General features: G+C 42.3%; 5 protein-coding genes and 2 pseudogenes across 9 annotated transcripts; 4 read left to right on the forward strand and 3 right to left on the reverse strand.

Annotated features, from left to right (window-relative positions):
* The first annotated feature begins 7,201 nt into the window (after positions 1-7,201).
* Positions 7,202-36,760, forward strand: LOC119826569 (gamma-aminobutyric acid receptor subunit rho-1). Of its 3 annotated transcripts, none has more exons than XM_038347957.1 (10): positions 7,202-7,323; positions 17,345-17,398; positions 19,356-19,462; positions 21,944-22,011; positions 23,094-23,317; positions 30,697-30,779; positions 31,685-31,825; positions 33,838-33,990; positions 35,180-35,376; positions 36,467-36,760. In XM_038347957.1, exons 1-10 carry the CDS (start codon positions 7,202-7,204, stop codon positions 36,758-36,760), a joined length of 1,443 nt encoding a protein of 480 aa, XP_038203885.1. The 3 variants fall into 3 exon arrangements, with proteins under 3 accessions (XP_038203885.1, XP_038203886.1, XP_038203887.1); XM_038347958.1 differs by having other exon boundaries at positions 17,348-17,398; XM_038347959.1 differs by lacking the exon at positions 17,345-17,398.
* Positions 36,761-44,497: 7,737 nt separating this feature from the next.
* Positions 44,498-55,561, reverse strand: Pm20d2 (peptidase M20 domain containing 2). Its single transcript, XM_038348384.1, has 7 exons — positions 55,103-55,561; positions 53,202-53,350; positions 52,414-52,556; positions 50,175-50,329; positions 47,828-47,963; positions 46,172-46,279; positions 44,498-46,010 (listed from the first exon to the last, which is right to left on the reverse strand). Exons 1-7 carry the CDS (start codon positions 55,550-55,552, stop codon positions 45,856-45,858), a joined length of 1,296 nt encoding a protein of 431 aa, XP_038204312.1. The 5' UTR covers positions 55,553-55,561; the 3' UTR covers positions 44,498-45,855.
* A 20,380-nt stretch (positions 55,562-75,941) lies between these two features.
* Positions 75,942-87,868, forward strand: Srsf12 (serine and arginine rich splicing factor 12). Of its 2 annotated transcripts, none has more exons than XM_038348223.1 (5): positions 75,942-76,006; positions 83,616-83,736; positions 84,605-84,716; positions 84,865-85,006; positions 87,499-87,868. In XM_038348223.1, exons 1-5 carry the CDS (start codon positions 75,942-75,944, stop codon positions 87,866-87,868), a joined length of 810 nt encoding a protein of 269 aa, XP_038204151.1. The 2 variants fall into 2 exon arrangements, with proteins under 2 accessions (XP_038204151.1, XP_038204152.1); XM_038348224.1 differs by having other exon boundaries at positions 87,559-87,868.
* Positions 87,869-95,906: 8,038 nt separating this feature from the next.
* On the forward strand, positions 95,907-98,541 carry LOC119826068 (annotated as a pseudogene).
* A 14,315-nt stretch (positions 98,542-112,856) lies between these two features.
* On the reverse strand, positions 112,857-116,267 carry Pnrc1 (proline rich nuclear receptor coactivator 1). Its single transcript, XM_038347594.1, has 2 exons — positions 115,714-116,267; positions 112,857-113,946 (listed from the first exon to the last, which is right to left on the reverse strand). Exons 1-2 carry the CDS (start codon positions 116,161-116,163, stop codon positions 113,503-113,505), a joined length of 894 nt encoding a protein of 297 aa, XP_038203522.1. The 5' UTR covers positions 116,164-116,267; the 3' UTR covers positions 112,857-113,502.
* A 1,322-nt stretch (positions 116,268-117,589) lies between these two features.
* Rngtt (RNA guanylyltransferase and 5'-phosphatase) lies at positions 117,590-370,858 on the forward strand. 2 transcript variants are annotated; one of them, XM_038346948.2, is made up of 16 exons: positions 117,590-117,773; positions 187,238-187,347; positions 191,328-191,431; positions 191,514-191,602; positions 205,437-205,512; positions 206,614-206,854; positions 212,653-212,762; positions 213,693-213,794; positions 237,135-237,270; positions 246,539-246,610; positions 249,329-249,493; positions 253,805-253,873; positions 274,562-274,662; positions 306,972-307,038; positions 367,061-367,184; positions 368,341-370,858. In XM_038346948.2, the coding sequence occupies exons 2-16, from the start codon at positions 187,261-187,263 to the stop codon at positions 368,502-368,504; spliced, it is 1,707 nt and encodes a 568-aa protein (XP_038202876.1). In that variant the 5' UTR covers positions 117,590-117,773; positions 187,238-187,260; the 3' UTR covers positions 368,505-370,858. The 2 variants fall into 2 exon arrangements, with proteins under 2 accessions (XP_038202876.1, XP_038202875.1); XM_038346947.2 differs by lacking the exon at positions 117,590-117,773 and adding an exon at positions 181,643-181,850.
* Positions 218,444-218,562, reverse strand: LOC119826967 (annotated as a pseudogene).
* Positions 370,859-576,716: the final 205,858 nt, after the last annotated feature.

The following is a 576,716-nucleotide window of genomic DNA, read 5'->3' on the forward strand; positions in this document are numbered from 1 at the left end:
GTCATATAATATTGAACAAATCCAAATTTGCCTCTGTTTAGATGTTATCAGAAGACATTCTAATGAGACGAGGAAGTCAAGCCCAAGAAATTCTGTCAGATTTTTCCTCTAGAATGTAAACATTCAGGTGAATCCCTTTTTCTTGAGGTTTCAAAAAAACTACCACAAGACTATGTGTATGTGTATATGTATGTACTATGTATATATATATATATGTGTGTGTGTGTATGCACATGTATACATGTGACCAAAGAATTATATACAATATTATCTATAAACTATAATATATAAACTATATATATATAATATTATATATATAATTCCTTGGCTGCCTGTCATTTATGTACAAGGTTGAGGCCTCCTGGCTTTCCCCTATTCACTATCATACAGAGAGCTCCCTGATCCTCTGGCGCTTACAAATGCTCTCTACCTCCTCTTCCAAAATGATCCCTGAGTCTTAGGTACAGAAGTGTTTCATATATGTATGAGTTAGGACTGGCCCCACAACTCTGTAATTTGATTGGTTGGGATTTTCTGTATTGGTCTCTGTTGCAAAGAGAAGTTTCCTTAATGAAGGGTTAGGGCTACACTTACCTGTGGTTTGAAGGACAGATATTTAGACTGGAGTTTAGTAAGGTCGCAGAAACAGATTCTCCTGCAATATCCATGACTTCACTAGCCTTGGTGTCCAGGGCGAGACATGATTTTCCTTTTGTTGAGATGGTTTTGAGTCCAGTAAGAGAGTTATTGGTAACTGGCAACAGCGTGGCCCTACCACACCCTTGGCTGACTGTTGCTGTGGTTCACAGGCATCAGAGTTGGGTAGGACTGTCGGTTGCTACTTCTTCTGGAAGCTTTATGGTGCCTTCTGGTCCTCAGGAAGGAGGTTTTAAAATCAGTTCCAGCTCAGAGGTCTCTGGTACATGTTGTCTTTAGCGACAGGGACCTCAGCCTTCCACCTCTAGGGGGCAACCAAAGGCAGTAGCAATCACCTACTATGTTTTGGGAGTCTCTTGGACTACCCTGACCAACAACTCAAAGCAGGGCTTTTCATGCCTGGTGTTGGGGTTCTTGTTAGATCGTTGTCTTAGTTAGGGTTTCTGTTGCTGTGACCATGACCAAAAAGCAAGTTGGGGAGGGAAGAGATTATTTGGTTTACACTTCCATATCATTGAAGGAAGTCAGGACAGGAACTCAAACAGGGCTGGATCCTGCAGGCAGGAGCTGACGCAGAGGCCTTGGAGGAGTGTTGTTTACTAACTTGCTTCCCATGACTTGCTCAGCCTTCTTTCTAATAGATCCCAGGACCTCCAGCCCAGGGATGGCAGCACCCATTGATCACTAAATGAGAAATTTTCAGGTAGAATTTTTAGGATCTCTAACATAAAATATCATGTCATCTTTAAATATGAACAGTTGACTTCTCTATTTACATTCCTTTAATTTCTTTCTCTTGACTTATTTTTCCACCTAGTAATTCAAGCACCATATTGCAAAGAAGTGAGAAGAGTGTATAGCCTCGACTCGTTCCTGACTCAGCAGGATTGCTTCAAGCTTTTCTCCATTTACTATGATGTTGGCTGTGGGCTTTTCATATACAGTTTTTATTGTTTGAGGTGGGTTCCCTCTAGTCTTACATTCTCTGGGACTTTTATCATGAAGCCGTGTTGGATTTTGTCAAAGGCTTTTTCTGCATCTATTGAGATGACCACATGATTTTTGTCTTTAAGTCCATTTATGAGATTTATTGCATTTGTTGACTTGTGTATGTTGACTCATTCCTACATTTCGGGGATAAAACCAACTTGGTCATGAAGGGTAATCTTTTTGGTGTGTATCTGTATTCAATTTGTAAGTATTTAATATATCACCTTTATGTCGGTGTGCACTGGGAACACTGGCCTGCAGTTTCTCTTCCTTGTTGTGTCTTTACCTGGATTGAATAGAAGTGATACTGACTTTCTGGTAGAAGTTCGGGAGTGTTCACCTTTTTCTGTTTTTGAATATTTAAGAAGGATAGGTGTTAGGTCTTCTTCGAATGCCTTGTAGAATTCTGCTGTGAATCTGGCCCTGAACTTGTGTTTGTTTGTTTGTTTTTGTTTTTTTTCTGGAACGCTTTTTAATCCCTATTTGAATCTCCTCATTTGTTATGTATCTGTGATTGAACGAGAATGTTCCCCATAGGCTCGTAAGTTTGATTTCATGGTCCCCAGATGGTGGAACACTGTTTGGGAAGTAGTAAAAGGTGTGGTCTGTTGGAGAGGGCGTGCCAGTGGGGGTGGGCTTTGAGGTTTCAAAAGCCCACACCATTCCTAGCTAGAGTGCTCGTGCTTGCTTTCTCTCTCTCTCCCTCTCTCTCTCTCCCACCTCTCCCCCCTCTCTCTCCTGTCTCTCTGTCTCTGCTTTAGCAGATGTAAGCTCTCAGCTATTGCTTCAGTGGCTGTGCCCAGCTGCCTGTAGCCATGCTCTCTACTGTGATGTCGTGGACTCTGATCCTCTGGAACTGTGAGCCCCAAATTAAAAGCTTCCTTTTATAAGTTCCCTCCATCGTGGTGTTTTGCCACAGTAATAGAAAAGTATTTAAGAAAGGGTCTGTTTAAACTGTTGGCCTCTCTTGGTTTTATGCAATTTGGCTAAATTTTAAAATGTATCCATTTCTTTTAGGATTAATAAAATACAGGTTTTTAATTCATCCCTTTATAATATTTTTAATTTCATTGGTGTCTTCTGTAATAGTTCCTTGTTCATTTTGTATCCTCTCTTTTTTTTTCTTATTAGTTGGGTGAAGGGTTTGTGGATCTTGCTTATCTTCTCAAAGAACCAGCTCTTAGATTTCTTAATTCTTTGTATTGTTTCTTTGTTTTTATTTCATTGACCTCTGTTCACATTTTTATTATTTTTTTCCCATTGACTGGTCTTAGATTTAGTTTGTTCATGTTTTTTTTTCAAACTTTTTAGCTGCATCATTAAGTCATTTATTTGTACTTTTTCTGATTTTTCAATGTAGGCACTTAGAGATATAAGTTTCCATCATGCAACTGCTTTCAGTGAGACCAAGAGGTTTTGTCATGCTGTGTTTTCTTGTTCATTTAGCTCCAGAAAAATTTTATTTCTTTTCCAACCCATTCATCATTCAGTAATGAGTTATTTCCTTCATGAGTTTGTATGATTACTAGAGATTTGCTTGTTGCTGATTTTAAGTTTTACTGTACTGTGGTCAGATAGGAAACATAAAGTTACTTAAATCTTTTGAATTTGTAAGATTTGTTTTGTGTCCCTGGATGTGGTCTATTTTAGAAAAGCTTTCATATGCTACCTAATAGAATGTGGTGTTTGGGTGGAATATTCTGCATCTGTTAGGTCCATTTGATGTATGATGTCATGTAATTCTAATGTTTCTGGTTTTTTGTTCAATGATCTGTCTATTGAAAAAAGAGGGGTATTGAAACCATCTACTATTAATGGACATATTTTAATCTGTATTTTTAAATTAAATAGTACATTTTTCATGAAATTGAGGGTGTCAAAGTTTGGTGGCTGTATGTTTAGGGTGGTAATGTCTTCTTGGGTCCCTTGATGGGAATGGAGGGGGCATTCTCTTTGTCTCTTCTAACTAGCTTCAATTTGAAGCCTGTTTTTTCAGATATTAGGATAACCATGCCTGCTTGCATCCTAGTCCCATTTGATTGGAGCATGTTTATTCATCCTTTAAGGCACTTTCTATCTTGGAAATCAAGATATGTTTCTTGAAGACAACAGACAGCTATTATTTCTTGGTCCATGCAGTCAATCTATGTCTTTTGAGAATTGAAGCCATTGGTATTTAAAATTATTATTGAAATGTGTGTGTCAATTGTGGTTACTGTGTTGTTGGCTTTATTGTTGTTGTTTGTGTTTTAGTAATCATGGCTTATATTTCTTTTCATGGTCTCTTGGCTGTGCTCATTCTTTTCTTAAGCCTAAAATATTGCTTTCTGTTTTTTCTTGGTGTTTGGTTTTTTAAATGTAATTTTAAAAGGCCATCATGGAAACATCATGGAAAGTTTTTTTTCCCTTTAACTATGGAGGATAGTTATGCTGGGTATATTAGTCTAGGTTGGCCATCAGGGTCTTTTAGGGCTTGGAACGCATTGCCGCAAGCTCTTTTGACTTTCAAAGTTTTCATTGAGAAATCAGTTGTTATTCTGGTAGGGTTTCCTTTATATGTGACTGTGTTTCTTCTTTGAAGCTCTCAATATACTTTCTTTGTTATGTGTACTTAGTGTTTTGACTATGAGATGCTGTGCAGATTTTCTTTTCTGGTCTTACCTATTTGGAATTCTATGTGTTTCTTGTATCCATATGGGTGTGTTCTTTCCTTAGTTTGGGGGAAGTTTTCTTTTGTGATTTTATTGAAGATCTGGCCTATACCATTGACTTCGGATTCTTCTTCCTCATCTATGCCTATAATTCAAAGGCTTGGACTTTTCATGGTGTCCCATGTTTTCTGTATGTTCCTTTCCTGTGTTTTAAAATGTTTTCCATATTTCTTGTTTATCTGGTCTAAATCCTCTACGTTATCTTTGGGTCCTGATATTCTGTATTCTGCTTAATCCGTTCTACTTATAAGACTTTCCTTTGAGTTTTCCATTTCGGTTACTGCTTTTCAGTTCCATTCTCATTTCAGCTTGAGTCCCTTTCACCATTTCTCTCTCCTTACTGGATCCCAATCTCAAGTCCTGGAGTGTCTTCATCATTTCTATCGGCCTTATGTCTGTGTTTTCTTGGGACTCACTCAGGCATTTGTCTGCCTCAAGTTCTTCTCCTTAATATCATTAAGGTCTTTCTAGTGCATTCTTTAAATTCTTTAATGATTTGATAAAGTTTATGATTTTTCTTTTAAATTATGTGTCCTGGGGCTCATCTAGGTAATTCTCATTTGTCAGCATTACTCCAGGATTGTTGCAAGGAGGCCGCTTTTCCTTCCCAGCTGCCCGGCTAGCTTAGACCCAAAATAACCACACAGAAACCGTATTATTTAAATCACTGCTTAGCCCATTAGCTCTAGCTTCTTATTAGCTAACTCTTACATATTAATTTAACCTATTTCTATTAATCTGTGTATCGCCACGTAGCTGTGGTTTACCTGTTAAAGTTCCCAGCGTCTGTCTCTGGAGAGTTACATGGCTTCTCTCTGACTCTGCCCTCCTTTCTCCCAACGGTCCGTGTCGTTTTCCCTACCTAAGTTCTGCCGTGCTATAGGTCCAAAGAAGTTTCTTTATTCTTTAATGGTAATCACAGCATACAGAGGGAACTCACACATTACAGGACTGGTAGGTTTGGGAAGCAAGTTACTGGATTGATCATTCATATTATTTGTACTTTTGCAATGTGATCTTGGTATGTAGTTTTCTTTTGTTATTTCTAAGTCTGATATGGAGAGAACAGGTTGGGGCAAAAGAAATGATGTGTAGGTGGATTGTGCCTAAATGTTGGAAATGGCTCTGGTGGGGTAAAGTCAGGTGGACAGAGGACTGGTGTGTGGGATGTGCGTTCTGGTCCAGACCTGGAGTGTGGGAGTGGATCTGACTGGTCAGAGAGGTTGGACTTGGTATGGGAGGGGGCCTGTGCATTTGGGGACAGACACTCTGGGTCCTGATGGAAAAGGTTGGTTGTGACTCCAGCAGAGTTGACCAGTCTGTGTCAGGGCACTGGATGTGGGACCCTGGCTAGACCTGGCAGACTGGGGAGGATGATGGAGGGGAGGGGTAGGCAGACTCAGTGAGAGACCCTGGAGAAGGGTGTGTAGGATCCAGCCGGTGGAGCCGGTGGACTTGGCATCATCTTTGCTCTTTTAATAAGACTCTACAGTCTTAGAAATAAACAAGGTCTTTTGAGAGCTACAGTAATCTCATCAAGATGGGACCTCCTCCCCATTATCTTACAGTAGCTCCTACCTCTTCCTCCTCCTCCTCCCTCTCCTCCCTCCCCCTCCCCTCCGCCTCCCCCTCCTCCTCCTCCTTCCTCCTCCCTCTCCTCCCTCCCTCCTCGCCCTCCTCCCCCCCCTCCTCCTCCTCCTCCTCCTCCCCCTCCTCCCCCTCCCCCTTCTCCCCCCTCCCCCTCCTCCTCCTCCTCCTCCTCCTTCCCCCCCCCTCCTCCTCGAGTTACTCCTCCTTCCATTTAATGTCTTGGTTCTTCAATGTAGTCTTGCCGTGTAAACTAGGCTGGCCTCAAATATATAATCTTCCTGCCTCAGCCTCCCAGAATACTGAAACTATAGCTATGCACCACAACACCTGGCCTAGGCCCTGTCTCTTAAAGATTCTACCCCTCTGGAGACAGGAAGATCAGGAGTTCAGAGACAACTTTGACTCTATGGAAAGCACAAGGCCAGCCAGGTGGCCTGAGTTTCAGGATGCCTCTTCCGCTACGGAGTGCTGGGAACCCTGGCTCAGTCTGTCAGCACAGTCTGAAAGTTCTCAACTGTGTGAGCTTAGCTTGGCAGAGTTAGTAATTTGGAGTCTTGGATGTAGCCCTCTTCCATGGGATCTTGACTCTAGCCTGTGATGGAGACAGAAGCCTGGACCTACAGATTATGTGCCAGGGTCTCTGGGCAAGTGTTAAAGGATAACACTTGACGGCGGTTCATTTATTTCCAGACGTTTCCAAATGCAAAAGCCCAGTGAGGCTGATGAGAGGAACATTGCACATCATGACAAAGCCTCTCCGCCATTGCCCTTTTAACCCCAGTTATAACCGCCCACCAGGTATCAACCCCAAAGGTGCAGAAGCCATGAGTAAGCTAGAAACACCTAGAAGCTTCAGCTAGACCAGGACAGGATCATGGCAAGCAGACAGACGGCGCCTCTGCCTTTCCGTACTTACTTTCTTTTTTCTATCCAGCTGACTGGAAAACCCAGACCCTCCCCACATTTGATGATGGACTAATTTAGACCAGCCCCAAGGACTGTCCCACAGGGCACAGGAATTCAACCTCAGTTCAGAAAATCCCTGACATCTGACGCAGGAGGATTTGTGGGGTTAGTGGAAATTGCTTTCTCCCGCTGGCCAGATTACAGACTGCGGCTTCATTTGTGCAGGAGTAAACATCCTAATAACAACACAGCAAGGATGCCATAAGAGAGGACCGGCAGCGGCTCCCCACCGGCTCCTTCTCCGCCTTCTTACGGCTTCTCGGGAGAGCTGTTTGACTGGGAAATCTATGTTGGCTGTCCAGAATATGAAACTTGGCATCTTCCTTTTGTGGTGGGGATGGATTCTGGCTGCTGAGAGCACAGTGCACTGGCCGGGAAGAGAAGTTCATGAGGCGTCTAGGAAAGGCAGGTGAGTGACAGGGAGGACAAGACCCGGGGGAAAGAATGAAGAGCAGGTGCTGCGTGGTCCAGTCTCGGGCAGCAGCATGGCCAGATCTGGGCGGAAGCCTCTCCCCTCTTCCTTCCTTCTCTTTCCCATTCTGGAGACTAGAGTGGTGATTTCCCTTGTAATGGTACTACACTTGACAGTATTAGCATATATTCTTAAATTTGTTATTAATTATCTTGGATTTAAAAAATATTCTGGAAAAGAAAATACCGTACATGTTTCAAAACCAAGAATGACTGATGTCTGCACAGATTCTCAAGGGACTGATGGAAGTTTCTATCTCGGGGGGATGATTCTGGTAACTAATTATTTCTGTTATGAATGTGGGACTCTTTCCAGTCTTGTTTGGAAAACTGTTTTCTTCAGGCCACACAGTTAGCAGCATTGGTATACCACCACTTCCTGCAGCCTAGGAGAGGCTAGGCTGGGACGTGCTGCCCTGGCCTTAGCCACCAAGCAGATGGAGCTTAGGCAACCAGTTCAGGCCTTCACCTCACCTGGCTCCAAGGTCACACTGGCTTTGTGTGCCACCATCACACTGACCTGCCCTGCGTTGGTCAGTAAATCAGGCCCTGGAGACAACCTGGCCTAGCACTCCCTCTCTACTGATGAGGAAATGGACGAAGACAAGGTTGTCTTCTGGTCTTCAGTGTTAATTTCCAGTCCAGCCTGAGTCTCCCTTCTATTTGGATGTCAATTCCCAGAGTGAAAAAGACCAGATAATGTGAAGGGAGGCATGTCCCTCTAAGGTTGGGACCCTGTTGGCCCCTGTCTTGTTTCTCTATGTTCCCTCTTGAGGTCTGAGTCCCCCACACACCAGTTCCACAGATAAGCTTCACCGAGCTAGTTTCTGTCCGCTTCTATGATGTCACACAACCGGGAGCTCAGACATCCAGCACACACAGTGAGCTGGGGGTGGGTGTGGAGTGGGGGGAGTGGAGGGGGTGGGTGCAGCACTTGGAGGAGGACCACTGTGCCTGGAGTGTCAGAAATTGTTTGGGAAAATGGAATTTGTGCAGTGATGTAGCCCAAAACCACAGGGGTTGTTTGACCCAAATGTGCTCGTGGGAATTAAAACTACCTAACCCTGCTAATTGTCACCAAAAACTGCACAGCCTTTTTTCTCGACACAATTAGAACGGCAACCTGTCTAGAGAAGCCGCAGAGACTGAGAAGACTCTTTTAGAAAATGAATTTTGATTATTTTTTAAAATAAATTTATTATATATACAGTGTTTTGCCTGCATATAGGCCTACACGCAAGAAGAGGGTACCAGATCTCATTATGGATGGTTGTGAGCCACCATGTGATTGCTGGTAATTGAACTCAGGACCTTGGGAAGAGTAATCAATGCTCTTAACCACTAGAGCCATCTCTCCAGCCCCTTGATTAATTTAAAAAAAAAAACAAGTATTATAAACTGATTGTTAGCAGGGTATAGAACATAATAGAGACATAAATGTGGATTAATTGAGTCAGACTAGTTAGCCTATCTGTCACCTTGGATATTTAGGCTTCTTTTTTGTAAATTTCATTTTTTTTTATTTTGTGCGTATGGGTGCTTTGTCTGCACGTGTAACCTGTGTGTGTCTGGTGACAACAGAGCTGAGAAGAAGACATTGGACCCCCTGGTACTGGAGTTACAGACAGTTGTGAGCTGCCATGTGGGTGCTGGGAATTGAACCTGGGTCTTCTGGAAGAGCAGCCAGCGCTCTTCACTGCTGAGCCAACTCTCAGGTCCCTTAGGATTTTATTTTGGTGAGAACACCCAGAATGAATGCTGACAGTTCCAAATTCTACTGCATACCTACATCATAACTACAGTCACTTTGCTGGGCAGTAGTATTTCAACAGGCTTGAATAACTGTTCTTCTGCTGGCTTCTGTGACTTCACTTGTTCTGGGCTCTGCCTGTGAGTGAGATGTGCAGTATTTAAGATGCACAGTCAATTTAGAATTGTGCCTAAGAGCACAGTGTTGCTCAGCCCTTGAGAGGGCGAGGCAGGTCATCCTCAAATACATAGGTCTGAGGCCAGTCTGGGCTACACTAAACCCTCTCTCAAAGCAAAACAAGAGGAGGGGGCTAGAGGGGGAGAAAAAGAAGAGCGGAAGAGGGAGAGAGGAAGGGGGAGGGGTGGGATGGAAAGAGAGTGAGAAGAAGTGAATTGGTTTTAAACTTCGTGGAGATCTCTTTCTGGCAATTAAAAATAGGGAATATTTGGGTCAGAATTTGGGCTTATGAGAGAGACTGAGAATCATTAGCATTAGGTATCTATCCTGTGTCTAGCTTCTTAGACTTTGAATAACGTCGTGCAGGTCCGTCCAGGTTGCCACAAACGGCAGCCATCCCTTTTGTAAAGGGCTGTCTACTGTACTATTGAGAACATGCCCTCTTTATACTGTAACTTAGCTGCTGTGCACAGTGCCCTGGGGACTGTGGAAATGCAGACATCTGTTCAAAACACCGAATTCCAAACCTCTAAATATAAGCCCTGAGATACTATGGCACGCTAATTCCGTTTGTTGTCTGGAGATCCCTGTGATTTTGGGAACAGCTATATAACTCTGCACCCATGCCCACCGCGCATGGAACTCACCGCTCCTTCACACCTTGTTGACAGGGGCTTTTCCAGCTTTTACTGGCCACTTGCAGTGATGGAAGAGTGTCTATGTGTTACTTTTATTGGTTAATAAAGAAACTGCCTTGGCCCTTTAATAGGACAGAAAATTAGGTAGGCGGAGTAGACAGAACAGAATTGTGGGAGAAAGAAAGCAGAGTCAGGCAGACGCCTCAGGCAGACACCATAGCTCTCCTCTCTGAGATGGAGGCAGGCTAAGTTCCTTCCTGGTAAGATACCACCTTGTGGTGCTACACAGATTATTAGAAATGGGTTAATCAAGATGTGAGAATTAGCCAATAAGAGGCTGAAATTAATGGGCCAGACAGTGTTTAAATGAATACGGTTTCCATGTAATTATTTCGGGTGTAAAGCTAGCTGGGTGGCGGGACACAGCCCCACTGCTCCATCTACATTGCAGGGCTCTTTTGAAAGAGAAAAATGGCAGGCAAGGGTGTGTCTTCATTCTGCTTTAAATCTGGTTGTTCACTTTCTTATTGAGTTGAATTCCCTGTGAATTCTTGTTGGCACCCTTCTTAGATGTAGGCCATGTCAATATTTTCTCCCAGTCCGTAGGTCTGTTGCTCAGCCTGGCCTTGTCATTCAGCTGATTGCTGCCTTCTCCGTGCAGAAGCTGTGAGCTTGAGATAATCGCCCGGTCTTGCGTCTGTGGAATGAGCACTTAAGGCATATCTGAAATACCATCACCGAGCTCATGGCACAGAGTTCTTCCAGCACTCTCATAGTTTCAGGGCTCACACTTAAGTCTTTAGATCATTTGGAGTTCGTTCTTGTGTTGTAGGTGAGGTAAAAGTCTCGTTCATCCTTCTGTGTGTGCTATCCAGTCTCCCCAGCACTCTTAAAGGAACAGACTGTCATTTTCCTAGCGTGTGCCCTCGGTGCCTTTGCTGCTCCGTAGCGTTATAAAGGGACTGTTTTACTGACCTTTCTTTGGGACAGCTCATTGCTAGTATATAGAAATGTGCTTTTTTTTTTTGCATCCTCTAGCTTTACCATATTGATCAATTTCTAATGGTTTTGAGTAGACTCTGGGGCCCTAAGAGTATGCTATCATCAAGCACCAGATAGTTGCTGTAGCAAGGACGAGTAGCACTATAGCTGAACAGAGATCATGAGTGTCCATATTTGCCTTATTCCTAGAGAGTAAAATATACTTTCTTTTTAAAAGCTACTTTTTGAACTTAGTCATTTTTTTTATTATGGAAGACACACACGGCAATTTTTAAGTCTGTGAATGTATTTTTGTAACCTTATTATATTTAATATGATTTTACCTACATATTTACTTATTTTTAGTATATAGAAAGGTCATTTGATTAGCAGCATAATATATAATATGCATAATACACCACCATATAAGCATTTTTCCTTTATTAACATTAAGTTTCTTCCTCTTTATTATTACAAATATATTTTAAAAGATGTATTGATTCTTATTTTACGTGTACGAGTGTTTTATCTGTATGTATGTATGAGCATCACATGCATACACTGTCCCGAGAGGTCAGAGGATGTCTTGAAAGTCATGTTACCATTGGATGCTGGGACCCACTGGGAACTGAACCTGGATTCCCTGTAAGAGCATCGAGTGTTCTTAACTACCGAGCCATTTCTCTAGCCCCTATTATTACAAATATTATAATGATTATTTAGTTATGATAGACACTTGAAAGTGTCCCGGATCTGCCAGGTGGTGGTGCACACTTTTAATTCCAGCACTTAGAAGGCAGAGGCAGGCAGAAATCTGTGAGTTTGAGGCCAGCCTGGCTTACATAGGGAGTTCCAGACATCCAGAACAAATAGTGAGGCCCTGTCTCAAAACAAGAACAACAACAACAATAAAATAAAATAAAATAAAATAAAATAAAATAAAATAGAAAGTGTCCTGGATCAGCTAGCATGCAGACACTTAGAACTCTGGGTATGGGCCTGGAAATGTTTGCGTGAGTAAAGTCTCTTACTGCTGACCCTGAAGAGCCAAGTTCCGAGCCTGGTTCCTGCAAAGTAAACTGAGAGAAAGAACTCCCGCAAATTGTTCTGTGACCTGCACACGGACACCATTGTGTGGGCAAGTATGTGCACACACACATACACACACACACACACACACACACACATGCGCGCACGCACACATACACACACAAATACTAAAACTCTAGGTAGATTTGACTATATTCCTTTAAAAGCAGAAAGTGGATCCAATTTCTCTCGCATCACTCAAGTGAAGTTTTGTTTTCGTGTAGCCTAAACTTTCACCCAGATTCCAGAAATCTCTCTGAAAGCGTATCCAAATGTGAGTTAGCTTCATGGACCACGTAGGGCACTGGGCAAAGTTTCCAGAATGGTCTGATATACATAACGTCCTTCCCCTCTTCACCGGAAGCTGGGAATGTGTGGACTACGGGTGCCAGCCTAGGCGCTGCAGCCTGAGCCAGAGCCTACTAGTTCCATAGGATCTTCCCATCCTAAAACTCACACTCCTTCCAAAGGCTGAGAAACCCAGCTAGCTCCAGTACAACTCCATCCCAGGGAGACCAGACTTGCTTGCACACCAGGAAATACAGCAGATGGGCAGGAAGGGAAGCAGAGAAAATACCAGAGGCCACCCCTGGAACAGGTGAGAGATACTGAGTGGTTGACAGTGGAATGAGCAGAGCTGGGGAGATGGAGCCCAGATCATCTTAGAATTGCCAGGATTTGCTTGGTTTTAGGATAAGAAAGCAGTTTCAGGTGAATGCACAGCAGGCATTTGGGTTTCTTATCTGGGAGAGTGGCCATGTCAGGGGCAGGAGGGCAGGCAGAGGAGCCATCTGAAGAAGAGCACATGGTCCCGGATCACTTAAAGGCTATGGAGGAACACCTGCACATCTTCAGGAAGGGATGGGTGGCTCAGGGAGAACTGAGCCTGGAGATGCAGATTCAAGGGTACGCTCTTGGGCAGTGGTGATCAAGAGAGCCAGAGAAAATGGCATAAAGGGAGAGCAAGAGCAAAAGACGGAAGAAGAACTTTGAAGAAGTTAGAGGAAGTGAGTACAGCATGTAGGCCTGTGATCACAGCTACTTGGGAGGCTGAAGCAGGAGGATCACAAGGACAAGGGTGGGCTACACAGCAAATTCAAAGTCAGTGTAGACAACTTAGTGAAAGAGGGGATTGGGACCATGCGTGGTGGTACGCGCCTGTAACCTCAGCACTTGGGAGGTGGACCATCTTCAGCTACATAATGAATTTGCAGTCAGCCTGGGCTTCTTGAGACCTTCCCTAATGGGGGCAGTACTAGGGGGTATCGTTTATTGATAAAATGCTTTCCTAGCATATGTAAGGCTTGGGTTAAATGCTCAGTACCAGGCCCAGCTATACACTTACACAGAAGAAAGGTATTTGAGGAGGAGGCTCTGGGAAGGAAGTGGAACTAAGGACCAGAGCTAAGTGAGTATAGAGAGAGGGGAGAGAGGAGTCAAGGACACTAAGAACCATTTGATGACTTTCACATGTTCGTTAGAGAGCTACCAAGTGACCCTTCACCAGATCCTGCATCATTATTGAGGCGTCTGAGTCCTCCAGGGGCCTCAGACTAAGGAAGCATCCTAGAGAGGTGTCAATGGTTTCCTAAGAATGGAACTGTCAATGGGGTCATTCGACACCAAGTTCAGAATCAGTCAGATAGAAGACCAGGCACACACATGGTGCAGAAACGTACAAGCAGACATTCATCCATATAAGATATTTTTTAAAGATGAAAATGATAAACAAAAGTTGCTATGTAGGTATTGGAGATATAGTTGCACAGAAGAAAGGCCTTTTCAGGGAGCTGTGAGAAATACAATCTGAACTTCTATCAAACAGCTGCTGGGGTGGGGAGCACTAAAACTTTAAATGTGAAAGTAGTGTCTTCCAGAAGGAAGGAGCAGGAAACTTCTATTCAGAGTCATATCCTTGGAAACAGGAGTTATGGATGGTTGTGAGCCACCACGTGGGTGTTTGGAACTGAAACTAGACAATAAATGACTCTCCTAAACTCTACAGGCACCAGGCACCAGCTTCACGAACATGCAGACAACAGCAGAACTGTGCAGTTTCAGCCACACGGTTCTGACTTTAGAGTCAAGAATACAAGAACGATGTTATGAACTTTCTCTCCTGGCTGAGGAAAGCTGCTGAGGTCAGGCATATGTCAGGGTGTCCCTGCGTGGAGTTCCAGAGAGGCCATTGCATGGGGCTGTGAAAGAGGAGCCTGAGTTGGGGGGCCTCAATGTGCTGGAGATGCCAGAGTTGTAGGACACCTGCCAGGAAAGCTGTGGACTGGGTGTGGAACCGGCTCCAAGAGGAGAAGTGTGCTCTGGTCAGCAAAACTGAAAGACGCTGCAGATCTGAGGAGTGCTTTGATATCAGACATGGAGATACCGAGGATGGAGTTTGCCCCGCTGCTTTTAGGTCTTGCTTTGGCCAATATCTCCTCACTATGCTCCTTTCCCTCCCTTTTGGACTGGTAACATACGTTATGTGTCATTGTATGATGGAGGTATGTGGTCTCTTTTTTATGTTGGTTATACTAGGGGTTACACAGACTGCCTTGAATCTTAGCGCTTAGACTTTGGAGTTCTAGAGTTGTGAGGCTATGGGAGACTATGGGGACTTTTGAAACTGGTTGCATTTTGCATTATGATATGACTGCAGGCCTATGGGAGCCAGGGATTGGAATGTGGTGGTCTAAATAAGAATGGACCCATGAACTCACGTATTTGAATGCTTATTCCTCAGGGAATGACACCATTTGAAAGGATTAGAAAGATTACAAGTGTGGCCTTGTTAGAGGAAGTCCACTGGTGTGGAACTTTGAGGTGTCAAAAGCCTATGCCAGACCCAGCTTCCTCTCTCTGCTTATGGATTAAGATAAAGCTCTTCGCTACTTCTCCAGCACCAATAGCTAAGGAAAGAAATCTTTTATGATTTAGAGGTGTATGTACTCAAAAGGGAGCCCTTTTCTCTTGTGTATAAGGCTCAGAGTGGGACAACCAGAGTCACAACACCCGGCTAGACCTGGCTGAACCTCCACCTTAGAATCCTGTCCACTCCTCTGCACTCTCCATCCCACCACCGTACGAGTGGAATCACGTGGTTCTTGACAAGGGGCAGCACACTGTCCTCTCTGTGCCTTGCCTCTCTGGTCTGGACATCACGCCAACACTGCAGAGTGAAAAACAGACATGCACCCCCCCCGCCCCCTGAAAACGTTCGCCTTCACCATCAAATACATAGAAGTTGGAGACAAGGCTCATAATCTACCGCCCATTGCCCGCTCGCTGCATTTCACAACGGTCGAAGTACATGTGCATCGGCCCACACACTCCTGCCAACCACCAGGAAGTGACTATGTTGACTAGCATTTTGTCAGCTTAACCCAAACCTAGAGCCAGCTGGGAAGAGGAACTTCATCTGAGCAAATGAATCCATCAGACTGCCTGAAGGAAATCTGTAGGGCATTTTCTTGGTTAAGGAGGGCCCAGCTCAATGTGGGTGATGTCAGCCCTGGACTGGTTGTATAAGGGAGCAGGTTTAGGGATTGGAGGGTAGGCTCTGCAGTTAAGAGTGCTTGCCGCTTTTCTAGAGGACTCAGGCTTCAATTCCCAGAACCTACATGGTAGCTCACAAGCCTCTGTATCCTCTGTCCTCAGCAAACCCTAAGCACATAAGTGGTACTCATACATGCATGTAGGAAAAACACTCATACACATGAAGTAATCAAACAACCTTTACATTTTTTAAAAATAAAATCTGAGCAAGCTAGGAGGAACAAGACAGCAAGCAGGGTCCTCCATGGTCTCTGCTTCAGTTCCTGCCTTGAGCTCCTGCCAGGATTTCTTCATTGACTGTGAGAAGAAAGGAACATTTCCCCAAGCTGCTTCCACATGCTTTATGCATGTGTATGGCATAGAACAAGAAATGCTACTTTGACGTATTAAGAACAACGGGAAAGACATCGGGGGTCCTTCTCTGTGTCTTCTCATTGGGGGTCCTTCTCTGTGTCTTCTTTTAGGCTAGAGTCTAAGCTTTGCAGCAGTAGCTGCAGGGTCTCACGGCTTGACAGTCCTGTCAGGCGGTGAGGTGGTGCAAGGGCAAAGTCAGGAGAGGACGACTCACTTTCCATCCCAGCCTCCTTGTCCAGGCTCTTTTGTCTCTCTTCCTACGCCCATTTTCATGTGCAGGGCATTTAGTATTTTCTCATTCCGCTGCGCTGTACTGAGAGTCTGCGCAGCCAGCCCTGCCCGTGCCGGACGTGCCTGGGACGCTATCCTTGGGGATCCCTTCTCCCACCTGTTTTTCCCATTCCCACCCTCTCCTGTCAAGCTCATGCCTGCCCTGCTTCACTGTGCTACGGATGACATAATCCCTGACCCTGTCACCAGTGGAGTCCTCTCAGGAAATAGCATTACCCTCAGAGGGCCTAACCAATCAAAGACAAGCACTTCTCACAGAGATGTGGGCAGGTTTTGGGGCACAAAAGCAGGCACGCTGGTGTTCCCTCGAATGAGAACAGAATGCCTTGTCTGCCCTAGGCAGAGACACAGGGCATAGCTAGTCACCAGCTCCGAAGAAGGAACAAGTGAGCGATAGCTGCTCCAGCTTCTCTCCCCCTGCTGTGCCCACTTGCCTAAATCCCTGGCCAGAGGCAAGTACAACCAGGAGGGCACGATTGACTGGAGGCATTGTTTGCCACAGTTTCATAGCGGTGCCAAGGTAGCATGTGCAACCCTTCAGGCTCAATTTTAAGTCGGAGTGGATATAAATGCATGTATGTGTATGTGTGTGTGTGTGTGTGTGTGTGTGCATGCACATATGTGTATGTCTGTGTGAGTGCATGTGTGTACATGCATGAGGGTGTGCATGAATGTGTGTGAGCATGTTTAAGTGTGTGAGTGTACATGAGAGTGTTTGTATGAGTGTGTGTGTATATATAGTTGTGAGTGTATAAGTGTGTGAGTGCATGGTCGTGTGTGAGTGTGCATGTGTGTGGATGTGAATGTGCATGTGTGTACAAGTGTGCACATTACTGTGTGAGTGTGCATGAATGTGTATGTAAGTATGGGTGTGCACATGCATGCGGTGGGGGTGTGGTTAAGTCAGATCTCTGGAAAATCAGGCCTTCTAAATAATTAATCCTCATTCCCTGCCCCTGTGAGTAGTTGGAAAATGCTCATCAGACCAGATTAATGCGTTGAGCCTCCTTCCCTCTCCACCCCCATTCTATTCTGACTAGATTTGAGGTGTGCAGAGAGGCCAGGGCGCTCTGTTGATCTGAGTCACTGGACAGTCTCTGGAACATCTTTCTGTTTTGTTTCCGTAGCAGACCTCAGAGACAGAGACGAGGAGCACCCGACGATGCTCACAAGCAAGGCAGGTATGGCCCATGGTAACAGCGAGCCCCACAACTTCAGCTTCAGCCCTACCTCTCGAGGACCAGGAAGAAGCTGGCTTTCCCGGTCCACGCCCCAGCTCCTTCCTCTGCTCGGCAAGTGCGCTAGTTTCCCTTTCCCACGTATCCCGTTCTACCTGCACACCCCATGGTCCGCTCAAAACCTTCCTTCCATCAGGAAAACAGCTTTCACGGTATAAACCGATCGCCTAATGGTCTTAAGCAACCAAGCTCTGAAGGGAGGAAAGAGCCCTGGTTTCCTGACCTTGGCTTAGTATTTTCTGAACACTAGAGGGTTCTTTCGGGGAAGAAGATAGTTAGGGCTGAGAACTGCATACGCAGAGCAAGCCCCTGGAAGGCGGGAGACAAGCGGAGGCAAACACACCTGAGCCAGCCACGAGGAGGGTAATGCGCCTGAGCAGGGCTAAGGTGTCCCTTCCTGTCTTCCGGTAGCCTCTGTCCAGAACCCTACATCAGACACACGAGGGCCTGTGAGGTCCAGGAATCTAGGTTCCAAAGGGGCTCCTATTCAGCGTGGGAGCATCTGGACTGGGGGAAGGACATATGGGGAGGTCTCCTGGAGGGGACAGGGCCTGGCATCAGCATCTGGAGCTGGAAAGGGGGTCAATTATCTATGAGGATTATGCTGGTGGGTAATGAAGAATTCCAAGCATCCTTTACTGTAGGACAGAGGACCCAGACCAGCTCATGAGTTTGCTGTGGGAGGACAGTCAGACGAGCACTGCGGTGGAATGAAGAGCAAGGGGGACTCGCTTGTGGGAAAATCCAAGGCATGTTATTAAATGAGGGAGAAGCAAGACAAATAAGCATTAATGTAACATTAACTACATAAGGAGAGAAAGTAATACTATATACTAGTACTTCCATAGTTCTGTAACAAACTCTGTCTAGACAAGGAAGCAATAAGACAAGTGTCTGTGGGTGAGGGGTAGGTCAGTAGAATTAACTGCACATTTAATTTTTTAAAATTTTATGTGTATGGATTTTTATGTGGATGGATGTTTAGCCTGAATTTATGTCTGTGCACTGTGTGTGTAGTGCCTGTGGAGGCCAGAAGAGGGTGTCAGATCTCCTGGACTGGAGTTTTATGAGCTGTCATCTGGGTGCTGGGAATAGAACCTGGGTCCTTTGGAAGAGCAGCCAATGCTCTTTACTGCTGAGCAATCTCTCCAGGCTCTACCTATATGAGAGAGAGGGGGGGAAGGGAAGGAGGGAGGGAGGGAAAGAGAAAGAGAGAGAGTATGTGTCTAACACTGAAAACACATCACACATTTAGGAACAAAATGATAACAAGACAAGAATAGGTAAAAGTGTCCCTACAAGCAAATCAGAAGTGCTTTCCCTGGAAACACGATGGGAGGGTGTTCACCCTCCACAGAAGGACCACAGAAAGTCCAGGGTGTGAGGATCAGCCGTATGCATTTGCTTCTCCTGCAGTCAGTGTTCTCTCAATGTCTCAGGCAGTTTGAAGGGGTCTGGTTTACCATTCAGATCGGTTCTGGCAGGTGTCAGCTTTGGTTATGAGTTAAAGTGCTGAGTTCTTGTCCCCATCAGTTCCAGCAATAGAACCCAAGGCTGTTCCTCTGTAGACAAGCATTCCAACACCGAGCTACACCCTGGCCTTGGAAAACTTTTTTTTATACCAATTTCCAGTCCCTTAAATTAATAAAATACCAATTCCCAGATTATAATCAGGATGTCAGAGACAGGGTCTGGCATTGCTATTTGAGAAGCCCCTCCATGTGGCCGGGGGTCACGATCTTGGAACTTCCAGGGCAGTTTCTTTATCCAGAAAGTTGGGAAAAGGGAGGGGGGAGGCTTAGAAGAGAAACCTGCCAAGAGCAGGAAGAACACAGATGGCTATGACTCTGACCAGCCTTGCTTAGTACGTTTGATCAGTCTGCTTTTCCTTCTGTGGCAGCCCAATTCTGAAACGAAGCTCCGACATAACCAAGTCGCCTCTCACCAAGTCAGAGCAGCTACTGAGGATAGATGACCATGATTTCAGCATGAGGCCTGGCTTCGGAGGTATGGCATGTACTCTCGAGGGTGGGGCTTCCCTTATTTTCTGGGGCTCTTGTCTGCACCCAGATCTGTTTATCATGTCTGCCTGAGCTGGACTTGGTGGGCTGCACCTTCTGAGCATCTGTCCTTCGTGTCCCTGGCTCTGTCAGGCATTGCCAAAGTACCTGCTGCTAGCTGTCCCAGGGCTGTGCTGTGAGAAGGCTCACTGAGGTCAATGGACAGAGGCTGCCGTGAGAAGGCAGGGCAGATGCAGCCGGGGCTGCCTCCTGAGGATGCTCTGAAATCCCACGCAGCAACCTTGTGCTGGATTGGTTCTCACTGGTAGCTGGCAGATGAGTTCCCCTGACACTTCAGAGTCCCTACTGCTGGGCTTAATGAAATGAAAATAGCCTGAGAACGCAAGGATTCCCTGCAGAACCGGAATCTGGGGCTCACTAGCTGCCAGGTTTCAGCCCTCTATCAAGAGTCTCTCTCTCTCTCTCCCTCCCTCTCTCTCTCCCTCCCCCCCTCTCTCTTTCTCCCTCCTCCCTCTCTGTTTCTTTCTCCCTCCCCTCCCCCTCCCCCCTCCCTCCCTCTCCCTCCCTCCTTCCCTCCCTCTCTCTCTCTTTCCCTCTCTCACCCCTCTCTCTCCCCTCCCTGTCCCCCTCCCCCTCTCTATCCCTCTGTGTGTGTGTGTGTGTGTGTGTGTGTTCAACATTTATTTATTTATTGGATGGTGTGGTGTGCACATCACAAAATGTATGGCTATCAGGGGCCAACTTATGGAACTTGGTTCTTTCTGCCATGTGGGTCTGGGAGCCCAGCTCAGGGTCTCCAGGCTTGGCAGTGAGCAGCCCCACCTGCTGAACCATTTCACTGACCTAGGCTTGCTTTCTTTCTGTACAAAAATATATTTTATGCCTGTGTGCATGTGTGTTCGTGGGTACGCAGATACACGCATGTAGGCGTGGGTGTGGATGTCTGCAGAGACCAGAGCAGAGCCCTCTGTGCTTGCCATCCGCAGGAACACTGTCTACCTCCTTTGAGACACTCTCACTGTCCCGGAGCTCACACATTAGCCTAGACTAGCTGGCCTGTGAGCCCCAGGAATCCTCCTGCCTCTGCCCCCCCAGCACTGGAGTGCATAACACCTCATCTAGTATTTCTGCATGGGTTCCGGGGGTCAAACTCAGGTCCTCATGCTGACCAGGCCAGAAGTGTTTACAAACCGAGCCATCCCTCCAGCCCCTAGAAATCATTTTCATGCCTTTTGTTTTTTTTTTCTAGTCATGTTTGCCTCCACCCCAACCCCCACTCCCCCACTCCCCCCTGAAACCAGTCCCCCAAGTTCTAGAAAGGTCTTTATTCTTTGTCATAGGTAAGCTATTGGATCCAGCTCCAACTCTTTGTGCCATGGTTAACTGAAACATGCCCTGTACCTAACCCAGATAAAAGCAAGCGAGCTCTTATTCTCTGTCAATACTACGTTTTAATGGCCTGGAAATAACAACTGAACATGTGATGTTCTGATTTAAGACATGACATATCTTTCCTGGACGTTTCTTCAACATGTAACGAAGATATAGATCTATGGGCAGAACAAATGATCTGAATATGACCAGTTCTGGTGCCAGCATCAAGAAATGGGGTTCTCATGGCTAAGTGGGAGCCAAAAACTCGCGAGAGGGAAGCGAGAAAGGACAGGGAAATCTCAATAGGCACTTTCATGCTAAGAAGCATGCTGGCTGTTCCTTAGACAGGACCCTGACTCAACCCAGGTCTTTAGCACAGCTTCAGATGAACATGTGGAACCAGAGAGGGATAGTCTGTACTGATTGCATCATTCTGGGGCTGGAAAGATGGCTCAGTAGTTAAGAACACTAGCTGCTCTTCCAGGGGTCCCGGGTTTGATTCCTAGAGCCACAGGGAAGCTCATTATGGTGTGTATGTTTGCTTCTAGGGGATCCAATGCCTTCTCTGACTTCCATGGGCACTAGGCATACCTGCAGGCAAAACACGGTACACCTAAAATAAAAATCATCTAACCTCATCGTTCCACAAAGGGCAAAGCACTTTATTACTTTTTGGTGTGTGTGTGTGTGTGTGTGTGTGTGTGTGTGTGTGTGTGTGTGTGGAGGGATAGTTCAAGAAGCCAACCCAGGAACCTGTACTCTTACTTCTTATTTGACTGTAGGTGGGTATGACCAAACCTTCAAACGTTTGACTCTGACATGATTAACACACCTTTGCGAGCCTCTTCCATGGTAGAAGTTCAAGCAAAAAGAGAATGGTCAGCTGGATGTGCTGGCATATTCCTATAATCCTAGCACTTTGGAAGCTGAGGCAGGAGGATTGAGAGCTAGAGATTAGCCTGGGCTACATAGCAAGGCTTTGTCAGAAAAAAAAAAAAAAAAAAAAGAAGAGGAGGGAAAAGACAAAAAAGGAGGGAGGGGGAAAGAAAGAACAGAGAGGATAAAAGAGAGTGCCCTGTCTTGTCCTCCCCAGGCCCGGCTATCCCCGTGGGTGTGGATGTGCAGGTGGAAAGCTTGGACAGCATCTCGGAGGTCGACATGGTGAGTGCTTCTCTGATCGGGGCTGGGGCAGTGGGAGCCCGTGTGCACCTGTCTGGGCAGAAGCGCTACACCGCTGAACTCCCTCACAACTTGTAACTCCTTGGCAGATGGGAACTGTCACACGCACTTAGCAGATGACTCACAGAGAGAGAGAGACTCTTGATAGAGGGCTGAAACCTGTCATGTGTCCAGAGTTCCCAGCTGGTATGAGGTAGAGCCAGGTGACAAACTTGGTCTTTATCCTCCAGCAGGGATGCCTTCTGAGATACAGGCCCCCTGTATTCTGCAGAGTCTGTATCTTGGTCTAGAAACCTGGAACCGTGGGACTATTCCTTTTTGCTTTTCAGTGGGTTCCAATTTAAAAAAAAAAAAAAAAATGTTACCGGCTAGGCATGGTGGTGCAAGTCTTCAAGTCAACACCTAAGAGGTACAGGAAGGCTTATCTTGGGTTTTAGACCAGCCTGGTCTTCTATATAGGAAGCTCCATACCAACCTGGGCTATACAGTGAAATCCCGTCTTCAAAATTTTAAAGGTAACACTGGCAGGGGTCGGGAAGCATTCTACAAGTTAGGGGACTTTTTACAAGTCTATCTTGGTTTGGGGCCTCCACGAAGCAGGCCAGAAAGAAGTATCCTAACCCAGTGTGTGCGTGGGACTCCTCCCAGAAAACGCCAAACAGAAGGAGAAAGGGAGACTTGGAAGCCAGCAAAGAGCAGGGTTCTCAGGCAAGCCACGCCTACAGCCCTCCTCCCACCGCGATCTCCAGGAGGCTGTGGAGAACACAACTCAGGTCAGCCCTGCTCAGGGTCTGGGAACCGACTGGGCTCCTCCCGCTGAGGGGCCCGCTGCTCTAACCCTGGCACTTTCAGCCCGAGTCGCTGGTGTCAGCAGGGCAACTGTTATGGAGATGATGGGTGTCACAGGTGGGTGGAGTTCAGGGGCGGTCTGTTCTAGGCCTCTGCCAGGGTTCCCGTCTGCCTTCTCCAGGGGCAATGCTCAGCCCGCCGGCTTCAATGGCATTCTCCATTGCCGATGTCCCCACAGTGGGTGGGTATGTTTCTGCTCTGCCTCCCACCTGCAGGACTTCACCATGACCCTCTATCTGAGGCACTATTGGAAAGACGAGAGGCTGTCTTTTCCAAGCACGAACAATCTGAGCATGACATTTGATGGCCGGCTCGTAAAGAAGATCTGGGTCCCTGACATGTTCTTCGTGCACTCCAAACGCTCCTTCATCCATGACACCACCACAGACAACGTCATGCTGCGAGTCCAGCCGGATGGGAAAGTGTTGTACAGCCTCAGGTGGGGACAAAGGCAGGCTGCTACTGAGAGCTTCCGCCTTAGCTGAATATTTTTTTTTTTAAAAAGTTTAATTAGCTAAATTTTTTAAATTTTGCATTATGCACATGGGTGTTTTGGTTGCATGTGTGCCTGTACACCACATGTGTGCCTGTGAAAGCCAGAAGAGGGTGCCAGATCCCCTAGGCCTGGAGTTACAGACTGTTGTGAGTCATCATGTGGGTGCTGGGAATCAAACTCAGGTTCCCCTCAACAGTAGCCAGTGTTTGTAACCACTGAGCCATCTTTCTAGTCTGAAAGTTTAAATTTTTTTTTAAAGTTTGTTTTTCTAGTAAGAGTCAGGGAAACAAAATTAAATAGACATGTTCGCTGACACACATCGTACTCTCTCTGAGTCTGGAACACACACATATATATATATTTGACTTGTATTGAGCTCTACATTTTTCTCTGCTCCCTTCCCTGCCTCTCCTCTCCCCTTTAACCCTCTTCCAAGGTCTCCATGCTCCCAATTTACTCAGGAGATCTTGTCTTTTTCTACTTCCCATGTATATTAGTCAATGTATGTCTCTCTTAGGGTTCTCATTGTTGTCTAGGTTCTCTGGGATTATGATTTGTAGGCTGGATTTCTTTGCTTTATGTTTAAAAAACACTTCTGAGTGAGTACATGTGATAATTGTCTTTCTGGGTCTGGGTTACCTCACTCAAAATGTCCATCCATTTTCCTGCAAATTTTAAGATATTATTTTTTCTGCTGTGTAGTACTCCATTGTGTAAATGTACCACATTTTCCTTATTCATTCTTCGATCAAGGGGCATTTAGGTTGTTTCCAGGTTCTGGCTATGACAAACAATGCTTCTATGAACATAGTTGAACACATGTCCTTGTGGCATGGTTGAGCATCCTTTGGATATATACTCAAAAGTGGTATTGCTGGGTCTTGAGAAAGGTTGTTTCCTAATTTTCTAAGAAATCATCACACTGATATCCAAAGGGGTTGTAACACCTTGCATTCCCACCAGCAATGCAGAAGTGTTTTCTTTTTCCTACAACCTCTCCAGCATAAGTTGTCATCAGTGTTTTTGATCTTGGCCATTATTACAGGTGTGATGGAATCTCAGAATTATTTTGATTTGCATTTCTCTGATGACTAAGAATGTTGAACATTTCCTTAACTGTTTTTCAACCATTTTAGATTCTTCTGTTGAAAGTTCTCTGTTTATGTCTATACTCCATTTTTTTTAAATATTTATTTATTATGTATATAATATTCTGTCTGCATGTATGCCTGCAGGCCAGAAGAGGGCACCAGACCTCATTGCAGATGGTTGTGAGCCATCATGTGGTTGCCAGGGATTGAACTCAGGACCTTTGGAAGAGCAGGCAATGCTCTTAACCGCTGAGCCATCTCTCCAGCCCCTATACTCCATTTTTTATTGGATTATTTGACCAATTTCTTGAGTTCTTTGTATATTTTGGAGATCAGACCTCTGTCTGATGTGGGGTTGGTGAAGATCTTTTCCAATTCTGTAGGCTGTTGTTTTGTCTTGTTGACCATGTTATTTGCTTTACAGAAGCTTTTCAGATTCAGGAGGTCCCATTTATTGTTTCTCTCAGTGACTGTGCTGCTGGGGTTATATTTAGGAAGTTGTCTCTTGTGCCAATGCATTCAAGTGTACTTCCCACTTTTTCTTCTATAAGATTCAGTGTGGCTGGCTTTATGTCAAGGTCTTTGATCCATTTGGATGTGAGTTTTGTACATGGTGATAGATATGAGTCTATTTTTATTCTTCTACATGTTGATATCCAGTTATGCCAGCGCCATTTGTTAAATATGCTTTCTTTTTTCCATTTGATATTTTTTGCTTCTTTCTCAAAAATCAGGTGTTCGAAAATGTGTAGATTAATATCTGGGTTTTGATTCAGTTCCATTGGTCCTCCTGTCTGTTTTTATGCCAATTCCAGGCTGTTTTCAGTACTGTAGCTATGTAGTAGAGTTTTTGAAGTCCAGGACTGTGATGCCTCCAGAAGTTCTTTCATTGTACAGGATTTTTTTTTTCTGTCCTGGGTTTTTTGCTTTTCCATATGAAGTTGAATACCATTCTTTTGAGGTTTGTGAAGAATTTTGCTGGGATTTTGATGGGCATTGCATTGAATCTGTAGATTGCTTTTGGTAAGATTGCCATTTTTACTATGTTAATTCTACCTACCCAAGAGCATGAGAAATCATTCTACTTTCTGGTGTCTTCTTTAATTTCTTTCTTCAAAGATTTAAAGTTCTTGGCATACAAGTCTTCCACTTGTTTGGTTAGAGTTACTATGAGATATTTTATGCTTTTTGAGACTATTGTGAAGGGTGATGTTTCTCTGATTTCTTTCTCAGCCCATTTATCATCAGTATAAAAGAGGGCCACTGTTTTTTGTTTTTGAGTTAATCTTGTATCCTGCTACATTAGCTTATGTAAACTATCATACCATTAGCAAACAGTGAGAGTTTGACTTCTTCTTTTCCAATTTGTATCCCCTTGATCTCCTTTTGTTGTCTTATTGCTCTAGCTAGGACCTCAAAAACTATATTGAGTATATATGGAGAAAGTGAACAACCTTGTCTTGTTCCTGATTTCAGTGGGGTCACTTGGAGTTTCTCTTCATTTAGTTTGATGCTGGCTGTTGGATTGCTGTATATTGCCTTTATTATGTTTAGGTATGTTCCTTGTATCCCTGCTCTCTCCAAGACCTTTATCATGAAAGGATGTTGTATTTTGTCGAAAGCTTTTTCAGCATCTAGTGAGATGATTGTGTGGTTTTTATTTTTCAGTTTGTTTATATGGTGGATTACGTTGACAGATTTTCATATGTTGAACCATCCCTGCATCTCTGGAATAAAGCCTACTTGATCATGGTGAATGATGGTTCTGATGTGTTCTTGGATTCAATTTGCCAGTATTATATTTAGTATTTTTGCATCAATGTTCATGAGTGAGACTGGTCTGTAATTCTCTTTCTTAGTAATGTCTTTCTGTGGTTTGGTATCAGGGTAATTGTAGCCTCATAAAAAGAGTTTGGCAATGTTCCTTCTGTTTCTATTGTGTGGAACAATTTGAGGAATATTGGTATTAGTTTTTCTTTGAAAATCTTGTAGAATTCTGAACTGAAACCATCTGGTCCTGGGCTTTTTTTTTTGGTTGGGAGATTTTTGATGACTGTTTCTATTTCTTCAGCAGTTACAGGTCTGTTTAATTTGCTTATCTGGTCTTGATTTAATTTTGGTAAGTGATATTTATCCAGGAAGTTGTTCATTGCCTTTAAGTTTTCAAATTTTGTGGAGTACAGGTTTTTGAAATATGACTTGATGATTCTCTGCATTTCCTCCATGTCTGTTGTTATGTCCCCTTTTTCATTTCTGATTTATTAATTTGGATATTCTCTCTCTGCCTTTTGGTTAGTTTGGATAAAGATTTGTCTATTTTGTTGATTTTCTCAAAGAACCAACTCTTTGTCTCATTGATTCTTTGTATTGTTTCCTTTGATTCTCTTTTGTTGATTTCAGCTCTCAATTTGATTATTTCCTGCCATCTAATTCTCTTGGGTGAGTTTTCTTCTTCTTGTTCTAAAGTTTTCAAATGCTTCTTGTTCTAAAGTTTTCAAATGTTCTGTTAATTCACTAGTGTGGGATTTTTTTTTCCAGCTTCTTTATGTAGGCATTTAGTGCTATGAATGTTCCTCTTAACACTGCTTTCATTGTGTCCCATAAATTTGGATATGTTATGCGGTCATTTTCACTGAATTATAGGAAGTTTTAAATTTCTCCCTCCCTTTATTTCTTCCTTGACCCATTGATGATTCAGGTGAGCATTGTTTAATTTCCATGTGTTTGTAGGCTTTTTGGAATTAGTGTTGTTGCTGACTTCTAGTTTTAAGCCATGGTGATCTGATAATACATTGGGTTATTCCAATTTTTTTTGTATCTGTTGAGGTTGTTTTGTTGCCGAGTATGTGGTCAATTTTTGAAAAGGTTCCATGAGGTGCTGAGAAGAAGGTATATTCTTTTGTGTCTAGATGGAATATTCTATAGATGTCTGTTAAGTCCATTTGAGTTATAACATTTGTTAGTTCCCTTATTTCTCTGTTAATTTTTTGTCTGACAGACCTGTCCAGTGTTGAGAGTGGAGTGTTGAAGTCTCCCTCTATTAGTGTGTGGGGTTTAATATATGATTTAAGCTTTAGAAGTGTTTTTTTACATATGAGGGTGCCTTGTATTTGGAGCACAGATGTTCAGTATTGAGATTTCCTCTTGATGGATTTTTCCTGTGACTAAGATGAAATGTCCTTCTTTGTCTCTTTTGATTGATTTTAGTTTAAAGTCTATTTTGTTAGATATTAGGATTGCTTGCTACACCAGCTTTTTCTTAGGTCTATTTGATTAGAAAATTTTTTCCCAACCTTTTTCTCTGAGGCAATGTCTGCCTTTGAGGTTGAGGTGTGTTTCTTGTATGTAGGATAGAATCTGTTTTCGTATCCAATCTGTTAGCCTGTGTCTTTTTACAGGTGAATTGAGTCTATTAGTATTAGGGGATACTAATGACTAGTAATTGCTATCTCCTGTTAATTTAGTTTTCATTGTTGATGTTAGTTTGTGGGGTTTTCCCTTCTTTGGTATTTGTTTTTGTGAGATCATCAATTGTTTGTGTTTTTGTTGATGTACCAACTTCCTTGGGTTGGAATTTTCCTTCTAGTACTTTGTGTAGAGCTGGGTTTCTGGCTAGGTATTGGTTACATCTGGCTTTGTCATGGAATATCTTGTTTTCTCCTACTATTGAAAGTTTTGCGGGGTATAGTAGTCTGGCCTGGCATCCGTGGTCTCTTAACATCTGCATATTGTATGACCATGACCTTCTGGCTTTCATTGTCTCCAATGAGAAGTCAGGTGTAATTCTGATAGGTCTGCCTTTATATGTTACTTGGCCTTTTTCCTTTGCAGCTCTTAATACTTTTTCTTTATTCTATATGTTTAGTGTTTTGATTATTACTTGACGAGGGCACTTTTTTGGATCCAGTTTATTTGGTGTTCTGTAAGCTTCTTGTATCTTCATAGGCATATCTTTCTTTAGGTTGGGAAAGTTTTCTTCTATGATTTTGTTAAATATATTTTCTGTGCTTTTGAGTTGGACTTCTTTTTCTTCTATACCTATTATTGTTAGATTTGGTCTTTTCATTGTGTCCCATATTTACTGGATATTTCATGTTAAGTTTTTGTTAGATTTAATGTTTTCTTTTACTGATGAGTCTATTTCCTCTATTGTATCTTCAACGTTTGAGATTCTTTCTTCTAAAATCTCTTGTATTCTGCTGTTTGGGTTTGCATTTGTGGTTCCTGTTCATTTTCTCATAATTTCTGTTTCTATAATTCCCTCAGCTTGTGTTTTCTTTATTGTATCTATTTTAGTTTTCAAGTCTTGAATAGTCTCTTTCATATGTTTGGTTGCTTTTTCTTGGTTTTCTTTAAGAGATTTGCTGATGTCTTCCACTTTTTTTGTTTTTCTTTTCCTCCATTTCTTTGAGGGAATTTCTCGTTTCCTCATTAAGAGTCAAACATTCTCCTGAAGTTATTTTTTAGGTCATTTTCTTCTGCTTCATATATATTTGGTTGTTCAAGTCTTGCTTTTGTAGGGTCTCTAGTTTTTACTGGTGCCATGTTGCTCTTTGTTGTGTTGCATGTGTTCTTGTCTACTCATATTTTCCTCTAATTGGTATGGTTGGGGCTGTCTATGACTCTGGTGATTAATCTTCTAGGTGCCAGTGGATCCAAGACTCAGATGGTTGTTCCTTGTGGTACAGTCGGTGCCACAATTCTAGTTACCCTGTTGGTTGATCCATGTTCCTGGAGTTTGCTCAGTGCTCCCGAGATTTGCTCTGTTCCCTTGGAGTTTGCTGTCTCAGGCCTGCTCTGGTCTAGGTTGCTGGCTCAGACCTGTTTCTGTAAATGTCCCTGGTGTGGATCTGCTCCTGTTTAGGTCCCTGGCTAGGGGTTGGTCCTGCAAAGGTCTCTGGCTCTGATCTTCTCCCTAGGAGGTCCCAAACTCAGGTGCACTGGAACCTACAGAGGACCTGGCTCAGGCCTACTCCCTCAGAGGTCACAGACTCACACTGGGAACGAAATCAGAGAAACAACACCCTTCACAATAGTCACTTTGTCTCTTATAATTGCTTCTGTAGAGCTACCTGAGCCTTGGTGTGTGTGTAGGGGTGAGGTGATAAAGACATTCCTTTTAGAGATACGTGCTTATCGGAGGTCCAAACCCCAACATAAACTATCTCTCTGGACCAGTGTGGAGGCACGGGAATAATTGAGACATAGTTCACACAGCAATATCGGAAGGGAATCTCAGGGTTCATTCAAATCCTGAAGATTACCAGTGTTTATTCTCCAAACATCTTTTATTACCCAAAATAAACTGAGGAGGAAGTTCATTAGCATTCTGTTTCTGAGGTAGGAGGACTAAAGTCATGTCAGCAGCTCTATCCCTAGCTTGGATTTAATACTTCTTCCCAGGTGGTCCTCATGATTATAAAAAAGGAGCGACACATCAGCATATCCTGAGCTCAGGAGACAGCCAGTCTGAAGATGCTTTTAGCACCTCAGTTGCTATTGTGGCTTGAGAGGCTGACTGCTGATACAATACAGATATATGTGGGCTGTATAATATTGTCACACAAGTGCTCCAAAGTCTCTCACTCTCTGTATGTTGTCTGTGGGACCCTGGTAATTCCTATCTACTGCAACTTTCTCTGGTGAGGACTGAGGGAGGCACTGATTGATGGGCGCTGCAGAATGTCATCAGGAGTCATTTTATTGCTATGTCCCTTTGGCATAATAATAGTTACATTTTTCCCATAGGCCTATGGCCTTTCTAGTCTTAGGTCATGGCTTACCAGTGTCAGGTATGGGTTCCCCTGCCCCACAACCTTCTACTGCAGATAAGTAGATACCATCAGCAGCGGGAGCACAGCAAATGGGAAGTGTATTAATATCTTGAGAGGCTGCGAGTTTTGAGTAGTTATTGGTGAGGCAAATATTTGGATACTTGTATTTGGGGAACACTCATTTATTTCAGCAATCGTTTAAATGAAAAGCGTGTATGTGTGTCTTTTACACCGCTATACTGACTGACCACGCCGAAATGTGCTGGTGTTAGCAGAGACACACACTCACTTGTACAGATCCTAATGTTAAACATAAAGAGCAGGTCAATGCCTAAGGGTCTTTCCTGATGCCAGCACACCGCTTAGGAACCGGGGGCAGGAAGCAGCCTTTTCTACCTGTTCATCACTTCGCAGCTGTCTCCAGCAGGTGCTGAAGCCGTGCGTCCTTTGTTTCTAGAGTTACGGTGACAGCGATGTGCAACATGGACTTCAGCAGGTTTCCACTGGACACGCAGACCTGCTCCCTAGAAATCGAGAGCTGTGAGTCCGACACCAGCACATCTAAACCCCTCTCTGTGGCAGGGGACACTTCTCCCAGGAACTCCGCTCTTCCTGCCTTTCCCCGCCTAGGATCAGGCTCTCCCGGGTGACCTGAGATAATCTCCTTCACCCAAAGCCTCCTGGTTGAAATGCTAGTCACCTCTAGAAAACACCTTCCTGGGTTAGTGTCTGGTTTGACATCTGTGTACCAGAGCCAAACCGGTTGACACGTGAGGTCTCCTATCACGCAGTCAAGGCTTAGCGGGCCCATAGAAGACGCTATCTGCAGCTCCAAGATGTTCCCCCTCAGTTACGACCAGCAGCACATGTGCCTGTACAACCCAGTGCCTCACCTGAAGGGGGCGTGCTGGGCACATGGCAGCCACTGGGAGGATGCTGACCACAGTCATCGCCTCCTTCTTTTGAGGAAATGGGCACAGCTGGCCCAAGGAGAAGCCCCTTATAGACTCATGCCGCTTGGGAGTGAGTCATGGTCTGGCCCCCAGATGATGAATCGCACCCGCGCAAGAGAAGAAAGAGCTTGAGTCCTAGTCTATAAAGCTGAGCCCTAGGAAATCTTGCCAGCATTGAACTATCTCTGCCATACAAGCAGCACTAGCATTTGGTTTAACCTATCGCAGCTGGATTGTGGGGTGAGGTTTTTTTGTTTTTTTTTTTTTTTTTTTTTTTGGAACTGTAAGCCCTTGAGCCTAGAAGCCTTGCTCTGATAACTCTTGAAAAACTGGGATGAACTAGAGTTGTCTGTCTGTATTGTCTAGTTTGTAGTTTGTTATCTTTCCCAAGCCAGGCAGTCTGTGTGGCTTAGGTCACACAGTGTCACACAGCCCCACAGGCTGCCTGGCTTGCCTGTCACCCCGTTCCTGACACTGGCTCTCATCTCCCAGACGCCTACACAGAAGATGACCTCATGCTATACTGGAAAAAGGGCAATGACTCCTTAAAGACAGATGAGAGGATCTCCCTCTCTCAGTTCCTCATTCAAGAATTCCACACCACCACAAAGCTGGCCTTCTACAGCAGTACAGGTGAGCTTGGAGCATGCGTGGAGTGCCAGGGAGGCCCCATGTTGGCCAGGTGCTTCAGGCTCTGTTTAGGAAGTGTGTGATCTGGTTGTCACATCAAGTGAGCAGAATTTTGAAACAGAAGACTAGAGTCCTAAATAAAATCCAGTGGGTGGTATGCGTCAAGGAGGGGTGACTTATTTTCCTTTGAGACAGGAGCTCACTCCCTTGCCCATGCTATACTGAACTCACTATACACTATGTATCCAGGCTGGTGGACTCACTGTACACTATGTATCCAGGCTAGTGAACTCACTATACAGTATGTATCCAGGCTGGTGAACTCACTATACACTATGCATCTAGGCTGGGCCTCTGGCTCAGTATCACCAGGGCTGGGCTATAGGTATGCTCCAACGAAACTAGCTTTGCAGGTAATTTTTATTATTTATTTATTTATTTATTTATTTGGTTTTTCGAGGCAGGGTTTCTCTATAGCTTTGGAGCCTGTCCTGGAGCTAGCTCTTGTAGACCAGCCTGGTCTCGAACTCACAGAGATCTGCCTGTCTCTGCCTCCTGAGTGCTGGGCCACCACCACCCAGTTTATATGTAATTTTTGACCCATCAATGTATCAGAGATAGCTACCTAGGAAATGCGAGCTAAGGCTTCAAGGGAAGCCGTGTGAGTAGGTTTATTTGAGATGATGCCACAAACAAGTTTCAGTTCAGACCGCCATTCTCCATCTCCCTGGGTGTGCCACTACTACCCATGTTTCTCAGAATGACCCCTGGTCATCATGTGGACCTGGCTATGGTCTGTACAGGCCTCATCACCGCCCATTGCCTGAGGCTGTGCTCCGTGGCCTTCCCCAGCAGCTGGCGTGCGCTGGTAGACAGCTGACATTCTCCATCCCTTGCTTCTGTTTTGATCTCACCTTTCAGAAGATTCTGCAGTCCTTCTTGCAGGAGCTCCCCTTGTAAGCACATCCTAATCCGCTAGAGAGCACTGACAGTCCAGTTTAGCCTGCCAATCCAACTCCCATGCTGCACTGCTCACCCTGGATGCTCAGTGGTTTGGGTCTCAGTCTTCTGAAAGTCCTCTACACTTGCTGGTACCAATGGGCCAGCTCTATGCAATGTTCTCACTGAGGACACCAAATTCTCAGTATTGCTGCCAAGACCCCACTTATTCCCAGCCCTGGGCACCCTCCTCCCACATCCTCACACGTGTTCCTTTCCCTGGAAATCGCAAAGGCAGAGCAAAGCCCAGTGTATCAGAGATTGTTACTCTATGCCCAGATCAAAGACTGTGTTTCTACCTCAAAACACATTTCTTCCCGTAAAGAAAGCAGGAAGGGAGCCAGGCCTGGGGATAGTCACCAACATCCCAGCACTTACCAAGGTGGGGAAACAGGGGGATCAGGAATTCAAGGCCATTCTCAGGTACATTGTGAGTCTGAGGCCAGTCTAAAACCCTGCCTCAAAAAATACAATTAAAAAAGAAAAAGGAAAGAAATAAAGGGGGCTGTTTAAGTACTGCCTCGAGCTTTGCTCTGCACACAAACCCCATGAGGCTGCTGCTCAAGAAAGATTTTGCTCCAGTGGTCTGGGCTACAGCTTAGGAGTCTGGTGGGAGAGAGGGAGGGAAGGAGGGAGAGAAGAAGGGGAAGAGAAAAAAAGGGGGAGGGGACTGAGCGTAGGGCCTTGTGTATACTGGTCAACGACTCTATCCATGAGCTACATCTGAACTTCTAAGAAGCTCCCATGTGATTGTGAGGCAGACAGGCCCAAGAACAGTATTTTGAGAAACAAAACTGTAAATGACTTTCTCAAGAGTTCCCTTCATGTTTACGAAGGGGACAAAAATTCCTCACAGTGGCTTCACACAAGTGGTGAGGATTGCCACATGGCCCAGTCACTGTTTAAGGTAGGGTTTCAGAGTGAGCTCCAAGACATTTAAGATTCTATAAATAAGCCTTGTCTTTTGAAGGCGCCTAGCAGCTACATTGCGCTCTCTCTTCTTCCTTCGTCCCCAGGCTGGTACAACCGTCTGTACATTAACTTCACTTTACGCCGTCACATCTTCTTCTTCCTGCTCCAAACCTATTTCCCCGCCACCCTCATGGTCATGCTGTCCTGGGTGTCCTTCTGGATCGACCGCAGAGCTGTGCCTGCCAGAGTTCCCTTAGGTAAGGACTATCTCAAGTGTACTCTACACATGTCTGGAAATCCAAGGCATTCCTTCCACCCTTCTCAAGAGGGTCCTGTCCTCCTCTTTACAGAATAATCTGGAAATGTTTAAGTAGCACCACACAATCTAAGCATGACGTGGAAATCTATCCAGGCCCCAGGGGCTGTCCATCTGCACAGCTCCCTGCAGTCCTGGGCAGGGGTCTCCCAGTCTTGGTGTGCTCTTCCTGTTGGTCTGTATAAGGTATTCTGCAACAAGGTTTCTCAAAGGGTGGCCCAAGGGATCTTTGCAGTAGAATCCTTGAGGGAATTATTAAAAATGAGAAGTCTTGGGTTTCACCATATCTGTAGACAGAATCCTCGGTTCACCTACTCTCCCTCAATTCCTTTCTCAGCACCCCATCAAATGCCCTCATCTTAAACCCTGAGCCCGTCAGTCACAGCCACCACTACAGCTCAGAGGGCTCAGGTTTGCAAGTGACTGGGTGTCCCACCAGGCTTCGGTGAAATGGTTTGGAGCTGGCCCTTAGGGTGACCCCAGTCCTCTGTGATTTAATGTTTTCCAAGCTAATGTTCTGAGCTTAATTTGCAATCCTGGGCAAATTCCCACCGATGACTCCCTGTTCTCCAGCAGCTAGCTGGCTCCAACAGCTACTGTGCAGAGCGCATGTGCACGCTCATTAAAATCTGTCTCCTATAAATAAAGCGACCTTGGTAAACCTGATGTCAAGGTCCTCGAGGTATCCTGCTGGATAGGCACACAGGCCCAGCATAGGGTGGCTGTCAGCTGAAGAGACAGGCCCAGGATTATAGAACTTTTATGGCGCCAAGGACACAGTGTTGAAATGACTTTCTTCACGACGTGGTTGCTTATATCTGTACCTCCTTTCTTGAGGCAATGGAAGGCAATACCTTCATGCTGAAGTGTACAGGGCTTTGTGCAGAAAGGATGAGAGTTGAGGCTGTAATGGATGTGCCAGGTGTGCAGAGGAGAAAGAGGAAATGAGGAGCAGAGGAGCAGGGAGAGATCTGTGACAGCTAGCTCGCGAAGACAGGAGGATGTTCACCAGAAGGGAGCAGGTGCTGGCTGTCTAAGCCAAGGCAGAACAAAAGGCGGAGTCACAGAGGGACAAGGCACACAGTATTGGCAAATGCAAGCGCGTGCTTATTTCTCACCATCTCTGGCAGGCATCACCACGGTGCTGACCATGTCAACCATCATCACGGGCGTGAATGCCTCCATGCCCCGCGTGTCCTACATCAAAGCCGTGGACATCTACCTCTGGGTCAGCTTCGTGTTCGTGTTCCTCTCAGTGCTGGAGTACGCGGCTGTCAATTACCTGACCACAGTGCAGGAGCGGAAGGAAAGGAAGCTACGGGAGAAGGTGACTTTGCCATGACATAGACTGGGCTAGCCTTGGCATGGTGGGTAGGTCCTACCCTCCCTGGAAAATGAGGTTGTGATACCGTCTCTTCAGCCTACTTCCAGCCATGGTCATGAATATTTGACGTTTACATCTTTTGTTCAATGAAAGCATTCACTCAGCATCCACATCCCAGTGCCACTAAATTAAGACATGGCCCATTCAATTGTGGTTGTGTTCAGAGTTTAGTGAGGGAAATAAATGATAATTTAACACTGTGGAACACATTATTAACAAATATGAAGGTGATTTAAAAGACCCCTCCAGAGGCACCATATTCTATCCTAAGAAACCTCCCTTCATATAAGGCCTCATATCTCCCACCATTTCTTAAATTATCTTTGCTCCCGCCCTTCCTTTCCCTTCCCAGCCTACAATGTAGAGCCTCTCTCCTCCAGCAATCCCTTACCATAACACTATTCCCAAACTGCTGCCGTTCAGTCCCAACCCTCGTGGCACACACCAAATAGCGTCACCTGTCAACATTTTTATGAAGGGTTGGTTTGGTGCCAGGTATAGTGTCAACAGCCTGGAATCCAGTTTCTCAGGAGGAGAGCCACAAGTTGGAGGCCAGCCTGGGTAACTTTCCAAGGCTGTCTTAAAATGAAAAAATGTGTAGCTCAGGATATCGCTCTTGTCTAACATATAGACCCTGGGTCTGTCGTCACTTTCCCCAAAGGGGACATGGCATGAGCTCAGGGATTATGACTTCATGGAGGATGGGGCTTGCCAGTGCCAGCCTTATCGGTGTCTGGTACAGCAGTGTGCTCTTTCCTACAAGTTAGCACGAACTAATATTAGTTCAACACCAGTTTCCACCAGCACCGTGCTAGTGCTCGTACCCTGATCTTGAGGCTGCTGGTAAGCTCTCCGATGCAGGGCTGTGCTCACGGCTGTTTTAGGATGCTCACAGTGACACCGTCATCATCTTTTCTTACCTTTTCCCTAAAGCTGAGAATAAAAGAGGGTAGAAGGTAACACCCTTCACACACAGTACTTTTGCAGGCACCTGAGGGACAGCATCAGCTCTCACACCCCTATGTGTTCACAGGTCTCCTGCAGCTGCGGACTGGCCCAGCCCCGGGCAGTAATGCTGGATGGCAGCTACAGTGACGGGGAGGTGAATGACCTGAGCGGCTACATGCCTGAGAATGGCGAGAAACCCGACAGGATGATGGTGCAGCTGACCCTGGCCCCTGAGAGGGGCTCTCCCCAGAGGAAAAGCCAGAGAGGCAGTTACGTGAGCATGAAGATCAACACCCATGCCATCGATAAATACTCCAGGATCATCTTCCCAGCCGCTTACATTCTATTCAATCTGATATACTGGTCGATTTTCTCTTAGGGGTCTGTAATTCTGTAAACCTCGCCTTCTTCATGGTTTGTATGCACTACAGAAATTGCTGTAAATGACAAAGTATGAAAACCTTCCCAGTGCCCGCCCTGGGCTTTCGCTGTCCCTTTTTCAGCCATGCAAAGCTGCACTGACAAAACAGCATTCTTGTATGTATTAAGCATCAGTTGTACACACAGTATTATGCGAGGCGTTGTAGGAATTTGTCATGATAGCAATTGGTATTAGCTATTCCCAGATCCCAGGAAGAGCACAGAGGACACACGTGGTCATGCTGCATTTCAGTGCTGGTTCCTGGGTTCTCTCCTCATGGAGGCCTTCCTTCATGGGTGGCACTGTGTTCTTTAGACTATGTAGAACTGGTTAGCCCCTGAATAAAACTCATTTGCCCGGAGCCCACGTGCACATAAGCCCCTTCTGGTGACAGGGCGTGCTTCAGTCTGTCCCTGCATCTGTTCAGCATCCCCCGTAGTCAATGTACGGTAGTGATGTTCATGCTTCAGTCTGTCCTCCGTCCACTTGACATCCCTCATAGTATTAAAGTCAACATCTTTGCCACTGTCTTCTCCCTCACCACTAGGGCCACTGAGTTGTCTAAACTAAACCTTACCTACTGTTTGGGATACTCTAGCATTTGAGGCAGTGTGTAGAATGTTCTACTAGTCTGCTAACCTGCTATATCAAAGACTGTAGGCCAAATGGCTTGATCAACAGAGATTTCTTTTCTTACAGTTCTAGAGACTAATGTTCAAGGTCACGGTGCTGGCAGATGTGGTTTCCCCAGAGGCCTCTCTTCCTGACTTTCCAATGGCCACCATCTTGCTGTACCCTTGCCTTCTTTCCTTTGTTCCCACCAATGTCCAGTTCCCTTTCTCCCTAGTTATATTTTGTCAGGACCCACATCCATGGCCTCATTTAACTTGAGGTACTTCTTTAGAAGCTTTGTCTATAGACCATTTTTTCTATAGCAATCTCCTCCAAGTTAGAATACTTTATCTTGGAGGGAAGCTCCTTAGGTCATGTTTAACAAAAGATGATGCCCTCCATCCCACAGGAAAGAAGCCTGTTCAAGTTAAGTTCAGGAAGCAAACAACTCAAAAGTTTCAGGAAGTCCCTGAAGCTAAACAGATAAACTATCTCCCTCCACCAAATAAACATAAGCAATAAGAGCCACTGAGAGTAACTTTCAGGTGACCCAAGCTGTCTGGAAGAGGCAAAGACCAGCTAAGCTATCTGGAGGGGACACATTCCAACACGTCTAGCTATCTGCAAGTCATGAAATGAGCTCCAGATTTCCAGCTGTTGTGGGTTTTCACCCATGATGGAGTGGGCTTTGGTGATGCAGCTGTCTTTGAAGAATTTCTGCACCTCTAAGTAACCCCAATAAAGTTCACTGGCTCACCAAGTTGGACTTTGGTGGTATCTTTAATTTGATCTGTCATTGGCTTCCTATCTGGAGTGGTACATGTTTGCTCACGTATGCACAGGAACAGTGGCACACAACACCATCATGTACATTCGATAACATATGCCCATGGAAGTCTATTTGCATCACAGTACACCTAATACTTTATACTTATACTATAGCATTTAGGGAATGACAAGAAAAAATCTGGGGACTGGAGAGATGGTTCAATGGGTAAAAGCACTACTACCAAATTTGAGGAACTGTGCTGAAATCACCAGCACCCACCCAGAAAACTCTGTGTGGCCATGTGTGTGCATGCCTGCAACCCTAGTGCTGTGGTGTGTGTGTGTGTGTGTGTGTGTGTGTGTGTGTGTGTGTGTGTGGAGGGCAGAGTGGAGACAGGAGGACTTCTGGAGCTTGCTGACCACTAGCCTAGCTCTAGATTCAGGAAGAGACAGTGTCTCAAAGAAATAAGTGGATGGTAATGAAACAACAACTGATAGCCTTCTCTGGTCTTTTTGAGTGCACATTCAGCATGTGAAGTCACCATACACACATGTATATGCCATACACACATACTTGCACACATGAAAATATGTCTGCATGTGTTCAATAATAATGTTATTACCAATAAGTTTTTATTCAAAGTTAGTTGAATAGATGGATGCAGAACCTGTAGATAAGAAAACCCAACTACGTTTGATAATTCTCTCTGTGTGTGTGTGCATGTGTGCTTGTCTGTGTCAATGTGTAAAGGCTAGAAGTTAACACCGGGATATCTTTCCCAATCACTTCCCCCCTTCCTACCTTTTAGAGACAGAGTCTCTCACTGATCTTCAAGCTTGCTTTTTGGTTAACCTGGCTGCATAGTGAGGCCCTAGAACCCCCTGTCTCTGGGTACAGCATTGGGGCTCCATGCAGCACTGCCATACTCAGCTTTCCTATGGGTTCCGAGAATCTGAACCAGGACCTCATGTTTGCAGCAATCAGTTACCTACTGACCTATCTCTCCAACCCTCCAAACTCTTTTTTCTTATTTTGAAAATAGGTTCTTTCTGTGAGCTTGAGGTCAGTCTGGTCTACAAAGTGAGTTCCAGGACAGCTAGGGCTGTTACATAGAGAAACCCTGTCTCGAAAAAATCAAAACGAACAAGCAAATGAAAATAGATTTTCTTACATAATATATCCTGATTGTGGTTTCCCTCCCTCTACTCTTCCCCATCTCCCTCAATCAAATCCACTCCCTTTATCTCTCATTAGAAAAGAACAGGCTTCTAAGAGATAACAACCAAACATGACAAAATAAAACATAAAACAAAAACCATCACATTGAGGCTGGAAAAGGAATCCCAACAGAAGGAAAAGAGCCCCAAAAGCAGACACAAGAATCAGAGACCCACTTGATTCACACACTCAGGAGTCCTGTAAAAATACTAAGCTGGAAGCTATAATATATACTCAGAAAACCTGGTACAGATCTGGGTTAGCCTTGTGCTTGCTGCTTCGGGCTCTGTGGGTTCATAGGAACCCTGTTTAGTTGATTTAGAGAGCCTTGCACTCCTGGTGTGCTCCATCCCCTCGACTCTTAAATCTTTCTGTCACCTCTTCCATGGGATACTGAGCTCTGAGGGGAGGGAGTTTCCAAGGTCTCTTTCTCTCTGCATAGTGTCCGGCTGTGGTTCTCTGTATTTATCATGGAATGTCTTATTTTCTCCACCTAGTGACTGAAAGTGTTTCTGGGTATAGTAGTCTGAGATGGAATCTGTGGTATCAGAGTCTGCAGCATGTCTGTTCAGACCCTTCTGGCTTTTAGTGTCTCCACTGAGAAGTCAGGTGTAATTCTAATAGGTCTGTCATATGTTACTTGGCCTTTTTCTTTGCAGCTTTTAATATGCTCTTTGTTCTGTACATTTAGTGTTTTGATAATTATGTGCCAAGGGAACTTTCTTTTCTTGTCCAATCTATTTGATGTTCTGAATGCTTCTTACACCTTTATAGGAATCTCCTTCTTAGGAGAACTTTCTTCTATGATTTTGCTGAAAATATTTTTGGGGGTCTTTGAACTGAGATTCTTCTCCTTTCTCTATTCCTATTATTCTTAGATTTGGTCTTTTTTATAGTGTCCCAGATTTCCTGGATGTTTTGTGTAAGTTTTTTAGATTTAACATTTTCTTTGGCCAATATATCCATTTCTTCTATCGTATCTTCAGTGCCTGAGATTCTCTCTTCCATGGCTTGAATTTTGTTGCTGAAGCTTGCCTCCATAGTTCTTGTTTGAATTCCGAAAATTTTCATTTCTAGAATTGTAGACAGAGGCTGCTTGTTCGTTTTCCAGCTGCCCAGACCCAAAACTATCACACAGAAACTGTATTAATTATAAACTGGTTGACCTATTAGCTCAGGCTTCTTATTAACTCATATCTTACATTAACCCACAATTCTTGTCTCTAATAGCCATGTGACTTGGTACCTTTTATCAAGTATTCTCATCTTGTGTTCTCGGCATCTGGATGATGACTGCAGACTGGGCCTTTCCTCTTCCCAGAATTCTCCTGTTCTGGTTGCTCCGCCTATACTTCCTGCCTGGCTACTGGCCAATCAGCATTTTATTAAGCCAGTACAAGTGACAAATCTTTAGTGTACAAGACCATTGTCCCACAGCACAGAATTGCTTCATTTTGGGTTTTCTTTATTGATTTGATTTCCACTTTCAGGTTTTAAATAGTTATATTCATTTTCTTCCACTGTTTGCTTGTGTTTTCCTGTATTTCTTTAAGGAATTTATTTATATCCTTTAAGGATTTCTTTCATCCATCTCCATATAGAGAATTTTAAGGATTTTTTTTCTTGTGCTTCAGCTATGTTAGAGTTGGAGTATTCAGGGCCTGCTGTGGTAGGATAGCTGGGCTCTGTGGGGATATATTGCCTGGCTAATATTATTGTTTTTACAGTGGCCTCTAGGTATCTGGAATTGGAATTATAGGTCTAGGTGCTGGTTTCTGGATTTCTCTCTGTTGGGTGGGTACTTTGCCCCTTGGTTTCTATTTTCTCTCTAGATTTTTGAAAAGTATGATGGCTGTGTGTTGCCTGGTGGGAAATTGTTTTTGCAGCCGGTAGCTGTGGTCACTGGGGGTTCTGGATATTGGGAGCTGACACTTAAGACTGGGGACAGGCTAGGGGTCTGAAGGGGTATGCCCTCAGGCCCTGAGGCTCAGGGAATGCCTGCTGGTGTTGGAGGCTGGGATACTAGAATGAGTTGGGGAAAGAAGGTTGGAGAAAGTCTTTGTGGTCCTTGGAGATAGAGCTGGAGAGGAAAGGGAGACGGCAGCAGATGTTCTGCTACAGAGTTGGGGATGAGACTGAAGGGGCTGGGTATGGAGGGGCAGAAGGAGAGATCTGAAGTCAGCCTGCTTCCCTGAAAGGAGTGGCCTTTGAGTTAGCAGGGTATGTATGCCTGCTGGAGTTAGGTTAGGGTGAAGGGCAGCAGGCAGGGAAGGTTGTAGCAGTATTTCTGTGGCAGAGCTTGGGATCAGACTGAGGAGCTGGGTTTCGAGAAACAGAGGGAGATGAGGTCTGCAGTCTGCCTACCTGCAGGGAGTCCCTCCAAACACTTAAGAAAGGAATAGGAAGCAGAGGGCTCTTTGGTGTTGAAAAAAGGAGGTAAATGGGTGCTGGGGATTTGAACTCAGATCCATACACTTACATAGCAAGTTCTCTACTCTAGGCACCATAGAGCCTGCATAGGCAGGGTTCTCTAGAGTAACAGAACAGAATGTGCATTATACAACAGGGCTGAGCAAGCCATCAGTGGTCGTCCAGGAGCCTGGTAGCTGCTCAGCCCATAAACCAGATGTCTCTGGAGTCCCAACCTGGCACCGATGGCCTGGGAGACTCCAGCAGCCTCTAATACAGTGGGAGAGGCAGCAGCAGCAACAGCAGTGGGTGCAGTACGCCCACCAGCATGAACCTAGGCAGGCAGGCAAGATGGACTTTTGCTTGGATCTTTTTACTTCTAGGCTGCAGCTAGAAGGTTCCACCCACTCTGGGGAAGGGTCTAATCCACTCTGGAAATGCTCTCATAAACCAACCAAAGACACGTCTTTAGGTAGATTCCAGATCCTGTCAAGGTGATAAGACTCACCATCACAGTATCTTGGTACATGGCTGTGTTTATCAAGATAGTTCTCTCATGTGAAACTGAACTCCAGACTTAACACACTTCAAAATTCCGAAGCTGGGGCTGATGGTGGGCTGTACCATGAGGCAGAGAGTCACCAGGAAGCCTGTGGGCCAGCTGGGCTGGGATACACAAGTGGCAGAAACAATGAAAGGCCCTGCCTCAACGAGGTAGCAGAGAAGCAACTCCTGGAAAGTTGTCCTCTGACCTCCGTGTATTGTGTAGCATCTTCCTGTCCATCTTAGAGGAAAACCATTGTTAAGACATAGGATGCTCTACAGAGAGGTAAACCTGCAAAGATACTAGTTCAGTTCACAAAGTGAACAACTCAACTTTTACATAGGAAGTCACTGAAACTGACAAGATACACAAGGTCCCTTCTTCCCCAAGCATACATAAACAGTACGGAGTGCCACCTGAAAGAGATGGACCACCTGCTTACAAGACTCTTAAGCTGAGATGCTTCCATTCTCAGACAAGCCGCTAGGATAGGCTCAAGTCAGCCTAGCTGCCTCAAAGAAGCACAGACCAGATCAGCTGCCTGAAGACACTCTCTAGGCTGTGCAGTGGACTCCAGGTTCCCAGCTTTGGGAGCTGTCACCCATGCTGGTACCAGCTTTGGTGATGCAATTGTCTCTGAGTCATTTCTGCTCAAAAGTGACTGTGGTAAAACTCACCAGTTCACCGGCTGGACTTTGCTGGTGTCGTTTCTGTGGTCTACTGCCAGTTCCGACTTTGCTGGTGTCCTTTCTGTGGCCTGTCACCAGCTCCCTGACTTTGCTGGTGTCCTTTCTGTGGTCTACTACCAGTTCCGACTTTGCTGGTGTCCTTTCTGTGGTCTGTCACTGGTTCCCTATCTGAGGTGAGCATATGTCTGTTTGCATCTCCCCAGGAGAAGTCTGTCACACAATGTGCCATGAAATGTGTCACATAACATGCAGTCACAAATATGTATTTTCTCCTTCCTCTTCCTCTCCCTCTCTCTTTTAATTGACCAGGACCCAAAGGGATACTTCAGACCTAAAAATTTCAGGGGACTGGAGAGATGATCCAGTAGGTAAGAGAACTTGCTATGTAAGTGTGTGAATCTGAGTTCAAATCCCTGGCGCCCACATGAAAGGCCAGGCATGGCCATATGCCTGCACCTATAAGCCCAGCACTGCGGGAGCAGGAACAGGTCACTGGTGCCTGCTGACCACCAACCTTGCTCTGGGTTCAGTGAAAGACCCTGTCTCAAGGGGATGGAGCTGATAAAATGGGCTGCCTGACATCCTCCACTGGCCCCCACAGATGTGCATGGGAGCACAGACCTACACACACACACACAAACACACACACACTCACATACAGACATTTCATTCTTTATGGCTGAGTATTTTTAAAAAATATTTACCACACTAAAAACAAGCTGTTGGGGGCTAAAGAGATGGCTCAGAGGTTAAGAGCACTGACTGCTCTTCCAGAGGACCTGGGTTCAATTCCCTGCAACCACATGGTGACTCACAATCATATAATTTGATCTCGTGTCCTTTTCAGGCATACAGGCAGAACACTGTTTACGTAATAAATCAATCTTAAACAACAACAACAACAAAAAAAACAAACAAAACCAAGCTGTTAGCTTGCTGTCACCTTGGTAAAATATCTGAGGATACTCAGTAAGAGAAAGGTTTACCTTGGTCCAGTCTCATCCACAGTGGCTTGGCCCGTTCTCTTTGGGACTGGAGCAGCTGGCCTAAGCTGTGTCATTAGATCACAGAGTCTAAAGTAGTGAGTTTATCCTATCTCACAAATGACGAAAGTTGCTAACTGGCACAAAGATTATAATTCCCATCAAAACTTACTCTGATGATTTGGGACATGTTTCAGAAGATTGCTTCAGGTAAAAAGTCAAAAATCACAAAACATAAAAACCATCAGAGAGGTTTTTTTCTTTTAAAAATTGTTACAAAGTGAGACAGCTATTCTTTTTAAAGGATATGTAACTTTTTTTTTAACCAATGGAACTATACCATTGAACACCCTGGGAGAGTGTGGGGGCCCCTTCATGTTTATACATCCTCATAAAAACATGCAATGTCTACCTTAAATACTCTTAGCATTTATGCTACAGACAGAGAAGGTCAAAAAATTTCCTGTGTAGTTCATTCAATAAAGAGAATTTATTAAGACTAAAAATCAGTTTAAAAATTTTAAGGCAAGCTAAATATTAGCTACAGTCATAGAATACATAGCAACTTACTAGTAATGGTACAAGTTGAACACACCTGACCTCAAATCCAAAATGCTTCAAAATCCAAACCTTTCTTAGTGGTATGACCAGGCATATAACTGCGCAACTGGCCTCTATGAACGTCTGTTAAACCGCAGGCACACTAGAAGCACTGGAGAGAACATCCTTCAAGCTTTGTGTACGTGGCAGTGCACGCGATGCGTAAAGGAATTCTATAGCTCTATTTGGGTCCCACATTGTCTCACCAGTGGTTTACATGGCTAATCATGTGCAGAAGCTCACTCTAAACGGCAGGAGTGCATGCTCATGCCTACAGCCCCAGTACCTGATGGGCAGTAGGACTGCAGCTAGAGAGGGAGGAGGGCGGAGCAGAAGGAAACACTTGTCTGAAACAGAGAAATTTATGCCCAAGTAAGAATCATGAGATACTGGTGGTTTTATGTGACTTTCTCCCTCTTTTCCAGGATTATTATTGCCAGTGATTTTCCTGACAACTACTGAAATGTCTCAAATTTCCAGGTAAAATCCTGGCTTTCTCAGAATGTTCTGGTGACACAAAGGCAGAAAGCAAGCGAGAAGGCAAAGAGAAAGTCAAGAGAGAAGGCCAGAAACTTAGTTAAGTCACAGCATGGGGCTAAGAGGCCAGTAGGGGCTTAGGGGGCTTGTGTGGGGCAGGAGGCTGCTGGGTGGTGGGCACAGTGCAGGACCCTGGAGACCAGTACACATCCAGTCTGACCTCCTCTCCCACATGGCAGCCGACCCTCAGAAGGGCCACCCTGCTTTTCTGTCACTTCTCCTGTGACTGTTACACTGCCCCTATGCCATGCAAATAAAGAGTATTTTCTTTTTCAAAACAACGTTAAAGTAAAGATAATTCTTTGTACTGGAGGTTCTAGGTGTGTCCTACAGGCACATGTTTAAGTTTTTCTCTAGACCAAACCAGATACAGTTAGACTTAAACTCCCCCAATTCTGAACTGCTGAGAAGATAATCACTTCTCTGAACACAGTTCACAAGTGCTAAGTGTTGAGACCTGTGGGATTTATAAAACTATACAAAAGACACGCCCATGTTATAGCCTCACACGCCATCTAGTTTAAGAAACGGCATCACAGATCACTGCCTGAAGAATCACAAACTCCATCGGGGCCTTCACTACAGTCTGTCCTTGCCACAGCTGAGAAACAAGGATGCACTGAAAAAGTATTAGAGGCAAAACAACCAACCAAACAAACTTAGTGCTTCCTGAGCAGTCCCTAAGCACTCCTTCATGCTGGTGTGTTTAAAAGCTGTTCTTCTTGAAGCTTCAATTTAAACTCCTCTCTGATTCCCTCCAGCAACTCGGGTTTAAAGATGACATCCAGTGCAGTCATGGCCAGGGCTTTGGCTGTACGCAAGGTGTACAACTGAGCTTCTTGTGATCCTAGAAGGTAAAGAAAACAAGTAAAATACCTTTCTCTATACTAAAATGCATTTATTAACTTCCCATATACCTTCTTAAACTGCCTCTCCTACTTCTGAGCGATGTTAGAGATAACACCTAGTAGGAAGAGGGAGAACTCTGTGTTGGTGCCTCATGCTTACCTGCAGCTTCCGTGTACTGTTCTGTATGATTCAAGGCATCGGTCCCAATGTAAAAATATGGGTGAATCCCAGGAACCACAAAACTGACATTTCCAAAATCAGTAGAGCCTTGGAACAAAACAAGGAAGAAAAGGATGAAATGAATGAGCAGCCTCCCCCAACAAGGAGTTTTAGTGGGACAACCCTAAGCTAAGGCCAAGCATTTGTAATTAATAATAAGTCTCCATATCTTTATTTGGGAGCTGGCTGGCAGTCCAAAAGTAAATGTCAACTACAAGAATATCCCTAGAAGACTGAACGTTTTCTAAAAACAATGTTGCTATTTTGATACTCTACACTCACTGAACCGTTTATTAGTTTCTTTTCAACCTAAGTGTAAAGGAATATCATTAAAAATATCATCAGGAAATGGCTAAGATCAAAATCACTGATGTCAACTTATGCTGGAGAGGTTGTGGGGTAAAGGCAACACACTTCCATTGCTGGTGGGAGTGCACACTGGTACAGCCCCTTTGGTTATCAGTATGGCAATTTCTCAGAAAATTAGGAAACAACCTTCCTCAAGATCCAGCAATATCACTCTTGGGTATATACCCAAAGGATGCTCAACTGTACCACAAAGAAATATGCTCAACTATGTTCATAGCAGCATTATTTGTCATAGTTATAACCTGGAAAAACAACCTAAATGTACCTTAACCAAAGAATGTATAAGAAAAATGTGGTACATTTACACAATGGAGTGTATTACACAGCAGAAAAAAATAATGACATCTTGAAATTTTCAGGCAAATGAATGGATCTAGAAAACATCATATTGAGTTAGGTAATAACCCAGACCCAGAAAGACAAATATTATATGTACTCACTCATAAGTGGCTTAGACATAAAGCAAAGAAAAACCAGCCTACAAATCACAATCCCAGAGAACTTAGACGACAATGAGGACCCTAAGAGAGACATACATGGATCTAATCTACATGGGAAGTAGAAAAAGACAAGATCTCCTGAGTTAATGGGAGTGTGAGGATTATGGAAAAGGGTAGACTATGGGTAGATTATGGAAAAGAGGGGACTGTAGGGAGGGGAGCGGAGAAAAATAATCGCTCAATCAAAACAATTAAAAAAATATCATCATGGAGATGGAAAGATGGCCCAGCAGTTAAGAGCATTTGCTGCTTTTGCAGAATACCCTGGTTTGGGTTTCAACACCCACATGGTAGCTCCTAATTGCCTGTAACTCCAGTTCCAGAGAATACAATGCCCTCTGCTGGCCTTCAAGGGCACCAGGTAAGCCGATGGTATGTACATACCTATGCAGGCAAAATATTCAAAATACTCATACACATTAAAAAAAATTATCATAGTTGGCAGTGTGCCTGCTTAACACGCATGAAGCCTGGGTTCAATCCCCAGCATCCAATAAACCCCAGGTACGGTAGCATGGATTTATAATCTCTGAATTTGGGGAGCAGAGGCAGGAGGGTCAGGATCAAGTCGGTGTCAGCTATGTGCGGAGTCTGAGGCCAGCCTGGGCTACACCAAAGCCCTGCCTGAAGCAGACACACCAGCAGCTCTTCCTTACCCCTGAAGACTGCCCAACCTAAGTTGGCATTTCTCCTGTTCAAACAGCTCACTCTACGGCAGCTTAGTTACCTGAAGGGCCATTCAATATTGCATCTTCTGAGATGAAGTCTATTCCCAGTTTCTTCCCATTCTCCATATATGCACTGCACAGTGTCTTATTGGGAAGAACATTGTAATAATCGTGTGCTTCACTTTTAATTTCCACCTAATAAAAAATGACAAAACAAAGCTTGGGATTAAAAACTCAAATTCACGAAGTCTAAAACAGTGATGGTTTCTAATAGGAAAAGTTCCAGGATGGGCATTTTTCATTCCGTTATAAAACCCTCACAACTCTCTTACCTTAAAAAACAAACAGTGCATTATAAAGTCAGAGCTCCTAATGCCCATTTCCTCTGTTACACAAGCACCATACCATAGACTGTCACTAAACTCCATCCTGGCCAGCAAGAATCAACTTCAGTCACCTAAAAAGGGCATTGTGCGTACCCAGAAACTTCCATTTTAAAACCTGAACCTCCAGGCAATTCTGATGCAGGTAATCCAAACCACTCTAATGGGCACTGCTTATACTTCAGTCTCCAAAAGGAAAAGGCGAAACATCTAAACAACTCAACACACTTAACATGGAACTGTCTCTGATGTCACAGCCTCGTTTCAAAGGGATCCTCAGAGATTACAGACACTTAGGGAGGCAGGCTCACAATGGGCCTTGCTTATAGATCGAGTACATGAAGACACAGAAGCAGGTTTACACGAGTGCATAAGCACACGTCTCAGTTTGTTTCCAATAAGCAAAAACTAATTATCAAACAGCTGAGATCAAATTTCTTCTATTCTTGGCAACATCTAAGATAGGAATAAATAATGGCAACCCAATTAAATCTTACACATTGGCCAAAATATAAACTAGTAAAAGGCTACTTAAACATAGATTTAAATCCAACCGTAAATCCTATTATTTTTTGTGTGCACGTGAAAGACAAAAGGACAAGCTCAGGTGGCATTCATCTGGAGCCCATCCTCTTTGGGTTTTGAGATAGGGCCTCTCTCTCAGTTTGCCTGGAGCTCACCAAGCAAGGTAGGCTGGCTGGCTAGTGAGTGTTTTGCTGAGTCATCTCTCCAGCCCTTAACTCTTAGCTTAGGGAATATCCTGAGATATTAACTAAAGATAGTTCACATATTTAACTTTAAAATATTTAAATTATTACAGTTATAAGGGAATAAGTGTTTAGCTTTCCTGGGTTGTGGAAGCTTTACGGTTATACACTAAATCTCTTTGCAAATAGCCTAAGAGGATATGTCCTCACTGCCACACTTACCCATGTATTTATCTAGATCTCTCTGCTGTTCATATATCTGAAGTATGATTATCCTTCAAAGCTCAAATAGGTCTGCAGTCTTCCAGGAAACATTCTCCTCCCATCCCACCAACTGGGAACAGAACCCAGGGGCTTGTGCTTGTCAGGCTAAGCTAGAGTTCCCAGCCTGAAACTTTACCTGCTCTTTCCCTCCCAGCAGTGTCCGATCCTGAGACAGGAAGTACAGACTATGACGATAACCGCAGAGACACTACTACCATGTGAACAAACCATGCACTGCCAGGCCAAGCACAGACCCAAAGGAAGGCTGGGCTGGGCCTCTTTACAGATGCCATTTATTTGTCTCCCTCTAGAAACCTGGAGAGATTTCAATATTACCCCTATTTTTGAGAGAGAGAAACAGCCCCAGAGATACTGCTTCTCATGGCCAAGACATAGGAGCTTGTTTCTCTCTAAAAACAACATCTAAGATCTTGTCTCTCCAACCCGACTGCAGTATTTGAACTTTCTCCCATGCTGCAGCACACACAGCTGATACTGAAATGTTTCTGACTTACGGTTCTAGTCAACAAAATCTCCTTTGTTCTGAGTCTGTCTTAACTCCATCCCAGCAAGCCAAATACACACTTATCCCACATCTTTGCCAAAGAGACACAGATACTGTCATAAAGTGCCCTTTGTGGGAACTGCAGAAAGTGATGTAAAGAGGCAGGGATTCTAGCACAGTGATTGCTAAGCTAACTATTATTGTTTAAGTAAGGTGATCTGTAGTATTCTCTATTGCAGACACTGAAGAAAATGTTTAAGAATTAAATATTAATTTAAAAATTAGTTAAATATTAAATGTTCATGAAAAGAAATTTAGCCAACTCATTTTACAGGTTTAAGACATCACCAGCGAGGGCAAGGCCCTGAGACACATTTCCAGCACCACCCACTGGCACAAACAAAAACCACTGCCTGGAACAGAAGCACAGCAGACTTTAGTGCAGCAGTGCAGGCACCACAGTCCACTGCAGCAGCAGGCTTTAGTGCAGCAGCGCAAACAGCACAGTCCACTGTGGCTGGCCATAATTAACTGGAAAAGCTCTTACTGTACAGCCTGTAGCCAAAGCAGCAGCTCGGAAGGAATCTTCTGCCCTTCGAGTCAGAACCTGAAGCTCTTTCATTGAGGGTGCACGGAAGTAATAAATTAATTCAGAGTAAGAGGGGATGATATTGGGCTTTACGCCACCATTTTTTATGATACCTATAAAAGAACCAAATCACTGAGGTTAAATTTGATGATTTATTTAAAGAAAGTTTTGCAGCCCCTACAAAAAGGAAAATAATTTATACTTATTAGCCTCACTGATAAACCAAAGATGTTGACATACTGTAGAACACTTCCACAGAGAGGAGTTATTTCCAGATAATAAGGGAAAATCGTCTATATGTACTTTATTCTAAGGAATCCATTTAATGCTAAGGAATCACAATTTGGGCTGAGGGTAAAGTTCAACAACATAGCACTTTCCTATCATGTATGAGAGTCTGGTTTAATTCCAGGAACTGGAAAGAAAGGGAAAAAAAAGAGGTAAAAAGGGAAAGATTAGATTAGACATAATCTAACTTATAAAGAAATACAGAATTTTATAGTCACAAAACATACAGTAGTATCTTTGTTGCTGTTGTTGTTTCATGCAGGGTTTCTCTATGTATCTCTAGCTGTCCTAGAATTCACTCTGTAGAGCAGGCTGCCTCGAACTCACAGAACTCTGCCTGCCTCTGCCTCCCTGAGTGCTGGGATTAAAGGCTGTGCCACCACTGCCCAGCCTGGCAGTAGTATCTTAAACTTTCTGAAGATATTTATCTCAGTAAGCTTTATTACAGTTGTGTGAGTTGATAAACTTCTGACATAATCTATTACAGTCACATGAGGCTCTGTAACCACCATCCTATTTGAAAAATCCTACCAATATTTTAAATGACACTTAGCAGTGGAGAAATAATTTTCATACCAATCTACTACACTGCTACAGGCGAGCATTCTACTAAATGAACAATCACTTCTTAGCCTTTTGGCTGCAATCATGTATAAAACAAAAACTGAATAAAGACCCCTAAATACTACAAACTATCAAAACACACATTTGGGACCACACAAAATCAAGATTTATTTGTTTCTATCAGTAACTAAAACAGATATATACAATCTAATTCCAGATAATTGTGAAACTCTATAATCCTAGCACTTGAGGAGGCAAGAATATCATGAGTTCAAGGTAATCCTTGGTTATAGGTTATAGCCTGGGCTACAGGGAACCTCTTCTTAAACGTGTGTGTGTGTGTGTGTGTGTGTGTGTGTGTGTGTTTGGAGAGAGACAGAGACAGAGACAGAGACAGACAGAGAGAAACTGAATCCCCCATTAGCTAATTAAAAATTTTCCACTCTCATCCCTTTGGAGGAAATCAAGGTAAGCAGCAAGATGGGTTAGGCCAGTATGCCGTATGTGTACAGGCTGCTAACGCAGGATTGCTTGAATATAGGGGCGCCCTAGACTACACAGTGAGAGCCTATCTCAGACTAACTGCTACCCACACCAGAAAAGAATTAAGACAAGAAACTAGCAAAAGCACAATTACAAAATGATTTTAGCATATAGCAAAAATGGGTAAAGAGTAGAGATTTACTAGATTATAAAGAAATAAACTGAGAAAGGAAAGGAGGAAGGGAGGGAGGGAAAGAAAATTATAAATCAATGTGGTAGCTCATACCTGTAATCCCAGACTGGGAAGGAGGAAATGTGTACCCCTAAGAGAAGATCATGCTACTATATTTATACACACAGAATTTTAAGAGTGTTCTATACTAGTCCCTGAGTAAATACAACTAGTAACTGCTATTTTTTCTCTTTTGAGAAAGGATCTCAGTTATCCTAAGCTGCCCTCATATTCACAGGTAGCTGAGGATGATGATGAGCCTGTGTTTCCAAGTACTGGAATTACAGGCATGACACATGCCAGGTTTTACGTAGTGTTGGGAGTCATACCCAATGCACACTGCATCCTAGGCGAGCATTCTAATACCTGAACTACATCACCAGCTCCCAATTTTTGTTGTTGTTGTTCTTCAAGAAAGGGTTTCTCTGTGTAGCCCTGGCTGTCCTAGAACTCACTCTGTAGACCAGGTTGACTTTGAACTCAGAGATCCACCTGCCTCGGCCTGCTGGGATTAAAGGTTTTCACCACCACTGCCTGCCTTCCAACCCCCAATTTTAAAAAAAAATCTAGTATTAGATAATTTTACTGCACTGAAATATAATTTACTACACAAATATTTGGCATGTATACCATGAAGTCTCCAGGTCGGTTTCATCTGTTGTCTTAATGCAGAGAGATTGTTATAGGCAAGGACTGCAGCATCTAAGGCATTCACTCCCTCCCAAGGGTAAGCAGCAGCGTGAGACGCCTTCCCATAGTATTTCACAGTAACGCTAGGAAATAAAAGGAGAAATCACTGGAAATTACTTCCCCCAACATCATTAACATAAGAAACCCCAGTTGGAATGTGCGGGGGGTGTGTGTGTGTGCGTGTGTGTGTGTGTGTGTGTGTGTGTGTGTGTGAGTGTAGTGTAGTGTAGTGTAGTATGGGCATTAACGAAGACGTAGCTCAGCTGGTAGAACGCTTGCCTATTATTTATGCAGTCCAGGGCTCAATCTCTGGTACAGTGGTGTAAACCTGTAATCCCAGCACTGGGAGGCAAGAGGATCAGAAGTTCAAGGTCATCCTCAGCTATACAGCAAATTTGAGGTCAGCCTAGGCTACATGAGACTGCTTAAATCAAAAAACAAAGCAAAGCTGGTCTGGGAGCATAGCTCAGATGACAGTGTTTATTCTAGCACATATAACATCTGAGGCTTATTCATTCCCCAGCACCATACAAATAGGACACGGGAGTTCACTCTGCAGTACCAGCATGGGGTAACAGAGGCAGAAGAATCGGAAATTCAAGGAAAACCTCAGTTACACAGCGAGTTCCAGGCAAGCCTGGGCTATACATCAGACCCAAACTGATGGGGTGGGTTATGTGGAGCCAAGTGGATTGACTTTAATATGTATCTTCAATGTGACTACTCACTCATGCTCGGCCACATCCAGTAGATAGGTGGCATCCTCTTGAGATGGATGAGCCATAAAAACAACATCGAGATCTTTAAAAGCACCTGCTTCAATTAAATCAATCTTGCCACCACCTTCTTCTTCTGCAGGGGTTCCCAAGACAATGACCTACAAGGAAATATATATGTTAGCACAAAGAGACTCTTAACAGAAAAACATTAAATAGTGCATACTCATTCACAATATTTATACGTAAGTCCTTAAACCCTTAAAAGAAGTTATTTTCTCATACACAGTAAATAAAAATATATGGTGCAGAATCACGAAGTTTAATTTGTATCATTATAGTAATCTAGTATAAATGTATGCTAGAAATGCTACAGGAAAATTTCCCCAACTTTACAACTCAATTTTAACTAAGTTATAGCAAAAAAAAAAAAAAAAAGAATTCTATGTGCGTAGGTTCTTCAACATTAGCTAGGACTCATCTGTTAAAGTCTCTTCATGCTAAGCCTGTTAGCATACTATGTGATAGGTATATAGTTAGTCATAGCTTGACTGGTAAGGAGCTTGCATGTGACCTGTGACCCTCACAACATCCCTGTGAGGTAGGTGAGCGGTCTGTACCGGTTCCGGGAGGTTTAGGCTTCCAGGGTTACAGAGTAAGTCATCCGAGCTGCAATTATCTTAGACAGCTGCCTTGGCCTTCAGCTAACTCATTCCTCACTGGGAAAACAGAAAGGCCTAGCTCATTAACCCTTCATTGTCGAGCGTTAAACAAACTCAGTACCATGGTTAGAAACCGCCAACTATTACACAAACTTACTAATTCGATTCCACCAGTTCAACCAGGAAGATTTAATGGCCACCAAACACCTAATCAAACAAAAGAGAACTTTACAGAATAAACATTTTACTTTGATATTTAAGCTTAACTTCTTCAAGCACTTTTTAAGCAAAGACAAATTATCTTCATAAAATGAATGTATTCTCAAGACCATGTATAAAAATACAATGAAACAAGTTGGGGTTTTAAAAAAAAAGGCTTTAGGAGTCAAGGGAATCCACTTACAATTTTCTGATAGGAGAGAAACCTTGCTGAGAACCATTTGAAGTTGGTATATTTCTCAAAATCTCGCTGTGTTTATTTTTAAATTTATAAAGTATCAAAATTCTTAAACTGAGCTGCTTTGGGGGGGGGGGGGGAGACAGTCTCTCCCGATGTCCTGGAGTCATCTGTAGACCAGGCTGTTCTCTGGAACTCCTAGCAAGCACCACCACGCCTGGCCACTGAGCTGCTCCTACTTTGAACCTAACGGGCTCTTATGACTGCTACGAACTTTTTTCTAAGTCGGCCCAGGGTCTCAAACCCTCCCCAACAAAACAAAAACCCAGAGGCATAAAAGAGAAGGTAGCTAAAGAAAAAGCCACAAGAGATTAATCCAGTAGAGGATTACTGGCCGTGGAGGTGGTGTGGGGGACCCGGCTGAGTGACAGCCGGTTCTTGGCTCACAGAATGAAGAACTATACCATCTGAAGAGTAAGAGGTCAGACTGGCACGACATTCTGCTTCAAGAACCGAAACGCCTCTTGTAATTGTGGGATAAAGATTAACATTTAAATATGACCCCATCTACGTAATAAATATTTATTCGCTTCTCCGTTATTTCTACTCTTGCAGAGGTTTGGAAGTCTGGTAGTTCTAAAGACTAAAATTTACTATGCAAATACCAATTACTCAAATCAAAATCTTTTTTTTTTTTCCTTTTTTCTTTTCTTTCTTGAGTCAACAAAAATTTTACTTTGTTCTGAGTTCTCACAGCCTAGTCAGCAAACTGCAGCTGTGTGCCACCAAAAACAACTGGCCCGGTGCTCCGGGCTGGGTCCGCACAGACACGGCCGCGGCCCCAAGGGGCTCACCTTGACAGGCGGTGGCGCGGCGACGCCCTCCAGGGCAGCCCGCAGGCCCAGAGCAGCAGCCACCCCGACCTCAGCGATGAGATTGTGGCCGCAGGCGTGGCCCAGGGCGGGCAGCGCGTCGTACTCGCACAGGAAGGCCAGCTGCAGCGCGCCGGGCCCCGGGGCGGCCTCCGGCGGCGCCCACTCGGCACGGAAGGCGGTGGGGAGCCGGAAGTGCGGCTGCACAGCCCACGACCCCGCCGGAGGTTCGCGCTCGAAGAAGCGCGTGAGCTCGCCGTGCGCGCGCTGCTCCTCGTAGGCCAGCTCGGGCGCGCTCCAGATGGCGCGGCTCAGCGCGCCCAGGCGCTCGGCCGCCTCGTCGATGCGCTCCGCCGCGCGCTGCTTCAGCCGCTCCAGCTCGGCGACGCCGCTCGTGCCCGCCTCGGCCGGCCGCTCAACCACCGGACCCATGGCGCTCTATCCAGGTCAGCTCTCAGCCAGGTTCGTCAGCGCTCGGTGACCCTCGGAAACACTCGGTAGTCCTCGTCAGTCCTCGGCAACGCTCGGCGCCTCGGCAGCGCTTGGTGGCTTCGGTGGCACGCAGTGGCTGCCGCAGCCTGTGTCCAGCTAACCCTAACTGGAACCCTCCAGGCTAGGAGTTGCCATGCAGCTCCACCTCCAGGCTGGGCGTGAAGCTGGGGTTTAAGCTCCTCCTAAGAAAATGAACAGTATCTGACAAGTTTTTAATCTAAAAATTTGATTGACAATAACCCAAGGAACATGATTGGCACAGCTCTTGTTCATATCATAGCAGGTCTAAGTTACCTGATGAAGAAATTCAAAAAGTCATGCACTTGTTTTCTTCCAGAGTGATACAAATTTCAAAATATTGTTATTGATGGTACGCCTAATTGGTGATCCGAGGTTTTCTAGTATTAAAAGCTTCAGCCAGTCCTTCCCATTCTACCAGCTCTTAATTTGCCACAACTAGATTAAATGAGATGCAATATATAATGTAAAAAAAAACCGATAACGTAAAAATACAACTGTACCTTTGAAAATGAGTCTGAAGGAGTGTGTTGAGGTAGTTCATGCCTTTAATTCTAGCACTAGGAAGGCAGAAGTAGACAGATTTCTGAGTTCAAGACCAGATTGGTCTACAGAGTAAATTCCAGGACAGCCAGGCCCAGTGTTTTTCTATTCTTGCTGTCTGTGGATTTGGAAGTAGAACTCTCAGCTTCTTCTCTAGCACCACGTCTGCCTGTGCGCCAAGATGCTCACTGCAATGATGAGAATGGACTAAACCTATGAAACTGTCAGCCAGCCCCAATAAATGCTTTTATAAGAGTTGCCATAGTTGTGGTATCTGCTTATGGCAACAGAACACTGACTAAGACATCCTTCCTCTGTGACACTAAACATTTCTTGGGTGCTTATTTTTCTCAACTCTAATAGTTGTATTACCCGTTACACTACACCAGTCTACCAACAGAGACCTTGACTCCATGTGGCTTTACAGATTCTCAGACTTTTACCTGAGCTTAGAGTTGGGTGTGAAGAAAGAATGTCATGTATTTGTTGTTGTTGTTGTGTGTGTGAGTGGGCGGGTGGGTGTGAGCACCTGTATGTGTGCACCTATGTGTCTGCACCTGTGTATGTGCATGCAGCACCCAGAGCAGGACTCCAGGTGTCTTCTTCATCTTATTGCCTTGAGACAGGGTCCCTCACTAAGTCAAACAAAGCCCCCTCTTTTGGCTAAGCTGGCTGGCCAACCTCCCAGGATCCACCTGTCCCCCGCCCAGAACTAGAACCGACACACACAACCATACCCAACTTTTTACATAGTCATTGGGGATTTGAACTTATGCCTGCAGAGCAAAAGATCTTACCTTTTGAGCCATCTTCCCAGATCAAGAGCATCTTCCCACAGCTGGGGTTGAACATGTGGCATTCTTGAATCCGGCCAGCTCAGTATTTTTTACTATTATTTTTATTTCTACATCTGCTATCGAAACAACTGTTTTCCCTGTCTATGATGCATGAAGGACACTGAATTGTTGGTGTTGTTGTTGGTGTTGTTGTTGTTGTTGGTGTTGGTGTTGTTGGTGGTGTTGGTGTTGGTGGTGTTGGTGGTGTTGTTGTTGGTGTTGGTGTTGTTGTTGTTGGTGTTGTTGTTGTTGGTGTTGTTGTTGGTGTTGGTGTTGTTGTTGGTGTTGGTGTTGGTGGTGTTGGTGGTGTTGTTGTTGTTGTTGCTAGGAACAAAAGCATGTAGAAAAACTCCCTTCCTTTACCTGGGGCTGGAGTTAAAGAAACAACACAAAATTTACTACTAAGTTTTTTTGTTTTGTTTATTTCCTTTTTGGAGGGAAGGACCTAGGGCAAACAGAAAGAGTTCAATAGTCCTTATGGGTTGTCTAGTGTTAAAGTATGAAGATGTGTCTTTTCTCCCAGGATACTCACAAAACAAGCACCCATCATAGGAAATGAAAACTTTGAAATAGAAAACTCCTGACAAATAGGTGTTTTATGAGAAAAAAAAATTGAGGGGGAGAAAATTCAGTTACTGTGAAAAACAGAACTGAAATATCACTCAGATTATACATCATTGTATTACATGTTATTTTAGCTTCAGATTCAGACCTCCTTTTGACAAATGACAGACTTCAGCATGGTTTATATGCTTTGGGTAGGATGAAAATAATCCCTAAATAAAATCCCCATCAGACTGACAAAACGTGACCTAAAAGAGATCACAGAAAGTGGAACGGAATGGGGGGTGGGGGGATGAAGAAAATTAAGGTGAAAGCAAAGTCAGCTAGAAACGCTGGTGGGAGCAGCGTATGGAAGGAGAGAAAAAGATCTGATTTGTGGATAAAATGCAGTTGTGTCCTCTCCCCCAAACAAAATAGGAAATAAAGAAAATGTTTCCAGCTATGGTGTTTTGATCCTGAACAATTCTGTCGAGAATGAAGCAGAACCATGGCATGATTTGGGGACTGCCGCTACTTGCAGAGAAATACTGTGTGACTACAGAATATGGTTGATAAAATCCTCCTAGCCAGGCTCCAGTGCACTTCACCATCTCTAGAATGGCTAAGTGAAATAAACACGTACCGTACAATTTAAAAACCCGTGGGCTGAGGTGTCGGGAGAACTAGCTGCCACGTAGCAGAAAGCAGAGAGCTGAGAGAGTAGGTCACCAGAAAGGTGAATTTTGGTTGGGGGTGGAGGAGTGTCTTAATCATTACTCTATTGCTGTGAAGAGACACCATGACCAAGGCAATTTTAAGAAAATATTTCATTGGGGGCTTGCTTACAGTTTTGGAGGTTCAGTCCATCATCATCACTATGGAAAGCACAGAGGCATGTGTGATTCTGGAGCAGTAGCTGCAAGCTACATCCTGGATCCACAGGCTGAGAGAGAGAGAGAGAGAGAGAGAGAGAGAGAGAGAGAGAGAGAGAGAGAGAGAGAGAGAGAGAGAGAGAGAGAGACTGGACCTGGCATGGGCTTTTGGAACCGCAAAGCCCCCTGTGGCATATTTCCTCCAACAAGGCCACGCCTCCTAATTCTTCTAATCCTATCAAACAGTTCTACTCCCCAGTGGACCAAGCATTCAAATATGTGAGCCCAGGAGGGCCACCCATATTCAAACTACCACATTCCACTCCAAGATCCCCGTAGGCTTGTAGCTATATTATAACACAAAAATGCATCCAGTCCAACTTGAAAAGTTCCTCATAGTGTACCACAGTATCAACACTGTTTAAAAGTTCAAAGACTCTTCTGAGACTCTTGGAAATCTCTTAATTGCAATCCCACGTAAGACAAAAATCAAAAAGCAGAACATATACTTCCTGTTATGGTTTTTGTCTCTTTAAGAGGCAAGCCATGCCCACTCTCATATACTTCCAACATACATTGACACAGAATACACATTACCATTCTGAAAGGAATAGGAGCATAATGCTGGACCAAAGCAAGACTGAAAACCACCTGGGAAAACTCCAAATTCTGCATCTCTATGTCTGAGTGTTAATGGTCACCAGAGATGACTACCCAGACATGTTTTAACCAGTTGAAAGCCTTTATTCCAACTGAGTGGGATCACATCCAAGTGTTCAGGGACCTAGATATGGTTCTGAGTGTCGAGAACATGAGCTTTTAAAGGCAGAAGACACAACCTGGCATCTCATTTAACAGCTTGGGGGAGTGGGGACAAACAGTTTAACAGAATCTAAGTTAGCTAGGACACCCTGACCTTGGGTTCCTGGAACAGAGTTGGATAATTTCCCAGGATGTTCCATCAAGGAGATCAAATTTTAGTAAAACTTGAAATGGCCTCAGCAAGAATACAAGATAGAGGAAACTGCCCTGTCTTGACCTGTCTTCCTATCTCCAATTCCTTTCAGCTTTGTAGACTGCAACACACTTCTCTTGGGCTGGTTCCATCTCGGGTCTGTAGCTGTCCTTGACAGGTTTTCTGTGGCTCTGTCCTCTCCAACATCTTGGGGTTTCCAATACAACCCAGGCTTTACCTTCACAGCTTCACACAATGAATGGCCTCTCTGGGCCTTCATTCAGGAACACCCTGAAGCACACCCGGCCTCGGTGGCTTCCCTTAGATGCAGAGAGGTATTCCACAACCTCTTGTATCCTTCATTCAAAATCCAGAACCACGTGTTAGAAGCTTCCAAGTGCCACTGCTTGACCGGGCTGAACTTGGCCCCTCTTCCAGTAACATTTGTATCAACTTTCAGAATTCCTTCCCTGCTAGAGCTTTACTTTAATTCCTTTTCCCAAGTTAGAAGCTTAGCCGAGTGAGGTCTTGCCTTGAGGTCACCACTCCCTTTAAGGAATTTAGCATCAGACTTTTCTTTAAACTTGTTATCTCTCTGAGACCTGACTTGGCTCCAACCTTTTCATCTCACACACTTTATATTTTGCATTTCTGTTTTTCCAGTTTCTTTCTTTTCATTATAGATCTGCATAAGAATGACCACTAAACTCCACATGACAAAGTTAATACGAGCTTGTCTTGAAATTCCCTCTGCCAATGTCATTAATCCAAAATTGTGACAAGTCTTCCTCTGTCCCAACAGCCAGCTCCCAAATGATGACATGGAGACTTATTATTAATTATGAAAGCTCAGCCTTGGCTTAGGCTTGTTCCTCTAGCTCTTTTAACTTAAATGAACCCACTTATAATCTGTGTTCAGTCATGGGGCTTGTTACCTCATTTCCCTGTACTGCTCATGCTGTTTCCTCCATGTCTGGCTGGAGACTCCACCTTCTTCTTTCCAGAATTCTCTCTCTGCCCTTAAGACCAGCCTATACCTCCTGACTAGTGGTCATTCAGCTTTTTATTACACCAATCACAGCAATACATTTTCACAGTGTACAAATATCCTATCACACAAATCTCAATTTAGCCTCAGGAAGATTTTTTTTATATATATTTATTGAGCTCTAAATTTTTCTCTGCTCCCCTCCCTGCCTCTCCCCTTTCCCCTTCAACCCTCCCCCAAGGTCCCCATGTTCCCAATTTACTCAGGAGATCTTGTCTTTTTCTACTTTCTACTTCCCACGTAGATTAGATCTATGCAAGTCTCTCTTAGTGTCCGCATTGTTGTCTAGGTTCTCTGGGATTGTGGTTTGTAGGCTGGCTTTCTTTGCTTTATGTTTAAAAACCACATATGAGTGAGTACATGTGATAATTGTCTTTCTGTGTCTTCGTTACCTCACTCAAAATAATGTTTTCTAGTTCCATCCATTTTCCTGAAAATTCAAGCTGTCATTATTTTTTTTCTGCTGAGTAGTACTCCACTGTGTAAATGTACCACATTTTTCTTATCCATTCTTCAATCGAGGGGCATTTAGGTTGTTTCCAGGTTCTGGCTATGACAAACAAAGCTGCTATGAACATAGTTGAGCACATGCTATTGTGGCACAACTGAGCATCCTTTGGATTTTACCCAAAAGTGGTATTACTGAGTCTTGAGGAAGGTTGTTTCCTAATTTCCTGAGAAATTGCCACACTGACATCCAAAGGGGTTGTACCAGCTTGCATTCCCACCAGCAATGCAGAAGTGTTCCCTTTACTCCACAACCTCTCCAGCATAAGTTGTCATCAGTGTTTTTGATCTTGGCCATTCTTATAGGTGTAAGATGGAATCTCAGAGTTGTTTTGATTTGCATTTCTCTGATGATTAAGGATGTTGAACATTTCCTTAAGTGTCTTTCAGCCATTTTAGATTCCTCTGTTGAGAGTTCTCTGTTTAGGTCTGCACTCCGCTTTTTTAAATTGGACTATGTATTCTTTTGGTGTTCAATTTCTTGAGTTCTTTGTTTATTTTGGAGATCAGACCTCTGTCTGATGTGGGGTTAGTGAAGATCTTTTCCCATTCTGTAGGCTGTCGTTTTGTCTTGTTGACCACGTCCTTTGCTTTACAGAAGCTTTTCAGTTTCAGGAGGTCCCATTTATTAATTGTTTCTCTCAGTGTCTGTGCTGCTGGGGTTATATTGAGGAAGTGGTTCACTGTGTTAATGTGCTCAAGTGTACTTCCCATTTTCTCTTCTATAAGGTTCAGTGTGGCTGGCTTTATGTTGAGGTCTTTGATCCATTTGGACTTGAGTTTTGTGCATGGTGATAGATATGGATCTATTTTCATTCTTCTACATGTTGATATCCAGTTATGCCAGCACCACTTGTTAAATATGCTTTTTCTTTCCATTGGATTTTTTTTGCTTCTTTATCAAAGATCAGGTGTTCGAAGATGTGTGGGTTGATATCTGGGTCTTCTATTCGGTTCCATTGGTCCTCCTGTCTGTTCTTATGCCAATACCAGGCTGTTTTCTGTACTGTAGCTCTGTAATAGAGTTTGAAGTGAGGGATTGTGATGCCTCCAGAAGTTCTTTTATTGTACAGGATTGTTTTGGCTATCCTGGGTTTTTTGCTTTTCCAAATGAAGTTGAGTACCATTCTTCCTAGGTCTTTGAAGAATTTTGCTGGGATTTTGATGGGCACTCAGGCAGATTTTTAAGACAAGGGCAAAATGTAGCCACATTCTTTGCTAACATATCAGAAGAATGGTCTCTAGACACTTACTAACATTCTCCCATCTTGAAACTTCTTGAACTGGGCCCCCACAGTTATCGTCCTCAGTACTATCTTTCATGCTTCTACTAGAATGGCCCATTAAGCCTCACTTAAAGTGTCCAACAGCTTTTCTATTCCAAAGTCCCAAAGTCTCCCATATTCCTACAAGAAACAGGGTGGTCAGGCCCCTCACAGCAATACCTCAATCCTTGGAACCAACTTCTGCCTTAGCCACTGTTCTATTAATAAACCCCTCCAGGCTTGAACAGCTAGCCCCTGTAGGAGCCAGCCATGATAAGCTAAATATGAACAGATCACCCAAAGGAAGCTCTTTACTTCCAACCATTATCACCTGAGTCTCAGTAGTTTACCCTGAAGCAATACCTGGTTGCAGGAAGGACCATAAACTAAGATTACCTGAGCCCCACTCAAGAACAGACCATCCAAAGAAAATGCCTAACGTTCCAACCGCTGTAGACAGGATCACCTGACAACACACATCACTAGGACACCCCTAGACAAATGTCAGCCAATCAGGGGTCCTGAACCTCAGAAACCTTCACCCCCATCTTTACTACTGTAAAAACCCAACTCTAACTGAGCTCGGGGCTCTCCATTTATTCCAATACATGCGGAGAGACTGAGTTTGCAAACTTGCATAAAATAAAGGCTCTTTGCTTTTACATATAGGACTCGGTCTCCTTGTTGACTTTTGGGGGGACTTCACAGATTTAGGCATAACACCCCCACCCCACCCCGACTTCTCTAATGGCCCTACGCACCCGTTCCCCCACCACCACCCAGCAGACTACTCTAAGGGCCTTCACAGTCATTTCCAGTCCCTTGAGGAAAGATAATGGTCCAGGCCCACCTTACAGAAAAAAAAAAAAAAAACCCAGCTCAATATCAGGCTAAGAAATCCCACCAATCCCTGAGCTTGCCCCAACATTGGGCCACAAAATCCTTTCTTAGCTGTAACGCTTACACTGTTGCTGTCGAGAGACACCATGACCAAGGCAAATCATGTAAAAGAAAGCATTTAATTGGGAGCTTGCTTACAGTTTTAGAGGTTTAGCACATTATTATCATGGTGGAGAACATGGCATCATTCTCTCTATGGCTGGAGCAATCGCTAAGAGTTAAATCCTGATCTGCATGCTGAGAGAGAAGTGGGAGGAGGGGAGGAAGAGAAGTGGGGAGGGGAGGCTGGCATTGGCATAGACTTTTGAAAACCCATGTGGCATACTTCCTCCAACAAAACCTTACCCCCTAATTTCTAGTTCTCTGGTGACCAAGCATTCAAATATATGAGTCTATGGAGGCCATTGTCTTTCGAAACACAAGGGACAGAGAGGAATTATACATGCTACTTAGGATTACGAACCTAACCCACAATCCAACCATAGGGTGTGTTAAATTTTACCAGAGTTTTGTTTACAGGACTAATTGGAGACTAAATGAAAGAAGAATTAGAAACAGGAAACATTTAAGTATGAGCTAAACTACTAGGCTCCTGCTAACCCAACATTTCCAGGAACATTCCACAGTTCAGTGGATGCCTGGTTGAATATCTGATTCTTGGAAGAGGGGCACAGCACAGAAATGGTACCAGGTTTCTGGTGTTAACAGCTGGATATGTGGTAAAGTTACTAAGTAAACAAGGGGGATCCTTCTTTGGGATGCAGTCTGGGAAATGTAGTCATTACCCTTCATCAAGGGAACTTCACTTTGCAATAGATGGAGACCATTACAGAAAACTAAAACCAATTAAAATGCAGAGTTGTGGAGCCCAGTTCCAAATGATACATCTACAATACAGTTCTGGTGTCCAAGGTCCAGGGATCACGGCAGAAGAGCGGGCAGAAAGATTTGAAGAGCCAGAGGATCAGGGAGTTTGCTGTGAGATTGCGTGTCCTGGTAATATCAGAAGCTACACACATAAAGTCTCACCAGCATGACGGCATAAACATGAGCTGAACAGGGACAGCAGACATGGTAAAGAGGACGGGGGAAAGCCCGGGAGGCCTCAAACCTACAAAGAACCACAGCATGTAAGGAATGCCGAGAGTGGGAGAAACAGTCTTCCCTAGGGAAAAGTAGAGCAATTGGAATCCAATGGTCAGTCCTGAAAACATAGGTATGTATGTATGTAACACCATACAGATTGAGCAGGTTGTCCTTATGCATTTAGAAATACATAGCATATATGTATGTAACAATAGTTAATGAGAAAATAGGTCATGAATTTGAAAGAGATCAAGGAGGGGTATATGAGAGGGTTTAGAGGGAGGAAAGGAAACAGGGACGTGTTATAATTATACCATAATCTCAAAAAATATAAGAAATAATTACAAATAATATAAAATTTAAAAAGAAAACTAGAGCAATAGGAGGGCAAAGGACAAGCTGGTGTGTGTGGTGTGTGTGTGGTGTGTGTGCGATGTGTGTGTGGTGTGTGTGGTGTGGTGTGTGGTGTGTGTGGTGTGTGTGTGGTGTGTGTGGTGTGTGTGGTGTGCGTGTTGGATATCTGGGGAAGTTGTGGACACGGGCATCCAAGAGGAGATAAGCAAGCCCATTAGAAAGTGCAATGTTCTGTATTGACTGTGCAGAACAGGTCTACACAGAGGATAAGCAAAGAATTCAGGAACTGGAGAGATCAAGAAGGAAGAGCTAGGGATGAGAAAGCAAAATGTAAAAAGCCTCACAGACCCATGGTCGTATTGGAAGGGGTCAGTGTGGTAGTTAGGGTTACTGTTGCTATAACAAAACACCATGACCAAAAGCAAGTTGGGAAAGAGTTTATTCGACTTATCTTTCCACAGCCTAGTCCATCACTGAAGGAAGTCAGGACAGAAGTCCAAACAGGGCAGGAACCTGGAGACAGGAGCTGACACAGAGGCCATGGAGGGCTGTTGCTTACTGGCTTGTTCACATGGATATTTCTCTGCTAAGGGTCACGAGTGGAAAATGCCAACTGCTCAGTAACACAATTAATAAAAACCCAGAGACAGATCTTGGAGTTCAACCTGAAAGTCAGAAAAGCAAAACAACCAGTCACTGGCTCTTACCTCTACCTCTTTCTGAAATGGCGATCCTGCCTCCAGGAGTCTCAGAATGAGACTGAGTGCGAGAGCTGTCTCCTCCCATCTTATATTCCTCTCTTTAGGCGTGCACCACTACCACACGGTTTCTATGACAAACTAGTGTGACTACTGGGATTGAAGGTGTGTGTCACCACTGCCCGGTGTGTAAGGCTGACCAGTGGGACTGTTTTACTCTCTGATCTTCAGGCAAGCTTATTTATTAAAACACAAATGAAATATCACTACACTGCTCCTCATTCCATTGATACAATATGTAACCCAGCTGGGAGCAGCCCCTGAGAGACCTATGACAGCTCTCTGCTTTGATCGCTCAAGCAACATATAGGCCTTTTTAAAAAATGCCTACAGTGGTTTACTGTGTGTGTGTGTATGTGTGTGTTCATGTATGTACGTGCAGGCACGCACATGTTACAGTACATATGTGCAAAGTAGAAGAAAACCTCCGGCGACTGACTGTCCTTGCTTTCCACTTTACTTAAGATGGGGTCACTCATTGTTCATTGAAGTCTCTGCCAGGCTAGCTGACCCATGAGCTACTGAGGACAGTCCTGCCTCGGCTACCAGCTTGTGGTAGCAGGCCTGGGACACAGACACATGCTACCATGTATGTCTTCATATAGTTTCTAGGGATGCGAGCACAGGTGTTTGCATGTCCATGGCAAGTACTTAACTCCCTGTACCATCTCCCCCACCCCCAATTCGTGTAGCTTGATGTGGGTGTACCCTGGCTAATCATTTCTGGCACTAACGTTCACTCTCACACTTCCCACTCATTTGGGTGTTACACATTTTAACATTTAAATGTAAATGTTTAATGTTTATATTTAAATGTTTATAAAAACATTTCTTCCAAAAGAAGAGTTATTAATAAATAAAGCTGTCTGTGGTCTAAAAACTAGTAAGAAAACATCCAGCTATTATAGGCAATACAGAAGGTGAAGCTGGGAGCGAATCTGAAATTTCTAGCAAAGCCTATTAGGAAAATACAGTTACAGTGTTTCCAGAGGTCTTACACGGTGCCTTTTGCTTTATGTCTCTGTGTTGTACAGAGTGTGTGGCACACTTTTCCTGGGGACATGCACCATACAGACATTTACTCACCCCAGACACGAGCCCACGACAGACCAAAGTACGGATACAACCAAAGCACAGGTGAGCCGATGAGTTCTATTGGGGTACTTCCAGAAATATGAGTGAGGGGTTACTTACAGGAACAGGAATGACTCGAAGACATCAGCATCACTGAAGCCCACTCCAGCAAGGGTAACAGCTCATAAAAGCAGGAAACTGGGAGCACACTGCACAGCCTGCAGGCAGCTCAGTGGGCTGGAAAGTGTCCTTTCCAAGTAGCTCAGGATTCCTGCTTCTTGCAGGCCACTGTTTACCAGGCCCTTTGGAACACCAAGCAGTTCCCAAATCATGACACAGAGACGTCTTTAATTAGTTACGAATGTTCCCTCTTAACTTACGCTTGTCCCACTAGCTCTTACACTTTAGCCTGTTTCTCTTCTTCCGTGTTTTGCCTCAGGGCCTTTTACCTTTCTGTTTGTCTTACTCTGTTTGCTGGCTGGCAGCAGCCTGGCTTCTGGCCTCAGGGATGTGTCTCTATTTCTCCCTAATTCTCTTCCTTCTTCTCTTCTCTTGAGCCTAGATTTCTCTTCTTGCTTATTCTTTCTGCCTACCAGCCCTGCCTGACTCTTTCCTGCCTGGCTATTGGCCACTCAGCTTTTTATTAGATCCTTATATTATATCACGTGCCTTAGGCAGGCAAGGTGAAACAAATGCAACGCAACTTTACATAATTATACAAATGCAGCACCTACAAATATGACACATTTTACATTGTTAACAAAGGCAGCGGAAACAAATGTAACACACCTTCACATAGTTAAAGTAATATTCAGCAATACTTGGGCTTGTCTAAGCGGCTCCTCTGAGAGTAACTCTCAGCAGTCTTTATTATTTATTCTTGGGAGGGAGGGGCCTAGTGAATCTAGTCTGTTTCAGGGACTTCCTGGAGCTATTTTGAGGTTTTCACTTTTTATCTTACGGCACTTCTCTGGGAGATGGAATATTCCAATCTCCTAGGAAACTGCCACACAATATACAGTCTAGAGAGTGCTCTGTGAGAGGCATATATTTGGTGCTGAATGAGTGAGTTCAAGTATTTAGAGTGGCAAACTAAAAGAATAAATAAAAAGAGATTAAATAGATGATAAAGAGATAGATAAAGAGATACTAGACATAGATGATAGATAGATAGATAGATAGATAGATAGATAGATAGATAGATAGATAGATAGATAGATGTAGATAGATGATAGATAGACAGACAGACAGACAACAAAACATGTTGCAAGAAGTGGGGGAGGCACACACACACAGTAGACAGACTACATTGCCGAAATGCTTCCCAATCCTCTTAAGCCTGCATTTTCAAAATATGATTTTTAACTTGTACTTTTTCTATTAATGTAGCAACAGGAGTTTGTGATCCTATCCTGGCCAGACATAGCCAGTATCTCCTCAAATGATTTAGGTTCCTTTATTTCTTTAATTTGAACTTTGGGAGGATATGCATAGGGATATGGAAAAGTGTATAGGGGTAAGAAGAAGTAAGTGTGCTCTAGATTTGGGGAGTTCCTTCCCATCCACATTTTAACTCCTTTGCTCTCCCAGCCCCTAGCCCCACCTCGCCCCACTTTTTTGTAATACGAGGAACCAAACCCAGGGCCTCGTGCTTACTCGGCAAGCACTCCTAAGCGGCACCCTCAGCTTTGTTTTCTCTCTCAATGTCTTTGTTTTATTTCTATTTTTAAAAGATACTATTTCAAGACTTCCAGGTGAGATGGCAGGCTTCCTCCATGTGATCCAGCAGAGGAGTGCCTGTATTAGAACCAGAGGGGCGCCCTTTCAAAAGGAGGGGGAGAGGAAAAGACTCAAGAATCCCGTACAAGGAGTGACGAGAGCAGACAAGTGAGAGACACAAAAGCCATGCACCCCCCCAGAAGAAAGCTGAGCTGAGTGTGACCCCAATGTGGCTCTTCCTGCAGGAGGGGAGCAGAGACCTTCTCCAGGTGGCCGGGGTGGAAGGAGACTGCCAGTCCCAGCTGTAGGACAAGCCTGCGGCTCTCACTAGCCTCAAATCCAGTGGTCAGGCTTGCTGAAATCGTGACTTCTCCGGGTGGGGTGGATCAGCCCTGGAAGGAATTCCCAGACCTCATAGGGCCGTGGCTAGTGCAGCTCTGACCCCCCCCCCCCGGAGGGTTGGGGCACAGGGAGTGGTCATCAGCCTGGCAGCCTAGATTCAACCTGCCTCAGGTCCATGGTGACAGACAGCTCAGGAGGAGGCTGTGGAGGGCACAAGGGCTGAATGCTCACAAGCAAAAAAGTACAAGCAAGGAATGGTTAGGCCCAGGCAGCGATGATACAGGGAAAGGTAACCCCCAACCTCAGGGCCCATGAACAGAACGCATCAAATGAAATTGATGTGTGTAGCTTGAATTGTAATTGGTATTAATAATAAAAACCTGGAGTCAGTTATAGGGGTTCATGCTGAAAGATCAGAGAAATGGAGCAGCCAATCACTAGAGAGTTCTGTAGCACAATAATAAAAACCCAGAGACAGATCTTGGGGTTCAACCTGATGATCCGAAAAGCAAAGCAGTCAAGCCACTAGAGAGCTCTTATCTCTATGAAATCTCCAGACTGACAGAGAGCAAGCTCCTGTCTCATCCCGCCTTATATTCCTCTCTAGTGCTGGGACTAAAGGCGTGTACCACCACTGCCCGGCCTACATGGGTGACTAGTATGGCTGTTTTGTGTTCTCATCTTCAGGCAAGCTTTATTTATTAAAATACAAATGATCTTTTTTTGTTGTTGTTTTTTTCGAGACAGGGTTTCTCTGCAGCTTTAGAGCCTGTCCTGGAGCTAGCTCTTGTAGACCAGGCTAGTCTCAAACTCACAGAGATCCGCCTGCCTCTGCCTCCCGAGTGCTGGGATTAAAGGCATGCGCCACCACCGCCCGGCCTTAAAATACAAATGAAATATCACTACAAGGTCTTACCTCTACCAATGCTTAGACCAAAGGGGTGATCCTGTGTCTACGAATCCTCAGACTGCTGCTGTCTCTATAAAACCTCAGACTGCATCTGAGCTTCTGTCTCCTCTTGCCTTATATTCCTCTCTCCACCCAGCCATATCACTCCTGTCTCCACCTCCCTAATGCTGGGATTAAAGGATCCAATGATCCACAGTGCTGGGATCACCTTTGTGTGAGCTCTGTTTCTCTTTTAGACAGATTCAATCTCACGTAGTCCAGGGTGGCTTTGAACTCACAAAGATCCGCCTGCCTCTGTCTCCTGAGTGCTGAGATTAAAGGTGTGTGCCACCACTGCCTGGCTCTATGACTAATTAGTGGCTTAACGCTGCACTCTGATCTTCAGGCAAGCTTTATTTGTTCGTTCACAAACAAAATATCACTGCAAATGTGGAGTTTGATAACTCTGAGCCTGGGACGCGGGCTAGATCAACTTCTACCAGTGCCTTTCTTCCATGAGACTCACTGATACACAATTGATAAGTACCGAGGTTCGAACAGAATGCTTGACATCCACAGCTGTATCCTCCAGCAGGGTGATTAATGCTTGGTGGGTTTTGAAATTATGAAGCCAAGTTCACCTATTCAGATCTCAGGACTGTGGCTTTTTTCCCACATTCTCAACACACTTGGGAGGAGCCCTCAAGATATACCATTCGTTAGCTGTGTCAGGATATATAAACTGGGGAATCCTGGGGATGTGGGAGAATCTGCCTTGCCCACACATTGCAAAGCTAAGGGTGGTCGTCAGAAGCCCTGTATGCAAAGAAGATCGCTCTGGCAGACTTTGGATACTTGGCCAATACACATTCAGCACAAATCATAGGAAACACAGGAGTCCACAAGATCAAATGACCCGCTCCTCTCTGCATACACCTAGCACCTATCTATGGTGAGGTATGGCGGTATGCATCTCTAACTTCAGTTCCTAGAAGGCAGAAACAGCTCTGTTTCTTTTTAAAAAAAATATTTATTTATTTATTTATTTATTATGTATATAACATTCTGTCTGTGTGTATGTCTGCAGGCCAGAAGAGGGCACCAGACCTCATTACAGATGGTTGTGAGCCACCATGTGGTTGCTGAGAATTGAACTCAGGACCTTTGGAAGAGCAGGCAGTGCTCTTAACCACTGAGCCATATCTTGAGCCCCCAGCTCTGTTTCTTTTAAGGCCAGCCTGCTCTACACAGTGAGTTCTAGGGTAGCCAGGGCTACATAGTGAGACCTTGTCTCAAAAATAAAAAGAAAAATTTACTCAAAGAACCAAAATAACAGATAATTTAGCAAGAGAATTTCACATAAAAGATGTCTAGTGTTAGCTAAAAGTTCACTGTCTTCAGGGACTAAGCAATATACCTCTATTCTGCTGCCATCAGTATGTGATTTCTTCCTCAAGAAATCCTTTTGAGTCTGAGATACTCACAGTGCTCCAGCTATCCATGCAAACTCCAGGCAATCGAGTGTGAGATACTCGCAAAGTTCCAGCTATCCCTGAAAACTCCAGACAATTGAGTCTGAGATAGTCACAGTGTTTCAGCTGTTCATGCAAACAACAGACAATCGAGTCTGAGATAGTCACAGTGTTCCAGCTATCCCTGCAAACTCCAGGCAATCAGACAAAAGCTGAACAAACTCCCTTTCAGGTGCTATTCCAGGCATCTCTGTAGAACATTTCTGTTTACATGCATTTGGTCAGAACACAGTCATGCTGACACCTCAGCAAGGGAGGCTGAGAGACACAGTCTCTTCAGATGACTGATGTGACTGATGTGGCTTCTAGAGCAGGCCTCAATAAGCAGGCAGGCAATTGGAGATGAACAAAGCAGAAAACTGGAAGGAAAGGTAAGAACCACCAGACAGCATGCATATATATATATATATATATATATATATATATATATATATATATATATGTATATATAGTCACTTTGAATACAGTAAATCAACCATAAAAAAAATGGCAAACGAAGAAACACCATATATCCAACACATTCAAGATCTAGATTCATACATGTTAGGAAACATGCTCACTGACTTCTGAAAGAGATTAACTTACCCCTTCTACTTAGGTTACCATAGAATGAGCTTTTACATATTTCCTACACGCAGTATAAGTATAAACTTCATAATAGGAGGCAATCATATTCTCCATCTGGGCTATATGAAATGGTGTTTTCTAAACAGTGTGCGATAATGCGGGGGGATTTATAATCCATCCTATATAAATCTCCTATCATCAAGGGGGGAGGACAAGCCTCCCATCACCTCCCACTTCACTGTTGTTTGTGGTAGTTTATGGCAGCTCTCGCTAGAGGCAAGTTACCGCCACCTACTGGGAAACTGCAGCATTAATCCTTCAAACTACCACACAACTTGATTTCTCAATTAGCTATAGTTCCCCGCTATAACACTCAAAACCAAAGCTAGATGATTAATCTGTTTAAGCTACACCAGTCTGATGTGTGTGGTGACACACATCTGTAAATCAGTATTTGAAGGGCTGAGATGGGACAGTCTCAGAGTCCTGGGCGTGAATGATACAAGTTCCTTAATTTCAGAAGTGGACAACTTAAAGGCTTCATTCAGAAAGTCCCTGAAGCTGACCTGATACACAAAGACCCTACCTCCTCAAGCATCTATAGCATGCAAAGACTGCTTAGAGACACTTTCGGACAAGCTTAGAGACACTTCCAGGATAAGCTCCTGGAAGACATTCAGACCAGCTGAGCTGCCTAGAAGATACTTTCCAATTTGTTTAGTCGCTTGTGGGTTGCTCGGTGAGTGAGTTACCAGCTTTTCTGAGCTGTTATAGATACCAGAACGGACCTTGGGGCTGCAATTGTCTTTAAGTCATTCCCGTAAGTAACCCCTTACCCATTTTCCTGCAGGTCACCCTAATAGAACTCATCTGTTCAAACTGAACTTTGGTGCTGTTTATTATGAGTACACATTTGTTCACATACCACAGGAATAATGTCACACAACACATGGTGACTTATGGACTATAATCCTAGCACTTGGAGGCGGAGGTAGGGGGTTACCATGGGAAAGTCAGGCTGTATTATAAAGTGAGTTCCAGGACAGCATGGGCTGTAGATTGAGACCTTGTCTCAACAATGACAGCAACAGAAAGAAGCCAGGAAGTTGTGTTCTCGTGTACTATTTAGGAGAGCTTCCTTGGAGACCCAGAGGGGGGCAAACAGAGAATGAGCAGAAAGGCCTTAGCTACATCCTAGATTCTAAATGGTGACCACTACTCTTAGCTATTTTATCAGAGACAAGCCATACAATACCCAAACATCAGTCATAATTTCCTATGTGCCTCTGTTCTCTGTTTTTAACACTGTAATTACAGTTTATTGATTTCTGTGTGTGTGGATGTGAAGGTAAGAGAACAGCAGTTGGAGTCTGCTCTCTCCTTCCACCATGTAGCTCCCTGGAATCTAACTCAAGTTGTCAGGCTTGGTGGCAAGCACCTTTGCCTGCTGAGCCTTCTCACCAGACACCGTCTACTTTCATACACGTAACATACACAAAGATTTAAGAATGTGTCCGGCACATGTCTTTAATCCTAGTACTCTGGAGGCAGAGGCAGGCAGGTCTCTGAGTTCAAGGCCAGCCTGGTCTACAGAGTTAGCTCAAAGACAGTCAGGACTACACAGAGAAACCCTGTCTCAAAAGAAAAAAAAATAAGAATTTGTTCGTTAAAGCAAGCTTTTTAAAAAATATTTATTTATTTATTATGTATACAATATTCTGTCTGTGTTGAAAAAGGGTTCTGACTTTTTCTTTTTACAATACTCTTTGTAGAGCTATAATATTCTCCTCCTCCTCCTCCTCCTCCTCCTCCTCCTCCTCCTCCTCCTCCTCCTCCTCCTCCTCCTCCTCCTCCTCCTCCTCCTCCTCCTCCTCCTCCTCCTCCTCCTCCTCCTCCTCCTCCTCCTCCTGTCCCTCCTCCTCCAGACAATCGAGTTAGAGATACTTGCAGCGTTCCAGCTATCCCTGCAAACTCTAGACAATTGAGTCTGAGATAGTCACAGTGTTTCAGCTATCCCTGCAAACTCCAGGCGATCGAGTCTGAGATAGTCACAGTGTTTCCTCCTCCTCCTCCTTCTTCCTTTTCCTCATGTTTTTTACAGTGCTGGTACCCAAACCCAAGGCCTCATGCACGCTAGATAAGTGCCCTGCCATCCTGAGCTCTGTTCCCAGCTCTGTGTTGATTTCAATTACAAGTTCTGAGTTTGTTTGTTTCTGTTTTGTTTTGTTTTGTTTGTTTTTCTCGAGACAGGGTTTCTCTATGTTACAGTCCTGGCTGTCCTGGAACTCACTCTGTAGACCAGGCTGACCTCAAACTGACAGAGCTCCACCTGCCTCTGCCTCCCAAGTGCTGGCATTAAAGGTGTGTGCCACCACTCCGGGCTCAATCACAACTATTTCACTTTATTTTTTCTAAGTGAAATAGAAAGGTATGGGGTGCATGCCTGTAATTACAGTGCTACAGAGACTGATACAGGAGGATTGCTGTAAATTCAAGCCTAGCTGGAGCTATATCAGTGAGTACCAAATAAGCCAATACTACATAATGAGACCTGCCTTCAAGTGGGAAAAGGCAGAACAATTAGAGAATCTACATGAGTAGTTTCTTAAAATGTCCGGTCTTCCGGCTTGAAGGTAAGGATGGGCAAAGAGGTCCACGGACTCTTATGCCCTTCACAGGGGACATGTCCCTAGCCACATTGTCACTCTAGACTAACTTTTTATTCTCCTAATTTAAAACTTTTCTATTTTAGTGGGAGGAGTCATGGATGTGTGTGATGTGTGCCCGTACAGAGGCCAGAGGAGGCTGCAGGGTGTCTTCTACTCTACTTCTCTCTCTTCTCTGAAGACGGAATTGCTTACTAAACCTGAAGATTTGGACCTCTTCACTTCTGCAGGCCTTGCTGCCCAGTGAGCTTCTGACCTCTCAATGCTTGGGTCACAGGTGTGTGGTTATGCTCAGGATTTTATCACATGGGTGCTGGGAATTCTAACTCAGGACCTCATGATTACACAGCAAGCCTGCTTCTCCTCTGAGCTGTTCTCCCAGTCACTGGACCGAGTCCACTCCTAGATGAGCCTCTGCCACTTTGTGACGAGTCATCTGATGCTTGAAGATACGAGTCAGCAAAGGGGCACTTTTCTCTGGGTAAATGTGGGGGATTTTTGTTTATTTGTTGCTTTGTTTTGTTTTTTAAATCTAGGAATGGGAGGGGTTTTTGTCTGGGCCCTTAGGAAACATCAAAAGAACAATGAAGCGCAGTTTTATCAGTTACTCAATATAAATGGTTAGGACCCTGCGCAATCTTAGTACAGTATTCCATTTTTCAAATTATTTTTGTTTTATGTGCATAAGTGTTTGGCCTACATCTGTATATGTATGTTTGCATGTGTTTGTGCCCCATAGAGGCCAGCAGATGGTGTTGACTGCCTTGAAACTGGAGTTAAGGAGATTGTAAGTGACCATGTGGATGCTGAGAACCGAACCCAGGACCACAGCAAAAACAGCAAGCACTCTTAACTGCTGAACTTCTCTCCAGCCCCTACCTCTACCCCACCCTGGTGTAATATTAGTGAGTTGTCTAATCTTGAAAATGTTCCTGCCTCAGACACTCAAACAGAACACTGTTGTTCTGAAAAAGATGCTTAGGGGCTTCAAACATGTCTGGAAATGGAAAGAGGAGGTCTAGGCAATATCAGTGAGGACGTGTCTTGCTCAGACCAGGCTGGCCTCAAACTCTTCTGTCGTAGAGGATGACCTCTGATCCCTCTACCATCCCCTCCCCAGCAGCCCTGGGATTACAGGTGCCACCAGCATTCCAGTTTTATGAGGTACTGGAACAGCGTGCCTCCTGCACGCTAAGCAAACACTCCAACTGAGTAACACGCGCCCCCTACCCCTCCCCCATCCTAAGAGGATAAATTTCTTTAAGTCACCAAATGTGTTGCATTTGTTAGAGCAGCCCAGCTAAGCGATACAAAGTACTCTCAACTTTCCGGTTAGTAAGTCCAGCTGAAGCCTGGTGTGCAGCCACAATACATAAGGGATCCTAGGCCTGAAACGTTGTTACAAAAAATGCCAACAAGCAAACAAACAAAAGATCTGCTGTCTGGGTTTCTTTGATGCTACCCCAGTTGATTGCTTCGGGCCTTTACACTTAAAGCCGCAGTACTGTAGATGGTCTTCCCTACTCGTGTGTGTACGTTCGTTCTCCATTGAGGATCGAGTTGATCTCTTCAGGGAAACGCTGAGGCTACACTTGCATGCTCGCAATAGGGGCCCTGTCCCTTACTCATGACTCTTTCGAAGCCCTGTCCGGGATCTTTTCTGGGACTGCTTGGGTGAGGCATGTCTCCCGGTCTGGATCGGTGGGTATCGGGTCTGTTCCCCAGCGAAAGAGACAGTGTCCAGGTTGATGCTCGCGCGGCCGCTCAGGCCCCGCGCCCCCCGCCCGCGTCTGCGGCTGCGCGGCCGGCCCGGGAGGGGGCGCGGCGGGCGGCTAGAAGCGGGGCCGCGAGCGGCATGTCTCGCTACACCAGGCCCCCCAACACCTCCCTGTTCGTCAGGAACGTCGCCGACGCCACTAGGTGAGCCAAGACGGGACCCCACGGGAGTACGGGTCGGGACGGAGGGATGTCTGGGTGCGGGCTGGGTGGTGGGCTGTCGGATGCCGGCCGGGTGCCTCGGTGCCCGGCTGCAGGCTGTCGGGGTGCCAGCCGAGTGTCGGGGTGCCAGTTGGGTGTTGGAGTGCTGGCCGAGTGTTGGAGTCATGGACAGGTGTCGGTGTACCGAACTACGGGTGTACGGATGTTGGGGTGCTGACCAGGTGTTGGGGTGCTGTCATGATGACAGGATGCTGGCCGAGGTGCGGGCCGTGGTGGCAGTGCTGGTTCCGGCCCTGTTGTCACTGCGTCGTGCAGACGCCGCCCACTAACCTTCCGGAGTAACTGGGGTTGTCTCATCTCAGGATGTGCACCTTAGGCCTTGCAATTTCCTCTGCGCTGTTCAGGCGGTGCTTATGGCCCAGATTTAATACCCGAGGCCAGCCTGGTCTACAAGCGAGCTCCAGGACAGCCAAAGCTGTTACACAGAGAAACCCTGTCTCGAAAAGCCAACACACACACACACACACACACACACACACACACACACACACACAAACACACGTATGACTAGTCAATTATTTGATGTATATTTTTCTTGTTTTTCTTCGAGTGCTGGAAACAGTCTTAGCCCTTCATCTCGGTTAAGTAGTCAGTTTCAATCCTGGGAGTCTGTCTCCTGCAGCCCTCACTGAAAATTTTGTCTAGAGGATTGTCAAGCATAGAGCTTAAGAAATGCCCTTTTTCATATAGCACTTTTTCCTTTAGTAGGAGTTGGAGGGAATGGGAGGGGTGACATTAAAAGAAACCTTAATTTCACTGGAATTACTTAATCCCCCTTTCTAGTTCTGCCATCTTGTCCACTTACGGAAAAGTTGAAGTTCAAAGGTTTTAACCTTTGTGCCTGGACCCAAACAGGCACAAAACTGTGCATTTCTTCACTTGTTAGTTTCTGGAGTAATCATGACTTAAGTTTTGATTTGTTGAGAGAGGGTCTCCATCTAGTCCAGGGTGGCCTCAGATTCCCTACTTAGGCTAAAATGACCTTGAACTTCTCATCCTTCTGCCTCCACCTCCCTCCCAAATACTAGGATCACCAGTGTGCACCACCACTAAGCTGATAATCTACTTTTAGGGATATTAAGTGCTTCAAATTTGATCACTATAAATATATAGGCCACAACTATAGACTGTAAATTAATAGAATTTTAAGATGCCTATTTTTTTATGGTTCTTCTCTTACCCTGGTTTTGGTTTTTTTTTTTTTTTTTTTTTTTGTTTTGTTTTTTTTTTTTGGTTTTTCGAGACAGGGTTTCCCTGTAGTTTCTAGAGCCTGTCCTGGAACTAGCTCTTGTAGACCAGGCTGGCCTCGAACTCAGAGATCCGCCTGCCTCTGCCTCCCGAGTGCTGGGATTAAAGGCGTGCGCCACCACCACCCGGCTTCTCTTACCCTGTTTATCAATACATTGCTACAATAGAGAAGCAGAATTTAATATTTGGGTAGGCTTTAAAAAAAATCTCACACTTAGACAACTTGGACAATAAGCGCCAGGTCTTCATGGCATGTTTACAAAAGAAACCCCAGACATTTCCAATGCAGATGGCCCCAAGAGCTAGGCAGAGTAACGCAGGTGACTGAGGCTGCCAGCTTACAAGGCGCAGTAGAATGGCCTGGACTACAGCAAATGAGCATGTACCATCTAATGGAGAAGTCATGTTGCTACTACTCCTCCCCCTTTCAGTTCTAGAGACTCTGACCCAGGGCTTTGTGCCTGCTGGGCTCCCTACTGAGCTATCATTACTGGGACAACCAGGATTTGGGCTTTCCTTCTTCCTGCACCTACCTTTCCCCTAGCTGGATTACAAGCATATGCCGCTAGCACCCCCAATTTGCCGCGCCTCATCTTCCTTTCAAGAGAAGTCAGAAACCTGGATTTTTGTGTACACTGAACTAGTTTTTCATCGCCATTATTAAGTTGTATAAGGGGCCAGCAAGATGGCTCAGTGAGTAGAGATGCCTGCCTCCAAGCCTGAGGATCTGAGTTCTAGCCCTGGGAGCTACGTGGTGGAAGAAGAGAATAAGCCCCTCAAGTTGTCCTCTGACCTCACACAAGCCACATGCACACACCACGATAAAGATGTATTCAGTCAAATAATGTGGATTCTCATCTTTGTAGATTTAGAAGCTCTAAGATAGTGGATGTTTCATATTTCTATAATGCTCCAACATTGTGCATTCTGAATAAAACACATCTGGCCTGGGGGTGCAGTTCAGCAGATTGCTTGCCTTACATTCGTGAGGCCTTGGGTTCTGTCCCCAGCACCACAAAGTAAAACAAACAAACAAACAAAAACATGTCTCCATGTGACTATGAACCTTGGATCCAGGTAACCCTCCCCCGAGTGCTGAGACTGATAATCGAGAGTTACTAATTCTATTTTCTGTTCTTTCATCACTTTTTAGCCCGCCACTTGGGGAGGTAATCAAAACTAATATTGTTTTGTATCAAGAGAATAATAGTTTCTCATTTTTGTTAAATATCCACTGTGTGACAAGTGCTATGTGGAAAACTTAGAATAAGTCAGAGATGGCCCAGTAGGGTCGAACACCTGTGGCCAAGCCTGACAGCCCGCGTTCAGTCCCCATGGCAAACAAGGCAGGAGAGCTGACTGCTTCGTGCTATCTATCCTTCGACCTCCACATGAATGCTGTAGCATCTGTACCCAACACATATACACACACAGAGAGTAAATGTCAGTTTTTTTTTTCTTCGAGACAGGGTTTCTCTGTAGCTTTGGAGCCTGTGCTGGAACTAGCTCTTGTAGACCAGGCTGGCCTCGAACTCACAAAGATCCACCTGCCCCTGCCTCCCAAGTGCTGGGATTAAAGGCGTGCGCCACCACCGCCCCGCAAATGTCAGTTTTAAAAGCTTCACATATATCATCTTATTTAGTTTTTGTCATCCTGTATTTCTTAATTAGGGTTAACACTGCTCTGATGAAACACCATGGCCAAAGCAACTGAGGGAGAAAAGGGTTTATGCATCCACATCACACAATTCATCATCAAAGGATGCCAAGGCAGGAGCCCAAACAGGGCAGGAACCTAGGGTAGGAACTGATGCAGAGATCATGAGGAGGTTGCTGCTTATTGACCTGCTCCACAGGGTTCCCTCAGCCTTCTTTCTTATAGAACCCAGAACCACTAGCCCAGGGATGGCACTACCCACAATCGACTGGGCCCTCCCACATCCATCACTAATCAAGAAAATGCTCTACAGTCTTCCCACAGCTTGATCTTATGGAGGCTTGATCTCAGTTGAGGCTTCCTCCTCTCTAGCTTGTTCAGGCTGACATACCACAAGTACACTGTGTGTATGTTTACATTTTATTTCAGATTTTAGAGACAGAGTTTCTCTATGAGGCCAAGAGAAGGCACAAGACCCACTCATTTGCACACTCAGTAATCCCAGAAAGTACTAAAACGGAAGTCATAATAGATATGCTGCTGAGTTCATTTTCTGCTGACATCTACTCCTGGGCATGCCGCCTACCAGTAAGAGTAGTTTGTTTTCCAGTGAGACTCCTTTGGAGAAAACGGAATCTTCATTTGCAAGTGATCATCAAATTGGAGATTGCTCTGGGTTAGGAATGGAGGCCTGTGTTCATGTCTCCTCAGTCCTTGGACCCCAAACTGATGCAGATCAGTGCAGGCCCTGTGCGTGCTGTGTCTTCATTCTCTGTGAATTCCTATGTGCATGGATCATGTGGATTTAGAAGGACTTGTTTTCTTGATGGCCTCTATCCCCTTTTGGCTTGTACACTCTTTACACTTCCTCCTCCAAAGGGCTCTGTGAGCCCTGAGGGGAGGGATTTGATGAAGACACCCCATTGAGGGCTGAGTGTTTCAAGGTCTCTTACTCTCCCCACAAAGTGTGCCTGTGGGTCTCTGTATTTGTTCCCATCTGCTGCAGGAGGAAGCTTCTCTGATGATGGCTGAGCAAGGCACTGATCTATGAGTGTAGCAGAATGCCATTAGGAGTCATCTTATTGCTAATTTTTTGTTTTTAGAACAGTAGTATTTGGTTTTACTCTAGATCCCTAGGCTATCTAGTTTCGGGTTCTGGGCCACCCGAGCAGTGTTGGGTGTGGGTTCCATCCCGTGGATTGTGCCTTGAGTCAAACCAGAGTTTGGTTGGTTGCTCCCACAAGCTCTGTGCCACCATTGCACTAGCAGGTCTTGCAGGATGGACCCCATTGTAGATCACACATTTTGTGGCTGGCTTAGTGTTTGTATTTCTCTTTGGGTAGTGTGCAGAGTGCCATCCTGTACCAAAGGCTCTCTAGCCCACAGGCTATGTGTGGGCACCAGCTCAATGCTCCATGTTCAATGAGTTCTGTAGGTGTGGTCTTCAGCAATGGGGCCTTGCTGTCAGCTTGTGCAGAGCAACCTATAGTCTTGGCAACTGCCAGGGTTGTTTGGAGATTCCCTTGAGAGCTCTTTGGCTAGCAACTCACATTTAGATGTAACCCATTCCTGGGACTAGAAGCTTCATTTGGAGACAATAAATGCCCAGCTGGGGCTCTGTTTCCCCCACTATTTTGGCAATTTCATTTAGATCTCCTTTGCACATGCATGTATATGCATGCGTGCATGTGTGTGTGTGTGTGTGTGTGTGTGTATTAGGGAGCTTCTGATTTAGTTTTTATTAACAGCTAAATAATATTCATTTTCCATTCATCAGTTGATGAACATCTAGGCTGTTTGCATCTCCTGACTATTGTGAATAGAGCAACATTGAATATAATGTGCAAGTGTCTCCACGGTAAGATGGAGTCCTTTGGGTGTATGCCCAGAGTGCCATAGCTAGATCTTGACACAGGTCAATTCTCTGTTTCCAGGAGAATCACACGCTGTTCTCCATAGTGGCTGCACTAGTTTGCATTCCAATCAGCAGTGACTAAGAGCCCTCTTTCTTTGAATCTTCTCCAGCATCTGCTGTCATTTTTTTTTTTCTTTTAAGCTTGGCCATTCTGACTGTTATAATATGAAATCTCAAAGCTATTTTAGTTTGCATTTTCCTGATGGCTAAAGATGTTGAACATTCCTTAAACTGTTTCTCAGCCATTTGTGTTTCCTCTTTTAACTAATCTCTGTTTAGTTCTGTACCCCATTTTTTAATTGTGTTATTTGTTTTCTTGATGTTTAAGGTCTTTTTATTCCTTTGTATATTATATATAGTTGACAGATCTTTTTCCCATTCTGTAGGCTGCCTCTTCACTGGAATGATGGTGTCCTTTGCTGTATAGAAGTTGCTTTGTGTAATGAGGTCCCGTTTGTCAGTTGTTGGTCCTAATGCCTGCTATGTGGATCCTTTTTGAGAAAATTCCTTCCTGTGCCTACAGGAGCCATCATATTACAATTCCCTCCTCCATCAGTTCAAAGTATCAGGTCCATTTTGAGTTGAGTTTTGCACAGGGTAAGAGATACAGGTCTAGTTTCATTCTTCCACTCAGTAAATCCAGCTTGACCAGCACCATTTGTTGAAGGTGCTGTCTTTTCTTCAGTGTGTATTTTTGACCTCTTTGTCAAAACTCAGATGTTTATAGGTAGATGGACTTAATTTCTGGGTTCTTGATTTCAAGAAAAGGCACTCCATGTGCAATCCTTGACAACCTGAGTTTGATCCCCAGATTCCACCATGAAAAAGTAGAACTAACTCTTAAACGTCATCTTCTGGCCTCCACATGCATGACAGGTGCATGCCTGGATTCACATCACACACACAGACAATATTAAATTAAAATTTACAAATGTAGTGAAATGTCCATCATTATGATCTAGTCTTGAGAGAAATTAGTTAATTTCACCGGCATGCCCACAGGCTTTCTGAATTCGTCGCGTCTCCTTCTGCAGCTCCGTACACGAAGCCTGTCTATATCTCCTTTCTTTTATCAAGCTCTTTCCTAATGTCTAACTTTGCTTACTGACAACAACTCCTTCCATTTGCCGGAACCAGGAGCTGTGCAGTCACCTTGGAGTCTCCCTCTCTGCATTGTTTGTGAAGCTCTCCTCTTTCTTCAGGGCCTTGCTTTGAGTTAGAACTTAAGGCTGAGCCTCCGTGAGCTCTCTCAGGCTGTGTATGACAGCGATTGATGACAGACAGATGTGTGATTCCATCTCCATCCCTTGCTAGCTCAGTGGCATTATAGACAGACTAATCTGTCTGTAAACAGCCAGAGTTGTGGGAATTAAATCCTCTTCAGACAAACAGCTTCTTGTGTATGTAATTGTCAGCTAGCACAACTAGACATGTGCCTCCAGTTAAATTGTAGCTCCACAAAGAGAAATGATGCTATTGTCAGGTTCAAAGGAAATGCCAATTCTCCGAACTCCAAAAAGCAGTCCAAATATCCAGAAATGAGCTCAACATGGACGATAGGAGGATTTCCCCACCCGCAGATTCCCTCCAACTCACGGATTTCCTGCCTCCAAAGCTGCTTACTCTCCTTATAACCCTGCTGCTCCTATTATGTTCTCTCTAGACTCTGCTCCTCTTGCTCTTTTCTCTACTCCCTATCCCCTGCTATTCTCTTCCAGATGCTTCTCTCTCTCTCTCTCTCTCTCTCTCTCTCTCTCTCTCTCTCTCTCTCTCTCTCTCTCTGCTTTTTCTTAATTAAGCCCTGTGCCTATAATGGTAGAAGACATACAGAAGGTTCAAAATATCATTAGCTATAAGAATAAAGTAGTTAACTTTGCTTTTGGTATACGGGAAGAACACACATTTTTTTTTTTTTTGTTAAAGTCCAAGAAGTAATTCTGAGACTGCTTTAGATTCTAATTTCTTGCTTTCTGAAAACAAAATTCAAATAAACATGAAGTTATAGTGAGACAAGAATGCATTCTTAAATGAACATTAAGTCTTGTGATGGAAGTAACTTTCAAGGGTGGATGTGCTGAGCCAGGCCTTTTGAAACTGATTAAGTTTAACAACAACCCGAAATGTTTGTAAAATTACAGACTCCCAGGTCCCTCATCCAGACTCCCTGAATTAGGGTCTCCAAGAAAGAAAGGACTCAGAGGAAATTTGTTTCCTTTTAAAGCCTTGGGCGAAACTAGGCATGATGGTACAACCTGCAGTCCTCGCTCTTGGGGAACTAAGGCAGAAGGACTGTTAGTTCAAGGCCAGCCTGGTCTATACTGCAAGGCTTGGTTCCCCCACCCACAAAGAGAAAGAAATGTGGATAACTGTTATCAGAGACAGCTTTAGATATGGACAATACACTTTCTTTTTCTTCTTTTTTTTTTTTACTTTTATTTGTGTGTGGGCCTCCCTCTGTGTTCTATTCCTCCTCTTCTCCCTCCATGCTTAAAGAGTAAAAGACAACTTGCAGGAGATGATTCTTCCGCCATATGGGCTTAAGGTTTTGAACTCAGGTCTTTCGGCTGAGCTACTCAGCCTTTCCCCACTGAGCGGAGCCTTCTCACTAGCCTGACAATACGCTTTGTTTTGAAAGTTTCAGTTGGATTTCTGTAGGCCAAGTGTTATTCAGGCTAGTTATGTTTACTTGCCTTGTTTCTGTACCGCTCCAGGCCCGAGGACTTACGCCGAGAGTTCGGTCGGTACGGCCCCATCGTAGACGTTTACATCCCGCTTGACTTCTACACTCGCCGCCCCCGCGGGTTTGCCTATGTTCAATATCCTCTACCGTATGTGCGCATGAAAACATGCTTCATAGTGTGCTTATCCACATATGTGTTTAGGGATGGATGTTATGAGACCAACATTGTCTTATTAAATGTGTTTTTTCTTTATCTCAAAAACTCTAAAACAGTCCACAGTAGCTGGAAAGTGCCGCCACCTGTAGTCCCCGATCTCCTTATCCCCTCCCCGCCCCCCTTCCCTTGTTAGCTAGACTCCAATCATAAGCGATGGGAGAGACTGGTGGCCAACGTCCCCTTTGATATATTAATAGGCGCTTCAGGTAGCCATTTGTGCCAGGTTTCTTTGAGACCTCACCGGTTTCCTGTTATTTTATACTTACACATAACTAGCCACACATAGGGGACTGTTGAAAGTAGTAGGTTCAGTGGTGGGCTCATCCCCAAAGGGCCAAGGTTGTCTTTTGTCTTAGCTTGCTTTTATTATTGCAGTTTTGTCTATAATGAGTCATTTCTCCTACATTTCATAACTAGACTTTTCGTGATAAAGTACTTTTACTTGCAGAATAAAAGCTTCTGCGTGCTGATATTTCCAGCGAAAACCTGATAAATCCTTTCTCTGGAAAGGGGGTTAAGCCCTAAACAGTTTATTTTATTTCTTGATTTTATAATGCCAGCTAATTTGAGATTAATTTCTTTCCTCACATTTCAAATTATGCTGCTAACTGTATCTGCTATTCTGTTCTTGTGTTCATGCTTCTAAATCACAAGAGCGCATCTGTTTTCATCATAAAACAGAAAAGCTTTTCTGGTTAGTCACATTGGAGCCAGAACTTGGTTTTCTTGTCGATTGAATTTCACACGTAAAATACCCAGAAACAGTTTCGCTTACTGTCTGATGTCCGAAGTGTCCTTAACAGCTGCTCATGTTTGAAGATGTTCGAGATGCTGAAGATGCACTCTATAACCTCAATAGGAAGTGGGTCTGTGGCCGGCAAATCGAAATACAGTTTGCCCAAGGTGATCGCAAAAGTAAGTGTAAAGGACCCTTAGCTCTCCATGACAGAGCCGAGCTGTTACTGTTTCCCAGTGTCAGCAACAGTAGCATGTCACTTAAAGGTCTTCAGAAAACGGTCCAGGCAGGAGTAAACTATTAGGAGCCTTCTTCTTCGTATTCTAGCACCCGGGCAAATGAAGTCAAAGGAACGCCACCTGTGCTCTCCGAGTGACCACAGGAGATCCAGAAGCCCCAGCCAGAGGAGGTCTCGAAGTCGAAGTTCATCTTGGGGCAGAGACCGGAGGCGCTCAGACAGCCTGAAAGAGTGAGCACTGAGAGCAACAGCACACAGCTTCATTTTTCACTTGTTCTGGGAAATATTTTAAAGAATTACTAGGGCGGGGGGAGGGAGGTACTTAGACAATGATTTTGTTTAATATGGACAAACAAATTTCTGTAGAAAGACATGCTCTTCCCTATCACGTATAGGTTCTGTTTGTTTCCCTGGGCAGTGAAGTTGAACTCAGGACCTGGCAGATGCTCGCAGGCGCTCTGCTGGACCTCTACACTGGCTCTGGGGCTGTATTCCCAGCACCCCCTCCTTTCTAAACTCTTTAGCTTTAGACAGGGTCTTGTCACTGATATTTTGGTTGTTTGTATTATAGGTACATGCTTATGGATGTGTGTGCACTGTGTGCATGTGTGTATAGAGGCTTATTACCAGGTGTCATTTATTTATTTATTTATTTATTTATTTATTTATTTAGCTTTTTGGTTTTCAAGACAGGGTTTCTCTTTGCTTTGGAACCTGTTCTGGAACTCGCTCTATAGACCAGGCTGGCCTTGAACTCACAGAGATCCCCCTGCCTCTGCCTCCCGAGTGCTGGGATGCGCCACCACTGCCTGGCTCAGGTGTCTTTCTTGATCACTCTTTACCTTGGTTTTTGGTAACAGGGTCTATCACTTAACCTGAAGCTCATCCTTCAGGCTAGACTGACTGTCTAGTGAACTGAAATCCACCTTTCTCTACCTCCACCACATCCCCCATTGCTGGGTTCACAGAAGTGCACCAGTGCCTCTTAACTGTTTAAAGATGCTATATAATCCAAGTTTTTGTTCCTTAAGTCCTAGCCAGTTTGGTAGCTTTGAACTCTGAGGCTTGTACCTCAAGTTTTTCTAATGTTGATTATTCTGTAATGCTTTCAGTGGAGGGTTTTGCTTTTCTTTTGATAGAGAGCATTGCTGTGCAGCCAAGGCTGGCCTGGAACTTGAGATCCTTCTGCCTCAGCCTCTTGGAATGCTGGGAAAATAGGCATTTCCCATCATGCTAACGCGTATAGCAGTTTTGCTCTTACAAGCATTATTTGTAAACTTTTAATAATTGTTTTCTTTCTTCCCTATTTATAAGGTTTTTTCTTCTGATTTTTATGCCTGTTAACAGTTGTTTAACCCAGCAGGGTGTTGGGTGCATGTCTGTAATTCCAGCACTTGGGAGGTTGAACAGGACTTTTTTGCAGAACTAAGGTATATGATATAGCGTCACAAGGTAAAAATGTTTTGAGCTTATATTCTAGTATAACAGATATTACAGACTTGTTACTTATGTGTGAGTCAAAAGCATGAATGATAAAATTAGAATTATTTCTTTTAGGCTAGAGGTGTAGTTTGGTGGTAGAGTATTTGCCTAGCAAACACAAGACCCCAGGTTCTAGGCCAAGCGCTGCCAAAAAAAAGTGTCTTGTCATTAATTTATTAAAGCATAATGAACATAATGTGTTAATCAGACTTTCCATCATGATGACAAACACTCCAAAGAAGAACTTAAAAAGGAAAAATTTATCTTGCTCAGAGTTTCAGAGGGTCCAGCCCATGGGAGGCTAGATCCATTGCCGTGGGCCTGATGTGAGGCAGACAGACTATCGTGCCCAGTGACTTTATGGTGCAGGTTGCTCAATTAATGGCAAACAGTAAGCCAGGGGGATCGAACAGGTGATAAGAAACAGCTGAAGCCAGGCAGTGGCACAACATGCCTTTAACACCAGCACTTGGGGGGCAAAGGCAGGTGGATCCTTGAGTTTAAGAGCAGTCTGCTTTACAAAGCAAGTTCTCGGACAGCCAGGGCTACACAGAGAAACCCAGTTTGGAAAGAAAGAGAGGGACGGGGATGGGGAGGAGAGGGGGAGGGGAAGGAAGGAGGTGAAAGGGGGGAGGGGAAGGGAGAGAAAGAGGAGTGAGGGAGAGGGAAGAGGGACGAGAGGGAGGGAGAGAGTGAAAGCAAACAAGCCTGTTTGAAAGCACACCCCTGGGGATTCACTCTTCAAAGGAGGTCTCCCCCTCTACCTCACACCTGCAGATGATGCCATACACTGTGAGTCCATCAGGGACCAACCCACTGATTAGGTCAGATCCCTCAGAATCTAGTCACATCCCCTAAGTCTACTGGCTGGCAATCAGGCCTCTAATACTTGAGTCTGGGGAGGATTTCTTTTCTTTTTATCCATATGGGTCTTTACTTGCATGTATGGTCTGTCTGTGCCTCACATTTATGCAATGCTTTCACAGTGTTCAGAAGGTTGCCATAATCCCCTGGAACTGCAGTTACAGACAGCTGTGTGTGACTGACCACAATGGGTACTAGGACTCAAATCCAGATCCTCTGGAAGAACAGCAAATGTTTTTAACCCCCAGTCACCCTGACAGCCCCGTGGGGTGTATTTCCTATTGGAACCATAGCACTATAAAGCCCGTCAGAAAGTACCGTCTCTCTGCCTGTTGTCTTGTATAAAGTACACGCTCTAATGTTACACTTGCTTTCAGGTCTCGACACAGGCGGTCTTCCTACAGTCAGTCTAAGTCCCGCTCCAAATCACTACCAAGGCAGTCTACCTCAGCAAGGCAGTCGAGAACACCGAGGAGGAATTCTGGATCGAGAGGCCGGTCAAGATCCAAGTCCTTACAGAAAAGGTCTAAGTCAATGGAAAAATCAGAGTCACGCTCACCTCCAAAGCAGACTGGCTCAGGAGCAAAATCCAGACCACATGGACGGCACTGTGATCCCATCGCAAGATCCCCATGCAAGTCTCCTAGAGGGTACGCCAGCTCCGGAACCAAGACACAGACAGCGAAGCATTCTCACTTTCCGTCACACTCCAGGTCGCGGGGTTACCACCATAAAAACAGTTGGTGAACAGCCGCTTCCGGAAGAGCCACCGCGCTCAGCTATGAGTTATTAGACCTCGTTGTGGTTAAAATTCCTCAAGGCTTATAGAAATGGGAACTGGTGTTAGTTACCTTGGCCATGTGGAAGGAGTAAAATCGCCCTTGCTTTGACTAATAAGTATTTGATCTCAGTTTAAGGGCTCACCCACAAGTCACCATGGCCACCACTGTGTAGGCTGTACTTGGTTCCCGTTGTAGCAAGGGGATACTTCCCAAAGGAAAGAGGCAAGATGGAACCAGTATAAAAATTCTACTTAGATATGAAATGTTATCAATAATATTCTTTACAAAAGTATTTTTTAACTCTAAAACACTTTTCACATAAAAAGTAATTGTGATTATATGTAATTGCATAGGCCAGACTTAAACTGTTTGACACCTGTGTTTTTCTTGTGACTTCTGTTTAAGCTTGGGCCAATTCTTGGTAGGCATTAGTTCAAATTACAGCATTCTGAAATCTCAAAAGATAAAATTTATATAGATTCCGCAACGGTTCAAAAGATAGTTTAAAAGATGTTTAAAACCTTTCATTGTTTTTTTAATACAGCAGCATAGACCAGTTGGCATGAAATGATATCCATGTTTGCTTAAAATATGAAAACAAAGCTGGATATGGTGGCACATGCCTGCAATCCCAGCGCTTGGGAGATGATGAAGTCGGAGGGTCAAAACCAGCATGGACTGGGCTACACGAGACCCTGGCTAGAAATAAATAAACAGATGCTTTTTTGAAAAATCGAAAGCATTTTAGAAGTACTAGATTTTGAATGGCTTGAGACTACTCTAACAATTATGGTGTGGAACACTCAGAATCCACAAATACTCATATTAAGCCTTACATAGTTGAAGTACAGTACATTTTGTATAAATTCATATTTATACCATTATTTCTATATAGGTATTTTCATCTGCATTTTTCTTTTTAGAGCTCTAGTTCAATATGCTAATTATATACAAAGTCTTTTTAAAGAAAATAATTAAACACATAGTACATTATATTAAGAAATGCTAGCCAATGAGATGGCTTGGTGAGTAAATCCACTCACCATCCACACCTGGCCACCCGAGTACAAGCTGGGCAACTTGAGTTCAGTTCCTGAACCCACTCAAAAGTGGAAGAGAACTGGCTCCTGCAAACTGCCTCCGACTTCCGCACTGTGTTATGGCCTGTGTGTGCGTGTGCACGCACGCACACACACACACACACACACACACACACACAATGTATGCAAAAACTTTAAGTTCAAAATTATACCTTCAAACCAGACATACAGTACACCTACATGCCTGCCATTCTAGGACTCGGGAAGCCGAGGCAGGGCCGAGGCAGGAACTTGAGACCAGCCTGGGAAACACTGAGATCCATCACACACACACACACACACACACACACACACACACACACACATACATATACACACACATACACACACACAGAAAGAAAAAGATCTTCATAAAAACAGCTTTTAAGTGAGGCATTTGACTTTTACATTATGCTACTCTACATTTTAAAAACCAAATAACTTTGTTGACAGTTACTGCTTTTGTAGTTGTTATTACTTAGAATTTCTTTTACCATGTCATTGAGGTTTACATTTCAGAGGGTTTTGTAGATTTGTGATCAAATGGTTTGCATCTGATTGTCATAGGAGATATGTTTACAGATTAGCTTTGTTGAATCACATTGCTGAAACACACTGTCCGCCCTTACAGCTAATATGTATGCCTGGAATACCTAAGAAACCTGTCTTACATTTTCAGTATTTGGAGCTATGTTACTTCTATTAATTTCCAATATAGAGTTCCATAGTCTTTGCATTTTAAATCCTTTATGTGAGGAAAACTTTACAAAATAATTTGTACATCGGTGATACTTGGAGAAGTAACGCAAATTAATATATATTATACTCTCTGGATATATTTTGTCTATTTAGCCATAGCAACATTTATTTATTTCAAAACTTCACTCTGATGTTCCTCTGTAATAAAGCGATTATAAAAGCCTGGGCGACTGTTGGAAGCTTGAGGAGTTTGAAGTTATCCTAACCCATGCGTATGTATGCGCTGTGGCTAACACATGTAACGCCTTGGCTTCCTCAATCCCAGCACCGCAGGGGTGGGAGCAGGGAACTGAGGAAGTCACATGCTTCTACACCGTCTTTACCCTCATAGAGCATTTTATCAAGGGACCATTACCTCAAGGGTGTATGACTTTTCTTGGGGAAACTTGAGCAAACTTGTAGTCACCCCAGAAAGGTTGCTAACAACAGACTGAAAGTATTGTTTCATCCCAGTCTGGCTTGGGGAGCTGATGAGGAGAAGTAGGCTTACAGAGACAGCTTACAGGCTGTGGAAGAAAAGCCTCCCCAGCAACTGTTTCTGTGTCCTATGGGCTGTCTCATGAAGCTTCCTCCCCTTTCTCCAGGGAGTGCTAGTGAGCCCAGTCTTAGGAGGGTCCTCTGAAGTTATCATGCCTGCTCTGATTCCCACCTGGCAATGGCCATGACAACAATGTCACGCCCAGACAACAGCATTCTGTAACACTTAGAAAAAAATTAATACAACAATCCTGAACATGCTTAAATTTTCCACTTATGTTTGACTTGGTTTTCTAGTATAATACTGTTAATCCCAAAGATCCAAGGAGAAAGTTCATTGGCTCAAATCATCATGGCCAAATTAATTAATTTTTTATTCATGTACACAGGCTGTCTCCCACCAAAGTCGAGGTTCAAGAGATGAGATTGGATATGAAGCAGACAAGGATTTTATAGCTCAGAGGTAGGGAGCTTCTAAATGGGTGATTTGGCAGGCAAATAGGTGGGGTTAGAGACGCAGAACATAAGCATAACGAGTTAGTCATAATGACCTCCTGAAAAAAATACATGGTTGCAAGGTGGTCATAACAAGGGTGTCATAACCACAGGTTTGTCATAGGTGGTTATATAGCCTTTCAAAACAAAAGCATGGTTGTCATTTTCTGAAACAGGCGGTACAGAACCATTTGTAGTTAAGGTTACAGGATGGGCAGAATCCAATCCTTGAGAAACAGAAGTTTAATTATAAACAGGAATAAACTTAGTTTGGCTTTACAATAAAATGGTTTTTAAGTCCAGGATGGAGACAGGCTGGTTCATCAGTACCCTATGCTGGCAAGGACAGTGTTCAGTTTGAATGAAATGTGGCTTAAGTATTTTTTTTATTTAAAATTTTTATTATATGTATGGGTGCTTTGTCTGTGCATTGCATGTGTGCCCAAGTGCCCAGGGAGGCCAGAATAGGGCATCAAATCCTTGGAACTGGAGTTATATGTTGTTGTGGGTGCTGGGAATTGAACCTGAGCTCCCAAGAAGAACATTTCAGTGCTGATAACCATCTCTCTAGCCGCTTAAATTAGATTTTTTTTTTAAGAGCTAGGATTTGTTTTGGCTCACAGTTCAGGACACAATCCATCATGGTGGGGAAATCGTATCGGCAGATGCAGAAAGCAATGAGTAAATGCTTGTGCTCAGGTTCCTCCTTTTCATAGAGCCTGAAGCCCAAGCCCAGGGCATGGCCCCACCTGCCTTTCCTGCTGGTCTTGGTCTTAGTTAGGGTTACTTCCTCTGTGACAAAGCACCATGACCAAGGCAGCCTTTTATTTCTGGGGGCGATTTTATGAGAAAGGGCTACTTTCTGTAACCCTGGTTGTCCCGGAACTCATTCTGTAGACCGGGCTGGCCTTGAATTTGGAAAACCAACTGCCTCTGCCTCCCAAGTGCTGGGATTAAAGGCATGTGCTAACACTGTCCAGTTAAAGCAACTTTTTTTTCATTTTTTTTTTAAAGACAGGGTTTCTCTCTGTGTAACAGTCCTAACTATCCTGAAACTCACTTTGTAGACCAGGCTGGCCTCAAACCTAACAGAGATCCACTGGCCTCTGCATCCCAAGTGTTGGGATTAAAGGTGTGTGCCACCACACCTGGCCAAGGCAATTTGAAAAAAAAAGATTTAATTGGGGGCTTGTTTATGGCAGAGTGTGTGGTGGCAGGCAGGGCACTGCAGTAGTAGCTGCTGTGAGCTCACATCTCATCTAAAAGTTGCAGGAAGAGTGGATGTGTCTGTGGGACTAGGGAGAGACTGGGCCTGACTTGGACTTTTTTTGTTTTTCTTGTTTTGTTTTTCAAGACAGGATTTCTCTGTAGCTTTGGAGCCTGACCTGGAACTAACTTTTGCAGACCAGGCTGGCCTCAGACTGAACAGAGATCCACCTGCCTCTGTCTCCCGAGTGCTGGGATTAAAGGCGTGCGCCGCCATCACCTGGCGTTGGCTTGGACTTTTGAAAACTTAAAGCTCACCTATAGTGACACAGCTCCAGCAAGCTGGGGAGGAAAGGGTTTATTCCAGCTTACACTTCCACATTGGCTGTCATCACCAAAGGAAGTCAGGACAGGAACTCAAAAACAGGGCTGATCTGCAGGCAGGGTCTGATACAGGGGACATGAAGGGGTGCTGCTAAGTGACTTGTTCGGTCTTCTTTCTTATAGAACCCAGAACCACCAGCCCAGGGAGGGCACCACTCACAGTGGGTTATGTCCTCCCCATTGATCACTAATTGAGATAATGCCTTACAGCTGGATCTCATGGAGGCATTTTCTCAGCTGAGGCTCCTCCCTCCTCCCCCGCTGATGACTCTAGATTGTGTAAACTGACCAGTACAGCCACATCTCCTAATCCTTCTGAAACAGATCCACCAGTTGGGAACCAAACATTCAAAGATGTGAGCCTTTGGGGGCCATTCTCGTTCAAACCACTCCCTAGCCCCTATAGACTCTTGCCATATCATAATGCAAAATGTATTTAGTTCAACTTCAAAAGTCCCCATAGATTGCCTTTAATCCCAGCACTCGTGAGGCAGAGGCAGGCGGATCTCTGTGAGTTTGAGAACCAGTCTGGTCTACAAGAGCTAGTTCCAGGACAGGCTCCAAAGCCACAGAGAAACCCTGTCTCGAAAAACCAAAAAAAAAAAAAAAAGTCCCCATAGTTCTTCCTAGTCTCAACACTGTTTAAAAGTCCAAAATCTCTTCTGAGAAATCAAAGCAATCTCTTAATTATAAGCCCCTATAAAATCAAAGAGTAGATTATATACTCCCAACATAGAACATATATTATCATTCTAAAAGGGAGGAAGGGTGCATAATGAGAAATGCTGAACCGAAGAAGACTGAAAACCAGCAGGCAAACTCCAAATCCCACTTGTCTATGCCAGTGTCAAAGGGTTTATTAGATGGCTTTGTATTTCCATTCCTTCCAGCTTTGCTGGCTACAACACACTTCTCTCTTGGACTGGTTCCATAGTCTTCCTGCCTCCATCTGTTCAGCATACCATATGGGTCAGATGGAAGCTCCTAGCTACTTCTCCAACATCATGTCTGTCTGCTTGCCACCACGATACCTGCCCCCATTTAAATGATTTCTTTTGAAAGCTGTCTTTTAAAAGATGGTGCTCCATCACACAATAGTAACCCTACCTAGGACAGAAGTTGATTCCCGGAGTGATGGCTCACCCTTAGGGGACCTTCACTCCATGAAGCTCTGGGCTTGTCTTTAAATTTCTCATCTACTTGAGCACAGAATTTGACTCCAGCGTTACATTTCCTGATTTCCTGGTGGTTTTTTTTTTTTTTTTTTTTTTTTTTTGGTTTTTCGAGACAGGGTTTCTCTGTAGCTTTGGAGCCTGTTCTGGAACTAGCTCTTGTAGACCAGGCTGGCCTCGAACTCACAGAGATCCACCTGCCTCTACCTCCTGAGTGCTGGGATTAAAGGTGTGCGCCACCACTGCCCAGCCCTGGTGTTATTTTTTATTTAAAACTGTGCGTTTTGTATCTTTCTGCCCCGCTTACTCTCTTCATTGTAAATCTGCATAAGTGTGATCACTAATAGCCACCGGACATTGTCAATACCAGACCGTCTGCAAGACAGCTGTTTGATAGTTTGATTGTGTTCTGACAAAATAAAGCAAGCGTGGAGTCAGAAGGCCGAGTTAGCCACTAGCTGACCATAGAGGTTTGGAGGACTATGGACAGAGGAGACAGGAAGTAGTAAGGTGGGCTGAGAGAGGGTCTCAGCCTCTTTGGCAGAGAGCTGACTTCCGATTTTTTTTATTGATAAAGATTAATTAGATTTATGCTTCATCTGGCGTCCAACTTTTTGAGGCATGAATTCATGAGCTAGCCACTTGCCCTTGGCTTTGCAGCCACTGGCAACCACCTGAGCTGCAGCCACTGCTGCCAGCTGGCGTTTCCTTTTCTTCCCCTCTGAGTCTGGGATTGTCCTATTGCAGCCTCTCTACAGCAATCGCCACAAGCCCCAAACTCCACAGGCCTCGGGCCAGAGTTAGCCCCTCCTCCTGGCCAGCTCTGCCTTCAGGCTGCTCTGAGCTTTAACTTCCTGCTGCTTTCACAAGTTCCCCGGGTCCACCTTTCAGATGTTTGGCTCTTTGGTTCCTTTCTCCATGGGTTGTGGGCTTTTCCCGGACCCCCACCTCGGTTTCTAACATGGGATCAGTGACAGCTGTCCTCAGCCAGGCTGCGCACCACCTGTGTTCTCCACCCAGAAGTGCTGCACCACAGCCAGCCTCATACTACTTCGCCATCGTTGTCAACAGATAGGCTGAGACAGCTAGGACTTTTTAAAAGGGGGAGGCAGGAGTTTTTTTCCCCACATTAAAATAGGAAACAATATTACGATGGAGGGAGTTAGGTCTCTGTATGATTCCACAACGGATGGTTTAAAATGAGGGATAATTAACTTAGCTGTGATGTTACATAATGTTAATTATAATCATTATCAGTTTGGTAATTCTTGTTTTAGTCCTAAAAAAAAAGTTGGTTGATATCAATGCCAAATATTAGAAATTGACTGATAATATGTAAGCCCTACAACTGTTTACCAAAGAAAATAATGCAATTTTGGCTGATAAGTTACAAGCCTTAGAAAAACTTATTAAAACAGATAATAAAGATATTCAGACAAAGACAGAGGAATTTAAGGGAGGACCAACCTCACTATTACATTATAAAATTATAAAGGAACAGCCCAAAGTTATAAAAAAAAAAACAACCTTAATTTATCCCAATCACCCTACAGGAACAACCACCAATGACAGGTAATGTAAGAGGCTATGTAAGAGCAGACTGGATTCCTGTGACAATGTTAGATTTGAGGAGATTTAAGGAAGTCATGGTCTTATATGGTATGCATTTACTTTTTGTGAAGCAAATGTTAAATTTATGGTCAACTAGTAACAGAATTATCCCACAAAATGGAAAGGCTTGGTTCCAGCATTATTGGGACCTGGTCTGCAATTACAGTAAAGGGGCCTGCTGGAAATATAAGGTGTGGGCCTTTGAACAACAAAGTAGGGCTAGAGGCATTGAGATTTCCCAAAACCAACTTCTTGGAGAGGGCGATTATGTTGTTGTACAAAGAGAGTCTATATATGATAACCACATCTTGGCTCTACGCCATGCATCAGCTTTAAATGCTTAGGACAGAGTTGAACAAGTCAGAAAGAACTGAGTCATTTACTAAAGTTATAAAGGGCCCAAAAGAAACCTTCACTGATTTTTACAAAGATTGGCTTCATAGTCAATAGAATATAGAATGATACCATAGAATCATAGAATGATACCAAATCCAGAAGCTAGACAAATACTAATTGAATCTTTGGCTTTTGAAAATGCTAATTAACATTGCAAAAGAGTAATTAGGCCTTTAAGGGCAAGATCAGCACCCATAGAGGAATGGATCCGCGATATAGTTAATATTGAATGTCATACCCATGATGATAATTGGATAAGAGAGGTGATTTCCAAAGACTTGAAGAAAAAAATCAAAATGTCAGGTATTTTAGTTGTGGTAAACAATGTCACCTAAAAATGGATTGTAGGCAGGACATTACTAGAAACAATGTTTTTTTTTTTTTCTAGGAAAAATCCAAACCAAAGGCTTTTGCCTTCTGGAGTATGCAAAAGGTACAGCAAAGGCCTGCACTGGACCAATTGAATGTAGATCAACAATGAACATACAATCTCAGAAACAAACCACAAACTAATGTATGTCCCTGGAAAAACATTAAACGGTATTATAAAGAACAGTCACACACCATTCAGTTTGTACATAAGCAGGACACAACAGCTGCTGATCTTTCCGAGCTAACAACAGCCCTACCTTTAAAATGTTAATGACAAACCTGTGTGGGTTAAACAATGGTCCTTTGACATCAGAAAAATGACAGGCCTTAGAACAGCTGGCATAGGAGCAGCTAAATGCTCAACATATGAAGAACTGACAAGTCCTTGGAATTCTCCTATATTTGTCATTAAAAAGAAATCTGGAAAATTGATAATGTTGGTGGATTTGAGAGCCATAAATAAAGTAATTCAGACTGATGGGCTCTCTACAGCCTGGAATTCCTCTGCCTTCTCTATTACCTAAAGAATGCTCCATTATAGTGATTGACTTAAATGACTGCTTCTTCACTATACCTTTACAAGAACAAGACAAGGAAAGATTTGCCTTCACGGTGCCTACTAATAATAATTCACAGCCTACTAAAAGATAGCACTGTAAGGTTCTCCCACAAGAGATGTTCAACAACCTCACCCTGTGCCATTATTTTGTATAACAGCAGTCAGAAATGATTTGTAAACAGACAATATCTTACTTGTAGATACCTTAGAGAAATGTTGAAAGAAGTAAAGAAAATTTTGCCTGGTTGGGGATTACAAATTGCTCCTGAAAAAATACAGAGGAGATTCTAATACCTAGGCTACAAGATAGGTTTACAAAAAAAAAAAATTCTACCACAGAAATTACAAATCATGAGAGATCAGTTATGAGCTCTTTAATGATTTTCAAAAATTGCTGGGAGATGTTAACTGACTACAGCCCACAAATGTATTGACAACTCAAGAACTAACTAATTTATTTTGAACCTTACAAGGTGATAAGGACTTAAATTGTCCAAAATGATCATCTGAGGCTGAGAGAGAGAATTGACTTTGGTAGAAGAGAATTACAGGATGCACATGTGGATCATTTGGATCTGGAACTTAATTACTTTCTGATTATTTTACCTTCTATGCATTTTCCTACAGGAATTTTAATGCAGAGAGAAGATAATATCTTACAATGGATATTTTTACCACACAGAGTAAAAAAATTAAAGACGTATGTAGAAAAGGTTTCTGAGCTGATTCTAAAAGGAAAATTGAGGCTTTGCCAATTAGCAGGAAACACCCAGCAGAAATTGTAGAAATTTCATGACTTCCTTCGGCTCTAGTGACTCAATGGACCTTGCAAGTGGCTCTCCATTGGGCCGCAGGATGAAGAGCTAGCGGGAGCAAAGCAACTTGCCAGCGACACGGGGCAGACGATGAACTGGCGACCGCGGTAGTGAAGCAGGGGTGTCTGAGCCCCGAACCCGTCACGCACCGCCGGCCGCGGGAGTCGAGCCCAGGGAGCGAGCCGGTCCCCAGTCAAAAAGAAAAGCAAGTTCTCGGGGATAAGTAAGTTTCCACAGACTGAGAGAAGCCGGAGTCTCCACTACATCACGGTTAAAGTGAGGCAGGAACGTGAGGACCATCCATGGAGGAGGAGAGGATCGCAGCACCGGGAGCCATCAAAACAGGAACAAAGGAGAGCTTGTAGTAACAGGGAGAGAGACCGGCACCCGGGCCATTCCCGCCAAAGAAGGATCTCTGATGAGAGGCATGTCAGTGGGCAGGGTCGGGACCGAGACAGCCAGATTCTGCAGGCCTAGGAAAAAGAGAGGTATTTTTATAATGCCAGGTGCCTGGAGCATAACCAGCAGAATAAAGGAGCTGGCGGTGGGGCTCAGGAGGTGATCCCTTGCCCTGCTGGTAACAGAAGCAAAGAGGTGCATGTCAAAGAAAAACCAACATTTGAACTTTCTGGGGGCACTTCTTGAGAACACCAATACCTTCCGGGTGTGGTTATTAAGTACAACGAGCCCCCAGAAGCACAGATCCCCCAAAACAGTGGCCTCTCTACCCCTTTAAAAATGATGAGCTACAAGCCGGGCGGTGGTGGCGCACGCCTTTAATCCCAGCACTCGGGAGGCAGAGGCAGGCGGATCTCTGAGTTCGAGGCCAGCCTGGTCTACAAGAGCTAGTTCCAGGACAGGCTCCAAAGTTACAGAGAAACCCTGTCTCGAAAAACAAAAACAACAACAACAACAAAAAATGATGAGCTACTTCCGGTCATGTTCACCCATTGGCAGAGTGCTTACCTTCTGGGTCAAGGTCGCCGCATCGCCCACATTCCCATCGACCATCCCTCTTGCTCAAAGCAGCATGCAGTCTTCCAGTACCGGGTTGTGGAGTACACTCGAGCTGACAGCGCAGTTGGTCGAAGAGTGAAGCCCTACATCATTGATCTTGGCTCAGGCAACGGAACCTTCTTGAAAAACAAGCGTATTGAGCCACAGAGATCTATGAACTGAAAGAAAAAGATGTCTTTAAATTTGGGTTCAGTAGCGGAGAATACGTCTTGCTCCATGAGTCTTCAGACACCTCTGAAGTAAACCTCAGGAAGGAAGGTGAGGATGATGAAGAAGAAATGGTGCCTGACAGCTAGGAAGTGAGAAGCACCCGCCACACACACTGTTAGAAACCGTTCCTACCGGAGGCCGTGGGGTTGACTCTGGATCGCCTCTTCTTGCCTTAAGTCTTTGCTCTGTTGCTGCCCAGCTTGTGTTGTAGTGCGAGAACTCTCCGTATTTTGTTGAACTTGACACAGCAGCTGCCTGCCTGTGGGCGCTTGTTTTCCGAACAGTCGCATGTCAAGTTTTGGTCAAAGTGTATGGTTGTAGTGGGTGCCTTCAGAACCATGCAGGAGGCTTTAATATTACTGATTGGGAGCAGGTAAAGGCAGACCTTCAAAAAGTATTGAAAGAGAAGGGCCAGAAGAATTTCCCATAGCGATATTTTCACTATGGCGCTTAGTCAGAGATGCTCTTCTCAGTGATGATGTAAAAGTAAAAGAGCAATTAGAGAATTTGAACAAAACCTTTGAGGAGATTCAGGATGTAGAATCTGTGGGTTCTATTAAGAGTTTTGAGGAGCAGGAAGTTAAAAGTCCCAAAAGAGATATAGAAGAGGAAGAAGAAACTTTAGAAAGGGAGATTGTACTGCTAAAAAAGAAATTAGAAAAAGAAGGAAGGCAGCTTTGCAGAGCCTGTCTTTCCAGAGGAGATTGTTGGCTGTGGAGAGGTGAAATGCAGGATGCACAGTGCCATCCACTTCTCCCTGAAATACTCCTATCTCTGTTATTAAGAAAAGGGCTGATAAATGGAGGCTGCTGCAAGATCTTAGAGCAGGAAATGATTGTATGGAAATAGTGGGGGCAACTCAACCTGGCTTGCCTCACTCTGTGGGAATTCCTATGGGAGTCTTAAACCCACTTTTTTGACATTTTGCTGGGGAATCCAGATCCAACCTTCTTCTGTAAGTTGACACCTCAAGCAAGGCAATGAATTACTTTAATTGAAGAAAAGCTTGCTTCTGCTCATATTATATATATATATATCAGCCTCTGCTATTGATAATTTTCCCCCTCTCAGTATAGTCTTACTGGAGTTTTCTGGCGGCAAGGACCCATCCTATGGGCACATGAACATGTGTCACCTGTAAAAATTGCTATCTCGTATCCATCAGCTATGCTATGTGTTATTCATGAAGGGTATAAACTTAGTTTGCAAACCTTTGGAATGTTACCTGATAAGGTTATTATACCATATACCCAGGCAGAAATAACTTGGCTGCAAAATTTTGCTGAAGATTGGACCTTGTTTTTATGCACGAATCCCTGAAGGTTTAATAATCATTATCCTTCTGATAAGTTGGTCACTTTTTTCAAAAAATCATCTGGTATGCTTCCCTAAAGTTATTTCTTTACAGCCTCTGGCAGGGGCACGGAATGTGTTTACTGATGGGTCTTCCACTGGGAGAGCTGTGGTGGCCTCCCCTCCTGGTTTTGATATTCAGCCTGTTAATGCTGAATCAGCTCAGGTGGCTGAATTGGTTGCTGTACAAATGGCCCTAGAGAAATATGCTGATATTCCACTTAACCTTTTTACTGACAGTCAATACATAAGCAAAATTCTTGCACCTTTGGAAACTGCAGCTTATATTGCCTCTGTGTCTCGAGTCCAGATGCAGTTATTGGCTATTCAAACTTTGCTTTGGGCCCGATCTGTTCCCATTTACGTAGGGCATTTGCGGGCTCATACTGACCTCCCTGGTCCCTTGAGTGAGGGGAATGCATTGGTTGATCAGCTTACTCATGAAATTTGTGCAGTTAGTCAAGAATCTTATGATTCTCATAATCGTTTTCATCTCAATGCTGGGTCTCTAAGATTTCATTTTAAGATATCTCGAGAGCAAGCCACTGATATTGTTAAAAAATGCTCTCTGTGTTTTAGCTGTTCCCCATTTGAGAGTTATTCCTCATGGGCTTGCTCCTAATCATTTATGACAAATGGATGTTACCCATGTTCCTTCTTTTGGGTGCATGCAATATGTTCACATAACTGTGGACACATATTCTCATCTTATTTTTGCCTCAGTCCATACAGGAGAAAAATTATGGAATGTTAGAAGTCACTGTCTCCAGGCTTTTGCCTACATGGGAGTTCCAAAAACTGAAAAAACTGATAATGGGCCACACCATTATCAGCCTACACCAGCACCAGCTTTGCTAAATTTTGCTCTGAGTTCTCTATTTCTCATAAAACAGGAATACCCTATAATCCTCAAGGACAAGCTATAGTGGAGCAAGTGCATCGTATGCTCAAAGCCTACTTGCATAAAACAAAAAAGGGGAATATGGTTCCACCCCCAGAGACCGTTTGTCTTTTATTTTATACATTTAAAAATTTTTGACTGTTGATGGTCAATCTCGTACCGCTGCTAGCCAGCATTGGCGGCCAGTTTCTTCCAGGATGCCTCATGTCAAATGGAAGAATCTAGCAGATGGCAATTGGTGTGGTCCAGATCCCGTACTGGTGTGGGGAAGAGGGGCTGTTTGTGTTTTCCCTCAGGATGCTGACAATCGAATAAGGGTACCTGAGCCTCTGGTACGTGCTATGAATTTTCCTGTCCAGAAGCCTGAAGACAGGACAGAGCCAAGAGATCAAATAGACACCGGCTTGTCAACTGAAGAGTTGCTGGGATCCTGAAGAGCTGGCTATGGTGGTCTGAGTACCAAAGATTGTTCCTCTACCTATCAACCCATCCCATGATAATGGCAGCCGTTGCTGTGGCTGCCAGAGCAACTACGGCTGCTGGATTTTCCACTAGTTAGTCAGTTGCTTCTGCTAGCACAATGGATACCTTATCAGGGCAGGTTGTAAATGTCTTGGCCGCTTAAATTGAGCTAAATTTACAAATGAATATTTCAGTTAAACTTGCAAATGGTTTTGGTTAAAGACCACTGCTAGGTTTCACAGTTATAGGCTTAATGTTGTTATTCACGGACCCTGGAGTACAACTATACCAGGTTTCTCCCACCAGCACTGAGATCTTACTTAAAGGGCTCCAATTTGCGGGCAGACTTATTAAGGATTGAGCAGGCACAGCCTCCTTAAGGAGTGCTTATATGTGCTGGAGCATCATCTTCATGTTTTTCATGGTGCCAGAGGCAAGCTCAGGTCAATGTCACTACTTGGAAAGTCCTCTTAGCTATTGCCCCGGAGGATCTTTCAGCGCAAATCTGGCTAAATTTGGTGATGGGTGACTAGTGAGCCAATGACGGGAAAGGTTTTTGGGGGGCTGCCCCAATCTGACAGGAAAGGTTGTTTTGACCTGGACACTTTCCCATGATGGGTAAGGGTATTGCCTGACATCCAATGCCACCTAAGACAGGCCTAGTCATATAATTTATATAAAAGGGGGTCCTGTAGTGCCCATGGGTCTACCCCTGCTCCCGGGTTCCATCTTGAGGACAGTTTCTGGCCAGCCAGCTAAAACATTCTGTTTGTTCCTGTGCTCCCTCTGCCCCACATGGTGATTAGCTATAGGGCATTGTTTACTCCATCTTGGGTGTGGCAATTTCCCACTTTTCTGGGGGGAATTCCTTGTGCAGCAGCTAGGTGTATAAGGATTTTCCTAAGCTTGAATAAATGGCATTCAGCTGATCTTTTAAAAAATGACCCAGGTCTCTGTGTGTTCTTTCAATCTCCAGACCCTTGCCCGGCTTGTATACGGTAGTACAGTGGCACACGAACTATACTGAGAAAATTGCAGGTGCAGGCATTATGATAGGATTAAAAAGGTAGATTATTGAATCTCCTCTAAAAAGAAAAAAGGGAAGATATAGCTATGATAAGATAAAAAGGTAGAATATTGACTCTACTTCAGAGAAGATAATTGAAGAGACTCCACATGGAGTTTACTTTTTCTGTCAAAAGTAAGCTACTGAGCAAGAAAATGCCCCTGCTTAGACTGCTGACAGTATGCTGTCCTAATTAGACAAGCAGAACACAAAAGAAAGTGGTTGCCAAACATTGTCAAGACAAGGAGGGACAGCCCTTCAGAATATTCTGCTTCACAGAAAGGTCTGTTGGATATGCTAGGCCTGTAGGCTGAAGATGGATACCCAATATTGCAGGGGAACTTTAAGTGACTGTCCAGGCAGCCAACTGTTTCTGTCATTGCTCACATTTTTTTGGAAGTTGCTTGTTTGCACCTCCTATGCTGTAGGACAATGGTCTGTACCCTGCCACTTATATTTTAAGTAAATGCTGATTAGCCCGTAGTCAGGCAGGAAGTATAGGCAGGACAACCAGGCAGGAATTGGAGGCAGGTCGATGAGAATAGGAGAATTCTGGGAGAAGAAGAAAGCTTATTCTGCCAGTGGTAACCCAATCACAGAAGAAGCAAGATGTGACTAGCTGCAATAAGGGCTACCGAGGTCATGTGGCTAACATAGTAAAAAATAATGGGCTAATATAAGTTATAAGAGTTAATAAGAAGCCTGAGCTAATGGGCCGATCAGTTTATAACTAGTGTAGACCTCTGTGTGATTTCTTTGGGACTTAATGGCTACAGGACAGGATGGGACAGAAAGCCTTGGTCAACACTTTCTGATTACTCAGTTAGTATTATTTACTTTTTGGGTCTCTGGGGGAGTTGAAGACTATATAGTTATAGTTTTCCTTGTTTACCCGATGCAGAGATCAAGTTATGATAGAAAGTAAATTAGGTATAATATCTTCCTCTGAGTTTTTATTAATTGTGCTTCAAAGTCTTATTTTTGTCTTTCCAGGAGAATGAAGGCATCCAACTAAGGAATCTGAAGACCATTGGACAAATATAAATCTGAAATAAAAAGACAAATCATTCAGAGAAAACGACCCAAGAAAAAGAGTAAATTGGCCTATTGGTATATCACATTTCCATCAGGATAAAATTTCATAAGTCTTCCCAATGTTTGTTTCTGCTATTCTCTACAGACATATAATGCAAATGGTCTTTTTATAGTCCCAGTCTAATTAAAAATTAAAGGTGGTATTGGAGTTGGGGCATGATTCTCTCCTTCTCTAAATTCAAACATTCTTGTTAAAGAAAAATGCAAAATTTGTCTCATGCTTCTGATATATAGAAGAAAAACAAAAATTAAAACAAAAACAAAAATTAAGGGGCTATTCTATTGCCATTAATTTCATAATCCTTTTGCTTATTGTGACTCTTTAAGACTTTTTTTAGCCTAGCATTGGTGGCACATGTCTATAATCCCAGCACTCGGGATGCAGAGGCAGGCAGATCTCTGTGAGTTCAAGGCTAGCCTGGTCTACAAGAGCTAGTTCCAGGACAGGCTCCAAAGCTACAGAGAAACCCTGTCTCAAAAAACCAAAGCACAAACAAACAAACAAAAACAAAACAAAACAAAACAAAAACTTTTCTTCAGGTACAAATATTATCTCAAAATTTATAAAATTAATATATATATTTTGAAATTTTGTCATGATATTAATGGTCATATAGAGCACTAATTCTAGAAAAAGGCTTCATCTAGCTTCTGTACTTGATTTCAAATTTGATCTCTATCAGGTAACTAGGAATTAAGTTTTTGTACTCTGGATGTACATAACAAATTATGGTCCTTTAAGCTCTTTGAGATCTGCTGCATAGGACACTTATATTTAAGTTTTCTGCAGTGAACCATGACCATGCCTAACAGTGACCTTTGTCATCCAAAAGGTGGATGGGGCCCCTAATTATAATCCCACCTGGATTGTAGTAACGCCTCCAAACTGACAAACACCACCCAAAGATCAACTTTGGACTACATATTGCTTAGGACAATTTCAAGGTGGCTAGCTGAGATGGTCCAGCCTCACAGACTACTCTAACCAGTACTTTAGATAAGTTCTGCACTTTCCCATAACACAGAGGCTGGACAACAAATGATAAAATTAGCTCTCTCAGGACTTGACAATTCTTTTCAGGGTCCCCTAAAGATGCCATCACTCCAGACAACATGAAGTAATTTTAAGAACACTACACCTACATTCCCAAGAGGTGGGGTAGATGGTTTTTGTTCATTCAGTGGGTTATGGGTATTTGTCAACATTTAGGGGGATTGGTTACAAGTTGTTACTGGTAATGGTCAGGAAAAAAAGAAGAATGAAAGAGATTAGATTCAGGGATCTTGTTCTGAAAAGAAAAAGGGGGGATATATAAATGACAGGATAAAAGAGTAGATTATTGAATCTACTTTTAAACCAAAAAGCAACTGCTAGTTTTAAATATTTACATTGGTATGGATTTTTGTATGTTGATACAAATTTAAAGTTATTTTTGTTATATTCTATATGTTTCTACTCTTAAGATATTTTTGTATATTGGTATAAATTTAAGGTTATTTTTGTTAGGACATACTGTATATACATTTCTACTCTTGTTGAAAGTATTATACCTTTATAGCTCATTTAACAATGTAATGTAAATTTTTAGTCCTTGAAAGTTATTATAAACTGGGTGGTGGTGGCACCTGCCTTTAATCCCAGCACTTGGGAGGCAGAGGCAGGCAGATCTCTGTGGGTTCAAGACCAACCTGGTCTACCAGAATTAGTTCCAGAACAGGCTCCAAAGCTACAGAGAAACCCTGTCAGGCCGGGCAGTGGTGGTACACGCCTTTAATCCCAGCACTCGGGAGGCAGAGGCAGGCGAATCTCTCTGAGTTTGAGGCCAGCCTGGTCTACAAGAGCTAGTTCCAGGACAGGCACTACAGGGAAACCCTGTCTCGAAAAACCAAAAAAACAACAACAATAACAAAAAAAAAAAAACCCAAAACCAAAAAAAACATGTCTTGAAAAGCAAAAACAAAAAAGTTATTATAAACTATTTAGAATATTAAAGAAATGCAGATTAGTAGTTAATCACCTATAACAATCAAACTTGTAGTCATATACATTTTAAAATGCCCGTGGACTTCAGTGTGGGCTGTGGCCCTGGGTGAAAGTTGGCTGTGCATCTTGGAAATTTGCCTTCAATCAATATAGATTATATCTTAGGGTCAGGCATGGTGTCTGTCTTAGTCAGTGCTCTATTACTCTAAAGAGACACCATGATCATGGCAACTCATAAGGGAGCATTTCATTGGGGTTGGCTTACAGTTTCAGAGGTTTAGTCCATTGTCACCATGGCAGGGAGCATTATTATCATGGGGAGGAATATGATGGTAGCATGCAGGCACACATGGTACTGGAGAAGCAGCCGAGAGTTCTACATCTAGACCCACAAGCAGCAGGAAGAGTGAGACGTGAGATACTGGGACTGGCTTTTGAATCCCCAAAACCCACCTCCCTGTGGCACACTTCCTTCAAGAAGGCCACACTTAAATAAGGCCACGCCTCCTCTCAAGTAGTGACACTCTTTGAGGACCAAGCATTCAAAAGTACGCCCTTTGGGGACTATTCTTATTCAAATCACCAGAGTGGTGTGTGTTCCTGTAATCCAAGCACTGGAGAGGTAGAGGCAGGAGGATCAAGAGTTCATGGTCATTCTCAGATACCTCCAAAGTCTTAGGTCATGCTGGGTTACATGAAACTTGAATCAAAATTGAAAACAAAAGAAAAATAAAATATACACAGGGTTAAGGACATTGGCATGAATGTATGGTGGCTTTAAGAGCCATGAAAGGGGAGGCTGGAGAAATGGCTCAGAGGTTAAGAGCTTTGCCTGCTCTTCCAAAGGTCCTGAGTTCAATTCCCAGGTGGTTCACAACCATCTGTAATGGGGTCTGGTGCCCTCTTCTGGCCTGCAGGCAGATACACAGAATATTGTATACATAATAAATAAATAAATATTTAAAAAAAAGAGCCATGAAAGGTACGGAGAAAGGCAATTTCATCTTTGAGACTGGCCTCTTCTGTCATTTAAGAGCAGCCTAGTATTTGAATTGTAAGCTTTATTTTGTTCACCTTTGTAAGGAACCTGAATTGTTCTAGCAGGCCTGAGCATGGCAAATATGGCGCTGACAGGGTCTGCCTTTTACCCTTCTTCCCCCTTGCTAAACCCTTAGGTTGCATTCTTAAAACTAGCCCCCAAAGTCCATTCCCTTGTTTGGCCACTAACTCGTTCCTGAGATAAAACACCGAGGTCAATAAAAATTCATTATTTATCTAACATGTTCAGTTAGGATTTACCAACTCACTCTAGCACATACTCTCCCCTTTTCCTCTTAAAATCCCATACCTTGCTGGGCGGTGGTGGTGCACGCCTTTAATCCCAGCACTCGGGAGGCAGAGGCAGGTGGATCTCTGAGTTCGAGCCAGCCTGGTCTACAAGAGCTAGATCCAGGACAGGCTCTAGAAACTACAGGGAAACCCTGTCTCAAAAAACCAAAAAAAAAAAAAAAAAAGAAAACTCAGACCTAAAAAATAAATAAATAAATAAATAAATCCCATACCTGCAAAAAACACCTGCGGCTTGTTGTCTGCCTGCCTTTGTAGAGCCCCCCCAACCCTACTTCCACCCCCTACTTGTCCATCTTGGATAAATCTCCTGTGTGCTGAGAATTTGGTTTCTGGGTGTTTCCTTTAACAATTCTGAGGGGGCCAACCTCCCTTACAGAACCAGGGTGAACCCTTGCTTTGTAACAAGAAAAACCCCAACTTGTCTGAGGTTTGGTGTGTGTGTGGGTAGTTTGTTTTGGGTAGTACTGAAGAATGAACCCAGGGCCTTGTATGTTAGGCAAGAATTCCACCACTGAGCATATTATTAACCCCATTTAATTTGTTTTAAGAAAGGGTATTGCTAATTCTAAATCAGTTAGGTCATCTAGAAAGGCCTTGACCTCCTGCCTCAACCTCCAGAATACATAGGATTACAGGCATAAACTACCACATCCAGCCTTGTCAGGATCAAAACCAAGGCTCTCTGTGATTTCACATTTTCAAGTAAATTCCACAATATATTCCTGTTTACCTGGGTGTGGTAGTCCATGACTGTAATACCCATTTGGACCCGATCTCAAAAATTAAAAACAGGGGCTGGAGAGATGGCTCAGCGGTTAAGAGCATTGCCTGCTCTTCCAAAAGTCCTGAGTTCAATTCCCAGCAACCACATGGTGGCTCACAACCATCTGAATTGAGATCTGATGCCCTATTCTGGACTGCAGGCAGATATACAGAATATTGTATACATAATAAATAAATAAATGAATGAATGAATGAATAAATAAATAAATAAATAAATAAAAAATTAAAAACAAAGCAAACAAACAAAAAAACCAAAACACCAACAGCAAAAACCACCACCACAAACACCATCCAAACTCTACTGTTTAAATACCTTGGGCAATCTGCAGTCACCTCACATAGGTTTTGGGGTGGGGGGGTAGAGTGCTGTGGGACAATGGTCATTTATCCTGTCACTTGTATTATTTTTATTTTTTATTTTTGTTTTTTGAGACAGGGTTTCCCTGTGTAATAGTCCTAACTGTCCTGGAACTAGCTCTTGTAGACCAGGCTGGCTTTGAACTCACAGAGATTCGCCTGCCTCTGCCTCCCGAGTGCTGGGATTAAAGGCGTGCACCACCACCACCCGGTTGTTGTTATTATTTTTAATAAAATGCTAATTGGCCAGTAGCCAGGCAGGAAGTATAGGCAGGGTGAGCAGGAAGGAAGTAGAGGCAGGACAATGAGAACAGGAGAATTCTGGGAAGAGGGAAGCTCGGTCTCCAGTTGTGACCGAGCTGCAGAGCTGAAGATGTGACTGCCTCGCCAAAAAAGGTACCAAGCCACATGGCCAACACAGACAAGAATTATGGGCTAATATGTTATAAGAATTAATTAATAAGAAGGGCCTGAGATACTGAGCCAATAAGTTTATAATTGATGTAGACCTCTGTGTGATTCTTTGGCTGAATGACTGCAGGACTGAGCAGGACAGAAACCTCAGACAACAGTAGAGTGTAGCATATGCTGTTTATTTCTGTCTAGTGCTAGGTAAGCACTCTACAGCTGAGCTATGCTGGAGATAACCAAAAGCCATCAAAATGTTTACTGAGAGGAAAAAACAACCAAGCACTGTGGCACATGCCAGTAACCCTAGCACTTGGAAGGCAGGGGCAGGAGAATGATGAGCTTGAGGCCAGCCTAGGCTATAGCAGTCCCTGCCTATAAATAAATAAATGAATGAATAAGGAAGACAAAATGTGCAAAAACAAGCTTTGGGGGGGAGGAGGAGGGAAGGAGATGGAAATTTTTAAATATAAAAAAAAAATAAACCATGAGGGAAAAAAAAAAAAACAAGCTTTGTTACTTAAAAAATAAATAAATACAGAGGGAAGTTTTTGTTAGAAAAATAAAAAACTGAAAATAACCAGGTACAGTGCATGCCTGTAATTCAGATCAGGAAGGGAGATGGCCCGTCTTTCCAAACCAGCTTTGTCAATTAAAGACAACACACAACACACACACACACACACACACACCACAACAACCAATCAAAAACCTCAGGCTGGAGGGATGGTGTCGTGGTTAAGGTTTTCCCTAGAGGAGCAGGTTAGATTTCCAGCACCCACCTGGCAGCTCACGGGCATCCTTAACTCTAGTCCCAGGATCACCTGACTCCCTTTTCTGGCCTCTGTGGGCAGCAGGCATGCAATGTGCCGACAGAGATGTAGGCAAAACCGGGAATTTTTACAAATGAAAAACAAATTCTGGAGATGAAAGGAAAATATTTTTGAGCTGCCGTCTTTCCTCCCAACACAGGAGACTGCCAAGGACACACCTGCAGCTCACACTCGACAGTCAGGTTGCCACGCTAACCTTGGGGAGCTCTCTGTAACTGGAGTACCTGCCTGTGTATACACAAGCAGCTCTGGAGGATTACCTGTAATATTTATGGGTACGCTTTCATTAGTGAAGCAGTATGACCTGATAAACCCATTTTAAAAGAAAATAGATGTTGGCAATTTACTGTGTGTGTGCAGGGGAGGGGCTTATGGCATGGGATTATAGGTATGCACCGCTATGTCTGGCAAATAATTTAGTGGTTGTTAAATATTTGTTTTTCAGCATGGGAAATTGAAACTAAAGCCTCTTGCCTGATAGGCAAGAATTCTAGCGTTGAACTATATTCCCAGCCCTGACGATGCATTCAATACACCCAGCCTATAGCTGGACACGGTTGTAATCCCAACACTTGGCAGGCGCAGGTAGGAGGACCACAAACTCAAGGTGATTTGGGCTCCATAGAAAGACCTGTCTCAAAGTGAAACATCAAGAAGAGGTTGGTATATAACTCAATGTTACCATTCCTGCCAGCATGCCCAAAGCCCAGTTTACTCTTCTGCACCACACACACACACACACACACACACACACACAGAGAGAGAGAGAGAGAGAGAGAGAGAGAGAGAGAGAGAGAGAGAGAGAGAGAGAGAGAGATTAACTTTTAGAGATGGATATGGTAATGCATAACTGTAATCCCAGCATCTAGGAGGCTGAGGCAGGCCTCACAGTGAACTCCGGGACTACAGTGCTGTGTGTGGGACAATGGCTTAAAACCAAACAAAATAACCTTTTTTTTTTTTTTTTTTTTTGGTGAGGGGTGGGTTTTAATGTCTAATTAATGGTGGTGCATGACAAAGCAGACTGTCCAAGCCCCTCTACTTCTTCCAGAGGTTTGAGATGGAAACTTGGGGGAAGCTTCTGTTTTGGGAGCTTGAGCAAGTCATAGGGAGCAAGCCACTAAGCAGTGTTGTTCACTGGTCAGCTTCAGTTCCTGCCTCTGGTGGCCCTGCCCTGAATTCCCTCAGTTCACAGCCTGACCTGTGAGTTGCAAAATAAAATAAATCCTCGCTTCATCAAGTTTCTTTCTTGTTTTGAGACAGGACCTCTTTATGCTTCCCTGTCTGGCCTGGAACTTGCTATGTAGACCAGGCTGGCCTCCCGATTGCTGGGATTAAAGGCACAAGCCCCAAGTTCCTTTTTTCTTCTTATTACAGCAACAGAGCAGCTAACTGTCCACTTTCCTTGACAAAATTGGTTTCCCTTTCTGTAATGTCACCTTAAGTACCCTTCTCCTCAGCACCCCCTTGTGAATCAGGAATGGGCTGGGAATGGGGTGGGGTTGCTGGCTTTGTGCCAGCACCACCAGGACCAGGATCCTTGTCTGTCCAGCAGGCACTCTTGATCACCACTCACTGGGTGGGTGTTTAGTGGGTTGCACCCTTCCCAGAACTGTTCTGGGCCTTGTGCTCCAAGGGAGACACCCTGCAGGGGGACCTTGGATTTGTTTCTTCTCAGCACAAAAACCTAAGAGCTCGTGTTTTCTATGGTAAACAGCATGACCAGGAGCAATTTGGGAATCCAGCTCTGTGACAGAGCCTGGGTAGCCTTGAGCTCACAAGAGATTTGCCTGTCTTGTCAATACCGCAATTAAAAGTGGTAGCCACCTTTGAGGGAAGTCAGGCAAGAGAGGTGTGGCTTAAGTTTCAGACAAAAGCAGAGTCTGTGAACTAGAGTGACATTCCCGATCAAGAACCTGCGGCCTCTGGTCCGCTGTGACCAAGGAGACAGCATCACTGACGGGAAAACTTTGACACACTAGACAATGGGTCTGCTGGGGCTGAAAGAGCTGCGAATAACCAGCAACAGTAAGTAGAAACCTGTGTTTCACTAAGACAGTGGAGTAGCTCCTGAAAGGCAGCTACACAAACCCTGGTCTAGGGGGCCAAGACTAACTCAAGGCGGCATGAGAACTTGGCCAATGTCTAAGAATCTCCTACATGGTAGTAGTTTTAAAGTATCACTGTATCTTGGTCTTGGCATTGTGTAATAGGGTTGGAGTCACTGAAAAGCTATCATGACTTTTTTAAGCCTCCTGCTTGCAACTTAGGAGTACTAGGGTATGGGCATTTGTGCACCAACCCTTGTGTATATCTTACTCAATGGCTGTTATTTTGTGTATACATGAAGATGATGTACCACAACAAGTCATGGCCAGAGAACAACTTTGGAGTTGTTTTATGTGGGTTCAGGTTTGTGCAGTAGCAGACACAGCTGCTGACCAACTGTGGCATCCAGGTCTGCTAGGCTGGCTGGCTGGGGAGCCTTGGGATCTTTTTGCCTCTTGCCTTCCCACTGGCATTTACCTTCATGCAAGCTTAGATGGCTCAGCGGTTAAGAGCATTGCCTGCTCTTCCAAAGGTCCTGAGTTCAATTCCCAGCAACCACATGGTGGCTCACAACCATCTGTAATGAGGTCTGTTGCCCTCTTCTGGCCTACAGGCATACACACAGACAGAATACTGTATACTCAATAAATAAATAATTAAAAAATTCTTCTTCCTTTCTAAAAAAAAAAAAAAAAAATTCCAAAGTCTCCATCAAACACTTTAATATATTTGTGCCACAGTACACAAGTAGACCTCAGGACAAGTGGGAGTCACTTTTTTCCTTCCACCTTTTAAGTGAGTTCCAGGATCAGGCTTTCCTGGCAAGCTCCTTTACCCTGAGCCATTTCCCCATCCCTTGCAGTACTTTCTCAATGAAAAAATGCAGGACACGCGAGAGTTCGCGGCTAAACACACTTCTCTTCCAAGTTCACTTCCCAGCACTCTCAGCCCACAGCCATCTGTAACTTCAACTCCAGAGATCAATTTCTCCAGCCTCCAAGGACACTACACTCACATGCAGAAAATTAAAAATCAATCGTTAAGTAAAAATGCCTACAAAGCATATAAGCCAAGCAGTTAATAGTTCATATATGAAAGTAAATTCTAAGTCAGCTGTAGAACCTTGCCTGTAATCCCAGGTCCTCAGGAGGCCCAGGCAAAAAGACTACAAGTTTCAGGCCTGTTGGACCATGAGACAAGTTCAAGAACAGCTTGGAAAACTCAAAACAAACAATCAAAAAAAACCCAACAACCTATGTCAAAATAAAAATGAAAACCTAAGTTATCTAGATCTAGGAATAGAGTCATCTGAAAGGATGCCTGCTAGCCTAGGATCAATCCACAAAGCCAAGTTTGATCTCTGGCACTCCATCAACCTGGGGAGGTAGGGCATGCCAGTAATCCCAGCACAGGAGAGGCAGAGGCAGTGGAATCCCAAGTCCCAGGTTACCTCAACTCCACAGCTGCTCTAGGACAGCCTCAACTACACAAGAGCCTGTCATAATTCCCTGTATTATAACCAGTTTTCCTTTTGTTCACAGCCATTTCTATTTCTAAGACGGGAAATTCTTGCTCTCAGAGATAGGTTAAATTATTGGTAACACACACAAAAAAATTATTGGTCACATTTAAATTTTGTATCAAGACTGGTATTTTAGCATAGCGACAAAGAGAGTAAAACCTTCCAAGTCCAATCATACAGAGTCACCTGCTTACACATTCATTCAGTCAGCATTCATACACAAAAAGCCAAGACTAGCTTAAAAGGGGGGAGGCCAAATTATTATTGATTTAAAATTTGATTACAACCAATTTTGTTGGCATTTAAAATTTGAGGCGTTTTAAATCTCAATAATGGCTATATACTGATATCCAGAAATCAAGTTTGGTAAAAACAAGAAATTTTCTAGTAATTACAGATAAAAGGCAAGTCAATTTAGAGAAACACAGACAAAGTCCATGTATACAGTGATTGTGCCAGATTTAACTTTCAGTAGTACATAGTAAATTGTTTCACATTTAGGTCTTCACTTTTGAGATTTGAGAGCTATTCTTAAAAAACTTTCAGTACCTATGCAAACAGTCTTCCACGTGCCTTAAGCACCCACTTAAAATATCTCCACTGTATATATACAAAACACCCACCACATCTGCAGGGCAAAATACATACTTTCATAACAAAACTATAATGTACCTCTCAAGTATGAACAATATACACATAATACATGGTATACAGTATTTACAAAATATAAAATATAATACAAGTTTCTTGTGTGTGACTTAAGCTCATCTCCTGTCGTATGCTGCAACATGGCAAGTTTCCACGGTTGTATCCATTTTCGTTTAGAGTCCAAGGATGTGGGAAAAAAAAAATCTATGTTTAACATACATATTGAAAACTAAAATCTACGTCTGAACTTTGAGGAGCGTCTTCAGGTGCACTGCCATGAGCTCCCGGCTGTGGCTGGGATTTTCAGCAGTGCTTCCCATCCAGTGACTCGGAGGCTTTGGAAGAACACTAGGGGAAGGTGGGTCGCTAAACTTCGCTCCCGCGTAATTTTCCTTTTGGCTAACTTCTGTCAGAATTGCTGATTTCTTCAAATGGTTACTTTTAATGTTCTCAGTATTTTTAAAAGGCTTTTTTTCCTGCTTCGGCATTCTATTGGGGGAAGCAGAGTCCTGCCAAAAGTCATTTTCATTCCTTTTTGCAGAGGTGATCTTGGTTAGTGGCAAGTTAAATTTGCTTTTCTGTCTGTTTATCTTTGGTTGTTCACACAAGTGTACACCATGGACAAGCTGGCTGTGGGGAAGGACAGTTTTCTCCGATTTTCCCATCTTTGATTTTAACACCTACAAAGGAACACAAAAGTGAATAGTTTGAAAGTTATCTTTACAGCATATATTTTACATATTTTCTTCTAAATTCCTCTAGAATTGAATCCAGTTTTGACAAAGTATATGCTAGCTACTAGGTTTCCAATTACACATGCCTCTTAGATTGCTACTGAAAACATGAACTCAATGCTGTAAAACATCCAACTTATAAAATTCAAGGCAACCATGTCCACCCCAACTGTAAGCAAGAGTTACGAGCATTATCTTCTGCGGGATAGGAAAAGGTTCCTGGCCTAGTGGTGCTGGTGCTCACCTTCAATCCCAGCACTAGGGAGGCAGAAGCAGGCAGATCTCTGTGAGCTCAGGGCCAGCCTGGGTTTACAAAGTGAGTTCCAAGGCAGCCAGAGCTGTTACACAGAGAAACCCTGTCTCAAAACAAACAAAAGAAAAAAAAACTGTACCTTGTGTGCCTTTCAGATTCAACAATTTCATGAAAAGCCTATAGGCCCAGCCAAAAGGCCTGTAAGGCCCAAAGAAGCAAAAGTCCAGGCCATCACGAACTGCTTGGTTAATCTTGTAAACTCCAACTCATCCACCAACAAACTAACTAAAACGTTTTGCACACTGTAGTAACTTTCCTAACCAAAAGTGGAACCCACAGAAATCTGAATCAAATGAAAACTTCTACCATTAGACCCCTTGCTACCTGTGTGACAGCAACGACACAGAAACCCGAAAGCTAAGTACAAGGTCACCCATTGGCGAGTAGCTAAGGGTAGCACAACCTCCCCTTTCAATACTGCCTTTGAAGAATAAAATCCTCGGCCACGTCTTTTAGATTAACACTTCAAGAAATCTTAGTAGGTGTGGTGCATTGTAATCGCAGAACTGGGGTGGGGTGGGGGCTAAGGTATCTGTTATTCTCAGCTGCACGGAGAGTTTTCTAAGACAATACAGATTACGTAAGCGCCTGCCTGAAAAACCGAAACTAAAACTAATAATAAGTACATAAATGCCCTTAGAACCTAAGTTTTGATTCCCCTCCATGGGCAAACCCTGATCAAGTACAAATTCTAGTACAAAGACTGGTTTTGGGTCATTATAAACGAGAACCAATCCTTCAAATTGTATGAAAAGGTTTGTTGTTGTTGTTTAAACTAAGACTACTCTCAAATTCCTCTAACCTCGACGAAATTTTATCCGTATCATCCAAATCACTGAATTGGCGTAGTTCATCTGATAACTTCTAAAACTCATTTTGGGCACTACTTAGAAGCCCCGCCAGAGAGGCAGGCTCGTGACCGCCTGCACCGCTCGCAGCACCGGGGCTGGGAAACATTCGAGTCGGGCGTCTGAATGACACACGCTCCTGCCAACTTCCAAAACCCCGGGTCCGACTCCGCGGGTCAGGCCGCGCGTGGGTTCGGCCCGGGTGCCCCAGTGGGCACCGCGCCTGCGCCTCCGCCCCCACCCAGCACCGCCTTCATGAGCACCCCAGAGCGCCGCACGTAGCGGGCTGACGTCAGCCCTCCGAGAGCCCGTGAGCCCAGAACGCCGAAACTCCCTGGAACGCGGCCAGCCTTCTAAATGCGGGCTGTTGCTGGGCCGCAGCCGCTGCTCCTATTGGCTGGCTTCGGAGCCAATGGGCGGTGCCAGCACAGCCGCCCAGCCCCCTTCTCCCCCGCCCCCCCACCCACCGCCCGCTTCCACCCCGCGACTCCAGTGAGCGTCACGGAAACTTCCCTCCCGAGTAAACAGCCGCCCCGCCCCCACCAGTCCTACCTCCTTGGCGAGCGGGGGTTGTCGGTGTAGCAGGGCTGTGGCCGCCGGGCCCCGCTCCTCCGGCGCCGCGATCGGCCCCGGGGTCGGGCTGTGGCCGCCTTCCAGGCTCGGCCGGTGCTGCTGGAACTGGTGGAAGCGGCTCGGGAGCTGTCCAGCCGGGCTGGCCCGCACCTTCTTCTTCCGCCGCTTCTTGGGCGCCGCCCGCGGGGTAGCCGCCGGGGCCGGGCTGCAGCCAGACGGCGCAGCGGTGCGAGGCGCGGGGGCCAGGCACGGGCCGTCTCCCCCGAGGAAGTGCGGCAGGAAGAGGGTGGGAGGCAGCGCGCGCGGGTCCGGAAGACGCGGCAAGGGCGGCGGGGCCGGGCTCACCATCGGGAGGGCCCCGAGGAAGCCGAGCGGCGCTAGGCGGCCGCCCAGAGCGAGCTCTCGCTGCGGGACGGAGACGACGGTCATGGCGCGGCGAGGCGTGGGGCTCGGCAGACGACTGGAAGCAGGCGTCACGGGGTGGCGGCGGCGGCTGCTGCTGGGAGATTCGGAGCAAGTACCATGACTCGAGCGAGGCGGCGCAGCAACAAATAGCCCGGGCCGCCGCTGCGAGTGTTATTAGCCGAGGCCCCGCCCCGTTCCCGCCCACCTCCCTGCGGCTGCCCAATCGGAACGCGCCTGCCAAGCCACGCCCTCGGCCTCCCTCCCCCGCCCCCCGCAAGACACAAACAAGCCGCTTGCTGCAGCCGGGCACAAAGAGCACACGTTGCGCAGGCGCGGCCAACGGGCTCTTCTGTAGAGTGTCCCGTGAACAATGAAGTTCGACTTCGGCCTCACCTCCCTGGAGGCTTGCTAGGAGTGAGGGCGGTGGAGGAATTAGGAAGCTGCTGACCTCGAGAAGGGACTGCTTGTTCGTTTGTTTTTCATTCTTTTTCAGTTCATAAAATTTGTAGTTAAGAGATTTTGGAGAACACTAAGGATTCATTCCATAGCACTGGTGAAGATCTGCCAACGTGTAACCTACAGTGAAGTGTGGTTGTGTGGTTTCTCATTTATTCGGTTTCTGACGCTGCTAATTAACCCTGTGATGAAAAGCAGAATTATAGGACTTACCGATGGATTCCTCAATTTAAAAAAAGTTCTCCATAATCCCGAAAATGAGCCTTAGAATTTTTACTGCTTTTATAGCTAAAGATCTGGCGGGCCCTTGAGATCTCACACTGCCCCTCAGAGTTGATGCTGCTGCAAACCAATTGGCCTTTGTCCCAGTAAGGAGAACACCCGCCCTGCTATAGTTTACTAGCTAACTGGGTTAACAGAACTCTCCCCACAATTTATACAGAAAAGGACTGTAGCCACCAGTATCTTCTCAGTACTAATCCCGTAAGTCATCTTGTTTGAAACATACTCCTTTGATGATTACATTATTTTTTTTATCCTCATTTTACAGAAGGGGAATTAAGACACAAAAAATGCTAAAGAATTTGACACAATCGTAAAAAAAAAAAAAAAAGTCAACAAGTCCTAGTCTGGCAAGATCAAAGTTTGAAGCGGGGCCTGGTAGCACAGACCTGTAATTCTAGCCCCTGGAGAGGCTGAGGCAGGAGGATGGAAAGTTCTAGTGTGGGAAATGTACTGATACTCTGTCTCAAAATAATACAAAGAGGGGCAACTGGATGAACCAAGTAGGTAAAGTGTTTGCTACATAAACCATGCAGCCTGAGTCCTGTCCTTGGAAGCCACATTAAAATGGAAGAAAACCAAAAAACCACAAAGTTGCCCTGTGACCTCCATGTTGTGACACACTTGCTCCCTGCCCTCCCAACCCCCACACACACCCTCCCCCCCACATGCACGCACGCACGCATGCGTGCACAGAAAATGGTTACGCAGGGAATAGTTCCATTACTGTCCTTGGCCAGAAGTAGGGAATGTCTTTGTGCTTAGGTCGGGAATATTAGACGGGAGCTCTAATTTCTCATTTCTTCCTCAATAACCACTCCCACATGGGGGGTAAAAGTGAGGATATAACCAAAACTCCAGCCCGGATACTAATTCCTGATGGTGAACATGAAAAGGTATGTCCATTTCCTGATTTCAGCCTGTTTTGTCAATGATTGTAAGATTGCCGAGCAGTGGCTTTAAACTGAACTGGATGCAGTTCCCCCATCAAGGGGAAGTCGAAAGAGCAGTATTCATGTTTTGCCGTGGCTAGAAAGATGAGATTCTATAATTTCCCTTTTATCTCTTTACTTTCAGATACTGGCCAGAGCCTGGACACTCTGGGTTGGTCCTGCCTTCCCCTCTGATATGTCTAACCAGCCTTCCTGCTCTGTGGCTGCTTTCAAAAAGGGAAGGCTTTCCCTTTTCCTTCTAGGCAGCTGCTGAGATTTTTTTTTTTACAGTATTCCTACTCTAGGGTCTTAAAAACAAACAAATTCCATAACTCTAATAAGCTTGTCCTTGGGCTTCTGTTGAATCTGTTCTAAATTATTATTGTTGTTGTTGTTGTTTCAAGACAGGGTTTCTCTGTAGCTTTGGAGCCTGTCCTGGAACTAGCTCTTGTAGACCAGGCTGACCTCGAACTCACAAAGATCTGCCTGCCTCTGCCTCCCTGAGTGCTGGGATTAAAGGCTTGTGCCACCACTGCCCAGCTAAATTATCTTCTTATTGAGACTAAGAACCCTGAAGGGGGACTCCAATTTTTTTGGTAGCATGTTGTCACAACACCCCAAAAGGGACTCCTCAAAATTTCCAGTAACAAGTAAAAATTATTTTTAATTTTACAGAGTCTTGCGGTATAGCCCTCACTGGCCTGGAATTCACTGTGTAAGCCAGACTGCCCTTGAGCGCAAGGAGATCCGCCTGCCTGGGCCTCACTGGTGCCAGTATTAAAGGTGTGAGCCCTCATGCTGAAAAGGATCCAGCAACAATGCTGGAGTGCACCTTCTCCCTTAAAAGGTGGTGCTCGGAGTGGGGGTAATGGACATGCCTTTAATCCTAGCACTTGGGAGGCAGAGGCAGGCCTGATCTACACTGAGTTCCAGGACAACCAGAGCCACATAGTGAGAAAAACCAAAAACAAATCAACAAAAAAGCTCAGCGTTGGTGATCATCGTCTGTATTTTCTGCCATCTTTGATTACTGGGTTTTCTTCTGTTATTAGTTTTTTGAGGGTCTTGCTGTGTAGCAGGATGGGTGAGCTTGCCTGTGAGAGCTAGGGCACAAAGGTGCAGGGCAAAAGCTTCCTTCTTCCTTTCCTTTGGTGTGGGCTGCCACCAGAAAGTGTTGCCCAGAGAGAGGATGAATCTTCCCGCCTCAAGTGAAGTCCTGAAAATCCCTCACCGGCAGGCCCAGTTGCTTGGGTTTTGGTTGAGTCTAGATGTAGTCAAGTTGACAGGCTTTCTGTAGTCTGTGGTGGCTATTCTTGGTTGTCAACTTGATTACATCTGGAATGAACTAAAACCCAAATATATCCACTTGTGAGGTTTTGGGTTTTTTTTTTTTTTTTTTCCTAATTTGAAGTAGGAAGATCCATTTTTAATCCAGATCTTTGAGGGAGGAAGACACCTTTAATCTGGGCCGTAATTTCTGAAGGAAGCTTTGCTCTGAAGGAAGCTTCTGCCCTCTGCCTGCTTGCCCTCCCTTTGCTATCAAGTCTATTCCTCCACTGCACTAGAGCCTCCTTCATTAGGATTCCAGCACATACTGAGATCCACTGAGACATCCAGCCTCAAGGACGGAGCAACTATTAGTTCTTGGGCCTTCCATTCCCAGCCAGCCATTGTTGGATTATCTGGACCATAGCCTGTAAATCATGCTAATAAATCTCTGTCTATATAAGGAGATTTGTTTCTGTTACTCTAGAGAACCCTGACTAATACACTGTCACCCAGCCCTAACTCTCCAGGGAATAACATTAGGAGGTGGGTCCTCTGGGACATGATTTGTTACATGGGATCCCTCATTAGCAGTTAGAGAGCCTAGACAGACTCTTGGTGCTGTGTGAGAACACTGCAAGGCAGGAGTCCATGACTATGAAGAAAGATGACACCTGGCCTTGGGCTTCCAGCCCCCAGAAGTATAGAAGGCAAGTCTTTGTTAGTTTGAACAGCACGAGGTAGGAATCCTGTTGTTCTAGCACAGAAGGGCACCAGTACATTGCTGGACTTTGCGTCCAGCCTTGGAATACCATCTTGAACCTTTGATCTCTACCAGTGTAGGGGAAGAAAAAAAAACTTAGAGAAACTTTGAGGAACTCTTATTCCTTTTAGAAAAATATATTTCTAGAAACACTACATCATCAACCCTGGTACAGTAGTTCATTTTTTACTATTGTAACAAAACATGTAAGGTGGGTTATTTATATAAAGACAACAGGTTTATTTTGGCTCATGATTTGGGAAGGGAAAGTCATGGGGCTGTATCTTGTAGCCTTGCTAGCATAGCCCTGGGATGCACATGTGTGTGCCTGTCTCTTTTGGTCTCTTGACGAGGGCAGGATCTCACTACGTGGTCCTGGGTGGCCTGGAACTTGCTATGTACATCAAGCTGGTCTCGAACTCTTTGAGATCTGCTCCTTCAGCCTTTGAAGTGCTAGGATCAGAGATGTGTCCCACCACACCCAGCTCTCGTTCTCTTATACTCCCACCATGATTTAATCATGGGCTCCATTTAATGACCCAATAACCTCTCAAAATCCTCTCGTTTGTTTTTGTTTTTTGTTTGTTTGGTTGGTTTGGTTTCTTGAGACAGGGCCTGGGGTAGCCCGGACTGACCTCAAACTCACCATGTAACTAAGGCTAACCTTGTACTTACTGTATCTTAGGGTCTTACTATATGTCTTACTATATCTCAGGTTTGCTAGGAACTCAGTATGTAGTCCAGGCTGGTCCCAAACTGGTAGCAATCTCCTACCTCCACCTCCTTCCTGAATTACAGACTTGAGCCATTACACCTAGCTTCGGGGCCCCGCTTGTAAGCACTGAAGCCATATTAAGCTTCTACCCACACAAAATTTCACAATTGGCATTCAATCACAACACATAAAAGTGAGGGAACACCTCAGACTGTATCACTTAATTAAGAAAAAATTGGCTGGAGTCAAGTTCCGTTCACTGTCTTCCCTGTGAGCCAGTCTGAGGCAAATAAGCTAGAAATGCCTGTAAGGTAAAGAGAGCCGGTGAACAGATGAGGATGAAGCCCTGGTTGTGAGGTCTCACCACTGGGCAGGAAGCAACCATCTCTAGAGAAGCGCATCCAGACTGGGGTAGCACGGCTGTTCAGGGTGGTTTCCTTTTCCCTTTAAAGCCAAAGGAACTGAACTTTCTGTTTTTGTTTTTAAGATAGGTGCTGATTTAGCTCAGGATAGCCTTGAAATTTCTGATCTTCCTGCCTCTGCCTCCCTAATGCTGGGATTATAGATGTGAACTTAACATTCCTTGCTTAATCGTTTATGCTTTCTTTTTCAAAAAACAAAAGAATCTTCAAAATAATAAACTTGGGTTGATTTTTTTTTTTTGTCTATGACTTCTCTATAGAGTGGATTGCCCTTACTCAGTGAAAGACTCAGTGCTTACAGTCATATTTTCTGATTTCACCTGATATCTTCAGAAATGAGATTCAATTATTTCCAAGACGTTTTAAAATAAATTAAGAGAGCTGAGTGTAGTGAAACACACCTGCAATCACAGCAACCGGGAAGCTGAAGCAGGAGGATTGCTGTGAGTTAAAGCTAGCCTGCGCTACATAATGAGTTCCAGGCCTGCCTGAACAACCCAATATCAAAGTAAAAAGAGGGTCGGGAATTGTAGCTCCACAGTAGAGTACTTGCCTAGCATGAATGAAGTCCTAGGTGTACGTCAGCACTGTGTAACGTGGGCATGACTGCAATTCCAGCATTTGGGAATTGGAGGCAGAGGGCTCAGAGGTGAGTTCAAGGGCAGTCTGGGTTTAATGAGAAACTGTCTCAAAGCACTGTAAGATAAGAAGAGTAAATGTGCCTATTCTACTACTACAGAGGATCAGGAGTTCAAGGCCAGCCTCGACCAGATAAGTTTGCAGACAGTGTGGACTATATGAGACTGTTTTAAACAAATGAAAACTATGGCTAAGGATGTAAGTAGTGAAGTGATTGCCTGACCTGTGTGAAGACCTGGATTCAGTCTCTAATATCACAGAAAAATTAAAATAAAGCAAGTTAAGGAAAATGGATTAAAAACTCCCTGCCAATTTTATTTTTCAGATCTTAGAATATTCGCTTCAGTCTTTTCTCCTAATTAGCTAACATCTGTAAGGAAAATAACTCAGACAACATACATAGGGCCAGTGAGATGGCTCAGTGGTCAAAGCGCGTGCTTCCTGACACTGCACCCCTAACAACTTGAGCTCCATCCCTGGAACAGCATGGGAAGGTAGAAGGAGAGAACCTCTGGCCACAAAGTTGCCCTCTGACCTACATGGTTTGCAGCATGGCATGAAGACCCCCACACCAAAAACAATAAATAAAATTAATAAAATTTCTAAGTTATTAAAAAATAAACTAAATACGGGAACCGGGTATGATGGCACATACCTGTAATCATAGCCAGTTGGGAGATAAAAGCAGGAGAATCAGAATTTCTAGATCATCCTTGGCTACATAATGAATCCAAGACCAGCCTTTGTTACATAAAACCCTGTCTCCAACAACAACAATAACAAAAACCAACTGAACACAGAAATGCCAACCAAGTGGCTTAGAGAGCTGAAGACCAAATGAAACCTCTGTCAAGAGACTCACAGAGGAGCTGCTCATGTTAGCATTCTGCCAGGTCATATGTCATTGATGACTCATTGCTATAAATGCAGTAACTAAAATGATGTAATTATCACTTCAAGTTTCGGGAGAGAGTAACTAAAGTTAAACCTAACTAGTAAGTTAGCATGTTACAGTTATTCTTAATATGTACAGGTACACCAGATGCGATTAGCTTACATATTGATGCTCATATTTTCTTTGATATAAGACCCCTATTAATAGATCTACATCTATTACCTACCTACCTATGTGTTTTTGAAACAGAGTCTAGCTCAGGTTGTCCTGGATTGCTTAATTCTCTTGCCTCAACCTTCCAAGTGCTGGGATTTTTCAGGCACACCACCATCCCTGACTATATTTCCTCTGTCCTTTAATTACAATGTTCTCTGAGTTACAATGCCTTGGTTCTCTAAGCCTAGTCAAATTGTTACTCCTTTTCTGACTCCCACTAGGTTAATAATCCATGCTTTATATACAAAGTCTGCAATCAGAGTCTCGGCCTCTGCCTGCCTGTCTGTCTGTCTCTCTTTTTTTTAAGACAGGTTTTCTTATGTTGCCCAGCTTGCCTAGAATTCACTGCATATTCCAGGCTGATCTTGAATTCATGATCCTCTTCCCTCAGCACCCCCAGTTGCTGGCATTATAGGTGTCTTCTACCATGCCCAGCTGGGTCATGAGGTTTTTGAGAACTGAATAGTTAACAACAGGTGGTGTGAGACAATTGTCTATATTCTGTCAGTTATGTTTTTTTTTTTTTTTTTTTTTGGGTTTTTCGAGACAGGGTTTCCCTGTAGTTTCTAGAGCCTGTCCTGGAACTAGCTCTTGTAGACCAGGCTGGCCTCGAACTCAGAGATCCGCCTGCCTCTGCCTCCCTAGTGCTGGGATTAAAGGCGTGCGCCACCACTGCCCGGCGTCAGTTATGTTTTAAATAGACGCTGATTGGCCAGTAGCCAGGCAGGAAGTATAGGCGGGACAACCAGACAGGAAGTAGAGGCGGGTCAATGAGAACAGGAGAATTCTGGGAAGAGGGAAGCTCCCTCTGCATTCCTGTCTAGACACAGAAGAAGCAAGATGTGACTACACGGCTGAAAAAGGTACTGAGCTATGTGAATAACACAGATAAGAATAATGGACTAATGTAAGCTATAAGAGTTAATAAGAAGCCCCAGTTAATGGGCCAATCAGTTTATAACTAATGTAGACCTCTGTGTGATTTCTTTGGGACTTAATAACTACAGGAACCAGGCAGGACAGAAACCTCAGACAACAAACAGGAATTTGAATGACATGGAAACAGAGAAGAAAAAATTTCCAGGGCCACCACTGTGTTTAGCTCTGTGACAAAATATATGCCCTGAGAAAATTCACCTGTAAGGAGGAGAGGTTCATTTGGCTCATGGTTTCAGTCCCTGGTCACTTGCTTTGGACCTGTGGTGACACACAATGCACAGAGCAAGAGGACATGACTGACAGCAGAAGAGAGTGAGGAAGGGGCCCCAGTCCGATACTCTCTTAAGAGCATGCCCTCACAGCCTATCTTCTATCCAATGGAGAGGTTTCCAATGGAACCTAGAAAAGGGGTCGATACCCTCTTAAGATCATGCCTCCACAGCCTATCTTCTTTCCAATGGGCCCTATCCCTAGAGGTTCCACTTCCCCAAAGCATCACAGGCTGAGGACCAAACCCTCAATACACAGGTCTCTGGGGGACATTCGGGATCCTAACTATGAAGCCCTCAATTATCTCTGAGCATCAAGCATTCAGTGAATGAGAAACATAAACCTCCAGGCAGAGAGCTCACACAACATTCAGCACACTAGTTGGAAATATTCCCGCACCAAGAAGCGTGATCGGAAAAGAGATGATCATTGAACCCCTCCAGAGAGAAACAGCTCTCACACGAAGCTGGAAAACCTAAAGCATCTGATCGCTAAAACTGAAATTAGAAGAAGACAATGCACAAACAACTTCAGCATTCCCAAGGGAGGTGAATCCCTGTTTCTCCAAACTATCAAACACAGGGGCTGAATCTAACTTTCTCAAGCACATAAGACCTAAGAAACTTGCTCTCATCCTGTCGTTCTTATGAAGCTACTCTTCTTAGAGACCGATCCAGAAAGAGAAAGGATGATGTCCCACTCAGGAAATGAGTGTGAAGTTTTCTGGGGAAGAGAGAGAGAGAGCGGTGACCTAAGTGTGACAGCTGTGCAGGTGGCCTAAAGAGCAATTAGGCCAAGCTGCAGCAGTAAAGGGGTTGCTGGGGGTGGGGGTGGGGGAACAAAGAAAGAGCTTAAACTGATAGAATCTGAATTATGTCTGCAGGAATTGAGAATAGATGTACTATTCTATAAAGAGTTCTGGGATAAAGAAATGATGGGTAAATGAAAGACAAAGTCAAGGAAAGGAGCAGGGAGATTATTGCTGTTTAAGAACCTGCTGTGTAGCTGAGGGTCCCCTTGAGTCCTTTATCTTCCCGTCTCTACCTTCCAAGTGCCAGGATTACAGACCTGGTGAACTAGCACACATGCTTTATGCCCTCCTGGGGATCAAATTAGAGCCTCGCACATGCTAGGCCAAGGCTCTTATCAACAGCGCTACATCTGCGGCCAGGCTTACTCATCTGAAAGAAGCGCAGAAGCACAAGAAACAGACGTCAAGAGATCTTAAAGTTGACATACCCATATAGGAAAAGTGGGAAGGGAATACGTGTGTATATGTAGATGTCTGTTTGTGTGGGGGTAATGACAGCTCAAAGGAGCCAAATCTTCAGCTGAAGAGATGGCTAAGCAATAGAGTGTACTTTTAGTATGGGCAGGGTCCTAGAGTTGGTGCTTATTGTCAAATGAACAGCAAAACAAAAATATATATTATACATTCTTTGAGCAGATGTTTTGTCACCTGAGTCCCCACTGATGAAAAATGTAGCATTTTAAGCATTTTATTTAAAAATATGCTCCAGGAACCAGGCAGTGGTGGTGCACACCTTCAGTCCCAGCACTCAGGAGGCAGAGGCAGGCAGATTTGTGAGTTCGAGGCTAGCCTGGTCTATGGACCTAGTTCCAGGACAGCCAGGGCCACACAGAGAAGCCCTGTCTTGAAAAAGACAAACAAAAATGTTCCAAAGGATTGGAGAAGTGGTTCAGTGGTTAAGACCATTTGTGGGCCAGGCGATGGCGGCGCACACCTTTAATCCCAGCATTTGGGAGGCAAAAGCAGATGGGCCTCTGTAAGTCTGAGGCCAGCCTGGTCTACAGAGCAAGTCCCAGGAGGCTCCAAAGCTACACAAAGAAAAAAAAAGAGTACTTGTGTTAGATGAGCATGGCAAGCACTACAGTATGGAAATTCCCATTCACCTGTGGTTCTTAAAAACGGACCCACTGGTAAAGAGATGGCTCAGCAGGTAAGAGCACTGGCTGCTCTTCAGAGGACCTGGGTTCCATTCCCAGCACCCACATGGCAGCTCACAACCATCCTTAACTCCATTTCAGGGAATCTGACACTTTCTTCTGGCTTCCATTAGCACTAGACATGCTCATGGTGCATAGACATACATGCTGGCAAAACTCAATATGCATTTTTTTAAAAAAAACTCAAGTTTTTTTTAAAAACTGCACCCACATCAAGCATCTCGCAAACACTTGTGACTCAAGTCCTAGGAGGATTTGATGTTGTTGGCCTCCTTAGGCACCCACCTCTGGCATAGCCATGCGTAGACACACATACATAATTAAAAATAATAAAAATAAATCTTAAAATAAATTTAAAAATATATTCCAAGAGCTTGACCTAGTAGGCAACATCTGTAATTTTAATATTTGGGAGGAAGACCAGGAATTCAAGGCCGTCCTTAGTTTCATAGTGAGATCAAAGTCAGTGGTAGGATCAGTCTACTCCCGAACCTCAGCCTGTTATAGTGTTCATAGCTGCGTTATTCTCAATAGTAAAACAAAACAAACACGAGGAAAAGCAGAGAGACCCAGTGTTTACCATAGAATGAATGGACACCCATGATATGGTATATCCAGCACAGCTAACCGTATTTGGCTACAGAGAGAAATGGACCGCTATCATATGCTGTAACTGCAAGTCCTGGGAAGCCTGGCCTGAAATGTGGTACGTGGCCCAGTCTGTCTTAGTCATGCACAATTCCGTCTTGGTCTTTTGAGTCCCGGGATTACAGGCAAGTGCACCATGTCTGCTTCATCCATCATTTTAACATCACGATTTTTCCTTTAAATTCCACATCTTTCTTCCCTCAGAACCACTTTCCTGATTGAGGTAAAAAGCTGTGGAATCTTTTGAATTTTGAATAGGTAAAATCCTCTTTGAACAGAAATCCTCTGGCTGAAGGTGATGTGGAGTCGGGCCTGCTACTTCTGTGCTTTAACTCTCTGTTACGTCGTAGTCAAACAAAGCATTAACTGGGACCTTTCTCTGAATGATATTCAACAAATATGCTAGACTAGAAACCAAACCAACTTCCTATACAAGGAAGCCAATAGAGGGAATTAAAAGAAAGACTAAAACGGGGTCTGGAGATATAGCTTGGTGGATAAAGTACTGAATATTGAGGATAGAAGTTAGGGTACCCAGAACTCATCTAAATGCCAGGGTGAGTGTGGTGGCCTGCCAGTAAGTTCAGATCCCAGAAGGCAGAGAGGCATATCGACAGCTGTACTGACAGGCTCATGGGTTCACTGGTGGTGCAGGAGAATTGTCTGTATTCTGTCAATCATGTATTTTAATAAAACGCTGATTGGCCAGGCAGGAAGTATAGGCGGGTCAACCAGACGGGAAGTAGAGGCGTGGCGAGGAGAACAGGAGAATGTGGAAAGGAGGAAGTCCATTCTCCCCAACTCCTGCCCAGACTCGGAAGAAGCAACATGTGATCTGCCCCACTGTGAAAGGTACTGAGCCACATGGCTAACATAGATAAGAATAATGGGTTAAAATAAGCTACATGAGCTAATAAGACTGAGCTAATGGGTCAATAAGTTTTATAACTTATGGGGATCTCTCTGTGATTTTCTCTGGGGCTTGCCAGCTGTGGGGTATCAGGCAGGACAAACTCCACCAAGCAGGCTCCTTCATGTTACACACTGGAGAAACTCTGCCTCAAAGGATAAAGTAGAGATGACTGAAGAAGACTCCTGACACCAACCTCAGGCCTAAACATGCATACCCACATGCACCCACATACATGTAAAAATGAATACCTACATGTACCCACACATATAAACATGCATATCTGCATGTACCCACACACATGTAAACATACATAACAAACATGCATACTCACAGACACCCACATACAAGTTAACATACATGTCCACGCACACCCACACACATGTACATGTGAATATACACACCACATACATGCAAGCATGTGTACACACAAAACACACACATACATGTGAAAAATAAGTTCTATTTTGTAGCAAAAAAGATGTATCTTGTAGGGTGTGGTGGTACAAACTTGGAAGCCCAGCATTTGGCAGTCTGAAAAAGGAAAATTGCTCATGAATTGCAGACTAGTCTGGGTTACAGGGGGAGTTCAAGGATAGCCAAGCCTATATAGAGATACCTTCTCTTAGAAAAAGAAAGAACAAAAGAAGGAAAAAAAGAAAAGAATGTAAACAAGTAATTGTCTTTGAAGGGATTTGAGAGGGGACAAAGTTGGAGAGATGGCTTAGTGCTTCAGAGTACTTGCTGTTCTTGCAGAGGACCTGCGTGTAGGTTTGGTTCCTGAGCACCCACATGTGGCTCACAACCATCTGTAGCTCCCGTTCCAGAAGATCCAATGCCCTCTTCTGAACTCTGCGGGCACCAAGCATACACATGCTGCACATACATACATGCAGGCAAACAACACTTCAGGTACATTAAAATATATATTTTTTTAAGAAAAGTTTAAAGGATTTGGGGATCGTTATCATAAAGTAAGGGGATATAAGGTGGTAATAAGGTGGTAAGTAGATAGTCTTCCAAAAAAAGAAAAAAGAAACAAAACAAAAGCTTCACATGTATTCTCTGTTTCAAGCTTTTGGAGATCCAGCCTTATATGAAAAGATCAATTAAAGGAGGTGGTGGAGGACAAAACACACATGTACGTATTTCTTCCACATTTATTCATTCATTTATTTATTTATTTTTTAAATATTTATTTATTTATTATGTATACAATATTTTGTCTGTGTGTATGCCTGAAAGCCAGAAGAGGGCACCAGACCCCATTACAGATGGTTGTGAGCCACCATGTGGTTGCTGGGAATTGAACTCAGGACCTTTGGAAGAGCAGGCAATGCTCTTAACCTCTGAGCCATCTCTCCAGCCCTGTTTTGTTTTGTTTGAGACAAGGTTTCTCTGTAGCTCTGGAGCCTGTCCTGGAACTAGCTCTTGTAGACCAGACTGGCCTTGAATTCACAGAGATCTGCCTCTGTCTCCCGAGTGCTGGGATTAAAGGTGTGCACCACCACTGCCTGGCTTTCTTACACATTTAGTAAGAGCCCCAGAACCAATTTTTCTTCCTTCCTTCCTTTCTTCCTTCCTTCCTTTTCTTTCTTTCGTCTGTTTTGTTTTGAGACAGGATCTCTCTGTGTAGCACTGGCTAGGCTAGCCTGAAACTTGCTTTGTAGATCAGGCAACCTTTGAATTCACAGAGATCTGCTCACATCTGTGTTCTGAGTGCTGAGATTAAAAGCACACACTGCCATTTTACAAATGTTCACTAAAATCTCCTGTATACCAAACACTATAACAGTTGAGATTTGCTGGGTTAAACAAGGTATTCATGTCCCCAAGACACTTTTTTAATTTTATTTTTATATTTTACTCCTGATATGGGTTCTGAAATCAAACTCAAATTCTCTGGAAAAGCAGTAAGTGCTCTTAACCACTGAGCCAGCCCATCTCTCCAGCCTTGGGCTATGTAGAGAGCATCAGAATCATCAGTACCCCGTCAGTATCAAATGCATTAGCTACAATCTATTAGCATTCAGGAGAGAGCCTCAGAAGCTTCCAAGGACAAAGGCTGTTTCTATTTACTGAGACACTCCCAAGGCTGAGGACTGGCTCCTTCAGGACACCAGACTGGTTGATCTTCCTTACCTGTTTTCTTTGTTCAGTGCAAACACGGGCACTGACGCAGATTTGTTGACTTTAACTTGTGTGTGTGTGTGTGTGTGTGTGTGTGTGTGTGTGTGTGGCGGGGGATTGGGGTGGTGGGGGTGGGGGCCTGGTAGCGGGACCTCTCACAAATCGGCAAGTCCTCTACCCCTGAGTGGCTCTGCCCGGTCCCTGCACTTCTTTAGCCTGTCTTCTCTGCCTGCTGATAATGTATGATGTGATTTTGTTCCTAGTTAAACCCCGGTCTCCCTTGTAATCTCTGGAAAGAATTCAGGCACAGAACGTGATGGGGGAGACAGGCAGTGGTCACCGAAAAGCAGGTACAGTCAAAGATAACAGGGGCCATGGCCAAAGAGACCACACTGACCCAATTACCACGTTAGACCCGGGCTGTTCTAGCTGCTCTGCTAACGAAAACAGAACCTCCCTGTCAGGTCAGAGTCCTAGCCAAGTGATTGCTACAGCTGTTTGGACTGCCTGGCCCTGGCTTTTACAGAAAGGAGCTCAGTGAGGCTCCTCATGGACTAATGTTTGACCAGAAGGGCCTCCTGCTACGCGGCAGTCTTAGGAGGTTCAGAGAGAGCTTGGTGGAGCCTGGGTCAATGGTTATACCTCAGGCACCCTGGGAGAGCGTGTCAGCCTGGAGGCCGCTTTTCCTTCCGTAGCCAGAAGATGATTCAGGCCTGATTTTCTGATCCTTCATTAACAAGCTTTTATTTCACAGTCTGCTGACCACAGAGTGGTCCTGCCCCTAAGATCCTCCGAGACTTCTTACCTCTGACTTCTCACATCCTCTTCGCTAGGATGTCAAATCTTCTTCCTGTCACCCCAGACTACCTGTCCTGGGCTGGGAGCTACAGGTATCTGCTGCTCTGTGCGTTACTGAGTATTTGTATAGTTTGGGCAGAAACAGGAAGTTGAGTGAGAAATGGGGATTCTAGCCTAATTTTAAGTGCCCGGGATCAAGCAGGGGTGCCAAAAAGTTGGAAGAGGGTGCGGATCCCCAGGCACTGCAGTTCCGGGCAGCTGGGTGCCACTGGGAACTGAAGTCAGGCCTTTCCCAGCTGCAAGGGCTTGTCCCCAGCCTCTAATTTCCAGGCTGGCCTGGGATTCTGTCTGTAAAACAGACTTTCATCTTCCCAGCTCTGCCTCAGTGCTGATGCTGGGCGAACAGGTGAAAGCCTGGCTGTGCTCTATCATTAAAGTGGTCCTCTCTCACACAGACTTGGGAGGGGAACTTCCATAAACCAGATCTGGAATCACTGTTTGAGGCTGATGTACTTCTGAGCACAAATGTCTATTTTTGTTTCAGTATTTTTGAATAATGAATGTTTTTAAATTTAGCATAAATATTTAAAAAAAAACCTTCCAGTTTGGGCTTTCTTTCTTTCTTTTGGTTGTTGTTGGTTTTTTTTTTTTTTTTTTTGGGGACAGGGTTTCTCTGTAGCTTTGGTGCCTGTCCTGGAACTAGCACTTGTAGACCAGGCTGCCTGTCCTGGAACTAGCACTTGTAGACCAGGCTGGCCTCAAACTCACAGAGATCCACCTGCCTCTGCCTCCCAAGTGCTGGGATTAAAGGCGTGAGCCACCACTTCCCGGCTTCCAGTTTAGGCTTTCTATTTCCCTCTCTGAAGGCCTTTCTTGTGGCATATGTTCACACAAACAGACACAGATAAAGGTTAAAATAAATCTCCTTAAGAACTCAAAGTAACAGCCAAGAATGTTACACAGAGAAACCCTGTTTCTGTAAACAAATTACAAACAAGGAAAAAGAATCCATAATAATAATAATAGTAATAATTTCTAGGGCTCAGTAGTAGAGTCTTTGTCTACCATGTGCAAAGACTGAAGTTCAATCCTTAGCAATGCCAAATAATAAAGATTAAAAAAAATAATAGGGAGAATTGGTTCTGTGGGTAAAGACTTGCTGAGCCAGTGTGAAGACATGAGTTGGGATCCCCAGAACTTAAAGCTGGAGAGTGTGTATTTATAATGACAAGGTTCCTTTGGAGATGGGCGGTGAAGGCAGACGAATCTGCAGAAGCTCATGGGCCAGATAGTCTGGCATATGCAGGAGCAACCACAAAAGAGAGATCCTGTCTAAATGAAAAAGTCAAGCACCGACACCCAACAATGTCCTCTAACCTCTGCGCGCGCACACACACACACACACACACACACACACACACACACACACACACACACAGAGAGAGAGAGAGAGAGAGAGAATATGCTTTAGGAATGGTGCTGCACACATGTGGTTCCAGCAACTGGGAGGCTGAGACAGGGATCTCAAGTTCAAGGCCAGCCTGAGCTACGCTGTGAGACCCAATCTCAAAACAAACAAAATAACAAAACACAAATCCCAAAGAATTAAGAAATTCTTATTTAATCTCGACCATATTTTCTATGACAAAGTATTTATGATTCCCTTTCTGTGGAAGAGATACTGAAGGTTTGCCCAAGACCTCTAAGTAGTACCACTCGCTCCAAGCCTTTCAGATTGCTCCACTCTAGGACAGTTGGGGCCCTTGGCTCCACTCTAGAACACTCGGGGCCCCCGACTCCACTCTAGAACACTCGGGACCCCCGGCTCCACTCTGGAACACTCAGGGCCCTCGGCTCCACTCTGGGACACTGGGGGCCCTCGGGTCCACTCTAGAATACTCTGGGCCCTCGGGTCCACTCTAGAACATTCCGGGGGGGGGGCCTCGGCTCCACTCTGGGACACTCGGGGCCCTCGGGTCCACCCTAGAACACTCGGGGCCCTCGGCTCCACTATGGGACACTCGGGGCCCTCGGCTCCACTCTGGGACAGTCAAAGCCCTTGCTGCTCTCACAGGCCTTTAGTTTATTTCCTAGCATCTGTTTTGGGCACAAAACAACTGCCTGTAACTCCAGTTCCAGGGTATCTGACACCCTTTTCTGGTCTCTGCAGGTACCTGTACATAATTAAAAATAAAATCTTTAAAACAGCAATAATAAAATTCCCCATTCCCCAAATACAACAAAAAATGCTGACTCCTTCTTGAGAAGCCTATAACCATACCTGGAAGTGCACTCTCCTTTCCCTAAGCTCCTCTTCCTATTAACCTTTAATTTACGTTTAAACATTTATTCAGTGTGTGCGCCCTTACCTGCTAAGCCATCTCACCCTGGTGTTTTTTTCTTCTGCTTTTTCTTTCCTCCTCCTCCTCCTCCTTTTTTTCCTTCTCTTCCTCCTCGTTCCTCCTCCTCACGTTGCCCAGGCCAGCCTCAAACCCCACTGTAGCAGATGATAATGTCAAATTCCTGCTCTTCCTCTCAAATGCTGGGAGGATTACAGGCATGTGCCACAACGTCTAGCTAAACTTTCTTCCTACCAAACGGCAACTCTGCTTAAGACGAAAGATGGGAAGGAGGGAGGGAGAAAGAGAGGGAGGAAAATACACCAAAAATGGAATCTGCTTTTATTAAATCGAAATGACGTATTTGAAATTAAAGTCCAAAGGAAGCTCAAAGTAGCAGTGAGGAGTGACTTTTAGGTATCAGGAAGCCTCTGAGGGCACACTGACGAAAGAAAATCCACTGAGAAAGAGCTGGGTCACTCATTACGCGTCTCTAGTGTGAGTTAGTATAGCATTGCTGGGGATGACTGCAGCTTGCACAAGGCCAGACATTTCCTGGATTGCAACACTTCTTGGCCAGCGCCTGCCCTTTCCCTCCCTGGCAAAGTCCAGAGTTACTCACTTCTCCTTCGCCTTTGACAGCCAGTTGGATTCCCTTTACGGCTAGGGTGTGGCTGTTTTTAATGCTAGAGTAGGCCTGGAAGGCCGTAGCAGTGAAGGTTGCTGACGGGAGAGGGGGGAAGGGTGAGGCGGAGCTGGACTTGCCTGTGAGCCATCCCGCCAGACTGTCACACTCGGTCATCACTTGCGTCGGTAACACTGTGAATCCGGGGTATGACTGCACCCGAGCAGTGACGGGAATGCCCTGCTGGCATGCTTTCCGTGGACCCTTGAAAGTCCATGAGTGGACTGGGGTGAGCCTGGCTGGGTCACAGTCCCTGCTCAGCTGTTATTCTGTCATTATTCATGATGGTGAGCAGCCACCGAATATTCCAGCCTTACACTGTGTTGGCTGTCAGGCTGTTGCTTTTAGAACACAGCAGTGACAGGCCAACCCTAAGGCCCTCTCAGAATGGGTCCTGCCTGAGACAGGGCGGATGCTGCCTGCCGTTCTCGGGCCTCTTCTATCCTGAGGCTCTCCCTCACCCACCTGCTTCATGCATTGCCCACCTTTTCTTAGACTGGGGTCTCACTCTATAGTTCAGGATGGCCTCAACTTGTGGCAATCCTCTCAGCCCCTCAAGTTATATAAGATGAACCACCCTACCTGGCTCCCACGAAATTCTGAACCTAGCTATATCTTCCTGGAGCCCTGCCTCTGAGAATCCCTCCAGACCTCATCCTCTGGCTCTTCCCAATGTCCCCCACGAAGTGGGAATTTTTCTAGGGTATCTGTTTGGCTGTAGGTAGTCAATGAAAGTATCTTTCCTGGCTGGACGGTGGTGGCGCACACCTTTAATCCCAGCACTCGGGAGGCAGAGGCAGGTGGATCTCAGTGAGTTCGAGGCAGCCTGGTCTACAAGAACTAGTTCCCGGAAAGGCTCCAAAGCTACAGAGAAAACCTGTCTTGAAAAAGCTTAAAAAGAAAGGGGAGAGAGAGAGAGAGAGAGAGAGAGAGAGAGAGAGAGAGAGAGAGAGAGAGAGAGAGAGAGAGAGAATCTTTCCTAAGAGCTGGACATGGTGGCTCACTCATCACCTCAGCTTCTCTTTCCCAATCACAAACCTCCTTTGCCTTTGGACTTCCACAGCATCTTACCAGGGGCTTTAGAGCCCCCTTCAGCACACCCGCTCTTGTGAACTTATGTGTCTGTGATTTATATTTTACTTTTTGTCTGTTTGTTTTGAGATAGGCTCTTAATATGTAATCTAGGACTTGCTAGGTACACCGTGATGGTCTCAAACTCATGCCAGTTCTTTTGCCTCCGCTTCTCAAATACTAGGACTACCAGTTTGCACATGGCACCCAGCTATATTTACTATTTTTAAACTATTTTTAATTTGTTTGGGGGATTTGTTTTGTTTTGAGACAGGATCTCATGTAGTCCAGGTTGGTTTTGAATTTTTGACACTTCTGTCTCATTTTCCAAGTGCTAGTATTACAGGTATGCACCGCTGTGTCTGGGCTGTCTTTTTATTAACCCCATTAAAAAATTTTTACACGTTTGGTGTAGGAGGTTCTTCTGTCTATGTTCTTGCTTTCATTGGTTGAATAAAGAAACTGCCTTGGCCTTTTGATAGGGCAGAACTTGGATAGGCGTGGAAAAGAGAACTGAATGCTGGGAAGAAGGGCAGTGTGGCAGACACCTTGGTTTTCCTGCTTGAGACAGACGCTGGTTAGAGTCATGCCGGTAAGCCACAGTCAAGTGGTGATATACATTAATGGAGATGGATTAAACTAATATGGGAGAGTTAGCCAATAAGAGACTAGAGATAATGAGCCAGGCAGTGTTTAAATGAATATACTTTCTGTGTGGTTATTTCGAGTGTAAGCTAGCCGGGTGGGACGAAAAGCAGGCCCGCTCTCCCTGCAACACAAGTTGGGCAGTGGTGGCACACACCTTTAATCCCAGCACTTGGGAGGCAGAAGCAGGTGGATCTCTGAATTCAAGGCCAGCCTAGTCTACAGAGTGAGTTCTAGGACAGCCAGGGCGACACAAAGAAACCCTGTTTCAAAAACCAAGAAAACAAACCAACCAAACAAAAAACAAAACTAGGTATTTGTTTGTTTGTTTGTATTTGGGCATGACTACCAAGGAACCTGTGTGGAGGTCAGAGGACAACTTGGAGGAGTCAGTGCCCTTTCAAATATGTGGGTTCCAGGGATCAAACTCAGGTTCCCCCGCAACTGCTTTTACCTACTGAGTCATCTTGTCAGCCCTTAACCCTCTCCTTTTAATGGCTGAGCATGGGGGTGCTCACCTTTATTCTCAACACCTGGGAAGCAGAGGCAAGTGGATCTCTGGGAGTTGAAGGCCAACCTGGTCTACATAGGGAGCTCCAGGTCTGGCTAGTTTAGGACAACTTGACACAAGCTAGAGTTGTCTGAAAGGAGGGAACCTCAACTGAGAAAATGCCTCCATAGGACCTGGCTTGGCTGTAGGGCATTTTCTTCATTAGTGATTGATGGAAGTGGGTCCAGTCCATGGTAGATGGTACCATCCTTGGGCTGGTGGTGCTGGGTTCTATAAGAAAGCAGACTGAGCAAACCATGTTGAGAAGCCAATAAGCAGCACTCCTCCATGGCCTGTTCAACAGCTCCTGTCTTCAGGATCCTGCCCTATTTGAGTTCCTGTCCTGACTTCCTTCAATGATGAACAGCAATGTGGAAGTGTAAATCAAATAATCCCTTCCCTCCCAGATTGCTTTTGAAAACAAAGACATAATCCATCAAAGTTCCTAGTTATGGGAAAGTCTCAAAATGTACAAATCTTGCTTTTTTGGCTTCTATAATTCTGCTTCTGGCTCACTGTTCTTGGGAACTGAAGCATGTCAACCCAGAAAATGCTTTTATGCTTCAAACCTCACCCCGAGAAAGGCTCGGGGCTACATCTGGATCCCAAGCACCCAGTGTAGTTGCTGGTCAGCTAATAAAAACTTTCTGTTGGTTTAAAGCCAAGTCTGAGCAGTTGTCTCTGGTGGATACCCAACACCACCGCATCAACAGATGACTGGAAAATGAAAATGTGGTTCATATACACAATGGAATACTCTGGCTCTAAAATAAATTTTATAAAGGAAAATAAGATCAGTACATTTTCTGGTAGCTGGATGGAACTAGATAATATAATAGTGAGGGAATCAGACCCAGAAAGACAAACGCCATACTTGGGGATCTTTCCTCTGAGCCTTTAGATTTGAGTTCAAAACCTGAAGTAGCTTTAGAAGCCAGGGAAATAGAAAAGACCACAGAGCAAGCTTTCAAAGGGGGGCACTTGGGCACAGGCGCTGTGAATGGGGAAATGGGGAATTTAGTGGGGGTGGGGAAGAGGCATAAGGCAGAGGGAGAGGGACAGAGAGGAGGGACAAATGACATTAAGGATATTTTTAAGCCCATAGGGAAACATTATTTTATAAACTTACTTAAAATTGCATATGAGCGTGTATGCACACGTGTGCACACACACATACATGTACTTTAACAGATTTGCTGCTGTTGTTTTAATTATATATGGGTGTGTGGATATGTGCAGGTGAGTGCAGCTACCTGAGAAACTTGCGAAGTCTGGTTTCCAGAGTTGTGAGTCTCCTTACATGGGTGCTGGGACCCCCAGCTCAGGTCCTCTAGAAGAGCAGCAAGTCTCTACACCTCCAGGACATCTCTCCGGCTGAAATATATACTTTAAATGGAGTTACTCCACAGGAGTGATAATACTCCCCTAAAGAGCCATAGGCTAACAAAAACCCCAGTGCCAGACATGGGAACTGTCCCTTCAGATTGTCAGTCACAGGAATCCAATAGACCCCCAAACAATATAGGCTGTTGCTGTCGCCCTTGCTTGCCTCCCAAAACTCGAAGATAAGACCCTCTTGCTGAAGATACCACATGTTTCAGACAAAAGGACTTGGAGGAATTGAACTAGAACTGACCTAGGAGTTCCCTTCCCAAGGAAGTATCTGAAGACACTTATGCCAACTGCCGAGGGAAAGGAAGAACCTGTCATCCTTCCTAGCTGTAAAGCCTGGAACCGTAATGATGGCTGGCTCAGCAAGACATCCCCAATGACAACCAGTGGCTGTTGAGGGAGGAAGAATCAGGTTTTTTCATGAATGAGTTTCCTGATAGGTTATCCAATACAAACGGTCCGTCTTGAACACGTGTCCATTCAAGCAACACTAAATGAACTCAGTAAGTTATGCATGTGTAACAATAATAAAAGAGAAGAAGATATGGATTTGAGGGGGAATTGGGGGTGTAAATATTGTGAATACGGTGCTCTGAAATTCTCAAAAGATTAAAAATAAAAAATAAAACCTTAAAAGTAGAAAAAAAGGCTCTCTTTATTTTTAAATTTTTGTTTGTTTCTTGAGAAATCAATCGACTGATTCTTTGGGAGGAAGCCTCTTTCTATGTAGCCCAGTCTCCCTGCTCCGCCTCCCATTGTTGTGGGATATTTTGTCACACTCTGGCACACTCTTAAGTAAAGTTTACCTTGAGTCAGAGAGCAGAGCCAGCTACTAGCTGACCAAAATTAGCCATAGGGGTTTTAGACATACAGAGAGATATAGAAACTAGTAGGGAGGAGCTTAGAAAGATTCTAGGCCCTTTTGGATCGAGGAAGGAGAGAGAAAGGAGGTCACTGACCACTTTTCTGATGCTTCTCTGGTCAATCAGGTTCTTACCCCCATATCTGACTCCTGAGATTTTATTGATAAATGAATAATTAGATGAACACTTCATCCCAGTGTTAGGGTGACAACTGTGTGTCATCATGCCAGGAGCTCAGAATGGGTTTTTTATTGTCTGCTGCTCCTTAACATTAGAAACCACCTTCTAGCTGCCCCTCCACATACCTCACAATTATAAGATCATGTGATCCTGCCTTGCTTGGATTCTATTCTTGTGAAAACAGAGGAACCAGAGCAGTGAAGTGACCCAACAAAAGGGCACTTGCTGGTAAGCCTGGTGACCACAGTTCAATCCCTGAGACTCAGGTGGGGCAGGGAGTGCTCTGACCTTCACATGGATACTGTGGCACACGTGTGTGCATGCTAGCAAGCACATGCATGCTCACACACAAATGAATGTGAAAAAAATGTTTTAAAAGAAAAACGAAATAGAGGAGCCATAGCATATGTGTGTTGACAGAGGTTTCTGTCCCTCCAGGTCCTGCAGTCATTCAGTCCCAAAGAAACACACAGAGGTCTACATTAATCACAAACTGGTTGGCCTATTAGCTCAGGCTTCTTATTAAGTCATTCTTACATCTTAAAACCCATAATTCTTGTCTGTGTTAGCCACGTGGCCTGGAACTTTTCATCAGCGAGGCATTCTCATCTACGTCCGCTACATCTGGGTGACTGGTGCAGGAGAATTGTCTGTAATCTGTCAATCACGTTTTAAATAAAACGCTGATTGGCCAGGCAGGAGGTAAAGGTGGGAAAACCAGACAGGAAGTAGAAATGATGTAATGAGAACAGAAGAATTCTGGGAAGGAGGAAGTTGATTCCTCCCACTCCTGCCCAGACGACTGAAACAGCAGGTTGTGATCTGCCCCACTGAAAAAAGGTACTGAGCCACATGGCTAACATAGATCAAAAAATGGTTTAATTAAGATGTGAGAATTAGCCAATGAGAGGTTAGAGCTAATGGGCCAATCAGCTTTGTAACTTATAGAGATCTCTGTGTTATTTCTTTGGGGCTGTGGGGGTACCAGGTGGGACAGAAACCCAAACAAGCAGGCCTGGCCCCTTCATTTTACAGGTGACAACTGCAGGTTGACCTTTCTTCTTCCCAGAATTCTCCTGTTCTCGTCACCCTGCCCCTACTTCCTGTCTGGCTCCTGGTCAATCAGTGTTTTATTAAAAATAATACAAGTGACAGGATAAAAGACCATCGCCCCACAGCTTATGTGGATTCTGAAATCAAATAAGGTTCAGTCTCTGGCAAGCACTTCTCTGGAAAATGTGTCAGGGGAACTGATTGGAAACATGTTTGAGGATAATTATAGAAAAATGAGAGCTGACACAAGCAAAGAACAATACCCATGGAAATATCATCTAAAACTCATATTTTATATTTAAAAGCATATTTTATATGCTTATAAAATAATTTTATAAAAAGGCAGGGTTACTGTCATTGAAGAAGCACCTGGTCCCAGAACATTCAATCGTTTTATTTTGAGACAGGGTCTCATGTATCCCAGGTTGGCTCAAAATAGCCGAAGACTACTTGAGCTCCAGATTCTCCTTCTTCTCTCTCCCAGGTCCATTATGTTAGCCTGTAGGCAGGTCTGTGGGGGCGTTTTCTTGACTAATGATTGATGTGTGTGTGTGGGGGGGCAGACCACTGGGGGCAATGCCATTTCTGAGCGGGTGGTTCTGGAACTTTGTGTTGGTTTGAATAAGAATGGCCCCTTATAACTGTGCTGTGGTGGCACACGCCTTTAATCCCAGTACTTAGGAAGCAGAGGTAGGGGTATCTCTGTGAGTTTGAGGTCAGCCTGGTCTACAGAGTGAGTTCTGTTCTAGGACAGCCAAGGCTTACACAGAGAAACTCTGTCTCAAAAAAACAAAATAAGAACAAAAATGTCCCCTATAGGCATATGTGTGTATGTATGTATGTGTACATATGTTTTTCCTGCTCCTCTGGATCTGAATGGAGAACTCTCAGCTACCCTCCAGCACCATGTCTGCATGCATGCCACCATGCTCCCTGTCATGATGATAATGGATTAAACCTCTGAACCTGTAAGCCAGCCCCAATTAAATGTTTTCCTTTATAAGAGTTGCTGTGATCATGGTGTCTCTACAGACTAAGACAGGCATATAAGAAAGCAGGCTGAGCAAGCCAGGAGCAACCCAGTAAACAGCACTCCTTCATGGCCTCTGCTCCAGGTTCCTACTCTAACTTCTCTTTATAATGAACAGCTATAAGCTGCTTTCAGTTATAGTGTTTATCAAAGCCATAGAAACCTAACTAGGACAGTAGGCAAGCACTCTACCGACTTAGCTATATTCACAGAGGCTCCTGGATAGTGTGTGTGTGCACATGTGTGCATGTATGCTGTAATACAGATGACTGAGGATGACTGAGAAGGCTAGAGGCGTCAGAGCCCCCTTGGAGCTGAAGTTATAGGTGGTTGTGAGCCATACAACATGGGTGCTGGGAACCAAACCTGGGATCTCTTAACTCCTGTATTATCTATATAGCCCTGCCTCTACCTGAATATTTTATATGATGAATATTTCATGGATCTTTGCTCCTTGAAAATATAAAAAAAGCTAGAAAAAGCTAAAGAATGACACTATTCATTATCAAGGGCAGAGAGAATTGTTTGGTGGTAAAAATAAAAAAGATCCAGGATCTCAGATGGCTCAGCAGTTAAGAGGACACAGTTTGCTCTTCCAGAAGACCAGAGTTTGGTTCCCAACAACCTTCTAAAACTCCAATGTCTCCAATGTCCAGTGTCCTCACAAGGAACCTGTATACATGTGCACAAACCCTCTCATAATCAACACAACATTCACATAATTAAAAATAAAAGAGAGGAGCTGGAGAGATGGCTTAGCAGTTTAGAGCATGGGCTGTTCTTCTAGAGGACACAGGTTCAATTTCTAGCACCAACATAGATGCTTCAGTCCCAGGGGATCTGATGCCCCCCCTGGCTGCTTCAGGTACTGCAGGCATGTGGTGTACATACATACAAGCAGGCAAACACTCACACATAAAATAAAATATAAATCAATCTTTTTGTTTGTTTGTTTGTTTGAGACAGGGTTTCTCTGTAGCTTTAGAACCTGTCCTGGAACTAGCTCTTGTATACCAGGCTGGTCTCGAACTCACAGAGATCCGCCTGCCTCTGCCTCCAGAGTGCTGGGATTAAAGGCATGCGCCACCACTGCCCAGCTTCAATCTTTTTTTTTTAAAGGTAAATCTTTAAAAGATTCAAGCTGCAAAAAGGTAAGATTAACTATGGATTGATAGAGAGAGAGAGAGAGAGAGAGAGAGAGAGAGAGAGAGAGAGAGAGAGAGAGCCCCGGAGAGATGGTTCATCAGTTAAGAAAGTACTTGCTGCTCTTGCAGAGGACCTGGGTTCAGGTGTTCTTCAGTTCCAGGGGACTGTACACCCTCTTCTTGCACCTTCAGAAACCAGTCATACACATGGTACACATGCAGACAAATGCTCATACACATGATAAGAATAAAATAAATTTTGTTTTGTTTTGTTTTTCAAGACAGTGTTTCTCTGGAACTCACTATATAGGCCAGACTGGCCTTGAGTTTAGAGATTTCGCCTGCTTCTGCCTCCTGAGTGCTGGGGTTAAAGGCATGTGCCACCACCACCTGCCTAAAGTATTTTTTTTAATTGAAAACATAAAGAAAAGCTAGTTTGACAGGCATGCCCAAAATGTCTGCTCTTGGGTAGAGGAAGGAGAATCAGGAGTTTAATAAGGTCACCTCTTAATAAGAAATTGTATTAATTTCTTTTTGATTGCTGTGATACAATACCATGACCAAAGAAACTTTTAGAAGGAAGGGTATATTTGGGTCTTATGGCTCCAGAGGAATAGGAGTCCATGCCCGTCATGGCAGGGAACAGGGAAGCAGGCTGGCATGATGCGGGGGCAGCAGTTGAGAGCGCACTTCCTGATCCACAGACAGTGCTTGTGTCTGTTCTGTTGCTGTGCAAGGGACTCTGATAGCTCAGCTTGAGGAAGTAAGAGTTGAAGGTCAGACCTGCCGGAATTCAAGGCAGCTGGAACTTGAAGCAGCTGGTCACATTAAATATCAGGAAGAAGAAAAGAGCAATGCATGCTTGCTACTGCCCAGCCCCCTCTCTACACAGTCCAGGATCCCATCCAGGGAACAGTCCCAGCCACAATTAGGATGTGTTTCCCCACATAATTAACAGAATTAAAAAATCCCCCACAGGTGTGCTAGGAGCCTTATCTTCTAGGTGATTCTAGAACATATTAAGGTGCCAGTAAACACAACCATCATAGGACTTTGAGACCAGCCTGAGCTACGTTGGATGCTGTCAGGCTGGCCTTCAACACCATATGTAATTTAGGATAACCTGAATGCCTGATGCCCCTAGTAGGATTATGGGTCAGCCCTTTTCAAATATTTTGATTTTACATACTCAGGGTCAATAAATGGAAGCTGGTTTTTGTTTTGTTTTGTTTTCTGGTTTTTCGAGACATGGTTTCTCTGTGTAGCTTTGAAGCCTGTCCTGGAATTCACTCTGTAGATATGATTGTCCTGGAACTCACAGAGATCTGCCTGCCTTGAATATTGGGATTAAAGGAGTATACTACCACCACTGGGCTATAAATGGGATTTTAAAAAAAAACTTTGAGTTGAGACTGCACCGGAGAAGTAAGTGTCTGGGTTCCTGGCTAGAGGGCTCTGTTCTCTAGGCCCTGGGCCCTAACCCCAGGAGGCACATCCTGTGCACCACACTCACCCACCAAACCCCAGAGACTCTGGAGCAGCCTCCCCACACATGCAACCACCCCCACTACCCCTGGAGAGCATCTGAGACCACTGGAGTCTTGGCCCTGACAACCTATAGAGAGAGCCTTGGCCCCGCCTACACCCGAAGGAACCCCAGAACCCTCCCAGCATCCACTAGAGGCGTGGACCTGCCTGCACCTGGAGGAAGAGCGACGACCTAAGCCACAGGTCCCATCTTTACCAATTGGAAGAAGAGGGACCTCTTGAAGGACAAGCCCCACCTGACCCACTGGAGGAAGAGATGGGCAGACGGCAGTGTAAGAACACATTCAACAGCATGAAGAGCAATATGGTACCACCAGAACCTAGTGGTCCCACAACAGGAAGACCTGAACATCTAATCCGGAAGAAACAGAAGAAAAAGACCTTAAATATAACTTTATGAAGATGATAGAGACCCTTAGGGAGAAAATGAAAAATTCCCTTAAAGAAATGGAGAAAAAGACAAACAAAAAATTGGAAGAAATCAATAAATCTCTTAAAGAAAGCCAAGAAAACCAAGAAAAAACAATCAAACAGGTAAAGCAAACAGTTTAATACTTGAAAATTGAAATAAAGAGTCAATAAAGAAAACACAAGCAGAGGGAATTCTGGAAATGGAAAATCTGAGTAAACGAATAGGAACTACAGATGCAAGCATAACCACAATGGGGATCCCCACAGAAACAGCTGACCTGAGCTAGTGAGAGCTCACAGACTCTGGACTGATAGTGGGCGAACCTGCATAGAACCAAACTAAGCCCACTGAATGTGGGTGACAGTTGCGTGGCTTGGGCAGTCTGTGGGGCACTGGCAGTGGGACCAGAATTTATCCCTAGTGCTTGTATTGGCTTTTTGGAGCCCACTGTTTTTGGAGGGATATCTTGCTCAGCCTAGATACAGCAGCAAGGGCTTCTGCCCTACCTCGAAGTGATGTGTCAGACTTTGTTGACTCCACTTGGGAAGCCTTACCCTCTTTGAGGAGTAGATGGGGGGCTGGGGTAGGAGGAAGGTGGGGGAAGGAGGAAGAGAAGAGGGACTGGGAACTGGAATGGGCATGTAAAATGAGAAAAGATTGTTTTTTAAAAAATGAACTTAATAATAATAAAAAATTGAATCTAATAAAAATTTGAATCTAATAAATCACACATTTTAAAATTTAGAAAAACAAACAAACAAACAAAAACCTTTGATTCAGTTTTGCTTTGTAGACCAGACTAACTTGAATTTTCTCTGTAGTCTATGTTTGCTAGAAACTCATGGCAAGCCTCCTGCCTCAACCACCTGAGTGCTGGGCTTAAAGTAAATGGAAAATGTCCAGGTTGTATACAGAAGTGAAAATGAAACCAGGGAAGGAGAAAGAACGGATGTGGATGTGGGGGCACCTTCCAGCCGAGATGGGGTGGTGTAGGGCAGGGTGGGGGATGGGACTTCCTAAGCGGTGGCTGCTCTGGAGAGAAGCGCTTCCCTTCCAGTCAGTATCAATTTTCTTCCTAAATAACTTTCTTTATACTCTCACGCGTAAGGAAAGTTTAGGTGAAATAACAGAATGAAGATCAGGAAATGTAACCCAGACCTTGAACTTCTGGAAACCTGGCAGTTCTCTCATTTTAGCCCCAAATGTGCTGGGACTGCAGGCGTGAGCCGTCTTGCTCGGCTCCCACGACTCCCAGTCAACAGAATTCAGCCAACAAGAGGCTGTGCCAGTTCAGGTCAACGCCTTATGAAAGTCGAGGACTTTGTGCTTTTGAAATCTTGGAAAACTTGAGCCAATCCACAAAATAACTGTTGTCCTGCTGAAGTGACCAGAAGAGAGTCTGAGCTCTGGGCCACATGACTGGCACACCCACAGAGATGGAGCAGAAGGACCCAGACTATGGGTCATAAGCGTAGGGAGCTCTGAGACTAAGGAACCGCTCTACTTCCGGCCTTTTGTCTCCGTTAGCCATCGGTTTTTTTTTTCTTTCTGGAAGTAATTTCTTATGCATCAATAGCACCTCTTTAAGAGATTCTATCAGCAAGTAAGACCAATAACTGGCAAATGGAACCTTGTGAAATATAGAAGCATCAATACCAGCAAAGGGAACTGTTATCAAGAAGATAAGCAGCCCACAGAGAAGTATACATACATCGGACAAAGGATTAATATCCAGAATATATGAAAACATGAACACTGATAAAGAAATCAAAGAACCAGGACTAGGGAGTTGGTTCGGTGGTTAAGAACACTTATTGTTCTTACAGAGGACCCAGCTTCACTTCCCAGCAGCCACAGGGCAGCTCACAGTTATCTGTAAGTCCAGTTGCAAGGAGATCCAATGCCCTCTCCTGACCTCTGAGGTCACCAGGCACCATACATGGTGCGTACACATATCCACAGCCAAAGTACTCGTAGACATAAACAAAGCTTAAGAAAACAACAACAAAGTACCCAATTTTAAAAATGGGTTAAATAACTTAACAGAGAGTCCTTAAACAAACACATACAAATGTCCAATACGTATTTCTAAAGTGTTCAGAGGCATTAGTCATCACAGAAATGCAAAATAAACTACTTCGAAATTTCATTTTACCCGTCAGAGTGGCCGTTATCTCGAAGACAAATGATAACAGATATTAGAGAAGATGGGAGGATGGGGAGGACCTGTTCCCTGTCCGTGAGAGTGCAAACGGGTACGACTACCACAGAAATCCGTGTAGAAATTCTCCAAGAAACTAAAACTAGAGCAAACGTGACTCAGCTGTGCCCCTCCTGGGCACTCGCCCAAAGGGCTCCATACCCAACTGCAGACTCTTGCATATCCACGCTCATTGCAGCACATCGCTGATGGAATCAGTCTAGACGGCCATCGGTAGAGCAGAAAATGAAAACACAGTACGCATACACCATAAAGAAAGGTGAGGGACTAGAGGGATAGCTCAGTGGTTAAGAGCACTTACTGCTCTTACAGAGGACCCAAGTTTGGCTCCCATCACCCACGTGTAGCTCACAACCATCTGTAACTCCAGTTCCAGGGGATCTGATATCTTCTGGCCTCTGTGAGCACAGACATGCACATGGTACACATACCTGCGTGTAGACATGAACTTACATACATAAAATATTTTTAAAATATGAAATTTGCTGACAAATGGGTGGAACTGGACAGACAATGTTATATCAAGTGAGATAACTCAGTTCCAGAAAAATATTACATTCATTCAGATCCTAGTTCATTCTCTCTCTCTCTCTCTCTCTCTCTCTCTCTCTCTCTCTCTCTCTCTCTCTCTCTCTCTCTCTCTCTCTCCCTTCCCCCCCCTCTGTGTGTGTGTGTGTGTGTGTGTGTGTGTGTGCTTGTGCGTGCAGAGGTCAGAGAACTAGAATAGGACCAGGAGAAGGGGGAAGAGGCTTTAAGAAAAAGGAGCAAGAAACTATTAGAAAAATGTAATATGAAAGTGGAAGGGGAAGATTGTGAGGCCAGAAAGAGGGGCAGGAGGGAGAGAGGTAGGGTTTTCAGCAGGGGTTGGGTGCAGAGAGAGGGACAGGAGGGAGGGAGGGAAGGGCTTCCTTCAGCAGGGGTTGGGTGCAAAGAAATGGGGAAAGGAGGAAGTGAGGGTAAGATTAACCAAAACTAAGTATGTATGAAAATATCATAAGAAAACACGCAACTTTGTAAAGGTATCTTAAGAAAACTCCTCTAGCTGGGTGTAAGGGTACACATCTGTAATCCTGGCACTCCAGAGACGGAGCAGAAGACTCGGGAGTTCAGGTCCAGCCTTGGGTACAATAACAAGTGTAGAGGCCAGCATGGGCTCTAGGAGACTTTATCAAAATAGACAGACAGGCAGACAGAGGGATAGGCAGCTAGGTAAGCAGCTAGGTAGGCAGGGGTGGGTGGATAGATGGATGGATGGATAGACAGGTGGGTAGATAAGGGTGCAGTGGCGGGTGTTTGTAATTCTAATACTTGAGAGGTTGAGGCAGGAGAATCAGGAGTTCAGGGTGAACCTGGCTGGCTGCATGAGCGCCCACCTCACAAGAACAAGTAATAGTAATTATTAATAAATAAATGACGATTTTTCTTTTCCAGAGTTTCTTTTTTTGTGTGTGTGATAAATGCAAGAACTCTGGCAGTCCTCACACGCCTGCACGCGTCGGCCCTCGTTGCTCTGGTTACAGAATCAGGTTTGCCATTCAAGGGTCCAGTTCACTGCCCCCACTCCTGCTCGGCCCCCTGCTCCTCCCCATGATGTAGGCTGTCTATAAGTTTAGCACAGGAGAGGTCCACAGTTCAATTCCCAACCCACGACCAGGTACATTCAAGATTCCTAGTTCACAGGCTGGCACAGAAGCTTCTTCAATTACATCCAGGGGAACAGAACCGCCACTAACTGGCTACCTTGCACAGTACAAAGACTCCCAGTGTTAGAGATTTTTGCTGGTGAGTCATTAAGTTAAAAAAGGAAATCTGTATCAGTAATAAATCTCTTTAGAAGTACTCTGTGTTCCTTTAAAAATTGATTGTTTCTAAATGGCTACCTCGACTAACAGCAGCAGAACAGATTTCTGATGTGATAGGAATTGGTGCATTCTGAGAAACTGTTCCTAGTTTATGCTTCTGTTTTGAAGTGGGCACAGGAGATTTTTCTAAATAATTTATTGCTGGGCAATGGTGGTGGTGGCACACGCCTTTAATCCCAGCATTCAGAAGGCAGAAGCAGGAGGATCACCATGAGTTTGAGGCCAGCCTGGTCTACAGAGTGAGTTCTAGGACACCCAAAGCTACACAGAGAAACCTGGTCTTGAAAAGACAAAAACAATATAGTTTCAATTACCTGTATATGAATATGTGCGTGTCAGTGCAAGTGTTCGGGGACACCAGAAGAATCTGTTAGGTTTCCTGTGATCGATTTGATGTAGGTGCTGGGAACTGAACCCTAGACCTCAGGAAGAGCAGTCAGTGCTCTTAACTGCTGAGCCAGCTCCTCAGCCCAGCATAGGAGATTTCTTTTCTTTTTTTTTTTTTTTTTTTGGTTTTTCGAGACAGGGTTTCTCTGCAGCTTTTTTGGAGCCTGTCCTGGAACTAGCTCTTGTAGACCAGGCTGGCCTCGAACTCACAGAGATCCGCCTGCCTCTGCCTCCCGAGTGCTGGGATTAAAGGCGTGCGCCACCACCGCCCGGCTCAGGAGATTTCTTATGAAGGTTACTTCTTTGGATTTAAATTTTCAATAAATTTAGTGTGTGTGTGTTTCTTTTCTTTATCTCTTTTATTTTTGAGACAAGATCTCATTCCGTATAGCCTAGAAGTTGCTATATAGACCAGGCTTGCCCTAAACTCACATAGATATGCCTGAATTTGGTTTTGTTTGCTTGTTTTTGAGACAGAATGTCACTGTATACCGGCGACTGATCTGGACCTCACTATGAGACTAGGCTGGCCTCAAACTCACAGAGATCCACATGCTTCTTCTTCTTGAGTGCTGGGAGTAAAGGCATGTGCCACCATGCCTAACCCCTTTTTTTTTTTTTTTTAAAAAAAATTACATTTTATGTGTGTGGGTGTGGAAGGGCACACACATGCCACAATACAGAGGTCAGAGGCTAGGTGGAAACTGGTTCTTTCCTTCTATTATAGGTTTCTGGAACTGAATCACACTATCAGTTTTGTATTACATATTTAGGCAGTAGTCTCAGTATCGATGTTTATAAATTCAAAGTATCGATAAGCCAAAGAAGAGGCATGATAACCAGGTTCTGCTGGAGCTTCGGAAGACTTGCCTGGCTCTGCAGGACAAGCTGGCACCCACAGGCAGGCACTGCCGGGTGAGCATGAGCAAGGAGATCCCTCTGAGCCAAGGGTTCAACTCCTCATAGACTTTCTATGAGGATTCTGGGAAGAGCATGAGAAGCAGCACCCTGGCCCCTTGGTCACTTTCGGGGGTAGGGGGGAATTCCTCGAGAGTTGGAAGACCGTGTCTGCAAAGAAAGCTGAAGTTTGAAGATAGGGCCCAAATGGACTAAGCTCAATTATGACAGGGAGATGAAGAATTGTATTCCTCTGAAAGGTGACAAGAAAGGAAAGAAAAACAAAAGGACCCCAATATTCTTGAAAGACTACCACCTGCTTCCTTCCTGATTTGTTCTGAACATCACCCCCAAACGAAGAGTGACTCCCCAGGCCTGTCTATTGGAGATACTGCGTGAAAGCTGGGTGAGACGTGGTCTGAACCATCAGCCAAAGATAAGCAACCCCATGGCAGACAACCGTAGAGGAGATGCTTGGAAGGGTATTGCTGCATACATACCAAGGGCAAAAGTGAAGCAGGAATTGAGAAGGCACTGGCAGTGAAGAGAAGGGAGCTGAAAATGATGAACAAGATGAGGATGAAGAATAAATGGCTGTCCTGTATACTGTAGTGTGTGTGTGTGTGTGTGTGTGTGTGTGTGTGTGTGTGTGTGTGTGTGTGCGCGCGCGCGCGCGCGCGCGCGCATGCCATGAGTTCAGGCAATTGTTTTGCTACGAATGTGAACCTCAAGTCTAGCTCAACATTATCTTCAGTATAGGAACTGTACAGATTTTTGTATAGCTAGTAAGATTCTTTGTAGAGAAAATACTTTTTAAAATGCACTTAGAGTCTGACTGTGGTGTTGAATACCTTTAGTCCCAGCACTCTAGAAGCAGAGGCAGGCAGATCTCTGAGTTTGAGGCCAGCTTGGTCTAAAGAGCAAATTCCAGGACAGCCAAGGTTACATGGAAAAATCCTGTCTCAAAAACAAACAAACAACAAAATGCACTTTGTACCTTTTTGAAGGGATACTATATACAGTTAGATTTAAAGCTTTTGTGTTGAATGGTCCTAAATATTTAGTGGTTTCTTTAATTTCTTATGTATGGTGGCATAACAAACTTCATTGGACTTCATATTACCAGTAATACAATACCAGTACAAATACAGAATAAAATTATGAATCTTAAAAAAATACAGCAAACAATTTAAAAAAACCACTGAAGATGCTTTGTGTCCTGCAGATTCAAACACTCATCAGAGAGTTACTCCTCTGTGTAAAAATAAAAAAGCACAGCATCTTATTAGTGTGCAAATCTTCCTTTGTTTTTTTAGTAAATGCTAAAATCATATGTATAGTAAACAATATAAAAATATATGTCTTGGTTCTGACTAGATGACGTAGTGGGTAAAGTGCTTGCTGACCCTGAGGACATGAGTCACCTCCCCAACAGCTACTGTGAAACTCTAGGCATAGTTGTGCAGAGCCGATAACCCCAGCTCTGGGAAGCACAGAGGAAGAGCCCCTAGGCTCCCTGGCCAGGAGCTCCAGGTTTGGTGAGAGAGTGTCTTACCTAGAGTTTCTATTGCTGTGATAAAACATACAACCAAAAGCAACTTGGACAGGAAAGGGTTTATTTGGCTCACGTATCCTGGGTCACAGGTCCACTAAGGGATGACAGGACAGAGTTCAAGGCAGAGCAGGAACCTGGAGGCAGGAACTGGAGCAGAGGCCATGGAGGAGTGCCGCTTGCTGGCTTGTTCCTCATGGCTTGCTCAGCCCGCTTTCTTATGGCACTCGGGACCACCAGCCCGGGGATGGCACATCCCCAGTGAACTGGGTCCTCCCCCATGAATCAAGAAACATGTCACAGGCCAATCTAGTGGAGGAATTTTCTCAACTGAGGTTCCTTCTTCCCAAATGACTCTCGCCTGGGTCAGGCTGACATAAGACCAGTCAGCACAGACAGTATACTCAAAAAGGAGTGAGGAAAAAAAAAAAGAAAAAGAAACAAAGCAAAGGAAAGAAAAACAATTAAAAATACAAACCCATGAGATGGCTCATTGGGAAAAGTTTCTTGTTACCAAAACTCAGCAACAGAGTTTGATCCCCAGGAACCACACAGTGGAAGTTGTCCTCTGACCTCTGGTGTGCTACGGGCATCTTATCTATGTTGTGTCCCAATGTCTAATTAGAGTCAGGCGTTGGGTCAAGTGGGGCGGAGGGAGGGGGAGTCCATAGTCAACTGATCAGAAGGGATCAAGGGATCACAAAGTTTCTCTGGACTCAAGAGAGGCCTGTGGGGAAGAGGAAGCAAGGCTGGAGGGTTGAGAGGGCCCTTTCAAGCCAGGAAGCGAATGGTGGCACTACGTCGAGGCCATTGTCACTAGTTCTATCTTTATATTTGTTCCCGAGTTTTATTTTACAATAAAAGAAATCCCAATACTGGTGTACACACACACACACATAATTAAATGAATTTCTCAATGATTTGTTCATTAAATGTTTTATTTGTATGCCTTTTATAAACCCCATGGTGGCAAATGCCTTTAATTCCAGCACTTGGAAGGCATAGAGGAAGACAGATCAAGGCCTCAAATAAAAAAATAAAGTAAAACAAAAACCTCCTAGGAATCAGGACAGACATTTTTGCCACTTTTGTTTTATTCTCAAATATTGTTTAGTTTTTCTAGTCTTCCATATAATTTTATTTTCTACTTTCAACTATAGTAATACAATACCCTGAGTTCTTCTAGCCTTCATTTTTTTTTTTTATCCTGCGGTAGGGCTGTAAACCCGGGCTTATCCAATCCACTTACAGACAAAGCAAAGGCCACTTCTTGAAATGGTCCCACTGTGGACACCCACCCCAAACCACTTCCTCGCCTGGATTTATCTCCTTTCAATGGAATCGTCTAAGCTTGCCTTTGATTCATTTTTTTAAAGGTAGGATCTCATGGACCCCAGACTGGTCTTGAACTCACTACGTGGCTGAGGATGACCTTGAACTACTGATCTCCCTGCTTTACCTTTCCAATACTGAGGTCATAGGTATGTGCGATGGTAGGGATACGGCCCAGGGCTTTGTGCATGCTAGGCAGAAACCCCGCCAACTGAACCACATCTTTAGCTATCCTGTTCTGTTTTGTTGAGACAAGGTTTGCTATGTAGCCCCAACTGGCCTGGAATCCACCATGTTGACCATACTGGCCTTGAATTTGTGCGGACGATCCTTGTCTCTGTCTCCTGAGTGCTGAGATAATGAGTGTATCTATGTTCCTGCTTTCCTAAATTTTATATCCTGATGGGGCCATGAATACTGAAGAAAGATGGCCGCATGTCCGTTTTACCATGGGCAGTTCGGGGAGTAATGGAGAAAAGTAGCCAAAGTATTGTGCTCTTTATTAACTTGGAGGTGCTTCTATTCTTTTGATCAGAAGCAGATCTCTTTTAAAAAAAATACTGTATTTATTTCTGTGTTTTGGATGTTTTGCCTACATGTATGTATGTGTTCTGCGTGCCCATGGAAGGTGCTGGCCCTCTGGAACTGGAGCTGTAGATGGTTGTGAGCCACCATGTGGGTGCTGGGAATTGAACTCAGGTCCTCTGTAACACCAGCCAGTGCTCCTAACCACTGAGCTGTCTCTCCATCCCCTGAAGCAGATCTTACCCTAAATCCTGAGCCCACCCTGAGGACAACCCAGGCAGCAAAAGGTGCGGACCAAATCAGACTTCACCTGTTCTTGCTTTGCCTTAATCCAGTCGTTACAAAGCTGTGTTACCATTCTGTGTTCACTGCTGACAGACTCTGCAGTTCTGCATCTGAAAGCCAGACACTAAGGCTGAGGTGGGCTATGGGAGTTTTACCATGACTAGCGGGTGTGTGTGTGTGTGTGTGCTGACTTGTCAGTGTGTGTGTGTGTGTGCTGACTTGTCATTGTATGTGTGTGTGTGTGTGCTGACTTGTCAGTGTGTGTGTGTGTGTGTGTGCTGACTTGTCAGTGTGTGTGCTGACTTGTCAGTGTGTGTGTGTGCTGACTTGTCAGTGTGTATGTGTGTGTACGCGCGCACGACTTGCCATCCTGTTTTCCTGAAGCAGTTTGGTAATGTAGGGTCAGAATTCTTTAATCTTATTTTGTTTTATTTTTGCTTTGTCTTGTTTGGCTAACCTAGAACTCACTGCTTAGACCAGACTGGCCTTGCATTTCCTGTTACCCTCCTGTTTCCCTCACAAGTGTCAGATTACAGGTGTGAACCGCTCCACCAAGTGTGGGATTACAGGCGTGAGACACCACACCCAGCTTCTTTTACCACTTGTAAGACATTGAGGAAGCATATTTATCTTTTTACACAACACATAAAATAAATGAGATTTTCTAGACCCAAATAGCACTACGGAGTCTCAGGTAGTCCAGCCTAGCCTCAAATTCTCTTATGTACCCGAGTTCCTGATTTTCCTGTTTATATGTCTTAAGCATTGGGATTACAGCCAGGTGTTGCAGGTTGTGGCTCGAAACAGGCTTTCCATTTCTGATTGTCGGATGTGCACGCCCCTCCTTGTCTCTGAGAGGGAACACGCCTTCTCAGAATAATTACAAAGGTCACAGCCAATGACTGACGTCTGCTTTCTCGGAACGGGAAATGCCATGGTTGAGTTCTGACTCTGGGGGTTTTAGTTTCTGTGAGGTGCTTCCCTTAGTTCCACTAGGGCCAGAAACTAACTTGGGAGGCAAGCGACTGCTTCCCCAGGGACTGACATCGAGCGGAGGCCTGACTAGTAGATGGGATTTTCCAGAAGAAGGTTGGGTTAGGAGAGCCGAAATCTAGGTCAGACCATGCAGGGACTCAAGGAAGTGACTTGCCGAGTGACAAGAAAGGGGATCCAGGTGGGACTGAAACCTGGTGAGAACTACAGCCTTCAGAGAGATGAGCCAGGAGTCTGGCCAGGGCCAGGAGCGAGGCATCACAGAGGTGAGCATTCAGACAAGAAGCAGGACAAATTTTAACTGCGAGTTTTGTGGGGTTCTTTTTCTAATAAAATAACATTATATGATTGACATTTATAAAATTCAATCTTTGCTATGTCAAATTAGAAGTTTGTCTTTCTCACTCAACACTTTTACTATGAGAATTTTCAAAAAGCCATGGTAAAAAAGACTGGTTGTGGTCACAGCTGTATAAACCCCTGGTTGCCAACACTCAGGAGGAAGAGGCCGGAAGAGCAGGATTCCAGGGCCAGACTCAGTTACATAAGAAGCCTGAGGCAGTTAGAGCTACGTGAGACTCTGACTCGGGCAAATAAACCAACGGTAAAAAGAATCACTTCGAGCTTACAATTAGTGTGTTGCTATATTTTCTTTATCAGTATCCGTCTATGTATCTAACCATCTTACCTATTAGTAGGCCCATCTACTGTTTCTCTTCTCCTCCCTCTTCTTGTCCCCTCTCTCTTTTCTGACAGGGTCTTGCTGACTGTCCTAGGTACCCTTGGACTCACAGCAATCCCCCTGCTTCTGCCTCCTCGGTGCTAGGATTAGAGGTATGGTGTGTATAAACACATCCAGCTTTGTGTTTGTTTTCTTGTCATTCTGGCAATGAAACCAAGCACTCTGCTACTGAACTACATGGCCAGACTTTTTTTTTTGTGGGGGGGGGGGGTAGGAGGAGGCATGGTCTCACTATGTAATTCAAGCTGGGCTGTAACACTAGTTCTAGATGCCCTGCCTTAACTTCCTGAGTGCAGGGATCCCAGGTGTGTGCCACAACACCCAGCAAGAGCACATATGGTAAGAGCACTTTTAAAAATTTGCTTAAAAGCCAAGGACCTAAACTTGGGGGTAAAAAACAAACTAAACTGCAAGAACAGCAGAGAGGAAGGTCAAGGTCAAGGGGCAGAGGACAAATAAAGACAAAGCAAGAAACAACAAAACCTAGCAAGATAGTGGATGCATCCACTCAGGGCACAATGAATCAAATACAGATACATTCAGTCTTTGAATTAAAAGCCAGGGGTTGAGCCAGCTGTGATGGTAAACACCTACAGTCCCAGTGCTAGGGAGGTAGAGGCAAGAGCACCACAAGTTCAAGCTAGGTCACAGTAAGACCAAGTTCAACAAACAAACTAACAGTCAAAAGACAAACCAAAGCCGAGACTGTTAGCCAGCAATCACAAAAAACCCCTCTATATACTGCATACAAGTATGGTACCTTAAAGATGGCATAGATAATTAAAGTTAAAGCCTGGGAAAGTCTATCCTACACAGACACTAAGCATAAGAAAGCTAATATTAGGGGCTGGAGAGATGGCTCAGAGGTTAAGAGCACTGGCTGCTCTTCCAGAGGTCCTGAGTTCAATTCCCAGCAACCACATGGTGGCTCACAGCCATCTGTACTGAGATCTGGTGCCCTCCTCTAGCATGCGGGCATACATTGAGGCAGAATGTTGTATACATAATAAATAAATAAATCTTAAGAAAAGAAAGCTAATATTAATTGGGAAAAGTGTGGTACACACCTGTAATACTAGCACATGGGTAGGATGGTCAGAAGGTAAAGGCTAGTCTGAGTTACATGAGACGCAGTCTCCAAAAAGGTTTTTCCTTGTTTGTTTGTTTGTTTTTTTAAAGCTCGTATTTCTACATACCAAGAAAAGTTGACTTAAGAGACAAGGAGTATTTGGAAAATAATTTTAGAGTCTAGGTGACTTTCAGGCCAGTGCGGGCTACAGAGCGAGACTGTCTCAAAAACAAAACAAAAGAACATATCATTTTGTAATAAAAGCTATGTCAATTAATAAATAATACACAGTAATCCTACCAAACAGTGTAATTCATGCTTGCAAGCCTAGCATTATAGTAGTGGAGGCAGGAGGATTATAAATTTGAGGTCAGTTTGGGTTACATAACATCTCAAAACAAAACAAGTTAAAAATAAATAACAACCTGATACATATGTGTATATGAAACATGCATACTTCATAACAGAGCATCAAAGTGTGTGAAGAGAGCCTGGTACAGTGGCACATGCCTGTCCCTAGCTCTTGGGAAGTAGAAACAGCAGAACCTGGGAAGTAGAAACAGTAGAACCAGAAGTTCAAGGTTCGAGATCATCCTCCAGCCAGTGAGAAGGTGTTTGCCGCCAAGCCCAAGGGACCTGAGCTGCTTCTGCTTTTCGCTAACTGCCAAACGCAGGAAAGCTTGCGCTCCCGCACCAAGGCACAGCTGAAAGCTGTCCCTGAAGGCATGAGCACAGGAGAGTAAGCGGGCTGACCAGCTCAACTATCACCCATACCCAGATCCAGGACTTACCACTGACCCACCTCAACATCCACCCCATCTAAGAACTGCTGGAGCCTGTGAAGGGGCCAGTCCTGCAGAGCCAAAGCTGCAGGATCCATGACACAGGGTAACAACAGAATAGCTTAGAGGAGTCCCCTTGAGGATCCAGTATTGATACTGTAGCAGAAGCAGGGACATTGAACCAGACCAACGACTCATTGCAACAAATATTTGCAAGCAAAGCTGTTCGGGTAAAAAGGTATACTGTGTGATGCACTGCAGCTGCCATAGTGAGACTTTTTTTAAAAATTATCTTTTCTAATTTTTTGTTTTCTTTTGGGGAAGGTTGCAAGGGTGTAGGGCAGATATGGAGGGATGGGGAGATGAGATTGGGTGCATAATGTGGAATTCACAACGAAGCAATAAAATGTTAAAACAAAACAAAAATTCAAAGAACTTATAGACCTAAATAAATCTATTTGGGGTTAGAAGATTCCATGTTAAGAAGATGTCAACCTTTCTGACAGTGACCAACAAAGACATCGAAATCCAAATCCTGGTAACATTATTGAAATAGGAACAGATAAGCAAAGGATCCTGAATACTGTCATAATCTTGAAAATGGATAAAACCAGAAGACTTGACTCTCTAATTTCAAGAGTTCCAACAAAGAGCCAGTCAATATCCAAATCCCAGCAAAATTCTTTACAGAGCTTGAAAGAACGGTACTCAACTTCATATGGAAAAACAAAACAGCCAGGATAGCCAAAACAATCCTGTATAATAAAGGAACTTCTGGAGGCATCACAATCCCTGACTTCAAACTCTATTACGGAGCTACAGTAATGAAAACTGCCTGGTATTGGCATAAAAGCAGACAGGAGGACCAATGGAACCAAATCGAAGATCCAGATATCAATCCACACACCTACAAACACCTGATTTTTGACAAAGAAGCAAAAAATATAAAATGGAAAAAAGAAAGCATATATAACAAATGGTGCTGGCATAACTGGATTTCAACATGTAGAAGAATGAAAATAGATCCATATCTATCGCCATGCACAAAACTCAAGTCTAAATGGATCAAGTCTAAATGGATAATGGATCAACATAACACCAACCACACTGAATCTCATAGAAGAGAAAGTGGGAAGTACACTTGAATGCATTGTCACAGGAGACCACTTCCTAAATATAACCCCAGCAGCACAGACACTGAGAGAAACAATTAACAAGTTGGACCTCCTGAAACTGAAAAGCTTCTGTAAAGCAAAGGACGTGGTCAACAAGACAAAACAGCAGACAACAGAATGGGAAAAGATCTTCACCAACCCCACATCCAGACAGAGGTCTGATGTCCAAATATACAAAGAACTCAAGAAACTGGTCATCAAAAGAACAAAAAACCCAATAAAAAAGTGGAGTACAGACCTAAACAGAGAACTCTCAAAAGATGAATCTAAAATGATTGAAAGATTCTGAACATCCTTAGTCATCAGAGAAATGCAAATCAAAACAATTCTGCGATTCTATCTTACATCTGTCAGAATGGCCAAGATTAAAAACACTGATGACAAGCTAGGCGGTGGTGGCGCATGTCTTTAATCCCAACACTCGAGAGGCTCTGTGAGCTCGAGACTAGCCTTGTCTACAAGAGCTAGTTCCAGGACAGGCTACAGAGCTAACCCTGTCTTGGAAAACAGAACAAAACAAAACAAAACAAATGAAAACAAAACCCACTGACAGCTTATGCTGGAGAGGATGTGAGCTAAAGAGAATACTCTTCCATTGTTGGTGGGAGTGCAAACTGGTACAGCTGCTTTGGAAATCAGTATGGCAATACCGCTTTTGGGTATATACCCAAAGGATGCTCAATCATACCACAAGGGCATGTGTTCAACCATGTTCATAGCAGCATTATTTGTAATAGCCAGAACCTGGAAACAACCTAAATGCCCCTTTACCAAAGAATGGATAAAGAAGATTTGGTACATTTACACAATGGAGTACTACACTATACTGTATACTACACTATAATTACATCTTGAAATTTGCGGGCAAATGGATAGATCTAGAAAACACCATATTGAGTGAGGTAACCAAGACCCAGAAAAACAAAGAAAATATGTACTCATTCAGAAGTGGCTTTTAGACATAAATAAAAGAAAACCAGCCAATTCACAACCCCAGAGAACATAGACAACAAAGAGGACCCTAAGAAAGACCTACATGGATCTAATCTACATGGGAAGTAGAAAAAGACAAGATCTCCTGAGTAAATTGCGAGCATGGAGATCATGGAAGAGGGCAGAAGAGAAGAGGGGGAAGAAGGGAGAGGAGTGGAGAAAAATATATAGCTCAATAAAAACAATAAACAACAACATTATGAGTCAATCAAACAGGGTATTGCATGCCTGCAATCCCATTGCTTCTTCTCTCTGAAGGCTGAGGCAGGGAAATTTCAAGGTTGACCCCAGACAGGGCAACCTGTGAGACATGTCTCAACATGCAAACAACAAAATTAAACAAACTAAATAAAGAACCAGGCCAGCGACATGGCTAAGTTGGGAAAAGCACTTCCCTCCAAGGCCTACAACCGGAGTTCCATCCCCAGAACCTGGATGGAAGGAGAGAACTGAGTTCCACAGGTTGTCTTCTGACCTCCGCACGGGCACCGTGGCATGTGCACTGGCCGTGTATTTTTTTTAAAAAAAATTATTAAAAATATATTTTTCAATTTTATTTAAAAAAGAAAACAATCTTTTTTCACTTTACATACCAATCCCAGTTCCTACTCCCTTCCCTCCTCCTGTCCCTTCACCTTCCCCACACCCCCCCCCATCCACTGCTCAGAGAGGGTAAGGCACATTGCTTTGGGGAAGGTTCAAGGCCCTCCCTACTATATCTAGGCTGAGCAAGGTATCCATCCAAAGAGAATGGGTTCCAAAAAGCCAGTACAAGCAGTAGAAGCACTGACCATATATTTTAGAAATGGATTTATTTGTAAGTGTGTGTAAGTGTGTGTGGGTGTGTACATGTGAGCGCAGGTGCTCATGGAGACCAGATGCATTGGCTTCCCTGGAATGCAGTTACAGGTTACAGGCCACTGGGAGCCTTATAATATGGATGCTGGGAGCCAAATTCTGGTCCTCTGTAAGAGCAGTTTGTGCTCTCAGCTGTTCACCCTCTCCCCAGCCCCAAATTACTGGTTTGTTTTTCTTCTTCTTCTTTTTTAGTAAGAATGATACATAGTTCTAGTCATCTAGACAACATAATGTGGATAAAAGTAGAACAAAGGAACAGAATAGAATCTGGCATAATAGGTAGCAATAACTAACAACAATAAACCGGATACTTCAAAAATAATGAGTAAAGAATACGTTGTTTCCAGCACAAAGAAACAGGGAATGTTTGAGATAATAGCAGGCCAGATCTCCTGACCACAGGACGCGATGTGCACACACCGTACTCTGCAAACATGCAAATTACTGTGTTACCCCAAAATAAAAATCTGCTCAAAAGAAAAAGAATTCTGAAGCATGCCCACATGCATACAGTTAATTGGTTTTACAACGGTGACAGGACAGTTCAATGGAGAAAAACGACAGGACAAACGTGACTGAACAGGTGACTACGTCTGTGGAGAACTGACTTTGTCAGTTCATACTTAGGACAAGTCACAACTTTGAGTCCCTGCCATTCATGCTCTGGGAAAGAAGTTTCCATATAATGGTTGTATACCAGTTTCATGGGTCACAGCGGTAGTACTGACTAAATAAAACTCATTAAGATCATGCATTGAGTCTGAGATTACCAAAGTATTACTGGGAAAATTAGGTAAGGTTGTTTAACATTTTAGTTTTGGATGGTATAATAAAAAGTCTTCTGCTTTTATTCAAAGCAGGAGAGATTTTTTTTCATTCTATTTATTTATTTAGACAGGTTGTAATTAGCCCAGGCCAGATGACCTTGAATTTATGATTTTCCCTTCTCTACCTCCTGAGTGCTGGGATTACTAGCCTGTACCTCTGTACTAAATTCCTGTTGTGTTCGGATCAAACCCAAGACTTCCTTCCTGAGTGCCAGGAAAGGCTCTACCAACAGGGTCTGATACATCCCCAGCAATTCTTAAGTATTAAAATCCAGAAATATACTTTCTCCTTGTGAAAGACTAAACAAAACCATAAGTAACTAAGTTTCTCATTATGTGAGATAACACCACCTAATTCCTGGCTGCTGCCTAAAGAAACACCGTTTCCTACTGCCTGCATATGCAAGACACTCTTCCTTTCACTGAAGACTCGGAGCGGCAGAAAGGAAAATCACGGTTTCATTTCAAAATACACAGCAAAAAGGCTAACTCCCCAGCTAAAGGAAGGAACCTGATGACAATGGATAAGCACAAAGATTGCACTCTCAGGGAATCGGATGAGAAAGATCTCAGGGATTCCTTCCTCTAAAGTTATAAAGAGAGCCTGGTGGTGGTGGCGCATGCCTTTAATCCCGCACTCAGGAGGCAGAGGCAGGTGGATCTTTTTGAGTTCTGAGCCCAGCCTGGTCTACAGAGTGAGTTCCAGGACAGCCAGGACTGTTACACAGAGAAACCCTGTATCAAAAAAAGTTAACAAAACTTTTTTTTAAAGTTTTTTTGTTTTAAAAAACAAAAAAAGGTTATAAAGAGAAAATCTGAGTCAAGCATTATTTTAAAAATGTCTTTGTCTCTCCTCTCAGTTGAGACTATCATGAGTACATATTTTAAAATGTTATTGAAGCTCGTGTAGTTTAATGAAAAGATTTCTATGTAAGTCATATAAATAAATAAATAAATAAATAAATAAATAAATAAATAAATAAATTTACAGACAGTGTCTGAGTCCCAGGCTTGCCTTGAACTTCCTTCCTCCACAGCAGAGAGTGACCTTGAACTTCTGATTCTTGGCTTCTACCTCAAGAGTGCTGAGATTACAGCCACACATCACCTAATGTGGCTTTTTGTGTTGTTGTTGCAGTTCAGGGCTAGGTATGGAGCCCAGGGCTTGTTGCAAGGTAGGTAAGCTCTCTGCTAAGAGCTAGAGCTATATCCCTAACCACCCTCATGCCATTTACAGCCAGATGTACAAAATTGTGCAATTGTTAGCTTGGATGGAGAAGGAGGTGCTACCTCCTTGCAGGAAAAAAAAAGGAATCTCACAAATAGCTTGAAAGAGTTAATAGGTCTATTTAAGTGGTTTTGTTTGCTTAGAGACAAGATTTGACGAAGCTCAGGCTGGCCTCAAATTCCCTTTGTAGCCAAGGATGACCCTGAACACCTGATCCTCCTGCCTCCTGTTCCTACCTCCCACGTACTGGAATCACAGCCGTGTGCCACTGTGCCTGGTCTGTTCAATGCTGTGCACAGAAGCCAAGGCTCCAGGCCTGCCTGCTGTGCAGACAGTCTATCGAATAAGTTACCTCCTCAGCCTTACAGTGTAGTTTAAAGGTACCTTTTAAATAACAGAAGAATAAAATTTGCTGTGTGTTCTCCATGTACCTGGCATCTGCTCTCATTACTGTGATTACTGGAGGAGAATCAAGAAAGGGCTTCTTTAACTATCTAAACTGTAAATGTAAGGATTCAGAGACGCTGGGTAGTTAAGATCATGAGCTGCTTTGATAGAGGACCTGGGTTTGGTTCCCCGTACCATATGGCAGCTTACCACGGCCCATGACTCTAAACCAGGGGCTCTGATAATCTCCTCTGGCCTTCAAAGGTACCAGGGATGCATGTGACATACAGACAGACGTGCAAGCCAAAACTCACACCAATCAAAATAAAATGTAAATGTAATTACATTTTGAAACCTTTTCCTAGGCATGGGGATGTAGCTCAGCTGGTTGAGGGCTTGCCCCTTGTAGCATAAATAGGGCGCTGTGGTCCCAGCCTGTAATTCCAGGACTTTAGGAGTAGAGGCAGAAGGCTCAGTTGTTAAGGTCATCTTCAGGTACACAGAGAACTTAAAGGTAACCTGGCCTATAAAAGACCCTGTCTCAATTTTTTTTTTTTTAAAAAAAAGCTGATCCATTCTTGGGATCTAACCAAATAAAGTTATCACCTCCATCAAGGAAACTTCTTACAACAGACACAGAACATGACATAAAAAAATTACAATCAGCCGGGCGGTGGTGGCGCACGCCTTTAATCCCAGCACTCGGGAGGCAGAGGCAGGCGGATCTCTGTGAGTTCGAGACCAGCCTGGTCTACAAGAGCTAGTTCCAGGACAGGCTCTAAAAAAAAAAGCTACAGAGAAACCCTGTCTCGAAAAACAAAAAAAAAAAAAAAAGAAAAAAAAATTACAATCAATCAAAATGCAGAGTGGAGCCCAGTACAACGGGTGCATCTACAACACCACTCCTGCTGGGGATCGTTGCAGAGAGGGGGCAAAAATACTGTAGGAGCCAGAGCAACAGGGATTTGCTGTGGAACTGTGTCTTCTAGTAATGTCAGCAGCCACGCTCAGAGCGTCACCAGCACGACTGCCTGACAGTGAGCAGACCAAGGACAACAGAAATGCCACCGTGGACGAGGGGGTGGAACCCAGGAGACTTGAACCCCTCACCAAGAACCACCGGTTACTAAGGAATGCGGAGGGAGAGTGGGAGAAATCGCCTTCCCTGGGGAAGAGCACACCTACAGGCTAGCTAAAACCAAATTCTCAGTCCTGAAACCATACATACCAGTAGCATTAATCAGACCGAGTCGGCTGTGTTCATGTATTTAAGTGTGTGTTCACATGCACGTGCAGGTGTATAACAACAATTACAGAAAGAGACCATAAATCTGAAAGAGAGCAATGGGGGTTCGTACATGGGAGGGTTTAGAAGGAGAAAGGGAAAAAGGATGCAACTATAATCTCAAAAAATAAGACTATTAAAAAATCTTTTTCTACTGTATATTGTGCTTTGAGAGTTTATTCTTTTTTTAATTTTTTAAATGTGTGTGTGTGTGTGTGTGCAAGCGTGTGTATATGTGTGTGTGCACGGTGTGGGGTGCATGCCGCAGTGCTTGTATGCAGGTCACAGGACAGTTTTGGGGAGTAGATTGTCTCCTTTCATTAAGTGACTATAGGGATTGAAATCAAGTTGCCAGGCTTAGAGACAAGTGCCTTTACATCTCGGCAGCCCTGTTTTGGTTTTTGAGACCGGATCTTGTTATGCAGCCCTGACTGGCCAGTAGCTTACACTGATCCTCCTGCTTCGTCATCACAGGTTACGCAGTACTGCGCCCGGCTAATGGAAGTGTTTTAAGGACCAGGCTGCTCCGCGATTGTAACCCCCAGAGCCAGGTAGTGACTGGATCCTGCTTAATATTCCCCAATGAGTTCCTATTTCCAAAAGGGCCCGGAGATCCTACTGGGTGGGGTAAATACAGAGGCATTTTCCTTTGGGTCATCTCAATAATTCAGGGACGTTCCCCTTCTGAGAGAAGCCCCCTTTAGAGTTGTGTTCTTTCTTTCATATGGTGCCAGAAATGCAGAGACTCTTTCTGCCCAGTCTCCGGAGTTTCACTTCCCAACCTATGCAGCCAGCAACACCTTCCATGACTACAGTGGGTTCCTGAAATGCTCAGATTACAGAAGTGATCAGACTACAGTCTCTTTGGTTGCGTAACAGGACTGAAGAGTCATTCGAACACACTGCCACAGGCTCCCTTCTAAACCTTAGGAAGCACCTCTTCGCAATGCCTGCTTCTGCAATTGGGTCACCCCAACCATTTTGTATTAACTCTTAGCTTGCTGTCTATAGTGAACATACCAAGGACCTAGCTAACTGCTTTACCCCGGGATACCTCACCAAACAGATACTCACTCCCCCATTATAATTGACTTTAGGTGAAAGGTAAGAGTTGAACTTCAAACACAGACCCGGGTTTCCCCAACAAATGGTGTAAGAACGATGGTGTCATAACATTAAAAACTGAGGAAAGGGTAAACATCACTGCAACACTACAATTGTGGGCTCTCACCACTACGTCATCCCCCCTCAGCGAGCTCAGGACGACGCAGTCCCGGCCTTCATCAAGTCCTGGTGCCTTTCTGTAACTTCCTTCATATTTACATTCCACGGGTAGAAAAAACTGACTGCGTGACACACAGAATACGGGGAAGCTAAGGAAGTAGGAAGACCCTTCCAGGTGCCTGCTGCTCTTGCTAAGGCTTGAAGTGATGCTTTTCTGGCTGCATCCACACAGAAGCACCTGCAGAAGTTAGCACTGAAGGAGACGGAACTGACTTGGTCGGTCCGGGTATCGGGGATTTCACACACTACGCAGCTCATTCTCACGGACAGCCAAGACTGCACCCCACACACAAACTTCCTCACATGAACCCACATCAGAACAGCTACAATGATAGATTTTGAAATCTAGGTCTTACCTCATCCCAAAATGATATGAAGTGGTCTAAAAGAAAAAAAAAATTACTTATTGCAGCAGGAATCCCACCAAAGGCAGAGTTCTGGTCTGTCAAGCTGGCCACAGCCCATCTGGGGCTGGCTGAGGAAGTCAGTGTAGAAGCAAATTCAGGTACATTTTATTGTTCTGGTTTCGGTTTGTCAGACAACAGGGGCAGATTTTAGGGGAAAAAGAATTCTTAGAAAACAGCTGATTGGTTGGGGTACTGTTTCTAGGTAGCTGATTGGACCAAGAACTGTTTCCAGGCAGTTGATTGGTCCACTAGCTGTTTCCAGGCTGTCTAGCCAGTAGATTGCTTGGTCTCCAAGGGTTACTCAATCCACAATGTGCTAACAGGTCCCTAAAGCTTGTGTTTTGGAATTATAATTTCCCCCATTACAAAAGCTTATTGAAGAAATTATTAGTAGCACAAGAATGCTTCCTAGGAGCCCTGCCCCCCCCACCTTTTTAAATGCACCTATTCCTAAGGGGTAGGAAGAGACTCTGAAGCAGAAGCTTCCTAATGAGTTTTTCACAGCTCAAGGAATGGCTCAAGCTATTCCATAGTAAACCGGGGCCTTTACAAAGCCACAGAGTGTAGGTTAAGTGCTTCCTAGTGTTTCCTTCTACCTCTTAAGTCCACGAAGCCATTCTTACTTTAACACTGGAGGGAAACAGTGCATGAACTGAAGGTTGGGTATGGTGGTATTAGACTGTAATCCCTGCACTTAGGAAGTAGAGACAGAAAATGAGAAATTCAAGGCCAGTCTCGGTGTGTAGCCAACTTTAGCCTGGGCTGCATAAAACTTGTCTCAAAAAACAAAAATCAGGGACAGCACAGTGGGTAAAAAGGTCTTTCTATGCGAGCCTGGGAACCTGAGCTTTTAATCAGTGAAGAGATCAAATTACAAACACCAATGTAGAGACTGTTTATCCAATTCTTAGTTTGGAAAAACATTTTCCATTGTGGATATTGGTTACTACAATAAGAAAGCTACAGGATTTGGGAGGCTGAGGGTGAAGGATTAGGATTTCTGGGTCCTCCTTGCCTAAAGGGAGTTTGAAACCAGCCTGGTCTATACGAGACTGTCTCAGGATAAATAATAAATAAATAAAATGCATAATTTCAGGTCCACATCAGACCTATTGAATTCGATTTTACATTTAATGAGATTACTAGGTGATGTTGTGCATTTAAGTTTCAGGGGCAAAGCTAAAATGGTGTGGGAAGTCCCTCTGTATATGAGTTGCTTTTATTGGATAATGAATAAGGAATCTCTTTTTTTCCAGTGGCTTAGCAGAGTAGAGCTAGGGAAGAAAACTGAATTGAATGCTGGAAGAAAGAAGGCAGAGTCAAATAGACACCATGTAGCCGCCAGGAACAGACTAACCAGAACCTTGCCAGTAAGCCACAGTCACGTGGCGATACACAGATTAATAGAAATGGGTTAAATTAAGATGTAAGAGCTAGCCAATAAGAAGCTAGAGCTAATAGGCTAAGCAGTGATTTTTTTTTTTTTTCGAGACAGGGTTTCCCTGTAGTTTCTAGAGTCTGTCCTGGAACTAGCTCTTGTAGACCAGGCTGGGCTAAGCAGTGATTTAATTAATATAGTTTCTGAGTGATTATTTCGGGTCTGAGCAGCTGAGAACGAATGAGTGGGCTCCTACAATTTAGAACCTTGGGCCCTGAAAGGCTATTTTTTCTCTTAAAGCACAATACACATATGGAGAGCAAGCCAGTGTAGGACTCCAGGTTTTCCTGCTTCAACCTTTGGACTACTGAGATTACCGCAAAAGTTTTCAACTATTTATGATAGAGGATCTGCAGAACATTTGTACTGTGTAGGTGTTATGGTAAAGCACGCTGTGGATGAGGCTGGAGCTGGAAGGTCTCCAGTTCCAGGCCAGACTGGGCTATACAGTGAGTCTACGTCTCAAAAACACAAGTAAGTAAATATATAGGTTTTCCAGGTAGTCAGTGATAGAGTGATTGCCTACAACGCACCAGGTTCTGAGTTCAGTCCCCAGAACCGCATAAAATGAAGTGTGGAGCTAGCCTGTAATTCCCGCACTCAGAGGTAGCATATGGAGGATGGCCCTTGGATACCCTAGGTATCTGAGACCACGCAGGGGTACATGAGACTTGATCTCAAACAAACACAGAACTACCAAACCATAAACCTAGCAAACTGAAAAAATAAATCCTGGTTGAGGGCCAAAATTTGTTGTTGTTAAAGTTAGGTATGGTGGCACACACCTACAACCCCAACACTTAAGAGTGGAGGCAGGAGAATAAAGAGCAGTGTTGAGAAAGGCCCCTCCCCCACAATCGCGCTGAAGCGACCGACGTGAGCTGGACAGCAGAGTACTGGAACAGTCATGGCTGCTTAATCGAGGTAGGTTAGGTTGACCTCTTTTACTCTGGATTCCGGGCTGGGGCCAAATTTAACATTTGAAATGGAACTGAATTCAAGAACGTGACTTGCTGACCTCATTTGTTTTGATTGCCAAAGCAGTGAGATTTTCTATTCTCTGGGTTGTAGCGCCATCTGGTGGAGTTGCATGAAGACTACTACTCAGTGTTCATGGTAGGGGAATTACGGAGCAGTATAGTTTTTAATCTTTTCATGTGATCCTACTTCTCAGCCTTCCGTGTATAAAGTTTCTTTCTGTTTGTGGTACTTAAGGCAATAACCAGGCTGAGGATGGAGCTAGTTGAGGGGACCTGCCTCAAATGCACGGCGTCTTGGGTATGTTTCCAGCACCGCATAACCCAGACATGGCGTCCTGCTCAGAAGACAGGCAGAGAGGGGAGAAGAAGTTCAGGGGCATCTTCAGGATACGTAGATAATTTGAAGTCAGTCTGAGATACATAAAAGCCTGTGTTTAAAAAGAAAGCAAGAATAGGGGCTGGAGAGATGGCTCAGAGGTTAAGAGCATTGCCTGCTCTTCCAAAGGTCCTGAGTTCGACTCCCAGCAACCACATGGTGGCTCACAACCATCTCTAATGGGGTCTGGTGCCCTCTTCTGGCCTTCAGGCATACACACAGACAGAATATTGTATACATAATAAATAAATAAATAATTAAAAAAAAAAGAAAGCAAGAATAGCATTGTTGAATCTATTCTTTCATAAAGTCCTAAGAGAATGAATTTCTCAGAAGATCAGGTCATTTGTACTAATTTAATGTTGCCTTTGCGTTTTCCTGTTTAGGCTTTGCTGTTGTTGTTAAAAGGTTTTGTTTTTGTTTATGTGTATGTGTGTAGGTGCCCATCTGGCATTCATACCAGGACTCGAACTCTGGTCCTCTGGGTAACCAGCAAATGCTCTTAATTGCTGAGCATCTTTGGAGCCTGTGTCTGCCCTGTGAGAGAGGAGTCACTTGGTGCACCCAGCAAGGGAAGGCTGAACCAGCAGGATTTTGAACCTCACAAAACGCTCTTAAAAGATGGCTGAAAAGCAAGCAGTAGGCACACACAATGTAATGCGTCGGTGCAACACACGTGACCAGATGGCAGTGACAAGGGCTAACCTTCTCTTGTTTGTTAGAAACAGTTTGTGTATACAGAACAGGAACAACTAAGACATTATACCTCCTCCAGAAGCCAGCGACCCTACTGCAACCCTGAGAGATGCAATTTAGCTAAAGCACAAGACACTGACTTCAAAAACACCAATACATGTTCACGAACCTTAAAAGCATATAAATAAATGCCTTACTGGAGACTCTGAAAACAAACACAAAAAGTTGTCTAAAACAATGAAAACATTTCAGGACACAAAAGTAGAATTTAACAAAGAAATAGAATCACTAAAGGAAACACCAAGTTAAAAAAATACTAAAGATAAAAAAATTTAGGGTGTAAAGCAAAACCTTGGAGGTAAGCCTCACCAATGGATTAAAAGATATGGACGAGAGAATCCCAATTGTTGAAGACAAGGCAGAAGAAATAGATAGCGCAGTCAAAGAAAATGTTAAGACCTAAAAATATCCATATTGAATATGTGGGGGTGGTTCAACATATGGAAACCAATAGACATAATCCACCGCACAAGCAGATGGAAACACAAAACCACAAGACACAAAACCGTCTTATCAGGTGCAGACGAGGTCTTTGACTAAATTTAACATTCATTCATGATTGTTTACACAGTTCCAAGGAGACACAGTCCAGCATGGCAGCCAGAGCAAAGAGAAGCTGTTCCCACTTTATAGTTCCAGGGGTCGGGTTCATCGCGGCAGGCAAGGGATGGTGGCCAGGCTAGGAGGCCAACTGGCCAGGTCTGTGTTTCCACTTAAAACAGTGTTCATTTACCATGAAAGAGTGCTTTCTAAACATTGTAAAGAAAAATAAGACCAAAACCATCAAGTAAGGGAAAAAGTACAGCCAGGCAGTGGTGGTGCAAGCCTTCAATCCCAGCACTTGGTAGGCAGAGGCAAGCGGATATTTGTGAGTTCAAGGTCAGCCTGGTCTACAAAGTGAGTTCCAGGACAGCCAGGGTAACAGAGAAACTCTGTCTCGGAAAAAAAAGCAAAAACAAAAAAAAACAAACAAACAAAAAACCAAAAAATAAGAAAAAAATGCACAAGTTATATAGATATAATGTATTTTAACAAAAATGTATTTTTTGCTAGAGAAGGGATAAATGTTTAGGCTTTTAGATGAGAAAGGCTTTAATGGAGAGCTTGTTGCACTGGTTGTTGAATAAGGTCAGATGTGGTGGCGCCTGCCTTTACTAGCTCCCAGGAGGCAGAGGACGGCAGATCTAGAAGATCCACAACAGGCTGGTCTACATAATGAGTATAGGCCAGCCAGGACTACATAGTGAGACTCTATCTAAATAAAGACTAAAATAGCTAAGACGAGACTAGAAGGTTTAAGTATGTTATATGTGAGAGTTAACACGTAAAGCAGGGTGACATACATACAAATGGACATTACAGTCCTAAAGGTAAAGCTCAAAGCACTGAGATAAAACCGATGCCTGATTTCCTGTGTATAACAACGAGATTTTCACGAACATCGATCTTTTAGTAACGTTTCTTCAACACAGACAACTGGCTTTAAAAAAAAAAAAAAAGACTTGGTTAGTGAGAAAGAGGACTCAGTTGGGTCAAGGTGCTTGCTGCCAAGCCTGATGAACACTGGGACCTACAGAGCGGAGAACTGACTCCTGCAAGTTGTCCTGTCACACATATTGTTACACACGCACACACACACAAACACACACACACACACACACACACACACACGCACACACACGCACACACGTCAATAAAAGAAGTAAACAAGCCGGGAGGTGGTGGCGCACGCCTTTAATCCCAGCACTCAGGAGGCAGAGACAGGCAGATCTCTGTGAGTTCGAGACCAGCCTGGTCTACAAGAGCTAGCTCCAGGACAGGCTCTAAAAGCTGCAGAGAAACCCTGTCTCGAAAAAAAAAAAAAAAGAAGTAAACAGTTTAAAAAGATATTTTAAAACAAACCAAAAAAAAAACCCCTCATGTATATTGTTTTATCCTTATACTAAGTAAAACATTTATAGCTTGTGATGAGGTTTTATTGAAACGCTAATTCACGTGTTTTCCCACCGGGTTAGAACATTCCCCTTCAGAAAGCCACCCCCCAGCAATAAAACCATCTGTTAGGAGTGCTGGGTCTTGATACTCACAGAACTTGTTTTACTGCACGAGCACTGAATCTATCAGTAAAATTTGACCTATTATTTATTTACACTGGGTTCATGATCCTCAATCCTCTGGAATGGTTGAGTGAGCAGACGGCACGATGAGAAAACAAAACAAGTTAAAGCCTTTGGCTTTTTTGTAGCCTAAGAGACTTCTAAATCTCTGCCCCTTTTGGAAAACATTCATTATCTCCTTATAAAATAAGTACTCAGTGTCTTATAAAAGTTAATTTTAAATTAAATGAGCTGTATCAAAGGGAAGCCCACACTATTATAAGGGACTTTTAAATATAACTAAAATAGCAGTACCGGTCATAGTCTTTGCACAGGGAGCTCTAAGAGCTGAAAAAGCATCCGCCCCCAACCAAAGAGGAGATTTCATCAACCGAAACAAGAGACCGTGCATCCAAGATTCCCTTTGGCGGGAGAGAGAGGGTTCTCTCAGGCACCAACCAACAGCTGACTAGCCGGTGCCAGAGCAGCCGAACTTCAGGACATAGGCTCTCGGGTTTTACTTCTCGCCTCAAACTTGTTTTAGTTTCTTCTGAGAATATGACCACATAGACCTCAGAAGTGCTGGATGGCAATCATCTTCAACAATACCAACAACTAAGTGTGCCAAGTAACCAAATATTTCTAACTGTGTTTAGATACGTACGCTTGTCCAATCTACTTAGTATTTTGCTTGGTATCTGCCTAAGTGATAAAAATAATACTAATCTTGATTCTAGAAAAACTGTCAAGTGAGCATGATCTCCTCTCCTTCTGGTAATTGTATTTTTGCTATGACTGTTTGTTTATTTAGGACCCCATCACAAACCAGGTCTGGATCATGATTGCACATAGACTTGACCTGAGCCAGGAGGTTCTTCCATAACGGCTTTACCAGCGTGTCCTCTTTTTCAAAGACCTCTTCCCTGCCTATGACTTAAGTCTCATCTGTATCAGATTCAAGGAATAAGCTTTCCTAGTAATGGGGGCCTGGGACTAATATTCAGAATAACAAGTGCAAACTGAGACACTGGAGGAGGATCTTCGAACTAAGCCTCCCAGAAACAAGTTACACGTACCCTGAGCATGTCACAAAGGCTGACTAATTCAGTGGTTCTCACCCTGTGGGTCACGACCCCTTTGGCAAACTGCTATCTCCAAAAATATTTACATTATGATTCATAACAGTAACAAAATTACAGTTATGACTTAGTAAAGAAAATAATTTTATGGTTGGGGTCACCACAACATGAGGAGCTGTGTTAAAGGGTCATGGTGTTAGGAAGGTGGAGGGCCACTGCGCTAATTACACTTCAGTGTGTGTGGAATGGTTGGTTTTGAAGATCTAGAGCCAAATTGTCTCCATCTATCTTTTTTATAAATTGATTTTTATTGAGCTCTACATTTTTTCTCTGCTCCCCTCCCTGCCTCTCTCCTCCCCTTCAATCCTCTCCCATGGTTCCCATGCTCCCAATTTACTCAGGAGATCTTGTCTTTTTCTACTTCCCATGTAGATTAGATCCATGTATGTCTCTCTTAGAGTCCTCATTGTTGTCTAAATTCTCTGGGATTGTGATCTGTAGGCTGGTTTTCTTTGCTTTATGTTTAAAAACCACCTATGAGTGAGTACATATGATAATCGTCTTCTGGTCCTGGGTTACCCCACTCAATATGGTGTTTCCTAGCTCCATCCATTTGCCTGCAAATTTCAAGATGTAGTTATTTTTTTCTGCTGTGTAGTACTCCATTGTGTAAATGTACCATGTTTTTCTTATCCATTCTTTGGTCGAGGGGCATTTAGGTTGTTTCCAGGTTCTGGCTATGACAAGCAATGCTGCTATGAACATAGCTGAGCACATGTCTTTGTGGCACAATTGAGCACCCTTTGGATATATACCCAAAAGTGGTATTGCTGGGTCTTGAGGAAGGTTGTTTCCTAATTTTCTAAGAAATCGCCACACTGACATCCAAAGGGGCTGTATCAGTTTGCACTCCCACCAGCAATACAGGAGTGTTCCCCTTTCCCCACAACCTCTCCAGTAAGTTGTCATCAGAGTTTTTGATCTTGGCCATTCTTACAGGTGTAAGATGGAATCTCAGAGTTGTTTTGATTTGCATTTCTCTGATGACTAAGGATGCTGAGCATTTTCTTAAGTGTCTTTCAGTCATTTTAGATTCCTCTGTTGAGAATTCTCTGTTTAGGTCTGTACTCCACTTTTTTATTGGATTGTTTGTTCTTTTGATGACCAGTTTCTTGAGTTCTTTGTATATTTTGGAGATCAGACTGATGTGGGGTTAGTGAAGATCTTTTCCCATTCTGTAGGCTGTAGTTTTGTCTTATTGACCATGTCCTTTGCTTTACAGAAGCCTTTCAGTTTCAGGAGGTCCCATGATGGAGGAGAGTTATCTGTCTATGTTTCTTTCATTGGTTAATTAATAAAAAAAATTGCCTTGGCCCTTTAAGAGACAGAGGGCGTGGCAAGCCGCAGTACCTGTTTTTGACCTAGGAATGTTACAGCTTAGAGTCTTAAGTGCTTAGTGATGTAAAGGCGCAAATCAAACATGTTTCTCGACAGTAGAAAAATTACAGATTCACAATAGGACAGATTCAGACATAAAAGACTTTTAAATGAGTCACAGTGTTGGATGAATGTATGTAGGCTTGAGAGAGAGAGAGAAGAAGAAAATATAAAAAATAAAGTTAATGCCTAAAAAAAGGCTAAAGTCTTTAAAGAGACAGAATAAAGTAAAGTGATAGAATGAAAATAAGCCACGTAAAAATGGAAAATTCACAGAGAGTCTGGATTATGTATTTTATTGTGTTTTCTTTGAAATTTTTGACTGTAAAGGAGCTAAATACAGAGAGACATTTCATTATATGGGCTGCCAGGCTAGACCACAATGGACATCTTAATGGTATGACTTCAGGATTTGGATCTAAGAACATGATGCTTTGGAAAAGAGTGTCTTCTTTTGTTTTCACAGAGGACGAGACTCTGTGGATTGCTTCTATCCCAATATGGTATGATAGACCACGCCCTCCTGAAAGGTTGCTGTGAACCTCTTCAAAAAATTACTTCACTCAACTGCCAACTGAGAGGAACCTAGCACACAGGTTACACCATGAAAGACCTAAATAACAGCGCCCCCATTCAGCAGGAAGCAGTTTGGAGAGAAATTACTGCGCCCATTTTCCCAAATATTGTTTATAAATGTTCTTTTACATTTAAAGGGGGATATGATATAGAGATAAATGATTTGCAATGGTATGGATTTTAAGGTCAATTTGTTATATGTATATGTATTTCTGATCTTGATTAAGGTACTGTAATTGTGTAGTTCATTTAAAAATGTAATGTATAATTAGGAAATATAGGTTGTTAATGGATAATCATTGATAATAGTTAAGCTTGTAGTCATGTTATTAGATTTTCTAGATATGTAGAGATATATTTCAGTTAGATAGACATTCTTCATATCTTTCAAAGGCTACAGAATATGGCATTTAATGTTTTAATTACTTAGGGTTTTTCATGACAATGAGACACGTCTGCTCCTGGCAGCACCAATCTACTTCGAGAGGAAGATGAGCATCGAAGAGGCTACTTATGGAGTTTGTTAGCCATTTGGGCAAGAAACTGCTCTCGCCTGGACTGTTGCATAAACTGGACACAAGGAACTCACAGAAAGAGGACTGCTGAACTTGCCTAAAGGTGAGATGGTCTTTTGGGGTTCCTGATTCATGAAAGAGTCTGCGAGACGTTCTGCAGGACACAGCAGAAAGTGACTGAATTGTCTTTGGAATTTCCTGCTTCATGAAAATGTCTGCTGGACACTATGGGCCTGAAGGCTGAAGATGGATGTCCCAACGGTACAGAGAAACTTTAGGTGACTGTCCAGGCAGCGAGTTGTCTCTGTCATTTCTAGAGTTTGAAAGTTGCAAATGACTTGTTTACTTAGGTAATATTATATCCTTCTGGACTCCTTGATGGAGTTGAAGAATAAATAGATAGTTATAGATTTCCTTAGTTATGATAAAAGATAAAATAGATTTAAATATTGTAACTGTAATTTTTGCTTGATAACTGTTTTGTTATATGTAATTTTGCTTTGTTAAAGTTGAAGCCTTTCTTTTTTGTTTAAACAGAAAAAGGGGAAATGATGGAGGAGAGTATCTGTCTATGTTTCTTTCATTGGTTAATTAATAAAAAAAACTGCCTTGGCCCTTTAAGAGACAGAAAATTAGGTAGGTGGAGTAGACAGAACAGAATTGTGGGAACAAGGAAGTAGAGTTGGGGAGACGCTTCAGGCAGTCGCGATAGGAGTCTCCATGCTTCTCCTCTCCAAGATGGACGCAGGTTAAGATCTCTCCTGGTAAGCCACACCTCGTGGTGCTACACAGATACTAAATATGGGTTAAAGAAAGATGTAAAAAGCCGGGCGGTGGTGGCTCACGCCTTTAATCCCAGCACTCGGGAGGCAGAGGCAGGTGGATCTCTGTGAGTTCGAGGCCAGCCTGGTCTACAAGAGCTAGTTCCAGGACAGGCTCTAAAAAAGCTGCAGAGAAACCCTGTCTCGAAAAACTAGAAAAAGAAAAAAGAAAAAAAAAGAAAGATGTAAAAATTAACCAATAAGAGGCTACAGATAATGAGCCAGACAGTGTTTTAAAAGAATACAGTTTCCGTGTAATTATTTTGGGTGTAAAGCCAGCCGGCAGCCGGGTGGCGGGACGCAGCCCCGCTGCTTCACACTACAGTCCCATTTATTAATTGTTTCTCTCAGTGTCTGTGCTGCTGGGTTTATATTTAGGAAGTGGTTCCCGTGCCAATGCATTCAAGTGTACTTCCCATTTTCTCTTCTATAAGGTTCAGTGTGGCTGGCTTTATGTCGAGGTCTTTGATCCATTTGGACGTGAGTTTTGTGCATGGCAATAGATATGGATCTATTTTCATTCTTCTACATGTTGATATCCAGGTATGCCAGCACCATTTATTATATATGCTTTCTTTTTTCCATTTTATATTTTTTGCTTCTGTGTCAAAAATCAGGTGTTTGAAGGTGTGTGGATTAATATCCAGGTCTTTGATTTAGTTCCATTGGTCCTCCTGTCTGTTCTTATGCCAATACCAGGCAGTTTTCATTACTGTAGCTCTGTAGTAGTGTTTGAAGTCAGGGATTGTGATGTCTCCAGAAGTTCCTTTATTTTACAGGATTGTTTTGGCTATCCTGGGTTTTTTGCTTTTCCAAATGAAGTTGAGTACCGTTCTTTTGAGGTCTGTGAAGAATTTTGCTGGGATTTTGATGGGCATTGCATTAAATCTGTAGATTGCTTTTGGTAAAATTGCCCTTTTACTATGTTAATTCTACCTACCCAAGAGCATAGGAGATCTTTCCACTTTCTGGTGTCTTCTTCAATTTCTTTCTTCAAAGACTTAAAGTCATACAAGTCTTTCACTTGTTTGGTTAGAGTTACTGCAAGATAGTTTATGCTGTTTGTGGCTATTGTGAAGCGTGATGTTTCTCTGATTTCTTTCTCGGCCCATTTATCTCCATCTATCTTTAGATCCTTGAATAGTCAGCCATTCATTGCCCACCTCTGTGTCTGACCTAACATTTATGACTATCACAGGAAGCCTTTGGGGATATGCTAACCTAACCGCTTCCACTAACCAAAAAGCTAAAAATGTCATCTGATTTAAAAAAAAAAGTCATAGAAGCCTCTGAGGCCTGTGGCAAAGCTTTTCCCCCTTTGCTGTGATGGCTAACTTCAATTGCCAACTGGAGATATAGAACTGCCTAGAAGTCGGGCCTCTGGAAACACCTGTGGGGGTTATCCTGGTTAGGCTGGGGTGGTCAGACTACTGCCTACAAAGAGGAAAGTGAGCAGAGCGCCAGCTTGCTTTGCTCCGTTTCCTGATGCTGGATTCGCTGTGAGCCGCTGCGTCAAGCTCTCCATGCTGTGTCTCTCACGCCAAGCTGTGCTGTAGCTCTGAGCTGGAAGCCAAAGCCAAGCCTTTCCCTCTGCAATTGTTTCTGTCTTACCACAGCAGCAGGAACGCTGATACAGAGAGCTGAGGAACGGAGCTCTTGATGTGAAAAACAATACTATGCAGTTCTCAGGCCTGGGGACTGTGGCCAGAACACAGAACAGTTAGATACCTGGGGTAGAAAATAAGTAGAGATCAAGGGGTCATTTTGGTAGGTGCTTGGAAGATAAGAATATGGAGAGAGGATATAACACTATGGAAGCAGAACCTTTCACACAGCATCAGAACAATAGGGATGCTGTCGGGACTCATCAGAGGCTCCATCCTACAGAGATCAGAATTCATCTGAAAAAAGAAGTTCTAAATCGAAGGGGGTCCCTGCTCAGTGACGTGTTTCCCCAGAGTCAGTGCACAGTTTGGCACGACCCAAGGTGGGAGCACTGCCTGTGTTGGCATTCTTCTTGTAGATGATGGGAGGTGTCAGATTGAGGTGGTCCTGTCATCTTGACCAGCGGGTCATTCTTCAGTGACAGGGTACTTGGGGGGAAATGAGCTGAAGATGAGAAGATTAAAAAAAAGACAGGAAGCTTTAATCCCAGCACTCGGGAGGCAGAGGCAGGCGGATCTCTGAGATCGAGGCCAGCCTGGTCTACAAGAGCTAGATCCAGGACAGGCTCTAGAAACTACAGGGAAACCCTGTCTCAAAAAACCAAAAAAAAAAAAAAAAAAAAAAAAAAGACAGGAAGGTTTGGGGTTAGCAGGCTTTACATAAGCTGATGGTTTTTGCAAACGATTTATGAAGAAATACACCCCCTTACATACAGTTTGTAGGGGAGAAACAGGGGAAAGTTAGCAAGAAGCTACTCAAGCAATACTGTATGAAGGGCAACGTGGGATATCTCAATGGCATCAGTTTGAGCACAGAGCTTTGGGTGACTGGTAAATCCAGTCTCTTCAGGAGGAGAAGCCAAGTTCCCGGGTACTGAAACTTTAACTTCTTTGAGACCAAGTCTGCTCCTGCACCAAGGTCCTAGAATTCGGTTCCTTTAGTCCATCATTGGTGTTCTGGAGAAAACCTTGGGTGGCTCCAGCTCTCAACAGGCATGGAGTCCTGTTACATAGTTTCAGATCTCAGTGAGTTTGAGGCCAGCCTGGTCTACAAAGCGAGTTCCAGGACAGTCAGAGACGTTACACAAGAAACCCTGTTTAAGTGAGTTCCAGGACATTCAGAGATGTTACACAAGAAACCCTGTCTTTAAGTCCCCCCAACCCCCAACAACAACAACAACATCAACAAAACCCAAACTAAAAACAAACAAACACACAAAAAAACAAACAAAACGGAAGCTTTGTGAGGGCTGCTACCCAAATGACACTGAGGGAAGCCACGGGACCATTTTAGAGAAAACTAACCAAGCAGGTGATCTGCTGGGAAGAGAGGGCGGGAGAACAAGGAGAAGGAGAGTGTTGGGGCAGCTATAAAAGCTAAGTCTGGACAGGTCACCCAAAGGAAGTTCTTTATTTCCTACCATTAAGACCTGGGGCTCTGGCCATTGATGAATTTAAATGGAGTCTGGAGTCTCAGTAGTTTACCCTGAGACAATGCCTGGCTGCAGGAGGAACCACAGGCTGAGACTGCCTGACCCCTACCCAAGAACAGACCATTCAAAGGAAATGCCTGGCATTCCAACCTCTGTAGACAGGATCACCTACCAGCGCACCTCAACAGGACACCCCTAGACAGACATCAGCCAATCAGAGATCCTGAACCTCAGAGACCCCCTCACCCCCACCTTTACTACTACTATAAAAACCCAATTCTAATTGTGCTCAGGGCTCTCTGTTTATTCCAATATGTTGGACATGCGGAGAGTCCGAGTTTGCAAACTTGATTAAAATAAAGGCTCTTTGCTTTTACATAAGATACTTGATCTCCTTTGTTGGCTTTTGTGGGGACCCTGATGATTTGGGCATAACAGCAAAAAAGCAAGCAGCACTAAGGTTAGGCCATGGAGGTGAGCAAGCAGCTTCATGGGTCATGGCATGTGTGTGATGGACATTTGATGGGGAGACACAACACATGGGTCTATTCACTCCAGAAAGGGAACTCGCAACAGAGTAATGACCATACCGGTTTCCAACTTGGTGAGCCAATGAGGGTTTAATTTGGGTCCTTTTTTTTACTTTTTGTTTTTCAAGACAGGGGTTCTCTGTAGCTTTGGAGCCTGTCCTGGAGCTAGCTCTTGTAGACCAGGCTGGCCTTGAGCTCACAGAGATCTGCCTGCCTCTGCCTCCCGAGTGCTGGGATTGTGCGCCACCACACCTGGCTTTATTGGGGTTCTTAACGGGAGTGTAGGAGAGAGCTACTTACAAGGAGCAGGGCTAACTCTCCTCGTCACACAGCTGCAGGGCCAGAGAGCCTACCCTATGTGGGCGATGATTCAGGAAATCTACAACTCTGGAGCTTTCTATGTAGCTCACTACCTCTTTTTACCCCACTTTCCCCCTCTCAGTCCTAGTTTTCTCCTCTTTATTGGGCTGGGTAGCAGACCTCAGAAAGCTTCCAAGTTCCTGTTTTCACATCGCCCTGTGTTTGCCTCCTGAGGCTCAAGGGCCTTCCCCTTCTCCTGGGCGCAAACGTTTCAGTTTGGAGGGAATGTTGCAGGTTGTGAGGAACCTGCCTTACCAGAGGGGGCCTCACAGAGGGAATGAGATTGTCCATAATGTCCCCGCAAGCATGGGTAGGATTTTGGCCAATAATAAAAAGACAGAGAAAGAAAAGTTATGCCCTTCTGTAGGAACTCCTGCTCCCCCTTGCACAAGCTGGAAGACACCATCTGCCCCACTTTCCCCAACCCCACCTGTGCTGAGGAAACTCTGAATAAAGGAATAGCACCCAAGTGCCTACCCACGAATGTAGCTTTTGACCATACTTGGGCACAGTCCCAGCTCCTAGCTGGCGTATTCACTTCTCACCTAAGGGCTAAAGAACCTCCCTACCTTATCCTGGGCTCATAGTTTCTCACCTAAGGTCTAAAGAACCACCCTACCTTATCCTGGGCCTGTGGTTTCTCACCTAAGGGCTAAAGAACCTCCCTACCTTATCCTGGGCCAGTGGTTTCTCTGGCTCTGTTCCTTGGGACTGGTGAACCCACCCTGGAAACCATGCCCAATAAGCCTGCATTTATCTGTTTTAAATCTGGTCTGATCTGGCCTTTTGTGTTAGCAGAAACATATCATCTGCTTTTTAAAATTTAAACCACAGAAAGCAGAACGGAATTAGTGAAAATCTGTAAGTAACTCCATTGGGGGAAGGACTTGGGGTGTGTAAGTGCATTATCTCATTAAGGACATAATTATTCCTTCCAAATCCTTAGTCTTTAGACAAATTAGCTTGGGTCTGGGGTCATGTGACTGACAGACTTCCTTGGAGTAACTGTTAGCATCCTGGCATACCTGGCCTGGCACCTTGAGGGGACCTTGCAGAAAGGTCACCTGTGCCTCATGCCTGCACACAGGGCAGTATGCTGTCCCTTTAAAAGGTGAAACTACCTACTTCTACCTCCCTCTCCCTCTTCTCTTGGGCTGCTCCTATCCCTTGAGGTTGGTCTTTTCCTTCCCCTCTCTCCCTTTCCCACACCCTTCTCTTAATAAAACTTCCCACATAAGCGTGTCTGTCTCTCACCCACACAATCATTATCATTGACTCTAAAGGGAGGGAACAATAGTACAAAAGGATTATACATTTTGGGACAGATTATATATGTCTCTCTTCACCTAAGGCCAAAGGTAGAATTTAGATTCTATTCCTTTGAGCACGAGTGTTCTAGTTTTTTTTTTGTTTTGTTTTGTTTTGTTTTGTTTTTGTTTTGTTTTTCGAGACAGGGTTTCTCTGTGGCTTTGGAGCCTGTCCTGGAACTAGCTCTTGTAGACCAGGCTGGTCTCGAACTCACAGAGATCCGCCTGCCTCTGCCTCCCGAGTGCTGGGATTAAAGGCGTGTGCCACCATCGCCCGGCTTTTTTTTTTTTTTTTGTTTCCATAAATAAAACACTGGCTAAAAGCATCTTTGGGGAGGAAATGGTTTATCTGGCTTACTGGTTCATGAAGGAAACAAGGATAGGAACTCAACCAGGAACCTGAAGGCAGGAACTGAGCAAAGCCACTGAAGGACCGCTGCTTAATGGCTGGTATCCCTGGCTTGCTCAGCCAGCTTTTCTATACAGCCCAGCCAGTGGTTTTCAACCTGTGAATCATGAAACTCGTAACAAACCTGTATTCGCAAAAATATTTACATTATGATTCCTGACAGCAGCAAAATTACAGCAATGAAGTGGCAGCAAAAATAACGTCTGGGGTCACCACAGCATGAAGAACTGCATTATAAGGTAGCAGCATTAGGAAGGCTGAGACCCACTGCCTCACTTGGCTCAGGAATAGCACTGCCAACAGTGGGTTTGGGATTCTCCCATCAACTAGCAATCAAGAAAATGCCCAACAAACATGGTCACAGGCCAATCAATTCCCGGATTGAGGTTTCCTCTCCTAGGTGTGTCCTGTTGACAACTGAAGCTTTTACAAGGAGGAACCAGCTTGGCTCTAGTGGGCCACAGCCACAGTAAAGTCCTGCCGGCTCCATCTTTTCATACGGTGTTTTAAATCTCAAGAGGAAAACGCAAGGCTTCCAGGTCTACACTGACCTAGTAGTATTCAAGTGGTCAGTTTCTACCTCTCTGCCAATTACACATGATTACTGATCCCTTCGAGACAGAGACTTTCCAAAACTGCTAAATGTTTGCGATAGAGAAAACAAAATAAAAGATTAAACAACAACAAAACAACAAAAAACACATCAAAACTGCCTGTCCCAGAAATGACAAATTTTTCCCCCATCCTTTTTTTTTTTTTTTGAGATAGCATTTCTCTGTAGCTTTAGAGCCTGCCCGGGAATTAACTCTTGTAGACCAGGCTGGCCTCGAACTCTCAGAGGTCCACCTTCCTTTGCCTCCTGAGTGCTGGGATATAAAGGCTTGCGCCACCACCGCCCAGCTAAAACTGCCTGTCCCAGAAATAACAAAGTCTTAAGTACTAATTTTTGATGTTTCATGGGTCTTCTGGAGCATGTTCCCTAGCCCTCACCGAAAAAGAATTTCCTCATTTGTAATAACCTAGTCTCTGGTTTTAAGGACTTTCTGATCCCGGTAAGGGAGGATTCCCAAAGGCCGCTTCAAACCCAGATCCAGCAGTGACACCAAACTTGAGCTGTGATTAGGAGAAAAACACTTTCACGTGTCAAAGATACCCTTTTGAAAGTGACATGTCAGTCCATCGTGGGAGAGAAGCTTGGATTCTTTCTATCTGGTGGTTTCTCTTGTTTAGATGTGAAAAAAAAGGACGCGTGTCATTACTTTATGCACTGAGTCTAAACAGGCTTGGGCTTGGCAGACAGAGGCGGGAGCTTGAGAACAAGGGGGCGGGGCCGGAGGGGCGGGACCCGAGGGGCGGGGTCAGGTGGAACCGCCCCTCTACTTCGTGGCCGCTTCCAGCCACTCACCAGGGCGGGGCTTCCTCTTCGCTTGACCTCGGAAGGAAGGGGGCGGGCCCTTTGGGGCGGAAGTTGCGATGCATTGTGGGCTCGCCGGGAGCCTCGGAGTCGAGCCTGAATGAAAGTGGCGCGCCGCTGAGGAGCCGGGTGGGGTTGCCGGCGCTGGGGTCCGTGCCGCTCGCTCCGGAGCGGTCGGCTAGGTGGCGGTGTGCGGCGCCGACATGGCTTACAACAAGATCCCGCCGCGGTGGCTGAACTGTCCGCGGCGCGGCCAGCCGGTGGCAGGTACCGGGGACGGGGCTGCGGGCGGGTTCGAATCCCACTCCTCCAGCCGGGCCTGGGAACCGCGCGCTCGGCGGCGGCCAGTCCGGGCTCCCGCAGGGCTGGGGAGCGAGGACGGGAGGTGGACAGGAGGCTTCCGGAGCTTGGAGTTGGTGAACCTCTCTCTGGGGGATTTAGAGACTGGGTCTCGCTGTCTGGCGACGCTTGGAACGAGAACAGGAGCGGAGTGTGAGTCTTGAGATTGAGGAAGGCTTTAAGAGAAAGGAGCCTGCGAAGCGGGGGGAGTTTTGGTTTATCTTTGAAACGGCTTTTGTGGAATGTTTCCATCTTGAGTTTGACGTAGAGTAGCTTCGCTCTGGAACTTGGGAGCTGCTTTTTCTTGCTTCCAGAATACCTGGATCTTCTAGGCCCATGTCACTGCTTGACTGAGGGACAGGGACTTAACAGTGTACAGTTTGATATATTTGGACCACACACACATATGTCCCAGGGACTACACCTGAAATAGCTGAGACGCTGTTCTCTGAATTTGGGGAGACATTGCAGATGGTAGCCGTAAGGGACCACAGTTAACTAACAAAAAGGTTAGATAGTAGTTTGGAACTTTGTCGACTGGACCTAGGAGCCAAAAGCAGTTTTTACGCTAAAATTGAGGAAGGAATACTCAAACTGTTTACACTGGATTTACTCTGTTGTTTTGAGACAGGGTTTCTCTGTGTAGCTCTTGTAGACCAGGCTGGCCTCGAACTCACAGAGATCCGCCTGTCTCTGTCTCCGAGTGCTGGGAGGGCGTGCGCCACCGCCGCCCGGCAGATTTACCGTTATAAAATAATCGTCGGACAGTTTGCAGATCTTTACTGCTAAGCCTCCGTTTATGAGTTCTCAGGCAAACTTTACCGTTCCTTCCCCTCTTTGGATGCTCTTTGAATAGCATCCGAAATACAGTGAGTGATGGCTCTCCACTGAGGAGCTGGTACCTCTGCTTGTTGCTTTTTCTTGGAGAAAAGCCCATACCCTTGCTTTCTGTTGTCATTCTTTTGAGCGACTCTCTTTCTCTGAACTCTTGAGCTCAAATCTGTATTAAAATATCTTCATTAAGCTACAACGGTGCTTCAGAACAAAGCCAAACCCAAAGCAGACAAGTTTTAGGATGGTGCTTATGTGAGGATTTCAGCATCTATCCAGTAAAGGACAGTTTTGTTAAAGGTCAGGATGTGGTGGTAACTGAGTATCTTTCCTGGCACCATCCGGCATTGGTAATTAAAATTACGGCATCTCAGAATTTTTGCCACATTCAAAGTTCTCTCACTTTTTCCTGTTACTGTGCTTAAGTGCCCCCTTTCAGGACACCCCGGTCAACGCCATCCATGTGGTGACCCGTGAATGGGAAGCGCTCTGCTGCCAGGGCTCATCGCTAGCACAGCCGGCCTCCCTAGCACCAAGTCCGCGCTGATGAGCAAGTGAAATGGCTAGCTGGAAGCCGAAGTTTCAGGGCTTCAGGGTTGGCTCAGTGCTGCTGCTCTTCCAGAGGACACAAGTTAGGTTCCCAGCACCTGCAGACAGTGGCTCACAACCACCTGTAGCTCCAGTTCTAGGGTATCTGATACCCTCTTTTGGCTTCTTTCAGTACCTGCACACATGTGGCATATACTCTTACAATCACACACACACATAATAAACAAAAATAAACCTTTTAAAATAATCCAAAAAAATAAAAATAAAAAAAAACAAACCCAAACCAAACACCCAGAAAAAAGGTAACAATTATTTACTTAGTAATGCATTGATGTTTGGGATTGAATTACGAGCCTCATACATACTAGGCATTTGTGCCACTGACCTATATTCCTATTCTTTGTGCATTTGTGTGTGTGATAGACATGTATAGGTCTGTACTCAGTGGAAGATGCTGAGTGTCCTGCTCTAACATTGTCTTTACTCCCTTGAGAAAGGGTCTCTCCTTGCGCCTAAAGCTAGGTTGGGAGCCAGCAAGTCCCAGTGACCCTGTTATCCATATACAAATGGATGTGGGGCCATCCACTGATGCATAGTCCACACCCCTAAGGAAACTGAAATTAACTCACCTTAGCATGAATCAAGCAACTGTCGTAGCTTTTCAGCATGGGGAGGAGTTTCATGTGCCCCATCCCCAAAGATTCTTCTTTTTTTGAGAAAAGGTCTCAGCCTATGCTGGCTCCAGACTCACAGTGTAGCTGAGAATGAGGTGACCCTGGGCTCATCCTTTCCTTCTGCTGTTACAGTCATGTGCCAACACTCCTGGTTCTGTATGGTGCTAGGCTAACCAACCAAATACTTCATCAGTGAAGCTGCTAAAACCGCAGTGCTCCCCCCACAAGATTTCTATAAGTTATAATTTTATTTGAATTGGAAATGTATATTTGAGAATCATCAGTGTAAAAACTTAGTTTTGTGTGTGTGTGTGTGTGTGTGTGTGTGTGTTTGGGGGGAGATAGAAGCCCAAACTTCCCAAGTCTTGTGTATAGAAGGGAGGGAAGTTTTTCAGGAAGGGTGCTGCTGGGTGCATGAAGTGTTGCTGAGTTGTTAAGGTGCTGGTAGTTGTTGACAAGTGTGAGAAGTGTTTTTCTTCCTCCTAAGATGTAATCACCTTTGGAAGGAGAGGGATTTAAAGGAGTGTGTGGGGGGAATTCTAATTAGACTGCATGAGAACTCAAAATTAGTGTGAATTAGGTGTAGTTATGGACAGGTGAAGTCATTGCAGTTTTGACTACATGTACAAATAAGTATTTGTATTCATTTTCTTTCTTTTTTTTAGAGTTAGGGTTTCAATATTTAGCTCAGGTTGGCTTGTAACTTAGTATTCAATATTTAGAATTTAAAGAAATCTGCTTGCCACAGCCTCTTGAGTGCTGGGATTAAAGGAGTGAACAACTGTGCCTGGTGGGCTGGAGATGCGGCTCAGTAGGAGAACGTTGCCTAGCATGTAAGAGAGGAAAAAAGAAAAGGTGAGGAGTGAAAATGAAGCACAGTCTGGGAGAGTTTGTTTGAGTCCTGTTCTTTTCTTGTCATGTCTATTCAGGGTTCTAAATGTGTCAGTGTTTGAATGCCATTTCTTTTCCTAGTTTTGGAAAATAGTCTGCCAGGATTGTATTGAATGTTTCGTGTGCCTTTAGTCTGCATCTTATTTCCTTGTTTTTCAGCACAGATTCCTAGGTTTGGTGTCTTCTATTGTTTATCTTGAATGCTGTGGTCATGATCATTCATTTCTTTATTATCTGGATATAATAATTCCTTAGCCTTGTCTTCATTCATTGATATTCTGTCTCCCACTTAGTTTGTTGATACTTTCCCTTGCATTTTTTATTCGTTCCATTGCATCGTTGAGTTCGGGCCCTGGAGAAAACGGCTCTTGTTGCTCTTCTAGAGGACTCACGTTCAGTTCCCAGCACTTACATGGCAGTTTACAGCTGTCTGTAGTCTTAGTTCCAGGGAATAATGTCTTCTGGTCTCCTCAGGCACTAGGCATACATATGATCTCCATAAATACACTTAGACAAGCTGGGCGGTGGTGGCGCACGCCTTTAATCCCAGCACTCGGGAGGCAGAGGCAGGCAGATATCTGTGAGTTCGAGGCCAGCCTGGTCTACAAGAGCTAGTTCCAGGACAGGCTCTAAAAAAGCTGCAGAGAAACCCTGTCTCGAAAAACCAAAAAAAAAAAAAAAAAGAAAAAAGATAAATACACGTAGACAAGACACAATAAAAATCAATAAGACAGTATACACCACCAGTAAATATGAAAACAGGAGTTAAAAATTGATAATGGGCTGGTGAGATCAGCCGGTAAAGGTGCTTACTACTAAACCTGACACTTGAGTTCAACACATGGCAGAAAGAAAGGACAGTGTCTCCAGCAAATTGTCAATATGACCTCCACATGCAAGCTGTGTGCACGCACATAAATACATGCAACAAAATTAAAATTATACTGTTACCAATTAAACATTTTAGTTACATTTATTTAATAGTAGCTAGCTGTGGTGGCACACATTTGTAATTCCAACACTTGGCATGGAGAGGCAGGGAGCTCAAACCCAGCCTGGGTTTACACTGTTAAACAAAAGGTACCAAACAAACAATAAGTCTTTAGCAATTGATTCTGGTTAATACCATTTTAATACTATAACATCCTCCATGATCTTTTTCCTGAGATGTGGATGAGGTTCAAAGATGGAAATACTTAACAACCTTCACATATAGCCAAGGCTGGGGAAGTCCTTTAGTTAGTAGATTAGTTCCCTATCATGCACAAAGTCCTGCTTTTGATCCCTAGCATTACATAAAACCAGTTCTGTTGGGCAAATGCCTATGATCCCATTACTGAAAATTGAGGTAGGAGAATCAGGAGGTCAAGGTTAGGCTAAACTTGATATCCCTGCTTTAAATAACAAATAAACAACAACAGACACCCCCCCCCCCATACCAATGCCATGTAATCAGGAACTTGAAATAAATTGAGTTAAACTGGAGTGTTGGTACATACTTACAACTCCAGCTTTTGGAGATATTGTGTAAAGTGCTATTTCTGGGTAGATATGAACATCTATTCTTACCCCAGATAGGGAAATGACAGTAGACAAGAAGTAAGGACATTTACCAAAGTTCAACTTGGTGAGCAAATGAGTTTTATTGGGGTTCTTGCTCATAGGAGCAGATGACTTTAGTGGTATAGATTCCTAAAAAAAGGATTTATTTATGTTTTATTTACATATATGTGTGTGAGCCTGTATAGGTTTATGTGCACCATGTGCGTGCAGGAGTCTGGAGGTCAGAAGAAGGTATTGAATCCTTTGGAACTGGAGTCACATGTGGTTGTGAACCACTGTATGGGTGCTGGGAATTGAACCCAGATCCTCTGCAAGAGCAATAAGTACTCTTAACAGCTGAGTCATCTCTCCAGACCCAAGTTTAGATTCTTTATGGATGTTTCATTTATTGGTAATTTTTCTTAGTTTATATCATCAAATTCTAGAATAAATTCAATTAATTAATCTGCGTTTAGTGTGAAAGAACATTATGGGTAATTGTGTTTATAATTCTGTGTTTAATTTTAAGGTATTAACGAAGTCGGGTGGGATGTAGTTCATTTAGTATAATGCTTGTTTCCTATCAGGAAGCCATGGGTTCTATACTCAGCACTATAAAGCCAGGCCAGTGGTACAAGAGAATCAGAAAATCAAGATCATCCTCAACTACACAGGGAGTCTCAGGCCAGCCTGGCATATATGAGACTCTACTTCAATAAAAAAACAAAGACAAAATGTTATTTTAAGAAGGCAGGTTTGAAAAAGCAAATTATAGAATTTTAGTCCTTTCTTTAAATAATGAAAATTATTATTCACCTTGCTGTTTAGGAAGATTCTTACCTCTGAAGACAATGCTGGGGCCACGATATGATAGTCAAGTTGCTGAAGAAAACCGCTTCCATCCTAGTATGCTCTCAAATTACCTGAAGAGTCTGAAGGTAAGAAGCAAAGCTCTTTGCTGCTGATGTGGTCTTCCTTCCCTGTTCATTCTTCAAGGGCTTTCAGTGAGGGCTATGTGCTTACACATGGGAGTAGAGGCCAGAAGACAGCCTTGGGTATGGTTCTCAGGTGCTGTTCACCTTTTTGTTCTTGAGATAATATTTCTCATTGGTAGATTCCTTTCATATGCGTATTTATTTTCAGAAGCTTCTGAGTAGTAGGTTTCCATATGACTTAAATGGACTTAAATGGCCTTTAGTGTTAGTTGTCCCTCCCCATATTCCCTTTTTTCCTCCCTTACTCTTCCTCTCCTCCCTCGCCCTCATTTAATCCTACGATTCTAGTTCCTCTTTGTTTCTTTCTAACACTATATTCTATTTCCCATTCCTCTCCTCCTCACTGGTCCCTAACTAGGTACCTATAATCTCTGTGACTGTTCAGATTGTAGCACACATATTGAGAGCTTAAAACTAATATCCATATGAAAGAGAATAGCATACAATATTTGTCTTTTTGGGTCTGGGTTACCTCGCTCAAGATGAATTATTCTAACTCCACCCATTTACCTGCAAATTTCATTTTTTAAATAGCTGAATCATATTCCATTATGTAAATGTACCACATTTTTATTATCCATCAGTTGGTGGCTATCTAGGCAGTTTCCAATTTCTGGCTATTATGAATAGAGCAGCACTGGACATGGATGAGTAAGTATGTCCACAGTACGATGTAGAATTCCTTGGTTTTGTGTGCAAGGGTATTATATCTGGATCTTAAAGTAGATCGATTCCCAGCTTCTTGAGGAACTGCAACACTGATTTCTATAATGATTGTATCAGTTTGCACACTCCCCAGCAATGAAGAAGTATCTCCCTTTTCCAGCATCCTTGCCAGCATATGCTATCATTGCTTTATTGTTCTTGGCCATTCTGACTTGTGTAATATAAAAATCTCAAATTCATTCTAATTTGCATTTCCCTGATGTCTAAGGATACTGAACATTTTTTTTTGTTTCTCAGCCATTTGTATTTCATCTTTTGAGAACTTTATGCTTAGTTCTGTACCTCATTTTTTAATTATTTTATTTTCTTGATGTTCAGTTTTTTAAGTTCTTCATGTTTTCTAGATACTGATCTATCTATCAGATGTATAATTGGTAAAGATCTTATCTCATTCCATAAACTACTATGTTCTGTATGATGGTGTCTTTTGCCATTATAGTACTTCTCAGTTTCATGAGGTTCTATTTAATAATTGTTGTTTCTAGTACTTGTGCTATTGGTGTCCTGTTTAGAAAGTCCTTTCCCATGCCAGTGAATTCAAGTCTGTTCCCTGCTTTGTTTCTATCAGATTTAGAGTATCAGGTCTTATGTTGAGATCTTGATCCATTTGGACTTGATAGGTATTATTTGCATTCCCCCTTCTACATGCAGCCATGAAGTTTGAGCAGCATCATTTGTTGAAGATGCTGTCTTTTCTCCAGTGTGTATTTTTGACTTCTTTATCAAAAATCAGGTGTCCAAAGGTGTGTGAAAATACTTCTGGGTCTTTAATTCCATTGATTGCTTTTATTACAGTTTGAGATAGACAATGGTAATAACTCAGTAGTGTTTTTAATATTCAGTTGTTCAGGATTGTTTTAGTTTGTGTGTGTGTGTGTGTGTGTGTGTGTGTGTGTGTATTTCCAAATAAAACTGAAGGTTGTTTTCTCAATTTCTATGAAGAACTGTGTTGGAATTTTGGCAAGGAGTGCATTGAATCTGTAGAGTGCTTTTGGTAGGATGGCCACTTTTTACAATATCAATCCTACTGATTCATGAGCATGGGAGATCTTTCCATCTTCTGATGTCTTCTTCAATTTTTGTCTTCATTGTTTTAAAATTTTAATTATACAAGTCTTTCACTTGCTTGGAGTTATCCCAAGATAGTTTTTTTTTTCCGTTTTTTGAGGCTATAGTGAAAGGTAGTTTTTTTTTTTCCTTTTTTTGAGGCTATAGTGAAAGGTATTATTTCCCTAGTTTCTTTCTTAGTAGGTCTGTCATATGTATATAGGAAGGTTACTGATTTTTTTTTATTAGTTGATTTTGTATCTTGCTACTTTTCTGAAAGTGTTTATCAGCTGTGAAAGCTTCCTGGTAGAATTTTAGGGTCTTTTATATATAAATTCTTTTGCAAATAAGAATATTTTGACTTTTCCTTTTCCTATGTATATCCCCCTTCAGTTGTCTTAGTGGTCTACCTAAGACTTCAAATTCTATATGGAATCGGTATGGAGAGAGTGGAAATCCTTATCTTGTTCCTGATTTTAGTGGAAATTTGTTGAATTTTTCTCCATTTATGTTGATCTTGACTGTTGACCTGCTTGTCCTTTGTATCACTGGTCCATTGTGGACTTTTATCTTGAAGGAATGCTGGATTTTGAGAAAGGCCTTTTCTGCATTTGATGAGATTGATCATGTGGTTTTTGTCTTTCCATCTGTTTATATGGGGGATTTACACTCATAGATAATGTAAAGTCTTTCGTAAGTAACTCAATTCAGTTTTAGTTGTATTGGTTATATTTTCTTGCCATTCTTCCAAATTATGTATGGTGGGGTGTTGTGGAGGGTCTGTGCACTGACTCCTTCTGGAGCTCAGGTCAGGCATGTGTTTCTTCTCTCCTTCTCTTTCCCCTCTATTTTATTTTATTTTTATTTTTATTTTTATTTTATTTTATTTTATTTTATTTTATGGGTATTTGGATAGAGTCTCATGTAACTCAGAGTGTGTTTAAAGTTGCTATATAGCTGAGAATGACTTTGAAGTTCTGTTTCTTATGTGTCTACCTCCCATGTACTAGGCATGAGCCACTATACTAGGCTTAGGAACTACGTTTTAAAAATAGCTGTTTATATTATATATGCCTCTCATCTTTATTGAAAATGAAATTAAGATTTTAATTTATTTTCATACCCTTATCTTGTTTCTTTCTGATATCCAGGAAGAGAAATACACGTGCAGAGGCCAGAGGTTGATGTCTGATGTCTTCCTCTGTTATTCTCCAACTTATTTTTTTGAGACAAGGTCCTTCACTGAACCTGGAGCTTGGTGATTTGGCTAGACTAGCCGGACAACAAAGCCCAGAGGATCATCCTGTCTCCACCTCCCAGCTCGGGAATCACAGGTGTGTGTTACCACACCAGCCTTTTTATGTGGGTGCTGGGGATCCGAACTCAGGTTCTCAGGCTTGCGTAGCAAGCACTTTGCCCACTAAGCCATTTCCTCAGCTTTCATTTTTTTTTTTTTTTTTACTCCCTCTGTGTAGCTCTGGCTGTCCTAGAACTCCATCTGTACAACAGGCTGGCTTCAAACTCAGAGCTTTGCCTGCCTCTGGGATTAAAGGTGTGTGCCACCACACCGGGCTTCTGTTTTTAATTTTTACTGTGCTTCTTTAAAAGGAATATAGTTCTAGGCATTAGTGTATTTTTAGAAAATACACTAAAATAAAAGAATAAATTAAATAGAAAAGGAACACACATTTGTTGCATAAATGGCTTCTTTAAGGTTGGATACAGTGTAGGGAATAGATAGAAGTAGCGGTTGCCATGGCTACCTTGAACCTGGGTGATGTATGCCTGGCGCTAGAGCTGTCCTACTGTTGTAAGCTTGGGGCTTCTGAGGACCACAGGTAGACACAGAAAACAGTGACAGTGTTTGCCTCCTTGAGTTCACATTGTTGGCTGTGGAGTCTGTTTTGCTTATACTTTCTGTCCTCCTTAGTTTAGAATTATTTTCCAGTGTCCCCTTAGTTCTTATTTCTGGAATGGTTGGATTCTTCGTTTAGAAGGTAGTCTCCACTGTCAGCTGCTTGGTAGCAGTGAGCATGTAGTCCTGCTCAGTGGAGTGGGTGAGTTCTAGTCCTGTCACCCACTCATCTTGTTTGGAATAATGCAGTAACCAGCACATCTGACTTTTTATTCATTTATTTATTTTTTTAAAGGTTAAAATGAGCTTGTTGGTGGATCTGACAAATACTTCAAGGTTCTATGACAGAAATGACATAGAAAAAGAAGGAATCAAGTATATTAAACTTCAGTGTAAAGGGTAAGTTGTAAGTTATAAACATTGAAAGCTTTTATTGAGGTTTGTAATCTCTTTTCCAAGCAACTTCTTTTTGTGTTCTCAGACATGGTGAATGCCCCACGACTGAGAATACTGAGACGTTTATTCGCCTGTGTGAGAGGTTTAATGAAAGAAGCCCACCTGAACTTATAGGTATGCTTGATTTCCTTAGGACAGTATGCCTGCTTTCTGCGGACATTTACAAACATACAGAAGTAGTAAGTGAAATAAGACCCACATACTCAGTAATTACCATTTGCTGATATTTTCATCTTCCCACTAGTTTATTTTAGTATTTAATTTTGTTATTTTTAATTAATTGGTGTGTATTGTATGTACATATTTATATGTGTGTGTTTGTGTAGGTCAAGACAGGGTCTCCGACTAACCTGGAGCATATCAATTTGGCTAAGATTTCTTGCTGGCCCATGAGCAGGGGTCTGCCTGTTTATATCCCATGGTGCTGGGTTAGAGATGTGTGCTGTACCCAGCTTTTTACATTGGTGCTGGAGATCTGCACTGAGGTGCTCATTTTCGTGTGGCAGGGTATTTTCTGACTGATTCATCTTCCCTGACTTTTTTGTGTATTTTAAAGGAAATCGTAGATGCCATGCCATTTCATTAAGAATATTTTAGTATGTATCTCTAATTGTTTGGGAATTTTGGTTTTTCTATAATGACTACACAATTAGTATACCAAACAGAATAGTTACAAATTCCTTAATGTCATCTAAAACCAGTCTACTTTCAGTTTTCCTCACTAATCTAAACTTTCTTTTAAAATTTTATTGTTCTGGGACAGAGTGTGGAATGATCTCTGGACTCCATATACATACACACAGAAAAAGACAAAAATGTAACAGCTGGATATTTCCTGTATACTATGAAGCACACAGAGCCATCTATACAAAACTCCTGTCTGAAGTGCTAGAATGCATCTGGAAATAAATTTAATTATGTTTCTAGACTAAATTCTTAGGCTATATAGTAGATAAAGAAACAATTTATAGTTTGAAAATCCATAATCTGAACATCCAAAATTCAAATTCTTTTAAACCATAAACTTTTGAATATAGTTATGACACCACAAATAACAAATTCCAGCCCATGAAACTTTGCTTAAAGTTTTGTTAAGAGTAGTTCTACATGCCGGGCGGTGGTGGCGCACACCTTTAATCCCAGAACTCGGGAGGCAGAGGCAGGCGGATCTCTGAGTTCGAGGCCAGCCTGGCCTACAAGAGCTAGTTCCAGGACAGGCTCTAGAAACTACAGGGAAACCCTGTCTTGAAAAAACCAAAAAAAAAAAAAAAAAAAAAAAAACCCAAAAAAAAGAGTAGTTCTATAATATTACTTTCAGGCTAGGTTTGTATGAAACATAAATCAGTTTCATATTTAGACATAAATTCAGTTCCCAAAATAAATTTTCCAAAACTGAAAAATAATTCAAGACCTAAACCACCTCTGGTCTGAAGCATTTTGTATAAACTGTGATTAATAGCATGGGAAAATAAACAGAGGAATTTAGAATATAGAATATTTTTACAAGAAAATGACTTGTTTCTTTAAGAAACTTTTAATGGCTTGAAAAGAGAGAAACTAGAGAGACAACAAAGTTTTATTTGTGAATGTTGTTAGATTGCATTTTGAGAAACTAACTTAGGAAGGCATTGTTGGCCTTGTTATGGTGATATTCTCCTTTAATCCCATCACAGTACTTGGGAGGCAGAAACAGGGAGAGTCTTAGGAATTTGAGGCTAGCCTGGTCTATGTAGCAAATTATAGGACAGCCAAGTCTACATAAAGAGACCTGGTCTCAAAAGAAGAAAAAAAGAAAAAAACCTGACTATAAGTACAAATAGGCTATCAGGCTTGCCAACAAGCCTTTTTACCTGCTGGCCTGCTGAGTTGTCTTACTGGCCTCCAGACGGTCTTGTTGAACTGCGTTTGGCATTACTTTCTTAGGATATCCATGCTCTAGCCACCAATTGATTTATACTTTGCTATATGTACCTTTTGATTACTGTATTTACATTTGAACATATTCTTAACTATCTGTACTTTCTTTGTATCCTAGTTTATGAGGATTGTTCATGTGAAAGGTTTTATTTTTAATATTAGTGGTTATTTTTATGCTGTGGAGGTGGAAATAATTGATTTGGCTCAGCAAATAGTCATTTTCAAAACTGCCAATTTAAGTAACAAAAGCACTTTTGTAAAGAAGTCTTACATGTAGAAATGAGATGAAAATGATATTTACTTAATTCAGTTTTTGAGATAGGCTCTTTGTAGCTCATGCTGACCTGGAACTCAGCATCTTTCTACCTCCTGAGAACTGGGTTTATGGGAATGTACCACAATACTGGAAGTTGAATGGAGGGTCTAAGAATTCTACCTTAGTTGTTATTCAGACATTTTTTTTTTTTACATTTTGTGTGTATGTGTGTTTGTGTGTGTGTCTGTGTCTGAATGTGTATGTAAATATGTGGGTGCACATCTGTGGGAGGTTAAAGGGCAATTTATAGGAGTTCGTTCTTTCCTTTTACCATGCAGATTCTGGGGATTAAACTCAGGTTGTTAGGCTTTATGGCAAATACCTTTACCTGCTGAGCCATCTTGTTTGTATACTCTCTATATTTTTTAATTAGACTTTATGATAACCTAGGCTGGCTTTAAAGTCACCAAATTCCTGCTTCATTCTCTTGAATAGTGGGATTTCTGTTATGTGGTACCATTCCTGGCTTCTGTGAGAGTTCATTTTGAGTCTGCAGGAGAGTTGATCTTGTCAGTTGATCTGGTAATAATATTATGTTAGTAATGCCATAGAACTTTAAAAAAAATATTAAATTTTTTTTATGCATACAATATTCTGTCTGCCTTCATGTGTCCCTGCAGGCTAGAAGTTGGCACCAAATCTTATTACAGGTAGTTGTGAGCCACCATGTAGTTTCTGGGAATTGAACTCACGACCTCTGGAAGAACAACCAGTGCTCTTAGCCGCTGAGCCATCCCTTCAGCCCCCATAGAACTCTTAATTACTATTTCCTTCCTTCCTTCCTTCCTTCCTTCCTTCCTTCCTTCCTTCCTTCCTTCCTTCCTTCCTTCCTTCCTTCCTTCCTTCCTTCCTTCCTTCCCCTCTCTCACCCCCCACCCCCTTTTTTTTTTAGAGACAGTGTTTCTCTCTGTAGCCTTGGCTGTCCTGGAACTTGTTTTGTAGACCGGACTGGCCTTGAACTCAAGAGATCTGCTTGCTTTTGCCTCCTGAGAGCTGGGATTAAAGACCTGTGTTACCACTTCCTGGCTTTAATTACTATTTCCAAACTCTTTTGTTTTGTGCTTCGAGACAGAGTTGTACTATGTAGCCCACATCACTCATGGACTGATCTTTCTGCTTTCAGGCTCTTAAGTGCTAGAATGAAAAGAGGAATGAAAGCTCAAAACTGTTAAAATGATCCCCTTTATCCCCCCTCCCTTTGGAGATGGGGTCTTCTGTAGTCTAGTTTAGCATTAGCTTGCTGAAGATGACCTTGAAGTTCTGATCATCTTCCTTATATTTCCTGAGTGCTTTGATTACAGAGTATACTACCATGCCCAGGAAAGTGATCTATATATTCTGAAGAGGGCTTAAGAAAAGTAAATTTATTTTCTTCAAGCGTTTCTTTCTTGTAAACATTTGTTTTAAATAGCATAAGCCCCAATGTGAAGATACACTCAGTTGGTTTATTAAGCACTTTAAAATAGTATAGGTTTACTATACTGAATCAACCACTTATCTGCAGCTTCTTAGTCATTGTCCTATTGCTATGAAGGGACACCATGACCATTGACAACTCTTATAAAGGAAAATATTTAGTTGGTGCTGGCCCACCGTTTCAGAGGTTTAGTCCATTGTCATGGCAGGGAGTGTAGAGGCATATAGGCAGACCTGGTACTGGAGAGGTAGCTGAGAGTTCTGTATCTGGAATGGCAGACAACAGGAAGATAGTGATACTGGGTTGCGTTGACCTTCTAAAACCTCAAAACCCACCCCTCTTCCCCCCAGTGACATACTTCCTCCAACCATGCCACGTCTGCTCTAACAGGCTATATGTCCTAATCCTTTCAAATAATGCCACTCCCTGTGACCTGTGGGGGCCAATTTTATTTAAACCACTATAGTAGTTGATTACCCTCAACTACTGTTAATCCCCAGATGATTTTATATTCTTTTTTTTGGGGGGGTGTCTTATTTTGGCTTTCTTTACCAGTATAGTTTGGCCATCTTTCACATTGATCATAAGGGAGGCTGGAAAAACTGGATCAAAGTTGTAGAATATAGGTGTCTTGTTTTTGTATGTGTTCTTCTGACTTGTGTGTTTAAAACTTAAATTCTTGAAATAAATTTTGATAACTTTTTCTGTTCTTTTTAAAGACTTTTATCTTTTTATTTAAATAACTTTTTTTTCCCATTTATTTTACACACCAACCAGTTTACCCTCCCTCCTCTGCTCCCATTCCCTTCCCTTTCCCATCTATTCCCCCCTATTGTGGGTGCTTTACTCTTTTGACTTTTTAAGGGGCCCACCATCCAGCTCCCAAATAAATCACGGGGAGGCTTATTATTGTGAATTCCTGGCTTTAGTGTAGATTGTTTCTTGCCAACTTTTCTTTTGTTAAATTATCCCAACTACCTTTTGCCTCTGGGCTTCTTCTTTCTCTCTTTCTGTATACCTTACTTTACTTTTTTCACCATGACTTGCTGTGTAGCTGGGTGGGTGGCCCTTAATGTCCTCCTCTCCTCATTCTTTTGCTTGTTGTTTTTCCTTTTATCCTCTTTGCCTGGCAGCCCCGCCTGTCCTTGCTCCTGCCTCGCTGTTGGCCATTCATCTCTTTATTAGGACCATCAGGTGTTTTAGACAGGCACAGTAACACAGCTTCAGAGAGTTAAATGCAGCATAAACAAAAGTCACACCTGAAAACAATATTCCCCAACATCTCCCTTTTTCTTTTTTTCTTTTTTTTTTTTTTTCCGAGACAGGGTTTCCCTGTAGTTTCTAGAGCCTGTCCTGGATCTAGCTCTTGTAGACCAGGCTGGCCTCGAACTCAGAGATCCGCCTGCCTCTGCCTCCCGAGTGCTGGGATTAAAGGCGTGCGCCACCACCGCCTGGCTTCCCTTTTTCTTTTTAAACAAAATGAAAAATTTTAACTTTAACATAGTAAGACTATGCAATAAGAACAATTACCAAGTAAAGATTACATTCACAATATAATGAATTCCAGTTCATTTGTGTCTTCCAAATTAAAACACCTCATTATCTGTCCTATCTTACTGAATCTATAGTTTTATACCTAATTTACTCTCTGTCATAACTAAGGAAAACTGCAACTATAACTGTCTGGTCTTCAACTCCATCAAAGACCCCAGAAGGATAACATTTTTTGAGTAAACAAAGAGTGCATTGCAAACAACTTCGAAAAACTCTATGAATGACAGAGATCTCTGACTGCTTGGACAGTCACCCAAAGTTCCTTTGCAACATTAGGAAATCCATCTTCAGCCTATAGGCCCATAGAATTTGGCAGACTTTTCAATGAAGCAGGATATTTGAAAGAGTGTCCTGACTGTATTGGCCATTTGTCAGTCACTTTCCTCTGTGCCCTGCAGAATGTCTGGCAGTTTCTTCTGTGAAGCAGGAGCCCTGAATGACCATCCTGCCTTGTTTTGTCAAAGTTTGCAGCAGTCACTTTTCTGTGGGTCTTGTATGTCCAGTCTGCACACAGCACATAGTCAGCAGTCAAAGGCAAGAACAGTTTCTTTTTTCAGTGACTAACCTTGCCACAATGAAAGCAAACTCCAAAAAGGAGTTTCTTCAATGCCGATAGCTTCTCTGAAGTAAATTGGTGCTGCTAGGATCAGATATGTCTCATTGTCATGAAAACTTTAACAGAACATTTTAAATGCCATAGTCTATAGGCCTTTAAAGTATTTGAAGACCATCTATCTAAAATATATCTATATGATCTAAAAAATATACCTGGCTTATCTATAAACTTGATTGTTATAGATGACTACTGACCTGTGTTTCTTGATTATCCTAAATAGTTCATAATAATAGTTTTCAAAAGCTAGAATTTTACCTACATTTTTAAAGTGAACTGCATAGGTACAATACCTTAAATAGGCAAAAACATATATACAATAGGTTGTAACAAAATAACCTTAAATTGGTATCAGTATACAAAAATCCTTTAAAAAAAAGAGTAGATACATATGTATATAGTGTGTTGTAACAAAAATTACCTTAAATTTGCATCAGTATACAAGAGTCCTTTAAACAAGAGTGAAAACATATATACATTGTAACAAAATTGAATTTGTGTCCATATACCAAAATTCATGCCAATGCAAAATATCTGAGATTAATAGTGGTCTTTTTCTCTTGTATTTTTGTATTCTCCTGAATTATAACAAACATCCATAACCCACAAAATAATCAAAGACCACCCACACCCCGTTTTCTCTTGGGAATGTGGACTTTGTGTTTTCTAGACTGCTTCCTGAATGTGGGTGGAGTATTTTTAGGGTCCCAGAGAGAAAATCTGAGATAATGGCCAAGTCCTGGGAAGACCAGTTATAACCTTTGTTGATAGATATCACCTGTCAAGTTTCAGGAGGTCTCCCTTCGTCTAACCAGATCCAAGTCAACCTAGAAGAAATCCACAGCTTCTTGTTTCCTATGGAAACAAAAGCAAAACCTCTTCTCCAAAGCAGTTTTGATTTCCATTTGACAAATAACATTTTTTGACTTTTAAAAGTTAAGGCATTCTTAAAATATCTAGATTGGCTTATTTCATAATCCCTCTTTCAGTTCCAGTCTCTCAGCAGCTGCCCTTTGTTTTTCAGCAATCAGAACATTCAGAACCAACAATAGTGTACAGAATTCAGACTCCACGTATGTTTCCCATCTTTATGTGACTTTTTTGTTTTACATTACTTTTACTGTTTCTTTAAAGCTTTACTATTATTTTTAATCATTTTATTTCTATGACTACCTATATCCATTTTCTTTCTTTCTTAAGCCTACACACATTGTAAAACACTCTGGAACCTGTTTAGAATGTTTTTTCCCATCTGGACCTCTTTTACTGCATAGCCTTTTAAAAACTTTAGACTGTGAAGCTGCTACACCTTATCCTCCATGGGCTTTGCCCACCTTCAGGTTGGGCTGTGAAAGCTAAACTTGCACCCTAGTAGGAGGCGCAGGACCAGAAACTGCATTCAACCTTTCTAGAGCTCCAGAATGCTGATGCTTGCACTGTGACAGGCATTTTTACTTCCTTTTTGGTTTCTCTTTAATGAACTGGCTGCTCAAGGGCTCTTTAGCACATGTAAACGCTTAAAGGAGCCGTATACTTTTTCTTTCAGCTTTCTCAGGAAAATATGGCCTCACATTGGAATGCCAAAATATTGTGGGTGTTTTACTCTTGGCTTTTTGAGAGGCCTACCACCCAGCTCCCAAATAAATCACACGGAGGCTTATTATTACTTGTGAATGCCGGACCTTAGTGTGAATTGTTTCTTGCCAGCTTCTCTTATGTTAAATTATCTCAACTACTTTTTGCCAGTGGGCTTTTATCTTTCTTTATTTCTGTATACCTTACTTTACTTCTTTCTCCATGGCTTGCTGTGTAGCTGGGTGACTGGCCCCTGATGTTCTCTTCTCCTTGTTCTCTTGCTCCTTGTTCTCCTTGTTTCTCCTTTTGTACTCTCTGCCTGTCAGTCCCGCCTGTCTTTTCTCCTTTCTGGCTATTGGCTATTTAGCTCTTTATTAGACCATCGCGTGTTTTAGATAGGCACAGTAACACAGCTTCACAGAGTTAAATAAATATAGTGTAAACAAAAGTCACATACCTGAAAAGTAATAATTCTCAAATCACCTCCCCCATCCATTTCTCCATCTGTGTTCAGAAAGGGACAGGCTTCCCATGGGCTTGCACAAAGCATGGCACATCAAATTGAGGCAGGGGCCAGGCAATCGAGCATGGAGAACAGGGTACCAAAAGACAGTTAAGCCCTAGGGAGAGGTCCTGCTCTCATTGTTAGAAGCTTTACTAAGAGACCAAGCTACACGTTTGTCACACACAGCCTAGGTTGATCCTATTCAGGTTCCCAGACTGTTGGTCCAGCGTCCATGAGCCCCATGAACTCAGGTCAGCTATCTCTGTGGGTTCCCCCATCGTGACCCCCTGACCTCCACCTCCTCCCTTTCTTCCACAAGACTGGGAGCTCAGAGCAGTGCTTGTCTTTGGATCTCTGCCTCTGCTTCTATGTCTTTGGATCTCTGCCTCTGCTTCTATCAGTTACTAGATAAAGTATCTCTGATGATAGTTAGGGAAGTCACCAATCTGCTTATCATAGATGGCCAGTTCAGGCACCCTCTCCACCATTGCTAGGAGTCTTAGTTGGGGTCATCTTTATGTATTCCTGGGGGTTTCCCTAGTACTAGGTTTAATCCCTGTCCCCAGAATGGATCCCCCACCAGGACATTTTCTTTTATTAATCTTCCCCTCCATCCTGCCTCCAACCCACCTCCTGTCCCCAACCCACCCAACCCACTCCCTCTAGTTCCCATTTCTCCATCCCTCAACCCCTGCTGTCAGTTTACCCAGGAGATCTTTTTTGCTTTAACTTCTGAGGGAAATCCATGCTTCCCTCTTTGGGCCCTCCTTGTTATCTTGCCTCTCTGGGGCTGTGGATTGTAGGTTGGTTATCCTGTACTTTATTCTTAATAGCCACCTGTAAGTGAGTACATACTATGTTTGTCTTTCTGGGTTTGAGTTACCTTATTCAGAATGATTTTTTTTTCTAGTTTCATCCATTTGTCTGCAAATTTCATGATGTCTTTTTTTTTCAGCCAAGTAGTACTTCATTTTGTAAATGTACCACATTTTCCTTATCCGTTCTTTGGTTGAGGGCCATCTAGGTTGTTTCCAGGTTCTGGCTACTATGAATAATGCTGTTATGAACACAGTTGAGCACATGTCCTTGTGATGCGATTGTGCATCCTTTGGGTATATGCCTAAAATTGGCATAGCTGGGTCTTGAGGTAGATTGATTCCCAATATTTTAAGAAACTGCCATACCAATTTCCAAAGTGGCTGGCTCTTCAAGTTTGACTCCCACAGGCAGTGGAGGAGTGTTCCCTTTACTCCACATACTTTCCAGCATAAGCTGTCAGCAGTGTTTTTGATTTTAGCCATTCTGACAGATGTAAGATGGCATCTCAAGAGTTGTTTTGATTTGCATTTCTCTGATAGCTAAGGATGTTGAGCAGTTGTTGAAAGTGTCTTTTGGTCATTTGAGATTCTTCTGTTGAAAACTCTCTGCCTAGATCTGTACCCTATTTTTTAATTGGATCATTTGGTATTTTAATGTTTAGCTTCTTGAGTTCTTTATATATTTTGGAGATCAACCCTGTCGATTGAGTTGGTGAAGATCTTTTCCCATTCTGTAGGCTGCCTTTTTGTCTTACTATGTTCTTTGCCTTACAGAAACTAATTAGTTTCAGGAGGTTGCTTTCAGTGTCTGTGCTACTGAGATTTTATTTAGGAAGTAGTCTCCTGTGCCCATGCGTTCAAGACTACTTCCCACTTTCTCTTCTATGAGAATCAGTGTGGCTGGATGTATATTGAAGTCTTTGATCCATTTGCATTTGAGTTTTGTGCATGGGGATAGATATGGATCTATTTACATTCTTCTACATGTTGATACCCAGTTATGCCAGCACCATTTATTGAAGATAGTTTCTTTTTTCCATTGTACAGTTTTAGCTTCTTTGTCAAAAATTAGGTGTTTATAGGTGTATGGATTAATATTCAGGTCTTTGGTTCACTTGTCTGTTTTTGTGCCAATACCAAGTTGTTTTCATTACTGTAGAGCTTGAAGTCAGGGATGGTGATGCCTCTGGAAGTTGAATAGATTTGGAGAGAGGACAGCCTTGTCTTGTTCCTTACATTAATGGAATCGGCTTGAGTTTCTCTCAATTTAATGTTGTCTGTTGGCTTGCTGTAAATTGCCTTTATTATGTTTAAATATGTTCCCTGTATCCCTGATCTCTCCAAAACCTTTATCATGAAGGGGTGCTGGATTTAGCCAAAGGCTTTTTGAGCATCTTGAGATGATCATGTGGTTTTTTTTCTTTGTTTATTTATATGGTGGATTACATTGACAGATTTTCTTATGTTGAACCAATCCTGCATCTCTGGGATGAAACCTTCTTGGTCATGTTGTGTGATTTTTTTTTTTTTTTAAATGTGTTCTTGGATTCGGTTTGCCAATATTTTATTGAGTATTTTTGCAATAATGTTCATGAGGGAGATTGGTCTGTAATTCTGTTTTTTGTTGCATCTTTGTGTGGTTTCAGTATTAGGGTAACTGTAGCCTTATAAAAAGAATTTTGTTTCTTTTGTTTCTATTATATGGACCAATAAATTTGAGGAGTATTGGTATTAGCTCTTTGAAATTGTGGTAGAATTCTCCACTGAAACCTACTGGCCCTGGACTTTTTTTGGTTGGGAAACTTAATGACTACTTCTGTTTTCTTAGGGATAATAGGTCTATTTAAATTTTTTATCTGGTCTTGATTTATCTGGTATTAGGTACTTATCCAGAAAATTGTCCATTTCTTTTAGATTTTCCCAATTTTTGTGGCATATAGGTTTTTGAAGTATGACCTAATGATTCTTTGAATTTCTTCAGTGTCTGTTGTTATGTCCCCCTTTTCATTTCTGATTTTATTAATTTGGATGTTCTCTCTGCCTTTTGGTTAGTTTGGATAAGGATTTGTCAATCTTGTTTTTTTCTCTAAGAACCAACTCTTTGCTTTATTGATTCTCTGTATTCTTTTTGTTTCTATTTTAATTTCAGCCCTGAGTTTGATTATTTCCTGCCATCTTCTCCTCGGGTGAGTTTGCTTCTTTCTGTTAGAGAGCTTTCAGGTGTGCTGTTAAGTCACTGTGAGATTTCCATGTTCTTTATGTGGGCACTTAGTGTTATGAACTTGCCTCTTGACACTGCTTTCATAGTGTTCCATAAGTTTGGGTATGTTGTGCTTTCATTTTCATTAAAATCTCGGAAGTCTTTAATTTCTTTCTTTATCTCTTCTTTGATCCAGTGGTAATTCAGATGAGAATTGTTCAGTTTCCATGGGTTTGTAGACTTTCTGTAGTTTGTGTTGTTGTTGAATTCTAACTTTAACCCATGGTGATTCAGTAATATACATGGCTTTATTTCAGTTCTTTTTGTATCTGTTAAGATTTGCTTTGTGACCGAGTATGTGGTCAGTTTTAGAGAAGGTTCCATGAGGTACTGAGAAAGTATAGATTTTTTTGTGTTTGGGTGAAATGTTTTATAGATGTCTGTTAAGTCTAATTGAGTCATAACCTCTGTTAGTTCCCTTATTTCTTTGTTAATTTTCTGTCTGGCAGACCTGTCCATTGGTGAGAGTGGGGTGTTGAAGTCTCCCACTATTAATGTGTGGGGTTTGATATATGATTCAAGCTTTAGTGATGTTTCTTTTACCAATGTGGGTGCCTTTGTATTTGGGGAATACATGTTCAGAATTGAGACTTCATCTTGACGAATTTTTTTCTTGTGATGAATGTGAAATTTCCTTTTTCATCTCTCCCTCCCTGCCTGCCTCCCTCCTTGCCTCCCTGCCTCCCTCCCTCCCTCCCTCCACTCCCTCCCCTGCCTCCCTGCCTCCCTCCCTCCCCTGCCTCCCTGCCTCCCTGCCTCCCTGCCTCCCTCTCTCTCTTGGTTCTTTGAGACAGGGTTTCTCTGTTGCTTTGGAGTCTGTCCTGGAACTTATTGTGTAGACCAGGCTGGCCTTGAACTCACAGAGATCTACCGGCCTCTATCTCCCAAGTGCTAGGATTAAAGGCATGCACCATCACTGCCTGGCTCTTCATCTCTTTTGGTTAATTTTAGTTTGAAGTCTACTTTGTTAGATATGCGGATAGTGTCACCAGCGTTTCTTAAGACTGTTTGATTGGAAAGTCTTTTCCCAACCCTTTACTCTGAGGTAGTGTCTGTATTTGAAGTTGAGGTGTGTTTCTTGTATGTAGCAGAAGGATGGATCCTGTTTTTGTATTTATTCTGTTAGCCTATGTTTTTTTTTATAGGTGAATTGAATCCATTGATATTAAGAGATATTAATGGCCAGTGTTTCTTAGTTCCTTGGTTTTGTTGTTGTTTTGGTAGTGAGTTTGTGTGTTTCCCTTTTTTTGGGATTCACTGGTATGGGATTAACCATTGCCTGTGTTTTTGTGGGTGCAGTTAACTTACTTGGGTTGGAGTTTTCCTTCTAGTACTTTCTATAGGTTTGGATTTGTAGATACATATTATTTAAATCTGGTTTTGTCATGGAGTATCTTGTTTTTTCTATCTATGGTATTTAAAAGTTTTGCTGGGTATAGTAAGTATGGACTGGCATCCGTGGTTTCTTAGTGTCTGCTAAATGTCTGTGCTTTCATAGTCTCCATTGAGAAGTCAAGGGTAATTCTAATAGGTCTGTCTTTATATGTTACTTGGCCTTTTTCCTTTGGAACACTTAGTATTCTTTTATTTTTTATTCTGTATGTTTATTGTTTTGATTATTATATGGTGAGGGGACTTGTATTTGTTTTTGTTTTTGTTTTGGCCTAGTCTATTTGGTGTTCTATAAGTTTCTTGTATCTTCATAGGCATTTCCTTCTTCAGGTTGGGAAAGGGTTTTTCTATGATTTTGTTAAATATATTTTCTGTGACTTTGGGCTGGAATTCTCCTTTTTCTATCCTTGTTTTTCTTAGGTTTGATCTTTTCATGATGTTCCAGATTTTCTGGATTGTTTTGAGAATTTGTTGGATTTAACATTTTCTTTGAATCTATTTTCTGTGTTGTATCTTCAGTGCCTTAAGAGTCTCTCTTCCATCTCTTGTATTCTGTGGGTTATTCTTGTATCTATACATCCTATTCATTTACTCAGATTTTCCATTTCCAGAATTCCCCGTTTGTGTTTTCCTTATTGCCTCTATTTCAATTTTCAAGACTTGAGCTATTTCCTTCACCTGTATGATCATTTTTTTCTTGGCTTTCTTGGCTTTTTTTTAAAGCAATTAATTTAATTCTTCTAACTTTTTGTTTGTCTTTTTCTCTATTTCTTTAAGAAAATTTCTTTTCCTTTTTAAGGGCCTCTATCATCTTCATAAAGCTGTTTTAAGGTTGTTTTGTTCTGCTTCATCTGTGTTGGGATTCAGGTGTTGCTGTTTCAGAACCAGTAGGTTTTGGTGGTGTCATATTGTTCTTGATGTTGTTGAACATATTCTTAATCTGCTGGTCTACCCATCTCTTCTTCTACTTGATGTAGGCAGTGCTTATATGTCTAGGGGCTGCTGATTTTGAGTGGGATGTTTGATCAGGGAGAGGGTGAAGGGTTCAGTGTGTTTGGGTGCAGAGTGTGTCTTGTAGGTTACAGTGTCCAGTGGGTAGGGATGGTGGTAGAGCAGCCTCAATTCTTGAATTTATTTATTTATTTATTTATGTTTTGTTTTTCGAGATTGGGTTTTCCTGTGTAACAGTCCTAGCTGTCCTGGAACCAGCTCTTGTAGACCAGGCTGGCCTCGAACTCACAGGGATTCACCTGCCTCTGCCTCCCGAGTGCTGGGATTAAAGGCGTGTGTCACCACCACCTGGCCTATTCTTGAAAATTTTTATGACAAATTTTAGACAGTAAAGCATTTTAAACCAGTGAATCAGTGTTTTATTATTAAATTTCTGTCTAGTGTTCTAAATTAGATCCTAAGGAACTTAAATTGACAAGCTATTAAGTTAAAGGAGTATTTTGAGTTTTTAGAATATACAAGTATATAATGTAATTAAGTAACTGAACTGTTTGGAAATCAGGTTGTCATTTAAAACAAAATGTAGCCTTTGGAGTGGTTCAGTTTAACCCAAACTGCTTTTTCTTCTAGGTGTTCACTGCACCCATGGCTTCAACCGGACTGGTTTCCTCATATGTGCCTTTTTGGTGGAGAAAATGGATTGGAGGTATATAGGTTTATTATAGTGGAAGAAGATGTATGTGACCATTCATGATGATTAAGAATCTTATAAACAGTGTACTTATTTTTCCATGTTTTTCTTGTATTTTAAAAGTTGCAGCGGTTGGGTCTTAAATGTTTGTGTTTGTATTCAGCTTTGGAAATGTCTGTTGTTTTCCTTTGAATTTTATCTTCTATAGCTATTAATTACTAGGAAAACAGTGCTATGTGAAGGAAGCATTTTAGGATGTCATTACTCTTTAAACAATCTTGTCTTTATCGAGCATGTTACTTGTGAAGTACATTTTTAGATTTTGAGAGATTAGAACCTAGTTACCTGAAATTCCTAGGGGAATAGGATATTGCTGACTGAACGTTCTTTTTACTTCTCTAGGTTCATAGTTGGTGTTTCTAAAACCTTTTACCCAGTAGATCTTTTTTGGAATACAGTCAATCAAAACACGGATGCAATTGTTTTCTGTTTCTTTTACACTCAGTGGTTTTCTACTTTGTGTATTTTTCAGCTCTAGTCATTTAGAACACTGTGCACAATAACATCAGACTCCTATGCCAGACTCAGCCAATGGTTAACTCTTTCTCAAAATGTGTATTCTTGGTGACTGGGTCTGGGTCTTTTGGTAAAACGATTTCTTAAAAATCATTGTGTTTGCTCACTTTTCTGTTCACATTTTTTTGACTGCTCTTTTTTCTTTGAGACCTTGACCTTTAATGTTTTATTAAAATTTCTTTTCATTGGCTATCCATATTTGTCATAAGCACTCACAGCAATGTGTTTTAGACATTTATAATGTATCATTTGTTAGTACCATATATTACAGCAGTTTATGTATTATATATAATGTACGATATATTATAGTGGACCATATATTATAAGTGGGTGATCTATGTGTACCATATGTTACAGTGTACGATGTGTATGTATTTTTGGAATTAGTTTATCATTGAAAACTTTGCTGGTAAAGAAAGACCTTGGTTTTTTTGTTTTATCTGCCTCATACTTTTTGTGGTACTTTGAGTATGAGTAAATAATCGACAAGTCCACATAAATGGACACTAGTGAGAAAATTGCATTGCTTGTTTTCCATAGTATTGAAGCAGCAGTTGCTACGTTTGCCCAAGCCAGACCGCCAGGAATCTATAAGGGTGATTATTTGAAGGAACTTTTTCGTCGCTATGGTGATATAGAAGAAGCACCACCACCACCTGTGTTGCCAGATTGGTGTTTTGAGGATGATGATGAAGAAGATGAGGATGAAGATGGGAAAAAGGACTCAGAACCTGGGTCAAGTGCTTCCTTTGGTAAAAGGAGAAAAGAACGGTTAAAACTGGTAATGTGCACAAATACTGTGCTGTTCTTTTAAAATTATTTTAAATTACATTTATTTATTCAGTTATTTTGTGTATTTTGTATGTGCATGCTTGAGTGTGTGTGCCTTGGTGTGGAAATGGCACAATATGCATGTGGAGGTCAGAGGGCAACTTGTGGGAATCAGTTCTTTTTTCATACTATGTATGGGTCCTGAGGGTCAGATTCAGGTTATCAGGCTAACTGCAAGGGTCCTTACCTGCTGAGCCATAATACTCTATATTTTTGTTTAAACCTATTGTGGGATATTGGCTAGGTTTCTGTTATTTTGCACTCTCTCTCTTTCTCTCTGTTGAAGAGCATTAATAATGGTTTCTGATATTGTGAAATTAATTTTGGTTCTACATGAAACCCATTAAGAAACTCCTAACATCATGAGCCAGATGGAGTCCTTAAGAAGGTGTGGTGGGGTCACACTATGAAGCCCAGGCTGCTCTCAACTCCCAATCCTCTTGTCAAAGTGCTGAGTAATATTCTTAGTGCTGAGGTAGATTATAGGCATGCCCCACCATGGTTCACTTTTAATGATTAGCCAGCAATTATTCCTTAAAACTTTGTCTTACATGATTATTATTCTTTGGGTGGTGAGGCATGCTTGCCGTGGTGGTAATGTGAGGTCAAAGGACAAATTGTGGGACTCATTCCTCCCCAGCCATCTTGCACATTCTGGGACTGAATTTAGGCTGTCAGATTTGACAACAAAAGCCGTTGCTTGTTGAGCCATCTTGCAGCCCAGCAGTCTGTTTTTTTTTTTTTTTTTTTTTTTTTTTTTATTTTCAGAGAAAAGCTGGAGTTAAGAATTTCATCCTGGTTTTGTTTCTTATGTAAACCAAAAAACTCTTAGAGGTTAGATTGAGATTAGCTAAGAAGTACTGAGTACATTGAGTATTAACAATAGAACAATAGATTTAGTATATTACCTAATAACTAGTGAGAATGTTTCTGCAAAATAGTCATACAGTTAATATAACTGTTCCCTGCCATAGGTGGTGTTTCCTTTGTACTTATACAACTTAGAAAACTTCTATTTTTCTAGTCAACTTTTCTTAATTTTCTAGGCATAAGTCTAATGAAGTATTAGGAGTTGGGTTGTGGCTACAGCTCAGTAGGTAGAATACTTGCCAAGCATGCATGGAGCATTGGGTTCCTTTCTAGCACTGTATAAGTGGTGCATGCTGATTCCAGCACTCAGGAGTTCAAGGCCACCCTCTGCTACATAGTTGTAGGTGAGAATAGGATAATAGGATACACGAGACCCTGTGTTTAATTGAATGTGGCAGAGTGGGGTTATCTTCCTCTTTCCTGCAGGGACAGGAGATATGTTAAGAGGACTAGGACTCTTTTTTTTTTTTTTTTTTTTTTTTTTTTTGGTTTTTCGAGACAGGGTTTCCCTGTAGTTTCTAGAGCCTGTCCTGGAGCTAGCTCTTGTAGACCAGGCTGGTCTCGAACTCACAGAGATCCGCCTGCCTCTGCCTCCCGAGTTCTGGGATTAAAGGCGTGCGCCACCACTACCCGGCTAAGGACTAGGACTCTTTAACTTGTACACAGACATACTTGGTATAGACCAAAGGTAAAGTGACAGAAGTGTGGAGGAAATGAAGTGTTAATGAAGTTAGTAATTAAGGTATATTGTGGTTGGTCAGTGGACACTACAAGTCATGTCTTAGTTGACAATGGTTCACGGCAAGGAGGAAAAATGCCTTGATTTTTTTTTTTTATATAAATTATGTAACTGTTACTTTAGGTTCTTTTTTTTTAAATTCTTAGTTGGAAAACTTTTAATTGTGCTTGCACATTTCCATCTTGAAGACTATAAGGTTACCCACAAATGTAAATTGCTTTGAAAGAGAAATACTTTCAAAAGTAACTTAATTTTGTGCTAGTGAGATGCTCATTCAATAAGTGCATATACAGAGTATGAGGACTAGAGTTCTGTTGCCAGCACCACATAAAAAAGCCGGGCAGATAAATACTCTCACATAAAATTTGAAAAGTGGGTCTCAGCAGTTAAGAGCACTTCTTATTATTACAGAGGACCCAGTTTTAGTTCCTAGCACCTTCACGGCAATTCATAACTGTATGTAATTCTAGTTCCAGGGACTCTGATGCATGGACATACAGGCATGCACTCATACATATGCCAAAAAAATCTACTTCTCCCTGCTGTAGGAAGTTTTATAGCTTGTGGTTACCTGCCTACTGGGGTGTGGCCTCTTATATCATCATATAAGCTGATGCAGAGTGCCCCCCCACCACCACCCCCCCATGCTCTTTTGGATTGCTGGATTGCTGGATTCGATCTCTCTTCTCCATTCAAGCAGAGAATTCTGATTTGTGAGTTTACTCCTAAATAAATAACTATTTATTTCTCAATTCTGAGCTAGTGTGGAATTTCTTTTAATCATCTGTTCCACATCTCCCAATTTCTTTTCAGAAGAGACTAGGCCTCCGAGGGATACCCACTGACTGCGGCATAACAAAATACAATAAGATTAGGTACAAACCTTCATATCAAGGCTGGATAAGACAACCCAGTAGGAGGAAGAGGATACCAAGAACAGACAAAAGAGTCAGACACACCCTCACTCCCACTGTTAGGAGTCCAACAAAAAGCCCAAGCTAACAACATAATATGTACAGGGGACCTTTCACAAAACCATGCAGTCTTTGTGATTTTCGCTTCAATCTCTGAGTTCCTATGAACTGTACTTAGTTGATTCAGTGGACTGTGTTCTCCTGGTTTATTTGACCCCCCCCCCTGGCTTCTACAATTCTTCCCCCTCTTCTTTCACAGGGTTCCCCAAGCTCCAAGGGGAGGGAACTGATGGAGACCTCTAGTTTGGGTTCTCTTTCTGCCTAATGCTTGACTGTGGATCTCTGCATCTGCTCTTATCAGCTGCTGGTTAGAGTTAGTTACCCCAAGATATTTTATATTATTTGTGGCTATTGTGAAGGGTGTCGTTTCCCTGATTTCTTTCTCAGTTTGTCATTTGTGTATAGAAGAGCTACTGAGTTTTGTGACTTAATCTTGTCTCCAGCCACTTTGCTGAAGGTGTGTATCAGCTATAGGAGTTCCCTGGTAGAATTTTTGGGGTCACTTATGTATACTATTATATCATCTGTGAATAGCAATACTTTGACTTCTAACTTTTTTATTTATAACCCCTTGATTTCCTTCAGTTGCCTTATTGCTCAGCTAGAAGTTAAAGTACTATATTGAATAGATATGGAGTGAGTGGGCAGCTTATCTTATTCCTGATTTTAGTGGAATTGCTTTCAGTTTCTCTCTATTTAATTTGATGTTTGCCATAGGCTTACTGTAAATTACTTCTTTTTTTTAAAAAAAATGTTTAGGTGTGCTCTTATTCCTGATTCTCTCCAAGACTTTTATCATGAAGAGCTGTTGGATGTGGTCAAAGATTTTTTTTTAGCATATAATGAGATGATCATGTGTGTTTTTTTTCCCCTTTTAGTTTGTTATATAGTGGATCACATTGGCTGAATTTTGTATGTTCAATCATCCCTGAATATCTGGGATGAAGCCTACTTCGTCATGGTGGATAATCTTTTTAGTGTGTTCTTGAATTTGGTTTGCTAGTATTTTATTCAGTATTTTTGTGTCTATGTTCACAAGGGAAATTGCTTTGTAGCTGCTCTTTCTTTGTTGAATTTTTGTGTGGTTCTGGTATTGGGTGCTTATGGCCTCAAAAGGAATTGGGCAATGTTCCTTCTGTTTCTAGTTTTTGGAATTTTGAAGAGTATTCGTGTTAACTCTTCCTTAAAGTCTAGTATAATTCTGCACTAAAGCAGTCTGGCACTGGACTCTTTTTGGTTGGGAGACTTTTCTTTTAGATTTTCTCTTTTTGTGGATTACAGGTTTTTAAATATGTCCTTATGATTCTCTGGATTTCCTTGGTGTCTGTTGTTATGTTCCTCTTTTTATTTTCCTAATTGTTAATTTCAGATATTCCCTCCATGGATACACATATTCATACCCATCCACACCCGTAGAGGTCAGAGAACAACATCCTGGGGATCAAACTCATGTCTTTAGGCTTGGTTGAGAGGCCTTTTACATACTGAGCCATCGTACATGCCCTGCTTGCTCTTTATGATAAATTTTTATAAGGAAATTGAAATACGTAGACGACTTAAACTACAGCCTTGTACCACCATGTCTGGCTTTTCAAATATACTTTTAAAAAACAGCATTAATCTTGAGCATATATGCTTAATAAATTTTTGAAAATATTATTTGATTTTTTAATTTTAATAGTTATAATGAGATATAATTTAAAGGTTTAGTTTTCATGTCTTTTCAGTGGAAAAAATCTTAAAGTTACACCAAAGAACTGGTAGAGTGCTTACTGAGCATTTATGCTCTTGGGTACATTTCTTCCCTTTTCTTTTTTAAAGCAGATTTGGGATTTTATTAAAGACATTTTTAATAACTTGACTTTAAGCATGCTGGTTAAGAAAAGAGAGGCGCTCAGGTACAAGGCACAGCTGGGCATATTTAAGATGATAGTTTATAGGGATATTGACACCACTTGGGTATTCTTAGTCATTGTATTACAAGTCTTAGAGTTTTGCTTTCAGAATTTATTTTCATTAGTTAGTATTTATTAATAGAAATGGCCTATTTTTAAAGTGTTTTTTAAAATAAGGTTGTCAATATATAGCCTAACTGGCCTCAAACTTACTGTGTGGCCAAACTGGCCTTGACTTGTAGGCTCCCTTCATCAACTTCCATAGTGCTGGAATGGTACTCATGCATCACCACAGCTGGCATCAGAAGTGTGTTTTCATTTTTAAGATTTATTATTTTGTGTGTATTAGTGTTTCGTGTGTGTGTCTGGGGCCCATAGGGGTATAAAAATGTGTTGGATCACCTGGGACTGGAGTTTCAGATAGTCATGAGCTGCCATGTGGGTGCTCAGAATTGAACCAGGGTTCTCCTTACAGGAGCAACAAGTTTTCTTAACCAGTGAGCCTCCCTTCAGCCCCCTAGATGTGGTTTTAAAACAGCAATTTTGTTGTTGGGTCAAGGTAGTGGTATAACAGGAAAGCTTTGGTCATCTTTATCCTTAAGTCATGGGATCCCAACATTATCATTATTTTAAGGCAGTCAGAATTGAAGATTTCTTAGATGACGATACATCTCAATTCTGAGTTTGAGACAGTGTAAGAATGCTGGCTGCTAGAAAGACTTAGGACTCCTGTGGACCTGTCAGAGTGGATATGTGGATGAACTCTGAATTTTTTCTTCCTCTTCCTAAGTGCATTGCTTGCCAGATCTTGGCCAGAAGGTTGAACTTTGCAACTTGTAGACCAGCTAGAGTTGTTACATAATTTTACTTGAAAATGATGCAGAAGCTCTCTGATGTATCTGAAACTGATTTAGTATACACTTAGACTAATGTTTTAGTTTTAAAAAGTGTAAAAACAGAAGCACAGAAAATTTTATAGACTTTCCTGGAGTACACCTTTTCTTTTCTTTGGCTTTGAGATGGGATCTTGCTATATAGCCTATGGAGACCTTAGAATCCTTTTGCCCGAGCCCCGTGTCTGGTGGAGTATAAACGCCACTAGTACAGCAGGCAGAAGAGATCATTTCTATTTAATATGAGTTTTCTTAGGTTTAACTAGTTCATTAATTTGTAAATACATTTATCCTTTATGTGTGTGTGTGTGTGTGTATATATATATATATATATGTGTACATATATATTATCATTTTATTTTCTCTTTCCTTTAAAGGGTGCTATTTTCTTGGAAGGTATAACTGTTAAAGGTGTAACTCAAGTAACAACTCAACCAAAGTTAGGAGAGGTACAGCAGAAATGTCATCAGTTCTGTGGCTGGGAAGGGTAAGGCATATTTTCAAGTTTTAAATAAAATTTATTCTTTATTTAATACTTAAAATTAATAAAAACTTTAACTTGACTTTTTTTTGCTTCTTAAAGTTAGTGTGTACATTGAGTGCGTAAGAGGATGTCACGTGTTTTTCAAGGTAATCTGTAACAGTTAAGTTGAATCAGGATTAGTTGATTTACATCATTCTCAAGAACACAACATTATTGTTGTCGCCAGAGTTGTTTTCGTTGATCTCTTTGTTTCTGCTGGTTAATGATGAGGAAGACTCCTCGTGTCAACCTGGGCCTCCACTGTGCACCTGTGGGCTGGGTGCTCCCCTTCCCCATCATGATCTAAATAGTAAAGCAGGAGTGTTTTAAACTTCAGGAAAAAGCTTGAATTTTAGCTTAATTACCTTAACAGTACTAAACCCCAGTATCTGCCTGTTTCTACCCCACACTCCTCCCAGTGCTGGGATTATAGCATATGCCTGTCAGGCTTGGCTTTTTATTGGGATCTGGGGATCCCAATGCAGGTGCTCATACTTTCATAGGAATCATTTTAGCCCCTGAGCTTTCTCTCGTCAGTCCTGCATAATAATATTTTCAAATTAGCCCAATATTTATATTATAGCAGTGGCCATTTAGTACCCTGTAAACTTGTATTCTAAAATGTCAAGACAGAGTGTAGCTTTGGCTGTCCTGGAACTCACTATGTAGACCAGGTTGGCTTTAAACTCACAGAAATCCACATGCCTCTGCCTTCTGAATGCTGATTTTAAAGTAATATGCCACTATTCCTGGCTGAGATTGATGCTATTCCATTTGAAATTAATCTCATGATAGGAAGAATATTGTGATAAACCTGTGAATCATTTGAGATTGGTTTAACACAACGATAACATTATATGGGTTGTAGCTATGACAGAATGTTTTTTCTTTAAGGTCTGGGTTCCCTGGAGCACAACCTGTTTCCATGGACAAGCAAAATATTAGACTTTTAGAGCAGAAGCCATATAAAGTAAGCTGGAAAGCAGATGGTACTCGGTAAGTTTGACTATTCAAAATCAATTACACAAATAACTCTCATGCTTGAAGAATATTATATTGTTAGGGAAAGTGTATACTTCTCAGGGTATGAGTTTCTGATTTGAACAGCGAAATAAATGTGTTTCAGAAATTATATAGCTTTTATCTGTTGGTATTTTAAGTTGTATAAAGTTTTAGTTCATTCTGCTGAATTTTGGCTGCAGAATTCTGTTTGTTTTTGTGAAAAAGTTTTCTATTTTAATTTTTTGAGACAGAATTTTACTTTAACCTGGGCTAGCCTTAAACACTTGGTGAACCTACAGCACTTCTTTCTTATCCTCCCCAGTGCTGGGATTACAGGTGTGAGCCATCATACTTGATTTAATACGATGCTCTTACCTCTGTCTCCTGAGTGTTGGGATTATAGGCATGTGGCACCATGAGCACATTTGGGATCTCTTTTTGTTATCCTTATTTCATAATTTAGTTGCCAGATAGATCTTATTCTAGTATCTTTTTTGTTTGTTTGTTTGTTTGTTTGAGACAGGGTTTTTCTGTAGCTTTAGAGCCTGTCCTGGAACTAGCTCTTGTAGACCAGGCTGGTCTCGAACTCACAGAGATCCGCCTGCCTCTGCCTCCCGAGTGCTGGGATTAAAGGCATGCGCCACCACTGCCCGGCTATTCTAGTATCTTTATAGTAAAACTTAGTTTTGGGGTCAGGAATGTAGTTAGTTGTTACAGTGCCTAACTAGCAGGAGTAGGCCCTGAGTTTAGTCCCTGACATTGAGTAAAACTGGGCAGTATTGGCCTAAGCTTGTATTCCCAACATTTGTGAGATGGTGGCTAGAGGATTAAAAGTTCAAGATCATCCTCAACTAAATAATGATTTCAAGGTCAGTGCGAGGTACAGGAGACCCTGACACAACTCACAAACTCACTAACTTACTTTATTGCAAAGCAGTAGGTACCATTTTCTTTTGAGTCATAGTTTGCCAACCCATGACTGAATACGTTCTTCTTAAAAGACTTTCTCCCCCTAAGATAGGAGCTCTGTAGTTTTGATTGGTCTGGAACTTGCTATGTAGACCAGGCTAGCCTTGAATTGTGACCATTTTCTTACCCCTGTCTTCCCATTTCTGGGATTACAAATGCGACCCACCAAACCTTGATAAGATTTATTTTTTTTAATTAAAACAATTCCTTGTTTTTATGTGTATGGTGGTGTCTTGGCTAGGTTTCTATTGCTGTGATAAAACTCCATGACCCAAAGCAGCTTGGGGAGAAAAGAGTTTTATTTTGTAAGCCATCATGAAGGGGAATCATGTAGGGAGGAACCTAGAGGCAAGAACTGAAGCAGAATCCATTGAGGAGTGCTGCTCATTGGCTTGCTTGCTCTTCCTCATGACTTGAGCAGCCTACTTTCTTATATCACCTAGGACCATCTGCCCAGGGGTGGCACTGCCTACAGTGAGCTGGGCCCTTCAGCATCAGTTACTAGCAAGAAATGCCCTACAGGCTTGTGCACAGGCTGATCTGATTGAAGGCATTTTCTTCATAATGGTTCTCTCTTCTTAGATAATTCTAGTTTGTGTCAGGTGGGCAAAAAAATTACCTAGGATATGTGTGCTAGCATGAGTGTGCACCATGGGTGTTCAGGAGACTACAGAGGCTAGGAAAGGGTGTCAACTCTTCTAGAGCGGGTAATACGAGCCAACATGTGGGTGTGGGAACTGAACCCAGGTCCTTTGCAAGAGCAGTAGATTTTCTGAACTGTTGAACCATCTCTCCAGCCTCTAATTATTTTTTTAAAATGTAACTTCTAAATGTACATTTCAAAGGCAGATAGGCCTGATTTTCTTCATAAAATATTCCTTGATTATAACATGATGTTCAGTGTCTGGTTTATGTCACATGTGCTGATGTAAATATTTAATGACCTGTGACTATCCTGTTTTAGAAATAGCTGTTATATGAATAAACTAAGTATAATATGTTGTCACAGATTCTGTATTTGCAGCTGTAATTGTTTTTGTACAGAACAGTGCAATTACCCCAGGTAGCTTGCTTGAATACCTTGAGTAGGTATCAGTAATTGTTGTAGGTGATGTTTATTCTAATGACTGGAGTTAAATGTTCAGACAGGAATGATGTGGATAAGGTAATGAGACTCTAGAATTGCCTCCTATTTAGTGAATAATATTAAAGAAGCTTCAGATGTTTCTGGATTAATAGTCATTTTTAAACTGTCTTTCATACTCTGTAGAAATAGAATGACCAAAAAAAATTATAGCTAATTAACTATTGTATATATGCTTTTATATTTGTTCACCTACCTCTTTTTGAGTTCTAGACATTTGATGCAAGACATCAGCTCAAATAAACATTTCTGCTTAGCCCTAGTTTCTTTCTGGCATAACATTCTGATTTTTTTTCCAGTTTATCATGGTATCTTTTAGGACAATTCCTAGATAAAAATTATGTACCATTGTAGGAGGTTTTACTGAAGGAAAAAAAATGCAGAGACTTAAATCAAATGGAGCTGGGTTGGCTCTGACAATACACATTTTTGAAAAACACTCTAGTTTCCTGGTTGATTCTGACTTTTACTGAGTTTAATGGTTACTGCCCTAATGCACAGTTTAAAGTCAGTAACCTAATCTAGAGTGGTTAGTCATTAAATTAAAGATATACCAGAAAATTTGACTAAAGAAAATTTACATGAAGTGTTCAGTACTGTGGTCAGTAAATGTTACCCTCATAGCTGATTATTTTCCTTTTAGTGTTCTTTTACTTTTGAAAATTACTTGCATATAAAGATGCTTATCAAAAGTATAAATTAAACTCAAGTTCTGATACCAGACTTTTACATAGTTATAACCACAATAGAACTGACAGTTAACAGGTAGCTCTACAGAAATGTTTACAGAATAATTATTCTTCACGTGTATAGGGTCTGAAGAAAATAAGAATGGCTGTCTGAGCAAAGTGAGAGGCAGCAGGGGTATCCGAGACATAACGTACTGGGTGTATAAATACTGCCTAGCATGGCAAAGCCATGGGTTCAATCCCAAGAACACATAAGTTTTAATAAGTAAGTAAATAATATAAGCCTTTTCAGCTCAAGATTATGAGTACAAGCTTAGACCCTTTGTAATCCACAGTGCAACAAATCATAAATCATTGAAAATAAACATCTAACTGTATTCTTATAATTTTTCTAGATACCTCTGAATAACTGCATCTTCATCAGTGATTTTGATCTCAAACAAACTTAGAAATCAAATAAGATAAAACTTATGTGTGACCTTGGGGTAAAAACTAGAACAGGTCTAGAACTTAGCAAGCAAGCATGCAGTCTTTAGTTCTTTCTCCATTCTGAATAGGAAAACCTCTTTGGAATAGCATTTGAAACAAATGTAAATCAGATATATTATTCCACATCTGGTAGTCAGTTTAGAGCTAAACAGATACAAATAAAACTTGTGCTATACACACAGCTAGCATCCTAGTTGAGAATTTTTAGTTGCCTGTATTTCAGAGATAGCAAATTTGAAGCTTGGAGACTTTAGAAAATCCTGTTTTTTGAGACAATATTTCTTTGTGTAATAACCCTGGAACTCGTTTGTCGACCAGGCTGGCCTTGAACTCACAGAGATCCTCCTGAGCACTGGGATTAAAAGTGTGCAACACCACCACCGCCTGGCTAAAATACAAATCCTGTTTGTTGTTAGTATTTCTGAGCTTTATTTTCAAAATAGACTAGGCAGATGGACCCAGATATCTGAGAAACAGATAATATAGTGAAGACATTGAGTTTATCTCTCTTTCCTCATGTCAGTGGGTGGTTGCTCAAACTTGGCCTTATCCTAGAGAACATGTGAGATTTGCTGTTCTTTCAAAGTAGAACTAAACTATATAATGTGATGACTTATTAATTTTAATTTATTGCGGGCTGGTACTGTAACTCAGGGCTTCTTATGTGTCAGTCAAATGTTGTACTACTGTTTTATAGCCTAGCCTCTGCAACTCGCTTTTCCTCTGAACATGGCTATTTTCTAATGCCGTAACATGTTAAAAACCTGATTGCTCATGGGCTAGCGAGATGGTCGAGTGGTTTAGAATACTGGCTTTTCTTCCCAGAAGACAGAACCCAATAGCAATTCATAACTGTCTGTAACTCCAGCTCCTGGGATCTGATAGCCACTTCTGGCCTCTCAGGCACCTGTATTTGAGCATGTACACACTGAGACACAAAATAAATATAGCCTGGTGGTAGTGGCACACACCTATAATAGCAGAGGCAGGTGAACCTCTGAGTTTGAGACCAGCCTGCTCTACAGAGTGAGTTCTAGAACAGCCAATATAACAGAGAAACCCTGTCTTGAAAAACAAAAACAAACAAACAAACAAAAAAGGATTGCTGGTAAGAAGTTTATTTATTCTTGAGGCATTGAGAGTGTTACTAGTTTTTTGTTTATTATAAGTAATCATACTGATTTGTTTTTACCTGTCTTTGTATAGGTTATGATAAGAGTAGTATTACCTAGGTACTAGTGAGTATGGTAATATGTGTCTTGCTGAAGGTTTTACATTTCTAAGGTTGTCCAGGAGTGCCTATTTTATTTCACCACTGGCAGTTTGAGGAAGTAGCCAAGTTGACAATTGGAAAATGAACTTCTCTTAAAAAACAAAGTCAAATTTTACTAATATAGACACCCAGAAAACTCCGAGAATAATATTTATTATTGTTTTACACTTGATCTTAGCCAAAAGGCCGAGAAGCGATTGTATTTATTATTGTTTTAAATAGTACTTTTTAAATAGGGTGACTACACAGTATTCATTGTATACTTTAGTTGTAGGAACAGTTATGACAGGTAACAATACTTATGTGGTATTAGGCAATTTTCTAAGCACTCTATGCAGAACATCTCCTTTAATTCTTTTGTTTTTGTTTTTGTTTTTGTTTTTCGAGACAGGGTTTCTCTGCAGCTTTAGAGCCTGTCCTGGAGCTAGCTCTTGTAGACCAGGCTGGTCTTGAACTCACAGATATCCGCCTGCCTCTGCCTCCTGAGTGCTGGGATTAAAGATGTGCGCCACCACCGCCCGGCTCCTTTAATTCTTATTATTGTAGCACAGCTACTATTATCATTCCAGTTGATAATTTAGAAATGGAGACAGCATTTCTGAGGTCACACAAGTATAAATAAGCAGCAAGAGTGGGTTTGGAATGCAGACAGAATCTTCACTAGTATGCAGTCTTGCAAGCTGCTTTTTTCTTTGGTGGTGCTAGGACTTCAATCCAGGGTCTCATGTGTATGTGATCTTTGCCACAGTTTTTTTCCACATTGCAAGTGATGTCTTCATTATTTAAAAAAGTTCTTTGGCAATGTTTATTACTTTTTGATGCAGCCTTTAGAAAACCTCTGAGAAATTAAAACACCTTCCCATGAAGATATTTATCTACTCTCTTAGAATAATTGGTGTTAAGGATTGGGTGCTTGTTCCTTCAGACACAACCCCTCAGTCTTTCTGCCTAACTACTTTTCCTCACTTTCAGATCTTCCATGTATGTGGGGAATGATAAGTGCTGTTCTGTTATAGATAAGCTGCAGGAAATCCTTGCTGGTTTCCTTCTACCTTGTTTGTGATGTTAGAACTACACAGTACCTGTCACTTAATGGGGGAACAGTGTCTTGTAGAAATCATATTTATTGCTCTAATACGCAAACACCTTATATGAAGTGCTGGAGCCAGAGTGGTATGGATATTCACACAGAGAGGGCTAGACCTGCTGGGGATGGGACTCATAGAAATGACTCTAAAGGTTGTCATATACAGTGTCCTCAACAGTTTCACGATGGTGTGGCTTCAGATTAGTTCTTTATAAGGCTCCGATTTTGAGTATTTTGGATTACAGATGTTTAGATCATGGGAGTTTTATTCTGTGTCTATCCTTAAGCTGCTATAAAATGAATAAATGATTTTTTTTTTGTAGCAGAAGTAAAAGAAACAACACATGATGGCTCCTCTTTGTAATCCTTAATGTTATTTTCTTTTCATTTACTGTTTTTCAATTAGATGTAAACATAAAATTATTTCCTTTTTGATTCCTGTATTTGGTTAAAGAGCCAAATGCTGGGAAGCTTAGCGTGGAGAAATGTTATAGTCTCTTTCTGTCCCCTTTCCTTTCCATCAGCTCTACTCCATAAAGCAACTGCTCTCAGTCATTTGTATGGTTTTCTACTCTAAGGCTGTCCCAGGTCTCTAAATTGTGTTTTGTGTTTCACATCTGTGAATGAGTTGCTATGAATACAGTTCCCCTAATCTGTGTACCTGCCCTTCTTTTAGTGTTCCGTCTTTCAGTGTTCCGTCTTTTTTAGTGTTCCGTCTTTTTAAGTGTTCTGTCTTTCTTTCAGTGTTCCGTCGTAGCTGTTTTACCGTTACTCTCCAGGCTGTATCTTAGTCCTTTTACCAACCCCGCAGTGCTTCTTGATTCTTTATCTCACAAGAGAAAGATGTTAGAGTCCTCGGTCTCCTACCTGCTTCTCCTTACATTGCTGGGTGGAGCTAGGGATAAAACCCAGGGCATGCTAGGCAAGCAGCCTACTACTGAGCGACTCCTCCAGTCCTAACTTAAAACATTTAATGTTGTATTGTCTGAGTGTGTATCTTTGCATATGGGCAGGTGTGTGTTGCAGAACACAGAGGGAGGTCAGTTGTTGAGTTGGTTCTTTCTTTTCATCATGTGTGTCCCTGGGATTAACTCAGGTCTTCAAGTTAAGTGGCAAGTGTCTTTACCTGCTGAGCCATCTCACAGCTTCCAGCCCTATTTAATATTTTCAGCTGTTGTCATTTATAGATTCTTTGGGAAACATAGTTTTTTCTTAAAATTAATTTGTATTCACTTATGAATGCCTCAGTATGTGCACCACTTGTGTATAAGAGCTGACAGAAGTCTGAAGAGTCATTAGATATGGAATTATAGGCAGTTGTGATTCTTTATGTGGGTGCTGGGAGTTGAACCTGGGTCCTCTGCAAGAGCACTGAGTGCTCTTAACCACTGAGCTGTCTCTCCAGCCCTGGTAAACATCTTTTAAAAACTTTTTTAAAAAAAGATTTGTGTGTGTGTGTGTGTGTGTGTGTGTGTGTGTGTGTGTGTGGTAGGTAGGTGCTCATGGAGGCCAGAAGATGGCGCCAGAACCTTTGGAACTAGAGTTACAGGTAGTTATAAGTGCTGAGAATCTAATCAAGTTCTTTGGAAGAAGAACAAGTGCTTTTAACTGCTGAGCCATCTCTCTAGCCTCTTAAAAACAATTCTGTGGTTGAACATTATTATTATTATTATTATTATTAATTATTATGAGAGAGTCAAGGTCTTACCACTGCCTAGGCCAGCCTGGAGCTTACTGCATAGCAGAAGCTGAACTTGAACTACTGATTCTCTTGCCTCCAGTTCCCAAGTACTGGGATTATAGACCATGCTCAGCTTTGTGGTTCAAGTTAAATGGTGAAAATAATTTTTTATTCTTACTGGAAATATTTTTAGATTAGTGGGATGGATTACATTCCTTTTTTTAGTGGCAGGAAGAAAACTCACTTTAATATTTCAAAGATACAGAGATTTGATTTGTGAATTGCTTATAAAGGCTTTTGAAAGACAAGTTGAAGATATTAAGGGTCCCAGTGAGATCACAAACTGTTATTACTGTTCTTCCAGCATATGGATTGTTTGTTTGCTGAAGCAGGGCTTTTGCTAGAAGTGTGTTCTTTGGGGCAGTAAGGCAGTGGCCACTCAGACCTTCCACCGAGGAACTGGAACCCACACTGCTGCAAAGTCAAGGTCAACTTGTGCTAAATAACCACCTCCACCCTCCCTCAGCAAAACTCAGACTACAAAGCCATGAGACAAAAAGTCTCTTGGAAGCTTTTGGACTATAGGCTTCTGACTGAACTTGACACAGCTGATTGTGTTGGAGGACCCTCTTTTTCTGTCACTTTGATTACATGAATGGCTTATGAATTTTGGTTTAAAAATACATTTCTTTTTTTAGTACAAATGTCATGTCATTTTTTCAGTTGTTGTTGGGTCTGGGGTCTGCATCTTATTGGGTTGTGTAAAATGGCAGCTCCATCTGTGGAGATTATTTTTGCCACTGTGCATGCTTCATGGCCTTATATTTTGTAACCCAGAAGGTTATTGAAATAGTATACTTGTTTATATTTCCCCCTTTCCTTACTGTTTTTATAACTTTGTCAAAGCTATCCAATATTTAGCAGTTTAAAACATCAAAACTTATTATCTCACTGTTTCTGAGACCAGTTTAGTTGGGTGGTTCTGACTCAGTGTTTTTCATGACATTGAAGTTACCCAAAGCTTCTGTGTATCAAACCTTCTTCCAGAATTATTTATATGAATTATTTATATGATTGATGGTAGACCTCAATTTCTTATTGGCTATTGAGTGAACCAGATGTATACTTGTACTGTTATAAAACCAAAACTTTCAGGTCTGGCACTGAGGCCTGAGGTCCTTGTTACTCAGGAAGCAGAATTTCTTGAGCTCATGAGCTGAAGACAAGCTTAGGCAAAACAGCAAGGCTCTATATTAATATTCCTATTTTGCCCTCTGACAACAGCAGACTTAAATATAAAAATTTCTAAACATTATAAATTTGGAAATACACATAAATTGTCAAAGTACAGTAGTTTCACATAGTGGAATAAGGATCCAAAATGATTCTGCTGGCTCTTAAGACCATCAAAATGATAGATAGCAAAGTTTTTTTTTTTTTTTTTTTTTTTGTAGTAGTAGTATCTGGTAGTTTAAAAAAATCAACATCGGAAAAGCATGTTCATAGATAGTCTGATGCTCCTATCAAAGATGGTAGGAGGTGAGCACTGTGAGGCTGTGGAAGGAGTCCACTTCCTTCTTGTAAAGGTTGTCCTGTCCTGACTGTTTGGGTGGAAAGTGGCCAACACATGATGAGGATACTCAGGGTCTGTGCAGTCCAGCTGCAACCTAGAGTTTTAGTATGAAGGACATGTCAGAGACAACAGATGCAGAAGGGAGTCTTTCAGCTTCACTTTGCAATTTACAAACAGAAATTCAACCAGGCATGCTATTCCATGCTATTCCAGAGTTAAAAACTTGGAAGCAAAAACTCCAGTGTTAGAGCATGCCTCTGAAACTGTGCTTGGGCGGCAAAGGCAGGAGGAGAAGGGTTCAAGGTAAAATCTTGGCCATATATCAAATTCAAGGCAAACCTGGGCTTCTTGAGAACTCTATTTGTTACAGAGAATGTTTTCTGCACACAAAGGTATGTCTGTTTGCGTTTGACTCTCAAGTGCTGATATTCTTAAATCTTTTATTTTAATGATTTATTAAGGAGTTTTATTGATGAAAACTTTCCGATTTAGGGTTGGTATTTTATGATCTCAACCAGATGGCAGTAGAGGACCAGCTTTAATTTGTTGTCTTTGTAAAACAGTAGAATCTTAATGCTAGTTATATATTATATATCACAGAATACTATCTATCTTATGGTTAAGAATTTAGCAAAGATCAGGTGGGTTCTGTACGCATGGAAAGTCTAGCTCATTCGACAATACTGATATATTATTCTCTTGTGCATTGCAATTGTCTTTGTTAAAAAAAATTACCCCATGGCTAGGCATGGTGCTGCACACTTCCTAGACTGAGGCAGGTTGGAACGAAGTCCAGGTCTGCTTGAGCTACAGCAGGATTTAGACCAGAGGGACTTACACAGTGAGAGTGGATCTGATATTTTTTGAGTCACATTAAAGTTCTTAGGAATTGTTAGTTAGCCTAAGGAAATAGAGCTTCCTCAGTGAACTACGGGAAGGAGATAAGTAATGTGAGGATTCTCTTTTCATCTCATGTTTATTTTCTCTTACTGTGTTGGGAGTGAAGAAATTCAACAGAAAAACAGGTGTTGGCAGGTAGCTTTTCTGTTTTAGATATGAAGGTCAGCGTCTATAAGGTCAAGATATTGGCGTTGGTTTAGGAAGAACAGTAATTCTGAGAACAAGCCCTTCTTTATAATAAAGTTCGGGAAAGCTCCTTAACCCTGCATTTTAAAATTGAGTTTCCTTCCTCCCTCCCTCCCTCCCTTTCTTTTTAAACTACCTTAAGGAATTAAATTAGATTTCTTTTGTTTAATAGTAGTTTGGTTCCCAGAAGGAATGGCTGTCTGTGAGATTAGTAAAGAAGTGGGGAACTGAATGGCAGCTCCTTTTCAAATGTGCAATCTGACTTACAGTACAGTGTGTCACTGGCTTTTAGCCTAGCTTTAACGTAGCTATTGCTGATAATTTTGCTGTCAGGTGAGCTTTCTTGCACTGGTTTTAATAATGTTTTAGAATTTAGGAAACAATTTACAAAATACTCTTGTGTGATAGAGAATTAAACTTTGTTATTTTTTAATTATGTAGAATGACATTTAAGCTTTGTATGTGTTAGCTTTGCCTGATAAAAAGTAAATTCCTGGAGTTACAGAATATAGAATATAATTAGAACAAAATATATTGCTGCTTACATTATAAAATTTAAGTATCTGTATATTAAGAATTCTTTGAGACCTGGCCTTCCTAGTTGCTCCTCCCTTTTTTGTATTCCTATCAGTGTTATATAGATATTTGTTTTTAGCTGTTAGACTGATTCATCTAGAATGTTTCATGGCGCTGTTCTGTCAGTGTGAACAAAGTGGCACTCACAGTATTTAAAAAAAAAAAGATTATTTGTATGTGCATATCTGTATAAGTATATGCTGTGCGATGCCGAGGCACTCTCAGGACAGCTGGAGTTCCAGGTGGATGTATGTGCTAGTAATGGAACTGAGATCCTCTGGAAGAGCAGAAAGAGAATCACTGAGCGAAACCAAAGCAGTTCATTTCTAATAGTGTAATCCATTAAACATTATTCAGTAATGTTAAAAAAATGAAAATGGAGGTCACAGTTTATTAGCTCTACCCCAGACCAGGTACTTACAACCTTGTAAGCCAAGTAGACATCATTTTGATTTTTTCCAGTGTTATCTCTATGCATAAAAGAGGCACAAAACAAATGTTAGTTCTTGTCAAGATGACTCAGTGAAATCAAACTGGAGTTATGGATAGATTATATTACACAGACCTGCTTGACTGAGAAGAATTCTTCAAGCATAATAGCCAGCCACAGAAGTGGTGAAATGCTTCATACGTGTGTGCTGCATACTACTGTCACTCAGTATTGGGCAAGCTTCTTGCCACACACACACACCTTACATAACAGTAAAGTTTTAAAACTCTTCCTCAATCTGATATTTGGTTTTTGACATTAGCAAATGGGAAAATATTAAAACTCATTTAAAAAAATATCTGAGTGGTTAAGAGTATTACCACTCTTCCAGAAAACCCAGGTTTGATTCCCAGCACCCAAACAGTGGCTCATAAGCTCTGTAATTGTAGTCCAAGAGAATCCAGTCACTTTCTTTTGGCTTTTGAGGACTGGGAAGTATGTGGCATACCGACATACATGCAGACAAAACACACATAAAATACGAAAATGAAAAATAGGGTGAATGTCAGCATTATGCTATTTATTCTGTTTTTTTTTTCCTGTGTGCATAAACTGAAACCAAGTATTTCCCACTATTTTTTAAGTTTTAATAATTTTGAGGTAAGGTCTCATGTAGCCCAAGTTGACCTTATGCTATCTGCATCCTGTCCCAATGCTGGGCTTACAGGCATTTACCAGCATATTTAATACTTTCATGCTTTTAATTATCTTTCTTAAAAAAATACCATAGTTTCATTGTTAGCTTATTTCTAATTTTTGTTTTTTTGAGACAAGGTTTCTCTGTGTAGCTTTGACTGTCCTGGAACTTACTTTGTAACCAGGCTGTCCTTGAACTCAGAGATCCACCTGCCTCTCTGCCTTATGAGTTCTGGGACTAAAGACTTGCACCATCAACACCCAGATCATTTTGAATTTTTATTTCTTTTGCAGAGTAGTTGGGAAGTTTATTTAAAGCAAGCAGTAGAAAAGATCAGAATAGTGCAGGAGAACAGCTGGCCACCCAAAGCTCAAAAACTTTTGCTTCTGAGTTTTTAACAAATAATGGAGGATAGTTGTTGTAAAACACTTATAAGTATAGTATGTTAAACGTGGTATCTTAAGTTTTTTTTTTATAGAGTAGATGTTTTCAATAAAATATTTCTTGGAAATTTTGAGTAAAAATTACAAAATAATATGGAGAGATTGATTAATTTAAAGAAAACATTCAGCATCTGAGAAGTTTTAGAAGGTTATTTGGACAGCCCATTCAGAGCCACTTAGCACAATACTGTGATGTGATAAAATATTTAGATGTACAGTAGTGATTTTTTGGTAGAAAATGATTTTGCATGTATTTAGAATTAAATGAAATTAAACATGGCTTATGTCCTTGAATGGGTCAAAATCAAATTGATGCTTTTAAAAGAGAAGATATAGACAATAAAATGAAGTATAATTGTTTTAAAAGGCTTGACACATTCTCATAATGTAGGAGGTTTAGGAAGAGGTTAGTAAAGGATGTTAATGGCAGCATCAGGAAGAAGGAAGCTGGGATTGGCTTGCTGGTGTACATTTCCGTGAATTCTGGTCTTTAGACACTCAGATGCTTAGCCTATAGTGAGGAAATTATTGCAGAAGTAACCACATCATCCCTTTGTTCTTTGGAACCTTGACAGAATATAGTGGTTGCCAAATTACAAGTCTGCTGGGATTTGACTGCTCTGTTAACTTCAGTAAATTACAGATAGAAGTTCCTATATTTAAGTCTTCATGGGTGTGAGCCTTTGAGTCTGTAAAATAACTTTTTCTTTAAAAAGATTATTTTCAATTTCTTTCCTCTCTCTCTGTTTCTGTCTCCTCTCTCTCTCTCTCTCTCTCTCTCTCTCTCTCCTCTCTCTCTCCTCTCTCTCTCTCTCTCTCTCTCTCTCTCTCTGTCTTTCCCTCCCTTCCTCCTCCCTCCCTCCCCCCCTCCCTCCCTCCCGGGGAGGACACTCCCATGGTGATCTGGGAGGCAGACAGCTGCCATGCCTGTGCTTTATCACCTTCAGTGACTGGAGAAGAGGTGACGTCCCAGAGAGCAGGCCCCTTCCAGCAGGAGCCAGGGGGTGGGATGCTCATTATCTTACACCTATTCTCCCAAGTCTTAATTCCTTATTTTCAGTTACCTAGCAAGGGATTTTTCTTTGGTACTTGCTGAAAGTTTGACAGGAGACTATAGTAACAGTTAATTAGTGCATCAACAATGGGTTTCAAATGTTGTGTATATTGTATGAGATGCAAAAATTAGAAGGTGGAACTAAAGTATGGTCATGCTTATCTTTACTATTATTATTATTATTATTTACTCCTCAGGATCAAAGTAAGAACTTTTATATAGCCAAGAAAAGAGGAAAATTTATTGAATGTAACTTTTGGGCAGTTTCTTCAGTGATTCTTACCTTTTTTCCTTATTTTGTTATCTGTTACAGCTTTCTTATTTTTATAATTTGAATGTTAAGGATAGTGAGTGGATTTTTAATTCAGCTGAGTGTCTTTGTTAAGTTGCAAATTTTCATTCTTTAAGCCGGGGCTGGAGCCAAAGCCTAGATTCTTTGGTAGCAACAAGTTTCTGGGTAGTTGTTTGTAGTTGTTTGTACTTTTTTGGCTTTTTGGAGGGGCCCATCACACAGCTCCCAAATAAATCACACACGGAATCTTACAAAAAAAAAAAAAAAGCCTTAACTTGGCTTTCTCTCCAGCGTTTCTTAACTAATTATCCCATCTACCCTCTCCTCTGGACTTCCCTTTCTTCTGTAAAGCCTTAGCTTGGCTTTCTCTCCAGCGTTTCTTAACTAATTATCCCATCTACCCTCTCCTCTGGACTTCCCTTTCTTCTGTAATCTTACTTTCACTTTTACCCCACGGGAGGCTTGCTCGCTGGCCCCTTCTTTGCTTGCTGTTGGATCTCTTTTGCTCCTTCTTCCCAGATTTTTCCTTCTGTTTATTTTCTCTGCCTGCCAGTCCTGCCTATCCTTTCCTGCCAGGCTATTGACCATTCAGCTATTTATTAGACCATAAGGTGTTTTATAGACAGGCATAGTAACACAGCTTCACAGAGTTAAACAAATGCAGCAGAAAAGAATGCATCATTAAAAGAAATATTCCACAGCATAAACAAATATAGCACATCTTAAAACGATAACAGGCCAGTATACATCTGGGACCACACTAAAATAGCAATAATGGGCTTCAAGCTAGAGGTGATTAGAGCAAAGATGAGAGAGTAAGTGGCTTGTTCAGGGTCTGTTACTAATCAGTTATGTTAGTAATTTGATTACATTTTATTTTTATGGTATGTATGTGTGTAAGTGTTCATGTGTACGTGCACACACACGTGTGAAAGTCAAGAGGACACCTTGTAGGACTCAGTTCTCTTTCTACTCTGTAGTAGTTCCAGGAATCAAAATCAAGTTGTCAGACTTGATGGTGCGTGCGTGTGTGTGTGTGTGTGTGTGTGTGTGTGTGTAGGGGTCTCTGCAAATACTTTGGCCAGCAGAGTGTTGATCTTGGGGAGACAAGAAGGAAAGCCAGTTTAGTAACTTGTGTTGGTTCAAACTTTTAGTGTATGACACCGGGTACTATTTTAAGCATATTTAAGCCTGGCACAAATTGGAAAAAATTTTCTAGATGATTAATAACTCAGTGCCATTTGTACAACAAAGCTGAAGTTATGACTATGTTGAGAAACTCTTGTGATATCTTCCATAAAGATAGTTTCTATAGATTAGCTGGGGAAACAGGGTCAAGATAAACAAGCTCAACATAAGGGTCTGAGGGGAGGACTGCACCTTAGATTGAAATAAGGCAGCTCAAGTTAGGAGGGGTTTGGGAGCCAGTGTAGCCTGGCCACACACATAAAACAGAGATCATCAGGCTGTTGACCACGTCCACTCCCAGCATTCTAGGTGGAAAACAGATTATAAAGCGCTTCCTTTGAAGAGACAACCCTGTGTGTTTAACATTCCTGGTTTCTTAACGCTTGTCTGTGAGCACAGTACCTATATGCCTCCTACATACAGGTTTTTACAAGTAAGTATAGGTTCAAAAGAGGCCAGATGTGTTGGATTCCTCCCGAAGCTGGAGTTATAGGCTATTGTGAATTGCTTGATGAGGGTTCTGGGAACTGAACCCAGTGACTATGCAAGAACAAAATGTCTTTTAACTGATGATGGTATTTTATTTCTTTAGATAGTTTTAAAATTGAGTGGTTTAGAGTAATTTTTTTTCCTGTCTTATTGTAAACTTCATTGTTGCTATTTCCTGTCATTTGTTCATGAGGTAGTGTGGAGGAGTCTAGAATCTGATGCTGGGTCCTATCCTCAGGCAAGCTCTCTGCTAATGGTGTGTGGGGGTTTTATTTGTTTGTTTTTTGTGTGTGCACATTCGTGCTTTGTCTAATTTTTTTCTGGCTGAAAGAAATTTCTTGAAATAGAAACATCTATTATTTTTTGAAAATGATCAATTTTTCTTGACAGAAGAATACTCAAGACATTTGAGAATGCTTGGAGATTTACCTGTTACCTGTTAAGATACTGTAGGCATCTTGAGCTCTTCACTATTCAGTTGTAAATTAACTAAAATTAAAAAAAAGTCTAATGACTTTATTTTTGTCTAATGACTTTTCCATAGACAAGGTTTACCAAGATATAGTAAGACCATTCGTTTTATAAACAACATATGAAGTAAAATGATTTGAAATATTGAATTGAAACATTGGCAAATTATCCAACTGCTGCTAGCCTTTCATTTAATATACAGTTCATTCTAAAATAAGAACTTGATTAGAAAGAATTGATTTTTCAATTAGCGAGGAGGTAATGGGCTTTGCAATAATAAATAGTACATGCTGTCTGTTTAATCAGTGTGCATGCAAGTCATTCTATAATAGAATGAAGCTGACGGCTTGTAGTGAATTTAAGATCACATCTGTTTCATGACTAAAAATGTGATTTGAGAATTGAAGGAAGGCTAATACTTGTAAAGTATTTTGCTATGTCTATAGACTCTATATTAAAATTAAATACCTTTATAATTGGAGTATTTTAATAATGTTCAATGAAAACTTGGATAGTTTGTGTGGAATATAAAGTGTTTGAACTGTATCTTTTTCAGTGATTGTTAACAGCAGCAATAAAAAACTGGAGAGATGAGAGATGGCTCATTTGCACAAGCATGAAGACCTGAGTTTGGATCCTAGCACCCAGGCATAAAGCTGGGTATGGTTGAAAACACCTGTAACTTCAGCTTGTGCTTTGGGGGCAGGAGGATTGCTAGGGCTTGCTGACTGAGCCCAACTCCAGGTTTAATGAGAGACCCTGCCTGTCACAAGGGAGTCAGACAGAGTGAATAATAGAGCAAGATGCTCACCCACGTCCTCTTCTGGAGCATGCACGCGTGCGTGCACACGCACAGACACACACACACACATGCAGTAGACTGTGGTGTTAGTGTATTGTGTATGTTTTCTTGTTGTGAAAATGAAGACCTTAATGTGAACTTTTGAATTTTTAGGAGTTCAAATGATAGATTTCTTTTTTACAGTGCTGAAATGTTATATGTGCAGGTAAACACAGTAGTCATAGGTTTGATTTTAAACTCACCTGGTGAATTAAGTTGTTTCATCAATTTGTTTCTTTTGTGAAAATATCTGAAACAAGATTTTGAATTACCTTGGTTTCTTTTCCTATATTTTCTTAATTTTAAATTGCATTTTATGAAATTGTGGCTTAAGTAGCGATTAAATTTCCAAATTAGCCTATAAGTTTTTCTTAATTCCTAAGGTAGGTAATTTACCTACTTTGTATGTCTGCCAGAAAGATAGTGAAGCTTACTATAATTGCGCTGTTAATTAAATAACATAATTGCAGCGTTAGAAGTTTATAAAAATTATATTGGATACTTTAAAAACTCTTAGGGCGAATATTATTTTATAAAATGAAGAGGCATTTCCCATGGAGGTTAGTAACTCTGTCATCTATAGGGGATAAAAGTTAGTATTTGTAATTATGTTAGATGTACATATTGCTGGCTTTGCTTCATGAATGGAACTATGTAAAGAAAATGAGAGGGAAGGAATTTAAGAAAATATAAAATGTGCGGGTGGTGGTGGTACACGCGTTTAATCCCAGCACTCAGGAGGCAGAGGGAGGTGGATCTCTGAGTTCCAGACCAGCTTGGTCTACAGAGCGAGTTCCAGGATCGCCAAGGCTGTTAATGCAGGGAAGCACTGTCTTGACAAAACAAGAACAAACAAATAAAAAGTGATTAAGGTTTCACTTTCTTTTAAAAAAGCTGGGAAAATCTAAAAGAGTTAGGGTTAAAGAGGCCAAAAGAGGTGATCAGGGATGGAGTTGACTGAACAGTGATCTAGTGAGAGATACAGAAGCCCACTTTGCATACATCCCATGGGGAAGAAAGGAAGCTGGAAGCTGGCAAATCAGTTGTTTTTGTATTATTTTGAGAACAAAATGCGAGAAGGGTGTTGGTGAGTAATGGTCAGGTCTGCCTAGCTTTTCTTATGTCAGGAAAGTTTCTAAATTGTTTTTTTTTTTTAAATAGCTCTAAGCTCTGCATTTTCTTTTAAGATGCATGTAAGTTTACTGGAATGATAGCAGTGGTTAGGTAATGGAGTCTTGTGAGGGAGGGCAGAGATCCACAGGGAAGGTTAGCCTTATGCACTTGTCTCTGCAAAGGATGAGATGTAGGTGTCTTGCCTCTTGGTATGAGGTTATTCTATATAAATAGCTAGTATTATGCAACCCTTGGTATTGAGGATATGCTGGGGACATAGCACAGGTATTAAATCATAGGCACATCTAATTTCCACTTGGCTGAAGAGAGTTGAGAAAAGACAACCACACAAAACTAGCATGAGGTGGGGGACAAATATACTTATTAGCATTCGTGATGGTGCAAATCAGTTTTGACTAACTTATCTAAAGGAGTGTCTTGGAAGCCTCTTGGGAGAAATAATTTTATTTATTTAATGTGTGAGTGCTCTATCTTCATGTATGACCTTATACCAGAAAGAGGGCATCAGATCCCACTGCAGATGGTTGTGAGCCACCATGTGGTTGCTGGGAATTGAACTCAGGACCACTGGAAGAACACTGGGTGCTCTTAACTGCTTTCATCTCTCCAGCCCCAGGAGAAGTAATCTTAAAAAGTTGTCTGTTGACAACTTTATTTACCAGTCTTGTTCTGCCTCTCCGATGTTCTAGCTCCTGAGTGGGGAATAATGCAACACCACTAGCTTCAGCTCTTAATACTTGAGATTTGGTTTGATGCAGATATATTAGTAGTTTGACTCGTCACTGGAACTAAATAAAGGGTGAGGAGGAAGGAATAAAAAAATGTATAAATTATGCTTAAAGTTTCAGTTCATTTTAAAAGTTGGGAAGAATCTAAAAAAGTTTGGGTTAAAGAGGACATGGGTAGAGTTCTTCAAGGGATGGCATTTCCATATTAATGGATGTTTTTATGTTTTAAAATAATGGGATACTATATTTGTTCAGTGATGGATATTGATTTTTCGTCAGTACAAAGTAGTTTGGTGACCTTCCTTGTACGTAATTGCTTGAGCATTTATTGAGTGTCCTGTGTGTATTTGAATAGTCCTGGTCTATAAAGAAAAAAATAGATAGATTTTGCTTTCACAACCTAAAATAAGTTTTTGAAATGTAAATTTATCATCAGAGTTGTGAATTGGTGATATGAAAGTCACCATTATTTTCCCTTTAAAGTACTGGTAGGAATGTGAATTAAGACTTCAATGTTCTATTGCTTACAACTTTGTCTGTTGGTCCTCTTCTCTGTACTTCCTCATTTTTACTAATGCATATTTTGGGGATTTTACTTGACCTTATATATATTTTATATAACCTCAATGATGAAAAAGATAAAATTGGATTGTTTTTAGGTCAGCTGGAAAGCTTACATTTATGGTAAAACATTGTATCAATCTGGCTTTTCTATAATCTATAATAACTGTGTGTACCTTTATAGAAGGAACACTTCAAGTCTAGATGTGGTGATGAATGTTTGTGGTCCCAATCATGGGCTGGGAGGCTTTCTTGTGATAATGCAATTTGGGAATCTTGAGCCTGAGCTCACTCAGCCTGGGCTACATAGCAAGATCTGTATAAACAACAAACAAACAACAGAAAGCTTGGCAGGAAATGAAAAGGTTTCAGTGAAATTTTATGTCTTAATGAGAATGCATATGAACATGAATAATTCTGAATATTATATTTATAATTGAAGTAATCTTCTAAAGAGAAATTATTACTTATATTATTATTATAGTGTGTGAGGTAGTTATCTCTTTCAAGAATAATCTAGTTTACTTTCATGTGTGAGAATACTTTCTGTCGTTTTCAACCTTTGTTCCTGACATGAGACAACTCATTATTCACTTACTTATTTTTGGTGCTGCATATGCTAGCAGGGCCTTGCACATGCTAGACATGTGTTCTACCACTGATCAGTGTGTGTGAATACACTGATGTGTATTCTTAGCCCTGGTCATTTCTTCCAATAAGTACCACATAATAGAAGGATGTATCATTTGAAATGATTAGGATATAGGCAAAAAATTGTACTTCAGCAATTTGTTTCAAAACCCAAGTGCTAATAATACATGTAGAGGAATCCCTGAATAGCAATGAGTAATTTTTTTTTTTTTTGCTAACTCTTTAGATACAGTTGTTTTTCACATAAGCAGTACTATGTAGTTAATTCTATCCTCCAAAGCCTTTTTGTTTTTGGTCTTTTAAACCTGTTGATATGCATGGGTACAGAGTATTTTATTTTATGTATATGATATTTTTATTTTTTATCTTTTGCTTACATCATGTGTGTGCACTATGTTCCTGCAGTGTCTATGGAGATCAGAAGAATCATTGGGGATCCCTTGGAACTACAGTTCCAGATGGTTATGAGCCACCATGTGGGCACTGGAAATTGAACCCTTGTTTTTGGAAGAACAAGTCAGTGTTTTTAATCACTGAGCCATCTCTTAAGCCTCTGCAATATTTTTTCTTTTAAATTGATGAGCTCATAAGATAGATACATAGCTTTGTGTGTGTGTGTGTGTTTGTATATTTGTATGTATCTATCAAGTTAGTATATCACTACTCTAGAAATTAATATTTATTTTATATTAATTCAGCTCTTAATTTCTGATTAGCAAGTAAAGAGAAATAGTGTCTGTCTTAGACTCAGAAGAAGCAAACCATTTCTTTTTCAAATTTGAAACTGTATCAACATAAGCCAGTTTGTTCTTGACGTTTGAATTCATATTGGTGTAAAGTTTAGAAATCTGGGGCTCAATAAGACAGATACACTTATGTGTTTTCTCATGATTTTAATTTCTTTTAAAAAGATTTTTGTTTTTAGATTTAAAAATTTTATTTTGTATTTATTTTATGTTTGTTTTGCTTACGTTTATGTATAATATTACCTGGCGTCTAGGGAGTTCAGAAGAGGGCATTGGGTTCCCTGGTATTGAATGTTGCAGATGGTGGTGAGCTATCATCTGGGTGCTGAGAATCACACCTCTGTTCTCTGCCAGAGCAACAAGTGCTCTAAACCTTTGCGCTATCTCTCCGCCTGTTTTATTTTTTGATACTGACTCTTGGGCTATATAACTGAAGCTTGCCTGGAACTTCAGAATCTTCTGCTCCTGCAGTATCTCTGAGGGCTGGTACTACATATTACTACACCTTAGCTATGATTTAAAATACCCTAATATGTATGGTATTACATATTACCATTGACTTCTAAGAGAACAATAACAGTGTTTTCCTTACTTGTGTTTTCCTTAAACACCTTTTATTAAATACTGGCTCAAGTCCTCAAATACAATGGATTGTTTATTTTCTGTAGCATATTTGTAGACAGTGTCATAATTGCTTCTTATTTGACATTATATGTTGATTTAAATTTCTTATGGAACATAGTCCAAAACATTTCTTATTTCTTGCAAGAAGTCTAGTATTTTCATATATATCTGGAAGCATATGCATGAAAGCCTTGAGTTTTAAGTATTCCTGTTGCTTTTGAGCCTGCTGGATTAGTATTTGGTCCATGAGTTTTTCTCTCCAGACTGAGGCTGATTGATTTTTTTTCTTAGTGAAACTGAGTTTCTTTCCTTTTCGTATATTAGGGCTGTCGTTACTTCCATATGTGACATGGGCCTGAACAGTCTGTCTCAGGGCCAGCTGGAGTGCTTATTTTAGGAGCAGCAGGGGATACCATGTTAGCTCTCAGATATAAGCCCCTTGGATGTTCACTGCTGCTCCTTTTTCTATTGTTTGCGTTCTTTCACTTTAGTCAGTTTCTCTACATATGATAGACAAATTATTGTGTTGGTTGCTACCTCTTCATTTAATGTCTCTTCTGTCACCTGATTTTAGTTTGCTTACCCTCCATCTTTTACTTGTTGCTGACACACTATATTCTTTGGGTAGGTGGTTGAATGGATCATTGTTTTCCTCTTCTTTAAGTGTCATATCTTGAATATTCTTCCACATCTGTGTCCCCTGGAAATCACTTTGCAACCAAAATTGACCTTAAACGTCTGATAATCTTGCTTCCTTTCATCCTCCATGTGCTCAGATTACAAGACCCTGCCACCATTCAGGGTTTCTGTGCTAGGACTTTGTGTATTCCAAGCAAACATTCTACCACTGGGCTACACTCTCTAGTTCTACTCTATCTGACATCATACACAAATAGCTTGACTGAACTTTGTTTTTGCCAGGATATTGGTATGTAACTAGAGAAACCTTCTATTTCCTCCTCCTGGACTTTATTTTTCTGTGATGTGAAATTTGAGCACTTTTCTTATTTGTGTGCACAAGTGTTTATTTGTGATGTATGTGGAGGGTTGGTTTTCTGTTTTTGTAGACAGGTTTTGTAGACATAGCACTCACTGATAGAACTAGCTTGGCTGGATAGTTAGTCCCAGGGTTCCACCTGTTTCTGCCTTCCTAGCATTGAGATTACCAGTGTTAACATCTGTTTTTTTTTTAAATGTGGGTACTATATTAGTTACTTTTCTGTTGCTCTAATAAAGAACAAAGCAACTTATGAAAGAAGGCATTAATTTCACAGAATTAGAGTTCATGATGCAAAACAGGAAGTATGTGTTTAGAGCAGCCCCTGAGAGCTTACGTCTTGAGCCTCAAGCAGGAGGCGGAGAGCAATGGACGTGATACAGCATCCGAAACCTCAAAGTCCACCCTCCAGTGACACACCTCCTCCAAGGCCACACCTTTTCATCCTTTCTAATCAGCTCCATTAACTGGGGATCAAGTATTTAAACAAGAGCCCATGTGTGGCTGCTTTTATTCAGGTTACCATAGGTACTACAGAGCAAACTTAGTTATTCAGGCTTTCATAGTAAACTTTCCATTTTTTTTTTTTTTTTTTTTAAAGAGAGACTGGTTTCACCTTTTCCCCCTCCAAGACAGGGTCTTACTCTTTATGCTGGTTGCCCTGGAACTTGCTCTGCAGACCACGCTGGCCTTGAACTCAAAGATCTGCCTGTCTCTGCCTCCCGAGTTTTGGGATCACTATGCCTGGCCGAATCATAGGATTATAAGCATGCGTGCTCCATGCCAGTGCTGGAGCTCCATGCTTGACATGCAGACACCATAGATTTAACCTGACTTACGAAGTATGACTGCTTTATTAAGTGCATAAATTTCCCCATATATTGATTGGAGATAAAAGTCAATGAAAAATTGTAGCTGAATATTTTAATTTTGTAGTTATAAATGAGAAGAATTCTAACATTCTAGTATTTTGCTTATCACAGTATTGATTCAAAGAGAGATACTTGTGCAGTTGGTATGGTAGAAAGAACATTGAATAATTTGAACTCAGTTTTTTTTATCACCTTTGATATGGAAAAGGTAATATCTAATTTGTAAAATACAATACATATGTTTGTGTGTTTGGAAACTTTGAAATTTTTTGATATAATCTAATCAAAATTAGAGAAACATTTCTTATACATATATGCATTCTTGATATCATATTGTCTTCATAAAAATCAGATTTCCTTATTTTTATGTTTTCTATAGAAAGTAAAATAAAAAAATAATGTGGTTTTTTAAATTTTCATGATCAAGAGAGGGATTGTAGTAATCATTCTATGAAAATGTTGTCAGACTAGGGAAAAAAAGTTCAACTGTTCTCATAACCTTGTTCTTGAACCATATGTTAACACTTCCTTTTTAATGTTTTATTATAGTTATATGATGCTGATCGATGGCACAAATGAAGTTTTCATGATTGACAGAGATAATTCAGTGTTTCATGTTTCAAATCTGGAATTTCCATTTCGTAAAGATCTCCGCATGCATTTATCAAATACACTTTTGGATGGGGTAAGTAATTTACTTTTGTGTATTTTTTTAAAATTGAATAATGCAGTCATTATTAGTATGTTTGATTTAGAATCAAATGTAATTTTTATTTGAATGCTTGAATTTTATTTCTTTCCTGTACGTAAAGTAAACGTATTCCTTAAAAGATGGACCTAAAGCTGGGTGGTGGCGCATGTCTTTAATCGCAGCATGTGGGAGGCAGAGGCAGGAGGATCTCAGAGTTTGAGCTCATCCTGGTCTACAGAGTGAGTTCCATGACAGACTCCAAAGCTACAGAGAAACCCTGTCTCGAAAAAATCAGGGGAGAAAAAAAAAGATGGATTTACCTGAGAATGGTAGTGCACTTGTATGATCCCAGAACGTGGGTGGCAGAAGCAGAAGGATTGCAGCAGCAAATTCAAGGTTATCAGAGGCTAGCATAATGAGATCCTGGTCTCATAAACAAAACAAACAGACCTCAAATATTCATCTTGGAGATTAAATAGTGTTTTTCAAATATTTTTTTTAGTAGGAAAAAATGTTCATGATATGGAAAATCAGTTAATAAATCTGGCATTAATCTTAAAGGAACAAAATAAAATCTTTGTTTTTATTATTAAAAAGTGGTTATTTACTTTTGGTAATTATCAAGTGATTTTCACTTTCTTCCCTGAAAATAGCTTTCTCCAACTCAGTTCTTAGGAAAAGAAAACATACTTTAAATAAAAATTAAAATAATGCAGAACACAACAAAAACCCCGGTAATAAAAGCTGAGTATGGTGGCACATACTTTAATCTCAGCACTTGGAAAGCTGAGACAGGAGTGTATGAATGAAAGGTCAGCCTGGGCTTTATATTAAGTTCCAGGCCAGTCTGGCTTCATAGTAAGACTGTCTCTAAAAAATCAAAAGCAAATAAGCCATACAAAGGAAAAGCAAATAAAAAAAAAGGCCACTGAAGCTTCTAATGGTGGAATAATTTATGCTGCTATTTTAATGGCTTTAACTGTGTCCTTTGTTCAGTGTTGAAAAAATATAGCACATCCATATGTGTAACATCAGCTTTGAGAGCCAATCAACTCTCCCTCCCTCCCTCCCTCCCTCTCTCCCTCCCTCCCTCCTTCCTTCCTTTCTTCCTTCTTTTTCTTTTCTTTTTTTTAAAGATTGGCTGTTTTATAGATAGTTTAGTATTTAAGGTTTGTGAGTTCAAGAACCCCCTGTTCCTGCAAGTGGTGGGATTATGCATGTGTACCACCACAGCTGGTTTTTAGAGTATAGATTCTTTTTTTTTCTTCCAAGATAGAATTTCTCTGTGTAGCTCTGATTGTCCCAGAACTTATTCTGTAGACCAGGCTAGCCTCGAACTCAGAGCTCTGCCTGCTTCTGCCTTTTGAATGCTGTGATTAAAAGCGTGCATCATCACTGCCCAGCTAGGGTATAGATTCTTAAATAGTTTGTTTGAAGCTTTAGGGGAGCTAGGGGCCTAATTAAGTCTCAGAGTTTGAATAGTCAACAAAATCTTTAGCTTGGCTGAAAAAAGGAGTGCTCTGATCAAGTATGTGCACCTGTAAATTCCTTGATTGCTTCATCTTCACAAAGAACTAAATGTTATACATGATTTTTAAAGTAATCTTTACTTGCAGTTTGTTTTGGGCTTATTATTTTATATCAAGGTCGGAGTGGTGTACCTATATGTATAAATATCATAAATATGGATTTCCAAACTCTTTTTAGATTCCGTGCGACTGAAGTCCCAGATGATTGTGAGCTAACATATTGAATGCTGGGGGTCAATTTGGGATCTTCTGAAAGAACAGTCTGTGCTCTTCAACACTGAATCTGTTCTTCAGTTATTGCAAACTGTTTTAATGGCAGAAATCATAGGGTTAAAAATTACTTAGTAATTGGTGGGCAAGTTTGCTAAGTGGGTAAAGATGCTTTCTGTGTAGGTCTAGTGACCTGAGTTCAATCCCCAGAACCTATGGAAGGCAGAAGGAAAGAACTTACTTTACAAAGCTGTCCTCTGATTTCCACACATACTGTGGCACGTGAGCTCTCACATGCATATCATGCACATATACAGTAATAATAGTAGAAATAAAATAAGAGGCAAAATGAAAAAGTTCTTGTTCAGAAAAGAACTAATAAATAATTTAGACAAATTCTAGGTTTAATTTTAAAAAATATTTCCTATAAATTTATTTGATTATTTAGATCAATTGGTGTTTGTATTTCTTCAAATTGACTTTGGTTTTTTGAGGCAGGGTTTTTCTGTATCTTGTGATAATATTTAAGTCTTGTACATATTTTAGTATACTATGTATATATATGTATTATATATATATTTTTGTACATATTTTATATATTATGTAAACAACAACAGTAGCAGCAGCAACAAGAAAGTATACGGTTCTTTCCAGCTAGGTATGGTGTGGACACCTTTAATCCCAATATTCAACAAGTTTAGTCAAGAGATTGTTAGCTTCAAGACCAGCCCGGGCTACGTGGTGAACCTGTCTGAAAAGTATCAAACCGAGGGTTGTTGTTGATTGCTCAGTGAATAAAGACTCTTGCTGCAAGTTTGATGAGTTGTTTTCCTCCATTTGGTTGGAGGGAATTGACTCCTGCAGTTTGTCTTCTGACCTCCACACATATGCTATAGCGTGCATACAATCCTCCCAACACATAAATGAATCTAATTAAACACACACACACACACACACACACTTAAACCTCTCTATTCTAACAGCTGGTTCTAGATGTCCTAAATTGCAGTCTTCAAGGTAAAAGGATCTATATAAGTGACCAGGAGATTTTGGTGGACATTACAGTTTTTGTTTTAGATTTTTTTTCTAATCATAAATGTATATCTTGTATGTTCAAAACTGTAGTTTTATGATAGAGTCCCTTTTCTAATAGTACATTTTAATTGCTTTTTATCTAGAGTGTGTGTGTGTGTGTGTGTGTGTGTGTGTGTGTAGGTGTGTGCATTTCATGGCTTGTGAATGGAAGTCGAAGACAAATAGGAGTTGGTTACTCTTCCATTTGGGTTGCAGAAATTGAATTCAGGTTGTTTAGATTAGCTCTAGGCATTGTCACACAGTGTTAACACTGAAGTTTGATTTGAGATTTTCTCATTTAAGAGGGTCAGACTGATTTCTGTATTCAAAAATAGTGTGAATAGCAATGAAGCCGTCACTCCAGCTGCCTCCCTGTCTTCATCAGTTATTCTGAGTGACCGTACACTGTTCACTCAGTTTTCTTCTCTGTGGTGACCTGGAGAAGATTGGGAAAGTTTGTAAGGTGATTTGATAGTGTCTGATACTTAGTCCTCCTTTATGTGAGTCATTATGAGGCTTAACATCTCACTTCTTCGTGAGTTACGATTTTGATTCTGAGAGCCCCTGTTCAGAACCTTTCTACAGTTTCCTTTTGGGTGTTCATTTCTCTCCTATCAACTTATGAGGTCTTTTGTCTTACTGGGGCATATTTTGTTACATAGTTGAAGGGTATGTTTCTTTTTTTTTTGTCATTTCATGTACTACACAAAAGTTTAAATATATGTAGGTCAAATACAATGATCACAATACCTGTATTTCTTTTACATATTTGGATATTTCATCCAGCCCAAATATCTCTTGATAGTAAGGTGCAGGTGCTATTTTCTTATTTTTAAATGTCTAGACTGTCAAAACCATTTAACTGCTCTGTTTCCCCCTTTTGGTTGGAAGTATAAGTTTTTATATGCTAGATTTCACTGTTACCCAAACATCTCCTCCCTTTCTCCCTTCTATTTTTTCCTTCCTTCCTTTCACAAATCTGAAATCCTGCCTTTGTCTCCCAAGTGCTGAAATTACAGCGTGGATGAAAATAGCAGGCTATCATTGTAGAATTCTTGATTCACTTCCTTATTACATTAATTTTTGATTCTTCTAGTGATAGTTGTAGATTCTTTTAACTGTGAGAGTTTATTTCAGGACTTGGAGAAGCCTAGTGTAGACCCAGTCTTCTGGATGTTCTCCTGTTTGTTACTGAGATTTTACTCCTTTCTTTGTTTTTTGAGTGAACCAACAATGCATAACAAAGAGACTAGACTGTGTTAAACACTGTGCTGGTCTAGATGGCAGTGAGGTGGGGGTTATATTCAGACCTTTTACTTTCTTGGTTGCTACTGTTCCTCATGGTTGATCTCCTGCACAGGGCAGTGCAGGATAAAGAGTATGAAATACTTTTAAATTAAAAGAGTATTTCTTATTGGTTGGGGTAGTTTATATTTAACTAGATTTGTTGAGTATCTCTCTTTTTTTTTTTTTTTTTGGTTTTTTTCGAGACAGGGTTTCCCTGTAGTTTCTAGAGCCTGACCTGGATCTAGCTCTTGTAGACCAGGCTGGCCTCGAATTCAGAGATCCGCCTGCCTCTGCCTCCCGAGTGCTGGGATTAAAGGCATGCGCCACCACTGCCCAGCTGTTGAGTGTCTCTTATGAGTGCAGGCATTGCTTACAGTATGGAGGCCTCCTCTCTCTGGAAACTATTGGGAAGGATAGACAAAGATTGGTAACAGTTGGGGGTACCTTTAATTAAAACTGTAGCCCTAAGATGTACTTAAAACAAGTCTTGTGGTCATTTGGAGGAGAAATGATTCTCATTTAATGATGTGGAGTGGATATTCTTTATGTAGGAGTTTGGATTAAAGGTGGACGATGTGGGGCCTAGAGAGATGCTTGCTGTGCAGGATTAAAGACCTGAGTTTGTATCTCAAATACTCATGTGAAGCTAGTTGTGACTGAGTGCTTATAACTATAGGGCTGTGGAGAGCAGGGACAGAAAGATCTCTAGGGCTTGCTTTCTGGCAGCTGACCTAGCTACAGTTCAGTGAGAGATCATATTTCAAGTGACTAAGTCTGAGAGTAAGACACCTGATGTTCTCTTCTGGTCTTCACAAGCATGGGCAAGTATACCATATGTGTACACTTAAACTATACATGTTCACATACACATAATGAAAAATGGATAGATGGAGATTTCTGTTATTCTGAGGCCAATTATGTATGAAATAAGGACTCAGAATGCGATGATCAGCTATCTGCAGGTTTTACTTGGTAAGTACTATTTATTTTCACTTTAAACTTGGATTACTAGAGCAGCATAATAGATTCTTGTGAAGTCTCTCCTTTTTTCCTTTTTCTTCTTTTTTTAGAAGGGGGGTGTGGTTCCTGGAACTTGCTTTGTAGGCTGGCCTTGAACTCAGAGATCTGTTTATCTTTCCCTCTTGAGTAGTGGTATTAAAGGCCTTTGCCTCCACTGCCTGTCTGATTATTATTTTTTAATTGAAAATAGATTCTCTGTCATACAATACATCTGACTACAGTTTCCCCTCCCTTCACTTCTCCCCTAGGGGTTGTTACCCTTGCCCCCATTTCCTCTTCTTAAAAGAGCAGAGCTGACAACCAAATAGGACAAAACAAGATATGATAAGACAAGGCAAAACCCTCATATCAAGACTGAACAAGGCAACCCCGTAGGAGGAAAAGAATCCCAAGAGCAGGCAAGAGTCAGAAACACACTCCTCATATTAGAAGTTTCACAAAACCACCAAGCTAACAGCCACACATATTCACAGAGGACCTGGTGCAGAACTATGAAGGCCCTGTGCTTGCTGCTTTAGTCTCTGTGAGCCCATATGAGTCTTACTTAGTTGATTCAGAGCCCCGTGTTCTCCTGGCATCCTCCATCCCCTCTGAAGCCTACAGTCTTTTCTCCTGTTCTTCCCAGAAAGAGACCCCTTAGAGACCTCCAGTTTAGACTCTTTCCACATAATGTTTGACTGTGGGTTTCTGCACCCACACCCCTCTGCTGCTGGAGGAAGCCTCTCTGATGACTATAAAAGGCATTGTTTTATGTGTATAGTAGAATATCATTAGGAATTGTTTCATTGTCCCCTCCCCACCCCCAGGTCTCTGGTCTGCATAGTCTCTTTCTATATTTTCAAATTTAGTGAGTTTTCTTCACCAAGTTGCTATTAATCCTAACCATATTTTGTACTGTTTTCCTGTTGAATTTCTTTGATTATTTGTGTTATACTTTTCTTATCATCTCTCTAATCCTAAATGGCAAAACAGCTATATATGAATGAAGTTAACTTAGTGTTTTGATCTACTAACTTTTTATTACCTCTGCCAGCTTTGAGTCTGTTTTGTTTGACTTATATTGCATGCCTGGTAATGTGTTTGAATGTCAGTTATCTTAGGTTTTACCTTGTTGGAAAGAAGTAGCCATCTTTTCCTTTTCCTGTAATTTTCCTTGTCGTTCTCTCTCTTTCTTTCCTTATTTACTTTTTTTTCTTTTCCCTCTTGAATTTGTAGCATTATAGATATATACTGCCATACCTAATAGTGTGATTCTTAAGTTTTTAAAACTGTTCTGGAATCTGGTTCATAAATTTGAAACTGTAACTGTTTTGTTTTTTAGAGCTTTATTTTAAGATTTTTTTTTTTTTTGGCAGACCAGAGGGTTTTTTTTAAAAAAATTTATTAGTTCTTTGTGAATTTCGTACAAGGTGTTTTGATCATGATCACCCCCTTCCCCATATCTTCCCAGATCTGTTTCCTTTCTCTCCCTATTTAACCTTGTGTCTTTTTTAATCCATTGTTATTTTTATTATTCTTGGATATGTGGTCTTCCACTAGAGTGCTGCCACTTACCAGAAGCTACACTCTTAGAGAAGACTGTTTCTTCCTCTTCCAGTGTCTAACTCTATGGTTAGCTCCATGGTTAATGGTGGGATTTTGTGCTGGCTCTTTCTCTTGTTGGAATTTGGTCTGGATTGGGCTTGTATAGTTTTTGGTGCATGTTGTCGCAAGCACTCTGAATCTGTATGTATATCTGCCCTGCTGTGTTTAGAAGATACTGTTTCCTTGTCGTTATCCCATCACCTCTGGCTCTTAATACTCATTCTGTCTGTGTTGTGTCCTCCCTTACTTTCCCTCCTGTCTTCCTCAAAAAGGGTGTTTCTGTGTAGCTCATTGCCTTAGTTACTGTTCTGTTGCTGTGATGATCCATCATGGCCAAGACAAGCATTTAATTGGGTGTTTGCTTACAGTTTCAGAGGATTAGTTTATTGTCATCATGGTAGGGAGAATGACAGCAGGTATGGAGCTGGAGCAGTAGCTGAGAGCTCATATCTGATCACTAAGTTTCAGGCACACAGAGAGTCAGACTGGACCTGGTGTGGGCTTTTGAAACTTCAGAACCCACTCCCAATGACATACCACCTCCAGCAAGGCCATTCCTCTTCAAACAAGGCCACATCTCCCAATCCTTCCCAAAGCGTTCCACTAACTAGGGACTAAGTATTCAAATATAATGAGCTTATGGGGACTATTCCCATTCACATTCACGTTGGATTGATCTCTTCATGTCCTGTCTTTCTGAGTGCTAGTATTGCAAGTGTGTGGTACTGTGCTTGGCAGCTGAGATTTTCTGATCTGGTTGATGATAACAGGTATTGGTCTTGTGCTTATACTATGTGTCAAGTGCTTGGTAGATCTTGCCTGACTTTGAGTTGTCTCCCAACATACATTCAATGAAGAATATTATATTCCCTTGCATATTCAAGGAGCCCATCTACACGCCTCTGGAGCTTTCAACTGAGTGTTTGTCTGTCTTTATTGCATGTTCTCTCTCTTCCACCTTCTCCTTTCCTCTTGTCTCTCTCCAGGATCTCACTGAGTAGCACTGGGTGGTGCCTGTCTTTCAATTCACTATGTAGACCTAGGCTGGCTTTGAACTCAAAGAGAGCTTGCTACTCAGCTTTGCCTCCTGAGTGCTGAGATTAAAAGTATGCACTGCCACACTCAGCAACTCTTAGATTCCTTTTGCCTTCTCTTTTGCAGTGTATTCTGAGCCTTGGAGGAGTGAGAGAAGTCTGTTTATGGCTGAGAATTTAGCAGTCGCTTATTCCCATCAACTTGACCAGTTAGGGGTTTCAGCGGTTACTAAGTCTCATGCAAAAAGGTTTTATGACTAAATAAACAATAGTGTTAGTCTGTGGGCATAAAACATAATTATTTGGAAGGCAATTTGATAGGCATTTCGTGCCCATTTAACAAATCAGTAGCAGTAACTTTGACCTCCCCAGCCATCTGCTGTTGACTGAATTTACTGAACCATATGTGAATACCCTACCATGGAAGGGGCCTCAGCTCCATTAAGAAAGTGGTTGACTTACTTGTATTACAGACTATTGCGCCAGTGTGCACATCTTGTCTGTCCTATCTGTAGTGTTGTACATAGGGTTCATAGCTGAACAAGATTGTTGTGATGATTTTCTTCTCAGCCACTTGTAGAGTACCTTCTAGAGCTCCGTGAGGCAGGGAGCTTCCAGCCCAACCTAACTTGATTTTCCCTGTGCTATTACCAGAATGTATTGTGTACTTTGACCTGTCATTAAACAAACAAACAAAAAACACTTGCTCATTTGTTTATTACATTTTGTTTGTTGATAATACACTTTCCTTTTGGATTTTTTAAACCAATGTTTAAAGGAAAGCATTTATTTTTTTCTCATTTTATCAGATAATTTGTAAGGGGGAAATTCCTTGCTATCCAACTTAAAAATTCACTTTTTCTAGTCCTAGTTTTTGAAAAGAACCTTTAACTGAAATCTTGGTGCCACCTTGTTATTGCACCAAGCATTCAAATGCAAATGGTTAAATAAACTCAGTTCAGTTAAAATAACAAATTTGAGACTGGGGCTATAGAACACTCGTTTATCATGAGCAAGACCTTGCCTGACTTTATCCAAAGCACTGCAAAAGGATGCTGAATTTCAAACTTTGTTATTTACTCTTAAATATTGTTGGTAATTCAAACATAAAGCACAGTATGTTGTAGTCATTCAAGTGTAGAAAAACATATAACTGGTTGTGATGGTACAAGTATATAATTTAGTGCTTTGAAGGCTGAGGCAGAGGCTTTCTGAGAGTTCTAGGCTAGCCCTGACTACTTATGAGCTGTAGTCTAGCCAGGGGCTACATAGAAAGAACCTGCCTGCAAACAGATCTACACACCCCAACCCAAAACACAAGGAGATAATTTCAACATATATTATAAATACATAGTTAAGATTTTTGACATGATGAAAACTTAGGATGATTTGATGTGAGTACAAGTGTACTACCTTTGAAATCTCATCAAGACATATATTGAAGATTTAGATTCTTTGTGTATTGTATTCTCAAAATTAAAGAATTTGCTATTAAAGTAAAGATTAATCTTTGTTTCTTTCAAGGAAATGATCATTGACAAAGTAAATGGACAGGCTGTTCCAAGATATCTGATATATGACATAATTAAATTCAATGTAAGTATTTCTTCTAATTTATGAAATTATTAGAAATGTCACTGAGATAATGTGTATGTTTTTATATATTAATTAATACTTTTGTAGTTCTAGGAATTGAATTCATAGATTCACATGTGCTAGGCAAGTGCTCTATCACTGAGCTACACTTGCACTAATAAAATTACAAATGTTTTAATAAACAAAAAATTATTTAAGTCAGATATGGTGACACAGAGCCTAGAGGAGGGAGCAAGGAGGATCAGGAGTTTGATGCCACCCTCATGATGCCACCTATCTTGAAGAAATAAAAATCATATAGTCATTACTTAAACTATACTGAGAGTATTTTATAATTTTGGAATTGTATGCCTATGACTGTACCCCGTTATTTAAAGTCTATATTTCTCACATACTCACTACCTGTTGTACTATTTAACACTATAGAACTTTCACTGCTTCATTAGTCTTCATTTATATTGCTAGCCTCCAAATACTTGAGGCTGGGTAATTTGTAATGTCAGTGAGTTTGGCTCCGGTTATTATGGTTAGAAAGCCAGAGTTTTAATTAAAATCTTTTTGGTTGTTTTGTTTATTATTTTCTTCAGAAAGAATTTAACTGATCATTTTATTAATGCTAGATTCTGTAGTTATTGAATATAAAGAAATAAACTGATTTCTGATTTCTTACCATCATATCATTTTCATAACAGTTTATTGGAATTTGAGAGCAACAGAGGAAAATTATTATTATTATTATTATTATTATTATTTTGTATTTTCAAGCCAGGGTTTCTCTGTGTAACAGTTCTAGCCGTCCTGGAACTAGCTCTGTAGACCAGGCTGCCCTCAAACTTAGAGATCCACCTGCCTCTGTCTCCGAGTGCTGGGATGGCATGCACCACTATCGCCCAGCTGAGGAAAATTATTTTTAATGCATTTATTCTGTTTGGTTTGCCTTATATAGTTGTACCTGCATACAGGTTGATAGTAGTGATGGCATTCATTGTTTACATGTTAGAATATGTGTTTAGATTGGATTTAATATTGAAATCAACTTACAGACTGCTTAACTGTAGAGGTGAATAGAAAAGTAAAGAAATATGGCTGGGCATGGTGGCTTACAGTTTTAAACCTCACACTTGAAAGACAGAGCCAGTCTGGTCTTTAGCAGGTTCCTGGCCAGCCAGAGCTATACAGTGAGACCCCGTTTGTTTGTGTGTGTGTTTGTTTGTTTGTTTATTTATTTTTGTTTTTTGTTTAAAGTAAAGAAACAGACATAGCATGGTAGTGCTCAAAGCAGCACAAGAAGGTTTGTAAGAGGTAGAGTGGAGCTGGAGGGATGGGAACACTTCATCCTCCCTGGCTGTTATTGAGTCCTTGAAGGATGGAGTCAGAAACATTAGACAGTTGTTTCCGTGCTTGATGTGTGGTGAGGAGTGGATCATACAGTAGATTGGGGAAGGTGGCAGGTTACTTAAATAAGGTGTTTGAACTTAGATTTTAATGTAACAGGCTGTTATCACTTGAGGGCTTCAGGTATGGTGATGCTGGGGTAGCATTTTTACTCCATTGAAAGAACGCCATTGCCAGTGTGGGCAGTATTTGAAAGTGAGGAGGGACTGCTGAAAAGGAGCCCAACACAGTGCTTTGAATGGGTCTTGCCATTTGTTCTCAGTGCTTCTCCATCTGATGACCCAGTGCTTCCTGCACTGTAGTGTTTGTGGGAGTGAAGGGGGTCTGCCTTCTGCCCAGTCTTGTTTTAGTTATATAATGTGTTTTAGTACAGAGTTTAGATTACTTAAAGATCTTTCATTAAAAAAAGTTTGTTTGTGCCTGTATCTGAGTATTCCTAAAAGGTCTAATAAACAAGCCTATCATTTTAGGTTTTACACCGTGGTGGGGATTGTATACAGAGGGTCCTACATGGACTATGTCTTTGTTTATTAATTTTCCTTAGTAAATATTCTTTATAAGTGGTTGTGCATTTTTTGTATAGGATATCTTAGAAATTATACTAGCTCCTGCTCAGTTTGTTTTCACTCCATGTTCTTAGTTGGGTGTAAAGTTGCCATCCCCCCAAAGCTGAAAGAAAAGCATCCTGAAGCATGTGATGCCTGATGCTCTTGTAAAACATTAGGTTGGGTAAAGGGGACTGGAGAAGAGGAGCAAGAAGGTGGTGATGGGGTCATAACGTTTCAGGAGTTGTTACGGCTGTGCTTTCTAACTTAGACAGTTATTATCAACCAGGGGATGTTTATATACACCATGTGGCTGGATAGGACATGATCATATTTAAACTTATTATTAGTTTTCAGAATGAGGATGTATCTGTATAATAAATGTCTTCTTGCTGATGCTGTGAAGTCTGATCAGAATAGGTGACTATGCTATTTATTTCGAGTATTTATACTTTACTAAATTTGGGTTTTAGTTTTTATTAATATAGTTAAGTAATAAAATATGGTAGTTATATTAATGTATTAAGATTTTAAATCTGAGCCAGCTTACAACAGGTATATGCCATTTTCTCTTACTGCTGTATGTAATTACAATTTAAAAATAGCAATTGTTAGCCTAATTATTGGAATGGACATATATTGTGTGCAAGTTGTTCACTAGACATCTCCAAAGATTCCTATTTGTACAGTGTATAGTTTGTGTATAGTATTGCAGCCTTGGCAATAATGCTGATAATGTAGTTTTTAGTGTTCAAATAAAAAATGTTTTCTCATTCAGGCACAACCAGTTGGAGATTGTGATTTTAATATTCGCCTGCAGTGTATTGAGCGTGAAATCATAAGTCCACGACATGAAAAAATGAAGACTGGGCTCATTGACAAAACACAAGAACCCTTTAGTGTCAGACCTAAACCATTTTTTGACATCAACATTTCAAGAAAGGTAAAGTTTATTTTTTTTTAGTTGTTAATTCAGGTTGCATTGCTCAGCTTGTGAGAGGAACAGGGATGATGTCTTTCCCAGGGTGATGCTCAGGGTCTCCTCTTCAGCGGTGTTCTCAGTGTGGATACAACACCAAGCTGCTTTGCTGTTTATTAGAACAGTTTGTGATTAGTGATCATTCCTCTGTATTCTCATCAGCTCACACGGAGTCATTTAGAATGAACCTGGGAAGAAGAGAGGAGGAAAAAAAAGACAAGGAAAAAGAAAGGAGAGGAAGAGAAAGAAGAAAAGGAAGGGAGAATTTAACCTTGTTATTTTAACTGTCTCTTCATGCTGTTTAATCTAATACAGCCAAGACAGTTAAGGAATGATGAGCTGTTCAGGATTTAGATTTATATATGTAGTTAGAAATAACTTTCAAGACAGTAATAACAAGTAGAGAGTTCTGTAATTCTAGTTACATTTCAGTTTGAAGGCTAATTTAAATGGAATTATTTTGATTGATTAAATATAGTTGACAAAATTTTAAAAGCATACAGCAAAAAGTTTAGTTGAAATATCTCTACTCATTTTTGCATTGAGTCAGAAGAGTAACAGCTCTTTTTAGTTTTTAGTGTATTTAGAATTCTGGAAACCATGTGGAAGTCCATGATCTATCTGTGCTGCCAGCCGCTATGGGCAAGGCAGTTTTTGCAGTGCTATGGATGACTGCAGATTTATAACTGAGAATGAGAGACATTGAAGGCTTCCGTGACAACCCCAACCCCTCCCAGAAAAGAAAAAAGAAAGAAAAAAAGAAAGAATCCAAAGAGGAAGTTATTGAGGAGAGTCCTTAAATTGTGATAAAGATGGTGAAGTGTAGCTCTTCACAGCGGATGGCATCCGGCAGGAGGCGGCTGGTGGGGAAGGACTCAGTTTTCTTTAAGGGGCAGGCCTCTTGGAGTTTGACCATGTTCCAGTGAGTGTATGGGCAACATAATTTTTTTTTTTTTTGGGTGGGTGTGGGGAATGGAGGGTGGCATAAGGGAGGAAGGGTGGTCCTGGGAGGAATGGGAAGTGAATGTGAAGGGGATGCATTGTATGAAATTTCTAAACAAATAATAAAAATACTTGGTTGGGGGAAAAAGAATTCTGTTATACCGTATAAACACATGTACTATTCATAGTCGTGCCATGCCTAATCAAGAGATGATTCTTTATACACTATTGGGTACTTCTTATTTTTATTATTTAATTTTCAGCCTCACTGTCTATCTCGATTCCTCTCACTCCAGGTGATAGGTGTTATACTTTGGCTTTTATTCTTTATTAAAGTTTTATTTTATTTATTTTTGGGATTGTATTTTAATTGCAAAATTTTTTCTTCCCCTTTCTCCCTCTGAACCATTCCGTATATCCTTTCCCCCTCCTTCAAACTCATAACTCTTTTTATCAGTTGTTATTGAATGCATATATGTATTTGTGTGTATGTGTGTGTATACACCCACATAAGCTCTTAAAAATAACTTGATGAATCCATATAATGTAACTTATATGTATGTTTTCGGGGCTGACCATGTGGCACTGGACAACAATTGGTTTGCTCTTCCCTGGGATGCACCACCTCTCCCACTGGCAGGTTTACTCAGTTGCCTGTAGTTTTTTTTTTTTTTTTTTTTTTTTTTTTTTTTTTTTTTTTTTTTTTTTTTTTTTTTTTTTTTTTTTTTTGTGTGTGTGTGTGTGTGTAGGGCTGAGGCCTTGTGCTCTCTCCCTCCCCCATGCAGTCTGGCATATTTGTTGGTATTTTTCTTGTTCAACTCATGATTAGGTAGTCATGTTGATGAGACTTTTCAGATGTAGCTTCTGATGTTACTAGGAGACAGGATACTCTGTCTCCTAGTCTGATCAACAGCTAAATAAGCATTGATGATATGACTCACTCAGATGGTACAGTTCTTGCTGACAACCTGACATGGATCCCAGAACTCTTATGAAGGTGGAAAAGGAGAACATACCTCATAAAGTTGATCTTTGACCTCCATAGGCACATCAAATCAAGTGTGTGCATGCACATGCACGCACACGAAAACTTAGTATGCTTTATGTTAGGATACCATGATAACTCATGAATAGGTTTGACTTAAAATGTAGATAAGGAGAGAGGACATGTAGCTTAAAACTTTAAAGACATTTAGGAGTGTAATGTCAGAAAAAAATTACAAAGGTAGCTTTAAATCATGTCGGTCATTTAAATTATTAGCCAGGCCGTGGTGGCGCACGCCTTTAATCCCAGCACTCGGGAGGCAGAGACAGGTGGATTTCTGTGACTTTGAGGTCAGCAGCTTGGTCTATAAGAGCTAGTTCCAGGACAGGCTCCAAAGCCACAGAGAAACCCTGTCTCGAAAACCCCCACCCCCCACAAAAAAATATCAGCAGAACAAGAATCGTTTGGCTCCTCATTATTAACTTTGGCATTTTTTGTGGAGATTGCCTGACTCTCAAAGACCACCTATCTTCCTTAGTGAATGTATTTTCATCCTGTTTTGTTTGACCTATCTTCTCCAGTTTGAAGTTTTTGTTACAGTGACTGCCTGCCTGTGTGCATGCTTGAGTCTTTTGAGGAGAAATGACTCAAAAGGCAACTGTTTCACTGAAGCCCACTCTAGCATGGATGTGGCTCATGAAGCCTGGGAAACCTGGAGTGCACTGCACAGCCTGCAGGCGGCTGAAGAGGGTGGGGAGTGTCCTTTCCAGGTGGCTGGTTCAGTTTAAACCTCTTCTAGGCAGCTTGGCTGCTTTCTGCTTCTTCCAGGCTGCTGATCTGGTCTGAAGAGTCTTCTTTGCAGCTCAGCTTCCTTTTCTGTCCTGGGTGGGTGTGGGGGCCAGGACAGAGCTTTGGTTTTTATTGTGTACAGGAAGGGGCCTAATGAATCTGGTTAGTTTCAGAGACTTCCTGAAGCTATTTTGAGTTATTTAGCATCCTGCTTAAGGAACTTCCTGCAGATTGGATGTTTTAATCTCAAGGAAACTGTTACATGACACTTCCTCTCTCTCTCTCTTTCTAATAAGATATGTAATCTGTCAAATATTCTACCATGGTTTTGTTCTTATTCATTTCTAAATGCTTTAAAATGTTTCTTTTGATTTCTTTTATTCATAGAATCATAGAAGTTCGTTATTTAGGTTCTGAACATTGACAACTTCTCATAGTTTGATATAGGGATTAGCAAAATTACATATTTACTTTTGTCTTGTTTTAACTTTTTCTTTAATTTATAAATATTTTGGATAAATCAAATCATTCAGTCAATGTGTCTACTACCTAGTGTTGATTAGTGTGAAAATGACTTTCATTTTTTCTCTAACGTGAATATGTCATATGTACTTAACAAAATTGTGATTTTTTTTTAAATATCCAGAATGAATGTTAAGTAGATATTTGGAACATCAGAGCTTTTTCCCCTTTTATTTATAGGAAGTTAAAGATTTTAAAACAGATTAAGTTTTTATTTAGGTGAAATTTTCTCCTCATGTCACTAAACCTGTGAGAGAATTATGGAGAAATATATAAATTTCGAACAGCCCTAAAATTTGGCCACACTGTATAATATTTGCTCTAAAAATTTCAGTTTGCCAACTCTGTTCACTTGCTGATGGAGGAGAAAGAAAACAAAACAAACAAAAGCCAGAGGGAAATTTCAAGAACATTGTAGTAAAATTTGCCTTCTTAATATTATTAACTATTAAGTCCAGTCACAGTAAGTGAGTTTGCATTATTGCAGTCATTACCAGCTGTCTGTCTGCAGAACTTCATCTTTCTGAATTGAAACTCAGCTGGGTGTGATGGAGTGCTCCTCTAATCTCAGCACTGTGACAGGGATGAAGGAGCAATAGAAGTTTGAGGTCAGCCTGAGATTCATGGGGTCCTGCCTCAAAAAACCAAGACCACCAGCAAAAGGAAACAACTGTGAAACTTAATTAAACTCTTCAACTGCTGTGTATCATCTTAGCCCTCCTTAGATTATCTGTCACTGAGTATAGCAAAAGACTTTATTATTAACATTAAAGGAAATAAGTATGTTCAAACTCTAATATGAATTGCTTTCACATTGAAGAAATTATTTATGTTGGAAAATGAGATGCCAGCAAAGACGAAGTCAAAATTAGGACCCAAAATCATAGAGATCCAAAATCTGGATCCCAGTGTTTCTACTTCTCTCCTGTTTCTCAGTTCTTCCATGTTACAGAAAATTTTATAAATCTTATTAAAAAGAAGTTAAAATAATTTTTAAATTATCTTTATATTTCTAAATATATATTCTTATTTTATAGCTCCTGGAAGGGAATTTTGCCAAAGAAGTCAGCCATGAAATGGATGGACTTATTTTTCAGCCTACTGGAGTAAGTTCATGTGCGTTGATGCATGCACGTGTGCGTGTGTGTGTGTGTGTGTAAACATTTTCATCAGTAATTTTATTTATTTTTAAAAAAGATTTATTTATTATGTATACAGTGTTCTGTCTGCATGTCTTCTGGCACACCAGAAGAGGGCGTCTAATCTCATCATATATAGGTGGTAATGAGCCCTCATGTGGTTTCTGGGAATTGAACTTAGGACCTTGGAAGAGCAGCCACTGCTATTAACCTCTGAGCCATTTGTCCAGCTCCTCATCATTAGTTTTAAAGGTTTTTTTTTCAGTGTTTTCTTATAATATTTTACCTTTCTTTGCTAGAAATCTACCAGTGACATTAAATAAACGCTTATTTTCTACTTATTTTCTTATGCCTTTAACTATTAGTATCTCAAAACTTTCCATTTGCTATCATTGAGAAAAATTCAAAGAATTATGAAGGAAGATGAAGAAAAGCTGCTGTTTTGAGACCTTATTCCATGTGGATCTTTACCGTGTTACTGGTCAGATCACACATGGAATAAGCTGTGCTCTACTGCAAGCTTTCCTGCCTCATCAACACGAATGTGTGGGTCCGAGAGTTCTTTGGTGCTGTACTGTTAGTCCCAGGAGAGAACATTAGCAGTTCTCTCGCTCTCTACTCAGTGCTCAGTAACTGCCAGTGCATTCCCGTTCTGGTCACCACTTGATAACCAGTTCTTTATACAGCCATATTTCCAAAATGTGTCCTGGGATTGACACCCCGAGGAAATGGCTAGAGATATATGCACTGAATAGAAAGCTGGGTAGGGATTGAGCACCTTGTTCTGTAGCGTGGTATTGGAATTTCTCTGACTGTTGAAAACTAAGCACTACCTATTCAACAAAGTTACATCCCATGTGGGAATACCCTCCCATTTTGTTTTCATTCGCTCTGTTCTGAGAAATTAGGATTTGAACTACTGAGAAGCTGCACAGGTATCAAATTAGGTAACTGGAGCAAAGAAAAGGAACTAGTAATTTTGAACATAAGCCATATAAAACTAGATTATTTATACCTTAAATATACAGTAAAACCTTTAATGGATATTTAGATACAATATGCTGTGTTTTCCAGGCTCTCTTGTTAAATAGAGGAGGAAAAATCTTTGCCTTCTATGGTTGGAGGAGGAAAAAGTGAAGTAAGCTAGAAGCTAGGGCTAGAAATTGCAGAAAATATTCTTAGAAGATAGAATTTGGATCTTTGAGTTTCATTATTTTCTAGGAGTGGTTTTATAGAATAAAAGAGAAGTAGTCTAAATATAATAGAAATAGAAAATTTTAGTGTGTGAAATTCATAGTTTGGTCCTGTACACATATGAGATTTGGGTGAATAAGAAATGGCTGCAGAGGAATCTGATAAAGGTTTGCCTGTAAAATGTGCCCTCCCAGCTCTTGTGACTGAACAATTGGCCTCTTACCTGGTAGACAGGCTGCCAGCAGTGGGCCCTTGGGTGGCATAGCTGACTACCCTCTGGATTATGAGATAAAGTCAACCTTTCCTGACAATTTTTTTTTTTTTTTTTTTTTGCCAAATATTTTGTTGTAGTGAAGAAAGCCTCTTTCTGGGATGTTGAGTAAAATCAGTTGAGTGATTACTCTGTTTCCTGTTTGGTTAACCATGATTTTATTACAACAGTTTTGTAATTGATACCTGGTAAGGTGATTTCAGAAGCGTTCAACTTGCCATCTTCTTACTGGCCTTCTGTTCTTTTAAATTTAGTTAGGCTAGTTTTTAAGCATTTATCAGTTCTGTTTAGGTAGTGGCTATGTCTTTGCCCCCTTGTTTGGCACTTGGTATACAGCCATGTTGAATATTTGAAGCAGGACCCCATAGCTCGGGTGACCTGGTGTTTGTCATCAGTCCTGCTAGCACAGATGTACATCACCATGTGTGGAAGCTACATTTTTGTTTCTTTTCTGCCAGCCTTTGGGACTGACATTAGCTTTTTTCAAAGTGTTAATTTTAAGGCATCAGTGTTTTTTTCTGTCTGTTGTGAGATTATGTCCCTCTCCTCTTCTTCTCGTCCCTTCTTTTCTGTTTTAGTTTTTAAAGACAGGTTTCATGTAGTACAATCTGGCCTCAGCTTGATATGTTTGTTGCTAAGGCCAGCCTTGAACTAACTCGCACTCTTCTTGCCTCTCCCTCTCAAGTGCTGGGATTGCATGCATGATGCCACTAAGTCTGGCAGCATTGCTACTTTTATGGTGACGACACTTTTCACATTCTAGTCAGGTGTTTGGTGCCCCTTCCCCCATATACAGTGTCTTCACCTGGATATAGACATTACTCTATATTTTCATGATCAGTGTTTCTTTCCTGAACCAGAACTGTCACATTTTTACAGTACTTCCAGTGTACCAGCTTCATTTTGTGTTTGAAAGGATTCGTTTTGAAATGTTCCCTTCCCTAGTCTTGCTGCGTCGTTTTACTGCTCGGGATTCCTTTTCATTATGTCAACCTGAAAGTTCTATCTTTTTCTTTCTCTCTCTCTCTCTCTCTCTCTCTCTCTCTCTCTCTCTCTCTCTTTCTTTCTTTCTTTCTTTTTAAATGGATAATTACTTGACTGGATTTTGTGTTTCCTGCTTTCTTGCTTGGTTTGAGTGATGTTTTAGAAACCAGTCTTGATGCTTTTAGTATATGTGCTGCCGAAGCGAGCACCAGTCTTGATGCTTTTGAGGCTCTTCTTTAGAGGAAGTTTCCCCAGTAGTCTCTACTCTGCTTACTGCTTGCTGCAGTCAATGTGATTTAGCGCTAGCTCTTTACTGTGTGTTCTGAAGACAGCTAAAAGCACATTAAGTAAATGTTGCTGTTCAAGACTACTGATCTAAATTCCTGGAGTTTCAGAAGTTTTTGATCTTATCTTAGATATATGTTTTTGGAGGCTGTTAGTTCCCCGGCTACCCAGAACCAAAATAAACAAACAAACTATATTAATTGCAATACTCTTTGGCCAATAGCTTGGGTCTTTCTAGCTAGCTCTTATATCTTAAATTAACCCATTTCTATTAGTCTGTGTGTCGCCATGAGGTCGTGGCCTGCCAGCAAAGTTTTGGTGGGCTCCAGATGAGGCATCTGTCTCTGGTGGCAGCTACATGCCTTCTCCCTGGGTCTATCTACTCTCTCTCTATGTCTTTTTCAGCCTGGCTATATTCTGTTAAGCCATTGGCCAAAAGCAACTTCTTTATTTATCAACCAATAAAAACAACACATATATAGAAGAACTTCCCACACCAGATAAATATTTTATTTTATATTTTTTTTATATTAAATTGTTTTCATCTTTTCCTTTTCTTCAAAGAGACACATTTACTTCTAGGGATTTAGCTGCTGTGAACTCCTGCATCACTGTTCAAACCACCCCTTTCATTTATAAGCCTCTACTACTATATTTTTTAGCATTACTTATTTTTACTAGGGATAAGTAGTTGTCTTCTCCCATCCCCAAAGTAGGGTGATTGTAAAAGAGCTCCCAAGTGTGGGAAGATCGGGAGGAGAATCCCTAGGGAGGAATGAGAGGGCTTCAAATTTTCACTTATTATTGAAGTCCATTGTGTCTTAGCACCTTCCTTTTGTTCGTTGTCTCTAACTTTTGTGATCATTTGTCATAATTCTTTATTCTATTAAGTTATAGTTCAGTAACTTATTAGCTGTATTGTCTTTCAGTTCTAGTCCTGTTTTCCTGACCTTATAAAATTATATTGTGGGAAATAGCCTCACTTGGAGAAACTGATAGAAAGGAGACCCATATAGACTAACTGAAACACAATCGTTGATGCATAATGACATTTTACTCAACAAAAGATTGCTTATAATACAGAGGTCTAGGGCTAGACAGATGCTCTTCTAGAGAACCTGAGTTTATTTCCAAGCGTTTGCATCTGGTAACCCTAGTACCTGGTTCTGTCTTTAATGGAGTTGCTCTGATCTGTTTAGAGTACTGCATAGGAATCTTTTGGAGTTGTCTGTTAGGTCTGGAGGTAGATCCACTGGAACACCATGGTCACCTCAAGACAGTCATGGATGAGTACTTTCCAGTTGTACTGAGGCATGAGGGTAGCAGGATGGATGGCGGTGGGTTTCTCAAACTGTCCTTGGGTGGTTCAGGAGTAGTGTGCCTGGTACTGGGTCACACAGGCATTTGACAGCCAGTGGTTTGGTGTTCATTTGAAGAAGGCCTCAACCCCATAGAGTGCTGTAAGTATAAGAGTTAGCTTGTTTGCTTCTTTCACTGTGACAGCTTGTAAACAGTGGGCCATTCTATGACTACAGGGCCTAATCAAAGTGTGCCAACAGGGCATTTCTGCGGTTGTTTAAAATCATCTTTGTAATATAGTTTGTTTCCTGGACAAACAGATGAAAAGGGTTTGAGACATCTGGAAGTGCTAGGGCTAGAGCCAAAGTCAGAGCTGCTTTTAAAGCCCCACATACCTTTTGTTCAGTCTCAGTCCAGATTAGAGGCTCAGTGCTCCCCTTTATGCTGGTGTATGGAGGCCTCACTCTTCCCTCAACACTGGTATCCAGAAGTGGAATATACAGCTGTCACTATGAACTCTTGAACTTGTCTCTTAGTCTTTGGAGTTGGGATCTGAAGCATGGCAGCAATCCTACTTTGAGACAGGCTCCTTTTACTTCTCCTCAGCTGGTTTCTGAGATAGGTAGCCTCTAATGGACAAAGTTGGGATATCTTAGCTAATGGTCTGTAGCCCAAACTCTTAATAACCCTTATAGTGGTCTCTCAGTGGCCCTTTTAGAGTCTGTTTCTCTTTCAGAATTTAGGAGGAGGTCATCTACATATTTTAAGAGTATGGTCCCAGGAGGTCAGGACTTAGTCTTCTTCAAACATGGTTGGGGAGTTTTTAAATCCTTGGAACAACCTTTAGGTTCTGTGTGTTAGTTTAAGTTTCTATTCATGTGAAGAGACACCATGACCATGGCAATTCCTATGAAGGAAAACATCTATTGGGGCTGACTTCCAGTTCAACAGTTTAGTTCATTATCATCACAGCATGAAGCATGGTGGCAGACAGGCAGGCAATGGTGCTGGAGAGGTAGCTGAGAGCTCTCCATCTGGATCTTCAGGCTGCAGGAAGACACAGTGAGCCACCGGGCCTTACTTGAGTTTCTGAAACCTTTTTTCCATCTCCCTACAACAAGTCCACAACCTACTTCAAATGAAGTCACACCTCCTAATAGTGCCATTCCCTGTGAACCTATGGTTACTTAAACCATCACAGTCTGTCCATTCTAAAGCAAAGATAGGCTGACTTACCTCTGCCACTGGGAAGCTAAAGAATGCATCATTCGCGTTCAAGACTGTGTATATCATTTTCTCTAAGGCAGTCAGACACATGAGTGTTTGTGGGTTTGGGGCTATGGGTGGATGGTCTTGACCCTCTTATTTACCCCCTCAGATCTTGGATGGGTCTATCACCAGAGGTCCCAGGTTTCTTCACAGGCAGGATAGATACATTTTAAGGTGACTAGCAGGATGCTTGTCTCTCTAAGCTAGAAAATACAGACTGCAGTTTCCCTTTTTGTTCCCAGGGTTATTGGGTATTGTTTAATCTAGACAGGCTAGTGGGACTGGTTAGTTTAACAGTTATAAGAAGTTGGTGTTGGGTCAGTCCCAAGGAGTGTGGTTGCTCATATCCTTGAGAATCTTTGCTGTAAATCTCAGAACTAGTCCAATTGTATCTTTTGATTGAGGATAGGGCTTTCAGTTAGGAGATACTCATGACAGAGTACAAGATACTTATATTTTGCTGGGTTAGTTTAATAACTTATCACCAGAGAAGGTGATGATGATTCTCAGTTTTTGTAAAAGATTCCATTCCAGCAGGCACAGGGGCAATTAGGCATGACCAGTGGTCTTAGAAATCGTGAGATAAACTTTATTTATGCTTTAGCAAAAGTTTTAGAGATGTAAGAGTGGGCCATGTTTATGGAGTTAAAACCAAGAAAGAGGAGTATGAGATAATCCCTATTAGCAGCAGTATAATTTTTAGCTGTTTTAAGCACACAAGGTCTTTTTCTGGGCTGTTCCATTTTATAGAATCAGGTGGACTGTCTGACTTAGGACAGAGACTTTGGAGGAAACTTTAAAACAAGCATGCTTAAGTTTAGAGCGAGTAGGCCATAACCCATCTTAAAAGCCAGCTATTTTTTTAGTATAGTACAACAGCATGTGACAGATTTTAATGTTATTTACACTCAAAACGCATTTGAATAAGACTGGATTTTGTGAACAGTGAGAAGCTAGAGGAAGCTGAGAGCAAAGAAGGCTTAAGAGATATTAGAGTGGAGAGTAGAGAAAGGTTTAGAGATAAGGGGATTTTTGGATCATTTGCTATGTGGTGGCAGAAGTTGTTACAATCTGTGAGAATTTGGAAACTGAGTATGCCCCCCCTCTTTTGTTGACCATTGAGACAGGTTATCTAGTCTGTACTTAGGCTATGCCATTCATGGTAAAACAGTATACCTTAATGGAATCTGAGTCTGAGGAGGGAAAGAGATTAGGGAATGCAGGTGAAGGGTTTAATTCTGATTGAGAAGAGCCTATGTTTAGGGAACCATTTTTAACCTTACTCTCTTTGTTATAGTTTACCATGACATTTCTAATTATTAGTCATAATAATTGGACATTAGTCCTAATGTTCAGTATAATTTCTCATTCTGTTTTAGTTAGATTTGTAAATTGCCTAAGTTAGGCACTGTATTAAAATCAAGTTCTATATGAGAAATTTAGGGCTTTGATCAGACCAAGAATTTTTAAATATAAAAATTCCCAATCTTCCTGATTTTTTTTTCCAGAAACGTCTAGAACTTTTTGATGAACTTAGTTTAGTAATTGAAAAGGGGTTGGGATTCACTATTATGGTAAAATAATGTCATAAGTTATTGGTGTTTTTTTTTAATATTAAGTTGCGTGCAAATCTTAACCTTTGGTTTTTTGTTGGTTAATGTCCTAAATGTCAGATCCTATGGTTCAATTCTTGGGAATTTCTTCTGTCTGTCTAGAGACCATTCCTCCAGTCTCTTGTCTGATGGCATTTCCCTCCTGTCAGTATTTTCAGAGTAAAAAGGCAAAGGAAAGGTTAGAGAAATGACTTAGAAGTTAAGAGCGAGCACTGCTCTTGCAGTTAGCTCCCAGCACCTATGCTGGAGCTCACTACAGTCTGTAACGTCAGCTCCCAGACATCCAGCACTGTCCTTTGGCCTCTGAGGGCATTGTACTCACATGCACATATCCACATACAACCATACCAGTATACATGTAATTAAAAATGAAATCATGAAGGATGTTTAAGAAAGGTAAATGGGTATAGTTCTACTCTTAAAAGGGTAAACTCTCCCAAACTCCAGGTTTGTTTTCCTGTGCTGGAATATCTGGACTGAAGCTTCTACTCTTGAATATTTGTATAGATAGACGTACTTCTTGCTGTTCTCCTCTGATGGCAGGGACTGAATACTTGAAGCTTGGTTTTAACCTGCAGTATTTTCCCTGGTACCACAGAGACATTCCAAAGGCAAAGGAGTGTTGAAAGATGAATATTACCGATGTGTGATATATGCCTGTGTATGTCTGTCTGTCTTGCCTACCATCCATCCATCCATCTATCCATCCATCCATCCATCCATCCATCCATCCATCCATCCATCCATCCATCATGAAAAAAATTGCTTGCATACAGCATGTTTGTTGCTAGTTACTTAAAATGTGGTAAGGAATTATTTCTTTTCTGTTACATTAATTATTATTGTATTGAGTCACTTAATAGGTAGATGTAAGTTCTGTAAGAAAGACACTGCTGTGAATTTTGATGAAATATTAAAGGCATTGGTTCTGATGCTAAATAATCATTCTAATCAGGCCAAGGCCACAAAAGTGAGTTTAGAAAAAAATGTTTAATTTTTGATTTAATGTTCTATTTTGAAGAGAAATTTTAACTGTTTTTTACTTATTTGTGTATATGTATGTGTACACATATGTACATATAGCACACACACCATAGTATGCTTGTGAAAGTCATTTTTGCAGGATTCAGTTTTCCTTGCACAGTGGGGAGCCCTGGGTTGTCAGTTTTGGCACCAGGTGCTTTTCCTCACTGAGCCATCTTGGGAGCTCAATACTTTTAGAAATATGACTATGTGCTATCTAGAGAATCGCTTATTACTTTTATAAGAGGTGAATCCAGACTTTAATTGAGAAAGAAAAGCTTAGAATATTTCTCCATTTATATAAAGAAATTTGAGAATATCAGATTTTGAATAAAACCACAGTAGTTATTAGTCATCACAACAGACCTGATTCAAAGTAGGCTAAATTCTGAAAAATTATAGAAAGTTAGCTGAAAAAGTTAATTTCAGGATTATTTATTTAGTCAACTGGTTCCCAAACTAGTCTCAAACCTTCGAAGTTCTAGGTGTCTGCAAATTACCTTACCACATGGAGTCAGTAGGGGGAAGCCTTGAGTACCTCAGCAGCTCGGACTTTCGGCTGTGTGTAGTGCAGCTCATGGTTGTTCTTTGGAGAGGCTGCTAGTGATGTCTCTTCATTGCAGAACCAAGACCACTCATTAGTTGTTTTTTTAACTCCACCCTCTAGTGTAATGGTTCTCAACCTGTGGGTCAAGACCCCTGTGGAAGATGGGGTCAAACGACCCTTCACAGGGGTCACATATTAGATATTTTGCATATTGCATATTTATATTAGGATTAATGACAGTTATAAAGTAGCAACGAAAATAACTTTATGGTTGGGGGTCCGAACAGCATGACAGACTGTATTGAAGGGTCACAGTATGAGGAAGGTGGAGAACTAGGGTTTGCTTTAGTGTTAGTCTGTATGTCTGCTGTTTCTTTTTTAGTATTCATTGGTGTCACCACAAACTCCTGACTTTCTCTTAGTATTTTACCATTTCTTGTGTCTCATTCAGCTCTTCGTCCTTTACAGCATTAAAATTTAGTGTCTTGAGGCTTGTTGTGAGGCCCTTTGTTCTTCTGCTTAGCTACTGCATCTACACTCATGGGTTTAGTTCCCTTCCATTAGCCAGTTACTTCCATGTGAGCTCTAGGGTTAGTTATGTGTCTTCTCAGGCATTGCTTTCTGATTAGCGTCTCGATGCAATCAGACGCTAATGGCCAAACATAAAAACTATACAAACTGATCTTTTTGTGTATCAGCAACTTAACCAGAAATATAGATGTCATCTCTGACTTTCTTTTTTTACCACCACAAGTCTCGTTTTACCTTCCAGCTGTTTTTAAATTATTCTTTTGTCTGTCACCTGTCACAGCTGCAGTTCTTTGTGTTGATTGTCTTTTGTCTGTAGAACCACAGGAATTTCTGTCTGGTCTTGGTATATTTGTTCTTGTCTCTCCCTTCAGTCTTTATTTTATATTCACAGCAGTCAATTTTCTTAATGCTCGTGCTTTCCGGTCGTCCTTACAGCAGAGCCAGCTTATTCTTTTCTTTTCTGGGTGGGTCCCAGACCTCACACAGAGTAAGCATTACTCTACCACTGAAATATATATAGCGCCAGTCTTTTGAGAGTAGTGGGGCTCTCAGAGACAGAAGGTAGGGCCTCCTTAGACCACACTGGTACTCTCCTACACAAGCTGTCTTCCTACTTTCCTTCTACTCTTTACTGTGAGACAGAGTTCACTGAGTTGCTTGTCTAGCTGAAGTCTCTCTACAACTCAGACAAGCTTTGGACTTGTGATCCTCCTGCCTTAGCCTTTCAGGTTTGCTTTCTTTGCTCTCTTTTAATTAGATGCTACCTTTTTGTTTCTCCATGTGTTTTGCTATTGATTCAAGTTTTTTTTTTTTTTTTTTTAAATTTAAAGATGTCTTGTATTATATACCAACAGCGTGTCTTAGTTTGGGTGTTGTGATAAAATCCAACAAACTGAATTGCCTTTAAAATGCAGAATTTTTTCTTTGGAGCTTAAGGTCAAGATTAATATACTGACTGACTGGTGTAGGGTACGGGCCCCTGTCTTAGTCCACAGAGGGCTGTCGTCTCACAGCACTCCTGGAGGTGTGATAAGGACCTGGGTTCATCACAAAGAATACTAATGCATCATCTAATTACCTGAAGGGCTTTATCTTTTTTTCAGTGTGTGTGGGGGTTCAGGCACGACAAGTCAGTGTGCATATGGAGGCCAGAGGACAGTTTTGGGCAGTCTTGACCTTCTCTTTCCAAAGGTCCCATCTTCTAATGCCTTCTAATGTTGGATTAGGGTTTTACTTTAGGAATTACAGAGGACACAAACAATTTGTAAATACCGGTTCGAACATTTGAAATGTCAGGCTGGAGAGTGTCTCAGTGATTAAGAGTACATACTGCCCTTAAAGAGGATCTGAGAGTGGTTCCCAGCATCCATGTCAGGCAACTCAGATGTAACTGTGACTCCAGCTATTCAGGAATCTGACTCCATAGGCACCCACACTTACATCATATTCTTCCTCCCCATATACACATAATATTAAAAATAAAGCTTAAAAATTGAAATACCAGTTATACTTGAGAAAACATTTGACTACATTTGAATATTTTGAGAAGAATTTGTATTTTCTCTAAAAGAAAATGATTTTTTTCAATATTTTTCCACCCAGGGTTTAAAGTTCAGGCCTTTAAACTGAAATTGTTTTAAAAATCCATTTTCAAATTGAACCCCTGTGCTGTTATCAGTCTGTGTCATAAATCAAATAGGTCTTACTAGATTGCTAATACTAAATGGCTTTAGTTCTGTACATAATTGTCATTATCAATTACTCATTATTTTGTGGTTTGTTACTGAAGAATGACTATTCATAAACAGTAACTTGACATTTTAATATAAGTAGTAAGTCTTTTACTTGATAGCTATTAGATCATTTAATTTACAAAGTTGATGTTAACATTAAATCTTATTTACCAGATTTTGTAAGACTATTTTAATGGTAATTTATGTAGTATGCTGTTCTTTTAAGTTTGATAATAAAGTTGATTAATATTTAATCTTTTAAAAACTGTCTTCAATTTTTTTACCTACCATCCATCCATCCATCCATCCACCCACCCATCTAAGTACGTAGCCTTGGCTAACCTGGATATTTCTCTGTAGACCAGGCCAGGATGGCCTTGAACTCATATGGATCCTTCTGCCTCTGCTTCTGTTTCCCAGTGCTGGGATTAAAGTCATGTACCACCAAGCCTAGCTTGGTTTACTTTAATCTTGTGGAAATAATATTTCTAGACAAGAATTTTTATGCAGCTAATTAAAAAATAAAGTAGATTGCATAGTTGAGGTAAGGATAGAAATCTTACAAGTACTTTTGTTTACTTTTAGAAAAGCTACTTGTGTAGAAGAGACATGGCAGTTAGTGAAGCAACTGCTTCTCTGTGGAGACTAGAGTGTTTACTTTAGTAGTGATACAATTATCTTATGATGTGTTCTTTCCAAAGTTGGGCAGCTTAATTTTAGGTCTCTGGCATTAATCAATTTGCATGTAAATTTAGAGTCAAATTTGGTTTTAATATTTCATTCTTGCAAAATATTAATATTTTTATTAAATTTTTACTACTGCTAGGTCTAATGACTGTTATAGATAGATTGTAAAATGAAAACTGGTTATTAGTCTAAATGCCTTGTCTTGAAGTACATGACGAATTACAGTGGTTTTTTCTTTAGCAGGGCGGTGTTGCCATGGTGAGAGCTTCTGTTTCCATGACAATTGCCTGCATATTTTGATAGGTCCTCAGCTGAAGAGGGGCTCTGTTTCCTGGCAGACTGGAAAAGTGTCATCTCCCCACCCCCACGCTGGAACTGCTATTTTTTCAATTGAGAAATAGAATCATTTCTGAGGAATTGTAATAGTAAAATGTCAAGGAAGAAAATACACCTTGTTCATTTAAAATGTTTTTTCTTGTTCAGTTCTCAGAGTGTAGCAATTCTTAACTGCTTAGTGGAAGAAAAAGGAAAACACCAATTTTTAGGTTTCATAATTCATAAATATATGCCTTCTAGTGGATTTTGATGACAAAATAAACAGTTACAGATGATTAATTTTCAGCCAGTCTTAGCTGGATTTAGATAAATATTATTCTGTACAACTGTATGGTTAAAACAATTGGTCATGATGACATGTTGGAGGCTGAGAAAGGGAAAGTAAATATAATGTCTTTAGAAAATGAAAGAATCAGTGAGCGTTTGAGGGTGAAAACACAGATCATAGAAAGTCAGTTCTCATATAGATGACAGCTAAACACCTAAGGAATAGGACAGTATTATTATTATTATCATTGTTATTGGTACTTATTGTTAATGTTGAAACATAATGGTAGACTCTTTCTCTAAGAATTTATGGCGGCATACTTAGTTTCAACTTTTCACTAGATAATATATTAACAGAGTGTAACAGGGAATTTAAAAGTGATATATAGAACAGGCTTTTCCTCTCTTTTAGTTTTTATTATTTTAAATTTTTAGGCAGAGTCTCATTGTGTAGCCTAGACTAGCTTCAAGCTTGCTGAGATCTGCTTGCCTCTGCCTCTTGGTCCTGGAATTAAAGGCATGTACCTTTCTTTATGCCTTCACCTCTAGTCAGGCTTTTAACCATGTTTTCATGGTTTCTTTCTTTCTTCTTCTTCTTTTCTTTTTTTTTTTTTTTTTTTTTTTTTGGTTTTTCGAGACAGGGTTTCCCTGTAGTTTCTAGAGTCATGGTTTCTTTATTCAAATCTGAGCAAGTATTAATGCATTCATATTTCCACTCAGCTTTCAAAGCTGGTATCATTTTGTGCTTTGCATTTTAGTATTTATCCAGAAACTTCGATTCTAACATATAATCCGAATGATAAGGTTTTTAGCATTCATAGGACCATATAGAATTCTAATGAAAAGAGGTGCCTGTCACTCATGCTTGTAACAACAATTTAGGAGCTAATTAAATATAAATATTTTGCTGATAATGCATGAATTTTTCTTCTTTCACTCTGGTACTAGGGATTGAACACATGGTCTTGTGCTTACTAAGTCCCTGAGCTGTCCTGGTTGCCGGGGGATGCTGCAGAACTCCAGAGCAGTCAGAGCAGCCTTGGGGAATCTGTTCTGGTCATTCTTACACTTTATACATTTGTAAACATATAGACCTTTAGAAGATACATTTAAAATTCCTTATTTTGTGACTTTACTTACACAAATTGTGCATTACTAAAAAGATGTATTTTTATTTCGTGAATATGGGTGTTTTGCCCACTTTTTTTTTGTGCGTGGTGCCTAAGGAGCCAGGAGATAGTGTTAGATGCCCTGGAATTGGAATTAGAGGTGGCTGTGGCCAGCATGTGGGTGTTGGGAACTGAAACTGGGTCTTCTGCAAGAGCAGCAAGTACTCTTAACTTTCACTAATAACCATCTCTTCATCCCCTAAATTGTATGTTTTTAAAGGTTTACACCTTGGTGTTTTGATAATCATTATAAAATGATCAGCCCATTCCATATAATCAATATCAATCATCTCTAAATTTACTAATTTTGTGCCATTGGTCAACTTCATGCCTTTCTCGGAATTACAGTTCCTGGCAACACCATTGTTCTTTCTGCTTTCGTGAGTGCTTAGTTTTGATTGCACTTGGGAGATCACATTTGCTTTCTTTTTCGATATGTTACTTTGCAGATATCTTCTAGCTCTACTTGTAAAGTGGAGAATGGCGGGATACTTTTCTTTTTAAAAGCTGAATAATATTCCATTGTAAATATAATTCCTTTATTTGTTATGTTTTAAAAATTCACGCATCTATTAAGGAATTTAGCTGCTCCCATCCTTGGGTATTGTGAGCAGTGCTGCAGAGAGCGTGGAAGCACAGGTTTCTCTCAGTGGTCCTGCTTTCGGTACCTGTGGATGTGCTCGGAAATGGAATTGTTGGCTCATTTAGTAGTTTTATTGTGGAATTTCTACACTATTTTCCATAGTGCTGTGCCAGTTTCAACAGGTGTTCAATGCTTTCTTTTTTGTCCTATTTCACAAGAACGTTTGCTCTTTTTGGTCTGTTTGCTACTATTCATCTGAGTAGACAGGAGGTGAGTTCCTATTGAGGTTTGGTTTCAGTCTCTGGAGATGGCTGAGTAGGTAGACATCTTCTTACACACGTCTGTTAACATCTATTTCTTCCTTGTTTAGGTTCTTAGTCCCTATTTTAATTGGATCATTTATATTTCATTTTTGGGTTGTGTGACCATATATTTTTGTATATTAAATTCCTTATTAGACATATAGCTTTCCAATATTTAACCCCCCTTCCCCTGGTAGGTAACCCTATAATGTGTTTCCTTTAATGTCCAAATTTCTCTTATTGTAATGGAGTGATACTTTTCTTGTTAATGTTTATTGCTTGTGCTTTTAGTTCTGTATCTAGAAAATTATTTTCAAGATCTTTTGATATTTTCCCCTATGGTTTTTCCTGGTTTTACAGTTGGAGGTTTAATCACTTTGAGGTGTGTGTGTGTGTGTGTGTGTGTGTGTGTGTGTTAGTGTTATGTGAATTCCTGTTTTTCCATTGGCCCAGTTTATTATAGTAGTTAGTGTGCATTTTTATGTGGAATAATATATCTAGATCTGAATATTTACTCTGTCTAGACACATTGCTTATTTTCTGTCTTTGGTGACCCATGAAGACAGGAGATTATGATGAATTAACCTATTTATAGATTATCCTAAGAATCATGTGATTTGATGGCACTCAGCATCCATGGTTGGTCAGGAAAATGCACAGTAAATGATAGTTATTAGAAATTATTACTGTCTTTATTACTCCATGTAAAGATTGCAGAAGAAGATGCAAACTAGAGGAGACAAAGAAGGCTAGATTGGGGGCGTGGCTGTTAGTTTCAGAAGCTTGAATCCTGTTCAGTCAGCTAGCCAATCAGCTGCAGTGAGAATAGTTACATTTGACAGGTTTTGTTGGCTCTAGGGATAGCAGCTGGGATATCACAGTAGTGAGTGAGATCCTGGGGGTAATTGATGAGTACAGCGTGATAGAGTCGAGTCATCTATATAGAAAGTGAACTGACTAGGTAGGAGTTCCTGTTCAAGATGGAAAGGGTAGCTTTTTGTTTAAAAAACGAGTGATTTCATCTTAGATTTAAAATTTTAAGGTGCTTTCTGGACCCGAGGGTTGTTGGATTTGTGCTTGATGTAGTCATATTCATAAAGGAACACCTAGGTTTCCTTGAGAGTAATTAAGAAATGAAGATATGGAAATAATTTTTGTGGGTAGATTTGGAGTCTTCTAGAAGTGACTTACAGTGAGAACCAGTTTCAAAAAGAAACAAAACAAAACGGTGTGAGGAAGATCATATTTATTTAAAGAGTGGAATTGCAGCAAATGGTAAGATGGTAGGTTGAGATGCCATCATATGGGAAGCATGAAATATAGTGTTTTCCAAACATGGCTACTAGAGATTGAAGAAGAACATACAACTTTGGTCTAGACACCCTGTTTTTAGGGAAGTAAAACTTTAAACTTCCTTAATATTATTAAGTTAGTAAAGTCAAAGAGGAATTAAACATTACTTTTTGTGCAGTTTGTCACTGACTTGGTGTGGTTTCTTCCTTTGGCCTGTTCTAGGCAGCGTATCTGTAGTGGTGTTTCTGGCTGTGCCCCTAGATGGCAGTAATATACCTTCCTTATGCCAGTCTTTCCATCATTTTTCAGCCTCTTCAGGGACACCATCTAGTTGAAAACTGCTGCCTTACACATACCCGTCAGTTTTTGCTCTGTCTAGTTCATGTATTTTCTTTATATCCACACTACAGTGCACTTTGAACAGAGGTTCTGCAATGGTTTACATTTCCCTCTCATAGTCTAATATTTTTAATATTTATGTTGATTGCACTGTTGCTTCTTTAAAGACTGCCGACATCTCAGATTATATTGGGCTGTATCCAAACACAAGTATTTCTCTTGTTTTTCCTCTTTTAAACAGTTCACTTGTTAAAATCAGGTTTATTTATAGGTATCATATTTATTAGCTAGCAAGAGCTTTGATAATGATTTTAATCTGAATGTATGCGGGTGAATTCATCACTCCTTATTATATATTAGAGTATGTATATACTTGTATACTTAACCAAAATTTATATTTCAAATGTGGTAAGTCATATATATTTACTTTCAAAAACCTTAACCTTTTTTATATAATATCTTGGTCCTTTTACTTTGGAGACTGTGTAAAAAGAATTTATTTTTTTGCCTCTTTTTTCTAACATTTACCATAAAAACAAACAACTAAACATGAATAAACGATGACTTGTCTCTGAGTATGAATTCCCTTGCCCAGGGCTGTGGTTGGATTCAAGAGGGCTAGGCATAAGCATTGTGAGTCAGAGGGACTTGCTGTCTTAGAACTCATTCTTTTCTGCAGACACTTCTTTCTTCTTTACTCTGTTTACGTCATGACTCATTTTCTGAGATTTCTATCAAATACCCTTAATTAGCAAATATAAGTTGCTGTGGGAGCTCCTTTGGCCAATAGCCTTTAAGATACCCGCCCACTTGGGTATGGATCTCTTATATTACAAATGCAGTTGCAAAGTGTGTGCTCGCTCTCTTGCTTCCAGTTTTCGCTCCCGGCTGCTTTTTTGGTTCATGCAGAGAACTGTGATCTAGGACAGTGATCTGTGAGTCTTCCCTAAATAAATAACCATTTATTATATGTAATTCTGAACTAGTGTGGGATTATTTTGTAACTTCTGTCATCAATAAGTTAAAACTGAAACTTCTTTAAGAATATGTGGCAGAAAATCCTAGTGATTTTTAGGTCAAGAAAATATTTCTTAAACAGGGAGTAAACTCTCCAAATTACATAATTTTAAAGTGGCTTTTAAAATATTTTTGCTTGTGAGTCTAGCCTTTAGTGACTGAGCCATCTCTCCAACCCTAAAAGTTGCTAATTTTGACTTAATTAAAACAAAAAAGTTTGCTCAGCAAAATAATGTTTTTTGATTTATTTATTATGGATGAAGTGTTTTGCCTGCATGTCTGCCTGCAGGCCAGAAGAGGGCACCAGATCTCATTACAGATGGTTGTGAGCATATGGTTGCTTGGAATTGAACTCAGGACCTCTGGAAGAGCAGCAAGCAGTGCTTCTAACCACTGAGCTATCTCTACAACCCTGCAGTAAAATGAATTGTTAAGGGCAGTCCAGATGCTACAGGCCTGTAATTTTGGGTGCTCTGGAACCCAAGACACCAAAAGCCAAGACCAGTTTGGGCAATTTAGTAGGATTCTTATCTCAAAATGAAAAATAAACAGCATTATGGGAGGTAGGTTATTTTTGGATTTAGTATCCAAGAGGCCCCATGTTTAAACATTTCCAGTATTCTAACAAAATAATAAAGAGGGAAAAATGAAAGGAAAGGAAGAAAGAATTTGTTAATATAATGCAAAGAAAGTGAGCATGTTGGTGCATCCTGTAATCCTAGCACTCAGGAAGTTGGACTAAGAGTATTATTGTCAATTCAAGATCAAATTTTATTGCATAACGAGTTCCACACCAGTCTTGTCTCACTCCTATCCCTGATGCCTCCAAAAAGAAAAGAAAAAAGAAGAAGAAGAAGGTTGGGGGGGGGTGGAGAAGGAAAATTGTGGCTCATGATCTGCACTTTGGGAGGTGGGAGCAGGTTCAGGAGTTCAAGGTCATTGCAACTACATAGTGAATTTTGAGGCCATACTGACCTTTATGATAACTCTCAAAACAAGAGCAACAACATTAGGATTGAGAGGTGATTCAATCAAGTACTTGCTGCAAATACTTGAAGACTAGAGTTCAGTTTCTCCAGAACCCACAAACCAATAACTGTCTTGGTGTAGTGGCAAATGCTATAGTCCTAGCACTAGGAAGATTAAAAATAAGGGGAGGTTCCTTGAATTTGATATCCAGTCAATTCAGCAAACTCAGAAGCACTGAGAAACCCTGTCAAAAAATAAGGTGTATAGCCAAAACAATTAGGAATAAATTATTTGGACACTTTGGTGAAAAGTCCATGGCTCTGCCTGTACTGTGGACTCTGTTGGGTTGACTGCCCTGCTCTGCCAGAGCAGATCAGTTTTCACAGGTTCCTCTTCCATGGGAAAAATCTCACAGACTTCCTGAATCTTGCAGCCTAAGGCCAAAGCAATCCTGTTCAACAGCTGAAGTTATAATACTGTCCTGTATGATTCTGTCACCCCTTTATCATCAACAAAAAGCTTGGAATGTTAGGTTCCAAGAAATTCATCATTCCAAAGTCTGGTATTTAGACAAAAGCGAACATTCATTCCCTCAGGAACTTAAGCAGATAGTTCCTATTGCTAAAATGAATTGTTTTCCTTATCTTTGACAAAAGGGGCATATGGCTGCTCCATTAACCTATGCCTATGGTGCTGTTTAGCACATCAATTCGAACACACTGGCCACTAGATATCTCAATATCACCAAAACTGTTATAGAGTCATCCTGGCTCGCATATCCCATCGCCTACCCTAGATCTCTCCAAATCATAGGGAGAAGCGTCCTTTTCCAGGTGTTGGGGGATCAGTATGGTGAGAGGAGCTTTCTGACACAACAGTGTGACTTTGGTAGTATTAGTAGACGAAAGAGTGACACTTACTCAGTAGAGGAAGAGAGGAGAAAGCAGCTGAAGAGATGGAGAAGGCAGCTTTTTTGGGGAACAGGAGAAGCTTCTGGGAAGAGGGAGGGTTTTGATAGAAGGAGACGGGTAAGTGTCTTTAAGATGTGTTCACGTGGAGGGCATAAAGAGATGCCCCAGGAAGGTGTAGTAGACTGTAGGAAGTAGATGAGAGGTAAATGCTTTGAGCAGGTGGAGGGAAGAAGCAGATGAAGACTGTAGAATTTGGAGTCATATTTGATGGGTAGCAGAAACCAGCATAAACAATGATCCATACATACCTTAGGAGAGTCAAATCAGCAACTTCCTGTGAAGTAGTTGAGACCCTCGAAGGGAAATCATATATGCCAATCCTGAGGTTTCGGCACCAGGTGAACAAAAATTGAGGTATGGTGATATAGGAGGTTTATTGTACGATATTGTAGGTATTTAGCAGAATTCAGCCAGAGACTTCTGGAAGAGTCCAGACTTAATGGGGCCATTGTAGAAGGAAGCGGCGGCAGCGGGGCTGCGTCCTGCCACCCGGCCGCAGGCTAGCTTTACACCCGAAATAATTACACGGAAACTGTATTCTTTTAAAACACTGCCTGGCCCATAGTTTCAGCCTCTTATTGGCTAATTCTCACATCTTCCTTTAACCCATATTTAGTAATCTGGGTAGCACCACGAGGTGTGGCTTACCAGGAGAGATCTTAACCTGCGTCCATCTCGGAGAGGAGAAGCATGGAGACTCACTATGGCGACTGCCTGAAGCGTCTCCCCAACTCTACTTCCTTGTTCCCACAATTCTGTTCTGTCTACTCCACCTACCTAATTTTCTGTCTCTTAAAGGGCCAAGGCAGTTTTCTTTATTAATTAACCAATGAAAGTAACATAGACAGATAACTCTCCTCCATCAGGCCATAGAGGTGGAGGAGTGGGAGTGAGAGAGGAAGAAGAGAGAGGAGAAAGGGAAACCAAGAGGCCACTAGTGAGCCAGGAAACCAAGAGGCCAAGAACCCACATAGCCAACATGGTTGGGTAGGGGAGGGAAGCTGCAGGAAGAGGAGTGAAGCTCAGGTGTTGACTGAGTTTCTGTCCTGCCCAGTTCCTGCAATCGTTAAGTCCCAAAGAAATCACATAGAGGTCTACATTAATTATAAACTGATTGGCCCATTATCTTAGGCTTCTTGTTAACTCTTATAACTTATATTAGCTCATTAGTTTTGTCTGTGTTAGCCACATGGCTCGGTACTTTTATCGGTGCTTGTTCTGTGGCTGGGTCACAACTGCAGAAAGCAGAATCTTCTTCCCAGAATTCTCCTGTTCTTGTTGCCCCGCCTGGTTGTCCTGCCTATACTTCCTGCCTGACTACTGGCCAATCAGCATTTATTTAAAATATAATTGACAGTACAGACCATTGTCCCCCACCACTCAGGCTGAGAGGTTAAGGTTAGAGGGTGGGGTTTGCTAGCCAAGATGACTCTAACAGGTATCGTTGATGCTGAGAGTGTCTGCTTTGATATGTTTAACAGGTACCTCAGACCTTTTAGCAATAAAAACTATCTTTTTAAATTTCTGAGGGAATGCTGACTTTTATCTAAATGCTGGACCTTGGGAAAAGGAGTTTCTTGAGCCCTAACATCTCACAGGTTTTTTCCTGACCATCATGCATGAGCCTTTGTATGTACACACTCACCCGCTTACACATAAACAGGCAAATAATAAATGTAATTTAAAAAATGTAAATAGGGAATGGCTCAAAGGTTAAGAGCACTGACTATTCTTTCAGAGGTCCTGAGTTCAATTCCCAGCAACCACATGGTGGCTCACATCCATTTGTAATAAGATCTGGTGCCCTCTTTTGGCCTGCAGGGATACATGAAGGTAGATGCTGTATATATAATTAATAAATCATTATCAAAAATGTAAATAAAAATAGAAATGTTGCTTAATAAAAATTATGTGTGCTTAATGAATTGAACCCTAAATTTTACCTTTTTTCCTGATTATTGTTTTTCCTTTAGAAATACAAGCCTGGGCGATGCGATGATATTTTGAAATGGAAACCTCCTAGTCTGAACTCGGTGGATTTTCGACTTAAGATCACAAGAATGGGAGGAGAAGGGTAAGGAGAAGGCCAGAATTAGGATTTGTTTAGTTTTTGAAATCTGTTTTTGCCTTTACAGCCCTAGCTAGTCTTGAACTCGAGATCTTATTGTTTCCCAAGTCTTGGGATTATTAGCCTGTATTACCTTCTGACCTCCTTCATAAGGTTCCACCCCACCCCTGTCCAATTTGCATGAAATCATATTTCATATAAGACGTGACTGTTTATAGGCTAGTTTACTTTACTATAAAAAAGTAAAATAGTCTACATTTTACATATGTATCTCATTTTCACACATTATTTACTTTTTATATATACCTAAGTGTTGACAAAGCTTTTTTTCAAATTTTAAAGTTTTCAATATAAAATAATCTCAGCAATCAAATTCTGCATATGAGAGCATTGATTTTAAAACCACAGGTACTGAATCAGTGGGGTTTTTTTGAAAGGCATTTGTTTATACTTTATTAGGGGAAGTTTTTCATTATTGACATAGAGTTTTCATAATATCATTTTTTATTTACTGTCTATTTTTACTGTTAACTCTATTGTAAAGGATGTTTTAGTGTGAATATTGTATTTTCAAAACCTTGTTTTTTTAAAATTAAAGTGTTTAATATTTTATGCTTTTTGTGACTTAATTTGCTATTGTGCTTAATAGCAAAAATTTGTTAAAGAATAATTTTCTCTGGCTCCTGAGTTTATTATATTCAGGTCTCTTTGTTACTAATCCATGGATAGATAATTTTATTTATTTATTTATTTACTTGCTTATTTGTTTGTTTGTTTGTGTGTGTGTGTGTCTGTGTGTATGTGTACAGTTTTCAGAGGACAGCTTGTAGAATTTAGTTCTTCAAACATGTGGGTCCGCAGATTATCAAGTGTTGATGGCAAGAACCTTTTCCCTGCAAACAATCTAGCTAGCCACATTGAAATAATTTTAGACTATAGGGATACATTTTGTATACAAACACACACATGCATGATTGGGAGGCTGTTTATGAAAATATTTTGTCTAAATGTTTGATTAATACTGAGTCAAGTTTATTTTTTCTGATGTATTAACATTTTGTCTAGCTGTGGAGGCTTACTGCAGTAAGCCAGAATGTATACTTATGAAAGACCATTCCACTTCAGAAACAGTGCATGATGGAGATTATTCTGGTGGGGCCATTTTTCAAAAAACAGAGATGATTATGATTGTTTGGAAACATATTTTGCTTTGCTTTTTTGAAACATAGAGTTCTTCTCTCTAGCATGGCTGGCCTATAACCTAGAGAGCCTCTTTCAGACTCCTTAGTGCTGGGATTTTAGGTGTGAACCACCATGTTTGTTTTTTTGTTTTTTGTTTGTTTTTGACTTTTCAAGACATGGTTTTTCTTTGTAACAAAAGCTCTGGCTTTTCTGGAACTAGCTCTGTAGACCACGCTCGCCTCCAACTCACAGAGATCTACATGTCTCTGCCTCCATAGTGCTGTGATTAAAGACATGTACCACCATCTCCCAGCGTAAGATTTTTTTTAAGAGATGTACTTATTTTATGTGTGTGTGAGTGTCTAAATCTCTATATGTGTGCCACATGTGTCCCTGGTGACTGAGGAAGTTAGAAGAGGCTATCAGATCCCTTGTAACTGCAGTCACAGGTAGTTGAACTGCCATATGGATATTGGGAACTGAACCTGGGTTGCTGCTTAAGAAGCAGGAGCTAAGAGTAGCAAGTCTTGTTAACTGCCGAGTCCTCTCTCCAGAATACTGGGAAGTAAGATTTTAACAAGAAAGTAAAATTTATTAAACTGCTTCATTACTAATAATTTCTTTTTTTCTATTACTGTGTTTGTAATATTTTGTTAGTGACTATTGGCTATTGTATCTGATTTTTGTTTCATCTAATTTTGAAAAATCTTGAGTTGTGTCTTTATAGATCATAATCTGGCAGTTAAAAGCCACCTGAGGATAAAGAGAATGCCCATCTCTTTAAGCTGCAAACATGTTAACTATTTTCATGAAATTATCCATTATAATTAGTTGTAGTAAAATTAACCGGATGCTTTTTTCCATTTTATTTTTTCAAATTTTTGTTCTTTTATAAGTATATGCTTTTTTAAAACAAAAATATATTACATTTTAAATATCAAAATGTCACTCTTTAATGTGATTTAAGGTACATCAATATAGGTACTTAGTTTATTTAAAACAGGTGTCAATTAAAAATAATGATATGGCAAGATTGGGCGTGTTCAAGGTGGTCTGGCTGGAGAGATGGCTCAGAGGTTAAGAACACTGACTATTCTTCCAGAGGTTCTGAGTTCAATTCCCAGCAACTACATAGTGTCTTTCAACTACCTGTAATGAAATCTGGTGTCCTCTTCTAGCCTGCAGGGATATATGCATCATATACATAATAAATAAATCTTAAAAATAGTAATTATGAGAACTATTGTATGGTAACTGTTATATGAAATATTTGTTAGCCAAAATGTTCTTTCCACGTAAAGAATGTTATGTGATATATTTTAACTGTATAAGTGAGGTTATGTCTAATATTTCACACTACCTTATTTGCTAAAAATATGCCTGCTTTGAAGGGATAATAGCTTTGTCCATGTGCCCAAGACATGACTCAGTGGTTATGGGCACTTTTTTTTGGTAGAGGATCCATATTTGGTTGTCAGCACCCACTTGGTGACTTACAACAGTCTGTAACTACAGTTCTAGGGGATCCAGTAGTCTTTTTTTTTAACCACTTTATTCTCGTGCACATACTTGGTGCATAGACATGTACTCAGTCTCTCTCTTCTGTCTCTCTGTCTGCAGGTATGTGCACATGCACACACACACAATATTTAAAAAGTGGTGGCATCTGAAATGTAAGGAGCAGGACATGTACAGTGAAGCGAGGCAGGAATATTAAAATGCCATGAGATAATTTAATACCTTTTAAAAATTGATTCCAGGTATTTCCAGGAAATTTAAAATGGAATAGTATGTTTTGAAAGGTATAATTTCAACTTTTAAAAATATCTGCAGTGAGTTATTTTAAGTGAGTTTTTTTTAGGTTTTCTTGTTATGACTTTGAGTTTCATTTAGCTGGTAAAATACAGTAATAATAGTTCTTGTTAGGTTAAATTCAATCTGAAGAGAAAAATCTATTGTTATGTTTATTACCCACTGGTAGCATCTAAAAATCTGAACTTGGTCTTTCCAATTCTTAGAATTTTTCAAAATTTGAGCTATGTTAATCTAACGTCATTTCATCATGGCTTAAAATAAACTTTGTGTATCTTAACAATTTAAATGTTAAATTTTATAAACATAACTTTTAAAGTTTTACCTGGCAGTGGTGGCCCACACCTTTAATCCCAGCTCTTGGGAGGCAGAGGTAGGCGGATCTCTGTAAGTTTGTGGCCAGCCTGGTTACAAAGTGAGTTTCAGGACAGCTAGGGCTCTTAAACAGAGAAACCCTGTCTCAAGAAACTCTAAAAAAATATTGTTTTGAAAATATTGTGGGTTTTGTATTAAGTACTTTATAGCCCAGGTCCATAGTTAAACCATGAACTACACAGATAGTCTCAGTTTTAGAAATTGTAAACTCTTGAGTGCAATAACATTGATTTACAGCGAAGGGTACAGATTTATTGTATTGCACAGTAGTTAAGAACACAGATTTGAGTGCTAGACTACTTGGGTTGAAATTATCTTACTCATGGCCTTTGACACAGTGTTTTCTTTCTGTGCCTCTGATTCCTCATCTCTGTCTTAATTACTTTTCTCTTTCTGTGATAAAACACTATGACCCAGGTAACTTTTGAAAGACAATGTTTACTTTGGGGCTTATGATTTAGAGGGTTATTTAAGACCCCATGACCACCATGGTTGGGGCTATGACAACAGTCAGGCAGGTATGACACTAGAGCAAGTAGCTGAGAGCTCACACCTTGAGACCATTGGGAGGCACGCCTGGGGGTGTGAAGGCTGCAGAAAGGCTGAGACTGAGAATAGTCTATCTCTTCCAACAAGGCTGCACCTTCTAATCCTCAAACAGTTCCACCATCTGGAGACCGGAGTATTCACATATATGAACCTTTAAGGGGTCATTCTCACTCAAACAACCACACTGGTAAACAATTAATTGGTGCCATAGGCTTTTTTGAGGAATAAATGAGTAAAATAATTAGAACAGAGCTGGGTACATGATACATTTAGATGTTTGCTACTGCTTTTCTTGTTTTCATATAAAAAGCTTTCAAAGACCATATTCCCTTTTTGCCTGTAGAATTACTGTTCCTTGGTGTAGTTTTTAAATTCAGCTGTCTCTGTGAACCATTTATTGTTTGCTTCCTGTCCTTGTTAATTTTTTCTTTTCAAATGCATACCATTATGAATTTCTGAAAGAGACTATATTAGTTACTTTTCTTTTGCTTTTTCTGTGACCAGAGCTGTAGAAAGAGGGCCCGCTTGTCGTGTCTGCCTGGCTAGCTTAGCCATGAAATAACCATAAAGAAATGTATTAATTAAGTCACTGCTTGACCCATTAGCTGTAACTTCTTATTGGCTAACTCTTACATATTAATTTAACCCATTTCTATTAATCTGTGTATCAACATGAGGCTGTGGCTTATTGGTAAGGGTCCAGCGTCTGTCTCCTTCGGGACACAGGAAGTGAGGCAAGGCTATACATTCTCCAAGCCTGTCTCCAATGATGTATTTCTTCAACCCCCTCAATCATTGTCACCAACTAGGGACCAAGTGTTCAAATACATGAGCCCATTGGATCATTTTTTCATTCAAAACACTGGAGGGACCACTGGTTTTTTTTTTATTTTTTTAATTTTTATTTATTTATTTATTCATTTTTTTGTTTGTTTGTTTGTTTTTTTGTTTTTTTGTTTTTCGAGACAGGGTTTCTCTGTGGCTTTGGAGCCTGTCCTGGAACTAGCTCTTGTAGACCAGGCTGGTCTCGAACTCACAGAGATCCGCCTGCCTCTGCCTCCCGAGTGCTGGGATTAAAGGCGTGTGCCACCACCGCCCGGCTGGTTTTTTTTTTTTTTTTTAAAGTTTATAAAGAAAGCAGTAAGATGATGAGAGTATAAAATGAAAGCTTTTTTGTGCTGAGGTTGACAGTGTCAGTCTGGCAGAGAATTTGGTAGCTCCTCAGAGTGCTAAGTATGGACTTAACGAAGAGGACCTACCTATTCTCCTCTCAGGCATATACCAGGGAGAAATAAAAGCTGTGTCCATACAAAAAGCTAGACTTGAATTTTCTTGTAAGTATAGTTCATAAAAGTCAAAAGGTCCAAATAATCCTGATGCCTACTAACTGATCAGAAGGTAGCCTTCAAATAAAACAGCTCTTGTATGGGAAATACTGGTACTGTGAACTGTTTTAAGCGAAGGGTCTCTGGATCCTGAAATTCTTCTTTTTGGAGTTTTGTAAAATAGTATATGTCCAACATTTGGACTGCTGCCTGTGATATAATAAATACATTTTTTTTTCTTAAAAAAACAATGACTCTGGGCCGGCGCACGCCTTTAATCCCAGCACTCGGGAGGCAGAGGCAGGCGGATCTCTGTGAGTTCGAAACCAGCCTGGTCTACAAGAGCTAGTTCCAGGACAGGCTCCAAAGCCACAGAGAAACCCTGTCTCGAAAAACCAAAAAAAAAAAAAAAAAAAAAAAAAGACTCTGGATTATGCTATCGCTGAGAGTATGAGACTTGTATGCTGTGGATGTAACTTCAAGTTGATAGAGAATCCCAAGAATTTGCTGATTTATATTTTTATGGAAGAATGAAGAGGCTATGTTGATTTGCCTTGCTAAGGATAACATCTGGATGTGATTGGTGTAACAACCTGATTAAATTGTGATAACTCAGTGATCATTCAATGCCTCTGAAGATGGTACTTATCTCTGTAGTTCCCTTGGGGATGCCGTATCACTTCTGCGCAGGTGATTGTAGGGCAGTTCGGTTGTAGGGCTTTCATTTTGCCTTTTCTAGAATGATGCCTCTTACTCGGGGTTAGAGAGTTAACGTGGAAATCCTTCCAGACGCCACATATTTTCCATTACATATCCAGTAATTGGGAAATAAGTAGAAGTTCTGTTTGTGAACATTGTACTCCATTTAGGTTTGGTTTTGTCTATGTTTTATTTGTTTTCTAATCTTTTCAAATATATGGTTCATTATTGTTATCTGTGGTCAAACCTTTAGTTCTTCCTTCCTTGTAATTATAACTTAGAATCCATTGACCAGTCTCTGCAGTTTTCTTTCCCCTTTCCATCTTCTGGTAATTAATACTCTGACTTTTGTAGAACTAACATTGTTATATTCCACATATGTGTGAGGTCCTATGGTATTTACCTTTCTGTGCTGTGTTCCCCTTAATATGCTGCTTTCCATTTCCATCCATATTGAAAATGACAGAATTTCATTCTTATGTCACAAACAAGTTTATTATCTGACCATGTTGAGTTCCCTCTTTAGCTGGGAGAATATGGTTACATCTTTGCTCCTGATAATTAGTATCTGTTTAAAGTGAGTGTCTGGTAATTTTTTTTTTTGTCCAGTTATAGTAAATCATGTCAGTCAGAAAGTGGTTGTAGGATTTACAGTAAGGGTGGTACATTTTAGAAGGCCACATAGTATTAAGGTTTGCTCTATACATTCTGTTTTAACCATTCCATTCTGTCAGTGTTCTGCAAAATTTAACATAGGCTAAGTCTGTCTTCAGGAACATGGTTGTGGTTTCATGAAGCTTTATTTCCAAAGCTAGGTTTCAGGCCAGATACTGTGACTGTAGCTTGCCACCTGCAGTTTATATTGCATACTCGTGACAGTGTTGCAGGGTCCTTCTTCAAGAGAAATCTGGCCTCCTCCTATCAAGAGGCCCAGGTATCTATCTTACATAGTATCTATGCATTAAAAGATATGAAACATGGGCTTAATAACAATCATAATGCTTTACTTTCTGTGCAAAAATGTTCTTGGTAGTGGGCATGTTGGCACACACCTTTAATTCCAGCACTCAGGAAACAGAGGCAAGTAATCTCTGTGAGTTGAAGGCCAGCGTGGTCTACATAGCAACTTCCAGGACAGCCAGGGGTATGTGTAGAGAGCCTGTCTTAACCTCTCCCCACAGTGTCCTCACAGACTATTGTAATTATTTTCATTTGCTTAGATTTGTTTAAAAATAGTTTTTAATTAATTTGCTTTTTATGCTTGTTTATACTAGCATTACTGTCATAAGTAAAAGCACCATGCTGGCAAAATATTCAGGATATTGAAAAATGTCCTTGTCTAAGAAAGAATTGAGCCAGTAAGAATATAGCTAATGATTAACTGTAGGGATATGCCTTTGTTTTGCTGTGCACTTTATTCTCCCTTGTTTTGAAATGAATGCCCCGCAGTTTTAATTTTACTATACTTTAAATTACTTAAAGAAGTAGAATTTGGAGATTCTACTTATATAGTACCATCAATGGTATTATAAAGATTGGTTAGTGAGTGCCATGAAAGGGATGTGTGTCTGTGTGTAGAAGTATAGAATGTACCTCGTTCATATCCAACCCAGATTCTTTCCACACTTTGTGGACCTTCCATACCCAATACCTCGTTCTCCCTCGTTCTAATTCTCCCCCTCCTCCTTTTTTTGAAATTTCTTTTATAACTCATTGGACATACCCTAGAAGAAAATGATTCTTTCTCCACCAGCAACCATTCATTACCAGTAGCTCCTCAGCCAGGAGTTGAGCCTAATGAGACCCTCTTGCATTTATTTCTGTTGGAATGTTGACTAGTGCCAATCTGTGCAAGTAACCATAGTTGTTGTGAGTTCACAAGTGCGAACGTTGTGTTCAAAAACCAGTATTTCACAGCACTCCTCCCCATACTCCTCTCTTAACAGTCTTTATACCCCTCTTCTATGTTTTCTGAGTCTTGAGTTGTTGATAGAAATTTCCTATTTAGGGCTGAGCATTTAGTAGCCACCTGTTCTCAGCCCCTTGACCAGTTAGGAGTTTTGGCATTCACTGCACAAAGATGTTTCTCTGACTGACTTTGAGAGAAGCATTAATCTCTGTGCATTAACATAAATGTTTCGAAGACACTCTGAGTATGAGTCCACTTAGTAAAACAGTAATAGTAGGTTACACCCTAGGGTAAGAATACTGTGAACAAAATTTAATTTATACCAAAGTATAATGATCTTAGTGTTTCAGGAAAATAAAAGATTATCTTCTATTTCATTGATTTGTCCTTTTATAAAAATCCACATGTTGCTGGGGAAAATTTACGGTTCCCTTTTGTGGTCTCTGAGTCTCATTAATAAAAGAATTTAAAAGCAGGACCAGTGAGGTAGTGGCTCAGTGTATAAAAGTGTTTGTGACAAAGTCCATTTGGATCTGAGTTCTATCTTGGGGGACACACCTGATACACACATACACCATTGGTAGAATTAAAGAGCTGACTCCTGAAACTTCCCCTAGTTCCTCTACTTTTGTTTGTTTGTTTGTTTTAATTGAGCTATATATTTTTTTCCTGCTTCCCTCCCTTTCTTTCCCCTCCCCTTGAATCCTCTCCCATGGTCCCCATGCTCCCAATTTACTCAGGAGATCTTGTCTTTTTCTACTTCCCATGTAGATTAGATCTATGTATGTCTCCATTAGGGTCCTCTTTGTTGTCTGCCTTCTCTGGGATTGTGAATTGTAGACTGGTTTTCTTTGCTTTATGTTTAAAAACCACTTATGTGTGAGAACATATTATATTTGTCTTTCTGGGTCTGGTTACCTCACTCAATATGATGTTTTCTAGATCCATCCATTTGTCCGCAAATTTTAAGATGTCATTTTTTCTTCTGTTGATTAGTACTCCATTGTGTAAATGTACCACATTTTCCTTATCCATTCTTTGGTCAAGGGGCATGTAGGTTGTTTGCAGGTTCTATGTGCCATTGCTCTTAAGGAAGCTTGGGGACTATTTTCTAAGTTTTCATAGAAAAGGGACAAACTAGGCAAGCTGGAAAGTAGAAGAGGAGGAGTTTTTTTCTTTCTGTGCCTTTTCAGTTAAGATTCATGAAATTGACCTTGTCCAGCAGTGCAGCTACAAGGTGGATGGGGACCAGGAACTTTAGAGAACAGAGTGGAATATCCAGAGGGTCAATGAAAACATTCCCAAAAGTAGGAGCAGGCAAGTGAACAAGGAAAAGGCCAGAAAACCCTGGGTAAAGAAGGTGCATGTCCCTTGTAGGACATTTTCACGTCTTTCTGTGGGAATGATGTTTAGATCTGCTAATCTTGATACTGCTCTCATTTAGACTTTTGAGTCTTCCTTCCTCCCTGTAAGTTAACTTTAAATACCATTCCCTCCCTTTTCTGTAGGTTTTAGAATTTTGGTGATTTCTTTTGGATCACAGAATCTTTATATTATCAAAACCAATCTATTTTGTATATTGGTTTAGAAAGTGGAAATTTCCTGTTTATTCCTAAAATGTGTTTCTCTAATTTTTCAAAGGGGTAAAATATTTTGTGTGGCATTACACTAGCTTACTACAAAGGCAGCTTAAAAAATAACCTAGTGAAGTGAAACCATGTTTTAGTCCAGTGACTTATGTTTGATATGATTGAATATGAAATTTAAAAATTAAGCTTGTTTTGGTTTATTGAGATTTGACCCAAAGTAGTATTTTAGTTTCTCTATACCCCAAGTTCAAATTCCTGTCTATAACTTAAGGATAAAAGGAAAAGAGATTTGAGCTTTTTAACCAATGTGCATTTCTAACATAAAATCAAGATTAGGTTAAATAGCTTTAATTATTAAAATAGTTTAAAAATAATTCACGATACAAATTATATTCCTTTACTTTTCAGTGTCTTTGTTGAATGAAGTCATTTATTTTGGCTGAAAGAGTTAGTTATAATGAGATGATATTTAATATCCTTTAACACATGACAACCTCAAAATATAAATATGGAAATTTATTACAAAAAGAAAGGGCACATCATTGTTAATGCAGGCCTTTTATCTCAAGGAAATGGAACTCATATCAAGCTCTGCGTCTCAGGGGAGAGTATATGTAGGAGGGATTAGAGAGGCTTGGTTCATTCTTTGTGTACATTAGAAAACTATCTTAGCAGGCTAGATTCTCAGGTCTTTAATAAAGGGATAATAGGGACAGTTATAATTCAAGACTTTTGCAAGACTATGTATAGTGATGGAACTAGTATTTTCCAGTACTTTAATTTTATTGTATTGGTCCCTGCTGTTCATGACCTTTGTTTAAAAACTATACTTTCTTATAAGAAAGTTGTTTCACTACAGTAGAAACTTAGACTTTGGGTCTTGGGCACATGTTTACCAACATGTCTGGTAAGAACACTACTGATCTAACATTCTATTTTTAAGAAATGTGTTTTTTTATTAGAAACCTCTGTCTGAGGGTGCTGGTATCTGTGTTTTCCACAAAAGATACTTTATACGCATATTGATAAACAGAATCTATTTTAGATGATAGAACCATCTTTTACTCATCAAAGAAGTGTAGACTGCACCTTTTAAAAATTACATTTTTTCATTTATTTGTTTAAAAGTTAGATCTATTTTTACTGACCACTTGTAGTTACATAAATTCCTCAGATAGAAAATTTCTCTTTTCAGTAGCATCTGTATTTTAATATTTTATTTATATTTAAAAATTGGGTGGACATTTAAGTGTGCATTCGTTATAGGAAGAATAGTGCATGCTAATGGTCTCAAGGGAATTTAGAATAAATTAACTGTAAATTACATGAATTCATTACTAAGGAACAAAGACCTTTTCATCTGTTTTAGGATATAATTTATGAATAAGAGAAAAATTACTATTCCTGCTTGTCTTTCCAACTTTTAATATAAGTAGAGATGCTAGTTACAGCAGATTTATCACTATTCATTAAGTATCCTTTGAGAACCATCAGTGTATTGTTATGTGCAGGAAATAAAAAGAAACATGAGCCCTGCCTAAAGGAATGAGTGGCCTACGGCAATAAATAAAAATAACTGTTACTATGGAAAAAATGTTAGACTGCTGCTGTGACTATAGTACCACAGACGCCCGGACAATTCCAGATCTTAGAATGTATGAAAATTAAATAGGAAATGTTTTAGTTGCTAGACAGAACACAAAGTAAAGGTGGTTTGGTTGAAAAGAGCCTTATAAATATGTTGGAATTTTAAAAAGAAAATAAGTGCGCAAGAGAGTACAAAACTTTGATGTGATTAGGGAGGGAATTCACAGATTTTGTGTGAATGGAGATTTGAATAAAGTAGACCAAGACTTGACTGTGACAGACCAGAAAGCAGAGCATTAAGACTCACCTTAGAGAGTTAATGACTTTAAAACAAGGATCAGTTGTCAATACATCCTCGTTGGAGCAAAAAGAGATGAAGGAGGTGAAGATAAATCAAGGAGCACAACAAATCAAACAGCACAGGATCACATCATAGCAGGGTGGTCAGGCATAGGGGAGAAGTGTGTCAGCTTTCGTCTTAATGATGAAGCGCCTCCTTGATGAATTAATGTAATGCTTTGAACATGGCACCAAACACTGTATTCAGGTTCTAGCTACCATCTTATTTTAGCAATGATCGCATGAAGTTGTACTCTTGGAAGACCACTTCTGCTTACTGCTGCCTCTGACAAGGAGCTATAGATGAATAAGTGGTTTCCCCTAATCTCAGAGGCTTTTATCCTTCTATACATGCAGGTTGATGAATGCTTCTCTACTCTCTCCTGACATCATTTTCTCCTTTAAAATTTTATTAATGTACCCCTGCCCTTTATGGTGTGTGTGTGTGTGTGTGTGTGTGTGTGTGTGTGTGTGTATGCATGCACACATATGTGTATGCACACACATATACGCAGTTGCCTATGAAGGCTGGAGGATAGTTTTGTGACATCCCCCCCATTCTTTTCCCAGCTCTTAAATACATAGGCTGCATTTATAATGAGGGATTTTTCTAAAAATCTAATCCTTGCTTTAGCAAATTTTAGTATGTTGGTGTTGTTAGATAAGAGAGCCTGGCTGGTATGGGAAAGGAGCTTACTGGAAATTGGCATTTAGAAATGATATTTATTAAGAGAGAGAGGATTTTCTGGGAGTGGTGGCACATGCCTTAATCCCAGCACTTGGGAGACAGAGCAGGTATATCTCTGAGTTTGAGGCCAGCCTGGTCTACAGAGTTCCAGGACAGCCAAAGCTACACAAAGAAATCCTTTCCTAAAAAGTCACAGAAAGAGCAACGGGGATATTTTTCTTGGGCAGAGGAGTTAACTCATTTTATAAAGTACTTAACATGTAAACATGAGGACCTGGCTTTGATCCCTAGAACTCAGGAAGCCAGTATGACGCTATGGGTTTATAATCTTAGTACTGGGAAGTCTGAAACAAACAGATCCCTGTAGTTTACTAACCAGCCAGTGGCAGCAACGTGACTTACTGAAACCATGGAGGTCAGCCAAACAGCCCAAGTCCATGAGGCTGAGGTGGAAACTAACATATTCTCTTAGGTTGGTTGTGCTTTGCATAAACCTACATAATGCATACTGCCATCTTCATTCCCACCCTTTCCCCTTTCATTCATTTTTTTGGGGGGGGGGCAATAAAGTACCCCTGAACTGCCTAGGGTCTTCTCACATTCTATAGTGTCTACACATTCAGCCTATAGCCAGCCATAGTATATCTTGTTAGTTTACCTATTTCTCCTTTTGGAACTTACATCAGTCTGGACATTTATTCATATACTTTTTAATTTATTAAAACGTTTTTTGTAAGCTGGGCAGTGGTGGCACACACCTTTAATTCCAGCACCCGGGAGGCAGAGGCAGGTGGATATCTGTGATTTTGAGATCAGCTTGGTCTACAAGAGCTAGTTTCAGGACAGCTAGGACTGTTACACAGAGAAACCCTGTCTTGGAAAACCAAAACAATTTTTTTTGTAAAAAAAACTTGCACTATGTTAAGTCCAAGGTCCTCCCAGCTCCCCCTAAGTCCAGGAAGGTGAGCAACCAAACTGACAAGGCTCACAGTGAGCCCATCCATGCTGTAGAGTTCATGTTCATTGCCGTTGTCCTTGGTTTCTCAGTCCTCCTCCACCGTCAGCCACATTCAGAGGGAACCCTGATGGCTCTTTGGCTTGGAGAGGGAGGTAATGGGGGTATGGGTGGAAGGGAGGGGAGGGAAGGGAGAGGAGGAAATTTTTAATAAAAAAAATGAGAAAAAAAATAAATAAAAGGTGTTTTAGGTAAAAAAAAAAAACTTGCAAATAACATAATGGAGTGAAATCAACCAAATCCAAAGCCTGTATATTCTACAGTTAAAAAAAATAGTGATTCTAAAGTTGTGAACTTTCACACTGAATTTTGTAGTTTCACTATTAAATATTTTTTATGCATCTGTCCACCACCAAAACCTGAAAAAATCCATGTCAGAGTTAAAACTAGAAAGACAATTAGCTTATGTCTTTTATGATTATAGTGTCCATTACCTACATACAGTCCCCTTTAAATTTTTTAAAATTCTTTTATGTGTATGGGTGTTTTTCTTGTATGTATGTTTGTACACTACTTGCGTGTGGTGTCTGCAGAGGTCAGATGAGGGTATGGAATCCCTTGAAACAAGAGTTCCTAAACAGTTTCACCAACTGGGAACCATATGTTCAAATATATGAGCATGTGGGGGCCATTCTCATTCAAACCACCACACCAGTGTAGCTCAGTGAGTGAGCTCAAGGTCCATGATAGACCTTACCTCAAAAGTTAAGGTGGAGAGCAATTGAGGAAATACCTGATACCTCTGGTGTCTGTACATGTGCATGCAAGTATATGTTTACTCTACACACATGAGCATATCGTGTACACATATTTTTTAAAGTAACCTTAACCAAGTTGTATGTGCATATCATATATGTTTTAAAAATTCAGTATGCATAAATGACAAAAGATGACTTGTATGATTTGCATAGAGATGTGATTAGAAATTTTTTTTTATAAGGAAGACATACGTCCAGACCAAACTGCTTATGTACCATATGTTATCTCTTGTCAAAAAAGGAATTGGTCCTGCTTCATATTATTGCTATTCTAGTGTACTTTCCTGTTGCTGTGATTACACATTTATTATCAAAAATAGCCTGGGGAGGAAAGTTTATTTCATCTTATCAGTTTAGAGTCCACCATTGAAGGAAGCATGGTATGAGCTCAAGGAATGACATGAAGCAGAGACTTGCTAGCTTGCTCCCAGGCTCTCCTTCAGCTACTTTTCTCATATATCCCAGGTCCTTCACCTTAGGGATAATACCATACACACCAGACTGGGCCCTCACATCAACTGGACCTCACAGATCACCAGATGCAGTCAGTTTTTCCATAGCGACTCCTTCCCTCTGGGTGTGTTTGGTTGACATCTTAGTCACCAAAGTCTGAAGCCTAAAGTAAGATACAAGTTCAGTTTACTCCTAGAAAGCATATGAGGAAAATTTTGTTTGTGATTTTTTTCCCATTTATTTGTTTTTTTCAAGATATGGGTTCTCTGTGCAGCTCTGGTTGTTCTGGAACTTGCTGTGTAGACCAAGAAGGTGATCTCAGGACCCACAGATATCTGCCTGCTTCTGCCTCCCAGCTACTGGGATTAAAGATGTGTACTACCCCCACTCAGTGGAAAATTCTATTTTTAGAAGAGAAAAAAAATCTTGAAGCTCTGAAGTACTATCTCAAAGGCTGAAATCTGCTTCATAGCACTGTGTGAAGGAACAGCCTGATAGCTGCCCAAGGACTAGAGTGCTGACTGATCTCAGAGAGCACCAGCTTTGGTGGGTTATAGAAAGGGCAGCATGCCTTGACATCCAGAAAAGGCTGAATCTGGTTGAAACCATGGTCACAGATGACATCAGATAGTAAGCAGTAGTTTCCAGGGCATAGAAAGGAGCAGGAGAGAAAAGGAGTTTGAGAGCAAAGACTTTTGCACATATTCTCTCTCTCTCTCTCTCTCTCTCTCTCTCTCTCTCTCTCTCTCTCTCTCTCTCTCTCTCTCTCTCTCTCTCTTACACACACACACACACACACTCACTTTCTACAGTTTATGGGTCATCTTAAGAAAGCAGACTGTTAGCACTCGGGAGGCAGAGGCAGGCGGATCTCTGAGTTTGAGGCCAGCCTGGTCTACAAGAGCTAGTTCCAGGACAGGCACCAAAGCTACAGAGAAACCCTGTCTTGAAAAAATACCAAAAAAAAAAAAAAAAAAGAAAGAAAGAAAGAAAGACTGTTTCTCTTGGGATAGTGGTCAGTGAGGTAACTAAGCAACTATGGCCTGTTATGCTGTTTCTAGAAGCCCTTCTGGACCTAGTAACACAAAAGAAGGGGTTAATTTGGTATGGATACTCAGGTTCTTGGATTACACAATGTGAGAGGTTATTTTCTAGTTCCGGCTTCCTGCCTGGTCTAGTCTCTGCAGAATGTGATGGTATAATGTTAATTTATCAGTATAGTTTTAGAACATAGGCAGAGTCTAGGTATGGCCAAATGATAGAGCATTTACTTAGACTGTTCAAGGCCCTGGGTTTCCTCTCTAGGACAACAACAAAAACAAGCCATGAAAAGCCATACTGGATGGTTGTACTACAGTGCACACATTGAACTGTGAGTCTTGATTTTATGGTGTCTTTTAGTAAGGCATAATATTGTGAGAGCAAAGTATTGTAGCAAAACCTACCATGCTTGTGTTCAGAGGGTCGTTTTGTACTTTGGAGATGGTGATGACATTATCATCATTGGAAAACAACTGCCAATACACTCTCTGAATTAGGAAAATGGTATCAGCTGTCACCTGAGCTAGTTGTATGCCATATTTCAGAGAACCCTTTAAGTATGTTCTAAGAAACAATTTTTATCCATTTCTTTGCCTGAAAGGAAAACAAAGACCTCCTGCTACTTTTTCTTGTCTCTGTCCAAGTCATAAGAAAAACACTTAAGCCAAGTATGTTTTCCTTGATAGGTGATTGTTTTTTCTTTCTGCAGAGCTAGCAGCAACTCAGTAAGTGTAGGCAATGGCTATGAGATGGATTGGTTATAATTGTCTGGCATTTGCCAATTACAATGTCTGAGGTTTTTTATAGTTTCTGATTACTTGATGCTTTTCAAAAGTACTTTTTGGCTATAGTAGTTGATATTTTTCTTAAATACAATTCAAACTTTTGAGATAGAAGAATCAATCAAATCTAGGACTTCTTATTCTACATGAATTTCCACCCAATAAATTTTATGCTCTGTAGTGTGAGACTTAGCTTCAAAGTAGAAAACAGAACAAAACTGAGCCTATAAGTACCTAATCTGATGAACATGGTTTATTATTTTATATTATAGATTTGTCATATATAACTTTTGCTTATTATCATTGACATTATACATTAATAGGGTCTTATCTAAAGACACCCCACACACATACACATTGGATGCCTTAAAACTTAAATAGAATAGAACCTATTACTTATGAAACCTCATATCAAAATGAATCTTTATATGCTCAGATTTTTTTCTGCTATACAGATTTAGGATAAAGTTTAATTTGAAGCAAAGTAAGAATAAGGGGTTAATTGATGCATATTCCTAATTTGTCTTAATAATAAAAACCTGGAGTCAGATATGGGGATAAAAACTGACACCCTCTGATCTTCAAGCAAGCTTTGTTTGCCAAAACACAAACAAAATATCACAACAATAACACTAACAATCAATCAGGACAAGAACAACAGAGTAATAGTATCTAAAATTATGGGAACACAATGTCTCTTTAACATATTTTTGTTCTCTCTCCTGTGATGATGTGACTGTATAGTATAGCATTTTTGATTATTGTTTAATAAGAAAAAATGATCAGGAGTCACATACTAGGGTAAAACCTGAGAGATTCACAGAGCATGGAGAACCTCTACTTTCCATGCTTTCCTGATTGAAAGGGCCTGCCCATCTCCCCCTCCCTATTCCCATATGTGTCCATCTGTCTCTTAAGAATTCACTGTAGTAGAAGGCTGCTTGTTCGTTCCCAGCTGCTCTAGACCCAAATAATCATACAGAAACTATGTTAATTGTATCATTGCTTGACCTATTAGCTCAGACTTCTTATTAACTAACTCTTCTTAAATTAACCCATTCCTATTATTTTGTATTTTACCATGAGACTTATGATTTACCAGTAAGGTTCAGGGGCTTCTGTCTCCTTTGGCAGCTACATGTTGTCTCCCTGGCTCCACCTACTCTCCCTTTATATCTCTGTTCAGATTTCCCACCTGGCTATATTCTGCCCTGCCATAGGCCCAAAGAAGCTTCTTTATTAACCAATAGTAATAAAACATATTCCCAGCATACAGAGGGGAATCCCACATCAGTCCATCAGAGAACTCTGTGGTCCATTCCTGTCTGCTGAATGTGGACCCCAACCTCTAAACCAAGGCCTGATTCCATTGGCAGTCTCAGAGCAACCACACAAATTTCCTGCAGCAGTGGAAAGCTGTCAGTGTTGAACTATTACATGACACTATGGTGCACAAGTTCTCCATGACCATTAGTATTTTCAGAGCACAGGTACCAGAGGGCAGAAAGCGAAGAGAGGTTACCACATGGTTTAAAGTTTACTTGACCGAAGTAGTTTTGTTTTGTATGACCTCTACTGGCCTGAAAATGGCTATGTAGATCAGGCTGGTCTTGAATTACCAGAAATTCCCTGGCTTCTGCCTCCAGAGTAGTTCAATTAAAAGTGTGTAGTGTGTGCCACTGTGCCTAGCTTTTTCTGTTTTTATCATTGCAGAACACTTCCTTTCAGTGTTTCCTTGATTCATGCAGTCAGGGCCAGTGATTTTTGTTCGCTTGTTTGTTTTTAATTTCCATATCTTAGTAAGTAGTCTTTTATCACAGTTACCTGGGTTAATGACCTAGTTTTCTTGTTCATTTTACAAAACACTCTTTTGAGGGATGACACATGGTTATAGAGAAGGAAAGTTGAGCAGCATGGTTCTCTAGAAAGTAAGCATTTCTTTTTGTTTGTTTGAGATTTTGTCTTTATTTATGTATAGGTGTGTGTCTGACACATGTAGGTGTGTGCTTGTGAATGCCAGTGCTCTTAGAAGCCTGAGGCCTCAGATCCCCTGAAGTTGGAGTTATAGGTGGTTGGCTCGCAATCATCTATAATGGCATCTAATGTCCTTTTCTGACATGCAGGTATACATCCAGGTAGAGCACGATATACATAAAATAAGTAAATCTTAAAAAGAAAGTTATGATCCATTTGATGTGTTCTGGTTATCAAATTCTCTGGAAGAGCAAGAAGAGCTTTTAATAATCATAGAGCCGTCTCTCCAGCCTCTAATCATTATTTCTTATGTATTAATTGTGGCATAAATGGGCTTCTTTCTTTTCATAGTGCGAGTGGCACCTGTAAGAGATTGGTGCTGGTGTTGTCTTCCCTGGGAAAATGTATGAGAAGTCAGTTGTTTAAATTAAACCCATCATATTGGTGTTCCCTTTCTCTTATCAACATAGATATAATCCTATTGATATTTCATTCCAAGGTATGGTATATATGAGGCTTTTTAAATACAGCTTTTTCATAGCTAGGAATGGTTATAATTAAAAGTATTCTATTCTTCAGTCTTTATAGGTAACTATGAAATTTGACATTTTCATTTTTTAGGCTTCTTTTTAAACTGTGATTAAAACCATCTCCAAATAGTATTTTGACATGTAGTTTAGGAACATTTCTAGCTAGGTATGCAATAAAAAGTATTGTATCATCTCTAAGGGGAAAAAGTATTTTATATATTTTAGTTATATCAAAAAAGAAAGCCCAGATAATTTGACATTTTTCTCTAGGATTCACTTCATTTTAGAGTACCATATTCTCAATCTTTTAGTATCCCCCTAGTAATGAGAAACTTAATTTTAACTTGGATGAAGAATGTGATGGTATATACTTGAATCTCAGCAGCTGGGAAGAAGATTGCCACGAGGCTAGTACAAGCCTATTCTGGCATACACAGTTGTTGGCCTGCCAAGGCTTTAGAGAGAGACTGTGTTTCAAAGATAGGATAAAATAGAATGGTATAGAATATGCTTCAGAAATGAGTTCTCTCAGTAATCGTGCATGTTTATTTGTGACTTGTAGGCCTAGGAAGTTGTTTATTTTAAACTTCCATGATACTTGCTTTATTAGCTTATATTTTTACCTACGAAAGTAATTGAAAACATTGTACTTACCATTTCTAGGTATTACGATAGAATTGTAATTTAAGAATAGTTTAATGTAGTGTTTTAAATTTCAAATTGCTGCTTTGAGCTGTTTAAATTACACAATCTTAATAATGTGCCCTTCTTACCTGATAAATCCACTAATGCTGTTCTCAGTTGGAGTGACAGTTACTTGTAGCCATTTCTAAATTATGTGTAATAGATAAGCTTATTATCATCTTTATTTATTAGCCACTGTTCATAGCTTATGGTAAAGGTTATACCTTACACAACAAAATATAAAGATGCCTGAACTTTTGTAAATTTAATCTGATGTTGGAAACAACGTTGTCTTACCTTAGTTTACCACCCAATACAGACTTCTCAGTGCATTGATGACCTGTTTAGTGATGGTGTCAGTTCCGTTCACTTTCCTTCCTTTTCCTTCCTTCTTCCTTTTCCCTTTTTCCTTTCCTTAAAAATGACTTTTCTGTTTTTAGAGTCAAGGGATTCTAGCACTTGGGTAGTTAAATGAAGCCCTGACTTTTCTCTTCTTGTCTATAGCCCACCTGACTATGGTCCCCAGTAATACACATCAGATTCTGTAAGCAGATTCTAGTCTTAAACAGACTAAGATTTATCAACTATTTTAAATTTTACCTGCTAGAAAATAAAAGTTTTGGAGTTTGTTAGCACTGTAAGCATAATCAAAAATGAGGAAATGAAGTGGAATATTTAAGTTTCATCCTAGAGGTAATTAACCCTGGCCACTCTCACCATAATTAGAACATCTGCAAAATGTTTGTTGGTTACATTGCCAAAATGATTTCAGATGTTTTACTACCAGCTAAGCATATAATATAGCAACGTTTTTGAATTTTTCATGAATACCTTTGTTTTTCCAAAACTAGATCAAGGGAGAATTTTGGGATTCTGCTAAGCTTTGTATTTGTACTTATAAGTCATTTGCTATCTTTTTTATACAGATCCTTTAGGTGTCCTGAGACCTCCATTGCCTTTACCTTCTTTAACTTGCAGTTGAAACTTTAGCTTTCTTGCTGTTTTGTATGATTTGTTTCTTTGTCTTTGAGAGGGGGTTTCACTCTGTATCTCTGTCTGGCCTGGAAGCTAGTATCTAGACTGGGCCAGTGGGAATTCACAGACATCCTCTTGCCTTTTCCTTTTGAGTGCCAGGGTTAAAAGTGTGCATTGTCATACCCTGCTTATGTCTCAAAATATTTTATGGCAAAGTAATCTACATATAAATTTCCTTTATATCTATTCACTGAAAAGAGCACACTAACTTGTAAGGCTACTTTTTAAAAAATTTCTTTTGATTCTGTTTGTATATCAAGCAGCCATTGATCATCTTCCATGTATCAGCCACTTTACTGGAGATATGATATTATGTCTCTGTATTTGAAACAAGTCTCACTATGTAGGCTGACGGGTATATAACTTACTATGTAGACTAGACTAGTGTAACACTCATATAAGAGGTCCCCCTGGCTCTGCCACTCAAGTGCTAGTCCATGCCTTTAATTTATTCATTAAGTTTAATTAATTAATTTAAAAAGTCTCACCATTTCTTTTATTTCTTTCAGTTTTTTTTCCATTTTTGTTAGGTTCTTACCTTTAGCCCCAGATGACCATAAACCCATGGCAGTCCTCTTGCTTTAGCCTTGAAAATGCTTCACAGGCATATAACACCATAAATTATTAAAGTGATGTTTGTTAGCAGGTGGTAAAAGAATCTTAACATATGAAACCGTTACCAGTTGTTCCATGATTGTGTTTCTAAGAGAATATACAAACTTTAGCTCTTACCATTTAAAAGTCTAGTACAAGGTTGTGTAAGTCTATAATTGTATAAGTCCATAGTTTTTCTTATTTTTGCTTTTATAGTTATCAGTACTGATTTATAGTATCTTTACTAATATTCACAAATGCATAGATATTCATGTCTAGAATTCATCTTTGCTAATTATATCAGTGAATTTCTGGGTTCCCTTTGACCACCTGCGTCTCTAGTCTTTGTTTTTCATATATGGAACCAAAACCACATAGGGTCTGAGACAGAAAACTTGCTGTGAGTTGAAGGCCAGCCTATGAGAGTTGCCTAAAATTAATTTTTGGGACTGTAAGCCCCAATATTTCTTAGGAAGCAATTAATTTTTCTTCCTTATTAAATATATATTTTTAGAGTATATGCTGGTCTCTTAATGTAGTTCAATTTAAACATAAACTAACTATGTATATTCACTTAATGCTCAAAACTAGGTTTTATCAATATATCTTATAAAATACTGAGAGTAAAGAGGATTTTAATTAATTGCCTGTATTGTACAGTAATAAGCAGTACAGTTAAAAGTTGGTCACATTTCATGATTAGCTTTTCATAGCATCACAATACTCTGATGAGAAAAGCTTCTACAAACCCTGAGTCAACTGTCTCAGAGTACACTATCTGTTCTGTGGTGTGTTTTAGTTGACTCATCTTCAGAATGTTCTTTGCTGATCTTGTAACCCCCTTCTTAACTGTCAAAATGGGAAAAAATTAGAAATTAAAAAGTCATTGAATAAAGAAATGTTTGAATCTGGAAAGGTATCCAGAAGTTTCAGGAGAGATTTTTGCAAGAACACAAGAAGAAAAGCTAAGAAACTTAACACACTGTGTCTGTCTGTCTGTCTGTCTGTCTGTCTGTCTGTCTGTCTATCCATTATATATAAAATAGTTTTGCTTATATATTTCTATTATATGAATACATATATAAGTGAAAATATACATAAAATGAAATTTACTACTTGTTAATATTATTGTCAACTTAACAGCATCTAGAACCACCTAGGAAAGGATCCTCTGGGATCTGTTAGGGATTATCTGGATTAGGGTGATTGAAGTGGAAGGCCCACCCTTTTTAATGTGCGCGGCACCATTCTAGGGATGGCACTCTGAGCTGATGAAAAGGAGAAAGCTGTCTGAGCAGTACAGTTGGTGGCTCATCTGGACACAATGTGACCAGCTGCTTCAAGCTCTGCCACCTTGTCTTCTCCACCATTTGGATTAAACCCTTCTTATCAGACTGAGGAGGGTAGCCTCTTCACTGAGGCCATGATTTTAAGACATTTTAGTTTTATTTTTTAAATTTTGTTTATAGTTTTTACATGTACAGGTATTTTTTCTGCATGTATATCTGTACATGTGTGCCGGGTGCCTTTGGAGGCCTGAAGAGGAAATTAGATCCCTTGAGACATAGGCAATTATGAGCTGCCATGTGGGTGCTGTGAATTGAATTCAGGACTTTCAAAAATAGTCATCAGTACTTTTAAACATGAAGCCATCTCTTCAGCCCTGGTTTTTAAGACATTTTAAGTTATGCCAACTGTGTGACTTTGCCGCACTGTTTAGTAAAAAAGAGATAAGCTGAAATTTCATGATTCCCTGTCAGCCCTGTGTGAGTGAGATTTTGATAGATCAGCTGGTCTAATGTGTTTGGGATATTTTTTGCTTTAAGATTAGTACTGTGGGCAGGTGGGACAGCTGAAAGTCTGTTGTGCTTTCCTTTGTGGGTTTTTGTTTGTTTCTGTGTTTTCAAACTGAGTCTCATTATCTATCTCTGGTTGGCTCTGAATTTACTATGTACACCAGGATTGCCTCAAACTCACAGAGATCTCCTTCTCTACCTCTTGAGTGCTGGGATTACAGGCGTATGTCACCATACTTGGCTTAGTTTACTTTTTGATGGACTGTTATCCTTTTAGTGTGTATAGAAACATGCATCATTTTATTTTGTTCTGAAATGTTACAGTTTTTATAGCATTGAGGTGGAACTTTGTTATTATCTTTTGTTTGTTTTCTAGGTGAAAAGGGGGCTGTGTAGTGAGTGATCTTGTCTAAAGAATAAATAGGGTAGAGTTTTAAAAAAAGAAAGGAGAAAAAGCTGGTGTCCAGATTTAGACTTTCTCAATCCAGAAAATGAACCTTTTAACATGTGTTTTATGTGATATGTGCTTAAATAATTCTGTCTGCTTTGAGAATTGTTTCCATAAGGGTCTTCTTTACGTGTTACTGTATTTATATCCAGTATTTTCTTTAGCCAACTAGCAACAGTTCACAAAGTGTGAGGCAGTTCACTTCAGTTAAAGTAAAACTATAGCGTATTTCTTTTTCACAACAGTAAAATAATGTGTTGTTTTCATTCTGTTGGGGTTAGTGTCATGAGGTTAGTGTCGGGTAGAGGAGAGTGCATAAATATAATATGGTGATGACTGTGATTTCAGATTGAAGTTTAATCCCCTAGAAAGCCATTTGTTCCTTTCTTCATATGTATAAAATAATAGGCATAAAATAATTCTTAGCATTATTAAATAGTTATGTAGGGAACTGTATGATTTCGGTGACTTAATTATTAAACTTCAGCTTTTCAAACTACTCTGATTTACGTTTGCATAGAAAAGAACAAATCAGCTGTCCACTTAGAATCATCAAAGTCAACTTAAATTCATTAAGAATTTTTTATCATATTATGTGCATATGTGGACATGCATGCAAGTGCTTTTGGAGGCTAGAGGCATTGGATCCCTTGGAGCTGGAGTTACAAATGAGCTGCCTGACGTGGGTGATGGGAACCAAACTTAGGTCTTCTAAAAGATTCGTAACTATTCGTGCTATTAACCGTTGAACTATCTCTCCAGCTCCAGCTTGAGAATTTTATATTGCAAATGGACAAACCCCATACAAAATGTTTTCAGAATAACTAAAAACAAATTTACTAACTTAAGAACAACATGTGGGCCTGAGAGCTCAGCAGGTGAGGGCACATAACTGCCAGTCTTGATACTCTGACTCAATTCCTGGGGCCTACGTGATAAAGGAAGGTTGTTCTGACCTCCACGTATGTACAGTCACATGTGAGTGTTCATAAATGCGCACACATGCATGTGCGTGCACACATACAAACAAACAAACAAACAAATAAATATTTTTAAAGGAACAACATGAACCGGGCATGGTGGTCAGAAGACTGAGAGAGGAGCATTGTTGTGAGTTCTAGGATAGACTGTGCGAACCCTTGACTTGAGCAAACATACAAACAAAACAGCAAAAACCAGTTTTGTTAAAATGTAGTTGAAGACTACATTTCCATTGAAGTCTGTTATTGTAATACTTGTATCTCTGCTTCTGTTTTGGGTAATTCTGTTTTGATTTTGTTTTTATTTTTTTTTTGTTTGTTTGGGGTTTTTTTTTTTTTTCTTTTTCTTTTGTTTTGGTATAGTAGCTATTACCTTGATTCTGAGCCTCACAGAAATGTCTTTTCTTTCTCCCATTATTCGGTTATTTCTCTGTTTACCTCCCCTATCCCTCCATCCTCTCCTCCCAAATGCTGGAATTGACGTATGCCACTACATTCAGTTTATGTGGGGTTAGGGACCAAACCTAAAATTTTGTGTGTTTTAAAGCTATGTCCTTAACCCCTTGATTATGGTTTTAAAGTTTAGTTCTTTTTAGCACCGAATAATCCCCCATCAGAGGTACCAGTTTAATCTGTTTTCCTACTGATAAAACATCTTGGCTGCACCAAATTTTAGCAGCTTGGAATACAGCTACTATACAACCCTCTTTGCATTGCTAGACATGGTGGGAGTACATGCAGAAATTCTAGCACTAGGGAGACTGAGGTAGAAGGATCTCAAGTTTGATGGCAGTCTTTGCCCTGCTTCAATAAACAAAGTTAAAACAAATCTCCATTATGGTGTTCATATAGGTATGTGTGTGCTTTGATAAATACCAGGGAAGTGGGGTTGCTAGATCTTATCGTTAGGAAAAGTGTTTAGCTTCAGGTGTCATGGTTCGTGCCTTTAATTCCAGCACTGGGGAAGCACAGGCATGTTGATTTCTCCTCCTGGTCCACACTGAAATTCCAGGTTATCCAGTGCTACACAGTAAGCCCTTGCCTTTAAGAAAAAAGAAGCTTAACAGTGTAAGGAAATTACTACTTTCCCACAGTAGCTCTGCTGTTTTGTGTCCCTACCAGTGATCAATGTGCATTCCTGTTCCTTATCCGCACCAACATTTGACAGTGTCAATATCTGTTTTGGCCTATCTCATGCATGTATAGTGGTACCTTACTATTTTAATTTGCATTTGCTTATTACTGTGACATTAAGTATTTCTGTGTGAATGTGTGATGCATGTGTGTGCCAATGGAAACTATAGGTCTACTTTCATAGTGTCTTTCTCTGTCACTCTCAAGTAATTTTGAGTCAGGGTCTTACACAACCTGGAACTCACTGATCAACCAGATTAGCTGGTGAGCAAACCTCTCAGGTTATATGCATGTACTGCTATGTCTGGTTTTTTTTCCCCCTCATGGGGGCACTTTACCCAGCAAGCAATCTCCTACGCCCCTGAGCATCTTCTTTTTGTATATTCTATGTATATTCTTTTGTTTTGTTTTTTGGGATGGGAGTGTTGGAGGTTGAACCCAGGGCCTTAAACATGTGAGGCGATAGAGCTCAGAAATGTCTTTTGCAAACATTTTCGCTCACTCTGTGATTATCTTTGTATTTTCTCTTAATCAAGATTGCTTTCTGTGTATGAGTACTTACCAGTTTGGTTTTTTTTTTTTTTACTTTCTAAAGTTATTTTATTATTAGCCTTTGTGTGTGTGTGTGTGTGTGTGTGTGTGTGTGTGTGTCAAACTACAAATTTATACAGTTTGTTCTCTCCTCCTTATCTACAGGGTTCTCGGGATTGAACTTAAGTCTTCAGGCTTGTGTGGTACTTAAGTTCTTTTGCCTGCTGATCCATCTCGCTTTTTATTTTTTTTATATTTTTTTCTACACAAGTTTCAAGAGTTGTGCTGATACTATCTAATAAAATAGAATATATATCTTCTTTTAGGTGTGATTAGAGTTAATTATACCTGTAAACTTTTCGTAGAATTTGATGGTAAATCTAGCTAGACATTTTGTTTTCTTTATAGAAATCATTTTTAAAAGTTAAAAGCCAAAGAAGGCTTTTACTTCAAAAACTTTATATATATATTTCACTGTATATGGTACTTTGTTACATTTTTTATCTAAGTATGTTTTTATGTCGAGATTATCCCTTGAGTATTGCCTACCCTTCTGTCTCTTCCCCTCCTGTGAGTCCCTTTGTCCTTCCAGACAGTATCTATACAAAATATAGACACCACAGATGAGAAAAAAATAATACAGTCATTATTTTATACGTCTTTATAAAATATAGGAGCCACAAATGAGAGAAAACAAAATATTTCTTTCTGACTTAATTTACTTAGTATGATTTTGCTCAACTGTTTTCCTGCAGATAATATAACTTTGCTCTTCTCAGTGGAAGCCTTGGATTTTATAGTCACCCATTTATTTTTGTATTTTCCTAGTATTTTTCTTATTCAGAATTTTGAAACTATTTGGAATAAAAGTGTTTATGCAAAAATGAATGTTTAGTCTTTGTTCTTTTTAAAATTTTGTTCTTAGAAAAGATTGTGTTTATATGTGTGTGTGTCTGTCTGTCATGTAAGTATATACCATATGTGTTGAGGTACCCTTGGAAGTCAGAAGAGAGGGCATTTTATTCTATAGAGCTGCCTGTGTGGGTACTAGAAATTCAACTTTGGCACTCAGAAAGAACAGGAAGCACTTTTAACTCCTAATCCATCTTCCCATGTCCACCTGTCTTTAAAAAGATTCTGATTTGTGCTTTCTTTTCTCTTTGTCGTCTTAATAGAAATCAATTTAATAATTATTTTAAAGTAAATACTTTATAATGTGCTCTTTATTAAATAAATTTTAGCTCATCTGTGAAACTTAGGAGTAGGAATATTTTGTAAACAATATTCATGATGCTCTGTCTGTGTGACTGTTTGAGCTGGAATTTCCAGAATCCAGATAAACCTGGATGAGATCGTGTGTGTCTGTTGTCTCAGGGCTTCTTTCAAGGTAGAGGGCAGAGACAGGAAAATCCCTTTAAGCCAAGACTCAACTGGCTAGATACACATAGATCCTCTCCCAAATAAAGTTTGAGGATCCCGTATCTGTCCTCTGACCTCTACATAGATACCTGCACACATATGCGAACATGTTCACACAAGTGAACACATCATGAACACACAGAAAGCATACAAAGATAAAGAATACTGTATATTGTTTCAAAGTATTTTATTGGAGCTTGAAATCACATCTGATTGTATGTAGTATATGTGTATGGATGTTTTGCCTGTGTATATGAATGTATACTATGTATATGCCTGATGCTTAGAGAGGACAGAGGAGAGGATCAGATCCCCTGAAACTGGAATTACAGAAGAAGATGCCATATGGGTGCTGGGAACTGAACCTAAGTCCTCTGGAATAGCCGCCAGTGTTCTTAACTGCTTATCCATTTCTCCAGCACCTACAATTAATTTTAAATTATTAAGTTCTTTTTCTTTTCCTCTTGAGATTTCATTCTAGCAAACTCCCTTCCCCATCTTTCCACCTCAGCCTCTGAAATGCTGAGATTACAGATGTGTGCCACCACACCCATCTTTCTTTAAAACTTTTAATTTGAGCCGGGCGGTGGTGGCGCACGCCTTTAATCCCAGCACTCGGGAGGCAGAGGCAGGCGGATCTCTGTGAGTTCGAGACCAGCCTGGTCTACAAGAGCTAGCTCCAGGACAGGCTCTAAAAAGCTGCAGAGAAACCCTGTCTCGAAAAAAACCAAAAAAAAAAAAAAAATAAATAAAACTTTTAATTTGGGGTAATTGTAGGCTTGATTGCTTTTTGAAGAGATGCTTCATGTCTTTTAGTACACGGTTGTGAGTCAGTATTTGTCATATATCATCATACAGTGAATGAAGTTCATTTAGTGTTTATTCTCTTACCCAACAGTGTTTGCTTTCCATTTATTGAGAGGTGTTTGTGGGAACAATGTTGGGACTTTTCCAGTATAGACAGCTGTTACTATTTGTGTCTGGGAAATTAAAAACAAACTGAACACTACTTTTACTACTTTTAGTTCTTCAAAGGCTATAATAGGAATCCCCTCTTCCAACACTACTATCCTGTCACTGTTTTTCAAGAGTCTTACATGGTAGCCACACTACCAGACATTTAGTGCTTCCTAATACTAAATACTAAAGCACTAATTCCAGTACTTGAGAGGCCATTAGTGGTTCATAAAGATCATGGTGATGTTCACCTAACTTAAGGGCAGAACAGCTTCATGAACTTGAATGGGCTAGAATTTCTGTCTCAGAGAATACCTGTGTATGTCTGTTAGTGTTAAATTAGTGCCGTACTGTGGAGATTAAAATGTGATTGCTGTATTGAAGTACAAACACCCTGTCATGGTAAGTGATGCTTACTTGGCAATAATTATGTATACAATTTTGCATAAACAATCTTTTAAAAAGAAAAATCATTTAAAGAAATATTACACTTTAATGGAAACATATTTGCAAAGTGTAGCATGATTAATAAAAACCCACATACAGAAATTGGAGTTTGACCTGAAGACTATTCCCTCTACCTCAATCTGAAATGGTGATCCTGCCTCCAGGAATCTCAGAATGAGACTGTGTGTGAGAGCTGGTTCTTCCCGTTTTATATTCTTTCTAGTGCTGGGATTAAAGGCGTGCACCACTACCACCCAGTTTTTATGGCAAACTAGTGTGGCTATGGGATTAAAGGTGTGTGTCACCACTGCCTGGTCTGTAAGGCTGATCAGTGTGGCTGTTTTACTCTCTTCAGGAAGGTTTTGTTTATTAAAATACAAGTGAAATATAACTACAGCAAAGTATTATCTTACTCTTATAAGGCTTTTAAATTATAATATATATTTAAGACTACTCAACTGAAGCCAGTTTTGGTATTTTTGACACACCTTAATCTCAGTACTCAGGAGGCAGAAGCAGGCGATCTGAGTTTCAAGCCAGCCAAAGCTATAAGTGAGGCTTTGTCTTAAACAAACAACCACAACAAAGCCCTGATCAAGTGAAGATAGTAAGATATATGATAAAGAATATTAGATGCTTTTAAAAGTTAAAAACAAAGCCTAACTGGTAACATTTAAGAAAATGCTGAGGAAATGTAGTTTTTAGATAGCAAATTAAAGGAAGGGAGGTGTATACTAAATAGTAGATTGGCACACTGCCCAAGATGCACGTGCATAGTAATCAGAGGCATGTTGGCTTTTAAATGTCAGCCAGTTTTTATTCTCTTCCTTTCCTACTGTCTATTTGTATGAACAGTAATCATTCTTACTTTTAAAAGAGGTTTATCAAGCTTTCCATGGACATTTGTTAATTACCACTGCTATATATAGCTACTTCCAGCAAATGGTTCAAGGTTTTCTTGGTGGAATTTCTTAGTTGTCAAAGCACGGCTAAGATTTTTCCCATTTCATTGTTGAGATTTGGGGACATCCCCTATGCTTTGTACTTGAACTCACTAAGCAAATGCCCTTAGTAATCTTTCTTATAATATATTATTGACATATTATCACTCACAGTCTAAAATCTAAAAAGGGATTTGCCTAAATTAGTTTAATTCAGGATTGTATGTATCTACTCTAAATGTTCTGTTAGTGTGTGTTGTTCCTACAGAGTGTGAGGAGCAGACTTCTGAGGAGACCGAAACTGCCCGATTTCTACTTAAGATGTTTCTTTCTTAATCTCTCTAGGTAGTCTATACCAGTGAAGAGGAACCACACACTCTCACATCTGTCTCCAGTGACAACTAAAGATTCTACTAATATCAAAAAAGTTCTGATTTCAGAAAAGTTATTAGTAAATGTGGATTCTAAAACTTAAAGTAGTTTTTTTTAAGCTATGAATTGAATTGCAAAGAGACGGTTGTGCCAGGTCTTATGGTAATACATTAGTAACCCACCACTTGGAAGTAGAGGTAGCCTAGTGTAGTTAGAAAGTTCCAGTATATCCCAGGACTGTGAAGTGAGATCTCTATAGCTCTGCCTCAAAAACCAAAAACAAACAGCACAAAAAGGAGATTGTTACAATTTGGCTTGCTTTGAATTGGCACTTGTTTAGTGTGTGTGTGTGCGTGCGTGTGTGTGTGTGTGTGTGTGTGTGCGTGCGCGTGTGTGCGTGTGTGTGTGTGTGTGTGTGTACACGTACATATACATATACGTAATCTTTGAGTTTTCTGTTCTCAGATTGATGGAATAGAAAGCATAGTTATCTTACAGCTCAATTCATTTCTGTTACCTGTCTTTAAAAGCTGTTAACTTCATGTAGACTCTTAGATATGTCTGTACATAGAGATTTAGGGTGTTGAATACAGACTTTCCCTCCATATATTAATGCTAAGACTAAAATTATATGTCCATTTATTTACATGCCTTTTAGGAAGTAAAATTATGGTAAAAGAGTGAGATATACTATGGTAGAAGTGTCCATGCTTGCTTACCAGGCCATGGTTACCTAATATGGCTGTGAGGAATAAACCAGGCTGGAGGGGCCACAGCAAGAATGAGGCTGTGACTATTTTATTGACAGCAATCAGACTTTTTAATACATTATCAGCAACAGAATATAGTGCCAATTGCCCAGATCAATACAGTTGTAGTTGCCAGGATAGAATGATGTTTACAAGCTATACAAGGGACACATGATTAAAGTCTAAGACCAGTTGTCCCATCAAACTTTCATGCTTTTTTCACTTCTGAGGGAACATACAGAGAAACACAAAGTGGCCTGAATGCCTGAGGGAGTGCATTGCTCTCTCCCTCTGGAACTGGAAGGCCACTGTGCCTGTCCTCCCCACCCCCAGCCATGGACTCTAACCTGAGAACCTATAAACACATGCCTCTCAAGGCAGCTAAGCCAGCCCAACTCCGTGATTGCCCACACTATGGTCAGTATTTATGTCCTTCCCATAGCTTGCTCTACTACCGATTTCTCTTTAATCATTCCAGAGTTCTAAAGGCAGTATTTCTTCATTTATAATGTTTTGATGTGGACTGGGAATATAGTTCTATATAGAACACTTGCCTTTATATATGAGGCTCTAAGGTCAATTTCCAGCACCACTCTGTACTCAGATTTAACCTAGCTCTCCATAGTCAGTGCCCTTACCCCACTGCTTTCCAGTGACAGATATTTTATTATGCCATGGGTCAAAGCCACTTTTTTTTATTAGGGGTATTTATGGCAAGTTTTTGGTAAAAATTTTAGGTCATTGTCATCTGTAATAAATGGTGTGGACATGCATTCACTAGTTCTTCAATTAAATCTTTATAAATTTTTGATTATAATATTGTCACCTCATTTCCAAAGACACTAGTAATCTTTCTAGAATTATTGTTAATTGTGATCTATTATTTAACTTAAGTTTTTTCAGCTGTAGAAGCACATAGCCCAAGCTAGCCTTGAACTCTGTATCTGAGGCTGACCTTATATTTTTTGATCCTCCTGCTTTGATCCCATGAACGCTAGCATGCTGGCCTGTGACAGTACACCCAGTTTTATGCTGTGCTGGGAGTTGAACCCAGGCTTCATGTATGTTGTGCTAATACCCTTCCTGCTTGAGCTACATTGTAGCCCCATTCTTAACATTTTACCCATTTTAAAATAGAATTCCTTTGTTACTATTTTATTGTACAAAAGACAATAATTGCATATTCATTTTTCATAGTATCTGTTAGAGAAATATCTCTCTCTCTCTCTCTCTTTCTCCCCCCCTCTCTCTCTGTGTGTGTGTGTAGCTAGAGATCTACCTTGGGTATTCTTTTACAGATGCTGTCTTCCTTGTGTTTTGTTTTTTGTTTTTGAGGCAATCTCTTTATTGGCCTAAAACTTGGCGGTTAGGCTAGACTGGTTGGTCAGTGAGCCAGTCTCCACCTCCCCACTGCCTGGATTACATGCCGTTGCCATCACACCTGTTTTTTTCACATGGATTATGGGGAATCAAACACAGGTCCTGATGGTTGTACAGCAAGCACTTTACTGTTTGATTATTTCTCCAATCTCCCCACTCTTTATTATTATCCATCCTTTCTATAAAGGCACAGTACTTTATACATAAGGTGTTTTTTATTTTATTTTTTCCTACCTTGTAGGTTGCTTCCACAGAATGTTGGCCTTCTCTATGTTGGAGGTTATGAAAGACCCTTTGCACAAATCAAGGTATGCTTATTCATTTTCTGTGTACTTTTTTTGGTGTTTACTTACCTGGTAAGTCCATCCAAAACTTAGTAAAACCATCAGCTTCCTCAAAGACGTTGGTGAATATGAAGGAATAAGTTTATGGATTTTGCTAATGTCTGCTGATCAGACCCATTATTGAAAACTCTGCATATAGTTTCTCAGTAGCAAGACGTGCTTTCTTTTCTCTTGGATAGCACAGTATCCTGTATTTCTCACAGGTAGATACATATGTCTGTTCTGTTGACCTTCTACCAGTACTACTATATGGATTATTGTAGCTTTATAGTAAATCCTAAAATCAAATTATATAAACCCTCCAGTTTTGTTCTTTTTTTCCTGTGTAGTTTTGGTTAATCTTATTTCCTTTCACTTTCATACAATTTTAAAGAACTATTGTATCAATTTATATAAAAGTGTGTATTTGGATCTTGTTTGAGATGTTAAATCTATAGATAGATTTGAATAAAATTGAAATTTTAAACAGCATTGTGCTGGAGGTATGGCTTGATGCTAGCCTGGCATGTGTTTAATACTGGGTTTGGTTCCAGGAGAGGAAGGGAGGTAGGTAGGTTCTTAATAATACAGGATCATTCAGTTCACTAACATTGCATGTCTCTATTTAATCCAGCTTTTATATTTTCTTATTGGTAGTCTTGCATAGTTTTATAATATATAAGTATTTACATATATTTTATGTTTTGGTGCAAATATAAAAGTACTTTTCAGTTTTTAAATATTCAATGCTAGTTTGTAAAAAGATGATTATAAATATATTGATTTAGGATTCTGTAGTATTATTACACTGAATTATTGGTTCTGGTAGTATTTTTTGTAGCTTTTATAGGACTTCTTTACTTAATTATGTGCTCCACTGAAAAAAGGCTATCCTCTTCATGTCTGATCTGATGCAGTTCTCTGTAGTTTATTGTGCTGACTGCAGTCTATAATGCCAAGCTGAACAGTAACTGTTAGATCAGACATCCTTGCTATCTTTTTATCTTAAAGGGAAAGCATTCAGTCTTTGTCAGACTTGTCCATAGAAATGTTAGGTAAGAATTGATTAATTGGGGCTTGAGAGAGAGAGCTCAACAATTAAAAGTGTCCATGTTTTTGCAGAGGAGTTGAGTTTGGTTCCTAGCATTCAGACTTGTAACTGCCTATAACTCCAGCTCAGGGGCTCCGTTTCCCTCTTTTAGCTTCTGTGAGTACCTACACACACAAATCATAAAATAATTTTGCAAGAGTTTATTAATTAATTCTAACCTGCATTGTTGTAAGGAACGAAAAACTAGGGCTGGGAGATAACTCAGTAGGTAAAGCACTTGAGCACGAGGGGCGTGAGTTTGAATCCCAGCAGCCACATAATGCTGGGTGTGGTAGCTTGTATAGGAACCCCAGTGCTGTTATGGCAAGATGGGACATAGGGTGTACAGTGCAGTTGACGAAAGAACCTTATGAGGAGGGTGAGACCCATACTCAGATTTGTCTTTTGATGCTCACATGGGTGTTGTGGTACATACAAGAGCATGTATGTGTATGTATCTTCCCCCCTCTCTTCTTACATTTACATCACATATACACCAGAGGGGTAAAAATGAACAAGACAGTAAACAGAAAGGAAGATTTCATTTTTTCCCTTTTCTTTACTATTGTAACTTTCTGTAATTTTTTTTTTTTGTTGTTGTTTTTTGTTTTTCGAGACAGGGTTTCTCTGTAGCTTTGGAGCCTGTCCTGGAACTAGCTCTTGTAGACCAGGCTGGTCTCGAACTCACAGAGATCCGCCTGCCTCTGCCTCCCGAGTGCTGGGATTAAAGGCGTGCGCCACCGCCGACCGGCTTCTGTAAATGTTTTATAAGATGAGTTGTTAATTCCACTGAGTGAGAATAAGACCAGTATTTGTAAGCCAAGTTTGAAGCGAGCACTATTAAATACTGGTCAGAACAGTGGACACTGGCCAGGTCCATACCCAGGATTCCCAGAGAATGGCTATGAATTACATTAGTCCTTTGCTTATTAAGACAAAACCCACAAGGCTGCATTCTTGCTGCCTTTATCCAGTGGGGACAAGTATACATCCTAATGTACTGCCTATGTACTTGCTGCCTACCTGTGATTATACACATCCTATGCAACTGGAGCAACCAGACTTACTTACAGAAGTGAAAACACATGGCATGTTATCTTTCTTTGGGCTTAAGGTTAGAGGTTTTTTTGTTTTATAAGCATAGCAATTAAAACCTAAAACATAACATTAACCCTTACATTCCATCTGTAAATTGTATCCTGCATCAAATTCTTGATTCTGGTAGATAATTGTTTATGTTGGGATCTAATAAACATCACTTTAATGGCACCCAGCTGGGAATTTATGTATCTATTTAAAGAATTAATGATGCAAGTACCAATAGTAATTAACAGAAACAGAAGGGCCAGAGACTGACACCAGAGTGACTATGAAAACGGGAACTAGACATTTATTTTATCTCAGGTCCCCCTTTTTCTTCTCTCTCTGTCTCTGTCTGTCTGTCTGTCTGTCTCTCTCTGTGTGTGTGTTTAATTTTGAGTACAGCCAAATTACCTCTTAATTGTTCCTGAGTAATTTTGTATAGAAACCACAGTCTTAAAGTCACACGATAACCTCCTTGTTCTACTAGAGCAAGTCTATGGACTTGTAGAACTCCTTAAACTAACGTACCTACTTGTTGATAGATCCGAGTCTGTTTGGTTTTAACAGGTACCTTTCCTGCTGTGCAAATAGGCGCTGTTGGTAGCCACTTTGTTTCATATGCCAAGGAGTTTTCTTTTGACCTAGCATTCCAGCCTGTTGAGGATAAAGGGTGGTGTATTCTCTTCTGTAACTACTTCCAAGGAAATCAGGATGTTGTTGTCAGGGCCCAGGAAGGCTGGAACGCTAGTCAAAGTCTAGGAGGGGATTTCGGGCAATGGAGCATTCATCAGAAGCATCCCATTTACTGGTCCAGCTGAAGAGAACAGGGAACAATCACATCAGCTCGACTGTTTCATATCAGCTTTCAGCAAATCCTGGGATCACAGGCATTTGAAGTGGTTTGTAGTCAGCAGTTGTTTCCTGGATGGTGTCTGTCAACTAAGTGGAAATCTACTGAGACATATATAGACTAAGGGCAGAAGTTAAAGTTTAGGAACTTAAAGGAAAATCCTACATTTGGAACTTTCAGGCCCATAGTCCTGTTAGTTGGAGAAGGAGAGGAGTCTCAAAACCAGGAGAGAGAGAGGGGGGGAGGGAGAGAGAGGGAGGGAGGGAGAGAGGAGAGAGAGAGGGAGGAGGGAGGGAGAGAGGAGGGAGAGATGGGGAGAGGACAGGGAGAGAGGGAGAGAGGGAGAGAGGAGGGAGAGAGGGAGAGAAGGGAGAGAGAGAGATCACATGCTCAGGAATAGGCAGGTAGGGAACTGTTCCATTTGACCTGTGAGAGTTGGATCTGAGTCTTGTGACACCCTCAACTCACTGAAGCTCACATGAATATTTTAGTTTACAAAAAAAGAAGTTTTGCTGTTTGTAATCTGCACTAAAATCCACATTGTAGAAAAAGCAGTTAACAGGTGTCTGTAAAACAGCTGGCATAGATTCACACCTTTGAATAGCAAAAACTGTGTTTTGGGCTAAAAAGCATGAACATTCTTTTTTCTGTCCAGTGGGCTGGCTCTCCCTCCCTCCCTCCCTCCCTCCCTCCCTCCCTCCCTCCCTCCCTCCCTCCCTCCCTCCCTCCCTCGGCCCTCCCCCCTCTCTATATATATGATATATATGTCATATATATATGACAGGTTTTTTTTAGCCCTAGAGAAGTAACTTTAATTCTATATCTAGAAGACAACCAAAGTAAATTTGAAATCTAGAGTTTGTGACTAATAATAGTAGTTGGTGCTTTTATAGAACTCCATTAATTAGTGTTAAAACTATAAAGTTTTGTAATCTTTGTATAACAGTAGCATAGCGAGCACGAAAGAAATCGGAAACATTTTTATTACCTAAACCACTTTCTTATATCTTTACTACTTGTATTTACATACTGTAGAACACTTCCTTAGACACCCAGAAATTCCTTAAACTTTCACATCTCCTTACCCTTGAATGTACCTTAGAGCAGTTTCTCATGCCCTCAGAACTTATATAAACTTAAAACCTTTTTTTCTTTCCATCTAATTATTTACTAGAGACACAGGTAGATATTGCTGAGAGCACTCATTCCAAAGCAAGTTCTTTTAAATAAAGGAACAGTAAAAAGTTACATCTGAAACCTGCTATTCTTTAATATGAAGCCTGTTAGCAAGACAAACCTGTCTGCTCTTTTCAATAGGAGACCTAGTATCTCTAGGACAAGGTAAGATCTGATTTTTATATATGCAATAAACTCACAAAGTAGCTGCAGCCTTGGGGAAGAAGCTGGTCGCCTGCTGCTGTTAAACTGACAAAACTGCAGTCGGTCATCCTTACCCCTGCAGACGCTTGCCCGAGGCTCCCATGGTCTGACAAATTCATTAGAGGCAGTGGTCAGTCTTCGGCTGCCACACAGAGCAGCATCCACCTTTGGGTCGATCCAAGCATCGATTCAAGTCCGAGAGACTTTTCTGTAGAAAGATACTGACCTTACTTTGACTAGGCAGCATAGAGCAGTCAACCCAACAGTGTCCACAGCTTGGGCAGAGCCCTGGTGGCAGGCAACACACTGGGCAGTTTTTCCCAGGTGGAGTAGTCAGTGCTGTATTGTATTCTTGGAAGACCTTAGGGTTTCTTCTAGGACATGACTTTTCTTTCTATAATGGGAAACTTTTTTATTAGACATTTTAAATGCCATGTTCAGCAGATCTCGGAAAGAGTTTGATGATCATCTATTAAGTATGCATGACTTAGTTACTTGCTTTATGCTTAACCTCAAAACACAAGAGACTAAACAAAGCTTATTTCTGTTGTTACATTTAGCTTTGCATGACTACAGATACAGTTCTGAACACATTAATGGATTTGACCCTTTACATCTTTAACAGTTTTTAACAAGTTAGTACCTTTTATAAGATTAGGATTTTACAATTTTATCTCTGTTAAGTTTGAACCTTAAAAAATAAGAAATTCTGAATTGAAGCTCTTTTAGTGTAAAAATAAAACTTTAAATCATAGATACAGTCCATAGGCAACTTAACTTTCCTGGCCCTTGATAGAATATCAGTTTCTTGTATGACTCAGTTTATCAAAACAGCTAATGCTTAACAAAGTTAACAAAGACAGAGAGGCTAGACATACATCCTTAAATCGGACTCTGTTTGCCTGAGTAGATCTTAGGTAAGGAGAGACGTTCTGTGGGCTCTTTGCCAGACTGCTTATGTCATCCTCTTGCTGCACCAGAAGCTAGGAATATCCCAGTTTCTGGTGTTTGGTGTTTGGTGCTCATAGCTGTGACCCCAACTCTTTAGCCTTTTATTTTCTTTCTCTCCCTATCCCTCTGCCTCTCTCCTTCTCCCCTCCTCCTCTTTCTTTTTCCAGAATAATATTTTTATTATTTGGCAATTTCACATAGTAAGTATAAAATCTATCCATTTCATACATTTTAATCACACTCGCCAAAAATAGGTAGACAGACAGACAGACAGACAGACAGACCTCCCCCACCAAAAAAAATTACATGATGTACAATTTGTGTTGCTCATATACTCATTGGAGCATGGTCAAACTCCCAGTGACCAGCCCCTTAAAAATAAATGAGTCCTTTCCTACCCCTTGCCACCAAAAGCCAACAACTATGAAGAGCTATCTTTTAGCATCTTCCCAATTTTTAAATACTTTCCTCAATGGCTTTTGTCTAGACAGTTTCTCCTAGGCTTTCTGTAGGAACTCAAGCCATGCTAGGCAGTGCCAAGTCTCAGTTGTTCTCCATGACCCCTTCATGCCTTTAAAACCAATACCACCTGGATGTCACTTATATCACAAAGTTTGACTGCCAGCATGAGGGTCGTTCTTGTATATGAATGCATAGAGGTGTAGTTTTAATACTTCATTAAACAAGAATTGCTTTTAAATTTTATATTTAACAAACCATCTTTTCATGACTTGGCTTTTAGGACAGGAATCAAAACTCCATCCTAACCCAAAATATCTTGGAGACCTGTTCTTGTCTCCTTGGTTTATACCATGTGATCACCTTTAATCAACATGGCAGTAAAGTCACATGACACCCACCCTCTTCAACCTTAGCAAAGATGACTGCCAGCCATTAGCTACCTCCATCCTGATGGAGGAAGGCAGCTAAGATGGTGGCAAGCAACATGTCATGTTGCTTATAACCCTTTATGGCATCCTGTCACATGGTTCCTTTAAGATTACCTGTGTTTAGTGATGGTTTTGATTGCTGCGAATAAACACCATGACCACGGCAACTCCTATAAAGGAAACATTTTATCGTGACTGACTTACAGTTTCAGTGATTTAGTCCATTATAGTCGTGCAGGAAGCATGGTAGCAGGCAGGCGGCCACAGTGCTAGAGAGGTAGCTTCTAATTCTACATCTGGATTGGCAGGCCACGGAAGAGAATGCCACACTGGGCCTGGCCTGGCTTGAGCATCTGAAACCTCAAAGCTAGCTCCCAGTGACTTACTTCCTCCATACCTACTCCAACAAGGCCACACCTTCTAATAGCGCTGCTCCCTAACAACTTATGGAGGCCATTTTCTTTTAAACCACCACATTATGCATATTTTTTTTGATACGCTATTGTGGTGATTTGAATCCCTGCTAAACTGTATCTGGTGATCAGAAAGCTCAGAGACCAATTCTGAGGCTGGCCATCAAAACAGACACGGCAAGCTGCTTTAGCAGTAGTTGCTGGCAGCTGGTGGTGACAGAGATAGCAAAAACAGAACAAATAAATACAATACAGAAAGCTCACACACTCAAAGGAAACCAGTCAGAAACAAAACATGAGGTGGCTACCATCATTCATACTTTCAACTGAGTCTGACCCATATCTTTCCTTGTCTCCCATGTTTGCAACAAAACTTAGACACTAGAAAACAGACCCCCCCCCCCCCACACACACACACAACTTTCCAGACAGCCAGAACCAGGCAGGCGGGTTGACATCTTGCTTCTTTTTGCCCTGCACAGGAGAGTATTTAGGTCCTGTCAGATCTATCCACGTCCCAAATTGAGATCCCACAGAACAGAACCAGACTATGATTTACCAGGGGATGTCTTTATAGATGCTTGCTGCTTTTCTCAGTATGGCAGTTCACTCTGAGAGTTCGTTAAATCAAATGCATGTCTAGGAAACTTGAAACATCTCAAGGTGTGAGCCTCCTGAGGACACCTTCATTCAGTCCTGGAGTCTGGACTAAAAGTCCTGCTTTAGAATTTGAGTGGATGGTTTGAGCTCACTAGAAAATGTTAATTCAACAAGGCAAGAATAGGACCACAATTTTGAGCCAAATTCAAAGGAAGCTTTATTAAATACTGGCCAGAACTATGGACACTGGCTGGGTCCACACCAGGAATTGTCAGAGAATGGCTGTGAATTACCTTAGTCCAGTGTTTATTAGGACAAACCTACAAGGCTGAATGAATACTTCCCACCTTCAGCCCTTTGGGGGAAAGCATACACCCTAACGAACTTTCTGCCTGTGTTCCTCCTGCGTATGTATGAACGATCACATTCTCTGCATTTGGGGCAACCAAACTGGTTTACAGAAGTGAAGATGCATGGCTTGTTATCTTACATGAACAGCAGCCCCCAGCACCCCAGGGGTTTATCTGTCTTTGGGTAAGTGGGCCTCAGAGATTAGAGACATTTTTGTTTTATATATATCTGAAGCAAAACAGCTAAAACTTAAAACATAATTTTGCTCTTACAGTGTGTACAGTTTGGTGGTAGGATTTTGTGTGTGTGTGTGTGTGTGTGTGTGTGTGTGTGTGTGGTTTATTTCTTGCCTCAGGAGCTATTTTTCTGCTGCTTATTTGAGAGTTGTACATTTAAATTTCTTTTTAGCTGCATACTTGATGTAGTTTTTTGCTTTGAAAAAAATAAGATTTTTTTTCACTTAGCCTGAGCAGACTTTTAATACACAGGGTGACCAATCTCAACATCAACAGCTTTTAATGTTGAGAAGATTCTATATATTTAGAATTAGTCAGCTGGTCTCAGTTTAGATTATCTCAATTTTGTTGGCAGCAACCAGAGCTTCATAATCAGGAGCCAGCCAAACACTTCTCTCATTTAGGCCGTATCAGGTGACTTTGGTCACATCATTGTCATAGAGTTTTTTCACAGTCTGTTTGATCTGGAGCTTGCTGGCCATGACATCCACAGTGAGCACAAGTGTGTTGTCTTCTGTCTTCTTCATGGCTGAATCAGTGGTCGGGGGCACTGGATGATGGCATAGTGGTCAAGGTGTTTCTCCTGGGTGCGCTCTTTCAAGGGTATTTGGGCTGCCAGAAGGTGGGTGACATGCAGATCTTTTTGTGGTTGTGGCTACCTTTCAGCACTGCCTTTTTGGCTTTTAAAACCTTTGCTCTTTATCTTTGGGAGGGGCAGGGGCTTCCTTCTTTGTTTTTGGTACTCTCTGCAATATCAACATTATTATACTGGAAATTTCATTATAGTTGCCATGGTATCAGCACATCTTTAAAACCAATAGTAATTTATCTTAAAACATTACAAAGTCTGTCATTATTGTTATAAACTGAGTACCTTCTTATGTTTTCTGATTACTTAAGAAACAGTAAGCATTCCAGTATTCTTCCTTCATTCCTTTCAGTGTTTCTATAGCACTAGTGGGTTGGCAAAAATATCTTTATATCTTTACCTCACTGTCCCATTCATGAAATTTAACAGCAGAGCCAGAAAGCTTACTATCTTCAGACAGGAACTTTTCTGACAGCTTAGTTTCTCTTCCTCTGTTCTCCTCCTCTCCCCCTCTGCTTTTCTCCCATTCCCTGTACCACTCCCACTCTGCTTTGGAAAATCAATAGGAAACAGAGAGGGAGAGACATGTTTGTGTTTGAGTTATCACAAAAGCATTATTACAATATATGTATGAGGGTAAGTAAGTTCCTTTATCAGCCACCTGACTCATTAACATAAATAATATTTTCTTATCTAGGTCTTTCTTAACAGGCTGTGTCACAGAAGATACTCCTTTGTCAGCTCTCTATACCTGATTAATCAACTTGGCTGAAATGAAAAATCCATTAATTTAGGTTATCTTTTTCCTTTGGTGTTCTCTCATTCACTGTGAAAGATTTCTCAACCTTAGAATTGTTGAAGAGCTTTATAGTTCCTTGGTTATAACTAATTGCATCTGTCTAATTAGAATATGTATAAGTTCATTGGAAACAGTAAAAATGGTTTGAATGATTGAGATTTTGCTTTACATTTAAGGTTAATTTCTTACCTTGTCTGTGCTTACTTCTAAAAATACCAGCATTTTGTTATGTCTATTTTTTCTACCATTGCACTAAATGTGATGATGATGTGTTCTATGTTATAGATACCAGATAAAACCTTTTAAAATGGAGAGTGCATTATTTTTAAGACCATATTGATAACTCCTTTTAAAATAAATCAGTCTATACCAAGTGTCTTTCTTAATACTTTTCCACCTTCATTTTTTAAAAAAGATTTATTTATTATGTATATACAATGTTCTGTCTGCACGTACGCCTGCAGCCCAAAAGAGGGCACCAAATCCCATTACAGATGGTTGTGAGCCAACGTGTGGTTGCTGGGAATTAAACTCAAGATATCTGGAAGAACAACCAATGCTCTTAAACTCTGAGCCATCTCTCCAGCCCCCTCCACCTTCATTTTTTATAGATTTATTTTTACTTTTAATTATGTATAGGTATGTGTATTCATTATCAATGTGAGGTCCATAAGACCCTGTTAAAAACAAAAAGAACTCTCTAGGCAGTGATGGCACATGTGTTTAATCCCAGCGCTCAGGAGGCAGAGGCAAGCGGATCTCTGTGAGTTTGAGACCAGCCTGGTCTACAAGAGCTAGTTCCAGGACAGGCTCCAAAGCTACAGAGAAACCATGTCTTGAAAAACCAAAACAAAAACAAAAAACCTTCTAAAATTAAAAATCCTAAAGTGTATTTTCCTATTAACCAGAATAATATTGAATACCTAAAAATACATTTCAAAGGAAATATTTATTAATGACTTTTTATTTTAACCATGCTTGCATCTGAAATATAATGAGCTAAATAAAACATTGATCATTTTCTAATAGTTTAAAACATGAAAAAAATGCTTTATGTATCTTGAGCTATTGTTTTTTGCAATAATAAAACAGATTTTACTCTCAAAATTGAAACTGCTTTAAATGTAATTGTGGGTAATTTTAAGTTTCTAAATGCATTGAACTGTGCTTAACTTTTGGTGTAATTAAGCAAAATGGTTCATTATACAATTATATGCAGTCTTTGAAATTGAAAAGGAAAGGCCCACCGGCATGCCCCATATTTGTGATCCCAGCACTCGGGAGGGTAAAACTAAAGGATTGCATGAATGTCTGAACTATATAAAGACTATCTGAAGAAACCAAAATAGAAATTAAAAATATTTTTTAAAAAGAAGTTTTTTGAGACAGGGTCTCACTATGTTGATCAGAGTCTACCTCAAGCTCCCAGAGACCTGTTTTCCTCTTCTCCTCCTCTTCCTGAGTGCTGGGGTTAAAGGTCTTCCAGTTTTAATTAAAATCATAATTTGATTCATTTATAATTTTTTTATTTGTCGCAAGTTTTCTAGATGTCTCTTACGATTGGTTTGAATTGGGCATATCATTGCCTAATATCTAGATTAATTTCATCTGTATAATCTTGTATTTTAGAGCTTATTTTGTAGGTACTATTATTCAAATTTCAGTAATATATTACATGTTATATCTTTTTCTTTTCATTGAACTATATATCCTTAGCCCAAGGTATAGTTCAATCCGGCTTTGAATGTGTGAGTCTTCTGCCTCATCCTGTGCAGCAATCTGCCTGCTTCTCTGTGTTACCATTGATTAGTCTGGCTTCATTTTATACCTCCGATTCTGTTTTATTTTCTAGAGCAACTCAGAGTACACAGAACTTTTGTTTGTTTTTTTTAAGTCACTATGTAGCTAAGGATAACCTTATAACATGCTATCTCCCAAGTGCTCAGATTACAGGAATGAGCCACCATACCTAGTTTATGTGGTGCTAGGGATCATACCCAGGACTTTTTGGTATTGTTCAAGCATTTTATCAAGCGAGTTACATTGCCAGGCCAAAATCTTAATGTTAATTCTCCAAGGTTTCTAAATGTAGAGACTCAGTTTGGCAGGCAGAATCCATAAACTCCCATGGGGCTTAGTCAGTCAAGAGTGGTAGTTACTGAAAGACGAAGGGCACAGGGTTACCACTCCTGGAACAGTTTGGTGTTAGTAGTCTGTACCAGTTCTTAACATCCCAGGAGGTGTGAGAGGCACTGAGGCTAAGAGTGACCTTTCAGATCACACTACAGAAAGAAACTGCTGTGTTTTAATTGTGAATTCCATTCAGTAAAAGTCTGAAAAGAACTGTAAGCATTACTCAGGATTCTTTTCTCTAAAGCAGTTCTTTTACAGTTGGCTCTTGAGGGACTAGATCCCCTAGTCTCAGTCACTCACTCAAAATTTCTAAGCTTGCATTAAAAAAAAATCTCCTGTACCCAAGGAAATTTAGGTTGTTCACTGCATTTGAATGTATGTACAGCAGGTAAGAAAGAAGTATTTATCTCATCTTCATTTTCTTCCTTTTCTTTTTAAAAACCGTCTGTGGCTGGAGAGAGGGCTCAGAGGTTAAGAACACTTGCGGTCTTTCTGAGAACCTGGATATGGCTTCTGGCACATACATTGGGTAGCTGATGACTACCCAGTTCCAGGGGATCCAATACCTTTTCTATCCCCTGAAGTCACCTACATATGGCATGTGGCAGTGTTGAGAGAGGTGACAGTGGTGGGAGGCACACAAAAGTATGATAAATCTTTAAAAGTTAGTATATTTTTCCTTTAAAGTATTTTTTGTTGCGGTTGTTACTTAGAAACACCTTTGAGATGGTTAATAATTCAATTTTAATTTTAGTCTAACTTAAATTTAAAAGTTAAATTATAAATTTTGAACCATTCTGTTGTTAAAAAAATAAACTTATGGAAATAATTTGATATGTTTGCCAGCTAGTGATTGTTCAGGAAGACTGAAGCAGGAGGAATGCTACAAGTTTAAGATCAAAAGAATGAAAACCTGTCTCAGGTCTGGCATGGGTGCTTACTTGATGTATTAGATCACCACTTATTATTTAAATAAACTAATGTCCATATATTCACATTTTAAACCTCTAAAATGCTTTCCATACTTTAGGAATATAAAAGGTATATTTTTGATGAGATCCTGTCCTAGAGAGAAACCTATCAGGTTTTGTGCATATGCTTATATATATTCCACAAACTGAGCTTTCAAAGTAGATGTTATGTCACACTATTATTTCCTTTTCTTTTGATTTGGATTTTTATTTTAAAATTTCCATTTACTTATTGTGATGGAGGCGTATGGGGAGCTCAGAGGATATTTTTGAGGGGTTGACTCTTTCCTTCTACAGTGTGGTTTCTGGGGATAGAACTCAGGCCCTCAGGCTTGGTGACAACTGCCATTTTAGCTACTGAGCCGTCTTGTTGTCTGTTGGTTTGATTTTTAAATGCTGGACTCAGCCCCCAGAAATTTCTCTTTTGAGACTGACTCACAGTTTGGCAAATACTGCTTCAGGATAAGACTCCTCCAGCTAATGCTGCCATATGCTTCCAGTAGAAAAATGCCACATTGTCACAATAAGGAAGCTGCTTGCCCTGAGTTGAAGCTAGCCCTTAGACTGGCCTTAGAGAGGAAGGAAAAAATAAAAGAACTTGCTTAGTTGCTGGGTAGAGTGCAGAAGACAGTGTAGGAAGATATAATGAGAACTGAGTTAGGTTGTTTTATAAAACCAAATAAAGCCATTTTTCTGTTTCAGAATTCGTAACTCTTAAGAACAGAAGGGAGCCTTCTACACCTCCTCTGTCTTCCAAGTGATTTCATGTATTTTGAGGATAGAGAAAGAAATAAAGATCAAATCTCCCCTTAATGAAAAAATTAGAAGTTGAGGTGGGTGAGAATTTGAGAGAAAGCAATTTGAATCAGATTTAGATTTATATGACATTCATTGAATAATGACTAAATTTTCCATAGTGCTATTAATAATGAGGAAGCATTTTCAGTTTCTTGGACTTACAGTAATAAAGATTAAAGGAGTTGTCTAGATGTTGAAAGTAAGATTAGTAAGAAAAAGAGCAAACAACAACATCATTGAAGGTCTGAGGCTTTCTTCTCCCACAAAATAGCTGTTAAATTATTCTTTAGATCCCTGCAGTAAGGAGCTGTTTGTTACTTTGTAGATATTAGAATTTTTACATCATGGTCTGAGGAGTTGGGACAGTAGGTCAGGGTTTGCCTTGCAAATGTGAGAACCTGAGTTCAGTTTTTCAAAACTTTTATTTAAAAGCAAAAGGGGGTGTACTAGTCCCTGTAAATCCAGACTGAAGACAAAGGAATCTCTGGGACAATCATTGAGCTCCAGGTTCAGGGAAAGAGAGAGACCCTGTTTTTTTTTAAACATATTTATTTACTTATTATGTATACAATATTCTGTCTGTGTGTATGCCTGCAGGCCAGAGAGGGCACCAGAACCCATTACAGATGGTTGTGAGCCACCATGTGGTTGCTGGGAATTGAACTCAGGACCTTTGGAAGAGCAGGCAATGCTCTTAACCTCTGAGCCATCTCTCCAGCTCCGAGACCCTGTTTTAAAGTAATAAAGTAGAGTAATTGAGGAAGACACTGGGTGTCAACTTCTGGCCTCCACACACATGTGTAAATGTGCTTGCACATATACACGGAATTACACATTGCTATGAAAAGTTCATGTGATAATTGTTGAACAAAGTTCTAGAAAGCATAAGCGCTTTGGATAGGATTGTTCTCAGAGTGAAGGTCAGGCCTTAGCCACAGAGTTTAATCTTGGGTTTTCCCTTCTTGTGAAACACACTCTTGTGTCACCCAGGGTAGTCCCAGCTCACTGTGCTGCTGAGGATGATCTTGAGCTCTCAATCTTCCCACTGATGACAGGCACATGTCACTCTGCCCAGTCACTCCCAATGTGTGAGTTCAGGGCCCTCACAAGCCAGAGAGGGAATTAGATCCCTTTGAGCTAGAGTTATGTGGGTCTTAGAAACTGAACTCAGATCCTATGCATGTTCCTAACTGTTGAGTGCATGTTCCTAACTGTTGAGTCTTCTTTCCAGCACCCCCCTTCCAATCTCAGTAATCCATCTTTTTTTTTTTTTTTTTTTGGTTTTTCGAGACAGGGTTTCTCTGTGGCTTTGGAGCCTGTCCTGGAGCTAGCTCTTGTAGACCAGGCTGGTCTCGAACTCACAGAGATCCGCCTGCCTCTGCCTCCCGAGTGCTGGGATTTCAGTAATCCATCTTTATATCAGTAAGTTATCTTGTTTAAGTCTGTATCCTCAGCATTTAGCCCAGTTGCAGGTCATATAAAAAAAGGTAAATGAGTATTTGTTAACGTTATTATTGAAGAGTCCTTAGAAAGTAACACTGGTGATATTGTTTTTTATCATTAAAGAACTTATGACTATTTAAATGTATTGACCTTGTATAGACTTCAGTAATTTCCTCACCTGGGATATTGAGACTGCATAGTGAAATTGTCTCAAAAACAACACAGACCTATCCCCAAAAGAATTTATGGAATTTACTATGTATACCAGTCTGGTCTCAAACTCATCTGCTTGCCTCTACCCTCTGAGTGCTGGGATTAAAGGCAGTGCTACCATGCTTGGCTATATTTTCTAATCTCTTATTATAACTTGAGTTATGCTTATCTCTGTGACAACATAAATTAATTTTAATTTCTAATCTAAGATTGTTGCAGTAAATTATTATTAGCAGCTTTATTTGAAATGTAGATTTATGAGTGTATTACATTGAGAACATTTTAAATATAGTACTCAAGTTGTTTCTGTATTAGGAAAGTTAGGATTTTTCCTAATTAAAAATTCCATTATCTTTCAGTCTCTCAAACTGGATTCTTTACAGAAAAAATATGTTGGAAATTATTTGGCTTATTCTACTTTTTGTGTATGTCTTTGAGTGCGTGGTGCAGGGATGGAGACCGGGCTCTACTACGAGATGGTGAGTTCTCATTAGCTCAGGAAACTGTTTGAGTGGATGAACCCTTCATGGTCTTGACCTCTTTGCTCATATTCTCATTCTTTCTACTCTTCAGCTGGACCTTGGGAGCTCAGTCCAGTGCTCTGATGTGGGTCTCTACATCTATTTCCATCATTTGTTGGACGAAGGTTTTATGATGATATTTAAGATAATCACCAGTCTGACTACAGGGCAAGGCCAGTTTGGGCACCCTCTCCTCTACTGCTTAGCGTCTTAGCTGGGGTCATCTTTGTGGATTCCTGGGAATTTTTCTAGAGCCAGGTTTCTTGCTAACCCCATAATGGCTCCCTCAATCAAGATACCTCTTTCCTTGCTCTCATCTCTGTCCTTCCTCCATCTCATCTATCCCATTCCCTTAAGTTCTCTTCAACCCTCCCCTTATCCCTCCCTCCTTCCCTTCTTCCCTTCCTTCTACCCCCTGCCCCCATGCTCCCAATTTTGTCAGGTGATCTCGTCTGTTTCCAATTTCCAGGTGGGTCTCTATATGTTTTTCTTTGGGTTCACCTTATTACTTAGCATCTCTAGGATCATGAACTATAGGCTCAATGTCCTTTGTTATAGCTAGTATACACTTATGAATGAGTACATACCATATTCATTTTTGGGGGTCTGGGTTACCTCACTCAGGATAGTGTTTTCTAATTCCATCCATTTGCATGCAAAATTCAAGATGTCTCTATTTTTTCCACTGAGTAGTACTCTAATGTGTAAATGTGCTACACTTTCTTTATTCTTCAGTTGAGGGGCATCTAAGTTTCCAGTTTCTGGCTATTACAAATAATGCTGCTATGAACATAGTTGAACAAATGTTTTTGTAGTATGATTGAGCATCTTTTGGGTATATTCCCAAGAGTGGTATTGCTAGATCCTGTACCCAGCAAAGCTTTCGTTCACCATCAATGGAGAAAACAAGATATTCCATGACAAAAACAGATTTAAACATTACGTATCCACAAACCCAGCCTTACAGAAAGTACTAGAGGGAAAACCCCAACCCCTAGGAACTAACTACACCCACAAAAATACAGACATCTGATTACCCCCCCCCCCCCCCAGCATAACCTAAAGAAGGGAAACACACAAACACTACTACCGAAAAATAACCGGAGTTAGCAACCACTGATAATTAATATCGCTTAATATCAGTGGACTCAATTCACCTATAAAAAGGCACAGGCTAAGAGAATGGATATAAAAACAGGATCTATCCTTCTACTGTTTACAAGAGACATACCTCAACCTCAAAGACATATACTATCTCAGAGTAAAGGGTTAGGAAAAGGTTTTCCAAGCAAATGGACCTAAGAAACAAACAGGTGTAGCTATCTTAATATTTTTATTTATTATAAGAGGAAAACTCAAGAAACAGGAATGAGAAGTCTAAGCTCAGCTGTGCCCCTCAGGAATCACACAGAGAGAGTGCATCTGGGCCATGCACCCATGTTCTCTGGGTCCCAGAAAGCCATGCCTTAACTTGGACCCACCTCTTAAAGATAATTGGCTAACAACGATTCTCCCTCACCTCCACCTTTTGTCTAAAAAAGAGCAATCCAAACCCAATTCAAAACTATATACACTAGGAACAGTTATCAAGTATAAAATTACAAATAACATAATATTAAGTAAGGAACACATGATAAATGTTTTAATAAAATTCCTATTCCAAAGAGTCGAAATCTTGCATCAGAAATAAGCTTGGCTAAATCATAAGAGGATGGAAACAACGATTATCTAATCTTCAATCCCATCGAAGGTCTGAGAAGGGAGATAATATTACTTGAGTAGGCAGGAAGTGCAATCAAATAGCTTCCAAAGTGAGCAGTATATGACGGAGACAACTGACTACCTGAGCAATCACCCAAAGTCTCATTTGCAACGTGGAAGCAGCCAACTTTGGCTAAGGCCTAGCGTAACTGACAGACCATTTTCAGAGGCAGGAAATATTTTCGAATCATCTTACCCTGTCTTGGCAAGGTTTGGCAGTCCTTTTCCTTGTGTCCTGCTTATACAGTCTGGATACCATGTACTTGGTCAGTGGTCGAGGTGTGGGCAGTAGAGGGAACATCAGTTGAATTGCCTTGATTATATTGTACTGTGGTCTCATCTGCTAATCATGTAAGAGGTACCAACCCACAGTGAGCAGTAACATCCCTAGGCAAGTGAGGCTGGGTTATAAGAAATTTACCTGAATCTAAGCTGGAGAGCAAGCCAGTAAGCAGCACTCCACCATGGTTTCTGCTTCAGTCCCTGCTTCTGGTCTCCCACCTTGAGCTTCTTTTCTGCTTGGACTTTTCTGGATGATGGCCATAACTTACCAGCTGAATTAAACCAATTCTTCCCCAAGTTGCTTTTGGTCGAGCATGTATAGTCAAATAAATCTATTGTTATGAAATAGTTTTTCTAAACTTCTGACAAAACATTTTTCTTCATATCTTAAAATTTCATTGTCCCTAGAATTAATTGCCTGTAAGTAAAAAATGACAACTTTTAGTTCAGGAAATTCATAAACCATTCTAAACATAATGAACTATAAAATATGAAAAAATATTGCAAATTTAATTTTGGAAATTGTCTCAGTTAGTTTTTCTTCTATTGCTGTGAAGAAACACCATGACCACAACAACTCTTATAAAGGAAAGCATTTAATTGAGGGAGGCTTGCTTATGTTTTTAGAGGTTCAGTCCTTTATCATCATTATAGGGATCATGGTACCATATTGGAGCTGAGAGTGCTGCATCTTGCAGGCAAAAGGAAGTCTACTTTCCTGAGCATAGGAAACTCAAAGCTCACTCCCACGGTGCCACTTCCTCCAGCAAGGCCATACCCACTCCATCAAGGCCACACCTCCTACTAGAGCCATTCTCTGTGAGATTATGGGGGACCTATTACATTCAGACTGCCACAGAAATACATCAGTAACAGTATTTAGGTACTTAAAAATTTTATATTAGTATGTTAAATACTTTATCAGCAAAATACCCAAATCAGAAAATTCCCCATACTTAGGAAGTAGCTTCATAAGTGATCTAAAATAATATATTGTTGCTGATCAGAATACTTCAGGAGGGGTGCTGGAGAGGTGACTCAGTGATAAGAGCACTTGCTGCTCTTGTAGAGGACGCATGTGCTTATAACTTACAATTTCAAGGCATCTGATGTCTTCTTCTGGCTTCCTTGCGTGCCTATGGTGTACATGCATACACTTAGACACACATTCACAAACATAAAATAAAAATAAATCATATATATATATATATATATATATATCATACATGTCAGTTGTTTACATTTTCTTCCAATAGTTAAGTCTGGGAACTTTTAAAAATATATTGATTATATACAATTATACAATATATCAATTATATCATGCATTAATTATACTATATGAATATAATATTCATATTGTTATATATGAGTGATATATAATAATATGCCATTATTATATAATATATTATAATATATTCATACTCACATATGTAGACACACATACATACACTCTATCCATAATTCTGTATGGACAGGAAAATAAATGACTTGTTAAGTCATTTAACTATCCTGACATTCTTCTTAGCAGGTTACAGTATTTTAGACTTTGGTCTAAAATAATAAAATAAAAAGCAGTTATCAGTAGAAAATTAGTTTTAGGCTGAGAATGTAGCTCAGTTGGTAGAGTGTTTGCCTGGCGTACACAAAGCCCTAGGTTTGATTCTTACTTAGCACTACATAAAATGGATGTGGTTAAACATCTTGTAATTTCAGAAGGTGGGTGCAGGAGGACCAGAAGTTCAAGGTCATCCCATTCTAATTGGCTAGACTGAGATAAATGGGACACTGTCTTTAAAATAGAAGAAAGGGGGTTTTGTTTTAAATTAATTTGGGTGAAATTTGAGACATTGAGAAATACATATGAAGAGTCACTCCTTGGCTTCTAATGAGGTTTAAGTGTAACTATCTTACTCATAAGTCAGGAAGTGGCTGTAAAAGAATATTTCAATTTAATGTATGTCTAATTAATTAACTTTTCACTTGATTAAGAAATGTTGCAGTTATAATAGCTGATGACTATTTTGGAAACCTTTCAATTTTTGTATTTTATTTAACTCTCTGATATAGAAAAGAAAAGCAGGGTAATTTATTTGTTTAAAAATCAAAAAAGTTGAAGCTGGGCAGTAGTGGTGCATGCCTTTAATCCCAGCTGAGGCAGGTGGATCTCTGCGTTCGAGGCCAGCCTGGTCTACAAGAGCTAGTTCCAGGACAGGCTCTAAAACTACAGCGAAACCCTGTCTCGAAAAACAAAAACAAAACAAAACCAAAACAAAAAAAAACCAAAAATGTTAGCAACTATACTTTTACGGTTTTTTGAGGTGAGATCTCATGTGTCCCAAGCCTTGTCTCAGTCTTCACTATGTGTCACTAATATGACCTTGACCTGCTGATCCGTCTACCTCTATCTCCACAGCACATTTGTAGCTTTAAAGCTAGCATTATTATTAGATGGAAATACGTTATCGTGACAATTATTGATATGTGCTTGGCGTTATTCAAATTAGTTTCCGAACATATAAAGTGTAGATGCTTTTAGCATTTCAGTTTTATAGATTTGGAATATGTAGATGACCGGGTAATATGGGGTAAGATGCTCAGCTAATATATAGGACAGTTATGTTGCCCCTTTTGGGTGTTATTTTATTATATGCTATTTTTTTATGAATGCAGAATCTTATATAGCCCAGGCTTACTTCTATGTAGCTATATAGCTGAAACTGACTTTCAGTGCCTGCTTCTTTTGCTTCTCCTACCCAAGTGTTGTGGTTATAAGTGTATACCACCCATGCCCAGATTCGATGTATTCTCCTTTAAATAATTGATTTTTCTTTGTGTTGAATTATTATTATACAGAGTATATTTCATAGTGCTTGGTGTCATCTTTGTTTTGCTTGTATAGTAGACTGAAATGATCCCTGTAATTTCTGTAACTTGACGAAAGGTATGTGATTTTTACCACAAAGTTTGAACTAGAAAATTATTGTGCTTTGTTTGCAGTTGAAATAGAATGGAGTATAAAGGAGCTCAGTGTTCCAAATATCACCTCTTCCACTTAGTTAATAATCTCTGAGAGTGTTTACATTCATTATTGCTTAATAGGAAGAGCTGAGAGTTTGTACATTTGGAATACTTGTGAATCTCTGAGGTGTTTGAGGAAACGAATTACAATGTCTTCTTATATAGTTCAGAAATATTTTTTTCTGTATCCAGAGCATCATGTTTTGAACTATATTGTGTCATATATTTTTCCTAGTTAGTATTCCTTTTAAAAGTACTGATATATTTATTTTGTGTATGTGTGTATGTGTATGCATATGCATATGGATGTAGCACAGGAAGCATGGAGAAGTTAGAGAACAACTTTCTAGAAATTTTCTCTTTTCCACTACATGGGTCCTAGGGACTGAACTCAGACCATTAGGGCTGGTGATGAGTGCTTTCAATCCTTTATTTCTGTACTGTACAGGACCTTTTGTCTTTATTCCTTTTTATTACTTGCTATTGTGTGTGTGCAGGTGCACGTGGAAGCCATGGTTGATGTCAGGATTTTGTTTGTTTGTTTGTTTTTTCCAGTCACTTTGCAGTTATTTATTGAAGCAGAATCTCTTGCTGAACCTGGAGCTCATCAATTCCACCTAGTCTGGCTGGCCAGCTTGCCCTGGGGATCCTTTTTGTCTGTTCCCTACTGCTGAGATTACAGGAAGTCACCATCTTTTCACTCCAGCCATCATGCTTAGGTGGCAAGCACTTTATTCCCTCAGCCACTTCCACAGCTGATAGGTCTGTGGTCACTTTCCAAATTTTACTTTTTTTCTGCATTGGCTTCTTGAGGGTATTGTAGAACTATGTGTTGACTTTGTTATACTGGCATGTTTCTCCACAACTAGTGTTGGCATGGGAAGATTGCTGCTCTTTGAGTTGGCAGCCCTTGCAGGAGGTAGTGACAATGGTTCTTCTCTACTGTCTTTACAGTTCTCACTAAAGTTTGAACTCTCTGGTGGTTGCTTGGAGAGTTGCCAGCCCTCACAGAATGTGTGCCCCTATTATATATTCAGCTTTAGGAGATACATAACATTGGACATTGCTGAGGGGTCAAATAGCCATCTGTCAAGTGGCTGATATCTAAGGTCGGAGTCACTGGCTTAGCCTTGGTGGTATGACCATGATAGCCATCTGTGTATGCCACTGTATAGGGATGCATTTCATGTTCCCACAGACAGTTCCAGCATCAACAAGGGTCAATAAATATTCTTTGTATATTGGGAGGAAGATGGGGGACCAATGAATAATGAACTCAGTAAGAAAGGTCTCCAGTGTTCTGAAGTTCCTCACTAACTGGACGTATTAGCTCTACCCCTAGTCTAGTCTCAGCCATGGATCCCTACTTGCTAAGGTCTAAAATACTTGTTTACATTTGGATAGTGTGGTAGCCCTGCCAAGTAGGCCACGGGGAGCACGCTGCAGTTTTGACATTGTGTCCCATTGTTTTAACACAGAACATACTCTGTTTCTCAAGTGCCCTACTGTGAGCCTGACACTGTGTATGTGCGAGTACGTGTGCGGGTAAAGAGATTTGGACTGTCTGTGTTCAGACCATGTAGGAGGTTCCTTTACTCATTGTCTCTGGAAGTTCATTAGTATCAACATGTACCATCTTCGCTCCAGCCATCACACAGCTGTTAGTGAGTCTACTCCATTCCATGGTCTTGGACTTGCAGGCACTGCCTTAAAGAAAAGTAAATGGTGATGGAAGCCAACTTCTCCATCTCCTCCACCTTCAGAGTTGCATATCCAGATCCCTGGACTCTGATGTGTTTTTTCTTGCTGTGGGACAATGGTCTTGTATTGTTTCACTAAAACGCTGATTGGCTTATTAATTCTTATAACTTACTTACATTAGCCCATAATTCTTGTCTGTGTTAGCCACATGGCTTGGTACCTTTTATCAGCAAGGCATTCTCGTCTTGCTTCGGTTGTGTCTGAATGATGACTGCAAATTGACCCTTTTCTCTTCCCAGAATTCTCCTGTTCTTGTTACCCCGCCTTTACTTCCTGCCTGGTCGCCCCACCTATACTTCCTGCCTGGCTACTGGCCAATTAGCGTTTTATTACAATAATACAAGGGACAGGATACAGACCATTGTCCCACAGCAGGTTCTCTTTTAATAAAAGCTCTAAGTGAACTCCTGTTCTAAATCACATACTCAGCTCTGTTTCTCTCTCAGCTTACAACTCTTGCATAGTAATCTCAAGTCAAGCTTTTGGTGCAGTCAAAACAGCCAGCTTACTTTCTCAGCAGCTGATTCACTCTTCTCCCAGCAGAAGGTCCATGAAGACTTCGGGAATTTCTTCCAGTGGTGTGGGGTCTTTGGTTTTTTTGCACTGCAGTTATACCCTGTTCATAGTGCCAGGTATTTCCTGCCACGCTCCAGTGCCGGGAAAGGAGAAGGGTCACAACATCTGGAGGTTGAAGATACTGTGAGGAGCAGAGAACAAACAAAGCTTGCTTTATTCACCAATGTATAGGCTGGTTGTCAGGTAGGCGCACAGGCACACAGTGGCATATGGAAGCTGCTCACAGACAGACATAGGCACACCCACAGACTGGCACACAGGCCTGCAGACAAACAAAGGAAGACTGACAAAAGCAGAAGAGAAGGGTTCTACCCACTGACCCCAAGGCCATATTGATACAGAATCACACAAAAGTGGCATTCTGCCAAAAATAGTTATGTAACATCACATCACTGTTTACTTTGGAGTTCCTTGGACATCCAGTGACAGCCATTTTATGCTGACTAGTAGACCCCATATCCAATCTCAGCCGTGTTTTAACTGATTCATCCCTGATATCCACATCAGTGCTATATTGTCTAAACATAAACTGCCCCTTAACGCTTTCTGTTTCCAGCACTCATTATTTTTAATATCTAAGAAGTTTGGGTTAAAACTATCATAAGGTTTTATTAATTTGAAGCAGTCTAGAATCTATTTCATTTCTTTGAGAACCAGTTGGTAGAAAATCACATATATAAGCAAATACCTTGTGTGTTTGAGTGCTAATTAATTCATAAAAGAAAAGTTAATCTTATTTGCAGAATTTTCAACTAGGTGTGGCAATTATGCTAGATACAGTGAAACAGTTTTACATTCTTTGCATAAAGTGGAATGTGAGCATAGTTGGAATTAAAATGTTTTAATGTTTTTCCACCAGTGTGTCTTGGAGTTAGTTTGATGACTCAGGACTGGTTTTAGCTGCAAAGTGAATTATAGCAGAATTGCAGGGAAAAGGAACAGATGTTTTTACGTTTCAGAATGAGTAGGTTGGTTGCATAGCACAGGGTAATGGGACGATGTAAAAGGCTGTAAGCACTACTGTTCCAGTAGTGATGGTGGCTTAGCTAAAGGATGAATGAAATAAAGCAGGATGCACATGGCATGCGGGTCATCAGATGTTGCTAAGTTGCTCTGTCTAGAGTGATAGAGCTCCATGAGAATGGAAGCTGTCTTACAAGGGGCTGTACTGTTACTGATGAACTGTCCCAGGCTATTTATCCAACCTCTTAGGCATTTTTAGGAGTCGCCTTTCTTTGTAATAGCTGAAATCTTATGTAAAGTTCAGTAATTTTCAAATGTCTTGAATGAGTGATTTATTAAATCAGTAAAAACGTTGAAGATTATACTTTGGGAGAAAATAAGTGAAGACAGTTTTGTTCGTTTGAATTCTAATTATTCTTTGGAGTCCCAAATTACGTTCTTTAGATCCACATCATGTGAGCTCAGGCTTCTCCTTAGTTAGCTCTGCCAGCCCCAGCAATCAGCCCCGCACAGACCCTTCACTCCCCAATAGGCTCTGTTTTAGGCATGACACATCCTAGCATAACATTGATCTCCTATGTATGTGTTTCTGGACATTTCATATACAGACTTCGTGTTAATTTGGTTTTGTTTACTTTAAAAATCAGCAGTCTAGCAAATATGAAGTCCTTCTATCAGACTTTCTCTGTCCACTGTGCTTTTATTTCCTCTAACTTCTTTTAAATAACATGTTTGCAATTCTCTCTTTCTTTATGTATGTTTTCAGGTGACTTGTATGACTCAAACTTTACCTGATGGTCACGAATAGGCAGTGAGATGGCATATAGAATTTATTAAGATATTTTGTTTGTTCCTGACCTAGAATCTGATGGAAGGGCATTTTCATAATAAAATCATTAACTGTACTGTCTAGGATGAGATGTGTCAGGTGCTCAGAATTGGTTGTAAATGTCAAAAGCTGAGGAAGAGTGTTGAGCTGGGGCAGGTGGGGAGAGAGTCACAAAAGAAGCAAGAAACATTTTTGCTTTACTGATTATATGGGTGGTAGGTTGTGATTATGCATGGGTCTTTTCCTGTTTTCCTCCTTTGGGGTAGAGGATGCTTAGCAGTGTACAAAAATACAAGAAGCTTTATTTGGTGCAAGGGTAATAATTGAGTAGGACCAAAGGTTTCCATGAGGAAAAAATAGATATGGGTGGAGAGGTAAATTGGTATTAGAGAAATAAATGACATACGTAGCTTTGCACTGTATAATAATAAGATAATTCTGAGTCAGCATGGTAGTACACATACTCTCATTCCAACTGAGGTAAGAAGATTGCAGGTTTGAAGTCAGCCAGGGATATATACTGAGATGAGGTTTGGATGAGGGGGAACATAGGGGTGGGAAGTTAATGATTCATCCCCCCCTCAGATTTTGTTGTGTGAAATAGTTATTGATGGTGGTTTTGTTTGTTTTGAGACAGGGTCTTGCAGTGTTTCTCGGATTGGGCTTGACTTTCGCACGTACCTTAAGCTGGACTTAAACTCAAAATCTTCTTGTTCCCACCTTCAAAGGTGCATGCTACTTTTCCTGGTTTCTGTGAACAACAATGGCTAATATTTATATATCCAACATTTTAAAAATCTACAGTCAAAATACAATTTTAAAAATAAAAATAGGGGCTGGAGAGGTGGTAAGTAAAAGTGCTTGCTATAAACTAGATGATCTGAGTTCAAGCCCTGGAACCCACATAAAAGTAGGAGAGAACTGAATCTACAGAGCTGTGCTCTGATCTCCCATGTGCACTAAGGTACGTGTGTGTGCCTCCTTTGCACTTACATCCTCCTTGTCATCAATAATAAAGATGAAAGTTGATATACCTGGAAAGGGCGCTTTCTATGATTGGAGCCTTCAGGGCTTAAAGTTGTTTGGGGGAGCAGTGAATGAAAAATTTAGGGTTTGGGACTTCAAAGGGATGATGGATGTCATGAAAAATACCAACATCCACTCCATCTCTCCATTTATCTTCAGAAAAGGGAAGGGCTCCCATGGGTATCAGCCAGCCATGGTATATCAAGTTGCAGTGAGACTAGGCACCTCCTCTTCCATTAATTCTGAATGAGGCAACCCGGAAGGAGGAAAGTGTCCTAACAGCAGGCAATAGAGTCAGACAGCCCCTGCTCCCACTCTTAGAAGTTCCACAAGAAAACCAAGCTACACAACTTTAGCATATGCAGAAGGCCTAGGTCAATTCCACAAGTCTTCCTGGTTATCGGTTCAGTCTCTGTGAGCCCCTATCAGCCCAGGTTAGTTGCTTCTGTGAATTTTCTTGTATTACCTTTGACCCCTCTGGCTCCTACAATCCTTCCTCCCCCACTTCCATAGGAGTCCCAATATCTGCCTGTTGTTTGTCTAGGTCTTAGTATCTGTTTCCATCAGTTGTTGGGTGAAGCCTCTCAGATGAATAAATAACCACTGGGCTAGGTACTAATCTATAAGTAAAGCAGATATCATTTTGTGTTTGGTTCTGTCCTATGTCTCTGATTAATGTGTCATGTCTGTTAGACATACTTGTTCGTAAGAGAATTGTATTCTAAAGTGAGATGGCAGATCATTTTGATTCAAGTTTATTCAATGAAGATTTTCATTGTAAGATAGAAACTAGTAGTTGGGTATAGTCAGATTGTAGTAGTTATTTGTCTGTTGCTGTGATAAAATACCATGATGAAGGCAACATACAGAAAGATGAGATTATTTTGGCCTACAGTTCAGAGAGAGAGAGAGTCTATAATGGTGGAGGAGGCATGACAATGGACTTCTGGGAGTAGGGAGCTGAGCGATGATATCCTCAACCCCAAACACAGAACAGGGAAAACAAACTGGAAATGGGACAAAGCAATAAACTCTCAAAACCTGGTTCTAGTGACTGCTTCCGCCAATAAAGTCATACCCTCTAAACCTTCTGAAGCCATGTGTTCAAATACATGAGCTTGTAGTGGGGGCTCATTCAAAACACCACAAAATAATCCCATCACTTTGGAGACTGAGAAGCTTCATCAACCTGGGCAAGATTCATCATACTCTTTTCTTTAGTAATGATCAAATTTTCCATTATGTTTGCATTCACAGCTTCTTCGGGAAGTTATTTTTAAAACTGATATTTGAGTGCAAAGATTTGCATTGTTTGCTTGAAGTTTGGGTTAAATTTCCAGTGCTAAGTGTGGAGGGTGAAGCAACGAGATTATGTCTCTAGGAATAACATTAAGCTAGGAAGATAGCTCAGTAGATAAAAGTGTTTGCCACCAGTCCTAGTCTCCTTATTTCAGTCCCCAGCATGCATGTAATATCAAGAGAGAACAAACTCCTGCAGGTTGTCCTTTGATCTCCATGTGTGTCCTGTGGCATAAGCACCCACACACATAAACACACATGTATACAGAATAAATAAATTAAAATATAATAAAAATTTTAAAAGAATCTTTTATAAATGTTACCAGTTATTTGTGGTAGCACAGCCCTGTAATCTCAACTCTCAGGGGCAGAAACAAAAAGATCATAAGTTTAAGGTTAGCCTTGGCTACATTTTGAGACTGTATAAAACAAAGCAGAACACAAGTCAGTCTCTTTGGCAGCTGGGATGTAACCTGTTGGTTGAGTATTTGTGTAGCACGTGCTAAGTCATCACTTCAGTCAGTCCCTTTACGTGTTTCCACATGGTGCCTAGAACAGAAACTTGAACTCTGATGTTTTCTACCCAGTAGAATAATCCATCCTTGACTCATTCAATATATATATTTTCCATTTAGAAAAGTAATCTTGGATATCATTTTTAAGTTAGATACTTGTTTTGAATTTTGCACAAATTTAATATTTGCACTACCTGTGGAAGAAAACCAGATATCTTACACAGAAGTATTAGAAGTAATTTTATTTATGTCATGTGGTCAAGATATATTATTCTTTCTAATATTTATAGTGGTTTTATAAAGTAAATATTAGTTTTTGCTGGCACATGAATGAGAAAATTAAGGCCCAATGAAATAAAATAATTTGCCCATTATCAAGGAAGCAATAGAAGATAGGTGTTTTGTTGTTGTTTTTGTTTTGTTATGTCATGTCTATGTGTGTTTGTAATCCAAATATGTGCACATGCCCATAGAGGCTAGAAGAGGTCCTTAGATCTCCTGGAGTTGAAGTTAGGCAGCTGTGGGTACTCGAAACTGAACTCAAGTCCTCCTCATGAGCAGCAAGCACTCTTTTAACCACTGAGTCATCTCTCTGGCCCCTCCTGGAAGTATTTTCTAAATACCTTTATTTTTATATATTTTTAATTTTTATTTTATTTTACTTTTGCATATGCATGTGAATGGTTTATGTGCTTGTTTATGTGCATGTCTGAATGTATATGAGCACATATATATGTAGGGACACATGTATGTGTCTGCATATAGAGGTCCTAGATTGACAATCAGATGTCTTTCACTCACTTTCCACCTTGTGCAGAGTCTCTCAGCTCACTAATTCAACTGGTCTGGCTAGCCAGTTAGTTCTGGAAATTTCTTGTATCTGCCTCTTGTGGACTGGGATTATAGGCCCTACACCCACCGGGCTTCTATGTGGGTTCTTACTTACATGGCAAGTACTTTACTTACTGTGCCATCTACCTGGCCTCTCTGTGAATCTTTTTAAAGTAAGCCTTTATATTATTTTTTGTTATATATTGGAAATTTTGTTTTTAAACAAAGTCTGATATAATTTATATGTTTCATTTGTAGTATTTCCAGCTGAATCTCTGTGCTTTAATAAAGCAACTTCAGTGCTCTGAAGCCAGTTATTGCCTAGAAAAATGGCCTACGGTGACCTTTTATGATTGCAGATTTTATGCCAGCTGTCATTTTTTTAAGGTCAAATTCTGGCAGTTCTTTTCTTGCTGCTTCAATTTTTTTCCCCTGCCAGTAATCCAAGAAGTGCTAATGTTTATAGAACAGGCAGCTTGATCTGTGCATGTGCAAGTTCCCTGCCCCCAGCATTTGACCCATGAGCCTAGAGGTAGCACTATATCCATCTTTAGAAATATTTGCCACTTTGATTTACTGACACTGAATTTTTTTTCTTTTTAAATTTTTTATTTTGTGTGTATAGTTGCTTTGTCTGCTTGTATGTTTGTGCACCACATGCTTGCTGTGCTTGTGAAAGACAGGAGAGTATCAGACCCCCTGGAACTAGAGTTACAAGCAGCTGTGAGCCACTATGTGGGTGCTGGGAACTGAACCTAGGTTTTTTGAAAGAACAGTCAGTGCTCTTAATCACTGAACCATTTCAACTGCTACCCTGTGTTTTTTCCCAACAATTGTGGCCATATGTTGTATGCTTAAAGTGCCTACAGATGTGCTCTTTATTTCTGTCAATAATAAATGTATAATCGTTGATAATTTAATATAGTGCTGCTTACTGACTGTAAATCTGTGACTGTTGGCATGACAAAAAGCAGCAGTGGTTATGCCCTAAAAGAATATTTTTGATTTGAGTGGTTTCTTCAGTGACCTTACTGCCTCTAATTTAAAAGTACGTTTCTTCAGTAAGGCAGCTGCCGATGTCACTGCTGCTTAGAGCAGTGCCAATTGTTGTGAAACAGTCTTGAGATTTAAAACATTTATTTCTCTTTCCAACTTGCATATGTTTATCTTCCTTCAAGTGTCTTCCAGCAAAATAACTAAATCAGTTCTACCCTGCTTGCCAGTCACTTGTTGGAGTTTCCCTGCCCTTTTAGCAGTGGCAGTGTGCACATTCCTTTTTAAGGAGAGTGAAGTCCTTTGCTTGCTTCTTCACTGCAGAGCCTGTCGCTGCTGTCTGAGTACTGTGGCAGATAATGAGGTACATGATATCACAATGTCACTCGGCTGCTTTGAAGAAAACACACAGTCAATTGAATGTAAACTTAGGCCTTTTTTTACTGAGTTAAACATGGTAGGCAAAACTCTTTGAGGGAAGTCAATTCCAAGTACTCATTGAAGCAGTATAAAGTGTCTTATGAAAACAACCCAAACATTGTATACTGTCCAAAGGACTCTCATAAAGAATGACTTGATCAGTTTTCATTCATAGGTGGGGTACTTGGAGTTTTTTATTTTAGAAGTTTACAACCAAGACCAGTGGTTCTCAACCTTCCTAATTCTGTGACCCTTTCATATAGTTCCTCATGCTGTGGTGACTTCCAGCCATAACAATAGTCAATTTGATAATGCCTGTGAAATTGTTGGAACAGAGTCTGCTGACTGTGAGTGGTTATGGTGTTCATGACCTATATTGCTATCGGTCATTCTTGCTTGTGAGTATCCGTCCCAGACCTTTTCACATGCTAGGTAAGATTTTATAACTATAATTGAACTATACCCTGGGTGCTCTTTCGGGCATTTATTTAAATGCCCATAGAACCCTAAACTTGTTTTAGAGTACTATGAGGATGATGGGTAGCTTTGTCAACTTGACACAACCTAGATTCACCTGGGAAGAGTCTTAGTTAGGTTATCACCTTTGGTTGACCTGTGGACATGTTTGTAGGGCATTGTCTTAAGTGAACTGATGTGGGAAGACCCAGCCCACTATTCCCAGGTGGTGCTGAGCTATATGAGAACGGAGAGATTGATCTGAGTACAAGCAAGGGAGCATACCTGCATTCAGTTCTTATGTTTTCTGACTGTGGGTGTGATGTTTCAAGCTTCTGCCTTGTCAGTTTTCCAGAGAGATGTAAAAAAATGATAATTAGTTTAATGTTTATTACAGCAACAGAAGTGAAACCCAGGCAGTGGGGATTCAAGGATGAAAAACAAAAGTGAAATATATTCATTCAACTTATGATATGAATTGAGATAGCTAAAAAGGAAGAAGCACAAGGGAAGCGCACAGGAAGTAGGAGCCAGTCTCTGGGCGGGAGCAGTTCTTTTCTCAGGAGTGGCTGATACCTGCAAGCACTTTTTATACTACCTGTGAAATCTAAATTTGTTGTTATTTTTTTGAAAATGTATATTTGATTAATAGGTATTCTGACTATAGGTTGTTAGTCTTGAAAGCCTAAACATCATGGTTTTTTTTTTTTTTAATCTTAAAAAGCTTCACAGTTGCTTGAAACTGTTTAGCAGCCTGTCTTCCATAAAAGGGATCTCGTGTCAGTGAAGAAAAAGAGATACTACCTTTTCTTTCATGGATGTGCATTTGTAGATCTCACCAAATGTCTGCTCTAATGTTTTCTTGTGGTAAGGAGGTATCCTTAACCTCATTAATGACAACGGATAAACATTTAAAATTTTGTTTTATCTTACTGACAGTAGCAAAAATAGCATAATTCACTTTTGGTAATACCATATTATGCTCACAGAAGGCTACTTGTTTTATAAATTGAAGTTTTCGCACCATTGCTTCTATTTCTCTTGGGAGAAAACAGGTGATACTGTGTTGAAAATTACATGTTGTAGGTTTTGAGGGAAGTGTGTATTTAAAAAATCTATAGGGATGAGAAGCACCTCTGTTTAACTTATGAGAGACCAGCTAACACTTCTATTTATAAAATTACATATTATGTAATATAATAGCCACTATTAATATGTTCAGCCAAGATTTGTTACAGACGTGTATCACAGACCAAAGAAATAAGTGAACAGTTTATTTGCTGGAGTGTTTTGTTTCTTTGTCTAAAATCTGTACACTTAATGATCGGGACTTGAGTTCTGGTTTTCGTCTGAACTTTAAAACTTGCAGCTGTTCTTTTTATTAAGTATTTGCTTCACAATTGTTAGAACACTGAACAAACAAACCTGTCTTGCAATTAGATCTTCTCCCAAAAGTAGATGAATGGATATATGAATTAAGAGTAGACTAAAAATTACATGACAATAAATTTTTGCAATGTTTGATCTTTTAAAACACTAATATTTCATGGAAAGAAGTGTGAATTCATTTTCCAGTTTTTGATAAAATTGAATTCGAAATTATATTCATATGTCAGTCACTTTTGAAAAGTAGTGAGCTTGCAGTCAATACAACGGATATCTTGTAGGAAGTTGCTTCCACTGTCTAACAAACAGAAAAAATTGGTACATTAGTGACAGTGTATATCTTATGTATAACTTAAAAGTTATCTTACATATAACTTTCTAATTTGTGTTGGCCCTTAGGCTTTTTAGCTTAGAATCACTTGTGAGAGAGGTAGGTGACTAGTGGTGTGTCTCTTATGGGGTATGAGATTAATTTTCATAATTAGTTTTTATAAATCTTTATGGAGATATTTTCATGAATATTAAAATGCAAGAATTGAAAAGCAGACTAATCCCTGACACATAAGACAGATTTTAGAGTTGTAGAGAGAAGTTTCTGTCCCGCTTTGCCCCTTAGCCATTCAGTCTCAAAGAAACACGCAGAGGCTTTTATTAATTATAAACTGTTTGGCACTGTGGGAACCTCTTCAACCAATAGCCTTTAAAGTACCGGCCCACTTTGGACGTGGTCTCATGTACTATAAGTACACAGCTCTCTCTTTGCTGTTGGATTCAGTTCCAGTCTGCAACACGCAGAGGGCTGCGGATTACTACTCTTACCGTCCCTTACTGTGCGCTTATCCCCAAATAAATAAACCTTTGTTATACTACATTCTGGGCTATTATAGAACTCTTTAGTATGTCTGTAATTTGGCCTGTTAGCTCAGGTTTACTAACTCTTGCAACTTAAATTAACCCATATATCTTTGTTTAGCCACGTCACTTGGTACCTTTTCTCAGTGCAGCATTTTTTTTCTTGCTTCCTCTGTGTCAGGGTGGCAACTGCAGACTGAGCATGTTTCCTCTTCCCAAAACTCTCTTAGTCTGGTTACCCCGCCTATACTTCCTGCCTGGCTACTGGCCAATCAGCATTTTATTGAACCAGTACAAGTAACACATCTGTACAGGTTACAAGAGCATTGTCCCACAGCAAGAACTAAGCGAATGTTGGGTCCAGGTGTAATATGGTAGTGTAATGTGGGATTTGTCTTTAGGATAAGAATGACAATATATTGAAAATATGAATTATATGGAATAGTGTGGATAAAGTACCTAATAAAGTGCTAAACCCACAAAAGTCATGTATAAAATTGCTGTTTCCTTCATCCCTGTCATTCCTAAGACAGGGGCCTTCTTTTTCTTTTGCTACTTTAAGCTTTTTAGATACACCTTTTCTTTTTTTAACAGAACTTCCGGCATGAATAATTAAGAAAACAAGTAACCTAAACCATATTGTGTGTATTTTGAATATCTGTTTTAGGGTACCCTGGCTCCCTGGAGCTTGGTGTATCTTTCCAGAAAAGGTAGGGCTTGTGGGACACCATGTGTAGGCTTTGATGTGTGTGACATAGAACTTCATTTTAGGAACACATTAACTCAGTATTCTGTTTCAAAGCCATTACTTCGATTTTAACTCATAAATAACCTAATAGAATAGCTGGCATTTTCCATTTCGGATTGATAGTGCCATGAAAAGAAGTGAAATTCTCTGCCCCTCGCTTTCACTACCCCCACTAGTGGTTTTACAGCGAATCATATGTTGAGTAAGTATGAGTAGACCATGTGCGTGCACATTTTTCCTGTTTGTTTAACTTTCTTTTCTTGCTGTTTAAAATGAAAATCAAGAAAATTCTTGTTACGTATATATTATCCTTTTTTACATCAGTTGAGTGCAGAATAACTCAGGAAATATTAGGAAAACACACAAGAGTTAATGTCCCCAATATTTTACCAAATATTATAGAAATTATTTACTGTATTCCGGATTGCACATCTTTAAAATGTATAATATCTAGGTATGACAGAGCAAGCCTTTAATCCCAGCACCCAGGGAGTAGTGGCAAGAAGATGAGGAAGTCAAGGCCAGCCTAGGCTACAGAGAGCTATCTGAAAACCATCACCACAGCAAGCAGTCAGATAAAAGACTCAGACAAAAGGTTGCAATAAACGTGGACTAATACAAGACTTGTGAAGTGTGGTCTACAATGCATTCTTATTTTTTAAAAAATACAGATTTTTTTGTTTACTAATTTGGTTTACTCCAGAATTCTTTATATTCTATTAGTACTATATTAAGTAAGAGAGGGACTAGTGGGCATCCTTGTTCCTGAACTTAGAGGACATGCTCTTTCAGTTTGTCTCCGTTTCATGTTTGCTATAAGCTTGTTGTATGTAGCTTTTATTATTTTGATGTATAAATCACCAAAACTTTTATAATGAAGGCTTTTTGAGCTTTGCCAAATACCTTTTCAGTATCATTCGAAATGAGTATGCGGTTTATGCTCTTATATTTATTTATGTGGTGTATTATTATATGTATTATGTTGTGTGTTGAACCAACCTTGCTTTCTGAGTGGAGCCCACTTGGTCATAATGTGTTTCTGAACTCAGTTAGCAAGTATTTTGTTGAAAATTTGTGCATCTATGTTCATCAAAGAATTGGTCTGTGGTTTTCTTTTTTGTAGTCTTTACATGGTTTTGCTATTCTTCATATTCTGTTTTATAAAACAATACAGGAAGAAATGAGATGAGGCCTTCCTTGCAGGGTTGATGGGATTCAGTAGTGAATAGTGAAGCTATCTGGTTCTGAGCTTTTCTAGAGGGGAGGCTCTTGATCACAGCTTTGATGTCATTACTTACAGTGGGGCCATTTGAGTTATTTTTATCTTCTGGGTTTAATTTTGACAGATGATAATGCATTTAGAAATTCTTCTATTTTTTGTGGTTTATCCAGCCTTTTAGAATATAAATTTTCATAGTAAACTGAAATAATCTGTATTTCAGTGGTATCTGTTATGAGGACATTCTTATTTTTGTTGATTTTTGTCCTCCTCTTTTTATCAGATTGGCTAAGGGCTTGTCAGTTACACTAACTTTTTCAAAGATCTCAATTAGTTTGGTAGATTTTGTATTCTTTTAATCTCTATTTCATTAATTCCCTACTTCATCCAAATTAGTTTTTGCCATCTATTGTATTTGGGATTGGCTGCTTGTTTTTCAGGAGGCTTGAGGTACTTAGTTTGGTTGCTTGTTATCTCTCCGATTTGTTAATAAGAGCAACTTTATATGACTATAAACTTCCCTGTTAAGGACTGCCTTGGCTACATCCCAGAGGTTTGGATAGGATGCGTTTTCATTATTGTTTGTTTTAGGGATTTTCTAATTTCCTCTCTGATATCTTGATTAACCCATTGTTTATTCAGAAATGTATTGTTTAGTCTCCAAGAAATTTTGTGGGTTTTGTAGTTTCTTTTGTGGTAGGTTTCTAGCTTTATGCTAGAAAATAAATAAATTCTATTTATCTAATAGAGTACACTGAATTATCTCATTTTTAAAAAAAATTACTGAGGTTTAATTTGTGTGCTGTGAAGTGACTGATTTTGGAAAAGTTTCTATGTGTTGCTGAGAAAATTGTGTATTTTCTTCTCCTTGGTAGAATATTTGTATATACCCCTCAGATCCAGTTATCCTACAGGTTATTTTAGTTCTGAAGTTTCTTTACTTGTTTTTAGTTAGGGAGACCTATATAAATATGAGTTTGGAGCTGGGCATGGTAATACCCACCTTTAATTCCCAGCACTTGGGAAACAGAACCTGCCTGGTCTACATAGAGAGTGGTTCCCAGTCTTCTTAATGCTGCTCCCAAATTCTAGGAATATGGTGCCTATCACCAAGCCGAGCTTGGTTTTGGTTTTGACCCCAAATACGTTATTTGTTATTCATATTTGCAAACAAAGATTTTAACTAAACACATACTATCATACTATCCTAGCAAGGCTTTCTTTGTTCTTTGTCTTGAGAGGTGGCCTCTTGCCTAGGCTGGCCTAGCCTCCATTCTGGGATTGCAAGCACATGTCCCATATCCAGCACACAAGCAGTTTTGAAGGAGGCAACTGTCAAGTTATGAGAGAATTCAGCAGATTATGTTTTGAAGAAAGAGAAGAATAAGGCTTGTTATCAGTGAAGGACAAAAACTTGTACAGACAGAAAGAGGCTTCCAGAAGAAGTGATTCTGGTAAAAGGGAAGCAACTGACACAGGGGACGAGAGGCCGATGCAGCAGTGAGACCTTTGAGCACCTATTATGTGTTCAGAGGAGGGGTGGCAGTCTCTAAAGCATCAGCTACTCTTAGCCAGTATGTCATGCGAAGGGACTGATCTGTCCATAAGGGTGAACCTTTTCACAGTGCAGTAATCTAGGGGCCCATGTGATTGAGGTTTTTATGCTAGCAGACTCCAGTCTTGAGCCCTGTCTCTTCCCTTCCCACTATCCCCTTCTTTAATGCAACTCAAGACTTTACTTTCTCCACAATCTTGCTAGTTGCTTGATATTTTCTTTTCATATACTCAATGAGGTATCCTACCTCCCCAACTTTGGTGATTTGTCCTGAAATCATTGCAATAGGTCTTGTTCAGTTTTGGTTTTGTTTTAATAAAATTTAATGTATTGAGCCAAACAAATAAATAAATAAATAAATAATAAATAAATAAGCATGCTTGTAAGTTTGTGTGCCTGTAGTAGCTTAGTGTGTGTGTGTGTGTGTGTGTGTGTGTGTGTGTGTGTGCCTGCGCGCTGTATTAGAAAACCCAGATCAAATGTTGTTTCTCTCTGGCAAAACATTTGGGACTGCAAAGCAGAATCTGGCATTCAAAGTTCCTCCTTTTATTTAATAAGGAAGTTCCAGCGGACCATTCAAGATGCCAGAAGTCCCAAAGAAGCATATGCTTCAGACTCTTGACACTCCATAAACCTTAGTGATTTCCATCTAGGAGAGCTGGTGTAAGTGAGCTTTCATCCTCCCTTTCAGTCAAGAGTCAAACCTTGGTCCTCACTCAAAGGCAACTAGGTATAAAAAATGAATTTTGCTAATTGAGCATATTTATAAAATTCTGTGGAAAAAAAACCCTTGATCTTAGAGGGTTTTGTTTGTTTTGTTGTTTAAGGCCCAAAGCAAAATACTTATGTATGCATATATATGAGGGGTACCACCTCATGACCCTAATTCCTGGCATTTCCATCCCTCCCCTCAAGTTCATGGTCTACTGCTTGAGAATAGATACTCTGAGTAAAACAATGAGCAATGGCTCGGTTCCAAAAGAGGGGAGGATTGAGGTGGGCAGAGGGAAGGACACAGGTACTTTGCCTGGCTGAGGAGACCGTGAGTACTATGGAGTATACTGGTTCTCTGGAGCTGACCCCTCATTCCTTTGTGCCACTCTAAGTAGCAGCGAGTATAAAAGTGCAAAGATGTTTTTCTGTTGTTTGATTTGAAGGCTGCCTAAAAAGATAGTCCTGGCATTCCATAAATAACAGCTAGTTCTTAGAATATTTAGGGTCTGTTTTCAGAGCTAGTAGCAAATAAATTGAACTAAGTTGGTAAAGTACTGTAACATGCTATACAGTAAGTGAGAATTCCCCAGGAGCTCTCACTGTCCGTGGTCACGGGAGAGCCGCTCGCAGCCCCATTGGGACATAGTTAGCTGCTCTGGTGACACATGAATATATTGTATGTGATGATCATAAATTTGTGGCCTGGAAATTGAGCAGCTATGGTACTGCATTTCAGACTTAACTGTTGGAGCCCACAAGATTATACAGTAAATGCACAGTTGACAGACCAATAGGCAGATCCACGAAAGTGTACACTATATGTACAAGTCCACATGGAGCAACCCATTTTGCAGAGCTGCGGGAACGCTTGTCTCTTGGAAAAGTCACTGTCATACCTGTGGAAACTTTGTGAAGCCATTTCCCTTTGAAATGGGATTTGTTCCCAAAGCATTTCCAGCAGTGTGACTTCTGCACAGACAATAAAGTGACCTTGCTCTATTCCCCTCCACCTTGAGGCCTTGGAGCAAAGGCATTCACTCTTTGTTCTAACAGTCAAGTTTATATAGAGTCAGTCCCACAAAATCACCTGCTAACAGACCACATAGAAATGTCTATAGAAGACAGGCACTGAGCAGGAAGGCAACATACCCTACTTTTGCTAACAAACAAATCTGGGCGTCCCCAAAGCTCTCACAAAAGAGATTAGATGAGGAGAATGAGGAGAATGGGTGAATCCAGGATTCCGGGATGGTTTGGAATATCAGGTAATTCCCCTAGAATGCTGATTTTTTTCCCCTGGGACGGCCACCTCTTCCGGAGTACAGCTTTGTCAGGTTCTACTTGCTTTCTTTGTTATTTTGATATGCATATTACCATTATCCTTGAATATGGAATTCTCCAACTATGTCTGTAAAATCTAGAAGCCTTGTGGAGATCAGCTCTTAGCATTCTTCTTCCCCTTGCTCTTCTTCTTTCTTCTTATTCTTCCCCTATTCTTCTCCGCACCCTTTTCTTCATTTTCTCCCCTTACATGAACAATAAAGAGCACACAGAGATAGTCTTCTTGAGTTAATCTATTTTACCCTCAGATCCTGCCTGCCATAGACATACAGTTCTGAGCCCTGAGAGGGTACTGAGGCTGCTCAAGGCCCCCGATACTTAAATTTCTAATAAGCTGTAATAAGGAACCATTTAAAATGGATGTAAGAATAGACGTTACTTACAGTCACAGATGTATGGTCAATTGACGTGTTTTCGAATCTCAATTTAATAATGCAAATAAATTCCCTGTCATTATTAGCATAATTGTGTACTGTTGGGTTCTGTTTTCGAAAAAAGTAAGACAGAGAACAAGTTACTAAAAGAACAAAACCAACAAAAGAAAATGTAACTGAGTTTTTGTCTTAACAAGAGGAAAAGGGGAGGAGAGAGACTGCGCTGCTCTGTCACTTCCTGACCGCTGCTCTCCTGTTGGATGGATATAGGTGCTCTTCCTTCGTGATTGATTGGGGAGTAGGTAGAGTGCAGCTGTTTGCTGCTCGCAGGCCGTAAAGTCCAGCTGCACAGTGTTCATATGCTAGGGAAACACCATCTTGTAGATGTTTAAAACAGGCATCTCCCTCCCACCCTTTCATAGCCAAGATGATTTATTGTATGTGAGTGGGGGGTTATTCTACAGAACTACTAGATTTCATGAGAAAAAAATATTAATAATATAGGTTTTTTTAAAAAGGGTTTATTTTTGTTTTAATGTTTGAGTATGTGTGTGTGTCTGGGTGTGTAAAGATACCCATGGAAGCCCGATGAGGGCTTCACATTTCTTGAAACTGGAGTTAGAGGGGGATGTGAGCCACCTGACATGAGTGCTAGGAAATGAACATGGGTCTACGCCTAACTTCTGAGCAATCGCTCCAGCACTAGCAGTATCATTAGATTATGAGATAGTTTCACTTTCAATTTAAGATACCTACCCTCCCAAAATACAGACTGATAGAGTAGAATTGCAAGTTCAGGCCCAGTGTAGGTAATACAGAGTTTGAAGCCAGCATAGGAAACTTAGCAAAGACCCTACCTCAAAAAACAAAAGAGAATTTTCTAAAATCTGGTATTTTAAATATTTTACAATGGACAACAAAATTTTCTTTTAAAAGATAAATACATATTAAAAATAGCAAAATTTTGCAAATGAGATGGAAAGTTTTTTAACTAGTATAAAAAGCTCTGCCCTTCTGTAATCTGAGGTAGAAAAATCACAAGTTTAAGGCCAACCTGGGCATATTATTAAGACTCTGTCCCAGAATAAAAGGGCTGAGAATGTAGGGAGTATGCATGCCTTGTTAGAGGGTCTGGATTCAAACTCAAGCAAACAAACAAACAGTAAAATGTGAGAGGAGAGAGAAGTCCGGTATAAAATTTTAAAGACTCTCTTCACCAACTCATTGTAAAAGGAAGTTAAACTGATTTAAAAACAAAACAAAACAAAACACCACATGGGTGGCGGTGGCACCCTTAGTCCAGCACTCAGAAGGCAGAGGCAGGCAGATCTCTGTGAGTTCAAGGCCAGCCTGGTCTACAGAGTGAGTTCCAGGACAGGCTCCAAAGCTACATAGAGAAGCCTTTGTCTTGCCAAGACAAAACAAACAAACAAACAAACAAACAAAAAACTACAGTGATACTACAGTGAAAACATAAATGGGCTTGAAAAATGCAAGCTCCATTCTTTTTCTAAAGAGAAAAAAGGCCAAACTTTTCATTGAGCTCCAATTAGATAGCTATTTTTGAAGGATTATTGCTCCTAGATTATTTTGAAGGAAACAAAAGACAGTTGAAATCACTGTGTGACTTACTGGTTGCTATCTGCTGACTTTCTTATACATCCTAGGCCTACTTGCTAGGGATGGTGCCCACAGGGCACAGGCTAGTCAAATAGATCCAGTTCTTCATTTGAGGTTCCATTTTTCCTGGTGACTCTTTTGTGTCAAGTTGGCAATAAAAACTAGGAAAAAGCATATGTTCAGGAGTGGATAGTATAGTTGAGTCATATGGAACTTCTATTTTGAGAAAATTCCTTACCGATCTCCACAGTGGTTGTTATCAGCAGTCAGCAGGGACCCTTCTCTACATCCTCACCGGCATTTGTTGTCCTTTCTGTTCTTTCATTTATGCTAATCATTCTGCTTGCTGAGATGAGATATTAAAAGTAGTTTCAGTTTATATTTTCCTGATAGCTAAGGATGTTAAATCCTTTTTAAAAGGAGACCTGTATTTAATTCATTGGCCAGTTGTCATTTTTGGTGTTTAATTTTTTTAGTTCTCTGGATATTCTAGTTCTCAACCCCTGCAAGAACAGCTGACAAAGACATCTACTCTGTTGTGCAAAAACTTTTAGATTTCATGTTCTTTTGTAAGATGCAGGAATTTATTTATTTTATTTATTTATTCATCTATCTATCATCTGTCTATCATCTATCTATCTCTGTCTATCATCTATCTTTCTATCTATCTATCTATCTATCTATCTATCTATCTATCTATCTATCTATCTATCTATCTATCTATCTATCTAAGGCTTGTTTTGTGATCTGGAATGAGATCCATTTAGAAAAGGTTCCATGTGCCACTGAAGGGTGTATTCCCTATAAACATATATTGAGTGGAATGTCCAGGATGTAGATGTTCAATCCAGTTATTTCTGATTTCAGATGTGGTGTCCATGGCTCATTGTGTTCCATATTCCTCCACAGGGATACTGAGTCCCACCTCTGTTTTCTTTTCTAGCAAGCATAAACTGCTTCCTTCTTGCCAAGTGTTTCACTTACATAGTTCATTTCTGATCCATTATTTTTAGTAAGTACTAAGATTATGTTAGATATTTTTAATGGGAAAGTAAAAGGCTATATCCACCGTAATTGTTCTCAGACCATATTTTATGTACTTAGAAAATAATATACTAGCAAAAAATAGGATCCAGAGTTGGTTCAAGATAAAGGCACTTGCCACCAAGATGACTCCCTACACCCAGTACCCATATGGTGGAAGAAGAAAACAGACTCCAAGTTGTTCTCTGACCCCCCACGCTATGGCATTTGCCAAATATGCATACACATGAATAAATAATACACCTTTAAAATGTAATAATAAAAGTTAATATGGCTCCCTTATTTGCAATAGATCCTTGGAAACTTGATAATAAGCAGTTAAGTGATGAATGTTCACATACTGGGGATCATTTTATCCAAGTTCTCTACTAGCCAGCATGTAAAACTTAAGGCTTGTGAGTCTATTTTCCCTTTATCTTCAGCCTGTATTTAAAAATAATTTATGTTGTAGATTGTATTGTGTTTTATTGAATATAGCATGACTTATTAGCGTCAGTATGTCTCCTAAAGTTTGCAGTGGGGAAGATTGGTTCAACCCCATTAGCTGATTGGTTTAACTGTTTAATCATTTCCTTTGCTGCTATTTTAGAGTTGGAGATTGAGTTCAGGGCCTCACATACACAACTTGTGCTCTAACAAACACTGAACTACATCCCTAGTTCCTGTAATTTCTTTCATTTTAGGGGGGGGGTGCACACAATATCAGAGGACAGCTCTTTGGGAGTCAGTGGGTTCTGACAATCAAATACAAATCAAAATCAAGGCTTGTTAGCATGTACCCTTACCCATTAAGTCATCTCATTGGTCCCAGGCTGATCTTATGATCTCTTGCCTTTACTTCTTGAGAGTATCCTACTGACATATGCCACCATAATTGGTTAATTTCTTGATGATCGAATTTTATCAATAGTTTCCTTTTACTATGCTGAATGCTCCCACTTAATGCCAAGAGACAATACAGATTACAGCTCTAAATTTATACACAATTCTTTTTTTATTATTATAAAAGTAACAGGGACAGGAAACATAGCTTAGTGGTAGAACTCTGATTTGGCATGTATAAGTCCCGGTTCAATCCTTAGTACTCTCAGACCAGAAGAACATCAATGATGATGGACATGAAGTATTCTATTACTTCATAGACATTAATAAAAGTAATTTCTCCCCTCTTCCCCATGGAGGAAAAAAAAATCAGCCAGTAGTTAGATTAGATATCTTGGCTAAGTTTTTACAGTACAAATTACAAAAATAAAGAAGTTGCTTGTTTTCTTTCTCTCTTTCTCTCTTTCTTTCTTTCTTTCTTTCTTTCTTTCTTTCTTTCTTTCTTTCTTTCTTTCTTTCTTTCTTTTTACCTTATTACTTGACAATGATTAATTGACATAATGGGGAGCACTTTAAATTTTAGTACTTGAATATTGTAGAATAAGAGTGTCTGGTTGGTGATTTTTGGATTCCTGGTTCAAGTTTTAGTTGTAAAGCATTTGATTTTATGAGATTTTTTGAGGTATGTTTCAATTTTTTAGGAATATATTCATGAGTATGATAGTGGTAGCTAATTTATGATCACTTTAAACTTTAAACCTCTTTTCACTATTTTATGGCAGTTCTAGATTCTTGGGAGGATGAGGTATGTGCCTATATAGACACTATAGAACCTGAATCTGGAAGCCATTCTGTCTCTGCATTTGTATCACTTCTCTGTAACTCTTTAGATTTCTCTTTTTGAAGAGGAAATATGATCCATACACATCAAAAGACTTAAAATGCCTCAAAGTGTCTGACTATTTTATATCACAGTCAAGGTACAGCTGCTGTGGACAAAGAACTCTGTGTGTCTTTGTGATTTCAGAGTCAGGTACAGACTTGTAAGAACTAGTTCCCATAGAAGCCTGTTTATTTTCTTAATGAGAGATAGAAGGGGCTGTGTCTGAGTGAGAGGGAAGGTGGAGAAGAGTGGGGCGGGAGCCATAATCAGGATATATTATGTAAGAGGGACCTATTTTCAATAAGAGGAGGGAAAAAGCAATCCCAAGAACCTTTTTTGCTTAGATGAATTCTAATGACTAAAAAAACATTTTCACTAACCCAAGAAATTCTAAATTGTGATTAGTATTGAAAATATTCTGAACAGTCTTAATAGCTCAAAAGATGTTTAGGCTTTTATGTCTCCTATTATTATTAAAGCAAATTGTTATTTTAAATGAGAATGAATTTATCTAGAGATCAAGAGTGTCCTAGCTTTGTTGGTGGTGTTCTAAGTGTTGGGCTGACAGGAAGGAAGGGTCACTCATCATTAATAGAACATACTCATTATGTATCTGTCTGGGTAGTTCTCTACCCACTAGGAAGAACATAGTTGAGAGAAAAGAGACAGTGTGTATGTGAGCATCATGCATTAATAAATAGAAATTTTAGTGAATATTACTGGGGCAAAATTATTAGCAAATACTTAAAAATAAAGGATCATTCAGACTGTATGTTAATATCTTAATGAATTCCTTGGTTCAATTATTTTAGGAACTTTGTTATACATGAATATTTAATGATTAGCTATATAATTTTCAAGCCAGACCTGGTAGAACATGCCTATAATCCCAGCACTTGGGAAGCAGCAAGATTATGAGACCCTATTTCAAGGTCATGAGACCTTGAGTTTATTTTATTTTATTTATTTACCTAGTCATTTGCTATGCTAGGGCTCAAACCCAGAATTCAGGTATGGTAGGCAAACACTCTACTACTTAGGCATACCATCAGCCTATAAAGCAAAAAAGGTGTTCAGTTAGGTATCTGCTATCAAAGTTGATAGAGTGAGTCAGGCATGGCAGAGGAAGATGAGTCTCTGTGATTTTGACTAGCTTGGTTTTGCTTTTTAAGCTCTGGTGCAGCCAGAGCTTAAAAAACAAAAATTGATAGACTGAGCCAACATCATTCTAAATGGAGAGAAATTCAAAACATGAACTAAAATCTGGAATACACGGCAAAGATGTCACTCCTTACCTATTCAGGATAATATAATCTTAAATAGAACAATAAGACAACTGAATTATATCAAGGAGCTACAGATAGGAAGAGGGGAAGTCAAACATTTTCAGCAAAGTAGCAGTATACAAAACTAACATAAAAATCAGTAGCTTTCTTATATATGAATGACAAGCATACTGAGAAATAAATTAGGGAAGCTAATATCTTAGGTACATAATTCTAGCTAAGCAAATGAAAGACTTGTATAAGTTATTGAGGAAAGAAATTAAAAAAGATAACAGAAGATGGAAAGCGCTCCCATTTATGCATCCATAGGATTGATTTAGTAAAAATGGCTACTCTGCCAAAAGCAATCTAGAGATTTGATGCAATCCTCATCAAAATTCCAGTACAGTTCTTCACCGAAAAACAGCAACAACAACAAAAAAACCAACTTCAGTTTGTAGGGAAGCACACATATAACAGCAACAACAAACACACATACAAAAAATAAAGCAGAAACTTGAATAATAAAATAACTATTGGAAGTATCACCATCACAGATTTCAAGTTGTATTACAGATTTGTAATAATAAAAAGAACATATTGGAATAAAAGCAGACAAGTAGATGAATGGAATCAAATTGAAGACCCAGACATAATTCCATATACCTACAGACAACTGATTTTTTTTTTTCTCAAAGAAGCCAGAAATATACTCTGGAGAAAATACAGCATCTTCAACAAATGGTGCTGGTCATATGGGATAGCTACATGCAGAAGAATGAAAATAGATCTGCATCTACCATTTGCTCAAAACTCAACTTGAAACACATCAACCTAAAACATAAGTCTGATAGAAGAGAAAGTGGGGGGTAGTCTTGAACTCATTGGCACAGGAACGATATTCTGAACAGGACATTGATAGCACAGGCACAAAGAACTTCAATAAATGGCACCTCACGAAGCTGAGAAGCTTCTGTACAATAAAAGACTATCATTTGAGCAAAATGCCAAGCTACAGAATCAGGAAGTATCTTCACTAATTACACATATAATAGAAGAACAATATGTAGAATATATAAATAACTACAAAAGCTGACCATCAAAAATCAACCCAGTTAAAAATGTGGTACAGAACTAAGCAGAGAGTTCTCAAAATATGAAACACAAATGACTGAGAAACACTTAGAGATATGATCAATATTCTTAGCCATCAGGAACATGCAAATTAAAACTAGTTTGAGTTTCATCTTATTCAGTCATTAAGATCAATAAAACAATGGCAACTCATGCTGACGAGGATGCTAGGAAAAGAGAACACTTGCTCATTATTGGTAGAAGTGCAAACTGGTATACCCAGTATACAAATCAACATGAAGGTTCATCAAAAAGCTAAAATTTAATCTACCATGAGATCTGGCTATACCATTCTGTACCCAAAGGGCTCTACATTTTACTACAGAGATGTTTCATCTGTGTTTATAGAAACAACTTAGGTGTCCATCAACTAATGAATGCTGTGTTGATTTGAATGAAAATGGCCCCCATAGACTCATAGGGAGTGACATTATTAGTGGTTGTGGTATTGCTGGAGGAAGTATGCCACTGGGGGTGGCTTTGAGGTGTTGGATGCTCAAGCCTGGCCTAATGGGGATGTCTCTTCCTGCTGCCTTAGGATCCAGATGTAGAACTCTCAATTACTTCTCCATCACCATGTATGCCTGCATGCTGCCATGCTGCCATGCTTCCCTCCATGATATTAATGGTTTAGACTCCTGAAACTGTAAGCCAGCCACAATTAAATTATAAGAGTTACCTTATATTGCATCTATTCGCAGCAATAAAAATACTAAGAGAAAATGAAAAAGAAAATGTGGTACATTTACTTAATGGAATATTATTCCATTAATTTGGACCTGGCATAGTGAAGCACACGTTTAATCCCAGCAATTTAGAGACAGAGGCAGGTGGATCTTTGTGAGCTTGGGACTAGTCTGGTCTATGTAGTGAATTTCAGGATAGCCAGAGCTCCATAGTGATATCCTGTTTCCCAAAAGGGGAGTAGGATGCCAGTGGTCCTGTCAGAGAGCAGCAGGTAGCAGTTAAAGTTTGGGAAGCTACTCCACCAGGAAGCCAAGTTCCTATGGATGAAGCTCAAATAGGCAAGGCCCCAAGAACCTTAGCCCCAGAATGTCTCTTGCTACTGTTGTGTCTTTGCATGTTTGCCTTTGGTATCTGGCATGGTGTGAATGGGTGTGGGGAGCTCTCCACTGCCCTTCATGCAGTGTGATTGTTTCTTGGAAATATCCTGTTCTACTGGACATTTTTACCCGTGTATTACTATGAAGATGATTTCCTTCTAACCTGTACTGTTTAACTGAAGCAATGATTTTATACAACAATAGTAGTAGTTGGAGATAGAGACAGAGCCACACATTGGAGCACCGGACTGAGCTCCCAAGGTCCAAATGAGGAGCAGAAGGAGGCAGAACATGAGCAAGGAAGTCAGGACCGCGAGGGGTGCACCCACCCACCGAGATGGTGGGGCGGATCTAATCGGAGCTCACCAAGGCCAGGTGAACTGGGACTGAAAAAGCACGGGATAAAACCGGACTCCCTGAATATGGCGGACAATGATGGCTGCTGAGAAGCCAAGGACAATGGCACTGGATTTTGATCCTACTACACATACTGGCTTGTGGGGAGGGGGCGCTAGCCTGTTTGGATGCTCACCTTCCTAGACCTGGATGGAGGGGGGAGGAAATTGGACTTCCCACAGGGCAGGGAACCCTTACTGCTCTTCGGGCAGGAGGGGGAGGAGGAGTGAAGGGGGGAGAGGGAGGTAAATGGGAGGTGGGGAGGAGGCGAAAATTTTTAATAATAAAAAATAAATAAATAGGATCTTGATGTTGAGTGTCTTTAATAAATATTGTAAAGGATTGTGATAGAGCTTAGTGGGAAAACTACGATATATAAAAGCAAGATAGAGTATTGCCTCCACTCCTGATAAAGCAGGGACTGGAGAGAATAGAGAATAAGAACTAGAAAATATCACACAGCTAGTTTCTCTTGAGACTGACTTAGGTTAATGATTAAGAAAAACATTTGAGATCCAGAAGCTCAGCTAGCTCAAATTCTTTTAATCTTAATGTTGGGAGATGTTTTCACAGATTTCAGTCTGCATCATAGCTAAAACAAATCTTTAAATATGACTTAAGGTTAGGTTAAGATATTTTTGTTAATAACTTTGAGGTAGGAAATCTTAGAAAAGCACATAGTTGAGAGAGGGACTCGTTTAGGTCAGAGAACAAGAACAAAGCAGCCCAATTATTAGCTGAGGAGCCTTTCTTGGTAGGATGGGTTGGTGAGCAAAGATAATGATTAATTCCTTGTGCCCATTTCTGCCCGCAGTTTCCTGATACAACAAACTGTTGATGAGTGGGTGTGCACCCTGAGGATTTAAAATAGAGCTGACTGATTCTTTTTCATGTATAAAAGTTTAGATTTGTGATCTTCTAAGATATCTTAAGATCATCTTTTTTTTGGGGGGGGGGTTTCGAGACAGGGTTTCTCTGTAGCTTTGGAGCCTGTCCTGGAACTAGCTCTTGTAGACCAGGCTGGTCTCGAACTCACAGAGATCCGCCTGCCTCTGCCTCCCGAGTGCTGGGATTAAAGGCGTGCGCCACCACCGCCCGGCTTAAGATCATCTTTTGAGTTAAGTAGTAAAATAATTGGTCCTTTCTATGTAACCACAAAATGCAACCTGCCAACAACAACAATAACAAAAAACTGGTTGAGAAAAATACCTTGCTTGCTTATACTCAGTTACTATATAGCAAGTTGCTTGGGCCCCAGGTCCAGGAGTATTTGGCCAACACAAAATGGACTCCATGTTTTTATTTTTTTAATCTTATTGTTTGATTGTTTTGACATTTGGTTTTATGTTTTGAGAGAGAGAATGAACCTATTAGTTGGGTAGGGAGTACAGTAAGTCTGGGAAGAATTGGAGGAGGAGGAGAAAGAGCATATCAAAAATATATTGTATGTAGAAAATTTTAAATAAAATAAATTGATAGACTGTTAATCAAATTTAACATGGCAAATATACTTGAGAGTATTTTTGGAGGTTCTAGCAATGAAGCATAGCTATTCTTTGACCAAAGAACCATCCTCTTATGGGGAAGGTCATCCTCTCCCACAACATACTCAGCTTCAGGCTGATACACTTGGGGCATTGAGGGAGGATGAGGACACCTGCCTAACCAACCAGATCAGCCAAATCAGTCCTGGCAAGCAATGAGGTGACAGATTTCAGAGCCAGATCGCCTTCACATCCTGTACTTTGTGAATGACATACATTAATTTCACCAAAGGTATCTTTAAAAACCAAGTAAGATCAAATAGGCCTGCCATTGTATTTATGGTTATTAGATATTCATGTTGTGTTGTAGCCTCACATTAGAAGGATAAGCTTTACTTGCTTATTTGTCCTATTTCAGCAATGCAACAAATTCATGGTCTGTTTATAATTCTCATAATGCTTGGTACTAAACAGACAGGGAGCCAATGTTTTCCATCATAGAGTTCAACACTCTATTTACTGAGCCATTGCCATTACCTCACTAACCTTACCTGGCAGAGGTGGTGTTGTCTCCCCTGGAGTCTTTTCATATTTGCTAGTCATTCTCATTGGAAGGTCATTTATTCTAACAATGACTTCTCATTTGGTCTAAAACTCAAACAAAAGCTTTGCAGCTGTGAGATGTAGCCCATTTTAAAATTAACCTATTGTAAATCCTTAATGACTGAGAAATCCTGTAATTTGCTATGATTTCTGGTAGTGCTGCATGTAGAATAGCAAACAGTAAAAATGATACAGGTCGGAATGATATATAGACTTGGGAAGAAAAGGAAAGGCTCAGCCAACATGTTAATGTCCGCTGCCCTTCATCAGTCAGGCATCAGTTCATCCCATGCCTACGGACTTCTCAAGTGAAATGTTATCTTTGGAAGTAATTAATTAATACAGTTTATGGAAGGAAAAAAAGTACAAATTTTTGATGTACAAAGTCCTTGATTTTATTTTATTTACCTACTTATTTTCAGTGCTAGAGATCAAACCCAGGCTTTCAGGCACTCCAGAAAAGTACTTTACCGTTGAGCCACACCCTCAGTTCAAGAATTTGAATTATGATAGTAAAACACATTAGTTCCATCCTTATATAAATTATATAAATTCTCTAAGCTTGGTTTTTGGATCTAGAATTTCTCTGGATTTTATACAGCCTAAATTAAATATATTAAAGAATCTTGTAGACATAGTATGTTTCTCCACTATCTATTAAACTATCTATTAAACACTTATTGAATTATTTAACTCCTTTGTGCCTGTTTTTCTGTATATAAAATGAGACTACTAATAACACCTAATTCCTAGAGTTCTAAGGATTCAAAAAAGTTAATTTATATAAAGCACTTTGAACAGTACTCAATGCCAATGAAGTGACTGCCAGTAATTATTAGTCATCTTGGTGTGCAGATAAACAACTAATTTACAAATAATGATATACAGTATAAGTGAAAAGTGTAAGGTGCACTATGATAATTTATATAAATCAGAATGGTGTAAGGGGCTGCTTCATTTAGTCCTTTGAAGGGAATCAATTGATAGAAGATATAATTAAATTTGCCTGTATTTTTAAACACTAAAAAGTTTAAATTTCTTTTTTTAATTCACTTAAAATTTGTTTATAATAAATTTGCTTCTTGGTGCACAATTTTGTGAGTTTAGACGTGCATATAGGATACAGTACTACTGAAATCTTCAGGCAGAGCAATTACCCCTGCCTCCAAAATTCTCATAAGATACTCCCTTGTCCTTGTTCACGTCTCTCTTTACCCATTGCCACTGATTTATCTTTTTAAAAAAGATTTATTTATTTATTATATATACAATGTTCTGCCTGCATGCCAGAAGTGGGCACCAAATCTCATTATAGATGGTTGTGAGCCACCATGTGGTTTCTGGGAATTGAGCTCAGGACCTCGGAGACATCACCGAGTGCTCTTAACCTCTGAGCCATCTCTACAGCTCTGCCTCACCTATTTCTGTAACTATGTTCTTCACCATGTCCTGTGAAATGGTTTACTTAATAGTTTATAGAGTGTTATTGTTTAAATATTACACACTTCATTTGAAATTCATCCATGTTACTGAACTTACCCATAGATCTTATTTCTTGATAATATTTCATTGTATAGCCTTACTATACTTTATCTGTTCACCAGACGAAGGGGTTGTATGTTATTTTCTGTGTTGTACTATGCTAAAGTAGTGTTTGTTATATGCTTTGATATATTCTTTTAAGATAGAGTCTTATAACCCAGGCTAATAACTATGACCTCACTCCTGCTCTTCTTCCTCTGCTTATCAAGTGCTAAGATTACAGGCATGTACAGTCATGTCGGGCTTGGTTCCTATTTAAAATGATTATTTTAAAAATATACTTAAAATATACAATTTTTATGTGGACTTTTACTTTCTCTTTTCTTGGAAAATACTTAAGATTGGAGTTGCTGGTTCTTGTGCTAAATGTGGGTTGAATAAAACAACTGTCAAACTATTTTCCAAAGCCATTATATCATTTAACATGTTCTACCTCTGATATGTGAGAGCTCATTTAATTTGCTTGTTTGTAGTCCTTCATGTTGTCAGTAGTTTCTAATAGAGCAATACTGCAGAATCTTGAACGCTAGGCCTCTGTGTTAAACTTGAGGTTAGTATGACTTCTTCATCATTGTTCTTTTTAAAAATTATTTTGACTATCCTAGTTCCTTTGGCTTTCATATAAAATTAGGTTGTCAGTGTCTATTAATAGAAATTCTAATCATGCAGGTGGTACATGCCTGAAATCTCACCAGTTAGAGACTGAGGTAGAAAAATCATTACATTCAAGCCCATCCTGGGCTTCATAGTAAGACCCTGTATTTAGGAAATAAAAAATTCTGTTAAGGTTTGCCTTGTAGTTGTGTTGAATTTGTAGATCATTTTGGGAAGAAGTGATATAACAGTATTGGATCTTTCAATTTATGAATATATTCCTGGATTTATTTACTTCCCTTAATTTCTTTCCCTGGCATTTTGTAATTGGCAGTGTGTAGGTGTTACAATTTTCAAGTCTTGGGGTTTTTTTGTGGGTGGTGGTAGTGATTTGTTTTTGGGTTTGTTTGTTTGTTTTTGGATAAGATTTTAACTATCTCAGGCTCTACTTAATCTTGCAGAAATCTTCTTGCATCATCCTCCAAAATAACTGGGATTATAGGTGTCTATTACTATGCCCCGCTGAATTTTTAAGACTTATACCTAAGTATTTTGTGATTGTGGTTTCTAGTGTGTATGTGTGTGGTTTCACACACACACACACACACACACACACACATCATACATAGAGGTTACACACACACATATATATATACATATATATATATATGTATGTTATATCCTTGTGTTCTGTAACCTTGTTAAGCTTATAATTGTTTAAAAACCTCTTTATATATTCTATGTAAGTGTTGCTTTCTGTAAATCATGACAAATGTATTTTTCTCTTTCCAGCCTGGTAGATATTTTCTCTTAAGTGAGAATTATAATTAGGTTTTTATTTTTCTAAAGTCAGTCTAGCTTTATATAAAAATTGATGGGATAGGAGACAGTTTTTGAGACAGCAGTGTCTTGGACTATGAATTTTCAACCAGGGTAGTAGAATAAATAGACAAAACAGATTTTAGGTAGAATACATAAGCCCTCTAATGGATTGAATAGAAGGAAAAATGAAGAGGAAGAGTCAGGGCACCTCAGTTTCTGCCATGAATTGGGTGAGTAATACTGCCATTTTATAGATGATGACAAGAAGAAATAGATTTGGAAGAAGATGACAAGTTGAACATGTTAGATTTGAGAAGTCTTTGGAATGTTCAAATAAAGTTATGTAATAAGGGTAGGGCCTGTATTTCTATGGTAGAGTAATTAGCAAGCAACCCTAGTTTTATCCTTCAAAAGCAAATTATATCAGGTAGGAAACTAGAATATGAAAGCTTATGGAATGGAGTTTGTAGACTGTAAGAGTTTGGGAGTGTGTCAAAACTATGTTGAGACTCTGAAGGGCTCATAGGTGACCTCTCTTACACACATCATACTCTGAGTTGTCTTTATTTTGGTTCTTTAGTACGCTAAGATTATGTAAGCTTTTACTATAGGTCTTTCTTTGGACCCATTGCTCATCACTAATTTGAAGCATGTTTTTCTTTTTTCCAGTCTATTCCCATGCATTTTACTCAGTTACTTTTCTATTTCCATGATAAAACATTGTGAGCAAGTCATCTATAAAACAGTATATTTAATTTGGGGCTCATTTTTTCAGAGGGGTAGAGTTTGTCTTAATTAGGGTTTTTATTGCTCTGAAGAGACACCACAACCACAGCAATTCTTATAAAGGAACACATTTAATTGGGGCAGGTTTACAGGTTCACAGGTGTAGTCCATTATTGTTATGACAGGAAGCATGGAGGTGTGTAGACAAACATGGTCCTGGAGAGTAGCTGAAAGTTCTATATCTAGATCCACAGGCCACAAGAAGAGAGAGGCGCACTGGACCTAGCTTGGGCTTTTGAAACCCCAAAGCACACTCCAGGAGACATACTTCTCCAACAGGGCCACACCTCCTAATGCCACTCCCTAAGCATCCAAGGATATGAGCCAATAGAGGCCAATCTTATTTACACCACTACAGAGTCCATGACCATTGTGGCAGTGAGCTGATAACAGGCAGGCAGGCAAGCATGGTGCTGGAACAGTAGCTAAGAGTTCTCAGCTGCGGTGCTACACCCTAGCCCTTGTTTACTTTAGCCATCTGTCAACAGGATTAGCTGGTTGAGGAGCTGAGGCTCATGACCTCTTGCATTTAGTAAGCACTGTTCCCCAAGGGTCTGTTCTAGAGCAAGTACTAGGGCAAGAAGGAAAGGAGTGACTTACGTGTGATCTAGATGAGGGGTTGGGATCTCATTGTGCCATGGTTTCGGCACCTCAAGCAGTATTTGCAATTACTTGATTAGTTGCCCTCCCATACACTCTGTATAAGTTAATAAGTAGATTTAGAGATTTGGGATGTGGAAACGGATGAAGGAAAATAGTTGAAGACAGAAGTTATTCCACTTTCTCTTTCTACATTGAACTAAGTCTTAAAGAAATGCTTGACAGCCCCATTTATTCAGCAGATAGAATGAGTTAGCTAAACATTTTGTTCTACACAAACAACATAGCATGCATTGAAATAACATCTCAAGCCTTGGAATCAAATATCAACATCCTTATATTCTATTCCACATTGATTTATTTTTCATACAGTTCATGTTTTTGGTTGTTTTTTAATCAAAATAACTACTAACTATTCAGTTTTGCAAAGATCTACTAATACACTAAGGACCCTTGCTTGATAGAAACAATTTGTATTCCTTCTGATGAATAATTTGCATGGTTGTATTATGTCGAGCACGTGCCCCTTGAAGGGGCTTGTAGCGCATGCACACAGACTACATAGTGACATAGCACCCATAGGACCCTGAGCTGGCCAGGGTTCTGCCTGAGTGCATTCTGCCAGGTGACAGAGGGCAGGCCCGAATAATGCCTGAATCCTAACAGGAGGGAATGGAGAGGGAGAGCGATGAAAGAGATATCTTGATAGAGTTGGCCATTATGGGGTTAGGGAGAGACCTGGTGCCAAAAAATATGCCAGGAATTCACAAGGATGACCGCAGTTGAGGCTTCTAACAATTGTGGAGAGGATGCCTGAACTGGCCTTCTGCAATCAGATTGGTGACTATCCTAATTGTCATCATAGAACCTTCATCTAGTAACTGATGGAAGCAGATGCAGAGACCCACAGCTTGGGTCGAGCTCCAGGAGTCCAGTGGAAGAGAGGGAGGAGGGAATATAAGAGGGGGAGCGGGGTCAAGATCATGACAGGGAAACCCACAGAGACAGCTGATCTAAGCTCGTGGGAGCTCAAGACTCGACCAACAGGTAGGGAGCCTGCATGGGACTGAACTAGGCCCTCTGCATGTAGGCAACAGTTATATAGCTTGGTTTGTTTGAGGGTTCCCTGCAGTGGGATCTGTCCCTGGTGCATGAGCTGGCTTTTTGGAACCCATTTTCTGTGGTGGGTGCCTTGCTCAGCCTTGATGCAGTAGGGAAGAGCTTGGTCCTTGTTGACTCCCATGGGAGTTTTATCATTTCTGAAGAATGGGTGGGAGGGTGAGCAAGAAGCAGCAGGGGGAGGGAATGGAAGAGCAGAAGGGAGGGGAAACTGATTGTTATGCAAAAGAAATAGAAAGTCCACAAAAAACCCCACAAAACAAAACTATAGTCTATACTACTTGCCATCTAGAGGAAAATGGGTAGGTTTTCCTTGCAGAAGCCGGTTAGTGAGTGTATAAGGAAAGAAGGGAGTAGAAAAGTCCCCCGGAACACTTCACTTAGTAATCACTGTAGGCAGGTTTGTGGATGGTTGAGTGCTAAAGACAATGACCGAAATTTGAAGAAATGGAATATATGCATAGCCTCAGAAGATATACCTAAGAAATTTATTAATTATGTTATGAATAAATTCCACATGGGACTGGAGAGATGGCTCAGTAAGAGTACTGGCTGCTCTCCCAGAAGACGGGGCTTTGATTCCTAGTATCCACATGGTCATTCATAACCACCTGTAGCTCCAGTTCCAAGAGATCTGACTCCTTTTCTGATCTCTGCTGGCACCAAGCACTCAAGTGGTACACAGAGACAAACATGCTGGCAAAGATCCATACACATGGATTTTAAAAATAAGTGAAATAAATGAACCCTACATATCTTTAATAACCCCTTTCCAGGAAGCAGACTTTCATAAGTGAGACTAAGCACATGACTCACACCAACCAATAGAGAAGAAAGAAGAAATCTGGCAAATAACCAGCCTGACTAAGTAGAGTTGCTGTCACAGTAACACAGCAAGCTAGTGTAGTGTAGGTAGGACCAGAAGGGCACTCCTTGCCACACCCAGAAATTCTTTACCATGAGCAAATGGGAGGGGGGGGGAGAGAGGGTGTCCTACTTTGAACATCATTCTTGAAATTTCTAATTGGCATTCTTTAAGTATTCAGGGAACTGGGTGTGGTGGCTCAGGCCTTTAATCTGAGTTGAGGGGACTCAGGTGGGAGGATACCATGATTAGAGGCCAGCCTGGGCTACAGAGCATAAGTAAGTAATGAAAAAACTGGCGACTGTCTGAGTAATTGCTACAGATGGGGAGAAACTAGTATGTGGCAATTAAATCCAAGTGGTTTTCTGGATCAAGTCCTATTATAGATAATGACACAGAAGTCCTGATAGTCTTTATGTTATACCAATGTTAATTTTTTTAGAGTTGGTAGCTATACACTGATAAATGGAATATAAATGTTAGCAGAAAGTAGCAGAAGAAAATAGAAAATTTCCCCTACCACATTTGCAACTTTTCTGTCAATCTAAAATCATTCCTTGTTAAATGTTAAGAAAGTAGAAACTCCTGATGGCCTTCTTGGTATATGGGTAATTTTGTTTTGTTTTAATGACATCAGAGCAAACAGAAGCCACTTGATACAGCCGGCTGCCCTGAAGGCCCCTGTCCTACCACCAGAAATAGAACTATTCCCACTCTCTTTGTGCAAGCTGCCAACACTTAGTATGGCTTTTGAGGTTTTATTGTGTGTTCTCATTCAGATTATTAAATCAGTTTATAATATAGTAATGGGTATAGTGTGATTCTAATTTATAAATATTTTATTCTTTCTACTATTAAGCACTCATTAACTCAAACTAGGATAACAGAGTTGATATAGAAGACTGACAGGGGTCCTCTTTTAGTCAGTGATAATGTAATTGGCTGAAGATGAAGATGGATACTAAAATTAAGTCACTCCTCTGTACCTCATTCATTTTTTTCAATGAGACCATTAGTGGAAACTTTAGTTTGTGCATATATGAGAGATACTATTTTTACCAGTTAAATATATTTACCATCCAATCAGATGTTACCTTGAAGCCTGTCTCTAGTGGGAATATAATGTATATAGAACCATTTCTTGTTGAATATGGACATAAATTAAAGTTAGTAGTAACAGGTACATGCATTTTCTAGAAAGATTTTCCTGGATTCCTAATACTTGGCCAAGCAGCTGCAGTAGATAATTAATAATGCTACTCAATTGATGTAGTCAGATCAAACCACACATAATTTAAAATAAGTCTGAAACTGAGAACATAAGAGTGATAAACTCTATGATACTTAACCCCCAGTTGCTAGCTAGTGAAAGAACCAATCTCACTAGTTGACTAGCAAGCTAGATAACATTCTTCTAAAATGCCAAAGTTATAATTTTGTTGTCAGCTGCTTTCAGAGTACCTTTTCATGTCAGCACGATTCTATTCATGAGTTTACTTATAAAGTTGCTTAAAGAAAACAAGCAATGTTTCTTGTTAAAAGAAGTAAAAGGTGATACAACTAAGGGGAGAAAGCTATTGAGTCGTTGTATGATCAGAAGATAATGTTTTCTTAGAACTTACAGCAGCCTTCAGATGCTGTGCAACCTTATCAAAACCTAACTACCTCTTGCAGAAGGGGAAAAGTTGTGCTAGAATTCATATGAACTCTCAGGGATTCTACATAGCTGACAAATAGCAAAGTTGGAGTCCTGGCTTCCACCTACTGCAAAGCTACAGTGGTTTAAATGTCACACTTGGTCATTGACAAAGACAGGTAGATCACAGGATTACAAAATAGTCTCCACCTCCAAAAGACAGATGTGCTAGCACACACCTGTGATCTCATAGTACTTGGGAGATTGAGACAGGAAATTCATGAATTTGGGGACATGCTGAGCTATATAGGAAACCTCTCTCTCAAACAATAGCAAAAGCAACTAGAGTGGTCAGTGGAATAGGAAGTCCAGATATAAGTCCTCAACCTACAGACAAATGATACTGCACAAGGTAACACGATTACACAGCAGTAAAAGCTGATTTCCTCAATAAAAACTTCTAAGAAAACTGAACCTGCAAAAGAAAGAGGCTAGACCTCGCCCCTCTACCGTGTAAGAAATTAACTCCAAACTCGATTAAAAACTGAAGCATAAGACCTTAAACAATTGAGTATCAAAGGATTAAAAAACAAAACAAACAAAAATAGGAACACTTTAGGAAAAAATCTGGCAGTAACTTATTGGATGATACTAGAATCACAATCAGCAAAATGAAAAATGAATAGGGACATCGAACTTAAAACTCTGCCTCTTGTCATCAGAGCAGAAAGGTGGCCTATAGGACGGAAGAAAAGAATTATATTATCTGATGAGAGTTAATGGAAATTCAACAACACCAAATCCTTGATTAGAAATATAGGCACGCAAACTCAAAAATAAATAAAAAAGAGTACAAAATAACTAAAATATTTTGTCATTCAAATATTAATATCTATTAAATTTGTCTTCTTCTAATTGTTCTGTAATATATATCCCCTGTTAAAATAATAATTTACTCAAACTAAATATATATGAATTCATATTCAAGTAAGTAGAAAAAAGCATGACAAGTTTTCTTTTTTGTGGAATTCAGTGGGCGGGGCATCAAAATAAAAGGAAATTGGTTAAGATCTCTTGCCCTGTAGTTCACTAGGGGGACAAGAGAAGGGAAATGGGAGAAGTAATTATGGTCAAATATGTCATGTGCACAGATGTAAACCTCCAACTGAATTATGTTAATTTTTATAGTTAACATATGCTAATGAAATGTTTGGATTTTTTTTAAATACATAAATGTATCTGAACAAAGGCTTCTGATTCCAGCACTTGGCTAAGACAGATCACAAGTTTGAGGCCAGGGTGGTCACAAAGTGGGACCCTCTTTCACACACCTATACTCCCCAAATGGCAAAGGAGTTAAATAGATAGTTTTCCAGAAAAGGTATACATCCAGTAAGCACATGGAACCAAGAACCATAGTGTCGTAACATCTGGCACCTGTCAGGATGGCCAGCATCAAAGGATGCACTGTTAGTAATGTGATATGGTTTAGCCATTTTGGATAATAGCATAAAAGTTACTTGGAAAATTAAAAACTTGAATTACTATACGATCCAGCAGTCTCACTTCTGGGTATATACCCAAAAGAATTTAAAGCAGGTTCTCCAAGTGATAGTTATACCCTTATTTTCTCACAGCATTAGTTGCAGTAGCAAAGAGGTAGAAAAATGTCTGTCAACAGATGAATGGCTGAAGAAATTTAATGCATGTCTATAATGGTATATTATGTAACCTAAAAAGGAACTCTGTCCCATGCTACAATATGAATGAACCCCAAGGATGCTGTGCTAAAGCAAAATAAACTGCTTTAGAAACATAATTACTGTGTAGACCTACTCATTTGAAATGTATAAAGTAGAAATGGTAGAAAATCACAAGCAGAAAACAGGAAGGTCTAGGTATGTAGGAAGTGCAAAATTGTAGTATTGGAAGGTGCACAAGCTGGAAAAGTTGACTATACAGCAGTGAGTGTGTCTAGTACTGCTAAACTGTGCCCTTAAAATGCTTAGACAGGGTGTTGACTTTCTTAAAACTTTCTATTTAGTTACACTTTTACTGATTTTCTATTCTGTATCAGGCACTTTTTTCCCATGACCTTTAGAAATTCCTTTGCTTTTAGAGATGAGAAAATGTAGACTTTGAAAGACTTAGAAATTAATTCTGTTAAACTTTACATAGCATAACCCAGAAGTGGTTGCCTAGATTGAATGAGTTGCCCAGTGCCTGCATATGTGTAATGAGTCAAAAGTACAAGGAGATGGACTCCTGCTAAATCAGGGAAGGGAGAATAGAGTATGGATTATCTGAGGGCACACTGGCTAGGTCACTAAACAGAGAGCGTCTTTTTTTTTTTTTTTTTTTTTTCCCGTGGGGAGGTCAAGTTACAGAGCCAGATGGCTGGACATCCTGATCCTGTTGGACCTGTTGTTAGGCCTGTTGAAAATGCAAATGATCGATCAAAAGCAACACTCGTCTAGAAGGAAGGAAAGCAGTTTGAAAGTTTTTATCATGACACACCCTCTCTAATCTGTGAATTGAAAGCAGCTTTTAAAAATTTGCATCCCTTCATCTTCCTAGGTGGTAGTGAATATGTGGGCAGAAAATGAGAGCATTTCAAATAATGTTAATGAAGTTTAGTGATTACAATCTACCATATTGTGAGAGAGAGTTGTTAGTTCTGAAGGATGAAGACAGAATTCAAATATTACCATGACTGGCATTTGATTGGAAAAGTGCAAAGATAAGCTTAGGTTCCTTTTATGAAAACCATTCTCCCAGCCTGATGGAATATCTTTTAAAACTTACCATAGTTACCATGGAGACTTGGTGGCTTTGATAGAGTGTGTTGTAATCCATATTCAATTATCTGAAGTAAAGAAGCCAAGAAACACACCAGCTAAAGTCAAAGTAGTTTCCTCTCTAAATCCACACTCTCTGGTAAGATGAAAAGGGAAAATAGCCTAACAAGTAGGTTTAGGTTAATTATCACTGCCTGAAAATTAAAATTTAGGAAGCACATTGCCTGAAGTTGATGCTAGTGTTTATTTTTTTATGTGTAGTCCTTTTGCCTATAATAAAGAGATTTTTCTTGGGCTTTGGCAGAGGAATTTAAATGATAAGATCATTCTGAAAGTTGATGAACCTTAAGCGATATACTCAATTTCTGAAAGCCAGAGAAACACACACAGGATTGCAGGCATTGTCCCCATGGTAACATATTTGCATTTGGCCCAGAAGTGGCAGCTTTTTTGCTTAGCTTCTTTTAATTGCTATATATTGACAGCCATTTTCACAGCTCTGAAGTGTCAGATATGTGAGCATGTGTACTGGGAGTGTGCACCGTATCTTCAGGCTTGATTAGACACTTCAGATGACAAAGATCTCTTCTTGAAGAGCTACTGAGATGTTTTTGGCATTTCCTAATGTGTCTGTCACATAGTGGAAGCAAAAAGCCTTTCAAATGATTTAAATATTTTCATCAATTCTTTCTTAAAACAGGTGACAAAAGAACTAAAACAGTACGACAACAAAATTATAGAATGCAAATTTGAGAATAACAGCTGGGTCTTTATGAGACAGAGAATAGACAAAAGTTTCCCAAATGCCTACAACACAGCCATGGGTAAGTATGAACAGTAGCCATTACATTAAATTACAGAGTATTATGGCGTCAGAACCCACATGTATGGTTGATGCTGTCCTGCTTGATGAGGTAAACAGTCAGGCCAGAACCTTGCTAACCTCTAGTCAATTGGAAGTTGTCCTCCTTGAGCTGGGGAGCTGCCCTGTGTGCCTGCGAGGGCAAAAGAAGGCAGGAAGGTGGGTGCACACTGGTTGAACTTAATGAATGGCAACAACAGTGACAGCCACGATAATTTCTGATCTATTCAAAACTATTAAAACCATTATTTGCCAGATGGTAAGAAACAAAATTAGCAAGGGAAAATGTAATTTCCCAGTTCCTAAAATAACTTTACAAACAATGGAGAGAAAGTAAATGAGAACCATTTTAAAACATACAAATTGCCCTGCTGTCCTTCAGAATGTTCTTTGGATATAATCTGAATGTCTTAGAGATTTAGAAAAGTTTGTTGTTTTCATGAGGAACACCACAAATTCATTTGAGTTTATAAGGTGTTCTAGTAGTAGACATAGTGGAAAAGGTCGGTAAAGGACAGTGGGAGAGTGAAGGTTGGTAGACTTTGTCTAGTGTCCATTGCTGACGGTGAGGATGATCACAAGAAGCAGAAGAGTAGAGAGAGCGCCAGCGCAGGCTTCTCACCTTGAAATGCACACTTTCACATTCAGTGCCTTTTTCTTTTCATTTTTTTAAGTAGCTTGTGTGCTCTGACAAGATGAGTTCATTTCATTGTCTTCCCCCAACCCAAAAAAACCAAATAGATTAATAAAATGAAAAACATTGCTTCTAAATTTTGATTACTCAAAGAAAAGAAAAAAACTCCCTATTCCTAATAGTGGATATTGCTGTTGTATTTCCCAGAATGAACATCCTTCTGAGAGAAGGACTTGAAAACTTTAGTGTCAAAATTTTAGCTGAATAGGAACTTTTATGAGATGTGCTATACTGGGTTAAAATCCCTTAGCATTTTTGCTTAAAATTAATGCTCCAGCAAAGAGGAACCACTAGAAAAGCCCCTGACCTGAAGCCCAACGGTAAAAGGCCAGGGTTTTTCGGAGCTGCATGGAGAGCACCCTCAGCCTGCGTGGAGTCAGTTGCCTTAGTTATTTACCTGAGAGGTTGTCCCCTTTGTCCACAGCTGTGTGCAACAGCATCTCGAACCCTGTCACCAAGGAGATGCTATTTGAGTTCATTGACAGATGTTCAGCAGCTGCCCAAGGACAGAAGCGGAAATATCCCCTGGACCCTGACACGGAGCTTATGCCACCCCCACCACCCAAGAGACTGCACCGGCCAACCTAGTCCTGCCCGACCTCATGCTCAGGAGGAAAGAAGAGCCAGGAGACCGCTGTCGGCTCATTTTCACAGCCAGAGGATGAGAGAGACGGCACACGTGTCCTAAGGGAAGCCGTGGGGCCAGCCTGTATATATTTGGTACATTTGGTTTCTCAGAACCACAGTGCATCATGGACCTAAATATTTTATTTATACCTGATAAATTCAGCCTTACCTTGTGGAGTTTGAAGATTGAAATATCCAAAGGTTTAAATCAGATTGAAGTCAGTGAAGCAGAGGCCTTGTTTATATGTGAACAGATACCTTTACATTTGATTCACAACTAGCAATCTGAAACTGTGAGCACATTGAGTTTTTTAGAAGTTGGATTTTAAGTTTTCGTCTTAAAAATGTAGACAGTGACATTAAAAATTCTCGCTGTCACTTATCATGGATTTCCTATATTTCTGAATTTTCTATATTCTGAACAATGACAAGGTCAAGTATTATGCACATTAAACATTTTGGTCTGGCTATCCCATTTTAAAAAGGTTTTTTTGTTTTGTTTTTGGTGTGTGTGTATGTGTGTTTGGGTGGGTGGGTGAGAAGTAAAAGTAAAACAATAACAGCTCCTTCTCCCTGATGAATTGTATCCTTTCTTTAAAAAGTACTTTGAGTATTTTTTACCGTTTCTCTTGTTTGAGCCACAGTGTCAGATGTCTGGTGTTCCATCCTGGCAGTGGTTTTGAGTTACTATGTGCACTTAGATAACAGAGCCCAGGTCCTCGTGTGCTGCAGTCATCAGAACATCGCTTCTTTCAGACGCCAGAGCCCCTTCTGCTTTACCTCAGTGGGATCATCACACACCACTCACTGTGATCTCTGGGAGCAATAGCAAACACAAATGGTGTTGTGTTAGTTCCCTCAAACAAAGCGTCAGAAGCAATAGCAGCTTATTTCTTTAGTTGGAAGGTAATGTCAACTGAAGATGTTGTGTCTAGGAAGTGCTGTTCTCTCACTGGATAGATGCAGATGCATTGCAGAGACTGATGATGGAGGACAAGATGATGCTTCCACTGTTACAGTTGTGCCTGTGTCTGGGGGCTGATATTTCAGTGATGCGGCTTCACTTCCGTGTTTCCTATAGACAGTGGGTTTAAAAGGCAGCTAATGGTCCCTGACATTGTGAAAAAACAAAAAAAAAAAAAAAAACTGTTCTGATTGGCTTGTGAGGGAACTCAGAAGTAGCTACTGGCAAACAGCTTAATGTATTTATTTTTAGAGACACAGGTTTTAAGGATATGTATTTAATTAAAACAAATTTTCATGATCTGAATTTTTATATATGTATAAGCATATCTGTGAAAGTATATGCAACAGTGTATATTCTTGTACTGATACGGCAGAAGTGACAACCCAAACGCGCTACCTAGCAGACTGAGTATCTGATGAAATTTTTATTTGAATACCACAGAAGAACCAAAACTGTATTTATATGAATCTGAGTTTTAATGTTTTTAAACCTTTTCTTCTGCAGTACTTTTCTACATGGAATACTAGGGCTGTGCTTGGGCTTATGCCTCTGTTGTTCCCAAGTTATGTAATGTGTAGCAAATTTATTGAAAATGCTGTTTTAATGTTTTTTTCCTAGATTGCTTTTATATATTTGAGCACTGAAGGGATTTAAACTCCTGCCTGCTACAGTGATTGTTGAAGGAAAAGTCTTTCACATGGTGGATCCAAAGCTGCCTGTGGACTCCAGACAATCTAGTGTCTGCCTCACCAGGGTCAGTGACTTTGCACCATCCATGGTCCTACTCCTAAGCTGCTGCAAAAGCAGAGCCCTTCCAGCCCCTTCTCAGAAGGAGTAGCCAGCTTTTGCCGGTAATCTTAATAGAATCAAGATGTTTATGGTAACTCTAACATCTTAAATGAATTTTGTCCTTTTTGAAAAGGACTTACTTTTTCAGTTTATCTTTTTCTTTCAATTATGGTAGCATTATAATCATTGGTCTTCTCAGCAGATCCCATGTAGTCCCCAGACACACAGCCTCCTCAAGTATAATAACACAGTTAGGTTGTTGGGGGAAACCTGGAGGCAGGACTTGGACATCTAAAGGAAATGTTCCTTTCTTTTTGAGGGCAGTTCATCCCTTCTCAGCTCATGTTACGTTTTCTTTAGGTGACGTCTTCTAGACAAGAGTAAGAAGACTGTTTTCATGAGTTATTGCATGTAAAAGCTTGCTTTTTGTTTGGAAAAAAATGTGGGTGACCACTGCCTGGATGGTGACTTTGCTTTCCATGAAATACTCAGAAATGCCAGAACATTCCTTCCCTAATTGTGTGTCGGTGTGTAATGTAATAAAACTGCTGATGTGAAATAAGTGTGTCTTTCCTGTCGCGCGGGCCGTGACTCGGTGTCCCTTCTGCTGCATTGACTCTTGTTGCTGTTGGATTCATCTGGCTAGTTGCACTCTAAAGATTAAAGATTTGGAAGATCTCTTTTGTCTTCTGAGAGACTTGATTGACATGACAGTAGTTGTTTGAGATGTTTTTATTTTTGAAATCTAGGGTGGAGGTGCTTTATATATTTCTGTGCTTTTACCCCATCTCAGCAATCTACCAATGAGTATTCTCTTACATTATGTTTCATGGGTTTCTTTTAGACTATTTAGTAGTAAATGTCCTGAAGTAATGAGCCATCAAATGCTTATAAAGATTATGCATTTTTGTATGTGGGATTTTGTTATCCTTAAACATAACATTTGGAGCAATGTATAGAGTTTCTTCAGAACAATAAAATCTTGAAAATTGATAACTAAGCAGTAAACACCCATAATGGAGAAAAGCCATAGGCTTGATCCAAAAAGAAATCCAGACTGAGCCTCCTACTAGTTTTGTGTTCTCTCTACCTTCTCCCTCATTTTTCCATTCATAAAAATGTCAAGGTTGGGCCTAATCACAAGGAACCTTTCTAGTCCGACTATGATTCTCTGTAAAGTCAGGACTGTGTAAATGTTTGCTTACCATATCAGCCATACTTCTGTGACTGATGGTTACCACCCAGCTAAGAGTATATTAGGTAGGTGCCCTTCCTAACATTTAGATACAAAATGCTGAACTGAATTTTGAGCTAAGCCTCACGCACGTCTTGGTAGTCCAGTAGAGTTGTTGTCTAAATGTTTCTTCACGGTCCTGGTGTGTAAGGCCACTTTCACAAGGTCTCAACTTGCTCAGTTGAATTTTTGATGCTGGCCATGATGGGTATCATTTGCCTCTTTCCGGACGAAGGAGATGAAATTGACAGCAGGAGAGTAACTGTGCCTGGACTGCCGTGAAGGGGAAGTTCAGTGTTGGAAGTGCTGGGCTCTGAAGCTGTAGTTGGGGAACACGGTATTAAAAGAAGCACTGGCCCATCATCTTCTTGCTCGTGGCAGTTCACTGTCAGCGCCCACACTTTGGCAGGGTGTTGTTAGCCGTGGTTTAACTCTTAGTGTGCTTCTCCCTCCCCTCCCCTGACACCAGCTGACTCTGCACATGGTAAGGGGATAAAGCTGGGGTCACTGGACTTCCAGATTCCACATTTCTAAGTGCACATGGATAGATGGACTTGCCAGCTATTTTTCATGGAAAGGCATATTTTGAAATTTTGTGGCCATTATTCAACAACATAAAGAGAATCTCAATACTGAAAAGCGCTTACTTTAAACGAAAATAAAGGCCTTTTACATAGAATAATTTTTATTGCTGTAATTGTCCTTTGAACCTTCATGTCACCCTAGGCCAGCAAAATCTTTGTGTTGTCCCATTGTGCTGACTAGATTTAAGTCAAGTTGACACAGCCTAGAGTCATTAGAGAAGATAGAGCCCCAATAGAAAAATATCCCAACCAGATTGTCTTTGGACAAGCCTGTGGGACATTTTGCTGATTGCTGCTTGATGTGAGAGGGCCCAGGGCACTTTGGGCAGTGCCACCCCTGGGCAGGTGGTCCTGAATGATACAAGAAAGCAGGCCGAGCAAGCCAATAAGCATCTCTCTTCCATGGTTTCTACTTCAGTTCCTGCTTCCAGGTTCCTGCCTTGAGTTCCTGCACTGACTTTCTTGGATGATGGACTTAGATGCTGTGAAATAAAATAAGTTCTTTGTTCTCCAAGTTGTTTTTGGTCATTGTTCCTTATCATAGCAATAGAATCCCCTAAGTAAAGCACTCATATCGGTTGTCTACCAGGCAGCTTGCAACTGTTGCCCTCAGAGGAGCAACAGTTCCTGACTATACAACTCAAGGTCACATTTGTACTTGGCGGTGGGGTTGACTGTATAGCTGACTCTATTGTGCACAATGTACATAGGTAGAAACTGGAATCACCTGCATGCTAAAAAAATGTCCAAGTAGAATAAAACTTGGTTCTGTTTTCCCAAATTTTATTTTATATTATGTGCATGGGGGAGGGGGATGCTTGCTGTGAGTGTAGATGTCTGAGGAGACTCCTGGAGTTAGAGTTGCAAGCAGTTGAACTGCCTTATGTAGGCACTCTTAACCTCTGAGCCATTTCTCTAGCCCTGAAACTCAGCTATTTAAGGGACAAAAATTAATTTGACCAAACACGACACACAAAAAAAGAGGTTTTAGCTTTGGCTTTGGTGCACAGTATTTTTCTTGAGATCACAAGTTCAGAATTATCTTTCTGAACCTCAAACTTCTCTTAGTAACTCCACCAAGAGCACCCCAACACCGTAGGAAAATCCTCTGTGATGTGACTCCAGTCTGCATCTAGGTTTGAAACCAGTTGTGTGCCCCCTGGGTTCACAGTGCTCCATTGTTCTGAGCCCCAGAGCCTCTGCTTCCCGCCATCTCGGGATTAAGGATGTCACCATGATGCAGAGATCTGCAAGAAGGCCTGCACACGATACTTCCCTTGGTTTTCCCCCTCCAGACGTGGGGCTGCACTCTGTGATACTGGGTCACAGAGCTTGGCAGTAGTAAAATTCAAATGTCCTTTTGGGTTAGTCTAGAAGTGTGTGTGTGTGTGTGTGTGTGTGTGTGTGTGTGTGTGTGTGATTCTAGTTCTCTCACTGTAACTGAAACACTGAAGCACATGTTCAGAAGACTGTATTCAGGGTCGTATCTAGTGCAGCTCCCACATAATCCCATCAGCAGCATCTTGTCTGTTACTGTCTTCTGCACTGAGAGCAGGAACTCAGGGAGACTGCTGAGCAGGCAGTGCCCTGTTCTCCCCTTTTCTGATATGCTTGTAGAGAGTTGAAAAGGAGGCCATCTTCTTCTTCTTAACTGTCTTATTTTTTTTTTTTTTAGCGCAGTTTCATTGAACTTAGCATATCATAAGCTAGGAGGCTCAGCTTACCCATCCTACCCATTTTTCTCATGTTTTCACAGAGCAATCCTTTGGTAACTATTGGGACATTTTGGTTTTAAAAATAAATTCCGTTCCCTTTGGGTAAGTCCGTGCCTCCAGCCTTGTCTTCAAACAGGAGAGCAAATGAAGGAGGCTGTTCTTGCTGCTACTATTGAATGTCTTCCAGGATCTGAAGGAATAAGAAACTTCACAGTTTCCATGGAAGTTCTGCTCCCTTCCATCTGGGCATCCTTGTGTGGCTTTGATGTCGGGTGTAAATACAGCGTGCTCTGATAAGCATCAAGGTGAGGCCTGCAGAAACCCTATTTGAACCCCCAAAGGCCTATAAAGTTTCTGGACCGTGCCATGTTGAGGTGGAGCTGGAATGCCTGTGATATTTGCTGGGGTTGGAATCAGAAGAGAGGTGTAGCCACGGCCTGCCTGGATGGGCAGCGGAGCTATATATATTGAGGGTAAGAAAGCATGAGAGGAGGGTTGCCACAGCCGAGCAAAGGAGATCGGCTAGAAAATAAACAGTAATCTCCGTCTCCGCAGAGCCTGTCGCCACTGCCACCACAGCTCTCTGCACGGGGTCAAATGCACTTACGTGAACAGCCCACTGGGAGTGTGTTACACAGATGCTCATGTGCAATGAGAAATGAAGTCCTATTTCCACAGACTCGGTGGTGCTCACAATGTCAGGGTCAGTCATTCCACTGGCCAGTCCACAAACACGAACGTGATTGCTTTAAGATTCATCCCTCTTCCTCTGGCTGCCCTTGCTGTACTTGGCGCCTAAGCCATTCCCTCCCACAAACAGCTGCCCTTCCCACCTAGACTAATGGCCCAGTGCAGCCTCTGCCACACGCTACCAGAGTCTCCAAGTTCATTTAGTGTATTCACTCTTGAGTGTTGAACTCAGATATCCCATTGACAGTTTAACATCTTTGCTGGGGTGTCTCCTGTCACCTCAACCTAAATACGCCAAAGCCGAGCTCTTCCCCCTTCCTGTGTGCTTCCTTCTCTGCCCACAGGCATCTTCTAGGCCTAGTTAATAGCAGTAACAGGTTTCAGTTACTTCTCTATGGTCTTTGATGCTCTTCCTTCTCTTACGCTTTCACCCAGCACATCAGCAAATGTCAGCACTACCTTCAAAATGTGACAGCTCCTCCATCCCCCAGCTCAGTTCCAGTGTCATCCCAGGTCCTCTGTCCCCACCGCATCTCTAACCTCTGCTCAGACTGTTAGGATAGCCTCTTGATTCCACTCAGCTTCTACCCGCCTCCCTGTCTCCTCTCTGTACCGTTGATGTAGTACTTTCAAAAACAGGTCACTTTCCGAGTCAAAACATCCTGAAGTCCCTGCCTTATTCAGCATGCCCTATGCTCTCCTTAGTGTAGTAGCAACACGACTTGCTCCTGTTCAACCTACTCATCACTCCAGTTTCTGTGCTGTGACCCACTAGATAAGCAAGCTCTCATCTTAGGGCTTTGCACTTTGTGCATCTGGAATGCTCTTCCCACAAACATGAGAGGTCCCCACACCTGCTCCTGCAGCAGTCATGCTACCTGGAGTGCCCCGCCCTCCTCCTCACAGTCCCTTCTCTAGTGTGTGTGTTAGCTTTTCTGCCCACCTTTTGTGTCTCCTCTCTAGATTGCAACTTCTGTGTGCAGTAATAATTTATTGCATCGGTGGCTATATTTCCAGCACCTAGATTATTTAGGCACAAAGTTTGGGAGTGCATATCTTTAGAATCCGGAAGTAAAATCTGGCTACGCAGACTATGCAGGGCTTTGAATGTCTGACCAAGATGTTAGACTGAAAGCCAAACTTAGCAAGCTGGGAGTCCATTGTGTTAAGTAGATGGGGGTCAAAGTTTAGACCAGGGAAACTATATAAACAGGGGAGGGATGTGATGGGCATTCTGAAGCCTAACCCTCCAGACTCCACCATCAGAGGGCTCAAGTCTAGGTGGGGAAGCAGTGACACCCTTAGCAGGAATGGGACAAGAGGAGAAGCCAAGCCATATGGGACTGGATGAAAAGAAGTTGAGTCCATTGAGTTGGCTGGACGTACTTGGGAGAGCCATGGGGGTTATGCTAAGGATGGGAAGCAAGGAAAGCAGGGCTCGGGTGCGGTCAGTAGCACGTGTGAAGTAGAAAGAGGGATGGGTACCCAACTTGGTGAGCTGATAGGAGAGGAAAGTAACCAGCAGAGTAAGGCAACAAGAAAGTAAAGTCAAAAACCAAAGCTTGAGAAGGTGCATGGAGAGGGGAGAAAGGCCTGAGAGCAAGGCCAGAGGGTAGGACTTGGAGGCTGGCTCCTGAGGGACCTGCAGAAGTGTGCTGAGGGTGAGTGAGACCAAGAAAAACAAACCAGGAGGAAGGCGTGTGGTGGACCTTGAGCCACAGTAGATAACCCAGATAACCCCATAGTAGTGAGGGTACTTGGGCATGCTGACTAGGGTCATAAATGTCCCAACCATTCCTTCAGAATGTTAGCAGTTTGTCACTAGGGATAACAAAGTATCTACAGCTCTCGGCCTGCATGCCTGGCCCCTTCCAGTGCTAGAATGCTGCCTCTGGGCTTCTGAGTAGGAGCAACCTGTGGTCCCTACAGATGAGAGTGTGATGACCAACGTCAAATCTACAAGGCCTTGTGGGCTTCTCTCTGGAGATGGTCAGGCCAACCAGAGGGCCAACTGCAGCCCATTCTGGCTGGGTAGGCACCCTGAGCAGCTAGTGAGCATGTGGCTCAGGTACAGATGAGCTAAAAGGGGGGTATAGGGGGCTGCTGAGGGACACAGAGTGAGTCTGAGTCTCAGCCATTACTGGTGATGGTTTGGGCGGCTTTGGTTTCCAGGACTGGATGGCGGTGCCCGTCAGGACTTAATCAGTGTTTGTTTGAGAGAACTGACACGAAAGGCCCCTTGAATTAGAAGTCCACTTGAATCATCCAAGAAATGTCAACAAGACATCACAAGGAATTTGTGAAAAATGAGAAAAAAATGATTCTTTAAATATAGTTTCATCTGTTGATGTTTTTGAAAGACTGCAAAAACGGTTTAAGTTTTTATTCCAACGTGCTGCTTCTCATCATTCGTGACTGCTAAATATTGGAAGAGACTATCAGGATTTGAGGGTAGCCCCTCTAGCATTAAGTTGTGTTAAGAGAAAAAAAAGCAAATTCAGGTTTTCAGAATACTGGAAATGATTAATTTCAAAGTATCTAATAATTCTCCCCCTCCACACACTGACAAACATAAAATAGTGTTGTTATTAGGGTTCTTTTATTAATTTAATTTTGTGTCTGTGGTTGCTTTGCCTGCATGTTTCCGTGTACATCATGTAGTGCCTATGGAAGCCAGAAGAGGGCATCAGGTCCCTGAGCTGGGGCTATCTATTGTAAGGTGCTGTCTTTGGGTGCTGGGGATTGAACCCAAGTCCTCTTAACCACTGAGCTATTTCTCTAGCCTCAGAATTTTTTTTTAATAAACCATAGACTAAAACTAGTGATAAGGATTTCTATATCAGTCTTGGAGTGGGATTTATTACAGTTTCTTTATATTATTGTGGTGGTTTGAATAAGAATGGCCACCATGGGCTCATATATTTGAATGATTAGTCACCAGGGTGCAAAACTCTTTGGCAGGATTAGAAGGATTAGGAGGTGTGGCCTCATTGGAGGAAGTATGTCCCTGGGGAGGGGCTTGAGGTTTTCTTTCCTTTCTTTTCCTTTCTTTTCCTTTCCTTTCCTTTCCTTTCCTTTCCTTTCCTTTCCTTTCCTTTCCTTTCCTTTCCTTTCCTTTTCATTTCTTTTTTCTGGGTTTTACAAGACAGGGCTTCTCTGTGTAGCTTTGGAGCCTGTCCTGGAACTTGCTCTGTAGTTCACGCTGGCCTTACGCTCACAAAAATCCAGCTAACTCTGCCTCCTGAGTGCTGGGATTAGAGGTGTGTGCCGCCACCACCCGGCAACTTGAGGTTTTTCAAAAGCCCACCCCCCAGTCCAGTGCTTTTCTTACCACAACCCATGGATCTCAGCTACTGCTCCAGCATCGTGCATGCCCCCATGCTCCTTGCAATGAATATAGTGGACTAAACCTCTAAAACTGTTAGCCAGCCCCCAATTAAATTCTTCCTTTTGTAGGAGTGGCCATGGCCGTGATGTCTCTTCGCAGCGACAGAACAGTGGTAAGCCAGTTCCATAACCGAGGAGAGGTGAAATGCCGCTTGCAGGGGTGCGTGCCGGCAGCGGAGGAAGTCTGTGGCGAGGGAGCGTATTTTCTGACCTCTATGACCTGGGATCTTCCCAGAGGAGAGAAAAGCCCCAGGCTGCTTTCCTTTGCAGCTTTAAGACAACGGTCCCATTTTACAAATGAGCAGCCTGCATAAACTGCATACCTGTGGTTTTCCGATTCCCTACTTGTTTGGTATTGCTCCTTGCTTAAATAAGGGTGAGGGTGGGGAGAAAATCCTTCAGTTGGGTGTATTGCTCTTTAAGAAAGCCAGGCTGTCATCTGTTGGTGACTTCTCTTCAGAAAGCCTTGAGAGCTGTTTGCGCGTGGTGCTTCCCTGTGGAGGGACAACTGGCCTCTTGTCCACCCCATCAAAGTTTCCAGGTTCATTTAGAGCACGGATCTCATCCTTGAGTGGTGAACTCAGACATCCCACTGACAGTTTGTCATCTTTGCTGGGGTGTCTAATAGTCTCCTCAACCTGAATACGCCAAAACCGAGCTCCCCCCTTCCTGTGTGCTTCCTTCTCTGCCCACGGTCTTCGAGGTGTCGCGAGCACGCCTCGTCCCCTTTCCTCCGGGAGCTTGAGCAGCCCAGGCTTTCCAGAATGCTGGAGCGGGGACACAGCTCTCAGGTGCACAAGCTTATCTGGCGTGAGGCAAAGACTACAACAAATATCGATGTACCCGGGTCGTGTAACCCATAAGCACGTGTAGAAAAGTTTGATTTTGATTGCCAAAGAAGGCAACACATCTCAAAACCAAGTTTGAGCTATCTTTGGGCAGGATGCAAACCGCCCATGCGCATCTCACATCAGAAGCGACGACGTGTGATTTCTCCAGTCTTTCAGCTCAAAAAAAAAAAAAAAAAAAAAAAAGAGGAGCAGATTTAACTGATGCTTTCTAAAAATAAATAAATAAATAAATGAATGAATAAATATAAATGAATGAATGAATGAATGAATGAATGATCCGCTTGAGCTGGAAAGCAAGTGTGAGGTAGGGTGGGGTTAGCAGGGTGGTGGAGGGTGTGGGGATTTTTTTTTTTTCAGAATGGAAAAAAAAGGGCAGTATATATGTTTCGGCTGGGGAAAAAAAAGAGGGTCAAAGGTCACAAAAACAGGAGTTTGAAAAGTGTGTGGATGGTGATTAGAGATCAAATCATCACATCAAATCATACACCGTCCGCGGAGTTGAGAAGCACGATGAAAGTCCAAGCCCCTTTTTTTAAAACCTCTGATTTTAAGAACAAAACCAGATGCTGGGGCGTACTAGTCCCTGATTTGGAGGAGTGAGTACTTATGGGTACAGTCTAGCAGCGGGCCCCTCCCAGCCTCACAGTGCCCTGAGAAGTTGCCACAGAAGGAGGAGGTGTCCCCGCCTGTCACACAGGCACAGCTGTGTGTAGGAACATCAGATCCCCTCCTCTCTGGGGCATGGCCAGTCTTTAACTTCTTAGGTACCAACAACTTACTGGACAGAAGCGAAATGTCCTCCCCAGGTCATCCAGAGCCTATTGAGTTAATATGGCTGCGCTTTGGAGTGGGAGTTTATTCTTTTAGTTCTCTTTTGTCTTTTTCAGAAAAGAGACTTAATGTGTTACTGTGGTGTAGAAAAATCAATGCTTCGAAATCAATGGTGATTTTGCAGGCTGTTTAAAATGACTCCTGTAGCTGTAGAAACGGCTGCAGAGCAAACCTTCGAGTTTGGCCCACTTCACCATTCCACCCGAGTGGCTGCCACTTCTTCTTGGGGGTTGGATGTTTACTGGTGCAGCGCTCAGAGCTTCAGCCCAGGAAGAGCCAGTCTGACCCTGAATTGTGCTAGAGACTCAGAAGCTGTGCGTGAGATGTGTGCTGGGGCCAAGGTCGGGGGTAGGTGGCTGGTGTGACTACATTGCTGGCTAATAACTAAACAGGGAAAACAGGGACAGAATTGCTGCCGAGGGTCAAGAGAAGCTGGCTGGTCTTTGGTTGACTCTAGGGCCACTTTCTGGAAGAAGGGCTGTGGTCACTGGTGAGAGCTAGGCATTGAACAAATGACGTCCACCCCGTGACTGTGTTGTAAGCTACTCTGGGACAGTTATCATCAGTGCCTCTGAAGGAGACCGGTGTTCAGAGGTCTTAGGTGACTCTCCCAGGGTCACATGGCAGGGGAGCCGGCACTTGGCCCTTGTTTTCTTTCTCCACATGTCCCTAAGGTGGCACTTGCCATGGGTTTAAGAGAAGCTAGTTCTCAGGTGATTTTCAGATCTGAACTTCTGCTATCCATGACTGATAAGCAGAATCCATAGCCTAAAGGCACCAGATACTACAAGGCCACAGCAACAAGATGCTTGGTAGCCCCTTAGTGGGGCACTGGCTACACAGGGTGGCCTGCTCACCCTTTTCCAGTCTCTCTGGATGTGCCAGGCCCCTACAGGCATCTTTCTCTGTTTTGGCCAACCCTAGAAAAACTTTCCAAGACATAGTGTTGCCTGGTCCAGACAGTACATTTGGGGTACTGGGAGTGGGCGCCTCCAAAGGCTGGATCTTGGCTTTCACCATGCAGAGTCAGCCCAGGGAACCAGGTGTGAATTGGGGGTGACCTGCACTGAAGGCCATTAGTAACTCACTGGCCACACCTTGGACAAATAGTGCTCTGTAAAGGACCAGGAGGCCACCCGAGAAGAACCCAGAATGGGCCGACCCTGACTTCTCCTTAGACCTGGGAGATGCAATTGATGCCATTTCTGGAGAAAGCCAGTTGCTTTCAGCCTGTCCTCTTCAGTCAAGTCCCCAGCCAGGCTGTGAATGAGCCTCAGGGTTCTTCTGTTTTTAGGGGAAGTCCTGGGCAGAATCTTTCTGAAGCAATATGTAGTCTTTGTCTGGCACCCTAAAGAGCCTCCATCCTGGAAGTTCCAGACTTGGCAAGCAATTCTTTGCGTAGATACAGATGGGGTGCTTGTGCATATCTGTGTAGTCATGAGGCTGCGGGCAGGCCTGCTTTTCATCCCGCCCAGATCCCACACGGCTTGCTTTACACCCGAAATAACAACACACAAACTGTATTCATGTAAACACTGCCTGGCCCATTAGTTTCAGCCTCTTATTATCTAATTCTCAGATCTTGCTTTAACCCATATTTAGTAATGTGTGTAGCACCATGAGGTGGTATCTTACCGGGAAAGATTCAGCATGTCTGACCTGGTGGCTGGCTCCATCGCCTCTGTCTCAGAGAGGAGAGGCAGGGCAATTGCCCGAGGCATCTGCCTCACTTCCTTCTTCCCAGCATTCTGTTCTGTCTACTCCACCCACCTATGTTCTAACCTATCAGGCCAAGCAGTTTCTTTATTAATTAACCAATGAAACAGCAGATAGATAGAAACACTCCTACATCATACCTGTTCCCCAAAACACAGAACTGTTTCCTGCATGGGCCGCTGCTGTGGAATAAGCTTTTGATTGGCAGGGCAGCCTCCCTTATTCTTGGCACCCAGCAAGTCACCAAACCTCTCCATGTGCACCTGTGAAGGTGACAGAGAAGATGGCAGTTGCAAAACTAATCTACTTCCTGTTTCAGGATGTCCCTGCCTATGGCAGTGACCTGCGGACCGAGTGCTTGGCTTCAGTTGACAAGGCGGTGCTCCTGCAGTGAGCTCCTCAGAACTGCCCATAGGATGCCCTGGGCTCCCTGAAGGAGCCACACCAGGCTGAGGAGATTGCTTCAGGCTTGAGCTGTAGAGCCCGTTCTCTGCAGTGAGAATCACAAAATCCAGTTCTCTTTCCCTTCGTCCCTTTCCTCTGCCTGTATACAAGAAGCATATTATCTGCAGCCCAGGGACAGCGTCTCTATCAGGACCGTCTTTGCTGGAGGTTGTCCCCCCCAGTGCTGCAGGCTGCCTGACATCTGCTAGAGCCCAGCAGATGACTGGTGGGGGAAGACTCTGGAGAGAAGGGCTGTCAGCTGGAGAGCAGAAAGTGGGGTGCTATATTCTAAGTGACCCCTGGTTCCGGGTTGGGGGAAGGAGGGATGAAGCCAATTTGTTTCTGCCTTCTGAGCCAAATGCTAGGTCCTGAGGCTTGCAAGCCCCAGCCTCTCAAAGCCTGGAGGCAGAGAACAGGACTGAAGGACCCTCAGGGATGAGGGCGGGGGAATAAGAGTCCACAGGGGTTGTGGGGGCCTATATTTGGGGTTGATTACTGATTCTCCCAAAGCCCTAAGCCCCTTGTGAGTCTGGGACAGACTTCTAGTGCCTTCTATGAAGATCAGTTGAATCAGCAACCTCCTCTCTCTATGGTACATAAACAACATTCTCCTTTCTGTCCATCCGCACTTTACTAGAGCTGGAGATGAGCGGAGATGCATGGGGAGCGACTTGTAAATGAAACGTGGGCCCCTCCTCCCCAGCTTCTTCACGAAGTCAAAGCTGCCCTGAAAACTGACAAATGCTCTCATTATGCAAAACCCAGACAACAAACCTGCCTAAAGCAAGCGGGCCGCAGGGGTGCCGTCCAGTTGAGCCCCCTTCCACGAGCAGTTCCCTTGCCAGACAGAGCCCACGGTACCCACACTTTCAGTTTTGATGATTTCAGAGATTTTAAAATGTCAAAGAAATCCTGGCTGTAAACGTCCCCACAGTGATTTAGTCATTTTGTAGAGAAAGCAAGCAAGCTTCCTGACTGGCCAGCCCTTTCAGAACGGTCCAAGCTGTGGGCCCAGCCCCTCCTTCCTCATCCCTTCCTACCACTCCCCGGTCCTATTCATATTCTGATCTACACACTTGAAAAGATGCTATTCCAAACTTTCCTGCCAAAGAGGAAATCTTCCTCCTGGTTTTTAGAGCTGCTGCCAGAAGCCTTCTTTATGCTCGGGGCCCAGTGGCTGCTGATGCGGGACTTAGGCACGACAGGACCAAGCGGACCAGGCTTTGGCGTCTGGGAGCTGGCCCCCTGGCCTTGTCTGAGGTGTCACAGCCTAGAGGGAGGAAGGTGTCAGATCCCCTTGAGCTTCTAACTCTGCACAAAACTCCAGGGCACTCACGTAGGGGGCAGGGCTACAACTAGGTAACAACCCACCCCCAGAGGGGAGGGTCCCCTGATTCAGAATTCCCAGTCAGTTGAGGAAAATGAGAGGCGTTTGCCAAGCTAACTTGTTAAGTAGCAGAAATTGGTAGAGAACTTTTAAAAACAGCAAGATAACGCGATCACTCTTCGCTAGCATTTATTGATGTTCTACCGTGCGTCTGCTGATAAAGCTGGCCAGCGCGCACTCGCCCTCTGCGCTTAAGGGTGGCAATGAGGGCGGGCGGATTGGCTGAGTGCTTCTGTGGTTAAGGGAAAGGTAGCTGAGGCTCACTTGAATGGTGCCCCCTGTGCTCATGACAAGTGTGAAGACCCGGGGCTTTAGACACCTTCCCAGAGGAAGTCATGTCGAAATGGAGGTCCGGAATAGAGGAAGAGCTGCAGGACACATGCCCTGTTGAGAAAGGAGGTGTCTCTCACAGGTCTTCTAGAAGAGTGTGGTGCGGTTTTGGGGAGGTACAGCGGGTGGATGCCAGGTGTCTCAGCCACAGCCTGGGAAATTAGTGGGGTGTACGTACGGCTGAGGGAGTCCGAGGGGTTATGAAGAGGTTCTGGATTCAGAGTAGGGCGGCCGCAGAGGGCCAGTGCTGTGTCCACTCGTGGGAAGCTTGCTGGGGGAGGAGCGAAAGGGAAGCAGGTGGTGGGAGGGGAGAGAGGCCAGCTCCCTGGGTGGGTGCCCACCGGAGTGCAGCTGGAGGAGGTCCAGGGTCTTCATGCCCCTGGGGCCCTGGATGAGGACCTCAGCAGCATCCCTAGCAATCAAGTATCTGGTGCTAATTACAGATAACAGCAGGCTTCATTTGCATATTAACGACTGAGGATACTAATTACAAATTAGCTTTATCTATTCATTAAAACAAGGCCAGGATGCCTTTTTACTTGGGAAGGGTTTGATAGTGTTGAGTTAAATTACTGTGCACCTGGAAGGAATGAATACCAGCTGCATTTTCTTGTGGGCATTGTATAAATCAGTCTGGTAAAAATAGAGGCAGCAGCAAATTTGAAACCAAAGATGGGGTTCGATTTTCTGTCCTCAGAAATCCAGCGCACACATGCAGATAGGAGTAATTTCCAGCGAATTTGTCAAGAAAGTTCAGAATTATTACACTACAAAAAAGAAAAATTTTGTGCTGTTCTTGATGCCCGAGGAAGCAGGGCCCCTGGAAGTTCCCTCTGAGACTGGAGGGCTTCCAGAATGAGCCAGGAGGGAGCTGTGTAGGGCGGCTGAAGTAGAGAGGCTGGGGAAGAAAAGGTAATAACACAAAAAGCCAAGCCAGCAACCACTCCAGCACGAGCACTGGGAGAGAAAGCAAAAAGCAGAGGAGATGACAGTGGCTTTCTTGTCCGTGGGAAGCTTGGCTCTGTGAAGTCACTGAGTTAAGCTCTGCCTTCCCTGGGGCAGGGACCACAGCACTGCAAAGATGGAGAGGAGGCAGCATGTGGCTGGGGGAGAGGTGAAGGTGTGTGTTATCACTGCCTGGTCTGTAGGGCTGTGTAGGGCTGACCCCACCTGCTTAAGGATGGCGCCGCCTACACTGAGCCAGACTCCTTCCCAACTGTAATCAAGACCGTTCCCCCAGCTATGCCCACAGACCAGTGCAATGAAGACTGTTCTCCAGCTGAAGTTCCCTCCTCCTGAGTGACAGTTTGCATGCAAACCTGAAAACACTCCTCTTTGAAATCCATAGAAAAGCAAACCGTTTTCATCTTTCTTTTTTTTTTTCTTCCAGGTCCTGTTCTCCATCAAGTCCCCTGACTCAGTCTCCACTCCCCTCTTTCACTGAAAGATAAAGGAAACCCAGATCAGATGGAAGAGACAGGCAGGTTTCCAAAGACAGCAGGAGCACTAGGGACTCAGGACTCTGAGGGACTTCTAAGCTTACCCACCTAGCTGTACCCACAGAGGGTAGGGCTAGGATGCTTGTAGCTTCCTTCTGAACATTCCCCCATGCTGTCCATGTCTCTGACCCTCATCCTCCAGGGAAGAGCAGGCCTCGGGCTCATCCTCAGAGAGCTCCTGACCCGTCAGCTGAGATTTCTAAACGTGGGGAGTGCATGGTCTGGAGCGGCCTTAAGTGCAGCTCAGCGATCAAATGCTCGCCTCCTACCTGAGAGGTTCTGGCTTCAATCCTCCACCTGACCACCACCAACTAAATAATAGAATGCCCTGTGTTCTTCCTCAGGTTTCAGCGGGCCCCAACCCCATGGTCTTTCATCACAGGGGACCAGGCAAGTATGTAGTGTGGGGCCGCATGGCTCTTGCAGTGAAAACAGCCAACCCAGCTCCGGCTTTGCAGCTTTCTCACGAATGTCTAGCTGAGAGAGGAGAAGAAATGGCAACACAGTGGCCAGCAAACACCTAGAGAAAGGAGGGATGCTGAGCCGAAGTGCCTTGCCTTCGGGGCACAGGACAAAAGTCTAGGCTTTCTTTCAAGACTAAATAAATAAATAAATAAATAAATAAATAAATAAATGAATAAAATTCTTGATTGCAAGGTTGATTGGCAAAGAGCCGAAAAGAGTTCAAATCTGCTTCCCCAGTTGGTGTGAGGGTGGAGTGGTCCAGGCGCAGGGAGGAGAAACACTCCTGAGCGTTAGTGAGAACCCTTTGTGTGGTTGTAGATGGTCCTCATGCCTCTTCCCAGGTTGCATGTGTCTTTTAGGAGGGAGTTATGTTCTGCCTTGGGCTTTGGAGCGCCTAATGTTGGAGTCATTGGTTAGGTAAATCGGCTGCTTTGGTGTGTGATGGGTCTTCAGAAACCAGTGTCAAGCTGCCAGAGCAGACTCTGGGCTCTCTTCTGGAAAAGCAGCAACGACATTCTGCTGCGTAAGGAACTCATGCCCAGGCCTTTGCTGATTTCCAAACTAAGGGTAGTAGTCACTCACTCAGGCAGATGGTTTTTTGGACTTCGGCTGTGGGCCCTCAGCCTGTCTGCAGTCCAGGGAGCTAGCCACTGTCAGGGCCTCTGGCATTTAGTGGGTATGAATCCTCAGGCTCAGAGCAGAAACTCAATTTGTTTAGGTCACCTGGCTTTGGCCCTGCTGCAGGTCCATCTGGCCTCTCGTTATGGACCAGATTGGCAAAGGACAGAGATTTGGAGCTGAGGAAAGTCAGCCGACACACTCATGAAGGCTTCCATAACTCCCCTCCATCCCTTTCGCTTCACGCTGCCTACTGTTTGGGTGGCGAATGAGCAGAAGGCTTTCACTTTAGAAAGGGGGGGAGGAGGGGAGTCAGCTCTCAGGGGGTGCTGGCTGGCCTCATTTCCTCCTGCAAGCCCACTGTCAGCTCCCCAGAGTTCTGAGGGCACGTCTTAGTTCCAGAGTTGGGCCAAGGGTAAACCAGGAAAATACCACAAGTTACACTCCCGGGGTGTGTCTCTAATCTGCATCTTGTCTAGACTTTCTAATGCCCCTGGAGGAGCATGGATCTTATCAGCGTCTTCATTTTTGACAAGCAATAAGTTCACACTTATCTAGGCTGATGGCTCCGGGAGCTTCCTTCAGTGAACTGGTAATTTCAGAAGTTGTAGGAGGGAGTTCTCTGCCAAAGGACTACACTTAGCAGCCCCGAGCTACAGCTCAGTTTGGCCTGATTGTCTTTGATTTTATTCGTTGCATAAAATGGCTAGTTTCAGATGCAAAAAATAAATAAATGGTCGTGCAGCTTTGAAAGCCCTTCTCCTTGGAGACAGAGCCCTAAGCTCTTTGCTGCTTCTTGGCTATTTCCGGCTGCCACGGTGCTGATCTCTCTTTATTCTTTTCTATTTTCTGTCTCTCTGCTGTGCTTTCCCAACCCTTACCAAAAAAGAAAAAGACAAGCATAGTGTCTCTCTGTGTGTCTATCTCCTCTGTCTGAGTCGTGCACTATTTTAGCATGGATCTTCCTTGACATCAAGAATAGTTCCTTCAGGAGATGACTCTCGGAAATCTAGACATGCCTGCTTAAATGATAAATTAGAATTTTAAAAAGTGATTAAAAAAGAAACCCACCATTTGTTTCCCCAGTAACAATTTTGTTGCAAAATCCAACATTCAGACCTGGAATGAAAAGCCTGAGAGACCATCCTAGGCCCCTGGAGGGAGAATGCTTTCCACAAACAACAGAAGAGCCATTCCCCATTCCCCTCTCCCCCAAGCAGAAGCTAGTGGAAGACCTGCATTCCAGCAACCTCTGCCTCCAGGGAGCCATGCAGTCTTTTGGCTTAGGGTGGGGGTGCGGGAGTGTGGGTGATCTGGGTGTATCCCAGGGGTGTCTGGGAACACCGAAGAATAGGAAGGAGGTAACCCAGGGGACTGAGAAGGCCAACTGTAGCGACTGGACAGAAAGAAGGTGAGGCCTTGGAGGCATTTGGGGATCGGCGTCTCCAGGCCTTGGTACCCACTATGTGGGGTGTGAGGAAAGGAGTCTGTAGAGTTGTTCCGTCCTGCCTTGGAGACCCAAGAGGGTGTGGTTGATACGGATCAGGATTGTGACCAGAGGTGGAGCTACCGTAGTTGATGCCACCTGTTTCCACAAGAACTGGGGTCTAGTTTCCCCTTTCTGGAGTCTGAGTGGACTTGCCTTAATTAGCTGCTTCTATGACCATAGTTCAACAGAATTCACATCATGTGACTTTCCAATACTAGTTTCTGGAAGACATTCGCTTCTCTATGTGGGTCTTTCCTGGGGCTCCACACCTGAGCAACTGAGGTACTATATCACAGCCACATGGAAAGGCCACAGGTAGGCACCCAGTGAAGACTGCATCAGAGGAACGTCCCTGGTCATAGCCACTGTCTATCCACAGCCCTGTAGGAGGCACTTGGTGGAAGTCGGATGAGCTGGGTCAATGTCAGGCTGGGAGAAACAGTGGGTGACTCTGCTGTGCCGGACCCCTGTGCTCTGTGGCTTCTGATGCAGCCATGGCTGAGTGGGACATATGGGAAGGGAGGGGCTGGGTGGAGAGCACATAGCACATACAGAAGGACACCCAGGACAAGGGAGCTAGAGGAGGTCTGCCATGGCAGGCTCATGGCAGCGGCTTATCGGATGAAGCCTCCTGGTGTGGGCTTGGGCAACAGCAAGCAGGACTAGCAGGACACCAGGTGACCAGCAGCCTGACAGCAGCTGTGATACGAGAGAGAGAGAGAGAGAGAGAGAGAGAGAGAGAGAGAGAGAGAGAGAGAGAGAGAGAGAGAGGAAAATGGAGATGCACCAGAATGTCAGCTAGGCCAAGAGGGAATGAGGAGGAGGGAGTGACTGCCCGACTCTCTCCTACCCACTACCTGCCAGTGCCTCCCGTTGGCTAAGTGCACCCGGAGGCCAGACGCCAGGGTGATGGCAAGGCAGAGGCCTCTCTGAACAGTCTGGAGAACAGGTTGGAACCTTGTCTGGGATGTAGGCACTTTAAGTGGGAAGAGAGGTCAAAGCGGAGGTGAGGAATGCAGCCTGGAGGGTAAAGTGAGGCAGGGGTGGGTCTCTTCACAGGAGGAGAAGCTAAGGTTGCTGGGCAGGAGGGGTGCTGGGTGGCAGAACGTACGTTGTCATGTGCTATTCGAGCTCACTGAGGAACTAACTCTGGAAGCCTGATGACCCCCCCCCCCCACACACACACCCCTACCTCGCCCCTGCCCCAAGTATGCTTCTGCAAAGCGTTCTCTAAGACCTCTCCTCAGGGGACGGGCTGGCCTCAGAGGACAGGCTGGCAGTAGAGAGCAACTGAACACTCTAGGAGTAAATAGAGAAGCCCTAGACTACAGCTAAAAGGTGAACTTTCCCAATGGAGGCTCCTCTTGTTTGTCCCTAGTAGAAAACTTCCTGCATTGGGGAAGGCAGAAGGAAGGTCTCTCATTGAGGGAAAGCTGGATCAGGAACCCCGGCTTCAGCTTCCCTAGTCAGCTTCCGCTGGGTGTTGTGAGTGCCGATCTGATGATGTTACCTTCATCTGTTGCTGTTTGTTTTCACTTGGAAGCCTCACCTGAGGGGACACTCTGTTCTGCCCCCGGGGACTCTCTTGGAAGCTCACCAGTGGACTGCCTTAAAGGGGCTTCTTCAGTCCGCCACTGCTGGATGTTTTGAGTACCCGATTCAAACTAAAGGAAAAGTGAGTATTCCAGAGCTTTCTCTCAGCTGTACAGACATGTGGGAAGGACCTGCACTCCCCCCGATCCAGCAGAGGAATATTCAAAGGGCCCCAGGCAAGCGCCTACAGCAGGGCTCTCTCTGAATCGGTGAGATCAGAGCCTGAGGCTCTGGGGAGCCGGCCACAGTGGGGAGGTCTGTCCCCTCATCTTCAGCTGGCACCTAGGACAGTGTGAGCCTCCTGAATTCTTGTACTGTGCACAAAGGGAGTCGGGTGCCCCCTGCGGAAGAGTGACACAGAGGTCAGAGAGCGTCACAGAAACTATCCAGGTAGGCCGCTTACCCAGCTTATTGGTTGGCTTGGGAATTCAGTCAACCTCCTGCCTAACCCACCCTGGCTAGGGAAAAGAGTGCATGGCTTGTTTAAAACTGGTGTCCTGGAGGACAGGACTGGCTGGCTCCCCTTGAGGTAGCTCTGCAGCCTCTTCCCTTGCCTTCCAGCCCCAGCATGTATAACTCATAGAAGTGGCTGCGGGAAGAAGTCTCCTGGTGTAGACAGTGGTAACAACCGGCCAATAGATGCTTAAAGGAACAATGTCTGGGGACTAGGGGTCTTCCTAACCCGACAGTTAGTGCTTACAGTTCAGAAATAAACGAAAGGGGGTACCCTTGGAATGACAACTCAGATCAGGTTCACTAAGATTTTGTCCTGCTCTGAGATTCAAGCACTGTGTGTGTGTGTTCGTGCCTGGGCCTGTGTGTGTATGCATACATGCACACACATGCACAGAACTCTCTGGAGAATTGTCAGAATGGTGGAAATGTTTTTCTACCCCATATTACATCGTTCAGACTAAAATACAAACAGAACAGTATGAAAGGCTTCCCTTATCCGCCTTCCCCACACCCCAGAAACCATCAGGCATGGACCACAAAAAGAAAGAGTTTAGTACCATAGAATAAGACTGAACTTAAAATTAGAGAGTGCTGTACCTCTCCCAAGGGTGTCCTTTCTGTGGCAGTGATGGAACTGTCGCTGAAGAAGCTGGAGAAAGGTAGTCTCGTCCCTGCAGAACCCACTCGACGCCGGGTGCACCCTGACTCCTGCAGTCTAGTTCCCTGGCTGCATCCCTCCTTTGGGGCCCAGAACCAGTGACCTCAGGCTCAGAGCCAGGAAACATATGTTGGCGCCCAGCCCGCTCCTGCCCACTGCCAGGCTGGGGCTCTTGGCCGCGCCGCCGGACAGCTGGGAAGGGAGGGGCTCTGCTTGGCACCCACTCTCAGCAATGGTGTTCCCATTTCTGCTGGGGTTCACTGGGAGAGAGACGATGCGCCAGCATGACAGATTTGTTTTCTTTTCTCTCTCGGTGACTCACTTTTACCTAAAGAATAGGGCAGTTGGAGCCGCTTGGTCTTGGCTTTGGAATGGAATAGCTCCATGTCTTGGGGTTTGGCCAAGGGCCTTTTCCAATGAGTTCCTTCCTGTCCTAGGAGAGGCCATGTTCTTGTATGAGCCAAAGGAGAGAGAGACACAGATGTCAGCGTGGGCGAGAGAGCTCCAAGTCCAGCTCAGTTCTTCTACATCTATCGTTCAAGGCCAGCGCCAAGGAGGAACTGGGCTTTCCTACTGGACACCGATGGCAGCAAGGTGCTTCAAAGCGCCAGGGAGCAGCATACCCCACCCCCTGCCATTCATCTCCTGTGTACCCCACACATTCACCTACCCATTCATCCACCCACCTCTCTACCCATCCTGCCTTGCTCTCATCCATCTGCCCATTCATTCACCCGCCCAGCTGTCTTGGCTCTCAGGCATTTACGCCATCCGTCTACTCACACGATGACTCTCAGGAACCCTGTGCTGGCACATGGCTGGGGTGGGTAGCTTCCACATGAGTGATTTAATCAGCCTGAGGTATTAGTGTGACTGAAGGGAAAGCCCATCAGTATGGAGTGGCATCGAGAAAGAGGGAGTGGCTGGCAAGACCCAACTCATTTTGAAGGGCTAGCTGTAGCGTTGGCCAATCCCACAGAACACTCATCTGAGGTTCACAGTCTTAGAAGGAACCCGACTTCGTGGGGAGACACAGGGAAAGTTAGCAGAACCACAGGGGTGCCTCTTGGAGTTGGGGTTTGAGTTAAAACAAACAAAACCTCTCAGTACCCAGAGTTCAACTCTTTACCTCTAAGGGCATGGTTTCAGAGCTCCACAGAACGAATTCATTTCATGTCATGAATGTGTGTGCCTACATTTAAAACCCAGTGGTTATTCCGGCTGTTCTCAGAAACACATCCCAAGTCCATGGAGAATGTAAATGAGAAAGCCAAAATGCCAGAATGTGAGGCGCATGGAACACCCCCTGGAGTTATTCAGAGAGAAAGCAGACTTTTTTTTTTCACAGATTTTACATTCTTCTTGAAAGTGACTGACCCCAGAGCAGGAAGCATCTTTGGGGCCTTTGGGGAGGTAAGGGTGAAGGACCAGCAGATGTTGGTTCCCTTGGGCCTGGCAAGCCTGAAGCCAACGCCTGAGCGAAGTGTGCATGGGAGGGAGGGCAGGGGGGTGTACGCTCCTTGCCTGTGCTCCGTGATTCCAGTGTTTTCTCTCTGTAAGACTTGAGAGTGGTTCTCACATTTCTGAAGCTGTTTGTCGGCTTCCTCTGTTCTGTTTCCTGAGCAGTCAGGCAATGTGTTGTCTCCAAAGCAGTACAAATGGCAATTCAGTCTCAAAGGAAAATACCTCGCCTAAGGAAGAATCTCACCATGCCAATTGTGGGATGATTGTTTCCCACACCAAAACCACACTGAAAATGTTGGCTGTCAAGATACAGAAGCGGCAGAAATGTAAATTCACTTAACACCAAGAAAGAAGAGAAACCATGTTCTCTTAGGGTGGCTCGCCAAGGACGCTCGGCTCAGCCTTGAGTTTCCCTCTGCAGACTTTGCCACGCTGCTCAGGAAAAGGACTCGTGCTTTTCAGAAGAGGGGCATCCCCAGCGCTGCCTAGCAGGTGGCATTCCTGATGCTCACAAATGCTGGGCATCTTTGCCAGGCTTCCCCAGCAGGTTAACGTTGAGGTGATGATTAGACCCCGGTGACAGACAGCAGTTCACACCCCTCCCCGCCTTCCTTACAGATCCACAGGGCCCCCTGGGCTTGCTTCCTCCTGCCTTGCTCTCTGCTTTTGCTTGTTTGCGGTTGCTAACGCCTCAAGTGGGTTGCTGGATCCCATCTGTATTCCAAGTCAAAGCCAAGCTGTCCTTGCTCAAGCAAAGAGCTGGGAAGTGTGTGTGCGCACAGCCTCCCCCTAGAGGAGGTGTGGCCCGTGCACATGTGAGCTGGAACCTAAGCTCATCCTTCAAAGAAAAATGTCACATTGCTCAGCTTCTTGCTGACATTCGGTTTGCAAGTGGGACACTGCCAATGTCTCTCATGTGGCCTCTGGGTGTGAAGAGACTCCGAGCTTGCTCATTGCTTTGTCTAGCCGTCTTTCAAATCTCACCAGGGCTAGTGTCGAATGCATTAGCTGCCTGACAAAAAAGAATTAACTTTCCTCTGACGTGATATAAAAATAATGAAAACAAAATAAACTTTCTATGTTTAGTATAGAGGAAAAGCTGCTGTCTGGGCACCTGAAGCATTGCTCTTAGACGGGGTATGCTGTCTGATGGGAAAGCTGCCAAACCGCAGTCCTATGGGTCAAGGGTAGCTCTTGTTTGCAAGGCTGAGTTTACCCTGACTCTTCACTTTCTGGTAGAAACATTAAAAACAGGACTTGTGATTCCAGGCAGATGGAATAAGGGTAGCCCACTACTTCTGCTAGGAACAGTGGAAAATTCTGGACAAAATACATAAAAACTACCTACCAGAAAATTATGTACGATAGAGGAAAGACAGTGGGCAGCCACAGGTGTGTGTGTGTGTGTGTGTGTGTGTGTGTGTGTGTGTGTGTTTGTGTGTGTGTGTGATATTGCCTCCTGTGTATCCTGGCTTGTGTACTAGAGAGGCCCATAATATGGAAATGTCAATGGGTTCAGCCGAAAATGACTTCCTGAAAATGACTCCTCTAGCGGAGGCCCCGGGAAAGGGAGGCAGTGTAGGACAGAACTCTCTCCAGTTCCTGCTTTACTCCAGGACAGCCCCGGACCACACCCTTCTCCCTGGGCACTGTGTTGGTTGGGGAGATAGCTGAAGTGTCTGGACAACTCTTTCTTCAACTGTGATGGCAGGTTTTAAATAATAACTGGACATAACCTAGAATCATCTGGGAAAAGAAGTTTGATGAAAATTTATGTAGATCAGGCTGGCTTGTGGGCATGTCTGTGGAGGGATTGCCTTCACTGTTACCAGTGTAGGAAGACACAGGTGTAACAGCTTAGCCCTGAAATAACCACATAGAAACTGTATTAATTAAATCACTGCTTGGCCTATTAGCTCTAGTTTCTTATTGACTAACTCTTATATTAATTTAACCCATTTCTATAAATCTGTGTATTGCCATGTGGCAGTGGCTTACCGGGTAAAATTCTCAGCATCTGTCTCCAGCAGATCCATGGTGTCTCTCTGGCTCTACCCTTCCTTCTCCCAGCATTCAGTTCTGTCCTCCTTGCCTACCTAGGTTCTGCCCTATCAAAAGGCCAAGGCAGTTTCTTTATTCATCAGTGACAATGACAGCACATAGAGGGGACTCCCACATCACTCGGGCCCACTGTGAGACACTATTTATGGTCAACATCCCTTTCTTCACCATATGGGAGTAAAGAGAGGGTCAGCCTGGAGGCAGAGCCACTGTGCTCCTTTCTCCCTGCTTGCGATTGTGAACATTGTGTGGCCCGCTGCTTTGGTTTTCTGCCTTGACTTCCTCAGTGATGGACAGTCAGCTAAAACTGCGAGCCTTTGTCAAAACAACAGAAATGAAATACGAAGATCTTCCCACAAGGAAGAGACACCCATCCTCTGTTTCACTGTGACCATTTTGTAGGCTTTGAATAAGGAGATTGAGAACATCTGCTAATGGAACCGTAGGCAGGCCTCAGGTGCTTCATGAGTGAAAATCTTCACAATCAACAGAACAATAGGTTTGGGAACCAAAATCAGACCCCAGCAGTTTCAGACTGAGCCCCAAGTGCACAAGAGATGCTGAAAACAAAGGGCCTGTCTCTTCAAAGAAGGGATGGGCAGGCTGCTTTTCACCCAGGAGTCTGGTAACAGGTGTGGTTGATAGTTTGCTGAATTCTGTGCTACACCTGTATGGCCGGGTCACACTTATCATGAGGGTTGTTTACCTGGCTTGATCTTGCTTCCTTGTTAACCTATTGAATAGCTTGATGGAAGATACCACTTGTACTTTACAAGTGTTCCAATGTAATCATGTCTTAAGCTGTGCCGTGCACATGGGGACTGAGTTAATTATCACCAGCAAACTTTTTTTTTTCTTCCAAATGCCTAAACTCCCTGGTGTCAGACTCTGGACATGTGAACCAACACTGGTAACAGAGTCGCACTGAACTGAATCTCTTTCCTGTCCCCTTCCGCTCGCTGGCCATGGTGTATGCAGAGATACCCAACATCCAAGGAGGGCAGAGGAGAAGAGCAGGAGAAAGACCTTGAAATGAAAATCAGACAGACGCCCACAAAAGAAGCCGAAGATCTGTGCTCTAAACCTGGAATACTGATTTTTTTTTCATGAAAGTGGAATATTTAAGTAGATGCCAGATCATGACACGATGCTCCCACGTTTCAAGACAAATATTTTATAGAAAAAAACAGGAACAAGGACAACAGAACATTTTTTTTAAAGGGTTTATAACTATCATAAAAGTGACCCAACAATCAATTATGAACACCCTTGAAGCAAATTCTCGGTAAAAAAAAAAAAAATCCAGATGATATAAAGGAAAACTAAATAGCAACACAAAATGCAAATGAATTCTAAACCCCATGCAATAGATTCAACTGCAGAGTGAGTTGTCAAAGGAAAGAATTAGTGAACTAAGACATAGATCAATAGAAATGATTCATTCTGAGAAAGGGAAGAAAAGATATTCTATAAACCGAGTCTCAAGGATCTGTGGAATTGTGACAGACAGAAAATCCATCAGTGTCCAAGAAGAGGAGGATTAAGTAAGAGGCTGAGCAAACACTGTCAGAAATAATGTCACATGACTCCCCAAACCTGATGAAATACATTAATACATAGGTTCAAACACTGTAGAGGGTTTTTCTTTGGACCACCAGCTCCTGAATAATGAATGACATGGAGAAATTATAAGATTATGAAAACTTGGCCTTAGCTTGGGCCTGTTTCCAACTAGCCCATATATCTTAAATTAACCCATTTATATTAATCTGTGTTCTCCCACGTGGTTCGTTATGTCCCCTCCATACTGTACATAGACTTCCTCTGTGTCTAGCTGGCAAATCTTCACCTCTTTGGTTTTTCTCCTGAGTTCCTCTCTCTCCCCGGAAGTCCCACCTATCCTGTCTTGCCTAGCTATTGGCCATTCAGCTCTTAATTAAACCAACCAGAAGGTGCCTTGGCAGAGAAACACCTTCACAGTGTACAAAAAGATTATTTTATAACAAAAAGCCAAGAGAGATGTAATCAGGATAAACTATCCATACTCATGCATAATCAAATTCCCGAAAGCTCAAGACGGAATTTCTCACAGGCAACCACGGGGCAAGGAATGATGGAGAGGTCAGAATATTTCTTATCTGAAGTTGAAGGGGCTAAGAAGAAGGGCTTTGCAAGTGTTGAAAGAACAAAATCATAAGCCCCCAATTCTGTCTATAGCTCACGAATTTCCCTCAGAAACAAAGATAAAGTAAAAACCAGAACATTCTCAAATGGAGGGAAACTAAGATTGTTGTCCAAACATCTGCTTGAAGCATTACTATGGGACATTTTTTAAACAGGAAAGTAAGTGATAACGGAGAAAACTGGTAGCATTAGTCGTGAAGGAAGGCAACAAGTAAATGCCTAGGTGGTCATGAGTGTGCGCTGCTCTTTACGGTTTCCAGGGCCGGGAACAGATCACTGAGCTTTGCGGCATATTCAGAAGCAAACGTGGAGACAATTCCATTGTATCCATTCTGGGAAGGGTGGATCTATTCTAAAAACAGCCCAGGGCCCCTTCCCAAAGCAGATTTAAATCTTAAAATGCTAATAAACTCATTAGGTGTAAAATCCAAACACAACAGATAAAAAAATAACAGAGATTAGCAGAATGGATTAAAAAAAAAAAAAGGCATGGCTTACCTCATATTCCCTGTGGATAATCACTTGAAAGTAATAATATAAGATTTTTTTAAAATGTAAAAGCATGAGGGGAAGCTGCAAATGAATCAAAGGGAATACGGGATGTGTTCTATCGAGCAGCACAGACTGCTGTGCACAGAAGATGCCAGAGAAAAAGAAAGGGCGTTACATAATGGCGAGCACAGGACACGTACTTCTCCCACCGTGCACACCACACAGCTTCAAATATCCCAACCATGTGCTCCTTTTGTGAGCTGAGGGTTTTGGAAGACGGAGGGCTGAGCTGCACAGCAAGATCCTTCTCAACAAATAGAAAACGAGTCCTGGGCAGTTGGCTCAGTTAGTAAAGTCCTTGCCATGCAACCTAGGTTAAAAAAAATTGCAGCACCTGGGAGGTGGAGACAGATGGAGTCTTGGGGTTAACTCGCCAGCCACTTTAGCTGAGTGGGTGAGTTCCAGGCTCAGTGAAAGACCCTGTCTCAAAAAACAAGGGAAAGGCTCCCGAGGGAGGACGCCTCACCTTGACATTTGGCCTCTGCACGCACGTGGACTTTTTATCCCATTCCCCGCAAAGCCACCTAAATCCAGTCGAACAGACAAAACCTCATCTCCTCCCAAACAGACAAACATAAATCTCCCAGCAACAATAACATCATTGTTCTATCAATAACTGAGAACTACAGATAAGACTCCCCCCCCCCCGTGTGGGGGGAGGAGTATGAGAGAATCCAACTATACCATTGGTCAGCATGCTCTAGTCAACACTGCAGAGCCAACATCCAACAGCCAATATCTTCCTTTGCATGTCTCAAGAGATGCTTAAAATACATGGCTTGGGGTGAGATGAACCTAAAACTGGTCGGCTGATCAGATCGATTTGCCAACGCAGAGCTCAGAGGGACTCGGCAGCAGTGAAAGCTCATGATGGAAAGGCCTGCAGCCAGCGATCTAAGCAGCTGCCTCCAGACACTAGCGTGAAGAGAAAATGAACAAGAAGATAAGAACAGGGCAGAAACTGGTGGGACTGAAGGCAAGAACAAGGAGCGTCCAGAAAGCCACACGCTTGTTCTTGGAAAAGATCTGTAAGATTGAATAATCTCTAACAAGTCTGACCAAGATGATAGAAGGCACAAATGAACAATATTTAGGATGAGGAAAGGGGGTGACACAGAGATTGTTCCCATTCTGAAACAACAAGGGCAAGGACAAGCGATACTGTGCAAGTCGAACTGGATGCTCTGAGGAAATGGACCCATTCCCCAAAGCCACAAACTGCGCATGCTCCGCAGAGATGAAGGAGGGGAAGAAGTTGGAGCAGCTGCGCAGCAGCTGAGAACATGTGATTAACAGCTAAGGCTTCCTGCACAAATACCTTCAGGCTTCTGACCGTCTCCTCGGACCATTTAAGAAAGAAATCACGCTAGTTTTACATCTTCTCTTACAGAAAAGAAAATAGAAAGGGAACACTTTGTAATTAATGTCATGGGGCAAGCATTACTCTGATAACCAACCAGGATAAAGATGGATAAGTGGGGGGTAGATGCCACACACACCAAATCCTCAATCAAATACTGCCAAATCGAATCTATATGAAAATAATGGTATACCACCACCAATAAAAATATTTTCCTCATTTACACAGGATATAATCCAGGCAAGAGCTCTTAAAACTAAAATGTGACCCACACTAAGGCAGAAACTACAAAGTCAACCCAACAAAAAGCTCATCAACCTGAAAATGGAAATTCTGTTTATAATAGCTTGAACAGAAACCATTAGGAGATGGCATTAGTTGCTGAAAAACCACAAAATGTTGACTCAAAGAGCTAAAGAGAAGTGTCTGGCTATCTGGCAAAGAGCTGGCGGCCTCCAAGGTTGACATGCAGGTTCAGGGCAGCTCCTGTGGAAAACTCAGCTGGACATAGATGAAGTGATTCCAAATTTTCTATGTAAGACAGAAGACCTGGAATTGAAACAGCTATAAAAAGGGAAAGTGCAGTAGGAGCAATGGTGCCACATGATTTTAAGGCTTACTGTGTGCCCACAGTGACAGGGAAGGACAGTCACATGGGTCAGCGGAGCAGAACAGAGTTCAGAAGTAGACCTGGGGAAACAGAAAAGAACTGTTTTTTAAAAGTAAAGTTGCAAGATTCAAAAAGAAAAAGAAAATCTTTTCAACGGATGCTACGGCCAAAGCCAAAACAAAACTATAGCTCACGCTTTGTATAAAAATGAACTCAAAGTGGGTAGTAGATCTAAATGGAAAGAGAAAACTGATTTAAAAATAAATCTAGGAGCTTATAGCTGTGTGGTGGCACATTTGCCTTTAATTCCAGCCCTTGGGAGGCGGAGGCAGGAGGATCTGTTGACAGAGGTTTCTGTTCCACCTGGCCCCGCAGCCATTCAGTCCCAAAGAAATCACACAGAGGTCTACATTAATTATAAACTGGTTGGCCCATTAGCTCAGGCTTCTGATTAACTAATTAACTAATTCTTACATCTTAAATTAGCCCATTATTCTTGTCTATGTTAGCCACTGATGGAGGAGGGTCTTCTATCAATCTGTTGATTTCATTGGTTAATTAATAAAGAAAACTGCTTGGCTTGATAGGTCAGAACATAGGTGGGTGGAGTAGACAGAACAGAATGCTGGGAAGAAGGGAAGTGAGTCAGATGCAATGAAGCTCTGACCCAAGATGGATGTAGGCTAGAATCTTCCTGGTAAGCCACCCCTCATGGTGTTACACACATTACTAAATATGGGTTAATCAAAATGTGAGAGTTAGCCAGTAAGAGGCTGAAGCTAATGGGCCAAGCAGTGTTTCAAAGAATACAATTTGTGTGTTGTTATTTTGGCGCATAAGCTCCAGGCGGCTGGGAGCTGGGCAGCGGGAATGCGGCCCGCTGCTCCTCACTACAAGCCACATGGTTTGGTACCTTTTGTCAGTGAGGCATTCACATCTTGTTTCCTCTGTGTCTGGTTTCCTCTGTGACCACAGCAGACTGACTCTTTCCTCTTCCCAGAATTATCCTGTTCTTATCACTGGCCTCTATTTCCTGCCTGGTTGCCCCGCCTAGCTACTGGCCAATCAGCATTTTTATTAAAATAAAAGTAACAAATCTTTACAGGGTACAAGACCATTGTCCCGCAGCAAGGATCTCTGTGAGTTAGAAGTCAGTCTGGTCTGCATAGAGAGGCAGTTACTTGGAAAGTTGTACATATACTTACCATATGAGTTAGAAATCACAGTCCCGAACTTTCTTCCCAGACAAAAACCTGAGCATGAATGTTCATAGCCCTACAGAAATGTTATTCATAATACTAAGTATTTATTCACAATAAAAACTGAAAACAATCCAGATATCCTTCAGTAATAAATTGTTAAATAAACTCTGGTACATCCATTCCTTGGAGAGAGAGAGAGAAAGAAAGAGATTGTGTATGCATGGATTCACTCTTTAAAATCTTTAGTGTGTGTGTGTGCGTGCATGTGTGTGTGTGTGTGTGTGTGTGTGTGTGTGTGCATGCCAGAATATGAGTGCAGGCACACACGTGCCATGGTGCACATGTTGGGAGGCTCACAGACAACAGCCGGTTTTCACGTTCTGCCTTATTGAGTCAGGATCTTTCTTACTTCTGCTTCTTTACTGACTACTCCATGCTACCTGGCCCCAAAGCTTCCCAGGGATTGTCTTGTTTTCATCTCTCCATAGGAATAGCCAGGATTACAGATGCAGGCTACTGCACAGGCTTTGTGTGTTCTGTGAACTGACCTCGTGTGTCAGCCATCAGACTTGTGCAGCTAGTGCCTTTCCACATTGAGCCCTCTTCCCAGCCCACATTCATGTGGCCTAGGCCGTTCTAGAGCTCGTGTTTCTCTTAATGTTTGCCTACTGGGTGTTGTGGTTACAGGTGTCCGACACCACATTCAGGTAGAACAGGTAAAACAACTGTTGGTACATACATCATTGGATGATATTGAGAGTATTAGGCTAAGTAAAAGAAGAAACCTGAAAAGGTAACAAAAACATACTGTGATTTGGTGTATAAGGTATTTTAATGATGACAAAATTAAAGTAATAAATAGTGGATACCAAGGGCTAAAAATGAAGGGAAGGCCATAAGGGGTCCTATTGTCATGCGGGGGGACACTTGTTTATCCAGTTAGGATGTTTACAGAATACATCTGTGTTCTGAAGCTGTGAATGTGAATGAGGGCTATAATTGGAGCAATGATACCGTATCAAGGTCAGTATGATTTTTAGAATGTCATATGATTTTTATTTGCTTCTTTTAATTAAGACATTATAATTACATCCTTCTTACTTTCCTCCCTTCAAGCCCTCCCATATACCTCTCGTTTCTCTCTTTTAAGTTAATAGCCTCTTTTTTATTAATTGTTATTAAATGCATATATGTATATACATATAGTCCTAAATATAACTTGCTCAGTCTGTACAATGTTACTTGTGTGTGTTTTCAGGAGCGATCATGTGGTATTGACAATCAACGGCTGTGCTCTTGTCTGGGGAAGATGACTTCTTCCACTCAGCATTTCCTATCTGCTTGTAGTTCTTTGTTTAGAATTCAAGCCTCCTGGGCTTTTCCTTGCCTACTTTGGCATGTGTATTTTTTTTAATGTGTGTTTTTTTTATCATGTTTTTTTTTACTTTTTTCTTTCATTAAAAATAGATTATTTTCTCATGCAATATGTCTTGATTACAGTTTCTCCTTACTTTCTCTATTCCTCTCAGTTCCTCCCTCCCTCCCCTCCCCTCTAGTCCTACTCCTTTTCTGGGTTTCATTGGAAAAGAACAGGTTTTTAAGAGATAAAACCAAACATGACAAAATAGAGTAAGATGAAACAAAAACCTGTCATATTGAAGTTGGACAGGACAGCCCAACAGGAGGAAAGAGTCCCAATAGCCAGCACAAGAGCCAGAGACAACTTGTTCTCACCATCAGGAGTCCTAAAAATACTAAGCTCAAAGCTATAACAAATACACAGAGGACCTGGTGTAGACCCATGTCTGACCTGTGCTTGCTGCTTTAGTCTCTGAATGCATACAAACCTTGACTGGTTGACTCAGAGAGCCTTGTTCTCCTGGTATCCTCCATCCCATCTGGCTCTCACATTCTTTCTGCATCCACTTCAGGATTCCCTGAGCTCTAAGGGGAAGGATTTGAGGGAGCCCTTCCATTTAGACTCTCTCTGCATAATGTCAGGCTTTGGGTCTCATTTGCTGCTGAAGGAAGCCTCTCTGATGACAGGTGGACAAGACACTCATCTATGAGTATAGCAGAGTTATCATTAGGAGGCATTTTACTATTTTTTTTTAGACCAGTAGTGTTTGATTTTACCCTAGGCCTCTGGGATATCCAGTCTCAGGTTCTTGGCTACCCAAGCAGTGTCAGGTGTGGGTCCCTTCTCATACAGTGGCCTTACATCAGATCAGATGCTGTGCTATGCCCACAAGTTCTGTGCCACCATCGTCCTAGAAAATTATGAAGGCAGAACAGATGTAGGTCAAGGATTTTGTGGCTAGATTGGTGTCTGTGTTCCTTTGTCAGTAGCCTGCAGAGTATCTCCCCAGATCAAAGAGGCTAGAACATGAGGCAAGGTCTCCATGAAGGCACCGGTTTGACTTCTCCATGTTCAATGAGTTGTATGGGTGTTGTTCTTGTTAATGGGGCCCTGCTGTCAGTTTGCAGAGAACAGCCTTGTGTGTGATTACTTCTTTTTGTTCTAGAGCTTTCAGATGTGATAAGTTTAAGTTGATAGTATGAGATCTCTCCAATTTTTTTTGATGTAAGCACTTAGTACTATGAACTTTCCTCTTAGCACAGTTTTCATTGTGTTCCATAAGTTTAGATATGCTGTGCATTCATTATCACTAAATCCTAGAAAATCTTTAATTTATTTCCTTATTTCCATCTTAGCCAGTTTTTCATTTGGTAGAGAGTTGTTCAGTTTCCATGAGTTTATAAGCTTTTTGTTGTTTCTGTTTTTGTTAATATCCAGCTTTAATCTGTGATGGGCTGGTAGGATGCAGGAAGTTATTTCAATTTTCTTGTATCTACTGAGACTTGCTTTGTGTCTGAGTATGTGGTCAATTTTTAAGAACCTTCCATGAGGTGCAGAATAGAGGGTAATATTCTTTTGTGTTTGGGTAAATGCTCTGTAGATAGGTCCATTTGGTTTATAATGTCTGTTTACCCTGGTATTTCTCTGTTTATTCTTTATGTGGATGCCTGTCCATTGGTGAGAATGGGGTATTGAAGTCTCCCACTGTTACAGTGTGAGAGTCAATATGTGATTTAAACTTTAGTAGTGTTTCTTTTACAAACTCAGCTCTTGTGTTCGGGGTATAGATGTTAAGAACTGGGATGTCATCTTGATAGAATTTTCTTTTGGTGAATACATAGAATCCTTTTTTATCTCTTTGTATTAGTTTTCATTTAAAGTCTACTTTTTAGATATTAAAATGGCTACACTAGCTCACTTGTTAGGTTCATTTGTTTAGAATATATTTTCTCAACCCTTTACCCTGAGGTGATATTCACCCTTGATATTGAGGTGTGTTTCTTGGATACAGCAGAAGGATGGGTCCTATTTTCTCGTCTATTTTGCTGGCTTGTGTCTTTATATTGGGGGAGTGAGACCATTGATATGGAGAGACGTAAATGAACAATGATTATTGATTTCAGTTATTTCATTGTTGTCAGTTGTGGTAGTGGCTGTCTTTGTATCTCTCTCTCTCTCTGTGTGTGTGTGTGTGTGTGTGTTTCCCTTTTTTTTTTTTTTTTTTTTTGCTGGTGTGAGATGATTTATTTCCCGTATTTTCATGAGTCTAGTTAACCTCCTTAGGTTGGAGTTTTTCTTCTAGTATTTTCTTTAGGGCTGATTTGTAGCTATATTGTTTAAAGTTGACTTTATCATGGACTATCTTATTTTCTCCATATATGGCAATTGAAAGTTTTGCTGGGTATAGTAGTCTGGACTGGTATCTGTGTTCTTTTAGAGTCTTGCAGCTTTCTGGCTTTTAGAGTGTCCATTGAGAAGTCAGGTATAGGTCTGCCTTTATATGTTACTGCCTTTTTCCCTTACAGCTTCTTATATTCTTTCTTCTGTTTGATTAGCATGTGGTGATGAGACTTTCTTTTCTGGTCCCATCTATTTGATGTTCTCTATGCTTTTTGTACTTTGATAGACATTTCCTTCTTTAGGTTAGGTAATTTTTCTTCCATGATTTTTGTTGAAAACATTATTTGGGCCTTTGAACTGAATTTCTTCTTCTATACCTTCCTTTATACTATTATCCTTATGTTTTATCATTTCATTGTGTACCAGATTTCCTGGATGTTTTGTATCAAGAGTTTTTAGATTTAACATTTTCTGTTGGCAAAGCTTGGCTTTGTAGTTCTTGTTAAAATTCTTATTTTTTTATTTCCAAAATTTCCTCATGTTGGGTTTTCATTATTGATTCTATTTCTAATTTCAGGTCTTGAACAGTTTTACTCATTTTCTTACACTGTGTTTTCCTGGATTTCTTTAAAGGATTATTTGTTTCCTTTTAAAGGCTCTCTATCCTATTCATAAAAACTTCTTTTTGTGTGTGTGCTTGGGTTACGTCGAAATATTCGGTGCTTACTGTGGTCGGACAGATGGGCTGTAGTGAGACCATTGCCCTGGCTGTTGTTGATTGTGATTGTTGTTGTTGTTGATTACGCTATGGTTAAAGGTCTAGGTGCTGATTTCTGGATCTGTCTTTGTTGAGTGAATGCTTTGCTCTTTGGTTTCTGTTTCTTCTCTGGATTTTGGGGAGTGTGATGGCTCTATTGCCTGTTTTCTTGGGCTGTTCAGCTAATGTGTTCACAGGGATTGCCTGCTGATATTAAAGGCTGGGTACCTGATGAGTTGGGGGAAGGAAGGTTGGAGGAGAAGGTCTTTGTGATCCCTTGAGGATGAGGTCAGAGAGGAAAGGGAGACCGCAGCAGGTTTCCAGCTACAGAGGAGAGGCTGGGACTGGGGGAACTGGATCTCCACGAGCAATAGGAGAGAAGCAAGTGGGTGTCTTGTTGAACCTACTTGTTGTTCAACCTACTTGAGGTTCTTGGGTCAGCAGGAGGTTCCTGCTGGAGTTGGAGTCTGGGACAAAGCAACAAGCTTGGGAGGGAGGTTAGGAGAGGTGGCTTGTGAGATTCCCCAGGAGATGTGGGCAGAGGTGGAGGAGAGCTGCGGCTGGGATTCTGTGGCAGGGCTAGGGACACGACTGGGGGATTTGATCTGGGGGAGCAGAGAGAGAGAGGAAAAGGTCTGTTAGCCTACCTGGTTTTCTGGCAAGCATGACCTGTGGTTTAGGAAGGGGTGCCTGTTGGAACTGGGGAATGGGATACATCCACAGGTGCGGGGAAGGAGGTGAGGAGGGAATTTCTGTGGGATTCACAGGAGATGGGGGCAGTAGTGAGGGAAGGCCGCAACTGGCATTCTGTTGCAGGGCTAGGAAGGAGACTGAGGGATTAGGCCTGGGGGAACAGAGAAGAGAAGGCTGGGCAGTTTGCCTGTGTAGAGTATATATTTTTGTTCTTGCTCAGCTCATGTTTGGGCATTCAAGTTGGTGAGACTTTAATGAGTGTAGCTTCTGGACACTGGATGTGGGACTATGGCAAGTAGGCATGGCTAAACTCATCCTGGACACTGGGTGTGGGACTATGGCAGGTAGGCATGGCTAGACTCATCCTGGATGCGGGATGTAATATAGGGCTAGATTTGGAGCATTGGGGAAAAGGTGGTAGGGAGATCAGGGACACCCACTGGGCTGGAACCTGGAGGAACAGGTGGAAGTCTGTCTGTCTGGGGTGTTTGGAAGGGGCACACTGTCCTGTGATTTTTAAAGATGTTATGCTCTGGGAAATGTGGGTGAAAGATACATGGGAATTCTTGCCTATTTTCACAAGTCTTATAACTCTAATATTTCAGAAGTATAAAGTAAAAGGCAAAGAAATACAAAACCAAACAGGTTAGAGAGGTGGCTCACTGGTTAAGAGCACTTGTTGCTCTTCTAGTGGATCTGAGTTCGGTTCCCAGCTAAGACATTAGGTTGCTCACAGCTACCCGTAACTGAGCTCTAGAGGGCTCTCAACCTAGTACCTCTGGCCTCCTCAGGCACTGTAGTCACGTGCACATAGTCATGCAGATAAACATATAACACGAATTAAGATAAAATAAAATCTCACAACCTAAAACACACGAACAGAAACAATGTCTGACTTTGCACTGTGTGCGAACTGGAGGTGTTCCTGATCAGACATGGTGGACACTGGCCCAGAGGCCTTCCCCATGCCTTATTTTAATTTATCCAGTTCAAACTAGAACATCTAGGGAGCCCTTCAAACTAAGACATCTATACCTAAACTATCCAAAAGGATCTGAGACTGTCCCAAGCCAGACCTCTGTGAGCCTCTCCTCACTGCCTCTGCTGGAACTCAGGATGGCGCTCAGTGGCTAACACTGATTCATGAGTAAGTGTTCACTTAGTGTAGATACAATGCTTAGGAAGAGTAGCCTAATTTACTTGCTATGTGTTGGTGTCTGTGTCTGTCTAAGCTCCCACAGATGTCATGGCCAAGCCCCACTATCAGAATGCTGGCCCAATTATTCCTTGTGTTCCCCATTTCTCTGAATCCTCTCCCCTGGGGGCTCTCACAGAGTCCTCATGTTGTGCTGCAATTACTTGCTTCTGTTTGTCTGTCCTTTGGCTCTGGAGGAAAGATTCTGTCTTCCTTCTGTTTTTTTTTGGGGGGGGAACTACTCATGGAGGCCCCTGATGTCATTTGCTGTCAGGATGCAGGCCTGCGTCAGCCACTCTGACTTGTCTCCCAGCTTGCGTAGCCAGGATTCTGGGGCTTGGCTGGTGCTTAAGGGAATGTGAGCTCTAAGATCTACTTTTGATATCAGCTGATATTGGACCTCTCCCACCTCAACCGTCCTCATGGGCAACTTTCTGAGTCGGTCTCCCTGCCCAGTGGGTCCTGAGAGCTGGGCTACCTGCTAACTCTTGGGGCCTTGCCCACACAGAGGCTACTGGTGGTCGCAGTGAGATGAGACTTGGCAGAAGGGAGACACAGACAGCTTGCTGGAGGAGTCACCTGAAGCTATAGCAACTCAACTTCTTGTCCCACCCCTTGCTATCAGCCCTGGGGAGGAGTCAGCTCGGGCTCATCCCTGGTGAAAGTCCAGGAGCCCTGATTTAAAAGCAGAATGTGGCAGACCCATTCAGGATCAGGGTTTGCATGTGAAAATACCAGCTGTTGGCAGGGCAGCCTGGGAGGAAGGCTGTAGTTTAGCCCTTGGCTTGTGTGTGGGAGGTGAAGTCTGTCCAGTTTCCTGTGAAGAAAGCAGATCTTGTGCTCTTAGGGTGTCACCACAGCAGGCCGACTGGTGACATTTTCGAGGAGTCACCTAGGCTTGAGCACCAGAATCCGGTCCTCTGCAGCACCCTTGGGTGTGCTGGGGACATAAATGGGCTCACAGCGTCCACACGGAGCCTTCTGTTTTCTTATTTCTTTTGAGAAGAAATGACATCTTGTCTCTTTGCTTCTCCAGCTCCTCTCACCAGGGTGGCTGGTTTTGATAGCTCACTCTTTGGGGCGGGCACTGCCTGATGAAAAGAGGCTGGGTTGGGGGGGTTCCTCATGGATGCCAGGTTGCGAGGTCTTGCTGGTGCTAATACAACCAGGAGGCACAATAAGCTCTTCTCCGAGTTCGGGATTGGAATTTAAATTAAACCTCATTTAGCTAGACGCTCCCTTTTGATTTATCGGCAGACGCCTCTTGCTGCTTGAGCCTTGTTAAATTGCTGGCAAACACTTCACTGACCAGCTGTTCCTATTAAGCCAAAAGCACGCTGCAGAGCGGGGTCAATCCCCTTGCACTTTGGATGGTTCTTATATGTTGTCCCTGTGGAGCAGCCACTAGGAGGATATTATCCCCTGCACCCCGGGAGATGGCTGGGTAATGGGAATGAGGGATTCTTATGCCTATGGATGGGAATGGGCAGGCACAAGGTTCCACATCGGGAGTGGGGATGTCACATTATTCTGCTTCAGGGTCCCTGCCTTTCACTTTAGTCTGAGTGAAGGCAAAGACTTGATGCCCAGTCTTTGAGTTGATGCTAGGAGGTGTTTACTCTGAGGATTAAGTGTTTGTGTAATGCTCTCCCCAGCTCATCAGCTACGGCTATGGTTTCTCTGAGATAGAGTTGGTACCAAGCCTAGACCTGAATGTACCTCATCATACCGTGGTATCCCAAATAGATAGGGGTGAATTTGTTTTCATCCATCATCTCAATCCTGCAGGTGTCCCTGTGGGGTCTCAGAACTGCCTACTGGTGCAGGCTGCATTGTTGTGTGAATAGAAGAGTCTCTACCCATGGGCTGACACACCCTGGTGCTAGGCAAGCATTCCTAGGTACACAAGTACCTTCTCCCTCCCCTCCTAGCCTCTGTGTGGGCCTCTATTGAGCACCCCAGCAACTGCAGATTTGCACAGGGTGTAGGAGTCACAGCTTGAACTATAGGAAGTTGACTGGCTGCCTAGCCTCTTCTCTGGGGTATGCTTTCCCCAGTGCTCAGAGGGCCTTTATTTATCTCCCATTCTCATTTACTTGTGTTTTCTCAAACTGAAGCCCCGTGTGGTCAAAAGTGACCTCTTCTGTGGGGAATGAGTCCCGATCAGATACCTTAGGGAGGCCATCTACAGTTGACCCAGTGACTTGGTCACTGGGTTGGGTCTGTGGAGGACTTGAATGCCAGGTCTGGGGATGGGAGTTCAGTGTTTGGCGTCAGGGGCGGTAGAGCTGCTTACTCATGAGCTCCATCCAGCGAGAGGCGCTCAGATGAAATTCTGTTCATTGGAAGCTATTGAGTCTCAAATGCTCTATGACAGCAGCAGAAGATAGGCAAAAACATCTTCCATCCCTACTCCTTCCTCCACCCATTCATTTACATGGCAAATATGTCATAGCAGTCTGTGATTGGTTAGGTACTCAGAACTGTAAATATCAGAGGCCTTCCAGGGTAGTGGGTGCTTGCAATCAGACAGGTGAAAAGTGTCCATAAAGAAGAAGGCCCCGGTGAGATGGGGGGAGGCAGAAGAGCTAGTGGGAGGGCATCCTGACAGAATGAGGGGTGAGTGGCGGGATGCAGCTCAGAGCACAAAGGCCAATAGAACATATGAAGCCTTGTCTTGGTTTTGAGCAGGCAAGAGAAAGTGTGAGGGAGACGGGACCCTGTGTGGAAAGGACAGCATGACAGGCATCGATGTGTGAAGCAATGCACACGGGACTGCGCAATGCACACGGGACTGCAGCAACGCGCACGGGACTGTAGCAATGCACACCACAGGGCTGCAGCAATGCGCACAGGACTGCAGCAATGCATACCACAGGACTGCAGCAACGTGCACAGGACTGCAGCAACGCACACGGGACTGCAGCAATGCACACTACAGGACTGCAGCAATGCACACAGGACTGCAGCAATGCATACCACAGGACTGCAGCAATGCGCACGGGACTGCAGCAATGCACACAGGACCGCAACATTTGTTTTGCCTGGAATGTGGAGTGCGTGTGGCCAACTGACACAAAAGGTCTCTTGACTCCTGGGTGCAATGGCTTGAGATGTATCCAGAGGCAATCACTATCCACAGAAGAGGTTCAAAAGCATTCTGCATGTGTTTTCCCCGTTATTCTTGCTCGTCTATGTACCATCTAGACGGTAAGCCTCCCAGAAGACAGTTTTGTCTGTTTTGTTCATTGTGATATCCCTAGAGTATTCTAGTTTGAAAGTGGAGACTTCATGTCTAGATTTGTGTTTAGAAGACTCGGCCTGAAAGGCACTGGGTGGAGCTGATAAGAGCTCTGGAAGATATTACCAGAGAAACCAAAGAAGTGTGAAGATCTGAGAGACAACAGACTGTAAACCAGCCGGGAAGCTTCTAGAAGTCAGGGCTGTCTGGAGAGGCTGTCTGGTGTTCTTTTGTTCCTTTCTCCACGGTGGCAGCCTGTGAGGCCTGCTACGCAGTCAGCAAACAGCTACAGAATGCCTTTGCCTTTGTAGTTGTGTGGTGAGTGTGTTAGTGGGGAGTTTCCTGCTGGATGTGTGCTTGCCCTGAACTGGACCGGGAGCTCATTTGTATTTCTTTCCCCTGGGGATTTTTCTTGTTTGTATAAATTTCATTGGCCCTTTGCATGTAAAGTAGAAAAGATCAGCCCAGCTGATACTGAGAAATCATTGAGTAGTTTAACTTTCACTTTTTTTTGAAATTCAATTCAATTATCTTTCCTCAAGCTTTCATACTTGTGCGTATTGTATGCTGAGTATATCCTTTATGCTTCCCTCCCCTCCCTTTCTCCTCCCCTTCTTTCTGTTGACCCCTCTGTCCTCTTTAACAGTTTTAATTCTACATATATGTAAATGTATGCTTTCATGTATCTATTTAAAATCTGAGAGCAACTAATGAAGAAAAACATGTTATTTATCTTTCTGTAATTGACCCGATTGGCTTAATATGATTCTTAAAAATGCATCCATTTTCTTGTTTTGCATAGTTTCATTCTCTTTGTGGAAAATTTTCACACAGACAGACAGACACACACACACACACATCTCTGTTGGCATACACTTACTTAGGTTGGTTCTGTAACTTACTGAGGATAGTGCTGCAGGGGACATTGGTCTTTATGGTTATGTTTACTTGAACTTCTTTGGGTAAGTGCCTTGATGTCATATAGCTGGGTCATACGGTGTAGGTCTGTGAGGCCCTTCCATCCTGGCTGGGCCAGTCTGCGTCCCCACCAGGGGCACACCAAGCTCCTTTTGTCCACGTCCACGTCCTCACCAGCATTTGTTATTATTGGTTTTCTTAATACTGCCTTTCTGACTGAGGCGGCTTGCGTTTCTCTGAGGCTAGTGTGGTTGAACATTTTTCATGTCTTTATTAATCATTTGTATTTTATCTTTTAAGAACCGTCTGCTTACTTTGTTATCCCAATTATTGAAGAAAAAGAAAAAAAAATGAAGACTGAGCTGGTCTGCTAGATTGACAGTGACTGTTACATAAGGGAGGAATAGATGCGGAGGAGAGAGGAGAACTGGGTGGCAAAATAGGGTATTGGAAGCGGTCTGCTAGCATTGCTTCCCAGGCTCAGAGGAGTCTCCCTCAGGAGTCCATCAGTGGTGTTGCTTGCCCTCCTGGGTCTAGCTTTCAGTGGTCTGGTTACAGATGCTAGTCAGTGGGTGGAGTCTCAAATACGACTCACAGTTTCCTGTGTTCCTTCAGGATACAGGTCGCAAATGCTGGCCCTACTCCCTGTGACCCTTTCCTCTGTCAGCTGCACCATTTTCAGTGTGCAAGTCCCCTGTAGATACAAAATTGTCAGGGGCCATGAGAGTTACAGCAGGTGACAACTAGTGTCCAGATGTCAGCCCACCAGAGGAGTGACTCTCTGATGGAGGTTAATCCTGTCCAGACAAGGCCTGCAGGACCATCAGCTCTGAAAACCCTTGCTCACTTTGGCTAAAGCAGGTTGGTGTCTCCCCAGTAACTGCAGTGTAGTGTGTTATCTCATGTGATGTATGTATGTAATCTCATGATTGCATCTCAGTCTCATGGGCACATAGATCTGTGGGTGGTTAGGAAGATGACTTTCATTTGTCTGTATAGTTTGATATATAGATTATAATCTGGGACGTGTTTCATAACTGGATCTGTTTGTCCCATGAAGACTGTGGTTGCTTAAAAAACCTTTGTTCCTTTTTACTCAGACTAATATCAAAAATAACAATTTCTCCACAGTCTAACACAAACTGCACACTGTTAGCTCACTTTTACCTCAGAGCAAGTTCAAGTTAGACTAAAGGCTTTCTGTAAATAGATCATAAGTTTAAAACTTTACCATTATGCAAAAGGTCAGAGCCATAGATGACCAACTAAGGTTACTAAGAAAAATATGCCAGTTCTTTGCTTGTTAATGTGTTGACAAAAGACCCATATCTCAAAGCCTATGTCACTGGGCACTGTACCCTCTGCCCTCTGGTCACGGTCTTCATTCTGTAACCTTGGACCCTTGTGTTGCCTTGGTAAATGGCTCAGCCCCTTATCACTTGCTTTAGGAATTTGCTTGTGACCAATGAGAGGTAACTCCTGTAATTTCTTTATTGCTTCAAGGCTTCAAGGAGAGTTTTGAAGCTAGAAAGAAGTAGCTAGGAGAAGTTAAAAGTAGGACAGGAGACTTAGAATAGAAGAGAACAATACAGAGACTAGCATAAAGAAGTACGGAGTGAGAGATTCGTTTTTTGCCCTCAGACCCTTTAGCCTTACACTGGCTGTCGATTTCTTTCTGAACCCTGAGAGTGAATTGAGGCTGGCCCTCAATAGCTCTCATTATAAAATACTACGTGCAAGTCCCCTGTAGGTAAAAAAAAAAAAAAAAAAAAAAAAAAAAAAAAAAAAAAAAAAAAAAAAAAAAAAAAAACCCACATGCAAGTCCCCTGTAGGTACAAAGTACCAGTGGCTCTGATGGAAGAGCCTTTCCCTCAGCCTAGCTGTGCTTTGCTTACTAGACAGCACATAGTCTCATGGCACTTGCTTTGAGTTTCTTGAGAGGCGGTCACATGGTGGGGTCTTTTTTAAAACACTGTCTGGTTTCTGCTCTGTAGAGTGCTGAGTACCCAGGCTGAGGACAGCACCTCCTTCTGCTTCTGTGGTTGCTGCTCTGGCTGCAGCCTTCCTTCCAGTGAGAATGCCTGCAGTTGTAAGTGCAGTGGATTGCGTAAGCTCCCTGGCTCTCAAGACTGCTGTGGGTGTTCCTTCTGGGAGAGAGAGCATCTGAGACTGCATCAGCCTCCTCAGGAACGGGTTCCAGACTTTCTATTTTGCTCTGTAAAGCTCTCAATTTTACTTTTCTAAGCGTGATAGAAACAGTCAAGCTCAGTCACTTTCTGATGCTGTTTTTCAGTTTTCCCCAGACTACGTCATCGATCATCTTCCTAAATATCATTTCTATTACATGTACATACTGATCATAGAGAACTGGGGGCCACGGATGTGAGGGCTGCGAAGTCTTGTGACTTCAAAGAAGCTGCAGAACCGACAGAGCCGCAACTGTAGGTCTTCTCAAGTCTGACAGTCCAAGAAGCATCACTTTGGTCCCCAGCCCTAGTGCAGAGGAGACAGCTAGGAGGGAGAGCATGGTCTTCCTTCCTCTGCCTTCCGGCATGTTTGGATCTCTAGTGTTGAGTCTCTCCAACACTGAGGAGGTCAGCTGGCTTTACTTTCTCTGTCCTCAGAGACACATGACACATTAGTCCTCAGACTAACGTTCAGCCAAATATCTAGTGCTTTATGGTCCCAGTTGACACAAAATTGTTGGGAAAATGACTAACATATTGGGGGATCACAGAGCAGGGTAAGGGGCTCATTGGTGTGGGTGTAGTTAAGGGTGAGGTAGCAGTGTGGCATACAGCGGTCAGGCTGGGCCCCAGTAAAAGGGTGGCTTTTAACTAAAGATCTGAAGCAGGTGTAGGAGTAAGTTCAGGGAACTTTAGGGGAGGGGAGTTCTGGGCAGAAGGGGCAGCCGGAGGTGGGAGCTGAACTGAGGGCTCGGGATATGGCTGGAGCTAGATAGGTGGAAAGGAATAGAACACTGAGGGAAATGTTGTACATGACGCATATGCATGTGCATGTGTATGTGTGCATGTGTGTGCACGCATGCGTGTGTATGCATGTGTGTGATTGTGTGTGCGAGTGCATGTGTGTGTGCATACATATGTGTGGGTGTGCATGTGTGTGCATGTGTACGTCATGTGCATGTGTATGTGTGCACGCGCATGTGTGCACATGTATGTGCGCGTGCATGTGTGTGTGTGCATGCATGTGTGTGCGTGCATGTGTGTGCACGTGCATGTGTATGTGTGTGTTGACAGTATGCAGATTTTGAAAACTATTGCATGGATTTATTTATTAACTATTGTAGGCATTGCTCAATCTGTTCTAGTTCTGAATCTTCGTGAACTCATGAAATCTTAAGCCTCAATGAACAAGCTCTTAAAGGGTGGACCAGTTTGGGATGTCCAGTGTGTGACTCCAACATAGGGAACGATGCCCTGTAGCCTGTATGTGGGCTCACAGGGGCATGCTGTGGGAGATGGGATCTACATCTTCAGCAATGCCTGATGGAGGGCACAAACAGGTAAAGCCACTTCAGCAAAAGATTCAAACTTCTGCAAGAGAGTTTTGGTCCAGAGGAAAGAGATCTCTTCTTGGATTATTATTAGTGGAATTAGCCTCTGGGGGAAATATCTAGAAAGCCGGGAACAGTCCTGCCTGGAACCTGGATTGGACTAGAGGAAATGGTCCAGCTCACAAGGCCTATAAATCCATTTGGGGGCCAAAAACATGGTCTTCAAGCCTGGAAACAAGAGTTCTATCCCTGACTACATGGTGGAAGGAGAGAATTAATACCCAAGGGTTATCCTCTGACCTCCACTTTTGCACTGTGGCTTTCGTGCCCCACATATGTGCACACACAAAACTCAAACAAATAAATGTTTAGAAAAAGTTGTTTCTTCAATTGATATGACTTTCCAGCTAAGTGTGGTGGTGCACAGTGTAGCTCCGCACCCAGGAGACTGCAGCAGGAGAGCAGTGGGTTCAAGAACCACCTGGGCGGTGGAGCGAGGCTCTGCTTTTATTTTATTTATTTTTTATTGTTGTTTGTTTGTTTGTTTATTTATTTATTTTTATTATTAAAAATTTCCACCTCCTCCCCACCTCTCATATCCCTCCCCTTCCCCTAACTCCCCTCCCTCTCCGTTTCCAGTCCAAGGAGCAATCAGGGTTCCCTACCCTGCGGGAAGTCCAAGGTCCAACCCACTCCATCTAGGTCCAGGAAGGTGCGCATCTAAACAGACTAGGCTCCCCAAAAGCCAGTACATGCGGTAGGATCAAAACCCAGTGCCAGCCGGGCAGTGGTGGCGCACGCCGTTAATCCCAGCACTCGGGAGGCAGAGGCAGACGGATCTCTGTGAGTTCAAGGCCAGCCTGGACTACAAGAGCTAGTTCCAGGACCGGCTCCAAAAAAGCCACAGAGAAACTCTGTCTCGAAAAACAAAACAAAACAAAAAAAAAAGCCGGGCGGTGGTGGCGCACGCCTTTAATCCCAGCACTCGGGAGGCAGAGGCAGGCGGATCTCTGAGTTCGAGGCCAGCCTGGTCTACAAGAGCTAGTTCCAGGACAGACTCTAGAAACTACAGGGAAACCCTGTCTCGAAAAACCAAAAAAAAAAAAAGAAGAAGAAGAAAACTCAGTGCCATTGTTCTTGGCTTCTGCTTCTCAGTCAGCCTTCATTGTCCGACACGTTCAGAGAGTCCGGTTTGATCCCATGCTTTTTCAAGTCCCCATAGAGCTGGCTTTGGAGCTCTCCTTAGACCAGCCCCTCAGTCTCAGTGGGTGGGCGCACTCCTCGGGGTCCTGAAAAGTCAAAAAAGGTGAGGGATTTATACCATCTGAGGAAAAACCCTCTTTGCTCATTGGCCGTCTGTAAGGCAACACGAGTCACCAGCAGCTCTGCTGGAGTCACCTGTTGAAACTCCATCAGGGTCCTTGCTCCGGCCGCGTCTGCTCTAACGGCCATGATCTGATCCAGAAACACAGACTGAACACGTGTCCTCAGTGTTTCCGTCAGTACGAGAAGGACAGAGGCTTCATTAAGTTGGACTAAGCGACCTTGAATGGATTTTTCAAGACTCTAAAACAGATCAATGCCAGTCTTTGTACATAAGAATAATAAAAAGCGAAGACCTTCAAAATAAATAATAAATAAATAAATAATTCAAACAATTTTGGGGAGGTCAGTGGTTACGAGTACTTATTTCTCTAGCAGGCCCAGTTCTCAGGGCCGGGTCAGGAAGCCCACGAATCCCTGTGTCTCCAGCTCCAAAGGATCTGATGCCCTCTTTTGGCCACCACAGGCTTTGTCTCTCATGTGTCCATCCCCGACAAAGGCAGACACATCCCTACAATGAAAATGAAAGTAAATCTTCAGAAACAAAACTCCAGTGTGGATCGTAACTGTGTGACGCACTATCCCAGCTCAAGCTGGGACGTCCTCTTTGCCACTGCCTCCTTCTTACTTCTTGAGAATTAGCGAAAACAATACGTTTGATCGCCCTGGCGTGAGGGGAGTCATTCATTCGTCCGTGGCAGCAGATTCGCAGAGTGAGACTGTCAGGGTTAAGGCGTGGCAAGCACATCGTGGGGCCATCTTTATTGCCTGGAATACAGAGGGAGGCATCTGAAGAGCTTTTGGCTCTAAACGTCGGCATATGTGTCTGAGGAAGGCAGTGTCCAGCTGTCAGGGGCTGCCAAAGTCAACGGATCAACCTTGATCAAGGCTGCTGACAACGTAGAGGTTCACATTTGTCTCGTGTTTTAAAAGACAATTTTATACCAGGAGATTATTACCAGTGCCGTCCTGTAGAAGTTATCGATGCCCCGACTTCAAGGGTGACAAATGCCGTTTATGGCGTCTGTCAGGTCGACGGAGTGAAAGCCATTTCTTTCCATTAAGTAGATGGAAAGGAATCTGGGAGATTAGAGGCAGCAAGATCATCACTCCTGGGTGAGGGATGTCAGTCAGAGGATTATCTTGTTAAGAGGGACAAAGATATAGCTTGGGACTGTAAAATTGACTGAGTCCAACTGTAAACATAGCCGTTGCTGAGATTTCGCCAAGCACCTGGGAGGAGGGGAATGGAAACCCCTGCCCCTTCAGGCCACAAGTAGGTTTCAGTTCTGATAAAAAAACATTTCACCTCTCTGGAAATTCCTTCCAAAGACCCCAGTGTGTGGGGTGGCACCCACAAATCAAGGTTTTGAACTTTTAAATGACATCTTAAATAGACACACTTATTATTGGAAACATTGCATAAGTTCAGCTCAGGTCTTAAATGTCGTTGGTTGACGTTTATGATCTAATTCGATTTATAATTATTCACAGAAAGGTTAACACTTAATTAAAGCACTGCTAGAAATTGCCTCCAAAAAATAAGCCCAGTCCTCGGGCTTTCCTTTGCTTGAAGGGGAGAAGAAATACGTCTCTCGGATCTGTAGGTCACTGGTTAAATACAATCATCTCTGGACCCAGGAAGCTGGAGGCTAAAGAAAAATAGCGTTGGCTGTTCGGAATTGATGTCTCCAGGTCCCCGGCGGCACCGGCACCTGTTGAGAACACTCCTGGCAGGAATGGTGACTGGGCTACTCGCCAAATGTTGGATTCTTTTCCTTTTGTTTTTGCTTGGAAGCCGGTGAAGGTTAAGCTCCAGGCAGATTGCTGGCTTCGCCTTGAGTTAATTACTATGAAGAGAAACACTATTAGTTGTGAGAAAACTTGGAAGGGTAGGGGCTGGAAATACAGAAAGATGGTTTACAGCCTGCTCTCATTCGTCACGTGGATGAAAGCATCCTGTGGCCTAGAAACTACATTCTAACTCGCTCTTACAAATGAAGATGCTCTGTGAATTCAGTTCCGTTGTTTTACGCTGGTTGGGAGAAGGCCTGCTTATGGCATTCTGGCTTCGTGTTCAGATCCTGAGAAGGGAACAGGCGGCCAGCAGGTGTCAGCTGGAGCAGTGGGCTGTGCTGACTTCAGGAGGAAGACCATAGCACAGATACCTGGCTAGGGAAACTCTCGGACCACAGATCCAGTAACCCCTGCACAGTCTCCTGGCTTCAGAAGATTTCCATAATAGGATTCTTGTCAGTTTTTATTTTTTCTGACCATTATCTACAGAGATCCTACTGACTGTATTAATTAATTAATTAATGCCTAAGCGTTCTGTTGCTGTTGTTCTCATTTAACAGATAAATAAATACAGCAGCAAACTGGTGGCCAACTAAGTCCTGGAAAGCCCAAGTGGGCTCTGAAAACTCATTTTAAAATAATAAAAATATTCATGTACATAGTAGAAAAAAAATCCGTTGTTCTGTGGTATATGGAGATAGCCTAACCAAAGGAGAGCGGGGATGTGTGAGGCAATGGCATTCATGTAGCCTGCCTACTTGTCTGATGGCATTGGCTAGCTCCTGGAGAGGTGAGGTGACACGTGCGTGGCTATCCATCTGATGTGTGCTGCTACGGGCTGCTTTTCTAGATAGACATTTGATCATGGGCTTCTGTGCCATACTGCAAACGTACTTAGGGTCCTCCAAGTGAACCTGGGAGGAACTGTGCTGGATAAAGGGCCACAACTATGTTGTTAAAAACTACACCTGATTTGCCGGTTGTGGTGGCGCACGCTGGTAGGATTTGCTGAAGGAGGCAGAGGCAGGAGGATCACGAGTTCAAGGCCAGCCTGGGCTACACATTTAAAAAAAGAATCACACCTGATTTAGAAGGCAGAATTCAAGAGAGATCACTTGTCCGGTTGTGGTGGCGCACGCTGGTAGGATTTGCTGAAGGAGGCAGAGGCAGGAGGATCACGAGTTCAAGGCCAGCCTGGGCTACACATTTAAAAAAAGAACACACCTGATTTAGAAGGCAGAATTCAAGAGAGATCACTCGTTTGCTCACTGAATGATGGGAGGGGCCTTCCAGGGAGCTGTGTTTTTGGGAATAGGAGGACAACCCTTCTATTCTGCTCTGTGGTTTTGACACTAACTGAAGGCGTGAATCAGTCCGTGAGATATTTAATGCTGAAACAGCCGTGATACAGCGGCAGCATTACACACAGGCAGCGTCTCCGGAGGGCACCCTTTCCTAGCTGTGTGGCCTTGGGCAACAGTCTCACCCTGCAGTCAGTTTCTGTAACCGTAGCCCATCAGCGCCTGCGGCACTGGTTCATGGCCAACTGCACGCAACTTGGTGAGCTAGCACTCACCAAGCTCCGGACCAGTGTCCAGCACCCAGCCCAATACGGGTTAGCTCTTTCCAGCGCTATTAGCTGTCAGCTCGGCCCTCAGTTGGACACCCCCGCGCCAGTTCAAAATTAGTGGCCTTGGCACTAGGCAGGTGAAGATTGCCGGAGCCTTCCTGAGTGCCGCACTGATGGGAACATCAGGCTTGGCCTCCGGACCCACACAGATCAATAGACTCCGTTTTCAGTCTCATCTTCTATTATTAGTAAGGAGCACATTTACTTTGAGGGTGAACATTAGGGCCAAATGAGGAAGGCTCTTCAGATCAGCACCCTCTTATTAGCGCTATGGCACATGGTCTCTCAGTGCGGCCGACTTGCAAATGTGTCTTCACAAAAGCAAGCACGGCACATTTAGGCTCCTACTCATTTGAGCAGGAAAAGGAGGGGTTTGGTGCTATTCTTGTTTTTCCGTGGGAGCTTGGGTCAGGGTCATAGCATAGCTATTGGGGTCAAAGGGGCGGGGGCAACTGAGGTTATTTTGGGGGCTGCCAGGCCACAGGTGTGTGTGTGTGTGTGTGTGTGTGTGAGAGAGAGAGAGAGAGAGAGAGAGAGAGAGAGAGAGAGAGAGAGAGAGAGAGAGAGCATGCGCACCATTCACTGCCTGCACACAGGTTATCTGGCCAAAGCCCACTTCTCAATTTCATCTCAATTTCATCAGGTACAGATTTTATCTTCCTGGGACTTTCACTTTTCTTTGAAACCAATGAAAGAACAAGGGAGAGAAAAAAAATCAAAGTGTTGCCTAATGGCAGGATACTCCCCAAATCCTCCAAATCAATCTTGCCTTTCCAAGCCTTACCACGCTTTGTGACTTCTTGTGTGATGAGAGCTCACGAAAGCTGAAAGGCTTTTTCTTGAACATTCCCCCATTTTCTTCTGAAGCGAAGCCTGCAGCACCGCGGGTGTCGGTGAGCTTGTTTGTCTTGCCAGGCTCAGAAGAAGAGAGCAGTGGGACGCCCTTTGGTACAAGGCCTTCTCAGGCAGCTTTGCAAATTAGGTGGAGACAGAGGCCCTGTGCTCCCTCGGATGCTCCCCCCCCGCCCCGCCCCGAGTGTCTGCTCTGGGTTCAGGGTTTGGAGAGACGAGACACGTAAGGGAAACAGTCCGTTTTGCCGAATGCTTCATGAGAAACATCACAAACACCATTTTATCGGAAGTTTCACATGTAAAACTAAAACCAATTAGTTTACCTGTAGGTAGCTGCTGGCTAGGGACAAGTTCCACCTTGCCCAGAGAAACTGCAAACTAGCTTCCTGCCACCAGCATGGTCCCAGAAGCCTGGAATGGATTCGTTTGGGAACACTCAGTATTCTGCGGTAGAATTGCCCAGAGAGGCTGCCACCCCCCTCCCCAAGAAGAGCATAGGTTACTGGGGAGAGCAGACCAAGAGGGGATGTTTTTAAGTTTTCATTCTTTTTGCCACGATTCCCAAATGCCAGCCGGCAGCTTGCCTTTGTAAATACTCAAATTACGTTTAACAAAATACCACATAACTAGAGGGCTGATTCAGGGGTTTAAATTATTCTGGGTGAACTTTTTCAAAATTGCTCTTGCATTTATACTTCATAGAATAGAAAAGGACAATCACGGAAAAGCACAACCAACTGTGGTAGAGACGAGTGGAACCCCCCCCCCCCCCAGCCGGAGCATGAGAAAGAAGCCTTGGGGTGGAGCGCGTGAAGCACTCCGAGCCTCCCCATCCTCCGGTGCAATTATGTGTGGATGAAAAATTACAGGGACTAATAATTACAGCAGCAATTGTCCACTTGCAGAACAATTAGCCCTTTGCTCCTTATTATGAGAAAGTGACTAATTGTACCCACAGCCAGTCAACTATTGGCGCATTCATGTGGAATGAGATTTTATGTTCGCCCTACCTATAAAAGCAAGAGAGCTAGGCTCTCCCAACAGACTCAGGACTTTGAAGTACCCACCTTGTGGGCTAGGACAGAACTTGAGATATGTGCAGAAGAAGGAAAATGCACATTTTGCAGTTCCCTGGACCAGGCATACCATCTATACATTAAAAAAAAAGACAAAAGTAAAAATAGAACCCAGATAATGATCACAATTATACTTAATGAGTACCTTTCATCAGGAATCACAAATGTCTTCCAGTTGAATTTCATAGCCTTTGCTGCCATGTAAGGGAAAATATTTGTATTCTAAACTTCACTTTTTAAGTAGCTGAAACTCTTTAGGTGGCAGCGAACAGTCAAATCTGAAATGGGCAGAGGAGAGAGCTCGTAGATTCCTGCGTCTGACTCCACAAGTCCCAGCCCTGCTTTATCAGCTAACAAGGTCAGCAGCGGTTTGTGCCAATGGGCTGAGGGTCCAGTACCCCTCCCACAGAGTGCTCATGCCAACCCTGAGGAGACATTGGTCTTCTCATGCTTATTAGAGAATAGGTTTATGGGCTATGACTCTCAGCCCAGAATGAAATGGCCTTTCTGGGAGTGGCTTCCTGTGCAAGGCCCTAGGGTTCTTGTGGAGCTTCATGGGTTGCTGTCCATTGTTCCCATTCGTTTCTGGTTCTGTGTGGACCTCTGAGTAGCACTTACATCGCTGTTTCAGAAGGCTTGACTGAAGCAGCCATATTTCCCATCTAGGGAATATTCATGTACATTCCTAAAGGCTGTGGACCTTGTGGACAGACTTGTGGGCCTGTGGGCCTGTGGGCCTGTGGGGCACAGCCTTGTAGGGAGTCTACTTCCTTCAGTTGATGTCTGAACACTTGGGTCTGAGGACAATTACCTGTCAACCCCCGAGAGCTGCTCCCGATTTTGTGAAGTGTTTTCTTTGCTATTAGCAGAGACAAGTGAATGAGTAGACAGGGTGCTGTGAAGGGGGTATGCTGGGCAGGCGGTGTCTCTTCTCATCAGGTTGAGAAGCCCACGGTCTCTTTCTCTTTTTTTTCAAATTATTTCCTTTGTCAACTCATTTCAAATCGGCAGTTCCATAGATGTATCTTGAGCTTATTTCATCCCAGCTCCTCCCATCCACTTCCACATAACACCTTCCATACAGCTCTCATTCTTGTATTCTCTCTCTCTCTCTCTCTCTCTCTCTCTCTCTCTCTCTCTCTCTCTCTCTCTCTCTCTCATCCATTGAATCCAGCTAGTGCTGCTTGTGTGCACATGGCTATGGGGCCATCCACTGGAGCATGGTACAGCCCCCAAATGACTCTCCCTTCCCCACAGCAGTGAATTACCAATAGCCCATCAGAAGGGGTGGAGCCTCAGGAGCCCCTCTTCTCTCCATGGTAGAATGTTGAGCGCCTTGATCTCCTGTAAGTCTTGTGGAAGCAATCACAGCTTCTAAGAGTTCATGAGTGCAGTGACCACTCCGTGTCCAGAAGATGGCAGGGCCACAACACTTCTGGCTCTTCCATTTTTTCCGCCCCCTCTTCTATAATGTTCCCTGCGCCTTGGGCAGGGGTCGCTTATTCTCAGCAGTCTGACCAGTCTTGAACTGCTGCCCTCTGCCAATAGAAGTTCTCTGACCACGTCTGTCAGTGGCACTCATCTATGGATATCAGCACGAATATTTAGCAAAACAACAGTAGTAGATTTCCCCGGTGGAGCTCTTGACCTGGTTCCTCTGATGTTAATTCTAAGCTGCACTTCCTATATCACTGCTTGGTTCCCTTGGCATGGGTAGAACACAGTTGGGCATGGGCTGCTGGCTCAGTTTTTCCTCATAGGAAGGTTTAATTGATATGGGGAGTTGTTCCACTCCAGACAAAGCCCTGGGAGCCATGTTGCTGGGTCTATCCTGGCTCTGCTTCTTGAACTAATGCTCCGAGTAACAGTCTCTTCTGTGCATCTTGGCTGCTTCTCCTTTCTTCATTTTCTCCCCATAAGTGTCTCAGTCTGTTCCGTGAAGCAATTCGGGAGCCTGGGTAACTTACAAAGAAACATTTGTAAAGTAGTTCTCATCTTAGTCAGGTTTCTACTGGTGTAAAATCAAACAAAACAAAACCCACCATGACCAAAAGCATTCTGCATATGTTTCCACATTACAATCCATCACCAAAGGAAGCCAGGGCAGGAACTCAAGGTGGGAGCCCGGAGGTCAGGAGCTGAGCACTGCTTTCTGGCTTGTCCCTCACTGTTTGCTCAGCCTATTTTATTATACCTGCCCAGGGATGGCACCACCCACAGTGGGGGAAGGGGTTGTGGGTGCTCCTACATCAATAATTAGTCAAGAAAATGCCCTAAAGACTTGGCTATGGCCGGGCGGTGGTGGCGCACGCCTTTAATCCCAGCACTCGGGAGGCAGAGGCAGGCGGATCTCTGTGAGTTCGAGGCCAGCCTGGTCTACAAGAGCTAGTTCCAGGACAGGCTCTAAAAAAGCTGCAGAGAAACCCTATCTCGAAAAACCAAAAAAAAAAAAAAAAAAAAAAAAAAAAAAAAAAAAAAAAAGACTTGGCTATGGACCAGTCTGACAGAGCATTTTCTCAATGGCAAGTTCCTCTTTCCAGCTGTGTCCAGGTTTGTGTCTAGTTGACGAAACCAATGTAGCACATTCTAGAGACTGGTAAGCCAGGTGTTAAAGGGACAGACACACCTGGTCGGGGCCTTCTTGCTGTGTCAACCCACATTGGATGGCAGAAGGAGAAGAGCGTGTATGTGTGGAAGAGAAGTGAAGGAATTTCGTGCTTTTATCAGGGTCTAATCCTGCATCCTACTCCTTTGATTACATTGGCAATCCACTCAGGAGGGCAGAGCCCCCATACCCTGAGCCCATTTCAAATGTCCCATCTCTGACACTTAGGAGGAAGTTTCCAGCACATTCAAAGCATAACAATAAGAAATGTTTTCATGAAGTCTTTTTCTTCCAGCGCTTAGTGCTACCATCTCTGCTCGCCTTCTCCCCCAGCTTCCTCCTCAGTCATTTTCCATGGCATTTCCTATTTGTTAAAGGGGAATGCAGGGAGGGGCATTATCTTCTCACTCCCCTAAGCATGGGTCCTTAGATCCCGGAGAAGCTGTACCTCAAGCCTCAAGTAAAAGGAACAAATCCAAGAGAAAGGAAATAAAGAACACCCCCCCCCCCCAACAAAACCATAAAACTTATCATCGCTATCATTCTCGTCACTTGTTTTCCTAAGCTGTCTAGTTTGGGAGGCGCTGGGCAGAATGCCAGCGCTGCAGGCGGATCAGGCATGCTCCCACCCAGATCATGTTGGAAGCACACAGTGAGTGCTTGCTGCTTCAGCTGGGCTGTCTAAAGCAGTTTTTCCCTCTGACTGTACTGAGGCCAGATGTTCAGGCTCTCTTCAGGGCCAGGCCACATACTTGTTTCAAATAGCAGTTTTATCTATCTATCTATCTATCTATCTATCTATCTATCTATCTATCTATCTATCTATCTATCTATCTATCATCTATCTATCTATCTATCATCTATCTATCATCTATCTATCTATCTATCTATCTGTCTATCTATCAATCATCTGTCTATCATCTATCTATCTATCTATCTATCTATCTATCTATCTATCTATCTATCTATCATCTAATCTATCTTCTATCTATCATCTGTCTATCTATCTATCATCTGTCTGTCTATCATCTATCTATCTATCTATCTATCTATCTATCTATCTATCTATCTATCTATCTATCTGTTTTTTGAGACAGGGATTCTCTGTGTAACAGCTCCGACTGTCCTGGAACTCTGGCCTTGAATTCACAGAGATCCACCTGCCTCTACTTCCCAAGTGTGGGAATTAAAGTCGTGCACCCCCACTGGTCAGTTTAAGTAGAAGTTTTAGAAAGCAGTTATTTACATCTTGGCTAACATAAACATGTTATCATTTCAGAAACCTGGGGAAATTTAGAACATAAATTTTAACCCAATTTTTAGTTCCAGGACATATTTTGCAAATTCATCTCCAGGTCTGGTCTGCAGGCCAGACCTTTGGAACGTAACTCCAGTTACAGTGCTTGACTAGGCATTGGTGTCCTGCTTGGCCTCTTTCTCCCTTTTGAAATTAGCTGTGGTCCAAGGCTCCAAATCAACCTAAGCAGACACAAGAGGTTACTGAAAGGCAAGATTTAATGCACAGTAAACACCAAAGAAGGGGGAAGGTGAGGGGGCTAATTAATCAGGGCCACAACAGACCCAGGAGCTGAACTGTGGCCGCCAATGTCAGTTGAGGCAAGTATTTAAGCACAAAAATCACAAACGTTTGCTGCCAAGTTACAGTTACAGTTTCCACCAGTCGGGATTTAATGATTAGGGGTTTCTTTGAATGTTCCATCATTGCCAATCTACACACAATGCAAGCTTTTCAGTACAAGCAATTAGATTCATTTGTTCTTTCTGCTGTTGGGAACAGCCACAATGTTTCTAGAGACCTAAGGATACATAAAGACTGTTTCTATGATTTAGGGATGAGGTTGGTCAGCTACTGGAAGGTCCTCAGCTCCCCTAGGGCTTGGGAACAAGAACTTTGTTTCACCCTACAGGTAAAATGGAGTCTGAAGTCCAAACAGTGGTGCATAGGACAAGGTGCTTTTGCCTGGCCCCAACAAGTGTAGATGGTATTTTAAATCTCTTAAACCTATTTACATCACTGGTTTAGTAGAAGTTAAGTGAGATGGCGAGGACTTCTCTGTTTGTGGATTGCTTTTTACTTCCAACCACTGTGGTTCTGCTTAGTGGCACCCATGGGGGTCCTACACATTAGAGGCCCCAGGACGGTGGCAGTGAACCATTCCTGCTCCCAATCCTCTTTTCTCTTTGGAGACTTTCAATGGCCCCGAAGCCATAACTGATATTATGGTTTGACTTGGAGATGTCCCCAACATGCTCACGTGTTTGAGCCCTTGCTCTCTAGAGCTGTTGTTAAAGAAGGTGTTGGAACCTTTGGGACAAAAATTCTTTGGCCTCTAGGGGAAGCTCTGGAGGGTTACAGCCTGGCCATGCTCCTGGTCCCGTCTGTATTCAGATATGGGTAGATGTGAAGAGCCACTGCATCGTACTCCTGCCACTGAGAGCAAAGTCACCTAGCTGCTCTCTTTCCCTTGCCCCGTGTCGGACAGTGTGAGCCAAACAAGTTTCTCCCTAAGCCAATTTTATCCATTATTTCTCACAGTGACGTAAAAGTACAGAACTGACATACTCAAGAGAAGCCATAGACGTTTGCCTTGGGACATCTTATTAAGAATGAATTGGAACTAACCTAAGGGAACAGATGTAAAGAAATAGTTTGGGAATTCCACTGACAAGCACACCTCAAATTCTCCCCCCAGTTTTGATAGTTTTGCATCAAGAACTATCTAATCTGTAGCAAGTATTATTTTACTTTTAGCTCGCATTGCCTCCCTTGACCTCATCCTGCCCCTTCTGAAGGCTAATCGTGATAATCCCATTCCAGCTGTCATGGATCTCACAGTTGGCATGCAGATGGGCAGACAGCCCCCTCCTCTCCTGCCTTTGCCCTCTCTGTCACGGAGCCTCCTCTACCTACAGCTGTGAAATCCATTGACATTCTTTTTCAAATAATAGGAGCTATTATTTGCTATGGCAAAATATCCCCACAAAAGCAACTCAAGGGAGAAAAGGGTGTTTTTCTGGCAAACAGTTCAGGGCACTGTCCATTATTGTGGGACGGTCACAGCAATGGGAGCCTGAAGCAGCTGTTCACGTGCATCTATCTATCCACAGTCAGGAAACAGAACAGCAAATGTTTCCTAGTGATCAGCCTGCTTTCTGTACTTTACACAGGTTAGGGTCACCGCGCACCGTGCCCCCGTGTCTGTGTTCGATGCGCTTTTACCCAGTTACCGAGCTTCGGGTGAGGGGGCGGAGGTTAAAATACACAGACATACAGACAGAGAGACAGCGACACAGGTCATCCTTGAATTCCCCAAGAATGCCCCCTCTATTGTGTTCAGGGGCAGATTATATAGAGATAGCCACGCCCCAGCCAAACCCACCAGAAACCACTCTGTCATCAGGAACTCCTGAAGGTCGCGTGCTCAGAGCAGCTGTAGGCACTCAGATCAGGGGATTACAAGAAATTCAGGATCTGGGGTCTCACTACTCCCAAAAAGGGACTAGTCTCTTGCACCCTGATGTGGATCTTTTGGCATCAAGCACTTCAACCAAGATAATACCCCAAACCATGCCCATCTTCCAGCTGATCCTAGATCCTGTCAGGTTGACATTTCAGACGAACTATCTCAGGTACAAAATCTCATTTGAATCAGTGAAGCCCCACAGTGGGAAGGCAGACAGCACATGCCAGTTCAATTTCTTTTGGCTCCAAGATCCTTGATGGGGCTTGAACTCACCATCAATAATAACAACATAATTCTTGCCAAGGTCCTGCCCTTTGAATCTCAGGAGTTATTATTTCAGAAGAACCCCATTAATGGGTTCCATTAACCCACATTAATACGTTTTTATTTAGTGAAATGTTTAATTAACCAATTAACTAATTAGCTTGCTGTCTTTTGAGGTAACGTCTCGTGTGTTCCAGGTTCCTCTAATTCACTATGCAGCTGAGAATGGCTTTCTGTCCTCCTGCCTCCACGTCCTAAGTACTGGGATTACAGGTGTGCAGCCCCATATCTGGCTGTCTCGGGAAGTTCATAAAAGTCCCTCGGTTTTCCCTGTTCTGAAGCTAAACAGCATTAACAACGTGGAGACATTGGGGGTGGAGCAGGAAGATAAAATTGATCCCATCTCTTCATCCGTCTCTCAAAATTTCCAGAAAGCTTATGTCTTCACAGTTATTTTCTATCTAATTTCTCCAAGTCTATGTAATAACTACTGCTGACTGAATGGGGGTGCACTGAAGGTCTACTGTAAGGACTCCCCTATTTTAGACATCCTGCTTTAGCGGCTCCCAGTACAGTGGCCTTTTCTCTCAAGGGGTTTCATAAGAACAGGCTCAGCCAGCACTGACACAGAAACATTTGTGAAGCTTTTCATGGCAAATGCTTATAAACCTAGTATTTGGGAGACAGAGGCAGGAGTTGGAATTCAAAGTCAACCTTAGTTATGTAGCAAGTTTGAGGACAGCCTGGGTTATAAGTCAAAAAAATTATGTATGTATGTGTCTATTTTTGGAAAACAGTTGGGTTGGAACTTTTCCTTGTCATCATGTCCTAAACAATATGAACACTGTACACTTAGCCTTTCATAGTACATTAGTAGTACCTAGAGATGATTTGAAGCACATTAGAAAAACACTTTGGGTTTCATGCAAACATGATGACACTTCATATCGGAAGCTTGAACGTCTATAGGTTTTGGTATTCAATCAGTCAATGCCCTACAGAGTGTGTCTGTATTCTGCTAGCGTAGTCAGCTCTGGCTTGGTAGTAATGCTATCCCTACTTCCCTCCAGACTTTTGGACCTTGCCATTTTCCTCGCCCAGCCTTTCTGTATTATTTTTCTAAAAGAAAGAGAAAAATTGCAGCTGTTATTTTCCCAGCATCCACCTTGCCTCCTGGGATTCCCTTCTCAGCATAGCATGCCCCTCTCTGTTTTCAGCTGGGGTGCTCTGGTGAAGCTCATTCTGATACTCAAGGATCTATTATGGACACTGGGCCTGAGAAGATGGCACTGTCCATGGCCTGAGGGCAACCTCCTTAGAACCAGGGTCATTTGTCAAAAAAGATGGATAAGAGTTCTACATTAGACCTAGAAGCTGATGAGAAATAAGGTTTGGCATATTGGATTGTCTGGTACAAGCCAAGCAGAGAGTACAGCCAGGGAGAAAAAACTATAGCTCTTAACATCGAGCTCCGCATAAACTGGCCATGGATTTTTTGCTTTATTATTATTATTTTTTACCAAGTCAATTAATAATGGGTTATCTATTCACACTCCTCCGTGCTGCTTATATAGATAACAGTGATTATGGTATGGGTTCCAGAAAATACATATAAAGTCTTATCTATGGTACCTTATATGAGGGAATAGAAAATAAATATTAACCATTATCATAGTCACAGAAGGATGAGATTAGATCAATATATTTAAACATTTTAAATGGGACTCTTCCTATCAATGAGACAGAGTCAAAGTCTTGCTGTGTGCAGTAATGATGTTGGGGGATGTTGAGGGAATTATGTGGGAGTAAAACCAAGGCTGGGTTTCTTTTCCCTGTTTTCTAGAGGACCAGAAACACTCCCTATGTGTAAAGATTGGTTCTTCATGCTTAAGAAAGTCTCTTCATCATTTCTGATCTCCAGGGGCATTTTGTTGCTCTGTTGATAGTCTGGAAAGGTGTTTGCAGAAGCCTTTCTCTTGGCATTCTGACTTTGGAGGCTCAGATGCAGAACAGCACATTGTTAAACAGTGTAACCCGATGCTTTGTCTGACATGGTCTCCTGGCCACTAATTCACATTTTTAAAAACACATTTCCATATCAAGTTGCAGTAAGGCTAAGCACTTTCCCAGGTGTTAAGACTGGGCAAGGCTACCCAGTATGAGGAGTAGGGTCCCAAAAGCCAATTAAAGAGTCAGAGATAGCCCCTGCTCTTGCTGTTATGAGTCCCACAAGAGGACCAAACTATACAACTGCAACATATATGCAGAGAGCTGAAGTCAGTCCTGTACAGGCTCCCTGGTTGTCAGTTCAGTCTCTGTGAGCCCCTATGGTCCCAGGTTAGTTGATTGTATGAGCCTTCCTGTGTTGTTCTTGATGCCTCTGGCTCCTCCAAATCCCTTTTCCTTCTCCTCCACAGGATTCCCAAACTCCACCTAATCTTTGGTTCTAGGTCTGCATCTGCTTCCAGCAGTTGCTGGATGGCAATTCTCTCATGACAATTGGTATGCCGTGTGTCTTTGTTTGTTTTTTTTATTGCCGTGAAAAGACACCATGATCACAGCAATTTTTATAAGGAAACTATTTAATTGAGTTTATGGCTTACAGTTTTAGTGGTTCAGCCCATTATCATCATAGTAGGGAACATGGCAGTGTGCAGGCAGAAGTGGTGCTGAAACTGGGAATCTTTATATCTTCATAGGAAGGCAACAGGAAGTTGAGTGAGTGTCATACTGAGGGAAGCTTGAGCAAAAGAGACCTCAAGTCCACCCTCACAGTGACACACTTCCTAAAACAAGGCCATATCTCCCAATAGTGTCATTCTCTTTGGGGGCTATTTTCTTCCAAATTACCACATTCCACTCCTTGGTCCCCAAAGGCTTACAGCCATATTGTAATGCAAACAACGCAATAGGCCAATTTCAAAAGTCCCCATAGTCTACAACAGCTTCAAACTTGTTTCAAGGTCCAAAGCCGCTTCCGAAATACAAGGCAATCTCTTGACCTATCCCCCAGTAAAAGTCAACAAGCAGATCATATACTTCTAACATAGAAGGGCACAGGATATACCATTCCAAAGCACAGGGAAGGGAGCAGAGTGAGGAAATACTGGACAAAAGTAAGACCAAAAACCAGCTGGACAAACTCCAAACTCTGCATCTTCATATCTGATGTTGAAATGCTCTTTGTGTCCCCAATTCTTTTCAGCTTTGTTGACTGTAACAAACTTCTCTCTCTTGGGCTGGTTCCACTCCCTGTTAGTAACCTTCCTCAATGGGTGTCCCACAACTCTGGCATCTCTAATGTCTTGGCTTCTCAAAGGCAATCCAGGCTTCAACTTCACAGTTTCACACACAATGGCCTCTCTACTAGGCCTCCCTTCATTCAGGGACGCCCCTGACACACGCTTGGCCTCAGTAGCTCTATTCCATAATGCCTTTTTACTATCCTTAACTCTAAATCCAGAATCACGTGGTTGAGACTGCCACGTTCTGCTGCTTACTAGGGTTGGAACACGGCCCCTCATTCAATTACATCTTCACTAGTTTAAGATTAGCCGTCCTGAAACTTGTTCTGTAGACGAGGCTGGTCTTAAACTTAAGAGATTGGCCAGCCTTGACGTTCCTAGTGCTAGGATTAAAGGTGTGCCCCACCATACCTGGCTCTAAGCTTTTCTTTAGTTCCTTCTCACAAATTGGAAATTTACCTAGGTGGAATCTTGTCCTGAGGTCACCATTTCCTATATTCAATTTCTCAATTCATTGATCTCCTCGAATTAGGATTTAGTTCCATTTCACTTCCTGGTGCTCTTTTTCTCCTCAAAATTTACATTTTGTAATTTACCCTGTTCAGCTTGCTTCTTTTCATAACTCTTCATTAGTGTTACCACTAAAAACCACACAGAAAAGTCTATACTAGGCTGTTTTTGGATTTCTTCTGCCAACAGAATCCTAGGCAGACTCTGGACAAGGGCCTTTCTCTGAAACCTCTTGAATCATTCTCAGTACCATTGTCTTCCATGCTCCTACTAGAATGCACCATTAAGCGGTGCTTAAAGTAGTCTACTGCCTTCCTAACCCAATGTACCAAAGTCCATATTACTCTAAACAAAAGCATGGTCAGGTCTATCAGAGCGATACCCCTGTCCCTGGTACCAACTTCTGTCTTAGGCTTTTTTATTACTGTGAAGAGACATTATGACCACAGCAAGTCTTATAAGGAAAATATTTACTTGAGTTTATGGCTTACAGTTTCAGAGGTTCAGTCCATTATCATCATGGTGGGGAGTGTGGCAGTGTATAGGCAGACATGCTGGAGTTGAGAGTCCCACATCTTCATAGACTGGCAACAGAAAGTCAAGTGACTGTCACATTGAAGGAAGCTTAAACAAAAGAGACCTCAAAGCCTGCCCCACAATGACACACTTCCTTCAATAAGGCCACACCCTCTAATAGTGTAACTGCCTTTGGGAACCATTTCTTCCAAACCACTATACTATTTTTTATTGATACTCATGGGAGACAGAAGAGGAGGGGATTAGGGGTAGAAGCAAGGGGATCTGTGTGGGGAGTAGGGACTGGGAGGAGAAGATTTGGGGGGGGCAGATTGTGGATGGTATGTAAAATAAATAGAATTTAAAAAAAGCAATATTTGACATTTTTAGCATTAGAGTGCCGAGCCTTTTGGCTCTTCTCCACTAATAAAACTGACTCTGATCTGAGTGCTCCTTCTCTTCCTTCCTCTCTCCCCCCCTTCATCCACTTGTCCTAGTTGCATAGAGGTGTCTTTGACTTTATGAGACATATAATAGAAACTATACTTTGAATTTTGAGTGCTGACCACCCTGCCCAGTCTGATGCAAGTGGCATCTTATTTTCATGGTGCTGGGCCCTATTGCCCTCTCAACACCATGATGAGGAGGGGAAGCATGTGATGCTGTAAGTGCATTGAGTTTCCAAGCCATCTTGCCATGCATTTCCAGTGTGGGATATTTTCAATCTGTAATGGGTTCCCAGGATGTAAATCTGTCAGTGGTTAAGGAGCAACTGCACTTAGACTTTTGGTTTGACATTAATATATAAATTGTTAAATGAATTAACCCAGGTATTTTGTTAAAACTAATGAAAATAATTTATTTAACAAATTTTTATTAAATTCTTGATTTGTATCACAAATCAAAACAAAGCAGCAACGACAAAAAAAAAAAAAAACATTTCCAGTTTCTCAGAACCTCAGAGAAGACCATCCTTTCCCAGGTGAATAGCCGCAATCTGGCAGGTGTTCCTCAGATGGAAAATTAACCTGGTCTTTATTTCGGAAGCAGTGTAGTTTATTGGTACTGGGGGTGTTTTCTGTTGTCTAGGCAGAAGGCCTTCTCTGAGCATTTAGCATTATTCTCTCCATTAGAGCTCACATCTTGGCTTGGCTTCTATAATTTTATGCAATGGCCGGGACTTTTTTTTTTTTCTTTGCTTTTTTGATTTTTTTTTCTCATGGTTTATTTTATTTTTTTTTATATTTAAAAATTTCCATCTCCTTCCCTCCTCCTACCCCCTCCCTCCGCTCCTCTTCCCCCTTCCCTCCCCTCCTTCTCCCCCTTCCCTCCCCTTCCCTCCACCCATACCTCCCCACCCTCCCTCTCAAGGCCAAGGAGCCATCAGAGTTCCCCACTCTATGCTAAGTCCAAGGTCCTCCCAACTCGCCCCAGGTCCAGGAAGGTGATCGACCAAGCTGAGAAGGCTCCCACAAAGCCCGTCCATGCAGAAGAATCAGAGCCCAGTGCCAATGTCCTTTGCTTCTCAGTCAGCCCCCGCTGTTAGCCACATTCAGAGAGACGGATTTGGTCGCATGATCCATCAGTCCCATTCCAACTGGAGTTGGTGATCTCCCTTTAGTTCTGTCCCACCGTCTCCATGAGTGAACGCACCCCTCACGTTCCTGACTTTCTCCCTCATGTTCTCGCTCCTTCTGCTCCTCATCAGGACCTTGGGAGCTCAGTCCAGTGCTCCAATCTGGAGCTCAGTCACCTTCCCCATCTGTCAAATGGCCGGGACTTTCAGTATTCCTATATCAGAAATTGTTATAAAACCCTGAAAGGGAGATTTCTGCCAGACGTTGGAGTGTGGCATTGTACTAACGCGAGATGTTCAGCAGGAAGTGGTCATTAGCACCCTCACCCATTTTTAGCTGAAGGGGATTTGATAACGCTGACTCCAATTTTCTTTTGGTCTGATAATTACAGGGTGTGGAATTCTGGTCCAAATAAAGGTTACAATCTGCTTTTATTTGTCTCAGTCCTTTTTCTCCACCCCCCAGCGCCTTGCATCTAGAACAGACTGTCATCACCATGTTCACAGAACTTCTATTATACATTGCTATTCTCCACCACACTCAACCAGATAGAGTCTCCGTGCTTACCTTGTAAGAGAGACAGTGTTGATGAATAGCTGTGAGAAATTAACCAGTCCGTGCAAGTGCTCAGCAAGCCATCCTCGGAGCCTTCCCAACAGACACTGGCTATGAAACCCGTCATTCTTTACTCTGCATCCCGTGGAAGTTGCTTCTCTTCCTGACAAGTAATCAGGTTGTTGTTGCCAGTTCTTCAGAGAAGCCTCACTGCAAAGTGGACTCGTTTTCCATAATTGTTACCCTCCTTTAATATTTAAATCCAGATAAGACTTGTCCTTCTTCAAGCGCCTACGCGTTGAGATTACGACGGGGATAGCAGAGTTCAAGGAAGTCGAACAAATCCAAGTGAGCTCCCGGGAGGAAAGCAAAAGTGGACCCGTGGTGGGGTAAGGGATTTGATAGGTGAGATAAGCTCCCAGCAGAAATCTCATAGGCTCATCCGATAACAGTGTTGAATCCAAAGCCCCTGGAAGCTGAAGAGAGAGGCGAGAGGGACTTCAGAATTCAACATGACAGCATTTGTATAAAACCTAGAACAAATACACAGAAATGGTGTCGGGTCTTCACACACCTGGCCCTATCGTAAAAGGATGTAAGTAAAGATGGAGACGGGGCCCATTGTCTCAGATGCTGTTAAGTCTGAGGTGGTGGCGTGTAAGGACTTGGAGGAATTTTAAAATGGCCATTTAAATATTCCTGTCGAGTGTTTCCCTTCCCTCCTTCCCACCATCCCTCCCTCTCTCCCTCCTTCCCTCCCTTACTCACTCTCTTCCAACTCCTCCGTTTCCTCTTTTTCTTCATTTTTTTCCTTTATAAAGTTTCAAAGAAATATTTTAGTGCCCTTTGTAATTTTCTGTGTGTTTTGAGCATTTCACACAAACAATGTGTTCTACACATTTAAGGAATGGTGTTGCTTGCCTGAGCGTGGGAATGGAATTCATGACATTTATGACCCGGGAGGTCAACTCTCATTCTAGTCTGTGGCCCATGTTTTATGAATGAGAATGCCAAGCCCAAAGAAGTCTGATAATTCTTTAAGGCCCAGAACTGGTCTCATTAAGGATATAATTCATGCCTACACTAGGGCCTCAGCTTCACCATATATCACAAGCACGGACTGGAAGCAAAACCGCCCTAATGATACCATACATCCTGTTCTCACGTCAAGGTAAGTGATGGAAGATTCCTCCCTGGAAACATTGAAAATGTGTGAACATTTTTTTTCTGGAAGGACAGGTTGGGCTTTAAATGAATTCAAGTCACTAAACAAACTTAGTGTCTAGTAATTGCAGGAGAGTATGCGTTTTCCCTAGACAAGGCTCTCATAAATCTATTTCAACTATCTTTGCCATGGATTTCCTCTTAGTTGGCTTAATTAATACCTATGTAAATATGAACCCAAATGTCTTAAGCTAACCAAGAAAGGGATTTGAAACCACAGTTCTGGGGACCCTTTACATCAGGATATGGCATCTTCAAGCTCTAGTATGAATCCCATATTGAGAAACACATTGCACAGGCAGGAACTGGTTAGACAAACATGGACAACAGTTAGTCTCAGCAGAGTCATGTTAACGGGCTCTGGAAATAAGAGGCAGAAAATCCATTCTTCCTGGACCAACCCTCGGATGTCTACTGTGAACCCTCATGAACCAAGACAGATGACAGACGTGTTAGAAAAGAGCACAGAGAAGGGGGTGCTCTCTGTTGGCAGGTGAAAGGCAGGCCCCGAGCTGCAGAGCATGTTAAACACAAGGAGTTTCTGCTGCCCGGGTCAGCAAATGTGAAGCTTGAATTACTGAAATAAATTTTGGAAGCTCTAATTTGAGACAAATTCTAACAACACCACTTATTCTCCTGAATAATTCTTGAACGACGGAACTTCATTGTTTTGTTATTAGTGCGTGGGACAGCCATGTCTCTCAAGGGTTCTTCCAGGTCTATGACCTTAAATCTGTTCCTGTCTCCAAGGCTAAACGTGGCTCATCCTGAAGTGTTATTTGATACTGTTTGCCTCGTACAAGTCCAGATGTTTCTGGGTTTCTTGACACACCTGGATGGGTTGAGGGAGCTGGTGTGGATAGCACGTCATGAGGCAGGGCTTGACAATGAGGAGTCGGATGCAGTTGGAGAGAAGCTTCCCAAATCCACTCAGAGGTCATCTATCGCCGAAGTCCACACTCAGCTGTCCCCAGGTAGCTTCATGTGGGGATGGTGGGAGCCTCTGCATGTGAGAATAAAGGGGGAGAGGCACTGGAGAAGTAGCAGCCATTAGCTTCTGACTGCCTCTGCCCTAGCCCCAGTCCACGGCCGTCACTTCCCACTGAGCCACTGAAGGTCTGAAGGATGGGACATCCAGGGATGAGGCAGTGGAAGGGGCAACTGTATCTGGGCCTTGAGGAGACAGAAAAGGGAGGAGTGGTGTTGGGTGGTTGGATATTTCCAAATTTACTTGGGACGGTCCTGCAAATGAATATTTTCCCCGAAGCTGTTAAAAGCACATCTTCCTTGGCTCTCAGAGGAGGCTGCATTTGAATGATGAATTATACCATCCCTGCAGTGTGGTCATGGGGCAGAGGACAAGCATAGATATTGCTCATATTAATTCAGACCAGAACATGAACGCTATCTCCTTAAAGTTTTGGCACTCCGGTGCTTGTGTTCTGACTCACAGCTGAGGAAAGGGGCAAATGTCAATGCCATCATCGTTTCTTACAGCCGACTGCTGTGGAGGCTGTGAATTTAAATGGTCCCTGTCTTTGAAGCTGCAAATGAGCCCTGTCAAATGCTCAGGGTTGTCAGGGGCCTTGCTGAGGCCTGGGCTAGGCTGAAGGACTCAACCCACTGGAGAGGCCTCCCCATCTCTCTTGGAGTCTGGGTATCCTGTGCAACAATTGCTCCTAAATAAACCACCCTAGCTTCCCGTCTGAATGTGAGCAGCTGAGCCACATATGTTATGCAGAACAGCTGAGAAATCTTCCCATATATTCCTGGAAAAATTAACTGACGATATTTATGATCAGCGATTGGTGACGATTGAGCTTATGCAGACCAAGGAGTGAGAGATTAAATCTGCGAAGAAAAGTGGGCATTTTAAACGGACTGTGTTCTTTTGACATCACAATCACCTTATTCTTGTGTTTTCTCCCGCCTGGCCGCACTTTGGTATACAGCCCATGTTCATGATCACAATGGAAGCAGCACACAGAAATGGAATGCAATGAACTTCAACAATAGAGAAGGCTTTAGATATTCCGGGCAGTTCTCCCCGTAGGCCGGGGACGGCCTGATAATGAAATGAAGGTCTCCGGGCTCATCAGCAGCACAGGGAGCACTGGATTTGGCATTTCTTACGGAGAAAGAAGCACACGGTTAGTTTGTTTAGGAAAGGACTTGGCAAGTAAGTTGATTAGCACTTCAGGGAGGGTGGATTATACCCCACTCACTGTCAGAATACAAAATAGAGACGTGCAGTGAATTCTGCCTAGGAAACATCTCTCCCAGAATCACACAGGGAAGCCAGCAAAAGTGTTCCCTGTAAGGGAAAATCCTATGTCCCTTTTCTCAAGACCCTGGGACAAAAACCTGGGGACCCTGCCGAGGAGCAATGCCTGCCCAAGATACACGCAGAAGCGAAAGTATGGAGCTCCCAGTGTTCCATGTGATTCTGAGTGTGGCCTGTCCCTGATTAAGGAACCCCTGGGGGAAGGAAAGGCAACAAGAAACCGGAAGTTCAACGCTGGACTTCTAGAGGCTCAATTTGCGCCCCCTGGCAGGAGAAAGTTCACAGGGAAAGGGCTCGACCTCTGCTAATTCTTTGTTTTCTCCCCTCAAAACCAGAAGAAAAAAGAAAGAAAGAAAAATAAACAAATAAATAAATAAATAAATAAATTTTGATTGGTTGCTTCTACAGTGAGTGAAATTATGTGCCTCAAAAAGACACAGGCAAGTCCTACTCCAAGGGGCGCCTGTGACTATGACCTACTTTGGAAGAAGACCCTTTGCAGATGTGATTAGCTAGAGATGACATCATCGCAGGTTGAGTAGGTCTTAAACCCAGGGGCAAAAGAGGACCGCGGACACAGGGGTGGGGACCATGTAAAGATGAAGGTAGAGATGGGAGCCAAGCACAGACAGCCTGGAAATTCTGTTTCTAGGGAAGGCACTGGGGTCGTAACGCCGTGGCGTTTGAGTTCTGGCTGCTAGAACTGAGTCAGAATATGACTCTACTATTTAGAAACAAGTTTGGGGTCCCTTGTTTCCCCACCCTAGAAAGCCTGTTCAGATTCCACCTTGACGTCTGCCCTCTTTGGCAAACATGTGCAACCCATTGAGCGGACTCTCTCCTTCCCCTGGTCCACCGTTCCCCCTTCCTTTTACACACGTGCGGCTCTCCTCACGAAGGCCTTCCTTCACGAGGGCCACATGACATGCTTAAACATGAGGTCTGCCTGTTCTCATTGAGGTGGTGGAGACAGATCCATGTCATGCGCAGTTGCCGTTGGAGATGGGGTAGGTTCAAGATGCTGTGGGGAAGAGGATGCTGGACACAGGGGCTTTCCTGGGGTGGGAGCGTCTGAGGGGCTGCTGAGAGAAGAGATGAAAGTGGGCATGGGGATGGGAAGGGGCGCTCTGAGCAGAAGAACATGTCGTACAGGTGGATCCTGATGGGGTAACCACCACAGACAGATCTTTTGCGTGCACTTCTTTTCGCTCTTGTGGCGCTGATGAAATGCTGGATCACTTGGGCCACTCTGTCACAGGCATTCTGTTTCCCTGAAGATGACTTTTGGGTTCGGAGTCTGACTGTGGTGGGCATGGGAATGGTAATAGCACACAGCCACTCGGGGAGGGTTGGTCCACTCTTGGCTGCTCTCCAGGTGTTTACTGGGTCTAGGACTTGGGATAATTCACCTGTATCATGGCTGCAGACTCAGGACTCCTGAAATGGGCAGTGATAGGTACAGAAATGGTCATAGGATCACCTCACCAAGAGCTAAACTGGACCATGAAGGAGTCTCTCAAAGCTCTCTCTCTCTCTCTCTCTCTCTCTCTCTGTGTGTGTGTGTGTGTGTGTGTGTGTGGTGTGTCCTCATATGGAGGCCAGAGGTCAACGTCAGGTATTTTCCTCAGTGGCTTCCCACCTTATTATTAATATAATAATATATGTTATTATTATTCCCACCTTATTATGGCAATAATAATAATTTTGAGTTTTTTTTGAGACAGGGTTTCTCTGTGTATCCCTGGCTGCCCTGGAATTCACTCTGTAGACCAGTCTGGTGTTGGACTCAGAGATCCACCTGCCTCTGCCTCTCTTATTATGATGATGATGATGATGATGATTACAAGTTTCTCACTGAATCTGGAGTCTGACCATTGGTAACTGACTGGCCAGCAAGCTCTAGGGATCCTCCTAGCACTGGGATTATGGGTGGGTACCACTGCACCTGGCTTTTTATGCTCGGGATGCTAGGATCTGAATTCAGATGCTCACACTTAAATGAATGCTAAGCATGTTAGCAACTGAGCACTTTTTCAGCCCTAGAAATGTTTCTGCTTACTAAGGGGAATGGAGCACTAGAACGGTTGCCTATTTATTTATTAACTACCATTACTATTAATACTTTGTGGCGCTTTGCACACACTAGACGAATATTTTAGGATATTTATTATGAGTAACTTCTTTATTTTAAAATGAAAGCACTTTGAATGCTGAAATCTTTATATTATCCAATTTTGAAAGTGTTCTTTGGCTTTTTATTAATTTTATTTATTGTTTTTATTGAGCTATACATTTTTTCTTCTCTCCCCTTCCTCTCTTCTTCCCCTCCACCTTCCCCTCTGCCCCCACATTCCCAATTTACTTAGGAGATCTTGTCTTTTTTTCCTTCCTGGGTGGATCATGTACGTCTATCTTAAGGTCATCTTTGTTGTCTAGGTTCTCTGGGATTGTGGATTGTAGACTGGCTAACCTTTGCTTTATGTCTAAAAGTCACTTATGAGTGAGAACATATTATATTTGTCTTTCTGAGTCTGGGTTACTTCATTCAGTATTTTTTTTCTAGTTTCATCCATTTGCCTGCAAATTTCAAGATGTCATTGTTTTTACCACTGAATGATACTCCATTGTGTAAATGTACCACATTTTCCTTACCCATACTTCAGTTGAGGGCATCTAGATTGCTTCCAGGTTCTGGTTATTACAAATAATGTTGCTGTGATATTGCTGGGTCTTGAGGTAGACTGATTCCTAATTTTCTGAGAAATCACCCTACTGATTTCCAGAGCAGATGTGCAATTTTGCACTCCCACCAGCAATGGAGGAGTGTTCCCCTGACTCCACATCCTCTCCAGCATAAGTTGTCATCAGTGTTTTTGATCTTGGCCATTCTGACAGGTGTAACTCTGTAAACAGAGCTGTTTTTGATTTGCATTTCTCTAATGGCTAAGGATGTTGAGCCTTTCCTTAAGTGTCTTTTGACCATTTGAGATTCCTCTGTCGAGAGTTCTCTGTTTAGGACTGTATCCTACCTTTTCATCTGAGAGCCGTTTAAGGATGTTGACAACTTCCTGCCAGGTGTTGTTATTGGTATAGCCAGAGAGAAGCAACCTGTGTACAGGTAGGCACTGGCTGTTGGAGGGAGCCTGAGGATTCCCCCTCCTATCCTGCCCTCTCTTCTGCCACTCTCAGATGCTTGGTAGCAGCAGCATGTGGTCGTTCTGTACGTGGAGGCATGCTTGCTGACACTGGCAGGGAGGGGCTTTGCTTCAGAGCTGGAGAGGCTGACTCCTTAGAGTTGGGGATTCTGGAACTTTTTCCTCCAGAAAGCCCATTTGTTCAAGGTGTTGGCTCTGGTTAAACTCACAGAGTAAAAAATCCTAGGCTTCACAAATAACATAAAATATCTTGGTGTAGCTCTAAGTAAATATGTGAAACAACCGGGGGAACTTGAGAGGGTCAGATGTAAGCCTGTCGGTTTTGCGTCCCTTATCTCCACCCAGTTCTCTTCCTCCACATTGAATTTGTCTTTGCTTAATACCCAAAATCATTTTAACAGACTAGCTCACTTCCCCCTTCCCCCCCCCCCCCCCCCCCCCGTGTGTGTGTGTGTGTGTATGTGTGTGTGTTTCTCTCACAGCCTGGCTTGGTTTACAGGGTACCTGTGCCTTAGCCTCTGGAGAGACAGGACTATTCTATGCTGTTTGATAACATGTCTCCACCTTTTTCTTTCTTTCTTTTTTAAATATTTATTTATTTATTATGGATACAATATTCTGTTTGCATATATGCCTGCAGGCTAGAAGAGGGCACCAGACCTCATTACAGATGGTTGCAAGCCACCATGTGGTTGCTGGGAATCAAACTCGGGTCCTTTGGAAGAGTACGCAATGCTCTTAACCGCTGAGCCATCCCTCCAGCACCCTCTACCTTTTTCTTTAACTCAAACCCTTCATCTTCCTGCTCCCCAGTTTTCGCTCCTACAATGTCTCTACTTCCTTCCTTTTACTTGTTCCTCTATTATCTCAGGCACTAGTCTAACTGTGTTTTTTTCCCTTCTTTTTTTTCCAGTCATACCTTGTAACTAATTTATTAGCACACACAGTACTTTGCCCCCTGAAATGATCAGCACTTATGGGGCAGTTGTTTTATAGTTGACTATTGTTCTATTTGAATGGTGAGTCCACACATGGATAGTGACTGTTATTGTAGACCATATTCTACTCACTCAGGAAGACTGAAGACAGAGCCTACTGTCCTGAATGCCAGTCTAGCACGAGGGTTGTACAATGCACTGATCTATGGGTAGAGCGATGTATCATTAAAAGCAATTTTATTGCTATCATTATTTAGCAGAATAACAGTAGTAGGCTTTCCCATAGGTTATGACCTACCTAACCTCAGGTTTTGGGCCACTTTAGTAGTGTCAATAATGGGTTCTATCTCATGTGGTAGGCCTTAAATCCAATTTGAAGAAAAGAAAGTGATTGGTTACTTCTGTAGTATTTATGCCACAGTATATCTTGTAGGCAGGTCACAATTACAGGTCACAGATTTTGCAGCTGGGTGATTTTGATGATACATTTTCTCCTCTTGTATGCAAAGTACCTTCCAGCTCCATAAATGCTGGTCTGTAGGAGTGAAGGTTCTAGTGGGGCAGCAGCTTGCTTTCTCCACGTTTGATGAGTTCGGTAAGTGGTGTAGTCAGTATTAGGTTGTAGAGAGTAATGGACTTGTCAGTAGCCTGTGATTTTTCTTTTGGGACTGTCTATAGGGCTCCTTTGGCCAATGATTCAATACTATGTACCCCATTCCTGGTACTAGAGGGGGAAATATGTTTTTAGGGGAAGGGGTAGTGGAGTAGAAGTGGAAGAGAGGCTAATGGAGGTGGATGTGTTTAAGTGGGAAGGAGGTAAAGAGACGGAGGAAGAGGGGCAATCAAGAGGAATAGATCATGAAAAAGATATAAGCAAGCCTGAGAACTGGGAAGATTTTTATTAGCATTTTCTTTTTTTTTCTTTCTTCCTTTCTTTCTTTCTTTCTTTCTTTCTTTCTTTTTTAGTTATTTAGTGTGCATGTGTGTGTGATTGTGTGTGTCATGGTATACATGTGGAAGTCAGAGGACAACTTGGGTGTTCCGGTGGAAGCTCCATCCCAAGCCCCCTGCCCCATCTCTCTCCAGACACTGCTGCAGCTCAGAAAGCCTGCCAAATGATGACCCCTCCCCCAGAGATGCTCAAGATCATTCCCACAGGGTACTTAAACTGTTCCTCAGAAAACAGATGCATGGTTTTCCAGTCTTCTTTTCCCATCTCCTCTGTGTGTGTGTGTGGGTGGGGGGGATGGAAAATTATCTGGGAGCATTTTTATCCTTTAAACGTGGGGTTTTTCTAATTCAGCTTGACTTGGTCTGTTTGGATTGTTGCATCAGCTGAGAGGCTTATGGGGTGCAGAAGCTTTTCATTGAGGAAGTCGGTTCTTTCCTGCTACCCTATGGATGCTGGGGACTAAATCTGAGTCATCAAATTTGATGACAAATGCTTTAATCTGTGGCGTTATCTCACTAGTTCCTCCAAACCCCTCAACCCCCACCCATTTTAAAAGTCATTCTCAGAACTCATGGGTGAGTAATTAAAGAGGACCCAAGTGCCAGGTGTGTGCTAGCTTCCTAGAAGCTGTTGGCTAGGGAGGTCCCAGAAATCCCCCAAATAATACAGGCAGTTTCCACTTCTGTAGGTTGCCAACCAGAATTAGATGGTAAGACCCTATCACTGAAAAGCCGTATACTTTGGTCATAGAGAAGCCCGGCTGAAACTGGATGACTGGAAGCTTCCTCCCTGCCTGATAAGCAGCCCTCTTGGTCCTGGAAGACTGGAAGGTGCTATGGAGACTGTTGGGAGAGAACTGTTATTGACAATCTTTACTCAGTTGTGGGCCTTGCGTATAACAACACTGAACAGCCGGGTGAGATACGCCCGTTGGCGCAATAATGGCAAGTCTGTGATGGGGTAACCAACCTCTTTATGATAAGATCTGATGCCTCCACCTCAGGAGATAATTCACATCTGGTACTGTATACCCAGTCAAAGGTGGATGGGGAGGTCACAGGACCAAGGGGAGCACCTTCTGCCGTTGTTTTGCTAAATGGACATGACCTCTCACTCAAATCCCTTTCTGTGTTCATGACTGTAGATCAATGCTGCTGCCAGCTGTAGTCAGAGGAGCCTCTTGAGCAAGGCTTGGGGTGACTGCACAAACTCAAAACTGGTCCAAGTATGGAGAGCAATCTGCTGTTGAATGTCCAGCCATAAACAGGACCCCCCCCCCCCGCCAAGGCTTTGGGAACATTGTGGGGAAAGAAGAGTCAGGGCAAACAGGATGGGGACAGTGTGGAAATCTGAGGTGACATAGCTGTTGAACTCTTGAATTGTGTGGGCTGTGATTCTCCAAACAAGCCCTACACACGTTCAGGCCTGTCATGATTCTGTTATGGCAGTGGGAGGGGTTCATGGAGCCCTACTGATTCTTGGGAATACATTTTCAGTGAGTGGTTTATAGGGAAAGGAGAAATGTTATCTTCAGTGGGTGTAATCGCTGGTAAGGTGCCCACGCCCCTATAAACAAACCTTAATACCCATATACTAATAAAACTCAGTGACACACACACACACGCGCACACGCGCACACACACACACACACAGGTACACGCACACACACATAGGCACATGCACACACACACACACACAGGCACACACACGCACGCACACACACACAGGCACACACACACAGTAATTTGGAAGAACAGGGTTGGTGGAGGATCTGGGAGGGAACAAGGAAGGGTAAAGTGTTTTTTTTTTTTCAATTTGGACAAGCTAGAGTCATCCGAGAAGAGAGAACCTCAGCTGAAAAAGTGTCCCCATTAGATTGGCCTATGGGAAAACCCATAGGACATTTTCTTGATTGATGATTTATGCAGAAGGGTCCAGCCTACCCTGGGTGGGTGGTCCTGGGCTGGATAAGAAACTAGGCCGAGCACTCCAGGAGGAGCAAATCTGTGAATGATATTCCTATATGGCTTTTGCTTCAGTTTCTGCCTCTAGGTTCCTGTCCTGACTTCCCTCCATGAAGGACTTGTGACCTGTAAGCTGAAAAAACCCTTTCCTCCTCGAGGTGCCATAGGTCAAGGTGTTTAGCACAGCAATATAAACCTAACTAAGACAGCAACATAGGGTGAATATGATTGAAACATATTATATACATATATGAAAATGTCATCATGAACCCTATTTTTATGTATAGTTAATATCGTAGTAAAACTTTTAAAATAAAACGAGAAGCTATGGGGCAGATACCAACGGCCTTATCTCATAACCTGCTCAGGGCACACTTGGAACCTGCTTGAGTGCCCACCCTTGAACTGCCCACCCTAAAATGCCAGTCTGAGGAGATGCTAGGTGCTGCCACCAGTCATTCTTGCTGCAGGACTGACTATGGGCAAAGAAGCCTCTGGAAGCCTGCTTATTTCTGCCATTTCTTTCTGTGTCCTGTATATGCCAAGCAAGTGTTCTCCCACTGGGCTGTATCCTTCTCTGTCTATACTGTTGTGCACACTACCATTGGGCGTCTGCGAAGGACATACCAATGAATATTAACTTGAAGAGGGGTGGAGTGTCAGCATCATTACTGGGCCAGGTTGGACCACTGGCCAAAGCTACCAGAAGAAAGAGGAGAACAGTAGTGACCATTGGCTCAGTGCTCACGCGGGCTTCTGAATGAGTGTCGTCACCTTGTTTCTGTAAGGGGAAACTGAGGCTCGGGGAGAACTGTGAGCTGCCAGGGCCAGTGGGTATCAAAGTCAGAGCTGAGACTCAAACTCAGCTCAACTCAGAGCTTTAGTACTTGCCCCACCTCACACCTCCCGTCTCCGACTCCCTCCAACGGCAAATGTGCACTTCTGTGTTCTCAGGAAGACACTCTTCTTTGCAATTTCATTTTTAAGAGAAAAGACAATATTGTTTTATTCAGTTGAATATAATCTCTTATATATATTTTTTTTTTGCCCAAGGGAATACATAAGAAACTTAGGAAACAATCACGTTGAACATACAAACTTTTTAATTTACTGAAAATACAATATTCTCATGAAGCATTTACCTAGCTTTTCTTACAAAAGAAATGCATTGAGAAGTTGTAAAAAAAAAAAAAAGGCTGTTTTTCTTGTGAATCTGGAACAAATTGAAGCTAGGCTATCACTACCAAATTACCTACAAGGAAAACTACCCTGGGAAAATAACTTTGGAATTGTCTTAGATATTCAGCTTTGAGCCTTAAAGAAGATACCTGAAAAGAGGGTAAGCAGAGCCTCACATGCTGCCACCTTAGCGCTGGAGGGGCTTCCAGCCAGGCGCTCCGCTCTGGGTGGCGCTTGGCCTGTGTGGTACAGGATACCTGGCAGTGTCCTTGGCTTCTACCCACCAAATGCCAGCAGCTGTTCCCAAGCATGGTGACAAAGATGTCTTCAAACACTGCCAAATGTCCTCTGGGGCACAATTGCACCCGGCGAAGAAAGCGCTGAGTTGGATGGAAAAATATTATCACCAATTAATATTTGTGCGTCTCCTAATGGTTTGTGGCACTGTCCCAACAGCACATCTGCTTCCTGGCAGCTCCCACGGGGGAGCGGCAGAACAGAGAGGCCTTTCGGATGGACTCACATTAGGAGTCCATTCTTAAATCTTAATAATATTAAGCTATAGCTCCCTTACCTCCTCCCCTTTACAGCAGACCTCTTAGTGGTGTGTAGGAAACTCCAGACTTGTGCCAACATTGCTACTTAATTTTAGAGCGTTTTCATTAACTACAAAAGAATCTCTTGCCCATGTGCACTTGCATCCCACCCTCTGTCCTTCCTACCTCTGAAAGCTTTCATCTACGGATAGATTATCCTCCATTCTCAAACGCGATCTGTTTGTTTGGGACTCTGATAGCTAGCAATAACAGGGTCCCTTCGCCTGACCCAAGAGCTCCGTTCCCACGGGAGCGTTTTAAAGCCCGCTTCAATATCAGCCCGTGGTTCTCCAGTTCTAGGACACAGCGCTGGCTTCCGCTCAGGTCCAGCGGTCTAATTGTCCCTCTTGGCTGTGGCGCCCACAGCAGCTGTGGAGCAGAAGAAGGGCTCTGCAGAGGCAGACGCTTGCTGGCCACATGATGCAAGTCAGCACTGCACGCTCATGCCAGAGGCGGGAGGCTGGATGGGTCTTCATGTGATTCATTCTGGGTTTCAAACGGGGGCTTTGTAGAAATTTGGAAAGTAGCAGCTGCGGCAGCTGTGGCAGCAAAGGAAGGCACCGAGTAAGAAGGTCGATGAGGTAAGTGTGCGGCCAGTCAGCGTCCTGGGGCGTCAGCAACTGGTGGTCCTGGAATGGGACGCTGCATCACACACAGGTGGAAAAGTCAAGGCGAACCCATGCAGCCTGGCAGCAACACTGGACCGGAGCATGCTAGCGCCTAGCTGCCTTGCTAGCACTTAGCTGCCTGTCGAGTGGTTTCCGGAGGTCAGAACAGGATGCTAGTTCTGGACTGGGAGCTGCCTTCAAGGAATCGGAAGGTCTGGGAGCCAAGCCTGGGGTTCTGTGAGAAGGAAGTTGGAAAGGGAGGAAAATATTTCACAAGACCGTCTTTCATGTCTGCCCCGGCCAGAAGATTACACCTAAGAATATACCTACTGCTAACGAATGCAGAAATTAGCAGTGAGTGTTCACATTCAAATTCCAAAACAATGTAATGAGACGGGTGTAACCACTGTGCCCATTTTAGAGAGAGAGAAACTGAGACCCAAAGGAATACGTGGATGAGTAGGGTCGTAGGGCAGAATCTAGTATATGTTTCTAGAAGGAATAGAGCTGGTTTGACAGAATCCCCTATCATTGCCAGGACAATTCTGCAAGGCAACTGTCTCCACTCACTGTCTGGTTAAGGAGCTTATACCCAGAAAGATTGGTAGAGTCGGGGTGCAAACCCTTGCTAACATGTGTCCCTCCCATAGAAGGTTGCCAAGAGCAGTGCTGGCCGCGGGGCCACCAGGGCCCCCAAAGCACAACCAATTAGCTGAAACTCTTATCTCATGGAAGGAAGCCAGTTATTGTTATGGGAAAATTGCTTTGTTGCTTTCTTATCTCCAAATGGAGGAGAGAAGTAGGCAGAGCTCTTTAGAAGATTCTGGAAATTTTCCCTTGCAGAGAAAGAATGTAGATAAAGAAAATGGTTCTCTGTTTTGGGATTCCCAGAAGTAGCTAGGGGAAGTAAGGATTCAGCTGTTCATATTCTTGAAGACTCTTTCTGAATTGAGGATGGGCAAAGAGTGAGATTGGAGGGGGGAGCTGGTGGCCAGCCATCCTGGGTGAGGATGCTGAAGGGACTGTCCTCTGGGATGCTCACCTCTTGCGTGCCTGTCTCCGAGAGAAGCATGCCGATAAATATAGATCAGCCCATCTTGAACCTAAACGGAAGCTCATCAAAGAGAGAGCTAATTACGGTGCTAGTTATTTACATAATTTAGATGACAATCTTGAAAACACAGTTATATCTCAGAGATTCATGACTTTAATCAGGTTACAAGGAATAAGGATAACACTGATCAAGTCAGGCTGATTAGCCCAAGTCTGAGGTACACAGGTCAGCACAGAGTACCGGGCATGCAAGTGATCTCAGCTCCACCTCGCAATGCAGGGCAATGGATCAGAGCAATAGCATGAAATCCAGAAATTAATCAGGGCAGTTGCTTGAATGTGGAACCAGATGAATCCATAACTCTGTTTACCAAAGCGTGTTGTAGAAACATAAAAGAATATAGCTTAGTAAAAGCTTATTGGGTAGGAACACAGTCTAAATGGAATACTTTTATTGCTGCAAAACCTTAAAACTCAATTTAAATGCAAAAATAAAAATTATAGGCAATGTAGCACTTGGGGTATTCAGGAAGAATAGTCTGCAGATGCAATCGTCTTTCAGGCTGGCTCTCAGTGATGGCTTCTGCTGCCTTTTCTTGTCTTCCCCGTCAGTAAGCGTAGATCCACCTTCCAGATGGAGCTGAAGGATCTCTGGTAGCGTAGGAGAAGACTGACTTCTGGTTTGGAGATCTAGTTTAGCTGCTGACTCACCGGCTGGTGTTGAGCAATTTGCTTCTCTTTTTCCCCTGTACCCATCCACATCCAACAGGTGACATCTAACACCTTGGTCCCTAAGGAGCTCTTCTGTGGCATTGCTTCCTGTGGAACCATCACAGCAGTCAACAGCCTCTTGGCTCCGCTGTTCCTGTGACATTTGTCTTGCCGTCAGGAGTCTTGAGATCAAATTAAGGAGCTGTCACTTACTGGGGAGGCTTCAGCGTCCTTATCTTTGGTGATAAGGCAGGCCTTTGTAAAGACGGATAGCTGGTTACCTGGCTGAAGAGGGCCAAAAGAAAACTGAGAGGAAGTGGTGGGGACCATTTACAGCAGGAGGCCTTAAAAATCCTCCCCGCTTCCTCTGTCCCCAAGAAATTAAGTTTGTAGAGAATAGCAGAGATGAAGATGGGGTATCCTTCACCCCTGCATCATCACATGGAGGGCCCATCCTTCTGCCCCAATTGGAAGTATCTATTTTGGCCTTCGAGTGAGTGAGATAGGAACACCTAATCTCCCCAACTGCTGTCAGCTGCTAGTTTATGTGTCCTAGCACCTGCCATTAACAAAGGCTTCAAGACCGTCAAAGTCTTGTGAGGATGATGAAGATGGCGCCTAGACACTGTCTAATGGGCCCATGGGTTGCTGAGCTCTCCAGAAGAGAAAAGGGAATTTGTATCTTTACTTATTTACCCCATGCCAAGGAAACTAGCCTTTTTTTCCCTGTCAAGTTAGATACAAGTAATTGGGATTCCTTACAGGCTTTTAAAGATTGTAGTCTCTTGTGGCTAAATCAGTAATAACTTGTGATCCAATTTCTCAGATTTCCGGAGTGTTAGCGCGGAGTAGGATCTTAGTAAGCAGGCCACACACACAGCCTCTCATTGCACAGGCGAGAAAGCCAAGGCTTAGGAAGGGCAATCGTCCTTGGGCAATCAGGGGCAAATAGAAGACTTTAATTCTTTTCACAATTGAAAGAGATATTTTCTGATTATAAAAGTTACAAGAGATTGTGGTTGAGAATTGGGAAACTCGAAAAGTTTTATTTGATGGAGAAAATTAGAACGTGTGTAGACTGGCTATGTTTCTAATCCTCTCCTGTCTGTGTCTCTCTCCTGTCTCTCTCCCTCGGATCTCCGGCAGGACTGGAGGGGCCCCGGGAATGAGTGCTGGGGCTATTTTGACAAAATGACCTCTCAGAGGGTGACCGGATCCCCACTCCTGCTTGAGGAAGGCTGAGGGTTGGAGTCTTGGGTTCTGGGCTAAGCCCTCTACCAATGAGGGGCCTTTCCAGTTCCCTGCTTGGTGACAGTCTCCTCAGCTCACTGGTCCATAAAGAGTCCCATGATGCATACGGCTTCCAGAGCTGGGAAGCTGAGCTGTGGTCTCAAGGCTGGAAGCTTCTCCCACCTACTTCCCGAACAATTGTCAAATCATTTTTATTTTCTCAAATATTCTGAGAGTCTGGAAATGATTTGTGGAAAGCATTCCTTCTTTCTTTTTCCTTTTTGCTGTCTAGTGACATCTCATGGCAATATCTTAATAATTTCAATAAGCTCCAGGAGGGTTGTTCTGTGATGGGTTCCTGCTAGTCCTCATGATGGTGGATGCTTCCAGATAACACAGCTGAGGGAGAGGGCGAAGGGAATAGCCTGGTCTTTGTGGGTGTAACCTCAACCTGATGGCTCCTGCGAGGAAGTCGGCTTGGCTTGTGCTCCCTGGGCCCTGGACCTGTCACGGCTTGTCACTGGTGCCACCAAATAAATACCTGGCAGAGACAACTTCAGGGAAGACAGGTTGATGCTGTCTCATGGCTTCAGAGGGTTCAGTCCATGGCTGCTTGGCCCCAGGTGCTTGGGTAGAACATACGAACGTCCTGATGGGAGCCTGTGTCCTGGGAGAACTGTCCTGTGAGAACCCGCTTTCTAGTGTTTCTACAACCTACCCAGGAGTAGGTCCCGCTGGAGATCAACAAGTCAACACAGGCACCTGGGGGAGACATTTGATTTGTAAACCCTGACACACGCAGACTGAGGTATGGAGTCAGTATTCAAGGACCCACTGTCTAGAGGAAAGCCGAGCCCCTTTCTTTATACTATCCTGAGAATTGTGCTTTTATCTTGTAACACTCTCTCCCCCTTGTCTTGCCAGCTCATCCTCGCAGTTGGTGTCTGCGTGATGCTACGTGCGTCTGTAATCCATATTAGAATGAGCTGGCCTGGCCCTTCTTCAGCTTGAAGTCACACAAAGTACAGCCCACTTCTCCGCGCTAATTCACTGGAGTGAGCTGAAAAGATGGGGAAGACAGATCAGAGACCTAGACACAGGAAATGTCAAGAAATTCTCTCCTTCCCCAGACACACCAGCACCCCCACCCCATCTCCTTCCTAGACCTTCTCCTAGGCAGCGCAGGGGGGGGGCAGGGGGGAGGAGTCCAGGGGGTCCTGCTTTTCCCTTTACTCATCCATTCTCCACCCTACCCGCAGCAGACCCAGCCAGGTTCCCATGTTCTCCTTGCACAGTTTCTGTTATGCAAAAAGCCCGAGCAAGAGGTCACAGTTCTGAATATTTATGTCTTAATTCTGTATCTCTTAGCTTGAATCCTTCCCTTTAGCTTTAGTTGGGTCTTGTGCAACATGGCTTCATGGCTGTGACAGACGCCTTGGCAGGGTGTGCGCTTAGATATGGAGCAGGCTGTGTTCAAGCCGACCAGGCTCACAGGACTGAATAAACAAGGGGTGACTGAGTTCACCGCCATGAAAACAAAAGCCCACAGCAGACTGCAGAAGCTGTGAGTTCTTCTACAAGCCGGGGGCAGCAGCTCCTTCTGCCTGAAGAGCCTTTGTCCTTTTGGTTTCTCCATCTTTTTTTTTTCCTTTCCCCAGTTTTCCCTTTCCCTCCCCAGCTGTGAACAACAGCTCCCACAGACTCTGCCTGCTACAGAAACTTTCTGATTTCTGATGTGGAGGAAAAGAGAAACAGAAGGGGAGACCCTGTGTGGCTGGGCAGTGAGTATAGATGTATATAAATGTATCCTCGATTCCGTAGATATTGCAAAGGAAAAGCTGCACTGCCCTCCTGATAAAGGAAGTTAATATTTCCAGTCGAAGAGAAATGGGAAAACAAAGCTCTCCCAGCTTGGCAGGCAGAGAAATCTAGAAATCATACTTGGAGCTGGCAGGTGCGGTCCAGCGCTGCAGGCGCCTTAGGAGGAGGGCAGTGGGAAAAGGCGAGGACACCCAATAAAATAAACTGCACCGAGAGATTTTATGTGAAAAATATAACTATATCTGACACGATCAATTTCTCGGTACAGGAGGGGTCAAACTACTTAGAGAGCATCTGTGGGGAGGTAGGTCACGTGCTGCCCCGTGCACGCCAGACGGGCGCTGGTGGCGGTACGCCCCTGGTGCGCATGCGGGCAGTCTTCTGATGTGCATGCGGCGTCTGCCTGGTGATTCCTGGCTCTGACCAACTGATAATTAAACATACTTGTGATGCCATTACAGGAAACTTAGGAGGAGAAAGTGGTGTTGCAGGCATTTCTGAAAGTGAAGAGTAGCAGTTCTGAAGAAGAGAAAGAAGAAAAGAAAAAGTCTTGGCAGTACTTTCTTCTGAGCAGCTGATAATGAGGCCACCCCCCCCCCCACACACACACGAAAAGGGTGGTTACTCCGCTGTCCGTGGAGCTGAGTGACATATTCCCGATTCCCCTAAACTCTGCTGACCAGGTTCTCTTCCAGCCTTTCCCTATCTCTCCAGTTGAGTCCATGACTATGGCTGACGCAGGCTCTCTGCACAGGGCTCCACCCACATCTCTCCGTTCCCACTTATTGAACGACGGTCTCTGCCATCCTTCCTTCCTGGACAGGAAAGTTACTTGCAGCCCGCGTGAATTCTGGCGTCTATGTGACTCAAAAACAGGTCTCCCAGCGAGGCTGTTTCCAGTTTCATTATGCCCCTCACCTTCTTACCCAGAACACACTGTGTACCAACTGTGCACCAACTGGTACAGATGCCGAGACTGGAAAAGAGGAACACCACCCTTCGGCAGCTCAGAGTCTAGCCAGAAACACAAATTATCCTCTGTGTGACCTGCCTTGTCCTTCCAGGGCCCAGGACCTGAAAAAGAGACAGGCGTTTGGGCAGATGCTGTCCTTTCCCCCCCTCTTTGGCTCCGCTGGCTGCGTCTGTCTCTCCAACTTTGACTCCCCATAGTGACATTGAACCCTTCTTGCCTTTGCTCTTGCAACAGTCACCAGATCTGAGGTTTAGTCTGAGCCATGTTTTCAGCCTCTCCTATCTGTCAATCACAGTCTCTCTTCCTCTGTGGCCTTGAGATTTGTCATTGGCCAAGTGGCCAACTGGTCTTCGTGGCCTCGGGCTCTCCATCTTCTGTCCTTCTGCCATTCTTCCTACGTGGTCACTTTCCTAAAATAGAAACCAGATTTCACGGCTCCTTATTTAGAGACAATCATCGACTTACTAAACGTTCAGTGTGACTGGGCTCACACCATCTGCAGACACTTGGCTTTGGAAGAAATGTGGTTGAAAGCAAGATGACTCAACCAGGGGCTAGGCAAGGCTGATGCAGGGCTCTCATCAGAACCCTTGGAGCTCATGTGACCCACGGGTGCCAGGGCTATTCTCCCAATCCGGACCACTGACTCTGACTCTCGGGTGAAGTCTGAGAGGCCACAGTTAATACGGCTTCCATGAGTGACTAGGTTGGGGGGCTCACCAGGATCTGCACTTTGAGTTGGATTATGGGGGGCGGGGAAAGTAGCTCATACCAGCTATACCTCACAGGAAGGGAACTACAATACATGTCTCTTCCAAGCTGTTTTGGCTCATGGTCCCAAATAAAACAGTGAGCAATTGGTACCCGTGGCATGACAACCTTAATCTTCTCTGGGCATGCCCAAGCTCTACCTGACCAGGCCAATTCTTTGCCTGGGAATATCTGCTCTCTATATAACAGTAAACCACAACATTCCAAGTCTCCCCTTAGAATGATGTCACAGGCTTTCTTATGAAGTGCGATGTGAGCCACACACAGAATCCTTGGCTTCAGTGGGATTTGGTAAAGGTGTTGATGTTCTGAGTCTGGGATCCTGTAGCAGATGCATCTCTAGTTTACTGAGCACTGTGTTGTGGGGGGAATCTTATTGGCCCCGCAGTTTACAGAAATCAGGTACTTGATTTTCCCTTTCAGAACTCAGCAAATATCCTTGCGTTTGGCATGATGACTGGCATTTCTGTTCACATGTCAGCACCACATCCTTCCCTGGTGGGTGCCGCAGGAGGCACAGTGACTGTATGAAACTACTCCCTGACTGCAGACAATCGCAGTGTAGAGGGATCTCAGGTGTTCTTTTCTGAGACTAAAGTAGCCGGAGACTTTTGTGATAGCTCTTACTTAAGTCTCTGCCATTGGCCTCAGGCTTGTCCAAACAGCCTCATTATTCAAGTCGGGGCTGGCCAGGCTGTAGGCAAAGCGCCTGGATGGCCACCTTCTGCCCCTCTCCTGCTGCTCTCTGCACGCCTTGCGCCTCCTCCCCTCTCCTTGAGACACACGCCTAAGAATGCTCCATTTGTCTGCGCGCTGTCCTTTCTGCTGGCCTTGTCTAATGCATGCCTTTCATTTTGTCTCAGTGGTAACTGTCTTCTCCCACTTCTTTTTCACCTCATAATTATAGAGAAAACATTAGCAACTAGACTTTCCCTCCCCATGCCTCTTTTATCTACTTAAATATCCTTGACTGCAAGGCACCGAGTACAGCACATTCATTAATTTTTAATGTCCTTTCTGTGGTTGCTGTCTTCCAGGGTCTGAAGGGCCATGAACAATGGTCTCCCAAACCTTTGGTTGGAGCTTTTCTGTTGTTGTCATAGGCAAGGCAGAGATGAGAGAGAGGGAAATGGAGTCTGATCAAATAAATATCTGTTGTCTGAACAGCTCATTCAAGGTGAATATGGATGTTTATCACATTAAACCCAAGCTGATGAGCCAGAGGTTTTGTGCCTGGATATTATTGGCAAATAGAAAAATAATTTTAAGCAATGGCAGACTGAAAGTATTATTTCTCACAGGAACTTGGGGGACAGGCTGCTGTACGTCTGCAGGGCAACCTGTGGGTGCTCCTCAGGGTCCCACTTTGACATGTGTGTTCTCCCTGTGCGTGGAAGTCTCACCTACTCTAGTAGGTGAGACTACTCTGTGCCCACTGTTCTTGTACTTCAGATATGCTGTCTCTTCTAAGCTGCAGAAGCACATAGAGAGGAGTCACCTGGATCATCTGTGTTCCTCTGGACACCCCTGTCTTCCCCTAAACATGTTCCTTGTAGGGTGGGTGATCCCACTGCCTCTCACGCTAATGGGCTGGCAATTACAGAGTCCTTCTGGGTTTTTTTTTTCTCTACTGCTTCCCAACAAGCTGACTTTGAGTCCAGCTGAAACACTCTGTCTTAGAGGTGACTTACTTGTCACCTCTTGCTTGGAGGAGCAAAAAAGCTTGAGTAAAGTTCATGCCACATGAACACGGTCTTCTCTGGCCTGTCTTTCATGCCATCATAAGAACCATAGATCCTCTGCATAGATCTCATCTCAACCCAGATCTCAAAGATCTCATCTCAGCCCAGACCTCATAGATCTCATCTCAGCACAGATCAATAGATCTCATCTCAGCATAAGTGTTGGCCTTGGTGGGTATACATCACCAGAGTGCATAAGGATTTGAACTGGGGGGTTCTTGTCAATTTTATGAAAATGAGTTGGAGAAACGACCAGTTATTGCAGACAAATTGCTTCTGACAGGTCTGGGATTGAAGGCCAGCAAATCAGATCTCTGACTGTGTGCCTTGGTTATTTACTTTTCTTATTGTTGTGATAAAAATGCCTGACAATGGAACTTAAGAGAGGGGGGGAGTTATTTTGCTAGTGATTTCAGAGGTTTCTCTTTATCACCATGAAGGAAGCAGAGGGCTTCCCACCACCTCAGGTCAGAAGGCAGAGGGAATGCTAGAACCCAGAGCCTTTCTAGTTCCCCTCTTCTATTTAATCTGGGCTAGATAGGTGTTTCCAGTTCTGAGTTCTTGTCTGGCCAATGCCCAAGGACCCCAAGCATGGCTGCTGGAGAAATAGATAGGGTATGAAATTTGTTTGTCCCACAGCCTGTGGCCCACTACTTGGGAGATTTCTTAGTAGGCTGAATTCTCAGACTCTGTTGCAGGGGATTGGATATCTATACCCTGAACAATTCCTTGGGAGATAACATGTGTGGATAGCTGTGCTCTGAACAATTCCTTGGGAGATAGCATGTATGTCCTTGGGATCCTGGTGTCCTGGCACCACCCCCAAGAGGTTCAGGGTTAATTGGTTGGGGGCAGCCTGCTGGCAGGGATACAAACACGCTGCAAGGACTGAGAACCAGCGTCTGGCCTTGAACAGGCACCTGTCTCTGCTTCTCCATCTGAAGTGTGCTGCCAAAGTCACATTGTTCCTGCCCCTACTTCAAATGTCTGGGAGAAACAGAAGCTGGCCAGGCAGCTCAGTGCTGTTTGCAGCACTTGGGAGCGTGAGGACTGGAAAGAGCTCCTTCAGCACAATGGCCAGCGGCTCTGAGCCAGCCAGTGCTTTTCTCCCTGGAGCAGCGCTCAGGAAACAGTTCTTTTCTGATGCGGAACAAAGTATTTGCGTTCTAAGGTGATAAACACGGCCTTTGCAAGCAAGTGGAGAGCAGAGTCTTTCCCCCTGCACTTAACAAACCCAGGATGTGGAGATCCAGCAACTCCCTTCCTCCTCCACTTTTCCCAGCTTGCTGCTTACCTCTTGTTTGTGATGCTTTAGAAGCCCAGCAGCCCAGGGATACTCACCTCCTGAGTACTCTGAGGTGTCCTCCTTCAAGGACTGTGCTGCCATGCAGCATTGGTTTGAACCCAGGAGAGCACAGCAAAGGTTTCCCTTAGGAGAAGCCAGCAAGCCATGCTAGCTTTCAGAGCAGAAAGGGAAACATACACACACAAACAAACAAACCTCTTCTTCCCTTCATTCTTCTTTTCTCCCTGTCTGTCTCCATGCTTTTCTTCCCTCCAGCCTTCCTTCTTTTGGGTTATGAGCAAGAGACAAGGGCCTCTTTAAATACAAGCTGCTGCCCTCACCCCCCTCCCCCCCTTTAAGCAGCACTTGGGCCGTGCTGGGGAAGATTGAGAGCATTTTCCTTGGAATCTCCTTTCTGCCTCGGATACCCTGCCTTAGAGGAAACTGCCAAGAGCACAGGCCCATGGTTTCCCTCTCTCTCCAGAGCTTGTCGGGTGGCATCTCAGAGAGGAGGACCACCATGAGAGGGTGGAGCCTCACAGATGGGAGTGCAGGACAAGAGAAGACCCAAAGGAAACTGTTTCCTTTGGCAGGGCCTGGGGAACTTCAACTCTCCGGAGTCACTGGAGTCTCCCAAACAACCTTCCGTGGCATTTCCGAGACCTCCTTCTATAGTAGGGGAAATGGAGACATCAAGCTTGCTAGTGAAGCTCAATATGCTCAGCAAGCATCATGGATTTTAGTTTGTTGTTTGCAGTGCTGTGGATGTAACCTAGGGTCATAGGTAAGGCCCAGCAAGTGTTCTATTGTTGGGTTATATCCTCAGCCACTGTAGCACAGACACAAACACACACACACACAGACACACACAGGCACAGACACACACAGACACATACACACAGACACACACACATAAATACACACAGTCACACACACACAGACAGACACACACACACATACACAGACACAGTCACACACACACATATGCATACAGAGACACACACACAGGCACAGACACATACACACACCAACACACACAGGCACACATACACAGACAGAGACACACACACACACACCAACACACACAGGCACACATACACAGACACAGACACACACACACAGGCACACACAGACTGACAAACGCTGTGTGTCTGTGTGAATGTGAGTGGTGTGAGAACTGAGTCTAGGGCCTTGTATCTGCTAGGCAAACGCTTTACGACTGAGAAGAGAGCATGTTGGTCTGTCCTTGAAAGTGGGGAATAGCATTCCTAAAACGTTCATTCCATTGCCAGCTCATCTTGCTTGCTGCAGTTAAGATGGCAGCTTAGTCTGGGCTGCAGCTCCAGCACTAAGCCCATCGGACACGCTCTCCACTGAGAGGCAGGGCCTGGCTGACTGGCTGCCTCCATGACTTAAATCCCTGCCAGTGGAATTCAGATACACAGGCAGTACCAGCAGGAGTTTCAGAGAAGAGCCTTTAAAAAACCCCCCACAACAAGGCGCACTCTTCACAACAAAGAGACAAAGAACAAAGGCATCTTTGCTTTTGTTTTGAAGTGCTCGTTCCTTTGCTTTGCTTTCTCTTCCTTGGATCTGCTGCCTCTTGCCAGTCCTGTCTCTGAATGTTTCTGCTGGGGGTGGGGGATGGGCACTAGAGATAGCCCACAGGAGAGAATGTTAGCTTATGAGGAGGGCCGATTCCACTCAGCCACCCATTCAATCATCCATCCACCCCACCGTAGCTCCCTTAGTCAGCGCATCTTGTGTGCTAGGTGATCAGGAACCTGGCTCCGGATTGCAGTCCTGTGTTTGACCTCGCAGCCTCCGGCAGCAGGCTGGGGACCAGCAATGGGGGGTAGCTACTGCCTGGTAGCTACAATGCCCACAGGTGGCCATGCCCACGTTGCTGTTCAGCTTCGGCCCAGAATACTAATAGGATATTACTCCCTAGCTTCTGAACAAGGGCAGTGCATGCTGGAGCCAGTGAACTGTCCGAAGAACTCGGAAGTCCAGGAACATGGCTATCAAATTAGAGGGTCCTCTCAGTGGTGGCAGCAGCACAGTTTTGGAAGGAGCTAATGTCATGCGTGTCACCTCCAAAGCTGAGCATTTGTCCCCTCTCCTCCTCTCCTCTTGGGGGCTGAATATCAGATACAGTGACAGTCTCCTTCACTCATGGGACCCTGACACAGGGGTTAGCAGCTACAGGATAGCAAGTCTAGGCTCCCTGATGTGTGAAGTGGGCGGGATGGCAGTGTAGGTGGCTTGCCTCTTCCATGCTAGAGAACGCGTTTCTGTCTCAGCAGAGTCTCCGTCCTAGCGGGTCACTTTGTTACATCAGTGTTCTCTTTGTCTTGCTGCCACAAAGGTGCAGAGGATTTTCCAAAGGATGCTGGCCTCAGACAGGTGAGCACCCACATGACTCCAGCTGTCCCTGCGGAAGCCAGGTGGGCGATGCAGTTCTAAACTCGGCTTGCTTAATCTTCACTTGGGCTTAGTCTGACCGTCCTAGTCTCTGGCATGGCTGACAGAAGCCAGGGCTAGAGCTTTGGGAGGGACAGAGATCCTGCCTTCAGGAGGGAGAGATAAGGCGTGGACTCACATCCGTCCTTTCTTAGCTCTGTCATCTCTGACATGTCATGCTCTATGTCAGTCATGTCAGTCTTTCTCTGCAGCCCTAACTGGGACGAAGCCCGAGAGTGGCACTTGGTCTCTTTAGTTGATGTTTACCACCTCATTGTCTAGAATAGGCTTGCTACAGAGGAAGCTCCGTGGATGGACATAGAAACACCACAGAGAAAAATTCAACCAAGTAAAAAGTTAAGTGCAGGGTGGTGGGTGGAGCTGTCTTTGTTGGCTAACATCTTGGAGAACGTGGCATTTTAGCAAACATTTGAAAAAGTTTGAAAAAAGTTCCTCACTTACATCCTACCTGTGTTCTTTGGGTAACTGACAACCTGCATCTTCCCAATATCCTTGGGTGGACACCTACTCCCATTGCACAGAATCCAGGTCCTGGGACGTCCCCTCCATCTGGCCTGAGGACAAATAGGCAGAGTGGAAGGGTTTGTATGTCTGCTGTTTGAACCACACTGCCAGTCACTGCTTGGCAGGTACCATAGCTCTTCCTAGCGGCCAACAAAACCCTCAATCTGTGGGGTTTCTCTGAGGCTTGTCTATGCCTTCCCTGGGTCAAGGCTGTAGCCAGGAGAAGATGGGATGAAAATGAAGGTTACGGGTGAAAACGCAGGTCGTGTTCTGTGAAGATGGCACTCTGGGATTCCGGCGCTTCTTCCCCGTCCACATTAGAACTTGTTCTTTTGGCCTTTCGTCCTTTGGTCTTTTGGCCAAGATCAAGAGCAAACAAGCAAACTCCCTTCACACAAGAACCATTTAGAAGACAGTACTCAGAGCTTAGAACAAAAATTCTGCCACTTTATTTTTCTTAGTGTCTTTAAGTATCAGGCTTCTTTTTCAGACTTAGTTGAGGGATGATTCCCAGAGGCCATGTGCCCAGATGGAAGCCCACAAGAGATTTCAGAGTGTGGATAAACCCCTAGCAGAAAGCAAGCTTAGTGATTCTGTGGGGAGGACTGTCCATCTCTTGGCAAACTTCGCTCTTGTTTCTTTGCCTCCCCAACATTTGTGAGACATAGTTTGCATGTTTAAATGATGAAGTGGCGTGTGTAAAACGTCCTTATAGCTTCCAAATATTCTAGAAGCAGTAACTTTCGCTTTGGATGAGAAACTCAATCACAGATTTGCTTTTGCCATTTTCCATTTGGCTGTTTGGGAATTTATATTAGCATTCCATTCCATTAGGGTTTTTTATAAGGGAGTTATTTCTGTATACAGACTATTTTTATTTGAAGAATTGTAAATTGTATTGGCACGTTTGAGTCTAAGCTTCTAAAAGCACATATTCCTACCACTTTATTTTTCTCTGTGAATTCAGATTGGTATCCAAAGAGCTCCAGGCAAATCAGTAATGCTGGAATTTTCTTTCATTTCTTTATGTAATTTTTAGGAAGCTATATTTCTAATGGTTATGAAACAGTGTTTTAAGTAGTAAGCTCCTTTTTTTTTTAATAAAAAAGTATTATTTGACTTCAGTCAAAGATCCATGTGGCCAATGAGCAAACCTTGGCTAATGTTCATAGTGTAGATGGAACAACATTACTTATAGTTTGCTTATATCATGTTTGCTTACATTTGTATTATCAAAGCTTATTTATCCATGATGTCTCTTCTGATCAAAGGCATGACAAGTCTGATAAGACCAAATTCATAACCTTTAGAGAAACACTTGTGAAAAACGAAACATCTTTCCTTTACTAAGGCCAGCACCAAAGTACACGTAGTAATAATGACCACCATTTACTAAGCGTTCACTCTAGAACAGGCATTACATGGATTACCCGCCCTCCATAGCCCTGCTAATCGGATTATCTCACCATCCCTAATTTGCAGAGAAGGGATTTGAGACACAGAAAGTGACTGTGTGAACCGGCCTGAGGCCTAGACTCAAGAAGCTGGGGAAGTGGGATGGAGGGTTACTTAGCACGGGCAACTTAGCAAGACCATATTGCTAAATGAAAAATAAAAAGCCAGGAATGGATATAACTCAGTGATACAGGCTCTGAGATCAATTGTAAACACTGAAGAAGGAGAAAAGGAGTGAGGGACAATTGGAGGGAGTGAGAGAGGGAGAAGAGAGAGAGACACAGAGACAGAAACCGAGACAGAGATAGGGAGAAAAGTCAGAAATGGCAAATCCCAACAAGACTAGGACTAGAGAGGGAGCTATAGTATTGACACTATAGTATCAACCAGAGCAACAGAACTCCAAGCAGAAACACAGCCATTATTGAAAACAACACAGTTTTCAGTCACACTTCTGTCTCTGTGTAGATGGGACAGTTTATTTTCAGGACCTCTCAAATTTCCTCAGCCTTTCCAAATCTTAGCGCTTAGTCTGCTGAGCAGTCACCCTGTGGCCATCTTGACTAACATGTACAATTCAAAAAGCGTTGGATGATAACAAAGGAAAAAGAAAGCCCCCTCCCCCCCGAAGTGGCAGAGACATGCTACCTTATGGAAAACTGATTGATGATGTTCTAGGCTGCAGCCCTGGAAATCCCAGTCAAAACTAAGTTTAGCAGAGAAAGCTGATTAGGAGGTCCACGCCCGAGGAAGAGCTTATGCATAACCATAGGAGGGGCACTAGCGGCCAGTAGACGGGGTGTGTGATTATTCTGATAGCGCGACTCCTGCTTGTGCAACACGGGGCTTTGCAGACCATAGATGCTCAGTGTAGTGCGGCTGATCAAGCAGACCAGAAAAAAAAAAAAATCAAACTGAAAAAACAACCCTCTCAAATCTCAGGGGAGGCACACTGCTCCACTTGGCACACTCTTGTAACAGAATGAACATGTTTATGTCTGCTTCTGAGTTGCTAGGAAGGAAGCAGAAAAGACTTCTAAGGATGCTGAGAGTGACTTTGTTGACCCGCGGTTTCAGAAAAAGAAGGGTTTGTGGAAAATCTGCAAAAGCAAAGAGAAGAAGCTCTCCTCATTACTATTGAGTGATAAGCAGATGCATTTCTTTGAAGTAATAGATGGTTCTGAGGGCTAGAGAAGCCCAGATGGGGTGTTGACAGTGTTGCATTTGGTACAATCATTACAAAAAATAGCAATAAGGGATGAGTGGATAAGAGTATCCCCAAAGGGCAAGATTAATGTAAAATAGAATTGATACATCGGTCTTGCCATTCTCATTGCCTTTCCCAATAAAATGATTTTATTTTTTAATATGCAAAACACCAAACAAGCGGCAGAGTGAAGCTTCCTCACACTCAACTCCTTTGCTTTCTCAATTAAAAAAAAAAAATCCATGTCTGCTATGTGAGAAAAGAGACAGCAGTGAAATATTACCAGGGGACTTCAGGGAAAGATAGAACTTGTCAGTTAGCCTGTGTGATCTGCGTGGATGCCTGCCTTCTCTCCCTGCGATTTTGCACTGTGCACATCTTTGTTTTGTTAATATAATGATTCTCGCTTGAGCACACATCTGTTCTGCTTCCCATTGCATAGGACGTTAGCATAAATAGCTTTTATGGTGGATGGAGCCACCTTTACAGCTCAGTTTCACACCAGCAAATATAAGTGATCTCTTATGATTTTTCGGGTCAGCCTGGGTTATCTTAGCTGACCTCTATTGAGCTTACTCATGCCTCTGGGTTCAGTGAGATTTGGAATGTCCTATTGTAAGGGCATGGCCACAGAGAGAGAAATTTGTGGCCATGTTTTAATTTGTGCTGCTTTGCAATGTGAGCTAGCCTGATGGAGCATGAGAGAGGGATGAAGATCTGGGGTAACTGAGGTGGGCAGCCTAAACAGGGCTCAAACGTGAATGAGGCTATGAGATCACCAGATAATCAATCATATATTATATATATGTTTCACAATATATATACATATATATGTATAGTATATACACACGTAGACTTGAGTAGATTGAGGAATGCTTTTTGGTCTGAGTTTTCAAGAAAGAACCTCCCTAGCCCTCACTACCATCTACTTCTGCTTTAATGAAATAAAGCCTTCTTACTCAGATACAATAATTATGGTGGTAATTACAGAAAACTCCCACAGAGACAAGGCCATAAAAAAGGCTCAAAGTTCCAGGAAGTCTGCTGCCCACAAGAATTCCCAGAGGTCCCCAAAATGGAATCACCTTTCTCCTGCTCCACAGTTTTAGAAAAATAACATGTCCAGACTTCTCCATTCTATCCCAAATTAAATCTGGCCCTTCCACTTCCTTAACCCTGGCTACAAAAATCCACCTGTGCAGGCTCCTGCACACCCTAGTCAAACACCTCCAGGTTTTGATGCTGCTTTTAGACAAAGCCTACTCTTTCTGCTGAGGTCTCTGGCCTTGGTCCACTTTGCGAAACTGCTGAATCTGGAAGAAAACAGAGTTGTCCTTCTCGGAAGCAATGGGTCTGAGTGGCCCCTGGGAAAAGGATGAACTTGGGGTTAAAGGTTGCTTTTGTCAGTGAGGGACTTGACTGCCAAGTAAGAGGACAGAGAAGGAACAGATTGGGTAGCACAATCCAGCACCCTGTAGTGATACTTCCTTAGTCCAAAGGCAGTGTTTATTTCTGGGCTATCCTTGCGACCTGCTCTAACCGTTAGAAGGTGGCAGAGATGCTGTTTTCGAGTTTCATTTTGGAGTTTCAAGCCCTGATTTTACATTATCAGTGGTGAGGGACCCTGTGAAACCCATGGCCAGAGCAATCAGCAGACTTTTACATGCGGCTGTTCTAAACCATTCCACCTCAGCCAAACTTCTGGAGACCACAGCTGCAGGCATCCTGACCAAATTCATAAGCCCTTAAATCTGAAGCAATATAATTACTAACTGTGACGTGACACTACTCCTGGGGATAGGCAAACAGCCATCTCCTAACTCCAGACAGAAAACCAACAAGAGATCTACGTAAAGATACCACCAAAGTTCAACTTGGTGAGCCAACAAATCTTACTGTGTTTTCTTAGAGGGATATGGATGAGAACTTACAGGGGACAGAAATGACTCAAAGACACTGATGTCACCAAAAGTTGCAAATCTGGAGCACATTATATAATGTTCAGGTAGCTTGTTAGGTTAGAGGGGGTCTCTTTCAGGCATCTAAGGTGGTCTGGGCAGCCTGGCTGGTCTCTGCGAGCTCTCTCAGCAGTCTGCACTGCTTATGTACGCTTTGAGAAGTCAGGGTCTAGTGACTCTGCTCTGTTTCAGGAACTTCCTTCGAGTTGTTATTTCCCAAGCTTAAGGAGCCTCCTTGCAGGACAAAATGTTCCTCATCTCCTTTAGAGCATCCTGTGACACAAGGAGCTCCCATCCATAATGGAGGTTTTATTTCAGAGGCCAGTGTTACATTGCACCAACTCTGGAAGGACTTCTTATGTAGTGAAAGAAAACTGACCTAGCTGGAAAAACAACCCAAATCTCTAATGCGTAGTAGTTGGGTGCTGCAGGAGAAAAGCTCAAAGTGTGTGTGATTAGTGTGGGCGTCTATGAGGGGGATGGGTGGGGAGTGTGGCAAGGGCACGTATAGGTGCCTGCTGGGGAGAATGTGAGAACTGGATTTGGTTGATGGAAATAGGGGCACATGCTCCATGGCAGTAAAAACAGCTGGCAAGACTGCTGCTCATGGGGCCTTAAACGATAAAAGGTGCAGATGCTGGCTAAGGTTTGTCAACTTGACATAAGCTAGAATCGTCCGAGAAGAGGAGCTCAATTGAGAAAATGTCTCCAGGAGGGCCAAGAACTCTGTGGGCAGTGCCACCCCTGGGCAGGTGATCTTGGCTTGAATAAAAACAGCAAACTGAGCAAGTGATGGAGAGTGGGTCACTGAGCAGCCTTCCCCCAGAGCCTCTACTTTAGTTCCTGCTGTGAGGGCCTGCTCTGACTTCTCATGATGGACTGTCAGCTAAAATAAATGCTTTCTTTCTATCCAAGCTGCTTTCACCACAGCGATAGCAGGCTAACTAGACCGTGCACCTAACGATCTTCAGATGGATCAGTCAAGCGTTTGTTGAGAAAGTATGAGAGCCTGAGTCTGACTCTACGATGAGTGTGCCCACAATCCCAGCGCTGGGAGGCAAACACAGAAGAGTTGCTGGGGTATTTCTGGCCAGGGATTCTAGCCAATCAGTGAACTCCAGGCTCAATGAGAGACTATTTTAGAAATATATAATTTCATGTCAGTTATCATTACCTGCATTAAGACCTATAGATACAAGGGGCTGGAGAGATGGCTCAGCCATTAAAGGTTAGGCTCACCACCAAAAATATAAGACCTATACAAAATCAAGTCATCAAAACCCTGGCATGGATGGGGTAGATGATCTCTAGGCCCTACCCTACACTAAGGAGCCATTGGCAGTGCAAAGCTGTGAGGGGAGAAAGAATCCTTTATTGAGGATGTGGCTACTGCTAGGTTTCCTATGCTCCAGGGGATGCCTCATACTTATGGACAGCCCTAACTGGACTTAGTGGGCATAAAGCTGGGATATGGGTGTATTGGAGTTGAAGAATGGTAATGTGAGTAGGTAGAATCATATTTCATTGTGCATATGTATGAAGTTCTCAAAATTAAAGAAAAAATTAAAGGGTGGAGAGCTATTGAGGAAGACAAAGTTGGACCCTGGCATTGACATGCATGCACAAGTGAATCTTAACACACACACACACACACACACACACACACACACACACGCACGCACAGTCTTAGATCTGGCTAAGCAGATCAGGCAAGAGTACTGGAAGAGTCCTATCACTCCTGAATGTATATTATAAGCTAGGGCAAGACAGATGAGCCAAGGCAGGAACTTCATTTTGCAAGCAGAATTTCGAGGGAATTAGAGTGCCTGGGAGTTGCTGGGTTGGAAAATGAAACTGTCACCTCAACTTCAGCCAGAAAAAGACTTTGAATGTGGATGTAGCCCGAGTGTCAAAGGTCAAATGAAGGATAGATTGACACAATCCCTGATTTAAATGTCTGAAAGAGCCAGAGTAGTGCCTCTTAGCGATTTCAGGCAGATAAGGGACTTCTAAGCATTGTTAGTCATTAAGCTAACAAGCCTAATACACTGCTCAAGGAGAAAAAGTAAAAGAATAGATGTGGGAGTAACTTTGGTCGAAGGGATAGGATAATAATCTGATTAATAAAATTCACACAAATATTTTAAGGAGATCATACCACCAAAGGACCACAGGTTTGTTCTCAAAATAGGAAATTGTTCAGTTGCTAAGAGGTTCCTGGTTTCTCAGATTTCTGTGTTTAAAGAACTGCGAACATTCTGCTCTTTATCCTCCATGCAAGTTATCAAGCTAACCTGTCATAACTCATGGGTTAAAAACACTTGGCCCTCTGGGATGGGACTTTAGATCAGTCGTGAAATCCTTGCCTAGCACTTACAAGGTCTTGGTTTTGACCATCAAACACTGAAGGAAGAAAAGTCAAAACAAATAATCCCCCAGGAAAATAAAACCAAACACCTAGGAACCTTTCTTTCTTGAAACTGTTCCTTTAATTGCTATTGTTACATTTATATCTATGCAGAGATATATTGTTATGTCAATAACTATGTTTGTATTCATATCCGTCCGTCCGTCCGTCCGTCTGTCTGTCATCTTTCTCTATCATCTTTATCTATCATCTTTCTCTACCTGTTCACTCTATACAATCTTACTTGCGTGTCTATGGTTTCAAAGCTGACCTCTTGGTATTGGATAACCAGTTAGGAGGCTCATTCTGGAGAAAATTCCCACTCTCGGTATTTCTTAGTTGCCTGTAGTTATTGCCTTCCCCCCCATAAATGGAACCCTGTAAGACTTAACTTACTCCTTTACCCTTCCATGTTAGCAAGCCTATTGGTGTTGTACATCTTCAGGTCTTGTTTAGGCAGTTGTATCATAATTGAATCTTCCCTGTCATTTCAAGAAGACACATTCTCATGACAGATTTCCTGGTTCTCTGGCTCTCTTTCCACCCTATCTTCTGCTATGTTACCTGGGCCTTAGGTGCAGCAATTGTACTGTAGATGTATCAGTTGGGGCTGGGCACCCCACAATATCTTGTTCCCTGTATTTTTACTGCTTGTGGTTTTCTGTAATAGTGCCCATCTATTGCAAAGAAAAGTTTCTTTGATGAGTGTTGAGAGTTACACGTATCTGCGAGTATAAGGATAAATATATAGAATTCAGTTTGGGATTACACACATTTAGTAAAATGGCAGTAGAAGGTTCTCTAAGATCCATGATCTTAGTAGATCTTACTTAGTAAGATCTTACTTAGTAAGATCTACTAAGATCCATCATGAGCCCCAGGTGCTTAGCTAGGTTTCTAGTGCCAGGCATGACTTCCCTCCTTTTGAGCAGGTCCTCAGTCCAATTAAATAGCTGTTGGTTACCACCAAGACATGAATGTTACTATTGCACCCTTAGGGTTTTTATGCTATGCTGAGAGATAAGTCATCCTAAAAGGACAGTAAAGTAAGTGTCAGAAGACTCCCTCAGACAGCTATGAGCCCAGAGGGTGAGGTTGTAGGCTTTTACAGGCAATGGATAAGGACAAAACAGGGATCATGACTATGAAGCCATTTTCAGGAAGCAAAACTGAGCTCTGCGAGGTCTGGTGGCTCATGTTTGTCACCTCAGCTCTTGGAAGGCTGAGGCAGGAGAATCATGATTTCCAAGCTAGCTTGGGCTATACACAAAGAACCTGCTTTGAAAAACAAAAACTTGTTCCTGACCAAGAAATAGTGTCTCAAACGGGATCCTGGTAACACATACTCAGAATTCCCATAGCTTTGGACTGGCTGCTCTTATTCTCTCCCCTCAGGTGAGAACCTATCATAGCTATCCTATCCCTGCCTTACTCTGGTTGAGTGAAGGCAAACAGCTTGTCTTTTAAGTTCACCACCCTTAAAGTCTAGAGGACCTGCAGGTGGACTTGATTTATGCCTCTCAAGTCTAGACGTCAAACCAGCTCTTGACAGTAGGTGGTGTTGGGAAAATCTATTCTGCGTTGCACAAAGAAACACACGAACAAAGCATAAGTAACCTGGCAAGGCAATTTGTTTTGTAAAAATAGTGTTCCATACCCCAAACTAGGCTAGCAAGCGTACACTAAATCCACCTAATTTCTATTCTAGTGTATTGAAAGTTTGTAATCAATATAAAGGGGAAGAGTGTGATCATCAAGTCCCAGGAATGGTCAAGGGCTGGGAAGTACACAAGAGTTTTACAAGATGGGGGAGGTTTGTGGAATACTGGCCACAATGATAGAAAAAAAAAAAAGCCTCCACGTCTCACAATTCCCGCTCTTTGTAGTACATTTTCATTTTTTCTTTCTTAAAATTTTGCTAGCATATGTTGACATTTTAAGTCTTTAGTAACGGTAGGGGATTAGGGATTGTTTTGGGAGGGTGGTCTCGGGCAGCCTCTAGATAAAGCCCCTGACACAGAAGGTGGTAGCTAGCTGCCTATTTCTTTCGCATGGTTTTAAAGTGAGTCTACAAATCTGCTGGTAGGTCCTTGGCTGGGTGATTTACCTGGTCCAGCTGGAATGAGAGTTCTCTACCCAGGACAGATATTCTATTCTCTTAATGACAGCAACCTTCCCTTAACTCATTTTTATTGCTACTCTGACAACTCCCCTGCCTTTAGGGATAACCCAAGAATTTTTTAGGAACCCTTGTGCCTGGCAAGGATGAACCTCCCAAGATGGCTAGGAAATATTCCTAGCTTTCAGTCAATAGGGAAAATGGCTACTTTTCTCCTTCTTCCTTCTTCCCTTAAACTGTCTAGCCAATTTTTACCTCTCCTGTTTTCACCATCTCCAACCTGCAATGAGGTAACTCTCAATGACATTATGGACTTGGGTGACAACCACTCTGGCTTCTACTAGTGGATGAGTTGCTGGCTGTGGAAATCAGGGTTCTCTCTTCACCCAGTAGGGTTATTTAAAAGACCCCCAGGTACACAAGCCCATTTGTACAACAGGCAGCTAGGGAGAAAAGGAAGGTTCTCGACTGGTGCCTGAGAGGAAATTGGAGGGGAAGTAAAACCAAGGTTATCAGCATTACAGGTTATAGGGTGGAACCAGGAGAAGGCAGAACAGAGGACTTTTTTTTTTAATGTTTAAATCCAAGTCCATCTGAGTCTCTTGGTTAACAACCATCTTTTGGCTCCCTCTCACTTTTTCTTTGCCCTCCAAGGCTGATGTCCAAAGTCATGAACCAAGGATCTGCATTCAGGTGCTTTGATAGCTGTGGAAAGGGCTAGAATCAGTATTAAATTCTTCCAAGATGGCTTCTAGAAAAGGAAAAAAAAATTGAGATTTAGCATCATTTAATGTTTAGGCTAAACAGCAGTGGACCTGCCTTGTTCACCTGTAGCTAGATGCTGCAGTGAGCCAAGGCCTGAAGTCGTATTTCTGGGGAGCTGTCCTGCAAAGTCTTCACCTAGTATAGATGATGGCTTCCTTGAAGCTTCGTGGGTGGAGCCTCTCCCTCTAGTCTTCCCCAGCCTGAAAGCTCTAGTTCCCCCCCCAAGACCATGAGGCTACATGTAATTAGGGCAACAGAACTACAGATGACTGGCTAGAATGAGTGGCCTTATACTCAGGTTAGGGTTCAATGACCCTCCTCGCCCACTCCGTCTGTGAAGGACCATCAATAACCAATAAACTCAGCTGTGATCATTTCTGAGCAGACACAGCCAGTCTTAGGACGACGACAGTTAAGAAGGGAGTGCTGAATCCAAACTACGCACACAGCACAAGTTAATATTACCTGTGTGTGTGTTTTTAAACCGTGAGGCTTTGCAAGTTCCTAGGTAAATTGTATCAAAAAGACGAGACAGTAAAACACTCTTTTTATGCCTTTTACAGCCCAGAGAATGATCTGCTGTGGCTTTTGTTTTTGAATTAGTGTAAACAGTAGATAGATGTAGCCATACACAGTAAAACACCATGGAATTGATGTTTTAACACCCAGCAGAATTCAGCTAAGGAAGCCCTGCTGAAACTATGTGAGACTGTGAGCTCCCCCTCCCCCACGCCTCTCTAGCCTCTCTCTGGATGCACTGTCAGCCTATTTTTGTTGTTGTTGTTGGTTTTGATCCAGTGTCCATAGTCTAGAAAATATATAACATAGAAAATAAGAACATCTAAAGAACCTGGGAAGGGGGCATTAGCCTGTGCTTTGTCCTTGATCTGTCTGTGTCAGGGTGATTGGAACATGAAAGCAAAAGGAAGGGTGCCCAGGCTCTGTGAGACAGAAACAAAAGCAGACAATAGTGTAGCAAAGGAGCCTCAAGAAGGCTAAGATTATTCTCTTTCAGTTAGAGAAAAACAAGCTTGAGGACGCTGGACAGAAAGAGCAGACATTGAGAGCCAGCAGTTTGTCTGTCTCTAGAGTTCTGTCTAAGCAGGCAGGTCCCTCTTTGTCACCAGCTATTGCAGGTGCCAACTGGCAGTGGCTTGTCTGGTACCTAGCAATCTATTCTTTTTTTTTTATAATATTTTAATATTTATTTATTATGTATACAATATTCTGTCTGTGTGTATATCTGCAGGCCAGAAGAGGGAACCATACCCCATTACAGATGGTTGTGAGCCACCATGTGGTTGCTGGGAATCTATTCTTTTGGCCCAAGTTTGGATCTGTGCTTTCCCGAGACTTGGCCCCAGGCCTCTGTAAGTTCACAAATGCTTTCCAGGTTTGACCTCACGGTGCTAGTTCCCATTGCTAGCTAACTAATGATGGAGGCAGATGGCTGGGAAGACGCTAAGTACCCTCTAGAAAGCCATAACCATATCATGCAAGGCACTGTGGAGAACTCTAAAAACAAACATATGTTGTAGAATATTATTTTAAGATGTGTGTGTCACATTTGTTTATGCTGTGGAACATTTGTTTAATGATGCAAAGATGGGTTGCATTCTTTTATGTTGCATTTGTTAACTCTGTGAAGCTGTGTTACTTTGCCTTTCTAAAACACCTGATTGGTCTAATAAAGAGTTAAATGGCCAATAGCAAAGCAGGAGAAAGGATAGGGAGGGAGGTTTGCCAGGCAGAGAGAATGAAAAAAGGAAGGAATGAGAGAAGGAGGACTCAAGGGGCCAGCTACCCAGCTATACACAGCAACCCATGGAGTAAAAAGTAAAGAAAGGGATACAGAAATAGAGAAAGGTAAAAGCCCATAGGGGATAGATGGGATAATTTAAGAAAAGCTAGCAAGAAACAAGCCAGGCTAAGGCCAGGCATTCATAATTAAGTATAAGCCTCTATACACACAGAGCTGTACAGAGCTGGAAGCTGGGTGGCGGACCCCTCAAAGAATAAAGAGCAAAACAACCGACAACAAACCCACAAACAATAACCAAAACAAGCCATCAAGGAATACTTTGTCGTCCTCCATGAAATTTCTTAACTCGGTCTGTGCACAGGGTTGCCTGGTCACCATGACGCTGTCCTTGGTCTTTCATGGTACTCCTGAGAAACTTCCATCTTGGGACTGCTACTGATCCACAAGAGTTGCCATTTATCCTACACCCTAGCAGCCTCTACAACTGGCTAGGGATGGGTCCTCCCAAAAGAGGGGTGATGTAGGAAGTCCTCCTGTATATGTGTTGCTTTTATTGGTTAATGGATAAAGAAACTGCTTTCGGCCAATGACTTCCCCCCTTTCTGTTGGGAGCAGTGAACCCCCAGATCCTGAATTTCTTGTAAACTACCTGTTTTCCTCTGCTCTGAGATAGTCTGCAGCTGCTCTGAGCACGAGACCCTCAGGAGTTCTTGATGGCAGGAGAGTGGTTTCTGGTGTGTTTGGCTGGGGCGTGGCTCTCAGTTAAGGATCTCTATATAAGCAGCTCTGGTACACAGAAAGGGGGCGGGCATTCTGGCATCAAGGATGACCTGTGTCTTTGTCTGTGAGTCTTTGTGTGTTTCAATCTCCAGCCCCTTCCCCGGTTCACAAACTGTATGGTGGCGTCTAGAGCTCAGACGGGCATGGTGCCCTGCACTTCCTTTCTTTCTTCCTTCCTTCCTTCCTTCCTTCCTTCCTTCCTTCCTTCCTTCCTTCCTTCCTTCCTTCCTTCCTTCCTCTCTGTCTCTCTCTCTCTGTCTCTCTCTCTCTGTCTCTCTCTCTCTGTCTCTCTCTCTGTCTCTCTCTCTGTCTCTCTCTCTGTCTCTGTCTCTCTCTCTCTCTCTCTCTCTCTCTCACTCTCTCTCCCCTTCCCTTCCTCCCTTCATCTTAAGAGGATGTTCTATAATACAAGCTGGATTCTTAAGCCCACACAGGGGCAGGAAGTTCATTCATTCATCTTTTTTCATTCATTCATCTTTTTAAAATCTAGCACATCCCATTGTTAGGAACTCAACTTCAAAATCTCACATGATTGGCTAATTCATAATCCGTGTGGAAGAGAAGGATGTAACAGCGTCAAATCTCAGAATGTCTAGGGTTGGGCAAACAGGCACATACACATCAGCTTCAAGAGTTGGGAGGGTTTGTTTTATTTTTTAAGTTGAATTTACTTATTCATTTAACTTGCTGACTGTAGTTTCCCCTCCCTCCTCTCCTCCCACTCCCTCCCCCCACCTCCCCTGTGCCCGCCACCCCTCAGTCCATTCCTCTGTTTCCTCTGTTACGGGTCAGAAAGGTGCAGATCGGATGGGAGGGTTTATATTGGGCCTTGGCAAGCTGTTTGTCTTTAACAGAAAAACAAAAAGTAAAACAAAGCAAAAACTGTTTCTCACAATAGGGTTTTCATTTTTAGTTTAGAAGGAGAGTCCTTTCATGTGGAAAGAACGTGAATAATTTGTGTCCTGGAGGCGCCGTGGACACTCAAGAACTACCACGTGATCTTTCTGCCCGCCTTCCCTCTCCAGCAGGGTGACTCTGCAGATCTCTAAAATCTCTTCACCAGAGGCAAAGTCTGTTTCTCCAGACTTTCATCTAGACTGTCCAGACGGTTCTGGTCATTAGGGTATTTGCAAACGCGGTGTGGATGGGGGCATAACGGGTCTGGCTGTGTCTAATCCCCTGACACTGTGAGGCGGGTAAGTTGAGGTAACCCGGGAGCATGCGCGGACATGTGAAGAGGAGTTTAGCGATCTAAACCAACATGGACCAGTTGCTAGATGTGTTGGTGAGCTCGTCCTTGGTTCTCCATTCTCCAGGCTCTTGTCAGATGTCACAAATATATGAGCAAATTCAACAGAGGTCCTTTTAGGGAACGCAGACCGAAGATCTGCGCTGCCTCCACACACACACAGCCAAAGCAGATTGAGGCTAGCTACGACAGCTTTAATCCGAGGCAGAGGCAGGAAAATCTCTAGAGTTCCAGGGCAGCCAAAGCTTCGCAGTGAGGCCTTATCTCCAGAAAAAAAAAAAAATAGTGACCCAATATGTCACTGCATCCTTGAATCTGAACACCGAAAAGTCAGTAAATATTTGTTGAATGAATATTTATGGTGCTATAATGAATATAAAAATATTATCTCTGCTTATAAAGATCTGCTACTTGATTGAGTCCATAAATCAGTGGATTAGTTTATATGTTCTGAAAGCCAGCAGGTGTGAAGATAGAATTCCAAAGATAACACCGTCACAGAGGCAATTAAGCAAAGTCAACAGGAAAAGCCCTAACAGCTACCATCTCTGCTGACGTTTCCTTACTAGCAAGACTAATAAGAGCAAGACTAGGTTAGAAAAACAGGCTACGCTTGAATGTTCATTATCCACAATGTTTGGGAGCAGAGGAGTCTCAGACTTGGGGCCTCAGAACATTTGCATACACATAATGAGGTGAGACCTGCATTAAAGGTTCCTTTATGCAGCAGAAGGGCTGCTCACACAGCCTGGGGAGCAACGCATACAGGGTTTCTAGTGCACCTGTGTTTTGATCGAACACATCACATGGGCTCACAGGTGGCCTTTTCTAGTTGTGATATGCTAGCTACTCAAAAAGCTTCTGGTTTTGAAGCATTTTGGAGTTTATATTTTTGGATGACAGATGCTCTCAACCTGTACAGTTACAACTTGGTGTTCAGAACAAAATGGCATTTACCTTATTTTCATGCTCTTTGTATGATAAAAAGCAAAAAAAAACCAAAAAAACAAACCAAAAACTGTAAAATTGTTGTTTATAGAACAATATGTAAATTATTAAGTAAGCTCGATGAGATCCATTAAAGAGAAATGATGATTTCTCTAGCATGATTTTTGCTCTAAACAGCCAGAGAACAACAAATCTGAATTGGGCATGTGGCTACATGAAAATATCATCTTGAAAATAACAGCTAAAAAGAATGAAGTTTACAGTGGGGACAAATTCTGGTGTGAAGACAGTGTGATAGGACCAGGCTGTAACAATGATTTAGCCTGGTAGTAGTAGCCAGGGACAAAGGAAAAGAAATGGTCCCCTGGGAACACACAACGCTCCAGGGTCGTCCTCGTTTTTATCAAATGATAATCTTCTAGAAAGCAGCTAAATAATTAGCGAAGCTAAAATTTGTCCATACGTGGCATTCTTTTTTTTTTTTTTTAACCTTTTCATTATAGTTCATTAGAATGACATGGTCTACAATAAACAATAGTGATAAATCTGAAGGCCGATTTCCTAGACTACAGATAAATTCAGTGGTGCTCACTTAAATGATGTCTCATCTATTTTCTGATACTGCTGTGCCTTGGGAAAAAATGCCAAGCAGTTTTAGAGTTTTAGAGTGAGCCTTACAGGGACCGTGTTCTACTGAATATTGGTGGCGTTATCTTCATTCAAAAGTGAGGTAATTTATTTCATTTTGAATTAAAAACAGACGTCTTTCTTACATAATATATCCCCAGAATGGCTTCCCACCCCCACTATTCTTGTTTCTTCTTTCCCTCCCTTCCCATCCAGATTCACGTTCTTTCTGTCTCTCTTTAGAAAATGAACTGTCTTCTAAGGTAGTATAATATACAATATAATATGATGAAAAAAAAACCTAACACATCAGAATTGGATAAAAGAAACAGAAGGAAAGGAGAGAGAGAGAGAGAGAGAGAGACGAGATGACGAGAGATTGAGAGAGAGAGAGAGGACTGACTCCGAGAGAGGATGAGAGAGGAAGAGAGGAGAGAGAGAGAGAAGAGAGAGAGAGAAGAGAGAGAGAGGAGAGAGAGAGAGAAGAGAGAGAGAGAGAGAGAGAGAGAGAGAGAGAGAGAGAGACTTGACATCTGATGAACTGTGAAGGCAGGGTTGCGCCTGCCTTCTGAGTTTCTGCTGTATAGCAGATGAAGGGTTTCCAGAGGAAGGGGAATTTTCCTCTGGTTATGTTGAGTTTGAGGTGCTATGTGGATATGCGTGATGCTTTAGTGGGTGGAGTTCGGGGTAGTTAATTTTGGATGGAAACCTCGGGAGGCAATGGGATGAAATGGGGCAGGTGTGTGAGAAGGTATAAGCTGACCTCGGTAATGTAGACAAAGTCTCCAGGCACACTAGGGATATGAGGCCAAAGAGCAATTCTGCTGAAATAGCAACAGAACATTAAATCTTTGGCTGGTATAACGCAGGACAAAAGGATTTATTAAAAGAATCTATAACACTTTAATGAGAACCATTAAGAGAGTCAAACCATACTATTTATCTGGAAGACTAAAAATAGTGCTGATATCGCCCTAGATTAGTGTATCTGTTTACTGCACTGCCTATTAAGACCATAGCAAGATACTTCATGGGAATTCAGGAAGTGATAGTAAAACTCATTTGGAAATAATCTGTGGTTCAGGAATCATGTACAGATCAATATACAAATCTGTTTCCACAACACGAGATTACATAAAGTGCCTTCCTAGCATCAGCTCAGCTACTGCTCACCCTGACTCCGAATGTAAAGCCTGTTTAATTGCTGCCCCTGTTTTATGGTGATACAAAACCCCTCTCGTATACCGGCTCACGTTCCCAGGCAGTCTTATTTTATGCTCTTGCCTCAGGGTTTACCTTCTCGAGTTCTCTCTCCTGGATGTTTTCAATTTTGATGACAGCATTATTATTAATGATTGTACTAAAACAATATGGGATGGCTGATGCACACCCACAGAGTACTTCCTACCTCTGCGCTGGTCTAGGCCACGGGGAGTGGGGCACACGTGTAGTGAACAGAATTCCTGCTTCGGGATTTCAAATCTGGCCCCTTTTCTCGTTCGTCCTGAGGGGATGCAGCTCCCCACGTGCAGGAGTCAGGAGGGCATGCTCTTGAGAGAGCCTTCACCTAGACTGTATAAAAGCTTCCACTTTCCTTTTTAGGTGATGTCATTGCTCCCACCTCCTAGCTAGTGACAAGGTGGCCAACTGACTGCTTATGCAGGCCATCTGGCTGAAGCCACAGGCTGTTGAGATCAGTGGGGGCAATTTGGAAGTAGCAGGTTTTTGCAAAAGCAGTGAAATATATGTAAGATATGAAGACGGGATAGTCCTTCAACAGGGCTCACAGAATAGTTTATAGACTGCCTTGCTATTTCCTGGAGAATAACAAGTAGGTACCAAAACCAGATCCCTTATTCATCATTGGTGGTTCTTTTTATGTGAGCTATAAGACATAAACTTCACACATAACTGTTTTTAGCACACAGTTCTGTGGTAGTATGCATGCCAATGTCGCTCCGCATCCGCAGTCACCGTCCTCAAATCCAGCACTGCGTCTCATCAGCATCGACCCCTCAAGCTTCCTCCAGCACTGCACACACAGGTCGGCTGTTCTAGGCAGTTTGTATGACACAGACACCATCCTTTGCCACCAACCTACTTTACTGGCTACAGTGTCCCCACGTTTCATCCTTGTAGTGTGTGCCAGACATCCCTTTTTTTTTTTAAAGACTGAATATTCTATTATATGGGATATTCAACTTATTTCATTACTTGGGATTTCTTGTTGATTTTGTAAGGTGCTCTTTCACTGACAGTGAGACCAAAAAGAGATGTTTTGTGAAATACTGAGGTTTTTACCTCTCCAGAAAGTTAGCGATGCATGTGTGACTTGTGGCAAGTTGCCGAAGTCAGCCATCTGCCCCAGGAGATTGTCCCGATGGAATTGACCACAGGCAGACAAAAGAGAACTTTTATGAGGAAGAACTGGAATCTCCTTCAAAACCCAGCAGTTGTTTTGGGGGAAAATGTCTCTGAAAAGTTGCTATGTGCAGCTGAAGGCACACAGTCCACCTCAGGACTATTGCTCAAAATGCAATGCTAAATCTATTTCTTTTGCTTAAAATAATTTTCTCCCCTCCTTTCCCTTTCCTCCCTTTCTCCTTTTCTCAAAACCCTCTCTTATACCCATCTTTACTATCTTTCAAATTCTTGGGCTCTTTTTTTAAAAACTATTATTCCATGCTTGTATATGTATGTGTATATATGTATGTGTATATGTATGTGTATATGTATGTGTATATGTGTATATATATGTGTATATGAACATGTATGTGTATGTGTATATGTATATGCATATGCATATGTATGTGTATATGTATACGTATATGTATGTGTAAATGTATATGTACATATGTGTATATGTATGTGTATATGTATGTGTATATGTATGTGTGTATGCACATATATTCCTAACCTGCTCAGTCTGTATAGTGTTAATTAAATGTACCTTTCTCTCATTTTGGGCATTCCTTATATGCCTGTGCTTCTTTGTATGGGGCTTAGGTCTTGTGGACTTTTCTCCTGTCCACTTTGGCACGTCTATTGTTGTTGTCCTTGTTCATCTCATGTTCAGGCAGTCATGTTGGTGAGGTTTTATGGGTGTAGCTTCTGACATTAGGAGGAGACACAATCTCCCTGCAAATTCCATTATTCCCTGTCTCTTACAATCTTTCTACCCTATCTTCTGCAATGCTCCTTGAGCCTTAGGTGCAGGAGTGTCTTGTAGATATATCCACTGAGCCTGGGTTCCATGACTCTGCCACATTGATTGGTTGTGGTTTTATGTAGTGGTCTGTTGCAAAAAAAAGTTTCCTTGATGAGAGGAGAAGATGGCTCTTACCTGTTGGTATAAGGACGGATGTTTATAGGTTATTGTTGGGGATTATGCTGATTTTGGAAATGTGTGGTGGTAGATGCTCCTTCAATAACCATAGCTTCACTAGCACTGAGTAGTTAACTAGCTTTCTAGTGCATGGTAACTCTCTTGTTGAGCGGATCTTAAGTTTGACTCGAGAGCTGTTGGTTACTGTCAAACTAGAGCATTCTTAGGATTGCCATGCCATGCTGGTCACTGATGTGGTTCATAGGTGTCATAGCTGGGTACGATGATTGGTTGTTTCCTTCCTTTGGAAACTGGCATTGTGACTTCTGGTACCATGAAAGCGGAACCTCAGGGTTGAGGCATTGAGTTCAGTTCCAGCTCAGGGAATTCTAGGTCCTGATTATGAAGTATCTGGTGTCTTCTGCAATAGGGATTTAACTTGCACCTCCTGGGGAGTTAACAGAGGACAATAGCAATAGGCTGTCTCCCATACAGCTCTGGACAACAACTCCAAAGAGAGATTCTCCTGTCTCGTGTTGGGGCTTTTGTTAGGTGGTCTTGAGCCTTGGAGAAAGTATTGTTAACCCAAATGACCAAATGAAAAAAATTCCACTTAAACTACATATGTGTATTTATACGCGGAATTATGTGTATTATAGATTTTTTTGTAGAGTTATTAGCATGATTCCATATGACATTTTAGGCATCATTGCTATTGGGTTCATCCTTCTTTTGTATTTAACTCCCTCCCTCTTCCTAAAGGCCCCTCTTTTCCAGTTTCCTGATAAAATCAATTGTATCTTGATGTTCCCCTCTCTATTGCCCCCCCCCCACTCCCACCCTTGTAGTGATTCCATTTTACACTCCTTGCTTCTGCAGTTACTCCAGGCTATGTACTCACATCCGAAGACTTGGAGCTAGAAGCCTCTGGTAAGAGAACATAGTGTACACATTTTCATTATTCCCTTGAAGAGTGAAGGATTTCCATTTCCTAGCTGTTGGGAATAGACTAGCAACACACCTGGCTGAGCTGCGGAGTAGGATGCGTGCCATTTAAGCAAAGGCCAGAGATGGGCAGAGCCGGGTCACACAGCAGATTTAGTTTTAACTTTTTGAGGATTCTTCACACTGATCTCCAAAGGGACTCCACCAGTTTGTACTTCCACCAACAGTGAATGAGGGTTCCCTTCTCCCCACATCCCTTCCAGGGTTCGTTGTCTGTTATTCTGTTGGGCTTTGCCATTCTGACTTGGATAAGATGAAATATCAAAGTTGTTCTGATAAGTATTTCCTCAGTTGCTAAAGATGTTTCTTCGCCATTCCCCCCTTCTTTTGAGAACTCTTTGCTTAGGTCCCAGGCCCCAGATAGGTTATTTGGGTTTATTTGACTTTTTTTTTGTTTCTTTATATATTTTGGACGTTAATCTTCTGTGAGACATGCATCTGGCAAAGAGTCTCTCCCATTCTGTGGGATTCCTCTTCACCAGGTTGAGAGTTTCTCTGCAGAAGTCTTCTAGCTTTACCAAGTCCTGTAGTGATATTTCATTAGTATTTTAATAAATGAAGATTGCTTGAAGATCAGAGAGTAAAACAGACCCACAGGACAGCTTTACAGACCAGGCAGTGATGACACACACCTTTAAACCCGTTGGCCACATTAGTTTGCCATAGAAACCAGGTGGTAGTGGTGCTCGCCTTCAATCCCAGCTCTAGAGAGGAATACAAGACAGGAGGAGACAGCTTTCAGCTCAGTCTCATTCTGAGATTCCTGGAGGCAGGATTGCCATTTTGGACTGAGGTAGAGGTAAAAGCCAGTAGCTAGCTGTTTTGCTTTTCTGACCTTCAGGTTGAACCCCAATTTCTGTCTCTGGGTTTTTAATTAATTGCTGGACTTAGTTCCTGAGCAAATGGAGTTCTATTTAGAAAGTCCTTCCCTGCACCCATATCGTGTAGGTGCTGCCTGTGTTTTCTTCCGGCTCTTTCAGTTCCAGGTTTCACCTTAAGGTTGTTGACCCCTTTGGAGTCAGTTTTGAGCAAGGTGAGAGATACGGGTCTGATCTCACTCTTCTGCATGTGGGCACCCAGTTTTTCCAGCAGCGTTTGTTGAAGATGCATTCTTTTCTGGCTTATATGTTTGGCATCTTTGCCAAATTAGAGGCTGGAGTTGTGTGCACTCATGTCTGGTTCTTGGATTTTGTTCCCTTGGTCTACGTCTGTTTTGTGCCAGGGCACAGTTCTTACTGTGTCTTCTGTAACCCAGCTTAAGATCTGGAACTGGGACCCCTCCAGCTTTGTTCTTTTGGTTTAGGATTGATTGGGCTGTCTGGGAACTTTGTGGTTCCATATGAATTTTAGGATAGTTTTTTTCCCCCTTCTATTTCTATGAAGAACAAGATGGGTATTTTGGTTAACACTGCATTAAATCTGTAGTGGATTTTGGAAAAATGGTCATTTTTCACAGTATTAATTCTGCCCACCTACGAGCATGGGATACTGTGCTGGCTAGTTTTATGTCAACTTGACATAAGCTAGAGTCATCTGAAGTGTGTTCCACATTTTACGAGTATATATTTTTCCGTGTTTAAATCTTTTTAAATGTGTTTTAATTATTTGGTCTATACACTATTTTTGAGCCCCTCTGTTCTTGTGTCAGCCTGATTTGTCCTACTTGTAAGGCTTTCTTCCTTCAAGGTTTTCAGTTGAGTTACTGGGTTTTTCAATTACATTTTCTTTTTAGCTTGAGTCCTCTTTAATGTTTCTATCTCCTTGTTGAATTTTGTTTCCAAGTCCAGGATTGTCTTCATCCTTTTCATCAGCCGAACATTTGTGTGTTCTTGGAATCGCTCAGGTAGTTATTCTTCTTAATTTCATTGAGCTCTTTGTGTCTTCTTTAAGCTCATTGAACTCTTATATTAGGCAAATGATTATTCTTTTTTAAATATTTGTTTATTTATTATGTATACAATATTCTGTCTGTGTGTATGCCTGCAGGCCAGAAGGGGGCACCAGACCCCATTACAGATGGTTGTGAGCCACCATGTGGTTGCTGGGAATTGAACTCAGGACCTTTGGAAGAGCAGGCAGTGCTCTTAACCTCTGAGCCCTAGAAACTGCAGGGAAACCCTGTCTCGACAAAACAAAACAAAACAAACAAACAAACAAAAAACAAAAAACCTCTGAGCCATCTCTCCAGCCCCATGATTATTCTTTTAAATTCTATTTTCCGGGCTGCATCTAGGTAATTCTCATTGCTAAACATTTCTACAGAACTGGTGAGTTTTGGAAAGAATATACTGGTTTGATCTTTCATATTGTTGGCATTTTTGCCACGAGATCTCAGCATGTGGACTTCTTTTGTTAGTTCTGAGTCTGATATAGACAGAGAAGGCTTTGGCAGGAGAGAGAATGCGTGGGTGATTTGGGCCTAGAAGTTGGAAATGGCTTGGTTGGAATGATATCAACCAGGCAGAGGGGGCTGGGCTGGTATGTGCTTCCTGTCTAAGCCTGGAGTATTGGGTAGAACTGGCTGGGTGGAAATATTGGATAGGGTGAGGGAGAGCCCTGTGGGTTGGGAGATAGGTGAGTAGATAGGTACCAGTCCCAGTTTAAAGATCACTTGTGGTATGGTGGGGAAGCCAGTTTAGTGTGGACTCCAGGGTAGACCCGACATGTTGGGGAGAAGTTACACATGGAGAAGTCAGGGAGATTTGCCAGGATAGACCCTGGAGGAAGTCATGAGAAGTCGGGTGGGTGGTGGGGTTGGAAGTGTAGCAAAGGGACTTGCAGATAGCGTGGATCCTGGTTGGCTCAGAAGTTGGCTGCAGTGCAGTGGGTATGGTCAGACTAGACCAGGAATGGAGTCTAAACCTTGCTGGTTGTGGAGAATGTGTAGATAGGGAGGCCAGGAAGATTCACCAGGCCTAGAGGAGGATGTGAGAAGTCTGGCTCTCCTTTTACTTTTGACTATGCGCTTTCTTAAACCCTGCTCAGTTGCAGGTTTTTCCTCTAATGATGAATCCCTGACTTTATCCCACACAAGCCTGCTTTCCATAGCAATGCTGACCTTCTTTCATCAAGCATGGTTCTCAGCTTCACACCATACTCCTGCTCGCCGTTCTCTCTGAGAATCGCTGTCCTGCGGGAGGGCCAGGAAATATCCTGGGTCCCATCATATGCCTTGCTCAGATCCACCCATGCAAGCACACTAAATGCATTCAATATTTTAATTTTCTGATTTTAGTTGTCATTGAATCATGAGTACTAGAACAGTACGGATCCATTGTAGAAAGAGTAACCTCACCAACTACTGAACTACGTTCATTTCTTATTAGTGGCACCAGATACTTCAGATAGAAGTATGAGCAATCTCTTTAGGTGACATGGGTCAGGCCTGACCTTTGCACCCTGCAGTAGACCAGATGCTATCCTGTTTCTTAGTTCTGAAATGGAATCATCTCCTTGTTCACCAAGTGCCTGTACCTATGTTCGACTAGCTTTTACCATCAATGATTTGTTTAAAATACCAGCACCTGCATTTCCAACAATACAGGTACTTATAACTGCCATGCCCTATGCAGTGTGTGAAAAACGTATGCAGAATAATTGTAGCCAACAAATTAACTTTGTGACAATAGGAATCTTTAGCCCTATTTAAGAAGCAGGAAGTATGCCGGGCGGTGGTGGCACACGCCTTTAATCCCAGCACTCGGGAGGCAGAGGCAGGTGGATCTCTGAGTTCGAGGCCAGCCTGGTCTACAAGGGCTAGTTCCAGGACAGGCTCTAGAAACTACAGGGAAACCCTGTCTCGAAAAAAACAACAACAACAAAAACAACAACAACAAAAAAAAGAAGCAGGAAGTATGGCTCAGAGAAGGTGATACATTTACTCAAGATTACATAAGCGGGAGTGAGCTGTGCTTCTCAGAGCAACACTGAATCCGAGGTTGATCCCAGTCACCTGGGTGGACATCCTGAACCTCTTCACGTGCACTCACCCTGTTGCTGCTTGCTGGACCTTCTTCTGGGATCCTGCCTGCCCAGGTGCTGTAGGTCTTCAGTGTACCAGCTCTGATCCAGCCCTAGCTTCAGTGAAACTGGACTTGACACAGCATCACATCTTTGTAGGACAATGAGCCCATGCTCGGTCAGCCACCATTCAAGAGCGTGCAGGCTCGAAAGGGAAGGGAGAAGCAGCAGCCACAAACCAATGCAAAATCAGGAAGCAAAGAGCGCTATGCTTGTCTGATACAGGGATCAAATAAAATTCCCTCTATCAGAGAGGAATTTGTAATGTGGAAATAAAGGGACTCATCTGAATACAGCTATGTTAAAATCAAGAGCAAAACAATAAAGAATGGGAAAACATTAGAGAGCTCTGTTTAAAAAAAAAAAAAAAAAGGACAGCCCAAAGGCAGGCAGTGGAGGGATATACTCAAGGTGTTGAAAGAAAAAGGCTGTCGGCCACAGATTCTACATCAAACAAAACTGTCCTTCAAAAACAAAGATGAAATAAAGGTGTTCCCAGGAAAACAGAAAATAGGAGCATGCGTTGCTTTAGAGACACCACTGAAGTGAGACAGCTACTTCAACTGCGATGCCCGGCAGATGGTGACGCAGCTATAGGAAGAAATGAAAAAGATCAAATGACCAAATACGTTATTTAAAATGAGGCACAGTAAGTTTAAATGTTTTTATTTTTGCCCCTTAATTTTCCAAACAGCACGTATGCTTGAAGTCATTTAAGGACACCATATTATTGGGTGTACAGTATATAAAATATGTAATGTGCATCATGGTATACTGTGTATGTTATATGAAAATTTACCTCTTCTATGATCATGTACGCTACATAAGTAAATATCTATAATGCAGGAGGTATGCGCTGTAATAACATTAATATTGAGGAATGGAATTACACTGGAATTGAATAGCTGAATTCTCCTGAAGTTATGTCAGCGTTGATCTGAAGTTAATTATCATAAAGTAAATATTCACATTGTGATTCCTACAGAAGTCTTTGAGAAAATAACTTTAAATATATAACCAAAAAAAAAAAAATCAACAGAAGGATTAAGATGAAACACCAAATCACACTTGTTGACTTTACCCAAAGAAAGACAGTACAGGGAGCAGAGGGTCGACAAAACCTGAGACACGGAGGCAGTGGCATTTCAAAAGCCGTGTTCAGTGTGAATTAGATGAAAACTCATTTTTAAAAAGCACAGCACCGAGTTAGCATGCCTTCATCCGCATGCACTCCCCTGTTGCCAAGAATAAGGTTACCGAGATAAGTGTTTCTGTCTCCAGGCTTCTCTTACACGAAGGCTACTTAACACAACCCCGGAGCAGAGCACACGTGGTCTTCTTTATTTTCATGGACACAAGTGTCTGGACTTCATCATCTGCCAGTTTTCCCAAATAAAAACTCTATCAGCTCATTACATTAGCTTCATTTTGAAAACCTTTTGAAAGAGGCGAAAGCTAAGAAATGAATTTGAAGAGCGCTGTCCATAGTGTCCTAAAATGTCCTTCAAGATTCACCTCAGGCCTGCTAGACACCGGCGGCGGAAATTCCCACCGCCCCCTCTGCTGCTTCTGTGGGCCCTGAGGCTCTGAGTTAGGAGGAGCTGTCAGAGACAGGACAGCCTGAGGTGGAAGGCTTAGCTGAGCTGGAAATAATTGATTAGTCAGGGAAGAACATTAAAAATAACATGATGATAATGCTCCCATTAGCAAGTTTGGTGTTCTATATAGAGCCAGAAATAGATTGAAACTCAGGTCATATGAGGAGCTCCGAGTTCCCTCAAGGAAAGCAGTGGGAGAGAGGACTCCCTTCATCCTCAGCAGCTACAGCATCCAGTCCCTGCAGATCGTAAGCGCAGGGCCCACATGCTCTCAGAAGCGCTGGAGTGCTGAGTCAGACCTCAGGGAGAGGCGTCCAGGACAGCCCGGGCCTTGCAGCTCAAGCTCTGATCTTAACCTCAGGACTGCATTTCCTCTAACACTTCTCCTAGAGAGAATTCAGGAAGGAAACTTACCAAAAAAAAATAAAAAAAGAAAGAAAGGAAGGAAGGAAGGAAGGAAGGAAGGAAGGAAGAAAGAAAGAAAGAAAGAAAGAAAGAAAGAAAAGATTTTGGTGATGAAAAATTGAACATTTTTTTTTGTTAAAAGTAAGTCCCAGATTTTAAATGGACAATAACTGAACACCCCTAGTTACAAGGGCTTTTGAAAAGCAGTGGCGTTATAAAGAGAACATGCAGCTTGCCCTGCCCCTGAGTGATGTCTAAGTCTGTTTCTGCTGCCATAATGAATTACCGTAGTCTGGCTAGTTTAGGGACGAGAGTTTATTCTCACCATTTGAGAGGCTGGGAAGTCCAATGTGAAGGTGCTGGCATTTCTGATGTCATATTAGATTATATCTCTTGCTGCACTTTTACACGGTACCTGAACCAGGAAGCTCTCTGTCTGATCTCCTTTACTTCTGCCTTCTCCCCCCACCCCCTGCCTTGTGTGTGTGTGTGTGTGTGTGTTTTGGATATCAAACCCAGGGCTTCACACATGCTAAGCAAGTGATCTCTCACTGAGGTCTACGCAGCCTGACACCTCTTGTAATGACATCACTTCTCACTGGAGAGGGCAGAAGCCCGTTGCTGTCACAATGAAGATGACGTTCCGTATGTATTTCACATAGACACGAGCGTTCAAATCAGAGCAAATGGCTCATGTCAGCTTTTAGCTTCCTTCCGATTGAGAGGGCCTAAGTGTCTTTCCATTGGACTTGAAGGAGTCACAATCGCTGCTATCTTCTTCTCCCAAGTGCCGTGTTAGTTAAGATACAGGCACGGGAACCAGGCATATGAACGTTCAAATGACAGCGGCAAGGTCACATGTATGACCAGACATACATACATACATACCCTGGGCTTTCTACTGGCTGGAGTCCAGCCCTTGGGGTCACTTTTCCTGGGGTAGGCTGCTGTGGGCAGCCAGAGGCACTTTCCCAAGAGGGCTCAGGGTAATGTGGGATGGAAAGAAGCCGGAGTGTGTAGCAACGGTGTCTCTGTGACTGTCTCTAGGAGATATGCTCACTCTCCTAATTCAGAGAGCTTCCCCGTGCTGTCACCTGGCAGTCAGGGTTCCTCCACTGTGCAGAGTGGGAGAAGAGAGGGGGGAAACAGGCTGAGGACCTCCAGTAGTGTCCTCCTGCACACGGGAGTGGAGCATGCTCTCATAAGCATGAGCTTGGGCTCCTTCTTCTGGCTCTTGCCATTTTTTACCTCTTTTGCCTTCTCTCCCAGTAGCTGGCAGTAACTACATACAAAGATAAATTGGAAAAAAAAATGGATTTGATCTAGTCTGAACTGTGCCTGGGGAGTCTACAAGTCTTGACTTTTCCTGGAGCCTGTGTCTGGAACGCCTGGGGTCTGGCCTTCTTCTTGCAATCAGGAAAGAGCCTAGGACCAGAATTGGGCTTGGGAGAGAGGCAGTTTGTGATGAGTGCTTCACAAGGCTGTCTCCAAGGATGAACAGACTGTCTCTAGGAGTAGGAACAAAAGGATGCATCCTTTGTCTGGCTTCAGTACCAGAAAAACTGTCTTTCTCCTGAGCAATTGGTTTGGTTTGTTTCTCTCTCTTGTGTGTGTGTGTGTGTTTGTGTGTGCAAGCACACCCTCTCCAGGGTGTGGTTAATTTAAAACTGGCTTCTAGAAAGCCTAGAGACAGGTGTGTTCCTGCTGTTGTGCAGTGAGTTGGAGTTCTTTCTCCCTGTTACTTGACATAGCTTTTATTTCTTTGTTCTTTCTGTGTCCTTGTTAGGGGCCGCACGCTCTTCTTAGAACCAAGAAGGATATAAATAAACAAATAAATATAGTCCACACCTGGCTCACTGAGCCCGTGGCTCCATGTCACGCTCCACTACTTCTTGGCTTTCTGGTTCAGTCGGAACAGTGACAAAGGCTGTCCTTGCTCTGTGTTGGCCCCAGTCCCTCTTATCAGGACATCTTGTCATCATTGGCTCTTATTTCAGGGCTTTGGCCTGTTTCTGAGCCTTTTAGTAACCGACAGCCGTCTCCTGTGTCCCACATTTCTGTTGCCCATCTCTGCCTCTCTCTGAGTTTGTTCCTCTGTGATCCAGGGTCTCTGAACGCTTCAAGCTTTGACTCATGTTTATGGACACCATGTCTGGCCTGCTGCCTGCCTTATGTGGTACCTGAGGCCCAAGGAGGTAATGTGGTCTGCTGGTTTGGAGTCAGTTGGATCTGGGATGGTGCAGTTGCCCACCAACCCACATATCCATGTACCCTCTCCTCCTTCACATGCTTTTCCATGCATTCTCTCAGCAGCTGCCATCATGAGGATGTTAAATGAGGTCATGCCAGGAAACACATGCATATGGTATAGCCTGGAAGCTTGGATGGGGCAGTAGCTATCACTGTTGTCTGCTTGGCTTCACACCCAAAGGGAGCCCCTTAGAACTCTCTCCTGGGATATTCTAGGTTGTCTCTTCTCTGTCTGTTCATCCGTTGAACAATTTTCATTTGCATTTTGTTTTCTAGAAATTTGCTTTCATTTCTCATTCATGTGTGAATCTATGCTTCATTTCTCTTTATATTTGAAAAGCAGTAACCATGGAGCCAGAGGGCTGGGTCAGTTCTTAAGGGTGCTTACCACCAAGACTGATGCCCTGAGCTGAATCCCCACAAGATGGAAGGAGAGAACTGATTCCCACAGGTGTCCTCTGACCTCCACACACTCATTAAACAAACAAACAAATAAACGTTGATATTTTTCTTTTAAATGAATGGTAGCTTCATAACTTGCACAATAGATGAACCAAACCCAATCCACGACAGGAAACTTAAGCTAAGTTCCAGATCCTTCAGGGGCAGCTGCTGTCTCAGCGAGCCTCTGTGTGCGCTTACACCCCTAAGTCCACACACAGTCCATGGCTGCCTCCTTTACAAACACCGCCTCCCTTCTTCCCATCATGCTCTCTGAGTGCCCCTCAGCACTGGGCTCCCTCCTGGCTCTGTCAGTTTCACAAGGCACAGAACGGGTGGTTTCTGGAAAGGGGCACGCCATATTTACATGTTAGTAGAGAGAGGGCTCCATTTGCACAGCAGGCAGATATGCCTGCCTGTCTCGCCACTGTGAGTCAGGCGTCTCTGCCAACATCTTCAGCTGACAGGGTGGCATGACAGACAGGCAGATGAAAACCTCCACACATGGCCAGTGCCTCCCAGGCAAGAGAAGCTGAATGAATGCTCTGGTGGCAGCGGGGTAGAATAGAGCTTCAAAGAGGCAGCGTGAGGTGCTGGCACAGGAACCCAACTTTGCTTCTTTTGGTGGGGGAGGGGTTTGCCTCTTACCACAGTCTGTACTCAGCCTTGTGCGAGATGTTAGCAAAGTAGAGACTCTTTAGCTGAGGCCAAGAATATAGTGATAACCGCCCGGGGAAAGGCATTCTCCAGGAAGTGACTGTAGTTTTCAGGACAATGAGAAGCACCAGGCAGGAGAATGTGGAGGCGGCCTCCCTCAAGTTCACTTGTCAGGGTCACAAATGAGCTTGTGTTAGTGTCAGTAATTCTACTGGGAGTGCAGGCTCTCAGAAGGTCTGTGTGCTGTCGGCTCAGTGACTGTGAACATGCTTTGAATGCCTGATAGGAAAGGGACAGCTGTTTGTGGAACACTCAGGCAAGCCGGCACCAGACAACTCGAGGAGGCTGAATCCCATCGTCTCACGCATCTTCCTTTACAGCCAGAAGACTGGAAGGAGACTCCTGCCCCTTCTAGGAGGGCTGTGCTGAGGGCTGGAGCTGACTCACTGACAGATGAGGAAGCCTTAGCTGCTCTTCAGGGTCCCTGCTGGGGCAGCCTATGGCTGTAACTGTGAGGCTAAGCCATCAGGTAGAGACCAGAGTGGTTTCTATAAAGTTACGGATGTAGCTATAAACAGGGCCTGTATTCAGCTGCTAGCAATGAGTGGCAGGGCCAGCTGTAGACTCAGTGCCTCTGCACTGGTCAGGAGGTAGCTATTTCCCTAATCTTTTAGCATGCCCTAGCTCTGCTTCCCGGCACTTCCCAGATCTCCAGGCCCTCAACAGCAAAGCCACTGCAGTCTACTGACATGGTGTAAAATCAGGGGTTTAAGTATTTCTGACTCACTGGGAGATAATAAGGATTGAAACTTAAAATATAAAGCCCTAACTCATGGTTGGGCTTTATATTTTAAGACACCTTCCAAGTTGGTGGCTTGCCTCTGCAGAGTGTGACTTTGTTCAGGAATGAAGAAAATCCATGAGAACTTACTCAGGGAGGGCTTCAGGATGGAGGCCGACATGATGTGGGCTTCAAGGAGTGGAAAGGCCCCTGTGTGGTCATTAAGCAGTGGAAAGATAATGGGCAGAACCTTCTCTGGTTGGAACAGTGGAAGAAGGAAGACAAGGATATCCCATGGGCAGTGTGATCTACACTTAGACGCAGAGTGCCCATTCCTGTGGGTTATGGGGGTACCCACTCTGTCACAGTCCTCCCCATTCAGACTCCAGCTGCGGGCAGCCAGCCTTGCCATCCCCAAACACAGTGAATCTCTCTCTCTCTCTCTCTCTCCCTCCCTCCCTCCCTCCCTCCCTCTCTCTCTCTCTCTCTCTCTCTCTCTCTCTCTCTCTCTCTCTCTCTCTCTCCAGGGTCTTTCCTGGAGTTGCCCCCCAACTCTTTCTCTCTTACATCACATCTCAGGTGTGCCCTCTTCTGGGACCCTTCTCATATACTGTCCCATGCATGCTTAACTTTCCCGCTGCCTTTTCCTGCTTTATTTCTGTTCTTAACCCCTGTTCCCCACACCATAAGACACATTGTGCTCATTTTCTCTGTGTGTATCTCTCTATTTTTATTACTCTAATATAAGCTTCATGAAATCAAGGAGCTATTGATATGTTTTGTTCACTGCTGCATTCTTGATACCTAGAAGAGCACACAGTAGGCTCTTATCCATGTTTGTTGGTGGAGGAGAGCACACAGTAGGCTCTTATGAGTGTTTGTTGATTGAAGGATGAAGGAACAAATGACTACATCTACTAAGACTCAGGTGTCACATACACCGTTCTTTCCTGATAGGTATGGGAGATTTGGCAGGTTGATAGCATAGGGTAGGGTGAGAGGAGTTTGCAGAGGTATATCAGGGACTCCCTCCTCTCCTGTGCTTGTAATTTTAATTAAGTGAAATGCACACAGTTGCATGTGGTTAGGGTTGCTGTATCGGATAGAGCAGCCATTTGGGTAGAGGGCAGTGCTCAGTGTCACCCAGTGGCCTTTGCCAGAGCATGAGATAGTTTATGGGACTCTGGGGTGGCTCATCTTAGTATCTCTTTTCTTTTCTTCTCGGCCCAGCAGGCATGGCTTCAGTACCACTGAGGCATATGCCATGGGTATAGAATGTAAGGGAATGACAGAGAACACATTAAGGCAGTAATGGAGTGTTAAAAGCCAAAAGCCATGTAAAGTCCATGTGGCTAAAATAACAGCATCCAAATGAAAGACATTACTATTATCACTGGCTTTTCCTTTTGCCTCAAGTCCAACATGGCTCACCATGGGACTGTGGCTGCTTACTTACTAACGGAGCAGCTCGAATGGCTCCCAGGCAAGACAGGTGGACAAGGGCCTGTGTGGGATGCTCAAGGCAAAGGCAGACAGCAGTTAAACTGAGTTGTGTCTTGAAAGAGGCACATCAGGACTGCCTCTTGGCATTGGAGCACCTGAAGGCCAGAGTGTGTGGATGTGAAAAAGAAATGGCAGAAGAACAACGGTGACCCGGAAACAATTCTTCTGTGCCTTCCAGCTCACTGCTAAATATACCAAAGCTCATTGTAAGAACAACAGTGACCCGGAAACGATTCTTCTGTGCCTTCCAGCTCACTGCTAAATATACCAAAGCTCATTGTAAGAGAAACACTGCCCCCAGTTCAACCCAGGTGAGGCTCTTTAAACAGAAGACATACAAAGGGCTGTCTCCACTCCTGTCCAGAGTCAGCTCCATCCACCAAGATAATCCATGCTCATACTTGATTTTAGTCTCGGTTTTGTTGGGTGTGTTAGACCCCTCCTGGTTGTTGCTGTCTTTACCTTAGATGCTCTCCCTCCAGATTTTGTGTAGGTCCTATCCTAACTTCCTTCTGGATTTTACTTCACTCTTGGCATAGTCGTAGGCCTTCCTTGGCCACCTCGCTGCCAGTGTCCACCCTTGTTCCCCTGTGTGTCTTCTACTCTGCTCACCGAATTCCTCCTCCTTTAACCCACCACCAGTGTGATGGTCACTGGTTTTGTTTTCCTGCCCTAGATGTGAATTGCACAGGGTCAGGGATTTTCATCTGTCTTGTACCCTCATCACAAAGAGCATCTGGAATGCATTGTAGAAAGGATTCAAAAGGAATTATGGAAGAAAGAAGGGATGAATTGTGATGGAACAGCAGAAGGAAGGGTAGAAGAGGCATAAACAACACTAAGAACTATTCCAAAAAGGTCACGTGGAGACCAACACTGTAGAAGCTTCCTAAGTATGTACACACGCATAAAAGAGTTAAATGGATTATCCTATAATGGGGCAGCAATGCCCCTACTACACAACAGAGGTCAACAAATAAAAAAGCCTACTTCCAGGAATGGGTTACTTCTTTTGGAATTGTTGGCCAGGGAGATACCAAAAGCCCTCAGACATTACAGGCGATCACCAATGCTCTTGGCTACCCTCCAGAACTTGACACTAAGACCCTATGGTTGAAGACACCATGCACTTGAGTCCAGAACATGGAGAAATCAAGCTGATTTCTGGTACTGATCTGGAAGTTTCATCCTGTTGGCTAGCTTTCATAGTGCTGGAAGATGATATTTACTCATTGAAGGAGAAACGTAATCGTTATTCTTATCCAGCTTTGAACCCTGTGAACTAAAATAATGATGACCTGACAAGACATGCCCACTAGTGCAATAGTAGCGTGAACTCTGTGGAAATAACCAATTATCTTCTGGTTGGATTTAAGGCCTGCTCCACAAGGCGAAACCCAGATCTGGCATGATTATTAGGACAATAACTTGTGCTTAGAAAAATCATAGATCCCAGGAGAGAATCTACTACTATTGTTCTGCCAAGTGGACATAGTATTAAACCAACCCCTAATGGTTTATCATTATACCCATAGATCAAAGCATCTCTTAACTCTCCTCAGAGAAGCTTTTGTCTGCAATAGATGGTGATCAACACAGACCCTCAAGTAGCCAAGGCACAGACAGTAAGTGACCTCAGAATGTTCACCCTAAATATGTGCTATACACCTCCCAAAGTCCCAGTGGTCATAGCAGAAGAGAGGACAGAAAGAGAAGAAGAGGCTGAGGCAGAGGATGACTACAAGCAAACAGTGTCTTCTGGACAGAGCAGGAGAGCTGTGCAGATGAACTCACAGTGGTGGTGACTGCATGCTCAAGATCTGCCCACCTCTAAACCAGATCAGTTCCCATCAGGGACAGTAGAGTTGGCTATGACATTCATATCAAAGGAACTATTGGTAATAGCTAGCTGCTGAGAGTGGGAGCCAGTTTTCTCTAGGAATATAACCCCTTGGAGCTGCCCAAGAAGCAAGATACCAGCAGACTGGCAATGCCATGCCAGGTGGCAATACATAGATTAATGGAAATGGGTTAGTTGAAATGTAAGAGCTAGTTAGTGATAAGCTAGACCTATAGGCCAAACAGTTTGTAATTAATATTAAGCCTTTGCGAGATTATTTACAAGTGGCTGTGGGACAGGGCAGGACAGAGAAACCTTTGATTACAAAAGTGAGAAATAGTTTGTTTTAAAAATTAAACTATGTTATTACATTTAGTTTTGCATGCATGTGTGTGGGTGCATGCCACAATATATGTGTGAAGGTCAGAGAATGACTCGCAGGAGTGGGTCCTTGTATCTGTGGGTTAGATCTGAGAGAAGCAAACCCTGGTCATCAGGCTTGGCTGCAAGGGGTTTTACTCACTGACCTATCTCCCTGGCCCAAATTTGATGCTGTGTGTGTGTGTGTGTGTGTGTGTGTGTGTGTGTGTGTGTGTGCGCGTGTGCGTGTAGGTGTACGTGCCATGGCATGAGTGTGGACTACAGAGGGTAACTTTCTGGAATTATTTTTCTTCACCTTTTCACATGGGTTCTGGGTACTGAAGTCAGATTTCCAGGCTTGTGTGTGGGGTGCCTTAGCTATCTCTCTGGCCCAAGACAACTGATGAGGGCTGAGCTATTTGCTCAAACAGCAGAAGAAAGATGTATTTGTACAAGTTGATTTAGATCTTGACACTACTGGCATTCTGGAGCATATTTGTTCTACTTCTAGCATCGCCGCCCTCAGCCTAAGATGTGATAACCCTGTGTCTATAGACATAGCCAGCCATCTGCTGGGGTCAAAGCATCCCTTGGCTGAGAGTCATCAGTCCATGTGTTTATACTAGGAAGGAGAACAACTGCTTTTATTCTGACAGTTGACAGAAAGATAAAGTAACCAAATGGGAATTTGAGGGGCAGGGAGTAAGAAGTTTGAAGAAAGAGGAGGACTTACTGGTCTCCGAGTCAGAAGCAGCAAAGGTAAACCACAAGGCTTCCTTTTTCCCGGTCCCGAGAAGCATGATACATGGAAGGAAAAGAAGCTTGCTTGCCAGAGAACCAAGAAAGCAGGCATTTTCTGTGAACAACTAACTGTTCAGAGATTAGATTTTCTGATATCAGATTAAGAGTGTAAAGATCTCAGTGAAAGAATTCGGGAGGAAAGAGGGAGGTCTGAATTGCCTGTACAAATTGTTGGTAGGAACCAATACAGAGCTGGCACACGGGACAGCATAGTCCTCAGAGTCCTGGGGAAGAGTGTGGAGCTGTCTGATTCTTGACTCTTAGAGGGGAGGAACTCCCTTCCCCCCACACTGTCCTAGCAAATACGAATAGCTACTCTACATTTTCAGTAGAATATTTTGAGTATAAAGACCTTCCATGCTTGTGTAATATCTTCTCTTAAACCTCGTTGATAGATTCCTTTATTTGAAAATATTTGTTTCTTTAAACTATTTATTTACTTATTATTTATTTATTTGTTTATTCTTCTTGAATATCTTACATTCCAACCACAGTTTTCCCTCCGTCCTATAGGTGTTTTTTTTGTTGTTGGTATTGCTGAGTCCCCAATAAATGACACAGATACTTATTATTAATTATAAATTCTCAACCGGTAGCTTTGGCTTGTTACTAACTAGCTCTTACAACTTAAATTAACCCATATTTCTTATCTATATTTTACATATATACCTTTCTTTAATGTAATCGGTTCATCTTCCTTCTCTCTGAGTCTCCTGGTGACTCTGCCTTCCTTCTTCCCAGTGCTCTCTCAGTCTTGGCTGTCCCACCCAACCTCTTCCTGCCTAGTTATTGGCTAATTAGTTCTTAATTAAATAAATGAGAGCAACACATCTTCACAGTGTACAAAAGGATTATTCCATTCCATAGCACCCCTTCTTCTCTCAGTCCTTCCCCCAACCCCTTCTCTCTCCCAGATGCCATCCTCCTCTGTGACCCTTAGAAAAAAGCAGGGACATCAACCAAACAGGGCATAACAAGTTACAATAAGAATAGGCACACAACCTCATACCAAGGCTGGACAAGGCAACACAGTAGGAGGAAAATGGTCCCAAAAGCAGGCAAAAGAGTCGGAGATAGCCCCTAGTCCCACTGTTAGGAGTCTCACAAGAACACTGAGCCACACAGCTATAACATACATGCAGAGGACCTATCTCACCCATCAGGCACCATCATTGCTGTTTCTGTCCCTCTGAGCCCATATGAGCCCTGCTTAGTTGATTTTATGAGCTGTGTTCTTCTGCTATCAGCACCCCTCTGACTCCTATAATCCTTCCTTCCATCTACTGCAGGGTTCCCAGAGCTCCACCTAATAACATGTAACAGTTTCTTTCCTTTTTTTTTTTTTTTTTTTTTTTGTTAAGTAAATTATACCACTTGTAAGTAAGTTTCATCCTCATACCCGAGGCCTGCTGAGGCTTCCTGTGTGGGATCCTCTCCTGGGACCCTCTGCAGTGCTTAGTGGAGTCTCACTTCAGCATGCTTGGGGTGCTCGGCTGGTATGAGAGATGTTTGTTAACTGAGCAAATGTTCCTCCTAATAAAGGGAAAAAGTTGTTGGTGGAGGCTGCTCGTTCATTTCCTGGCTGCCCAGACCCAAAATAATCACACTAACTATATTAATTACAACACTGTTTGGCCAATCACTTAAGCATATTGCTAGCTAGTTCTTATATCTTAAATTAACCCATTTCTATTATTCTGTGCATTACCACAAAGCTCATGGTTTACCAGCAAGGTTCTGGAGCATCTGTCTCCTTTGGAGGCAACATGGCATCTCTCTGACTCCGTCTACTTTCTCCCAGCATTCAGTTTAGCTTTTCCGCCTAGCTCTATACTGCCCTGCCACAGTCCCAAGCAGCTTCTTTATTTATTAACCAATAAAAGCAACACATATACAGCAGGAGTTCCCACACCGTAAAGTCTAGTAAATTCAAGAAAATGTAAAACCCATCAACTGTCAGCTAGCTGAAAGGACCCTTCTATAAATTGCTTCCAGTCAGGTAGCCCACATGGCCACTTGTTTGTACGCAGTTCCTTGGGTCCTCCCTTAAAGCTGAGACAGTTTAAGTAGGAAAGATTGTCTTGTACCGGTAATTCCTGCTTTCTAGCCAGGCCTAACTCTCTTTGAAATCTTTGAGATTTCTTCCTCTTGCCCTAACTAAAAGTGAAATTAATATGTTTCTGCCAGTGCTCTTCTACTTGACAGTTTGATAGAAGAAACAATGGTACATGCCAAAACAAGGTAGGTCACCAAATTCCAGTCTTATAATTCTACTTTGAGAAACTTTATGTAAGGATATCCCAAAATGTTTTCTTCTGTGTTTATCAACCTTGCTTTGACGCTCATAGCCACACAGGGAGCCAATAAATCAGCAACACAGATAATATCCTGTTGGATTCTTTTGAGCAAAGACAAATTACTAATCAACATATAAAATTTCTATTATCCGAAGAGAATACATTTTATTTATACATACAATTGCACATTGGATACCATGAACACATGAAAAACAGAACTGAGAAGTAGAAAGAATTGTGGTTAAGAGCACTGCCTGCTCTTGCAGAGGACCCAGGCTTGGTTCCCAGCACACAGTTGTTAAGGTGGCTGCTTAACAACTGTCTGTAACTTCAGTTCCAGGGGCTCCAATGCCTTCTTCTTGTTTCTGCAGGCACTGCATGCATGTGGTATACAGACACTCATGCAGGCAAAACACCCATATACATAAAATAAAAATAAATCTTTAAAATAGGAAAGCACAGAATTCCTTTCGTTCTGTACTGAAAGTGTTCAGACTTTCTGTGAGAGGCTGACTAACATATATATTAGGCTCTGACGGCAGCACAGGCTCTGTAACAATTACTCAATGCTTTTGTTGTATTAGGGAAGCAGTCTTGTGTGGTAACATAAGTGCATGGGTAGAACTGTGACCAATTAATACTTTTATTTACAAAAATAGGTAGTGGTCTGGCTTGGGTATGTGGGGAGTGGATTCCCAATCTCTGCTAAAAAGTAGACATTCTCAGACAAGGTCAGAGAACAGATATACTACGGATGATGCCAGAAACAGCATCAGGGCGCATCTGGTCTGCTAGAGTGGTTATCTGTGGGAGGTAGTCTGTATTTTGCCCCAGAGAAGGAATTTTAAAAACGGAATTAAAACCTAAGAGTAGGAAGGCACGAGACAGGGGCAGGTTGCAGGGGTTGGACCCCATCTGATTTCCTAGATACCACGAGAACCCTGCTGCTAATTACAGCTTCCCAGAACTGTCCTTGCTCTTGCTCTTTCCCCAAGAGTGATGGGTTACCATTTGTACAGAAGTGCATTGCTGTCTAGTCAATGTTTCCCAAGGGAGCATCCCAAAGCCACGGTCCCAGGAGAATTTGAGCATGACAGATTCTTTTCATTTGTGATTGCCCGAGGGCCTGGGAGTAACCTGCTCAGAGTGCTGGCCAACCTTTCCGTCACCGTGACAGAATCAGATGAGTTTTTGCCTGTGTTCTTCAGGTCAGAAGGGAAAGAAAAGAAAACACATATTTCTGACATGGAAAAGGTCTTAGGATATGGATGGGAAGTCGAGGCAAGAGAAGATGCCCTCTGGAACTTGTTGGCATAACAGGACAAGGACTACTTAACTTCTTTACCTTTCTAACCTTGGGCTCTTAGGTTATAAAGGTTACCATGGGCTGAAACCATTTATGGGATGACCGAGCTGGTCCTTATTGGATAAAGACAAGAACTGCTTGAAATATATAAAATCTTGTTCTACAGAACAGAATGAGAAAGAAGTCTGTGAGGTCAATTGTTGTTTAGAAATTCATTCTCAAGGAATTTTGGGATCTAGGGCAAATCCTTCCGCTAGTATATGTTTCCCCTCTGTCCCAGGGAAGGATATGATGATGGTAATCCATACTTCCATTTGTATACTGTGAAAATGTGTGGCTTAGCTGCTTTTTTAAAAAATAGTCAGGCCCCGGGGAACACAACATTGATGAAATCAGACTATCTGCATGGACTCCTGCTTTAGCCTACATAGGGCTTTCGTTTTCCCTCCTGAGCAGATAATAGCCCCTTGGCACCAGAGATTTCTTTCATCCTACCTTTGAACCTGCCTGAGATATACTGTAGGGCTGAGGATACAGTTCAAGAAATCATTGCTAAGTCTGTCACATATGTGGTTAATAAACTCCCTCCCAGGCAGGCGTAGTCCTGAACTAGACTGCCTGGCCCCGTCAGTGCGGCGCTCCAAGGTACGCTCCACTCCTACCGTGCTCAGCCACCTTCTGCCTCAAAAGCCCTCAGAACTCTCCGCTCCTCTCTGGGTCTCACATGAGAGAGCCCAGAAATGTATGAACTGTGACATACGGGTTTCCCACTGCTTTGAAATTCGTATATGAAAGGGTTTGGGCAAAATCAGAGCACACTTATATTTGAGCGCCACAAGCTTTTATCTCAGAGGCTTCACAGTTTAGACCTTCGCCTGGGAGGTACAGTCCCGTTAGAAGAGAGAACCACGAACCCGCAGAGGGTCAAGAATAAGGAAGGCTTCTTTTCATTACCTCCCTGCCGTTAGTGAAGACCAAAATCACTGCTGCAGCTGCTTCAAGCAGATCAGAGCTCGGCAGCTCCTGCCTCCCACCCAGCCCTCACCCCCACAGTAAACTCCAAGTTACTTAAGGCAAGACGGCTGGTCACCTTCCACGTGGGCTTATTGCGAAGGACCCCATTGAAGCAGCCTCCTCCGCATAAGCTGAACAATCATTCCTTAGACTGGCAAGGGACCTGACACCCTCTTCTGGGCTCCACGGGCACGCACATACATGCATCACATATTCACATGAATAAAATAAAATTTAAATCTCCAATTCTAGAAACCAAAAAATAAAAGAGAGCACACATTTGACTTTCTGAGCCTGGCTCGTTTAATGCGATTCTCTACAGATGCATCCATTTTCTTGCAAATTATGTCGCTTTCATTCTTCGGAGTGGCTGAAAAAAATCCATTGTGGAGCAAATTTCCTCTATCCATTCCTCTGTGAAATGTGCTGCAATGAACATCAGTATGCAGGTGTCGCCGTGATATGGAGGCGTGAGCTGTTGTGTATCTATTGGCTTAATGACTGCACCTGAGTCGACTGATATTTTAACTACCGTACCCAGGCCCCAGACAGGTGCTGCCAAGAACTCAGCTTGGTGGGATTTCTGGTCCCACCTGTACTGGCTCAGCTGTGACCGCCAAATGTAGTTTTTAGCTAAGTATTGTGCTACAGACTCAGGAGTCAGATGTTAGGGTGAAAACCTGCTAGATAAGAGAGGTCTAGAAGCTGATCTTTGTTTTTGGCCAGAGATCCATCAAGAGAACCATCTCTCTACTCACTCCCCCCCCCCAAAAAAGGCTGTGAATCTCTAAGTCCCTCCCTACTCCTACTCCTTCCTACTCCTTCCTTGATCCATATTCCTGGTTCCTCTGTACTTTCTACGGCTAATTCTTATCAAGTAGTTGCTGGTTCCGCCCCCGATCCAAGGTTAACTTTATTAACACAGTCGCAGAGTTTCAGCGTGATCAAATATCCAGCAGCATTGGACTCCGTTGGGTAAATACCTACAGCTGACGTAGCTGGGTGACGTGGAAGAGAAGCGCTGACTTCCACAGTGGCTGAACTAGTTTACACTTCCACCAGCAGCATATAAGGATACACTGTTTACAGCATACAGACATGCACTGTTTAGTGCGAATCCTAGCCTGCCTAAGGCTCCTGATTGGTCTAATAAAAAGCTGAATGGCCACCTGGCGGTGGTGACACACACCTTTAATCCCAGCTCTCAGGGAGGCAAAAGCAGGTGGATCTTTGTGAGTTTGATGCCAGCCTGGTCTACAAAGTGAGTTCTAGGACAGCCAAAGCTACACAGGGAAAGCCTGCCTAGTAAAACAAATAAAACAAAAGAAAACAAAAGCTGAATGGCCAATAGCTAGGCAATAGAGGAATGGAAAGAGAATAAGTAGGAGAGGAGAGAGAAGAGAACAAGGGAGAAAGAGAAGGAGACACCTGGGGCCAGCCAGTCAGTCAGCTGCCAGCCAGCCAGGCACGGAGTAGAACATACAGAATAAAAGAAGGAAAAAACCCTGAGGCACAATGTAGACGAAGAGAAAGAGGTTAAATTAACTTATAAGAGCTAATAAGAAAGGAGCGTAAGCTAAGATTGAACATTCATAACTAATAATATGTCTCCATGTCATGATTTTTGGAACTGGTTTGTAGCCCAAAATAAAGCTTGCTACAGTGGTTTGAATTGCGTCTCTCTAATGACTGGTGAAGTTAAATGTGGGCTTGGTTTTTTTTCCACGTTTAATGACCACTTCATTCTTTTGAGAGTTGTCTGTTCATTTCATTAGTCCACTTATAGATTGGGTTATTTGAGTTCTTATTTAGTTTGGGTGGGTTCTTTGTTTATTCTATATATTAATTATCAGTCAGATGTATAGCTACCAAATATTTTCTTGCATTCTGTGCGTGGTTTCTTTACTTGGTTAACCTCTTACTTTGCTCTGCAGAAGCTTTGTAATATCACAAGGCCCATTTATTAATAGACTTTGTTTCCTGAGCAATATTGAGGCCTCCTCAGAATGTCCTTGCCTCTTTCTCAAAGTCTTTCCCCCATTTTTTCTTTATATTACCATTGAGTTTTAGGACATACATTGAAGTGTCTGATAAATTTAAAGCTTGCTTTGATAATCAGAGGGAGATAAGTACTTTATATTTGCCTCCCAAGTGTGGGAATCCAGTTTTCCTAGCACCATTTATTGAAAAGGCTACCTTTTCTCCAATTCATTGTCAAAATCAAGTGACTGAGCTGGCTGTGATGGTTCATGCCTTTAGTCCTAACATTCATAGAACCCAGGCAGGCTTGAGACCAGCATAGCTAAAATTGCAAGTTCTAGGTCATCAAGAATACATAGTAAGGTCATGTCTGAGAAAAAAATCAGGTAACTGTAGTTGTATAGGTTTATCCCTGGATCCTCTATTACATTGTATGTTCTAGATGCCATACTATGCTGTTTTAGTAACTACAGCTCTATAGTGTAACTTGGAATCAACTTTTTTGATTCACCCAGTATAGTCAATGTGGGTTAAAAACAGAAGGCATTTGAATAAGTCATGGCTGAAAAGCTTTCAGACTTGAAAATTGTAAACCTCTAGATCCAAACAGCCAGCAAACTCCAAGCATATGAAACATGAAAACATCTAACTAAGCCCCATAGCATTAGAAATATTCAGAACTAGCAGTAAGAAATTGTTAAAAGTAGATGGAAAAGAAAATGTGTCAGGTACAAAAGGAAAAATAAAAACAGAATCTTCTCCCCAGAAACAAAATGGTGGAAAGAGATTGCTGAAGAACTCAAAGAACACACTGTGTTAAGTGAGAACCCACGCTGATCTGAATAGCCAATCAACAAATAAGTCATAGCTTTGATTTTGAGAATACTTGAGCAACATCTAAACAACAATGATCAATTTTCTTTTATTTTTTCTCCAAAATATAGTATCAATTAAGAAATAAACCGTGAGTACTGAAAACAGCTTGGTATTGGCATAAAAAGAGACAGGAGGGCCAATGGACCGAAACAAAGACCTGGATATCAATCTACACATCAATGAACACCTGATTCTTGACAAAGAAGCAAAAAATATAAAGTGGAAAAAAAGAAAGCATATTCAACAAATGGTGATGGCATAACTGGATATCAACATGTAGAAGAATGAAAATAGATCCATATTTATTGCCATGCACAAAACTCAAGTCCAAATGGATCAAAGACCTCAATATAAAATCAACCACACTGAGCCTCATAGAAGAGAAAGTGGGTAGTACACTTGAACACAATGGCATAGGAGACTACTTCCTATATATAACCCCAGTAGCACAGACACTGAGAGAAACAATTAATAAATGGAATCTCCTGAAACTGAGAAGCTTCTGTAAAGCAAAGGACACAGTCAACAAGACAAAACAGTAGCCTACAGAATGGGAAAAGATCTTCACCAATTAAGTCAAGAAATTGGTCATCCAAAGAACAAGTAATCCAATTAAAAAAAATGGGATACAGACCTAAACAGAGAACTCTCAACAGAGGTATCTAAAATTGCTGAAAAACACTTAAGGAAATGCTCAACATTCTTAGCCATCAGAGAAATGCAAAATCAAAACAACTCTGAGATTCCATCTTATACCTGTAAGAATGGCCAAGATCAAAAACACTGATGACAACTTATGCTGGAGAGGTTGTGGGGTAAAGGGAACACTCCTGCATTGTTGGTGGGAATGCAAACTGGTGCAACCCCTTTGGATGTCAGTGTGGCGATTTCTCAGAAAATTAAGATACAAACTTCCTCAAGACCCAGCAATACCACTTTTGGGCATATATCCAAAGGATGCTCAATCATACCTCAAGGACATGTGCTCAGTTATGTTCATAGCAGCATTATTTGTCATAGCCATAACCTGGAAACAACCTAGATGCCCCTCGACTGAAGAATGGATAAAGAAAATGTGGTACATTTATACAATGGAGTACTACACAACAGAAAAAATAATGACATCTTGAAATTTGCAGACAAATGGATGGATCTAGAAAGCGTCATATTGAGTGAGGTAACCCCAGTCCTAGAAAGGCAATTATCACATGTACTCACTTAGAAGTGGTTTTTAAACATAAAGCAAAGTAAATCAGCTTACAAACCACAATCCCAGAGAACCTAGACAAAAATGAGGACCCTAAGAGAGACATACATGGATCTAATCTACATGGGAAGTAGAGAAAGACAAGATCTCCTGAGTAAATTGGGAGCATGGGGACCTTGGGAGAGGGTAAAAGGGGAGGGGAGAAGAAGGAAGGGGAGCAGAGAAAAATATATAGCTCATTAAAAACAATTAAAAAAATAAACTGCCAGAAACAGAGATCAATATTAGGTTTACTACTGATGAAGTTGATTAGAGACTTAGATCACTGCTTAAACTGGGCTAAGAGTACCTGTGAAGCTCTGAGTGAGACCATCTTCTTGCACAGTAACTGATATACCTGTCCTTGGACCTGTTACAGTCCGGAGGTTCTCTCTCTGCAGGCTGAAAGGTCTAAAGTGAATATGAGCCCAGACAGACTGAGCTGAGCAAAATGTTCTTACCTCGTTTTCCTGAATTTGCCAATCTGATGGTTAATTCTTCCCATGGAGAAGTAAGCGGGCCAACACAAATCCTGATAAACTATCCTTTCCCCACGGACAGTGGACTCATTGGGCAATTATGCTCTCTCCAATAACAATCAGCAAAATTATTTAAAAAATATAGACATGTACTAGATACTAATTTGTAGCTAAGACCTTGGAAATACTTTGGGCATCTCAACAACAGACCGTGGGATTTAGGTCTAAGCAGTTTCTACAGCAGTGCTATGGCTGGACGGGAGAGTTCCAGTAAAGGCTGTGTTTGGGGCACTTGACTGTGCTTTTGAGCACTGACTAGATCTTGAGGACTCTAATCTCATCAGTGAATTAATTTGTTGATGGAGTCATAAAATGATGATGACATTAACGAAAGCTGGTAGAGGGTAAACGTGGAGCTAGTAGGTTCCTATATGTGTGTATGTGTGTGTGGGGTTACCCTGAAGAACTCTGTCTTGTCCCTCACCCCTTGGCCTTTGTGTTTTCCTGTCCACCATGAATGAGCTGCCCTACTTCATCATCTGCCATGTTGCTCAGGCTAGCTCAGGGTAGCTTAGGCTTATAGTAATGGATCCTGCCCACCAGGGATTGGGGCCTCAGAAACAATGAGCCCAAAGAAGTAGTTTTTTTCTTTAAGTTGTATGTCAGGTATTTTGTCACAGGGATGAGACGCTAACACAGGAAATGACATAAATACTAGGAAGTCACTGTTGAAGTAGGATACAATCAAAGGAAGACCATGGCAGGAAAGTCTTGGCCAGCCCTCTGTAGGTGGAGCCAATCCAGTATCCTGACTTCCCCCAGGCATCCTCTGGGAGGTTTCAGCAGTTGGAAACTGGCGAGTTCTGAAGGGATAGGGATAGGGCGCTGATAAGCTGTATTCAAGAAATTTCACAGTATTTTTGTTGTCTCTAAGTGAGAATCTAGTTGCAAAAGCCCTTACCCTCCTGAGCTGGCAGAAAATTTAACGCCATTCATCATTAGTGGTCTTGTCTGTGGTAGGTTGGATGATGGTTTCAGAAGATTCTTGCTGAGCTGATGGTTGGGGAGCCCTGGCCATCACTGCATTGTTGCTTCAAACAAAGGATGCGTGGAAGCTTAGCCACAGCTGCCAGCGTAAGGGCCCAGGTTTTGTCTCTTCAGGTACAGTTTGCCTTCCCTTTGTTTAGTTTTACTTGGGGCCCTGCAAAGCAGCTGGTTATGAGAGATCAGTTGTTAGAACCTGGAAGGTTTCATCCCTCTCTGCTTCTGGGTTATGGGGTTACCCTGAGAGGATTTCTAATGACACCCCATCATCCCCAGTCCTAAACATCTGTTAGTCTGGATTTTCATAATAGAAAGCCAAGAACAGCTGACTTCCATCCCCTCCACCAGGATCCTCTGAAGCATAGGCTAAGAAAGGCTATATACCTGTTAAGCTTGGGGGCAGGAGAAAAAAATATCAAGAGAAGAAAATACAAATTAACATCTCAATAGTATCTTCGGCGAAGTCAGAATGAATCAAAACATTTTAGCTTCGTGCTACACACCATTTTCGTGCTGCTGCTACTCCCTCCAGCTATTGGAATGGCATACGTCTGACGAGAAAGCCACAAACCCAGTGCAAACTGCATGACACCTGGTATCCAGGCAAAGGCGACTGTGCTGCCGTATAAATAGAACCTTGCTAAGAATTAAGGTAGCCCCACGTAATTAAAAAGTCAGGCCTTGAATTAATTAATTCAAAGGTCATCAAAGAGCAAGCTCATTAGCTGGAGGACACGTTTCCTGGTTATAAAATCGATCTCTGTCTCCATTTCCTCTTTTGTTTTAAAGCCTTTGAAAAAAATAAACACACTGTAAAGCCGATCCTCTGAAGATACACTTGTGCAAATTTAAATACATGTATCTTTGTGTAAAATCCACATTTTGGATACAGACTGTTCTATTATCCGAAATTTTTCATGTTGCCATTTGGACATCTAATCATCCCTCACCATTAAGACCTGGTGCACCGAGACAAGCATCTTTCTGTAGCCTTGCCTTGTGCAGAATATCATATAAATGGCATCCAATAGCATCTGGACTTTAGAGACGGTCTCAGCACACTTGGAGATGCGTCTCCACTATGTGCCTCGGTAGTTTATTCTTCTCACGATTGAGCCGCCTCACTTTGTGGGAGAAGTGCATTGTGCTTACTCCTTTGCCCACTGAAGGATGCTTGAGATGTTTGCAAGTTTTGATATTGGTATAGGGTCACAACGAACATTTGTACAAATGCATTTTCATTTGTACAGCGAAGCATCTAGATTTAGGACCGCTGGGTCGTGCAGTAAGAGTCTATTTATCTTCATAGACAACCAGAGAAGTGTTTCCCGGCGTAGCTGCTCCATCTTGTGTCACCAAACACTGTTACCCCAGCTTCTTCACATCTTCATAGCCACTGGGGATTGCCAGGCTGTGGATACTCTACTAGGTGCATGGTGACATCTCACATGGCTTATCCTGTTTCTCTGTCACCAACGTTACCACCTGCCTGACTGCTTATTTCATTTCCTTTTTTCCTTTGGTTTTCAGATGATAATTCTTGATTGGTGTATGTAGCTTGTGGGTGTTTGTATTTGTTTTGCTAGATGTTTTCTATGATTTTTGATTTGTGACTAGTATCATTAATTTTAGAAAATTCTTAGCCATTATTCTTCAAAGAATTTCATCTGTCCTGTTCTGTTCTCTTCTTCGAGGAGTTCCAAATCCATTGCTGGTGATCATTTTGTCACCTCAGAATGTGCTCATCTTTATCTTTTACATACATATATGTAGGTATGAATATGTGTGTGCTTGAGTGTGTGTATCTCAATGTTTCAAGAACAAAAGATACTTAAGTAGTGTTTTTAATGCTTGGAGACTGGCATTTCTCTTCTTTTCTTCAGACTTGACTATGGGATCCAGGCCCGAGTAACTCAGAATACACCACAGACTTTGGGTTTTTCCAGTGATTCCATACTTGGAGGATGTGGCCACTCCTCTATTAGAGAGTTTCTGCTCTTCCTCCCTAGAGAGAAGTTCTCACAAGCATTGCTTTCCATTTTGCACTATTTTACTTTAACCTTTGTATTGTTTCTCTGAGACTCTCATGAATGCATGCATCACGGCTTGATCATACCCACTCCATGCCCCTCCTGTTACCTCTCAGACTCTTCCCTTGTGCCCCTCCCAACATCGCATCCTCTTCCCTGGTCTATTGACATGGAGGTCTGCTACTGTGTGGGTGATGAGGGTGTTGCTCTCAGAAGGTCTCAGACAAGCCTTGGAAGCCTGGGTCATGTTTTCAGGTCATCCTAGAATGACCCTGACTTTCCCTGCGGGGGGTGTGGGGAGCTTTAACAAATCCTCCTCCCTTCTCACTGGTAGATCTCTGCCAGTGATCTAAGGTACTGCCCTGCCCTGCAAGCAAATCTCTCCACGTAGAATGTAGTGTCTGTGTCTCTGCTGTTCCATGAACAGAAGCTTTCTCAGGATTTCCTGATCTTCCAGTAAGGATCTGGTGGGGTTTACAGAGTGAAACAGCCAGAGAGGAAAGCTTTAGACTCCCACCCTCATGTCTGTGGGCGGTAGGAGCGCCATACTCTTAACTCCAAACCTCTAGTGGAATCTTACCGCTGGGTTTGCACTTGGCACCATTTGCCTAGGTGATGAGTGTGGCTGTGCACCCCCCCCCCCCCCCCCCCCGTCCCAAACCCCACCCCCATATATTGTTTGTTTTTCTTTATTCTTGGTTAGATGTTTACCTTGTCAATCTAGGTGTCTAAAAGTTCAGAAAATGTTGCTAGTCTGATTTTTGTTGCAGTTTTTCCTGCTATATGTGTGGCCACAGTGCTTTCTCCTTTAGATGCCGAAATATGCACTCTTCCTTCCTTGAGAGTTTATGTTTCTAAGCTGAGATTTTCTGTACCATATTTTCCTTGACTGGGCTCATGCTTCTCGGTGTCAGGGGCCTTTAGTTAGCTCCACCCCCACCCCCCAATCCTGTTACTTTGCGATTTTCACAGCTATGGTGTAACTCAGCAAAGTCAGTGTGCAAGAGGTTGGTTCCTCAGGAGGTAGGTCCTGTGGAAGTGGTGCCTGGTGAGAGGTCATTAGCTTGTCAAGAACGCTTTGGATGGGACTAGGGCAGTTCTGCCTGGACCCTGGTTAAGGCTTACAGACATGATCTGGGCTCCACCTAGCCTCTCATACTTCCTACCTAGCTGTGAGTTCTTATTCCCCAGGTATTCCTGTGTCTAGGACACCACCCGCAGTCAAGTTCTTGCCGGTGGTAAATAATCCGAACTGAGAGAGAATCCCCCACCCCCCGCCACCCCATTTTTCTTTATAAGCTCAGCTTGCTTTGGGTACTTCGTCAATATAATGTACAGCAGGTTAACACGCCTACTTCCTCCTCTCTAGTTTTCCTTTGCTCTCTTGTTTATTTGCCCGAATGCATTTCATTTGCTTGGTTGATTGACTGTGTGTGTACGTTCCTGCTAGTTATGTGGTACAGGTTACTCAAGCACCACGAAGCAGCTTTTCCACGAAGACTCCTGGCGCACACCAAAAGGAGCCTAGTCCCCAGTGGCAGACAGGTTCCTGATACTCGTCTAACTGGGAGAGGAGAAAGAGCTGTTGACTGTTTCTCAGCACAGCCAGGAGAATGCAGATGGTGCCTTCACTCAGCAGGGGGGTGCAGATGGAAGGCAAACCCCCACTGTCACGGCTCTCCCCGCACTCTGCATGCATGCGCATGCACGCTTCCCTGTTATTAGATGTTCAAGTGTGTGCGCACCCCCCAGACATCCTCCTGCATTTCCCTGGCAAAGTCAGGAACAGAAAGGAACTCACGCTCCATCCTTTTAAAATAGAAACTATCCACATTGATTTCCTTTAGCTACAATGTGTATAGGATCACTGCAGACACACAAAAAATATCCAGCAAAACAAAAATGTAGCAAAAGTCTGTTTTTTTTTCCTCCTCCTCCTCCAGATCAGAGCGTTGTGGTTTAGATTCTGTCGTGCATTCCCCAGTAGTTCTCTGTTTGTCTGCAAAGGGACAAGTGTCTTTGCTTTTCAAATGTCAGGCTAATACACTTGACTGGCCCGAGGACATGGTAATGGAGGCTGCTTTCTTCCTCATGGCATCTCCAGGCTTGCTGCTGTGAGGAGCGAAGGGAAAAGCAGCTAGCCAGAGAAAGCTGCAGCAGCTTTAAATGATTGTGTGTGAAAGCCACAAAGAGGAATTGTAAAATGGCTGTGTGTGTGTGCGTGTGTGTGTGTGTGTGTGTGCTCTCGTGTGTTTACAGACATGGGGTGCTTTCATGGCTTAACCCTGTCAGCAGGTGCCAGGGTCAGGCGGCAAGGCCACGGTGTGTAGGCACTGGAGTGTCCCTTTGTCTGAAAGCCTGGTTTTCACACTTCACAAGAAGAGCCACCGCTCTTTCCAGCTGTCTCTTTGCGAAAAGGTCATTTTGCTCTTGTTTCTCTCCCAGTGGTTCTGGTTCCCCTGACAGGAGGATTGCCGGCCTCAGCTTTGATCTGCAAGCCCAGGACTCCTCAGGGAGCCCAGACCTTACTAGTAATCGTGTATTTGTATCATGCCTGCCTGGATAAGGAGGGTGCTGGCAGGACTCCTGATGCCAACACTCCATTTTGGGCAATTGTGTTCTCCACTGAAGACTGTAGGGAGGAGTGCGCTCCTGATTCTGTGCATTTACCAAGTGTTCTCCTCTTCCAGTGAATGCCCAGATGATGGTGAGACTAGGCAGCAATGGGCTGCCAATCTGGTTGTTCTTTAAGTCCCTCTATCCTAATGTTAACAGCAGCCAGGGACTTGACTAAGAATCCAGACCTTGGATGATGTCCAAGATTTAGCCAAACTAAGCTCCCACTTATCTACAAAAGGAAGATGGATTCTGTTGGATTCTCCTTTGTGAGAAAACCAGACCATTTCAGAATCTTCTGGAAGGTCAGCTCAGAGATTGTGCCGTCCCTTCGTCACTGCCACGATCTCCATAGCTGGCCTCTCTGCTCAGTTACGCGGGCTCTTAATGTGACTAATGATTAAGAGAGTTGATTCTGTGTGGGGTGGTGCCTGGATCCCAGCCTTCCTTCCATCTGTGCTGGAGTTCCTGCTGGCTGTGGAAAGAAAGAAAGCTCACCAGTGTTGATTAATCCTCTCCTCTGCCTGAGCAAGGCCTTGGACCCCACAGGGATTGGCTCAGTCTGTGGCTGGCGGAAGGATAATGGGGAGAAATTGTGTTGCCCATGTTTGCGCCAGTACAGGGCCACAGGCTCAGGGCCACGTGCACCTTTTCCTAGACACGGAGGAGCACTGACCTGCATTACCACCAACCCAGTGTAGTGATTGCAACCCAGGGCAATTTACAGGGTATATACTGCAGCGATTCAATGCTTCTCCTATTTCTTGTTGTGAACTCAGGATGAACTCACACATATTTGTTCAAGGAACATTTAATTCTGTACCAGAGAGTTGGCTGTGGCCCGAGAGCAGGGCAGCTGGGGTGCACGCACAGTGTGTGCTGAGGAGTGGCAGAGGTGACAGATGGGACACAGAGGTGCAGCTGAGGAATCCCCACGCCTGTCGTGGGAAGGGAAGTCCACGATCAGAATCACAGTCGGCAAGTGGGAATGGAAGTGGGGGGGGGGGGGCAGGATCACCAGCGTTTCCAGGTGAGCTCAAGCCTTTCAGGAATCATCCACTACTCTGTCTTGATCTATTTAACAAATACCATGGAATGAAAATCTCATTTTCAGTGCGGTGCTGGGACAGACGGGTGCCCTTACCCTCCAGTGAGCCATGTGCCCACATCCTAGTCTGCGGGACCTGTGAAGATTTCTTTATGACCAAAAGATGCGATTAAGTTAGGTTGCTTCCCAGGAGGAGTTTATCGGGTGGCCCCTAAATATAATGGTATGCATCCAAAAGAGGCAGCGGGAGCCTGGAGACAGACACGGCACGGAGGAGGCGACGTGAAGACGGGGGCAGACTGCATTTTGGTCAAATGTTCCCTTCGCTCTGTTGTGACTGTCATCTCGTATTTACGGGTGGGTGGCTGAGACTGGTGGGAATAAGGACATTCTTTCGGTTTGGATTGAGAAGAAGAGGCAGTGTTTTAGAGTGTGTTTTCATTTGCTTTCTGTGGCCGTGATAGAACACCGACCAAAAGCCAGTTGGGGAGGAAAGGGGTTATTTGGTTGCCATGTCCTGCTTCCAGTACATCGGAGGGAAGCCGAGGGAGGAGGAGCTCAAGAAGGAGCAGAGGCAGAGAGCACGGAGGGGCGTGGCTCACTGGCTTGCTCCCTGCTCTCGGTTCAGCTAGCTCCCTGCTACAGTCCAGGCCTGCCTCCCTCAGTGATGGCACCAACCCACAGCAGGCCGGCCCTCCTACATCAATTAGTAGCCAAGAGAGCATCCCAGAGCCATGCCTGCAAGTCAACCTGATGGAGTCAACCCCTCCACTGAGGTTATTTCTTCCCTGGCGCGTGAGGTTGACAGCGGAGGCTGTGACCAGATGTCTCAGGATGAGGCTGACAGCTGCGGCTGTGACCAGATGTTTCAGGACAGACTGTATCACTAGATAACCCCGAACTCAAAGGGGTTCTGTCTTGCATATATTACTTATCCACTGTGAATTGAGGTGGTGGTGCTTAGTGGGGTTCTGCATGCCACTGTCACTGCTTATACATGATGAACTCAGGGGCAGGCAGTGGTTCTGCTTGTCATTGTCACTTGGCTCTGGAGGACAGTCCTGGAAACTGAGTCATGGAAGGAGATAATGAAGTCCACTCAGGGCCCAGAGACACACAGCGTGTTCCCACAGCCCACTTGAACACTTGTGACAGAACTGGGGTTACTACCGGAAATGACTGAGGAGTGTAGGAGAGCTATCAGAAGATTTAGTGAGCGTTGTGACTTTGCCATAGACAGAGAACTCTAGTCCGATTGGGTGCTGCTAATGGCCTTGTGTCAGCAACAGAATGAAGCTATTTCATTGTCTGAGCCAAGAACCTGGGGTCAACATGTCTACTTTGCTCTTCTTGTGCAGCCTACCGCTGGCTGCTCTGCAGGGGACTCAGGAAGAAGCACGGAGCTGGATGTGACTAATGACCACCGTACACAGAACATTCCGTGGGCTGCTTTGGACTAACTGGATGGGGTCAAGAACAATCTGAAGGTGCTTTGCATAGGAACTGGCCAAATATGGCTACTCTGAATATGGCTTAGGGTAGGGTGGGGTTATCTAGAGAATACTACTACAAGAACATGGCCACAGTGGGCTGGGAATGGAGGCTCTGAGGCTAGCTCAGACCAGAGAACAACCAAAGGTTCTGCAGCCAGTTAGTGGGAGAGCCTTTCTTAGGCTATTATTCTCCATCCACGACTCCTCATGTTATCCCAGAAGTCGTGTTCCCTGGGCTTGGGCTCACAGCAGCTACCTGGAATATTTTGAGTTCCTCTGTGTGTTCAAGCCTGGGACCAAAACATACCTCATTCATGACAGCCAGCTCCAGCAGTGCTGGGCGGTGAAAGTTGTTTAGCTGGGTTTCCAGCTCCAGTGATCCCAGGGTAGAAATGCCCTGCAGCCTGCAGCAGGGAACCGCGCTAGCCTAAATCATCAGAGCTCCACTAATCGGCACCCTTGAAAGGCAAATAGGCCAAAGCTCACGTCCTCTTGCTCCAGCTGCCGCTGTCTGGTTTCCACAAATGTCTGAGCCTGAATCCTCTGGGCCGCCTGTGCTTCCTGCTTTCCTTGTTGGGGTGCGGCTGCAGAACACCCCTCTTTCACGCTGCCTTTGAGCCAGTTCTTATGCCTGGCGACAGGCTACCTGTCTTGGCTTTTCTCATTCCTAAAGTATTGCTGCTCAAAGTGGTGTCTGCCATGGCTGGGGGTGCGTGGGTTGTGGGGGAGAGGGTGGGGGAAGCTGCCACATACAGAATATATACTCATCCCAACAATGTTTTTGAACATGAAAGAAAATGTTTAAATTTCCAAGACGTGTAAAAACCCTAAACAAGCATGCATGAGAAACCACTCATATCCCCATTAACACATCAATCCTAGTCATCCGGAGAGAAATCACAAAGAGTCCTGGCGGATCTTTTTTCCTCCCATGGAGACCTGAATCTGTGATCAATCAGTTGAACCCCGTTTACCCACAGCTGGGGTTCCTTGTCCCTGCCCACTTTCTCTTTCATCTCCTATTGGTGACGAATCCACTACCTCTAGGAGGCAAACAGCTGCTGATTGGATCCTCAAGTCAGGGCTATACCTCTGTCCCTCCCCGCTGGGGCTGGGAGTGGGGTTAGTGCTGCTTGCCCAGGTAACCTGGGATCTCACTGCTTATACCTCCACTGAGTAGGAAGGCTCCAGTTATTTGTGTCTGCTTTTGGTCTCCAGTGTGCTGGAGCAGGGGTCTTGGTGTCCTGTCAGGCCTGTGGTCTATGGATGTCCTTCCCTTCTCAGCAGAGGCAAGCCACTACAGTTAACATCTGTTGGTCCATGATGCTGCTCACTTGCGTCTCCAGTGTTAGTTCTTTTGTGACCAGAGAAACCGAGGGCCTTGGGAGTTCTAATCACAATATGAATGTGCTTTATGAAGGGACATCCGAGAGTGCCCTCATCATGAAGTCCTGCCAGAGGTCTCACCAAACAGATCTGTCCTCGGCAACCCATAGAGCCAATGGGGAGGTTCCAGCGCCCAGTAGGGAGGTTCCAGCACCCAGTAGGGAGGTTCCAGCACCCAGTAAAGAGATTCCAGAGCCCAGTAGGGAGGTTCCAGCGCCCAGGAGGGAGGTTCCAGCACTCAGTAGGGAGGTTCCAGCACCCAGTAAAGAGGTCCCAGCACCCAGTAAAGAGGTTCCGGCGCCCAGTAAAGAGGTTCCAGTGCCCAGTAGGGAGGATTCCATCACCCAGTAGGAAGGTTCCAGCGCCCAGTAAGGAGGTTCCAGTGCCCAGTAGGGAGGTTCCAGTGCCCAGTAGGAAGGTTTCAGTGCCCAGTAGGGAGGTTCCAGCGCCCAGTGAGGAGTAGGTTCCAGAGCCCAGTAGGGAGGTTCCAGTGCCCAGTAGGAAGGTTCCAGTGCCCAGTAGGGAGGTTCCAGCGCCCAGTATGGAAGTTCCAGTACCCAGTAGGGAAGGTTCCATTCTGCTTTTCCTACAGATTCCTTCAACCAATAGGGGAGGAGCAGAAGACTTCCCTGAAATTAGCTGTCTTCAGTATGTGAATCTAGACAAATTCTCAAATATTGCTTCAGGTAAATTATAAAGCCCATTTATTATTTATTTATTTATTGGAGCAAAACTTCCACTTGGTAGGACGTCCCAGTTTGACAGCACAGGACGCTGAACCAAAAAATTTTCTTGAAGCCAAAGACTTAGGAGAAAGGCCATTAATGAAGGTCGTAGTTGAACTGTGCCTGGCACTTGGGTTTCTTCCTTTAGTATTCTGGTACACACTGCTAGGTTTATAATCAGTGGAAAACGGAAGTCAAACTAAAAATGAGGAAAACCCACAATCCTTCTAGGCCTCTGGCAGATGTAATCACCAGGTTACTTCTGCAGGAAATTCCTGTTGGTAACAGTAAGATGTCAGTTTAGTGACCTGGATTCCGATTGTAAGGAGACATTCCTGGTGGCAAAGGCTGCGCAGGTGCGTTCCAGAGCCTGACCTCTTCAGAGCTAGATGTCCTTGAGTGCTCACGTGCCTGGGAGAGGAGCCTGGGCAATGGACTGAGGCAAATTTAAATAGTTTTCAGAAGGGGATTAAAATGGCTTTCAGAGCTCAGGGAAACAGCCATGCTCTCAGACCTACTGGGGTAATCAGAGATTTGGGATTAAGTTTTAGCATCACCTCCAGGCGTGCTTTTTCTGCTACCGGGCTTTGATTCCGTGCTGCTCAGGGTTCCGCTCTGATCATGCAGCCGCTTCTGCTTCCATCGGAGGGTCTGGGCTCCTCTTAGCATCCACACAGAGCTCTGTACATGAAAGGAACTTCTGGAATTTTCATACTTCTAAAGGCTCCAGTTAAAAACGAGAGGACCATACTAATCCTGTTTCTAATTAGGTCCCTACTCCTGGGACTTTGGTAGTGCTCACCATACCGTGAGAGCTATCCTTTACATAGAGCGGCGTCCATGAGGGGGTTAAGGAGACCAGGTAACTTCCTATGTAATGTAATTTGTAAGGGGTGGGATGCATACCGGGAAACAAATGTATGGGGTTGCAAACTCACGCTCGGTGTCTGCCAGGCCAAAGCAGTTTCCTTTATGTTCTTCAAACGCTAAGATCAGACTGGGAGCAGAGCTCAGGGAGGCCTCGTGTTAGGCCAGCAGCACAATGAGAGACAATACAGCCGTCTTCAGAGAGCACAGAGACGGGGTGAGGATAAAGTTCGGGACACAGCGGTTTTTATACATGTGACAAAAACCCAGCTCGAAGTGAATAATATGATCTTCTTGGAGTTTGCTGCAGTTTTGATAAAATTATTTGTCATGTAGCTAAAATATCTCTTTCTCAATCCTTTGTTACCTGGAGCTTAGTGTTGCCACCGCTGTGAGCCTATGCCTTTACCAGCATTCTTGATATAACCTTACTAGGGGTCAAGTTGTAAAGGACTTCCTGGCAAGTAGATATTTTTCTTGTGAACTTCTGGTACCAGTTAGCTATGCCACACAGAAGGGCAGGATGACTAGAGGGTATGCGAGGTTGGATTCAAGTGTGCTTCTTCAGTCAGTAGTCAGATTTCACACGTTTCTTTTTAAAAGTATATCTGATAGGCATGTTTGGATTTATGGCATTCTGACCGCCTTTAGCATCTCTGGGCCCCTCACTAGCTCATAGTACGGGAGAGGGCCATGGTAATCATTATAACTTTTAAAACAGGTTGGTCCTGCTGTACCAAATAACGGAGTCTCCAGATTCACAGTGGAGGTCAACGGACTTGTAGGAGCAGAGCCCTGACTGCATCTTAGGATATGAGATCTGCTTCAAGATCTCAGGGCTTTGGAAGACAATGAGAAAGGGGAGGGTCCCACACTCGTGAACAGATTTTTTTTCCTAAATAAAAATATACAGTTAAAACTAAACAATTTCTTTCCTCTTTGTGTGCTCCCCCACATGGTCTTATTTTCTGTAATAGAGAGGCATTAACTTTTAGAGAGTCAAATAAAGGCAGGCTACTGAGAGATCTACCTAGCGTCAGGAGAGATGGCTCAGCAATGAAGACAACTGGGTGCTCTCACATAGGACTGGGTTCAGTTCCTGGCAGCCATATGGTGGCGAACAATCATCTGGAATTCCAGTTCTCATTCTCCAGAACCTCGTTCTGACCCCCACAGGCCCCAGGCACCCACATGGTACTCATATATATATTATGTATATATATATACATACATATATGTATGTATATATATATATATATATAAAATGTACAGGCAAAGCACTCATACATGTAAAATAAAAATTTTAAAAAACAAACCCAAAGATTTATTTAAAGCCTTGGCTTTCGTTTCCTGCCCATTTTTTTTTTTAAAAAACTTACTTTTCAGTATGATTTTAATATTTCTGTATTTTAGCTTTTGGCTGAAGCACTCCTATCAACTGACAAAATTATTTTAGGTATCAGTTATGTCTTCAGTCACAGTAACACACTGTATACTGTGAACCCCACATTAGCCCCACATATAGACATGCTAAAAATAGAAACCACACATGCAAAGTCTTTTCTGGGCTCCAAATTCACAGCCTTTTATGTTTCTCTGTCTGAGTTCTCTAGAAGCTTTGGAACCAGATGATGCAAACATCCTCAGGGCTAAGAGATGCCATGGTATCTCACTATCAACATATAGAAGAAAAGAACAGTGGATGTAGCTGTTATTTTGAAGGGAAAGGAAATTTGATTCTGACCAGAAACTGCTGCCAAATGAATTATGATTTTAAGTAGCAGGTGCATTTTTCACTGTTGAGAATAACAGAAGCTAAAAGATGAAAAAGACCAGTGCTCCAATTTTTCAAGATTAGAATATAATTACATCATTTCCCTCTTCCTTTTCCTCCCTCCAACCCCTGCCCATGTACTGCCCCCCTTGCTCTCTTTCAAATTCATGGCCTATTTATTGTTGTCACAGGTGTATGCGTGTGTGTGTGTGTGTGTGTGTGTAGTCTTAAGTATTTATATATATATAAATATATATATATATATATATATATATATATGTAAATGCAGCTTAGTCTGTATAATGTTACTTGTATGCATATGTTTTCAGGGCTGACCATTTAGTATTTGATAACCAATTGGTATCCTCTTCCCTGGGGAAGACTATTTCTCCTGCTCTCAGCATTTATTAGTTGTCTGTAGATCTTTATCTAGGCCTTGTGAGCTTTCTCTCTTCCCCGTTGGCATGTCTTGGTTTCATCCTTGTATCTTCTGACATTTCTAGGGGACTCAAACTCACAGCAAACCCCCTGTTCCTTGGGCTCTTATAATCCTTCTGCACAATGATCCCCAAACCTTAGGCCCAGGTGTTGTAGCTATATCAGTTGACATGACTCCACAGCTCTGCATCTTGATTAGGTGTGGGTTTCCGTTACGATAAGAAGTTTTCATGATGAAAGGGTAAGAACTATATGGATATAAGGACAAATACTTAGGATGAGGTTAAAGATTATTCTGGTTTAGTAAAGTGGTGGTTGTAGGTTGTAGGATCCCCTTTGAGGTCCGTGACTTCACTAGGTATGGATAGTTGACTAGGTCTCCAGTACTTGGCATGATTTCCTTTTATTGAGAGACCATTAAGTCCAATCAGAGAGATGTTGGTTACACCAAGGTGTATGTGCCACTACTGAGCTGTTAGGTATAGTTATTATGCCATGCTGGTCGCTGTTGTGGTTCATAGGGGTCAGAGCTAGGTAGGACTGTTGATTGTTTCCTAAGCTTTGGCAGCTTACACAGCATCTTCTGGTACTGTGAAAGCTTGTCCTCCAGGGGGGCAGCACCCCATTTTAGGCTATTTCACTTACAACCCTTTCAAATCACCATTATGAGATTTTTTTATGGCAAATTTTAAGACAAGTAGAATGGAACCCAAGGCTTAAAGCTGCAGGATAACAGAACCCCAGGAGTACACAGGAAGGGCACAGGCTACAAGCTGGGCTGGAATCAATAAGGCAGCCCTGTTCCTTGGATCAGGAGTACTTTGTGAAGATAAATAAAGATGAAGAGGGGGATCAAGGGCTCTTTGCCTCTTGCTTTAAAGCGACGCTTCATTTGCTTAATGGAACACCAAGATCATCCAGGTGAGGCCTCCAAAAAGATGAACATTAGCAAGTTTCAGAAAACCAGAACCTGAGAGTACATGAAATAATTAACTGCCTCAAAACTGAGTTAGGACAACAAAAGGGGAAAAAACCAAAGAAAAATGAAAGCATCAAAAGAATTATATTTGTTTGCTATGATAAAAAAGAAAAGCAGGTTTATTAAACACAGAGAAATGTACGTGAGTGCCTGTGGCTTGGTAAAATAGATTTTTCTCCACGGCGAGAGCTAAGGAGAAGGACTAAAGTAATGGGCTGGGTCCAGACATGTGCTATGCTATGACAGCCTTGGAATCTTCCAAGTAGGGAGAGAGGAGGGGAAGAGGGAAAGGAAAGCAGAATTTTATTGAGAGCTAAAAATTTTTGGAGTGTTTTTTTTTAAAACAAAACAAAACAAAACAAAAAACCTCAGAGTGCAAGGCAAAAACTCTGCTGTCCTTCAAAAAGGAATTCAGAAACCCAGGTTTCTGCCCAAAGAACCAGCTCTTTGGGGGATGGTTAGGGACGGTTCTGAGTACTTCTGCTTGTGTAGCTCAGAGTGCTGGGTTCCTTCTGGAGCTGGGAAAGCCGAGGAAGAGGGCTGGGGGATAGAAAAAGGAATGGCTGGGCAAGAAGAGTAGCCAGACACCAGGAGTGGCATGGATTGAGGGCTGAAGCTGTGGGGCCTGGAGCGAGAGGGGAGATTACAAGGTGAATCAGTCTCGTCAGCCCTGACCTCTCTACAGACTCCACTCTGATGCCAGAAACTCCAAGCCCTGTCGAGGAGGAAGGGCTGTTATGTTCCTCTGTGCATTCCCAATTCAAAGGGCAGATAGTGACCGTGTAAATGTATAAACACACACACACACACACACACACACACACACACACAGGAAAGGCTTCTGCCTCTGACTTCCCAGCTCAGCTGGACCAGTGGACACATAAAGGAAAAAGCAAGACCTTTAGGACTTAAAGTTTCCTTTTAAATAGATATTCATTAATTTTCATTGTGTATATTGATCGTATGTGGTGCAGTTACAGAAAGGCATTCTCAGACACGTGTATATCGAGTATACCCCCACATCTCCTTACTTCTTCCCCCACCCCCATGGCACCATTTGTCACTTAGACTTTCACATTGCAAATCCATACATGATTTAAAATATTCTAGAGAGCATATTAATAGGAAAAAGAAGCAAATACAACTAACATTATCAGCACCTAACTAGCTTAGTAATACCATTTCACCATACAATCAATATATCTTAGACAGGTTTCTATTGGTGTGAAAAACACCCAAACAAACACATTACTAAGGTGACTTATAAAAAAAAAAAAGAGTTTAATTGGTTGAGTCTATCTGTGGTGGCAGAAGGAAGACACGGCAATAGATGGCTGGAGAAGTAGCTGAGAGCTCATACACAACCTCTCTGTGTCCCAACCAGTGCTGTTCATATCAGAATTAGAACTAACAAGAAAATGAGTCTACATACCCAAACCTTCTCACAAAAATACAAACAATATGAAAGATCAAGCCACTATATTCTCTCTAAAACCTTCCGGTTCCTGTAGAAATGCTTGCAAAAGAGAACGACGTGGATGAATCCCTTGTCACAGAATTAAAACAACAATAATGAACTTCTTCAAAGAATTCATGGAGTGTAAAGAAGACACAAAGAACTATCTTGATCGAATTAAGAAGAAAAAGTTTAAGGATAATAAAAGCCTAGTGATACCCATACAACACAAACATGAGACAGGACAGCCCAGGACTTGAGATCAGAATTCAATCAGAAGATAGAAACATTGAAGAGGATTCAGGCTGGAATGAAGATGGAACTGAAAAACCCAGTAATTATTTTAGGAAAGTCAAAGGAAAGGCTTACGAATAGAACAAATCAAACAGAAGATAGAATTGTAGGACTTGGAGATAAGATTCATTAGCTAGACCAAACATGGAAGGAATATGACATTAAAATATGAGAGGAAGGGCACATATAGAATATATGGGATACCATAAATATAACCAAATCTTTAGATTATAGGCATAGATGAGGAGAAAGAAGAATCCAAAGTCAATGGGATATACCAAATCTTCAATAAAATCATGGAAGAAAATGTTTCCTCATGAAGAAAAGACACAACCATACAGATAAAAAATATATATAGGGCATCAAATATACAATACCAGAAGAGAAAATCCCCATAGTATATCAAGTTAAAACATTAAGTATACACAATTTAGAACATGGATTGAAAACTTTAAGAGAAAAGCAGATGCAAGCTATACGAAAATGAAACCCATCAGAATAACAGCTGATTTCTCGAGGGAAACTTTGGAAACCAGTCTGAAGCATCCACATTTAAAGAGTATGATAGCCAACCTCTAGGCTAATACACCCAGAAAAGCTATCTGCCGTAGTTGAAGGGGAAAGAAAACATTCCATGACTTAAACTGCCTCAAAAATTATATTCGATAAACTAAACCTAAATAAAATATAGGAATCATTGTTTCAGGCTGAAAGCAGGGGTGAAGATTAGCAGACATCCCATGGAAAAGAATACAAAGCTATAGTTATTAAAACACAAACTATCACTGAGAACACAGACAAAAAAACTCCCCAGATTTAGCAACAATGGCTACAATTAACACACTCATTTCAGTAATGATTTTTAAATATCAATAGCAAAAAAACACAGGGTGACAGAATGAATCAAAACCAGAACCCAGCTATGTTTTGTCTTAGAGAAACCTATCTTGGTTTTGAAGTTAGGTGCTGCCTTAAAGTAAGCGGGCAGACAAGAGTGCTTCAGTCAAATGGACCAGGAAGCAAGCAGTAGCACTATGCTGACTAGACATCACTCATGTCTGACTAGATTTCGCTCTAAAACCAATCAGAAGAAATAAAGAGGAACTCTTCATTCTAATCAAGGGAACAGTTAACCAAGAAGACACTACTATCCTAAACATTTAGGAAACAAATTCTGTGGTGACCAGTTTCATTAAAAAGGATTACTGGACTCAAAGACACAAATATTGATCCATTTATAATAGGTGATTTCAGTGCCCCACTTTCTCCAACAGACAGGTGATCTGAACAAAAACATAAACAGAGGACCATCAGAACTAACTAACAGCATGTATCAAGTGGATGGATGAGAGGTAGCGATGGAATATTTTACCCAAACATCAAAGAATACACAAGGATGCTTTTCTAAAACAGACAAGATTCTGAGACACAAATCAAATCTTGACACATTCAGAAAGATTGGAATCACTTTTTGTATCCTATTTGACAACAATGAAAGAAGACTTAGAATTGTCAGCATAAAACCTACAGTGCTCTATTATTTGTGTTTTGATAAAGCTTGCCTAAAGGTCGGTGCAGGGCAGCCACACTAGTCAGTCATACAGGCCAGGCACTGGTGGCACACACCTTTAATCCCAGAAGCCACACTAGTCAGCCATAGAGGCCAGGCAGTGGTGGAACACACCTTTAATCCCAGCAGCCACTCTAGTCAGGCATAGAGGCCAGGCAGTTGTGGTGCACACCTTTAATCACAGCACCAGAGAAGAATATAAGGCGGGATGAGACAGGAACTCGCTCTATTTCAGTCTGGAGATTTCCTAGATGTAAGAGCTCTCTAGTGGCTTGGCTGTTTTGCTTTTCTGATCTTCAGAAAAGAATCCCCAAATCTGTCTCTGGGTTCTTATTATTCGTGGTAGAAAAACCTCTATTAAATATGTGACTTCATGCAGAGTAAGGAACTCTTTTCTGAATGATGATGAATAGGTCAAAGGATAAATCAAGAAAGAAAAAAAAATCCTGGGAGCAAATGAAAAAGAAAACACAACACAATACAACCTCTGTGGCAGCTTGAGAGCCATCTCACAAGAGAAATTTGTAGCTCTTTTAAAAATCAGAATGAACACAAATGGTCTAATGATGCAATTCAGAAAGGTGGAAAAACAAGAAAAACTGAATCCAAACCTAACTAATGACAAGAGATAATATAAATCAGCAGAAATCAGTGAAACACAGAGAGAAGAATACAAGAAAATTTAATGAATATAAGATTGGGTTCTTTGAGAAGAACAAACAAGATTGATGGACCCTTGGGCCAACTAACCAAAAAAAGTACTTAATTTGACAGAATCAGAAATGAACAGGGAAACATTACAACAGACACCAACAAAGTTCAGAATAATGTTAAGGGAGGGCTTTACAAACCCGTACTCCATTTAGTTGGAAAACCTAAAAGAAATGGATGTTTCTAGGTTTATTTAAACCATCACAATTAAACCAAGAAGAAATCAGCAACCTGAACAGACTCACAACAAATGAGGAGCTTGAAATAATAATAAAAAAACCTAGCCAAAAAAAAAAAAATGTTTAGGGCCAGCAGGATTCACAGTAGAATTTAATCACACATTCAAAGAGAATCTATAGCCAGTCTTTCTTAACCGCTAACCATGAAAGAGAAAGCTCCCAAACTCTTTCTACAAAGTCAGTATCATGCTACACAAAAATCAAGTAAAGACACAACAACAAAAAAAGAAAACTACCGAATAAACATAGACTCAAAAATGCTCAAAAAATCATTGCAAACCAAATACAGTCATACATCAAAAAGATTATATACCATGACCAAGCTGACTTTATCCCTGAACTGAAATATGGTTCAATATACACAAGTCAATGTAATAAGCCACATAAATGGACTTTAAGACAAAAAGTCACATGTTCATTTAAGTATAGGCAGAATAAGCCTTTGAACAATTCCAACATGACTTCACGAAAAAAAAGTCTTAGAGAAGGTAAGGCTAGAGGGAACATACCTCAACACAATGAAACTATATATGAGATACTCACAGCCAACGTCATCCTAAATGGAGAAAAGCTTGAAGCAATCCCACTGAAGTCAGGAATTATACAGGGATGCCCATGTCTTTTCAATACCTTTCTCAAGTATGAGCTGGAGCAGTAAGCCCAAAGAAGATTAAAAGCACATGGATAGGGAAAGAAAAAGTCAGACTATCTCTAGCTGCAGATGACATAGCGTTAGAGATCTCCAAAATTCTACTGGACAACTTCTAGAAGCATAAACAAAGTCAGCAATGTGGCAGGGTACAGAATCAACTTGCACAAATCAATAGTTTTTCTAGACACTACCAGCAAAAATACAGAGGACTTCTGGACACACTTCCCTTCCCAATAGCCTCAAAGAAAACAACTAGCTAGTAGGAGTAAACCTAGCCAAGGAAGCGAAGGACTTCTACAAAGAAACTTTAAACCTCTGAAGAAAGAGATAGAGAAATTCTGTCATGCTCTGCTGGCCAATTGTGAGGGGCAGTTTGGCCCAAGGGGCAGAGTTGGATTGAAGAACGTGTGACCTGAATGAAGGGTGCAGGCAGTGTAGTGCACTGATTTTACCAGTTAGTAAACTGTAACTTGACCCTACTGGTCTCTTCATTATACTAGAAATGGAAAGACATCCCATGCTCACGGATTGGTGGAATTAACATTGTGGAAATGACCATGTTTATTGCTGCTCTACTCACAATAGCTAGGAAATGGAAACAACCTAAATGTCCTTCAACTGATGGACATATAACAACAATACAGCATGTGTACATTGTGGAACACTACTCGGTGGTAAGGTAAAATGAAACAATGAACTTTGCAAGTAAATGGGCTGAACTAGAAAAGATCATATTGAATGAGGTAATCCAGACCCAGAAGGACAAACACTGCATGTTCTCTATCACCAGAGGTTCCTAGCTCCAAACTTCAGATGTGACTCATGGCCAAGTAACTGCAGAGAGTTGGAAAGTCAACGCGAACCATCACCAGGGAAAGGGGGGGGGCAGCAATAAAGTAGGTAATAGTAGTGTACATATGATGTGATTGGAAAAAAGGGGGCTCTCTAGGGAGAGGTAGGGTGGCAGAGAAGAAAGAGGAACATTGTAAAAGCCAGAGATGGTGGCTGTGGTGGTTTGAATGAGGATAAATGGACTCCATGATCTCAGGTATTAGAACACTTGTTCCCCAGTCGCAACTGTTTGGGAAAGATTAGAAGGTACGGCCTTGTTGGAGAAGGTGTGTCACTGGGGGGTGGGCTTTGAGATTTCAAAAGCCCCTGACATTCCCAGTTAACTCTTTCTCTGCCAAGTGTTTAATATTCAAAAATGTAGGCTTATGGTTACAGTTCCCTGCCTGTAACCTATGGCTGGCCACCTGCATGCTGTTTACCATGACGGTCATAGACTCTAGCCCTCTGAAACTATAAGCCCCAAGAAACTCTTCTATAAGTTGCCTTTGTCATGGCGTCTTATTTCAGCAACAGAAAAGTGACTCACACATCGGATGACTGCAAGGGAAGCATTTTCCAAACCCAAGGAGGCGATCACACACACAGGCGCTCATGCAGTTATGACAGCTCACACAAGTGTTGTGCTTGCCCAAGTCAGACAAAATCCCAGCATGAAGTGTCACTGCCTAGCTGATGAGTGACTAGAAATTTATACATGTTGGGAGAGGGAGAGTTAGTCTTTAATGGTGTAGCTTCCGATAGGCCAGTCACGCTCCAGTGAGTATGTGGGCGACATGAACTGGACTTGATGGTTTTAAAAAAACTAGGTGAGTAGGAAAAAGTGGACGAGTATGGGAAAATTTGGGGATTGGGGTAAGTATCATCAACACATATTATCTGACACTCTCAAGAACTAATAAAAAATAACAAAAGGAATTACATTTGCTAGAATTTCATCACCGTGACAGAACCCCTGCAGTAAACATTTTGAAAAGGCAATAAATTATTAAGTTATGGTTAGTTCATAATTTAATGCATGTTGTCATGCTCTTTTATGAACATTATTGCATCAACTTTCAGAATCACAGCGTTACATAATTACTAGAACTAACCAGTTGGAAATTTGAAATGTACAGACTCTCCTAAGATCTCTTAGCAGGAAACAAGATAGAGGTTCATGTTTGGAGCTAACCCAGCACCAAGATCCTGGCGCTAAACAGCATTTGTTCCAACTTGAGACAGAGGAAGGGGACGGTTCTTCTTGGGGTATTAGACAGAGTTAAAATCACTACGAGTGTTGATCAGTTTTTCAAGATCTTATTGTAAGCATTTGTTCTAACTCCCTAATTATCAGCTATTCGATTCCCCCTTATGGCCTTGGCTGCCTGATTCAAAAAGATGCCAATTCAACAACCAGCCAGGCTATCTTTATGTCAGTGCTGGCTGTTAGGAGCGAGCATTCCACGGATGCCTTGAGAAACACATGTGATGATTATAGATAATGATCCTGGCTCTTGATGGAGCAGCAGCCATGATGATCTCTCGATTATTCTGTATCTATTTCCAGCTAGGTGTGAAGGGAAGCGTTTCCCCTTGTGGCCTAGCAGGGGATGCTGTGATGGGGGGACCAGGGGACGAAAGAGGTGAGGCTGTGATTGGTGTAAACACTGTGATTATGTCCCCCACCCCCACGCCACACCTTTCTTTTAGGTTATATACGCAGTCTGCTCAGGCTTGCTTGGTGTGTAGTCTGGGAGACTCTTCTGTGCTGTTTCCTCTGGGGTCATAACATTTGACCCAATAAAAACTTCTTTCCAGTAGTCTTTGCTTACTGTCCTAGTCAGGGTTCCCATTGCTGTGATAAAACTCCATGACCAAAGCAACTTGGGGAGAAAAGGGTGCACTAGACTTACAATTCCACAGTGTAGTCCATCCCTGAAGGAGGTCGGACAGGAGCTCAAACAGAGCAGGGTCCTGGAGGCTGATGCAGAGGCCATGGAGGGGTGCTGCTTACTGGCTTGCTTCTCGTGACTTGTTCAGTCTGCTTTTTTTTCCCCAATAGAACCCAGGACTACCAACCCAGGGATGCTTCGGCCCTCCCTCATCAATCACTAATTAAGAAAATGCTTTACAGGCCTGCCTGCAACCCAGTTTCATGGAGGCGTTTTCTTAACTGGAGGGTTCCCTCCTCTCAGATGACTTTAGCTTGGGTCAGGCTGACGCAAAACTGACCAGCACACCTACTTTCAGTAGCGTGTGCTAAGTTCGTAACACAAAGAGAGCGGAGCCATCTGAGTGGCAACGGCCGAGACAGCTGAGTGGAAGTGTTAGTGACAGCTGGCACACAGTGGGCTAAGCTGGGAGAGTGGAGGACATTTGGCTTCTTGACAGCTAAGCAACATCAGCCGAGCAGTTCCGGAATGGCTGGAGAGGACTGCAGAAGCAAGGAAATGGAGGTTACTACGAATGAAGATGGGTAAAAGGCTACAAAAGGACCAAGCAGAGAAACTGTCAGCCATGGGAGGATAAGAGAAGCTGTCAGATCTTTGGGACAAGGGTCTTGAGCATCCCAAGCCAAGAGCTTTTAACGCTGGCTTGTGTTAGACTGGGGAATTCTGACTTCCTTGCAAACTGCCATCCTTGTGAATTTAAGGACCACCACATTCAAGGCCTGTAACCTTGGAGGACTCTGCCTAACCAGGTTCCCCCTTGCCTGCTGCTGCCTCTCACTGCTGCTGAACACGGGAAACCAAAGCTTCCAGACTGGCCCTTGAAAAGCTCCTCCTTCCTCCTAGTATTTCCATCTGGTGCCAAAGAGCCCAGCCAGCTGCCTCTCGTCTGCACATCTTGCCTTCACCCGGACTCAAGCACACAATTGCCCTGTGAGATCCTCCACCTCGGTGATGACATGCAGAGCCAGAACCCACTTCACATCGACAGATGCTGCTGCTGTGTAGAATCGTCAGCTTCTCCATTCGTGTGAAGGAATGGCTCTCTCGGCTCTCACAGAGTCTTGGGGCAGATGGAGCATGCTAGCCTGGTGAACAGAGCAGCAACAGGACAATCAATACCACGGACTGCCTGGGCCACAGACTCAAATAATGCAGAAAATGATCATCTGGGGTTCAGGAGGGCTTGGGGACTAAGCACCCACATTAGGGATATAATTATTGGTGCATCTGATTTGGGGGTTACACATACTTCTAGGAATCTGGGGATGGGCTTGCTGTTGAGTTACCATCAGCTCAGTGGCTCAAAACAATAGGAGATTCTCTGACAGTATGGAAGCCACAGGCCTGAGACTAGTCGGTCCCCAGAACCTCATACCCTCCAGTGTCCATGGGGCCTGATCTCTCTTTGCTCTTGAAGTTTCTAATGATTCCAGGATTTCTTGGCTTTTGAAGTTGCAAAAGTTGAGAAAAACCAAACTGTTCCACACATTGAGCACAGAAGCCTCTGGGAGCAGAGGTGTGAGGACTTCTCTACATCATAGAGTTCTGTGATAGCAGGGGGCCAGCTCCGCTCTGTCTGGAAGTTAGTCTCAGATCTTGTAGGTTACAATTTCCATTCCACAAAACAGTTCTTAATCAAACACACCAACCATCGCTCACAGCTTCTGTTCAACTTCTCTGTACACTGGAGGCTTCCATGAATTCTTTCCTTGGATATGAATAATTTATTAGAAAGGCTTCCAGAACTCAGAGAACCTTTTCTATTTCTTTGTTTATCATCTCAATAGGAGCATAATATAGAACCCAGACTAAGAGCCAGATGAGAAGATACACAGAATGAGGTCTTGAGGGTCTGATTGTAGGGTCTCTGTCCCTGTGGCATTGGGTGTGGCAACTTCTCAGCCTATGAATGTGGTCAACAACAAAGAGCCTCTAGAATCTACAGTTGCTATCCAAGGATCTATCATGACTATTCCCCTAGGACAAAAGCTGCTTCCATGATGTAGAACATTCCCTACAATTGGGAACTCTTGTTTCAGGTTCCGAAGCCAGGGCCAAAGACTAAAATGCTAGAAAAATACTCTCCTTCTGTCCCTATTGATCAGGAATGGATAGGGATTTGAGAAGCCCTCTGCTGGAAACTGGAAAGGAAGGTCAATATAACATACAGTAATCTTACTATAAACCATAGCTTTAGAGTAGATAAACACAACCCTTGCCTCTGCTTCCACAAGTCCTTTGTTCTGCGTGTCCTCTCTTTCTGTTTTTAAATAAGGGCGTTATTACATTTAGGACCTTCCCCAAGTCAAGTGCCATCATAAGATCATTAACTGATTATATCTGCAGAGACATTATTTCCAAATAGAGTCACATTTTGAGCTTATAAATAAGCAAGGAGTTTTGGAGGACACGATTGGATCTGCTTGGGGCTACCTGTGCCCTGTGGAATAACCTCTTGTGGTAGCTAATGGCAAACTCAGGGCACACAGTGATCTGCCTTTGATGAAGATCATTTGCCCCTTTGAGTTTTGGCATCAAGAACGATCAAAGGAGGCAGGAAACTCCAGACTGTGGGTGTGAAGAGCTGAGGAAATCAAGAGCTCCCTCTAGGTTTTAAGCTACTGCCGGCCACACAGAGGCTTAGTCTATCTGGTTGCCCTCTCTCCATCAGGAACTGCCGTCAAAACTTTACAGGAAAAATTAATTTCAAAGGAATGTCAATGTAATTTCCTTCTTTCTTTTGGGAAAACTTCAAAGAATATTCTTAGTCAAGAGGACTTCCTTCTTGGGACTACGGAGATAGTATGTCTGGCTTTTTTTTTTTTTAAGTTAACAACATTTAAACATGTATCACATGCAAAACATTGGGGCAGAGGCAGAGGCAGGGAGGCAGGGGCAGGGTAAGAGGGATGGGAGTCGGGACAGGAGCAGAGAAGCAGAGAAGCAGGGGCAGGGGGAGAGGGGAGGGGAAAGGGCAGGGCAGAGAGACAAGGGCAGAGGCAGGGGCAGGGACAGAGACAGAGAGGCAGGGGCAGAGGCAGAGATGTCTCTGTAGAGTGCCCCCTTTTCTGTATTTTACTATAGAATTTAGAGATCAGAATTAACTTGTTGCTTATTGGTAGTTCTTTTCAGAAATAAATCATCTCTCTGTGTGTAGTTCAGAAGACAACTTGAGAGAGTCCGTTCCCTCCTTCCACTATGTGGGTCCTGGGGACTCAACTCAACTTGCCAGCCTCGGTGGAGAGCACCTTCACCCAGTGAGCATCTTATTTGCTCTTATTAGTGTTTTTAGCAGGAAAGCACACAGGAGTCATGGTGTGTGTGAAGTTCTCAAGGGTGCACAGAATTGAGAAACACCTCCAGGGAAGGTTAGTATACTCTTCTTACCGAGAAGAAAAATGTGTAGATGGGCATAAAGACATTAGAGGCTTCCTTTACTACCTCAGACTGTGCATGCGTGCGTGCACACGCACACCACACACACGCACACACACAGAGCATTATCATGGATGGCAATGAATGTCTACCGCATGGATAACCGTAGTAAATAGTAGCATATAATTCTAGCTATCCAGGAGTTTGTTGGTGGTGTTCCCCAGTGTTGCGGTTGTCAGGCCCTGAGATGACCTATCTATATCCCTAACCCTTCTATATCCTATCTATATCCTGCATATTTCCTCATGTAACCCCCACCCTTGGATGGGATCTTGACTTGCTACCTAGCTTTTGTGTTTTGTTATTTTTGTTTTTCAAGATAACTTTTCTCTGTGTGGGCCTGGCTATCCCAGAATTCTCTCAGGCTGGCCTTGAACTCACAGAGATCTACTCCAGTCAGCCTCCTGAGTGCTGGGATTAAAGGCATTGGCCACCGCTGCCTGGCTTGAACTTCCTAGCTTCTAATGAAATGAACTGGCCAAGACAATAGGATGTTTATAAAGACCAGGGCTTCCTTTGGGGTGCCTTCTCTTTCTCCTTCATTTTCTTTCAGATTCCTCACTTTGACAAAGCCAGGTGTCATGTTTTCAGTAGGCCAATGGGGAAACCTGTTCAGGAAAGATGTTTGTCTCTGGCTAGTAGTCATCAAGACCGTGAGGCTCTCAGTCCAACCACCCCGGAGGAAGTAACTCTGCCAACACACACACACACACACACACACACACACACACACACACACACACACGCACGCACGCACGAACATGGGAAGATCCTCCCCTTGCTCATCCTGTGCTGGCGGTGCCCTTGACTGAGAGCTTGGTGGAGTCTTTAAGAGCCCAAGTCAGAGACAGTCATTTCAGCAGTCTGGGCTTCTAACCCAGGAACAACGAGAGTAGATGCTGCATGCAGAAGCAGGTAACTCGCATGGCCACTGGCTTTTACCACTGTGTAGTCTTGGTACCAAACTGTTGCTTTCCTTACAGGTGGAGAGACGGCTCCACAGATAAGAACACTCACTGCTCTTGCAGAGGACCTGTGTTTGGTTCCTAGCACTTACATGGCAGCTCACAACTGTCTGTAACTCCAGTCTGTAATGCCCAGTCCCTTTTTTGGACTTTACAGGCACTGTGTGTGTGCGAGCACACACGTATGTATGTATCAGTGTGTGTGTGTGTGTGTGTGTGTGTGCATGTATATGGAACACATACATATAGACAAGCACTCATCCATGTAAAAATAATAAATCCTTTTTAAAAAAGCATAGTTACCTTATTGATTCTACTTATGTACCGACAACAACTTGATCACCTACATATGATGAAGTAAGGCTTATTAGACAGGTGCAGACCGGAAAGTACACTCAGTATAGAACAAGGCTAACAACGCTGCTGTGCCTTCAGCTGCTGATCTTATTCCTAAGGGAAATTGGGGCGGTCTGGGGAACTCACCAAGCTGCTGCTGCCAGTGAACCCTGCACCATCCAGGAGAGTACACACGACCTTCATTCTTCATTTTATCCAGTCATGTATTTCCAGGAAAGATCAAGCCCATTGGACAAAGTCACCCAAATACAGTTGGCTGATGGACGGAATCCCCACAACAAATAGGTCTAAAAATGAAGTAGTATTACATATTTTAAAATGATATAATGTATCCATAATGATTCTCTCTCAGTGATCATATTTATGTGACACAATGTGTTTTTTTTTTTTTACAGGGATCAGAATAAATTATACTTTGATATAATTTCTTATATTTACAGTCTTCCACATCTGATATTTTCAAAACAACCCAAATGGAGGAATAATTAGTTTTATTTGACCAACATGTCAAATTATTTACCTGCATCCCCAGCCAGGACCTGAACCTAACCAGGTCTCCTAGACCAGCCTCCAGCTGGCATACCCTCGAACATCCTCTTGGCGTGGTGCCCTCCCCAGCCTGGTGCCCTCCCCAGCCTGATGCCATCAGCTTTCATTTCTGGATGGCAATGCTGCTGACACCTGCTGCTCCAGGAATTGCGTGAAATGAAGAATATTTGAAAGATTCTTTTTGGTATGTTTTTTATATCATCATGACAAATAACCACCTATTGTAGTAATAGGGGAGGGTAAGAGAACACGGGAGAGCTCTTCATCCATGGCTTTCACCTAGGCTCCGCCTACCGGGGTCTGCAGGAAGCCTGCTGTCTCCTGCTGAAGACTGTCACAGTGAGTGGAAGCACCATACAGAGACATGGAAACACAGCGTGTGAGCCAGATTCTGCTCAGTCTTCTCTGCACAGGGCAGCTCCAGGATGTTACAATAGACTCCCGATGGGCTAGTTATAATGTGGACCCCAGGAAACAGACTTTCAATGCCGTCAGACTCCTCAGGCCTCAACTCAAAGGCCTAGGGTTGACTGCAACCTGGGAAATGTGTTCACGGGGAGATAAAACACGCTAGGCCACCTGGCAGGATTAACAGAGATTTCTCACCGTCTAAGTACCCAGAAAAAGGATAAACAAAGGAAAACAACCAAATTCTGTAATTAGCTGAATTTCCAGAAAACAGTGAGAGATCTATCAGCAATGGTCCCATGGATGCAGTGTAATTCTTCCTCCTCTGTCTTCACATGCTGGGGCACATGTGAGTGTGTGCATGTGCACACATGGTGCACAGACAGATCTCCACCCCATCCTCTATTCTCACATGTTGTGGGGCACATGTGAGTGTGTGCACTTGCACACATGATGCACAGACAGATATCCACCCTGTACTCACATGTTGTGGCACATGTGAGTATGTGCACTTGCACACATGGTGAACAGACAGCTCTTCACCCTGTACTCACATGGTGTGGCATATGTGAGTGTGTACACTTGCACACATAGTGCACAGACAGATCTCCACTCTGTCCTCTATTCTCACATGTTGTGGGGCACATGTGAGTGTGTGCACTTGCACACATGATGCACAGACAGATATCCACCCTGTACTCACATGTTGTGGCACATGTGAGTATGTGCACTTGCACACATGGTGAACAGACAGCTCTTCACCCTGTACTCACATGGTGTGGCATATGTGAGTGTGTACACTTGCACACATAGTGCACAGACAGATCTCCACTCTGTCCTCTATTCTCACATGTTGTGGGGCACATGTGAGTGTGTGCACTTGCACACATGGTGCACAGACAGATCTCCACTCTGTCCTCTATTCTCACATGTTGTGGGGCACATGTGAGTGTGTGCACTTGCACACACACTGCACAGACAGATCTCCATCCCATCCTCTATCCTCACATGTTGTGGGGCACGTGTGAGTGCATGCACTTGTACACACAGTGCCTAAACAGATCTCCACTCTGTATAACTCTTGTTCCTGCTCATTTTAGAGCGATATCCTCAGAGCCACCTTCATTGGCTTGCTTTATCCCACGTCTAATTTGCATCAGTGCGGATTCAGGCTGAACTTGCTGCTCTTACTTTGCCCTCTCAAGGTTCTCTTCAGAACTTGAGATCTGTCAGGTTTTTCTGGAAACCCTCTCCCAGAACCGCTGGAACTCGGGACTCCTTGCCGTCCTGCCCAGCTGCCACAAAGAATGCCCTTCAGCATCACCTTGGAAACCGAACCTGGCACTTTCCTGTTGAATTCCCCCATTTTCGGAGTCTTTTGTCGCCTGCTCTACAGATTCCCTCTTACTTCTGTGGAGAACACTCTTCAGTTGCTCCTTAAGACAGGGCACACAGAAGACAATTTCCAAATTGTCTCTCCCGAACTGTCTTTTAGTCTCATAGACAGTTTCCCTGGGTCTACAGTTCATCTATAAAATCCCTTTCTTTGTGAATTTTGAAAATATCAGTTATTATTTTCTGGGTTTTATAGGGCTAAATCTAATGCCATTGTGATCTATGTTCCTATGGGAAGGGCTTTGTTTTTTTCTCTCAGAACCTTTTAAAATCACAGGTTTTAAAAAAATCTTTAATACTGTGGAATTTTCAGTAATATGTTTGATACTCATTGGGCTGTCATATTTCTAGAGCATCTCTTTGGTAAGTTTTTCCTTTTATGCTTCCTCTCTATTTGAAACTCGGATATACTTCCTAGGTCGAAAGTTTAATCTGGTTTCCCCCTTATCCCATTTCTTTGTCCTTTTGCTTTATCCTTTGGGAAAGCTTCTTAATTCTAATTTTGAAATATAAAATTTAATTAAATTTTGAATTTATATTTTGTATACATGTCTCTCTGTGTACCTTGTATATGTTTGGCACCAGAAGAAGGAGTTAAATACCCTAGGACTGGAGTTACAGCTTGTTTTGAGCAGCCATGTAGGCACTGGGAATTGAACCCCGGTCCTTTGGAAAAGCAGCCAGTGATCTTAACCATTGAGCCACCTCTCCAGCTCCTGATTTTTTAAAATTCTTTTAATTTTAAGATTATTTTCTCATTCTTCTGGTCCTCCTTCTCCCTTGTGTGTGTGTGATGTGTGTGATGTGTGTGTGTATTGTATGTGAATGTGTTGTGTAGAGAGGTGCATCTATGTGTATTCACATAGACCAGAGGAGGTCATTGAGTATTCCTCTCTCTCATTCTCGGCCTTCTTCTCTTCCAAGTATGGTTTCTCAGTAGACCTGGAGATTGTGTTTTTCAGATATGCTGACAGTCAGCATCACCCAGCCCCCTCCTATCTCCTGTCCCTCAGGGTCGGGGTGACAGTTTATGCAGGGTCATTACCCAGTCCCTTTTTGTCTCCTGTCTTTCAGGTCTGGGTGACAATTTATGCAGGGTCATTACCCAGTCTCCTCCTGTCTCCCGTCCCTCAGGGTCGGGGTGACAGTTGTATGCAGGGTCATTACCCAGTCCCCCACTCCCTGTCTCCTGTCCCTCAGGGCCGGGGTGACAGTTTATGCAGGCCAGGGTCATGTCTGATTTCCCTGTGGCGGTGGGATTTGAGCTTCAGTTCTCACCGGTGAGCAGCAAGTGCTGTGAACTGCTGGGTCATCTCTCAGCTCCTACTTTTTTAAATTCTTAATTATTCATTTTTGAAAACATCCTATTCTTATTTTATTATCAATACCTATTCTTTTATCTTGCTAGCTGTATTTTAGTTTAGAAAGAGAAAATTTCTACCCATTTCCTGCAATTTCCCTCCTCCAGGTTTTTTTTTAAATTCTTTTTAAGATAAAAAAAGAAATGTTCGCATCAGCCCTGTTGTGTCTGGGAGATGCTCCAAAGTCCCTAACTCTGCCCATTGTCCAGGGCTGGACGTGTGTGTTAATTTCTCTCTCCTGCATGAGGAAACTTCTCCGAGGAGGTCAGTGATGCTCTGCTCTGTGGATATAGCCATATGCTGCTAGGAGTCATTTTATTGTTATTTTCCGTTAGCAGTATGATGGTGGTCTGTTTGCCCCCGAGGGTCTAGAACCTATCTAGTCTCGTGTTATTGGCTGCTTTATCAGTGTCAAGTCTGAATTTCATCTTTTATGGAGTGGCCCTTAAATCAAAATAGAAAAAGAAGTGGTTGGTTACCGCTATAACTCTGTTCTACTATTATACCATACACCCTATGTAGGCAGGTTCCTACTGCAGGTCACAGGGCTCACATGCGTGACGTTGGTGATGACTTTTCTCCTCCAGTTGTGTGCGTGGTCCCTTTTCTCACCATGAGCACTAGTCGGTAGAGGAGAAGTTTCCAGCTGGTCTCCAGCTCCCTGGTCTTCAGCCTTACCATCAGGTTGTGGAGAGCAACCAACAGCATAAACAATGACACCAACCTTTCCTCACACTGTGGAATTTACTTGGTAACGTAAGATGTCTAGTTGGGACATTGTTTCCCCTGTTATATGGTAATTCCATTTAAGTTCCTTTCATGTGTTTACATCCATTAGGAAGCTTCTATAGTAATGGATTTCCATACGGCTTTAGTGTTAGCTGTGTCTCCTCATATTCTCTCTTTATCCTGCCCTTCTATCATCCTTCCCATTTATTCTTCCTGTTCTAGCTTCTCCTTGGTCTCTTTATAATACTGTACCCTATTGTCCCTGCCTTGGAAGAGTTTCTCTCCCCCCCGCCCGTCCTTTACTGTGTACCTAACCTCTTTGATTATTCTAAATATATACATAAGGCTTAAAAGGTGACATCCACATATAAGAGAAAGCTTGCAATATGTATCATTTTGAGTCTGGGTTACCTCACTCAGGAAGACTGTTTCTAGCTCCATCCATTTACCTGCAAACAGCTCCATACTATTTAATTGTATAAATGTGCCACATTTTAATTATCCGTTCACCAGTTGATGGACATCTAGACTGTTTCCAATTTCTGGCTATTAAGAATAGAGCAACCATGAACATGGATGAACAAGTATCTCTGTAGTAAGATGTAGAGAGTCCTTTGGATCTACATCCAAGAGTGGTATAGCTGGGTCTTGTGGTAGCTCTATTTTTAGCTTTCTGAAGAATATCCACACTGATTTCTAGAGTGGCTGGATCAATTCATGTGCCCATCAGCAATTAACAATTGTTTCCCTTTCTCTGCACCCTTGCCAGCACCCACCAGCATTTATTTTATTTGTCTTAGCCATTCTGACTGGGGTAAGCTGAAATCTCATTTTTTTCCCTGTGGGAGGGAGGAAGAACATGAAGCTGGGTGGGTAGGATGATGTGGGGAAGCTAGGAATGGAAAGAATATTACCAAAATATATTATAAGAAAAATTAAATAAAAGTAAATAAATATAAAACAAAATATTATTAATATTAATATTTTTGTCTGTGTGTGCATGCACATGAACCATGGCATGTTTGTGGCTGTAAGAGGATAAATTTAGTGAAATGGTTTTTTCTTCCCATATTTATGTGGATTCTGGGAATTGAATGCAGATACCCAGATTGTGTGGCACCTCCCTGGCCTTTACTCTTGTTTCTGATTTGTCCCTTTGTGTTGAAGGCTTTCATAATGTGACAGTGACCCTACCCCCTGTCATTTCTAATAAAAACCATATTGTTCTAATAAAAATAACTGTTTCTGAGACTCTCTGTACATAGATGAGATTTTTATTTAGCAAGATTTATATCTGTTGAGCCATTGGTCAAAGGAGCCCCAAAGTGTGATAGAGCATCCGTGAAAACATCATATAGTACATATGGAGCTATTCCAAATGCCAAACATTGCCATATAAGTGCAACATGAAGGATACATGGTGATTTACCAGAAGCGGTGACAAGAACCATCTCTGGGAGGATGGTGATGTCCTGTGTTTGGACTGCAGTGATGGTTACACAATTGTGCCCATTTGTCTGGAGGTGCATTCACAATCTATACATTCTGCTTATATGCGAATCAAGGAAACGTAGAGGGCACAGAAACGGAGTGGAATGGTGGTTACCAGCAGGTAGCAATGAGTGTGACTTGGGGGTGTCACACAATACACACGTAGACAGGAACACTGGCTAGTTCTGGTGACTACAGCCAGTAACATTTAAAAACCACCATGGGGCCGATTCTGAGTAATCTCTTACCCAGCAACCTTAAGGGGGTGAGGTAATACAGGTATCAACGCTATCGATTTAGCCACTCCAGACTGTATACACAGTACAAAAAACACTATGGCGTATGTAGAATAGCTGTCCAAAAAAAAAAATCAATTAAGAAAGGCGCAACAAAGTGTGTGCACTGGAATATGTTGGACCTCAGTGAAGGTTTTAATAGGAACACTTTCCCCAGACACTCACTATTGTTAAACGGAAGCTGAAGCACAGATGTTTGGCACACGACTCCAAGTTACTCTCACTGTGTCCTTCACACTCCATTTCAGCCAGACCTCAGCCTGCAGAGCAGGCGGCTCCTCCCAACATGACATGCCTGCCACCTCTGCATATTAACACGTGGCCTCGTCCATGCCTAGACCGTCTCCTTTAAAACCTTCCAAACCTCGTCTGCTTCTTGTCTCCAAAGCTTTTGCTGAGCACTGAACCCTGAAGAATTACAGTACCCACTATTTTCATTTTTTTTATATTCTGCTGGTGTCAGTTATGTGGTGTTTCCACTGTGCTGCCCCGCGACATCTCTTCTATATCCTTCCATGATTTTAATTTCTTTATTGACATTTTACTTTTTGTGTGTGCGTGTCTTATTGTCCTGGGAAAGATTATTTTCTAGAGGGCTTGAAGTATGTATTATACATTTTTACCTCTCTCCCAGTGCCCAATGTAATGCTGTGAATATAGTTGGCAGTCAATAAATATTTGCTGAATGAAGAATAAGGTAATAAATCATGCAGAAAATTTAAAGAGAAGAAATTGGAATTTTTGAGTTAGAGGATTTGCTATGTCAGGAGGAACAGTTAGGACAGAACCAACCAGAGAATACATTGAAATTAGCAAAAGGCCAAGTTCTTTATAGCCTGCATTTTATAAAGGATATGCATTATAATGAGATCAACACAATTTATAAAACTAATCTATAGGACCTTCGGAGCTGCTAAAAATAATCTGTAATTGGGATGTGGTAATTTTAAACCTTAGTGATTCCTGCATTTATTCCCATTGACTTATTGCTGGGAATCTTGACATTGTCCCAGGAGGCAACGTCTTGTGCTATATACGGAATGCTTCATGTCATCTTTACCCCTTCCTGGTGTTGTCAAGATAACAAGCACTTCTGCAATTCTAGGTAGATGTGTGTCCTGCAAACAGCGGGAATGAACTCAGCTGTAGCATATGCTACACGTTATTATGCACAGCTTGTTAGATTCTGATTTGCCGTTTTCCCCAAGGAATACAGACTCCTGGTGTGGCGAAAAATAATACGGCCACTTTTATTTTAAAGGACATACTGTTCGTAAGAATAACGACAGTACAACGAAAGCCGGGCCCCAAATGAACCTATCCGTAAACCGCGCGTGATCTTCCTTTTACTTGCTCATCAGCCAAATTGATTTATAAGTAAGCTTTTATTGCATCATGTTTATTTTGTCCCAGAGAGAAGGAATACATGGCCAGAAATTGGATGCCGCACATACCCACTCAACTTGCGGTAATGAGGGCTGTTCTTACCAATTTACTGCCTGACAGACAAGAGGGTTGTTCGTTTTATCATTGTTGCCCACACCTATCAACCCTCCCTCCAACGTGATGACTACCACTGCCGTAGATACAGCACGTCTCTTCGGCGACTGTAATTCTTCATCTTTCGGGAGGTGCAGAACCTGTAATGGATGAATGTTGTAGACACAGAAGCAGATGATAGGTTTATCTCCTAAGTGGAACACTAATCTGTCTTTATTGGAAGGATGGACCCTTGCCATTTAATGGATGAGTTGTAAGGTTCAGAGAGAACGGTTTAAATGCATTTAGGGTTCAGACACAAAACCCTGCTCCGGCCTTGTCTCCTGAAAGATAAGAGCTGGTATGTTTAGTCCATCAGACCACACCATGATCTGGGGAATCCAAGGCCTTCCTGGGACCTTATCATGTTGCCATGAGTTATAAGTGACTCCTAAATTCATACTGCTAGCGCTGCTGTTAGCAGCAGCTGATTTCATAATATTTGGGGGACCACTGGTTGATTAAGGCGCTCGAGTTATTATTGTCATTAGTGACAGGTACTTAAAATTGCCCTTGTGAGATATATCTTGGATTTCTGAGAAACCAAGTCACAAGCTGTCCCCTCTGCCCTCTCAAGCTGTGTCTTTTGGTAGCCAGCAGTGAGGTTTTCACAACCCGTTTTGTAGCATTCTGGTGATTCCCACTAATTGAACTTGTTTATTAACTGAAGCATTTAAACGGTCCTCATAGCAATGTTCAGCTGCTTCTGATGGCGCCAGTTAAGCCTCTTCAGAGTCCAAAGGGAGCAGGCACATCTAATGTAGCCTAAAGAAAGAGGGGGCCTTAGTAAATTATATACACAATTTGTGTGGTGTGTACTGGGTATAAGCAACATGGAGCAGTGTCTGTGTGTGGCATGTGGAGGTCAGAGGGCAAGTCTGTGGAGTTGTTCTCTCCTCTGTCTTTCTGTGGACTCCAGAGATGGAACTTGAGTTGCCAGGCTTTAGTGACGCCCCAAAACCCACTGAGGTACCATGCTGCCCTGAGAAGAGATTTCTTTTCTCTTCTCTTCTTTTCTTTTCTTTTTTCCCCCAGTCATTTCATGTATAAGGTATTGGATTCAGAGCTAAAGAGAAGAGCCTATGCTTTGCCCGAATCTCTAAGGCTATAAAGTAGTCTCCTCCCCTGCCTTCCCTCCTTCCCTTCCCTTTTCCTTTCCTTCCCCTCCATATTCCCCACTTTTCTTTCATATGTCTACCCTGCTTTTTTTTTTTTTTTTTTTTTTTTTTTTTTTTTTTTTTTTTTTGTTTGGTGCCTTGACTCAAGAAGGCTGCCGCTCCTAGTCTCCCATAAACTCTGCTTGCCCACAGTTTATCTTTCTAGGGTCACAGTCCTTTCTTGAGGATATGATTGGCTTATCGTCTCTGCAGAATGTCACCTTTAAAGCATTCTTTTATTGCCCCTGGAAGGGGCAGGTTCTATGAAGAGACCCTGGAGTACAGGCTGTGAATGGCTATACGATCCGTCTCACTACAATCTAATTTCCTCTGCTGTCTTCCACGTCTTCAGGCTGCTTTGAAATGGGAGAAATGGTACTTTGCTGTCTTACCCACCATCCATATCATGCCATGCTAGATAGTAAAACAAGCTCTCGAGTGTGGGGGTCAGGGGTCAGTCTGTGCTCTGTGCTTTAAACTTGGGCATCTCAGTTCCTTTCCTTGGCCACATTCTAGGCCTTGTGTCTCAATTATTAGTAGTTATGCAGTATGCCGGTGTTATTATATTGTGGGCCTTCCCTGTCAGTACCTTGTCCTTTTAAGAGACAAGCTCTCTCTCTCTCTCTCTCTCTCTCTCTCTCTCTCTCTCTCTCTCTCTCTCTCTCTCTCTCTCCTCTCTCTCTCTTTCTGCCAGCTGTTCTTCTGAAGAGGCAGGCTCCATCTCTCCCTCCTCTTCTCTCTCCTATCTCCTTCTATGTCTTTAGCTCTCTCCCTCTCTCTTTCTCTAAGTATCTCTCCATTCCTCCCCTCTGCCCTCCCAAACCTTCCCAATACCCTCTTTCTAAATAAAACTTCATACTCCCCAATCTCTTTCTGCATGACCTTTCTTTCTATCCCTTACCTGCCATGGTCCTTCCCGCCAGGGTCACTCGTGCCGAAAATCATAACAGCCAGGAAGCCAGGGCTTACATATGAACTGGATGTCTAACTCCCCTGGTGTAAACCAAGTTAAGGCTTTTTGCTGAAGGTTATTTTGCTTTCAGTAAATCTATACCAAGAGAAACTGAACCTGTGTGTCTGGACTGGAGACTATGGGTCAGATAACAAGACCTTGAGTAAGTAGTTTGGTGAAAAGAGAGGAGGGTGCTGCGTTCGGGTGGTGGGGGCGCTGTAAAGAGATTTATTCCCTACATACACGAAAAGTTTCTGCACCCTGATAAGCCCCTCCATCAACGCAACAATCCAAATCATACCAAATCAAACCCAATTAGAAAAAGTCCAGGTTTAATGGATACAAACACTCCCAGATGATTTTCCAGCCTCCCAGAGAGGAGACGGGAAAGGAAGATGGAAAACCACGTGTCTGTTTTCTGGAGGGGGGGGGGGAGCAGTTTAAATACCCTGTGGGAGTGGTCTTGAGCATCGCTGGGGAAGGGTCATCATTTGGCAGTCTTTCTGAGATGCTGCAGGGTTGGGGTGGAGTGTCCACCTGACCATTCCAGACTCTTTGATATGTGGGTGCCAGGGGCTGGCGTGAAGCTCCCACCAGAACAATACACATGTCCATAATCCTTCACTGTAGTATGTGTGCCAGTCTTTCTTCCTAAGAATGTCCTAAAGGACAGTCGTTACCAAGAGGCTGTTAAGATAAACGCCAGGGTCCACTATGCTGTCTGGCTTTGATGGTGAGTATCCATTGTGAACCTGGCCAGATTAAGCATCACCTAAGGAGATAAGCTTATGCTCTTGCCTATGATGGTGTTTCTAGACTGGGTTGAAGTGGAAAGACCCACCTTAAATGTGGGTGGCACTGTTCCATGGACTGGGATCCCAGCCTGAATAAAAGAAGTCGAGGCGAGTACCAGCATTCACAACTGTCTGCTTCCTGCTTGGGGATGCACCGTAAGCACCCACCCCATATTTCTGTCACCGTGATTTCACTACTGGACAGACTGTACCCTTGAACCATGGACTGAACAAGCCTTTCCTTTATTAAGTTGTTTCTGGGAGGTGTTTTGTCACAGAAATGAGAAAAACGAACAACATACTGTCAAACCCTAGATTCTCAACAGTGCTTGCTAGCTGAGCGTCTTGTCAATGGAGACTCCTCTGAGGACCTCAGCGAGGGCACCCCAGGACGAGCCTGCTTTCCCTCTTGTTCCTTCTGCAGTGTGGAATATTGAGCCCATTCATCATCCTAATTAAAATTTAAATGTATTTCTAATCTCAGGCATATTCAGGGAGTGTGTCCGTTCATTGTCAGACTTCAAAGGAATTGCTTTCATTTTACCTCTGGTCGCCTGGCTTTGTGAGTTAAAGGGACACACTTTTCTCAGTATTTAGACCCATAATCCATTTTCTGGGTCTGATTGTTGCACTTGAACGTATCCACAAGCCATGTGATCTTTTCCGTCTCTTCTTCAGGATCTCTAGCCATACCCTTGAGGGACTTGCCTCCAGGCCCCAGCAACGACCACTCCACGTCATTCATTTGCCTTGAAAAGACTGTACTGACATTTTCCTTTTTATAAAACATATTTAATATGTATTTTTAAGGGGGGGAAACAGGAATAAGATACTATTATGTTATAGTTTCTACCTCTAAGATACAAGACTTCCTCTTCTCTTCTCCCACCTGTTAGAATGTTATTTTAAACAAAACCAGTATTTCTTTACCGTTATCCACGGAAGAGATTGTCCTGTTCAAACTCTCACCCTGCTGGATTCATGAAGGGCCTATGACTCATGGACCCTTTGTGGCAGCTTGGAACATGATTCTCCATGATTTTACTATTCATTAATTTTACCAACTAGAATTTAGTTCATTTCATCACATTGCAATATTCCAGAACTTTTTGGTCTGCTGGAGGCGGGTTAGTTTTTATCAACTTGGCGTAAAGTAGAGTTACCTGAAAAAAAAAATAAGAACCCTCAATGAGGAATTTACTCAATCAGCTTGGCTTGATCATGTCTGTGGAGCATTTTCTTGATTAATGATGGATGTGAGAGGGCCCAGCCCACTGTGAGTGGTGTCACCCTGGGTAAGCAGTCCTAGGGGTTATAAGGAGGCAGACTGAGGAAAACTACAGGAAGCACTGTTCCTCCATCTCGTCTGCTTTGGTTCCTGCCTCCAGGTTCCTGCTTGAGTTCCTGCCATGGCTTCCATCAGTGTAACAGTGTAACTGTGTAACCCCTTCCTCCCCAGATTGTTCTTGCCCATCGGATTTACCACAGCAACATTAGGTAACTGAAATCATTGGTTTATTTTCTGGATTCATTTAGCATACATATCAAAATCGACATTCCTTTGACTTCCTGGGCACAGGAGTTACCGTGCTAACAAGGCAAGGGGTACAGGCAGCAGTCAGACCACTAGACTCCCCAAGCTGCTTTCTTAGTGGACATACATTAAGTACTATGTCCCTTTAAGAAATTCCAGATTCATTGTTGAATTGGTGTGGAATGCAGGACTTGTTAGAGGTGAGATAGAAAATTACCAGCAAGTCCCATATGGTCAGAAGCCCTAGGGAGGCAAGTACTAACATCATGTTCAGCTTTGGCAGAGGCATAGCCATAGCAGTGAGGGGCTGAGACAGATAAAGCTGATGCCTCTGTCGCTGCATCCTCCATAAGTCAGGGCAATTGAATGGAGAAAAACAAAACACCCACTCTCCTGACTCTTCTTTAAAAGACAAGGTCTTGCTCTGTAACCCAGACTGACCTGGGATTCTGTATGCATATCGGACTGGCCTTAAACTCTTGGTGGTCCTCCTGCCTTGGCCTTTGCAGGGCTCGCAGGAGTGAGCCACCTTGCTGGGTTTCCCCTGATGACTCATTGCCACTAGCCGCCCAGAAAACATGAACGTGAAAATGACTAATAAGCTGTAAGTGCATATTTAAAAAAATATGTAAAAGTAGCTCACAGAGTTTTCTCTTTGTACTGGGTCACCTGTGTTTAATTAACAAATGTAGCTGATACCCCATTGAGTATTATATTTATCAGCCAATAGATATGTACCTAACTGTGTTCCAAATGCTTAAAGCACTTTTTTTTAAACAAAATGATGTGCTGGAAAGATATCAGATTGTATTCCAAATACAGTGGGTAAATGGTGAAAATTACAGGGGTGTGCACAGAAATGCAGCAGGAGAGAAACTTTCAACCAAGGGACACTCCATACCCTGACAATGACCCTGAGGCCTTGCATTGCTTTCCTGGACACATTTCCTGTTTTGTCCTTATGTCTGGCTAGTGATAAAGTACACACACACACACACACACACACACACACACACACACACACACACCCTTTTAAATTTAAAGAAAAGTGTGAAAGAAAGAAAGAAAGAAAGAAAGAAAGACAGACCAAGTACATGAGTTTAAACACAAAGCTTGTGATGACTTTTCATCTTTTTGTGGCTCTGGCCTCCTATGGACCTTCCTGGTCCTCTTGCTCAGCAGCATCCTCAGCAAGGACAGGATGGAGAGCTTCTCTCCAGCTTGAGTTGTTGCTTTGCTTGAAACCAGTGTTTACAAACTCACTCTTCCCATTGGTGCTTTCTGTGGCCATGAAGATTCTAGTCAGCTCTATGCCTATCTCAGTCTGTGTCAAGTGTCAATTTTTCTTTTCATTTTTTGACACATTATATCTGGTAATTGTATTATTTTTATTAGAAAAATTTCATTGTATTTTTTCTTTTCTTTTCTTTTTTTCCTGCGAAGGGTCTTGCTCAGTAGCTCAAGCTTGCTTTGAATTTAGAGTCCATGGGTTCAGTCTCTCGAGACCGGGGTTATAGGTGAGTCCCACCATGCCTGACTTAGTATTTTTTCTAATAAGTGTACTTATTCATTTTTCTTTATTCTTCTCAAATATATTATATCTCAACCTCAGTTTCTCCTCCCTCTTCTCATCCCAGCCCCCTAACTCTCTCTCAGATCCACTCTTCCTCCGTTTTCCTTCAGAAAAGTGAAGGCCTCCCAGGGATATCAATCAAACATGGCATATCAAGTTGCAATAGGATTAGACACATCATCTCATATTAAGGTTGAATGAGGCAACACAGTAGGAGAAAAGGGGTCCCAAAAGCAGGCAAAGGGTCAGAGTCACCTCTATTCCCACTATTAGGAATTTTACAAAAACACCAAGTTATACAACTATAACATATATGTAGAGGGCCTAGGTCAGATCCATGCAGACTCCCTAATTGTTGGTTCAGTTCCTGTGAGCCCCTGTGAATCCTACACCGTTGATTCTGTGGGGATTTTTGTGGTGTTCTTGACCCCTCTGGCTCTTACAATCCTTCCTCCCCTGCTTCTGTAGGATTCCCCGCCTCGTGTTTGTCTGTGGTTCTGTGCATCTCTTCCCACCAGTTGACGGAGGAAGTCTCTCTGGTGACGGTATGCTAGGCTCTCTGGTCTAGTATAGCAGACTATCACTAGGAATCATTTCATTGGCTGCCCCCCCCCCCCATGTTTGGTTCTATGCTAGGACTCTGGGCTGTCCAGACTGTTTCCTGGCCCTTTAGGCAGTGTCAGGCGTGGGCTCCCTCATACGACATGGGTCTCAAGTTGAACCAGCTACTGGTTGGCCACTCCCACAATTTCTGCACCACCTTTACCCCAGGACATCTTGTAGGCAGGACAAATTGTAGGGTGAAGGTTTTGTACCTGGGTTGGTGTCCCAATTGCTCCCCTGGAAGCCTTGGCTGGTTACAGAAGATGGTCAGATGAGGCTGAAGGTGTTTATTCTTGTTATTTATCTTGTCATACTATAAAATAATATTCACAGTATATGTACAGATTTTGTGTGTTTGAGATTAGGAAAAATGTAAACATTTTACATATTAATGATATTTGTTATTGATATTTAGGTATTTAATTTTAAAAAACTGGTTATGAGATAGGGTTAGCATATAACATGACTGAAAATAGACTCCCATGCAAAGTAGCTGATGTTTTAGGAATGATACCAAGCAGATGTTTTCATATAATTAATAACAATAAATGTAAAGGGATTAAATGCTACTAGTGAAATACAAAGATGGCAGGGACACAAAAAGCCAAACCTCAGCCATATGCTATTTACAACAGATCTCAGATATTACAAATATATCTAAATATTTAAAACCAAGGGATCGAAAAATAGATGTATAAAAGGAATAATCAAAATAAACCTGGATTAGTTACATCAAAAGGAATTAAAATGATTATAAAGCAATAATAAAGAGAACCCCATGTTATAATTTTTAACTTGTACTAAAGACATAGCAAATTTGAACTTTATGCACAAAATGTAATTTAAAATATGTAAATAAAAATTGAATACAAAGGAAAACTGACAGTTCTATTATGGGATTCTTTATAATAGTAATAAATCAGATATTAAAAACTTAGTGAGGCTATAGAAGATTTTAACTGAGCAACCAAGCTTGATCTGGTGGGCCTTTAAAAACAATAGATTTAATAGTTTGAAAGCACATATTCAACGTGCTCCATGGAGCTTATATGAAACATTTATAAAACCTGAGTTAAGGCTAAGCTCAGACAGAAAATCTCTAACCACAGAGGCTGTGGTAGTCACCTCTTTGTTATCCGATGCCCGAGAAAATCGACTGAAATATAGGAAAGATTTGCTTTGGCTCAGTTTCAGAAGTTGTAGCCTCGTTGGATGGCCACCTTGTTTCTGGCCTGTGCAGAGGCAGACACCATGGAGCATGCAGCAGAGGCTGCTGACCTCATGCTACACCACCAGAAAGAAGAAAGACTGGAAGGCAGATTGTAAGAGAGATGGAGGGAAGGGCAGAGAACAAGCTAAACCTCTCAAGCTAGGTCTCCCGCCACCTTCTTTCCTAGTGAGATCTGACTCCCTTATTTCTTACCTACCATCTCCTAATAATTCGACCATGTTATGAATCCATCAAATGACTAACTCATAGTAAGAGCCCAAGACTCAACCACCCCCTAAGCAGCTGGCAACCATGGCTCTAACATGTGAATTTTTAGGGATAATTTCAGGTTTAAATCCTAAAGGAAGAAATGGGTAAATTTTGGTTAATTAGTAAGAAGCTGGGTGTGGTAAAATATAACTGAATTAAACTTGGAAGGTAGAAGAATGAGAATTGAAGTTTGAGAGTAGTCAGGGCTATAGTGAGTTCCTCATCAGCCTACATGGCCTGTATGTTGGTACCGTGCCTCAAACAGCAGCAGCGACAGCAAGCAATCTGCAAATAAAACCTAGAGGGGGTCACCGAATAGCAATTGGAAACTGTAAATTCAAACCATAGCAAGATATAATTTCATACTCACCTAGAAGGGTGGAAATCTCCATGTTGGTCAATACCAATGCCATGATACAAGTCATAGAAGAGCCCTCCTGTACAGTTTGTCCTAAAAAGGAAATAGGCTACTCAAGGAAACAGCTTTAAGAACTGAAGGTTAACCTAAAATTCAGGATGATAGCTGTTCCTGAGTGGGAAGTGAAGGGAAGAGGAGGATGAGCATCCATTCAACTGTCCGTGTGCATTTGCATGTGTTTTTGTAGGAACGCTATATTTCACATTGAAAGTAGTGTCGATGAAGACAAAGACTGGTGTCAGCTGGACAGAAAGTAACCTCAATTCTTCTTAGATAAAGCATTTCTGTCACCTTTTTGTGCTCTTCCTACTGACTTCCAGCGTTAGGCACACTAAATTTCAGCATGTCTCATGGTTGACTTGTCACAAATCCAAATGGCTTGTTTCCTACCAACTTTAAGATGGAGGGTCTGAGAACCTAAGACACTTGAAACTGTGCCTGTGGTCTAACATCAGTTAACTCTCTCAACCATTTAGCCAGGTTGTGGGGTTTAGCACTGTTCAGGTTCGTCTAGCATGATTTTCCCTGCAAGTAACATTGTGTTTCCTAATGTGCACATGTCCTTTCTAAATTATTATAAGATTTTTATCTTAGATTTCTTTTATGATGATTTCAACATTTTTAGAAAGCTTGAGGAAGATGAAGATTAAATACCTTACTTAGTTGTGATAATTACTAGACTTATTAGAGTCCTATCTTGCCAAGCCTCTGTTTCTATGAAGATGTTGTAGTAATTTATTAAGTCGGTAACTGAACGCTTGCTTTACTTGGCTGCAATGAATCACGTCAAGTTTCTCTCGATGCCTACAGACTTCTAGGACCATCTGTCTTCTATTTGAATTGAATTTATGCTGTCTGACTTCATGTTGTACAGCCGCCGAGCTGAAAGCAGCTGTCGTTGGCTTCAGGTTTATTCTTGACTCTCTCTAATCCAGCACCATGAACTCTGTTTTGGGTTTCATCTTTGATCCTCTCAAAGGGCCTTTTCTCTGATAATGATTCTCTCTGTTCCCTTGCTCCCTCTCCCTCTCCTCTCTCCCCTAAATATTTACACCTCACTTTTGATCAGAAACAAGCAGCACGATTTCCCAAATTGCGATGAGCCATTAGGCACAGTTTGTTACGACATTTGTTCATTTCACTAGCACACCACTGTGCACTTCATGACCCTCCCTTTCTTTTTCCCTCCGTGCCACAATCACGGTGCCACTTCTCAGAGGGGGCTTTGTGTCTCTCTGCTCTTCTCTCTCCAGCTGTGCTTTGAGTTTGCGGGTCCCTTCACTGCTCTCTCCAGGCTGACAGCGCCCCATTTGAGACTTTCCTCCTACTCCTCTCCTACCCCAGTGCTCTTCCTCCATGTTTTTACAAGTCATAAATGTCTTAATCACTTGATTAAAAAAAATCAAAGTACCCCCACTCCAGCTTCTTGGATTGCTTATATTTTTCTTCATAGTAGTTAGGACTAGCCGGCATATGCTTATCCGTGTCTGTTCTGTGTTAGAATAGCGCCTGCCCATACTTGGAGCTCAGCAGATATCTGTGGGTTGAATGCAGCCATGAATGTGGAAGCCGCTCTATCAGGACTGCAATAATTCCCTTGCTTCCAGGCTGTATGACTCATCCCAAGCTGCATTTGGTTCCTGTGACACGCCGTTTCTCTCAGCCTTCACGGTGCCATGCTCTGCACCCTACCTCACCCTTTTCCTTCTTCGTCCCAATTCTGGTCCATCCCAAGGCTCAGTTCTTGGACCTAGAAATTTGTTTTCAGTGCCTACAACAACCATGGAGATTTAGGATAGACTTTTAAAAATTGTGATAAGCATTTAACATAGGAATTTTCATCTGAACGATTTTAAGTGTACAATTTAGCAGCGTTAACCATATGTATACAGCAGAGTCATACTGTGGTGTGTGTGCGTGTGTGTGTGTGTGTGTGTGTGTGTGTGTGTGTGTGTGTGGTGTGTGCACGCCCACACATCTTAATGGCTTGTTTCACTTAGCTTAATGACCTTGGGGATCATCCATGTTGTAGAACAATGGCTTTTCTTCTTTATAAAGGCTGGTTTCTCGTGGAGTAAAAACTGCATTTATCTATAGATAAATTTTAATCTGGTTATCTGTAGATGCATCTGTTTCAGTTATTGACTGTGTGGATGAGATTCTGTTTTCAGTTCTTCTGCACAAATATCCCAAGAGGTCTATCTGGACCATGGAGATTCTAGCTAGAGTTTTCTTCACAGTTTGCAGACTGTCTTCCTTAAGGGCTACATCTTCCCATTTACCAATGCTGCAAGTCAATGCTCGTTCCTTCCTGATATTATTTGGAAAATGACTATCTGTGTATTGCCTTTGCAGAAACGTTCATTAGAAATGCAAGTTGGAGTCTTTGTTGTTGAGATGTAGGCATTCTGGGCTGGAGAGATGGCTTGACTGTTAAAGGCTAGGCTCACAACCAAAACATGAGAGGTAGGAATTCTTTATATATTCTAATAATAGTTCCGTATCAGATATAAGGTTTTCAAATCTTTCCCCCTACTATGTAATTACCTTTCTTCCTGTTATTTCCTTTGCTGTACAGAGATTTCTGATATTTAAGTCTTTCCTTGCCTTTCCCTTGACTCTGGATTTGTGTAGACGCATTCCAGCCTTATATGTCCTATCGCTTGACTGACTGTGTCTTCTCTGTAGTGTTTGGCAAAGGACCATTTATTAAGTGAGAATTCAACACTATGGTCACTGTAGTGAGTGATATAAATGTACACATTGTTCCTTCTAATTTAAACTTTTAAAGTCTTCGAGTCCACATGTCTAAATGCTTCATCAGTATCTCATTTGCCTCATGGCTAAGATGAGATGGTCAAGTTTTCTTCCTCTTTTCTCTCATCTAATAAATTAATTACTTGATATTTCTTTTGAATAATGGCTATGTTTGGTATGATTAATGTATGTAAATGCAAAGGCATATTATTCCTCCATAGACAGAGGGGAAAAACATGATAGTAAACATAAGAAGGCTTATGATATTGCCACATTGTTGCTCAATGTGACAACAAAACACCCAGTGCTTCAGTGAAAATAGTACGACTATATTAAATGAACATCACACACACACACACACACACACACACACACACACACACACACACACACACAGCTAGCAGGCCAGCTAGTACTGTATCACTAGTGACTTTTCTCCCACACAAACTGTATAGCTCCTCTGGTACTGTGGAAGTTGGCAGTCAGGGAGAAGGTTCCCAGCCCCTGAATTAGTCTACTTGCAAGTACACGTAACTCCAGATCTGGGGGCTCTGATACCCATTACAGACCTCTACAGAAAGTGCATGAACATGGTATACATACAAACAAGCAGGCACACATACATACGTGTAACTAAAATTAAAATAAACCTTAAAATAGAGAATGCTGTATTTTGACTACTGTCATTTTGTTGGTTTTGCAGCTGTTTTCTTAGACTTTTTTTTTTCAGTAACTTACCTGACATTATCATCTTTGGTGGTATCTTTGTATGTTTATCTTTCTCTTTCAGTAGAAATATTCTTTCCAGTATCATCTGTAAACCTGACTTAGTAGTCATAAGATTCTTTTGTCAAATTTTGTAATGAAAATTACAAATGGTTTTTTTCCTCTTCAGTTTTAATAGCTAGTTTTGCTGGGCGTAGCAGGCAGAATAATTTTCACTGGTACTTGTGCTCTTTCAGATCCTAGAATGCATCTTTACAGGCCCTTCTGGCTTTAAATGGTTCTACTGAATAATCAGGTCTTGTTCTGATAAACCTGTTCCTTCTCACAGCTTTTAGTACCCTTTATTTTGTTTATGTTTTACACATTTTGACTATAATATGCTTTGGAGTGTTTATTATCTTTTTCTATCTTCTTGGTGTTCAATCTTCTTAGGTTCTTACACCAGGCTAGGTATTGTTTTCTCTAGATTTGGGAAATTTCCTTCTATGATTTTGTTGAAAATATTCTTCACATCTCTGCCTGCATTTTTTTCTTCTATGCCCATAGTTCAAAGATTTAGTCTTTTAGTGGTGCTCCAAGCTCTCTTGTGTTCCATTTAAAAATGCCACCAACCTCTACTGAATAACCCAACACTTCAACCTTGTGATGTCATGTTTTCTACAGGGTTTGTTTACTGGCGAGGCCTTGTGCTGAGGGCTTGGCTTGGCTTACAGAGTTTCTCTGTTCTAGCATCATTTCTTCAATTCTATCTCTTCACTGTACTTTATTTTCATGTCTTGGATTGATTCCTTATTTTATCCAGCTCTTCATTTTTGTCCTCTTAGAGTGCATTCGTATCTTCTTTATGTTGTCTGGACATAGTTATAATTATTCTTTTAAAGTTATTTGTTGGGTACTCTTCAAAATCATTCTCACTGGGAGCCATTAGAAGGGGATAAATACTTTTGGGGAAGAATTATTGTTTTTTCATGTTGTTCTTTTTTCTGTGATGGGACTTATACATCTGTTGTTAGTTTGCTGGCTCAGTTTTTTTCTTATTTTTCTTTTTTTATAGATACAAGTCTTCTTTTTTTGTTCAGGGAAGTATCTGTGATGTTCATGAGAAGGTTAACTCACATTAGGGTTGAAGTATCATTTTCTTCCATGGGATTGGTATTTGGGGCCTGAGGTTCTATGCCATCTTCTTCTGAGAATCAAGTATTATCTGTGCTGGGTCATCTTGGGCTTCCTGCTAGGGAAATGGGAAATTTCATTTTCTTAACAAACAAGGTAAAAAAAAAAAACCCTGGGAGTGGCACATGTCTACAATCCCAGTCCTGAGGTGGCCAAGGCAGCAGGATCATGAGTTTGAGCCCAGCCTGGGTGTGGTTTCATAGTGAATTCAAAGATAACCTAGGCTACATATCAAAAACTTGTTTTTAAAAAAAACCCAAACCCAAGCCAAACTAACCCCCCCCCCCCAAACTATAAATAACACAAAATAAAGAATTAAAATGTCTGTGGGCACTAGGTAAATTTCACATTTATTGAAAGCTTCCTACACAGAAAAGCGCAAGTCCAAATGATTTGCTATTTTAAAAAAAGCCTTTTAATTTATAGGTAAAAGTATATCCATTTATGTGTCATTCCAAGTTTCAATGCCTCATACGCTGTGCACTGCTCAAGGGAAAGAATCCCATCCTCAAAGTCATTCGTGCTGGCGTCATGGTAGAAAGCGCTCACTACCCTTTCTCCCAGCTCTTTAGAAATAGCTAGCCCAATGAATCATAAATTTGACAATACTTTTAGCTTTGCAGGGTCACTGGAAGGCAAGCAGAACTGAAACAGCCCTTCCCAGTTTTGTTTTCAGCTGTGGAGCTGAGCAGCAGAAGGCTCACCCTAACTACTGTCTTGTTCAGGAAACCAGAGCCCTCTGTGCGTTGTTTTCTATGAAGGTGGGAAATACGGTTTATACCCACAAACCCTGGAACGACCAGTCCCTCTGTTATTCAGATAACATTGTTCATGCCCAACACAGCTTCCTCACCTCTGCTTCTGTACCGTCACCATGTTCTGGAAGATTTTCTACCTGCCTTAACTAATTCAAGGCTTCCTTCTCTCCTTAGATTCTCACTGAGATATGCTGTTTGTTTTCCTCTGGAACCTCTACCTAGTATCTTCAACGCCATGTACTCCTTGGCAGTACCATTTCCTTGGTGCTAGCATTATTTTGTAGTTGTAGAGTTGTAGGGTTTTTTTGTTGTTGTTGTTTTGCACTGCACAGGAGCAAACTGCCCCAATTTCTTCTGATTCTGAGCTCTAGATTTGGGAAAACTCAAGAAGTAATATTTCACTCATGGCCTCTTAAAATTAAATTGAATAATTTCAAAACAAAAGAAATAGTTTTATAATGACCATATGTCCAATCCCTATAAGTCATGGTGGCTGCATAGGGTAGTGTCATTGGATGACAGTGGAGGAGACACTAGGGTCACAAGCCCATGAGAAGTGAAGGAGTCATGGTCCATGACGGCCTTTGCCTTGGGCTCAGTTTGCATTCTTGGGTGATTCACTTCATTCTTTCTGTAACTCCCCTATTTTCAAATGTTGGCATGATTGGGATGCAGGAGTTACTTCTTTTAGAAACCTTGAGTCCTCGATAAATGAATCTTAAGTTGTGACAGTAAACCAACACAAATTTTATCTTTTTTGTTTAAAAACAAGAGGTTATTTACTTATTTAGGGGGAATATATAATATTTTGAAAAAAAAAAACAAGCAAAAACAAGAAACTTCAAAGGAGTTTAAGTCAGTTTTCAGAATACATAAGATTTTACTTCCCTGCTCCTCTAGTCCTGGGAATTGAACCCAGGGCATCACGTATCCTACCACTGAAGAATATCCCCAGCCCAAACACGTTACTTTTGAGGTTGGAAAGAGTCAGGGTGGACGGTTAGTGACTGATGGTTAGTCCACACAGAACTGTGGAAAGCGAGAGTGGAGCTAATGCACAGAAAGGAGAAGCCGAGTCGAGCTGCTTGCTTCAGATGGACAGCAGGTCCCGCAGCCAACTCAGACTCACGATTCATGCATCCCGCATAGCTGTCAGGGCATAGTTATGGCTAGTGGTGAGCTGGAGAAGACCTTTCCTCTTCTAAACACCGTGCTCGCAGGGTTCAAAGAGAAAGGCTCACAGATGGGTAAGCGACAGGAAATGATCTGCTCTGTTGATATTATTCAAGTGCTTTTGCTTTGTGTCTCTCCACGTTCTCTTTCTCAGCAGAGAAGAGCAGGTACTAGAAATATATCTCCTTCGGGGGGGATTTGAAAAGAACCATTAGGGAGTGATGGAGAGCAGAAGGACCAGGCTATCAGACAGAAACGATACATTTGAGGGGAAGCAGGGGTAGCACAGCATGCACCGTCCGTGCCGTGGAGGAGGAGACCCAAGGCTGAGGCGGCAGAGCCCACACTTTCTGTGAAGTTAGGAAAATGGGCTAAACTTGGGACAGGGTGATAATGTAATTACAGTGAACAACATCATTTCATCGGTGCAACATTTAACGGCATCTTGTCTGTGTCTTCATTTTATAGAAACTGTTTTTTAGATAAAAGTTTAATGATCCTATAATCGGCAAGCAAGGACTTTCACCTTGAAGGTACACGTAGCTCTACCCATTGCCCCATTTAAATGGAAACAGAGTCAACTGAAGAAACATGGAGTGACATGAATATCCAATTCAGAAAAGAGGGTGCTAGCATTTGTATGGCTAATATGCCCCAAATATTTACTCAGATTTATAGGAGTTACGAATGGGCCTTCAAATAGAAATGCTACATGAATGTGAACCATCAGTTAAAATTACACAGCAATCTTTACTTTTATAATGAAAATGTTTTATTTATGAATATGTTGTGTGTGCCTGATTACCTGTATGTGACCGTGTGTGTACTGTGCCTCCGGAGGCTGGAAGACATCCTGGAGCTGGAGTTACAGGTTGTTGTGAGCCACCCAGATGGGTGCCGGGAACTAACTCTGCTCTGTTATAAGAGCAGTAAGTGTTCTTACCTGTAGAGCCATCTTCCAGCCTGATAACTTTTATTTTAAACGGCAATACATAGAGTCATTTTTCTTACAAATTACTGGAGGCAAATACGAACAGACAGAAAAGATTAATTTTTTTTTTTTTTACCCGTCATCATAGTGCTCTGTGCATCCACAGAAGCTAAAGATGTCACAGCGTAATTGTTGGCCTGGAGTGATGCTCATGACATCTTATTTTGTCTGAAGCTCAGGTTTCATTAATACAGACTGTAAATCATAGTAATCTAGTCAGTGTGATACTGGCTTAGTATAGGGTGATACTGGTCTAGGTACAGGGTAATACTGGTTTAGATGTAAGTTTAGACACAGATTAAAAGGGTCAAATAAAGACTAGAAGTAGATGGAATTATATGGTCAATTAATTTTCAACAAAAGTGAAGTATTTGAGAAGAAGCCAAAATAAATACCTTTGCATGAATAATCCTGAAGAAGACAGATATCCATATCAGAAAAGAAATATGTTCCACTCCTGTGCCATACGTGCATTATAAAGGTATACAAGATGAAGCACAGGTTTAAGCAACACTAACTAAAGTCTCCAAACTTTTAAGAGAAAGAATTTAGATAGTATCGTTGCAATTTTGGGAGACAGACAAAATTTTGTGTGTATACTCCAAACCATTAACCATGAAGCATGAAATAGATACATTTGACTTCATTGAAAATTCATTTATAAGAAGACATCATTAAGAAAAAAAAAATCTTACCATAGATAGGAACTAAGTCTTCCCAATCCATCTATCTCCTGAAATCTTTGTATCCAGAGTATGTCCACAATTCCACCACGCGTAAATATCTGAATTTAAAGAGTGAGCAAAACCTTAACATTTCACAAGAAGATGCCAGTGGATGAGAATGTGCTGATGATGAACAGTTCACAGAGAAACGCATGCCAAAGCCACCACAAGCCACCGCTATGCCCCAGGCTAAACTGTTGGTAGATGCGGTAACAGGAGCTCCCCAAAGCTGCAGCTGAAAGAGAAACATGCCACTCTTACTATGCAACTTATTTGACGATTTTAAAAATCAGGACAAAATACGTTTACTTCTTGACCTTGCAATAACAGCCAGTTTGCACCTAGATGAAAACGCATGTCTGCACACAGGACCTTTACCAGGCTGCAGTGCCAGCTTTATTAACATTCGCTCCAAACTGGAGACAGCCCAAGCCTGTCTTCAGGTAAATGAATATGAAGTTTTCCCTACTGGCGTATTTAACAGCACGGGCGAATATCCAGGCTATGCTGAGAGAAAACGCCAGACGGAAAAGAGTACATACTGTTTGGTTCTACTTACATGAGACATGAACAAACAAAAACAGTTCTATGATTTAAAAAAAAACATCGAAACAGTGGTTGCCTCCGGTGAGGTGGGCATGTACCAACTGGGAAAGGGTATGAGGTACTCACGAGTTAACGGAAACACTTTGCTTGGCACTGGTTGCAGTGGCGTGCACATTCGCCAGACCTCATTAAATGTGAGATCTGTGCCTTTTACTTGTAGAACTCTTTCCAAGAAGGCCCTCATTTTATCTGCCTCTAGATTTTCACAGCCTCACAGCTGTTGCAAGCTTGCTCCACGTGACCCTAGACTACAGCAGGCAGGGCTGTATTGTACAGCTTTGTAACCTCTGGTGCGGGCTTTGAGCCATGCTGTGGCTTCTGCTTTAGTCTTGCTTTCATGAACTTTATTGGTTCTCTTGTTCTGGAAAAGCCAGCTTTCTTGTTTTATGCCCATCAAGCAGCCTAGGCTAGAGAAGCTAAACACCTATGTCAACAACCAGTGAGGAGCTGGGGCCTCCCAACCACTATGGCAGGGAGCTTAGGAATGGCTCTTCTAGCCTTCAAATGACTGAGTCACTGACCTAAACTGCTTCCAGATTCTTAGCCCCAGGAACTGTGAATTAAAAAATGCTGCTGCTGCTGCTGCTGCTGCTGCTGCTGCTGCTGCTGCTTCTTCTTCTTCTTCTTCTTCTTCTTCTTCTTCTTCTTCTTCTTCTTCTTCTTCTTCTTCTTCTTCTTCTTCTTCTTCTTCTTCTTCCTCCTCCTCCTCTTCCTCTTCCTCCTCCTTCTTCTCCTTCTTCTCCTTCTCTTCCTCCTCCTCCTCTTCCTCTTCCTCTTCCTCCTCCTCTCCCTCCTTCTCTCCTCCTCCTCTTCTTTTCCTAGGTGATCCCAAATCTCATCAATTGGACAGCACCAACCCCACATTTGGGCAATCTGATTATAGTGTTTCTACTTTTCCCTTACGACTATGTATCTTTTGATTTCTTTTAAATATTGTAACGTGTAAACTAAAAGGTTTTAATAAGAAGCAAAATGTTGAAGCACGTTTTCCCTGTGCTCAGTGCCCTGCCCATTCAGCATCAACAGTCTTAATGGCACCTATACTCCCCATGTCTGAACACAGGGAGTCATGGGCCTGGCACCTTGAGTTTTTGTCTTATATTTTCATTTAGTATATATTTTTAAATGTTTTAAGTATATGAGTGCTTTGTTCACATGTATGCCCATGCATGACATGTTTGCAGTGCCTGCAGAGGCCAGAAAAGGGTACCAGATGCCCTGGAATTGGAGTTATAGACGGTTGTTAAGCACCATGTGGATTCTGGGAATGGAACCTGGGTCCTCTAAAAGAACAGTAAATGGTCTTAATGACTGAGTCTGTTCAGCCCAAGGAAAGTTTTTATTTTACTTTAAAAAGACCTTTCCTTTCCTTCAAGCCACTAATGCTGACAGCCAGTTGTGTGGCAGTACATCCGACAGAGCGACTTGTGGAGGGAAGACTATTTTGGCTTTACCACTTTAGAAGGCTGCAGTCCATTGCGGCAGGAAGTCACGGCACAGATCATGGCGGGAAGAGCATGTAGTGGAGATGCTTCTCAGGGTAGGTGACCAGGATGCACAGGCCATGGTCCAGTGCACATAGAACCTTTAAAGGCCCATCTCTTGTGACCTCCTGCTAGACAGATTCAACCTTCTACAGACTTCATTGGCACCACAAGCTGGAGAACAAGTGTTCAAGTCAGCAGTCAGCCAGGGACATTACAGGCTGAAACCACAAGAGGACCACATATGGAGCACCCTGTTTTGGCTAGGCTTGCCTGTAATCCTAACACTGGGGAGGTTGAGGCAGGGGGATTGTGGATTGGAGAACAGCATAGGTTACATGGCAGATACTGTCTGAAAAGAAGATCCCCAAAGCACCTGCTTTTGCTCATTTACCCGCCTACTGTGTTTACAAGTGGGATGAATGCTTATGCCAGCCTTCCTCCCCCTTCTGCTAGCACAACCACTACCACATTGTTCTCCCCATTTTCTTTCTCCTTTTTCAAACTACCCAATTCTGTTTTAAAAGATGTTTATTACCACTGAGCCCTTTGCTTCCCACCCTAAAACATATGTTTTTGTTCATGTGGGAAAAAAAATCCGACTTTATGTTCCTTATGTTGGAGCCTTAGTAGAGTCAGGATAGGGTCAAGGCCAAAAGCCAGTTTCACGGCTGGATAGTGGCAAAAGTTGAGACCAAACTTTCTTAAGCACATGATGTTGGGATCCCTGGAATTCTTATTCTGTGCGGTCATGTGTTTTGACAGTGTCCAGATACATGGGGAAAAACAACCATAATGCTTGAACTTAGGATGTATTTGTGATGCTCACATGACTGGAAATGCATCCCTGTCACAGTGGATTGGCTTTTCAGTAGACACAGCTATGATTTGCCAAGTGCTGTGATGACAGATACCCAGCTGTTCTAGTTGCGATGCCAGGGCCTTGTTGGAAAGCTATAGCACAGAAAATTCCAGTACCCACTGAGCAATGCTTCTTCCAAAAGACATGGGCTTTTAAATAAAAGTCTCAGGGCCAGAGGTGGCGCACTGCAGTGATTAGCATCAGCGGTCAACCTGAAACACCCTAGAACCACCATGAAGAGAAACTCAACTGAGGAATGATCTAGACCTATTGGATTTCAGGCATGTCCGTGGGAGCTTGTCTTCATGGTTAATTGACCCAGCCCACTGTTAACAGTGCCATTGTCTAGGCTGGGCCCTGAACTGTGTGGGTAAAGAAAACTAGCTTAGAGCAAGCAAGTAGGCAGCTTGTGTGTGTTTGTGTGTGTTTGCTTCTCTCTATTCTAGACTGTGGAGGAGGTATGGCTGCTGCTTGCGCTCCTCGACTTCATCTCAGTGATGGGTTCGAACCTGAAATTATAAGTCAAACATATCCTTTCTTCTGGTATCTTGCTTTTTAGAACATTTTGTCACAGCAGTAGAAAAGAAAACGGAATACTCTTTATTAATGATTGGTTAGGGAAGCCCTGGAGACTTCCAAAACAGCACAGGCTATTGCCATTGCTTTTAGCTTTTCACATAACTAGATGGTACGACTACTAAGACACAACACACTTTGGTTGCTGGACACAGAACAACAAAGTTAGAGCTGACTTGAGAACTTCCTCCTTGCTGGCTAGTTAATCATAGCACTGAAAGGTGCTATAGAGGCCACTGGGGAGAAAAGCTATCAAGAATATTATCAGCTGTGAACCCTGAATATTCCAGTCATCAGGAAGGCAAGACATGTCCTTTAGTGCTATAGTGGCGTGAAGGTTATAGAATAACTAACTGCTTCTGATTGAATTTGAGGTCAGCTTTACAGAAAGGAATTCATGCCGGGTACTGCAAATCTGGTCCAAAGCTCATGGATTGGGAAGTCATGAGCCCTAAGATGGGAACCCACTACTGCTCCGCTAATGCATGTTTTCAGACCGCCTTATTACTTAAAGTCACACCCATGGATCTGTGCTTCTCCCAACCGTGGCCAGAGAAGTGACGTCCTGCAGTGGGCAGCAGTTACTGCAGAGACTCATACTGCTCACAGTTCTGAGAACAAGTGGCTGCGAGTGTTCAGCCCTAAATGGGATATTTCTATCATCCAGCCCTCTGGGAATCTTAGGGTATGTGCTGTGGAATAATCCTTCTGTACACCGTGAAGGTATGTTGCCCTCATTGTTAGTAAAAGCTGACGGTGGATGGCTAGGCAGGATTTCTGGGGCAGAGAGAATGCTGCGGAGAAGAAGGGTGGAGTGTGAGGAGAAGCCATGAGATGCAGAGCGAGCGGAATGGGGATTATTAGCATGAGGTAAATGAGCCTTGGGGTAGCACATAGATTAATTAAAAATGGGTTAATTTAAGTTATAAGAGCTAGCTAAAAATGAGATTAAGCTACTAACCAATCATTTATAATTAATGTTGAGCCTCTGTGTGGTTATTTGGGGAGCAGCTGGCAAGATAGAAAAGTCTGCCTACGGGAATGTCTCAGAACAGGAGGCTGAAGGAATAAAGAGCCAGAGGGAAAGGAGAGAGACTGAGAAATGTCTTCTGCACATGATGTGGCTATTGTCTTCACAAGCTCACTGCATTTATGGTTACCTGTGCAAGACTTACCCATGACCAAGGCAACAAAGTCAGGGTTTCTATTGCTGTGAAGAGACACTGTGATGTCAACAACTCTTCTAAGGAAAACATTCCTCCAGCACGCTCCCTCCAACAAGGCCACATCTCCTAAGAGTGGCACTTTCTATGGGCCAATGGGGAATGGTTTTGTTCAAACCACCACACATGCCAACAGGTGGTACTAATTAAACTCAGTAGGCTGTGAAGATGGGAAAGGGGTGTGTTGGGTGACTGTCAACATTTAGATAGGCGAGCCTTCAGAGGGAGATGGGGTTTTCTTTTCTATTTTTGATGGTAAACCACATACAACAGATTGTTACCATTTTGAGCGCTTCATTCAGGAGCACCAGGAATCACCTGAATACAGAGCCTCACCTGGAGAAGTGTCCCGATTGCCTCAATTAAAGTTCCACTCTGACCGTGGGTGGCACCTTCTACTAGCGGTCCAGATAAAGAGGGTGTGGCAGAGGGATGACCATCACCTTGCTATCCTGACCTTCCTTCTTGCGCGCCCCCTCCCCTGAGTTAATCTGCCCTGTTGCTCCTGCTTTTCCCCTCCTAACTATCAGAACCTGTTCCCAAGTTTTCACTGTAGTCTGGGGTCGAGTGGCTCTCCGGGACCCTCCAGGATTCTGGTGTCAGATCCAGACTGCTGAGGTGTCAGTCTTGTGGGCTGACAAACTCCAGTTGTTTTTCTTTCCTCTGCCAGTGAGGGTCAAGGATCGTGTAACATCAGAATTGCATAACATCAGGATTGAGTAACGTCAGGTATCTTAGCTTCCAGGTGACTCTGCTGTTGTCACTGATGTCAAGCTGCCTTAAATTCAGGGAGAACTCTGACTAGAATTGTGAGTACCCACCTATTCAGATCACAAATTCTTGCATGTAGTGGATGTGAAACAGATCAAATGAAAAATGATTTTTCTTGGCTTATTACTATAAACTTTCAAATTTCACTATACAAGTGTAATAATACAACTAACATCATAGTTACATTTCTTGAATAAAAATTTCAGATTTAGCCTTGTTTCCAAGAGCTTATTCTATAGCAGTGACTAGTTTCAGTTTCCTATGGCTGCCACAGCAAATCACCACAAACTTGACAACTTAAAACCATAGGCATTTATTTTTTCACAGTTTCGGGAACTCAAGGTATTGGTAGGGTTGGCTCCTTTCAAGGCTCTAAGGGAGAGGGGTCTTCTCTGGCTGTCCTGGCTTGTGGCTGCATCACTCAGTTTCTGTTCTTGTCTTCACATGTCTTTATGCCTCAAGGTCCCTTTGCTTTTAAGGCACCAGTCATTTGCTTTGGGGTCCCCACAAATCCAGGCTATTCTCATCTGGAGAGCCTTTACTTGATTGCCCTGCAAAGAGTCTATTTCAAATAAAGATACACTCACAGATAGGAGGAGCTAGGGTTTGAACACATCAGTCAGGATGACACAACTCAACCACATCTTGCTATTTTGCTCTCATCACATATTAATGCTGATACTAGGCACTCATGATTGGGTAAGGGCATATCCTCAGAGCCCCTCAAGTCATAGAAGGAGGGTATTAGAGCCAACATGTGAACATGCTTTGGATAGCAGCCACCTGTGTTATTGTTGCTGATCTGCAGGATGTGACACCCTGGGCCAGGTGCTGTTAGTCTAGGCAAGGGATGACCCACACTGCTGGGAACCATGACTGTGTCCTATGTTGTTAGCATATGCTGCAATTTGATAGAAATAGGGGAAGTTGGAGACCCACATTGGAGCACTGGACTGAGCTCCCAAGGTCCAAATGAGGAACAGGAGAGAGAACATGAGCAAGGAAGTCAGGGCTGCGAGGGGTGTGCCCACCCACTGTGATGGTGGGACTGATCTAATGGGAGCTCACCAAGGACTGGGTCTGATGGAGCATGTGATCAAACCAGACTCTCTGAATGTGGCTTACACGGAGGGCTGACTGAGAATCCAAGGACAATGGCACTGGGTTTTGATTCTACTCCATGTACTGGCTTTGTGGGAACCTAGTCTGTTTGGATGCTCACCTTCCTAGACCTGGATGGAGGGGGGAGGACCTTGTACTTCCCACAGGGCAGGGAACCCTGACTGCTCTTTGGACTGGAGAGGGAGGGAAATGGGGAATGGGGGGAGATGGAGGGAAATGGGAGGAGGGGAGGAGGTGAAAATTTGTAATAATAATAATAAAAAGAAAAACCAAGTTCATTAGAATTGTCTGAACATTCTGAGTGCTCAGTCTTTCAGAACACATAAGTGAGATCTCCATAAGCTCAATAAACCTAGATTTTGTAGATAAAAATAATAATTTTTACATGTGTTAATGTTTTGCCCACATGTACATACATACATATTTAAGTACTTATGTGTAGTACCCATGGAGGTCTGAAAAGGACACTAGATACATGAGAACTTGAAGTAGGATTCCCTTCTATATGTTGTGAATATGTTTTATTACCATTGGTTAATAAAGAAGCTACTTTAGCCTATTGCAGGGCAGAATATAGTAAGGCAGGGAATCTAAGCAGAGATAGAGGAGGAGAGAAGGTGTAGTCAGAGAGATGACATGTAATTGGTAAAGGAGAAAGATGCCGGAAACTTACCACTAAACCACAGCCTTGTGGTGATACACAGATTAACAGAAATGGGTTAATTTAAGATGTAAGAGCTAGTTTGGAACACACATGAACTATTGGTCAAACAGTGTTGTAATTAATATAGTTTCTGTGTGATTATTTGGGTCTGGGTTGCCATGAAATGAAAATGTAATCTCCATCTATAGGAACTAGAATTACAGTTACCATGTATATGATAGAAACCAAACCCAGGTCCTCTACAAGAGTAGCAAGTGCTTTAAACCACAAAGCCACGTCTCCAGCCCCTTCAGAGAGCTCTTTAGAGTTTGATAGCTAATATGAAGGCAGAGTGTTCTTGGTCTGTGGGTGTAGGAAGAGGCTTCTCATTTGTTTCCTGGCTGCCCAGACCTGAATAATAACACAGAAACTATATTACTTACAACACTATTTAGTCTATTAGCTAAAGATTCTTATTGGCTGATTCTTACATCTTAAGTTAAGCCATTTCTATTAATCTATGTATTGGAATGAGACTATGGCTTACTGGTAAGGATCCAGCATCTGTCTCCTTCAGTAGCTACATGGTGCCTTTTTGACTCTGCCAACTTTCTATTTCTCTGTTCAAACTTCCTGTCTGGCTTTACTCTACTAAGTCATTGGCTGAAATAGCTTCTTTATTAACCAATGGTAATAAAACATATTCACAGCATGCAGGGGAATGCCACACCATCTCCCCTTTTCTGTCTAAATAAATAGGAAGGTTTTAGTTTTAACAGAGTAAAATTTCATATAACAAAACAGGTACCAAGCAAGAAATACACTTATAATATTTAATCAATTTGTATCTGGAAAGTTTCATATCTAATTTATCTTTTATCATAACTAAAGAAAATTATAACTATTTATCTTCAACACCACCAAAGACCCCAGAAAGATATATTACCTAAGGAAACAGGAAGTGTATTGTAAACAACTTCCAAAACTCTAGAATTGACAGAGACCTTTCCCTGCCTAAACAGTCACCCAAAGTTCTTCTGCAAAATTGGACCTCTTCAGCCTACAGGCCTATAGAATCCAGCAGACTTTTCCATGAAGAAGGAAATTTGAATACTGTTTTGCCTCTACTGGCAGTTTTTCAGGCAATTCCTTCTACATTCTTTAGAATGTGTGGCAGTTTCTTCTGTGAAGCAGGAACCCTGAAGGACCATCTCATCTTTTGAAATGTTCAGTGGTCACTTTTCTGTAGATTCTGCATGTCCAGTTCATATAGCATACCATCAAGCAGCCCAGGCCAGAGCAGTTTATTGCCCAAAATGGCTATCCTTGTTACATCGAAGGCAAATTCCATAACGAGTTTCTTCAATGCCCATCAACCTCCCTGAAGTAATTGGTGCTGCCAGAAACAGACATGTCTCATTGTTGAGAAAAGTCTAAGTTTTTAAAACATTTTAAATGCCATGTTCTATAAGTCTTTGAAAGGTTTGAAGAATACCTATCTATTTGAAATATATTTCTGTACATCTAGAAAGCCTAACTAACATGACCACAAGCTTGACTATTATAGGTGAATATCTATTAATTGATAATTTTAATTATATATTATATTTTAAATGAGCTGTATAAAAATAATACCTTAAACAAGAGTAGAAATAAACACATAACAAAATTGATCTTAAATCAATTAAGATCTATACCAATGCAAAGTATTCATCTTTATGTCATATCCCCCTTTGAATGTAAACATTTATAAACAATCATTCAGGGAATTTAGGTGTTGTTTACTAGACTACTTCCTTCTGGTTGGGGGCACTGTTAATAAGGTTTTTTAAGGAGTATCTATGTGGTAGGTCCATCTCAGTCAGCAGTCCTGAAGCTGTCATGGGTGTTAGACCATCTGGGCCATTGTTTCGGGGGTCTTGTTTGACCAAACAAGTAAGTAATCCACAGCTTTCTATCCTCTTTTCCAAAGCAACAAATCCTTAGACCCAAATTTTGAAGTCAAAATACCTTTAAAATATATATGTTGATTTAGCTTAGCAGCATGTACAATGAAATATCTCTCCATTCTTAGCTCATTCACAGTCAGAAAATTTGAAGAAAATACAATAATATGCATAATCCAGACTCTGTATTTTCCATCTCTACGTGACTTATTTTTCTTTTCTCTTTAATCTATGACTGTCTATACTCTGTCTCTTTAAAAACTTTGTTTTATTCTTTTAAACTATTTTTATAACTGTCTATACTCTTTTTATTCTCTCTCTCAAGCCTATGTACACTTTTTAAACACACTGTGACCCATTCAGAGTTTTTTTTTTTTTTTAATTTGAATCTGTCTTTATTGTGTGTCTGTAATCATTTTCTGACCAGGTGAGCTAAGCAGGCACAGCTAGAACTTAGGATGCTTTGCCTTTTGGCTCGGCCTGGTCCAACATGGTGGAGGCATGTTTACTGCCAGCTCTAGAGTCATGCTCTCTGCCCCAGCTCCAGGGACACAGTGGGTCCACTTCACCATCAATCAACCTGTAGCACTCTGCTCAGAAACCCCATTCATATGCTCTGTAGCCTGACCACCTGAGAGAGCCAGAGCCTTTTGTGCCAGCATGAACCAGGAAGCCCTTCTCTAAAGAATCCACACAGCCTTCACTGCCAATGCTGAGTCAGGAAGACCTCTCTTAAAGGAGTCATGGTGGCCCTGCCAGCAAACAGCCCCAAAAATATGTGACTGTGCCAAACTCTGTTCTTCTGTGTCTAGAATTCCTTTCCAAGCCTTCTCAGGTTTTATGTGGATGTAGTTGCCCTATGTTGGCATGCCATTTTGTAGGCTGAGACTGCTTGTTTGTTTTCTCATTACTCATACCCAAATAATCACACAGATACTATATTAATTACAACACTGTTTGACCAAAAGCTTATGCATATTTCTAGATAACTCTTACATATTAAATTAACTCATTTCTATTAATCTCTGCATCACCATGAGGTTGTGGACTACTGGTAAGGTTCTGGCTGGCGGTTCCCATCTTTCTCCTTTGGCAGCTACATGGTGTCTCTCTGACTCCGCCTACTTTCTCTCTATATCTCTGTTTGGATTTTTTGCCTAGTTTTATTCTGGCAAGCCATTGGCTGAAACAGATTCTTTAATAATCACTGTTAATAAAACATATTCATAGCATACAGAGGGGAATCCCACATCATGTGAGTGACGAGGGGCCATCAACACACACTGGCAGTTCCATTTGGTATTTCACATAGGAGGACATGGGGAAAATAGGTGGATCCAAGGCCACAGTGTGGAAACTGATGCTGGAAGCCAGGTACAAGAGGACACGTCTCAGTATAATGGTTGGTAGGGGACTGCTGAGGGTAAGTGTTGGGGCTAGGAGGTGCATGGGGCAAAGTTGAGGGCATGGTGATAATGAGTATTTGAGAGCAGCCGACCAGATAGGAAGCCTGTGCTGATTGAGTTGTCTTCATTTCCATCTTGGCTCAACTTCACTTGTTTTCCACTTACTCCGGCTTCATGCGGGCTCTTTAGCCTGTGAGCGTCCTGCTTCACACTAATCACAAGTGGCTGCTGGTGCCCAAATGTGACACATTCAATTTAGGATCCTGCCTGTTAGTCTCCTGCTGGATCGTTGCTGAAGCGTTTCCCCCCTTTGCTTGTTAATGTGTCATTTTCCAGAGAGTTGCTCAAGCTGCTGACACCCATGGAAGTCTTCAGACTCTAAAATGACTCATTTTTAATGTGAAGCTTGTCCAGTTGAGATTGGGCTGTGTATGCACTTAATTGGTTGCTAAACTGTGGTGATGTGGTAGCCCAGGAAAGTCTTTCAGGATTGGCAGTGTATTTTGTGGTCTGAACTGAATGGATCACTGAGGCTGAATCCATGGGGCTGCCTTGTGTGTGTCAAGTGTGAGAAGTGAGCCATACACTCAGTGAGGCTCTGATTTTAAAACCAAACTCAGTGGCCATCAGCTGACACCTGCGACTTCACTGAGGTACTGTAATGTGTTCTGTTGATGTTATGAGCATTCCGAGCATGGGTGTCCTAGACAGGGGTTAGAGGGGGTAGCTTGATGACTATATACTGCGTGAGTGATGGGTTCAGGGGGCCTGTGTCACAGAGTAGGTTCCTCTGCTTTAGAAGTCAATCAAACCTCTGGTACAACCATTAGCAAACACAGAAGCCACAGAAGATGGTGGCCTCAGATTTCCCTAAAAGAGACTCTGCCTTAGGAGTGATTTGTCAGGCTGGTAGCATTCATAAATTGGGGCATATAAAGTGGAGACAGAAGAAGAGAAAGAAGCCTTTCTAGCATCTGTATATAAAATGCTTTCATTGCATGTCACCCTTGGGACAACAGAACTGTAGACGTAGAGGAGAGATCAGGGGTTCCCAAAGGCAGCTGAAGTCAGAACAGGCATGACTGTGAGGAGACCACACATGGACAACACACAGGAGCTTATTGCCTGGGTCAGAACACTCTTACATTTTGTTTGTGCAGGGTTATACAAAGGTATGCTCGAATCAAATTAAACACAGCCACACACTTGCACACACATGCACCCATGCAAGGCCATATAAAGACCAGTGAAGACCAAATAAAATTAATAGTCTGGTTAACAATATCACCAAGCTATTAACTTGCTGATTTTCCATAATATTATTACTAGAATTATGTAAGGTGTTATTATGGAAGGAAGCTGCCTGCACGATACAAGAGGCCTGATGTACTAGTTTTTAACCTTCCTGTAAAATGTCTAATCAGTTCAAAATAAAAAGTTCAAAATGAAGCATGTATTCATAGCACACACGAAAACTCACACAATCTATGTATTCTCCAGCAGTTCAGCTTTCATCGGAAGGTGACGTTTCTTCCTAAGATTGTCTTTTTCTCTCTGCATCGAAGTAAAGGCCAGAGGCTGACAGAATAATGGGGGAAAGCGGGGAGAAAGCAGAGCAGATGCCATCTATCCGATAGTGCTCTGGGACGGCTTGCGGTCTCAGCCCCAGCAGAGTTAGAGCAGACTCTGCCTGTCCCCTCTGCCACTCAGGCCCACGAGGCAGAAGAAAATGTGCTCCTGTTTGAAACTGCCTTTTTCTCCACAAAGTAGCTCGAACTCATGACCCACCTAAGTTGTGCTTTTTTTTTTTGTTGTTGTTGTTCTTTTGTCTTTGTTTTGGGGTCAAGTTGACACAAGCTAGAGTTGTCTAGGAACAGGGAAGCTCAGGTGAGGAAGTGCTCCATCAGATTGGCCCGGGAAAATGTCTGTGGAGCATTTCCTTGACTGTGATTGACTGATCACTGCACTCTGTGCCAACCCTGCGAAGGGGGTCCTTGGTTCTATAAGAAAGCAGATTGAGAAAGCACGAGAAGCAAGGCAGTACACCTTCTGCATGGCTTCTGCTTTAGTGCCTGCCTCCAAGTCCAGCCTTGAGTTCCTGCTCTGACTTCCCTGGGTGATTAATGCAACTAACTGTAAGCTGAAATAAACCCTTTCCTCCCTGGGCTGTGTTGGTCATGGTGTTTATTACAGCATAGAAATTGGACTTTCTGTTCCAGGGTTCATTTCATTACACATTTTCTCTGGATCATTTCCATTTTGGGCTGATTACAAATAGAGCTACTATAATCTTTGATGTACTTTTTTTCTATTTTTAATTGATTTTATTGAACTATACATTTTTCTTTGCTTCCTTCCCTTCATCTCCCCTCCCCTTCAATCCTTTCCCATGGTCCCCTTGCTCCCAATTTACTCAGGAGATCTTGTCTTTTTATACTTCCCATGTAGATTAGATTCATGTATGTCTGTCTTAGGGTTCTCATTGTTGTCTAGGTTCTCTGGGATTGTGATTTGTAGGCTGGTTTTCCTTGCTTTATGTTTAAAAACCACTTATGAGTGAGTACATGTGATAATTGTCCTTCTGGGTATGGGTTACTTTACTCAGAATGATGTTTTCTAGCTCCATCCATTGCCTGATATTCAAGAGGTTGTCATTTTTTTCTGCTGTGTAGTACTCCACTGTGTAAATGTACCACATTTTCCTTATCCATTCTTCAGTCAAGGGGCATTTAGGTTGTTTCTAGGTTCTGGCTATGACAAACAGTGGTGATATGAACATAGTTGAGCACATGTCCTTGTGGCACAGTTGAGCATCTTTTGAATATATAACCAGAAGTGGTATTGCTGGGTCTAAAGGAAGGTTGTTTCCTAATTTTCTGAGAAATCACCATACTGATATCCAAAGGGGCTGTACCAGCTTGCACTCACACCAGTAATGCATGAGTGTTCCCTTTACCCCACAACCTCTCCAGCATAAGTTGTTATCAGTGTTTTTGATCTTAGCCGTTCATACAGGTGTAAGATAGAATCTCAGTGTTGTTTTGATTTGTGTTTCTCTGATGACTAAGGATGTTGAATATTTTCTTAAGTGTCTTTCAACCATGTTAGATTCCTCTAAAATGTTAAGAGTTCTCTGTTTAAGTCTGTACTCCATTTTTTTTATTGGATTATTTGTTCTTTTGATAACCAATTTCTTGAGTTCTTTGTACATTTTGGAGATCAGCTGTCTGTCTGATGTGGGGTTGGTAAAGATCTTTTCCAGTTCTGTAGATTGTCGTTTTGTCTTGTTGACTATGTCCTTTGCTTTACAGAAGCTTCTCAGTTTCAGGAGGTCCCATTTATTAATTGTTTCTCCCAGTATCTGTGCTACTGGGGTTATATTTAGGAAGTGGTCTCCAGTGCAAATGCATTCAAGGTAATGTACATAGTTTTCTGTGAACATAAATTTCCATTTCTCTGGGATAAAGTAGTGGAACTAGCTGTATATTTGGCAAATGCACACATAGTTTTGTAAAGGAAAACTGATCTCCTAATGGCAATTTTATCTACGCTTCCAACATTTACACCACCGCCATTTTCAGTGTAGTTGTCCTGATGGGTATCTGGTAGCAGACAGCTGTTGTCTCCCTCTGTGTTCTCTGTTGGCTACATGGGCACTCCCATTGGTGCTTCCCTGAGTGTCTTCTTTGGTGAAATTTCTGCTCATGTCTTTTGTTTATTTTCTCATTGGATTTTTGGGATTTTTCTTTTATGATTGAGTTTTAAAGTATTTTTACACAATCCAGATACAAAATTTATTTTTTAAGTGTGTTGTTTGAAAATATTTGGAAGAAAATACAGACTGGGGTGAGTCTGTAATTCATCTTTATCGTTTTCCTATCAATAATGCCACAAAGCAAAAGATTTTTTTTTGAAGTACAGTTTATCAGTTTTTTTCTTTTATCAACTAAACTTTTAAAAATTCACATATAACTTTCTTTGTCTAGCTGCAGATCAAGAAGACTTACCATCCTGGACAGATATTTAAACATTCACTCGACACAAAAGAAGATAGACAGGAAGAGTCAAGGGACAACAATAATTAAGAAAAATAGAAAGCAGGGGAAGAATGGGGGAGGCAGCTGGGAGGGAAGGATGGGGGAAGGCTGTGGCTGGGATGTAAAACCAAAAGATGAATAAAAAATAAAAAGCATTACTAAACATTTCCACATAATAAAACTATTTTCATAACCTAAAAAATGAAGAATAGAAACTAAATGACAAATTGGTATCGTTAATACAATGGTGTCAGTAGTTACAGCCATTTGAACTAACTGAACATCCTTCTCAGAAGGAGGAGTTTGTCAAATTGAAGAACAAAAAGTCCAACTATTATGCTGTAATACGGCTACACTGTAGATTCCAAGATGCGCATAGTTAAAACTGAACAGAAAATTGAAAAGATACCGTGAGAAAAGACACTCTGAGAGATCTGAGTGGCTACAATATCAAGCAGGCACAGTTATTAAAGAGTGAAGGGTTACCTCATAATCCTCAGAAGTTCAAAAAGATTTAATAACTAAAATGTATATTCATTCCACATTTAGACCTCAAACTACCTGAAGTCAGAAGAATGGCAATTGAACAGTGTCACTGGTAATTTTAATGGTCTGCTCACATTAAACAGCAGAAGAATCAGACAAGTCAACAGGAATGTATAAGGTTTCAACAACATTGACTCTGAGTCAACACCTGGCCTGTTGTAGAAGATTCATCTAAAGACTGCAGAATGAGTGGCCTTTCCAAATGCTCACCCCATTCTCTGAGTTAGATCGTAATCTGAGCTAGAATTAAATTAGAGAATTAAAGAGTCACAATAGAAGATGCTTGGCAAAATCCAGACAATTTAAAACAGTGTTAATTCTGAAAAACCCATGTGTCAAAGGAGAAAAGGATTCTGAATGGATCAGGAAGGACCAAAGCCTGGTAGGAAGTGAGAGAGGCTAGCCTGGGTTCCCAACCTCAGATTTTAGAAGAGAATAGCCTGGTCCCAAACTTGCAGAGCAAATCACAAAGAACAGAACTAGATGAGCGACAAGGAAACCAGGTGCCAAGTCCTCAAAAGATGAGCAGAACTGATAGCGTGGGCGAGACGGGCAGAGAGGGTTGCTGCAGTTAGGAACGAAAAGACCCTAGCTTGAGAGTCTAAGTCCCATCTGCCAATCAAGTAGACAAGGCAGATGAAATGGCTACCAGAGAACACAGATAACACAGATGGGCATAGGAAGGAGAAGGGAAGACAAACCTAGCGGTTGAGAATCTTCGCACGTAGAAAGATGAAAGCCTGCTGAAATGACAGACTGCAAAGGACAAGGGATTGCAGGGCACAGTTTTGGGAGGCTTGGCTGAATCTGCCAGCAGACCTTGTTGTTAGGCCCAGGACCTTGGCCGTAAACAGGAGAAATCTCAATTTGGACAGCAGCGGTGGCCCACATTCAGGACCTTCCGAATGCAGTCTCTGGGTTTCTGCCCTGCTGACAGCTCCTACCGTTGCATGAGCCAACTTCCTCAGCTAAGTACTGCAGGGTGCGCTGCCTTCTGGGTCTGCTTCTCTGGGTGCTCAGTGGAGATGCAGCACCTTGGGGCCTTCTCTGACAGTGCAGCTCCTTGTGCCGCACAGATACTGAGTTGGAAATTGAAGAGTAGTTAAGTAAAACTGATACTCGAATACCAAATCTTATATTTGAGGCCAATTAACAATTAAAAGAGCTGTTGGAAAACTTGCAAATGAACATCCCTGACCTCATTAGAACAGCCTAAATGGAAAGGACCTAGACATTTACGGATTGGCAACTATATACAGAACTAAGGTACAGCTATAAAATTAGATACTATTTTGCAACAAAAGGGGACAAAACACAGATAAATACTGCAATGAGGATCACTTCAAACATATTCTGTGGAGATTTTTCCTTTTCTTTTGATGATGAGAGCAATCCCCATGATTTTTTTAAATCCACTTAAAATGGCTTTATTAACACTGACGTAGGTAAAAGCATCTGCTATGAAAGACAGTTGTTGGGTTCTACTGATATAGTATTGCCCGTCAAGGTGCGTGGCCATAGGACGAACCAGCAGCTCCTGCTGAGGACTGAGCAGGCATTCCTGCAAGTAGAATGGAGGTATCTGGGGAAGTTCATCGAAATCTTCAAAAAATGATTGTCATGGGCTGGTATAATGGCTCAGTGGGCAGAGGTTGCCACTTAGGCCCAATGACCAGAGTTCAACCCCTAGTACTTACGCGATGGAAAAGGACAAGCTGTCCTCTGACCTCCACGTGTACACTATAGCTTACAGGTGTATGCACACAGACACACACACACACACACACACACACACACACACACACACACAGAAAAGCCTAAACACTCGACTGTCGTGATGGCTGTAGCACTGACTGAATATGCTGAAAGCAACATCAGCATTGAATTGTACCTTTGCAGTGGTTGGCACAAACTCAACCTTAACAAAGCTGTCTACACAGTGAACAAATCACGGGGTTGCCGCAGTTTTCATCATGGGAAAAAGAAGAAAGAGTCTTCCACAGAGCCGCCTCACAGGGACAGGACAGGACAGGACAAGCAAGAGTCAAGTCATTGGCTCAATTGTTCCCAAACAAGTTGCAGGGGGCAAAGCCATGTGGAGGTACCTTCTGACCATGTGGAGATGCCATGCTTTTCAGGATGATATTTTTCGATACCATGAGAATATGTGAGGATGCAGTAAAAGTTAATTCAGCAATTGTCACTTTGTAACATGCTTTTTAGCCGAAGAAGCCGTAAACCAGTTTCTGCCATCTCAAGAGTAGAAAAGAAAAGCTATGTATAGCTACCCTTTGGCAAATGAACATAGAAGCCCAGAGCCTCAGGCCTGCAGTGTTCTTGAATTAGCCAATTGGCTTTTGGAAGAAAAGTTCTCCAATGTCAAACTCTTGAACCCCGCCAGTCTCTGAACTTTGTGAGCCAGTAACTCAGTGGGTGGAAGAAAATAATGGGGATGACTGTGAAGGCCAGTCTTCCAGGGAGGTGTGGGAATGACACCGTTCACAACTCATGGGACCAGAGGTATCATAGGTAAAAGACAGAAACCAGGGCAAAGTCACACAGTCTCCTGGTGAGGACTGCCGAATTAGAAAGCGCGTTTGTAAAGAGGCCACGATGTCAGACGGCAGTACGCAGGAACTAAACAGCCTTCGGAAGCACGGGATCTGGGCAAGGCGTTTGGAGAGCACACCCAGTAGGTTTTCACTGAGACACGGAGGCCAGGCATGTTGTAAGAATCGCTGTAGGTATTGCTACCTATTTTTGCTTCTGACATTTGCCCAGGACTTGTGGGCAGGTCATGTTTTAAGGCTGGGGTTCAGCTTCTCTGGCTTTGTGATCTCAGAGTCACACCAGAGCCGGTTCTCAACAGAGTGGAGCTAAACCCCCAGCTGAACTCTTTCCACATGGGGAGATTTTGGGATTCCGGGCCTTCTTGCTGGGATCGCTATGGTAATTGAACTAGCCACCCCTTTCGGCAGACTCCAGGGAAGCGTGGAAGCTTCTGATATCACACAAGCAGAAGCCTTTTCTCATTCCGAAATGCACGGGGGAAATCCGGCCCTGTCTGATGCTGAGATTATTGCCGTCGATGGAGTGTGTAAGTGTTGGTAGGATTTTGATTTTGAAAACTCCTCGTTTGAAACTTGCTTATCATTGTACCCAATGATTTTCATTACAGGTCTGTTATGTTTGTCGACGGGTGGCCAAAGCCCACAGCTGACTTCCCCAGTTATCAGACTCGTCCAGCCCTGAGAGCCGCTTCCCCTGTGCCTCATGTGTCCAGTCAGAGAGGGGCTCTTTGGTTCACACTGCCTCTACCTCAGGAAGCCACAGCTGGACAGTACTCCCTGCAGTCGGGTCTGCTATCACTGCTATTGTTAGCTCAACGGTAGAAGCAGCTATGAAATCCTTGTGCAGAGCGATTGTATTGAGGGAGTGCCCTTCAGTCCCAGCTACTTCCCAGTCATCGCTGCAGCCAGCTGCAGAAATCTGGTTGTTTAAGGCCTATGGCCGAGACAGAACCGCCTGTTGACTGTGTTAGACAATGAGATGTTTGAGGCCAAATCACACCCACCAAGTGAATTGCATTAAAATACCCAAATTTAAAATAAAAACGAGGGAAACGGAGAACATTTCTTTAATTTGTTGAGCACAGCCCCCATCCCCAAGTTCTGAAGGGCGGCTCCTCAGTTTTGGCTCAGCAGTTACTTATGCCGTTCAAGAAACATGCCCAGACTCTTGGGGAGTGGTGCCTTTGGCCTTGGTTACTGGATACACAGTGTCAGGCTTCATGGGATGGAGGACGCAGAGCCGCTGAGAGGCATCAGGTTTAATGGCGGTTCAAGGAAGATGCTTACTAAGGAACAGGGTGGTCCCTCAGCTGAAGGACAGTTTCATCCCAGAGAAGCAAGGTAAAGATGTCCATGCTTTTTAGATATCTAATAGGGCTCTCTCTCTCCCAGTGGAGGAGCGGGTCCTGAACAGGGTGTGTCTGCCGCCCTCTATGTCAAGGGCTGCTTACTCTGAGGGCCTGGGCTTTCTAACCTAGGGCCCATCTGACTTCCAGGGACCTAGGGGTCCATACACAGGTCTACTTTTGGAATCAGATATTGTATTTTAGTCATTTTGGGGTTAAGCGATCATGCACAAACAGAACAGAAAAAAAAACGAAATGTTTCAGAATTACTAAAAGTGAAGACTTTAAATGTTTACCCCCCCCCACACACACACATATACACACACACACAGTATGTGAGATGGCGAATTGTTAATCATCTCCATTTGGTCATTAGATAATGTTAATCTATAAAAGATGCGTTGTAGCGTATGTGCAACTATATGAGATATATGATTGTTGGTTGAAAACAAGGAAAAAGGCGCAGTCCACAGATTAGGCATTAGACGCCTACTAAGTTAGGCACGTAGACAACCAAACCCTCACTGCCTTTGCTTTCTTTGTCTCCACTTCACCCAGCAGAGGCCGGAGCGGCTCATCAGAGCTTCCGGTACAGCTGTTCCTAATAACACTTCTTTTTCAAAAAAACACCTTGTTTTATAAGTTCTGGATCATTATCAGGGAGTTCTTCCCACCATACACTGTTTCTGCATTTATTTTTGTCTCAGCTTGATATAAAACAGTTAATACATATATATTAGAATTTCAGCATCATTTTTCAGTGATGTGTGTGTGTGTGTGTGTGTGTGTATATGTATTGCGTGCATGTGTCAGCGAGAATCATCTGCTTGGAATTTACTTTATAATTCAGCCTTTGAATTTTTTTTGTTGGTAATTTGCAGTTTGAGTCATTGACATTTGTCTAACCTGAGTACCGGTTTCTACCCATGTCATCTTGTTTCATGGTTCGTATTCCTGCTGCCAGGAGAAACTTTTTAATTTTCTTCTTTCCAGAAAAACTCATATAATCACAGAAAAAAAAAAACCAAAAAACCAAAACAAAACGAATACCCCCCCCCAACCTCCGTCACAGCAGCCCCACCGGCAGCAGTGGCAATTGATGTCGTAAGGACCCTCGTGGCTGTGGGGAGCACCACGGACTGGTGTCCCAGGTTAAGGAAAGGGTGGAAAATCAAATGAACACCAGTGTTCATGCCTCAGTTTCCCAGCTGCCCATGTTCCAGTCGGCATGACATTTCCGCCATGATGTATGCTCAAAGTGTGAGTCAGCGCCCCCCCTACCCCCCCACCCCCGCCCCAGCTTCCTTAAACCACTTGGTGTTTTGTTTCAGTAGTTAGACAAGTCACTAAGAATGCTCGTTCACAGAACTTGAAGATTCAGACAGACCGTAGACTGTTTTTCTCTGTTGCTCAATGGCCCTCTGGAGTTGGACTTTCTGCTCATCCATCTTACTTGGTACATAAGGATTCTTCTCGCCTCGCACTTCATGTTCCTTCGCCGCAGTCAGGTTGCCTTTTACTGTGCATTTGATGGCTGTTTGGCTCTGCTCTTCTGATGAATTCTTAGGGGCACTTGGCACCTGTTTCCCGATTTCTTCTGTTGCCTACGGTACCCACTGGCTGCTTTCTGCACTCTGTTCCGTTTTCTCTGCCTAAGCCTGTTAGTGCTGTTGGTCCCCGGACCCAGCTTGATGCGTCTGCCCTTCAGACGCTCTGGATGGGAAAGGCGGAACCTGCTCCAGGACATGCCGCCAGCAGGGCAACCTTGTCGCATTAAGAAGCTTTTATTCTTTTCTGAAATGGAGCTTTGTCAGATTTGTTCAATGGCATGTGAGTTACTCTGCCAGCAACTATGGAAGATTATTAGCAGAAACTGTTGAAATATGGTCAAAAGAATTTATTTTTATGTAACATTTCATTTTTTATTTTTTTTGTACATTCTTTAGAAAAAACTCCATTGTAACACACTGGTAATAGCTTTTTTGATACCATTTCTTATTTCTTATGGCCTGGCTTTATCTTCCCAGGAAGGCTCCTTAGTCGCTTTCATAATCCTGTCATTCGCAATATGCCTGTTCAGCTCATAGACGGTCCAACTTCGCTTTTCCATGGTTGAGGAGAAATTTCTCATATGTCTGTCCCACTATGGTAATAATTCAAGAGAGACTCCATAAAAATTGCCGCGTTCTTTTAGAACCCACACGCATTTGACACCCTCAATATCCTAAAGTAACACTGTAGTCACCGCAAGATAATTACCAAGCACACCACAAGCATTGTTCTTTATAACACTGGCAAAAACTGGAATAGCAATACTGAGTAAGATTCAGAGAAAGGAGAGGTTAGTATATAATGCTCTAGCAACATTTTAGGTGGAAGAACTAAGAAACATGAAATTCTAGACATTCAAGGGTCCTTAAAGATCATTCAACTCACGAAACATGGAGGCTGGGAAAGTCAAGATGATCCACGCATGTACATGACCTGTATATTTATATTACCTGTGCATGTAATGACCTGTGTGTTTATGTGACCTATGCATGTATATGACCTATGCATGCACATGAAGGCCATACTTTGAACAGAAGGGAAACTAAACAAATGTAGGAAACCTGGTTTTAGGTGAATCATATCTTCCTTCTGGAAATCTTCTGTTGGAAGATTCTTTAAAGAGTTCTTTTCATTGTATCCTCCAAGTTCATCACCCTCCAAGACCTGAAAAGCTACCAGTCTCTCACATGGGTACACATATGAGCATGCAATCTAATTTAAGCCACTCAGTGTCCTGCCATAGGATTTTAAATTTTGACTGGAGAAAAGGAGGAAGATCCTCTCTGTTGACAAAGTTGGGAAAAGCTGAGCTGCAAAATGTCCAAGAAATTGAATAGATGGAGAAGGACAGGGAGGGAATTCCAGGCAAAGAAGTCAAGCCAAGATTCTGAGGCCAAGATGCCAGGCACTGCTCTGACATCTTGAGAGAATGAACACCTCAGCAAAGGTGTTCACCAGGGCAACACCAGGGCAAAGGATGGCAAGGGCACCCAGGACAGGGGCCCTACAGTGGAGACCTGTGGTGTCCCTAGAGGAAGAGCTCTGAATGAGTGGTAAGAAGGACCCTGCACACAGGTCACACTGTTCTGGAGATGCTCTCTCCCCAGCGGGGCACACTAGAACAGACAGGTACTGTCCATTCCTCTAATCAGTCTCACTTGTGAATTTCTTCTGAAATGAAAGAGAAGGAGCACCGACGCATTCATAGAGGAGAGAACGCGAGAAGAAAATGTTAGTGGTAATTAAGTCTGAAAAGCCGCTTCAGGATCTTCACACCTTCGCTGGTTCAAGCGCTTCTGAATTCTGGCAGAGTGTGCCGTGCCGAGCCGCTTTGTGCCGTGCCGCTCTTCTGAGCACAGCCCTACCAGCAGCTTCATTGCTGCTGCGTTATTTCTGCTTCTTATCTGGAGAGTCTTCTGTTTGCCAGGCACACTCCCCATCTTCCCATTCGATTGCATTGCACTTGCATGTGGCTGTGCACCTCACCACATCCAATTTAGTAGATTTGTGTGGACTTCCTGTCAAGAAGAGGAGAAATTGCTGATCCATGTAAGCCCATCCGAATGGAACCCTGGTGTTACATTCCAAGGAAATGAAAGTTTATTTCAGCCTAGCTGTCAAGGCTTGTAGTTTTAAAGAATTATTCAGCAGGGCACACTAGGCATGAGGCCACAGGAAGGATGGACAAGGCTGGAGAGGCACAGTGTGTTTGAGAATTCTGTGCACTCCTGTGCAGTTCTGTCCTGGGCCCACTGTGATGGCTGCCTTAGACTAGCGGTGTTAGCTAGAAACCCAGTTTTCCCACCATGCCGTATAATGAAAGTGAAACCATCCAGCCTGGTTTCCATGGGGTTTAGAAGGACGACTAAGAAGCGTGCTTCTGAGATGCGAGTTATTTTGGCATGGGTAATGGAAGGGAACTAGGAAGTCATTATAAGCTTCCCATGGGCCATCAAGAGCTTTCTCACTGATCACTGATGCCAGTCAGCTCGCGACAGTTGCCTGTGTCTCCT

Source organism: Arvicola amphibius, chromosome 11, assembly GCF_903992535.2.
Source record: "Arvicola amphibius chromosome 11, mArvAmp1.2, whole genome shotgun sequence".
Lineage (NCBI taxonomy): Eukaryota > Metazoa > Chordata > Mammalia > Rodentia > Cricetidae > Arvicola > Arvicola amphibius.

Bases quoted from the DNA above. Each gene is read 5' to 3' on its own strand.
- LOC119826569 (XM_038347957.1), top strand. From the start codon at position 7,202: ATGTTGGCTGTCCAGAATATGAAACTTGGCATCTTCCTTTTGTGGTGG. The intron at 19,463-21,943 runs GTATGGCATGTA...TGTCCTCCCCAG, and splicing joins CATGAGGCCTGGCTTCGGAG to GCCCGGCTATCCCCGTGGGT. The intron at 22,012-23,093 runs GTGAGTGCTTCT...TCCCACCTGCAG, and splicing joins GCATCTCGGAGGTCGACATG to GACTTCACCATGACCCTCTA.
- Pm20d2 (XM_038348384.1), bottom strand. From the start codon at position 55,552: ATGGGTCCGGTGGTTGAGCGGCCGGCCGAGGCGGGCACGAGCGGCGTC. The intron at 50,330-52,413 runs GTATACATGCCA...GTTCTTTTATAG, and splicing joins ACCGACCTGGAGACTTCATG to GTATCATAAAAAATGGTGGC. The intron at 46,280-47,827 runs GTAACTAAGCTG...TTTTGTTCCAAG, and splicing joins AATATTGAATGGCCCTTCAG to GCTCTACTGATTTTGGAAAT.
- Srsf12 (XM_038348223.1), top strand. From the start codon at position 75,942: ATGTCTCGCTACACCAGGCCCCCCAACACCTCCCTGTTCGTCAGGAAC. The intron at 83,737-84,604 runs GTGCGCATGAAA...TGTCCTTAACAG, and splicing joins TTCAATATCCTCTACCGTAT to CTGCTCATGTTTGAAGATGT. The intron at 85,007-87,498 runs GTGAGCACTGAG...ACTTGCTTTCAG, and splicing joins CGCTCAGACAGCCTGAAAGA to GTCTCGACACAGGCGGTCTT.
- Pnrc1 (XM_038347594.1), bottom strand. From the start codon at position 116,163: ATGACCGTCGTCTCCGTCCCGCAGCGAGAGCTCGCTCTGGGCGGCCGC. The intron at 113,947-115,713 runs GTAGGACTGGTG...GTTCCTTTGTAG, and splicing joins AACCCCCGCTCGCCAAGGAG to GTGTTAAAATCAAAGATGGG.
- Rngtt (XM_038346947.2), top strand. From the start codon at position 181,787: ATGGCTTACAACAAGATCCCGCCGCGGTGGCTGAACTGTCCGCGGCGC. The intron at 206,855-212,652 runs GTAATGTGCACA...TTTCCTTTAAAG, and splicing joins GAAAAGAACGGTTAAAACTG to GGTGCTATTTTCTTGGAAGG. The intron at 367,185-368,340 runs GTAAGTATGAAC...CTTTGTCCACAG, and splicing joins TGCCTACAACACAGCCATGG to CTGTGTGCAACAGCATCTCG.